The sequence below is a fragment of the Daphnia pulicaria genome, chromosome 2 (assembly GCF_021234035.1).
Source record: "Daphnia pulicaria isolate SC F1-1A chromosome 2, SC_F0-13Bv2, whole genome shotgun sequence".
NCBI lineage: Eukaryota > Metazoa > Arthropoda > Branchiopoda > Diplostraca > Daphniidae > Daphnia > Daphnia pulicaria.
In genome coordinates, this window is record NC_060914.1 from 9,525,794 (window position 1) to 10,018,240 (window position 492,447).

The 492,447-nt window shown below is 39.7% G+C and overlaps 70 protein-coding genes, 23 long non-coding RNA genes and 1 pseudogene across 176 annotated transcripts; 53 read left to right on the top strand and 41 right to left on the bottom strand.

Annotated features, from left to right (window-relative positions):
• Positions 1 to 11,451: 11,451 nt before the first annotated feature.
• Positions 11,452 to 14,210, top strand: LOC124326681. Of its 6 annotated transcripts, none has more exons than XR_006915627.1 (6): positions 11,452 to 11,552; positions 11,840 to 11,970; positions 12,055 to 12,912; positions 12,981 to 13,088; positions 13,425 to 13,629; positions 14,054 to 14,210. It is a non-coding gene; the product is annotated as an uncharacterized LOC124326681 (long non-coding RNA). The 6 variants fall into 6 exon arrangements; XR_006915623.1 differs by having other exon boundaries at positions 13,425 to 13,785; positions 14,054 to 14,160; XR_006915626.1 differs by lacking the exon at positions 14,054 to 14,210 and having other exon boundaries at positions 12,055 to 12,574; positions 12,646 to 12,912; positions 13,425 to 13,938.
• LOC124326575 lies at positions 14,050 to 15,446 on the bottom strand. Its single transcript, XM_046785479.1, has 4 exons — positions 14,815 to 15,446; positions 14,445 to 14,711; positions 14,237 to 14,364; positions 14,050 to 14,170 (listed from the first exon to the last, which is right to left on the bottom strand). Exons 1-3 carry the CDS (start codon positions 14,980 to 14,982, stop codon positions 14,269 to 14,271), a joined length of 531 nt encoding a protein of 176 aa, XP_046641435.1. The 5' UTR covers positions 14,983 to 15,446; the 3' UTR covers positions 14,050 to 14,170; positions 14,237 to 14,268.
• Positions 15,447 to 18,005: 2,559 nt separating this feature from the next.
• Positions 18,006 to 20,121, bottom strand: LOC124326255. The gene is made up of 4 exons (XM_046784979.1): positions 19,842 to 20,121; positions 19,607 to 19,776; positions 19,364 to 19,534; positions 18,006 to 19,289 (listed from the first exon to the last, which is right to left on the bottom strand). Exon 4 carries the CDS (start codon positions 19,248 to 19,250, stop codon positions 18,066 to 18,068), a length of 1,185 nt encoding a protein of 394 aa, XP_046640935.1. The 5' UTR covers positions 19,251 to 19,289; positions 19,364 to 19,534; positions 19,607 to 19,776; positions 19,842 to 20,121; the 3' UTR covers positions 18,006 to 18,065.
• On the bottom strand, positions 19,528 to 21,823 carry LOC124327705. The gene is made up of 7 exons (XM_046786704.1): positions 21,796 to 21,823; positions 21,675 to 21,724; positions 21,001 to 21,613; positions 20,468 to 20,935; positions 19,842 to 19,934; positions 19,607 to 19,776; positions 19,528 to 19,539 (listed from the first exon to the last, which is right to left on the bottom strand). Exons 1-7 carry the CDS (start codon positions 21,821 to 21,823, stop codon positions 19,528 to 19,530), a joined length of 1,434 nt encoding a protein of 477 aa, XP_046642660.1.
• Positions 21,824 to 22,128: 305 nt separating this feature from the next.
• LOC124327706 (intraflagellar transport protein 122 homolog) lies at positions 22,129 to 22,782 on the top strand. Its single transcript, XM_046786705.1, has 3 exons — positions 22,129 to 22,269; positions 22,341 to 22,478; positions 22,557 to 22,782. Exons 1-3 carry the CDS (start codon positions 22,129 to 22,131, stop codon positions 22,707 to 22,709), a joined length of 432 nt encoding a protein of 143 aa, XP_046642661.1. The 3' UTR covers positions 22,710 to 22,782.
• A 40-nt stretch (positions 22,783 to 22,822) lies between these two features.
• LOC124327707 (intraflagellar transport protein 122 homolog) lies at positions 22,823 to 23,905 on the top strand. Its single transcript, XM_046786706.1, has 3 exons — positions 22,823 to 22,863; positions 22,926 to 23,658; positions 23,725 to 23,905. Exons 2-3 carry the CDS (start codon positions 23,099 to 23,101, stop codon positions 23,903 to 23,905), a joined length of 741 nt encoding a protein of 246 aa, XP_046642662.1. The 5' UTR covers positions 22,823 to 22,863; positions 22,926 to 23,098.
• Positions 23,906 to 23,909: 4 nt separating this feature from the next.
• LOC124326835 lies at positions 23,910 to 24,758 on the top strand. Its single transcript, XR_006915884.1, has 4 exons — positions 23,910 to 24,009; positions 24,074 to 24,392; positions 24,469 to 24,543; positions 24,612 to 24,758. It is a non-coding gene; the product is annotated as an uncharacterized LOC124326835 (long non-coding RNA).
• Positions 24,759 to 25,423: 665 nt separating this feature from the next.
• On the top strand, positions 25,424 to 26,271 carry LOC124326846. Its single transcript, XR_006915895.1, has 4 exons — positions 25,424 to 25,604; positions 25,663 to 25,816; positions 25,924 to 26,003; positions 26,070 to 26,271. It is a non-coding gene; the product is annotated as an uncharacterized LOC124326846 (long non-coding RNA).
• Positions 26,272 to 32,629: 6,358 nt separating this feature from the next.
• LOC124327708 (extensin-2-like) lies at positions 32,630 to 38,496 on the top strand. Its single transcript, XM_046786707.1, has 5 exons — positions 32,630 to 32,633; positions 36,255 to 36,540; positions 36,613 to 36,873; positions 37,740 to 38,064; positions 38,335 to 38,496. The coding sequence occupies exons 1-5, from the start codon at positions 32,630 to 32,632 to the stop codon at positions 38,494 to 38,496; spliced, it is 1,038 nt and encodes a 345-aa protein (XP_046642663.1).
• Positions 38,497 to 47,545: 9,049 nt separating this feature from the next.
• Positions 47,546 to 48,824, top strand: LOC124326513. 2 transcript variants are annotated; one of them, XM_046785406.1, is made up of 4 exons: positions 47,546 to 47,648; positions 47,785 to 48,007; positions 48,066 to 48,230; positions 48,314 to 48,824. In XM_046785406.1, exons 2-4 carry the CDS (start codon positions 47,811 to 47,813, stop codon positions 48,624 to 48,626), a joined length of 675 nt encoding a protein of 224 aa, XP_046641362.1. In that variant the 5' UTR covers positions 47,546 to 47,648; positions 47,785 to 47,810; the 3' UTR covers positions 48,627 to 48,824. The 2 variants fall into 2 exon arrangements, with proteins under 2 accessions (XP_046641362.1, XP_046641363.1); XM_046785407.1 differs by having other exon boundaries at positions 47,600 to 47,643.
• Positions 48,825 to 49,722: 898 nt separating this feature from the next.
• LOC124326496 lies at positions 49,723 to 54,407 on the top strand. 4 transcript variants are annotated; one of them, XM_046785382.1, is made up of 4 exons: positions 49,723 to 49,830; positions 49,933 to 50,137; positions 50,213 to 50,377; positions 50,458 to 51,136. In XM_046785382.1, the coding sequence occupies exons 2-4, from the start codon at positions 49,950 to 49,952 to the stop codon at positions 50,708 to 50,710; spliced, it is 606 nt and encodes a 201-aa protein (XP_046641338.1). In that variant the 5' UTR covers positions 49,723 to 49,830; positions 49,933 to 49,949; the 3' UTR covers positions 50,711 to 51,136. The 4 variants fall into 4 exon arrangements, with proteins under 4 accessions (XP_046641338.1, XP_046641337.1, XP_046641335.1 ...); XM_046785381.1 differs by lacking the exons at positions 49,933 to 50,137; positions 50,213 to 50,377; positions 50,458 to 51,136 and adding exons at positions 53,220 to 53,424; positions 53,502 to 53,666; positions 53,747 to 54,407 and having other exon boundaries at positions 49,727 to 49,830; XM_046785379.1 differs by lacking the exons at positions 49,723 to 49,830; positions 49,933 to 50,137; positions 50,213 to 50,377; positions 50,458 to 51,136 and adding exons at positions 53,005 to 53,120; positions 53,220 to 53,424; positions 53,502 to 53,666; positions 53,747 to 54,407.
• Positions 51,361 to 51,753, top strand: LOC124326695. The gene is made up of 2 exons (XR_006915695.1): positions 51,361 to 51,407; positions 51,464 to 51,753. It is a non-coding gene; the product is annotated as an uncharacterized LOC124326695 (long non-coding RNA).
• A 1,002-nt stretch (positions 54,408 to 55,409) lies between the features above and the next one.
• On the top strand, positions 55,410 to 57,026 carry LOC124326512. Its single transcript, XM_046785405.1, has 4 exons — positions 55,410 to 55,517; positions 55,620 to 55,801; positions 56,235 to 56,399; positions 56,453 to 57,026. Exons 2-4 carry the CDS (start codon positions 55,620 to 55,622, stop codon positions 56,781 to 56,783), a joined length of 678 nt encoding a protein of 225 aa, XP_046641361.1. The 5' UTR covers positions 55,410 to 55,517; the 3' UTR covers positions 56,784 to 57,026.
• A 976-nt stretch (positions 57,027 to 58,002) lies between these two features.
• Positions 58,003 to 59,390, top strand: LOC124326499. 2 transcript variants are annotated; one of them, XM_046785386.1, is made up of 4 exons: positions 58,003 to 58,108; positions 58,208 to 58,412; positions 58,488 to 58,652; positions 58,733 to 59,390. In XM_046785386.1, exons 2-4 carry the CDS (start codon positions 58,225 to 58,227, stop codon positions 59,070 to 59,072), a joined length of 693 nt encoding a protein of 230 aa, XP_046641342.1. In that variant the 5' UTR covers positions 58,003 to 58,108; positions 58,208 to 58,224; the 3' UTR covers positions 59,073 to 59,390. The 2 variants fall into 2 exon arrangements, with proteins under 2 accessions (XP_046641342.1, XP_046641343.1); XM_046785387.1 differs by having other exon boundaries at positions 58,005 to 58,108; positions 58,212 to 58,412.
• A 682-nt stretch (positions 59,391 to 60,072) lies between these two features.
• LOC124326511 lies at positions 60,073 to 61,252 on the top strand. Its single transcript, XM_046785404.1, has 4 exons — positions 60,073 to 60,182; positions 60,273 to 60,454; positions 60,599 to 60,763; positions 60,820 to 61,252. Exons 2-4 carry the CDS (start codon positions 60,273 to 60,275, stop codon positions 61,148 to 61,150), a joined length of 678 nt encoding a protein of 225 aa, XP_046641360.1. The 5' UTR covers positions 60,073 to 60,182; the 3' UTR covers positions 61,151 to 61,252.
• Positions 61,253 to 61,804: 552 nt separating this feature from the next.
• On the bottom strand, positions 61,805 to 66,979 carry LOC124326075 (probable ATP-dependent RNA helicase DDX31). The gene is made up of 14 exons (XM_046784688.1): positions 66,792 to 66,979; positions 66,157 to 66,684; positions 65,939 to 66,088; positions 65,756 to 65,872; positions 65,459 to 65,679; positions 65,115 to 65,382; positions 64,938 to 65,015; positions 64,801 to 64,869; positions 64,661 to 64,720; positions 64,339 to 64,529; positions 64,145 to 64,202; positions 63,979 to 64,075; positions 63,683 to 63,917; positions 61,805 to 62,045 (listed from the first exon to the last, which is right to left on the bottom strand). Exons 1-14 carry the CDS (start codon positions 66,852 to 66,854, stop codon positions 61,898 to 61,900), a joined length of 2,283 nt encoding a protein of 760 aa, XP_046640644.1. The 5' UTR covers positions 66,855 to 66,979; the 3' UTR covers positions 61,805 to 61,897.
• A 5,208-nt stretch (positions 66,980 to 72,187) lies between these two features.
• On the top strand, positions 72,188 to 74,210 carry LOC124326180 (ice-structuring glycoprotein-like). The gene is made up of 3 exons (XM_046784868.1): positions 72,188 to 72,344; positions 72,469 to 72,615; positions 72,689 to 74,210. The coding sequence occupies exons 1-3, from the start codon at positions 72,262 to 72,264 to the stop codon at positions 73,896 to 73,898; spliced, it is 1,440 nt and encodes a 479-aa protein (XP_046640824.1). The 5' UTR covers positions 72,188 to 72,261; the 3' UTR covers positions 73,899 to 74,210.
• Positions 74,211 to 74,350: 140 nt separating this feature from the next.
• LOC124326567 (ganglioside GM2 activator-like) lies at positions 74,351 to 75,505 on the bottom strand. The gene is made up of 5 exons (XM_046785471.1): positions 75,351 to 75,505; positions 75,173 to 75,258; positions 74,952 to 75,064; positions 74,686 to 74,851; positions 74,351 to 74,598 (listed from the first exon to the last, which is right to left on the bottom strand). Exons 1-5 carry the CDS (start codon positions 75,430 to 75,432, stop codon positions 74,497 to 74,499), a joined length of 549 nt encoding a protein of 182 aa, XP_046641427.1. The 5' UTR covers positions 75,433 to 75,505; the 3' UTR covers positions 74,351 to 74,496.
• A 1,541-nt stretch (positions 75,506 to 77,046) lies between these two features.
• On the bottom strand, positions 77,047 to 78,142 carry LOC124326568 (ganglioside GM2 activator-like). Its single transcript, XM_046785472.1, has 5 exons — positions 77,981 to 78,142; positions 77,807 to 77,892; positions 77,593 to 77,705; positions 77,331 to 77,496; positions 77,047 to 77,235 (listed from the first exon to the last, which is right to left on the bottom strand). The coding sequence occupies exons 1-5, from the start codon at positions 78,060 to 78,062 to the stop codon at positions 77,134 to 77,136; spliced, it is 549 nt and encodes a 182-aa protein (XP_046641428.1). The 5' UTR covers positions 78,063 to 78,142; the 3' UTR covers positions 77,047 to 77,133.
• Positions 78,143 to 79,230: 1,088 nt separating this feature from the next.
• On the top strand, positions 79,231 to 80,312 carry LOC124326566. The gene is made up of 5 exons (XM_046785470.1): positions 79,231 to 79,388; positions 79,501 to 79,586; positions 79,705 to 79,817; positions 79,900 to 80,065; positions 80,148 to 80,312. Exons 1-5 carry the CDS (start codon positions 79,304 to 79,306, stop codon positions 80,247 to 80,249), a joined length of 552 nt encoding a protein of 183 aa, XP_046641426.1. The 5' UTR covers positions 79,231 to 79,303; the 3' UTR covers positions 80,250 to 80,312.
• A 1,006-nt stretch (positions 80,313 to 81,318) lies between these two features.
• On the top strand, positions 81,319 to 82,425 carry LOC124326574. The gene is made up of 4 exons (XM_046785478.1): positions 81,319 to 81,528; positions 81,626 to 81,821; positions 81,918 to 82,065; positions 82,147 to 82,425. The coding sequence occupies exons 1-4, from the start codon at positions 81,429 to 81,431 to the stop codon at positions 82,237 to 82,239; spliced, it is 537 nt and encodes a 178-aa protein (XP_046641434.1). The 5' UTR covers positions 81,319 to 81,428; the 3' UTR covers positions 82,240 to 82,425.
• A 5,282-nt stretch (positions 82,426 to 87,707) lies between these two features.
• On the bottom strand, positions 87,708 to 89,356 carry LOC124326863. Its single transcript, XR_006915911.1, has 3 exons — positions 88,623 to 89,356; positions 88,207 to 88,410; positions 87,708 to 88,048 (listed from the first exon to the last, which is right to left on the bottom strand). It is a non-coding gene; the product is annotated as an uncharacterized LOC124326863 (long non-coding RNA).
• An 88-nt stretch (positions 89,357 to 89,444) lies between these two features.
• On the bottom strand, positions 89,445 to 90,563 carry LOC124326849. The gene is made up of 4 exons (XR_006915898.1): positions 90,449 to 90,563; positions 90,117 to 90,348; positions 89,676 to 90,056; positions 89,445 to 89,576 (listed from the first exon to the last, which is right to left on the bottom strand). It is a non-coding gene; the product is annotated as an uncharacterized LOC124326849 (long non-coding RNA).
• A 1,180-nt stretch (positions 90,564 to 91,743) lies between these two features.
• LOC124326559 lies at positions 91,744 to 92,812 on the top strand (annotated as a pseudogene).
• Positions 92,612 to 93,558, bottom strand: LOC124326714. The gene is made up of 2 exons (XR_006915722.1): positions 93,479 to 93,558; positions 92,612 to 93,394 (listed from the first exon to the last, which is right to left on the bottom strand). It is a non-coding gene; the product is annotated as an uncharacterized LOC124326714 (long non-coding RNA).
• Positions 93,559 to 93,995: 437 nt separating this feature from the next.
• On the top strand, positions 93,996 to 98,313 carry LOC124327709. Its single transcript, XM_046786709.1, has 6 exons — positions 93,996 to 94,216; positions 94,353 to 94,602; positions 94,679 to 95,513; positions 97,680 to 97,878; positions 97,979 to 98,133; positions 98,287 to 98,313. Exons 1-6 carry the CDS (start codon positions 94,048 to 94,050, stop codon positions 98,311 to 98,313), a joined length of 1,635 nt encoding a protein of 544 aa, XP_046642665.1. The 5' UTR covers positions 93,996 to 94,047.
• Positions 98,314 to 99,543: 1,230 nt separating this feature from the next.
• LOC124326638 (pro-resilin-like) lies at positions 99,544 to 100,349 on the bottom strand. The gene is made up of 3 exons (XM_046785558.1): positions 100,240 to 100,349; positions 100,069 to 100,176; positions 99,544 to 99,966 (listed from the first exon to the last, which is right to left on the bottom strand). Exons 1-3 carry the CDS (start codon positions 100,243 to 100,245, stop codon positions 99,685 to 99,687), a joined length of 396 nt encoding a protein of 131 aa, XP_046641514.1. The 5' UTR covers positions 100,246 to 100,349; the 3' UTR covers positions 99,544 to 99,684.
• A 506-nt stretch (positions 100,350 to 100,855) lies between these two features.
• LOC124326541 (peptidyl-tRNA hydrolase ICT1, mitochondrial-like) lies at positions 100,856 to 102,041 on the top strand. Its single transcript, XM_046785442.1, has 4 exons — positions 100,856 to 101,065; positions 101,168 to 101,213; positions 101,374 to 101,692; positions 101,890 to 102,041. Exons 1-4 carry the CDS (start codon positions 100,919 to 100,921, stop codon positions 101,978 to 101,980), a joined length of 603 nt encoding a protein of 200 aa, XP_046641398.1. The 5' UTR covers positions 100,856 to 100,918; the 3' UTR covers positions 101,981 to 102,041.
• On the bottom strand, positions 101,812 to 102,790 carry LOC124326650. The gene is made up of 2 exons (XM_046785573.1): positions 102,679 to 102,790; positions 101,812 to 102,594 (listed from the first exon to the last, which is right to left on the bottom strand). Exons 1-2 carry the CDS (start codon positions 102,761 to 102,763, stop codon positions 102,320 to 102,322), a joined length of 360 nt encoding a protein of 119 aa, XP_046641529.1. The 5' UTR covers positions 102,764 to 102,790; the 3' UTR covers positions 101,812 to 102,319.
• A 5,332-nt stretch (positions 102,791 to 108,122) lies between these two features.
• On the bottom strand, positions 108,123 to 108,581 carry LOC124326757. Its single transcript, XR_006915788.1, has 3 exons — positions 108,472 to 108,581; positions 108,301 to 108,408; positions 108,123 to 108,198 (listed from the first exon to the last, which is right to left on the bottom strand). It is a non-coding gene; the product is annotated as an uncharacterized LOC124326757 (long non-coding RNA).
• Positions 108,582 to 124,990: 16,409 nt separating this feature from the next.
• LOC124326170 lies at positions 124,991 to 126,950 on the top strand. The gene is made up of 3 exons (XM_046784851.1): positions 124,991 to 125,338; positions 125,436 to 125,670; positions 125,757 to 126,950. Exons 1-3 carry the CDS (start codon positions 125,146 to 125,148, stop codon positions 126,829 to 126,831), a joined length of 1,503 nt encoding a protein of 500 aa, XP_046640807.1. The 5' UTR covers positions 124,991 to 125,145; the 3' UTR covers positions 126,832 to 126,950.
• Positions 126,951 to 127,588: 638 nt separating this feature from the next.
• LOC124326743 lies at positions 127,589 to 128,812 on the bottom strand. Its single transcript, XR_006915768.1, has 4 exons — positions 128,503 to 128,812; positions 128,369 to 128,447; positions 128,053 to 128,313; positions 127,589 to 127,988 (listed from the first exon to the last, which is right to left on the bottom strand). It is a non-coding gene; the product is annotated as an uncharacterized LOC124326743 (long non-coding RNA).
• A 2,917-nt stretch (positions 128,813 to 131,729) lies between these two features.
• Positions 131,730 to 132,885, top strand: LOC124326542 (peptidyl-tRNA hydrolase ICT1, mitochondrial-like). Its single transcript, XM_046785443.1, has 4 exons — positions 131,730 to 131,911; positions 132,014 to 132,059; positions 132,222 to 132,540; positions 132,734 to 132,885. The coding sequence occupies exons 1-4, from the start codon at positions 131,765 to 131,767 to the stop codon at positions 132,822 to 132,824; spliced, it is 603 nt and encodes a 200-aa protein (XP_046641399.1). The 5' UTR covers positions 131,730 to 131,764; the 3' UTR covers positions 132,825 to 132,885.
• LOC124326061 (rho GTPase-activating protein 44-like) lies at positions 132,656 to 137,374 on the bottom strand. The gene is made up of 14 exons (XM_046784667.1): positions 136,943 to 137,374; positions 136,485 to 136,597; positions 136,326 to 136,415; positions 136,061 to 136,265; positions 135,837 to 135,999; positions 135,508 to 135,777; positions 135,250 to 135,441; positions 135,042 to 135,188; positions 134,877 to 134,981; positions 134,715 to 134,802; positions 134,527 to 134,632; positions 133,816 to 134,465; positions 133,523 to 133,756; positions 132,656 to 133,438 (listed from the first exon to the last, which is right to left on the bottom strand). The coding sequence occupies exons 1-14, from the start codon at positions 136,993 to 136,995 to the stop codon at positions 133,164 to 133,166; spliced, it is 2,691 nt and encodes an 896-aa protein (XP_046640623.1). The 5' UTR covers positions 136,996 to 137,374; the 3' UTR covers positions 132,656 to 133,163.
• A 1,166-nt stretch (positions 137,375 to 138,540) lies between these two features.
• LOC124326308 (28S ribosomal protein S31, mitochondrial-like) lies at positions 138,541 to 140,056 on the bottom strand. Its single transcript, XM_046785053.1, has 6 exons — positions 139,927 to 140,056; positions 139,686 to 139,860; positions 139,524 to 139,629; positions 139,209 to 139,449; positions 138,922 to 139,142; positions 138,541 to 138,856 (listed from the first exon to the last, which is right to left on the bottom strand). Exons 1-6 carry the CDS (start codon positions 139,974 to 139,976, stop codon positions 138,588 to 138,590), a joined length of 1,062 nt encoding a protein of 353 aa, XP_046641009.1. The 5' UTR covers positions 139,977 to 140,056; the 3' UTR covers positions 138,541 to 138,587.
• A 7,657-nt stretch (positions 140,057 to 147,713) lies between these two features.
• LOC124326361 lies at positions 147,714 to 149,100 on the bottom strand. Its single transcript, XM_046785128.1, has 3 exons — positions 149,070 to 149,100; positions 148,266 to 148,984; positions 147,714 to 148,178 (listed from the first exon to the last, which is right to left on the bottom strand). Exons 2-3 carry the CDS (start codon positions 148,982 to 148,984, stop codon positions 147,920 to 147,922), a joined length of 978 nt encoding a protein of 325 aa, XP_046641084.1. The 5' UTR covers positions 149,070 to 149,100; the 3' UTR covers positions 147,714 to 147,919.
• A 401-nt stretch (positions 149,101 to 149,501) lies between these two features.
• Positions 149,502 to 150,619, bottom strand: LOC124326446. The gene is made up of 3 exons (XM_046785279.1): positions 150,349 to 150,619; positions 149,931 to 150,247; positions 149,502 to 149,862 (listed from the first exon to the last, which is right to left on the bottom strand). The coding sequence occupies exons 1-3, from the start codon at positions 150,535 to 150,537 to the stop codon at positions 149,577 to 149,579; spliced, it is 792 nt and encodes a 263-aa protein (XP_046641235.1). The 5' UTR covers positions 150,538 to 150,619; the 3' UTR covers positions 149,502 to 149,576.
• A 1,286-nt stretch (positions 150,620 to 151,905) lies between these two features.
• Positions 151,906 to 153,457, top strand: LOC124326411. Its single transcript, XM_046785222.1, has 4 exons — positions 151,906 to 151,971; positions 152,046 to 152,310; positions 152,411 to 152,763; positions 152,832 to 153,457. Exons 2-4 carry the CDS (start codon positions 152,047 to 152,049, stop codon positions 153,094 to 153,096), a joined length of 882 nt encoding a protein of 293 aa, XP_046641178.1. The 5' UTR covers positions 151,906 to 151,971; position 152,046; the 3' UTR covers positions 153,097 to 153,457.
• A 450-nt stretch (positions 153,458 to 153,907) lies between these two features.
• On the top strand, positions 153,908 to 155,036 carry LOC124326498. Its single transcript, XM_046785385.1, has 4 exons — positions 153,908 to 154,014; positions 154,103 to 154,273; positions 154,336 to 154,598; positions 154,658 to 155,036. The coding sequence occupies exons 2-4, from the start codon at positions 154,103 to 154,105 to the stop codon at positions 154,914 to 154,916; spliced, it is 693 nt and encodes a 230-aa protein (XP_046641341.1). The 5' UTR covers positions 153,908 to 154,014; the 3' UTR covers positions 154,917 to 155,036.
• A 273-nt stretch (positions 155,037 to 155,309) lies between these two features.
• On the top strand, positions 155,310 to 159,108 carry LOC124326443. Of its 2 annotated transcripts, none has more exons than XM_046785275.1 (5): positions 155,310 to 155,314; positions 157,866 to 158,024; positions 158,121 to 158,234; positions 158,311 to 158,540; positions 158,612 to 159,108. In XM_046785275.1, the coding sequence occupies exons 2-5, from the start codon at positions 157,866 to 157,868 to the stop codon at positions 158,907 to 158,909; spliced, it is 801 nt and encodes a 266-aa protein (XP_046641231.1). In that variant the 5' UTR covers positions 155,310 to 155,314; the 3' UTR covers positions 158,910 to 159,108. The 2 variants fall into 2 exon arrangements, with proteins under 2 accessions (XP_046641231.1, XP_046641230.1); XM_046785274.1 differs by lacking the exon at positions 155,310 to 155,314 and adding an exon at positions 157,705 to 157,775.
• Positions 155,647 to 156,636, top strand: LOC124326494. The gene is made up of 4 exons (XM_046785375.1): positions 155,647 to 155,686; positions 155,775 to 155,934; positions 155,998 to 156,283; positions 156,353 to 156,636. The coding sequence occupies exons 2-4, from the start codon at positions 155,775 to 155,777 to the stop codon at positions 156,609 to 156,611; spliced, it is 705 nt and encodes a 234-aa protein (XP_046641331.1). The 5' UTR covers positions 155,647 to 155,686; the 3' UTR covers positions 156,612 to 156,636.
• Positions 159,109 to 160,890: 1,782 nt separating the features above from the next.
• LOC124326057 (sodium/potassium-transporting ATPase subunit alpha-B-like) lies at positions 160,891 to 189,303 on the bottom strand. The gene is made up of 13 exons (XM_046784661.1): positions 189,261 to 189,303; positions 188,997 to 189,146; positions 188,628 to 188,831; positions 188,197 to 188,563; positions 187,661 to 188,128; positions 186,981 to 187,595; positions 186,553 to 186,906; positions 186,232 to 186,488; positions 186,070 to 186,164; positions 185,833 to 186,007; positions 185,543 to 185,775; positions 185,320 to 185,442; positions 160,891 to 160,918 (listed from the first exon to the last, which is right to left on the bottom strand). The coding sequence occupies exons 2-12, from the start codon at positions 189,126 to 189,128 to the stop codon at positions 185,322 to 185,324; spliced, it is 3,021 nt and encodes a 1,006-aa protein (XP_046640617.1). The 5' UTR covers positions 189,129 to 189,146; positions 189,261 to 189,303; the 3' UTR covers positions 160,891 to 160,918; positions 185,320 to 185,321.
• LOC124326836 lies at positions 164,594 to 166,064 on the top strand. Its single transcript, XR_006915885.1, has 3 exons — positions 164,594 to 164,613; positions 165,438 to 165,636; positions 165,761 to 166,064. It is a non-coding gene; the product is annotated as an uncharacterized LOC124326836 (long non-coding RNA).
• On the bottom strand, positions 174,767 to 176,402 carry LOC124326305 (N-acetylneuraminate 9-O-acetyltransferase-like). The gene is made up of 5 exons (XM_046785049.1): positions 176,190 to 176,402; positions 175,848 to 176,088; positions 175,557 to 175,758; positions 175,226 to 175,472; positions 174,767 to 175,141 (listed from the first exon to the last, which is right to left on the bottom strand). The coding sequence occupies exons 1-5, from the start codon at positions 176,360 to 176,362 to the stop codon at positions 174,925 to 174,927; spliced, it is 1,080 nt and encodes a 359-aa protein (XP_046641005.1). The 5' UTR covers positions 176,363 to 176,402; the 3' UTR covers positions 174,767 to 174,924.
• On the bottom strand, positions 176,713 to 178,953 carry LOC124326222. The gene is made up of 6 exons (XM_046784935.1): positions 178,527 to 178,953; positions 177,902 to 178,107; positions 177,596 to 177,833; positions 177,326 to 177,527; positions 177,022 to 177,253; positions 176,713 to 176,946 (listed from the first exon to the last, which is right to left on the bottom strand). The coding sequence occupies exons 1-6, from the start codon at positions 178,740 to 178,742 to the stop codon at positions 176,757 to 176,759; spliced, it is 1,284 nt and encodes a 427-aa protein (XP_046640891.1). The 5' UTR covers positions 178,743 to 178,953; the 3' UTR covers positions 176,713 to 176,756.
• On the top strand, positions 179,436 to 180,211 carry LOC124326633. Its single transcript, XM_046785553.1, has 2 exons — positions 179,436 to 179,681; positions 179,781 to 180,211. Exon 2 carries the CDS (start codon positions 179,795 to 179,797, stop codon positions 180,206 to 180,208), a length of 414 nt encoding a protein of 137 aa, XP_046641509.1. The 5' UTR covers positions 179,436 to 179,681; positions 179,781 to 179,794; the 3' UTR covers positions 180,209 to 180,211.
• Positions 189,304 to 191,058: 1,755 nt separating the features above from the next.
• On the top strand, positions 191,059 to 195,519 carry LOC124326790. Its single transcript, XR_006915837.1, has 4 exons — positions 191,059 to 191,323; positions 193,642 to 193,804; positions 194,989 to 195,100; positions 195,395 to 195,519. It is a non-coding gene; the product is annotated as an uncharacterized LOC124326790 (long non-coding RNA).
• On the bottom strand, positions 195,182 to 199,806 carry LOC124326058 (sodium/potassium-transporting ATPase subunit alpha-B-like). The gene is made up of 12 exons (XM_046784662.1): positions 199,699 to 199,806; positions 199,452 to 199,590; positions 198,795 to 198,998; positions 198,352 to 198,718; positions 197,824 to 198,291; positions 197,144 to 197,758; positions 196,705 to 197,058; positions 196,384 to 196,640; positions 196,220 to 196,314; positions 195,950 to 196,124; positions 195,654 to 195,886; positions 195,182 to 195,573 (listed from the first exon to the last, which is right to left on the bottom strand). The coding sequence occupies exons 2-12, from the start codon at positions 199,569 to 199,571 to the stop codon at positions 195,453 to 195,455; spliced, it is 3,009 nt and encodes a 1,002-aa protein (XP_046640618.1). The 5' UTR covers positions 199,572 to 199,590; positions 199,699 to 199,806; the 3' UTR covers positions 195,182 to 195,452.
• A 645-nt stretch (positions 199,807 to 200,451) lies between these two features.
• LOC124326884 lies at positions 200,452 to 201,782 on the top strand. The gene is made up of 2 exons (XR_006915931.1): positions 200,452 to 200,832; positions 201,743 to 201,782. It is a non-coding gene; the product is annotated as an uncharacterized LOC124326884 (long non-coding RNA).
• LOC124326056 (sodium/potassium-transporting ATPase subunit alpha-B-like) lies at positions 200,825 to 205,603 on the bottom strand. Its single transcript, XM_046784659.1, has 11 exons — positions 205,234 to 205,603; positions 204,597 to 204,800; positions 204,149 to 204,515; positions 203,605 to 204,075; positions 202,925 to 203,539; positions 202,473 to 202,826; positions 202,138 to 202,394; positions 201,975 to 202,069; positions 201,727 to 201,901; positions 201,266 to 201,498; positions 200,825 to 201,193 (listed from the first exon to the last, which is right to left on the bottom strand). Exons 1-11 carry the CDS (start codon positions 205,381 to 205,383, stop codon positions 201,073 to 201,075), a joined length of 3,042 nt encoding a protein of 1,013 aa, XP_046640615.1. The 5' UTR covers positions 205,384 to 205,603; the 3' UTR covers positions 200,825 to 201,072.
• On the top strand, positions 201,901 to 202,326 carry LOC124326843. Its single transcript, XR_006915892.1, has 2 exons — positions 201,901 to 202,053; positions 202,134 to 202,326. It is a non-coding gene; the product is annotated as an uncharacterized LOC124326843 (long non-coding RNA).
• A 1,251-nt stretch (positions 205,604 to 206,854) lies between the features above and the next one.
• On the top strand, positions 206,855 to 208,288 carry LOC124326517 (methyltransferase N6AMT1-like). 2 transcript variants are annotated; one of them, XM_046785411.1, is made up of 4 exons: positions 206,855 to 206,954; positions 207,020 to 207,196; positions 207,277 to 207,442; positions 207,514 to 207,601. In XM_046785411.1, the coding sequence occupies exons 2-4, from the start codon at positions 207,051 to 207,053 to the stop codon at positions 207,595 to 207,597; spliced, it is 396 nt and encodes a 131-aa protein (XP_046641367.1). In that variant the 5' UTR covers positions 206,855 to 206,954; positions 207,020 to 207,050; the 3' UTR covers positions 207,598 to 207,601. The 2 variants fall into 2 exon arrangements, with proteins under 2 accessions (XP_046641367.1, XP_046641366.1); XM_046785410.1 differs by lacking the exons at positions 206,855 to 206,954; positions 207,020 to 207,196 and having other exon boundaries at positions 207,300 to 207,442; positions 207,514 to 208,288.
• Positions 208,277 to 209,881, bottom strand: LOC124326288 (probable deoxyhypusine synthase). Its single transcript, XM_046785019.1, has 5 exons — positions 209,681 to 209,881; positions 209,383 to 209,492; positions 208,643 to 209,326; positions 208,456 to 208,581; positions 208,277 to 208,391 (listed from the first exon to the last, which is right to left on the bottom strand). Exons 1-5 carry the CDS (start codon positions 209,778 to 209,780, stop codon positions 208,308 to 208,310), a joined length of 1,104 nt encoding a protein of 367 aa, XP_046640975.1. The 5' UTR covers positions 209,781 to 209,881; the 3' UTR covers positions 208,277 to 208,307.
• Positions 209,882 to 210,091: 210 nt separating this feature from the next.
• Positions 210,092 to 212,088, top strand: LOC124326256 (snRNA-activating protein complex subunit 3-like). The gene is made up of 9 exons (XM_046784981.1): positions 210,092 to 210,424; positions 210,488 to 210,546; positions 210,601 to 210,722; positions 210,785 to 210,885; positions 210,951 to 211,020; positions 211,099 to 211,170; positions 211,237 to 211,487; positions 211,560 to 211,667; positions 211,734 to 212,088. The coding sequence occupies exons 1-9, from the start codon at positions 210,216 to 210,218 to the stop codon at positions 211,915 to 211,917; spliced, it is 1,176 nt and encodes a 391-aa protein (XP_046640937.1). The 5' UTR covers positions 210,092 to 210,215; the 3' UTR covers positions 211,918 to 212,088.
• Positions 212,015 to 214,784, bottom strand: LOC124326096 (neither inactivation nor afterpotential protein G-like). Its single transcript, XM_046784719.1, has 9 exons — positions 214,569 to 214,784; positions 214,191 to 214,507; positions 214,092 to 214,118; positions 213,791 to 214,013; positions 213,217 to 213,695; positions 212,843 to 213,148; positions 212,600 to 212,783; positions 212,291 to 212,516; positions 212,015 to 212,222 (listed from the first exon to the last, which is right to left on the bottom strand). Exons 1-9 carry the CDS (start codon positions 214,588 to 214,590, stop codon positions 212,078 to 212,080), a joined length of 1,929 nt encoding a protein of 642 aa, XP_046640675.1. The 5' UTR covers positions 214,591 to 214,784; the 3' UTR covers positions 212,015 to 212,077.
• Positions 214,785 to 216,060: 1,276 nt separating this feature from the next.
• LOC124326441 (phospholipid phosphatase 5-like) lies at positions 216,061 to 217,592 on the top strand. The gene is made up of 6 exons (XM_046785272.1): positions 216,061 to 216,220; positions 216,294 to 216,399; positions 216,460 to 216,607; positions 216,672 to 216,800; positions 216,892 to 217,062; positions 217,153 to 217,592. The coding sequence occupies exons 1-6, from the start codon at positions 216,129 to 216,131 to the stop codon at positions 217,314 to 217,316; spliced, it is 810 nt and encodes a 269-aa protein (XP_046641228.1). The 5' UTR covers positions 216,061 to 216,128; the 3' UTR covers positions 217,317 to 217,592.
• Positions 217,453 to 221,186, bottom strand: LOC124326118 (probable G-protein coupled receptor 83). 2 transcript variants are annotated; one of them, XM_046784762.1, is made up of 6 exons: positions 219,544 to 221,186; positions 218,696 to 219,312; positions 218,467 to 218,605; positions 218,312 to 218,395; positions 217,928 to 218,246; positions 217,453 to 217,785 (listed from the first exon to the last, which is right to left on the bottom strand). In XM_046784762.1, the coding sequence occupies exons 1-6, from the start codon at positions 219,925 to 219,927 to the stop codon at positions 217,625 to 217,627; spliced, it is 1,704 nt and encodes a 567-aa protein (XP_046640718.1). In that variant the 5' UTR covers positions 219,928 to 221,186; the 3' UTR covers positions 217,453 to 217,624. The 2 variants fall into 2 exon arrangements, with proteins under 2 accessions (XP_046640718.1, XP_046640719.1); XM_046784763.1 differs by having other exon boundaries at positions 217,618 to 217,785; positions 217,884 to 218,246.
• A 2,230-nt stretch (positions 221,187 to 223,416) lies between these two features.
• On the top strand, positions 223,417 to 225,464 carry LOC124326365 (sideroflexin-2-like). The gene is made up of 7 exons (XM_046785132.1): positions 223,417 to 223,946; positions 224,019 to 224,189; positions 224,272 to 224,596; positions 224,667 to 224,733; positions 224,799 to 224,898; positions 224,971 to 225,018; positions 225,087 to 225,464. Exons 1-7 carry the CDS (start codon positions 223,798 to 223,800, stop codon positions 225,196 to 225,198), a joined length of 972 nt encoding a protein of 323 aa, XP_046641088.1. The 5' UTR covers positions 223,417 to 223,797; the 3' UTR covers positions 225,199 to 225,464.
• A 152-nt stretch (positions 225,465 to 225,616) lies between these two features.
• LOC124326171 lies at positions 225,617 to 228,032 on the bottom strand. The gene is made up of 4 exons (XM_046784852.1): positions 226,685 to 228,032; positions 226,574 to 226,615; positions 226,361 to 226,515; positions 225,617 to 226,292 (listed from the first exon to the last, which is right to left on the bottom strand). The coding sequence occupies exons 1-3, from the start codon at positions 228,030 to 228,032 to the stop codon at positions 226,406 to 226,408; spliced, it is 1,500 nt and encodes a 499-aa protein (XP_046640808.1). The 3' UTR covers positions 225,617 to 226,292; positions 226,361 to 226,405.
• A 316-nt stretch (positions 228,033 to 228,348) lies between these two features.
• On the top strand, positions 228,349 to 229,880 carry LOC124326725. The gene is made up of 3 exons (XR_006915743.1): positions 228,349 to 228,453; positions 228,548 to 228,751; positions 229,194 to 229,880. It is a non-coding gene; the product is annotated as an uncharacterized LOC124326725 (long non-coding RNA).
• A 509-nt stretch (positions 229,881 to 230,389) lies between these two features.
• LOC124326706 lies at positions 230,390 to 233,170 on the bottom strand. Of its 2 annotated transcripts, XR_006915714.1 has the most exons (10): positions 232,984 to 233,022; positions 232,267 to 232,925; positions 232,046 to 232,173; positions 231,776 to 231,977; positions 231,456 to 231,667; positions 231,228 to 231,352; positions 231,069 to 231,159; positions 230,780 to 230,884; positions 230,526 to 230,617; positions 230,390 to 230,439 (listed from the first exon to the last, which is right to left on the bottom strand). It is a non-coding gene; the product is annotated as an uncharacterized LOC124326706 (long non-coding RNA). The 2 variants fall into 2 exon arrangements; XR_006915713.1 differs by having other exon boundaries at positions 232,267 to 233,170.
• A 6,068-nt stretch (positions 233,171 to 239,238) lies between these two features.
• Positions 239,239 to 381,330, top strand: LOC124326455 (extensin-2-like). The gene is made up of 4 exons (XM_046785299.1): positions 239,239 to 239,340; positions 379,928 to 380,430; positions 380,830 to 380,929; positions 381,068 to 381,330. Exons 1-4 carry the CDS (start codon positions 239,337 to 239,339, stop codon positions 381,229 to 381,231), a joined length of 771 nt encoding a protein of 256 aa, XP_046641255.1. The 5' UTR covers positions 239,239 to 239,336; the 3' UTR covers positions 381,232 to 381,330.
• LOC124326711 lies at positions 241,838 to 243,834 on the bottom strand. The gene is made up of 9 exons (XR_006915719.1): positions 243,711 to 243,834; positions 243,494 to 243,620; positions 243,225 to 243,425; positions 242,905 to 243,116; positions 242,677 to 242,801; positions 242,518 to 242,608; positions 242,229 to 242,333; positions 241,975 to 242,066; positions 241,838 to 241,887 (listed from the first exon to the last, which is right to left on the bottom strand). It is a non-coding gene; the product is annotated as an uncharacterized LOC124326711 (long non-coding RNA).
• Positions 245,243 to 247,273, top strand: LOC124326156. The gene is made up of 6 exons (XM_046784825.1): positions 245,243 to 245,451; positions 245,515 to 245,848; positions 245,911 to 246,065; positions 246,129 to 246,330; positions 246,415 to 246,666; positions 246,725 to 247,273. Exons 1-6 carry the CDS (start codon positions 245,341 to 245,343, stop codon positions 247,198 to 247,200), a joined length of 1,530 nt encoding a protein of 509 aa, XP_046640781.1. The 5' UTR covers positions 245,243 to 245,340; the 3' UTR covers positions 247,201 to 247,273.
• LOC124326291 (allatostatin-A receptor-like) lies at positions 246,538 to 262,800 on the bottom strand. Of its 6 annotated transcripts, none has more exons than XM_046785025.1 (11): positions 262,716 to 262,800; positions 262,167 to 262,590; positions 261,819 to 262,043; positions 261,519 to 261,737; positions 261,287 to 261,433; positions 258,839 to 259,099; positions 258,406 to 258,774; positions 258,246 to 258,347; positions 257,326 to 258,161; positions 256,436 to 256,501; positions 246,538 to 246,612 (listed from the first exon to the last, which is right to left on the bottom strand). In XM_046785025.1, exons 6-9 carry the CDS (start codon positions 259,055 to 259,057, stop codon positions 257,754 to 257,756), a joined length of 1,098 nt encoding a protein of 365 aa, XP_046640981.1. In that variant the 5' UTR covers positions 259,058 to 259,099; positions 261,287 to 261,433; positions 261,519 to 261,737; positions 261,819 to 262,043; positions 262,167 to 262,590; positions 262,716 to 262,800; the 3' UTR covers positions 246,538 to 246,612; positions 256,436 to 256,501; positions 257,326 to 257,753. The 6 variants fall into 6 exon arrangements, with proteins under 6 accessions (XP_046640981.1, XP_046640980.1, XP_046640982.1 ...); XM_046785024.1 differs by having other exon boundaries at positions 262,167 to 262,326; positions 262,405 to 262,800; XM_046785026.1 differs by having other exon boundaries at positions 261,846 to 262,043; positions 262,167 to 262,800.
• On the top strand, positions 248,691 to 251,284 carry LOC124326100 (probable cysteine desulfurase). The gene is made up of 2 exons (XM_046784726.1): positions 248,691 to 250,339; positions 250,412 to 251,284. The coding sequence occupies exons 1-2, from the start codon at positions 248,897 to 248,899 to the stop codon at positions 250,871 to 250,873; spliced, it is 1,905 nt and encodes a 634-aa protein (XP_046640682.1). The 5' UTR covers positions 248,691 to 248,896; the 3' UTR covers positions 250,874 to 251,284.
• LOC124326553 (macrophage mannose receptor 1-like) lies at positions 252,884 to 253,795 on the top strand. Its single transcript, XM_046785454.1, has 5 exons — positions 252,884 to 252,991; positions 253,060 to 253,131; positions 253,197 to 253,273; positions 253,360 to 253,477; positions 253,554 to 253,795. Exons 1-5 carry the CDS (start codon positions 252,931 to 252,933, stop codon positions 253,793 to 253,795), a joined length of 570 nt encoding a protein of 189 aa, XP_046641410.1. The 5' UTR covers positions 252,884 to 252,930.
• LOC124326562 (macrophage mannose receptor 1-like) lies at positions 254,710 to 256,420 on the top strand. Its single transcript, XM_046785465.1, has 5 exons — positions 254,710 to 254,793; positions 254,861 to 254,932; positions 255,018 to 255,094; positions 255,178 to 255,295; positions 255,371 to 256,420. Exons 1-5 carry the CDS (start codon positions 254,733 to 254,735, stop codon positions 255,595 to 255,597), a joined length of 555 nt encoding a protein of 184 aa, XP_046641421.1. The 5' UTR covers positions 254,710 to 254,732; the 3' UTR covers positions 255,598 to 256,420.
• On the top strand, positions 262,953 to 264,713 carry LOC124326200 (target of rapamycin complex 2 subunit MAPKAP1-like). Its single transcript, XM_046784903.1, has 5 exons — positions 262,953 to 263,097; positions 263,156 to 263,242; positions 263,314 to 263,899; positions 263,966 to 264,264; positions 264,325 to 264,713. Exons 1-5 carry the CDS (start codon positions 263,058 to 263,060, stop codon positions 264,660 to 264,662), a joined length of 1,350 nt encoding a protein of 449 aa, XP_046640859.1. The 5' UTR covers positions 262,953 to 263,057; the 3' UTR covers positions 264,663 to 264,713.
• Positions 264,471 to 265,715, bottom strand: LOC124326490. 2 transcript variants are annotated; one of them, XR_006915566.1, is made up of 3 exons: positions 265,433 to 265,715; positions 264,727 to 265,376; positions 264,471 to 264,650 (listed from the first exon to the last, which is right to left on the bottom strand). XR_006915566.1 is itself a non-coding variant. In XM_046785370.1 (2 exons), the coding sequence occupies exons 1-2, from the start codon at positions 265,566 to 265,568 to the stop codon at positions 264,802 to 264,804; spliced, it is 711 nt and encodes a 236-aa protein (XP_046641326.1). In that variant the 5' UTR covers positions 265,569 to 265,715; the 3' UTR covers positions 264,471 to 264,801. The 2 variants fall into 2 exon arrangements, 1 of the variants encoding a protein (XP_046641326.1); XM_046785370.1 differs by having other exon boundaries at positions 264,471 to 265,376.
• On the bottom strand, positions 265,790 to 267,440 carry LOC124326384 (translation initiation factor eIF-2B subunit alpha-like). Its single transcript, XM_046785173.1, has 6 exons — positions 267,078 to 267,440; positions 266,911 to 267,018; positions 266,703 to 266,842; positions 266,261 to 266,638; positions 266,076 to 266,201; positions 265,790 to 266,015 (listed from the first exon to the last, which is right to left on the bottom strand). The coding sequence occupies exons 1-6, from the start codon at positions 267,088 to 267,090 to the stop codon at positions 265,857 to 265,859; spliced, it is 924 nt and encodes a 307-aa protein (XP_046641129.1). The 5' UTR covers positions 267,091 to 267,440; the 3' UTR covers positions 265,790 to 265,856.
• On the bottom strand, positions 267,559 to 269,686 carry LOC124326263 (palmitoyltransferase ZDHHC6-like). 2 transcript variants are annotated; one of them, XM_046784990.1, is made up of 10 exons: positions 269,579 to 269,686; positions 269,371 to 269,513; positions 269,127 to 269,308; positions 268,975 to 269,059; positions 268,836 to 268,919; positions 268,701 to 268,780; positions 268,490 to 268,630; positions 268,212 to 268,427; positions 267,956 to 268,146; positions 267,559 to 267,886 (listed from the first exon to the last, which is right to left on the bottom strand). In XM_046784990.1, the coding sequence occupies exons 2-10, from the start codon at positions 269,414 to 269,416 to the stop codon at positions 267,754 to 267,756; spliced, it is 1,158 nt and encodes a 385-aa protein (XP_046640946.1). In that variant the 5' UTR covers positions 269,417 to 269,513; positions 269,579 to 269,686; the 3' UTR covers positions 267,559 to 267,753. The 2 variants fall into 2 exon arrangements, with proteins under 2 accessions (XP_046640946.1, XP_046640947.1); XM_046784991.1 differs by having other exon boundaries at positions 269,583 to 269,679.
• Positions 270,141 to 275,755, top strand: LOC124326036 (golgin subfamily B member 1-like). Its single transcript, XM_046784610.1, has 17 exons — positions 270,141 to 270,374; positions 270,487 to 270,617; positions 270,676 to 270,744; positions 270,804 to 270,916; positions 270,985 to 271,160; positions 271,227 to 271,341; positions 271,421 to 271,515; positions 271,583 to 271,951; positions 272,014 to 272,131; positions 272,196 to 272,444; positions 272,503 to 272,567; positions 272,643 to 272,861; positions 272,929 to 273,710; positions 273,768 to 274,136; positions 274,202 to 274,558; positions 274,617 to 274,910; positions 274,977 to 275,755. Exons 1-17 carry the CDS (start codon positions 270,335 to 270,337, stop codon positions 275,490 to 275,492), a joined length of 4,077 nt encoding a protein of 1,358 aa, XP_046640566.1. The 5' UTR covers positions 270,141 to 270,334; the 3' UTR covers positions 275,493 to 275,755.
• LOC124326179 (phosphatidylinositol N-acetylglucosaminyltransferase subunit Q-like) lies at positions 276,505 to 278,610 on the bottom strand. Its single transcript, XM_046784867.1, has 6 exons — positions 277,873 to 278,610; positions 277,675 to 277,810; positions 277,467 to 277,611; positions 277,194 to 277,386; positions 277,008 to 277,122; positions 276,505 to 276,946 (listed from the first exon to the last, which is right to left on the bottom strand). Exons 1-6 carry the CDS (start codon positions 278,560 to 278,562, stop codon positions 276,765 to 276,767), a joined length of 1,461 nt encoding a protein of 486 aa, XP_046640823.1. The 5' UTR covers positions 278,563 to 278,610; the 3' UTR covers positions 276,505 to 276,764.
• Positions 284,223 to 289,288, bottom strand: LOC124326814. Its single transcript, XR_006915860.1, has 5 exons — positions 289,169 to 289,288; positions 288,800 to 288,895; positions 288,426 to 288,612; positions 284,672 to 284,720; positions 284,223 to 284,564 (listed from the first exon to the last, which is right to left on the bottom strand). It is a non-coding gene; the product is annotated as an uncharacterized LOC124326814 (long non-coding RNA).
• Positions 298,785 to 332,893, top strand: LOC124326034. 2 transcript variants are annotated; one of them, XM_046784608.1, is made up of 4 exons: positions 298,785 to 299,578; positions 309,758 to 309,860; positions 325,589 to 325,836; positions 328,745 to 332,893. In XM_046784608.1, exons 2-4 carry the CDS (start codon positions 309,773 to 309,775, stop codon positions 332,366 to 332,368), a joined length of 3,960 nt encoding a protein of 1,319 aa, XP_046640564.1. In that variant the 5' UTR covers positions 298,785 to 299,578; positions 309,758 to 309,772; the 3' UTR covers positions 332,369 to 332,893. The 2 variants fall into 2 exon arrangements, with proteins under 2 accessions (XP_046640564.1, XP_046640563.1); XM_046784607.1 differs by lacking the exon at positions 298,785 to 299,578 and adding an exon at positions 301,365 to 302,206.
• LOC124326771 lies at positions 336,224 to 348,315 on the top strand. Of its 5 annotated transcripts, XR_006915817.1 has the most exons (10): positions 336,224 to 336,406; positions 336,469 to 336,630; positions 336,692 to 336,787; positions 336,988 to 337,199; positions 343,473 to 344,641; positions 344,709 to 344,772; positions 344,955 to 345,106; positions 347,662 to 347,792; positions 347,849 to 347,935; positions 347,998 to 348,315. It is a non-coding gene; the product is annotated as an uncharacterized LOC124326771 (long non-coding RNA). The 5 variants fall into 5 exon arrangements; XR_006915813.1 differs by having other exon boundaries at positions 343,473 to 344,772; XR_006915816.1 differs by having other exon boundaries at positions 336,699 to 336,787; positions 343,473 to 344,772.
• LOC124326041 (intraflagellar transport protein 122 homolog) lies at positions 348,399 to 354,179 on the top strand. 3 transcript variants are annotated; one of them, XM_046784622.1, is made up of 22 exons: positions 348,399 to 348,529; positions 348,587 to 348,734; positions 348,949 to 349,147; positions 349,208 to 349,271; positions 349,366 to 349,475; positions 349,535 to 349,655; positions 349,722 to 349,932; positions 349,991 to 350,070; positions 350,138 to 350,216; positions 350,292 to 350,489; positions 350,557 to 350,645; positions 350,719 to 350,827; positions 350,895 to 351,032; positions 351,113 to 351,415; positions 351,475 to 352,208; positions 352,277 to 352,554; positions 352,618 to 352,762; positions 352,845 to 352,944; positions 353,022 to 353,096; positions 353,158 to 353,461; positions 353,526 to 353,707; positions 353,780 to 354,179. In XM_046784622.1, the coding sequence occupies exons 4-22, from the start codon at positions 349,213 to 349,215 to the stop codon at positions 354,029 to 354,031; spliced, it is 3,567 nt and encodes a 1,188-aa protein (XP_046640578.1). In that variant the 5' UTR covers positions 348,399 to 348,529; positions 348,587 to 348,734; positions 348,949 to 349,147; positions 349,208 to 349,212; the 3' UTR covers positions 354,032 to 354,179. The 3 variants fall into 3 exon arrangements, with proteins under 3 accessions (XP_046640578.1, XP_046640579.1, XP_046640577.1); XM_046784623.1 differs by having other exon boundaries at positions 348,949 to 349,136; XM_046784621.1 differs by having other exon boundaries at positions 348,949 to 349,271.
• On the top strand, positions 354,500 to 357,262 carry LOC124326736. Of its 3 annotated transcripts, XR_006915756.1 has the most exons (4): positions 354,500 to 354,534; positions 354,616 to 354,660; positions 355,486 to 356,414; positions 357,146 to 357,262. It is a non-coding gene; the product is annotated as an uncharacterized LOC124326736 (long non-coding RNA). The 3 variants fall into 3 exon arrangements; XR_006915757.1 differs by having other exon boundaries at positions 354,529 to 354,660; XR_006915758.1 differs by lacking the exons at positions 354,500 to 354,534; positions 354,616 to 354,660 and adding an exon at positions 354,991 to 355,070.
• On the top strand, positions 357,338 to 364,787 carry LOC124326685. 19 transcript variants are annotated; one of them, XR_006915663.1, is made up of 12 exons: positions 357,338 to 357,527; positions 357,580 to 357,623; positions 357,824 to 357,904; positions 358,020 to 358,156; positions 358,229 to 358,340; positions 358,427 to 358,536; positions 358,609 to 358,887; positions 361,385 to 361,588; positions 361,678 to 362,244; positions 362,305 to 362,403; positions 362,479 to 362,599; positions 363,011 to 363,430. It is a non-coding gene; the product is annotated as an uncharacterized LOC124326685 (long non-coding RNA). The 19 variants fall into 19 exon arrangements; XR_006915650.1 differs by lacking the exon at positions 357,580 to 357,623 and having other exon boundaries at positions 361,678 to 362,118; positions 362,200 to 362,244; XR_006915654.1 differs by lacking the exon at positions 357,580 to 357,623 and having other exon boundaries at positions 361,678 to 362,118; positions 362,200 to 362,244; positions 362,353 to 362,403.
• Positions 364,863 to 372,313, top strand: LOC124326687. Of its 19 annotated transcripts, none has more exons than XR_006915682.1 (12): positions 364,863 to 365,052; positions 365,105 to 365,148; positions 365,349 to 365,429; positions 365,545 to 365,681; positions 365,754 to 365,865; positions 365,952 to 366,061; positions 366,134 to 366,412; positions 368,911 to 369,114; positions 369,204 to 369,770; positions 369,831 to 369,929; positions 370,005 to 370,125; positions 370,537 to 370,956. It is a non-coding gene; the product is annotated as an uncharacterized LOC124326687 (long non-coding RNA). The 19 variants fall into 19 exon arrangements; XR_006915670.1 differs by lacking the exon at positions 365,105 to 365,148 and having other exon boundaries at positions 369,204 to 369,644; positions 369,726 to 369,770; XR_006915674.1 differs by lacking the exon at positions 365,105 to 365,148 and having other exon boundaries at positions 369,204 to 369,644; positions 369,726 to 369,770; positions 369,879 to 369,929.
• On the top strand, positions 372,389 to 379,394 carry LOC124326689. 5 transcript variants are annotated; one of them, XR_006915685.1, is made up of 10 exons: positions 372,389 to 372,578; positions 372,875 to 372,955; positions 373,071 to 373,207; positions 373,280 to 373,391; positions 373,478 to 373,587; positions 373,660 to 373,938; positions 376,445 to 376,641; positions 376,731 to 376,829; positions 376,907 to 376,972; positions 379,262 to 379,394. It is a non-coding gene; the product is annotated as an uncharacterized LOC124326689 (long non-coding RNA). The 5 variants fall into 5 exon arrangements; XR_006915686.1 differs by having other exon boundaries at positions 376,445 to 376,630; XR_006915687.1 differs by lacking the exons at positions 376,445 to 376,641; positions 376,731 to 376,829; positions 376,907 to 376,972; positions 379,262 to 379,394 and adding exons at positions 372,631 to 372,674; positions 374,025 to 374,161.
• An 892-nt stretch (positions 381,331 to 382,222) lies between the features above and the next one.
• Positions 382,223 to 389,938, bottom strand: LOC124326360. The gene is made up of 12 exons (XM_046785127.1): positions 389,680 to 389,938; positions 389,349 to 389,594; positions 388,889 to 389,279; positions 388,675 to 388,814; positions 387,735 to 388,617; positions 386,350 to 387,623; positions 385,155 to 385,370; positions 384,689 to 385,082; positions 384,320 to 384,626; positions 383,935 to 384,260; positions 383,351 to 383,566; positions 382,223 to 382,266 (listed from the first exon to the last, which is right to left on the bottom strand). Exons 5-6 carry the CDS (start codon positions 388,030 to 388,032, stop codon positions 386,944 to 386,946), a joined length of 978 nt encoding a protein of 325 aa, XP_046641083.1. The 5' UTR covers positions 388,033 to 388,617; positions 388,675 to 388,814; positions 388,889 to 389,279; positions 389,349 to 389,594; positions 389,680 to 389,938; the 3' UTR covers positions 382,223 to 382,266; positions 383,351 to 383,566; positions 383,935 to 384,260; positions 384,320 to 384,626; positions 384,689 to 385,082; positions 385,155 to 385,370; positions 386,350 to 386,943.
• Positions 389,939 to 390,721: 783 nt separating this feature from the next.
• On the bottom strand, positions 390,722 to 407,201 carry LOC124326028 (myosin heavy chain, non-muscle-like). Its single transcript, XM_046784594.1, has 13 exons — positions 406,994 to 407,201; positions 406,337 to 406,835; positions 404,458 to 404,614; positions 399,696 to 399,835; positions 398,495 to 398,509; positions 397,903 to 397,995; positions 397,661 to 397,823; positions 394,230 to 397,594; positions 393,981 to 394,154; positions 392,853 to 393,904; positions 392,657 to 392,792; positions 392,357 to 392,581; positions 390,722 to 392,282 (listed from the first exon to the last, which is right to left on the bottom strand). The coding sequence occupies exons 2-13, from the start codon at positions 406,691 to 406,693 to the stop codon at positions 392,196 to 392,198; spliced, it is 5,964 nt and encodes a 1,987-aa protein (XP_046640550.1). The 5' UTR covers positions 406,694 to 406,835; positions 406,994 to 407,201; the 3' UTR covers positions 390,722 to 392,195.
• A 2,384-nt stretch (positions 407,202 to 409,585) lies between these two features.
• Positions 409,586 to 414,566, bottom strand: LOC124326103 (epsin-2-like). Of its 7 annotated transcripts, none has more exons than XM_046784734.1 (12): positions 414,445 to 414,566; positions 413,822 to 413,912; positions 413,490 to 413,747; positions 413,226 to 413,405; positions 412,945 to 412,980; positions 412,425 to 412,675; positions 412,108 to 412,267; positions 411,620 to 411,658; positions 410,982 to 411,089; positions 410,552 to 410,684; positions 410,129 to 410,427; positions 409,586 to 409,956 (listed from the first exon to the last, which is right to left on the bottom strand). In XM_046784734.1, the coding sequence occupies exons 2-12, from the start codon at positions 413,882 to 413,884 to the stop codon at positions 409,624 to 409,626; spliced, it is 1,860 nt and encodes a 619-aa protein (XP_046640690.1). In that variant the 5' UTR covers positions 413,885 to 413,912; positions 414,445 to 414,566; the 3' UTR covers positions 409,586 to 409,623. The 7 variants fall into 7 exon arrangements, with proteins under 7 accessions (XP_046640690.1, XP_046640688.1, XP_046640689.1 ...); XM_046784732.1 differs by having other exon boundaries at positions 410,114 to 410,427; XM_046784733.1 differs by lacking the exon at positions 414,445 to 414,566 and adding an exon at positions 414,065 to 414,210 and having other exon boundaries at positions 410,114 to 410,427.
• An 87-nt stretch (positions 414,567 to 414,653) lies between these two features.
• Positions 414,654 to 418,326, top strand: LOC124326079 (diacylglycerol lipase-beta-like). Of its 4 annotated transcripts, none has more exons than XM_046784693.1 (11): positions 414,654 to 414,880; positions 414,962 to 415,131; positions 415,201 to 415,407; positions 415,477 to 415,796; positions 415,869 to 416,235; positions 416,308 to 416,490; positions 416,560 to 416,683; positions 416,745 to 417,248; positions 417,309 to 417,425; positions 417,507 to 417,649; positions 417,713 to 418,326. In XM_046784693.1, exons 2-11 carry the CDS (start codon positions 415,037 to 415,039, stop codon positions 417,891 to 417,893), a joined length of 2,241 nt encoding a protein of 746 aa, XP_046640649.1. In that variant the 5' UTR covers positions 414,654 to 414,880; positions 414,962 to 415,036; the 3' UTR covers positions 417,894 to 418,326. The 4 variants fall into 4 exon arrangements, with proteins under 4 accessions (XP_046640649.1, XP_046640648.1, XP_046640651.1 ...); XM_046784692.1 differs by having other exon boundaries at positions 414,654 to 414,876; XM_046784695.1 differs by having other exon boundaries at positions 414,654 to 414,876; positions 417,510 to 417,649.
• Positions 418,327 to 418,494: 168 nt separating this feature from the next.
• Positions 418,495 to 419,884, top strand: LOC124326506 (magnesium-dependent phosphatase 1-like). 2 transcript variants are annotated; one of them, XM_046785397.1, is made up of 4 exons: positions 418,495 to 418,670; positions 418,746 to 418,972; positions 419,042 to 419,099; positions 419,179 to 419,884. In XM_046785397.1, the coding sequence occupies exons 2-4, from the start codon at positions 418,774 to 418,776 to the stop codon at positions 419,603 to 419,605; spliced, it is 684 nt and encodes a 227-aa protein (XP_046641353.1). In that variant the 5' UTR covers positions 418,495 to 418,670; positions 418,746 to 418,773; the 3' UTR covers positions 419,606 to 419,884. The 2 variants fall into 2 exon arrangements, with proteins under 2 accessions (XP_046641353.1, XP_046641352.1); XM_046785396.1 differs by having other exon boundaries at positions 418,497 to 418,670; positions 418,741 to 418,972.
• Positions 419,885 to 427,330: 7,446 nt separating this feature from the next.
• LOC124326099 (vegetative cell wall protein gp1-like) lies at positions 427,331 to 435,651 on the top strand. 4 transcript variants are annotated; one of them, XM_046784722.1, is made up of 8 exons: positions 427,331 to 427,539; positions 431,436 to 431,490; positions 433,135 to 433,437; positions 433,512 to 434,417; positions 434,492 to 434,594; positions 434,634 to 434,748; positions 434,823 to 434,931; positions 434,999 to 435,651. In XM_046784722.1, the coding sequence occupies exons 2-8, from the start codon at positions 431,436 to 431,438 to the stop codon at positions 435,283 to 435,285; spliced, it is 1,878 nt and encodes a 625-aa protein (XP_046640678.1). In that variant the 5' UTR covers positions 427,331 to 427,539; the 3' UTR covers positions 435,286 to 435,651. The 4 variants fall into 4 exon arrangements, with proteins under 4 accessions (XP_046640678.1, XP_046640679.1, XP_046640680.1 ...); XM_046784723.1 differs by having other exon boundaries at positions 433,512 to 433,792; positions 433,838 to 434,417; positions 434,492 to 434,748; XM_046784724.1 differs by having other exon boundaries at positions 433,512 to 433,526; positions 433,575 to 434,417; positions 434,492 to 434,748.
• Positions 435,652 to 436,634: 983 nt separating this feature from the next.
• Positions 436,635 to 437,633, bottom strand: LOC124326531. The gene is made up of 2 exons (XM_046785431.1): positions 437,173 to 437,633; positions 436,635 to 437,098 (listed from the first exon to the last, which is right to left on the bottom strand). Exons 1-2 carry the CDS (start codon positions 437,467 to 437,469, stop codon positions 436,769 to 436,771), a joined length of 627 nt encoding a protein of 208 aa, XP_046641387.1. The 5' UTR covers positions 437,470 to 437,633; the 3' UTR covers positions 436,635 to 436,768.
• A 479-nt stretch (positions 437,634 to 438,112) lies between these two features.
• Positions 438,113 to 439,088, bottom strand: LOC124326514. The gene is made up of 2 exons (XM_046785408.1): positions 438,694 to 439,088; positions 438,113 to 438,597 (listed from the first exon to the last, which is right to left on the bottom strand). Exons 1-2 carry the CDS (start codon positions 439,027 to 439,029, stop codon positions 438,265 to 438,267), a joined length of 669 nt encoding a protein of 222 aa, XP_046641364.1. The 5' UTR covers positions 439,030 to 439,088; the 3' UTR covers positions 438,113 to 438,264.
• A 1,073-nt stretch (positions 439,089 to 440,161) lies between these two features.
• LOC124326401 lies at positions 440,162 to 441,548 on the top strand. The gene is made up of 4 exons (XM_046785190.1): positions 440,162 to 440,247; positions 440,362 to 440,556; positions 440,628 to 441,073; positions 441,137 to 441,548. Exons 2-4 carry the CDS (start codon positions 440,362 to 440,364, stop codon positions 441,402 to 441,404), a joined length of 909 nt encoding a protein of 302 aa, XP_046641146.1. The 5' UTR covers positions 440,162 to 440,247; the 3' UTR covers positions 441,405 to 441,548.
• Positions 441,549 to 441,892: 344 nt separating this feature from the next.
• Positions 441,893 to 443,224, top strand: LOC124326338. Its single transcript, XM_046785099.1, has 3 exons — positions 441,893 to 442,232; positions 442,294 to 442,733; positions 442,796 to 443,224. The coding sequence occupies exons 1-3, from the start codon at positions 441,960 to 441,962 to the stop codon at positions 443,094 to 443,096; spliced, it is 1,014 nt and encodes a 337-aa protein (XP_046641055.1). The 5' UTR covers positions 441,893 to 441,959; the 3' UTR covers positions 443,097 to 443,224.
• A 40-nt stretch (positions 443,225 to 443,264) lies between these two features.
• On the bottom strand, positions 443,265 to 445,291 carry LOC124326203 (glutamate receptor U1-like). The gene is made up of 9 exons (XM_046784907.1): positions 445,178 to 445,291; positions 444,996 to 445,090; positions 444,808 to 444,910; positions 444,564 to 444,725; positions 444,327 to 444,459; positions 444,031 to 444,257; positions 443,829 to 443,957; positions 443,605 to 443,753; positions 443,265 to 443,538 (listed from the first exon to the last, which is right to left on the bottom strand). The coding sequence occupies exons 1-9, from the start codon at positions 445,277 to 445,279 to the stop codon at positions 443,298 to 443,300; spliced, it is 1,341 nt and encodes a 446-aa protein (XP_046640863.1). The 5' UTR covers positions 445,280 to 445,291; the 3' UTR covers positions 443,265 to 443,297.
• A 7,476-nt stretch (positions 445,292 to 452,767) lies between these two features.
• On the bottom strand, positions 452,768 to 453,583 carry LOC124326803. Its single transcript, XR_006915850.1, has 3 exons — positions 453,551 to 453,583; positions 453,208 to 453,486; positions 452,768 to 453,147 (listed from the first exon to the last, which is right to left on the bottom strand). It is a non-coding gene; the product is annotated as an uncharacterized LOC124326803 (long non-coding RNA).
• Between the last annotated feature and the right edge of the window lie 38,864 nt (positions 453,584 to 492,447).

Sequence of the window (492,447 nt, forward strand, 5' to 3'; positions counted from 1 at the left end):
CACACAGTAGCAGCACCGACTGCTGCTGCTGCTGGAATCGTTCTCTGGACGTTTAAATGCGATAGACAACCGACTGTCTGAGCTTGTCAGGTGGATATCAATAAAAGGTAAAGCTAAAGGACGTTGCGCCATTATATGTCGACGTGAATGAGAAATCTCTCTACCTGCCGGTCGGAGAATAAGGTCAAGATTCCTGTGAGATGCCGATAGACAAATAAATAAAAAATCAAATCCAAATCGGAGAAATATTATCGTCATCATCATCAACATTGTCGACGAAGCTGATGCCTCTGTTTTTGGCCAGCCGATGATGGCCAGCCCGATGGAGAAAAAATCCGTCGTCTACAGCGGCGCCAGCAAGGAGATGATCGACTGGCCCTATCGCAGGACTCCGGCCGTTACCGCGATCGCAAATGGACAACCATCCAATCGATCGACGTCAATTCCAGGCCACGGGGAAATCACCTGGAATTGATGACGTCAATCTATATAGTCTATCAACTCGCGAAGAATTAAAATCATTCGCGGAACCAAAAAATAAAAATAATTTGAATGTATATCCTGCACAATCATTTACACTCACCCCAAAAAAGAAAGAAAAATAGGCGGGGCTGGATTGAAAACTGTGCGGGTCTATAGCAGGTAAAAAAATAGATATACAGGTGGAGAGGGTGAATATATAAGAACAAAACTTCAATCAAGGGCAGAAAACACAAGCGAAGGAGGGTAGAAGAAACAAATTTCAAAAGCAGATGGTGTCAGTTACTTATATTGTCGGTGTTGTATTTCCTTCGTCCTTTTCTTCTATTCCCTCCCGTGTTATTTATTTTAAAAGAAGAAGAAGAGGATTCATTTTGTATGGTGTACAGGCGACAGCTTGGACTCCACCCCCGCGCCCCCTTTCAAACGGGCGGCAGCCCGGGAGATGCTAGCGCTCTAGAAAAATCGAGAGAAATCTAATAAGAAAATTGGTGTAAAAGTAAAAACTGGAGAAATAATATCTAGAAAAAAAGGGGACCCCCCTTGGTTATCTGTGTAAAGGTGTCAGGTGCGTGTAAGGTCGACCGCTTCACACCCAGCAGACAGCAGCAGCAGCAGCTAGCAGCATATAGAAAAGCGAGTGCCAGCCCTTTTTTCGAATTTCTTTTCTTTAGGTTATAATCTAATCATCATTAGTTGAAACACAACTCCCTCTCTGTCCGAGCGCATTAACCGACAGTCGCCATTGACACCGCGTAATAACCGGATACGCTCGTTTCGTTTCTCACAAAACCCGTATGTATATTCTGTTTGGAATCAAAAGTTTGAAATATGCGCGCGCCAAATGGCAGCAATCATCCGAATGTTGGACAATGGAAGACATTTCAATTTTCAAATTCAATTTAAAAACCTCCAAAAGAATGTCTCCACATGACTCTCAACTGATAAGAATAAAAACAGAAGAATCCGGCTGTTGAAATATATAAGCGCATCCAATTATACACGTCAGAGAGAGAACGATCGGGGTCATTTGCATGTAAATGGCGTCCGGGAATTTCGCAAGGTAAAGAAAGAAAAAAAAGAAAATTTTAAAATGATAAACTAAACCGAATTTCCGAGAATTCAAAAAAAATTACACACAAACAAAAAGAAATAAAATATATAAAAGACTTTCTTCTGTATATGTCTGACAACCCTTTTGGACTCTTTCAATATCTTATACACATGAAAGTAGCTAGGCGGATGACACAAAGGGAAAAAGAAGAAAGACACACACAGCACACACACACACACACACACACACAACATGAGCATATTAAAGCCTCGAATAGAAAAAAAACGCGCGGTGGCTATATTATATAAGCGAGTCGGACTTTTGAATGAAAAAGAAGAAGAAGAAGAAGAAGAAGAAGAAAAGAAAAGAAGAAGAACAAGCCTCGGACACCGCCATTTGCCGGTTGTTATCGGGAATAATGGATTTGTGTCCGAGGCCATTAACAATGTCAGTCCGTCATTAATAGACGATGAATAAGGGGCTCGTCGGGCAAAGGACACACAGAGGGGGAACAAAAAAATCGGACGAAAGAAGAAGAAAAAGTGGTTACAAGAGAAGAAGAAGAAAAGGAAAAAAAAAGACTCAGCTGTCGAGAGAGAAAGAAAAATCTAAAGATTTGAATACTTGTTTTCATCGCGACATGTCGCGAGCCCAGCGCTGCCAAAACCAGTTCCTTCTCGGTTATTTCCTTTTCTTCTTGATTCTTTTTTTTTCTACGTGTGTGTGTATAGAGGAGCTTGATTTATAGACAACAATCTCTCCTCTCATTTCTCCAACGAAGAAATAATCAGAGATAAAAATTTTAAAAAAATATTTGAACACAAAAACCAACAAAATCAAAAAATTTCAAAAAAACCGCCTTGTGTCTTTTTGAATTTTTCTTTTATCGACTGTGTGTGACATGTCTCATCGCCCATTTGAAATTTTTTATTTTTTGTCTTTCCCCCGCTTCTTTTATTGTGTAACAACAGGTATTTGTAATACACTTCTCTCCCCCCGGCGGCCCACCTCTTTCCAAAACAAGTGGCGATTTGAACTTCTCAAAGGGGGGGAGCTATAGAATAAAACCCTCAAAAAAGAAAGAATGGATGGATGTATAGTAATAGATGGCGTGAGATAGAATGGGCTAGTTCATTGAGAGAACAATTGCCGCAAAAAATAAAAGAATGGAGGTCTCGATCCTCTTTGACGTGTCGAGAAAAAGAAAAAGGGAATATCAGATTAAATATAATCTAGTATATAAAAAGACAACCCAAGGTTTTTAAAGAATAAAGAAGTCATGCTGATGGGAAGTTTGCGGCTGAGAATCAAGTGCGCACCATACGCGTCAAGTCCTTCTGCTGTGGGGGGAAAAGAGTCAATACACGTAACCTTATGGCTTGCGGACAGGGCGGAACGAAAGGGCCGGCCCTGAAAATGAATCGGACCACTTATTGACTTTTTGGAAAGACCTTTGGGGGCCACCACCAGCACCAACCTCAGATTCGCTCTATTCTTTCCACCTGTGCGCGCTCCCTTTTTCTTATCAAAAGGAAAACATCAACTACTCTCACCTGTCCCTCACCACCTCCCCTGTCATCGGCTGAGTTTCTTTTTCTATACCGTGCTGGGCCGCCATCTGTGCGGAGAAACAAAGTGGGCAGCATACACACTTGCTGGACTCTTGTTCTTGAGTGTCGGCATCGTCATTCAAACGCCTCCGAAAAAAATAACTTGAACAAAAAACGGAAGGGACTTGTGTGGCGTATTATTATTATTTCTCCTGATGCCCAAGAAATATAAGAAACGGTAGTCAAGCCGGAACGAGAGAGAGAGATAAGACGGGCCAAGTCTCTTTATTTTATTTTATTTTGTTCACACATCCATCATGACGATGAGGATGAGAGAAGCGCGCTATCCGGTTATAACATAATATTATTTTCTTTTGATTATTTCATGTTTTCAACTGTTCAAGGTGTGTCAGTCTGTGCTGTGTGTAGAGACTGGTGACGTTTCCCAGCTCTAATCAGCATCGCGTGTTTCGTTAGAGCTCCTGAATGCGGGCCCGGCTGGGCCCGGCCATCACCACCACGGTCGTGTGTAATAACACAACGATAATAACAGTGGCACATAATACGGTATTTGATGTGAAATAATAAGTTCCATAAGTTGCAGAGAGAAAAAATCAACTGCCATCAACTTTTCGTTCGTTTTGTTTTTCTTCCAACGGAGAAAATATTTAAACTCCCACCGCAACCTGATTTTTTTTTTCTCCAGCAGCACCTTTATTTGTGTATTTAGTTTTCGGCTGCTCTTATCAGAGATTGGATATCTCACGACGTATTCAAAGAGAACAAGGGGCGTCCTCTTATTTATTTTGATTTCCAAACAAATAAATTCACCACCTCGACGAATTTAGACGAATCAAAACGAGACGAGAGTTCCAAGCAAGGGTCTAGGTAATAGCTGGGCCATTTCTGACTCTCCGGATCTATATAGACACAGGCGCGTTCAAAGAGCCCAGTCACGGATCGATATTGAACTGTGCATTCCTAGCAATCGAATAAGATTTAAAAGGGAAAAAACCAGAGGCGCGTATCGAATTCCAGAGGTTTATCCAAAAAACATTCATATGTCCGGCTGTGTGTGTGTAGAGATGCGTGTGCTATCCCCTGTTATAGTGAATAATCATCAAAGAAATAAGGAAGCGGAGAGCAAAAACCAACAGACACGCTCTTCACCCACCATCAGCACCACCATCATCCACCACACGCCGACAATATCAGAAAAGAAAAAAACCGCCCGCAGGGCCAGCCGTTGATAAATCAAAAAAGAAAAGAAGAAAAGATGATGGGAGATCAGATTCCAAAACGGCAGCACGGCGGAATAGACCGGCAGCCAGCAGCAGCCCACAGCCGCGATAACCAACTGTGTGTGTGTCTGTCTGCTGTGCTCTTGTCTGTTGCTCTCATCTTTTTTTCTTTTCCAGATAGACGCACGAGCTTAGAGCTGTAGAAAGGTAGAGATATGTTATATAACGTGCCTAAGCCAACTGCTACTTTTCCTCACGCAGTCCGGCGCCCAGCAGCAGCTACTGGGATATTGAACCCTCACGCCGGGCGATTCGGAATGCGGCTGGCCTGATACTATAGGCTACATTTCGCCCCCGATGTTTGCTTAAACAATCCTTAGAGCGGAGGCATTCAACTGTCGATCGCCCCGTGTCAAATATACCCAAACAGTCCAAGGAAAAAAATGTACACAAAAAGAAGGGGGTATAGAAGATATATGTACCCCCCGTGCGGGAAAGCATCTTCCAACATTTTGTGTGTTTTATATCTTTGAGGAAACCAAAAACAGCAGTTAAAAAAAGAGAGAGAGCACACGCCGTCTAGATAGATACGCCACCCGTTGCGCTGCTGGCCAGTTATATATATTCTCCAACACATCGCATCAGGGCGACCTGGCCATCATATCATCTTCTTATCATCCCGAAAAAATAAATATCAAATGAATATAATATCGAGAGCTCTCTCGTCGTCGCTTAACCGGCTAATCGCGGACCGTATATCTTTTACGGACCAGGTTTTTTGGTTTTTCTGTCGTTTTTATTATTTTCAAGTCGAAAAACTGGTCGAAGAAAAAAAGGGCAAAAACTTGCGCGGCTATTACAGTCGGTGTAAATCGTGTTATAGAGAAAGAAGAAGAAGAAGGGGGGAAATGTTATTTACACATCGCTCGCATTTCACATTCAGGCACGCCAACCATTCGCCCACTATTATATAGAAGGGAAAGAAAAAGAAAATGGTTGATTCATCGCTGCCGCCGCTGCCTTATCGCTACCTTATCGAGAAAAAGAAAGAGACCAAATAATAATAAGAAGAGAGCCAAAAAAGCACACAGCAGCGCGGTATATATATAGGAACCAATGGATTGGAAAAAATGTTGGACGACATTAGACTTTCTGTTTTTAATAAAATTTTTTGCTATTTGATTTTTGTTATAACCGAAAAAAGAGTTAATCCGTCCAATTTCTCATCGTCGATCAATATAAGGACAACCCGATCGAAAAACGTGTTTTTGTTGGGCTTCTCTGATTCACAGACGAGAGAAAATGTCAAGCGTCTATAAGAAAAACAACTCGTGGCCAGCATTATTGGCTTCCATATCAAACAATTTTTAATTACTGTGTAACAACAAAAAAATGTTTATATATCTCGTTTTGAAAATCTGGCAATTTAGTCATGTGTCGTAACTAACTCGTGACCATTCCCCAAATTTGGATCTGGTAATGGTCGTCATGTCAGAGAGCCGGCAATTATTTTCCCGTCCTCATCAAGAAAAACGGAGATGTAAGAAACTGCAGTTCAAACTGAAATGCGCAGCGCGCAAAAGGCGCGACATGTGATCAGTTTGTTTTTTTAAAAAAGCTTTAACCTCTCAAATCGGCTGCTGACAAAGTGCCTATGATGGAATGCTCAATTAACACCAGCGTCGTCCTCAATGGCCCTCCTCGTTTATACCAGGAAAAAACTGCATCTGAAAAGCACACACACATATGTATTATAGCTGCTGCTGGCCGGCCAAAAAGCTGTTTTGTAAAATGCGTACACCAGCACCATAAAACGTTCTCTCCGCTATGGCGCCCCTTATCTTCTACCGTTTTTTTCTTTCCCCATTAGTTTGATGACAAAAGAGTTTAGAAAACGAGCCAAGGGGCCTTCATTCGGTATGCAGGGCATGACGCGAAAAGACAAAAAAGAAGAACTCGCGGAATGACTAATGAAGAAAGACCTTGTCTACATGTACTATCGCCAGTCTCATATCTTTTGAGATGTATACGAATGAACATTGCAGTCACGGCCGGATGGCGAAAATGATAGTCAAGTGCGCATCTGGGACTTGGTCGTTCGGTACGTGCTCGAGCACGTACCTCGAATGTAGAAAAAATAATGATTTCCAAAATGACGCAAACTAATAATAATTATAATAAAAAAGAACCCAATGATTTGGTTGCGGATTGCTCCGGTTCTCATCGGTTGGCCCAGTCCGATCCATCACCGTCGATTGAAATTATAAATTTTTGACAAAAAAATAAACTCCACCCATGGAAACTAAACTAAAACCAAAAAAATGAATGCATAATTGTATAATAGGATAGCAGGTCCTTTGGTATAGAAACAACTTTGGGTGAAATTGTTGAAACATTCCAAACAACTCGGGTCGTTTGAATTTTATTTCGGCACATGTTTCTGTCCCGGAGAAATGACGGGAGAAACGGGGCTGCAAGTTGAGCAACGCAGCGCAGCGCCGACCGACCGAGTGACAATCTCTCGCACCGGGCCAACACACACATAACGCATAATTGATTCGTCAGCGTAGCTCTTTTTTTTTTCAAGGGGAAACCAAAGGAATAAAAGAAATACACAGACAAGACAAAAAGGGAGAGAGGTGAGAGAGACGGACTCGACCACCAACACGTCCAGTATAGTAGTATGGTTATATAGATGCGGCCGGGCGATAAAAAGCCACCACACAAAAGAATAATCATCAAAATGCAGCGGACGAGAATGGCAATTCAATTAAAACAATCTCGAGACGTATACGACGAAGGAAACTCGATTATTTGTTTTTTTCCTATAGCTCCTATTATATAACTTACGTCAATTTGGTCGACCGAGAAAGGAATGTTGCTTCTCTCTCTCTCTCTCAGCTGACTATAACAAAATGGGTAATACGAGATGGCGGCTTAGTCGCTCGATTGAATCGCTTGTGATGTGAACATTGTTGTGGAAATGAAACACCGCGCGCTGCTCCGGACGACAGCGGCGGCGGCACCGTCTGTTGGTATATATATACATCCCAGCGCCTGGTTTTTTCTTCGATGAATTAGGAAATGGAGACTGTGATGTGTGTTTCTTTTATTATTTCTTGTTTTTCGCTTCTTTATTTTTTTATTTGTGAGTTTGAGGGGGAATAATCAACGATATCTGTTTTGCTGGTTCACTGCGATTTAACAGATCCATCCAGCCGAATATGTATATATACGACGACGATCAGAGTTTTTCGTGCGGATCCGGTTCTTCGTCTATTTGGTATAATCAGCATCAATCGACTGTTATTTCTTTTTCTTTTTTAAATTTATTTAATACTCCCAGACTTGGCTAAACAAAGAAAAGTTGAAGTTTTTTTTCTTCTTTTTGGGTTGGTCGCGGAGGTTATCATGTAAAACATGATTTGACCAGAACGAATGGGAAAATTCAGGTAGGAAAAAATTTTTTTTTTTTTTAAAGAGACCCGAAATATTGGTTGAAAATCTCCGCAGCAGCGAGAATGGAAATAATAATTTCAAGACATGCGCTGTGTAATTTAGTGACCGATCGTGTCGAGAAAACGTTCCAGATTCTCCCCCTTACAGCTCTTTTATTTTTTATTTCAAAGATTTCGTGTAATAAGTTCACCTTTTTGCTTTAGATATATTCTAGCGCATTCATTTTTGGCTTTTTTTTTTGGTGCGCGTGTCAAATTCTTTTCGTGACGGCCATCAGCATCGCAGAGGAAGCAAATAACAGCAGCCGCCAGCCCTAGTGGCAATAATCGTAACAATAACTTAGCCGAAGAAAAATACACACAAGCAAGTGAAAAGACGTGAAGAAGTAAAATGCCATTCCCGTCTCTATATACACAACGAAACAAAAAAATGTCTGTGAACGAACGATTTATAGAACTATCAGGCGGATATCGGGAGCGAAAAATGTTGGATAGATTCGACGCGCGCCACTGTGTACAGCACACACACATATGCGTGCAGAGCGACCAGCTGTGCCGAGAACAACAAACAATCCAGACGACAAATCGAATCCGAGAAACTAAATAATAATAATAATGCCCGACAAGTTTCGATTTACTTTTTTGTTTGGTTTTTTGTCTGTTTGTTTTTTCTCATTTGGAAATAACACGGAAAGCACGATATATAGCTTGGCTCTGCCCCTGCTGAGATCTGACCAGACATCGTTCACGCTTCATCTCTCTCAGCCGAAGAGAAAAAAAACAAAATAATAAATGTATCCAGCAGGGAATTCATATCATAGAGATCCAGCGCATTCAAATCATCTAGAGGGCGAAATATAAAAGCAATTCGACAGAGTTCCAATTCCAATGCGCATCCTCCCATTCGTCACTAAGCGGGAGATTTCGTCGGCTGTTGCCAGTTTTATTATATAACATAGGCCTATAACAGCGCATAAAACTGTGTTAGCCGATTGATGTACGTACAAGTCTTTTGTCGCCCGGAGGAACCCGCAGTTCAGTGGCTATTGTTATATACGATTGTTATATCCCCCAAAAAAGGACCGGCGGGTATATGTATGTATGCCTGGGCTTCAATGGGCGACACCTGTGCGCCCACCTCTACTAGTCTAATACTCTACGACTGTGGTCCATAATCTTAGCCGGCCATCGGGCTTCGGCAACAACCCGAAAAGTTATTTTGACCACAAGGTGCCCGAAAGTCTTTTGTCGTCGAATTCGACACAAGAGAAGAACTCGGTCTATTCTTATTATATTTCTCTTCAACATTTTTTTTTCTCACATTATACCCCCATCGGGCAACCCCTTATACACAAAACAGTCGTCAGGTGTTTTTACCTTCAAACGATTTTCTTTTCTTTTGTATATAACGGGTTGAAAAATAAACGAAAGAAAAGTGGTGTGTGAGAGATGGAAAAATGTAAAAAAGAAAAGAAAAAATGAAATTTCCCGGCTAGAGAGAAAATGCGCAAAATTCTATCAGAGCGCGCAGAGAGACGAAAAACGAGCAATTTAACGTACACAATAGGGCGTCCGCTTATTTTTTCGAGTGTCGTGAAATTCCTTGTAAAAAGATGGTCTCTCTACCATCCCGATCCTGCGCACAATAGAAAAACAAAAACAAAAAATAAAGAAGCTTATTATTAAAAATAAAATTAAAAATAAAAAATAGGGAAAAAGATATACTTCTTCACACACATTAGCAACGTCGGAACGCCCTGGCTCTTTTGGGATTCGGGATCGTTAAAGCAACAAAAAAGAAAGAAGGGGAGAAACTACATCAAAATACTGGCCGTCATTAGCAGCGAAAAGAGGCAACCGAAAATGGTAATCGGTGGCGAATTGCCACATAATTCCAGGTATGACGTGAATCATAAAGACTCTCTCGACCGGCTGTTATTACATACAGAAAAGGCGAGAAATGCTTGTGTGTGTTTTCTTACCTCCCTTTCAAGAAAAATAAAATGAAATAATAAATTCTAGCTTCCAAAACTGTCTGAAATGGGCGTGAACGCCACCTATCGAGGGAATAAGGTTGCCTTATGAATAGAAATATTAAACGTGTATATTGTGCGTATATTTCTGGGGCATATTGTTGCACCGTCGGCAGTTTGTTTTAAAAAAAAAAGTTGATTGAAGTCCGACCTTCCCCGATTTTTCAGCCAACACCTGGTGGGAAATTTGAAAGAAATAAACGAGAGCAAAAAAGAGGAAAAAACCATCAATGACTCAATCGATCCCACGGTAATTCGGCGCAACAAACACATTTTCCTAATGGTCAATTAAATACGCCGAGCCGCCAACGCCTCGAGCCCAGCTCTCAAAACCGCTGAATTCCACGTAAATTGTGTGTCAGACAGGGACGACGACAGAAAAAGCTCGAGGAAAAATAATAGCTCACCTGGTTGGGAGAAAATAAAATAAAATAGCTCGATGCGGTAATCTGCGCAATAATCCTGGGCCGTCGTAAAAAAATTCAGCACTTTCCTCTCCGCAGATACACTACCTGTCAAGAAACAGCGAAAAGATGGCGTGCAAAAAGAAAAGTGTCGTATAGAGAGAGAAGTTATAAAACAGGATATTTTTTTTTAAAAATGCGTTATAGTATAAGTCTTTGAAAATAATCAAAACTAACCGTGCATTCACACAAAGGCCGACAGTGTCGTTGGTAGGTTTATTTTTCGATGGTATGATGAGGATTCGAGCGTCACTTTAACTGGGGTCTTGATTTACACTTCCGTCTCTTCCAACAATTTGATGTGCTCCGAACCAAAAGATAAGACAATTATGCAGTCACGGGTACAACATAGGAAAAGTTTAATTCTTTTTTCTTTCCATTCCTATAATGTGCTGACGCTTTTTTTTTGTTCAAACGAGTGAAACGACTTCCCGAAAAAAGACTTTTTTTTTCCACATTATTATATTAGCCGAAAGTATAATATTTTTTTTTCTTACGGTGCGGAAGAGTTTAAGTGTCGTGTTAGTTGGTTCGAGATGTTCTCAATAGAGGACCTTTCCAGCGAACATAAAAGAGGGGTAAACAAGAAATGCTTCGGTTTTGCATTGAGGCTTAGTATAGAGCGGGGCCATTGGAGAATTTTATTATTTTGAAATTGGTAGTATCAATATAATTGATGTGGATTTAATTAAAAGAGCTCGTTTGTGTAAGTAAAATGAGCAGCGAAATCATAAAGGTGATATTAACTGAAACTGAGGATTATAAGATCTGAAGTAATTGTGAAATGAAATGTTGTTTGCCATCTAGTCACTTACGAATAGATCATCGAACGAAGCCATTAAATCTTGGCATCCTCACTCTTGTGATTTATGAAAAACTATCCGATTTGATCCGATTGCCTTTTAACATTAAGGTCTTTATCAACATTTTCATTCTTGGAACTCTCAACTTCTCAAGTTCTCATACGAGATTGTAAACTCATTATTTCTACTCAACTCAACTATCATCTCATCTCTACGTAAACTCTACTCAATTGTTGATATATTTTATTGGCTTATTAATATTAGTTTATTACAAACTTCGCAACATTTTTGAAAAAGCCGCGATCATTATTCTTTATAAGACACCTAGTAGAGGAATTTCGTACTACTTTATCGAATCATACTAATGTCCACTGTCGTCTGCTTAGTCTGTCATTCCCATTCCCGCCTGCCTTTTTCGGTTGACGGCGTTGGATTGTATCGTAAATGACTTAACTGCTTTGATCTTCTTGTGAGTTGTGACTCACTGTTTTATGGAATATTTGTTAATTATACTAGTATAAAATAGAGAGAACACACACAAATCAGTTTGAGGCTTGAAATGCATAACAATTATTCTGAGAAAAGTTGGACGTTAATGGTTCTTAACTGCAACCATTAGCCTACTTTGAATCCCCAAATCTGTGACAATATGTTTATCTTCAATGCACATCCACTGCTTGAAAATGTGTTTATCGTAATTATTGCAAATTTTTTTGTTTTTAATTTTTATGAAATTTTTCACTTATTAATTAACAGGTTAGCAAGGGCCAATAGAAAATGCATCACATGCCCACTTCTCTGTATGCAAATATTTCAAAACCGGACATTGAACCTGCTTAACTCGACAATGAATGCTGCATACCTTCACTTTTAGTCAATCTCAAAAGGTCAGACTATCTTACTGCTTTTAACAACATTACCATTTTCATTCCCATTACCTTACAGCTGAGCTAAAGCTTTATTTTTTGAAGATTTGAAAGTCACCTTCAAAATTTATACTCATCCTCCTTGAACTAAATGATGATCGACAAGCAATGTGAGGCAGCAGACAGACCAGAACCAGGCCACAACTTCTGCACACATAAGTGCGACGACATTTAAGTATTACATTGACGTGGAATGACTTTACCTCCCGTTCCATTCCGTTCCGACAATCGGTTTGAATCAACGATCAAATCGCTACCGCTAATTCCGGTTTTATTTTCTCTACATTTTTTTCCCTCTTAATTCTATTCTAACCGTATCTGTGAGTGAGGCTATTGTTAAGTATTCAGTGCATGAGAAGATGCACACAATCATGGATAGTTGAGTTTGTTAAATGGAACCCTTGACACAAGAAATTAAATTTTTCAACTAGTACCAAAAAGCTCTAAATATTTATTAGATCAAATTGAAAATTTTATTTTGTTCAAGAGCCACCTTATTCACCACAAAATTTTTTTATTTTTAATCTGAGTGGCTCACAGTTTTCTGCGTTTTTGTAAGTTAAAAGTAATTCAATTGTGATTTTTTGGGTTTTGAACAAAAACTATAATATTCCACAATTTGTTTATGTGCTTAAGTAACTTTTCAGTAAACCTGGCGCAACAGCTCACATATCTCTTCCAAGACCAACCTGCTTACTCACTCCAGCCATATGGAGATCCAGCAAAGAAAACTTCCACTCCTCAGCCGATTTTTCCGGTGTCGTACCAAATAAGATCGCTGTTCACCATTCGGCATTTGAAGCCACTGTTCCATTCATTCTGCTGGGCAGCGTCATGGTTCCATGATCGCTGAAAAAGGCTGCGTTTACGGCGATGGTTTGTCCACGTCCAGTTTTAGCGATGGTAATAGTACTACGCGGTCGTATAATTGCACTCTCATTATTGTTGTGTATTTATTGCCTTCACAACAGAACACAAACAATAAGGGTTTTCCATTCAGGGTTCAACAGCTCTCATACCGGTAGCAGTAGTCAACTCGAGTACAACGGCTTAAAAGATTGTCCCACGTCTTATGCTAGGTAAAAATCGGTCTGGCTTATTCTGATTTGTTAATCTCGTTAGTTTTTAATAGTAAGTAAGAGTTAGATTTAGTAGTTGGGTTGATTTTTTTTATCGCACATCCGGTATGAACTATTACCGGAAGTCGATCTTATCTTAAAAAGGGTTTCTGGCTAAGAGTGTTTTGGAATGCTTAGTTTTATAGTGTGTCGTAGTAGTAACTTAGTGGTAAAGGCTGCATCTGTCACGCTGTAGTACCGTGTTGAAATCGGCGAAGACATTGGGAAACCTTTTGCATATTGGTATGATATCAAAAGTGATAAAAATAATCTTTTTTTTTTCTTCTTTGCCCACAGACCATTAGCTACAGCTTGATTATCGCAACACTAGATGACACTGATGGGTGCCAACACAGCTTAGTTTCATCCTGCTTGTAACGAGTTTGAGCTGCTTTCTACTTTCAACACAATGTACGATGATGATTTCTCATGTCATCGTCGGAAAAAACGTAAAAGAAGATCGGGAGCCACTCCAGCAATTAACGAGAACGACGTAAGCCGAGTAAGGATTCTCCGTAAGCAGCGCACCGCAAAGGAGTTTACAACTGAATAAAAACAACAATCGTTCTGAATAAGGATAAAAAAAGATCTGCGAACGGCATTTGAGAACATAACTACAACTGACCAAACAGAAGAGGAAGAAATGGAGTTTCTGAACGTAATGGGGGATCTAAATGATTGGATTTTTAATTGCGTACGGAATCTTTGCATGCAATACACTCGTAGGGAGCTTCACTAGTGTCCCGCCAACGATGTTCCTTGTGTAGTGTGATAGATGGCAGAGTAATGATTAAGTTATAAAATTATCACAGTTGTGAAATAATGATAAAAGTAAAATTATTTAAAAATGAAGAAAGGAAATTTATTTAAAAACTTGAGTAATGATAAACATTAATGAAATTGATTAATTTTTCTTTTCTTTTTAGGAAAGCTTCTAAGAGTGCGGGATGAACTTGATCTTCGCGCAACAAGGCTGTTCTGTAGCGGACTCCATCTCGCGCCTCTTCCTCAAAAATTGCCCAATTTTGTTCTTCTGCGCATTTCTAAATTGCCAATGATAAATGAGTGTAATAAAGATGTATATAAATATTATTTGAAAAAAAGATTACCTCAGTGCTCTTATCTTCTCTAATGAATTTTTTTATTGAGTGAGTCTTTTTTCCTGTCTTTCTTCCTTCAGCCGCAAGTTTTTGGCAATAACAGCTGAATGCTCCATGAAATTATTGTAGGTGGAATTCTGCAATTTGAAAAGGTGGGACAATAAATGGAATTATAATTGGTGATATGGCTAAAATAAAAAAAAAATGTATTTCTTACCAATTTTTCAATCCTCACCAATACTTCATCCCTGGAAAAATGTCCATCGTTGTCGCTTTCTTTTTTTGTTGTTTCCTGGACCTTGCTGGATTCCGGAATTGGGATTTCCTCTGGAATGACTTCCACATCATCGTCGTTTTCTGTTGTTGTTTCCTGGACGTTGCTGGATTTCGGAATTGGGATTTCCTTTGGAACGACTTCCATTCCATTAATCGGCTCAGTAGAGGTAGGCCGACCGATACCAAAAATCAATGGCTGTACATTTCGCTGAATAGTAAACAAGAGAACATTTAAAATTATTTAAAAAAACTTAAACAAATGAATTAATGAAATCTAACTACAGAAAACTTGTAATGTTAAAATAGTTTACCTTGTGCATTAGTGCATGGTTACGGAAGCCAGACTCTGACTTGAACCTCGGTCGAGTGCGGCATATCGGACAAACACGTTCAATCATGCAATTCTTATAATGATTGTGCATCTTTAACCGTTTTTCAAAAGTTCTGCCACAGAACTTGAAGTTTTCACAGGGATGCATTTTGTCAGTTGGGTACCACTTGATTCAATAATTACCAGTTTGCATGAACTGACGACGAATCTACGATGTGTACTCAGTGTGTAGCTAGCTAGCTAGTGTGTACGATGAACTTACGTTGAGACTTGCGTTGCTAGGTGGTCAATGGTCGTTTGACTCATTTGTATACAAAGCGCTTTCAGCGGTAGCTTCTTAAACTAGAAAGCGTGTGACTGGACTGAATGGATCTCCAAGCCGTCCAAGGTTCTGTTCCATGTTCCATGTAACCGTAAAGAAAATGGATAACCACCAACCAGTTGTTGTGTTATCGACGAATTATGGATAACGAATTTGGGTTAATAAGTCATTTTGATTTCGAATAATTTCATTAAGGTTTTCCTTATGTTATTGTTAAAATTCTTGTGGATTTTTCTGTAATAGCCCAGGGCAATGAAATTGTGCTTTGAAATGGTGATATATCATCTTTACCTAGTTTTTTTATACAGAAAAAATTGTGTTTTATTTGTCCATGCTTATAGTGTTTATTTTTCTTGTAAGTGACAGCTACTCCAAGGGATTGTCTTTTTCATTCATGACTCAAACTCTCAAAGGCTATAGCTGATTAACCAGTAAAGACTAAAGAGTAATAAGTCATCCAGAAAAAAGAAAATTAAAAGAAATTGAAACTCTAGAACACCATGCCATTTCAACAAAATTGTGCTGTTCAAAATCCAAAAACCAAAAAAGGTATAGAAAATAGCGTTGATGAGTCCAGTTCAAGTTTAACAGTTTAATGTCTAAGCAGGAAACGTGAATGTCTGCTAAATTAAGTCTAGGTTATCTGTCTCACTTGTGTGGTTCCTTTACTTTGCCTTTCTCTAACTGTAACTAACTAATTCTTTTTCTCTACATGTAACTAGATAGTAGCCAATGGAACGGTGTACAAGGAACAGAGTACAGCAAACCCAGGTTAGATACTGTCATGTTACTGGTGCTCAAGAAGAATCATTTGGTGTAACTTAAATAGCACAACACCACACCGGTTCAGTAAGTTATTTGGTTTTTAGAATATCATATTTGCTGCTGTGTTCTAACAATTGTTGCTCTTCCTTTTATTCTTCGACTTTGTCTGCCAAATATCTGCACAGGGAGGCGGCTCGATGCAGTAGCGAAGGCAGCTCTGTAAAATCTTACTTGAGAGCTCCTGCCGATGTCTTTTTTTCCGATACGACTTTTCGACTCGTTGGTATCGATGGCAATTGGCCAGGACGTCGAAGAAGACAAATATGATCCGAGCTAGCAGAAATCATCAGGAGTCGGGGTGGTCGAGTTATTCTCCAGCACTGCCGTGAGTTGGTCGCTTCCGAAGAGATGCGGAATGCAAAAAGAAAGCTATTCGTTTTGCCTCAATGGGGTCCTCTACTGTGAATATGCTGCGTGTCGTTTAAATGAAATTCATTATCAAGCTTCCCTAAACGTTGAAACGGAGATACCCGATGCCTGTCTCTTCTGATCTCCCTGATGTCAACTCTCAGTTTCTGTGTGGGCGGACGAGCCCTCAACAAGAGGAGGTGCCTGCTCGACGGTATTTCCAAGGCTTCAAGGTAGGACGCAGTATTAATTATAACTATTTCCCACTATTTGCTAGTCCAAAGTTGAATAACCCGATTGATATCGATATCAGGCATCGTCCATCCACTGAATGCTCTTATCGAGTCGCAAGTCATTTTCGCATCATTCCCTTTGACCGTCCTATTTAAGAAATGAATTACCATTGTAATAACGCGACGTATTTTGTTTCCAGTGATTGGGTTTCATTTTCTGGGTCAGTCTGGAAAATAATCAGCTTTTTCAGTCAGGTAGCCATCCAACGTAGGCTATTTGAGTTGGCTGCAGTACGTTTTCAAGGTCGATTTGAATTAAGCAATTTTTTCCCACTTTTCTAGCGAAATTTGCTATTATAAGGGAAATTCGTTTAAACTTCCATTCAGCGACGCTCTTGTTGATAAATATCAGAACTCAAGTGTTATTTGTTTGATGTTTTTATTTTTCACAGCCAACTTTTTAACAAGCGATCCACGAATCAAGTAGACCAAAATCCCGGAGCGGCTTTCCTGATCTAAATCCGGAAAAAGGCATTAAAAATCTAAAAAAAATATAGCCATGTTCGTCTTCGCACGCCGGATTTACCTGTGTTTGCAGAATGACGATTTTCCCCCCCGTTTAGGAGTTATTTAGCTCTAAAGTTTGGTTTTTTTGAATTTTGTCAGAAAGTGGGGGTGGCTTTGACATCCATTTTGGAAAAAGTGGGGGAGCTAGGGAAAAAACTAATTTTTTGAAAAGGTTTATTGCATACTCAACCACCGAAATCCAAAAGGAATTTCCTTTCCGGATTTTATTGGTTGAGATATTACCAATTTAGTGAAAAGATAATTTAGCTGGTTTCCCTCCCTGGCTTGCAGCCATTTTTTCGTACGGTCCGCCGCGCTCCTGGTGGAAGCCAGCAAAAGGTCTTACATATCGGCCTTCACATTAGACCCATTGCATTTATACAGGCCTTCATATATAGTGAACCCAGGTTTCTTATAGGCCGATGTATAAGACCTTCTGCTGGCTTCCACCAGGAGCGCAGCGGACCGTACGAAAAAATGGCTGCAAGCCAGGGAGGGAAACCAGCTAAATTATCTTTTCACTAAATTGGTAATATCTCAACCAATAAAATCCGGAAAGGAAATTCCTTTTGGATTTCGGTGGTTGAGTATGCAATAAACCTTTTCAAAAAATTAGTTTTTTCCCTAGCTCCCCCACTTTTTCCAAAATGGATGTCAAAGCCCCCCCCACTTTCTGACAAAATTCAAAAAAACCAAACTTTAGAGCTAAATAACTCCTAAACGGGGGGGAAAATCGTCATTCTGCAAACGCAGGTAAATCCGGCGTGCGAAGACGAACATGGCTATATTTTTTTTAGATTTTTAATGCCTTTTCCGGATTTAGATCAGGAAAGCCGCTCCGGGATTTTGGTCTACTTGATTCGTGGATCGCTTGTTAATTACCATCCAAAATAAATGAAAAGTTTTAAACCAAAAGAAATACTGCCATCGTTTTAATTATCCATCAATGATAAGTAATTCTTCGTTACTGTCGGTGGATGAAGATTCCTCACTATCTTCAGCTGGGGAATCTTCGCTATCGCTATCATATATTTCTTCGCTATCGACATCAGATATTTCTTCATCGCTATCGGTTATTTCTTCATCTTCACTTTCGACATCAGATACGTCATCATAATAGTCAGCCGACAAACTGACATTCCAGTGATTCTTTGCCATTTGCTTTTTCCAACGACAAAGAATTTTTTTAAAACCCTTCGGCTCCCTCTGTTTCCATGTTAACCAAATCCATTCAAGAGGATTAGTCGCTTTCATCAACAGATCCAAAATTTTGATAGTCACTAAATTACATTCACTCAATTCAAAGGATTCGAGCTTATTGAACGAATGGAGATTGGCGGCCTCTTGTAACACATCATCAGTAAGGGTGCCACAAGAACTTATACTTATAGACTTTAGAGAAGGGGATGATAACAACAGGCAAAGGCTTTCGGGATGAATTAGGCCTATTGATCTTGGTTCCACTAGATTAAGTATTTCGAGATAATTTAATATCGGTCGCTCCAACTTCGTCCGATTGCGACTGAAAGAATTGCGCTGCCCTACGGAACAGAGCCGAGTGTGATTAAAGTAGAGACCAAGGGAGCGCAGATTTGAACAATGCCGAGTGATCGTAGGAATGTAGTCGACTTCGAGGACCATGTTAATCGTGAGTTCCTTCAATGAGTTTCCTGTAGCCTTCAGGAATGGAGTTAGACTGCCATCAAATGTGAAATTGGCATTGAGACGTATAGAGATATAGAAGTGTTCGAGCTTCTCAAGTGGTAGTAAGCCCAGTAGGTCATTGTCCGTAATGTTGCTCAGAGTACTATGTATATATAATTCGGTAATCAAAGGACAAATATGGACAGCTAACCCAAGATCTGCTAACCCAACATCACGATTCCACTTCGGCCTAAAGTTAGTGATTTGAATCGAAGATAAGGTAAACTTGGGAATATCGCTCAACTTTTCATCTACTGCCCTTTTATAGATTTGAGCCAGAACTCTAATAGTTTGCCTATGCTTTAGTTTTCTCAAGGAAGGCAAATGTTCGAGAGCCTTAGTAATTCCTTCGTATGTCACTGCCGTCCTTGTCAGATCCAAAATTTGAATAGACTTGCATTTCCCAATGACACACATCCATTCAATCCCAGTGTCAGTCAATAGACTTTGTGAGGCCCTATATAAGTTGTGCAAATAAAAATTATATGAGATATTAATCAGAATAACAAAATCCCTTCAAATGAAATTTGATAAAACTAATACCTTAGATCCTTACAATGTGTTCCAAGAATGTTCCAGAACTTTTCTGGGGTGTATGTCTTGGATATATTTAATATTTCTAACCTAGTAAAATTCTGAATCAAACTAAAGTAGTCTTCTTCGATGAAGGGACGACCCGTTATTACCAAACTTGTCAGATTCTTTCCTTTGTAAAATGTAGAAATCGGTTATAAAATTTATATAAAAATGATAAAACTTGATTTTATACTGACCGGGCAATTTTTTGCTGCAAGAGGAACAAGGTGGGAAAGCTCATTCTTATCACAGATAGAAAGATTTAAAGTACTCAAATTTGGGACCATCAGAAGAGCAATGAATTGTCGATAATTATCTCTGCGTTTTGTGCTGAGAGTCTTGACAAGTTCTTCCAAAACAGTGGAAGCTAAACGTGAAATAATGTAAAACAATACGAAGACGGTGATTGAATAAAAGTATTTGGTTTATTACGTAATTCTTGGAAATGGCAGAAACGGACAGCCTCTGCATCGATGGCTTCCAGTTCGCTTGTCGACGATTTCTTAGAGAACTTTTCCATATTGTCTGCGATAAAATTAACACAGATACGCCACAAAAACGGAACCGTAAAAACTTGCGGCATGCTAGAGCTGTTGGACAGATAGCAGCGGATGTGTTATTACAACCCGAAATTGAATAAAATGTTCGGAAACAGAAACTAAACTTTACAGTAGATACTGGTAGATACTGAGCAAACACAGACGAAGCATCCAACGTTCAACATCCTAAACCATAACTACGGCTTGCGCTGCAACCTGCAAGTAGGGCTGTGGCCAGAGTAATGGAGGGGATGGTGTGTTCGGCCTGTCGAAATTCTCCATAAGGCTATGTCAGAGCCGTCTCCCTTAAAAAGGGTGACACCTTGCGGATTTTTCCAAGAACTAAACTCAAAATTCGCCGCGAGTCCGTAAAATAAGATTACAACATGCTGTCTGTAAAGCAACAAATCTCAAATGTAAAGTTACCCTTAAATTATACTACAAATTATACCATAATGCAAATAGTTGATGATTTATAAATATTTTTCCTTTTTTCATGAAATGAAATAAATATCAAACTTTTAAGTTTTATCCGTTGTAATGTTGTATTTGCTGTTTCTTTTTCTTTGACTTTTTCACATTGAATTTCAGCACTTTTTGGTATTCTTGACAATTTTTTGTTAGTTTTCATTTGCGTTCGATCACTAGACAGATGTATGTTTCGAAATCGCTTAGACTCTGTGTGAAAACGAATATGTACATATTGCATTATTAAATAGGGCAAGGAATCTTCGTGTTTATCACAGCAAACATTCAAAACATTTAGTTTACATAACTCTGACATGACTTCCTCATAGCAATTAGTTGGTGCCTTTATTCGATAAACTCTTTTAGGCTTTTTCCCCCGGACAGTTGGGGCACCAACTATTTCTGCATCCGTAGTTTCATTTGCTGTAGTTACATCTGAGCTGTGAATAGTTTCTGTGGCTTCTGGTGGTAAAGACAACAATTCATTGGAATGAGGAACAGGAAGGCTAACGAATAATGCTATTGAAAATTAAAACAGGCATTAAACAACAATTTTATAAAAATACAAAAAAAAATATGTATACCATGGACAGCTTGAAGGTTTGTTGTTTTGTAGGTAATTATTTCTGTTTCTGGATCTTGTTGTGGCGGTGAAGCAACCAATTGAAATGGAGTAGTAGTAGGCATATTACAACTAGCAGTGTCTCGTGTGGTTTCAGCCTCAATGAGAAACTTAAAAGGCTCACCAGTCTCCATCAGATCAATGCCACCAATGATTTCTGTTTCTGGATGTTGTAGGGTTGGTGAAGCAACCGATTGAAATGCAGTAGTAGTTTCACAAGTAGCAGTGTCTTCTTCTACTGTGGTTTCTCTGTCATTGAACAACTCAAAAGAATCACCCGTTTCTGTATGATCACTGTCACCATTGAGTTGTGAATCACGATATTGATGTGGAGGAGAAGTAGTAGTAGTATCACTACTGACAGAATCTTCTTCTTCTAATGTGGTTACAATGTCAATGGGCAAATTTAAATGCTCACCAGTCTCCATTAGATCCCTGCCAGCAATTATTTCTGTTTCTGGATCTTGTTGTGGCGGTAGAGCAACCAATTTAGATGTAGTAGTAGTATCACAACTGACAGTTTCTTCTTCTACTGTGGTTTCAGCCTCAATTGGCAAATTAAAAGGCTCATCAGTCTATCAGATCAATGCAACCAATGATTTCTGTTTCTGGATGTTGTAGGGTTGGTAAAGCTACCGATTGAAATGGAGTATTGCTTTTAGAAACACGACTAGGTGCTTGGTGGCCTGCAATGACATTTAATTTGAAAAATACAAATATAGTTACTAAAAACTGATTGAAATATATAACAACTTACTTTGAGTTTCAATTTTTTGTCCAGCCATGGGGTGGAAATCGTGGAAAGGAATGAAGAATGATTTTCTTGCTTATGTTAACTGAAGGCTACGCGTGGCGGCGCTGCGTTTAAGGGAGAGCTATTCTATAGCGTCCGCCAAACAATTGAAAAAATCTTGAAAAACCTCGGACATAGCCTTATGGAGAATTTCGACAGGCCGAACACACCATCCCCTCCATTACTCTGCTGTGGCCCGGACGTTTTTCATATTTAGCACCGTTCACGGTCTCTATAAAGAACGCTACGCATTCAGGTATTGTTAAGTAGGGATCGTGTGAATGAGCTTAATTTACAATGCCGTTTTACTTTGTTATTTCGAAAAATAGAGAACATCTGACAGACGTGGTAGTCCACTACTTACTGACGGAGGAAAAAGTGCGCATCTGTTGCCGTGACCTTATCAAGAAAATCGCCATCTACAAAAATCGCTTAGCGGTAAGTCGTCGTGCAATGCACAGGAATATGTGACCGGATGATGATGTCTTGTTGTTGTTGGATTCTTCTAGGTCCAGCTGCAAGAAAAACTCATGATTTACGAGCAACAGGAAGGCGAACAGCTGCACTATGTCATCAAGGAAAAAATCAGCCAGAATTTCAAATGCAGCCTTATGGCCATTTGTACCAACCACATCATTCTGTGTCACGTAAATCTTTTAGGATTTTCTTTGCAAAATTTTTATCTAACGCATCACATCTGTCTGGGTTTTTTTTGTTTCGTTCAGGAAAAGAAACTGCAGTCGGTGAACTTTCAGGGCGTCAAGGAACGCGAGTGGACGTTAGATTCACCCGTGCGCTACATAAAAATAGTCGGCGGACCGGCCAACAAAGAGGGTCTCTTGCTAGGCTTGAAGAACAGGTGTCCAAAATATTTTTAGATAACCCTTTCCCGGTGGAGTTGCTCAAGATCAGTGTCCCTATCCGCTGCCTGGACTTGAGCTCTTCACGCCAAAAGGTAGATGACAGGCCATTGTAGATGACAACAATACCTGCTCCGTCTATCAATTGAGCAACAGTGAATTGATTTCTTAGGTAGTTCCAAAACTCTTCCCCAAATTCAAACAGAACAATTTTCAACTAAATTGTGAATGTAGGAGCCACATGCTAATAGCGTCGCTTGGAACATTCACTGCGAAGATATGCTTTGCTTCTCGGGTCAGAACTGGTTGAACATCAAAGCATCGAATTTTCCCTGTCATCAGCAAAATTTTCAAGGCTATGTCGTGGGATCTACGGCGCCAAAATCTTTTGCTTGCAGGGATACAGCATGACCACCCTTCCGGTGTCTCTGTCAGCACCCTTGTACCAGTATCTTGACCGTAAGCTCTACCGCGAAGCTTACGAAGTGGCTTGTATGGGCGTGACGGAGGCCGACTGGTCACAGCTGGCACACGAGTCGGTCAATGCGCTGGAACTGGACATTGCCACACAAGCGTTCCAACGTATCCAGGACTACAAATACCTGGAGCTGATGGAATCTATCGCCAATCAGAAGCGGCTGGGAGGACCACAGGCGAATATCAACCACAATGTCTTTATCGGCGACATCCTTGCGTGGCAGAGAAAGTTCAACGAAGCGGCTCGCTTGTACCGCAAGTGCGGCCGTAGCGACAAGGCGGTGGCTCTCTTCACCGATTTGCGCCTTTTTTATCAAGCCCAGGAGTATCTCGGCGGAGACAGTACGACCGAACGGATAAACGTCCTGAAAAAACGGACGGATTGGGCGCAAGATATTCACGACCCACGAGCCGCAGCAGAAATGTACCTGAATGCCGGTGAAATTCTCAAAGCTGTTGAGATTATCGCTGCCAACGGATGGACATCCATGTGAGTCGATTAGTAAATCACTTTTGAAATTATCCAGGACTAAAAAATGTTTTAAATGTTGTACAGGCTTGTTGACGCGTCTCGAAGACTAGACGCAACGGACCAAGCGTCAACGTTACGCAACATTGCAGACCATCTTCGTCGATTGGGATCAGTTCAGCTGGCCTGTGACATCCTGCGGCGTCTTGGTGATACGACTGCTCTGGCTGCCGCTTTGGTTGAGTGTGGCGCTTGCCGCTTGGACTGAAGCTCTGGCACTCGCCAAGCAGCATCCCGATATCAGTCGAAATGTTTACCTACCTTATGCTCGTTGACTGGCCGAACAGGAGCAATTTATCGAAGCTCAGCAAGGTGAAACATTTTTAATTTCGAAGAACAATGAAGAGGTTTGTCTTAAAAATTTTTGCTTTTTCAGCTTATTACGGAGTGGGTTGTTTGGAGGAAGCGGAGCGAGTTCTCAACACACTAGCGATGAACTCCGTGGCGTTAAACAAATACGAAGACGCCTCACATTTCTTCTGGATCTTCGCCAAACATCGGCTCCAGTTGGCCGCCAAAGCGTTAGCTATTCCATTTCTACAAAAACTTTCTGAATGAAATAAACAATAATAATAATAATAAACCTTAATGAACAGGGAATTGTCAAACGGAGCACTGAAGCACGTTACTCAGTTTCACGCTTTAGAACGCAAGAGTCGGCATATTATGCTTATCAAGCAATCCATCGCTTCGCGGTAATTATCTGTGCTTCTAAATTAGTTTGGAACAAAAAGTGAAGTTTTCAAGTCTTTCGTTAATTATTTTTTTTAGAATGAGCCTTTCACTTCCAGTTTGCCGGAAGCATTATTTAACATAGCGCGTTATCTTCTTCACGAAACACTCCACGTAATTAATTCATAGAAAATCTGAACTGTAGAATGAATGATGAATGATTACGTTTTTTGTGATTATAGGGTCCATTAACTGGCATCAGTCTATTCGCAGTGGTTTATTCCTTGATGAAATACGCCAAGACGTTAGGCGCATACAAGACGGTGAAGCATGCTGTGACGTTGCTGCAGAATATGAAGATAACTGTCCAGTTTCAGGAGATTGTCAACTTGGCGGGTTTTGAGTATCGCGCCCAACCGTACCAAGACGCAGAGGACCTCCTTCCTCTTTTTTGCCGATGCTCCATGAGCAATCCGCTGTATAATCCGCGTGTAAACTGCTGCATTCACTGTGGCGAAAATTTCATCTTTTCTTTCATTTCTTTCGGTAAAATTCTACTTTAGCGTTTTCTTGGAAACCCAAACTTGAGTTTATTTTATTTTTTCACAGAGATCCTTCCTTTGGTGGAATTTTATGTGGAGGAAGACATCTCAGCTGCAGAAGCCCTACAGTTGATAAAAACTGAACCTCCGAAAGCAAACAACGATTTAAAGAATGGAGAAGACTATCAACTATACGAAAACGATAGACAGTCAACGGATCCCTTTTCGTCCTACTTTTACTCCCACCAGGGGCCGTATCACGTAAGCTAGGAAAAAATGTAAGTTCGTATTTTCAATAAGCACGTATTCTAGCTTAAATTTTCTTACTTTTATTTCTGAACTTAGTATAAGTTCGAATCATAAGATCAGATTTTTCAAGCATAGAATTTCTTATTTTCTTAGAGGGCGGGCCTTATCGCAGCCAATAGGAATATTCGTTTCATATTAATTGAATAGCAGTAGATGCTGTTTAGTTTATTGTTATTACAAGATTACCAATGCGTCTGCTAGAGCTAGAATTTATAGTTTGATTTTTGAAAGTTATAAGACTTTTTGATTGAAAGTTTGTATCTTGAACTGTATTTATTGTGCTACTGAAAGACTAGAGAGATTCAAATGGCCCCAGATATAAAAGAAAAAGCGTGGTCGACATTATAAGTAGAAAATTTAGTGGATGAGTATATAGCTTGAAAGGTAATTGTGTTGCTTATTAGTTCAATGTAAACTTGATTTTTGATTGTAATCGGTCTAGGGTGTTATTCTTGGTGCCTCCTTGAAGCCAGGTATTACCAAATAACACAAAAAACATGCTTGGACACAAATTGTAGAAGCCTTAGCACAAGCATGCCCCGATGAACCAAATCATGATGTGAAGGAGACAAAGAAGAAATTTTGTCCCCTAAAAGGTGATACAATGAATGTGTTAGTAATTGTATGGTGTTGATATAAACTTTTATTTTGTATTTATCTCACTTGCACATTGATTGAGTGGTAACCTTTTCGGTTGACATAGATATTTTCATGGAGATGGGGCCTAGCAATGCTTATGTGAGTGCCATCGACACTCCCTACTACACCTCTAAGATTTGCTAAGTCAGTAAAGCCTAGTTGAATCTGTACATAATTATTATTAATAGAATGTTAACTTTTCACTCATAGTTGTCAACAATACTAATTACCTCTGATTGTCCGGAAAGAATATGTGATCGGAAGCTATGTCACACAAAGCTTTAGAAACATCTCTCACACATCTTGACACCGATGACTGACTTATCTTCAACACATTTCCCACAGTTGATTGGAATGTTCCATTGGCATAAAATTGAAGCGATAATAGTATTTGTTCAATAGGTAACAAACATCTTTGACCAAACAACTTGCGGCCCAATTTGTTCGAAATAAGTCCTATGGTTAATCAGCCAATGCAAGAGTTAATACACATGGAAATATTGCAGTAGCTTAAGACTATACTTATAATATGAGTACCTTCAATATACCAAATAGAAGCTTTATCGAATCTAAATACTTTGTAAATTTGATTATCGTCAAATAGATCAAATATATCAGCACGTTGACGATAGAACGGAACCATTCTCCTTCTCACTTCTATTCGTTTTTCATACAATTCATCCTCATTCGCATCACTGTCATTGTCACTATTTAAGACTTCGTACAAAACATCAAGGTGACGTTCTAACTCATCGATGTTATTCATCTTCCAGTCTCACTAGACCACTTAATAATGAAAACAATGACATGGGAAATACTAAAATTAGGACAACAATAGCTGTAAGCATTAGGTTAAGCACGGAATTTTAAGAAAATCATCGATGTAATCCAACAAATAGTTGGCTTACAAAAATTTGCTAACTTAAGACTAAAAAGACAAGTTCAAAAAAAATCTTAAGAAAAAAAGGTGAGTTGAGAAAAGCTAGAATACGGTTTTAGGAAAATCCAAGCATAAATTGGATTTTTAAGCCAAAAACAGTAAGATAAGAAAAAATTCCGCGCTTAAGTCAAGGCTAGAATACGGCCCCAGGTAAAACTAAATGATTTACATTTTAAATATGTGAGCTATTTTCGTTTAATTTGTTTCTAAATTCAAACTTGGTTTCTTCAAAGTTACGAGACCAGACGTTTAAAATCATTCTCAATCGTGACGCTTTGCTTCAATTGAAACCAACCGAAGTGATTGTTTGCCGATGGCCGTCCCCCTTGCCCAGCCAGTACTACCGCAACTTTTTGCCTGATGTGGCGCTCAAGCATTGTAAACATTGCAATAAGATATTCCACGCTGATGACTATGAGCTGCATTATTTACAGAAAAATCAATGTCTGTTTTGCCGTTCATGTCGTTCTAGCCCTATATTTTGATCTCACTGGGATCATCCCCTCTTTTATTGCACTTTCTTAGCCAAGATACCGTCCTTTTATTATCGTTCCTGTTTCTGTCCTAGTCCGTCCACCTCTCGAGTCTTTTTTTAATTGTTACGCAATTAATAAAATTATTATGGCGACTTTAAAACTGCTTTTCTCAGAATGTGTAATTCATAAATCTAGTGAATTTGTTGTCAGCTCACTAGTTAAGCTATACATGTATATAACTTCCGGCGTAATTCCAGTACAAAATTATAAATGATGGTCGATTTTGACGCTGGCAAATGGCAAATGATGGCAAATGGTACTATTGACTTTCTCTCTTGGCTCTCATGACATGGCATAATAGGATAATACATGCCATGCCATGAAACCTACCGGCTACCGCTACTAACTCCGAGAGGTGATCATCATTTACTTGCGGCACGACATAACTTGCGTGGCAAGTTTGAACCTTTACTTTTATTGTTTTGTGAATTCTCAAATGCACCACATTGATGAAAGATAAGTTCATCTTAAGATAAGTTCATTAAGGCGACCAAGGGGCTTTATTCGCTTCAGGCAACTTCAGACGTTAGCCTAGTCCGTCATCTACCTGGCCTAGTCTATCAATTCATTCTGTGAAAAATTAAAAATCAAGGTGAAAGAGTTTTGGATTCTTGATCCACCAGGTGGCACTGGACTTCATTCGAACTGGAAGTCCCTACTAGCTACCGTATCTATCCACAGTAGCCTATCCGTACTCCGTAGTGCCCTCATGAACTCATTGCTGACTGCTTGTGCTTCGTCGTTATTAGTCGTTACTGTGTAGTGTGTAACTGTCACATACTCACCATTGTGATAACAAATCTTTACTCCTGCACTATCAAAGAAAATTCTGTTTTTAATTTCAACAGGTTAATTTATTTTCCATTACGTGTTTGGCTTTGGCTTTCTGTGTGAATTTGTATCAGCTTTATATCTTATGCTGGATCTGCCTCTTGGTAATATATTTCATTTATTGTGTATTTTCAGCGATTTTCAATGGCCGAACAAGCTGTTGCTTCTGATAGGCCGACTTCTGATATTGCTGTCAAAACTGAAACCGAATTTGACTTGGAGTTCGACATTTTTTTACCAAGTGTTTCTGATTTGAATCATCTTTTGAGTAGTATCAAAAATGATTTACGTGTAAAGAATATCCCTGAAGGAATTTATAAAAAAGCCAATTTTGTTTTGGGAGAATTAGCCAATGTAGAAAAAAATGAAGCACTAGAGGGCGCCATAATAACATTTTTGAAAATTCATCAGTTAAAGAAGACAAAAAAGCCATTCATCGAGTAATTGCTGTAGAGGAATCTAACATCATAAAAAATACTGAAAAAATTATTCTCATTGAAACCAGACGAATCAAATTAGACAAAGAAATCTTGCGGCTTCAAGGTCAACGGAAGAAAAATGATGGTTTGAGAAAACTGATTCAGAAACGAGACGATGAAATTAAAGTTTTGAATGTCATAAAAGAAGAATCCATTCAGATAAAAAGGAAAATTAAAGTTTTTGATGACAAAGATGCAAAGTTGAACGAATATCAAAATCATATGGTAAAGGAAATGGCTAAAGAAAAACAATAAGAGATTCTTGGATTGGATAATTTTTTGGTATGCAATTTAATTTAATTTTGAATAGAAATGTATTATTAAAAATGTTTATTAATAGGTTGCTTCTCGCTTGAGTGGATTCTGTTGAGACTCGTGATGCACGTTTATTCAACTTACACGAGGCAAGAGAGAGAATACAAATTAGCACGGGAGTGAGATGGATCTACGCTGCGACCGTCTGCTGAGCTAGTCGCGTGGAGACTGCTCGACCGTCTGCTCTGTCAGCCGAGATGGTGGGTCGGGTGTGTGTGCCCTCTGGCGGGCGAGGTTACAACATGTCTTTTTCTTTTCCTTTTTTTTTTAAGGCGCGTCCCTTTGGGTACTTCTGGGGAGGGATTGGCGCTTAATACAATGAGAAAAAAAACAATATACTGAATGGTGAAACATAAACATGGTATGGTGATTCTGGTTTGGTTGGATTGGATTCTTGTCTTGTTATTTGGTCCACTCTTCTGCCGGGTATCGGTTACTTGGCACGCTGATGCGGGTTGACTGGCGTATAGGCGGAATCCGGCCGCGTCCTCGGCCGCGCCCGACTCCAACTTGCTGGCCAGGTTGCCCGTCCGTTCTCTTCTCCGGCTGTGTTGTGGTCGGCGCTGCTCTTTCGATGGGGGGGATTGGTCGAATTGGTTCCACTGCTGCTACTGGTTCGTTTTTGGCTGGTGGAATCGTCCCCGGCATTACCACCGTTCTTTTGCGGAGCATACTGTGATTTCGCCGAAAAATTCGGCCGGATGGTGTTTTGACCATGTAATCCCGGTTTGGGCCAGTTTCCACCACCACTCCTGGTGTAGTCCATCGCTTGGAATCTGGATGTTGGATGAGTACGTGGTCGCCAATGGTCAATTCCGGCAAATCCTTTGCGTCGCGGTTGTAGTAGTTGGTCGTCTTCTCCAGCATTTTTCGTTGACTCTGCTCGATTTCTCTGGCCTCCTTTTGCCATTCTGACGCGAAGGATCTCCTGTGCGCCGGTAAACCGTCGCGGATGGGCCGGTTGAAGATTAGTTGGGCGGGCGACTGGATGCCCATGCGGGGTGCGTTTGCCCGTTCGTGATCCGGCCACGAGGGCTTTGATGGCCTTGATTCCGGCTTCGGCTCTGCCGTTGGATTGCGGGTAATGCGGTGATGATGATTCCCATCCGACCTTCCAATCACGCAGGAAGTCTTGGAACTCGGCCGCGGGGAAGAGTCCGTTGTCGGACCAGATTTTGATTGGGCCGCCACCAATTGAGACGAAGAAGCTTCGGAATTCGTCGATGAGACGTCGTGCCGTGGTGTTCTTGTTTGGGACATGGTGAAGTGGGGCCACCCACTGAATTGATCCACGATGACTAAAAAATGCCGCCCGTTGTCATCTCCCAGATCTGCGTGTAAGAGTTCGAAGGGGCGCGTGGCTAGTTTGTGGTGGCGGATGGTTTCTTTGGGTTGGGACGCTAGCCGGCTGTTGCATGAGTCGCAGGCGGCTGCCGCGTTGGCTATGTCGACATCCATCCCTGGCCAGAATACGGATAAACGGGCCCTCTGGCGCATCTTGCTGGCTCCTTGGTGCATACCTAGCAGGACTTGGATTGTTTGGCGGACCATGGAGCGAGGTATTACTACGCGGGGTCCCATTACAATTTTTCCGTCGTCCTCGTCGATGGCCAGCTGGTGGCGGGCGTTCCAGAATGGGCGCAGCTGCTCCGGCAAGTTGCACTTGTCGTTCAGGAATCCGGCAATGATTGTCTCGCGGAGGGACGTCATGGCGGGATCGGCATCTGCTGCCAACTGGATAGCTTTCAGGTTCAGGTCGGGTGACTGGTTGGGTGATCCGGCTATGAGTCCGGTTAACGCGCCTTTTGCTCGGAAGGTGCTGGGTCCTTCTGCTAGCTCGCCTGCTTCTGATGCGCGTTCGACTGACGCTCTTGAGAGTGCGTCTGCTTCGACGTTGATCTTGCCTGGGACCCACTTTGCTGTGAATATGAAGCGGGTCATTTGGAGGCGGAGGCGAAGCAGTCGCGGGTTGTCTAGTTTGTCCAGTGAATATTCGTTGAGAATTGGGTTCAGCGGCCGGTGGTCTGTGATGAGGTCGAACGCCGGTAGTCCTTCGAGGAATGGTCTGTATTTCTTCATGGCCCACGCGGCCGCCAGGCATTCCAGTTCTATCATCGCATACCTGGACTCGGCCGACGAAAGGAACCGGGATCCGGCTTGGACTACTTGCCACTTGCTGGTCGCTGGGTCTTGTTGCTTTAGGATGAAACCTAGGCCGTGAAGGCGTGATGCATCGACGTGGTGCGGTCTGGGTTGTAGAACGCGAGCTCTTGTACCTGCGCCAGTTCTTTTCTTGCGGTCTGGAAAGCTGTCCCTTCTTGCGCGTTCCAGCTCCATTCCACGTTTTTCTTTAGCAGTGGAGAGAGGGGGGCTAGTGCTGCTGCTATTTTGCTGCTGAAGTTAATGACCTGCTGGCACAGCCCATAGAATGACCGGAGGTCGGTGACGTTCCGTGGCTGTGGGAATTCTCTGATGGCACGCGTCAAATCTGGGCTTGGGCGAAAGCCATCTTCCGACACTACGTAGCCGGCGAACTTGCCGGTCGGCTCTGCAAAGGTCGTCTAGGCGCGGTTGAAGCCGACGTTGTGGTCGCTGGCCGTCTTGAAAACTGCGCGGACTAACTCTAAGTGCTCTTCGTACGTGGCGGAGTAGATGGTGAGGTCCTCCATGCATCTGGCTGTGTTGCGGAGGTGACTGAAGATGTCGTGGAATCGTCGTCCATAATCGTCTCCGGCGTGGCAGATTCCCATTGGCAGTCGGGTGTACTGGTGTAGGCCTTCCGGGGTGGCAAAGGTTCTCCTCACACACACACGTCCACCTCACCTTGCAGAGTCTACCGGATATTACAGGCTACGGAAAATAAAGATTTGTATATATGTACAGGGCTGGTGGACAGATATTTTCCATATACAAATAAAAAACAACACAACACATAACAGAAATTAGTAGGCCTACTAGTTAAGCTACAGTAAGTGATGCGTGAATTGGAGAATAAGTCTAGTAAGGGTAATAAGTCTAGTAATTTTATCTCTATTTTGAATATGGCTGAATAAAAAATTTATTTGCAAGCGGACGAGTGAGATGGGACGACAACGATTATGCTCAACTCTATAATTCTGGCAGATACTTGAGACGAGGCTGTTGGGTTTCAAATTTATTGACTTGACGACCGACATTCGTGCTTATTCTCAAATTCACGCAGCACGTAGTGTGTGTGTGAGGAGAGCGCAAAGAAATCCATAAAAAGAAAAAAAATTAGAACTTGCCGCCAGGGGGGATTTTGGGAGGATAGTTTCCCATCTGCGAGTGTCAATGCCCGGAAGAAATCGTCGATCAAGTTTGCGACCGTTGATCAAGTTCCCGGAATCATCAAGTGTACAACGTATCATCGAGTAACTGCGATCGCGGGGCCTGTGAATCAAGTGTTTCTGCCGGGACATTTGACTTGCCATATTGGTGTAGACTGTAGAGGTTGGGTGAGAACGACACGTGTTACATCATTATCAAGCAGGTACAATAGCCGCAAGGCTGGGTCTGGGTGACAAAAAGTCGTATAAAAGGAGAGAGAAAAGGCGATTGAAGTCAGTCGAGTGAGCATCTCCGACACGGTAAAAACTGCAGCACACTATTTGTCACCAACTGCCTTCATCGTAAAACCAATTCACAATCATGGGTAAATACAGTACCTACCAGAAGTTTGGAAACGCCCGAGAGAAGCTTATCTAGAAAGCTGATTTTCGTGGCGTTCCCAAAAATCCATTTTTTCACGGGGGACAATCAAATTTTTTTTGGAAGTAGCCATAATAGTTGGCTACTTCCTGAATTTTTTTCAGATTTTTATGTCTAGGGGGAGGGCATCTACAAATGGTTTCAAAAGTTTGGAAACATGCTGTAGGGGCTTATTAGAAATCGGCTACTTTGACGGTCTCTAAATAGGGGACAAATACACTTACAACGACGCGAAAAGTTGTGAAAAAAGAGCTTCGTAAGCTCTACAACGCGCGTCATGGTTTGAATTTTTCAAAACACATGTAGTATAACTAATTTTTAATTCAAAACGGGATTTATTATTTTATCCCTTTATTACCCTATTTCCCAACCAAACAGTGTTGCCGCTTTTTCCCTATTGTCGTGTTATCCGAGGGAGGGAAATATAGCCTGAATTTATTCAAGTGCCGCAAGGGGCGTAATAGTATTGACAGCGAAAAGCATTTCCGTTCGTTTTCGAAAAAACAAAAATTTTGTTTTTGAACATTTTTCTAACCATCCCTCCAACGGCCGACCCGCCGTTTGCAGCGCCCCTTGCGGCACTTGAATAAATTAAGGCTATATTTACCTCCCTCGGATAACACGACAATAGGGAAAAAGCGGCAACACCCCAGCTAGCCACGTATTTCAAATTCATGACCGGGTCGTGACCTGGCAATGAAATTGCTCCCGGCTATTTTGGGCACTTTATGGTATTGATTTGGTAGCAAAGATATTTGGCTATTGTGGCCAATTAGCTCCCAATGGTTGCTAAATGGTACTTGATTAAAAATATTATCCCAATTGTGACCAATGGGGTCCCAAAGACTGCTAAATGGTACTTGATTAAAAATATTATCCCACTTGTGACTAATGGGCTCCCGAAGGTTGCTAAATGGTACTTGATTAAAAATATTATCCCACTTGTGAGCAATGGGCTCCCAAAGGTTGCTAAATGGTACTTGATTAAAAATATTAGCCCATTGCGACCAATTTGCTCCCAAATGTTGCTAATTTTTACATAAAAAATATACTGCAATGTAACGATGAAAGTCACGAAACGTTTTTTTTACCATCATATTTAATCATGTTTGTTTTTACCAGCTGCATTATTTCCCCGTTAAGAACTTAACTTTCTTAAATAAACATGATAAATGAAAACTTAAACTTATTTTTATTATCCCTGAGGTATATTTATATACGAAGGTCCTTAACAATATATAGGGTGTGGGGTATAGGGGGTAGGGCAGTAGTAGCTAGTTGTGGAATTCAGAGGGTTTAATGTCCATTTAGTTATCCTTTATACGTTTCTTCCCTGAATGACCAATCGTCACCAAATTTTGTACATAATTCTGTCAAAATTTGATACATGTCCTAACGGAGTTTTCATTTGTTTTTATTACTGTTTTAGAAATTTAATTTGCGTATTTGTTACCTAACTGGTTGCCGAATCCTAGTTAGTGAATTCGCTTTTTTTGCGTAACCTTCCAACTGTCAATGCATGCTCAGCAGTGTAAACAAAAAGAAAAAAAAAGTTTGAATCTTCCCTAGCAAGACAAGTTTTCTGCTATGGGAGTGGAGAGTATTAATTATTTGATTTGGTTTTTATGTTCGATTTCGATTTCGTCTTTATTCTTCTTTTTACTTTGTATTTTCCCACTCTTATTTTTTTAACCCTTTTTGTTTTATTATTTGTTTACTATTTTTTATCTTGATTTTAATAAATTTGGTTGTCCAAGTAAAATTTTTATGCCTCCTTTTTTAACAGTTAGTCATCAACCAAGAAGTTGAGGAACATTTTAAAAATGTTAGATTATATTCATTTTGAAGCTCTCGGTCATCTTCTCTCCCTTCTTCCTCTATCCTCTCCTCGGTCATCAAGATCTTCTTGCGGTCGTGAAGAGTTACCACCGATCTTCCACTTCCATTTACCTCCGAAAGCTTATTAAGGGGAAATTTTCAAAAATTACATACTCAGTGTTCCTTTCCGACTTGATCGAGATTCGAACTCCGAACCATGCGAATGGCAGACTGGGTTGATGACCATTAGACCATCATTGTTATATTGTTGGAAGGGAAAAAATGGGTATCATGTTAGCTTGCTATCTATTAGCCAAGACTCATGTAATGCAACATGTGACCACATGATATAATTGTATTGTTACTATAGTAATAAGTGTTACTTTAACTTAATCTAAACATGAAGTGCGACGTGGGGTGGCGGGGCGAAGCCTCCGCCACAGCTAAGTCGCACCACTCATAATATTGACAGATTATTAGTCAATTAGTTAATAAGAATCAAATCATTTAAGAGAATAAAGGGAAACAGAATTTTCCAAACATAATAGTATGTATGCTATTTACTTTCTACTATTTAACCTTGATTTTCTGTCTCTTTAACGTTTAAAATAATTCCCGAAGGACATTACCGAAGGAATCTTGTTATAATTTACTTATTCCTAAGTTTATTTATTAGTAAACACGCTACGCACTTCTGTACGTAAATAAAAAAAAATGTGCTACAACTGTTAATGTGTATGACAGTTTTTAGTTTAAACTAATATATATTTTAAATGGTCCCCTAATATCTTATATAAAAATCCAACTGTAAAGGCGTAAATAACCCCATAAAAGTAGAAGAAGAACTTGTATATGTACGTTAAGATAAAACCTTACTAATGTGTGTTATGCACTTATGCTATGCCCTTTCTAAACAGTCGATTAAGTAACAAAGTATTTTAATAAAACTATGCTTAAATTCATATAACTTCAATGGCGTAGCTGTACAACACCAGACTTCCACTATAATAGGTGGTCTAACCCTGAATTATTTAACGTCCGTTTTATGGAAATATTATTCTGGTCGTGACCAGGGAAGCTTATGGGCGGTAATATGGAATAAAAAGGGCACGCCCAAGTCATTCCCACTGGTTGTGACCCGGGAAAAAAAAACGTGACCAGGTAGCAACCTGGTCACAACTTGTGCTAGCTGGGACTGTTTGGTTGGGAAATAGGGTAATAAAGGGATAAAATAATAAATCCCGTTTTGAATTAAAAATTAGTTATACTACATGTGTTTTGAAAAATTCAAACCATGACGCGCGTTGTAGAGCTTACGAAGCTCTTTTTTTCACAACTTTTCGCGTCGTTGTAAGTGTATTTGTCCCCTATTTAGAGACCGTCAAAGTAGCCGATTTCTAATAAGCCCCTACAGCATGTTTCCAAATTTTTGGATCCATTTGTAGATGCCCTCCCCCTAGATATAAAAATCTGAAAAAAATTCAGGAAGTAGCCGACTATAATGGCTACTTCCAAAAAAAATTTGATTGTCCCCCGTGAAAAAATTGATTTTTGGGAACGCCACGAAAATCAGCTTTCTAGATAAGCTTCTCTCGGGCGTTTCCAAACTTCTGGTAGGTACTGTATGTACTTATTATATCGAGACGTGAACAAGTTTCTAATTTTTATTTTGCCATTTATATTTGTTATCTATGTTTTATGTTTGTCATTGAAGTATTAATGTTTTTAAAAATTATTGATTGTCAAGTTAACTACTGCGTCGTGCTGCTGTTGGGCGTTTTATCGTTGATGGCTGGGTCGACCATGGGTGTACCGATGTCTCCTGGGTACGGCGGATACCAATCAACAACGACGAAGGAATACTACACCACGCCACCGCCTTACTACACAACACCTACTTACTACACCGACCCCCCCAAGTACTACACGACTACGTATGCAGTACCAGCCTACTACACCACTAAGGCACATGAGTACTACACGACTACGTATGCTGCCCCAGCTTACTACACGGAGGCTCCCGTTTACTACACCACCAAGGCTCCCGACTATCACACTACAGCTTCTTACTACACCACGACGTATGCTGCCCCAAGTTACTACACTGAAGCTCCAGTTTACTACACGACAACATACGCCAGTCCTACCTACTGCAACGAGGCTCCAAAGTATTACTCTGCCCCGAGCTACTACCAGACTGAGGCTCCGGTTTACTACACCACAAAGGCCCCCGAGTACTACATTACAACTTACGCCGCTCCTACTTACTACACTACCAAGGCTGCCGAGTACTACACCACTACCTATGCTGCTCCAATCTACTACACTGTGACTCCAGTTTACTGCACCACCAAGGCTCCTGAGTAGGGGAGACTGGAGTAAAACGGGACACCGGGTCAAAAGGGACAGTGGGGGAAAAAATAGTAGATGTTAATAAAACTTTAAAATTTTTTAGTATGTTATGTAAATCTGTATAATCTACTTTGGCATGAAATTTTGTTGATTTTTGTCAATAACTGCATGAGTTATTGACAAAACTAAAAAATCGGGTTTTTTTTAGAAATTTTTGTCTCCGCCATTTTATGTTTATAGAAAGAAATAAACGCTAATGGCATGTAAATATAATATGGAAATGAAGCTAATTCATTTCTTGATCGTTTAAAATAAAAATGAGAATTTTAGATCAATTCATTTAGACAGTATGAACTGTTTAAAAAAAGAGTCATAATCGGGAAATCGGGACAGCTGTTTTTGCCTAAAATGGGACAGTTACGGGCCAATCAGCGTACAGCATTTTAAAGAGAATTGATTTCCTGACCTGGCAACGCAGAATATCCTACTGCTCCATAAGGAATTTTGTTATATAAGAAAAAAGGTTCATTAACAAAATAATCAAATTGAAACATTTATAAACTCAAAGAGTGTATGCAGTGGAACACTTTTGAAATTTTTTGAAATTTTATTAATGAATTTTAAGGCGAAAACGGAGGACGTCCCTTACCACCCACCCCAGTGTCCTCACTTACCCCCAAAAATAGGCTCCTCCCATAAATCTGAGTAAACTTTAAAGGTCTTTTATGGGGAAATGGTTTATTATAAAATTATAAAAAAAATATGGGGGGTACATTACAATAGGGAATACATCAAAAAAATTTTTAAAGAAATTAAATGATTAGTTGGGGAGATATAGGGGGCAAACGAAAACCGTCCCGTTTTACTCCAGTCTCCCCTACTACACAACAACATACGCTGCATCTACTTACTACACCGAGGCCCCGAAGTATTATGCTGCTCCAAGCTACACAACTACTGAAGCAGCCAAGTATTACGAAGCCCAACCTTACTACACCGCGGCTGCTCCTTCTTATCATGCTGAACCAACCTACTACACCGAGGCTCCGGTGTACACAACTTACGCCACTCCAAGCTACTACGCCGAAGCGCCAGTTTACTACACCACCAAGGCCGCCGAGTATTACTCAACTACCTATGCTGCTCCAACTTATTACACCGAGTCACCTAAATGTTATTCAACACCAGCCTACTACACTACCAAGGCTCCAGAGTACTACACCACAACCTACGCTGCTCCGACGTACTACACCACCAAGGCTCTAGAGTACTACACCACAACCTACGCTGCTCCTACGTACTACACCACCAAGGCCCCTGAGTACTTCACCACAACCTACGCTGCTCCGACGTACTACACCACCAAGGCTCCAGAGTACTACACCACAACCTACGCTGCTCCGACGTACTACACCACCAAGGCCCCTGAGTACTACACCACAACCTACGCTGCTCCAACGTACTACACCACCAAGGCCCCTGAGTATTACACAACTACCTACGCTGCCCCGACTTACTACACTGAAGCTCCAAAGTATTACTCGGCTCCGAGCTACCAAACTGAGGCGCCGAAATACTACACTACAACATATGCTGCTCCAACCTACTACACTGAAGCCACAAAGAAGTATTATTAACCGTAGCAGCCTTGTTTTAATTCACGCGGCGATGCAGTTTTCAATTTTATTCGCATGTCATATTCGTTACAAAATTTCTCTGATTTATCTGCCTTGTCTATCCATTCACTAGTCATTCGGTTTGGATTGGTTCGTCCTTCAGATTTTTCCAAAATAAATTATTTATGAGATTACTTAACTTGTTTTGATCTGTTTCGGTAAATGTCCAAGATTAGTTGGTCGTGTGAAATGGTAAGTGATTGAATGGGCTGATTGATCATTAGCACCGACGATTCTACAATCCTTATTGAGCAATTTGGTTGTCTTTTTCCCGCTATTCTCAGAAACAGTTGGTTGTGACGTTTTATGGACTGTTTGATAGACTTATGGTCTTTAATATTTGTAACATGTCTGTTTAGAGGGAAAGACTTTCTGGGATGGAGAGAGAAATGCGCTGTGTTATCATTGGAGAACACTTGGGTAGTATCATTGTATGTAAGGTAGTGTCTGTAGTTCATGGAATAGTCAAGTGTTGGTATTATACTTTCTAACTCATAGAGAAACAAATAAGTTATAATGTAGAATTGTGTTTTATTTCCCCACCTCCACCCACAATTCCACCACGGTTTAACATAAGACATACACTACAACATACACATACACTTAAGTTAACCCGTTGGCTGCCACACCATACAACCCGTAGGTTGTTCTTCTACTACTCTACGCGCCATGTCCTAAGGATCCATGACCAAGGTGGGACTTGCCATTGCTGACAAGTCCGGGCTGACACGGTGACAGGAGAAGATGGAATGCACGCCTCTAGAATCCATCACCGTATCGACAAGGGGGAAGTCCCTATGGTGCACTGTCTAACGGGGCCTTTCGGCAAATCTGGGGCTGGTGCGACTGTCCGACCCCGCGGCATGAAAATCACGAGACCGAACAGCGCGGCCCGTGCTAAGGAGCTAGGGGAGAACAAAGGCGTGGCAGCCAACGGGTTAACTAACACTAACACAAACGGAATAATACCAACAACAATTGATGATCCGCGCTGACATTTTGGAAATACCGGCGACGTTTCGGTGTCCATGTTCTCGACGTTTCCTCTGCATTACCTGAATAAAGAAAAAAACAATTCTTATTTAGTGACATGGTAATACAGTACCCACCAAACTATTAGGTACACCCCCCTATTTTCAATGCATTCTTATGGCACTACGTGTCCTAGAAAAATGCAATAACTCTTGAACCGCTTGGGCTAGATTTTTTTCCTTTTGGCCCTGAGTAGATCTAATGATGATCTACATTTTTTCTACACATGAAGTTGTCGTAGGATTAACCCCCACGGCGCTACGGTATCGTTCAGTTTATTAGGTACACCCGTTTTCCCCCCATATGCGCCGTGTTAAATACGGCGTTTTCAAAAATTTACAAAAAATACTAAAAATCAAGCTAAAATCTTTTTCTTTGTGCCAAAAGATGCAGAATTCTTCACTCTATACGAATATAAAGAATAATTTACAATCAAACCAACTCAGAGAACCCTTCCCTATACCCTAAAGTTTTCCACTTCAAAATTTGTACTTTTTACTACACACTTGCACTGTCGCCCCCATAGGCATTAGAAATTTCGACAAATTTTGAAGTGGAAAACTTTGAGGTATAGGGAAGGGTTCTCTGAGTTGGTTTGATTGTAAATCATTCTTTATATTCGTATAGAGTGAAGAATTGTGCATCTTTTGGCACAAAGAAAAAGATTTTAGCTTGATTTTTAGTATTTTTTGTAAATTTTTGAAAACGCCGTATTTAACACGGCGCATATGGGGGGGAAAACGGGTGTACCTAATAAACTGAACGATACCGTAGCGCCGTGGGGGTTAATCCTACGACAACTTCATGTGTAGAAAAAATGTAGATCATCATTAGATCTACTCAGGGCCAAAAGGAAAAAAATCTAGCCCAAGCGGTTCAAGAGTTATTGCATTTTTCTAGGACACGTAGTGCCATAAGAATGCATTGAAAATAGGGGGGTGTACCTAATAGTTTGGTGGGTACTGTAAATTAAAAGTTACATAATACAGATAGAAACAATAATCAGGTTTTTTATCTCAAACATTTAAAGATGCAATTTTTAAAACTTAAAATCAAGCTTGCAATATTGAGAACTGTAAACAGAACAAAGCTCACTTGCTAGTCTTTAAAAACAATCTCGGAAGTATACCGAAAGTAAACCACAGCGCCTTAACCATTGAGATGTCATCAAATTAAACTATATATTCGTGATCTCCGTGAAATTTGGGGTCGATAACGTGTGATTTAAACGAAATCCAAAATTTGGCCAAATTCGAGAATTTTCCTGAACAGTTCAGGATAATTCTCAAAACCGGAAGTACGCGTACGTAAAAAAAAAACAACATGAACTTTACCACAAATTTGACGAGGATCACGAATATGTTGTTCTTTTGTACCTCAAATGAATATTTACTAAACTACTGACAGAAATGAGAAAACCGGAAGTAAAAAAAAAAACATTATCAAAAATCTAACAAGTGAGCTTTGTTGGTGCAATAGTTATCGTCAGTTTTCACTAAAAAATTTCCACACAATAGCTGACGATAAATGTTTAAAGAGATTTGCAAAGTAACTGAAACTGACTGTTTTGACAGCTGAAAATTATCGAAAAGCCATCTAGCGTTAGAAAAAAAGAACTTAGCGCGCAAGAAGGACCTGATTTTGGAATTATTATCACACAGACAGAGAGTTAAACGCAAGTAGATTATCAGGAGATAATTTACAAAAATCAGTTAATTGTCGGGTACCTGGACATAATCCCGGTGAGACGGACAGGTGTGTCACAGTAAACGGAAGCGACCACTGAAGTGGCGTAACTCGTCAGTGGTAAGACAATCTGTGTAGCAGTATAGAAGCAGTGGAGCTGGATGAGCGTGGATCGCGAAGATGAGGATGGAGCAGAAAGTTAGTGGAAGTCACCACTGTCATGGACGAAAGCCAGCTTGGCCGGAGGTCAAGCAATACTTCCAGGATTCCACATTCTTTGAGACATACATACATTCTAAACACATATGAAATTCAATGGTATATCACACAACCTGTTAAGTAATTCCTAAACAAAGAACAGAAAAATGGTTTTACCGTTGGAGTGAGGCATCTATTGCGAATCCTTTGCGCATTTAAAATGGTTGATGTCGTCCGGATATGCGTTTTGTCTCTGACTGTCTCATCTTTAAAAACACTGCGGACTGAATTTGAATTCTCCATCAAATAAACCTTAAATGAAAATATGATGTCGATACTTAAACACTTTTCGGCTGTGGCCTAGAGTGGCACGGAATCTCCAATCTAATCAAACTTAACGCCATTCGATAGAGCTCGTTAAGCCGATTCGAATGGTATATGGGAAAGTTTGTGCAAATGAACGCATCCCTGAGTAAATCGACTTTAAAGTTTTTGATTTACCGGGCTTCCGTAGCGTCCTTGGCCGCCCCTTTGCGCACCCCTGAGCCCACCCCTCGTCCCTTGAGGGATCACCCCTATTTTATTTCGCCGTACCTGAGTGCCTTTTTTTCGAAAAAATTTTGCCAGCCACCGGACTCGAACTCGGCACATGCTTGCTCAACATGTACCACCAGCCGGATACTACAGAATAAGCTTATGTACACATTTAAAATTTCTGTATGTTTAAGTACCCCGAATCTTAATTTTACAGCTTACACTCTTACAAGTCAATAAACAAAAATATTTTGACATACCGCTAAGTTTTTCTCGTAGTTCTTCCACCATACACCATGATTCTTCCTTATTGATTTCTACGTTGTTCGTAACTTCGTCTAGTGGTTTTCATGACACATTTCGAATTCTTCGATGCTTCAATCTTGAATGACATTTGGCTGATGAAAATTGCCAGGTTTAGATGAAAGATGCTGCTCTCACACACACACACCATTTTTGCAGCAAGTTGAAAAGTTGGAAATTTGGTTTTTATATTTCACATCGCCTGTTTGTCACTTCTACAGCTCACAGCTCGGTTCACTGATCAACGATGACATTGGCGGTTTTTGAATGGAACTGTCAGGTTGGAGAAGCGAATATCTTAATCATTCGGTTGAGCCTTGTGATTTTCTACTGCACCAGAAGGCAAGGAGAGAGGAAGATTTTGAGTGATTGGCATTGCTGGTGGATAAACAGATGGCGAGTGAATCGCCGAATCTTCCATGGTCGAAATATCGACGGCAACTGGATTTACATTAGGGTCTACACTTAAATAACTGGAATTGTGATGAGGGTTATGTGCTGGGTAACTCGGTAACCTGGAGGTGGAAGCAGGTAAAATGAATTCACTTGCGGTTGTTGAGTTGTTCTATTAGGTGATCTCGAGTGACGGAATTTTTGTCTGGCGTTTCTTGCATGGATTCACAGAGGCATCCTCAGCATTACCACGAAGATTCTTTTTCAATCGATGTGCGGCTTTAGCTCGACGCTCTTGTTCATCGTCTGAATAGTCCAAACACCCTTCCGGTGGCTCTTGATCATTATCCCATGACGCACTCGCTTCCTTTCTGCTTTAATAGGGCATTCGACGAAAACCAAGGCAGTATGACGAGTCCGCGAGGCAAAATATAATTCCATTCCAACCTGAATGCCTTGTTTTGTTCAGTAATGTGCTGCAAGGAATTAAATCCAACCTGCAAAAATATTTGAAACATTAATTTGCATATAAATTTTGATGAAAAATAAATGTGGCTCACCATATGTACAGTACCTTTCATAAAAACGACTCGCGCTTTTCGACAAAGAAAGCAGAAAAGTCAATTTCTAGCGTTAGGTGTCTTTACCTAACGAACAAAAAAAATGAGGTCGGCAGATTCCCGGCCTTTTACATCGTTTTTCTTCGGGTTGGGGGTTATAGTTTTGTAAGAAAGGCTGGGTTTTGAAAACGGGTATATTGCTCTAGGGCTTGACAATTTTTACCCTCGATATATCTGGAAAAAGTCTTCTATGTAAGGCTTAACAAAGAATTTTGATCCCGCTAGCCTTTAGCGTGTTTGTAATCTCGCCGGACACAGGTAGGGTAGAAAAAGCTTCGTTTGGTCGGTCGAGGTCAGCTTTCAACCTAGACGTTTTTCATTCCTACACCCGCTTATGCAGGATTGAAAATTTGAAAAATATTTTGTCTGTCACCCCGTCTGGGTCCCACTCCCCTTTCCGTTTACATAAACACAGAAGAAAAGAAAAAACTGAAAAGGCCAGGAATCTACCGACCTCGCTTTTTTTGAACGAATTAGGTAGCCATCTCGCGCTCGAGTTCGACTTTTTCATTTATTTTGTCGTGGGCCCGAGTCGTTTTTATGAAAGGTACTGTACAAATCAGTTTGCCTGATTTGAACCTGACAAAATACATCAAACACCTGCCCCAAAAATGTTTTTCCATGATCTTAGAATCTACCCTGGTAGCACGCCTCTATCTATAGGATGTACGTCGCCCATCTTTTCAGCCGAGTGAGATATCTTAACCCGACGTCCATAGGATTGCCTATGTCTATACTAATGTCGCGCTGTAAGACATCCAAATGGGTACGGCTTACAGCCGTCTTCAAAATACTTAAATTTAAGCAAAAAGATACAAAAGAAACGTTCCTCGGTGGGCGCGAAACCACGTTCTTTGGAGTGGTATTCCAGTGCTCTACCCACTACACCACTTTCTAATACTTTCAATTGTATTTGGTTCAAGGGATCTAAATTAATCTTAGCAGTTAAAATTATGAAAATTTAAAGTCCTTGTCTTCCTCATCTATCCTGTGGACAGATAATTTGGACATCTCACAGAAGTCATGTTACGTCTGTCTGTTAAACGTATAATTTCTAGACACAAATGGATGTCCGTGATCGTATGAGAAACGTAGATCTATAGGACATCTATACGAAGATAGCATAAGGCCATAGAAAATTGAGTATCCATGTGATATCCAATTTAGGTTGTAGCTAGATCAGATTTGATTTAGACATTAAGACATCTATATGATAGACGATGGATGTCAGTGTGCTACCAGGGTAAATCTATAGCTGGACATCCTTTCTTGGCTGAAACAATTACCAAAGGGTCAATTATTTTATGCACAACCCCCATTGGTATGCATTCTTCTTCTGGAACAGAGATGTTTAAGTCCTCAAGAGGTTCCAAGTCAAGGATACCCAAATCCAGAAGCATTTTTGATTTGATATTAGGTGGCACAACTCCCTGTCCGATGTTTCAACATTATTTTCATTCTCTTCCACGCTGAAATTCAAATCAAATCCAACTGGAATAGTTAGAACACTCTCATCACTATTAAATTCACTTTCTTAATCCCAAACAGGTTCTTGCCTGAAAGTAGGGGAGAGTGGGGCGACTGGCTCACTTTTTTTCTCTTAGCTCCCATTCCCTTATTTTTTAACGTATTTAGATCCACCAAATATTAAAAGAAAGAGAATCCTTCCTGCTTTAAATGGTGATTTTTTCAATCCGATCTAAATAAATTAAGACTAGGTTATTACCAATCTAAAAAAAAAAGAGCAAACCCGCCCCTGATACGGGGTCACTTGTTCACACCGCCGGGATGTCTCGGCCCCTGTATTTCTTACGGAAAAACCGTTGACTGACATTAGAAACTCAAAATTTAAAAAAATAACCCAATAATGCAACCCACCAACGGAATATCAATAAAAAAGCTTAAATAAGTATGGTAGTTGACTAAAAACACGAAAAAAGTTGACCAAAAATAATTTTAATGCTATCATATGCAATTTTATGTAAGCCAAAAAGCCCCGACGCTGTGTGGCCGATGCGCCCCCAAAAAAGGGGTCTTGGTATATTATTGAATATATCTTATTTAAACTATTGTAAATATAAAACAAACTAAACAGGATTAAAGAGGAGATAACGTAGAATATTTTCCATATTTTTTTTATAATTTTAAAGTAATCGGGAAAGCCGATATTTGATTCAAAAGTCAAGGTAGGACGACCCAATATTAAGACGAAAAATGTATTTCATTTTTCATTCCTCAACCGTTCGTCGTACTGCCATGAAATTTGGTTTTAAGATGCGCATTACTAACATCTACATCTCCTGATTTTTTCAATATCTTATTGCAATTCTAACCTATCAAGAAATCAATTGAGCCATCCGACCCGAACGCCAGATCGCCCCACTCTCCCCTACATAAAAAAAAGTTGATCAATAACTTGTTTGCGTCCATACATTTCAACATCCAGCAATACCCACTTCTGGATCTACATCTATATGTTACACTGTTAATACTATACTTAGAATATATATATATGAATTCTTATTACATGCTGGTATGAAGGGAATGAGATTGATTTTCCAAGCTAGATGGTAGGCCTGTAGCAACCTAGAATCATAGGATTTACAACTTTCTTTTCATTCATGTTGACAATCTCCATAGCGGAAACATTGAGAAACATGTGTTGAACCAATCTTAAAAAAAATAAAAAAATAAACAGTTATAATTTGTAGGAGGATAAAATCCATAGCCTACTATAATCACGGCCAGACATCTGGCTATCTCGCCGTTACCGAGAAGCCCCGCCTACTCAAGATCACGTGCTTGTCTGTGATTGGCTGTACCCCAAAATCGTTTCCATTTTCCACGTCTTCTTTCCAAACTTTTAAGTTCCTTGACGTCGAATTAGATGGAATGCCTAGATTCTGTAAAAAATGCGAGTTTTTTCACATTTTTTTAAACAAAATCTGAATTTGTTCGCTTTGGCAAGGACTTAGAAAAAAAAACAAATTCAGATTTCAGATTTTGTTTAAAAACATGTGAAAAAACTCGCATTTTTTACAGAATCTAGGCATTCCATCTAATTCGCTTTACAAATCTAGAAAAAAACAAGAAAAAATTATGAAAATTTGATTATGACTTGATAAGATTTGAACCTAGTATTACTCTAATGGAACTCAACCGCTATACCCACTAGACTGCCAATCGCTTACTTTCAATCGACTCTGACCATATCAGGATGCAAGACGACGTCAAGGAACTTAAAAGTTTGGAAAGAAGACGTGGAAAATGGAAACGATTTTGGGGTACAGCCAATCACAGACAAGCACGTGACCTTGAGTAGGCGGGGCTTCTCGGTAACGGCGAGATAGCCAGATGTCTGGCCGTGATTATAGTAGGCTATGATAAAATCTAAATATCTTCAATACGGTGGAGCAAATCAGTGCTTAAGAAGAATTGCGCGCAGACCTCGTTCAGTGTTTTGAAAATGCTGCCATCTATGCATTGTTACGAAAATTACTCATCTCCAATCTTACGAATAATTCTTTTAAGCGCGCAGTTTAAATTTAATTGCTTTACATCAATCTGTCGGGAAAAACGAGCTTTCATCCGTCTTTCTCACGTATACAAAAAAAAACCTGTATAGAATCCCTACGGGAAACGGGAATGCTATTTTGATTTTTTTTTAATGAATCAAAAATCACACAGCCCTTCGCTCTTGCTAACGCAGCCACGTAGGTAGGTAGCTAACATTATCTACAGCTTTTGTGTGAAATCACTAGATGCCAGCGGCTACAAACTAAACTGATGGTTTTACATTATTCCGTTAAAGCGAGGTGAGCAATGAGCTCTATCGCCGGAATCCGGATGAGTTATTAGCTTATTACGTTAGTTCATCTAGTTCGATCGGTTTTTTCCCATATTTTGACTCGACGTAGTCTCTTTCTTTTCCGGATACGTCTACATACGAGAAGTGAATTTAGAAGGTTACATTTCTTATCCAGTGAGATGATGTCCTCAAACAAATTGACGAAAACTCAACCAAAGACAATTCGTATGCATTAAATACTTGTTACATGGCGTATTTGTCGAAAATCAGAATTGCGCTTAAGCAGTAAAACTGCAGAAGAAATTAACGCAAAAAATCTACCGTATATGCTGTATGCAGTTCTTTTCAGATTCAGACGAGAGTTTTCAAAATAAAAATTACTAATTGGGATGCTGGCCGTGGCTTCCCCTCCACAGAGGCGGAAGTGCCAAGGTTCATCCCCCTTTAGCTCTGCAGTGTGTGAAAGATCCGATATAAAGACGTCGACCATCACTTTACTATGAAATAGTGCAGCTTCTTCCTTCTTTCAGGAAGGTCCGGTACGCTTTCCCTTTTTTCTTTGTCCTATTATTAAATTTAACTTTTCCACTTTTTCCTTTTAGCGATAATAATTAAAAAAATAAACCTATAGTTTCATATATGCTTATTTATATTTTTTACTTGGTATTATTTCAGGTCTGGATAAAAGTAATCGTTAGAAAATGACGTTCGGAGTTGGGCATTCGCCTCTTTTTATTCAAGGCTCAAACTGGGCCATTGAGAACATTATCGAAGTTCCAATGGATTCCGTGCTCGGTGATCCTGCATTCGTATACGTCAACGTCTTCTCCCTGATCTTTCGCATAGTTATCCAACTTGAGAGACTTTTTGTTAAGAAAAAGAAAACCCGCTCTTCTAGGTAAGCGTGTGGCAAACTTTGAAAGCAATTAATTACAAATTATGATATTTTTTTAAAGAAAAATTGGCGAAGATCAGCACGCCATCTTCAAATCGCTGGAGAGATCCTTGCAGACCAGTGGAATCGACGGTAGAGCTTGCCTTTTGCGAGCCATTTGCGAAATGCAGCAAGTCCCTTTCAACCATTATTCAATTATGGGTGAAATCCTCACAGCTCTTTTCACGTAAATTTTGCGTTTAGAAATTGTACACATAGGACCTAAATTATTTGACGTGATAACACTCGTTCTCTTCATGTTCAATGCAGCCCTAAACGTGGCGCTGGCAACATGATGCAGGAGTATCTGGAAGCAGAAAAACTGGGTCAAGCGGACGCAGAATCCTGTGCTTCCGCCTATTACACATGCCCAGTATCTCTATTCAAAATGATGCGCACGTACAGCACTCCGGCCGACAAGCCACATGACCATCATCATAACGGTCATCATGCAAGGGATGAGCAAGAAAAAGGGCGACGTGTTGATTCAGAAGTTCCGTACGAAGAATCTCATGGAATATTTGCAGATGATCCTGACGGGTTGAATCACTTAGCTGATAAATTCAGGGTCGATATGTTTTAATTTTTTATGCACCATCAGCGTTCGCAATATTAAAAAAAAAAATCGGCTAAAAAACCAAACATAGATCGACTCGACAAACTGCGATTTATTCATTCGTGTATTTACCTATTTATTTTGAACTATAGTTCTCATTTCACACTGTGCGTTTATGTACCCATGACGGTATGTTTGAAATACATCTTAAATTACACAACTGTATACTTACTTGAACATAAAATGATTTTTTCCTTTAAGAACGACATCACGTTTCTAATTTTTGAATGAATAACAATATAAAGAAGATTATAGATATTACATATAAGATAATGTAATATTGAACAGATAGCCAAAAAATGTTCTTTTAGCTTGGGAGTTGAGTGATAACCAGCCAAGTGATAACTTGGCACACAACACTTTGTGCAAGTTGTAGCAAATTTGACCGCTTCCCTTCGCCAAACGTACATAATTTTGTTTTTTCTTTTTCGAAATCCTTATTTTATAACCTGTATAAAAATAAAATGGGTTGAACTGCTAAGTTGACACCGTCTGTACATTTTTCAAGAATGTATAGAACCCAAACAAGAAAAAATTCCGATTCGGGTTGGCGATAGTGTTGAAGACCCTACCGAACATAGGTATCCTGTTAAGTAATTAATTATCATCATAGCGGGATTTATGAAATTAGTATTTCACGGCGTTTGACAAAATACCGTTACTGTCGGCCAGTCTTCTCTCGAATGTTTTACTCAGATCTTAGAGAGAAAGGAATCTGCGCCGAGCCATTGAGTGGTTTTCACCGGTATACAAGGTCAAAAAGTCATGTAGCAGTCTGTTTTTATTTTTGTGATATTTCTCCGTTCATTGAACCTTGTCGTGTAAAATCAATTAACCGTAATTAACTTGAATTTTATCTTATCCTAAAGAAATCGACTAATATGATTATCACATTTTCAGTCAAGCTTGGTATCTTCGCAATCTAAGCGTTGAATTAAAATTATTTTTTAGAAGACAAAGAGCTGATTGCAGATACTGATACCAACTGATACCTGATAACTGATACCTGATACCTGATACCTGATACCTGATACCTTACTGATGGTTATAAAGCTTTTGCCCACTTCCGACTCTGTCAACAGTCCCTTGTCAACAGTAGCAACGTCAGTGTCAGAGGTGGGAGTGATCTAAGAAAAAGCTAAGCAAAGTGTCGCTAAGCAGACATATACAGGTAATTATTTTTCACAACAAAGTCTTCATTTTATTCTGCTCACTCATTCAAATATGTTTAGTACTTGGGAGTATAACAAATTTTTTTCCGCATTATAAATAGATAGTTGTGCAAACGAAATGGCCGCACGTAATGCCCGTTTAACGAGATCCCAATGGACCATCACCAATCAGTTGACTATGCCGCTAATAACAGTTGCAGACACCGGGAAAAAATCAGTTCATGGGCTCGTGGCGGTGGCGATTCCTTTAACGATTTTGCTCGACACTCTCTTCGTTGACAAAGTTGTGACAGATAACGCAGGAAGGTACGTTGTTACTACTCAGTTGTTCAATTTGTTTTTGAATTAAATTTGCATGAATGCATTGATAATTAAATATAGGAGCATGCAACGCGACCAGTATCAAATCTTCAAAAGTATTGAGGATGCTTTACAAATAGCGGGGGTGGATGGAAAAGCCTGTCTCCTCCATACTATCTGTGAAATCCAGCGAAACCAACTAGCAAAAAACACTTTGGCCGGCGAAATAGTTACTTTGCTACTGACGTAAGCAGACAAATGATTGAAATTTAAGTTGAACTTGAACACAAATAATTACCACTTTGAATTTCTGGATGTCACAATAGGCCCAAGAGTGGAGATGAAGGGTTCATTGGATTTTTCCATGATTATTTGATAGCGAAGAAGGTTGGGCGTTCACTCAACCAGTCCTGTGTAGATTCGTTTCCACGTTGTCCTATATCACTCATCGATTTTTTCAGTTCGTATAGTACAAGTGAGGTTGACCATATAGCTACCGAAGATAGTTTCGTCAATTTGAAGAATCCACATCTTGAAATGTCTAAGAAAATGGAGCACAGCAGCCATTCTTCAATATAACAAAAAATCTAACTGATCATGAATTGTTAATTGAAAAGGACGCAATGTCTGTCGGAAAAAAGGATCCATTTTGGAATGGAGAATCGACTTTAATACAGCATTTTCTTTTTAAAAAAGACAATTTTCTAGTACACCACATTGTCCGTCTTGAAGAAGTATTTATCTTTGGAAAGAAGAACAAAATCAACGGGAAGGCATATTTTTATGTCAGTTTATTTATTTAGTATATTATTTTTTTTATGTCATCTTGTCTTTGCGGTCTGATTTGGAAAGAAGAGAAAAAGCTTCTAACTGCAATGAAATCGCTACCTTTGAAAAATTGAAACGATACTATATTCATTAATGAATGTGTAATAACTGCTGAATTAATTTATTTCAAAAACCCAAACAAAGTTAATTGTTAAATACAAATCTGAATGGAATCAACCTCTGAATCGGATAAGAAAGCTATATCGTGGTCCCAACATTACACGGGATGTTTACAAAAAAAGGAAAACTTAAGTCTATTGTGTGCAACAGGGGATTTGGTGATGACCAGTAGCCTACCAGATCTACAAGTCCATGGAAGGGATTTTACAAGCTACAGGAATAGATGGAAAAGCCCGTTTGCCCCGTTTGCTTCGCACTATTTGCGAAATGCAAAAATATCAATCGGGATTTTAACCGTCGTCGGAGAGATACTAACCATTTTACTTTCGTAATAAAAGTTGTCTAAATCGAAAGAAATTAAACCTAATGATAATTTTTTTTTAGTCCAAAAAGAGGCATAAACGATTTCTTACACGATTACATCGAGGCTGAGTATGTCGGACAATCACATAACATGACTTGCGAAGGTGAATTCCGAGAATGTCCTGTCTCTTTGTTCAATCTCTTCCCTTCCGACGGTGATTCCAACGAAATAGTTGATGATGAGGACGACCAAGATGAAAGTAGTGAACTATCCGATGTCCACGAAGAATCTGCCGGGCCACATTCGACGAGTAAGAGCCACGAAGTGTATGTTCTTCCTAATCTAGAACATTTGGATGACCATATCCTAGTTGAAAACGAAAGACCATACATAAACACCAATGAACATTAGTTTTCATTCACGTTTTTTAAGTATTTACATTTATAATATATGCTTCTCAATCGAAATAACAATGTAAATGTTGTGTTAGGGAAACTGAATGACGCAAGATTTTGGGAGAAAAAAATAAATTATGGATAAAATGTCTTTAACACGTATTAGTTATTTTAAAATGTTTAGTTGACATACAGTATGTGTGTGTATGGTACCAATTCCTTTTTCATGTACCCTAACATAAATTAATCGGGCTTCTGATATACGTTCGATGTTTTCAGATGTGTCGACAACGAGGAATGAAAATTGAAACGGTAACCCTGAATTCTGCTCGTAGTGTAGATGTGGATCTTCTTCCGTGAGCTAAAAGAAAAGTCGAAACTGTCGATATGTGTGAAATACGACTGCCTTGATTACAGATTCACTTATTCCATTCACTTTCTTCGACGACTAGTACTATAGCGGTGTGATTGCCTATAATATGTTGTATTTTCTATGCGGTTATAAGCTTATTGGCATCGGATTGACTTATAAAGTGAACCGACTAATAAGCATAATAATTTTCGTTTTTTTTTTGTTCCACACCAGCAATCGGACAATTGCTCTCTAATGCTTTCAGATGCCTGAAAGTTGATTCAGGAATTCTTATGTTATAATATATCATCATATAATAAAACATAAAATGGGTCAGACTGCCCAGTTGACACCGGCTGTTCATTTTTGAAGAATGACTAAACCCACACAAGAAAAAATTTCGATTCGGGTTGGCGATAGTGTTGAAATCCTTACCGAATATACAGGTATCCTGTTAAGTTATTGTCATCATAGCGGGAATTATGAAATTAGTATTTCACTGCGTTTGACAAAATACCGTTACTGTCGTCCAGTCTTCTCTCGAATGTTTTACTCAGATCTTAGAGAAAAAGAAATCTGCGCCGAGCCATTGAGTGGTTTTCACCGGTATACAAGGTCAAAAAGTCATGCAGCAGCCGGTTTTTATTTTTGTGATATTTCTTCGTTCATTGAACCTTGTCGTGTAAAATCAATTAAGCGTAATTAAATTGAATTTTATCTTATCCTAAAGAAATCGACTAATATGATTATCACATTTTCAGTCAAGCTTGGTATCTTCGCAATCTAAGCGTTGAATTAAAATTATTTTTAAGAAGACAAAAAGCTGATTGCAGATAGGAAATGGAATTTCCCCCTTACTGATGGTTATAAAGCTTTTGCCCACTTCCGACTCTGTCAACAGTCCCTTGTCAACAGTAGCAACGTCAGTGTCAGAGGTGGGAGTGATCTAAGAAAAAGCTAAGCAAAGTGTCGCTAAGCAGACATATACAGGTAATTATTTTTCACAACAAAGTCTTCATTTTATTCTGCTCACTCATTCAAAAATTTTCACTTGGGAGTATAACAAAATTTTATCCGCATTATAAATAGATAGTTGTGCAAACGAAATGGCCGCACGTAATGCCCTTTTAGCCAGACCCCAATGGGCCATCGTCAATCAGTTGACTATGCCGCTAATAACAGTTGCAGACACCGGGAAAAAATCCGTTCGTGGGCTCGTGGCGGTGGCGATTCCTTTTACAATTTTTCTCGACACTCTCTTCGTTGACAAAGTTGTGACAGATAACGCAGGAAGGTACGTTGTTACTATACTCAGCAGTTCAATTTGATTTTGAATTAAATTTGCATGAATGCATTGATAATTAAATACAGGGGCATGCAACGCGACCAGTATCAAATCTTCAAAAGTATTGAGGGTGCTTTACAAATAGCGGGGATGGATGGAAAAGCCTGTCTCCTCCGCACTATCTGTGAAATCCAGCGAAACCAATTAGCAAAATACACTTTGGCCGGCGAAATAGTTACTTTGCTACTGACGTAAGCAGACAAATGATTGAAATTTAAGTTGAACTTGAACGCAAATAATTACCACTTTGATTTTATGGATGTCATGATAGGCCCAAAAGTGGAGATGAAGGGTTCTTTGGATTTTTCCATGATTATTTGATAGCGGAGAAGGTTGGGCGTTCACTCAACCAGTCCTGTGTAGATTCGTTTCCACGTTGTCCTACATCACTCATCGATTTTTTCAGTTCGTATAGTAGTACAAGTGAGGTTGACCATATAGCTACCGAAGGTAGTTTCGTCAATTTGAAGAATCCACATCTTGAAATGTCTAAGAACATGGAGCACAGCCATTCTTCAATAACAAATAAACTAATTGATCGTAAATTTTTAATTGAAAAGGGCGCCACGTCTGTCCGAAAGAAGGATCCATTTGGAATGGAGAATCGACTTTAATACAGCGTTTTCATTTTTAAAAAGACAATTTTCTATGACACCACATTGTCCGTCTAGAAGAAGTATTTATTTTTTGAAAGGAGAACAAAATCAACGGGAAGGCATATTTTTATGTCAGTTTATTTATTTAGTATATTATTTTTTTATGTCATCTTGTCTATGCGGTCTGATTTCGAAAGAAGAGAAAAAGCTTCTAACAGCAGTGAAAGAGCTACCTTTGAAACAACCCACATTCATTAATGAATGTGTAATAACTGCTGATTAATTTATTTCAAAAACCCAACCAAAGTTACTTGTTAAATACAAATCTGAATGGTATCTCTGTGTTGGAATTATTTATTAGGGAAAACAGAAAAGTTATTTCGCCAATAAATTCTAGCATATTCTAGTATGGCTTTCCACTTCAAAAATTGTAAACAAATAAAGTTAAAACAAAACAAGGGTGCTATAGCCTATAGTCTCCTTTTCACATAATTTATTTTAGTATAAAACTTCTAAATTTGTGTTGATATCGGGTTGATATTCGTTTTTTTAAGTTGCCATTCGTCACTAGGAAATATTTGATGTCAAGCGATGTTGTCGGATGAAATTTTTCGATGTAACATTGTATCTCTTAAGAACTCTTAATGTCGCATCCACATAATAATTGATGTAATTAGTATTCCAAACACAGTGGTGATGATTGGCCCTGAGAACAACTGATCTTCTTCAGTCCAGCTCGTCCATATCAAGCAGGTTAGAAGTAGTTAACACCCGGAAGGAAGATCAGGAGTTCACATTACATTGTCCCTTGCGTTGTCCTTTGTTAGCAAAGATTTGAATGAAATTTCGAGTTAATTTTGATAGAAGTACCGGAATAAACTTAAAGCCTATACAATTTATTTGAAAATTATTGAAGGAAACCAAGTTAACAATATAGATGTTATTCCAACCAAAAAGTAGTAGACATGCCAAAAAATCGTGCGCAGTTTACGCCGGTGCGCACCACTGCGGCATATAGCAGAACGAAAATTGTTATTACGCTTGACACTTAACGTAGGTACAATCCTTTGTTCGAGAACCATCTGCTTGTCGAGCAAAGGATTGAACCTACGTCATCTGTTAAGCGTAATAAATATTTTCGTTCTGCTATCGGCAGCAGTGGTGCGCATCGGCGTAAACTGCGCACGACTTTTTGGCATGTCGACTACTTTTTGGTTGGAATAACATCTATAGAGCAGAGACGCGCAGAGACGTTAGTTAACTGAACGAAAAGTAACATGATGGTGATGACATATGATGTAGTAAAACGTCGCCGTCTTAGTACACACACAAAACGGATGTTGACGTAAGACCAAGTGTTATAAGGCCGTTCATACTTCCGTGAGGGCTCACAGTTGCCACCTGCCGTCCGAGTTGTAGCATCACGTTTTTTAACGCTTAATAAAGGTAAGGGAAATTTTCTATTCCTTCGAAAAATCATTAATGATGTAGCCCTACATCAAATTAAACCTGAAGTGTTTATAATACAAACACTTTTGAAATATGTAGATGGGTACTCGAACTCCCGTGTTACTTCGTCCTCACTGGCTTATCTTTAACCAGCTGACTCTGCCGGTGAATGCGGTAGACAACAAAGGAACCGCGAAAGCCCGTGGAGTAATACAAATATTTCTTCCGATAACAATATTCCTCGATACAATTTTCGAAGACAAATCCGGTTACACTACAAGGTTAAAAACAAATACGAGCATTTTCCGTGAATTACCAAATCAATTTTTCTACCTCTGACAGAGCTATAGAATCCTGGTCGCTTCTCGCCTGTGTTGACTTCCTATCCCGGTTTAGAGTAAAAGTAGTCCGATGTCGATATTTTAAAACCTAGTGCCTCTAGTGAGTGTGGAAGCTACTACGTTAAGCTACTACGTACAGCCTAGATGGCTCTTTTTAACGTTTCCACTTCACAACTTCTGACAGGCTTCGCCCTAAAATCTCTGTAAATCGGAGTACTTTTACCCTAAAACCGGGATAGGGAAGCCAACACAGCCGAGAAGCGACCAGGAGTCTATACTCTGCCTCTGAATTGGATAAGAAGCTATTGCGGTCCCAACATTACACGGGGTGTGTTACAAGAAATGAAAAACTTAAGTCTATTGTGTGCTACAGGGGATTTGGTGATGACCAGTACCAGATCTACAAGTCCATGGAAGGGATTTTACAAGCTACAGGAATAGATGGAAAAGCCTGTTTGCTTCGCACTATTTGCGAAATGCAAAAATATCCAATCGGGGATTTTACCGTCGTCGGAGAGATACTAACCATTTTACTTTCGTAATAAAAGTTGTCTAAATCGAAAGAAATTGAATCTAATGATTTTTTTTTAGTCCAAAAAGAGGCATAAACGATTTCTTACACGATTACATCGAGGCTGAGTATGTCGGACAATCACATAACATGACTTGCGAAGGTGAATTCCGAGAATGTCCTGTCTCTTTGTTCAATCTCTTCCGTTCCGACGGTGATTCCAACGAAATAGTTGATGATGAGGACGACCAAGATGAAAGTAGTGAACTATCCGATGTCCACGAAGATTCTGCCGGGCCACATTCGACGAGTAAGAGCCACGAAGAGTATGTTCTTCCTAATCTAGAACATTTGGATGGCCATATCCTAGTGGAAAACGAAAGACCATACATAAACACCAATGAACATTAGTTTTCATTCACGTTTTTTAAATATTTACATTTATAATATATGCTTCTCAATCGAAATAATAATCTAAATGTTGTGTTAGGGAATCTGAGTGACGCAAGATTTTTGGGGAAAAAAATAAATTATGGATAAAATGTTTTTAAGACGTATTAGTTATTTTAAAATGTTTAGTTGACATACAGTATGTGTGTGTATGGTACCAATTCCTTTTTCATGTACCCTAACATAAATTAATCGGGCTTCTGATATACGTTCGATGTTTTCAGATGTGTCGACAACGAGGAATGAAAATTGAAAAGGTAACCCTGAATTCTGCTCGTAGTGTAGATGTGGATCTTCTTCCGTGAGCTAAAAGAAAAGTCGAAACTGTCGATATGTGTGAAATACGACTGCCTTGATTACAGATTCACTTATTCCATTCACTTTCTTCGACGACTAGTACTATAGCGGTGTGATTGCCTATAATATGTTGTATTTTCTATGCGGTTATAAGCTTATTGGCATCGGATTGACTTATAAAGTGAACCGACTAATAAGCATAATAATTTTCGTTTTTTTTTTGTTCCACACCAGCAATCGGACAATTGCTCTCTAATGCTTTCAGATGCCTGAAAGTTGATTCAGGAATTCTTATGTTATAATATATCATCATATAATAAAACATAAAATGGGTCAGACTGCCCAGTTGACACCGGCTGTTCATTTTTGAAGAATGACTGAACCCACACAAGAAAAAATTTCGATTCGGGTTGGCGATAGTGTTGAAATCCTTACCGAATATACAGGTATCCTGTTAAGTTATTGTCATCATAGCGGGAATTATGAAATTAGTATTTCACTGCGTTTGACAAAATACCGTTACTGTCAGCCAGTCTTCTCTCGAATGTTTTACTCAGATCTTAGAGAAAAAGAAATCTGCGCCGAGCCATTGAGTGGTTTTCACCGGTATACAAGGTCAAAAAGTCATGCAGCAGCCTGTTTTTATTTTTGTGATATTTCTCCGTTCATTGAACCTTGTCGTGTAAAATCAATTAAGCGTAATTCAATTAAATTTTATCTTATCCTAAAGAAATCAACTTATATGATTATTCCAATTTTCAGCCAAGCTTGGTATCTTCGCAATTCAAGCGTTGAATTAAAATTATTTTTAAGAAGACAAAAAGCTGATTGCATATAGGAAATGGAATTTCCCCCTTACTGATGGTTATAAAGCTCTTGCCCACTTCTGACTCTGTCAACAGTCCCTTGTCAACAGTAGCAACGTCAGTGTCAGGTGGGAGTGATCGAAGAAAAAGCTAAGCAAAGTGTCGCTAAGCAGACAGATACAGGTAGTTATTTTTCACAACAAAGTCTTCATTTTATTCTGCTCACTCGTTCAAAAATTTTCACTTGGGAGTATAACAAAGTTTTATCCGCATTATATATAGATAGTTGTGCAAACGAAATGGCCGCACGTAATGCCCTTTTAGCGAGACCCAATTGGGGCATCGTCAATCAGTTGACTATGCCGCTAATAACAGTTACAGACACCGGGAAAAAATCAGTTCGTGGGCTCGTGGGGGTGGCGATTCCTTTAACTATTTTTCTCGACACTCTCTTCGTTGACAAAGTTGTGACAGATAACGCAGGAAGGTACGTTGTTACTACTCAGTAGTTCAATTTGATTTTGAATTAAATTTGCATGAATGCATTGATAATTAAATACAGGAGCATGCAACGCGACCAGTATCAAATCTTCAAAAGTATTGAGGATGCTTTACAAATAGCAGGGATGGATGGAAAAGCCTGTCTCCTCCGCACTATCTGTGAAATCCAGCGAAACCAATTAGCAAAAAACACTTTGGCCGGCGAAATAGTTACTTTGCTACTGACGTAAGCAGACAAATGATTGAAATTTAAGTTGAACTTGAACACAAATAATTACCACTTTGATTTTATGGATGTCACGATAGGCCCAAAAGTGGAGATGAAGGGTTCTTTGGATTTTTCCATGATTATTTGATAGCGGAGAAGGTTGGGCGTTCACTCAACCAGTCCTGTGTAGATTCGTTTCCACGTTGTCCTATATCACTCATCGATTTTTTCAGTTCGTATAGTAAAAGTGAGGTTGACCATAAAGCTACCGAAGGTAGTTTCGTCAATTTGAAGAATCCACATCTTGAAATGTCTAAGAACATGGAGCACAGCCATTCTTCAATAACAAATAAACTAATTGATCGTAAATTTTTAATTGAAAAGGGCGCCACGTCTGTCCGAAAGAAGGATCCATTTGGAATGGAGAATCGACTTTAATACAGCATTTTCTTTTTTAAAAAGACAATTTTCTATGACACCACATTGTCCGTCTAGAAGAAGTATTTATCTTTGGAAAGGACAACAAAATCAACGGGAAGCAATATTTTTATGTCAGTTTATTTATTTAGTATATTATTTTTTTATGTCATCTTTTCTATGCGGTCTGATTTCGAAAGAAGAGAAAAAGCTTCTAACAGCAGTGAAAGCGCTACCTTTGAAACGATACTATATTTATTAATGAATGTGTAATAACTGCTGAATTAGTTTATTTCAAAAACCCACCCAATGTTACTTGTTAAATACAAATCTGAATGGTATCTCTGTGTTGGAATTATTTATTAGGGAAAACAGAAAAGTTATTTCGCCAATAAATTCTAGCGTATTCTAGTATGGCTATTTTCACTTCAAAAATTGTAAACAATTAAAGTTAAAACAAAACAAGGGTGCTATAGCCTATAGTCTCCTTTTCACATAATTTTTTTTAGTATAAAACTTGTGTTGATATTCAAGTTGCCAGCATTCGTCACTAGGAAATATTTGATGTCAAGCGATGTTGTCGGATGAAATTTTTAGATGTAACATTGTATCTCTTAAGAACTCTTAATGTCGGTATGTCGCATCACATAACAATTGATGTAATTAGTATTCCAAACACAGTGGTGGTGATTGGCCCTGAGAACAACTGATCTTCTTCAGTCCAGCTCGTCCATATCAAGCAGGTTAGAAGTAGTTAACACCCGGAAGGAAGGTCAGGAGTTCACATTACATTGTCCCTTGCGTTGTCCTTTGTTAGCAAAGATTTGAATGAAATTTCGAGTTAATTTTGATAGAAGTACCGGAATAAACTTAAAGCCTATACAATTTATTTGAAAATTATTGAAGGAAACCAAGTTAACAACATAGAGCAGAGACGTTAGTTAACTGAACAAAAAGTAACATGATGGTGATGACATATGATGTAGTAAAACGTCACCGTCTTAGTACACACACAAAACGGATGTTGACGTAAGACCAAGTTGTTATAAGGCCGTTCATACTTCCGTGAGGGCTCACAGTTGCCACCTGCCGTCCGAGTTGTAGCATCACGTTTTTTAACGCTTAATAAAGGTAAGGGAAATTTTCTATTCCTTCGAAAAATCATTAATGATGTATTAAACCTGAAGTGTTTCAAATACAAACCATTTTTTAAATGTTTAGATGGGTATTCGAACTAACATATTAATTCGTCCTCACTATATAATCGCAAACCAGCTGACTCTGCCATTGGTTGCGGTAGACAACACAGGAAAAGCGACAATCCATGGACTCATGCAGATGATAGTTACAATAACAATATTCCTCGATACACTTTTTGAAGACAAAGCTGGTTACACTACAAGGTAGAAAACAAATACGAGCATTTTTCGTGAATTAACAAATCAATTTCTCTACCTCTGAATTGGATAAGAAGCTATCGTGGTCCCAACATTACATGGGGTGTGTCTTACAAGAAATGAAAAACTTAAGTCTATTGTGTGCTACAGGGGATTTGGTGATGACCAGTACCAGATCTACAAGTCCATGGAAGGGATTTTACAAGCTACAGGAATAGATGGAAAAGCCTGTTTGCTTCGCACTATTTGCGAAATGCAACAAAATCCAATCGGGGATTTTACCGTCGTCGGAGAGATACTAACCATTTTACTTTCGTAATAAAATTTGTCTAAATCGAAAGAAATTAAACCTGATGATATTTTTTGTTTAGTCCAAAAAGAGGCATAAACGATTTCTTACACGATTACATCGAGGCTGAGAATGTCGGACAATCACATAACATGACTTGCGAAGGTGAATTCCGAGAATGTCCTGTCTCTTTGTTCAATCTCTTCCGTTCCGACGGTGATTCCAACGAAATAGTTGATGATGAGGACGACCACGATGAAAGTAGTGAACTATCCGATGTCCACGAAGAATCTGCCGGGCCACATTCGATGAATAAGAGCCACGAAGTGTATGTTCTTCCTAATCTAGAACATTTGGATGGCCACATCCTAGTTGAAAACGAAAAACCATACATAAACACCAATGAACATTAGTTTTCATTCACGTTTTTTAAATATTTATATTTATAACATGCTTCTCAATCGAAATAACAATGTAAATTTTGTGTCAGGTAATCCCAGTGACGCAAGATTTTTGAAGAAAAAAAAATAAATTACGGATTAAAAGTTTTTAAACCTATTATTATTAGTTATTTCAAAGTGTAAAAGTTGACACATGTCCCATTTGTACGAATTAGTTTTTCACGTAACATAAATTAATCGGCCTTCTGATATACGTACGATGTTTTCAGATGTGTCCACATCGAGGAATGAAAAGGTGACCCTGAATTCTGCTAGTAGTGTAGATGTGGACCTTCTTCCGTAAGCTAAAACAAAAGATGAAAAATGTATTTACTTGTTAACCTATAATCAGGAATAAGTTTGGATAACCATGCGTTTCTAAAATGAAAATTTGTATTTAAAAGAATAAAAGTTTAAACCTTCATGACGATTGTTTTCCTGAATTCGATTGAAATACCATGAGTAGGGAGATGGCGTACCGCGTACGTAAGTATCCAGTAATCAAAATTACTTCTCATCATGTCAGGCTTGTTGAAAACTCTATCGTGGGCTCCTACAAATACATCTACTACCAGAACGAGAAGTTTGCCTTGCCATTACAATAACCCTTAACGATTAAAAAACAAATTAGGTAGAACAATTTTTAATTGTAGTTAATTTCTTCGAAAAGACAAACAAACAATTGAAGATATAGTAAGTCAAGAGTAAATCATCATTTCATTAGCATGGATTCCGCATTTCAAGGGCAGCTGCAGAAGTCGGACGAACTTTCATTTTCTTAGCCGGGGCCGGATCCAATCCGCTGGAATATTCCGAGAGCATGGCTTGACGTTCGTAAAAGTTTGGCTGGTGTTGAGTTCCTTCCGATCTGTCGATGAAAAACAAACCAATAGGGAAAAGTAACATTTAGCATTGTCGTTGCGTTAAGAAGTGATGCTGTATCTCACGCCAAATAATAGTTTTGCACAAATCCACGCAGGCCATCACCTAAACGGACCTACTTCGTGTAAACGTGTAAGCAATCGCCCGAAAAAATTTTTAAAAAAGAGAAAATCGCGGGAAAATATAAATCCCACGGCTACGTTCAGTAACAACAAGACTATAAATTCGTGCAAACGTGAACAGTCAAAATAGTGAGTAGATAAATTACACTAAACTTCCGCTTCAAGTAGATTGAAAGTAGAGGCTATTTGTCTCAATGAAAAGAATCAAAAGAGCAAGAAAAGATCGGCTTTTATAAGTTTGTGCACTTTGCCCGCCACTTGCAATGGCGATATCGGGAACTTAGACGGAAGTCACGGAGCGGACGTCGTCGTTTCCATTTCGCCCTTTCTACTTTTCTATTTGATTACATTTCCAGTTGCTTTATAGACCTTTTTTCGCCTTTCTCCCCTCGTTCGATTTATGATAATGAAACAGACACCATTAGAAAAGCTGCCGAAACGTGACTGGGCCACAAGCAACGGTAGCAGCTGTTAAAATGCGTCGAAAGCGAGCAAGTACAACGGATGTGGAAGAAAAAAAATCCAATAAAGGAAACACATAAGCAATAGGACATTTATCGAATCATTCTTGTTTTTAATTTTTTGAATCATCAGTCTTTGTGTCTACGAATGTTTTCCCCGGAAACGAAACAACTTTTTGGCTATGTGATGAATCTCTTCAATGTTTCATCCCATTGCCTTTCAAAGTATCACCGATTTATTTACGTGAATTGAGAGTTCTCATTTGGCTTTCATCGACAACTACAACAACGGTGATAGGCATTCGAAGACGGATGGGATGGAGGACCAGCCGAATAGATTCGCACCATTCGCACCTTATACGGTTATCACGGATCTTTCAAGGCCTCTTCTAGTTATGTGCACAGTGACGTAATGATTGACCACCTATTCCCCATTTCAAGTGAAACTATGAGGTAGCTAAGGTTAACCAAAAGTCGTTCGTCCCTTTCCTTTTTCTCTTAATTGTTTACAGTGAAAAGCCAAAACAAACCAGAGTGAATAAGGGAAAAAGTTACGGCCGGTATAGGCACTAGGCAGCATCAACTTATCCGTAGAGTTGCTAAGAATTCGACATTAGCCAACAAAGAGTTCCTACTAGTACAGCCAGAAAAAAAGGATATTGTAAAAAAGGCGGGAATTGTAAAAACAAATGAAATGGAAATCAACCCGAAACTTCAAGGTAATTTGTGGACCGCTGAGTGCCCTACCTCCCATACTAAAAGGACCAATTACTCCGAGAGCAAAAACATGTCCACTTTCAATAAAACAACGACAATGTCGTCTGATTCTTCTTTCCTTTCATCCTGAAAGCTCTCGTGAATTCTAGAAACCATCGCCAGGAAAGAAGGAGTCGCCTAAGTGAGTGCGATTGGCGTATAAGAAATCAGAGCAACGACCATTACACGCGATATGTCACACTGACGGCCACATTAGTACAATGGGATCCCGGCCACGGGCCACGGACGATTACGACGTCAGACACACTTTGCTTTTCACTTACCCGAGTGCTTGAGCGGCTGCCCGTTTCAGAAGAGCCGGATTGCGTTGACGTGCCGTGTTAAATGGCTGGATGCGGTCGTTTCGTTGACCCATTCGACCATTGGTGTTGATCTGCGCAGGCGGATCACGGAGGGCGAACGATTTGGCGTAGTGACCCAAGTGAAGCGACTGAAAATTGAAGACATCGCGGACGTCTTTCGGGAGAGCTGCGTACGATCGAACGAACGACACATACCCTACAAAAGATAATTTCCCGTAAAAATTGCAAACAAATAAAACGAAAAACTGAACTGTTACCTTTGGTGGCCATTTCATAAACATTGTAACTCTCGATAACACATTCTTCAAAGCAAAGTTGAATAGAAGTGGCTGCTTGCTCCATTGTTTGTGTCGTCTATCCATTCGTTGAAAAAGTGCGAAAATATAACAGATTTCCTATTATATTGAAAGAAATCAAAATTACCTTTGACCATGAAGTGGTCAACGTCTTTAATATGGCATCTGGATTCTTCTCGACAACACTGGATTTATAGAGTTGGTAGGATGACGATGAAAAATGCACAAAAAAGGAAACGCAATCAATTAAATTACGTGCATAATTGTAAAAAATAGCGATAGATGAAACAGGAATTGAGTTTTTCGGGAAAACGGCCTAACCTGATGCCTCTATTGGCCAATCGATGAACGAAATCTGTTTCGGGTGGTGCCAAAAAAATTATTGCTTGGCCACATTTGCCGACTCGAGCTGTTCGGCCCACTCTGTGAACATATTCTTCTGCCGTTACAGGTGGATTATACTGAACGATCCAGTCGATGGCCGATAAATCCAGACCACGGGCAGCCACATCCTATTTTTTTAATATTCCATTAGTTAACTAAAATGACAACCGCGAAATATGTAAACATGATGTTGGTATTTTATCAAAATTCAGAAAATAAAAACAGAAGAATTAGAAAAGGATGAAATAGGATTACTTACTGTGCACAACAGGACACCGCTCTCAGTGTCACGAAATTCTTTAAAGATAGATGTCCGATCCTAATTTAACACAATTAATAATAAAATAAAATACGGAGGTTGTTTTTTCAGATTTTTCAAAATTAAAAAGTATTTTGTACCTTCTGAGGCATGCTGCCGTGTAGTTTGTAAAAACTTATTGAGGTTCGATCTTCTCGTTTTGCTAACACCTGTTCGAAATGAAATCAAAACGAAATGAAATAAACAAAAAAACACAAAGAACAGAAAAATAACTCACTCTATTGAAAAGCTCAGCGTGATAATCTACGGAATCCTGCGTCGTCATGAAAATCAATACTTTCTTTTCGGTGGATATCTGTAAGAGAAAGTCAAAATATATTCAGTCATGATAAGAATAATACGAAGGAAACATAACAATTGAATAAGATATGAAGACTATTTCTTCCTAACTAACCGTGCACTTCCACAGGATGAAAGCTGCTAGCGTCGCCAGCCGGAGTTTTGGTGGAACGATGATGTACGACTGCTTCAAATTTGTTGGTGTTACTAACTGATCTTGATTTTCGCTGTCGTCTTCCGACAATTTTATGTACTCAGGGTCCGTTAAAGTCAGTCCAGCTAGTTTTTCTACACCTTTACTCAATGTAGCCGAAACCATCACATTTTGTCGTCTCCCAATGCAGCCTTCTTTCACGAAATGCTCTTGTACAATGCTAAGAATTCTACAACATAAATTTTGGAAATTAAAGCAAAACCTTAATTTTAGTTAAATTCAATATTTTATGGAGTGATTAGTACCTAGCCACGTCTTTTTCATAACCCATGTCAAGAAGTCGATCGGCCTCATCCATGACAAGCCAATGAAGGCGACCAAGATTGAGATTCCGTGTTGAACTCAAATGGTCAAGTAAGCGACCGGGAGTAGAAATTAAAATGTTCATTCCTTTTCGTATACGCGCCTTTTCTGATTTCTTCTTCTCGCCACCTATCAAGTAGCCGGGCACAACCCAAGTAAAGGCCTGTAATGTAAAAATGACAGTAAGTAAAAAATCGGATAATAAATATGATTTTTTAAATATGGAAAGTTAAAAGTACCTTTAGTATTTTAGTGAACCATGTATAAGTTTGCAAAACCAATTCTCTTGTGGGAACAATAACAAGTGCAAATACACCAGAGGTTCTGTCAATTTTTGGAGTAATGCTCTGTAATTTCTTTTAAATCATACTTCATTAAAAATATGTTCATGCTTATCTAATGTGGAAAGCATTTGAACAAACCTCTACTATTGGGATAGCATATGCTAGAGTTTTCCCACTTCCTGTCTGAGACTTTACGAGCGCGTCTTTCTTGTCCAGAAGGATTGGGATTGTCCTAGATTGTGCTTCAGTCATTTGTTTTAAATTTAAATCTTTCTCCAAAGTTGTTATCTAAAATGATACAAATAATATGAATTAAACTTCCATTTTACTATATTTTTTATTATTTTTTTTCTTACCAAATATTTATGGATTTTCAAAGCTGAAAAGCTCTGAGATGAAAATACATTTTCTTCTGTAGCTTCTACATGGTCTTTAGTGACTTCAGGAATTTCAGGGTTTTTGAAGAAAAGTGATGATATGATGCCTGTGTTGTTGTAACCAGCTGTTGATGACTTGGATTGATCTGAAACAGCCCAATTTGATTTTCTATTTGATGAAGATTTTTTTGTTGCTTTTTTGGGTTTCACAGCCTTGAAATTTGATTCTGCTCCAAATTTTCCAGCATCATCTGGCGTTGTTTTCTGTGGTTCGGTTTTGTGACTTGACTGCTGGTCAGCAGCTTTAGATATAGATTGGGGATTGGTAGTTGCAAAATTTTTCACTTCACTCAAGGTTTTCTTCTGAAGAAGTGAGGCTTTTTTCCGCACTACTAAAAATGCAGGTTTCTTCACACCATCTGACTTCACAGTCTGTCGAGGCTTTGAGGCAAAGCTAACAAGAGGCAGTTTATCTTTAACATATTCTTGGTGTGATATAGGTTTTGCCTAGATAAAAAATATTGAAATGAATAAAACAGTATGATAATTAAACTAACAGACATTTAATGCATTTTATTTTTAACAACACTTATTTTGACAGATGCACTGCTAACCTTTGGAACATTTTGAGTGGGTTTACTACTATCAGTGAGGTTTAACGTGAAACCGTTGTCCATTTTCTATAGCCTAACGTAATTTTTCAGATAGTTGTGATGAAGCAAATAAGAAAAACACCGAGGAATGAAGATGAATTAAACTTTTCGAAAATCTCAGTCGCACGCTTTTAATTTTATCCGTCTTCTGCTACACTGGCACGTGCTTTTGAGCAAGGATTTGACTTCATGTACGCTAGATGGCCAATGCAGCGCGCAAAATTCAAAACGACACGGCTAGATTCATTTGATTTCAGGAAAATAAAGGAACATGAGCAAAATTTCGTGAGTCAAGAACATTATGAACGTTTTCTACCTGCACTACTTAATTTTAAAGTATGATTTTAAGAAAGGCGGAGAATGATCAAAATATTTTCCTAGGAAAGATTTCATGTTGTATTTTGAAATGACAAACATACCGATATCTAAACCCATTTTTGATTTTTCTTTATCTTAAATAATTTAATACGAATCAAATTGTAATTTTGTGGCAGCTGCCGCAACCACAAGGGCATCGTTTGAGGTAAATGCTGCACTCATGGCAGAAGAGGATAGTTTTACATCTAAAGCGGCTTGTAATGACACTGTGGAAGCAGATTTGACAGAAAATATTTTCTACACCGAATTTGTGATAAGCGATCATCGCTTGTACAATACAGGGAGTGAATTTGTGATGAAACCAACGTCGAGGTGAGCGATAGAAATTGAGCACCGATTGATTATCTTTTAATCGGGATCTTGATAGCGCTTCCTCAGTCAGTACCTGAATAACCAACCGTTTCCTTCGACATTCTTCTCTCGAAAATTTATGTTTCATTTCTTTCCTTTCCCTTCCGACACGGAGTATTAAACGATCGCAGAGTCGACACATGATGTAATTCGATTTGTTCCGGTACAATCCGGTCAGAAAATACAATCCTGTTAGTGAGAAAAGAGACACCCATGTCGACCAGCCTACCGGAAAGAAGGGAGTCGTGCAGACGGAACTATCGGCTCTGGTACAATATTTGCTTTGCAAATTGAATCCGCCCAGCATGGAATGCATGATACGGGCAATTGTCCCGTTGCCTTGGACATTAAACGCCAAACGAGCGTCTCCTTGTTCGGGCTCGGCGAATTTAATTTTCTGAAGTTCCTCGTGCGTCCATCTCACCATAGATTCACTCAGGAAGAACAATAACACTTTCACCAGCAATTGGATGTTGAATGCCGACGTCCAAGCTATGCCACTCACTTTGCTAAAACAAAATTGGAAATTGGTTCTGTAGCGGCGCACGAAAATAGCCGATTGAATAAAGCCGCGTAAGAGTAGGAACAGAGCGGAAATGACCAGAAAGAAACTCGCAATACTTCGCACAATCATAACCCAATCAGTGTCAAACGAAATGTGAACCGTAGGTCCGGAATCGAAGAGAGTGAAGTTGAATTGAAGCCATGGCTGGACAACCACCGTTGCTTTCAGCTTTTCCACAGCTGTCAAGAACGTGTGATAAGCTTGGCCGTAAAGAGTCCCGTCCGGCGAGCAATAAGCGGCTACATCGATGGTCCGGCAAGCGGAGTTGGATATCTGCTGGCAAATTTGCTTGGACAGCGTTCTCTGTACAGATCCAGTGCCAACTGAGGACGGCATTATCAAACCCGTCAACCACTGGCCAGCTGCTTCGAATCCCTGGTCGATTTTGGTTAGTTCCGTTTGATTGATGTAAGCCGTGCACGATCGAGCGAATAATACCGGACAAGAAGTGTACCAAGATGTGGTCATATTCGTGCACAATTGGCGCATCCGACCGGTCAACATCTCGTTGAGTTGTTCAACACTTTTGTCTTTGAAATCCGTCGATGAGAAAAGTCCAGTCGTCATGTCGTCCACTGACCGTCGGATGGAATCGACGAGCTCCGAGTGTCGATCGTTGTGATCGAAAAGACTCATGAACGTCTGATACAAAGGAAGAAGTAAAACTTTGAAGACAAGTAATTTCTCGTCGATGAAGAGTCCAATCAAGCAAATAACGTGGATGAGAATGGAAAAGCCGTTGATGACGAGACTGAGCATGGGACCAAAGAAGAGTTGAGCTTCTATGATGAGCCGGAGAACACCACCCAGAAGTGGAATGGCCAAATGGATGAAAGTCATGACACCCATCGCCGGCAGCCAAGTCTGGACGTACAGAGGACTGCCCATGAAAATAGCCACCCCAATAAAACACCAAGTTATCAACCAATTCCGGTAATAGAGATGGACAAAGTAGAAAAGGCCGGACGTCAGGAAGCCGAGGAGGACGTTGAATAGAAGCGGATTGAATTTTCGGCACTGCAGATGAAATGGGACGAAGCAAAAACCCGCCAAAATTGAATACACTCGGTGATTCCATCTTTCGCCGACCGAACTCAAACCGCTAACGTCTTCCGCAGCGTGAATCAATGCCACTCCCAGTTGCTCCAGACAGTCTTTGACGTCATCCACTAATCGCTTCAGGATCAACACACTGCGTTCAAGTAAGCCGGCCTGTGCTGGCAAGGAGGTGGCAGTGACGTTGGCGGCTTCACATTGTTTCTCGTAAACTTTTCCGCTCAAATTGTTGAAAAAACCGGTTGCCAACGGGAGTTGTGGACATTCCGGAATGGACTCGCCTTTTCTTGTGTACCAAATGGTAAAAGCGTCGCAGACAGTCAGGACGTGCTCCGACTCGTAATTAATTTCTGACTCACTAAGACCTATTAACCCGAGACACAGAACAATTACGGTCAACATTCTACTCTAAAACTAACTATAATAATAGCTATCAATAAATATAGGCCTGTGAGAGAAAGTTTAAAAATTTGGTCGATTTTCTAAAATTCCGTAGACGGAACCGGAAATTTAAGAAATCCTATTTCTTAATAAGAATTCGAAAGTGCGTTAAGTACGTATCTTAGAATAAAAATAATAAATGGGGAAAACAAAAGATTTAAACTGGTTTTAATGAAAATTTATTTGCTCAAAATTATTGAATTCATCTTTAAATGAAAGAAACGTGAATTATAGTTTAGCAATTCAACTTTTTTTTCACTTCAAGTTTCCGTTCCTGGCGTGGTAGAGGTCGGCGACGAACATCATGAGCAGTAGGCAGATAAGAAACCAAAAGAAATGCCATGCATAAGTGTCGATCAATTCGACGGACTGCTGGGCTGAGAGGGTTGTCGTGATAATTCTCGTCATTTTGGTGGTACACGAGAAGTAGCGTCCGAAAAATTTGAAAGTGAACAATGAGCGGAGTTGTGGCCTTATATAGACATCGGGATGAACATGCTAACTTGCAAAAACGACGGATTAATAGATCTATAAAAGAATAAAGCTCCGACGTAAAATCAGCAATAAGTTAATTGAACATTATTGGATTAAATGGGAACTCTTTCGCTCGATGTCAAACGAGAAGACAATGATAATACTTTAATTTAAAAGAAATTCGGAACTTTGTCATCCGACGACTAAACTCAAGCGCTAATTCCAATCGATTGCTCCAATTTCAATCAGAACCAACTATCGCCATCTATGTCCAAGATTCTTGTGCTATCGCTCAGTCTGAAAATAAAATAAAAATAAACCCAAATGAAATGAAATAACAAATAAATTATTTAATTAAATAAAAATGGAATACATGATTTGTTTTAATTGGATCAATTCAATAGAATTTTATATTGATGTTAAAATTTTGTTTACAAACCACCTTTGGAGACGTGAAAAAAAAATGCTGGAAATAGAATTTTTCAAATCCCGTCATTGATGTCGGAACGAAAACTCGAATAGACGGAACGTATGACCACTTTCCACGTTAGTTTCACTTTTCCTTAAATTCGGCTCGGCACAACAGAATAAAAAGCGTCCAGCAGTTACCCTGACGATTTGAAAACGAATAAACTTGTTTTCTCTTTTATTATATGATGCAATACAAATAGCGGAAGCGAAACGTTGCGTTATTCTATCTATTCAGCAGCGTCAGTGCCGAAACTAATTGCCTGGTTTGAGTATCACGTTGAAATGTTATCATTGCTCTTTCGAATTCCTGGCCCTCAATTAAATATTTTTTTCTGAATTCAAATTTTGAATAAGGACTTATAATAGCGATTATTAATGTCACTCTCATGTCATATACGTCCAGCCATCATGTGGTCTATACAGCGACATAATTATCACGCAGACACTATTACACCTTTGTTTGCGCAACAATTGTATCACCGACAACAGATCTTAAAAAAAAAAATGGGAGAAAGCGACGTGCCTGGCACGAACCTGACGCCATCACACACACGAAAAAAGTGTTTAGTCAATTATTTGCAATCATTTTCTGGGTATTTCTATCGTGTTAGACTACTAATTAAATTTTCTAGAACAGGATTGGCGTTGCCATAAAAGCAAAAAAATTTCAGCAGAAAGAATACCAAACCAGATCCCGATAAGCTAGATCAACATCTCTGCTGCATGAAGTTATTCTTATTAACGAAAAAAGATCAAGATTCGATAGAAAGATATACAATTATACACATCTAGCTAATAATATGTATCAAGAGGAACGGCATGTGGAAAAACATGTATTGGTGGAAGTTGGAACGGGCGAGAAAGGGAACATAATATTAATGGAGAAAGGTGGTAGAGGAGAAATGTCGACATGAGCTGCAACTCCTGGAAATATAAGGTTTAACGTTTCTCGTTAAATTTTTTTTGCTATCTGCGTATAGTCCAAGTGTGCTTTCACGCTTAAGACTTAAAAAAAAATTGTAAATAATAACCGGTTTTAAACTTGAATATCAGACGAAGTCCTTGAAGTGTTAGACTGTTAGCTAATTAGCTACAATGCTTTCTCTAACAAAGCAAACGCAAACAATCCATTTAAGGTGGTAGCAAGCTTCATACATTTGATTGAAACTGAATGATACACACAATAATTTTAGGACACAAATAACAACTTTATTTTTTTCAGATAGGTTTTTAAAAGTGAAAAACAGGAAAAAGCGGAAAATCGTTCAGCTCGCAGGTCGAAAAACTCCACTTTCCCTAGACGACTGTGCCTCGATGGCTCGATTACAGGTTCACATTTTTCCTTTCACTTTCTTCGACGACTATACTATAGCGCGGAGTGTGAGATCGCCTATGTTGTATTTTCCATCCGGTTATAAGCTTGGCATCGGTTTGACTTGTCAGAGTGAACCGGTATAATAGTTTTCTGATTGTTTTTTTGTTCCATAGTTCAGCAATCGGACAATTGCTCTCTAACGCTTTCAGATGCCTGAAAGTTGACTTACGCGCCAGAGTCGCCAGGTTCGTATATACAGCACGTATGCGCCGCATATCTAAAATCAGAGTTGTGTCGGATAAAACCAGTGACTTTTACTCTTAAAAAGGTTAGACTGTGAGAGTTGATCGTCACATTCGGTCCAAGTAGCAGCTGGAGAAATGAAGTCGTTTGTATTCCTCTCGCTAATTGCCACAATCGCGTGCATCTCCGTTATCCATTCGGCGCCAGTCTCCCTCACAAGGTTAATACAGTATTTAAAAAAATACAAATTTAACGACTTTATCAGGTCATTAGTCTAGAATAAAATTATTTTTTAATCGCCTTTCATTTGCTGACGGAATAATGTTTATCGCTTCTTATAATAGAAACAATCATCGAGTTGATCAACCTCTTGGATTTCTTACCAATTTTATTCTGAATAAACGAGCCCGGGTAGTTCAAACTCCTGTTGTTGTCTCCGAAGGGAAGAAACGGGCTGTCGACAGTGGGGCTTCTACTTCTCCACGTTACACGTCAGTTCTTACATTAAATTTCATTAAAAAAAAATAACTAATTCTTATACAAGCAAACGTTTGATTCGCACAGGAATACTTACTGGAAATCAATTAAACCAAAGGCACTCGCACATTCCGTCAAAACGGACAGCAACGATGCGGGGAAATCGAAGCCAGTGATCGATCTGCTGTTATTCGGGGATCTCACTAATCGCAACCAGAGGACTGCGGAGGTCACTGCGGCCGAAGCAATCCTGGAAGAACTTTCATCTGCCTCCGACCTTGCGGAGGCTCCGGTTGTTGAAATCGTCGAAATAAAAGCGGAAGAAATTTCACCTGCCGAAGTTGAGACTCCCGTTGTTGAACTAGTTGAAATCGTCCAAATTGCGGAAGCAGTTGCCGCACAGGAAACCGTCGCTGTGACGACGGTGGAAGCAAGTTCCGCTGCAACCGATGCATCCGCAACAGCATCTGCCGCTACCAGCAGCGCTGTTTCTGAAACTGTTGAAAAAGAAAGTCCAGCCAAAGCCATCGAAGTCCCAGTCACCAATTCGAAAAAAGTGGTGTACGTTGACAATACTCGGGATTTCCGAGTCACTTTAGAAGTAATTAAAGTTGAATTCGATCCTGTTTACCATCACGAATCGACTGTCGAGACCGTGTCTGAGAGCTCCACCGCGGTCGAAAAAGCGCCGGTTGCATCAGTGGAAGCCTCGGCCGGAGCAAGTACTTCCAGCACCGGTGACTCTGCATCCGCCACGGTCGTTGCTGAAGCTGCCGCCGTCAGCATCCCTGTCGATCTGGTTATTCTTATCGAGACTGATGGTGTTAGCTCCGCTGCTGAAGTAGCACCAGCCGCCGTTGACTCCATTTCTTCTGTTGGTGCCATTCCTGGTGTGGATTCAGCTCCTGTCACTGTTGTTGCTACTCCTGTTGCTTCGGCTTCTGCTACTGCAGTTGAAGCTTCTACAACTGCCGTTGAAAGTTATTCTGCAACGGCAGTTGAGGCTTCTGCAATTGCCGTTTCGGCTCCTGCCAGTGCCGCTGTCGCTCTTGCCACTGTCGTTGCTATTCCTGTTGTTGAAGTACCAGTTCCTTCTGTAGTTGACTCGGCAGCTCCATATGTTAGACCTGGAATCACTCCCGAAGCTCCTGCCGTCGGGGCTTCTGATGCGGCAACGAAAACTGGTGGAGTTGAAGGAACAAAAGGTTCCGCAAGTTCCGGAAGTGGAGTCGAAGGAAAAGGCAAAGGAGGCAGATACTGGGAAACCGGAGGTGATTCTGATAGTGAAGAAGATTAAAGGTCCATCGCAATAATGAAATGTTTCATCTGTTTCATCCCACCAATTAAGTTCATCCCTTTTTCTAATCGACAGTTCATTTATTGCGCGTCCGCTACATTTACAAATATCTAAAAGAGCTTTTGATATCTATTAGATCCGTATCTACGAAACGAAATGTATTTTCGTTGAGTAGCGTAATTCGTATCTCAATGACAAAGTCCTTGATTTTTTTTCCCTCCCCATTATTCGCACGTAACTAAAGTTTTGAATATAAATTTTGCTTGACCAAACTCCGGTAACCATATGTCAAATACAATGTGTAGTTTTCTATTAGCCGATGCAAAACTTCGTTTCGCTTATTAGTACAAATCAATTAAAAAAAAAAAAATGCCCAGAACTAAAAGTGAAAAGAATAAATATTGTTTCGTGTCTACAATGGTTAAAAATGTCGAATTGATTTTCACAGAGACGACATTTATCATTGTTTATTAGTTACTTGTAGTAAATGAAGGCTACATAAACAATTAGGGTGTATTATATCGAAGCGATCCTGAAAAATATTAGTCTTGGATATGGCCGGGTAATGCTGCATGTTGTTGGCGTTGTACGGCTGCATTTAAGCAGCAAACAAAGTGAAGGATACATCAATGCAACCCAATATGAGTTCGTTGGGTGCTCCAAGGGACGAAATAATTTGAGTGCGGCTTGTGTAATCACCCTGTATCAAGACAAAAGGATTATAGTAAAACGTGATAATCACCAGCAATCAGCAGGAAATATATAATTAAATGCTCCAACGGCTTACAGCGACTCCTCCGTTGATGGCCAGCCAGTCGGCTTCGAAAGTCACGAAGGCATCGGGGGCGTGATAAGTGCCAGCCTCGACTGGGCAAGAGCATGCAACACCGGGCGGGAAGATGGAGCAGACAGCGTCAGGATAGGTGACGAGGGCATCGCAAAAATTAACCGTGCTTTTATTTCGTTACAATTAAGAACGCAAAACAAAAAACACAGGCAAAAATTAATGCTGTGTGGCAAGTTATGATCTATAGGAACGTTTCGTTCACTTACCATGTGCCAGAAATGCCATTGAAGCAAGGAACTTGGTAGTTGTCGGCGGTACGTGTGGTCACTTTGCGCACCATCAGTCCATCGCCAGCGGTCGCTGCAACACCCGCCGTAGTCTAAACATGAGAATAATGTTTGTAAACAACCGTCAATTTATATTACAAACATTTCTTTAATGGTTATAATATGATTTGAAGCAACGTTTGTTTTCAATTATTCTATACCGTCAAATCCATCAACATTTGACCGGGGACCGCTACGGGATCGGTGAGGATCGATCCGGAGAAAGTAATGGGAGCTCCAGGACCTCCTATACAATGACAAACAAATTGATAATAATTTCGCAGTTAATTTTTTAAGTATAACAATACAAACGTCTAACTAAACAAAGAAAGAAATTACCGCAGTTAGTAAGACTATTGATTTTCACCGACTTGGCCGAAACGGTCGCCACCAGAAGAGCTGCAACAATCAAGAATTTCATTTTGTTGTTTAGTTGACTGTGTGTAGACTTGACAAAATTTGCGGAATAAGTGCTAGTACGTAATGTGGGTAGATCGCAAACCCTCCTTTTATACATATACGCCGGGCAAAATTGTCGTATAGCAAAACCTGATTTTTTTCGGTTACACTTTATCTTTCACAAATTTTCCCATTTCACAGGGCTTGAGAGAGATATAGTGGCTGATCTGCTGATATAGACATAGATACATATACCACATTGTATTATAATACATGATAGACAAGTCAACTCCAATTTTGAATGGTCAAAATAGGAGTTTGTTCGCTGCTAAACGTATAGTCTATGGTTCCTGCGGCCGTTATAGCTGAAATGCTTCAATAAGCTAGTTTGTAGTGCGCTGAATAATTTAAAATATAAGTGCTCGATTCACTCAATTTTTTATGGCTGTGCTCACAGAGTGTCATGTTAAATCCAGTTAAATCCTTATTTAGTGGTGGATTATTGTCCTTGTTAATAGTGTGGTATATCTCTTGTTCATCTGCACCTTATCAGAGATGACAGTCTTTGTAGTTAACACAACAACGGTAGGGAATCCCAATCGACATTCAAATAAAGATATTGCAGTCTTTTTTTTATGATTATTTACCCCAAATGTAGGGCATAAGATCGTATCTGTCGTATATCGCGTCACCTACCCTGTTCAAATAAAATGTGGCGCATGAGATTGATTTGTAAATATCTATAGTCCTGTTTTTCCCCACTGATGTCTGATGCCGGCAACCACTGAAGTAACAACAGTCAAGATAAATTATTATACAAAACCCAGTAATGATGAACGTTGTCCCTGCTGGACCAACTCGGGAATCAACAATAAACATGATAGGCTGTTGCAGCATATACTCGTTAAAGTGTACGGTTCCAGCAGTTATAGCTGTATGCGTGTAAACTTGAAGAATTGGCCAAAACGAATCTGGGGTCTGGCCCAGCAGGGCTGGACAGCTAATAAACTTGGACACGAGAAAAGATGTAAATAGCGTATCTGAAGTCGTATATATACATTGCGTCATGCAAATCCACATATTTAATTCACACAAAAGATGGTGTCGCCATTGATTTCTAAATATATATTCCTGTTTTTTTTCCCAATGATGTCTCATATCGGCACCCTGAAGTTAATTCAAAGATATTTATTTTTCAAAACGGGTTTTAGAACATCGTACTGCTTGAAGCAACTAAGCAATAAACGGCAATAAACAGGAAACATGATGAGCTTTTGCGGTAGAAAATATAAGCCTTGGCCGAAGCAAGTATACTTCTGGCACAGATGAATGAATGAGGCGAAAGAAAGCCGGATAAATGACCCCAGCAATCAATCTGATTTATTTTTCCACTAGTCGCATATATGTAACAAATTTTGTTGATATATTTGTTGTATCTGCCAAAACCACTGGAAAATTATTTAGTCAAATGATACCGTGTTTCTAAAATTTTGCGGTCAGAACATGTCTTCTTGGCTGTTGCTAGAAGAAAAATTTCAACTCATTTTTGGACACCCATTAATTTTGTCAATAATAATATTTCACCCAAAATGAAACAATGAAGCTTTAGACGTCAACAAATAAGTTAACACAGAGATGAAATTAAATGTTTGTTTATTGGTAACTCAAAATGTCTCGGGTGAGTCACTCTCACTGTCACGTCAGGTTGAAGTTAAAGTTAGATTTAAGCAGCCACCAAAGTGTAGGCCAAATCAACGCAGCCCAAGACGAGCTCGTTGGCTGTACCAAGGGACGCAACGATTTCAGTGCGGGTGACATAATCACCCTATCGAGAAAAACAGGATCATTTATATAACCAAGCAGCAAATAAAGGTAATAATATCAAGAGAATAAGGCGAATGAAATATTCGAATCGCTTACGTTAACTCCTCCGTTGATGGCGAGCCATTCGGCGTCGAATTTCACGAAAGCATCGGGAGCGGCGTAGGTACCAGCGGCGATGGGGCAGGAGCATGGGACACCGGGCGGGAAGATGGAGCAGATGTATTCGGGATAGGTGGTAAGAGCTTCGCACAAATCAAGCGTGCTTTTTGATTTGGTTAATAGAACGCAAAAACGGATACAAACATTAGATGACAATAAGTTATGAGCTTATTTGGAATGTTATTTGCTGTTTTCTTACCAAGTGCCAGAAATGCCGTTGAAGCAAGGAACTTGGTAGTTGTCGGTGGTGCGGGTGGTCACTTTGCGGAATTGGAGTCCATCGCTAGCAGTTGCTGCAATAGCCGCGACAGTCTATACATGAATATGTTAAAAATAGAAGATTTAGTAAAAGCACCTTCTAATAATGATGATGCGATTTGTAAAGAAATGTCGGATTCGCTTATTTTATTTACCGTCAAATCCATATTCATTTGACCGGGAACTGGTACTGGATCGGTGAGGATCGATCCGGAGACGGAAATGGGAGCTGCAGGACCTCCTACACGCAATGAAAAAATATATATATATATAATGACAATAGTATTAAATTTTTAACCAATTTTGACTTCAAAAATGAATGAAATTACCGCAGTCGGTAAGACTTGTGATTTTCACCGACTTGGCCGAAACGGTCGCCACCAGAAGAGCTGCAACAATCAAGAATTTCATTTCGTTTTTTTAGTCGACTTGGCAAATTACAACGAGAGTTGATCTGTCGTGAGCTAGTACGAATAATGAAGTATCACGACCGTCCTTTTATACCGCTATTCTGACGTCAAAATAGCCCTCAGCAACCGCAACCTATCTCTAGTTTTTTGTTTTATCTAATTATTATACAAATAATCCAATTTTTACCGCTAGTTTAGGAGAGTAAGGTACGCTTGGTATAAGTATTGATATCTCCTTCTGATTACACATTTCGAGCTCTTATACCATTGGTTAAGACATCATAAAGAAGCCCAATCAAATTTCGGGTGGCTAAAATATAAATTGTTTGACATGTTTCGTTAAACGTATAAGCCCCAAACTATACTGCCATGAATGCTTCAAGCGCTGAATCCATAACTTTATTGACACAATTCACAGCAACCAAAAATTGTTAACATCCAAAAATTTTTCTGTACATGAATTTATCTGTAAATTATAAATATTCTAACATGGGTAAATAATGTCAAATTGTAAAAAGTAAATGTACTAATTTGTTTTACGGTGCTGCGCACATCGTGATTATAGTGTTACCGTTACTTTAATAAATATTTATTGGGTCGGATTTTTCATTGTAAACAGTTAGGTATATATTACTTATTCTTTCTCATACATACGTACCTTATCTAACTTATTAAATGACGTACATAGGTATAAGTAACATGGTAAACACGGTATAAACACCCCAAATTGACATAATTGGCCTTATAGACACCGGACTCAGAGAACAACGCCCAGCATTTCACGTCGTAATAAAGGCTATCCAGTAAAAAAAATAAATACCCCAAACGGACCCATGATCGACTCAGCGGGGCTCGACAGTTAAATGTATAGATAACAGAAGAGATATCGTATTTATGTATCGCACCATATAACCCACACAACAGTTCAAACAAAAGTGGCATGGAGTTGATTTGTATACATAGCCCTCCCTAATAAACCGCGTGATGGAACGAGCACTGAAATAACAAACAACAAAGATAAATCTATTTAAACAAAACGCATAATTTAATATGACTACGTGAACCCACACATAGTGAATAGGAAACTTGAAAGGTTTTTGAGGTGAATTCTGACGTCTCATAAGAATGATAGCCATATAAAACCCATATAAATAACACCAGTCCCGCTTTGAATCATATTAGTCGCTCCTGTTCCTCGTTTTTGTCGACTTTCGGTACTTATATAAGAATTATTTTATAAAAATGAAATTCTTGGTTGTTGCAGCTCTTTTGGTGGCAGTCGTTTCCTCCAGCGTTATCGTTAGGAAGAAGGGGCTTCAGGACTGTGGTATGTTGAATTCTTGCTGCTTTCCAAAACTTTCGAATACATTTAACATTACGAATATACAATCATCCGGGCTAAACGACTTTTAAAATATTTAACTCTAAATGTCATTTAGGTCCTGCTGGATCCCCCATTTCTTTTGCTGGAGACGTTCTTCAAGATCAGACCCCAGTTCCTGGCAGGCTCTTCTTGGATTTGACGGTAAATCGCACAGCTAATGAGCTAACTAAATTAAATACAATAGAAATGCTTGTTTTATATTCGATCATCATCTGTCATCATCACAATTATAATAGCTATCTAATATACGTTCACATAGACTACAACTCTGATTGAAGCAACAGCTGAAGATGACTTGCAAATTCGAAAAGTCACTACCCGCACCACCGACAACTACGAAGTTCCCTGCCTGAACGGAATCGCTGGCACCTGGTAAGTTTCATAAAAATTTACAGTTAAAATATTATACACATTACGACTCACGCCCATTAAAAATTTGATCCCAAAAATGTAGCACAATTGAACTGTGCACTGCGATTGCAACCTACCCAGAATACGTTTGCACTTTATTCCCGAACGACGTGCCCTGCTCATGCCCACTCGCTGCCAGCGTTTACTACAATCCCTCGGCTTACGTCACCTTCACTTCTGAATGGCTTGCCATTGACGGAGGAGTTAACGTAAGTGATCAAAAGCATATATAATGAAAAGAGCGCAACTATTTTATCACCGCCATTTCTCTATCCGCAATTATGCAAATAGGGTGACTACAACACGCGCACCGAAGTTGTTGCTAACCTAGGCTTTGCCAACGAAACCATTTTGGGCTGTCTCGATCTGCAATACACGCTGGTGGCCATCTAGACTTTCCGTTTTGAAAAAAAAAGTTACATTGCTGGGCTTTTTTTTCTTATTAATTCACCATGTTTTTTTTTTTTTTAATGCGAAAAATAATAAATTTTATATTGGGCCCAATCGTACATGTGTCCTTTATTATAGGCTTTCTATACAAAACTTCTCAAGTTTATTATATCTTTATGAAATATTATTATGCAACCAGATGGCGCGATATCTTTTATGAATATTATAATAAAATGCCAACAAATTGTGCTTGATTTTTTAAAATTACTAAATAAAAAACAAAATCGAGTGGGTTGTAAATATCATCATCCCATCATATTGTGCATATAAGGTGTAAGGTGTAATAAGGTGTCATGCATCAACTTGATTATTAGCAGACTTCCTCGTTCTTGCCTTTCATCGATACAGTGCTTGATGACTAAACCTGACATAGAAACAAAACTATTACCCTATGCAAAGATAAAATAATGAAGATAATACCAGGCGCGGTTCGAAAATTGTAGTGCGCGTGCACAGAATACTCAACATACTCAGTAAACAACTAAACATCAGCTTGATATCATACAATGACTTTGTATGCTCAAATTTGGGTTTTTCTTCTTATCAGAACAATAATGCTGTTGCGATTTATAACGATCTGTTTGGTCGCGTTTTAGGAATTACATTGAATTACATCAATGATTCCTGTTGATGTTATGTTAAATTAAATAATTGCGCGTCTATTGCATATATATTTCTCTTAGTGTCACAGTCGTTTCTTCCGCCGGTTTCTTCCAGTTTCGTCGGAAAGAATTAAGTTTCAGAAAAGTATGGCATCATAAATTCGTTATTTCATGCATCTCTTTAAAATTTTTTATCGCGAAGCCATCACGACAAAACCTATGCCAGTCGATAACGTGGCGCTGTACACCAAAAACATTTCAGAACTTTCTCACTTTTTCAGTGCGTCAAATCGATATCAATTTTGGCTTGCTGCATGTTTGTTTTGACTCTTCCGTCATGTGTCTTATCCTTTTTGAGGGCAGAGAAAATGTTATCTTTGACGAGGGGCAGAGCAAATGTTTGTCAGATTTTCGTCTGTCTGATTGTTAGGTTGAATGATGGTCTGAAGGTAAACGTGTCAAAGATTCAACTGTGTGTGTTCGACTCGTGCGTCCACTAAAAGATTTCAATCTATCCGGAATGAAACGCCCAGCATTTTCCTTATTTGCTAAATTTGTTCTCCTATTTGTGTATTTGGTTGTCACCCCAACATGGTGCTCTCACACCATTTTGGATTGCGGTAAGAGACATTTTACGCAGCACACCGACTCGCTCTTTTATTTTTTATTGTGCGCTTTATGCTGTATGTAAATTAATTCATTTTCTTGGGAAAACAGGGGGAACTTCGATTGCGTTCAGTGGAGAATCGACTAATAGCGATGAAATAACACTTGTGCCCGGTGGATCGATCGAGTTGTCTGTGACGGCCAGAAGCTCGCAACCCACACCCGAGGGTGTGATGCTGATGAAACTTATCAGGCGAGAATCGGACAATGCCATAGTTCCTTGTCTAGACGGAATTTCAGGCAGCTGGTAATATAGGAATTTTATTTTAAAATGTCATTTATACAATAACGGGTGGATGAAAGTTTTAAGTATTTGTACAATCTCACTTTTACTTCTATACAGCCAAATTGACCTGTGCTATTATATGGTCAACTATCGGGATTTGATTTCTCTTCCGGTCTCTACTTGCCCTGTTCCTGCAGCCAGTTACACTTTCAATGTCAAATTGTTGTTCAATGAAATATGGCTGGGTGTTAACGGAGACATGCAGGTATATAGTATAAGGCTAGAGTGAATTTGTTCTGTTCAAGTTCTTTTTTCAAAATATTGTTCTAATTTTTTTATTTCTAAGAACGCCACTTACAACATGCGGTATGAATTAAAAGTCGCCCAAGAAGTTGTTGGCTGCTTTACGTTTCCATTCACCCTATCAACCGTTTTATGAGGGAATTCGACGAGCTCTAATGTCGCATATCGCGCGAAGCTCTTGTGATAAAAAATAAATCCGTTTGTAATGACAAAAAATTATTAGTTTATAGATTTCGGGATTATAACTGCGCTATTGAGCCCCACGCCCCTACATAGAGGCTATTTCTGTACATCCTTTGATAATAAATCATATATAAAAAGATATGGAAAGAATCTCACTCTCATCAATCTTAATTCGCAGCAATGGTGTCGAATTTGACATTATTTCTGCAAATTGATATGTAACGTATAAGCAGAGTTCAGATAATATGTTAATTAACATCTAATGGTCTAGTAATGAACTAGGAATAAAAAGGTAAATTGCAATTTGAAGAGATTGAGGCACCAGCGCGAGCAACAGTCAATTTTGTGATCCGGGCGAAACTCGCAGAGGCGAAAGTTTCTCCACCTTTCAAGAAGCCGTCCATTTGCTAAGTTGGCGCAGATTTGACCTAACAAATAATTGGTGGAAACTCGCAAACAACGTCTAACCTTTTCGGAGAAAGCGTCGAGAAACGTTGAAGGGGAAAACGACGAAAAAACGGATATGCTGAATAATATACTAGTTGCTCTTCAGTTGTCATTCATCGCTTAGACGCACTGAGTGTCGCGTTGTGTTAGTCAAACGAATCTTTGAACAACATTTTTATTTTTTATTTCTCGCAATTTTTAATACCAGCAGTAGAAGATGCCTGAAGTATCGGCTGTCTTTTCACTTTATTCACATTGTCTTTATACCATACAAGACAATTTAGAACATATTTATAGGCCTACTCCCAAAGTTAAAAGTGTTAATAAGCGAAGGAAATTGGAGACGGGTAGTTCATGTTCCATCTCAGAAACAACTGAAGAAGGCGAATCCGACAACAATCCGTTTCACAAAATACGTAAGTCGAGATTACGGCGACTTTTTAATGAGCAATTGCCTAATCTTTACATCATGTTTTTATTTTGCAAAAATTTTAAATCCTACTTTAGCTACCGTTTTGTTGGAGGAGATCATCTGTTTATTCCCTCAAGAAAAGAAATTGAAAAATTTCAACATTGGGTTTCTCATTACCCCCGAGCTTCGAAAATTAATTATTCCCAATTTGTGTCGCTATAGCAACTACAATGAGCAATACCTGAATTTCAGAAAACTTGAAAAACTGCAAGTGTTAGTCATGAAAAAAACAAATGTGGGAGACTCTTGTTTAAAAATCATAGGGAAGTGGTGTAAAAATTTAAGGTATTTAAAATTTATTCTGGTTTCACTTTTCATGGGAATATGGTTCATTTTTGACTTTTATGTTTTTGTTATTAAAACAAAATGTCGGGTATTGGATGTAAATTATTGCTCCAGAGTGACGGACACTGGCATCGAATGGTTAATACTCCAATCAAGTGAGCTGCGCAACACACTTCAACAGTTGTTGATTTCCTGTCGTTCCGTGACGAAAAAAGGAACCAAAATGGCTCTACAGCATTTTTCAGCCTTACAGGTCATCGAAAATCGAAATATCTTTGATGTTTTAGTAGAAGTGGTTAAGTCAGCGGCGAGAGTTCAACCCCAACCCCAAATTGTAAAATTCCCTTTCTGTTGTCTAAAAATCCGTCCTCTTGGTTTATATAGAAAAGGTGATCTTGGGTTAGTACTAGGATGTTGCCCTGGGATTCTCGATCTCACTATTGTTGTTAAGAAGGGATTAACAGACGCTGATTTGTTTTGCTTAACGAATTTGAAGAATCTTCGATTACTCATCATGACAGGGCTCAAACGCTCTAGAGGAGATGAAATTACCTTCGACATGGGCATTGCTCCATCGCTTAAGGTGATCGGAAATTCATTAAAAGTTCTCAACCTTCCGTACTTTGAAGTTGACATTTGGACCATTGTCAAATATTGTCCCAATTTAATCTCACTAATTTTCCAAAAGCATTGCGAAAGTTTAAGTGCCTTGTCTGAAAACGAGGTAATTCAATTGCGGAAAGAAAAAGGGCGAGTAATTTTTGAGGATCTTCAGTTTCTAGATTGCGGCTTCAACCTTTCAAATGACATTCTATTTGCTTTGTTATCTTGTCCTTTACTAGAGGAAGTTGATATATCAGATTGTAACGCACTCACCGACGATTTTTTACAAGAAGCCATGAAAATTGGCATCTTTAAAAATCTTCAGGTACTATATTTAACAGCCTGTAATTTAGTGACAAAGCAGGGATTAGACGCACTACTGATAAATGACGGCAATCCTCTTGCAGAAATAATTTTCTCTTATTGTGAAAAAGTAACCAAAGATAATGTTTATGATTGGTATAAAATCGCCCATCTTTACAATTGGGAATTGATTTTAGAGTTTGAGAATTTGGATACTGAACGTATAACTTATGCAAGTTATAGCAACGCTAACTATTAACGCTAAAGATTTGTGTTCTTAGTTACTGAAAAATGCAGAGCAGCGAACTTGCTTTTACGTCATTTATTGAATTTCTTGTGTTCTGGAGAAATATAAAGATGACATGAAAACATTTCTGTGATGTTTATCTCAAATTCCCTTTTACGTCATATTGCCCCAATTTTCAAACATAATAGGTAAATAAATTCATTGTGGTAAGGCATAGCAATTTACAAGCATTTGCCTAGAAGCTGATTGTCGTGAAGATATATCTTATTAGTGGCCAACTTAATTATTTCAGTTCAAATTTTTAAATAACTACACAATTTATTTATTCGTTCACTTCAAATTATGGCATAGTGCTTTATTCACATTTTCGTCGATGCCATAAATCTAGATTAAACATTATAATGGGGAAAATAATCTTAATTTTTGCGTATGTTTGCAAGTGAGCTGAACGCTGAATGCTGGTTTGTATTCCGTCTGCGCATATAGCCTGGTTTATCTGCCGGCTTGAATAGTTTCCCTCATATATTTAACATCTGCGACGTAGCGCGGAATAGCCACCAACAGCAGAGATGACTCAACAACATAATATTGTCCCCGATTGTCCTTTTGTTTTGTCACCGTTGCGGTTTTCGTTGTTGCAAAAGTTGACGTAAAAATAATCGCACTTTATACCGCATAGCCAAAATCGTATTTAGCCGGAGACTGTTTGAGCAAGAAACGGAATCTCTCAAGCGACGTCTTTAGTCTGAGAAAATCGTCAAGAAACGTTGAAGAGGAAAACGACGAAAAAACGGCCAGAGATGGCTGAAAAATACTTGTTCTTCAGTTGTCATTCATTGCTTCGACGCACTGACTATCGCGCTGTGTTAGTCAAACGAATCTTTGATTACTATTTTGATATCTTGCATTTATTTTATACTAGTAGAGGATGCCTGAAGTATCGCCTGTGTGTTCACTTTATTCACAGTGTCTTTATGTCATACAAGATAATTTAGAACATATATATAGGCCTACTCCCAAACCGGAGAGTTCATGTTCCATCTCAGAAACAACTGAAGGCGAATCCGACAACAATTCGTTTCACAAAATACGTAAGTTGAGATTACGGCGACTATTCTAAAGAGTGATTTGCATTGCATAATTGAATGCCTAATATTGCTTGTACATATTTTTATTTCTAAAAAATTCTGAACCATACTTTAGCAACCATTTTGTTGGAGGAGATCATCTGTTCATTCCCTAGAGAAAAGAAATTAAAAAATTTCAACATTGGGTTTCTCATTACCCCCGAGCTTAAAAAATTAATTATTCCCAATTTATGCCGCTATAGTAACTACAATGAGCAATACCTGAATTTCAGAAGACTTGAGAAACTACAAGTGTTAGTCATGCAAAAAACAAATGTGGGAGACTCTTGTTTAAAAATCATAGGGACATGGTGTAAAAATTTGAGGTATTTTTAAAAAATTTATTCTAGTTTCAGTTTGCATGGGAATATGGTTCATTGACTGTTATTTTTCTTTTTATTTAATAAATCTAGGGTATTGGATGTAAATTATTGTTCCAGAGTGACGGACACTGGCATCGAATGGTTAATTCTCCAATCAAGTGAGCTGCGCAGCACACTTCGACAGTTGTTGATTTTGTGTCGTTTCGTGACGAAAAAAGGAACAAAAATGGCTCTACAGCATTTTTCAGCCTTGGAATTCATCGAAAATCGAAATATCTTTGATGTTTTAGTAGAAGTGGTTAAGTCAGCGGCGAGAGTTCAAAGTCGACCCCAAATTATAAAATTCCCTTTCCTTCGTCTGAAAATCCGTCCTGCTGGTTTATATCGAAAAGGTAATTTTGGGTTGGTAGTAGGATGTTGCCCAGGGCTTCTCGATCTCACTATTGTTGTTAAGAAGGGATTAACAGACTCTGATTTGTTTTGTTTAACAAATTTGAAGAACTTCCGATTACTCAGAATCTTAGGACTTAAACCGATCTTAGGAGACTTAAACAGATCTAGAGGAGATGAAATTACCTTCGACATGGGCATTGCTCCAGTGCTAAAAGTTGTCGGAAATTCATTGAAAGTTCTCGACCTTCTGCACTTCGAAGTCGACATTTGGACCATTGTAAAATATTGTCCCAATTTAACCTCACTAATTTTCGAAAAGCATTGCGAAAGTTTAAGTGCCTTGTCTGAAAACGAAGTGATTCAATTACGCAATGAAAAAGGACGAGTTATTTTTGGGGACCTTAAGATTTTAGAATGCGGCTTCAACCTTTCAAATGACATTCTATTTGCTTTGTTATCTTGTCCTTTACTAGAAGAAGTTGAAATATCAGATTGTGACGCACTCACTGACGATTTTTTACAAGAAGCCATGAAAAATGGCATCTTAAAAAATCTTCAGGTAGTATATTTAATACGCTGTAATTTAGTGACAAAGCAGGGATTAGATGCACTATTAATAAATGGCAATCGTCTTGCAGAAATAATCTGCTCTTTTTGTGAAAAAGTAACCAAAGATAATGTTTATGATTGGTACAAAATCGCTCGTCGTAACAATTGGGAATTATTTTTAGAGTTTGAGAATGATGAAACTGAACGTACAACTTATGCAAGTTATAGCAGCGCTAGCTATTAGCGCACACGTTTTGTGTTCTTAGTAACCGGTATTGAAAAATTTAGAGCAGTGAACTAATTTTTTCGTCCTTGTGTGAATGAGGCGAGCTCCGATAAGTGTTTATTTGTGTTCTGGAGAATAAAGGAGTAAGTTAATAAAATAATTTCTGTGTTGTTCTCATAATTCATTTTGGTAACTGGTAAGGCAACTGACTTACCCAACCGTTCCCTATTGTCTTTAACAATTTATTTTAACTGCAAGGAAATTTATGTAACATCTAATTAGCACTAGAAAAAAAAAATACGGGCACGCATATCATTGGTTAAGACGACATAAAGAAGTTCGATCAAATTTGGGTGTAAAGCTGACAGCGAGAGGCGGTTTTGCACCAAACCCGCTCTGCCTCGCAATAAATTCAATGTTTTTTATCGAAAAAAACCAGCGGAAAACACCGCGCAATCTTTACAGCTGATGGCGGTTTGATATGGCCCGCAGCCCGCTTGATATGGACCGACGCCAACGGTTAAACCGGCTCACTGAAAGCCTTATTTCAAATGTTATTTGGTTGCATGAAAAATAGTTTTATACGAGGTGCAGGTGCCGGAGTGGCGGAAAGTCACTCTTCGTCAAAATATTCAAAATTGTCTTGTTTGCACTTTGCTTGAAGTGTTTAAAGTTCAAACATTTTCGAATGTGATGGTTTACTCACAGATGAAGTCGTGAGGTACAAGAACAAGCCTGATCTGCAGTCGTTCGACAAATGAGATTTTTAGTGAATCCTGAGTCCTGACTGAGAAAAAACAAAACGGAGAGAGAATAAAACAGTTGCAGCCAACCGCATCAACCGCCTAGCTTAGGAATAAACATACTACGTGACTATGTAAGGAATTATAATCAACCCCACCAAAAACTGTCAATAAGGAAGAATAGAGATCAATGTTTTCCTACCTTTAGGCCTGCTGGGAAATACATCCACAGTTGCTCCATGCCTCCATCCATCCGCTGATGAAGAGTTAAATAACACCAGACGGGATAGGAGAAAAGGGGGTCCTCGTGAATACACCCACACTCGCATGGGCAAACACGAGAACATTTAAAGAAAGGGGAAGAAGAAATACGGTAATTGCTCCAATGAAAAGGGATGTTGTTTATCTGAATTAAAATTTATAAAATGGGTTTTTTAAAGAATATTGACAGAAACAACAAGTACGAGAAAGTATGGGTTATAACCCTTATTAGTATTAAGTAACAGAATAATTGAAGATCCCCATGTGATACACTGCATTTAGGCAAGATGTGCATGAGGAAAAATCTAGCGGGTTACACCGGTTACAGGTTGATAAAAGTAACATAAACATAATTACCCAAGCAATGACACTAAGATTGTTGATGGGTGCCAGGTGAGACAGACAGACAGACGACAGACTCAGCACAAGCAGAACTTGCACATCTTGTTGTTATGATGCCTGACTCTGGCCTCAAATCTGCACTAAACAAAAAGGTTACACAGTGCTGCAATAAACTGCCATGCATCAATAGGGCAATTACAAGATAAATGCTAGTCAAGACTGACATTTCACACATTTAGAACAGATTTAACTTTACTATTTAAGCTCCCATATTATCATTGAATTTTTATTCTTAGTTTTATTTACCTGCCAAAAAGCATCGAGTCGAGAGCTTGGAGAACCGCGACACCAGACACATCACACGAAGCGATCACATTTTCGTAATTTGATTTCTTATTCATCATTCAGAGATGATAACCCAGCAAACAAAAAAAACAATGGATTTGATTTGATTGTCCATTTTTTGACCAAATCTTTGGTGCCCCCATGAGTCGTTAATTTTTTTTGGCCAACGAAAGTGTCGTCTCAGTCGATGATAAATTTCGATTCATGACTTACCGACTTGGCCCACGTGCCACTTCCAGAAAACAGTCACCAAGAAGCCGGGAAACTGCGAGGAAGACCATCAACATGACGAAAGAGACGCAATACATGGAACCGATGGTCCACGGCTCAGGCAGAGACGGCCACGACTTGGGTATCGGGCAACTGCCTGTACAATCGACGCAAGAGCAGCAGGTTCCACTCTAGATTCTCACTCTGAGTTCTAAAGAGATGCAAAAGCATATGATTATCTCAATCAAAAAGAAACAAATTAACGTTGATATTTACACTTATAGCTTCGTAGCAAGGGGATATAGCTGGAGGAGCAGAAAGTTCGACAACATCGGTGACAGTCTCTCCGTCAGGAATGTACTGGAAGTAGAGAATCCTTGATTGGCCATGCCAAGTCCCATGAAATCTAACAATCTATAGTCAAAACTGTATGAAAGGTGATTCTTGAATAAATTTAAATTTAATGTATTTAAAAATTTAATTAAAAATCGATTCAAAGTAGACTTTTCATACCTCTGAGGAGAGCAATCCTCGCCCCACTGGCCACAAATAGTCTGCATATCAAGGTTGTTTGAAGCAGTTTGAAGATGGATTTGTAACTTCCTTACACGAATCGTACATTTCAGTCATACATAAGTATCGGAGATTCAATATTCCAGCACTTTGACGACTTCAATAGAATTTGTAACCGATTCAGGAGTTATGAGTGCTCTGATGTCAAGTTGTAGGAGAGGATTCGACTGCGAACATATGGCAGGTTATGCTACAAAAGATCATCCACAAGTTGTGGCAAATCGAGCATCGTCCCACCAAATTAAGGGCCTGCCCAAAGTTGATAATCAAATTGTTGATTTTCTTCGAATCACCGCAAAAAATGGGGTTCTTCTCCAGGACCTGATAAATAGAAATCCAGTTATTGGGCATCAAGGTGTGATAACTTCCTTGTTAACTTACCAGAACTTACCAAATAGTTCGGACACACTGAAAAGGAGTGTGACATGACATGATAAGTGTCTGCTAGTGGCATAGCTTTGCCTGAGTAAGCATAATTGAAAGCGTATTATTCACAGACTCTGCAGGTACCATACCAGACACAATGTCCCTGTTCATCTTTATTGCTGCTTTTGGACAACACCTTTGCTGGTGACCTAATCCTGTTGTGCTGAGCTTCAGTTTCATGGAATAACTGGGCAATTCATCAGAAAAGAGAAAAACAAAAGGTAAATTAACACTTACTGTCTGCACAATACAAACAAAGTTTAGGATTAGACATATTTCTACGACACCTGGACGGCTGGACTGTATCGGCAAGCATGAAGTGGCAACATTTTAAAAAGTGATGGCCATACTTGAAAACAGTCAAAACAGTTAAACAGTGATTGGGTATCTGTCAGACCTTTTAGGCTTTAATTGCAGACCATGGAGACAGCTGGCAGTAGTAACCAAGAATAACTTTTCTCCAGTCCAATCATCATCTAGCGGTAAAAATGTTAAACAGCATTCAAAGCAGATAGCACGCAGTCACGCACACGTAAATAATAAAAAAAGTATTTAAATCATTTAATGCAATTTTTTTATTTCCTTTTTTTAAGTAAATGTACAGTAGATAGCCAGTGATATCGAATTTCATTCATTTTCATTGGGCGGTGGGGATGGTGATGGCGGCGGTGGCGGAGCATTCAGTTCTAAATCTAATTCAAGTGGCTGCACACCATCCTCCCATCCTCTTAATTCAATGGGCCTCTGCTGCTGCTGTTCCCCGATCTGGGCGTTTTGATCTTGCCCTGCATATTGTCGAATGATGCGGCGAAAGCGGAGAGGCACATGCGGTGGCGCCGGTGGCGGTACCCCAGGTGGTGGAGGTAGTGGAGGAGGCGGCGGAGGTGGAGGCGGAGGAGGGCCATCTGCGGGTTCATCCTCGCCAAGGTTTGCATTTTCCTGTGGGCCCTCCTCTGCTTGACCGTTTTGGAGCCAATGCGGGACTTCGGCTTGTTGTCCTCCGCGACGCCCGTGACGGCGACGGTTGTTTATACGGCGACCGTGTCGGGGCATTTTATGTCAGGGTTAGGAGCTAGATAAAAATTAAAAATAAAGTTGAACATTAGAAATATTCTCGGAAATATTAAAAAACAGGACACTAAAACACAACAGGACACACAAAAAATGTATTCAAAACACACTTACCAGGGAAGATATAAGGGGGAGATTCACGGAAGAATTTGTTGTCTCGTGTGGTTGTTCTCTTGGCATGTTCAGATAACGTCTGATTATTGTATTCGGATTTGCTGTACACGTAAACAATTAAAGGAGGAGGAGAACTGAAGGAATGGGGTAAGTCTGTATCATTCCCGCGAATTTTTTTCTTCGAAGCAGTCTTGCCACCTTATTCATTTGTTAGGATTTTTCTAATTATGTATCTAGTGATAAAATTCGCAAATGGTGATACAGAAGTAAAATTAAGTTTTTTTTGTGAAAGATTTATTTATTAATTTTGTAGTTCGTTTTTTATTTTTTTTTAAGTTGTTTATGTTCGTTTTTCAGCTATGTTGATTGTTGTCTGCTCTTTGTTCTTTACGAAAACATGGCAGTCCTCAATAATTTTTCCAGTTTTCGAAGGATTTTGATAAATTCATCGAGTATTATAGTCGAGCATTTTAAAAGAAGTATATATCCCATGACAAATTATATCTTGCTAGTTGGTTAGATATCACCATGATTCCCAAGGTAAATCACAATAAATAAGAAATTAGATGACAACATCTACTAACAAACAGCTTTCCACTTTTTATAACTATCAAAGGAAAGTAAAGATTGGAAATTTAGTGGCTACATACCTACCCACCATACCTGGGTAAGTTTTGTTGCAGATAAAGCTATTTCGATGGCTATTCACAAATTATTATCAAGTTTAATACTATTTGTAAATTATAAACACTGTAAATAGTATATCCCTTTTACTATTTAATGTGTGTTAGTTTCAATGAATTTCTGTTTTCTTGCTTCTTCCAGACAAAATTCAAATTAGCTATATGCTTGCAGTAGCGGACCTGGAGGGCAAAATGTCAATTGTGTCTCAACCAAAGCTGAGATAAGATTTCACCTAGCCAGTGCTGAATGGATTCCAGAGCCTGTCCGTGTCAAATTAGCAGAAAAATTGAAAAATCAGCTATCCAAAGAAGGTTACTTTATTGTTAAATCAGACAGAACCAGATCTCAGCACCTTAATTTGGCTGACACGCTCGACAAATTGAGAGATTTGATCCAATCTACGGCGCAAAGTCTCGTAATCCCCGAAATCTCCCCAGAAACAGTGGAAAGACAACGAAGGCTGTAAGTATCGTTTATTAATTACTATACATTTCACTAGAATCGGTTTTTTCAACTATTTCCTGTAATTGTTTACTATGTATCACTAGTAGTAAGTGGTCAGTAATCATTAGAAGTTATGCTCAATTTGTATGTTAATTGTATTGATATCATATTATCAAACGCAATTTAAACGGTTAAAAATGCATCGAATGTTTTAGGCGTGAAAGGGCAGCTCGGGAGCGTCTAAGGGAGAAGCGGGCACACTCGATGACGAAGCAAGGACGCCAATCACCTACTCTCGATTCGTAAATAGTTTTGGTCAAACCAATTTTTGACAACAGTAAATAAACAAACATGAAAAAAGAGTAAACAAAAATCCTAATTCATCAGCTTTCCAAATGCACTTTCGAAAACAATCACTGATTTACGTAGGATGTCGTATAGAAAATCGAAACACAACCAACACACCCATCACAAAATACCAACACATCTCTTCTGTCTCTCCGACTTTGATTTCATTATAAATACCGTCCGTAATCACAATAACAAACCACGTACATTTGAAAAAATCGGAAAGGCTCGGCCTCTTAATAGAAAAAGGCAATTATACTTTATAGGGAAATAATAAAAGTTTTTTTGAGTTGATCCTCAAAGATCAGTACTGTCTCCAACTGCTCCTATTGACGATGTCGAAATGGTACTACGAGGCTTTATGGGCGGCACAGGAGGCTGGGGACGTGGAGCTGGACGGGGCAGAGTTCCTCCAACATTGATCGGTTGAGTGAAGACTTCTTCTTCTCCAGTTATTGCTTCGGGTTTGGACGATGATGTGTTGTTGTTATTGTTACTTTCAACACTTCCGTTTCCGGAAGGATGCGATAGTCTTTCCGGTTTGGGCGGACGTTCAGGTTTCACCACTTCACCTAAAACCATTAAACAATTACTCAAAGTACACTAAATTTAACAACAGCAAAAACGAACAAAAAACCCGCCAGTTTTAAACCTACCTTGGACAGCAGGAGGTGAAGCATCCTCTGAGTCCGCATACTGTATATCGGGATGGTCGGAAGAGTTGAAAGTCGTACCCATGAAAGTCGGTAGGGTTCGTCCCGACGACGAGATCCCGAGATCAAGTTGAAATGGTCCCTCGCGAGCTGCGTTGCCATGGCTGGGGTACGCGTTCATTGTTGCGTTGTTGGCACAGAGTGTTGTTGGTTTGCTCTATTTGAGATATAGGGCAGCAGTGAGCAGCACGCAGCATAGGTAATTTTGAGATCCAGTGAAAATCGCAAAATCGCAAGTTTCAAGAAGCTGTCGATTTGCTAAATTGGGGTAGATTGACCTTGACAAATAATTGATGGATACAAACGTCTATTTCGGAGAAATGCGTCGAGAAACGTTGAAAGGAATAACGACGACAAAAGCAGCTCTGACAAAAGGATGAAAAAGAAGGCTGAATAATAATTGTTCTTCAGTTGCCCTTCATTGCTTTGACGCACTGATTTTCGCGTTGTGTTGGTCAAACGATTCTTTGATTCATATTTTTATTTCTCAAATTTTTTTATACCAGTAGAGGATGCCTGAAGTATCGCCTGTCTTCTCACTTTATTCACAGTGTCTTTATGTCATACAAGATAATTTAGAACATATTTATAGGCCTACTCCTAAATTGGAGACGGGTAGTTCATGTTCCATTTCAGAAATATCTTATGGCGAATCCGACAACAATCCGTTTCACAAAATACGTAAGTTGAGATTACGGTAACTTTTTAAAGAGTAATTAATTCAGTAATTTGAATTCTATATTAATTGAATGCCTAATGCAGTGCAGTATTGCTTACATATTTTTATTTTGCAAAAATTTTAAATCATATACTTTAGCTACCGTTTTGTTGGAGGAGATCATCTGTTCATTCCCTCAAGAAAAGAAATTAAAAAATTTCAACATTGGGTTTCTCATTACCCCCGAGCTTCAGCAATTAATTATTCCCAGTTTGTGCCGCTATAGCAACTACAATGAGCAATACTTGAATTTCAGAAAACTTGAAAAACTGCAAGTGTTAGTCATGCAAAAAACAAATGTGGGAGACTCTTGTCTGAAAATGATAGGGACATGGTGTAAAAATTTAAGGTGTTTAAATTTATCCTAATTCAAATTTTTTTAGGAATATGGTTCATTATTGACTGTTGTTTTTGTAATTTTGTAGGGTATTGGATGTAAATTATTGTTCCAGAGTGACGGACACTGGCATCGAATGGTTAATTCTCCAATCAAGTGAGTTACGAAACACACTTCGGCAGTTGTTGATTTCCTGTCGTTCCGTGACGAAAAAAGGGACCAAAATGGCTATACAGCATTTTTCAGCCTTGGAATTCATCGAAAATCGAAATATCTTTGATGTTTTAGTAGAAGTGGTTAAGTCAGCGGCGAGAATTCAACCCAAAATTGTAAAATTCCCTTTCCTTCGTCTAAAAATGCATCCTGCTGCTTTATATAGAAAAGGTAATTTTGGGTTGGTAGTAGGATGTTGCCCTGGGCTTCTCGATCTCACTATTGTTGTTAAGAAGGGATTAACAGACTCTGAATTGTTTTGCCTAACGAATTTGAAGATTCTACGAATGCTAAACATCACAGGGCTCAAACGCTCTAGAGGAGATGCAATTACTTTCGACATGGGCATTGCTCCAGTGCTAAAGGTGGTCGGAAATTCCTTAAAAGTTCTCCACCTTCCGCACTTTGAAGTCGACATTTGGACCATTGTCAAATATTGTCCCAATTTAAACTCACTGATTTTCCAAAAGCATTGCGAAAGTTTAAGTGCCTTGTCTGAAAGCGAGGTAATTCAATTGCGTAATGAAAAAGGGCGAGTAATTTTTGAGGATCTTCAATTTATACTTTGCGGCTACAACCTTTCGAATGACATTCTATTTGCTTTGTTATCTTGTCCTTCACTAGAAAAAGTTGTCATATCAGATTGTAACGCACTCACCGACGAATTTTTACAAGAAGCCATGAAAAATGGCATCTTAAAAAATCTTCAGGTACTATATTTAATACGCTGTAATTTAGTGACAAAGCAGGGATTAGACTTACTAATAAATGACGACAATCCTCTTGCAAAAGTAAACTTCTGGTGTTGTGAAAAAGTTACTCTTCACAATGTTTACGATTGGTACACAATCGCTCGTCGCAACAATTGGGAATTGATTCTAGAATTTAAAAATGATGATACGGAACGTATAACTTATCCAAATTATAGCAGCGCTGTATATTAAGGCATACATTTTGTGTTCTTGGTTACTGAAAAATGCAGAATAGCGATTTGATTTTACCCTTTAAGTGAATTTTTTGTAATTCCCGGTAATTCCTGAGAAATAAAGATGACATGTTAGAAGCATTTTCTGTGGAACGTAACTTCCCTTTTACGTCATATTTCCCTAGTTTGAGATAACGGGTTATTACTATATAATTTATATGGGTTATATATATTATATCATTCTGCTAAAATTCATCCTAATTGTAACCCATGTGCCCACTACCCCCAGAAGTGCCCAGAAGCTAATCGTCGATTGTCGAAATCTTATTGGCCATCACTTTCACTATTTCAGTTCAACTGTTCATATAACTAATATTTATTTGTTCATTCACTTCAAACTATAATTTCCGATTCACATTGTCCATGCTCTGCATCTATAGTTAACCACTAATTAAAATTAAGTCTTAATGTTTTAGTATGTAAGAAGGAGTGAGAGTGGGCTGATGATATGTCGGTTTGTATATTCCGTCTGCCGCGCGTACGTAGATTGGTTTATACGCCGGCTTGTAGTTTCCCTCATATTTAACATTTGGGACGTAGCCGGAATAACCATCAATAGCATAGTTGACCACCTGACGACGACCATCAGGGAGAACAACATAATATTGTCCGTTTGTTTTGTCACTGTTGCGGTTTTCGTTGTTGCCAAAGTCGACGTAAGAATAATCGTCCTTCGATTGTTCCGCACAGCCAAAATCGTATTTGGCCGGAGACTGTTTGACTAGAGATGGAATCTCTCAAGCGACGTCCTGAGAAATCGTCAGAAACGTTGAAGGGGAAAACGACGAAACAGTAACGACTACACTGTTAAAAAAGAATATCGTTTTTCGATTTTTTAAATCTCTAAAACCGATTTCCGCCAGAAAGACATTTTTAAATAACTGTTTTCAAAAAACGATAGTTATGCCTAAAAATGTATTACATAATTATTGAAAAATGATATTTTATTTATATCTCTTTTAAACATTTTAAATTCCCTGTTACCGTTAATATAGATGCGTGTAACCCATGGAAAAAAAAATTTTATATTATGCATATGTATTACAGAATTGTCCGACTATTGAGTATATAGTTTGCGGCCCTCAGACATATGAAAGAATAGTCTGTGAGAATTATTTTGGTTCATAATTTGGAGTTGAAGATGTTGGGAGTCGAACCATTGATCTTAGGATTACCAGGCAACTGCTCTACCACTGAGCCACTTTGACTTTAGTAATTGTAAATTTGGTTCTGGCGTAAATGTTCTGGTGATTTGGGGGCAGCTCTATAGGGCAGGTTATTAAACTACTCACGATTCTCGATAAGATAATACGGATATGAATTTATTTCCCAGTTAAAGTACTATTTGATTGTTGTGAAATGGTACTTAATAAATGTTTTATTTCATTAAATAAAAGTAACAATATCTTTTTTTTGAAAATCAATAGTAAAGATTTCATATTAACGAATATGATTTCATTTTTAAATATCGGAAAATAGTACATTTTAATAACAAATTTGACTATAATAAATTGTTTTTAATACGCAGATTAATTTCGACATAAAAAAGTATCACATTTTGTAATATATTATATCATTTTTCGGCCTTAAAATATATCTTTCTCCTAAATGTCTTATTACGTAATTTATTATTACAGTTATAGCAATACTTATATCAGAAAATTTTAAAAACGATATATGCTATCGTTTTTCGTTACCATATCTCTATTTTAGACATATACATAATGACGAAAAAAAAATACATTTTTAACAGTGTATGGATGGGAAAGGCTGAATAAAATCTTCCTTTTTTTTCATTCATTGCTTTGAGGTACTCATAGTTGGGCTTCGTTAGTCAGACAAATCTTCGTTTCATACTATTATTTTTAAAAATTATTTGTTTCAAATACAGTTAAGGATGCCTAAAGTGTCGCCTGTTTTCTCACTTTTTTCACAGTGTCTTTACATAATTAAGAACAATCTAGAACATATTTATCCGACTCCCGTTAAAAGTGTTAAAAAGCGATTGAAGTTGGAGACGAGCACTAGTTCATGTTCTATCCCACAAACAACTGTAGGCGAATCCGACAATAATCCGTTTCATAAAATACGTAAGTTGGATTACAGAAAGTGTTTTAAGAGTTATATTTGCATGGATAATGTAATGCTTAATCCTCATATTTAACAATGATTAAACTTATACTTTATTAGCTACCGTTCTGTTGGAGCAGATCATCAGTTCACTTCACAAGAAAATGAAAAATTTCGACATTGGGTTTCTCATTACAACGGAGCTAAAAAAATTAATTATTCCCAATTTGTGCAATGAGCAATACCTGAATTTCAGAAAACTCGAAACACTGCAAGTACTAGTCTTGCAAAAAACAAATGTGGGAGACTCTTGTTTAAAAATCATAGGGACATGGTGTAAAAATTTAAGGTATTTAAAATTTATCCAACTGGTTTTATTTTTCTAGCTCGAATATGATTCATTATTTTTATTTATTTTTAACATGTAGGGTATTGGATGTAAATTATTGCTCTAGAGTGACAGACACTGGCATTGAATGGTTAATTCTCCAATCAAGTGATCTACGCAACACTCTTCATAAATTGTTTTTTTGCTGTCGTTCCGTGACGAAAAAAGGAACACAAATGGCTGTACAACATTTTTCAGCCTTGCAGGTCATCGATAATCAAAATATCTTTGATGTATTAGTTGCAGTGGTTAAGTCAGCGGCCATAGTTTCACTTCCACCACAGGTGTTAAAATTTGCTTTCATTCGTCTAAATATTCGTCCTGCCGGTTTATATAGAAAAGGCAATCTTGGGTTAGTAGTAGGATGTTGCCCTGGGCTTCTCGATCTCACTATTGTTGTTAAGAAGGGATTAAAAGACTGATTTGTTTTGCTTGACAAATTTGAAAAACCTTCGAGTACTCAGAATCATGGGGGTCAAAAGCTCAACAGGAGATGAAATTACCTTCGACATGGGCATTGCTCCAGTGCTTAAGGTGATCGGAAATTCATTAAAAGTTCTCGACCTTGCATACCTTGAAGTCGTTGATATTTGGAACATTGTCAAATTTTGTCCCAATTTAAACTCACTGATCTTCCAGAGGCAAAGCCAAAGTTTGAGTTCCTTGTCTAAAACCAGGTAATTCAATTGCGGAAAGAAAAAGGGCGAGTTATTTTCGAGGATCTCAAGATTCTAGAGTGCGGCTTCAATCTATCAAATGACATTTTATTTGGATTATTATCTTGTCCTTTACTAGAGGAAGTTGAAATATCAGATCGTGACGCACTCACTGACAATTTTTTACAAGAAGCCATGACAAACGGCATATTTAAGAATCTTGAGGTACTAAGTTTTACAGCCTGTAATTTAGTGACAAAGCAGGGACTAGATGCACTATTAATAAATGAAAATCGTCTTGAAGAAATAATCTTCTCTTTTTGCAATAAAGTAACTCTTCGCAATGTTTACGATTGGTGCGAAATTGCTCGTCGAAACAATTGGAAATTGATTTTAGAGTTTGAGAATTTTGATACTGAACGTATAATTTATCCGACTTATAGTCAACGCTATTGACGCATAAGTTTTGTGTTCTTATTTACTGAAAAATGAAGAGCAGCGAACTTATTTGTTCGTCCTTGTGTGTGAATGATGCGAGCTCCAATAATAGTGTTTTTGTCGAATTATTTGTGTTCTGGAGTGAATAAAAAAACTTCAGAAGTACCCAGAAGCTAATCGTCGATTGTCAAAATTTTATTTATTGGCAATGACTTTCTCACTATTTCAACTGTTCATATAACTAATATTTATTTGTTATTCATTCACTTGAAATCATGGCATAATTTCCTATTCACATTGTTCATGCTCTGCATCTATAGTTAACCACTAATTAAAATTAAGTCTTAATGTTTGGGTATGTAACTCTGATGATATGTTGGTTTGTATTCCGTCTGATGCGCGTAGATTGGTTTATACGCCGGCTTGTAGTTTCCCTCATATTTAACATCTGCGACATAGCCGGAATAACCATCAATAGCATAGTTGACCACCTGACGACGACCATCAGGGAGAACAACATAATATTGTCCCTTTGTTTTTTCACCGTTGCGGTTTTCGTTGTGGCCAAAGTCGACGTAAGAATAATCGTCCTTTACCGTATATCCAAAATTGTATTTAGCCGGAGCCTGTATTAAGCAATTTATAAGAAATAATTAGTTTTATCTTCACGAAGATCACGTGAAGATAGAGCAGCACTATAATGTTTCAATTAAAGTAAAAGTTCGTACCGAATAGTAATCGTCCTTGTAACCAGCTGCAGGATAACTGGGTTTATATTCGTAAGATTGAGCTGAAACGGCGGTGACGACAACGGATGCGAGAAGAATAAAAACAAACTAGAGAAGAATTGTACTTTGTATTTGATTGACTGCGGTTTTTAATTTAAATTTCGTTCTTACCTGCATGTTGGATTGGTGAGTGAAGCTTTCTTGTAAAAGACTGATGACTTTTGATCAACATACCATGTTCTTTATATAGCAACGAGTTGGTTTATTACTATTTATGACCTAATAAGAAATCTGAAAAGTTCCCAATGAATGGACGAGCGGAAGAGCCTTTCGAAAATTCCTTATTATTGACAGTCTCCTCTTGTAATAGTTTCATTGTATACAATTTAGTCATCCACACCCACCTAACTTGCATTTGTTATTACCTAGCTATTACGGTAGAGCGATTCACTTTTCACGGTCTTAAATACTCGAATTGGAGCGTGACGAGCCTCGGACGTTCTTACTCGCGGAACGTCATTCGAAAAGAGACTGTTCGTAAAATTTGTACTCTTTTCTTCTTTCGTTTTCTGAGCTTGACTTAATTTTCGAAGGTTTTTTTTCCGAAATGTAGCCTACTCGCTAGTTTAGATCAATCATCCTTAATTTACTAATATGGTGCTTTGCTATTTTGGTTGGTATAATTAACTTTAGTTGATTAGGCTACCAACCATCAAGACATCTAGCGTCTGCGATTACCAACCAACAAGATTTTCTAGCGTCGTCCGCATACTCGGCGAGTCAAGACGATGGCCCCTCCGGCTTCAGCTATGTTGTCTGCTAGCTTGTGTTACACCACTTATACGAAAACATGGCAGTCCTCAATAATTTCTCCAGTTTTCGAAGGATTTTGATAAATTCATCGAGTAGTCGAGCATATCTATCTGGTTTTAAAAGTAGTATAACCCTTGAAAAATTATATCCATCTAGTCGGTTGGATATCACCACGATTCCCAAGGTAAATCATAATAAATACGAAATCAGCTGACAGCATTATCACGTTTAAAGTATAACCTACTAACAAACAGCTTTTTCCTTTTCACTTTTTAAACAATCATAGGCACCAGAAAGTAAAGATGGGAAATTTAGTGGCTACATACCGATGGGTAAGTTTATTGTTGCAGAGAAAGCTATTTTGATGGCTATTCATAAATTTATTATTACCAGTTTACTATGGTTTGTAAAATATAAACACCGTATATAGTATCCCTTTTACTATTTAATATGTCTAAGCTTCAACGAATTTCTGTTTTTTTTCTCTTCCAGACAAAATTCAAATTAGCTATGCTCGCAGTAGCGGACCTGGAGGGCAAAATGTCAATTGTGTCTCAACCAAAGCTGAGATAAGATTTCACCTAGCCAGTGCTGAATGGATTCCAGAGCCTGTCCGTGTCAAATTAGCAGAAAAATTGAAAAATCAGCTATCCAAAGAAGGTTACTTTATTGTTAAATCAGACAGAACCAGATCTCAGCACCTTAATTTGGCTGACACGCTCGACAAATTGAGAGATTTGATCCAATCTACGGCCCAAAGTCTCGTAATCCCTGAAATCTCCCCAGAAACAGTGGAAAGACAACGAAGGCTGTAAGTATCGTTTATTAGTTACTATACATTTCACTAGAATCGGTTTTTTCAACTATTTCCTGTAATTGTTTACTATGTATCGCTAGTAGTAAGTGGTCAGTAATCATTAGAAGTTATGCTCAATTTGTATGTTAATTGTATTGATATCATATTATCAAACGCAATTTAAACGGTTAAAAATGCATCGAATGTTTTAGGCGTGAAAGGGCAGCTCGGGAGCGTCTAAGGGAGAAGCGGGCACACTCGATGACGAAGCAAGGACGCCAATCACCTACTCTCGATTCGTAAATAGTTTTGGTCAAACCATTTTTTGACAACAGTAAATAAACAAACATGAAAAAAGAGTAAACAAAAATCCTAATTCATCAGCTTTCCAAATGCACTTTCGAAAACAATCACTGATTTACGTAGGATGTCGTATAGAAAATCGAAACACAACCAACACACCCATCACAAAATACCAACACATCTCTTCTGTCTCTCCGACTTTGATTTCATTATAAATACCGTCCGTAATCACAAAAACAAACCACGTACATTTGAAAAAATCGGAAAGGCTCGGCCTCTTAATAGAAAAAGGCAATTATACTTTATAGGGAAATAATAAAAGTTTTTTTGAGTTGATCCTCAAAGATCAGTACTGTCTCCAACTGCTCCTATTGACGATGTCGAAATGGTACTACGAGGCTTTATGGGCGGCACAGGAGGCTGGGGACGTGGAGCTGGACGGGGCAGAGTTCCTCCAACATTGATCGGTTGAGTGAAGACTTCTTCTTCTCCAGTTATTGCTTCGGGTTTGGACGATGATGTGTTGTTGTTATTGTTACTTTCAACACTTCCGTTTCCGGAAGGATGCGATAGTCTTTCCGGTTTGGGCGGACGTTCAGGTTTCACCACTTCACCTAAAACCATTAAACAATTACTCACGGTACACTAAATTTAACAACAGCAAAAACAAACAAAAAACCCCCAAGTTTTAAACCTACCTTGGACAGCAGGAGGTGAAGCATCCTCAGCTGAGTCCGCATACTGTATATCGGGATGGTCGGAAGAGTTGAAAGTCGTACCCATGAAAGTCGGTAGGGTTCGTCCCGACGACCGAGATCAAGTTGAAATGGTCCCTCGCGAGCTGGGTTGCCATGGCTGGGGTACGCGTTCATTGTTGCGTTGTTGGCAGAGTGTTGTTGGTTTGCTCTATTTGAGATATATGGCAGCAGTGAGCAGCACGCAGCATAGGTAATTTGAGATCCAGTGAAAATCGCTAAATCGCAAGTTTCAAGAAGCTGTCGATTTGCTAAATTGGGGCAGATTGACCTTGACAAATAATTGATGGATACTCGCAAACGTCTAACCTTTTCGGAGAAATGCGTCGAGAAACGTTGAAAGGAATAACGACGACAAAAGCAGCTCTGACAAAAGGATGATAAAGAAGGCTGAATAATATTGTTCTTCAGTTGCTCTTCATTGCTTTGACGCACTGATTTTCGCGTTGTGTTGGTCAAACGAATCTTTGATTCATATTTTTAATTCTCAAAATTTTTTTATACTAGTAGAGGATGCCTGAAGTATCGCCTGTGTGTTCACTTTATTCACAGTGTCTTTATGTCATACAGAACAATTTAGAACATATTTATAGCCCTACTCCCAAACTGGAGACGGGTAGTTTCTGTTCCATCTCAGAAACAACTGAAGGCGAATCCGACAGCAATCCGTTTCACAAAATACGTACGTTGAAATGAATTACGGTGAATTTTTCAAGTGAAATTTGCATTGCACAGTTGAAAAAGTAATCTTTACATGCTTTTATTTCGTAAAAATTCCTTCACATACTTTAGCTACCGTTCTGTTGGAGGACATCATCTGTTCATTTACTAGAGAAAAGAAATTGAAAAATTTCAACATTGGGTTTCTCATTACCCCCGAGCTTCAACAATTAATTATTCCCAGTTTGTGCCGCTATAGCAACTACAATGAGCAATACCTGAATTTCAGAAAACTTGAAAAACTGCAAGTGTTAGTCATGAAAAAAACCAATGTGGGAGACTCTTGTTTAAAAATCATAGGGACATGGTGTAAAAATTTAAGGTATTTTTAAAAAATTTTATTCTAGTTTCAGTTTGCATGGGAATATGGTTCATTGACTGTTATTTTTCTTTTTATTTAATAAATCTAGGGTATTGGATGTAAATTATTGTTCCAGAGTGACGGACACTGGCATTGAATGGTTAATTCTCCAATCAAGCGAGCTACACACCACGCTTCAACAATTGTTGATTTTCTGTCGTTCCGTGACGAAAAAGGGAACCAAAATGGCTCTACAGCATTTTCCAGCCTTGGAGTTAATTGAAAATCAAAATATTTTTGATGTTTTAGTAGAAGTGGTTAAGTCAGCAGCGAGAGTTCAACCTCAACCCCAAATTGTAAAATTCCCTTTCCTTCGACTAAAAATGCATCCTGCTGCTTTATACAGAAAAGGTAATTTTGGGTTAGTAATAGGATGTTGCCCATGGGTTCTTGAACTCTTTATTGTTGTTAAGAAGGGGTTAACAGACTCTGATTTGTTTTGCTTGACGAATTTGAAGAATCTGCGATATCTCGGCATCACTTGGCACAAACGCTCAAGAGGAGATGAAATTACCTTCGACATGGGCATTGCTCCAGTGCTTAAGGTGATCGGAATTTCACTAACAGTTTTCCACCTTCCGCACTTTGAAGTCGACATTTGGATCATTGTCAAATATTGTCCAAATTTGATCTCATTGATCTTCGACAGGCAATGCTTAAGTGCCCTGTCGGAAAACGAAGTAATTCAATTGCGTAATGAAAAAGGGCGAGTTATTTTTGAGGATCTTCATCTTCTATTTTGCGGCTTCAACCTTTCAAATGACATTCTATTTGATTTATTATCTTGTCCTTCACTACAAGACGTTGCCATTTCAGATTGTAACGCACTCACCGACGACTTTTTACAAGAAGCCATGAAAATTGGTATCTTTAAAAATCTTCAGGTACTAAGTTTAATACGCTGTAATTTAGTGACAAAACAGGGATTAGACGCCCTACTGATAAATGACGGCAATCCTATTGCAAAAGTAAGCTTCTGGTGTTGTGAAAAAGTTACTCTTCACAATGTTTACGATTGGTACACAATCGCTCGTCGTAATAATTGGGAATTGATTTTAGAATTTAAGAATGATGATACTGAACGTATAATTTATCCAAGTTATAGCACCGCTTTCTATTAAGGCATAGATTTTGTGTTCTTGGTTATTGAAAAATGCAAAATAGCGATTTGATTTTAACCTTTAAGTGAATTTTTTGTTATTCCTGAGAAATAAAGATGACATGAAAGCATTTTCTGTGGAACGTAACTTCCCTTTTACTTTAAATTGCCCTAGTTTGAGATAACAGGTTATTACTATATAATTTATTTGGGTTATATATTTTATATAATTCATTCTGCTAAAATTCATCCTAATTGTAACCCATGTGCCCACTACCCAGAAGTGCCCAGAAGCTAATCGTCGATTTTCGAAATCTTATTGGCCATCACTTTCACTATTTCAGTTCTACTGTTCATATAGGCCTACTAATATTTATTTGTTCATTCACTTCAAATCATGGCATAATTTCCGATTCACATCTATAGTTAACCACTAATTAAAATTAAGTCTTAATGTTTTAGTATGTAAGAAGGAGTGAGAGTGGGCTGATATGTCGGTTTGTATTCCGTCTGCTGCGCGTAGATTGGTTTGTAAGCCGGCTTGTAGTTTCCCTCATATTTAACATTTGGGACGTAGCCGGAAGCCCGGAATAACCCAGAATAAATAGCATAGTTGACCACCTGACGACGACCATCAGGGAGAACAACATAATATTGTCCCTTTGTTTTGTCACCGTTGCCGCTTTCGTTGTTGCCAAAGTCGACGTAAGAAAAATCGTCCTACGATTATTCCGCATAGCCAAAATCGTATTTAGCCGGAGACTGTTTGACCTAGAGATGGAATCTCTCAAGCGACGTCCTGAGAAATCGTCAGAAACGTTGAAGGGGAAAACGACGAAACAACGACTATGGATAGGAAAGGCTGAATATTTTGTTATCTTCCTTTTTTTTCATTCATTGCTTTGAGGTACTCATAGTTGGGCTTCGTTAGTCAGGCAAATCTTCGTTTTATACTATTATTTTGAAAAATTATTTGTTTCAAATACAGTTAAGGATGCCTAAAGTGTCGCCTGTTTTCTCACTTTTTTCACAGTGTCTTTACATTATTAAGAACAATCTAGAACATATTTATCCGACTCCCGTTAAAAGTGTTAAAAAGCGATTGAAGTTGGAGACGAGCACTAGTTCATGTTCTATCCCACAAACAACTGAAGGTGAATCCGACAATAATCCGTTTCATAAAATACGTAAGTTGGATTACAGAAAGTGTTTTAAGAGTTATATTTGCATGGATAATGTAATGCTTAATCCTCATATTTAACAATGATTAAACTTATACTTTATTAGCTACCGTTCTGTTGGAGCAGATCATCAGTTCACTTCACAAGAAAATGAAAAATTTCGACATTGGGTTTCTCATTACAACGGAGCTAAAAAAATTAATTATTCCCAATTTGTGCAATGAGCAATACCTGAATTTCAGAAAACTCGAAACACTGCAAGTGTTAGTCATGAAAAAAACAAATGTGGGAGACTCTTGTTTAAAAATCATAGGGACATGGTGTAAAAATTTAAGGTTTTTAAAATTTATCCAACTGGTTTTATTTTTCTAGCGAATATGATTCATTATTTTTATTTATTTTTTAAACGTAGGGTATTGGATGTAAATTATTGCTCTAGAGTGACGGACACTGGCATTGAATGGTTAATTCTCCAATCAAGTGATCTACGCAACACTCTTCATGAATTGTTTATTTCCTGTCGTTCCGTGACGAAAAGAGAAACACAAATGGCTGTACAACATTTTTCAGCCTTGCAGGTCATCGAAAATCAAAAAATCTTTGATGTATTAGTAGCAGTGGTTAAGTCAGCGGCCATAGTTTCACTTCCACCACAGGTGTTAAAATTTGCTTTCATTCGTCTAAATATTCGTCCTGCCGGTTTATATAGAAAAGGCAATCTTGGGTTAGTAGTAGGATGTTGCCCTGGGCTTCTCGATCTCACTATTGTTGTTAAGAAGGGGTTAAAAGACTCTGATTTGTTTTGCTTGACAAATTTGAAAAACCTTCGAGTACTCAGAATCATGGGGGTCAAAAGCTCTACAGGAGATGAAATTACCTTCGACATGGGCATTGCTCCAGTGCTTAAGGTGATCGGAAATTCATTAATAGTTCTCGACCTTGCATACCTTGAAGTCGTTGATATTTGGACGATTGTCAAATTTTGTCCCAATTTAAACTCACTGGTCTTCCAAAGGCAAAGCCAAAGTTTGAGTTCCTTGTCTGAAACCGAGGTAATTCAATTGCGGAAAGAAAAAGGGCGAGTTATTTTCGAGGATCTCAAGATTCTAGAGTGCGGCTTCAATCTATCAAATGACATTCTATTTGCTTTGTTATCTTGTCCTTTACTAGAGGAAGTTGAAATATCAGATTGTGACGCACTCACTGACAATTTTTTACAAGAAGCCATGACAAACGGCATATTTAAGAATCTTGAGGTACTAAGTTTAACAGCCTGTAATTTAGTGACAAAGCAGGGATTAGATGCACTATTATTAAATGAAAATCGTCTTGAAGAAATAATCTTCTCTTTTTGCAATAAAGTAACTCTTCGCAATGTTTACGATTGGTGCGAAATTGCTCATCGTAACAATTGGAAATTGATTTTAGAGTTTGAGAATTTTGATACTGAACGTATAATTTATCCGACTTATAGTCAACGCTATTGACGCATAAGTTTTGTGTTCTTATTTACTGAAAAATGAAGAGCAGCGAACTTATTTGTTCGTCCTTGTGTGTGAATGATGCGAGCTCCAATAATAGTGTTTTTGTCGAATTATTTGTGTTCTGGAGTGAATAAAAAAACTTCAGAAGTGCCCAAAAGGCAGAAGCCAATCGTCGATTGTCGAAATTTTATTTATTGGCAATCAGTTTCTCACTATTTCAACTGTTCATATAACTAATATTTATTTGTTATTCATTCACTTGAAATCATGGCATAATTTCCTATTCACATTGTTCATGCTCTGCATCTATAGTTAACCACTAATTAAAATTAAGTCTTAATGTTTGGGTATGTAACTCTGATAATATGTTGGTTTGTATTCCGTCTGATGCGCGTAGATTGGTTTATACGCCGGCTTGTAGTTTCCCTCATATTTAACATCTGCGACATAGCCGGAATAACCATCAATAGCATAGTTGACCACCTGACGACGACCATCAGGGAGAACAACATAATATTGTCCCTTTGTTTTTTCACCGTTGTGGTTTTCGTTGTGGCCAAAGTCGACGTAAGAATAATCGTCCTTTACCGTATATCCAAAATTGTATTTAGCCGGAGCCTGTATTAAGCAATTTATAAGAAATAATTAGTTTTATCTTCACGAAGATCACGTGAAGAATGAGCAGCACTATAATGTTTCAATTAAAGTAAAAGTTCGTACCGAATAGTAATCGTCCTTGTAACCAGCTGCAGGATAACTGGGTTTATATTCGTAAGATTGAGCTGAAACGGCGGTGACGACAACGGATGCGAGAAGAATAAAAACAAACTAGAGAAGAATTGTACTTTGTATTTGATTGACTGCGGTTTTTAATTTAAATTTCGTTCTTACCTGCATGTTGGATTGGTGAGTGAAGCTTTCTTGTAAAAGACTGATGACTTTTGATCAACATACCATGTTCTTTATATAGCAACGAGTTGGTTTATTACTATTTATGACCTAATAAGAAATCTGAAAAGTTCCCAATGAATGGACGATCGGACGAGCCTTTCGAAAATTCCTTATTATTGACAGTCTCCTCTTGTAATAGTTTCATTGTATACAATTTAGTCATCCACACCCAGCTAACTTGCATTTGTTATTACCTAGCTATTACGGTAGAGCGATTCACTTTTCACGGTCTTAAATACTCGAATTGGAGCGTGACGAGCCTCGGACGTTCTTACTCGCGGAACGTCATTCGAAAAGAGACTGTTCGTAAAATGTTGCACTCTTTTCTTCTTTCATTTTCTGAGCTTGACTTAATTTTCAAAAGTTTTTTTCCGAAATGTAGCCTACTCGCTAGTTTAGATCAATCATCCTTAATTTACTAATATGGTGCTTTGCTATTTTGGTTGGTAATTAACTTTAGTTGATTACCATTTACTAACCATCAAGACATCTAGCGTCTGCGATTACCAACCAGCAACCAACAAGATTTTCTAGCGTCGTCCGCATACTCGGCGAGTCAAGACCATGGCCCCGTGAAATCTATTGCCATGCCGGTCCAACAGGGCAATAGCCATAGAGAGCTATTGCCCTGTCAGTGCTAAAACCCCCATCTAGCGACGGCTATTGGTAGCCTTTCTGAATCAAGAACAAACTTTAATGGTAAAACTTTTAGATTTGGGTTTAAATCAGATGCATAGGGTAAAATTACAAACCAATTTTATGACAAAAGCTTTTATTTACGAAAAACACATGTCATGACATGATGTCAGCTACCTGCGTTATTAATAAGGTATTCGAAGGGATGTTTCCATCCATATATAATTGCGAGCCCGAAGGGCGAAGCTAATAATCGCATACGCAGGAAAAAAAAACCCATGTCACTTTGTCTGTCTGTCTGTCTGTCTGTATGTATGTATGTATGTAACGCTCCATAGCTCGGGTGTTTCATGACAGATTTCGGACTTTTTGGTCTTAAAAATTAGACAAAAAATATGCGGTGTGACCAGAACAAAAGTTATTTCATTTACTTGATTAGTTCTCCTGTAATTAATGAAAAACTGTTTAAATAATTGATGAGTGACATCTTGCGGTGGCAACTACAACTTTTTCACTTAATGACTGGTGACATCTTGCGGTGGCGACTACAACTTTTTCTTTCTAATTTTCTTTTAAATTCCACTTTCCATTCTTAACGTGCTTGTCATTTACTTAACGTGTTAAGTTTAAAATAACGTGTTAAGTTTAAAATTAATTCTTTCTTGTCGAAAAATCACCACCAGATGTCGATAGCATCGCCGTGACGCAACCATGCCCCAACCATGACGCAACAACCAGAATTGCATTTAAGTTTGCAGTTATTAAACTAAAGGGTGGTTATTTTTAAATTTTCAATCATTGAACTTTATGTGTAAAAATAGGAACATTTGAGTTGAGCAAACTAAACGTAATTAACTTGCAAGGATATTGAACTGTGAATGAAAAATCACCACCAGATGTCGATAGCATCGCCGTGACGCAACCATGCCCCAACCATGACGCAACAACCAGAATTGCATTTAAGTTTGCAGTTATTAAACTAAAGGGTGGTTATTTTTAAATTTTCAATCATTGAACTTTATGTGTAAAAATAGGTTAAATATGAGTTGAGCAAACTAAACGTAATTAACTTGCAAGGATATTGAACTGTGAATGAAAAATCACCACCAGATGTCGATAGCATCGCCGTGACGCAACCATGCCCCAACCATGACGCAACAACCAGAATTGCATTTAAGTTTGCAGTTATTAAACTAAAGGGTGGTTATTCTTAAATTTTCATTGAACTTTATGTGTAAAAATAGTAAAATATGAGTTGAGCAAACTAAACGTAATTAACTTGCAAGGATATTGAACTGTGAATGAAAAATCACCACCAGATGTCGATAGCATCGCCGTGACGCAACCATGCCCCAACCATGACGCAACAACCAGAATTGCATTTAAGTTTGCAGTTATTAAACTAAAGAGTGGTTATTTAAATTTTCAATCATTGAACTTTATGTGTAAAAATAGGAAAATATGAGTTGAGCAAACTAAACGTAATTAACTTGCAAGGATATTGAACTGTGAATAAAAATCACCACCAGATGTCTATAGCTTCGCCGTGACGCAACCATGCCCCAACCATGACGCAACAACCAGAATTGCATTTAAGTTTGCAGTTATTAAACTAAAGGGTGGTTATTTTTAAATTTTCAATCATTGAACTTTATGTGTAAAAATAGGAACATTTGAGTTGAGCAAACTAAACGTAATTAACTTGCAAGGATATTGAACTGTGAATGAAAAATCACCACCAGATGTCGATAGCATCGCCGTGACGCAACCATGCCCCAACCATGACGCAACAACCAGAATTGCATTTAAGTTTGCAGTTATTAAACTAAAGGGTGGTTATTTTTAAATTTTCAATCATTGAACTTTATGTGTAAAAATAGGTTAAATATGAGTTGAGCAAACTAAACGTAATTAACTTGCAAGGATATTGAACTGTGAATGAAAAATCACCACCAGATGTCGATAGCATCGCCGTGACGCAACCATGCCCCAACCATGACGCAACAACCAGAATTGCATTTAAGTTTGCAGTTATTAAACTAAAGGGTGGTTATTCTTAAATTTTCATTGAACTTTATGTGTAAAAATAGTAAAATATGAGTTGAGCAAACTAAACGTAATTAACTTGCAAGGATATTGAACTGTGAATGAAAAATCACCACCAGATGTCGATAGCATCGCCGTGACGCAACCATGCCCCAACCATGACGCAACAACCAGAATTGCATTTAAGTTTGCAGTTATTAAACTAAAGGGTGGTTATTCTTAAATTTTCATTGAACTTTATGTGTAAAAATAGTAAAATATGAGTTGAGCAAACTAAACGTAATTAACTTGCAAGGATATTGAACTGTGAATGAAAAATCACCACCAGATGTCGATAGCATCGCCGTGACGCAACCATGCCCCAACCATGACGCAACAACCAGAATTGCATTTAAGTTTGCAGTTATTAAACTAAAGAGTGGTTATTTAAATTTTCAATCATTGAACTTTATGTGTAAAAATAGGAAAATATGAGTTGAGCAAACTAAACGTAATTAACTTGCAAGGATATTGAACTGTGAATAAAAATCACCACCAGATGTCTATAGCTTCGCCGTGACGCAACCATGCCCCAACCATGACGCAACAACCAGATTTGCATTTATGTTTTGCAGTTATTTGACTAAACAATGGTTATTTTTTTAATTCAATGATTGAACTTTATGTGTAAAAATAGGAACATTTGAGTTGAGCAAACTAAACGAAAATAACTTGCAAGGATATTGAACTGTGACAGAAAAATCCCACAGGATTGCAATTGCGAAAGAAAGTGTTGATACGAGGTTATATAAGGGTGATTCGACTCGAGATGATTTTAAAGGGTGCCAAACATACACCGTTTCTGTCAGACTGTTTTTACCACACAAAAACACCGTTTCTGCCTGATTGTTTTTTTTACCACACAAAGAAAACAAGAAATCACATTGCTCCATCACTTTGATGATTTCTATTCCCAGAATATCGATTGTTTTTACCATACAAAAAAACAAATTGATTTTAAAGGGTGCCAAACACACACCGTTTCTGTCAGACTGTTTTTACCCCACAAAAATACCGTTTCTGACTGATTGTTTTTTTACCACACCAAAAGCAATAGTCAAACCTATTCCCAGATTATCGAACGTCAAAATGTCTTCTAAGAGAAAACGAAAGGATGAACTTGCAGCTAGGCAAGCCAAACGTAGAGCAACGGAATCTGAAGAACAGCGGTTTGCTCGACTTGAAGCAAATGCTGTCAGGAATGCTGCAGCGAGATCAGCCGAGTCTGAAGTACAGCGGTGTGCTCGACTTGAAGCAAATGCTGTCAGGAATGCTTCAGCACGATCAGCCGAGTCTGAAGTACAGCTTTGTGCTCGACTTGAAGCAAATGCTGTTAGGAATGCTGCAGCACGATCAGCCGAGTCTGAAGTACAGCTTTGTGCTCGACTTGAAGCAAATGCTGCCAGGAATGCTGCAGCACGATCAGCCGAGTCTGAACAACAGACTAGTTATCGCCGTGCTCAAGATGCTCTGAGACATGCATCCGCCAGAGAAGTCGAAGTAGAAATTCAAACTACCGCTAGACGTGCTGCTGATGCGACAAGGCATACAATCGCCAGAGAAGCCGAATCAAAACTTCAAGCTTCCGCTAGACGTGCTGCTGATGCGACAAGGCACACATTCGCCAGAGAAGCCGAATCGGAAATTGAAGCTTTCGCTAGACGTGCTGCTGATGCGACAAGGCATACAGTCGCCAGAGAAGCCGAATCGGAAATTCAAGCTTTCGCTAGACGTGCTGCTGATGCGACAATGCATACAGTCGCCAGAGAAGCCGAATGTCCTCAACAAACTGCTGCTAGACTTGCTGCTTCCGCTGCTCGCTTTGCCGCCACTATATCCAACGAAACCCAAGATGAAGCTACTGATAGGCGACAAAGTAATGCAAGTGTTCAGCGACGATCTAGGGAAACCCGTCAAATCTCCAAAGAAGAATATCTAGATGCTTTTGATGCTTCCGTCAATGGACCGCTTCATAAGCAACCTTTCGTAGACAAGCATATGAAAAAATTCCATTCTGAATTGCATCAATTAAATCAGCAGCATTGCCTCCACTGTCGAGAATTGTGGCCTACAAGAGATGCAATTGTCGATCCCTACATTTGCTGCCGTTGCAAGAAACTTACGGAATTCAACCCTTTTGGCATTCAAAATGATATGGTGCGTGATTTTTCATCTATTCCACTAGCAATTCAGAAGCACTTTCGGGAACTTACTCCTCTTGAAGAAATGCTTCTCTCGCCAGTAATTTCCATCATGTCTGTCTTCCGGCTACCTTCTGGTGGACATGTTTCTCGTGGCTACGTGGCAAATTTCAAACAAGACGTAGCCGGATTCATCAGAGAGATTCCTCTCACAGCAGAGCAACTTCCGTGCCTCGTCATAAGAAGGAGAGGTGTGGACAACACCTGTGCCGAATTCAAAGTTTGCCGTAAACGAGTTGAAGCAGTTGGCCGATTTCTCATTCAGAACCATCCAGGCTTTGCTTCACATCGCATCACTTTTAGCCAGACCAACTGTGATTTGCTGCCCGAAGATGGACCTTTGTTAAATATTCCGACGATGGACAGCGACAACGATGAATTGAATGTCACTGACGAAGGAGCCATGACAAGGGATGTTCCATCAGAAGACAGTCTTGATCAGCCACAACCTCCTGATGTCGCTTTCGTCATTTCAAACAACATCAGGCCTCCTCAACAAAATGAAATATTAAATGCGCTCGATCCGGTTAATTGGCCAACAATTTCAACTGAGCCTATCAACGAATTTGAGGTCATGTCTGGTCTTGCATCTCTGGCTTTCATCAAGTTGTTTCCTCTTGGGCAAGCTGACCCAACAAAGAAAGGTCGCAGACAAGACCTATCCGAACTCGTTGCTTCTAACCACTTAATGAAATATGCCGAGATTGATTGTACAAAGGAACCCGACGAATCTCATCCAAACGGGTATTTGTATTTTCCGTTTGCTGAACATGAGCGCTTCTGTTTTTGGTCGGTTGATCGCATACGACGCCATCGAGCCCTTGGGCAGTGTTCCGTTTTTCTGAGACAAAATCCCGAAGAAGCTGCATTGTCTATGGAGGAACTTAAGGCTATGGCTGCCAACGGTCAACTTGACTCGGTCATCAGCAAAATGTACTCCTATACAGCCAATGTCACTGGCAGTGACGCCTACTGGAGCAAGCGTCGGAGAGAATTAGAGGCTATAATGCAACAGAAAGGTATTTAAGTTTAACAGTCGTTTTCATCTACAGATCCAAAATTTTGATAGTCACTGATTTACATTCATTCAATAATCAAAGGTTTCGAGCTTATTGAACGAATGGAGATTGGCGGCCTCGTGTAACACATCATCAGTAAGGGTGTCACAAGAACTTATACTTATAGACTTTAGAGAAGGGGATGATAACAACAGGCAAAGGCTTTCGGGAAGAATTGCTTTTAGTTCCACTCGATCAAGTATTTCAAGATAATTTAATATCGGTTGCTTCAACTTCGTCCGATTGCGTCTGAAAGAATTGCGCTATCGAACCTGGGGCCATTGTTAATAATTTATAATCTATAGAGGTATTTCACGATGAAAATTTAAATTTTCCAAGGGTTATTGGTCAAAGTTGCAGTTGTATTATGGTTAACATGGGCACCTTTAAATCTCGAACACCGCAGCACAAATGGCTGTACTAGTTTTCGAAATTTGTTGTATGCTGCCTCACATATTTGAGATAATAGTTACAAAAAAATCTTCCCATTATAAAAATCAAAAAATTTAACTACGTATTGTCGGAAATTTTTTTATGCAAAATAAAACATAATTGCGAGCCCGAAGGGCGAAGCTAATAATCGCATACGCAGGAAAAAAAAACCCATGTCACTTTGTCTGTCTGTCTGTCTGTCTGTATGTATGTATGTATGTAACGCTCCATAGCTCGGGTGTTTCATGACAGATTTCGGACTTTTTGGTCTTAAAAATTAGACAAAAAATATGCGGTGTGACCAGAACAAAAGTTATTTCATTTACTTGATTAGTTCTCCTGTAATTAATGAAAAACTGTTTAAATAATTGATGAGTGACATCTTGCGGTGGCAACTACAACTTTTTCACTTAATGACTGGTGACATCTTGCGGTGGCGACTACAACTTTTTCTTTCTAATTTTCTTTTAAATTCCACTTTCCATTCTTAACGTGCTTGTCATTTACTTAACGTGTTAAGTTTAAAATAACGTGTTAAGTTTAAAATTAATTCTTTCTTGTCGAAAAATCACCACCAGATGTCGATAGCATCGCCGTGACGCAACCATGCCCCAACCATGACGCAACAACCAGAATTGCATTTAAGTTTGCAGTTATTAAACTAAAGGGTGGTTATTTTTAAATTTTCAATCATTGAACTTTATGTGTAAAAATAGGAACATTTGAGTTGAGCAAACTAAACGTAATTAACTTGCAAGGATATTGAACTGTGAATGAAAAATCACCACCAGATGTCGATAGCATCGCCGTGACGCAACCATGCCCCAACCATGACGCAACAACCAGAATTGCATTTAAGTTTGCAGTTATTAAACTAAAGGGTGGTTATTTTTAAATTTTCAATCATTGAACTTTATGTGTAAAAATAGGTTAAATATGAGTTGAGCAAACTAAACGTAATTAACTTGCAAGGATATTGAACTGTGAATGAAAAATCACCACCAGATGTCGATAGCATCGCCGTGACGCAACCATGCCCCAACCATGACGCAACAACCAGAATTGCATTTAAGTTTGCAGTTATTAAACTAAAGGGTGGTTATTCTTAAATTTTCATTGAACTTTATGTGTAAAAATAGTAAAATATGAGTTGAGCAAACTAAACGTAATTAACTTGCAAGGATATTGAACTGTGAATGAAAAATCACCACCAGATGTCGATAGCATCGCCGTGACGCAACCATGCCCCAACCATGACGCAACAACCAGAATTGCATTTAAGTTTGCAGTTATTAAACTAAAGAGTGGTTATTTAAATTTTCAATCATTGAACTTTATGTGTAAAAATAGGAAAATATGAGTTGAGCAAACTAAACGTAATTAACTTGCAAGGATATTGAACTGTGAATAAAAATCACCACCAGATGTCTATAGCTTCGCCGTGACGCAACCATGCCCCAACCATGACGCAACAACCAGATTTGCATTTATGTTTTGCAGTTATTTGACTAAACAATGGTTATTTTTTTAATTCAATGATTGAACTTTATGTGTAAAAATAGGAACATTTGAGTTGAGCAAACTAAACGAAAATAACTTGCAAGGATATTGAACTGTGACAGAAAAATCCCACAGGATTGCAATTGCGAAAGAAAGTGTTGATACGAGGTTATATAAGGGTGATTCGACTCGAGATGATTTTAAAGGGTGCCAAACATACACCGTTTCTGTCAGACTGTTTTTACCACACAAAAACACCGTTTCTGCCTGATTGTTTTTTTTACCACACAAAGAAAACAAGAAATCACATTGCTCCATCACTTTGATGATTTCTATTCCCAGAATATCGATTGTTTTTACCATACAAAAAAACAAATTGATTTTAAAGGGTGCCAAACACACACCGTTTCTGTCAGACTGTTTTTACCCCACAAAAATACCGTTTCTGACTGATTGTTTTTTTACCACACCAAAAGCAATAGTCAAACCTATTCCCAGATTATCGAACGTCAAAATGTCTTCTAAGAGAAAACGAAAGGATGAACTTGCAGCTAGGCAAGCCAAACGTAGAGCAACGGAATCTGAAGAACAGCGGTTTGCTCGACTTGAAGCAAATGCTGTCAGGAATGCTGCAGCGAGATCAGCCGAGTCTGAAGTACAGCGGTGTGCTCGACTTGAAGCAAATGCTGTCAGGAATGCTTCAGCACGATCAGCCGAGTCTGAAGTACAGCTTTGTGCTCGACTTGAAGCAAATGCTGTTAGGAATGCTGCAGCACGATCAGCCGAGTCTGAAGTACAGCTTTGTGCTCGACTTGAAGCAAATGCTGCCAGGAATGCTGCAGCACGATCAGCCGAGTCTGAACAACAGACTAGTTATCGCCGTGCTCAAGATGCTCTGAGACATGCATCCGCCAGAGAAGTCGAAGTAGAAATTCAAACTACCGCTAGACGTGCTGCTGATGCGACAAGGCATACAATCGCCAGAGAAGCCGAATCAAAACTTCAAGCTTCCGCTAGACGTGCTGCTGATGCGACAAGGCACACATTCGCCAGAGAAGCCGAATCGGAAATTGAAGCTTTCGCTAGACGTGCTGCTGATGCGACAAGGCATACAGTCGCCAGAGAAGCCGAATCGGAAATTCAAGCTTTCGCTAGACGTGCTGCTGATGCGACAATGCATACAGTCGCCAGAGAAGCCGAATGTCCTCAACAAACTGCTGCTAGACTTGCTGCTTCCGCTGCTCGCTTTGCCGCCACTATATCCAACGAAACCCAAGATGAAGCTACTGATAGGCGACAAAGTAATGCAAGTGTTCAGCGACGATCTAGGGAAACCCGTCAAATCTCCAAAGAAGAATATCTAGATGCTTTTGATGCTTCCGTCAATGGACCGCTTCATAAGCAACCTTTCGTAGACAAGCATATGAAAAAATTCCATTCTGAATTGCATCAATTAAATCAGCAGCATTGCCTCCACTGTCGAGAATTGTGGCCTACAAGAGATGCAATTGTCGATCCCTACATTTGCTGCCGTTGCAAGAAACTTACGGAATTCAACCCTTTTGGCATTCAAAATGATATGGTGCGTGATTTTTCATCTATTCCACTAGCAATTCAGAAGCACTTTCGGGAACTTACTCCTCTTGAAGAAATGCTTCTCTCGCCAGTAATTTCCATCATGTCTGTCTTCCGGCTACCTTCTGGTGGACATGTTTCTCGTGGCTACGTGGCAAATTTCAAACAAGACGTAGCCGGATTCATCAGAGAGATTCCTCTCACAGCAGAGCAACTTCCGTGCCTCGTCATAAGAAGGAGAGGTGTGGACAACACCTGTGCCGAATTCAAAGTTTGCCGTAAACGAGTTGAAGCAGTTGGCCGATTTCTCATTCAGAACCATCCAGGCTTTGCTTCACATCGCATCACTTTTAGCCAGACCAACTGTGATTTGCTGCCCGAAGATGGACCTTTGTTAAATATTCCGACGATGGACAGCGACAACGATGAATTGAATGTCACTGACGAAGGAGCCATGACAAGGGATGTTCCATCAGAAGACAGTCTTGATCAGCCACAACCTCCTGATGTCGCTTTCGTCATTTCAAACAACATCAGGCCTCCTCAACAAAATGAAATATTAAATGCGCTCGATCCGGTTAATTGGCCAACAATTTCAACTGAGCCTATCAACGAATTTGAGGTCATGTCTGGTCTTGCATCTCTGGCTTTCATCAAGTTGTTTCCTCTTGGGCAAGCTGACCCAACAAAGAAAGGTCGCAGACAAGACCTATCCGAACTCGTTGCTTCTAACCACTTAATGAAATATGCCGAGATTGATTGTACAAAGGAACCCGACGAATCTCATCCAAACGGGTATTTGTATTTTCCGTTTGCTGAACATGAGCGCTTCTGTTTTTGGTCGGTTGATCGCATACGACGCCATCGAGCCCTTGGGCAGTGTTCCGTTTTTCTGAGACAAAATCCCGAAGAAGCTGCATTGTCTATGGAGGAACTTAAGGCTATGGCTGCCAACGGTCAACTTGACTCGGTCATCAGCAAAATGTACTCCTATACAGCCAATGTCACTGGCAGTGACGCCTACTGGAGCAAGCGTCGGAGAGAATTAGAGGCTATAATGCAACAGAAAGGTCTTGGCACGGCTTTTTTTACTGTTAGCTTTGCTGACAATCACTGGTACGACCTCCATCGTCTCATGCCCAACGGTGCAGCTGAACCAAAACTTCGCTACCAGAGTACAAATGCAAATTTACATCTAGCAGACTGGTACTTTTCCGAAAAATTACGTCTTTTTATGAAGCATTTTTTCGGTGGTGTCTTGGATCACGAATGGTTTTGGTATCGTTTCGAGTGGCAATCAAGAACAGCCATTCATGCCCACGGTGTTGTAAAGCTCAAAAACGACCCGGGGATTGCCGACCTAGTGATTAAAGTCTATGCTGGCCGACTTATGGCGCAAAAACTAGCTGATCCACAGTACACAGCAAACCTTAGCGAACAAGACGTCCTAGAAAAGCAAGATCTTGTTGAAACCGGCATTCTTGCAGAACTCAAGGTTCTAAAGTATGCCGATACTCTGTTGTGTGCCTGTAATACTCGGTCTGATCCAGTCAACCCGTTCAATGCTGAAGTACCAGTTCCCCATCCGTGTTCAAGCAATGTCTCGTCAATTCTGAACGATGTAGCAGCCATGGACGACTTTTACGAAAGATTGGCAAACTGTGTTCAACGTCACGTCTGTCGACCAGATGGTTACTGTAAATCTAAGGATGGCAAATGTCGTTTTCACTTTCCTTTTGATCTAGTTAGTGAATCGAGAATAGTTTTTGAAAAAATCGGAAACACAGACTCTGTTCGTGCTAAAATTGTTCTCAAAAGAAACGACAAGTTCATGAATGTCCACAACAGATCAATGTTGGAACATTGGTGTGCCAATGTAGATCTTCAGCTCATTCTTGATCATCACGCTGCAATGAACTACATGGTCAAATATGCCAGCAAACAAGAGCGATCTGGAAACACTTTACAGCAAGTGATCAAAACGATTATCAACAAGGCTGATGTCACCGACAATGCTGGCTCCGCATTTCGCTCCTCAATTATTCGTTCCATTGGCCATCGTGACATCGGGAAAGGTGAAGCGTCGCGCATTTTGTCTTCCGGCCACCACTGTGAATCATCCTTCAATTACGTCAACGTTTCTTTGGACCTGACTGTAAACGAAGTCTTAAGAAATCCAACGACTGGTGAGTTGGAAACTCGACCAACTCTGCTTACATACTTTGCTAAACGTCATGTCTACATTGAACAAAACACCTACCCCAATTGGAATCTTGATCAACCCAATTTTATCGAGTTTTGTCGTCACTTCACTGTCGTCAAAGGGAATCTTAGAAATAATCCCAATCCGGACAAGACCATAGTTTTGACATTTCCGGTGCATCGAAATTCTCCTACGTCAGCTACCTACCATCTGTTCTGCCGATATTCGCTTATCAAGTTTTTCCCATGGACGGAATCATCTATTCCAATGCTTTTGGATGACAACCTTGTCGTACGCCAATGGCAAGACTTTCGATTGACTGCAGCTCAGGAACTGCGTCAATATTTCAACTTAGATGAAGAATTACAAAGTCGATTAGATCAGGCAGCTGATGACCTCCAGGAAGAAGACAACATTGAAAACGACAACTTTAATCAACTTGAATGGCAGCAAGCGGTCGGTATGCGACCTGCTGGCGAACAAGAAGTTCGTTCTGATCTACCTGTGATTGACCGTTCTTTCCCTTGGCTGACTAGTCTTCAGCTTCATTACACTCCACATGAATTGGCCTGTGGAAGCACTTGGGTGGTTAATCATCTAACCAATGGAAGAGATCTCGGCACTGATTCTACAGATTTACCCTTTGTCAGTCCCAGTCAACTGAATCCTTCACAACGAATGTGGTTCGATATGGTTGTTGAGGCTCTGCAATCTCAGAAACAGTTGTTATTGATCGTCAATGGCACAGCTGGTACCGGCAAAACCTTCACTATTTCAGCAATTTCCAGTGCTGTCCCTAAAGAACATATCGTCCGTTCGGCCTACACAGCGAAAGCGGCCCATCTCATCCGCGGTGAAACTTTGCATAAGATATTTCAAATTCCAGTAGAAAAAGGCCAAGGTACAAAGTTCGTCCCACTTAATGGAGCGAAACTGGCAGCTCTTCAAGAGAAATTTCGTCATGTTAAAATTATCATAATTGACGAATATTCAATGTTGAGTTTGACCATGCTTGGAAAAATTGACGCTCGTCTTCGTGAAGCCAAAGGCAACAACCTTTTTTGTGGTGGGCTGACTGTTATTTTGGTTGGAGATCCAGCTCAACTTCCTCCTGTGGCTGCTCCTTCCCTCTATTCCCAATCAACAGCACCGTTTGCCAACGAGGGTCGGGCCGCTTACTTGGCTTTCCAATCCGTCATCAAGTTGACAGAAGTTCGACGACAACAAGTAGAAGATGGCGACATTGACCAGCAAACATTCCTGGACACACTCAACTCTTTGAGAGATGGAAACTGTTCCATAGACCAGTGGAAATTCCTTCAAGCAAGGAATCCGGAAGCCATTGCCAACTTTGGCACTGATTTTGAAGATGCGACCTACTTGTTTGCCACCAACGAAGCTGTAAATCGCAGAAATTACTTTAAATTACCACAACTTCAAATGCCAATCACCCTACTACGGTCGGTAAATCTGCCTTCAAGTGGCAAGTCAAAGCCATCTGATCAGTTTCGAGGGCTTGAAGTTGAACTGTACCTTGCGATCGGAGCACAAGTAACGTTAACATCCAACATCAACACGGCTGTGGGTCTCACTAATGGTGCCAGAGGTACCGTGGTTGATATCGTCTATTCCAAACAGCCCAATGTTGATCTGCCTGATTTCATCGTTGTTAGATGGCCTGATTATACCGGCCCTCAATTCTTCTCTACAACCATGAATAACGGCATTTCAACTCACAACTGTATACCAATCCCGGCCATATCCATACGGTCTGATGACACCAGAGCCGTCAGGATTCAGTTTCCCCTTCGCCTGGCTTATGCGATGACCGTATGGAAATCTCAAGGAGAAACTCTAGGCAAAACTGTTGTAGACATCGGTCCCAAAGAAACCGCCGGCCTGACTTTCGTGGCTCTTTCAAGGGTAAGACATATTAGTGATTTGGCCGTCTTGCCATTTGACTATCAAAGAGCATTGAAAATATCGACTGGTGATGGGTTATTTGCTAGAAAGATGGAAGAGAGACGGCTAAATATGTTGTGTCAGGCTACACAAGATCAATGGTTTGAAAATAACCCAGAATAAATTTGTTTTATTTTCTTACTGTTTTGCTGTCTCACAAATTTGCTTTTCGTGTGCCTTTGTCACTCAACAACGTAACGTCACTTTTGAATACAAAATAGGTCCTGAATTTGTCATTTAAGACAGTTTTTAACTGGCTTACGACTATCCATTCGGCGAGCTGATAAGCTTGCTTTTCTATCTTAAAACAGCAAGCTTTTGGGGGAGGAGCCTGTGTCTGTCACGGACATTTTTGGGGGAGGAGCCTGTGTCTGTGTCAACACAGGCTCCTCCCCCAAAATGGAACATGCCCCAACATGCCCAAACAAATCACCACCAGATGTCGTCGCCGTGATGACGCAATCTTTGATGACGTAACAACCAGCATCACCACCAGATGTCTCGCCGTGATGACGAAATCTTCAAGTAAGGTACTGGGCAGATTTCTCACGATAAATTCTTTTACGGGCAGATCGTGCTACAGAAAAGCGAAAAGCAAAACAGTCCAACTTTACGCTAGACCAAAATTCCCCGGATTCAAACGGGGCTCAGGTTACTCGTATATAATAAAAGAACAAGCTTTTGTGGGAGGAGCCTGTGTCTGTCACGGATAATGTGTCAACACAGGCTCCTCCCCCAAAATGAAACATGCCCAAACATGCCCAAACAAATCACCACCAGATGTCGTGATGACGGTACCGACCGTGATGACCGTGATGACGCAATATGACGCAACAACCAGCATCACCACCAGATGTCTATAGCATCTCCGTGATGACGAAATCTTCAAGTACTGGGCAGATTTCCCACGATAAATTCTATTACGGGCAGATGATTAAGCTACAGGGAAGCGAATAGCAAAACAATCCGACTTTACGCTAGACAAAAGTTCCCCGGATTTGACCGGGGCTCAGGTTACTCGTTTTTTCATAAAAAACAATCAAATAGCATATGAGAAAGATGAACTATCAAAGTAAAAAAAATGGTAGCGTTTCTGAATCCATATGAATACAATGTAGAATTAACGACTATGTAAGTTTTAATTTAATATGGAGGTTCAACCTATTATACCATGATGGAACGTTATTGTAAAGTTATCCCAGAAAATTTTTGCATTTCATTTCTTATGAAATCAAACCTCATTTTGGAATACGTTAACACGAAAATAATTTATCTTTTTTTTTGGAACGTTATTGTAAAATTTTTCATTTCATTTCTCATGAAATTAAACCTCAATTTGGAATAACACGAAAATAATTTATCGTTTTTTTTTTAAATTTTACCATGTTTGGATGTTGGATCCAACAAAACTAGTGTTAATTGAAGTAAGCTATGGTATATTAATTATTGATATTTTATAAAATTTCGTATCATTATGGATGAATATTTTTTTAAACTCGTTTATAGTAAAACATATTTTTGAAAAACGCAACGCATTTGTTGGGTTTTTACCTGGTTTATTTACAACAACAAAGTGAGTCACCCTCAGTCTCCCCCTTGACCTTGTTTGGCTGAAGGTTGAGCCGGAGTTCTCAGAAGTCAGAATGGGGTGCGAGGGGTTGTTTACGACCTTGAATAAACATCAACCAGCAACGTGACTCATCATATCCACCTTTTCTGCTGATTGAATCTCACGTAACGTGTGAATCAAACAAGAAATATATGGGCTACGAAAGAATTCAACTACTAAACCGACGGGACTCCCGTTCTTCCGTCTCCCTTTTTATGCATAATTCTCTGCGTATGGTTCACCGTTCACCCTAGCTCTTACGTCTGAGAGAATTAACGGAAATTCATTAGTCTAAGAAAACAAAAAATCGTGAACACAGGAAATATTGCCATCCTGCTATTTAAAAAAAATAAAACTGGTTCACGCCCGTTGCACTGAAGCGTTCCGCTTATTGAATGCTTTTCTTCCACCGGGTCGATTATTTTTAAGACACTTCAATCACCGCCTAATGATAAAGAAATGACGTTAAGTTATATTTTTTTAACCAAGACGGAAACCCCACTGAATTTTAAGGATCGATCTTATACCGTGACAGCGCGTGACATATGTAGAAATCTACCTTTCTATTCTGCGCCAATTAAATTTTTTAGTTTATAGAGTTTTAATTATAGAATTTTAATTATAGAGTCCTGCCGTCCTACATGGCGTCTAATTTTACCCACGATTCGTGGCTGTGTATCTTTCTCTCTATTCGATTTTTATACTATTAAAAAGAGTCACCGAAAATATTTTATCTCATGAACAACAAGAGCAAAAACAAGATTACTTGTTTGCACTGAACGAGATGAAAAAAACGCTTACTATTATTGTGGTTATCTAACCTGAGAATTCAATAACAAATCATAGATAATTTTCTTTTATTTTTTACCTTTAATCAAATTACAAAAACACAGATATTTTCAAAATAAAAATAAGTACACTAAATATTAATTTTCTTCGAGAGCTTTTTAACAGGGCATACAAAAAAGGCATATAAACAAAGCTCATGAAAAAAAACAAGAAATGACAATTTGTTTGGGGTTAAAACCTAGCCCGACGGCCCGACCGGACTATAAATGGCCCTGATTTATCATCAAATTTTTAAAAAAGAAGTCATTCAAAGCATACATGGCAATGTTGTAAGCAGACGAGTATAGCAGACAAAGGGGTGTATGAAGAAAAAAAGTATCTATATTTCGCTGCTAGGGAAAACGACGAAACAACGACTATGGATAGGAAAGGCTGCGAATAAAAGTTTTCTTCCTTTTTTTCATTAATTGCTTTGAGGCACTCATAGTTGGTCTCCGTTAGTCAGACAAATCTTCGTTTCATACTTTTATTTAAAAAAATTAATTGTTTCAAATACAGTTAAGGATGCCTAAAGTGTCGCCTGTTTTCTCACTTTTTTCACAGTGTCTTAACATTATTAAGAACAATCTAGAACATATTTATCCGACTCCCGTTAAAAGTGTTAAAAAACGATTGAAGTTGGAGACGAGCACTAGTTCATGTTCTATCCCACAAACAACTGAAGGCGAATCCGACAATAATCCGTTTCATAAAATACGTAAGTTGGATTACAAAAAGTGTTTTAAGAGTTATATTTGCATGGATAATGTAATGCTTAATCCTCATATTTAACAATGATTAAACTTATACTTTAGCTACCGTTCTGTTGGAGCAGATCATCAGTTCCCTTCCTAGAGACAAGAAAATGAAAAATTTCAATATTGGGTTTCTCATTACAACGGAGCTAAAAAAATTAATTATTCCCAATTTGTGCAATGAGCAATACCTAAATTTCAGAAAACTCGAAACACTGCAAGTGCTAGTCTTGCAAAAAACAAATGTGGGAGACTCTTGTTTAAAAATTATAGGGACATGGTGTAAACATTTAAGGTGGGACTATTTTTAAAAATTTATCCAACTGGTTTTATTTTTCTAACGAATATGATTCATTATTTTTATTTATTTTTTAAATATAGGGTATTGGATGTAAATCATTGCTCTAGAGTGACAGACACTGGCATTGAATGGTTAATTCTCCCATCAAGTGATCTACGCAACACTCTTCATGAATTGTTTATTTCCTGTCGTTCCGTGACGAAAAGAGGAACACAAATGGCTGTACAACATTTTTCAGCCTTGCAGGTCATCGAAAATCAAAAAATCTTTGATGTATTAGTAGCAGTGGTTAAGTCAGCGGCCATAGTTTCACTTCCACCACAGGTGTTAAAATTTGCTTTCATTCGTCTAAATATTCGTCCTGCCGGTTTATATAGAAAAGGCAATCTTGGGTTAGTAGTAGGATGTTGCCCTGGGCTTCTCGATCTCACTATTGTTGTTAAGAAGGGATTAAAAGACTCTGATTTGTTTTGCTTGACAAATTTGAAAAACCTTCGAGTACTCAGAATCATGGGGGTCAAAAGCTCTACAGGAGATGAAATTACCTTCGACATGGGCATTGCTCCGGTGCTAAAGGTGGTCGGAAATTCATTAAAAGTTCTCGACCTTGCATACCTTGAAGTCGTTGATATTTGGACGATTGTCAAATTTTGTCCCAATTTAAACTCACTGGTCTTCCAAAGGCAAAGCCAAAGTTTGAGTTCCTTGTCTGAAAACGAGGTAATTCAATTGCGGAAAGAAAAAGGTCGAGTTATTTTCGAGGATCTCAAGATTCTAGAGTGCGGCTTCAATCTATCAAATGACATTTTATTTGGATTATTATCTTGTCCTTTACTAGAGGATGTTGAAATATCAGAATGTGACGCACTCACTGACAATTTTTTACAAGAAGCCATGACAAACGGCATATTTAAGAATCTTGAGGTACTAAGTTTAACAGCCTGTAATTTAGTGACAAAGCAGGGACTAGATGCACTATTAATAAATGAAAATCGTCTTGAAGAAATAATCTTCTCTTTTTGCAATAAAGTCACTCTTCGCAATGTTTACGATTGGTGCGAAATTGCTCATTGTAACAATTGGAAATTGATTTTAGAATTTGAGAATTTTGATACTGAACGTATAATTTATCCGACTTATAGTCAACGCTATTGACGCATAAGTTTTGTGTTCTTATTTACTGAAAAATGAAGAGCAGCGAACTTCTTTGTTCGTCCTTGTGTGAATGATGCGAGCTCCAATAAGTGTGTTGTTGTTCTGTCAAATTATTTGTGTTCTGGAGAAATAAAGGCGTCATGAAAAATTTCTGTGTTGTTCTCTTGAAATCCCTTTTTACGTCATAGTGCTCTGTGCTCATGGTCAATCAAAAGTACGGAACGCCGTCTGGGGAGGCGAAATTTGTTGTGCCTGTACTGCCTCTAGTGGATAAGGTAGTGTACTTAGATGCTACGAAGGGCTGTTGCAGACGAATATTGTTTTATTTTATTTTTTTTTTGCTTAATTATTTGTTGTCATTTAGATTAGACTTAGAGGTAAAAATCCTAAGCAAAGCCTTAGCAAAGTTGTCGTCAACATATTTATTTAAGTTGTCATTAATTTTATATACACTTTTTTAGAGTTAATAACTATCTTATTTATAGTTCTTTTAGCTAGTTGAATTAATTCTGAATGCTGGTGCCCCCAGTCTACCTGGCTGAACTGAAGTTTTGGAGTTAGCAAGGAAGATTACCTTGTTTCTATATATTGTTTGAAAAATGTCTTTTGGTTAAATGTGTTTTAAACCTCCAGGTGATTTTACATTTGATTGCTTTCAGTTGTAATACTTTTTTACCAAATTTTTCTGTAAGTTCCTTGTCAACCAGAATAAATTTAATTCACTCTTTGTGCTACATATAAAGCTATGAAATGCAACAAAATTTATATTTTTAAAAACAATAGTACACTCAAAAGATTCGAAGAATGCTATGTAGAAGTGGCAAATTGGAAATGGACTGGTGCAGAACATAATGTATCTGCCAATTTAGGTTTAAAAGTTTTAGAAATGTTTTTTGAAGGCATTTTCATATCCTCTCGACAACCGAAAAATTGAGTGATTCCATATAAAGTGAGCATATCACTCACCTTGGCAAGGGTACATTCACCCGACAAAACTCAACTCCGACAAGACCTCGAAACAACTCCGACAGGGGTCGATTTTACTCCGACACGTCGTGAATTAACTTCGACACGCTTAGAGTTTTGTCGGGTGAAACTCCGCTTCCCCTCACCTTTGCTTCGAGTTGCATTTTTCGACAACCTTGCAAGAAGGTTTCCTGTGAACGTGAAAAGAACGTTTAGCAAACTAAAATGTTTCCTGAGAATTTTATATTTTCATACCACGCCGTTTATGGGCATTTCTCAAGTGTAGAAGTGGATAGCTGTTGGCTCATTTGTTGAATTGCTTCTTCAGAGCTTACTTTGGAAAAGATTAGTTGTTCTCTTAACAAGTCTTTTTGGGATGAGCTCATGCTTGAAGTTTTGTGTTCAGTTGAGAGTTAAGTAGGATAAATGAGCAGGTTGAGAGAAGCTAATCCTTGTGCCGAGATGAGAATCATCCATCACAGTGTTCAGAAGGACTAGTTGAATTTATGGGTATGTCTACAGAAAATTAGTATCAATTAATGCTTTGATTAAAAACATACAATACAAGTACCTTTCTTTGAAGCTTTGGAAATGAGAGCGATGATTTCCATTGTAGCAATCAGCAAACAGGTTACTTTTACTGGGCCTAACTGTAATACTTTAAGTTATATTATGTGTGGCATTTTGAATTGTTATAAGAAATACCTCTCTTAGCTTGGGAGCACTAAGAGATTCGAAAGAAGATCATCCTGAGGTTTGATGCCAAAATTACGACCACAGAGCCAATTTGTAAGTAGAAACCCAGACATGGGAATCAATTTTTCCCAATCCTCATGACCGACATAGTTTTCGTCATATTCAACACATCCACAAATAAAACAGTATGTATCGTGCCTCTTCTTCTTTTCTTTTAACAACGACATTTTTAACGGAAAATTTCCCAAACATTACGAACAATTACGACGTCGACAAGCCATAAACATTCCACGACGCAGTACTTGACAGTTGATAGGGAACATGATAGGAATGCTTCTCCTGCCCTCTGTTGTACGTTTTGTTCACTACATACCTAAAATCGGAGGAAGGGTAGCAAGAATTCTGGCGACAGTTGGCCATGTTATTTTATTTCTCTTATGGAGAGAATCAACCAGTGGTCTTTATCTGTGATTGAAGTGTAAAAACAAATTTCGCCTCCCCAGGGCCCAGACGGCGTCGGTGTTCCGTAGTTCCGTACAAAAGCCCCCAAATAATGGTGTAATTTTTTTCCACTCATCCATTTATCTAGTGGTAAAAGAAACATGCGGTAAAAATGTTAAACTAGATGTACATAGCAGTTTAGCAATTTATTTATTTTATTTGCAAATTGAATAAGCAGTGATTTTTAATTAGTATTACAAGCCATCATTTTCATTCTGAGTGCTCATTTTCATTCTGCGGTGGCGGGCTTGGCGGAGCATTTATTTCCAATGGCAACCCATTCAATGCTCGGATTTCAAAGGGCCTCCGCGGAGATTGCTGTTGCTGCTGCCGCTCTGCTGCCCTCTGTTGCCTGACGGCGATGTTGGCGGCATATATCCGATCCCTTCGCTGGAGGCTCATGCGGCGAACACGGCGAGGTGGTGCCCCATCATGCCGTCTTGGTGGAGGGGGGGAGGGGCTATCGTCTTCGTCTGCCCTTCTTTGTTGTCCAAGATGTGCCGGTGCGCCATTATGTAGACCGTTTTGAAGCTCAGGTGGCACACCGGCATCATTATTAGCAAATTCTGGTACACTCGCTTCCATAAATATGTAGGCCACCGCCCGCGGGTTGTACCGCTTCAAATATACCTTTACGGTATGTTTACTTAAGCTTGTGAAAGGAAGAAAATAAACTTGAGGGATGGGTCAGCAAAACAAAGTTTTTTATTTTAGCGGAAAATTTTTTGTTACAGTGTTTTAGGTAAAGATCAATATTTCGTCCACCCCCCTTCTTCATTTATTACTTCTTGAAGTCGCCGTGGCATACTTTCTATCAGGCTTTCGATATACGTTTCATTACGCATTAACTTTTGCCATTCAGAATTTACTAGGGCGTATAACTCGTCAGCTCCATTTGCGTCGCGTGCGTGAAAAGGCAATCCCTGTTCATTTCTCGATTTGTTGAGGGCGACAACAAGATGACCCCACAAATTTTCGATGGGATTCATATCAGCTCCTTTCACGGGCCAATCGAGAGCAACAATTTCCGGGTGTTCAACTAACCATTGTCGGGTAGTGCGCGAATTATGGACAGAAGAACTAATAAAATAAAACAAATAAAGTTATCTGCTTTATGATTATTATTTTTGTTATAAATACTTGTCCTGAACAAAAACGACAGGTTCCCCATGTGGATATGCTTGGCGAATGTAAGGAAGTAGAGTTCCTTCTAAAACATTCGTTATGTATTGCGCCGAAGTTAAGTTATTTTGAACGCGATACAGTGGCGTTAAGCCACCCAACCACACACCACCCCACACGCTTACAGTTGTTCGTCCGCTTCTTTTAATAGAATAGATATTCTTTTTCTTGAATCTCTCATTCTGATGTCGCCGAACGCGGATCTGACCGTGTGCTGCCGATGACCACGATTTTTCATCAGTAAAAAGAACTCACCTCCAAAATTCCACGGGATAGTCAACGTAGCGCCTAGCAAAATGTAGTCTTCCGGCTCTATGTTCCGGTGTTAGAATGTCTTTTATTGCGGCGATTCTAGATTGTAAACCCGATTCATTCAATCGTCTTGAAATAGATTGAATCGATAAGAAATTTATGCCGGCTTTAGCCGCTACGTCAGAAGAATTATCAAAATTATTTATAGTGGCTAAAAATAAAATGGTAATTATTAATAAAATTTAGTAAAAAATTAAAATTATTCATTAAGACGATCACACACCTGAACATGCCAACAAAAAATCTTCATTTTCGGAAGTCAATCTTGGAGCCCCTTCATCATTAGCATAAACCTTCAGATTTCTGTCTTCGTTATATCTTTTGATCCACAATTCCACTGATTTTCGATGAATTTGTAATCTACGCGCGATTGTGCGCTGCCCTATGCCGTTTTTATGAAGTCTAATTATTTCGATACGAATTGCATCAGTCAATCTGTAAGATTCACGGTGAAATTCTTCATGCGGACCAAAAACTCGCCCACCTACTCTTGCCATTTTTAACACAGTGTAGCTTTTCATATTTTAAAGAAAAATTTTAAGGAAAAAAGCCTTGAAATAATAGCTTTTTTGGTTTTCATACTCATCCCATCATTATTTTGGTTTCATATGTAACCCCTTCCTACTCTATTGTCGAATATACCATAAAGGCGCGCATAAAGGTATTATTGAAGCGGTACAACCCGCGGGCGGTGGCCTACATATTTATGGAAGCGAGTGTACTTGATGGGGTTGACGCGGGGGTCGAGGGTCACGGGGCATTTTAAGGATTCAAGAGGACAAGAGGTCTGAAAATATAAAAATACAGTAGTCAATTTACATACATACGAAAGATTATAGAAAAGGACACTGTAAACACTTACGAGGGAAGATAGCAGGGTAGAATTTATTGGCTCTTTGTCGAACGTTGTGTTTCCGTATCATGTTCAGAACCGTCTGATCTTTACTTTCGGATTTGCCGTAAAAGTAAACAGTTAATTAAGGAGGAGATGGGGTAAATGTCATGATGTGTAATTCCCGCGAATTCTTTTCTTCGAAGCAGTCTTGCCATTCATTCATTTTTTAGATTTTTCTAATATGTATCTACTATCTAGTGATAAAATTCGCAATGTTGATACATAAGCAAATTTAAGTTTTTTTTAAATATTTATTTATTAATTTTGTATTTGGTTTTTAATTTTTTGGCGTTTAATTTAGGATAGACGGTGTGAAGTTGAGGCTTCACCGCTTCAGCTATGTTGCTATGTTGTCTGCTAGCTTGTGTTACATACGAAAACATGGCAGTCCTAAACAATTTATCCTGTTTTCGAAGGATTTTGATAAATTCATCGAGTAGTCGAGCATATCTATCTGGTTTTAAAAGTAGTATAACCCTTGAAAAATTATATCCATCTAGTCGGTTGGATATCACCACGATTCCCAAGGTAAATCATAATAAATACGAAATCAGCTGACAACATTATCACGTTTAAATTATAACCTACTAACAAACAGCTTTTTCCTTTTCACTTTTTAAACAATCATAGGCACCAGAAAGTAAAGATGGGAAATTTAGTGGCTACATACCGATGGGTAAGTTTATTGTTGCAGAGAAAGCTATTTTGATGGCTATTCACAAATTTATTATTACCAGTTTACTATGGTTTGTAAAATATAAACACCGTAAATAGTATCCCTTTTACTATTTAATATGTCTAAGCTTCAACGAATTTCTGTTTTTTTTTTCTCTTCCAGACAAAATTCAAATTAGCTATGCTCGCAGTAGCGGAACTGGAGGGCAAAATGTCAATTGTGTCTCAACCAAAGCTGAAATAAGATTTCATCTAGCCAGTGCTGAATGGATTCCAGAGCCTGTTCGTGTCAAATTAGCAGAAAAATTGAAAAATCAGCTATCCAAAGAAGGTTACTTTATTGTTAAATCAGATAGAACCAGATCTCAGCACCTTAATTTGGCTGATACGCTCGACAAATTGAGAGATTTGATCCAATCTACGGCCCAAAGTCTCGTAATCCCTGAAATCTCCCCAGAAACAGTGGAAAGACAACGAAGGCTGTAAGTATCGTTTATTAATTACTATACATTTCACTAGAATCGTTTTTTCAACTATTTCCTGTAATTGTTTACTATGTATCGCTAGTAAGTGGTCAGTAATCATTAGAAGTTATGCTCAATTTGTATGTTAATTGTATTGATATCATATTATCAAACGCAATTTAAACGGTTAAAAATGCATCGAATGTTTTAGGCGTGAAAGGGCAGCTCGGGAGCGTCTAAGGGAGAAGCGGGCACACTCGATGACGAAGCAAGGACGCCAATCACCTACTCTCGATTCGTAAATAGTTTTGGTCAAACCATTTTTTGACAACAGTAAATAAACAAACATGAAAAAAGAGTAAACAAAAATCCTAATTCATCAGCTTTCCAAATGCACTTTCGAAAACAATCACTGATTTACGTAGGATGTCGTATAGAAAATCGAAACACAACCAACACACCCATCACAAAATACCAACACATCTCTTCTGTCTCTCCGACTTTGATTTCATTATAAATACCGTCCGTAATCACAAAAACAAACCACGTACATTTGAAAAAATCGGAAAGGCTCGGCCTCTTAATAGAAAAAGGCAATTATACTTTATAGGGAAATAATAAAAGTTTTTTTGAGTTGATCCTCAAAGATCAGTACTGTCTCCAACTGCTCCTATTGACGATGTCGAAATGGTACTACGAGGCTTTATGGGCGGCACAGGAGGCTGGGGACGTGGAGCTGGACGGGGCAGAGTTCCTCCAACATTGATCGGTTGAGTGAAGACTTCTTCTTCTCCAGTTATTGCTTCGGGTTTGGACGATGATGTGTTGTTGTTATTGTTACTTTCAACACTTCCGTTTCCGGAAGGATGCGATAGTCTTTCCGGTTTGGGCGGACGTTCAGGTTTCACCACTTCACCTAAAACCATTAAACAATTACTCACGGTACACTAAATTTAACAACAGCAAAAACAAACAAAAAACCCCCAAGTTTTAAACCTACCTTGGACAGCAGGAGGTGAAGCATCCTCTGAGTCCGCATACTGTATATCGGGATGGTCGGAAGAGTTGAGCGTCAAACCCGGATTGTTACTGTTAACCTGTACAATTGAAACTTGTTGCTTGTTAACAGAGAAAGAATGAACTCGCTCCAATACTGCTGGCCCATTATTTCTAGTTTCATTAGGGCTATGAGCTTCCGGTGCTAAAGTGTTGGTTGAAGTACTGCCTGTTGAACCTGTTTCATTGAATCAATAAGTCTTATGGAACTATTTTAAATGAAGATTTTAGTTTTACCCTGTTGCTTTATGATGGACGGTCGTTCCGGTACGCTAGGCTTCGGTTTATCAATATCAAATTTTGTCCGATCTAGCGGCATCGGTGGTTGGAATCCTCCGAACATAGAAACTGCGTTTGGATGAGGGGTTGGATTATTGCTTACGACGTTCTCGTAGGAAGAAATTCTCTTATGAGAGACTGCATGAGGCTTCCTCAGTTCAATGGTCTCTTCGTCGCCTTTCGCCGGTCCAGCGTAAGGAGGTATCTGTCTCACAGAACCTTGACGTTTTAAATCATTTTCGATTGCTTCGAATCCAATCGGTGCAAGAGCATGAGACTGGGATTGACTAGACGAAGCCGATGAGCGTTCAATCAAAGGATTCAACGATGGCCGTGGTGCAAGAACGGGTTTCTTTTCTGATATCGGCAATGCGGAAAGTCGTTTTGTATCAGGTCCCGTGGGTGGAAGCACGGGCGGCTTATCAGAAGCCACAAAACGTTCGGGTAGAACAGGGGTGCTCTCAGCAATACTCTTCTTCTCTTCCTTTTCTGGTGTTTTAACATGCGGTAATGTTTTCAACTGAGGGGAACTGCCCTGATTTGGCGGCTCCGGGGCAGGTATTTTCTTCCTTCGAGAAATTGGACGCGGACTTTCAGCCTTCGCCAAACTAGAAGTAGACTGTTAGAGAGCAAACTGATTTGTCGGGTTTATAATTAGGTAAATCTTACTTGTCATATGCATAGCTACTGGGCGCAGGATGCCGAAGTTCAACTAATCCTTCCGTGCTTCCCATTCGTTGATGAGTTTTTCTCACTTCCTTTGAATCGTGCTCATCTTAAGCGAAAATAAAACAAAGAAGAGAAACCTTAGTACATACAACATGGCTTCGGTATACGTAAGTCAACAAAAGAATTACCTCTCTCGACAAATCCTCCGTTCAAGGGCGAAGGCGGTTGAAGTAATCCGGAGTACAGAGCTTTCGAATAGGTAACGTAACAATCGATCTATAAATTTCAAAAACAAAAGCAAAAAACATCGTCGTAACAAATGTTATTTTCTACATTTATAGTGCAATTACCTCTCCGGGAAAGAAGCGATCGGCGAACATGATAAGATGTTCAATCACTGCGGCATGCGTATTAGCCAAGGACATGTTCAAACTCAAGGCATCACCGTTATTTACCTGTAAATAAAAGGGAAATAAGAAAGGGTTGGGCAAGGCTGATGCTAGATTTTCAAATACCGGTGACCAAAGAAGACTGGGAGCTAAAACAATAGCTAGATTTTGTGACGTCATTTTATTATGCTCGTGGCGTCGGCTGAGTTCGTGAAAGAACTTAATCAAATAACGAATGTTGTTCCAACGACTCTCGGGTAGTTTATCAATTACCTGGTAGATTCAAGAAAAAATGTGAGTTTTTATCCTTAAAAGATAAAAGTTTATTATCTACCTCGCCTAGAGCGTTTAGGCGGGTCTCTTGATCGGGGCTCTTAATGGCGTTGATCCAGTCGTCGTACAGTGCAAGGCTAAACAAGGGATCGGGTAACTCGCGTAGATAGGATTTCAAAATTCCGGCAACAATGTGGACATCATGCAATTCCAACGCAAACCCAAGATCAGCTAAATTAGCATCAAGGGCAGCCTAAAATGGAATGATTAATCTTTATCATCTATCCTGAATGAAACGGCTTTAAAAAATTGAGCTCACCCTAAATTTTCTGACTTTAGACGCGCCTCCAGCTATACGAAAGATACCCTCCTCATCAACACCTGTTTCGTACAATGTAATGACACAAATTTCGATGGGATGTGCGATTGTACGGCCTGAAATGCGCAGATGTTCGTCCAAGTCACAGCCAAACACGGGTTTCTGAATATGTGACTTCCACTTGGTCTCTAACAATGGAATGTGTTCATCCAATACTTTCAAAGCAGCAAGATGGTACTTGCGCTGGGATTCGGCAAAATGCAGAATCACCTAGAATAAAAGATATTTTTGTTTTTACTGATTCTAGTTTGAAAAGAACTGGGACAAACCTTGGCAAAATCGGCCTCTTTGGCCAAAAGAGCATAGATATCTGCGGCCAATCCATCACGATTCATTTCTACTTTTAATTGTGCTTCTTCCAATTCCTCTTTGATACCGTCCACCTTGGCAACATTTCCTCCACTGGTCGCTTGTTTTTGTGCATTGCGATACCTTAAAGAACACAGTTAATAATCGCATACAGTCTACGATTTAAAAATTTGATTAATCCAACCTGGTTCTTGCAGAATCCATATCCAAGATCAATTTATTTAGATTTCGTCTCGCCTTGACGATGTTGGCAGCCTCATTTTCAACTTGACTCAGTGGTTCCACAACATTCTTTTCTACATCAACTTCATGACCCAACATTTCTGCTCCTATTTTATTTCCTATTTGGCCACAGTCTATTAGCAGGTCTCTAAGAATGGATTTTTCACCTAAAACAGATTAATGATAAAATAACTGTGTTGGGTCTTCCATAAATTGCAGATGAATACCTAAAACTCCTCCAGACTCTATCATTGTATGTCCAATCGCAGACTCTGGAATCTTCTTGAGCCTCTTATCCACTTGTGTGCCTTCATTTTCTAGAAACATAATGTATGATTTATAGATTGATATCTAATTTCAAGTAAATTTTAAAACTTTATTCTTACTAGAAAGCACACTGTTTATCTTCCTTGACATGGTCCCACAAGTTTGTCTCAGTAGTTCCACGTGTTTCTCAGCAGATTGGACATCTTCAGTCAAAACTTCTGATTGCTCAGCTCTATTATATACAAGATCATTCACCATTATTAAAACTAGACTCTATTTTTTATTACACTAGTGTTTTAAGAGAGCTAATTGTCCCCTACTTCCTTGAATTTGATTGCCTTTAACAAGATATTTCCTGTCATTTAGAGCATTGCTTGGCTTGGCTTTAAACAAGAGCAATAACAATTTGTGTGGAACAACTGAATGGCACATAGTTATGATTGTAATTTAACTGGGCTTTAACAAAGAAGGGGATTATCTTAATGATGTTAGATCAAACCCAAGGCCAAGAGAGAAGTCACATGAAAAGTGACAACAGACACATACATAAACAGTAAACAAATGTTTTGTGCTTTACCTTGAAACAGTCTGGTCCACCAGCTGCTTCACTCGAAAAAAATTTTTCTTCATTCTTGAAGCACGGACGAAAAATAGCTAAAAGCCAAGCTGCTGTGAATCCAAAAAGCCAAGGCAAAGAAAGTGTCAAATCGACACTTGCTCTCGGCGGCTGGCCGGACGCAAAGACGAGAACATCAAAATTTCTACCTGATTTAGGTCCTTTCGTTATACAGACTTTTAATAACACCTCGAGAAAAAGAATATATAGTTGAACTGCTTGATAACCAATGCACTAAACTCGCTTCATGTTGCGAGTTCTGTAATCAGCTCACGAACAAACACACAATCACTTCTGATATGTGTGTGCTTCACTAAGAGAAGGCAAAGGCTGAGCTGAGCAATAAACTCGGCAGCTTTCCCCTCCCTCGAAAAAAGCAGCCGATCCCCAAATGACACTCCCCAATATTAGACGAAGACACTTCTCACTCGTTTCCGGTTCCAACTTTAGTCAGCTTTTGTGTCGTTCACACTAATTGAATACAGCCCAGAGATGAAACGGCCCTTAATAACGGCAGCTAAAATGTCTTTTCATTCGTATATACGTTCTTACATCGAAATAGCAAAATCCTAGAAAGTATACTTCTAAAGGAAAACGATTTGCAGCAGCGTTTGCGCGTTGCCTCTGTTCGCCAATCGTTTGACTCTCTGACTGAAGATGATTATATAAAAATCCAACAATAGAAATGAAGTTTCTGCTCGAAGAGAAAATCAGGAAGCTCTGGCTTTTGAAGACCTTATCTCACGCACCAACTTTCCCTCCTCAACTAACTTTCCAAGTATAAGAAGGGAGTGATAATTCAATGAATGCGATTAGGACTGCATAGGCTCGACAAAAGCGCTGCGCCCTCGGGGTTATTCTATTGATTTCTGACACTAGCATTAGCCACAATTACCGACGTAAAAATTTTCAAGGTTTCATTCCCTTCTTTCCATAGTAGCGGATGTGCATGATCACATGTACACTTCTTTGCATCAGCTTCTGATTGGCCAGCAGCCGCCATTCGACCGAGTGCATTGTTCTTATGTTTCATGAGGGTAAGCGAAAGTGCTGAACACATTTGATCTCGGTATGATTTTCGTCGTGTGTGAGAAGATATCTGCGCATTATCGCCGTTGCGGTCGCTGTTTCCATCTGTGGTAGTGAGTTTTTCAAAGTGTGGCTATTCGGGCGTGAGGGACCTCCCAGACTTTTTACCAACTTCTAACGAACCATTAGTGTTCTTTTGCAGTTCTTTGGAGTCGGACATCAACCGGCAATTCAGACCCTACAAATAGAACTCGTACCGCTATGACAATACAATACACGCCCTCCACATGTTGAGAATGAACAATGAAAAGAAAATCGATGAAAGACTGGGTTTCCGATTCCATGAAAAAAGTGCAACGTGCAACGACACGATCTAGTAGTTTTTCACTTCTCTACTTACGTTTATCAGATTAAAGGAAAAATTCCACGGCTTGACTATTTCCTCCACAATGTTTTGTTGGTTTGCTAGTGAAATTCTATGCGCCCTAAAGATATTATCTTAACTAATGTTGAAGGTCAGAGTGAAAATATTTAAGTAACACAAATTGTTGACTATATTCAAAGAAGCCATATCGACTCAAGCTGATAAAGACGGAGGGGACTTTGATGGTACATCAGGGATTGCTCCAGTTTCGATAAGAATGCTGCGCTGGGCATCGAAAAAGTTGCGGAACCAGTTGATGTGCTCTTTTTTCTGGGCTACGGTTAAGTAGGGATTCTTACTAAGACCAACTGTAACAAGTTCCATGAAATGGCGGACGGGTCCTCGCCTGGGACACCAGGGCTTCAGATACGGTTCCAAAAACACATGCTCGTGGAAGCCGACTTGGGCTTCCTCTTCCAAACCTGATCATCAAAGCAATCGTTTCGGTTAATTAAAGTGTAAGATTTAATTTAAGGAGATGGAGTACCTTGTTCGTTATCGATAGGGAACTGCCAAACTTTTCCTTGCTTGGTCCACAAAATCATTTGTTGAAAACCATTGCTGGGAGGTTGAGTAGCAAGAAGTTCGAGTTCTTTCTGGTATAACATTTCCCAGGTAGTCAGTTTGGAAACTGTTCCTGATTCTTCTTTGAAATTTGCATTTCTAAAAATTCCACTGGGATCAGCACCATACACATTATCAATTTTCCTGGAAAATGAATCACAATTAAGTTATATGTAGCCAGTAGTAGTAGTAAGTGGTAACAAGACTTACACTGCAGCCAAATGTGACTCTGGAGCCTTCTTTTTAGGCTTCTTAACATCAACTTTTAAAGTATTCAATAAACTGTTCAGGTCTGCTGTTTTCTGTTTGTCAGGTTTGAAGGGCTCTAATCGGGCCACTTCACTTTCATCTGTTATAGATTCAAGCTTGGCTATCAGATTTTTTTTCAATTCTTCATTTTCTTTACTAAATGTCTTTGAGACATTTTCTACTGCCTGCAGCATTTCTGAATCTGTAAGAAGAATTTTTATAACAAGTATAATAAAGTTGTCCGGTAAGGTAAGGTTTAGATACAATTCTAGGTACCTATTTTAGTGCTGATCAATTTTGTTTTTAAAGGTTTGTTTTTCTTAACAAATTTTGGGGTTGCTAGTGCTAGTTCCGACTCTGCTGGAAATGCTTTTTGTGATTCCTGGAAGGAAAACCAAATCAGTTAAAGCATTTAGTTAAATAAGTAAAAGAGTGAACCTTGCTCATTGCTTCCAGCAACATGTTTAGTTTTGCTTTAGCCTCCTTCTGTTTTACATTTTTGGCTGCTACTTCTTTCGCTTCATCATCTTTTTTCAAAGTTCCTTCATCTTTCTTTGATTTTAGAGTTGATGTAAAGCATATATTTCTGGCCAATATTTCATTTTTCTTGACACTGTAAATAGAACAAGAAACGCATTTAACACAGTTTTTAAAACATTGATTTGTATTTTTACTTTACCTTAATGTTCGCCGCAATAACATTCTCGTATTTTGTAAGGCAGTCGCCATTGATTCAAGTTACTCAACGATGCCAATACCGTTTTAAACTGCTATGAATTCTTAAAACATAAACATAAAATAATTATCAATTTCGTATATCACGCTAAAACACTCACTAATAATAAAAATAAATAATTAAAATAATTAATATTCGTTATTTAGAATATGTTGTAAAAAACAGTGCAACATCATCAACATCCGAATGCTTGCTGCATGCACGCACGCACACCTGTGGTCTTTATTGTGTGTCTTTATTTTTATTTTGCCCCAATCAATCAACAGAACTGACCGCTCTAGATTGTTTATTTATGGGCAAACATGCCTTTAATGACGGAGCTTACGCTCAGGCAGTTGAGTGGTTTGAAGATTCTTAATAACGTCATAAGACGGACTGGAAAACAATGAAATCATTAAACAGGATCATATTGCGGAAATTATCCGATACGTTATTGACAAGGTTACTCTTTTATGATTTATTGAACAATGTCATCCAGGGAGAATTTATTCCACTCCACTTATTTGACTTTTCTCTTTCTGAGTTGCCTCCATTGAAAGCCTTTCAATGGAGCAACTCAGAAAGCTTTCAATGAAAGCTTATACCGAACGTCTAAACTCTAAACTTCAACATTATTTATAAATCTCTAATATGTGGTAGGACAAAATTAACGTTTCAAAACATTACCAAATCTGTTAAAACAAATTTAATTTTAAATTAGGGGAATACAGTGCACAACCGCGTTTTTCTGAAAAATGGGCGAGCCTACATCCTCAGATTACCGAATTCGCCGACGTAACACACTCAAGGTAGTCAAGCGATGTTCAGTCAACAGTTATCTTAATTTTTTGTTTGATTTGATAATAATTAATGAAAAAGATGATTGTAATATGTTTGAAAAAATAAAACAAACAAAGTAATCTTAGTTTTTTTCCGCGTAAACTTGAAAATGTATAATGCTATCTAGCGATAATTTATTCCACTTCCCCGGCACTATTTATAAATTTCTAATATGTGGTAGGAAAAAATAAATGTTTCAAAACATTACTAACTGAATTAAAACAAATTTAATTTTAAATTAGGGGAACGCAGTGCACGATCGCCTTTTTCTGAAAAATTGGGCGGAGCTACACTCCCAGATTACCAAATTCGCCGACGAATTACACAATCAAGGTGGTCAAGCGGTGTTCCGTCAACCGTAAACTTTATTTTTTTATTTTATTTAATAGTAATTAATGAAAAAGATGATTGTAATATGTTTGAAAAAATAAAATAAACGTAGAAATCATCTTTTCTTTCGTTTAAACTTGAAAAGGTGTTGTTAAACCAAAGTTAACTATGCCTTTTCGCAGATTATCGAATTCGCCGCAACACATTCAAGGTCGTTCAAGGTGATCAAGCGGTGTTTCGTCAACAGTTTTCTTAATTTCTGAAATTGATTTTACGTTAATTAATAAAAAAATTGATTGTATAATGTGTGGAAAAATAAAATGAACCAAACCATCATAGTTTCTTCCGCGTAAACTTGAAAATGTATTTTAAAACTTAAGTTAACTAGTCCAATGAACGAGTGCCAATAGTGTTGACGTCCTCCGAGTTGATATAAGGGCACGAAAATCTGACCAAGATATTCAAGCTTTCATTTTTGTTCCCACAAAAACAAAATGATTTCTACTGTCACCAATTTTCTTGCCTTCTTCTTGCGTAAATGGATCCTCTTCTTCCACCTGGAGGATTCCATTACCCCGAATAGGCCTACTGTCGTCCCCGCAGCTCCACGTCTGCAGCCGGACTTACAACCCGGTTCCCCAGTGTCCCTTGGGGCACATTCCAAACCGGACGACAGAACTTTACCAGACTCTCTTTTTCCACAATGGGCCGTCCGTTGTTTCAAATGGAACGGACCCATTTCCCCGAATTTTACCATCGCAGCAGATCCACACCTGCTATTACCGGTCACTAAACTTGGATCCTCGAAAGATACTCACGACCACCTTGTATCTATCGAACAAGATCCGACCGGGATAAAAACCCATCCGACTGTTACCTCTGTCACGAGAATTTTGCACAATGAACAACACCTAAAAGTGCAACTAGACAGAGAACAGGCGGATAAACCTGATCATCACGTAGTTAACGGTCTCCAACAACGACTCGTCGCTACGTCATTGGCTCGCGATAGCTTGCGTGTCAAAAACAACCAACTGAAAAAGTTTCATGTCCGTATGCAAAAAAAACACCAGCAAGAAATGGATGATTCGAAACGTTCGCACCGTGAATTAGTTTCTGTTTTAACTCAAGCAAAACTTGAAAACGAACTTTTGAGTTACCAACAAGCCCAAATGAAACGTGAAAATGAGATCAAGATTTCCGAACTGGAGAAAAACTTTTCACGATTGACGAACGAGAAAGAAGATCTCGTAATCAAATTGATACAAGCCGAGTCCGATGTTAAATCACTTTCCTCCTCGTTAGAAAACCACAAGGCAACAGTTTGCGAATTGGAAAACGTGATTTCAGATTTGCAGTCGAAGAAAACAAGAGTGCCGAACGTAGGCTCTCAGGGTACTCAAACAGACACATCAACAATTTTGTCTTGTCTACCGAGAACTTATGATCGTGCATTTCTGATGCAGAGAAAATCTTTTGGAATAATGAAACCCGAATGTCTTCCTTCTGAGATTGCCCGTAAAGTCACAATGGGCATGAACTCATCTAAAGTAACACCACCAAGAAGACAGATAAAGCTGTTTGATATCAAACCATCAGAGCGTGTCGTTGATACATCAAATGCGTGGAAACCGAAACGAGCGACGCCCGCTGCAGCCACTGTAAAATCAGCAACAGACGTGCTTCTCAACACGGTACGTGGTATTTTAAACAAAATGACACCATCCAAACACGAACAGTTTTTGGCTAAAATCTTGGCATTGGAAATTAATGATGAAGAAAAACTATCTGGAGTTATTCAACTTTTTTTCGAAAAAGCTCTGGATGAACCCATGTATGCTGCCACGTACGCTCAGATGTGCCAGTCATTGTCAACGAAACAAGTCGTCTCATCAACCGATCCAACGGAAAGTTTATCATTCCGAACGTTATTACTTTCTCGCTGCCAGAAAGTCTTCCAGAAGGATAGCGATATCCTGATTGATGTTGACAACAAGAGGAAAGAAGTACAAAAAGCTGAAACAAAAGAGAAGAAGACAATACTTGAGACGGAACTCATTTCTCTCATAGACCGGAACCGAAGAACTACTCTAGGCAACATCAAGTTCATTGGAGAACTCTACAAGGTGGGCAACATAACCGAAAATGTTATGCATAATTGTATCCGTCGGCTTCTCCAAGCACCGGACGAGGAAGCGATTGAGTCTTTGTGTCGCTTATTGACAACCGCTGGAAAAAACTTGGATAGTCAGAAAAATAGCGGAATAATGAACTCTTACTTCGAAGCATTGGATTCGATCACAAAACAAAACAACATCTCAAACCGCATCCGTTTCTTGGTCCAAGACGTTTGCGACTTACGAAAACGCAATTGGCTACCTCGAAATGAGCCCAGCAATACCAACAAAGTCGAAAATCGAAAAACAACACGTGCTGACGAGCCGGTTCCATCATTAAGTGCTAACGTAACCATTGTTAGTGTCTCTGACGACGTAAAAGTGGAAACGCTACGGAAAGTACCAAAGAAAGACGTTGGAAGCGAATCGCCTTTGGCCAGCAAAAACTCTGAATGTCAATTAGAAAAACTCGAATCCCAAATCCCTGCAACCCTTGCGATCAAACAACGAGCAATAACCCGTAACGAAACATGTGGATTTGAGCCCGATAAGAAAATAATTAAACAGTTGTCGAAGCAACACGGACCCTTTAACATTCCGGATCGTGACCAAGCCGAACGCCCTGTTTCAGCCGCCAAATCCAAGAGTCTTCCGTCTTCAAGCACTCACTTGATTGTATCAGACCAAAAAAATGAAAAATTCGGTCGATCGGCTGCAAGTAAACCTAAAAATAAACAAACCACCCCAGCGATTGCTCCACAAACGGAAGTCACTCAAATCGTCACAACATTTTTAGCTTCTGGCTCAACATCAGCCCAAAGAGATTCGACAAATACTTCTCCAACAGGAATCCTGGCTGAAAAACAAGTTATTAAACAACAAACGGAAAAGCCTTCATCAGCTGCCTCATCCGATTTTGTGATCTTGTCATCCGTTACACAAGAAATCAACTACGACGAGATTGTGGTGAGTGGAATCCCAAACTCTGACTGCGGACGAGTCATCGGACGTGGTGGAGCAAACATCAAAAGATTACAAGAAGAATATGGAGTGAAGTTAAGTTTTTTCGAAGATAATCTATGTATCACCGATGGAGATGCCGAGGGACGCAGGGCCGCCTGTAGCGACGTTATTGACAATCTACTTGTATCGATCGAATGTCGCAACTTAGATCTCACAAACAAGGTTTACTCAAGCTACTACTTTAAACAATTAAATTTCCAAAACAACGTGCGCATTTCTCGTCCATCTCAAGCAAAAAAAATTCCTTACCATTTGGGGAACTTTAGAAAGATGCCGTAAGGTTTACCAAATATTACTTCAAGCTGGATCTCGATAGTGTATTTTTTTTTTTTATTAAAGTTAAATGATGAATAATGCTGGACGGTCAGCCTTATTATCATCGGTAGTTGTTGGCTTGCGATGTCGCTCCTCCTCGCGACAATCCGAAAGAATCGGTGGATGAACCCGTCAACGGAGTTGCTGCGGTGCACTGCGAGTGTGGACTACCCGGGACTACCAAAATCCTTGGCACTGTACGAGTTGAGTTGTTAATGGGATAACACGAAAGTGTCGACCCATCACAACACCTCCACAGTAAAAGGACTAGGTCGTCTTCACTCCATATCAGTGTCCATCAGCAGTTGACTACCTTGACGGGGGGTTTCATTACCCTCAAATGAGTCCACCAATTCTTGACGTACGTAGCGCTGGAGGTAGCGGCCGAGCAAGTTAGTCATTATCGGTTGTAAGGCTGGTCCAGTTTTTTTTTATTCATGCTTTGATTTTTCTCTTTTTAAAATGCAATAAAATTCCATTCAAAATTTCATGCCTTTAACTTGTTTTGTCATTCCTTTTACCTCGCCTGGTTTCACTTAAACTTCTTTGGTTCTTTACGAGGTCTAACTCTGAAAAAGAAAACGTCTATGCTCTTAACATAGGAAAATGTTGGGTTTCTCGTACGTTCAAAGTCAAAAGCAAGTTATCAATAGTTACAAATACTTTCATAGTGCGGACAATAAAGCGATTTAACGGACGGCCACAAAAACGGGGGATGACTCAATGGAGCGAAATATTTAGACACCAGAGATTAAGAAGTGAATATGGTGTACGCTGCTTCCTTATCAGTCAACAATTTTGTTACTTAGACTTTCATTATCAAGATTTTGTTTTCTTTACACCAATAGAAAGTAATTGCGTTCCATATGTTCACTGTCTTGGGACTCTTGGTTCACTTATGGGAGCTAATTGCGTTTTAATTAAAACAAATTGCTGATAATATCGTCCCATCGTAAAAGTGGTTCTCCGGAAAAAATAAATAAACGAAAAACATTCATGTCTTTAACAGAATAAAGTGTGCCTTGATAGAGAATGCCGCATTTAACGTGTACCAAAAAGTCCTTCAAGCCGAATCTCGATAGTGTTCTTTTTTTTTTTTTTAAATTAAAGTTCAATGATGAATAATGCTGGACGGTCAGCCTTGCCATCGGTAATTGTTGGCTTGCGATGACGCTCCTCCTCCCGACAATCCGAAAGAATCGGTGGATGAACCCGTCAACGGAGTTGCTGCGGTGCACTGGCGTTTGCGAGTGTGGACTACCGAAATCCTTGGCACTGTACGAGTTGAGTTGTTAATGGGAAAACACGAAAGTGTCGACCCATCACAAAACCTCTACAGTAAAAGGACTAGGTCGTCTTCACTCCTCCGTCGGTGTCCAGCAGTTGACTACCTTGACGGGGGGTTTCATTACCCTCAAATGAGTCCACCAATTCTTGACGTGCGTTGCGCTGGAGGTAGCGGCCGAGCAAGTTGGCCATTATCGATCGTAAGGCTGGTCCAGTTTCTTTAGTTTTTTTTGCGCTTTTTTTTCTCTTTTTCAATCGGAATAAAATTTCTTTTCAAATTTAATATCTTTTAGCCTACTCGTTTTTTCATTCATTGGCTTTGCCTCGTTCGATACTTGTGCGCGCGTATCGCAATAAATACTTTGGTTCTTTACGAAGTAAAACTTTGAAAAAAAAACGCCTAATTGTTACAAATAGAAAATTTTGGGGTTGAGGGAGAAGAGATCCGAAATTCGACCGGAGTCATTGAGGAGTTGAGGTCTGTCAAAGTTCTCCATAAGAAAGTTTCCCTTGGGCTGTGGCAACGGTTGCCCCGTATGCAGCAAATCAAGTACGTGAGTGGTGGACCCAGCAGATCAGATTAACGACATTAGCGTTATTTTTATTCGTTTTTGTTTGTCGCTTATCAGATGTATCATTGCTTGGTTGACAGCATCCGTATCGATATATGCAAAATAGTTCTATAAAAAAATCCAATTGATTTTCAAATTGATTGACGTTCGATTTCTTCATTTCAATATTCCGTTATCTAATAGAATTATTATTCCTACACCCACGTCAATAACTTTTCAGAAGTGAATTTTGTCAATTCAGCGCCAAATTCCATCGTTTGACTGGATTGAAATTGCCATTGAACTGACGAAAGTCCAATGGAACGCGCAGTTCTTTATATACCCGCTCTGCAGAAAAAAACAGGATCTGTCTAATGATAAAAAGAGGAATGTCTTCCGTATACGCGTACTCACGGCAGGAAAGCCGAAAGCTGTAATTCCTGTATGACAGCGCCAAATCGACTCTCCCATCCGGTTTGACTTCAACCGGATTTCTCGGAATTCTTCGACAGAAATGTAACTATGTAATGCATATCAGTACCGGTACAAGAAATCTGTTTTAACGTCAAGGCATTGTCCCTAAGCTGATGACCCTTTCGGCCACTGCCATGGACCTATATGGCTATCACTGTTGGGAAAGACGTGTTAACAATGTGTGCGCTGTATAAATATCTAACAGTGGCCTTCACCTTTTGGTCTGTATAACTCACCCCCGCTCACCTCTCATAGTTATGGCCACTGGAAACACTGGGAAACTACACCCTTACAGAAGTCGGAATGGGGTGAACGATATTTACCAAGTCACTCCGGGAGTGTTGGGGAAACTGAAAAGCGATACATATAGTAAGTACACAGCAATTTACACGTCTTTTACACGTGTCAGAAAAAGAGTGCAAAGTCACTCTCTTTCACCATAAATTAAAAATTAAGTTGATGACCCCACAGACTCAAACTGAATAATTTATCACGATTGTGCAATACTGCATAACTGCATATAACTGTACAGAAAAGAAATGAATTTAAAAATACACAGATATTTGAGAGTCTTTTTTGTGTTTGGATTTTTATTATTTCATCGAAAGTACCGTAAGCTAAGACATTCCAACTTGTTCTCTGAATCTGTGCTATAGCCTACTTAAATTTCCCTAGACGCAATCCAGAGACATGAGTGACGTGAATTTATGTGGGACGATGCGGGACCAGAAAAACATAGTACAGTGACCATCACGATGTTATTTCCCGGCGTTGCGGGGTTTTTATTCGAAAAAAAAAAATAATGCGCAAAATGTGACATTTCATTCAAGTTTATTTATTTCAGAAGGAGATATGAATTATAATTTATTACTGTATTTGCTGGCTAGATTTGAAACCCATCCAGCATAACGTGTTGAACAAAAAATAAGAACAAGAGCATGAAAATTGATGGAATTCAAAACTCTGTGATAATAATCAAATAGTTTATTTAAAAAAAAAAAAAAGACAAAATGTGAATTATTAGCATGTCCTGAAACCACCGGGCATGCAGAAAAGAGATGAACCCAGAAAGGCGGTTTTGGTCGAATTGACGGTGTAGAAAGAATAACTGGTAAATGTTGACGTGATGGTGTAGCGTGCCGAGCGCGCTCGGCGTAATAAATATTCTGGCAGATGATGGTTGCCGGATAAAAATTCAGTTTCCTTGGACGACATAATCTCCGGGTCCAGCACATGTCGACCCACATTGTTCACCATCGGCGACGTTCCCAGCAGCCATCTGAATCGCGGCAAATCAGATCCCAAAAGAACAAATGTATTTGATTTGGCTTGACATTGGTAGACAAGAAAATTATGGTCATCTTACTGTTGTTGTTCCTCTTCTTCTGACGGAATATAGTCTTGCATGTTGACAGGGTCTTGTTGGTCATCACCCGTCACGAAAGCCTCGTCCATCAGATGTCTCCTTCTGCGGCAACCCACAGTTGCCAATGAGGCGGCGCTGAATGACGACAGCGGAATACACGACGTAATCAAAGTCGTCGTCAAAGTCGAATTCAAAATGAGATATGAGGTCGTGGTCGAATAAGCCGACGTGCTGATGCTGCTCAAATACGAGTAAAACATGGAGGGGAAAAACAAATTGGGGAAAGAGGCGAAGAAACGGGCGTTGTTGCTATTCAGCGTGTCGGAATTGTCTGCTGGCCCTGGTGACGGACGGATGAAAGGATGTCGGAGCCGAGTCTTCTGACGAGAGCTGATCCTTTCGTGATCTCTCACCGGAGTCGGCAGGAAATTGGGCGACATGGGGTAATAGAATTGATTGACGTTCTCATTGTGGTGATACTGACGCAAAGGCGGAGCGCTAGCCGGCCGCTGCTGGGCCCATAAATTCTCGTCGTCGCTGTTTAGATCCCAGTTGTCATTACCTGTGATGATGTCGTCAGGATCGTCGTTCCTGTAATCGACTAGGGCCATGTAAGGGGGATTTTTAGATGGTGGGAACTGCTGCCATTGGAACGGCGGCTGGCCGTAAGAAAGCGATGCGCTAATGCAGCCCGCGATAAAAATCAGAGCCAATTTCATCTGAATAAAAATAAGGGAAAATTAATTAATGGCGTTATAAAATTATGTGTAACTGCTTCAATAGACGCAAGAGATATTAGTATACCTTTGGGTTTCCTTCAAATGTGTCGCGACAGTTTCTTTGCTACCTGGTTTATATAGACGACCCAGCAGGCAGGGCGCAGGGGTCACTTCTATTACACCGTGTTGGTTTACCTTTAGCTGCCCTTTTTTTGTCACGTGTGGTCAATAATGAATAGTTAGGGCAAGTTTGTTCTTTTCCGAACAAGGGTGTCCTGTGTACATATAACACGAAATCAGCTTCTTCTATAACTTGTGGCAGTTGCCCTCTTAGTGATCCAAAGTTGAAATAGTCAAAATACCTGGGAACTACACACACACACAGTCGTGCCCTTATTTGTTTTACATGTTAAATCATTGAAATGTCAATAATACTTGACCATGTAAGCGGTATGATGAATGTGTATTATAAGATAAAGCGGAATTTAAAATACATTAATATTAAATAGTACTACATACATTTCTAAATCTCATCAACCCAAGAATTTTAAAAACGTTACAAATTGCATGTTTTGCTGTTGTAAAAGTTTATTTAACAGAGGGTGAATCCGGATGGTAAACAGGATAGAGCGGTGGTAGCAGCTAGATTTGTTACGGTTCGAATACTAGCAGACAGAGACAAGGAATATGTAGTTACAGTTGAGGTCAATGTCACCGTATCAATATCAACATCTCTGGCATAACGGTTGATGGATGACTCGCTTAGTTTGGGAGCAAATTCAACATCGGTTTCTCGTTCAATTTGAGAAGATGCGATTAGATCGCCAGGATTGACGTCTATGCCTTCTCTGGGCAATTTAAATGCGCTATCCACCGCACTGATGTAATGGAGAATAATTGCGATAAAATTAATTTAAACAAAATTTATAAATGTTGCGGTGCTTACGTTTCAATTGGAGCGCTGAGATATTGACGGTCATCATCGCCAATCAAAAGATTGGAAAGTGCATCTCGTTTGCGTCGGCACGCAACGGTCGTTGAGAACATGGTACTAGTAAAACAGGTGAGTACAGTTGCACCAGTAATGACGGACGTGGTTGTTGTGTAGCTGGTGCTGGTGACTGTGAGTGACAGCGAATAAAGGATCAGGCTGGCCAAATAATTGACTTTGCCCAAACCGAATGATCTTTGATCTCCTTTCGTTCTGCCTTCCTGGAAACTTTCTATCGACGATCTTTCTAATTGATGGTCTTCAAGTTGTTTCTAATTTTAAAAAATAACAAGTGATATCGTTACATGAATTTTACTCTTTACCTTATTTAGAAATCCAACAAAAAAGAATAAGAAAGAAATGGATTTTTTACTGCTGGTAAATTTGAATAACGCAAATGTCTGAGCTCCGATGCAAGAATGGATGCATAAATGGGCATGGATAATTGATTCAGATACGGATAAAATGGCATTCGAATGTTAGGTGATGCCCAATGGGCGTGCTGCTGCTGCCAAGCCACTGAAAAGAAACACATCAGCAAAAAAACTAGCGTAAACTTCATTTTATTTTTTGAAATATTTTTCTATATCGACACAAAGAAAAGTTGTGAGTCACACTATTCGCTGGTGAATCAGTTGCGTCGATTCAACCGTGGTAAACTCTGTTGAATAAATTAAAATCGTCAGCAGTAGTCGCTTTTATAGTAAAAGAAGGGATGTAGAAAATAGTCAAGCATCATTATCACGAAAATGAATTTAAAAAAAGAAATAGATTATTACGTATTTTGTTCCAATTGTTATTTCAAGTCGCACGAATTTTAGCGATTATTTCAAGAACGACATTTTCCCATGTAATCTTCATTTAAATGCATTGCACGTAATAATGTGGAAAAAATGTCGTGTACTCTATCAAGAATTTCGGAAATTCTCGTTAAACAAATTATAGTTAACGTTTGGCTATTCCGAGAGATAGAGAAGAATCCACTTGAATTTTGCTATCGGTGAAATTCCCGATATTACAACGTTCGTTCGCTCTCATCATAACTCTGATAGCTATTCAAGTGGATTGGTTTGATTTCCCTCAACTAAATACACCAAACAAAGAATTTTCCATTTTACTCTGTCATCCCGAAAACGCGGCAGACATTTCGTGATTCAAAAAGTCCTGAGCGTTCCGCATAACTGGAAGAAATGTTCACGAATAATCTGATATAGGCTGTCGATGTATCGTGAATAGTTATCTTCTACATGAGTGTGACAATTTTGACACTTGTCCGACCGATTTCCTGAACAAAATAAAAGCCAATAAAAAACAAAACGATTATTTTTAAAATCGATTTTTCTCGAGCGATAGAAAAAAAGTGTCACAATGTGTGGGTGCTATTACAGGTAAGTCGCCAGCATATAAAAGCGTCATCGACTATATAACGGTTCTCCCGATCCCGAAAATCTGATTCCCCATTGAGATTATATCATTAGCGAGCGAGACAAACTTTGACACTTTGATTGACGAGAAAATGCGCTTGACCTCTCTTTTGTCGTTTGGAAAATTCCACCGCGTTCACGACCTTTTTTGGGGCGAGTCGACTTGCATCATAGAGTTCGTGATAACAGTAAACCCAGAACGTTTTTTTTTCCACTAAAAAAACCACAACAGTCCTCTATACTCACACAAAAAAGGATGAATATTCCACATTGATTTGAACGTGTATCGGGAATGCCATGCTGGGCCGTGTCTTCGGAGCAGCTCAGCAATGTTGCGCTACTCTCTATCTTCAAATGGATGGAAGAAAAAATCTGAAGCGTTTCCGTGTCAGCCTGTCTCACGACAATCGTCTGAATACCATTTTTTTGTTGTGCGCACTCTTCCGTATAGTAGTAGTATGGTGGTGTATAGTGTACCTGTGTGCGTGTGTGGCCATCGAGAAAAAGTTGCCAAATATAAAAGGCGCGGTAGGGCACCGGGAGGTTATCACAACGCCAGACGCAACATTCAGGTACAGTCAGAAAAATCGCATCGCCTGTCCTGATAGAAATTTAATTTTGATAATACTTGAACATAATTTAATAGGATGAAGATCGCTCTATTGGTCTTGAGTTGTCTGATCGCCGTTTCTAGGCAACAAAATGCCTTGTGGTCCATGCCACAGTATCACCCAAAAGTGCCGCTCCAGTATCATTATCCTGTCACCAACAATTTGAGACAATGGAGCAACATTTTCTCGGGATCTTACCACCCTTATTATTCTTATTCCCAGCCGCAGTATGTGAAATATTTCCCGGCACAGAATAATCCGGGTGTCGTCTTATTCAAATCCTTCCAACAACAACAACCCGTAACATTCGTTCATTTTTTTTAAATTAAACAATAAATCATTAAAATATAATAATCAATTCAAATTAAAAAATAAATCATTTAAAAATATGTGTTTTTAGGAAGAAGAACAGGAAATTAATCAAGATGAGTATGTCAACGATGAAACTAATCAGCAAGAGTCGACGGTCGAGGCCCGGATGGGCAAACCCGGTAAACCCGGTAAACCCAAGAATCCGGAAGGACGACTTTTCGATAATGCGCTACTGTCCAATCTGCTTTTCGGCACTGTGGCGACCAGCACTAAATACAGCATCGCCACCACCACCATCGTTTCGACTTCAGTAATATCCTGCATTCCTTCCGCCTCTTTCTCCGCCGGATCGACAACCGCCTGCCGCCGTCGACGCGATTTATCCGTCATGAAAGAATTGCTGGACGATCACGAAGCTCTTTCGCCATCTCAAGTTCAAATGTACACGTAAAAAAATTATTATTTGTCAATTGTAATTTCTAGAGAATGAATTAATTTTTGTAAATTAGTGTGGAACCGTCGGCCGCCCTTACGCTGGATTCTCTGAGCGATTCGCCCAGATCCGCCCGAGATGCCGTCACCGTCGTTTCTTCGCTGGAAGACCGAAGTCATCGTCGATCGGCTGGCGCTCGTTTCATCGGTTTGAATGCGCTTCTGACATTAACCACCACTTCCACACTGACGACCGCCACAATCAGCGTTACCAGTTCGCGGAAGACGGTTACTCTAGGCTCCAGTTTGTTGTGCTTACCGTCGGGTATTAATCTTTGTTAGACATTTTGTAACATCCCATTTAGTCGTCGTCGTTTTTCTCCCATATAATGTATTATTTATTCTGCACTTGTTATCTTAGAAATTAGAAATGCGCATCTTAGCTTTAATTATGGTGGCTAAATTTTAGTATGCAAATAGTTAGTTGTAAATCTAGAACGATTTAAACTATAGCCTGTACACCACCGTACACATTATCCTTTCAGCCTAGTAATTTAATTCCTTTGTTCTCTTACATCACAGCTGTAAAATTGAATTATAGAATTTCTAACTTTTGCTATCACACAAAGTGTGTGGATTTCGGTTTTAAACCAACGGAATTTTCCACATGGCAATCAGTACAATAAACATTAATTGCAATCAAGTTTGATGATTTTAAAATTTTCTGTTCTTGACGACCTTTAGAATATACGAGTTTTGTGTTGCTAACGGAACCCTCTATAGTTGTCGGTGCGGGGTGAGGTAAAAAAAGTCCACGTGTATGACCAGCTTTTTGAAAATGTGAGGGCTTTGTTTGTATACAGACCTTGAGGGAGTTGTGACCTTTAAAAAAAACATCCCCTGCCCACGTGATGCGGAGGGGTAGCAACCAAAGATGTTACGATATGTAGAGGGGGTGAAAAACTTTCTCTTCTTTGTGTTGGCTGTTCTCTTTACACAGGCTACAACACCGCTTTTGCTTATAGAAATCACTCTTTTTAAAAAACGGATAGCAACAACAACAAATCGGGGTTGAAAAAGAGAAAGCAGCTGTATTTAACCCCCCCGAAAATTTCGTGTAAGGGGGTTTGATGTAAATGATGAGTACGAGAGGGCCGCCAATAGGAATTGACTATTTCCAGTCGTCGGAATCTTGGAAATCCTATAAAATCTAGACTTGGAGTCGAGAGAAGACAGGTCTTGACCATAGACAACATCAGGGTAAGAAGCTTTCTATTTGAACTCCGTTGAAACCATTTTTTCAATTTTATTTTCAGCTTTATTATATTCGATAACATTCAAATTATAGATGAAATTGGCACTCCTCGTCTTGGGTTGTTTCGTCTGCGCTTCCCAACAGGAGCGCTACATTTGGCCGTTTCCCATCAATCCGAATCAGGCCGCTTACAAGCCCCTCTATTACAGCGATGGACTTCCGGCTGGCTACGACGTCGTCAAGAAGAGCGACGTAAACCCCAAGGTAAAAATTCGATTATACATTTCATCATTTGAATTTGAATTTTATAAATTTGGCGCCGGCAGGATGAAAAGCAGAGCGCAGAAGTGATTCCGCGCAACAACGCCCCGCAGCGCTTATTCCTCAACGCCAACAGCATCTACCTGTTCACGACGACGACGACACTGACGTCGGTGGTGACGTCGACGGCCACGACGGCCGCCGTCGTCAAGTGCATCCCGTCCGCCCAATTTTCGGCCACCACCGCTTGCGCCAGACGACGGAGGGACGTCAAAAATCAATTGCTGGTCGGCGACGAAATCGAAATCAAACCCGATCTACCAAAACCGTAAGTCCATCGTGCATAAAATGTCAATCCACTGATTGTAATCATTAATTAATTATTAGGTTGGAAACGAGCGTGATTTCCGACGATGTTCCAGCTGTGATGGCGGACATTATTTCGTCGCAAAAAGAAGAAGCGCTGGAAGCGTCGATCGCCGATTATTCGACGTATCAGCAACGAGCGGCTTTCACCACCACGGTTTCGGCAACTAGTTACACGACTACTTACGCCTTTGTGGCCACTTCCATCACGTCCACCACATCGCTGGGCATAGCCGCCGGATTGTTGTGCCTCCCATCCGGATTTGTCATTTGCACTTAATTTATTAAACGATCTGATTTTTTATTTACCCATTTCTGATTTTTTTTTTCTATGATTATTTACTGCTATTACCTCAATACTATTTAGATGCTCAGGAAATACACACCGTGTCTCTTTTGATTTCATTCGTTAATTTATTCTTTGGGGGAAATGAAAGACACAAAGCCGTGCGTCGTTTGATCTCTAGAATTTACATAATGAATTCCCAATATGGATTGATTTCGCTGGATGCCTACACTGTTGTGCTTTAGTACGTGAGACAAGGGCGAGTTCATCGCTCGGGTTGAAAAATCTCACGATTCTTTGTTGTGATGGCAAAGCCTTTGTTTGTGTCTACTATTCCACGTGCTGTTGCGCACCCCATCCAAAACATTGCCAGAGGCCAACAACATCACAAGGTCTGGGCTTCTGGAATCAAGGGGCAATGACTTGGACTTATTGTACTTGCAGGGGTTAAAAAATTAAAGTTCCAGTCGAGTGCCCAAAACTAAAAGATCAAAATAATTTTTTAATTACTTTCTAAAAGAGCGGATGTTAAATTTAAAAGTTTCGGACAATTACTACTGCTTCGTGTATTCTCTTGCGTTATAATAAGTTTGAAATTTTTTAACGGGTGGAAGAGGGAGGAGGGTAAAAGGGGGGGGGGGCTAAAGGGGTGGAGAATAGAATTTACTGAACGATAGGGGGATGAAAGCTGCTTGCGTATAAATACGGTAAGACGGCCAAGAAATCAAGAGTTCACCTTCAACCCTCAGACGCGCTCAACAAAAGTAAGTTCTTCTCTTCTCAATCAATTTCAATTCAATTTTGTGTAAAAAATTAAATGAAACTAAATTTTAATTGTGATTGTTTATACAGATGAAATTGCTCCTGTCGTTCTTGCTACTTTGCTTGGCCTGCCTGGCCACCGGCGTCAGGCCGCCGATGCCGTACGCCCGTCAAGCTCGGGCCCGCTACGTCCCGTTGTTTTACGCCAACGGAATTCCGGCCGGCTACGATTTCTTCAACGACGACAGCAATAAGGTATAATAAAATGAAACCAAATCATCGCGCTTATAGAAATGATTGACAATAATGCCATAGGCTGAAGAGATCCTGCCGAGGAACAACATCAACGACACGCCATTGGGTCGCCTGTTCGGCAACATTCTCTCGCCCATTTCCAATTTGATAACCAGGACGTCGACGACGACCGTCGTGGCCGTGTCGACCGTGACGTCGGCCGTGTATGCCACATGCATCCCCTCCATCAATTTCTCCGCAGTTGGGCAGGGCTTCGCCACTACGGCCTGCGCCCGCCGCCGTCGTGACGTGGCGGAACTTTCAGCCGAAGGAGCCGCCGACATCAAACCGGCTCTACCCTTGGCGTAAGCAACTCGTTAACAGAGATTTCTGAAACAATTTTTAAATCTTTGTGGGTCGATTGGCATTTGCAGGATGGAGACCAGTGTGATCCTTGACGCTCCGGCGGTGCAAGATCAGCCGGAGCTTTTGTCTTCCAAATCGGACGAAGAAATGGCGGAGAAATTGGCGGAGACTCGTCTAGGAAATACGGCAGCCACGACTGTCAAGTGGGTGACAGTCTCTTCCACGGCCTACAAGTTTGTTCCTCAGACCATCACGTCCACAAAAGACCTGACCGATGCTAACGGTCTGAAATGCCTTCCAGCCGGATTCCTTGTTTGCGCTGCCTAAATGATGTCATTTGACAATTTCAACTCAGGAACTTTTTTCTATTTTCTCATTTGTATTGATGTTTTTTATTTGTTTTTTTTTCGACGAAAGAGAATTTCAACCTTTTATGGCCTTCTCTCTCGCACTGATTTCCCTTCAAATTGTGTGACCATGAATACAAGAATAAGTTATAATCTTCCATTACAAATATTAGAATAGCTCAAGTGGGCGGCAGACTGTATGGATTATTTTGGCTGATGAGGACAATTCTTGCTGTCGATATGCCGGATAATATTGGCCGATAAATTACAATGATCAGTATAAGCTATATAAAACATACATATAAAACCTTCAGATAGAGTGTTTTTTAAAAATATAAAAATATGCACAACTTATACTTGACATAAATATATGAAACATAAACAAAATTAGTCTTTTTTTCAAATAAGACATATTTTATATAAAGAATTTAGTTTTTTTCCAATTAAAAATTCTGGCGATGAGACACGAATGATCTATTATAGATATAGTCTTTGGACGAGGTAGAATGAGCCAAAATAAGACTTATTTAATTTTGTTTTATTTTATTTTTTGTTATACATATAAGATCTGATATAGAGAAACGAGAAAGCAGCTGATATGTATACGCCACGTGTGGATGTTGTTATTTAAAAAAAAAAAAAGAACTGGTCGGTTATCTCCAGTGACAGCCAGCCGGGCAGCCGGCCAGCCCACATGAGTTGGTTTAAAAGTCCTATATACGTGCGTTGGGCTACAGACGGTATAAAAGTGAATGAACTAAAAGGAACTTGAACTTCCAGGTTGGGTGAAGGACGTCCAAGAGTCCATGACCAACAGGTCTATAAACCATTCGGAAAGAAGGGGGTGGATGGGGGTTGAATAATAAGAGAGGGTGGAAGAACTATATAAGGGAATCTCCGCGTTCTTTTTTTTTAAACTGATGCTATCAAACTAAAAAAGCTATATAGCGAGAGAACCTATAACACAAGAAGTTTCTCGAGAAAATAACACGAGAAGGTTATAAGCATACATTAACACATTTGTACGAAGAAGAAGAAGAAAGGGATATTATTCTTATGGGGCTCCGTAGTCTCCCCCCTATATAAAGACCGAGGGGGTGCATGGAGGGTAGTTTAGTTTCACTCCAGCATCGAACTCCGCAAGGTAACTAAAAAAAAAAAAATTAATCTAAATTCTAAATTTTAAATGTTGCTTTGTTAACTGATATTTTACTTTATAACAAATCATGTTCAGATGAAATTGGCTTTGATTTTCCTCACTTGCTTCGTCGGCTTATCGTATCAGCAGAGGTACGTCTGGCCAATGCCCTACGCTCCGAGGGCTCACTTGATGCCTTTGTTTTACTCCGATGGACAGCCAGCAGCTGACATTGAAGCCCTGCCCGAAATTAAGGTAACAATTAAATCAATTTTGATTCTGTTTTGTATGTCTCACAAATGTTGGTTTCGGATACTATATCTAAATTTTTTTTAAATAAACTTTAATCAGGACATCGACAATCAACCTAAAATTGAACCGTCAATCGAACACGATCAAGAGGAAAAAATCCTGTTGTCATTGCCCAGCGTATTGACGAATTTCAGACCCTTCACCACCACCACTGTGAGTTGTTAGTTTATATATAAGATTTGATTGGCACTTTGATTCATTCATTTTATTTCTTTTTATTATTTTGTAGACAATTATAGCGACTTCCACCGTTGTTGTTTCGACGCCAACAACCGTCAAGTGCATTCCCAAAGCCCAGTTTTCAACTGTTGTGCCTGCTGCAGCTGCAGCTGGTGCAGCACCTGCAGTGGCTGAAACGCTGGCCACTACGGCCTGCGCCCGCCGCCGTCGTGATGTAGCGCAGTTGCTGGCCGGTTCAGACTTAACCAAGGAGGCCATTGAACCCGCTCAACCTATCGCGTAATTTTCACATATAACATTCAATTGACACACAATCAAATAGTTTTTACCTGCAATTATTTTTATTCCAGTCTCGAAGTGTCGGCCGTTGAAATTCTTCCGGCTGCCGAAGGGAAGGAAGCCAGCAGTGAGCCGGAAATTGAGTCCTCCCAGACTCTGAATCACTCAGCTGCTGATGACGTCGAAGTGAACCCCAGCCAAGAAGACAGAGGCTTTCTCAATTTGAATAGTTTGAGCCTCACTACCACCGTGTCGGTGACTTCCATGACCACCGTCTTCTCCTTTGCCGGCGCCACCATCAAGGCGACTGCCACCGTGGCGGGAGCCGCCCAGCTTAAATGCCGTCCGTCCGGCTTTGCTATTTGCTAAAAGAATTCAAACAGAAAAGACCATTTCAGCTACTCTTACGACACACACACCTCAAAATTCTCCAGCGAAACTGTTTTATTTTTTTTTTCTTAATTATTTGTTTGTTCCATTTAATTTATATCTGCACCGCAGCATATGAACCGCGGTCTTTGGTGTAGCCAGTAATCAACTAGTGATGATGGAAATACATGATTTAAAAACAAAATTATCACACTACACGGTGGCAATGATTATTTCACTGCTGAAAGCATTATTGCCTTAATTCTTGATTAGAATTAATATGAAAATACATGCGAGTTCGCTGTTAGACTGTAAAATATTTCACAAACTTCTTATCGGACATATCGAATCGCTATCTATTTTTAAGCGGCAAATTTTTAAAAAAATTATCTCATCAGTGGAACAGCGCCAAAAACGAGTCTTTTTAAAATATTTAGTTTTGTTCAAGAAAAGCATTCTTTGATGCAGATTTTTGCCACCGGCTTGTTATAGAAGACACCCACGTATATAGCGAACTTGCCGTGTGCTTGTTTATAAAAGGAGACATATTATTCATTCAAATCTGATTTTCAGGTGGAAACTTGACTTGACGCCCGACAGGTTCTCGCGGTGGTTCTCGGTGAGGTATAGAGCATGTTTTGATGTTAAAATAATCTGTCACAAAACTTTGAAAAAAAAAGTACATTTTGAATTTTTCCAGAAAATTTAATCGGTCGAAATGAAAATTGCTGTTTTGTTTCTACTGTGTTTTGTCTCGGCTACATGGCAACCAACATGTTTATTGGTCCGTCCAGCAACCAGGCCGTTGGTCTTTTTTTTTTTCCGTGTTCGACCAAACCTTTCAAAATTATAGGTCCGGCCATTATTACTGGGTCAGACGCTGCTGGACTGCAGCTATACAGTGCAGCAAATGTGCAGAGATACGCGGACTATCAACAACACCAACAAGAAATTGCGCAACGCACTTTTGAAACAAATAACCGAGGAAATTACAACGTCGGAAAAAGATTTGAACCACCGAGATTCTTTGGCTATAATAAATATTTAGCCAGCGTTCTGTTGAGTTCGCTGAATCTTCTCAATAGAGTCACTTCATTCACGACGACGACAGCGACCATCACTGTTGCAGCAATGTACAACTGTTTTAAATCGGACCTGTTCATTAATAGCAATCCTAATCCGTGCCGACGCAAGAGAGATGAGCGCTTTCCATCATGTTATTGATTGGAGTCGCTGATGAAAATGATTCGACCAATTCATTCAGCAGCGACGGAAAGTATGAATGACAATAATTAATTAATTATGCACAGACTGTTCACTGTTGTTAACGTTGAATAAATTATTTGCAGGGCGGCGGATAGTGTGTCTGAAGAGCTGTCTAAAGAAGGCCAGAACATTGATGCAACCCATTTGGTAAAATCTTCTTTGAACGAGGAGAGAATTCATGTCCGCGAACATGTCCCAAAACAAATTTCAATTGACCGTTACTTTCGTCAAAATCGAAATTTCGGTATTTTTGCCACTGTTATTTTGACTGTCACTTCCTATTCGGTTTATTATTCAACAACTTGATGGTGTCACATTGCTGTGCTTGTTACCTGGAATGAATCTTTGTTAAACTTGTTGTTCGTGAGTTCAGTCATGTGAATTCAATGTCGATTTCTTTAGTTGGTGGCCTTATGGTTTCCGTCTTCTTTAGGATGTCGAGTACGTATTACAGCCAAATATATTTACATTTTGAAATGATTCTAGCCGCCATGATCTAATTAATAAATATGTGCTGATAAAAAATTTTCCGTCACATTACTTATATCGTGGCGAATTCTTTTTAAGAGCTAACTGCTTTTAAAAAAATACCATATGCCTGGATGTGTTTTTCCTCCGACACTTCTAGGTTGATATGTTCATAAAAAGACGGAAATGAGTACCGGTATGCGCGGATGTATTTTGATCGTGCTATCTTCATTAGTATTATGAATTTATTTGCATACTCTTGGCAAATTATAAGATATATCCCATGGCGGGATATCGTAGAGTAAAATATTTCGTTTCGCAACTCTCCAGTGAGTCCACTATCTCCAAGTGTTTTAAGATCTGTGTACACTGAAATATTTTTGAAGTGTTGCTGAGACCGGCGAATAGTTTGAACTTTTAAGGATGAGGAATTTTCAGCAGTTCCCGTCAGTCCCGTCTTCAGCGTACGTCGTGAACGTGAATTATGCCTGGATATATACCAAGGATATACGTTTCGTTATTATTCTTGCGCATTTTTGAATGACTGAATGTGCAGATTCAAAAATATTTTAATTATTCCGGATGACCGGATCGCATTCTTCAATAATGCGACGGAATTTTGAAAAGTTAACTTAATAATACAAGCAAAAAGACTCTTAAAAATATACTTAATAAATAAATAAATAAATCTTAAACATATTAAATTTGGATAAGGTAGCATTCTTTGATGCAGATTTTTGCCACCGGCTTATTAGAATAACCACGAATAACAGCTTGCCGGCGTCCTTTGCTAAAATTAATTATTTTTATTTACTTATCCAAAAGCTAGGCTACTGCTATATATCGGTGCTTGCAATAGTGTTTATCGTATTGTATTGTAATAATAAATAGTTTTGCAATTATTGCGTAATCAATACACGGTTTTTACAAATTTTATTATTCGCGTTCGTTTTTACACGCAATCATGTTGGACGTAAAACTGTAGCTGAATCTCCTTTATTCCATGATGATGGTTACAAATTGTTGTGTAAAAAATATCATGCTTCGCTATAGTAGATTTGAAAAAAAACCCGTATGGAATTTATATTCACGTGTTCAACTTTCTAGTGATATTAAAATACAATAGCTACATGTGTTATAGTACTTCCAATATATTTCAAATTAAATGATGACTTGCGCATTAAGCAAATTTCTTATTATACGCTTTGCCTTGAAGTACGTTAATTATTGTTACAAATCAAAGGGGGATACCGAAAAATAAATGGCCAAGTAATTAGCTTGAGTACATAGGTGGATGTGGTTTTCACTATATTCGCATCTTTTCTATAATTGGTGCAGCAACCATTATTTAACAAAAATAATATTCGAAATAATTTTTCCATGCAGAATTTTGAAGCATCAAAGCATCATGTCACTGTTGCACTGTTGTATACATAGCGTATATTTGAACAATGAATTTTTGTAATGCGAGAATTTTTATGCTAAGTATGAGTGTAAGACCAACGCATATTCGAAATTCTTTGGAATTCCGGAATGTATTGCTCCCGTCCGCCCTTACGGAAAAATCTCATTAAAACTCATAAAGAAATACATGAGAATAACCTTAATTCTCATTCATTTTGTCGTGATATTTTGGTGAGATTAACAGCAAAATATCATTTATTTGATGACTTTTGATGAGAATTTGGGACATTTTCAAGTTTAAAATCAGCCGTTAATCATTAATTTCATGTGAACAAAGTGAGAATTATGTTATTTCTCATCTAAATATAAATGATTAGTCGCGTAAATATAATGATATCTGACTGAGGGTTCACTGTAATCTCGCTTAATTTCTCTTTTCACCACTGAAATGTTAATGATTTTCTCACTAAAATTTGAATGAGAATTTGAGCGCTTTTAAATGAGATTTTAATTATATAAATTGAAAAAAGAATTACCCTGATCAGGAATCGAACCTCGACTTCCAGGGTGGCTTGCCAATCTGCTAACCACTACACCACCAATTGATGTATAGTTTGAAGCTTTTTAACGTACAACTTAATAAATTCGTCAGTTTAGTTAGATAACAACAGGGTTGTGGGACTTAGAATAATTTACACAAAAAACACATACCAGAGTCAAATAGAAATTTCACTCAAATTTACTTAGCGCGTGAAAAAAACTTGTAAAAATTTCTATGATGCGTTTTGACATACCATATAATCAATTGGTTTGTTTAGTTAGATAAAAGCCAGATTTCGGGACTTAGAATAATTCACACACAAAAAAACACACCAGAGTAAAATAGAACTTTCACTCAAATTTACTTAGCGCGTTAAAAAAAAAGTTATCCCAGCCTTTCTTGTGATTATAAAAACATCGTGTAATTTTTGTGAGAATTAGATAGCTTCCATATATTTACGAAAGGTATAAAATAAAAATGTTAAAGTTCAAAAAGAATTTAAAGTCAGAATATTTCATTCCAGGTAGGCCTATATACTTATTTGCTGATTTTAACTGATATTTTTAGGATTGTATTAAAAGAATACAAGAAAATATTTTGATGTCATATATGTAGAAATAACTTTCCCTTGATTTTTCACACAAACATCATTACAAAACATAAGAAAATATTGACGATTAAATAGTTATAATTTCACATCTGATCTGTTGAATTGTAGCTGATTATTACTGACTTTTTGTTATGAATTTGAAGATTTTAAAGCCCAAAATTGGGTAAAAATAATACCAAAAAATCTTTTGATTCCTTAGTGGGAACTGATTTTCACATGATTTTAATGAAAAATCTCACTATAAAGCATTAGAGAAATGATTGATAAAAAGCTCTTAATAAATGATAATATACAAAATAATTATAATTAAATATCATGATCTCACACCTAAATCTACCTGATTTCTGATAGACATTTAATAATAAATTTCATGATTTTTAAGCCAAAAAACTGTATAAAAGAAAACCAAAAAAATCTTATAATGTCATAGGTAAAATTGATTTTCACATGATTTTATACAAGTATCTCAATACAAAACATCAATAGAAATTAATGATTAATAACTCAGAATTTATGACAAATTACTTATTGATTATAAGAATATATCATGATATTCCCGCTTAATAATCACTGATTTTTTGCAGATTTTTCATGCGAAAAAACTGCGGGAAAATCATGACATTTTATTGATTTCCACATGATTTTATACAAGTATCTCATTACAAAATACCAATAGAAATTAATGATTAAAAACTGAGAATACATGATATATTACTGATTTATTTTAAGAAAATATCATGATATTTATGGTTAATTATCACCAGTTTCTTGCATATTTCTCATGCGAAAAGTCTGTGGTAAAATCATGAAATTTATATGATTTCTTTCTGATTTCTTACTACGGATTGGGTTATATCTCATATAAAATGAGACAAAAATATTTTAAACACTTTTAATGATAAATATGAGGGTGAAAATTCTCATCAATTTAATGAGAAATATATGAGATCATCAAAAATTATTAAAAAATCATTGATGTCATTAATAAACATATGATTTCTCATATAGTTTGATGAGATTTTTCCGTAAGGGCGCTCCCGTCTTCACAGCATCTGTCGTGTAGTACAGCCAAATATATATTAACATTTTAAATTGTACTAGCTGTCACGAACTCACGATCTAATTTATGAACGTGCCAATTTCAGAAAATGAGAAATATTCCGTCACATTACTCATTGCGGCGAATTCTCAAAGCAGACAGTTTCAACAGCAAAAAAAAAGGACCAGCAATAAGATGCCTTTTTGTTTATTCAACTTCGCAAAAGTAGCATTCTTTGATGTAAATTTAACCTTAAAAAGTTTTAACAATGAACGTTCAATGTTTATCTATCCAACTCGCTCTCCAACCATTTCTATAAAAAGACGCAAAAAAGTATTTGCGGACATCAGGTGACTACTTGACTTTGCTCGACAAGGTTCTTGTTATCTTCAATACATTTCGTAATTAATTTCCAACGCACGATTTTTTTTTAAAACGCCATTTAACTTAATGTATTGTACTGTAGTTTCAGAAAAATCAAGGGGTTGTCAACTCTAATACCCCTCGGATTTTTGGATAGTTTTGAGGGATGTTTCCAACGTTGGAAACCAAGGAAAACTTGAAAAAAGGTTAAAAGGGTAGGGCCATTATTTGACTTGGGAGAGAAATGGCAGGAAAGTTAGGAAAGGTAAAAACAAATAAGGAAAGGGGAGATATTTGGAAAACCCACGGAACATTTGCAATTTTTCTATTAGAAAAACTGGAAAAAGGGGCGGATCAGGGGTAAAAACCAAGAAAGAGTCAGTAGCAAAACTAGCGCAAGTAGTATCCTGCATGGAAACTTGGACAGCCGCTAGGGGTTCTACACAGGATACTCGTAAGAACCACCTAGCGGATGTCCCAGTTTCCATGCAAGATCTTCAGGCAACGCAAAACTAGCCATATTCAAATTTCGCGAGGACATCGATAATGAAATCTGACAACGTTTTCGACGTAAAAAATGAGGGAGTAAGGAAAGAAAAGGTGGTAAAAAGTGGGGTATTATCTTGTAATATTTCCAGTTTTTCCAAATTTTCCAATTTTTCTAATGGAAAAGGGGAAAAAGGTAAGAAATGGACATAGAGAAATTGGAAATTTGTGAACAAAGGTTAGAGAGGGAACAGTACGGAAATTTAACAAGAATACCGCGCTTTTTTGGTTACTACACTGTGCGTGGTAATAAAAATTTTCTAGAAAAATTAGAGTTGACAACCCCTCGAGAAAAATCAAGCAAGAAAAAATGAAGATGACTTTGTTCTTTCTTTTGTGCTTTTTTGTCTCGGCCACTTGGCAACACAACATCTATTGGTCCTACCCTCCAAGACGTGTTCCATTTTATTCCATGTTCGACAAAAATCTTCAAGATAATTTGCCAATCCGGCTCATTCCTTTGGACCCAACTGAGCTGCAATATTCAAAAGTATTTATTAAAAAGGGTCCAATTACCGCTAAATAACACTTTAAATTAAAAATAATGTCCTTCGATTTTATAAACAAGTTTTGCATAACCTGTCGTTGAACAATTTTACTTGAAAAAAACTCAGAGATACGGCTACCGACATTTCGAACCGGATGTCGTTGAACAACCCATCCTTGCTGAGAATTCTTTGGGAATAAGTAACATTTACCATAGGATGAAAACCAATTTAGAACCGAAAACCTTTGGCTTCAACAATTACTTGGCCAGTTTGTTCTTGAATTCGCTGAGCGTCTCCACTACAGTCACTTCGGTCACTACTTCTGTAATTACTGCTGCCACTGTGGTTACCTGCTATGCCAAGACCATGTTCAGCAATGCAGCTCCTACTGCCTGTCGACGCAAGAGAGATGCAGATTCTAGTCTGTTGATTGACGATAATTACGACGAAAACATTCCTTTAAGCAGGGAAAAGTAAGTTGTACAAATTTAACCAACTAATTCTGCTTTGCTGTTTGTTGTTATGAGTCAATTATTTTCTGGGTTATTACCTGCAGCAGTACAGCGACAGGCGCATTTGAATTACCGGAAGCAGGAAGAGACATTGATCCTGCACAATGGATAGTCTCGTCTCAAAACGAACAGGAAGCCCATCATGTTCACGAATCTGTTGCGAAACAAACCGAATCATCAGTCGACCGTTACATCCGCCAAAATCGAAATTTTGCTAGTTCCGTTACGGTCACTTCGACTTTAACCACATATTCGGTATCTTATTCAACTATTTCGAAGACTGTAACGAATCTTGCAGCTGCAGCGGCATTGAGCTGCCTGCCATCCGGATTCACGATGTGTTAAAGAAATTAATTTTGATTCCTTTTGTGCCCTGACCCACATAGGAATTATTTTTACTGGCACAATAATTAATTGTTTTATGAAAGTAGACACTATTATACGGTAAATACGGTAAATTGCTTTGTTATATAATCAAATACACTGTTTCTGCATCAATGGCGATCAATGGTATATTAATTATTATTCTTCATGTTTATCGATTTCTTCTATCTGATACCATTTAAAAGCATTATTTATCCCTTTAATTTAAAATGTTCAATATTACGCATTGCCTCTAATTTTAACAAAACAAAGTACGTGCTAAACGTATACATATTCTTTCTCTCTGCTGTTCCTCAAGTTGTTTCGTGCGCTCATCCAAAGCTTCAACATCGGTCCACCATATAATGTCTCATGGTGGTAACTCTGCAAATATGTAGAGAATAGATTTGGAAAAGTTCTTGTATCCTTTGACTGCATAACTTATGATCAAATTCTAGAAACATATTGAAGATATTTCTATGCAAAGACTATATCTAGCCTGTATAGTGAACATATTCGATTTCTTTCCATTGGCAGCACTCGGCAGCAGCAGTGATTGCAATGTTTTTCGATTATGGATTTTGCCGACTTTTTCGGCATTCCTTCTGCCATATACTATAAAGGCCAACAAAATATCACTGAAAATAAAATATCGCAGCTCGTGAGTAGGCTATTGACATTGTTCGACTAGATCATTCTTGCTTAAGTTCGTTCTTTTTAAAAAATTATTTTGCGTTAAGTTGTGCTGCGCTCCTTTATGCGCTCAAAAGCTTCATCGCATCATAGTGATATAACTCAATAACTCTGAAAATATGTTGAGAATACTTTGCGAAGTTGGTTTCGCATGCCAAGAAAATGTCACTGAAAGTATCAGTATCGCAGTGAGTAGCAACATTATTCGACTTCTAGATCATCCTTGCTGGTAAGTTACGAAGTTCTGTAAAATTATTTGACAACGTTATTTTATTTGTATTTCCAATATTACAAGCTGAGAATAAGATTATATTTAACTCGATCTATTCATCTTTCCAGAAAATTAATCAAGCTACAAAGAAATGAAGATCGCCTTGTTATTTCTTTTGTGCCTCATCTCGGCTACTTGGCAACAAAATATATTTTGGTCCTGCCCACCCAGACGCATCCCGTTCTACTCTATGCACACTATGTTTAACCACAATCTACAAGAAAATTCGCCCGTCCTTGCCGCATCGGATCCCGGACTACCATTTCATTATTCAAATGTTTACTAATTATTATTATTTTCCCTATCATTCATATTTGTTATTGGACTAGGCCAATACATTTTATTTAATTTTCTCCACTCACGAAACAGGACGGGATTGAACAACGCAATCAGGAGCGATCCCCCGTCAACAATTTTTACCACAGACTCCAAAAGCCAGAATCGAGAGCTTTCGGACTCAACTACTTGGCCAGCATTATCTTGAGCTCGCTGACTCTCTCCAGCACGAGCACTTCGTACACAACGACGACGTCTACCATCACTGCTGCCACTGTGGTCACCTGCTTTACCAAGACCATGCTCACATCAACAACTGCCTGTTGACGCAAGAGAATATCGATAGTACGGATGCTCTCAGCCAATCAATGATGCATCTGCTGATAAGCGAAAAAAAAAACGAATAAAAATATAATGCTAATGTCGTTAATCTGATCTGCTGGGTCCACTAACGTACTTGATTTGCTGCATACTGGGCAATCGTTGCCGCAGCCCAAGGGAAACTCTCTTATTATAGAGTTGAAACATCCTCCTTATTGGCTCTGGTCGAGTTTCGGATCTCTTCTCCCTCAACCCCAAAATTTTCTATTTTTTGCATCGACGTTTTTTTTTTAAGTTTTACCTCGTAAAAAACCAAAAAATTTATTGCGATATACGCGCGTCTAAGCATCATCGCCTTTTATGAAGTGATTTTTCTTCGGCTTGGTCGAGAAAAAAAAATGAATGACAAAACGAATTCTAAAGATATTAAATTTTGAATGGAATTTTATTGCAATTGAAAAAGAGAAAAATCAAAGCATAAAAATAAGAAACTGGACCAGCCTTACAATCCATACTGGCCAACTTGCTCGGCCGCTACCTCCAGCGCAACGCACGTCAAGAATTGGTGGACTCATTTGAGGGTAATGAAACCCCCCGTCAAGGTAGTCAACTGCTGGACACCGGCGTGGAGTGAAGACGACCTAGTCCTTTTACTGCAGAGGTATTGTGATGGGTCGACACTTTCGTGTTTTCCCATTAACAACTCAACTCGTACAGTGTCAAGGATTTCGGTAGTCCACACTCGCAAACACCAGTGCACCGCAGCAACTCCGTTGACGGGTTCATCCACCGATTCTTTCGGATTGTCGGGAGGAGGAGCGACATCGCAAGCCAACAACTACCGATGGTAATAAGGCTGACCGTCCAGCATTATTCATCAATTATCTTTAATCAAAAAAAATAAAAAAAAAACACTATTGAGATCCAGCTTGAAGTAATATTTGGTAAACCTTACGGCATCTTTCTAAAGTTCCCCAAATGGTAAGGAATTTTTTTTCTTGAGATGGACGAGAAATGCGCACGTTGTTTTGGAAATTTAATTGTTTAAAGTAGTACCTTGAGTAAACCTTGTTTGTGAGATCTAAGTTGCGACATTCGATCGATACAAGTAGATTGTCAATAACGTCGCTACAGGCGGCCCTGCGTCCCTCGGCATCTCCATCGGTGATATATAGATTATCTTCGAAAAAACTTAACTTCACTCCATATTCTTCTTGTAATCTTTTGATGTTTGCTCCACCACGTCCGATGACTCGTCCGCAGTCAGAGTTTGGGATTCCACTCACCACAATCTCGTCGTAGTTGATTTCTTGTGTAACGGATGACAAGATCACAAAATCGGATGAGGCAGCTGATGAAGGCTTTTCCGTTTGTTGTTTAATAACTTGTTTTTCAGCCAGGATTCCTGTTGGAGAAGTATTTGTCGAATCTCTTTGGGCTGATGTTGAGCCAGAAGCTAAAAATGTTGTGACGATTTGAGTGACTTCCGTTTGTGGAGCAATCGCTGGGGTGGTTTGTTTATTTTTAGGTTTACTTGCAGCCGATCGACCGAATTTTTCATTTTTTTGGTCTGATACAATCAAGTGAGTGCTTGAAGACGGAAGACTCTTGGACTTGGCGGCTGAAACAGGGCGTTCGGCTTGGTCACGATCCGGAATGTTTTTGGGTCCGTGTTGCTTCGACAACTGTTTAATTATTTTCTTATCGGGCTCAAATCCGCATGTTTCGTTACGGGTTATTGCTCGTTGTTTGATCGCAAGGGTTGCAGGGATTTGGGATTCGAGTTTTTCTAATTGACATTCAGAGTTTTTGCTAGCCAAAGGCGATTCGCTTCCAACGTCTTTCTTTGGTACTTTCCGTAGCGTTTCCACTTTTACGTCGTCAGAGACACTAACAATGGTTACGTTAGCACTTAATGATGGAACAAGCTCGTCAGCACTTGTTGTTTTTCGATTTTCGACTTTGTTGGTATTGCTGGGCTCATTTCGAGGTAGCCAATTGCGTTTTCGTAAGTCGCAAACGTCTTGGACCAAGAAACGGATGCGGTTTGAGATGTTGTTTTGTTTTATGATCGAATCCAATGCTTGGAAGTAAGAGTTCATTATTCCGCTATTTTTCTGACTATCCAAGTTTTTTCCAGCGGTTGTCAATAAGCGACACAAAGACTCAATCGCTTCCTCGTCCGGTGCTTGGAGAAGCCGACGGATGCAATTATGCATAACATTTTCGGTTATGTTGCCCACCTTGTAGAGTTCTCCAATGAACTTGATGTTGCCTAGAGTAGTTCTTCGGTTCCGGTCTATGAGAGAAATGAGTTCCGTCTCAAGCATTGTCTTCTTCTCTTTTGTTTCAGCCTTTTGTACTTCTTTCCTCTTGTTGTCAACATCAATCAGGATATCGCTATCCTTCTGGAACACTTTCTGGCAGCGAGAAAGTAATAACGTTCGGAATGATAAACTTTCCGTTGGATCGGTTGATGAGACGACTTGTTTCGTTGACAATGACTGGCACATCTGAGCGTACGTGGCAGCATACATCGGTTCATCCAGAGCTTTTTCGAAAAAAAGTTGAATAACTCCAGATAGTTTTTCTTCATCATTAATTTCCAAGGCCAAGATTTTAGCCAAAAACTGTCCGTGTTTGGATGGTGTCATTTTGTTTAAAATACCACGTACCGTGCTGAGAAGCACGTCTGTTGCTGATGTGACAGTGGCTGCAGCGGGCGTCGCTCTTCTTGGCTTCCACGCATTTGATGTATCAACGACACGCTCTGATGGTTTCGTATCGAACAGCTTTATCTGTCTTCTTGGTGGTGTTACTTTGGATGAGTTCATGCCCATTGTGACTTTACGGGCAATCTCAGAAGGAAGACATTCGGGTTTCATTATTCCAAAAGATTTTCTCTGCATCAGAAATGCACGATCATAAGTTCTCGGTAGACAAGACAAAATTGTTGATGTGTCTGTTTGAGTACCCTGAGAGCCTACGTTCGGCACTCTTGTTTTCTTCGACTGCAAATCTGAAATCACGTTTTCCAATTCGCAAACTGTTGCCTTGTGGTTTTCTAACGAGGAGGAAAGTGATTTAACATCGGATTTGGCTTGTATCAATTTGATTACGAGATCTTCTTTCTCGTTCATCAACCGTGAACAGTTTTCCTCCAGTTCGGAAATCTTGATCTCATTTTCACGTTTCATTTGGGCTTGTTGGTAACTCAAAAGTTCGTTTTCAAGTTTTGCTTGAGTTAAAACAGAAACTAATTCACGGTGCGAACGTTTCAAATCATCCATTTCTTGCTGGTGTTTTTGTTGCATACGGACATGAAACTTTTTCAGTTGGTTGTTTTTGACACGCAAGCTATCGCGAGCCAATGACGTAGCTACAAGTCGTTGTTGGAGACCGTTAACTACGTGATGATCAGGTTTATCCGACTGTTCTCTGTCTAGTTGCACTTTTAGGTGTTGTTCATTGTGCAAAATTCTCGCGACAGAGGTATTAGTCGGATGGGTTTGGGTTATTCCGGTCGGATCTTGTTCGATAGATACAAGGTGGTCGTGAGTATCTTTCGAGGATCCAAGTTGAGTGACCGGTAATAGCAGGTGTGGATCTGCTGCGATGGTAAAATTCGGGGAAATGGGTCCGTTCCATTTGAAACAACGGACGGCCCATTGTGGAAAAAAAGAGTCTGGTAACATTCTGTCGTCCGGTTTGGGATGTGCCTCAAGGGACCCTGGGGAACCGGGTTGTAAGTCCGGCTGCAGACGTGGAGCTGCGGGGACGACAGTAGGCCTATTCGGGGTAATGGAATCCTCCAGGTGGAAGAAGAGGATCCATTTACGCAAGAAGAAGGCAAGAAAATTGGTGACAGTAGAAATCATTTTGTTTTGGTGAGAACAAAAATGAAAGCTTGAATATCTTGGTCAGATTTTCGTGCCCTTATATCAACTCGGAGGACGTCAACACTATTGTCACTCGTTCATTGGACTAGTTAACTTAAGTTTAAAAATACATTTTCAAGTTTACGCGGAAGAAACTATGATGGTTTGGTTCATTTTATTTTTCCACACATTATACAATCAATTTTTTTATTAATTAGCGTCAAATTAATTTCAGAAATTAAGAAAACTGTTGGCGAAATATCGCTTGATCACCTTGAACGACCTTGAATGTGTTGCGGCGAATTCGATAATCTGCGATAAGGCATAGTTAACTTTGGTTTAAAAAAACCTTTTCAAGTTTGAACGAAAGAAAAGATGATTTCTACGTTTGTTTTATTTTTTCAAACATATTACAATCATCTTTTTCATTAATTACTATTAAATAGAATAAAAAAATAAAGTTTACTGTTGACAGATCACCGCTTGACCACCTTGATTGTGTAATTCGTCGGCGAATTTGGTAATCTGGGAGTGTAGCTCCGCCCATTTTTCAGAAAAAGGCGATCGTGCACTGCGTTCCCCTAATTTAAAATTAAATTTGTTTTAATTCAGTTAGTAATGTTTTGAAACATTTATTTTTTCCTACCACATATTAGAAATTTATAAATAGTGCCGGGGAAGTGGAATAAATTATCGCTAGATAGCATTATACATTTCCAAGTTTACGCGAAAAAAACTAAGATTACTTTGTTTGTTTTATTTTTTCAAACATATTACAATCATCTTTTTCACTAATTATTATCAAATCAAACAAAAAAATTAAGATAACTGTTGACTGAACATCGCTTGACTACCTTGAGTGTGTTACGTCGGCGAATTCGGTAATCTAAGGATGTAGGCTCCGCCCATTTTTCAGAAAAACGCGGTTGTGCACTGCATTCCCCTAATTTAAAATTAAATTTGTTTTAACAGAGTTGGTAATGTTTTCAAACGTTAATTTTGTCCTACCACGTATTAGAGATTTATTGCGAGCCCGAAGGGCGAAGCTAATAATCGCATACGCAGAAAAAAAAAAGCCATGTCACTTTGTCTGTATGTATGTATGTATGTATGTATGTATGTAACGCTCCATAGCTCGGGCTTTTTACGACACATTTCAGACTTTTTGGTCTTAAAAATTACACAAAAAATATGCGGTGCGACCAGAACAAAAATAATTTCATTTACTTAATTAGTTCTCCTGTAATTAATGAAAAACTGTTAAAATAATTGCTTAACGACTAAAGACATCTGGCGGTGGCGACTACAACTTTTTCACCTTAGGTTTAAATTTCACTTTCCACTACATATGTAAGTGTCATTTATTTAACGTGTTAAGTTTAAAATTCATCCTTCTCGTCGGATAATTTTTATTGAAATATATTCGTAATGGATGGTTAAACATGAGTAAAATAATTTTACGAATATATTCCGCCCAATCAAATCACCACCAGATGTCCGTAGTATCGCCGTGATGACGCAATCTTTGATGTCCCATCCATGACGCAACAACCAGATTTGCATTTATGTTTTGCAGTTATTTGACTAAAAGATGGTTATTTTTAAATTCAATTATTGAACTTTATGTGTAAAAATTGGAAAATAAGAGTTAAGCAAACTAAACGTTAATAACTTGCAAGGATATTGAACTTTGACAGAAAAATACCGTTTTAAGACCAAAAAGTCTGTGAAGAAAAGTGTGAACTGTGAATAAGTCCGAGTTAACAATAGGCCCTGAATTTTTCATTTAAGACAGTTTTCAACTGGCTTACGATTATCCCTTCGCGGCGAGCTGATAAGCTTGCTTTTCTATCTTAAATAATGCCGACGTTTAGACGTTCGGTATGTGTTTTTAATGGAGGCAACTAAAAAAAGTGGAGTGGAAGAAATTCTCCCTGGATGGCATTGTTCAATAATTAATAAAATAGTTACCTTGTCGATAACGTATTGGATAATTTCCGCAATATGATCCTGTTTAATGGTTTCATTGTTTTCCAGTCCGGCTTACTAAGACGACGTTAAGAATCTTCAAACCACTCAATTGCCCGATCGTAAGCTCCGTCACTCCGTCATTAGAAGTATGTTTGCCCATAAATAAACAATCCATGGTGGTCAGTTCTGTTGATTGATCGGACTTTTTTTTTTTTTTTTTTTTTTTTAATTTTTCCAGAAAAATAAATCGGCCAAAATGAAAATTGCTTTTGTGTTTCTACTGTGTTTTGTCTCGGCTACATGGCAGCAACACGTCTACCAATCTTTCTATCCCGCCCGTTATCCTTTTTACTCCATGTTCGAACAATACTTTCAAAATTTTAGACCCATTATTCCTGGATCAGATGCTGCTGGCCTGCAGCTTTACTCCGAAAACGTAATTCAATAATTAGTAGCTTTCAAATATTTCCTTTTTTAAAAATATTTTTGGCAAATTAAAAATTTTGAGGAACGGGTGGTTAGGTGCTTATGGTAAATGATGTTTGTATATTCCATGCAATACGTTCAGATATACGCGGACTACCAACAACACGAACAGGAAATTGCAAAACGTAATCTTGGAAGACCGCCGAAAAATAATCACCAAAAACTGAGAGCGAACTCGGAACCAAGATTTTTCGGAATTAGCAATTACTTGGGCAGTTATAACGAACCCGCTAAAATTTACTTCGCGACATTACATTTTGCGAGTGTTCGATATCAGTGCCTAACTGCCTGTACCTACAGTTCTTTTTGAAAACGATTATTAATCCCAATTAATATTGAACTTCAGAACCTTGCCATCCATATGTTATAGCGTAAAAACGTGCGTTGAACTATCCACGCCTTCAGCAGTCGTCAAGAAACTCCCCACACGGAACCCAAGAGCAAGGTTATTTATTTTATTGTTTTAAATAATAATATTCGAAGCTGTACAAGTTCAGTAATAGTAGAAAGGTAAAATCGTCAATCTCTGCTCACCATCAAGCCATTACATATTTCATTAAGAATAAGTTGAATGGCCTGAGACATTACCACAAAGCCCGGATGAAGTAAATCGGAGCAACTGAAATATGCTTTGGCAGATTGGTACTCAAGATCATCTCGAATTTGAATGTAGCAGCCGCGAATGTATTCGTCCGTCAAGAGGCTCCCAGTATTCCACACGATTACGCCGCTGTGTCTATAAAAATAAATATAAGAATCCCGGAGAATTAATAGCATTGTAGTTGTCACGGTAGCCCCAAACTAATTGGTATGCTCTTACCTCAAGATATTCTCAGCCAAAAGATTGTATTGGTGAATGGACACTCTGATGGAAACGATGTTACTGATGTGCTCGTGTATTACGAAGGCTGTAAAAGGATCGTCAATGACCGAGTACTGATTCAACCAAATAACAGTGCTCCGTTTAGTGATGCGACGAAGGATTGGCTCCAGCTCCGTCAATTTTTGTCTGTAGGGTTCGTAACCGTTGTCTTCGTCTTCCAGCCTGATGTGGTGTATAGACACACCTTAAAATCTCCCCCAAAATTATTATCAACATTAATGTTATTTGTAAAACAGAGCAATTTGATGTGCTTTCGTGTGCTTTATACCTAAGAGAATCACTCTGTTGGTCAAACTGTCGGCTTGATCTGAATCCCACTGAGATAGAATATGATTCGTAGTGTTTTCGAGCAACGGTTCCCAGTAAAAGGAAACGCACATATTTAAAATTCGGCTGGTAACATTGAGGTTCTGATGAAGTCGATAATCCTCCAGCAGTGTCCCAAACTCTAGATCGTAATCTGGAATCAACTATCAATGAAATTGATTGGCTAAAAATTTCTTTTGTCGAATAAAGACACGGTGTGCAGCTAAAAAACCGCGCTATTTATGTAGTATACCTTGAGAAAATTGTAAAAATGTTGCCTTATCCTTGAATCGCCTAGGAAAACGAAATGCAGAAACTTCCTAGGCGATGCGGTATTTCCGTCCATCATTCTACCACCAGAAATGGCATCGAGACATTCCGCCGTGTCCCTCTTCCCGTACCACTTCACTTGGCAACTTTGTTGGGGGTAATTGATTATCTCCAGGAGTCCTTTATCGCATATTGGTAGGGATCCGTCCAAGCTCAAAGACCGACTGACACCATAACCGCCATATCCGTGAAAAATACAAAATAGTAATAGGGATTACATAACATCAAAGTAAACACACACACACTATAACGTTGTTATTCTTACAAAAATTGCTGACTTATCTTTTTAGGGTTCACTACAGCAGTCTTCTTAGTTTCATCAAAAAGACTAGTCTGAGAGAAAACAGCAAAAATCACTAGACCGATGACGAGAACAAGTGAGCTCAATAGTCTTACATATCGTGATGGTCTGAACATTTGGTTGGGATAATTAGACATCACTATAGCTTAAGGAGAAATTAGAAATCTTGCCTTTAGAACTGTATTGTACTTGGTTAAAAGCAGGACTAAAATATTTTAAGCATATACAATGGTTGGTCTGGGAAAAATGTAAGAAGCATAGGAAGCTGCAGGCCGTTATCACTTTACATTCCCCAAAGGCATAAATCCCCTTATACACTCCTCCTTTGAGCAATATAAGAGATAGTGCGGCCTTTGAATCCTCCCATTATTGCCGCAGGATAATTATTCATTTAAAACAATTTTTATTTCAACAAATTCAACGTTTTGATATAATCCTTTTCAAGGAATTTAATTAACGAACTTGCATTTTTATCCACGGATATATTAACAGTCATTTTATTCAAACTCAAAAGTTGCCCAAACATTTAAACTAACAAAGCTCACTGGCAAGCAATTGAAGAGCTAGTGATAAGGCCACGTAGCCTGTGTGAAGGTAATCCAGGCAACTGAAATACGCGTCTCCAAAATACATGATCTCTCCACGGTCCAGGAGACTGCAACTGCGGATGTATTCTTCAACCGGGAAATTTCCGGAATTCCAAATCGTTATCCCGCGGTTCCTGTACCGAAAACACAAAAAAATGAATTAACTTCCGTTTTTTCCCATAAAAGTCACCGGATATTAAATGATATACCTGAGAATGCGTTCCGATTCGACGTTGAATTGGTTGATCTTGGATGAAAAAATGTCCGTGTTGTGACTTTCGCTGGACCCGAAAAAATCGATGACGGGATACTGCCTCAACCAAATCACACGGGTTGATGTGGTTGCTATGCGCTGGAGCACCGGTGCCAGCTCTCTTAATCCCTTGGCGTACAGTTGCTGACTCGAATTTGCCTCGTGAATCATGTGGTGTGTAGATAGTCCTAAAATTTTAAAATAAAACGGATTATACAGATGGCTATTACGACAGAATAGCTGTGTATCTTCATAAGTACCTATAAGGACGATTTTAACCATATTGGCATGAAGATTTTGAATGATCTGAGGAACGACATCCGTTATGTTTTCCCCTAGAAAAGGTCGCCAATAGAAAGATAAGCGGAAATTTAAAACGTGGCTGGTGAAATTTACGTCCCGATGTAATTTGTAATAGGATTTGAGTTTCGGTTCAATATGTAAATCGTAGTCTGGAATTATCTACAAGCGACGCAAAAAAAAATAATCATTTAGCAGAGCCGGGGCTGAAATCTATAAAAGGAATTTACCTTGACAAAGTTAAAAAATATTTGCCGCACTCTCGAGTCACCGATGAAAACAAAATTTACATAATTTGACTCGTCCAGCGATCCTGTCACATTCCGTTCGCCGGAAAGCGCGTCATCAACGCAGTTCACTATATCTTTCTTGTCGAGCCATTTAATTTGGCAACGTCCTTTGAGGTGGTTTGTTATATCGAGGATGCCTTTATCACATAACGGTAGCGTTTTATCTAGGAAAGATCGACTGACAAAAGTTTTATTTTAATAAAATTGTTCCGTATTTAATAAGAATTAAAGAATTAATTGTCGTACTAAGCTAGCTGAAGCTTCCTTTGATTCGCCACTCTTTCTGGTAGTTTTTTGGCTTGGTTATTAAAATAACATGTCATTGAGTAAGACAAAATTAAAATTTGGGCCATGATGAAAATGGACACTCCCAGTTTAGCGTATCGCGGTGAATTTAAGTTTCTCTCGTTAGAGTCGAGCAACGTTTTCTCATCGGCAGTTTCTAATTGACTCTGCAAGAATCGACAAAAAAGTAATTAAGCGATAAAATATAACTTCCATCAAATTTTAAAATTGTTTTGACTAGTTCTGGGAATCTGAGATTTTTCTAAGCCTCTAATAGATTATAATTTTTTTTTTTATGGCAACATGTGTGACTAAAATACAGAATATTAAAATTTTCTAATGGAAAAGGAAATCGTTTTTCGTCCTGGCAGCAACATCCTATGACGAGAAGATGTTGGCTGCTGACGAAGACTACATATATAACCTTCAGAAAAGCATTCCATCGGAAGGACCCTTCAGAGTATAAATCCCTCTAGGTCAGATCGATTTTTGATTACGATTATTATCTACAACAACGCATGCCGAAGAAACCACTGCTTGAAGCAAGGGCAAAGTAAATACCGGTAGTTGACTACCAGGTTCTTACATGCTGTGCAGTTCTCCAGTTTTCCAGTTGTGCTCTTCTTTCAACTCTCGCATTTCCCACTTTTAAAACGATTCTTCTCGAAACCGTATAAAATAGTGTCGATAATCGGCGCAGAATTTTGAATAACGATGACGTATTAGTATTAGACTGAAATCCCCAAAAATAAAATAGATTGATTAAAAAAACAGCACTGAAACTCTCAAGTCTCATCAACATTATTTCCTTACCATTGGATTTCGAGGAATAATCACAGGTAGGTCTGGCAATTATAATCCGCCCTGACAAATTCCACTAGAGATTTTACAAAACCTGATGTGATTGTCACTGGTAAGTTCTTCGAGCCATTCCTAAACACGGCTTAATAAAAACATTGATCGCAGTTGTACACTGGGATTGAACTTGATGAGCACTAGCCGTATACCTTCTGAATCTTAGTGTCGAGGATGCAGACTCTGTGATTACTCACGTACGTTCACGCAAGAAAAACCCTTGAGCAGGGCGGAGCTTACTGCATCACTATACAAGTCTTTAGGCTGGCCTTGGACTTTCGTATGATTCTTACGTCAGCATTTCTTGCGGGAAACTTTGAATTTGGGGGGGGGGGGGGGGTTCTAACAAGTTGGAATGAAAGCGAAAAGGCCATTTTGGTTATTCGAGAAATACACGGTCCACTAACACCACTCTGCTTATTACTAAAACGACACGACGGAGAAATCGGTCAGCTGTTTTGTCGTCAATCGTTAATAATGGAAACTTTGACTTGTGTGAACAACTTCCTTTGTTTACCTATGCGCCGTTTTGATATTTAAAAGATCGAATGTAACGGAAAGAAACAGAAGACGAAAACAAAAACACGCAGGGAAACTCCCATCTAAAGGGGTTGGGGGGTTGGGAGAAGGAGTGGTAGCGGCATGGCGACTTCTTGGTAAAATACTGTTAGCCCAATACCCCTGGGACTGACCATCTTGTTGAGGATGGCTCCCCTCGTTGCCCATCCTGAGGGCTCATCAGCTTCTTACCACTTTGACTCCCTCAGTCGAATTTAGACTTTGCAACAGTCAACATCTCCACCACATTTTCGCAAACTGGTCTTCAAGTGTCCAATTGTTGTGTATCTTCATTTCTAGTCAATTAGTCATCGCCAATATTGTGCAGGTATAATTTAGCTCTGATTTATCTTCCAACGGTGTTATGTTATGCATATGTAGACCCACTCACCTTATTAGCAGCCCATTGTTATTTGGAATTTTTCAGCTGAAATTAAAAAGATGGGTCAGATTTGCGGTGCCCATAGCAACAGCCCGGATTACAGCATCACCAACGTGGCTAACGGTTACCACAAAACCATTTGGGTGAAGGTCGTCGCGGAACGAAAGTACGTGACGCTGAGAGACTCGTCCATCGAGAACACAGCCGGGCTCGGCTTCACGCCCATCTTTCCCGGAGATTTCGACACTTTCCGACTGCCGGCCAATCAAGATCCTGACGATCCTGTTTACATCACCATTCTCACCAGCGACAACGCCATTTTGTACAACAGTGTGCCGCAAAATGAAAATCAATCGCTCATCGTCGACAAGAACGGTTGGCTCAAATACGCACTGAGCGGATTCATTTGGAGGGATACGAACAATCAGGATCACGACATCAACTCCACTTCGTCGACTTGTCCCATTCAGTGAAAATCGTCCAGTCCAGTGTGATGTGATAAGGTTCATTGGAATTTTATTTAAAAAAATTTGATCTCTTGATTGTAACAGTGTAAATACGATATCCAAGAATAATAAGAAATGAAGTGCTTTTTTCGGTTGTCTTCCCAATACAGAACAATTTTGTACTCTGCAATCAACATTTCTTTTTTAACGTGGTTATGTGATATTATTATTTTTCCTCATAATGTATTTGTGACCCCCCTAATTTCATGATAATTTGGTTGGGAGAATTTATGTATCAGCTATAAGTCTATAACAGGAAACACTTCACACAATAATGTAAACTATACAGGGTCTCTATCCCTACACATTACCTAGACACATTTCAGATAATTAAGAGTACAGCATTTAAACAAATAGCTGTATAATAACCGCTTTCCCATTCTTAGTTTTACAACACATATGGCTGAGTCTACTGACGGATATTCTGTCAATCGCCTCTATGGTGCTCATAAGTATTCCGATAGCAATGATTACGGTTGGAGTAGTCATTTTTTTTCTACGTCGTGGTTCTTGACCGAAGTCCAGGTAACAAAATTAAAAGTTTAAACCCATTTTTTAAAAGATATAGTAGCTGAGAAAATTATATTTGAATTTTTACATTTAGGTGAACTGGGGATCTTCGACTCAAGCGCAAAATTGCCGCGTTGCGCTAAACAGCATTCAACAACTCGTGTCCACATCGATGAACATGCTAAGAATTACAGGCTCCAGATTTTGGTATTAACTGGACTACCCAACACTCGCCCTGCTCTAGTCGACTTTGCCTATCTCATCTGTAAGAATAACTCACTCATGATTTGTGGAAATATTGCTACTAGGTAACTACCTATTTACAGGTAGTTAGTTAGTATTAGTTTACATTATCACAGTCGCAGATCTCACAGTTTCTGGCATGTTGACATTTCTGGAAAGTTGACCAATCATTTTGTACCCCACCATCAGAATTCAGAATGTTGGGCTTCACACCTTGCCCACTCCCGAGAGATGAGCATAGGGGTCACGCCTGTGTGGAAATCCGTGTTATCAGCAATAGAGAAATACCCAATGATTGTGGTGACCGGCAGATAAGCCTTTTGCTGGAGATGAGGAAGCATAGCATGCGTCAGTCGCTCCTGTTTAAATTGAAATAGAATTTAGCAGATAGGAAATGTAATAAACACGTACTCATAAAATTGAATACCTGAATAACTTAGCAATGTTTCCACAAATCATGAGTGAGTTATTCTTACAGATGAGATAGGCAATGTCGTCTAGAGCAGGGCGAGTGTTGGGTAGTCCAGTTAATACCAAAATCTGGAGCCTGTAATTCTTAGCATGTTCGATGTGGACGCGAGTTGTTGAATGCTGTTTAGCGCAACGCGGTAATTTTGCGCTCGAGTCGAAGATCCCTCTTATAAATGTAAAGATTAATATATAGGCTAATTTTCTCAGCTACAATATTTTTTTTAAAATGGATTTCAACTTTAAATGTTACCTGGACTTCGGTCAAGAACCACGACGTAGAAAAAAATGACTACTCCAATCGTTATCATCGCTATCGGGATACTTATGAGCATCATAGAGGCGATTGACAGAATACCCTATGTCAGTAGACTCAGCCATATGTGTTGTAATGCTAAAAATTTGAAAGCGGTTATTATACAGTTATTTGTTTAAATGCGCTCTTAACTTTCTGCAATGTGTCTGGTGTTTACCTCAAACGTTGGCCGCCATCCGATGGGTTTGATTAAAGCTGACATGAATCGTCGAGAAATTCAAGCAAACGTGGCGAGAAAGAAATTCGAAATCAGGACAGCGATCTTCTTCGGCTGACGAGAAATTCAGTTTGATATTGACAAAAAAAATGAAATAATTAAAACTACAATTTTTTTTTTACCGTTAAGTACGAAAGTTCATACTATAATAGGAATGTGCAAACGTATGGGGTGCGGAATGAACACTTTTTCCAAAAAAAATGTTCAAAAATCGATTACCATATTTGATTTGAAAACAAATTGATAATCGATTTGAATATTGAAACCAAGTTGAAAATAAATTCAAAAATTGAAAATGTTTTGAAATTGATTTCATAAATTGAAAATGATTTTGAAAAATGAAAATGATTTCGAAAAACTAAAATGAATTTGAAAAACTAAAATGATTTCGAAAAATGAAAACGAATTTGAAAAATGAAAATGAACTTGAAAAATGAAAATGAACTTGAATATCCATACAATTTCGGGAGTGCGATATGACACCACCCTACTCTATCCCCAGCTCTCTCCATAGCCATCTCCTATAGCCACCCCGAGACAACCGACTAGCCATTGATGGCTATGTCGCTGATTCCAGCCAGCTAGGCCGTCAGCGATAATGTCAGCCCTTGCCGGGCGGTGCTGGCCACCGCTGCCGCCACAACGGCCGCCGCTGAAGTCTCTCTCGACCGCAGGCCGAGTATTACCCTACACAAAAAAAGATTACACGATCCAACGTGAAAAGTTTCATGTTCCTATACGACTACTTTTATTTGAGGCCGGCCATGAAAAAAAAAGCTTTTCTGTTGAAACGGACATGGGCAACATGACCCATTTGGATCCTCTTCTTTGGCCTCCACCGCCATGTCCGCTGCCTCCATGATGGTAGAAAAGATAGACGTTGCGCCAATTTTTGGTGTTCAATCCGTCGCTGCAGCTGAGACAGAGCCATCCTTCCAATGAACTCTTCCTTGGAATGGCCCAATTTTATATAAATGCCGTAGAGTATCGGGTAGGTAACACTTCCGGCGCAAGTGGACCACATGGCAAAGACGTAGAGACAATAGAGAAGTCCAGCTCCCCAATCCGCTTAGATAGCAGATAATTTCCAGCAGGGCCAGCACCAACATGAGGATCCACGTCAGCAAGAAGACGTGTCCGCCTTGTTCTTCTCGTCGGATTGAACGGCAGAGTATCGCAGCAGTACAGGACGCATAGGCCTATCCAGCGAAACGTACCAGAACACTTCTTTCCGGGCAGTTGGCAGTTAGTGGAATGACGAGAACTTCGCGAGAACGTCATACCGAGGCGTGACTGGAACTTTTCTCAGGTGAAAGCCACCCATTCGGCCGTTCCGTCTTCATCGTTGCTGGGTAGGCTGTGTGTCATTTACTGCAGGAACATGAAACTTTTCACGTTGGATCGTGTAATCTATTTTTGTGTAGAATACTCGGCCTGCGGTCGAGAGAGACTTTAGTGGCGGCCGTTGTGGCGGCAGCGGTGGCCAGCACCGCCCGGCAAGGGCTGACAGTATCGCTGACGGCCTAGCTGGCTGGAATCAGCGACATAGCCATCAATGGCTAGTCGGTTGTCTCGGGCCTCGGGGTGGCTATAGCATCCGGAGAGAGCTGGGGATAGAGTAGGGTGGTGTCATATCGCACTCCCGAAATTGTATGGATATTCAAGTTCATTTTCATTTTTCAAGTTCATTTTCATTTTTCAAATTCGTTTTCATTTTTCGAAATCATTTTAGTTTTTCAAATTCATTTTAGTTTTTCGAAATCATTTACATTTTTCAAAATCATTTTCATTTATCAAAATCATTTTCAATTTATGAATTCATTTTCAAAACGTTTTCAATTTTTGAATTTATTTTCAACTTGATTTCAATATTCAAAACGATTATCAATTTGTTTTTAAATCAAATATGGTAATCGATTTTTGAAAAGTTTTTTTGGAAAAAGTGTTCAATCCGCACCCCATACAAACGTATGCGCGATGAGGTGGCTTAAAAACTCGAAAAATCGGCTGCGATGACGCGATTCGAGTTAGGCCGGACAAGAAAAGATATTTGATAGGGATGAGCTTAAGGTGGCCGCGAAACTGATTTTTTAAGTGACTAGAAAACCTTATTGTCCAATGCGGTCAGTAGACAACACGATTCTGATTTGAGTAACCCAACTACACGGCGCCTTATTTATTTGACTTTACATAGGAACAACGATAACTGCTTGATAAGAAATTGGGTTGGTGTTAGGATAAAAGTGCAATTTCATCGCTGAGTTAAGAAAATACGTACGTATTCCTATCTGATACCAGCCGAATTTCTAGCGGCAAAACACTTGGGCGCGGGGTGGTTCAGTCGTTCAGTCGTCTTTTTTGATTGTTGTAAACATGGAAACCTTATTGTGTCCATTTGTATTTGTTTCGAAACTAGTTTTTAATTCAGTTAGGTAAGTAGACTATACAGTAAATTAATTAAACTTTCTGGCAGTAGGAGAAAACCGACCGAAACTGCTTTTTCAAACTCATGCTATCTCAAAGGACTATTGACCTCTGCAGTCTATCTCGTGATTAACAAAACAAAAATGCTCGTGGTAAAATAAGTACCGGTAAGGATTGTTTCAATGTTTATAATTCAAAATGAATTAAGATGCGGTTAAAATGTGCTGTGATTTAAGATTTTTCAAAAATCGGTAATAGCAATAAAAAAACTAAAATAATTTGACTTTAGCGGTGATATGTGTCAAAGATGTTGAAACCTAAGATGCGTCTTATCATTTATTCTCTTTGTAACTACAAAATGTTATGCGATAAGAGAAGTAATACGGCACTTCAAAGCTGACTCATGCTCTTTCTTCTCTAGATTTAGGTCATTAGTTCAAATTAGTTCAAATAAACAATAAAGCATACCTCCATAAAACACGGACGCTGAAATGAAATGTGTGAGTCGTCGCCGATACTAAAAAGAAGATTTATAAATAACGCACTGAGCCAAGTTCCATCCTGTGGCAACACTTGAGATGCATCGCGGCAAAGGTGTGAAAGTTATAGACTCGATGAGAATTAGAGTCAACGTGTAGCTATAAATGATTAACATATTGGAAGGTGTAAACGATGCAAATAATAGAATAATACGTGATATCTAATCCGACCAATGTTTATTGTTCAAACGAAACCTTTTCCTGGCAGTGTTTACGATCGTTACATTTTGTCATTAGGAATTCATTCCCAAACTTTACAATCTTACTTCATTAATGTATAATACGAATCTTTTGAATTGATGGTGAAAGCACACACATTAATTTGATTCTCTTGTCTTGTTATTTTCCCAATGCTTATTTTCTCTAGTAATATGTTTCCTTCTCTACCCAACCGTTGGGATGGCGACGGATAATATATTTGCGGATCTCGTCGTAAACGAAAATCAAAACAGCGAATGGCATTGCTGGCAACCACCAGTGAAACCTTTAGAAAGTTGAAAATTAATGTTATAATAAGAGGATCTTAGGATAAGGAGGAAGTACCTCACTCGAATTAGCTAAAATGGATCAACAACTAAACTTACTTGAGTGGGTACATGCGAAGACCTTTGTCCATGCCGGGAGTGTAGGAGAGGAGGCAAGCGACGGCCGTCTCAAAGAAAAGACCGAAAGTGAGAACGTGATTGCGCATGCCCTGCTGGAACAGCGAATTGCGTCTGGTTTTGCAAATGATCAAATCAGTCCACTGGACGATCACGATTGAGACGAAGAAGGCCGTGTGGCAGGTGAACTCCAATTGTTTGCGGTGTTCGTAAGTCTATTTAATAAATGTTGAGTTATCGAAATGAAATTGAAAAATAAATTTATGATGTACCCATTCTTGACCGTAGGAATCTTGGAGATCGTTGATGGCCTTCGAGTCCCATCGCTTTCGCAGATCAAATAAATACATTGGCCAGAAACCGTTTTCGGCCATGATCACAAAGTAGGTGAAGAAACCAGCGGCCGCTTGCATCATACCGATTTGACCATAGGACATGGAAATCAACCTAGAATATAGATTCCATCAGGTTTCAATTACGAATGTGGGATGGAATCAACCCATTGTTACCTGTCGTTCACGAGTTTGTCCGTTTGAGCGTTACGTGGGCGCCTTTTCATAATGTCAGATTCAGCCTCTTCGTAAGCCAGTGAAATGGCCGGTACCTAATTTGTAATCACACGCCGTCAGTTTTCAAATAAAGATATAATCGATTTTTAACAATATGCACACCATGTCCGTTCCGAGATCGATGCAGAGAATTGTAACGGTGCCAAGCGGCAACGGAATGCCGACTGAAATAAAAGCCAAGAACGGCGAAAGTTCCGGAATTTTAGACGTCAGTGTGTAAGCGATGGATTTTTTCAAGTTGTCGAAAATCAGACGTCCTTCTTCTACTCCAGTTACGATCGAAGCGAAATTATCGTCGAGCAAAATCATGTCGGCGGCTTGTTTAGAGACATCGGATCCGGCAATACCCATGGCCACACCTTCAAACAAACACCCAATAATAAATTTTTACCTGCGGGATTTTTAAAATCAAGTTAGACGTACCGATATCAGCTTTCTTCAAGGCTGGCGAATCGTTAACACCATCGCCTGTGACGGCCACAATGGCACCGGCACGTTGGCAACCCTCGACGATGATGAGCTTTTGTTGGGGAGATGTGCGGGCGAAAACGATTTCGGAATGATTACGCAAAACTGCGTCAAGTTGGTTAGCATCCATGTCACGCAGCTCCAACCCAGAAATCACGGCTGCAGAGGCGTCGCGCGGATTCACTCTGTCTACCGGCACGTTCAAACGAGCGGCAATATCTTCAACTGTCTCGCTGTCGTGCGTAATAATGCCCACTGCACGAGCAATAGCTTTGGCCGTGATCGGATGATCGCCCGTCACCATAATAACTGGAATAAAATGTTTAAAAAATTCAGCCCATCAGTGTCAGAGTGAAATAATAATAAGGAGAATTGTAGAATACCTTTGATTCCGGCTGATCGGCATTTGGCTACAGCGTCGGGAACAGCAGCTCGGGGTGGATCAATCATGGAAATCAATCCAACAAAACGAAGTCCACTGATGGGGAAGTTAACTTCATCAGCGTCGAATTTGTAGCCTTTCGGATATTGGTCGAGAGGTAGGTGAAAATCGCAGAAACCTAAAACACGCTCGCCCATTCCACCCAATTCCATGTAAGCCGAGTTAAAAGCTTCCTTCATTTTCTCATCCATAGGTCGGTCCTCTCCGTTAATGAATACGGTCGTGCAGAGATCAAGGATTCTCTCCGGAGCTCCTTTCATGGCCAAGAAATATCGACCATCTCTCTTGTCTTCGTTCTCGTGAATAGACACTTGATACTTGTTGCTCGAGTTGAATGGAACTTCGCAAACTTTAGCATTACGTGCCCGAATCGCCATAGCTTCACCAGTGGCTAATTGGACACATTTGAGCAAAGCGGCTTCGGAAGCGTCTCCGTTAACGTCACGTTGCATAATAGGAACGGCTTGTTGTCCACTTTCAAATTCGGCTCGACTGCACAGACAAGCGACACGGGACAAGGCTTTCCAACCGGAACTCGTCTTGTCGTATTGGGCACCTTCAAATTTTTAGTAATTAATAGTTTGAATGATTTTTACCGGCTTGGAAAATTCGAATAAATACCGGATTGATTTTCGGTGGTGTCGGCTTCGATGACTTTGTTGTCGAACCACATGTGAGCGACTGTCATGCGATTTTGTGTCAGAGTTCCGGTTTTGTCGGAGCAAATGGTCGAAGTGGATCCAAGGGTCTCGACGGCTTCCAAGTTCTTAACTAAACAGTTCTTCTTAGCCATGCGCTTGGCCGTCAGTGTTAGACAGACTGTGACGGTGGCCAACAATCCCTCAGGAACTTTAGCTACGATGATACCGATCAAAAAGATGGCAGCCTCTAAAAAGCTGTAACCTAGAACCATGGCGAGGATGAAAAATGTGACACCCAAACAGACGGCCACCACGGTAATGATGTGAATGAAACGCGAGATCTCTCGGGCAATCGGAGTTTCGCCCGTTTCCAAACCGGAAGCCAATCCAGCGATACGACCCATCACGGTGTTGTCACCGATATTAATCACGATACCGCGAGCCGTACCTATTTGGACGCAGTATAAATTATTCTTTACACTTGCGCATCAAATATTTGGGGAAAAACTGAATTACCTTCAACTGCGTTGGTTGAAAAGAAAGCCAAATTTTTGGTTTCTAGAGGATTGTTATTGGTGAATTCCGGAGTGCGGCTTTGTGGTTCCGATTCTCCCGTTAGTGAAGAGTTGTTGACTTTAAACTGTCGGGCCTCCAAGATGCGGATGTCGGCCGGAACACGGTCACCAAATTTGACTTCGACCAGATCACCGATCGTGAGCTGTTCAGCCTTGATGGTGGATTTTTGGCCGTCGCGGATGACTAGAGCAAATTGCGGCACCAAATTCTTGAAAGACTCCATAATCTTGTTGCTCTTCCTTTCTTGGAAGTAGGAAAACATGGCCGTCACTACCACGACTACCGTCAGTGCGATGCCGAGATACAACTGAAAATGAATTCATTAAGCGTTATTGTGTAATTAGATTTCATTCGATTTTTAAATAACTCACGTTATCGCCTAGGACTTCAGGATTTCTGTAGATTTCAATTGAGTAAGCCACGTAGCAGAGGACGGCGCCGATCCACAAGAGCATTGAGAAACCGCCGAAGAGCTGGTTGCAGAATTTCACCCATTCCGGCGTTGTCTTGGGAGGCGTCAGGGCATTAGGTCCATCACGTTCGTAGTTGGATTTAGCTTGCGCTGTCGTCAAACCCTATTTAAAAATTCAATAACAAAATATTCGTTAGTGTAATATTGGATTGACATGTAAATTGAAAGATAGTGCGTATATATGATGCTAGCAATTTTAACTGAATGCAATCAAACGATTGGTTAAGAACACACAGAGTGATGAAACAAATGAAGTGTGATAGCTCACCTTAACTGGGTCGCACTTCATACGACGGTAAAGATCCTCCACCGGGATGCGATGCTCGTCCAATTCCAATTCACGTTTCAAATCGTCCAAATTACCTTTAATTTTTTTCTTTGAATCTTTTGGACCCCCCATTCTGGAATCCGGTTCAGTCTACAAACAAAAACGAAACAGAAAAAAAAGGAAGACCTTCATGCATCAATCACATTATTAAACATGTGAGAATAAAACATAAATAGAATGTGTTAATCAATTATTTTTTTTTACTTGCAGCAGGAAGAAAAAATTATAGCCGCACTCAGTGGCTCTGCTCTTTCAGCCTGAAGAGAATTCAAACAAAGACTCCAGAATATATAACCCCCGAAGATACCATCTTGATCATTGGTCATTATTTGTCCCACTTAATTTACGATTCTATTCGCATCACGAAATCGACGCGTTAGCCGAGAATGATAGAAATCGAACTGGTGTTGACCAAAATTGTTTTCCTTTCTCGTCAAATCATCAAATCATCGTCATCCGATGACGTGATTGAAGGGGAAGATAACGAGCGGCTTCAGTTTACGTCACAAAATTTACAATTTTGGCTGTCTCTATTCGCCCAAAACTGACTTGAACTCAATGCAGTTATTTTTTATTCTTTGTGTTTAGTGGTGTATAACTAGTTATGGAACACAAGAGATATAAGAGATATAAGAGCTCACCGTTAAACTGTTTGAAATTCGTCCTGAACTGGTTGTAACCCAACAAAAGTTTATCTCCTGTTACTCTGTCCGGAATTCCGGCATCTAATCCACGACAAGTTTTGGCTTTGTCACTTCACACGGTTGATGTGAAACAGGTCTTATGTCGCCAAAACCAGTGGCAATTAATTCAGTCTGGTGTAAAGTACTGGTATCCTATGAGAAGCATTCGAACGATATTAGATAAATCGGCAGTGAAAGTCCTGAATTGTTAGTTCCGTGTTCCGTCCATCCAATTCTTAGTGAAACGGCGACAGCCCATAAACATGAACCAATTTAAACAATCCTTCACGTCGCCGAAAACGACCAATCAATTTACAAAATAATATAGTCATAGGCCTATCAAGATCTTGACCAACACCACCAGTTCATGAAACATACATTTTCAATCGGGGACAATGTTTGAAATATAATAAAATTCATAAAATTGTTCTGATTAGTTTGGACAATCACGTAATAGGCCTATACCGGCCTATACGTGGTCTTGTCCAACTCAATTTCAATTAACGAATGCATACAATATTTTAAAATACTTCAGCATAATTTTATCACTAATCGAATCGTTCCCAACATAATTTTTTTATAATAGTTACAGTATACATTTTTACCGCTATAGGCCTATAGGCCGGTAAAACAGTCAACGTCGACGTCAACGTCATATTTTCGACAGGCTGAAGGCTATGTAATGTATGCACTCTCTCTTCGGCAGAGTGATGCCATTTGACGGCTAGCATAATTATAATAATTAAAGAATTCAAACTCCGTGAAAATCATTCTTAATCACTGAGAGAACGTTTGTGTTGCTATGCAGCAATTTATACAAGTCATTGAACAACCGTCGAGTATATTGATCTCATGTGTTTATGATGTTGTGAAACGATGTCAGCGCAGTTTAAAAAATGCGATGACGCAAACATATACTAGTAACAACTAGGACTGCGTTAGTTCCGTTCTCGAGGCCACACCTACTTTAGATTTCCCGGCCAAGGAGAATTGGTAGCAAATATAGATTAGAAAAGGGAATGACGTCCTACGTTAATTGAAACACTCTGCTGGGAACCAAAGATTAGTTTCGGTGACAACAGTAAATGCAGCAGGTTGTACAGCAGCAAACGATTGAAACCGCATTCTTCCGGCTCGGAGCAGTAAATGTATCCATCTAGTCTTGGTGGTTTGAAATGTTGACATGTTGAAGTAACATAACTGGTTACATTAACCGCTTTGATACAGAAGCGTGGAAATTAGTTGCTGCATTGAGTTCCAGTCACATCTGGACGATCGAGATGATGACGTAAATGGGAAACAATTTTCGCTCTTGTCTCCTCCTACCATCATCACGTCACCTAACGGCAAGGGCATTTTAACAACAAGGAAAAAGCTATTCCGGCCAACACTGTAAAGTGTAAATTTGTATCCGTACTCTTCGGTTAGTGTTTGTGATGATGCGCACAGAATATGAGATTGATTGCCGGTCGGTGTCAGCCATCAAGTTGGTCTCCGAGGTGATAAATTCAGTTGACTTTAGTCAAACGCGCCTCAGACTGAAAAAAGTATCCTTACCGAGTAAACACTCATCTCCAACTTCAGGTAACAATAGACTCTTGCCGCTATTACTGGTTTTGGGGTTATATAGCTTTAATCACGTACAAGAAAACATTACGAACGAACGAATATAGGCCTACTCTATTAATCCAAAGAAAGTATAGAACGAAACACAGGCCATTATTTTGTATTTATTTCGACTTAAACTTTATTTTGGAGAAATTAAGAAAATCATTAGCATGTCGTAAGTGCTCCCATAGAGTAGGCCTACTTTATGACGAAACAGATGAAATGTTTTAGTAAATAAATACGTTTTCATAGGCAAAAAAAAAAAATCTTTGGATAGTGTTTTATTTGCTCAAAATAGATAGACGTTGTACTATTGGGCATTGGCTGTATATAGACAATTATTAGTGATATTAATAGACGAAGTTTATAAAAAACAAATTAAAGCGGGGTAATTGCAGTTTGCCCCAATGGTTGGCAATACCCTGAATTCGTTTATTGATTTTAAACTTGATAGGCTTTACTTTTAATAAAAATTAAAAAAAAAAATTCAGGGTTTAATCGTAGCCTAATTGTAATTTGCTCATATTTGACACGCGTGCATCTAGTCTAGTGTGATGAAGGAGACAAAAACATTTAAAAAAAAGAGACGTTGAGCATCGCTTCAACAGTTTGTTGCCTTTTGACATGTTACATTTTACTGGAACACACTTATTAATTAGGGCCTAAGTATAATACACGCACTATTATTCTAGAGCATTATTCTATTTTGCAGTATAGGGCTTTAAAAGGTCGTTATATTCACGTTCTGACTAAATGTGTAAGATTGGTGATATAAGCAATTCTATGCACGTAAACACATCAAAAGTTGGCGATCGCTTTGGAAATAATTATTTACTTCTCATTCCCGCTGCATATCCGGCATCATCCCGCTGAAGCCGCGTCATGAATTGAGCTAATTTTAAAGAAAGAGAGAGAGAGATAAGAAAATTGAGCTCAGATAGGGATGAGGGTTTTAGTGGAGGCCAAACTCTTTATCTCTGCAGTATAAGGATAGCGAAGGATATTGCTTGATTATTTGAATTTAAAATTAATCTTCACATAATAAGTCCCGTCGCTTGCCAATCCACCAAGTTCATATATGTAAGCCGGGTTTGAATTTTCTTTCGTTTCGTGTAGGCCCATATAAGTTAATTGTGCGAATTAATAAAAATTTAAGGCGTGATCGTGTTGCTGGGGAAAGCCAAAAGGTGTTGAATTCCGATTGATGTGAAAAAGAGCTTGGATCTTGATAAATGTATACAATCCGTTCAGCAGTTTCCGGTCGCAGGAAATTGGTTTAAATGTAATCGATATGGGGTAAAAAAGTCTATCGATTTAGTTGGGCCTTCCAAACATCGTCTGCTTTTTCTATTTTGTTCACGTTCACAAAACTTGTCCACGACTTGATACTTTGAAAATGAGAAGATAGTTAGGTTTGGAGGCGATAAGGACAGGATTAAATGTGTAAATGTTAATACTATTTCAATTGCAATCAAAGGTATGGGTTTCGATTCATATTATAATTCGTCATAATCAAAATCTGTTTAAAAATGTTTAGTTTTTAGTTTATGCATAACTTGTTATAGTTGAGAATCTTTTTTTTGTTTGTGTTAGGTTGATTTATGACCTAAATTTGGCAATTTAAATGTAGATCTATCAGAAAAAAAAATCATAAATCTAGATGAAAGAGAGCATGGTTAACGATTTATACCATAGAATTCTTTACCTAGCAACACAAACTATCACCAATAATAAGCAATGAAGTTATAACCAACATGTTTTTCACCGGCAAAATTACGTTATTCCTGTAAATATCCGCATGACGTGATACTGGCATTTCTTTTTTTACGGTGACAAAACCGGTGTTGTACAACTATATCTGGTTCCAACGTTTTATACAATTACCGAGTGTGTAGTAGTCGCAATGAGTTCCCGCCAGTTTTTAACTAAATGCTGACTAGCCTACATGACGTAATCCGAAACGAAAGAACTTTGTTTCTTCATCACGTCGGCAAACTGCGATTACAGCATCAATTCCCATGTCATATCGCTGTGGCCATTAAATTTTACCAAGGTTATTATTTGATTGCTCAACAAGATAAACAATCAATTATATAATTGCGTTGATGTTCAGCTCAGTTCTGGATAAAATCTTGTGACGTCAATCGGAGACAGCGTACTAATAACTAATATGCTTCGCCTTTCCAATCATATACCTTACATTACGTCACTAAATATTACGATGTGATTAAAAATCAATTTTTACCATCCAATACCAGTTTGATCATTATTTCTACTTTTCTGCTATTGACTAGAAGAGATCCAAGAGTTTTTACCGGTCATTGCTGGTCAACCTCCAAGTTGGTCGAAGTGACGTCCAGAGATGATATATTCAGCATTCAAACTGGAGTTGTCTTCAGTCTCAAAGCAGCATTACCTTGCGTGCTGCTGGGCCGGCATGCTTCCTTTGAACGTCAGGTAAGAACTTTTCTTCATTTTTACAGTCTCATCTCTCATGTTCTCATTTGATTATGCATTGTAGTAAGAGCTCTTTGACACTCTTTTTGCGTTAATCTTATGCTGCGCCAATTAAAAAAGGGGTAGTCAACAACGAGGCCTTCTAAGTGCTAAGTTTTTGAGTAAGTTATCGTTGGGCACTGGTAAAGGCATAGCTATTACCTACAGGGGGTCATACTTTCATGTGTCGCCTTTAAAGAAGACAGACTTATTAGATTTCATATTTTTCTAAACAAGCTTTCCTGCATGAGAAACCCTCGTGAATAAATTACTTTTGTGCTTTTTGTTGTAACCATAAATTGAACGTAATTTCAATTTATTTTTGTCAACTGACGCTTCATGCTGTAACCTGGCACTTGTCTTCCTTTTCCTGAAGTATGACCACTGCTCCGGCTCACCACCGGCTGAGCGGTTAAAAGTTACAGTCCTGGTCATCATGTTACTCATATCATTCTACTCATGCTCTCATAGTTTCGTTCCGGAACTGACTCTCAATGCAACCATACCCTTTTCGAAATATTTCTTCTTCTATCCAGTACTATTTATTGGTGGGGTAACTGATTCCTGTAGTTAAACTCGACAATTAAATCCAGTTGATGGGATGTTTATTTTGTCTTTTATACGAGCTACATAACATGAAAAATAATTATAGCTGGCCTACTATTTGGTGTTATACTACCCAGCACATTTTCTATTTTAAGAAGTGATCGAGTTGTGGTTATGAGTTATGACGTATGAGTTATGCATCAGACGCATTTTAATTAAATGGAAATGCCCACGTCGGCTAGATAGCCAGCACGTTTCTCAATATTTCTAGTCTTTAAGCTTCTAATCGTATTAGCTTTTCTTCTCCTGGAGTTCCGGTTGCTATCCTCAAGGAATTTGCTTTTATATTTTGGCAATAATTTGATTTTGTATTTATCACTGTTTTGTTTCAACTCTTGTTAATTTTGATCGTTTTTCAAATACTTTATTTGATTTAGTATTTTACTGTCATTCCAAGAAAAAGACCGAGTTTTGTTCTTTGTATAAGTTTTGTATTTCCATTTTCTAATTAGACTGTATTGGCTTTACAGCACATGAATAATTCCTAATATGATTCAGGACCATAATAATACCCTTTACTTGCTTATACTCTTTACCAGGTGGAAGAGACAACCATAAGTGTGCTGTGTTCAGGGGCACCGATATTTATATCACTACTAGACAACAGTCAACGCGGTTACAGAAAAAAACATTTGAGCCCAACAAGTAAAAGTAATTTACACTTAATTATTCTAGTTTCTAAAGTTACAGAAAACTAAAAGAATGACAATTTGGTCAGTAAAACACGACATGTATAACTATTTTAACCAAAATGTATTGTTAAACAGGACTTGGTTATGGCAATTGTGATCGTGATTATTACTATGTGCGATTTTGGCTTTAGATGATTAACAGCTTCAATCCAAGTCTTTACATGTACTTACCGATAATTAATGATTAAAATCGATAACAATTGCTTAAAATGGCTGTGTTATGTAAAAGACACATTTTTATTTTAACTTTCAGCTCATCCAACGTCAACGCATTTCGACCAGTTTTTTTTTAGTCGTCTTGCGAATAGACTTTAGTAGTAGGTCTCCTTCTCTAACCAACCACCAGGGTGATGTCTAAGGATGAGCTTACGGATCTCGTCATAAACGAAAATCAAGACGGAGAATGGCATGGCTGGTACCCACCAGTTCAGTCTGTACAAAGCGAGAAAAAAAGGTATTTCGATTATATAACATTTCAGCCTGGAAAATGAAATAATTATGTTTACGCTTACTTGAGTGGGTACATGCGAAGACCTTTGTCCATGCCGGGAGTGTAGGAGAGGAGGCAAGCGACGGCTGTCTCAAAGAAGAGACCGAAAGTGAGAACGTGATTGCGCATGCCCTGCTGGAACAGCGAATTGCGTCTGGTTTTGCAAATGATCAAATCGGCCCATTGGACGACTACGATCGCAACGAAGAAGGCCGTGTGGCAAGTGTACTCTAATTGCTTTCGGTTATCGTAAGTCTAATAAAATATTTCAAAATAGGGATTATTCAAATAACCCGTTTAATTATATACACGAATTACCCATTCTTGTCCGTAAGAATCTGGGAGATCGTTGATGGCCTTCGAGTCCCATTGTCTACGGATGCCAAAGAGATACTTCGGCCAGAAACCGTTTTCGGCCATGATCACAAAGTAGGTGAAGAAACCAGCCGACGCTTGCATCATACCAACTTGACCGTAAGCCATGGAAATCAACCTATTATGCATAGTAATTTAAAATATTGTAAAATAAAAAAAAAATATTAATGAATAGTAGATAAAATAATAAATTATTATAAATATGATTATTACCTATCGTTAACGAGTTTATCTGTCTTAGGGTTACGTGGGCGTCGCTTCATGATGTCTGCTTCGGCCTTTTCGTAAGCCAGTGAGATGGCTGGAACCTATTTCGGTAATTAATTCATCAGTTTTTGCCCCGTTTTCATTTCCATAATCAAGAAGCTATAAAATACCATGTCGGTTCCGAGATCGATGCAGAGAATTGTAACGGTACCCAGAGGAAGAGGAATATCGGCTAAAATGAAGATTAAGAACGGCGAGATTTCAGGGATGTTAGAAGTTAAAGTGTACGCGATGGATTTTTTCAAATTGTCGAAAATCAGCCGGCCTTCTTCGACTCCAGTTACGATCGAAGCAAAATTATCGTCGAGCAAAATCATGTCGGCGGCTTGTTTAGAGACATCAGAGCCAGCAATACCCATGGCCACACCTTAAAACAAACACCCAATAATTAATTTTTATCCGCGGGATTTTTAAAATCAAGTTAGACTTACCGATATCAGCTTTCTTCAAGGCTGGCGAATCGTTAACACCATCGCCTGTGACGGCCACAATGGCACCGGCACGTTGGCAACCTTCGACGATGATGAGCTTTTGTTGGGGAGAGGTACGAGCGAAAACGATTTCGGAATGATGACATAGGACCTTGTCGAGTTCATCGGCACTCATATCACGCAAATCTGAACCGGTGATAACAGCGGCAGTGGCGTCGCGATAGTTAACCTTATTTAGCGGCACATTCAAACGGACGGCGAGCTCCTCAGCTGTCTCACTGTCGTGGGAAATAATTCCGACGGATCGTGCAATAGCCTTGGCAGTGATCGGGTGATCACCAGTAACCATGATAACTGAAACATTATTGATCGGTTTGTAAGTTTTTAGTTCAATTTGCGTGTAAAAATTAGGACTTCAAAAGCGGAAGCGTTGCAATACCTTTGATTCCGGCTGAACGGCATTTGGCTACGGCGTCGGGAACAGCAGCTCTGGGCGGATCAATCATGGAAATTAATCCGACAAAACGGAGTCCACTAATGGGAAAGTTGACCTCATCAACGTCGAAATGGTATCCTTTAGAAAATTGGTCGAGTGGCAAATGTAGATCGCAGAAACCAAGAACACGTTCGCCCAATCCGCCAAGATCCATGTAGGCCGAGTTAAAAGCTTCTTTCATTTCATTATCCATCGGTCTGTCCTGTCCGTTAATGTAAATGGTCGTGCAAAGATCAAGGATTCTCTCCGGAGCGCCTTTCATGGCCAAGAAATACCGGCCATCTTTCTTGTCTTCGTTCTCGTGAATGGACACTTGATACTTGTTCATTGAATTGAATGGAATTTCGCAAACTTTTGCATTTCGTGCCCGGATGGCCATAGCTTCGCCAGTGGCTAATTGGACACATTTGAGCAAAGCGGCTTCGGAAGCGTCTCCGTTAACATCACGTTGCATAACGGAAACTCCTTGTTGTCCGCTTGCGAATTCAGCTCGACTGCACAGACAAGCGACACGGGACAAAGCTTTCCAACCGGAACTCGTCTTGTCGTATTGGGCACCTTCAAATTTTTAGTAATTAATAGTTTGCGTAATTTTTACCGGCTTGGAAAATTTGAATAAATACCGGATTGATTTTCGGTGGTGTCGGCTTCGATGATTTTGTTGTCGAACCACATGTGAGAGACTGTCATGCGGTTTTGTGTCAGAGTTCCGGTTTTGTCTGAGCAAATAGTCGAAGTGGATCCCAGGGTCTCGACGGCTTCCAAGTTCTTGACCAAACAATTCTTCTTAGCCATGCGCTTGGCCGTCAGTGTTAGACAGACAGTGACAGTTGCCAACAGTCCCTCAGGTACGTTAGCTACGATGATACCGATCAAAAAGATAACAGCTTCGAGCCAATTGTAACCCAAAACCAAAGCGATGATGAAAAAAGACACGCCCAAAAACACGGCTACTCCGGTGATAATGTGGATGAAATGCTCGATCTCGCGAGCAATTGGAGTTTTGCCCGTCTCCAAACCGGAAGCCAATCCAGCGATACGACCCATCACGGTGTTGTCTCCGATGTTGACTACGATTCCCCGAGCAGTTCCTGCATTTGCACAATAGCATCTAGAGAGAACTTTTATTTTGTATTATAAGTTTTAATTACCTTCAACTGCGTTGGTCGAAAAGAAAGCTAAATTTTTGGTTTCTAGAGGGTTGTCATTGGTGAATTCAGGACTGCGGCTTTGGGGTTCGGATTCTCCCGTTAGTGAAGAGTTATCGACTTTGAATTGATGTCCTTCCAAGACACGGATGTCGGCCGGAATGCGGTCACCAAATTTGACTTCCACCAAATCACCAACAGTGAGCTGTTCAGCCTTCATGGTAACTTTTTGTCCATCGCGGATGACCAAAGCGAATTGAGGGACCAAATTCTTAAACGACTCCATGATTTTGCTACTCTTTCTCTCTTGTAGGTACGAGAAGACACCCGTCACAACTACGACAGTCGTCAGTACGATACCCAGGTACAACTAGAAATTGAATATGAGAGATTGCTTAGCTATTAGATTTTATTAATATGGTGTCGTGATTGTATAAGTAACTCACATTATCACCGAGAATATCGGGATTCTTGCTGAATTCAATAGTGTAGGCAATATAGCAGAGGACGGCACCGATCCACAAGAGCATTGAGAAACCACCGAAGAGCTGGTTGCAGAATTTGACCCATTCCGGAGTTGTCTTGGGAGGCGTCAGGGCATTAGGACCATCACGTTCGTAGTTGGATTTGGCTTGAGCCGAAGTCAGACCCTGTTTACAAATTCAATAACAAAATATTTGATTCTCTGTGGTGTTTTCAATAACCATTCACCGTCGTTCTCACGATTATACAACTCGGTAGTCTATTAGTTCCGATAATGCGACTTGACTTTTAAATACGGAAAGATGCCCCCTGGCTGCATCTATCCGGTTTCTTTCAGGTTCGATTCGTAAATTCTGTATGCTAACCGCGCTCACCATAATTTACCGATTAACCAACGGATTTTTTTGACTGATTGGAAACTTAAAATGAATATCGAATAGGTTTTCAATGTTTCGAGTGCTGATTTTTCAATGCAACAATAAATCGACAAAATCTCCCACAACCCCTCTTCTGAGAAAATCTCCCACTTGCAAATTACAGTTTATCTTTTTGTCAGTTTTCGCATGAAAAGCTCAATATGTTTCTAATAAAATAAAAATGATGTAACATCCAAACTTTACCTTAACGGGATCGCATTTCATACGACGGTAGAGATCTTCGAGGGGAATACGGTGCTCATCCAACTCCAATTCACGTTTCAGCAGCTCTAAATCTTTGGTGCCCTTTTTAGCTGGTGCCATTCTTGACTCTTAATTCAGGCTATGCCCATAAGATTAAAAAGAAAACTGTGATTCTTTAACCTGACTGAACCCGAAATCAATTTGTAAGAAAACGACAAGAATAAATGGTGAAGGTAAAATATGTTACCTGGAGCCGGAAGAACGAGTGTCGCTCAGAAGCGATGCCTTTTCTGCCTGAAGGATGTTTGAACAAGGACAGCTGAATATATCGGCTTGGAGAGACCCACGTTGACGGTTCAACATGCATTAATCTGGTAAATTTCTCATTCCAGACATCAACTCACTATCCGAATAGGTGATACTGTACTTTTGCTGCAGTAGATTGTTTATTAAATCGCCTTGTCGTTCGGCGACGTGATCGGAAAACCAGGAACTACACGATCTTAGAGGGGATAGAAAAAGGTTGCTGATTTGCGTCACTCATATACGGTCGCCATTCCGTCCAGAACTGACTGGAACTCAATGCAGCTGCTTCCCACGCTTTCTCTGTACGCGTTTGAACCAGTTACGAAATTGAATAGCCCGACATTCTAATGGGAAGTGAATCTAGGTATCCACTATCCAGTTATATTCTATATACTGAAGTGTTATACTGCATCAAGCCGGAGGAATGCGGATCTAAGCGTTATTGGTAATCTAGGTCTAATTGAGGTTCTAGGTTGTCATTTTGTCAATAACTTACCGTGAACGAGTCGACTGAATGCTTCAGTTATCCTAGGAAGTTCTTTTTGGAATTTTCATTAGTATGAACAATTTGGAAAATTTATAAAAAGTTACGATACATTTTATTTTAATGGTGTATGTTAGTGTTAGCCGCCAGATGGGTGTTGTGAGTCAATTGATGCAGACGACTCTGTCTGTCAGCTGACAAACAAAAGAATACAATTTACCTATTTTACTAATTACTAGAACGTTATGTCACAGATAAAGACGACGTCGTCTTTATCTATTGTTATGTTGTAAGAAATTTGTAAAAAGAAGTCTTCATTTTAATGTGGCTTCGAACTCCAATTCCAGCTGTTTCATGCTAAATACTCCTCGAGGATGCTAAAAAATGGCTCTTAATATTTTTTTAACATAATATCATGATAATATCTTACATGGATATTACTTGTTCAAATTCAAATGCTATTTTTCTAATAGCACTAGCTCTATATCCTATTTGGAAAAAATCAAGTTTATTGTGTGCTGCTGTCATTCATTCAAGGTGGCCTTCTACAACCAGTACCAACCACAACAAATCAAGTCGTACATTAAATTGGTAAATATTCTTATATTCTTGAAATTTTGGACTGAGTGTTGAAACGAGTTATTTCTGGGTAAAATTCAAACATTTTTTGTCGAGGAAAGTCTTTACAGTCACATTTTTATAATGATGTAACAAATTATTTAAATTACTGATCACAAAAACACGTAAATTTTATTTTCGGCTCGCTTGTTTGGGGAAAGTGAACCTATTTGTTTTTGTCTCCTTGTAGCAAATTAGCAATATACATATTAGCTAGTAGTAGGTCTCTTGATCTAGCCAGCCGCCTGGATGGTGTCGAATGATTAATTTACGGAGCTCGTCGTATACGAAAATCAAAATTGAGAATGGCATGGCCGGTACCCACCAGTTCAATCTGAAATGCAAAGGGAAATTGTTTCGATGATCAATGATGATGCGAGAAAGTTTAAAGCATATCCAAACTTACTTGAGTGGGTACATTCGGAGACCCTGATCCATGCCGGGAGTATAGGAAAGGAGGCAAGCGACGCCCGTTTCAAACAAAAGGCCGAAAGTTAGAGCTTGATTGCGCATTCCTTGCTTGAATAGCGAATTGAGTCTGGTTTTGCAAATGATCAAATCGGCCCACTGGACGACGACAATCGAAATGAAGAATGCCGTGTGGCAGGTGTATTCCAATTGCTTTCGGCTATCGTAAGTCTATAAGTAATTCATCGTAAAGATAGAAAAATAATTTTATTAGAAAAATTTATTTTGGGCTAATTACTATTAGTTAGATTATCAGGTAATATTACGCTGACGTTACTTATGAAGTCCCTGAATTATAATTAACTTACTCAAAGCTGATGTTTTACTGCGGTATATACGCTATTTAGTAATAACCTCTAGCCAAAAAATAATATAGGTTGCTACTAATACTATAGTTACCCATTCCTGTCCGTAGGAATCTGGGAGATCGTTGATGGCTTTCGAGTCCCATTGCTTGCGGAGACCGAAAAGATACTTCGGCCAGAAGCCGTTCTCAGCCATAATGACAAAATAAGTAAAAAAACCAGCCGAAGCTTGCATCATACCAATCTGGCCGTAAGCCATGGAAATTAATCTAAGTATTTGAAATTCCAAATTTCCATTATTGTAAATATGAAGAAATTAATTTTCTGTTTGTTTTTATTTACCTATCGTTGACGAGTTTGTCTGTCTGGGGGTTACGTGGACGTCTTTTCATTATGTCAGATTCTGCTTTTTCGTAAGCCAGTGAGATAGCTGGAACCTGTTTTATTTTTAAAGTGAATCATTAGTAAACGCTACAATTGTTGATAATGATCAACCTATAGATACCATGTCTGTTCCAAGATCGATACAGAGAATCGCAACGGTGCCAAGCGGCAACGGAATTTCGGCTAAAATAAATACTAGAAATGGAGAAATTTCCGGAATGTTGGATGTCAGTGTGTAAGCGATGGATTTCTTCAAGTTATCAAAAATAAGCCGGCCTTCTTCGACACCAGTGACAATAGAAGCGAAATTGTCATCTAATAAAATCATGTCAGCGGCTTGTTTGGAAACATCCGAACCAGCAATACCCATGGCCACGCCTATAGTATAATTTAAAAAAATAATAATAATAATGATTAAGAATTCATTACACCTAAGGTAATAAAGTGAGTCCTTGCCAATATCGGCTTTCTTTAAGGCTGGCGAATCGTTTACTCCGTCTCCTGTGACGGCCACAATGGCACCGGCACGTTGGCAACCCTCGACGATGATGAGCTTTTGTTGGGGGGACGTTCGGGCAAACACGATTTCGGGATAATGTCGCAAGACAAAGTCAAGCTCATCTGAACTCATGTTACGCAACTCTGAACCTCCGATGACGGCAGCAGTAGCGTCACGTGCGTCAACCATATTTACTGGCAAATTTAAACGAGCGGCAATATCTTCGACAGTCTCATTGTCTTGTGAAATAATTCCGACGGAGCGAGCGATGGCTTTTGCTGTGATCGGGTGATCACCAGTGACCATAATGACTGAAATTTATTGACAGATTAGTTATTATTTTAGTAAATTCTATTGTATCAAATTTTGGAGTTAAGAAATTTTGTGAAAGGATCATTGTAATTAATACCTTTAATTCCAGCAGAACGGCATTTGGCCACGGCATCGGGGACTGCAGCTCGAGGTGGATCAATCATGGAAATGAGGCCGACAAAACGAAGTCCACTGATGGGGAAATTAACTTCATCAGCGTCAAATTTGTAGCCTTTTGGATACTTATCAAGTGGTAAGTGGAAATCGCAGAAACCCAAAACCCGTTCACCCAATCCACCGAGCTCCATATAGGCCAAGTTAAAAGCTTCTTTCATTTTGTTATTCATGGGCCTTTCCTGCCCGTTAATGTAAATGGTCGAGCAGAGATCAAGGATCCTCTCCGGAGCTCCTTTCATGCCCAAAAAATATCGGCCATCTTTCTTGTTTTCGTTCTGGTGAATAGAAACTTGATACTTGTTCATTGAATTGAATGGAATTTCGCAAACTTTTGCATTTCGTGCCCGGATGGACATAGCTTCACCAGTAGCGAATTGAACACATTTGAGCAAAGCGGCCTCAGAGGCGTCTCCGTTAACGTTACGTTGCATAACAGGAACACCTTGTTGTCCACTTGCAAATTCGGCTCGACTGCATAGGCATGCGATGCGACACAAGGCCTTCCAACCGGGACTCGACTTATCGTATTGGATTCCTAGAAATTGTCATAATCAAATTTGGATGAATTTCACTCAAAGTTAGTATCGATTCTCCAAATACCTAATGATTGATTTTCGGTGGTGTCGCTTTCGATGATTTTGTTGTCGAACCACATGTGAGAGACCATCATGCGGTTTTGTGTCAGAGTTCCGGTTTTGTCAGAGCAAATAGTCGAAGTGGAGCCAAGGGTTTCAATGGCTTCCAAATTCTTGACCAAGCAGTTCTTCATGGCCATACGTTTAGCTGTCAGTGTCAAGCAGACAGTGACGGTGGCCAACAACCCTTCAGGTACGTTAGCTACGATGATACCAATCAGAAACATAACAGCCTCAAGCCAGTTGTACCCTAAAAACAAGGCGATGATGAAGAAAGACACGCCCAAGAACACAGCTACTCCAGTAATGATGTGGATGAAATGTTCAATCTCGCGAGCAATCGGAGTTCGGCCCGTTTCTACAGTGGAAGCCAATCCAGCGATACGACCCATCACCGTGTTGTCCCCAATACTAATCACAATTCCTCTAGCGGTACCTGATGTGTTTGGAATATATCATTTGTGAGATCCCATTATTCTTGATGTTACGAAAAGTGTTTTAAATATTACCATAGACTGCGTTAGTTGAAAAGAAAGCCAAATTTTTTGTTTCTAGTGGATTGTCGCTGGTGTATTCAGGACCGCGACTTTGGGGTTCCGATTCCCCTGTTAGTGAAGAATTGTCGACTTTGAATTGATGAGCCCCCAAGATGCGGATGTCAGCTGGAATGCGGTTACCAGCTCTGACTTCCACTAGATCACCGACTGTGAGTTGTTCGGCTTTGATGGTTATTCTTTGGCCATTACGAACGACAAGTGCAAACTGAGGGACGAAATTTTTGAAAGATTCCATGATTTTGTTACTTTTCCTTTCTTGAAGGTAAGAGAAGACGCCCGTCACTACTACGACGACCGTCAGTACAATACCCAGGTACAACTAGAAATTGAAAATGAACGAATTACTAAGCGAATATAGGATTCATTTATGCAGTGTTTTCATGAATGATAAACCACTCACGTTATCACTGAGAGTTTCGGGATTTTTGGCGACTTCAATAGTGTAGGCAACATAGCAAAGGATGGCACCGATCCACAAGAGCATTGAGAAACCGCCGAAGAGTTGGTTGCAGAATTTCACCCATTCCGGCGTTGTCTTGGGAGGTGTCAGGGCATTGGGACCATCACGTTTATAGTTATATTTCGCTTGAGCTGTTGTCAGACCCTATTTATTAAATCAGTAATAAAATCATGATTGATTAGGCATATTCTACATGGGATCAACAATAACTATTCGCCGTTATTCTCACGATTATACAAACCGGTGGTCAATTGGAAATGATGCACGACATGATTTCGAAATAATCGCACATGAAAGTTGATGCGACCCTAATGGAACCTATCCGGTTATCTTTCAGATCGAATCCCCACATTTCGTATGCTTTCCTTGCTCCACTATAATTAACCGATTTATCTCGCGGCAGACGGTTGGAAAACTTCAAACACTGAATATTGGAAGGTGTTCAAACTCCAAAGAATCCTTATTGACAACTATATGCTTAAACTTAACGTTTCGCTTATCACATCAAAGTTATAAAAATAAATTCCTATTATAAGAGTTTAGATGATGATTTTTAAGAAAAAAGTTAAAGCTTCACCTTGAGGGGATCACATTTCATGCGACGGTAGAGATCTTGGACGGGTATCCGATGCTCGTCTACTTCTATTTCACGTTTCAATTCGTTCAAATTAGTTTTGCCCTTTCTAAATGGCGTCATTTTGAACTCGACTTCGAGCTGTATACACATATGGTTAAAGGAACTTCTTTAGTTTGACTGTTAAACTAAAATCAACTTTGAGAACACGAGCAAGATAAATCGTGGAGTTGAAAAAATAAATAACCTGGAGCCGAAGAAAGAGTGTCGTTCAGAAGTGATGCGTTTTTAGCTTGAAGGGTATCTGAACAAGGACAGCTGAATATATCAACTCGGAGAGACTCTCGCTCGTTTGGTGGTTGAACACATTATTGGCCAGATAAATCTCTCATTCTAGACGTCTACTCGTAGAGTGGACGATATCGAACTTTTGGTGTGGTGTACCGGATTGTTTGTTAAATCGGAACGTTATTCGGCGACGTGATCGGAAAACAAGGAACTACTTGATGGGAAATAAAAATATTTCCATCTGCGTCACTCATACGGTCGCCTTTGCGTCCAGAACTGACTGGAACTCAATGAAGAGGCAACTCACGTTTCTCTGTACGCAGTAAAAACCAGTTACGAAACTCCAATAGCCCCCAACCGTAGCTAGGTAACCTCCTGATACAACGTGGTTCAACATTATATTATTATTATAGAAGGATAGATGGGAATAGTTAAACAGTATAATAAGTACAGCCAGAGAAATAGTTGCAAAGTTATTATGGCAAATGGTAACTGGTTTTACCTTTATTTATTTTTCTTTCCTTGTATGCTATAATTTAATTCACCATCCTTGGCCGTTTTGGGCTCCCATAATCTAATACCTAAATTCCATACTGTTTATTTGCTTCAATTTCAGAAAATTTATTTGAAATAAAAATTGTCAATAGAGTAGTTGGACATCCTGCGTTGTGCATTCTCCGCAAATGCGAAAATCTCGTTTGTGTCCAACTCGGTCTGTGTCGCCTACAGCGTCTTATGGGAAAACCAACTTCTCCTCGGTAAAAAAATTGTTTTCTTATCTATGACTCTGATTTTCCCCCCTTTTCTTCCTAACAGTGAATACTTTATTCATTTCTCTATTACCTAATTTTTATTTCTATCCCCAATTCAATCTGGTTAATTTTTAATTAATTTTTGTTTGTGACTGGTTTTTTTGTTCGTCTCCTGTAGCAGACGTTTCTAGACAGAATCGACCACGCTACGAACGAAATTCTTCTGCTACAGGAGACAACAAAAAAACCAGTCACAAACAAAAATTAATTAAAAATTAACCAGATGGAATTGGGGATAGAAATAAAAATTAGGTAATAGAGAAATGAATAAAGTATTCACTGTTAGGAAGAAAAGGGGGGAAAATCAGAGTCATAGATAAGAAAACAACTGTTTTAACGGGAAGAAGTTGGTTTTTCCATAAGACGCTGTAGGCGACACAGATCAAGTTGGACACAAATGAGATTTTCGAATTTGCGGAGAATGCGCAACGCAGGATGTCCAACTACTCCATTGTATAGAAAATGAAAAATTTATTTAAAAAAAGTGGCGATTTACATCGGCCACCAGATGGGAGTTGTGTCAATTAATCGATGCAGACGACGTTGTTTGTCTTTTGTCACTTGTCACACAACACAGCTCAGAATTCAGAAATCAGGGGAGACGGAGTAAAAAAAAAAACTAACGTGCGATGAGATATCCCATTTTGAATTAAACCTCCCAAATTACAGCTCTTGTTATTTTGGTACAGCTTTTATTGAAATTTCAAAGTCCAGATTTCAATGGAAGACGGAACGTCGACTTGTACTTCTGTTGATGGAACAGAAGATTTTGGCGATAACCCCACCCGAGATTCGTTGACAGAAGGAATTTTGAACTTACTGAAACCTACCGTCGATTGCCTTGAAAACTCCATTAAAAACACCAGGTAATTAATTAATTACACAAAATTGTACAACAAGATGACAAAGTGCATGTTCTTATGGTTTACATTTTTTCCAAATTAAGGCAAAGTCAGGCTGAGCTTCGTTCTCAGATAGAAAATTTGTCTGCAGAGCTTACTGTGATATCACAAAATCAGCAATCTCCTATTGACTTGGAATCATACATTAAAAAACTGTTGGATGCAAGGAAGAGAATAACAATTGTCAACAGCATCCTTCAAAATGCTCAGGTAAGATTCCAAGTCATTAGGCCAATCATATAATAAAGAAAGTTTCAAACACAAATTTTTTTTTATTTTAGGATCGCCTGAACAAAATTCATCAACTTTCAGCTAAAGAGATTGTAAAGAGTCAATCAGTGGAAAATCCCCCCCATGATGGATAAAATAGAGACACCAGACCTTTCACACTTAAACAGCACTGATTATGAGAATGTCTATGAACCGGCTGAAGATTCCTTTCTGATGCTTGATGCACTTGAATCTGAAATTCCCTTCATCAAATCCCTCAAACCCACCATCTGTCTAGAAATAGGTTCAGGATCAGGAATTGTGTTAACTGGCTTAGCCAAGTGTCTTGGTTCTTGCTGTGCTTATTTCAGTATTGATATAAATCCACATGCTGCCCAAGTGACTCGTAAAACAGCTTGTAAAAATTCTGTTTGCCTAGAGGTGGTAAACTGTGATCTGGTTGGACCTTTATTACCCCAGATTCAAAATAAAGTGGATGTGCTAGTGTTTAATCCCCCTTACGTTCCAACGGACGAAAATGAAATTGATCCATTGTCACCTATAGCTCTGTCTTGGGCGGGTGGATTTCGTGGAAGAACAGTCATGGATCGTCTTTTCCCCCTCATTCCGCAAATTATGTCTCCTAGTGGCGTGTTCTATTTGTTAATTGTAAAAGAAAATGACGAAGAAGATATTTTAAATGTCATGAAGTCATTAAGCTGGCGTGGCTCAGTTATAATAGAACGTAAAGCCGGGCGTGAATTTTTGAAAGTACTTAAATTTGAACGTGTAAAAGTGTAAACATCTGTCAACGATTAATAAAAACTAGCAAAAGAATATAATCAGGTTATGTATTTCTGATGAATTATTTTGAAATTGATGCGAAATGATGTTTTGCGAATGTTTCAGCCACCAGGATAGGGAACACTAGACTGGCGTCAGCACAAACCTATAGAATTAATTAAATCAAGTTTATATTTTAAAATTCTGAAGATATTTAGTTTTCTTTTTACCTTGACTGGGGTGGCATCTTTCTTAATTTTACCCCATGATACAGCTTCGTCCGGCTTAGCTCCACTGTCACTTCCGTCAAAATCGCAAGCTGTGTTGATAAAAACAGCGAAATCTGCTCCGTTCCTCTAAAATTTTAACAATTTTAGAAAAATTCCGTCGTAAACGCTAGAAAATGTTTACTCTTACCATAAGGTTAGCGTTGCAAATGTGATGTTTAATAAGGCCTCCTCCTAAAATAACCATGCCGGAATTGGAGGCTTTGACTGCCATCGTGTTGAGCCTTTTGAGGTCTTCAAGAATGTCCACCACAAGTCCCGGATTCTTGTAAGAGTGAAAGTACATCATGTCCCCTAAACTTCCATCTGTCAATGCGGGACTGAATACGGGGATATTATTGACAGCAGCCCAGTAATACACCGATTCTGGGTTGTTGATCGCTCGACCAAGCTTTTCAATGATTCTTGAAGGTGTCCATTTTGTTCCTTTCTCCTTTTGTTCCGTTACCATTTCGTCGAGCAAAGGCATGACCCAATCTTCAAACTTGCAGTAGTTGTCGTTAGGGATAACTAAATTGCCGATTCTGTTAATGCCACTTTCTCTCAGAGTGGAACCCTTGAGTTCAAAATTTCCAACGAAAGTTGGAGCAAGACATTTGATAAAATCCTCTTCTACTCCTCCCGCTGTTGTAACTATGCAGTCGACCAACTTATTCTGTACCAAGAATTTAATGGTATCGCGAATTCCAGATGAACACATATTAGAAGTGTAACCTAAAAATATGGTACAGTTAGATTTCCTTTTGATGAATAAATCTTCCTCAAATTCATCTAGACCAAGGTTCTCTGGTATAGGCTCTGTTCTTTTGGCAAGCTAAAAGTTAATAGGCATAATTATTTAGTCTCAGGAAACATTGATCACTAACTTACCATCTTATTGACTTCATTAACTGCAAGTCCAAAAGTTGTTGCTTGGAACCCAGTTGTTATGTAAGATCCAATTAATTTTCCATAGTCTAAACCTTGACTCCAGTCATATCCTAGAGAAACAAAAATTTGCAAGATTAATCTTTTTTATGTATTAGTGTCACAATGTCACATGTACATTTATATCTAGACTAGTAATGGTATTAGCAATATAAAAAAAAGCTTTGACTACTAGGTATTAGAATACAGTGAACAGCACACAACGAAAGGTGTGTAATGACATTTCAAGAAATCATATTACCTTGCACTTTATTATTAAATCCATGTTCCTGAGTAGGGACAAAAACGGCATCTGCAGCTTTCTGTGGGACAGAGCTTGTGTCATTACTATTGGTTGCCATTCCAGAGGAAAAGAATGTGAAATAGGAAAGCAAGTAAAGTATGAATTGACAGCTGAAACTTGTTGACAATTTAATTTCCCACGTGGTGGTTGCAGACGGAACTGCTTTCTCATTGACGTTTGTCACGTTTCACATAATATAATAATAAGAATAGTATAATAACAATTTTTACTTGAAAAGTAGACCGAAAATTTAAAAAATTTAAATTCTTGTTTTAAACAAATGAAAAAGGAATGTACTCAATTTGTCGTTATGGGAAAAATCTGCTTTTGCTGAGTTTGGCAACACCTAATGCAGTAAAATTCTCGAACCGAAGAACACATGTGATGATTCGAAAGAAAGAAATCCAATTTTATCCAAACCCCAATCTAGCGTTGTAGCGTAGCACATCGAGCACATCTGTTTGAACTTCTAGGGAAATAGAAAGTTTTTGAAATGGATGAGACTTACCCAATTGAGGCCTATCCGCATGCTTCTCAGAAGTTCAATTTCAAGAGTTACTTTAGAAATTACTCTGAGTTGTTGAAAGAAACTTGGTACATTAACCAAGGTGTATTGGAAAGACTTAACAATGATGAAGAAAAAATTGCTTCCCAATTGGGAATTGAGATGAGGGAATACCATCGACTGGAAGAACGTTGCAGGTTAGAGATTATAAATTATACCCCATCACAGTTGATTTTTACCATAATTTTTTAAATTGTCAGTATTGCTCTGTTGCAATGTGATCCACTTGAGATGGAAATAAAAGCTGGTCAGCTAGCAGGTCAGTTTGTGTTAATTAATCTCTTATATAAACTGTGACTAACAATTAGTGTAGATCCTGAGAGACGAGCTACTAGGAAACTAGCAACTGCTGTGGAGTTAAAAGCGCTTAAAGCATGTAACCATAAATATGAAAGTAAACTTAGAGAGTTGAGAAGAACAGCTATTCCACAATTTGTGAGTTTAAATTTGAATATTTTCAATTGGAACACTTCCTACTTTACTTTGCTGGTTTATAGGAACAAGAAATGAATCCATCTCCTGTATTCAAGTTACTAGACAACCATGTTGTGATTGCCAGAGTGTTCAGGCCATTTGAAAGCAACTTAGGTTCAAACACGTGAGTCTTAAAAGCTAATATGCAAAATTTTTGCCTTTAACCGACCTGTTTTCTTTTTAATGTAGAGTTCCCCATATGCAGGACTTCATGTTGCTGGGTTCACAGAATTTGGTTGATTTTAGGGACCAAATAATTGTAATTTAAAATAAGTTCATTTTTTAAATTAAGTAAATCACAATTAATCGATACATCACAATTGACTATTAATTGCAGTGCCTAAATGATGAAATAATGGTTACGGAAGACTCTAACCCTCGCACTCTCTCGACCGGTCGGCCAATGAAGGTAATAAAATTGTACAAGTAAATTTGTTATTGTTAAAATTTGATTTTACAATAATTGTGTTCTCAGGATCTCTTAAATGCTAGCATGTTTTTTATTGGCAACACATTCTACTCTGATTTTCGAGATTATACGAACATCGACTATGGAGATTTGATAGAAAAGTGGGCTAAAGATAATCCAGAAAAAAACCTAGGTCCATTTGAAAAAAAGAAAATGGAATGCACCACGATTGCAGATCTCGAAATTCGACTTGGTTATCCCTACGTCTTTGTCCATCTCGGGAGTTGTGAGCATTTAATAACCTTTGTGGATGCCAGGTAATTCTCGCCTTTTATTTATGACCTTAATTTCCATAGTTCCATCCTTTTTATCTGTTTTTTACTTTTTAGGCTTATGGTTCCAGATGATCTGCAAAACGTTGATGAATATCCATTAGCCGTTGAAACGGATACTAACTTGTTGATGTACTGCGGCGTTTGTGATGTTCACGACACAAGGTAACACCGTTGGTAGTATGATAATCATATAAAGTAAAAAATAATTTTAACAATTTTCGCTCTTAGCTACTATGTTGACGACGAACAATTGCCCACAAAACCGATGAACTTGTGTGAGCAATGTTTGAAAACTTTTTACAAAAAAAACGACCTTCTACCACCTAGTACTGATGACGTCTTCTACAAAAGGTTGCCTCCAAAAAAACCGTTTGAAGTAAACGTTCTGGAAGACATGGAGTACCAAGACTAATATTCCTTCCTTCCCTCTCTATTTCAAGTTTTTCATTCACGTCTCCCTCTTGCTCCCTGCAAGTCAAGTATTTTTGCATAAACACAATGCAGATATCTTTCATGTTGAAACGAAATTTAAATGTTGTATTATAGAGAATAATCCAGTCATACATTGCACCTTATTTCCTTATATTAATCTTTTCCTCTAAAATAAAATCGGCCGCTCTGTCTGCTATGGCTATCAAGACCGAGTTTGGTGGGCCGGAAGGTAAACGAGGAAGTACGCTGGCATCAACAACTCTCAAACCCGTCACTCCTCGTACTCTGTAATTACAAATTATAACACTTAATTTATTTAACACTTCAAACCCAAATTAGATTGTCATTCCAACCTGAGCTCAGGATCCACCACGGCATCGGGATTATCCTCTCTCCCCATTGCAGCTGTTCCGGCCGGATGGTACATAGTCAACGCGGCCGTACGTACAAGACATTCCATGTAACGCTGATTATCACTCCCTTGTTTGCCTCCACATTCAGGAAACGTGGGCCAGTGTAGTTTAGCCCCCAATGCTCTAAACGCATCCGTATTTAGCAGCTCGACTCCTTGTTTAATAGCTGGAAATATGGTAGCGCAGGCGCATATGTCATTAACATTTTCACATGTTTGAAGTGGAAAAAACCTAATCCTCTTTACTCACTGTCGATGCTGCATTGTACGTCGTATTCATGGTTAAGGTATGCTGGATCGATTTCGGGTGGTTGGGTAGGATCAGTGGAAATTATCCTGACATGTCCGCGTGAGCGTGGATGAAGACAAACCGAAATGAGAACAAATCCTTCTTGAGACAGACTACTGCTCTTGGGAAACCAACGATGGAAAGCCTATCAAGAAAGTTCTGTTAGCGTCGATTTTCGTTTAAACTTAAACATTTTCTTCTCACCTCTTTCTTGATGTTGGCCACAGATGTGTAGACGTCAGCGTTGATCGAGCCCATGTTAAAAAGAATCAACATGCCATAAGGTTTTGAAGATTTTCCATTTTCCCTTGTCTTAGTTAGTGTAGCGATCCCTTCAATTCCAGATGTCGCTAGAGCTCCTTTGCCATGAACCATGTAATTCCAAAATTGTCGAGGATTCAGCATCTTGATCACGTTCATGCTCACAGATGAATTGAGCTCGACAAAAAGAGGGACTTGAAGATGATCTTGTAGATTTTCACCCACTGGAAGATCAGCTTTAATAGGTATCTAAACGAAAAGAGATTATTGTATTATTAATTAGTTTCATGTTAAATATTTTGAAATTGGTTTCGTACGTCTAACGGTTCTAGGACGTGGGGTGGACCGACGCCAGACTGTTGAAGTATCTGAGTGGTTTTAATAGTTCCAGCTGAGAGTATAACTTCCCTGGTTGCTTTGACGTGCTTAATCCGGCCGTCATTATCGAGATATTGGATCCCAATAACCTTGTTTCGCTTCCACACCAGTTTGGTGACGGAGGACTTTGTTAAGACGTGCAAGTTATTATGAGTCTTCATTGCCGGCATTAAATGGCTTAGGTAAGTACTCCAGCGCTGGCCAGCCAATCCGTCAATAGTATTATGTGAGGCCATGAAAGATCCCGCGTCACTCCATCGATCCATATCGGAAACAGAATGTCCGCAGGCCCGTCCAGCGTCAAGGAAAGCCTTGAGCAGTGGTTTTTCGGTGGCATTAACACGCTGTAACTTAATGGCAGCTGACGAACACTGGTGATGTTGCATTTTATCGCTGCAAGAAGTTGAATTTTCTATGTCTTGGATTTTTTTTTTTTTATATCAGAGGCACAAAATCAATAAATCTGTGAAGGGAAAAGGAGTAGTGCGTTAGTATTGTTTCCCTTTAACTAACCTGTCAACACGGGGACACTGCACATCTCAGGTTCATCGTCTAGTAGAAAAGAGGGTCGAGTCCCAAATGGTTTTGGTTTTACATTGCCTTTTGTCCAGCAGGTTAGACCTTCTAAAGTGTTTTTCATTGTTTGTGAATCCCAACCAGGAACTTTCCAGGAATCGAAATCTCCAGGTGATCCAGTTGTGTGAATAAGGAAATTCATCTGGCCACTCCCACCAACCTGACGACCGATCGATTGGTTACAAGTTTAAATCTTATAACACAACGGTAAGCTTCTAGAAAGAAAATTCATTTTTACCATTTTCCCCTGAGGCCAGAAGGCTTGCTAATTTGTTAACATATTTTATAAATTTAGACGATTATTTTTTTTAAATAAATGTTAACGAATTTTCATTACGTTGCCGTGAAGGGCTCCAGCTGCGAATTTTTGCGGAACAGTGCGGAATCGCCAGTCGTGTTGGGATCCTTGAAGGATTGGCGCGATGAGAGGAATCCAACTGTACCAAGGTGGTTCGCCTCCTGCTTCAATCACCAGGACTTTACTGTTGGACCCTGCCAATTTGGCGGCCAGGACGCATCCGGATGTTCCAGCTCCCACAACGATATAATCGTAAGTCTGATTTGGTTCTTTAATGAAGCCATTGTCGCTCAGATAGTAATTGAGCCATGCAGCTAAAAGTAGTGAACAACTCATAGCTGCCCAAGCGCTCAGACCTTGAAGAACACAAACTGTTACGTAACTTGACAAAATGTTAGGCAGTTTGTTATATTTTACCTTGCTTCCAAGACAGTTTCATGATTGTTAGTCGCGAGTTTTCTTGGAGACGAACGTTCAGAGCGACAGGATTGGCGACTTGTGATCAAAGTCGAGTCTGGATGTCGACTGATTCACTGGCGTTGAAGCAGGCCAGAACCTAGTCACGTTTCGACGTAGACAGCGAAAACGTGCAAAGGAGCCTTTTGAAGTGCACTAGCAACTGGGATGAGCGGTTGTCTGTCGTTCACGTTTGTTCTTTTCTGCTAACTGCGACTCCATCCATCACTACTACTATTTGGCTTCCGCCTTTCTTGTTTTCTTTCGTTTCAATTTTTAACTTTTTGTCCCGCTGAGGAAAGGGTGGGTGGGATTTTGTCAACAGCGCTGGTACACAGCGCAGATCATTGGTATGCTTTAATTGGATTTGATGGAAACCCAGCGCTCTTTGGCCCATAGCACGCATCCTAGCTACCACACGTCCAACTTCATTTCCGAGAGACTAGCGATGCTTGACGTCGTGTTATCGACCAGTTTTTGTCTTTTCACGTAATGCCAATATCCATCCGTAAAGAAAGCACATGTTTTAATTAAAAGATCAGATAGATGTAAAAGTGGCATTTGAAACCATCAATACCATTTAATGGCTTCAAGTGGACCTTTTCTTCTCTTACCGATACCGACATGACATTTAGAGTGTTTGTTGATACCAAATAAATCAATGTTTGATACTGTGGGCATGACACAATCGGTATATCGATTCCTTTTAACAATGAAAGAGAGAGAATAGATCTTCTTATTGGTTTCCGATACAAGTCAGCCGAAAACAGTGCCGCTATTACTTCCTAATATCCACAATATCTTTGACTGGATGCATTTTTCTTTTTGTTTGAGGACGATGAATTAATCAATACATCTCCGTTATCATGGAGGCACCATGACAATTCCTCTTAGAAACATTTCTACTATGTGTTACGTAACGATTTGAATATTTCGCTATTTAATTTTTAACTACTTTTTCTCAGAAAAGTAGCCCCCATGTCATGTTTCTTCTTGGAAGGCTTTTTTAGGGGTGATAAATAATTACTGATGAAGTCGTCGTTCTTATTTCGTGTTCGTGACAATTTATGCAAATTGAAAAATAATAAATTTAACAGGCCGGTTAAAAAGAAGTATTAATGTACTGTTTTACGGATTGCTGGACCTTTTATTTGGTCTAAGAATTTACGAAATACGAGTTACGGTTACCTTATGTCACAGCTTAAGAAATTTAGTTTATCAATTTGAATATAACAGCCCGTGACGCCATCTTTTTTTCATTTAAATTTTTTAATTTCAATGTGTTCCTATTTTCCTCAAAATTATTTGCCCATCTTTTACTAGAATGTATTCCTACTAAACAAAGTATACCATAGTCCATATCTAAAAAAAAAGTAACAGAATAAGTCCGAAAACAGAAAGATAATTCGAATGACGCGCGGAAATATGAGATGATGTGGCATCGTCGTGGCAGTTTTCGCATGTAAACAAATTTTTGGACTTTCTGACAGTTCTGTTTCAGTCAACTGACAAGTGAATGTCATGAAGAGCACTGCATTTCGGAAGAGATTCATGAAACATCAGCAATTATGGATTGAAGTCGTTGTCAGAATTTCCTTGGTTATTAGTTTTGTGTAGGTTTGGCACTTGATTACTTATTTAGAATTTAATTTTCACATGCTTGATTGGTGCCATTCATTTTTCTAGGTTGATGGAAAAACTCCAGCCATTTGAAAGGAAAATACATCCTGATGAACTATGGCTGTACAAAAACCCAGTGACTGAAAGTTATGTTCCTTCTAAAATGCTTTGGGTAATATAAACATATGAATGTGATTATCAAACAGAATTTTAATCTTTTTTCACTCTACAGCCAATTGTGGTGTTTGCCCCTTTAATTGTGATATTTGTGATGTATTTCTTCAGACGGGAAGTGACCGATGTGACACAGGCTCTTCTCTCTCTCACTCTTGCTTTAGGGATCAACGGAATAATTACAGACATTATTAAATTAACTGTTGGTAAGTATCAAAGTTAAACACAATTGCATTTATTTATTTTGACCTTTCGTACTGTTTAATCTAGGCAGACCACGTCCAGATTTTTTCTGGCGATGTTTTCCGGATGGGCATGCCAATCCCGCCATGCACTGTACGGGAGATCCATCTGTAATAACTGAAGGAAGGAAAAGCTTTCCCAGTGGCCACTCCTCATGTAAGATTACTTTTCTTTTGTTTCTTAACAAAGACAACATATTCAATCATGTCAAAATGTTGTTTTTTTCTTTTTTGATTGGACCATGCAGTTTCCTTTGCCAGTTTAGGTTTCATCAGCCTATACATGGCAGGGAAATTGGGCGTGTTCAACGTGAAAGGACGTGGGCAAAGCCTTCGTCTTTTAGTCTCCCTTTTACCTCTGCTCATAGCCTTGACCGTCGCTCTCAGTAGGACATGTGACTATCATCACCACTGGCAAGGTAAGAAAAAAAAACACGCCCTCATTTTGTATTTCTAGTTTTTTGTCAACAAAAAGCTCCTTTTTTTTTCTTTTCCGGGAAAAAAAAAAGATGTTCTCTGCGGCTCCTTATTGGGATTGTTCACCGCTTACTTTTGCTATCGACAACATTATCCTTCTCTCGATTCACCTGACGCTGACGTTCCTCTAGTTGTGTTCAATCCCGTATTGGACACTTCCAACACTGCCAGCGTACTGCCATTTAAAACAGTGTGATGTTAGGCAAGACCAGCCAAAGTTTTTCTTTGCGTCTATATTTACACTCGTCTATACATCGCCCATTTTTTGTTTTGTTTTGTCAATGTCAAAAATCGTGCAAACAAACACAAAACACAATATTCCTAGTAAAATATAATTTAAAATTGGAAAACGAAATGTTCTATTGAGTTATTGTACACACGAAAAAGGGAAAAACTGTGGTTGATGAATTTTATACATAAAACAATTTTTTGAAGAAAAACAAATTCTCATTAAAAATTTAGTTCATGTAAATATTTTTATAATATAGTTAAAGAAAACTTTTATTACACCAGGGAAGTTTCCTCGTTGATGGTTAACTGTGTCGGGTTATCCGGCACGAGCAATTCGAGCTGCTCAATTAGCTGGACCGAGTCGATCGAGTTCTGTGGCCGGCTGGCCGGATTCGTGGTGATGATGAGGCCGGTGATGGTGTTAGATGTCGACTCTATATTTTTTAGCGTGTACATGCGGGATAGAGAGAGAAGAAGAGAAAGAAAAAACTATACATGTGACACTTTTTCACCCACATATCGTATTACACACTGTAGAGCAAGTTGTAGGCGGTTGTAAAACAATCGTCACCCGACCTTGATGTTGTTGGTGAAGTACGGCCGTCGTCGTGTTGTGCATGATGATGCTGGGCTGTTGTTTGCGCTGATTGCGTCGAAACCAAACGCTGCGCATGCACAGCCGTCCGCAGGTTTGAACGGCGTCGCGAAAATTGGCGTTGAGCCAACAGTAGACGAATGGGTTGTAACAGACGGATGACATTGCCAGCCAGTGACAAACCAAAAAGGCCGTCGAGTTGTGCCGTGTGGCCGACTCTGAAGCTCCGACGTCACTCACCAAATGGTAAACATTCAGTGGCAACCAACAAAGGGCAAACAGCGATATGACCACTAATAACTGTTTAACCCCCTCGTAATGTTATTAACCATTTTCAAATTGGGTTTTTATTCAAATTTTCGTACCATTTGAATTGTTTTGCGTTTGGCGCGATCCTGCCGCACTCGTTGGTTATCCGTAACCGCTCCGACAAAAGATCTCATCCACAACTTTATGGGAAAATGAGAAAATGAAGTGGAATTTGGTTTGATTTTCTAAAAAAATGATTGAATTCAAATACTCGTCGGACGATAGCTCCATAGGCCAGTCCGGAAATGCCCAGTGGGATGACGTACTGGGTGGCGAAGGTGATCAATGTCAAATATCGCCGAAATTCCAGCGCCGGAGTTGGAAATCTGGCTTGGCACCGTCTCAGAGGCCTGTTGGATTGGTAAAGATCCAAATCGATTATCATTCCTTTTGTCTTATCCCCACCCTAATGTCATTTTGGTTTTTTTTTCCTTTCTAACCTATAGGTGAAAATGGGGACGACCTCGCTGTAGAGAGCGTAGGGCAGGGCTGCCATCGAGGCCAAGATCCAGAGAATCGCCATAATGATGAGGCCGTGCGGGGGCCTCAATCGACGCTTCAAGGGCGTCAAAATGACCCGATAGCGGTCGACGGCGATAGCGGCCATAGTCAGCGACGAAACGTAGACGCTCATGACTTGAACGAACGGCACCAGGGAGCAGAGGAATTGGCCAAATGGCCAGTGATCCAGCAGGACTCTGGAGACGCTGAACGGGATATTGAGGCAAGTCATGAGAAGGTCAGACAGGGCCACATTCACCAGGAATGTGTAGGTGATGCTGCGCTGGAGTCTCCTGTGCCGGAACACGACGTAGCAGACGAGCAAATTGCCGAAAAGTGAAATTGCCATCACCAGGGCGTAGGCGGTGGCGATGATGGCAGTTCTCAATCCGGCGCTGCTACGCTGTTGATACGACGACGAACCGTCTGATCCGCTGGAGCCCAGTCCATCCATGTCCGCCTCCATGAAAGATGTCAGATCCAAGTCTGGAAACGTCCAGTTGGCCGAGTTCCACACCGATGGATTGTGCTGCTGATCATCGCTCACCCAATCCAACTGGGCGGTGGGGTGGAGGAAAAGGGGCCCCAATTCATTCATTCACCAAACAAATTAGTATACATAAATTTGTGTTAATTATTATCATTTTAGGTATCGATTATCAATCAAAGGATTGCCTAATGATTCAACTCTCAATCTGATATGGTGAAACGCCATAAATGATACCCTTTTACCTTTTGCCAGAGACACGAGGGCCATTAATCACCGTTCACGTCACATTATGTATACCTGAGAGGTGCGTGAGTTATTCTGATGACGGGGGCGGATGCCCTGGAGGACAGTGAGGATAGCCTGACTGATGCTGTTGCTGCTGTTGCTGTTGTGGCTGCTGCTGCTGCCGTTGGTGTGGTGGTGGTGGTGGAGGTGATGTCCGGCTACTGTGGGCGTCGAACGGGCGGCCGCCGTCTGGAAATGGTTGCTACCGTTCATGACGGAAGTGACGGCCGTGACGGCCGTGGCGGCGGCCGTTTGCCACAGATCCGAGTTGGATTGAGATCCGGATGCGACTGTTTCGCCTTGCGGGTGACTGGCCGCCTCCTGGAGCTGAAGAGCCTCCTGGAGCAAGAGTTCACGCAGACGCAGCACCAAATCTTCCGTCGTGATCCCGGTCATTGGGAATTGATATCAAAGCATCACACACAGCCCGCGGGTACAATTTTGTTTAAAAATCTTTTTGTCTATAGCAGTCGGTATTTTTAGAAATTTTAAGTGCAGTCGCCGATAAAAGTCAAAGGGCGTCAGTCGTGAATTTTTCAAATAGCGAGCGCCAGGTGTGGTCGGCGGGAAAGGAATTAACTTTAAATGAACTAAGTTTTTTCCTATTGGTGGTGGGGATTTATTGTTGTCCACTGTTTGTATAAATGGATCACGTAGTAATTGAAGCCGGCCAGTCTTCGACGGAATACCGGATCAGTTTCAGATATCCGCACAAATAGACACACAGACACACTGGCGGAAGCAGCAGAAGGAATCCGGCAGCCCAGCAGCTGTGTATTAGCACCTCATTGTTGTTGTTGTTTGGTGTATGGTGCGGATAGCGACGGCGCGACAGGAATAGATGAGCTAATCTTTTTTGGATTGTTTGTATGTTTGTCCGCTGGATGCAGGAAATTCCTTCTTCCGGTTTCGTTGTCACATTGAATGAGACAGCCAAACGATGGATTCAACCGCTCGCTCGGAATGTCTTGAAGAGAAAGAAAGCGAAACTTGAACCGAATTGTATGTAACCGACAAACAAACAAACAACACACTAACGAAAATATGTTGGGAGGGATCGTTCAAACACGCGACTGCACGGTGGCACGTTCGCTGTTGGACTGCCAACGGAATAGAAGAGGCTGAGAGTCTGCTTCCCCTCCCACCACCACCAAAAAACCTCGCACAGCAGCACGTCGCCCAAAAAACTCTGGCGACGCCAAAAAGTCTCTACAACAAGAATAACATTTCCCAACTTTTTCTTTCGCGCATCTTTTTTTTTTCCTAAGCAGAAAAACAACTTTTTTTAAAAATCCTTGAAAAATATATTTTTCTAAAGATTTCAACTTTTACTTTCGGGATTTTCAGAGTTGTCAAGAGCCATCACATGATGAATCAAGCCAGAAGTAACTGACTGTCGTCCACCGCCCTTTCAAAGTTTTTCGAAATTGTTACCGCCAAATTTGAATTGAGTATAATATCGCATTCATCATTTTCATTCGAAGCTAACACCCAATGCTACCAGCAGCCATCGAAAGTAGTTTGGAAGAAGAAAAACAGAAAACAACTTAATGAGAGAGTTTCCCCTTTTGGTTCATTTGAATTCAGCGCCGGAAGGTAAACGGAATGATATCAGGGGGCGTTGGGTAGATTCAAATTCCAGGAAAAAAAATTTAATTTACACAACATACAGGAATAAATGACAGCCATTATTATTGGACGCAAGATTATCATTTCACTCGTATACTATACTACACACACAGCCGCAGAGTTTTATAATCTAAACAAAACAGATCCATCATAATCCCCAAAGGGGGCGAAGGATGAAACTGCTGGATTCAATTCGCCAATGGATCTCTTGACTCTTGATGATGTGTTTCCCGCTAATTTATTTTTTTATAATATAGCGTAGCCTTTTATCTTTGATATAGGATAGACATTTTCACGAGCCAAGAATTTTATTTTATTTCATTTTTTAAAAAAACATCTTCAATGCACCTTATGTATCTTTTTTTCCTTTTTATTCATTTCGGGTGGTGGTTGTTTTGCTTATATTCCCGAGCTCTTTGATGACAGATGAGCAAGATGCGGATCCATCATCTCAACAACCTCTAAATATCGCGCGGCGAGGGCACATATCAACGAAAGAGATCGAGCCAATCGACTCGTCTAGTAGTGCATCTATACCGGGGTTTTTTTCACGCCGGCCGCTATATACGACACACTCACGCATAAATAGAAACGCGCGTCATTTCAAAAAGATATGTAGCTGCTGGCAAAAGATGGATGGCGAAATTGCGCCCACCAACGCCGTTGCCGTTTGGAAAATCCAAAAGAAATAATACTCGAGACTTTTGGAAGGTTACAAGTGAAAAAACCCGTAAAAGAAGAGTATATGTAGAAATGTATAAAAACGGAAGGAACATTTGTGGGGAAGAAACTGGGGCGTGTTTTTTTCGGGGAGGATATCATCCAAGTGAGACTGACGGAACTGTTTTTCCCTTTTGGGAAATGGAGACGGATTGACTCCATTTGCTTTGGTTTGTATAACCACTCCGGAATAAAAATAAAAAAAAGGGCCGATCGGACGAATAATAATAGCAGCACACACCACCACCCGCATGTAATCGCGTATCGACCGTGAACCAAACTTTTACGGCGACATTCTTTCCAGACGCCTAGCCAAGTTCCTTCCTGCCTTGTTTCTTTTTGGTGGAGCGCTATGATTTTGTGTAGACGCGCGCGGGTCAATTGTTGAAAAAGTTTGCCGCGTGCCAAAAAATCTTCTCAGTTTAATGCGTAAACCTGAAAGGCGTATCGCTTTTTATATCTCTGGTATATGTACGTATGTATTAAATCAACTACTAATTCGGTCCATTATATTTATTATTATTATTATATTTATACGGCGGCTGTGTTTTTAGTTGGAGATGTGTTTCATCATTCATAAATATGTAATCATATATATACCTACACTCGCGGTAATGTAATGCATTTTTTTTTTCTTCTTCTCTTCCACTTTTCTTGTTAGAGGAGGAGGGGGTCGTGACTCGATGATGAATTGCCTCTTTTTCGGCAACAGCGCACACACAAGAGATTGGCACACGAATCTGAAAAGAAAAAAAAAAGCTGACCATCTTTTCTATAATATTACATGAAAATAGTCTTTTCGCTCTGGGTGGTCACACGCTATTTTGGCTCGTGTACGTTCCTCTCTATTCGCCTCCGGAGAGAGAAGAAAATCCAGCGCTCACTGGATGAGCTCGATGTAGTGTGAATACATTCAAATGACGGGTTGACTGAGTGAGTGAATAAATTAAGTTTTTCGGTGTACAAAAGAAAAGGGGGGAAATCGATCAGCCAAGGACTTTATATATTTCTCTCTCTCCGTCCGGATATATGTTTAACCTTTCTATTCCGCATTCCGCTTGATAACCAAAAAAAAGAAATCACACCTGGTGGCGGACCTATTACGGAAGTATTTTTCAAACAACATTTTACAGTGTCAACCATCAGTCCGATAAATCTATTTGAGCATATTTGTTTACGGTGGCGCGACTGACACCAAAGAACTTTCACTTTTTTATTTGAAATTCATTCACTATCAGCTATCTCTCCGCGCGCTTTTAACCGCCAGCCCAGTACAGACATGATGATCTTGAGCGCATCCAAGATCGATCCCCGTCACCTAAATATGCGCTTCTGCGGATCGAGTTTATTTATACACTCGGTTTTGCGAGCGGTGTGTGTGTTTGTTGGTTGTTTTTTGTGTGTGTGTCGTAGAGATACATGCAAACCGTGACCCGCATTTATTTTTGTTTTTTTCAATCGTTTGATACACAAGGAAAGAATTTGCGGATGATGGAATCGCGTACTTGATCGTTTGTCAGAATGGCAAGACCTTGCTATCCATCATGTCATTCAATATTTTTATTAAAAATGTGTTTTTCGTGTGTGTTTATCGCTCGTTTGTTTTTCGTTTTATTGCCTCATCAAGGACTTTTGATTATTAGCGCTAGATGGCTTCGAGATTTTTGTATTGTTTATAATTTCGGTGTCATCTCTCGACTAGTTGATGGAACACCTGTAGTGCATTTTAATGAGGTTGTTGTTGAATAGGAGACGTGATTTTTGAAGGATTCAACGTCCGTCTGGAAAACAATAGATTTTGGGGGTTGATTAGTTTATGCAGAGACGTTCAGTCGAAATTATTTGCCAGTTCGATTTTGTCGACGTTTTTTTAAAACTTGTGAGCTGCCGATTGGAGATTCATTACAGGACAAAAAGATGCAGCGAATTGATTTTAGCCAACCCAAGTGGGATCAGAGCACATTTTCAGGAAGGCTGAAGCATTTCTTTTGGGTTACTGATCCAAGATCTTGTGTAGTTTCAAGCGAGCAACTCTATGAAGCCAAAACCTTGGTCGAGAAATACAAGTACTTAATTTTACATCTCTCAATTAAACACTTTGTCTCTTTTATTAATGAATAACTTTTTTGATTTTGCAGGAATCATCGAGAACCACCAGGAACTACAACTGAACAAGTTTGGTATGCAAGGAAGCTCTACGAATCTGCTTTTCACCCTGACTCTGGTGAACTTCAGAATTTCTGCGGTAGAATGTCTTTCCAAGTTCCAGGGGGTATGCTCATCACTGGCTTCATGTTGCAGTTTTACAGGTTTTTTTAACAAAAAAAAATTGTCCTTGCCTTATAGACTATGCAGAATTTATGATTCACTTTGGCATACATAATAATCCAGGACTGTCCCTGCTGTGGTGTTTTGGCAGTGGGTCAACCAATCCTTCAACGCTCTAGTGAATTACACCAACCGTAACGCCAAGTCAGAAGTCTCGTCGACCCAGTTGGGCGTGGCATACGTTTCGGCGACAACATCCGCGTTGGTTACCGCCCTTGGTCTCAAGACCTTCTTGGAAAAGAGAGCCGGAAGTCTTCTACAGCGCTATGTTCCATTTGCTGCCGTAGCCGCTGCCAATTGCGTAAATATCCCACTGATGCGTCAGTCGGAATTAATTAACGGCATCGTCGTTTACGACGAAAATGGAAACGCTGTCACCGAATCTCGCGTAATTTTTTCATGCCTTATCTTTTATGAAACCTACGTGAATTACATTTTTTTACTAAACAACATTTTAGCTGGCCGCTGCTAAAGGAATCACGCAAGTTGTAATCTCACGAATCGCTATGGCAGCTCCTGGAATGAGTTGAGTCGATGAATGATTGCAAATAAATTTCGAATCTAATCCGTTGAATGAAATATTTGCACAGCTTTACTGCCCCTCGTGATGGAAAAATTGGAAAGCTATTCTTGGATGCAACGAATTAAATTCTTACATGCGCCTTTTCAGATCGTCGCCTGCGGAGCAATGTACATAAATTACGAATTGAATCCATTCTCATAACGGTTTATTAATCTTATTGATTTTATTTTCCCATCTAGTCTCACCTTCATGACTCCCGCCGCTTGCGCCCTCTTCCCTCAAAGATGGTACACATTTTTGTGATTTATGCACGCCCGTGAGTACTAAATCATTGTGGCTCATTTTTCTTTTTTAGCTCTTTGGACGTCTCAACGCTGGCCCGATTCGAGCCGGAACAATACGACAAACTCAAAAAGACTGTTGGCGAAGGCTCAATCTCTAAAGTCTATTTCAATAAGGGCTTGTGATCAGCTGAAAAGTAGTTTAACGGCTTGTAAGTTGGGTGCTAATCACATATCAATGATCTGATCGACAATCGGGATTAACTGTCTTAAAAACGCACAAAAAATCCTATTCAATAGTTTAAGTTGTCCGTTCTAAATGTTAGACGTTATTTAAATTCAAAGGTTAAATTCAGCTAAAAGCCAACAGGTATGTCGTTACGATTTTATAGCTGTACTGTGTCTTAGTCAATATATATGTTACCGCCGTTGAGGCGATTCGTTAACCTAAATTGGACTTTTTCCCTGGCTTTACAATTGAATGTGTCGTAGAGGAGGCCAGCATTCCAATCCTTACAAATCGGTTGTAGGTGACTTGCAGAAACGTGACAGCGTATGAAATGGATATTTCCAGCCCATGAAACTGCTCAAACTGACGCAATGATCAAGTCAAAGTAAGTGACCTTCTCTTTATTGCATATGTAATGCATCGGTAGTGTACATATAAAGGAGTTAAAGTGATTCATAGGATAGCTTCTAATTTCAAATCAACTTGATGTTAAGAATTTCATCTTACAAGCAGTTTTATCTTAAGAAAACAGATTTTCAAACAGAAATGCATGCAAAAGTTTTCAGCATCGCTGTATAAGAAATCTTTAAGTAAAATCAACTCAAATGATTCTACTCAAAGACATTTTCCTCGACAAGCCCTCCAACGAAGTTAGTGTAATGGGCTGCATTATCGTGAACAGATCCGCGCAATAGGAACATCCTTATTTGATCACCTTTAAGAAGCTGCAAAGTAGACTGAAGCGAAAAGGTTTCAAAAGTAGTTGCACTGTACCCCTGTCCTATTGTAAACCAATCTTCGGTATCAGTCTTCATTTGTAACAATACTCGTCCCTCATTGCTTTCACTAATTCCCGAATATCCAAAGTAATATTTCCCAGGTCTTGGAGCTACGAATATTCCTGTCGGAAGGTTCATGGCATTCCCCACATTGATCCTTGCTTCTTCAAACGGGATTGCGGTGTTGATTCTTGCGTAACTTGAAGTCTTCTGCGCATGAAAGTAAACGGGAGTAGATTTGACGTCAACGTAACCAATCCATTTCTGAAAACCTATTATTGTGTACACACATGCCGATTCAAGCAGCTTTAATTTATATTTATATTTTTTCTAGCAATACCTTCCTCGTTAGATTGCTTCGAAAAATTGCAGTGGACAGTTTCCATCATTTTTTTCCCCATAATCGAAAAGAGTCCATTTTTTTATGTCCAATTTGACGGAGATCAGCGCAGGACATTGGGATCCTACCAATATCCTCGATGGCATTTGTTCTCTCTGTCCAGTAATATTTATCAGTAAAATTTAGAAATCAGGAAAAGTCCATTGTTCCTACCATTGAAGTCCTTTTTCAAATTCGAAAGAGTGGTCCTTGTTTCTTTCAAAAAAAGAAGTCGTCGGAAATTGGAAATTTTACGTTACGCGTAATATAATAGCAGCAAAATACCTTTTAACTCGTCCTTCAAATTTCGCCATTCGTCAGTGACAGTCAATCCACGGTATTGTATAAAATTAATGGGGATGGACAAGACAGCGATCGAGTAACGAACGATCACTTTACGATCTTTTAACAAATGCCTTTCACGCAATTGTGTAAGATTAATTTTGCTGAGAGCTAACGGTTTGGGAACGAATTTATCTCCATCCCATTCAACATGGCCTTTACTCATTTGGTAAAATTTATCAATATCGTCCTTGGAAGTAGATCCGTGTTTGGCAAAATCTGTTGTCACCGGTACCTTCGCTGAAACAATATCGAACAAAACATTTTCTTGGCCGTCCATCTTTTTGATATTTTTATAAAATTCCGACAGTTTCTTCTTTGATTCCACGTCCAACTTCTTGTAGACTTCGTTTAATGTTTTTGCTGCCTTGTCCGGTCGGTAATTTTCCTCATTCCAGAAAACCGTATCCCACATCTTTTCGCTCTGCTCTTTGACGACCGTCTTATTAGAGAAAAGCAAGTTCCTTAACATGTTGTAGATCTGCGATTCCGAATTTGGAGAAACAACGTCTGAATCGTCGAACGTTTCTACGAGGATGTTGGTTGTTGTTTCTGTCAATAGTCGCTTCTCATCGTTAGTCGTTAGTAGAATCTCGTCTGTTTGGCCAAATCGTTGCAAGAGATTGCTGACCATTTGTCCCGAAACGACATTGTCGATGCGAATAGTGGTTTCCTTTGTTTGTGACGTCTGTGAAGATAAGCTAAACAAAAGTTTTAAATGGTCGAACTGTTCCGGGTTAGAGCGCATGTCGAGCGCCAGTTGATCGCAATCGTTTTGCGTAGAACACGACAGAGAAAATTGAAGGAATTTGTGCAGCTGATAGGGAAGCCAATTATTGCCGAGGGAGAAAGCAGTTGAAGGTATCGTGTTGACCAGAACTACTTTCTCCAGTGGAATAACTTGTACCTGGTGATCGTGAACTGGTTGACCGATGACTTTGCCCAGATATTTAACCACTTCACTTTCGACCTTATCGTTCCACATTTCAATACGGAATCGGATTTCCGGTTGTTTTGTGACGTTGTTGAAGGAACTGGTGGCGCTTGTGTGATCCAGCAGGGCGATCGGAGTGTAGAAATACTTGTAACGGACGGGAAGTGTACTCAACTTGCTATTGTCGGCGTGCTCGTAAATGTTGACGCGAAAACTACCGAACGGCATAGAACAAAGTTCGTTGGGCGAAATTTGCAGTTTGGCCCAGGTAGAAGGAGAATCTTGACCACAAACAGTCGCCAATAATTGCGATGCGAATAGGACGAGACTTTTCATTGAGATATTGCAAGTCGCCATGACGCTAAATTACGACACTTTTGTCTTTGTTAAATTAAAGAAATGGTACGATCAAACGGAACAAGGGTGCAGCGAGCAGTTGCTGCAATCGTCACGCTTACACGATACTAAGTTGATCTCAAAATGTTTCATCGTTTTCAATGTCTGGCGCAGCCCAGACTCGACAACACTTGATTTTTATAGACTTGCTGACTTCTTTGAAGTGTGTTTGCATTTCGAAAGTTTTCAATTTAATCGAGTGGACGTAAAGAAGCGTTTGATTTATTTATCAGTGCGTTTTTTTTTTCTGGGAATCCCTGTTATCTTCTCAAATTACAGTTTAGTCTTCGCAGTTCATCACGAAACTAGGGCATTGAGTCTTCTTGTTCGCAAACGAAGGATGTAATAAACTATTAATGCAGTCTCCTTCCTTTCGGATCTGGTACGGCTTTTTCTTTATTCAAGATTCCACATACAATTTTGTTTTAACCACTTTAAAAAAATTAGTCGTTAAGATAAACATTTTGTATTCACAGTTCGCACTTCGCAGTCGGACTTTTGCCGCTTTGGCTCTTTGCAGGCTTGGCAGAGATGCCAGATGCGAACGTTTTTAAATGCAAAACTGAAAATGGCAATGTTGTACGTTACTTTCAAGATGGCTGCTGGCATTCGATGAGAGTCGACAGCAACTGACAGTTCGCACATTTCGCAGGTGAAATGGATCGTCCGGTTTGTAGAATGTATTTCAACTTCGTGTTTTTTCTTTGTAAATCAATTAAAATGTAAAAACCGAAGTTTATTATTTAGGTGCCAGTTAATGTGAAATCTTAAGGTGAACGCCAAATATTTAGAGGGGTAGAGGATAGCTAAGAGAATTTTGACTAGATGCTTAGATCTTTCCAAGATAAGGCAGTGTGATTTTTCGAAAATTCTGCTTGTCGTGAGCTGTGGTTTGCCTTCAGTTAATAATTGAAGATGTTGGATCTGTTAAGGTTTAACATTTAATTTCACCAAATTAAGATTTGTGATAGAATTTCCTTTGGCTTTTTCTTGTAAGTTATTCTATCTCAACATGCCACTAAATGGCAATGCAATCTCATTTAGTTCTCATCTGCTAATAATGCTTTGTACTATCTGGTATAAATGCCTCATTAAAATGTAACTTTTATCCACTTATTACAGGGTTTCGAGATTAGAACAGGCTTTGATTTTGTTGCAGCCAGCTGATGAATGGTGGTGTTAGCTGTTGCATGCAGTCTGTGGTGCTGGTGTGATGTCCAATGGAACTGTTGCATGCAGCGTGTAGTGCCGGTGTGATGTCAAGGGGAGCTATTTCATGCATCCTGTGGTGTTTACTTGAAATGTATTGGCTGTTGTGGACTTGTTCGTCCATATAGTATGATGATTGATGCAACCTGATCTTACAAGATAAGGAGTGATTCAATCGACAACTGCTGGTTTAAATTGTTTTCTGGCCAAAAAAAACCTAAATGTTAATATCATGGTTGAGAACAACAGGCCCCTCTCTGGAAATGCTGTTTTAAATTTCTTGAAGTATTGAAAAGCTGACTATGTTGAATAAAATTAAATTGTGAAAGAAAATGGGTTTTAAAAAGGGGTTTAATGTTTGCAGCATCATTAGTATAAGGAGAATATTTGTTGTTTGAAATTTGTTTTTGCAGTTGAACAGATTTTCTGGTCTTGGGTACACTGTCTAATATATCTAGCATGTTATATATTTTTTCTGCATAAATAGTAAAATTATTTCAAACTAATATTAATAGTATTGAAATTCACATTTGTCTGATTGAATTCGATTTTGCGGCGATTATTGTAAGTAATGATAAATAAATTGAATGTATATAAGTATATTAAATTAGTTTGGAATTGCTTTTATTGTCCCACCTCCACCCACAATTCCTCCTCTTTTTACAACACAAATACATACATACCAACATACACTTAAATTAACCCGTTGGCTGCCACGCCATACAACCCGTAGATTGTTCTTCTACTACTCTACGCGCCATGTCTGAAGGATCCATGACCAAGGTGGGACTTGCCATTGCTGACAAGTCCGGGCTGACACGGTGACAGGAGAAGATGGAATGCACAACCTCTAGAATCCATCACCGTATCGACAAGGGGGAAGTCCCTATGGTGCATTGCCTAACAGGCGCCTTGCGGCGAATTTTGGGCTGGTGCGACTTTCCGACCCCGCGGCATGAAAACCACGAGACCGAACAGCGCGGGCCCGTGCTAAGGAGCTAACACAAGGGAGAACAAAGACGTGGCAGCCAACGGGTTAACTAACATAAAAAACAATACCAAAAGTAGATGATCCACGTGAGATGGGTTGATGGTTTTCGATCATCGCGCCGCCAAGTCCTTTCCTGTTCGGTTGTTCCACTCCTTTTGTTCCCGAACTCTACATCGGAGACAAAAATTAAAGGATCGATAAAAATACAGTACATGTATTTAACTCAACTGTAAGGAACTTGTAAAGGAACTTACGTTTAGTTACGCCAACGAACGTTCACAGCAAGAGAATAGCAGATAAAAAGACGATTTTTGCAGCTGAGAAAATGAGCTCGAAAATGACGTATCTAGAAAATCATTGGATTTGATTAAAATGTGTTACATTCAAGAATATAAAGAATTAAAATATTAAAGACAGTCTCTGGCAGGTGCGACAAATTCAGCCTTATGGGTTAATCGATCGAACACAGCTAACTAAAGGGAAGCAAAGGGTTCAATCATAACAATACCAATAATAATAGACGATGATCCGCGTTGGACGTGTCGTCAATGCCTGATAATTTTCCTTAGATGGACGACCAGATACCTCGCATTTTTTCTGAGAGGCAAATTATCTATTACAACAAATCAAAAGATTGTTAAAAATTATTACATTAAGATGACAAGTTCTATCAAATCCACGTAAAACTTAAATATAAGGCAGCATGATTATTATAACTTCTTTGCTGAAAATTAACTATAAAAGCAAATGCTTTCAATTATGTTTCAGCAATAACTAACATAGTAGTACACATTTACCTTTATCTGCCATGGGAACTATGTTGTGTGCTTCCTACGGGGAGGTTGAAACAGAGAATGGCAGCCAGGATAGAATTTCACTACTCGATCACTGCTTACAAAGAAGCGAAAGAACAAATAACTTGGTGTGAAGAGAAATAAAATAAAATTTTTTCTTACCAGTAGCAAGCAAGTTTCAGGATATAAAGATGAAGTTTAATAAGAAATATTCAGCAACTTGAGGTTGAATGCCCAGGATAAAGTTAATCCATATGTAAAACCATAGACTATGGTTTAACCTGGACCTGTATGAGACAACAGTTAAGTTATTGCACACATAGTGTAGGATATTGAGATGGGTGTAGGTAAAACATGGTGGTTAGACTATATAGTTACAGATTAACTTACAATACATATCATTTTGATGCTTGATTTCTCCCGAAAAACAAAATAACGTCCGGCACAAAAGCAAACTTAATTTTCGACATCTTTCGCATGACGCCATGACAAGAAAAGACATCTCACCGGTCACCATCTAGTGTGAGTGTCACACATTCGATAGTCAATTCCTTGTACCGGAACTACACCGGAAGTAAGCGGTATCTCTTCCAACTAGTAAGCTGAAATCAAATTTGATAAGGGTAAAATTTAGGGTCGAAACGAAATGGCCTGTTTTTTTTAGCAAAAACCAGAATTTGGCCAAAATCGCGAATTTGAAGAATCCTTACTCTCGAGTTTTGAGGGACGTTTAAATTCTTGCAGCGCAGCTTTGTTATGTGGCTCGATACTTAATACTTTCTCAAATTCATCAAGTACTTGTTGCATCTTTTATGGGATCGGGCTATGCCGCGACGACGATGATATGCTTTCACAAATAAGGTTGGATCAAGCTTTAAAGATGGGTTACATTCTTCTTCGGCCTCTACAAATCTGAAAAAGAAAATACATTTGGCAGATAACAATAAAAAATCTTAGACAGATAAAATAAATTAACTCACCTTTTTACTTTAATCAAAGCAATCACCCAATTAGCAGGGAATATGGCATCAGAAAGATCAAGTTACATGGCTCTAAAATAGAAGTATGTTCCTTTCTTATATTTCTCTTCTTTGAAACATTCATTATCCTACAAAAAGTTTTTTGATTAGCAAACCCAATTAAGCAGAAAACGTGTTTTTAAAAAAGGAGGCTACATAATTTTTTTTAGCACTGCCTTTACCTGTTTGAATGGTCTGTTAGGCCTCCTGAATTCTGAACTGGACAGTTAGAGGTGAGATGTTTATGTTTAACTACATCATAAAAAACATAAAAAACAAAATAGGAAACAGCCGAGTACAGTTAACGTTGCAGACTTGGTTTCAGATAATAGACAAGGCTGCTCTCCAGCAATGTTAGGGGAATTTTGGTGCATTTTTAAGCATTTCAGCTTTTACTTTGATTTCACTTTCAAGTTAAAAAACTTTTGTCTTGTTTTGATGCACTTCAAACTTATGTGATTGTAATTTACAGATGACACCAAGTTGAGAACTGAGAACAAAGTCTGCCACATATAGAAGGATCAGACGTGAGTAAGGCATCAGTGCTTGATGAGATGACTTTAGTGGTAGCCACTTGCCTTGAACTGATGAACAACGTGCCAACGTCACTACAGAAATCAGTCGTAAAATGCTTGATTGTAACGCTACTGCTACTGGGCATCGGTGAAATACGGCGCGATCGGTAGCTGGAATCATACTAGTCGTGTTAAAAGGCCGGTGAATAGCTTGTACTTTGACACCCAGCTCCATTGTAGTTGTGCATGCACCGTTTTGCAACAGAAAAATCATAAGAAATGTAACGCTTTCCCATGCTCGGCAACCTTCTACATGCCAATGGAATCTAATTTTTAAGGCGAAATAACAATGTGTACATTGTATCACCGTGGTATCACATTTACCTATGAAAACACAAAAAAACGAGAACGAGCAATTTTCACAACAACAACAGTCGCCATTACAGGCTAAGCTAATTTGACGGCATCTAGCGGAAAACCGAAAAAAATCGAACATTCCAAAAAACATCAACAATCCGATCTGGTTCAGATGGCAGACAAAAATTGTAAATCCGTATGAAAAATCACACCCACTAAACTAGATGGAAATTTTTAGAAATTCAATTGACTGGACGGGTTAGCTTTAAAAAAAATGTTTTATCTAGTTCAGCCTCGGGAGAGTCTCGATCCGCTGTCCGGACAACTTCACATCGTCTCCACAAATTTAATGGTTTGTAAATGTGCTACGGGGCTATACTTATAAGGAACATTTTGAACTATTAATATTTTTAGTTCATCGTTTTGTCCAGCTGTACACTTGTAAAAATATGAATTTTGATCATCATTTGGATATACAATAGTGGTAAATGAAATCTGGTAGATGGTCGACTTTTAAAGGGTAAAAATTTACCGTAATTCAGACGGCAAACAAAAATTGTAAATCCGTGTGAAAAATCACACCCACTAAACTAGATGGAAATTTTTAGAAATTCAATTGACTGGACGGGTTAGCTTTAAAAAAAATGTTTTAACTAGTTCAGCCTCGGGAGAGTCTCGATCCGCAGTCCGGACAACTTCACATCGTCTCCACAAATTTAATGGTTTGTAAATGTGCTACGGGGCTATACTTATAAGGAACATTTTGAACTATTAATATTTTTAGTTCATCGTTTTGTCCAGCTGTACACTTGTAAAAATATGAATTTTGATCATCATTTGGATATACAATAGTGGTAAATGATATCTGGTAGATGGTCGACTTTTAAAGGGTAACAATTTAGCGTAATTCAGACGGCAAACAAAAATTGTAAATCCGTATGAAAAATCACACCCATTAAACTAGATGGAAATTTTTAGAAATTCAATTGACTGGACGGGTTAGCTTAAAAAAAAAATGTTTTAACTAGTTCAGCCTCGGGAGAGTCTCGATCCGCTGTCCGGACAACTTCACATCGTCTCCACAAATTTAATGGTTTGTAAATGTGCTACGGGGCTATACTTATAAGGAACATTTTGAACTATTAATATTTTTAGTTCATCGTTTTGTCCAGCTGTACACTTGTAAAAATATGAATTTTGATCATCATTTGGATATACAATAGTGGTAAATGAAATCTGGTAGATGGTCGACTTTTAAAGGGTAAAAATTTACCGTAATTCAGACGGCAAACAAAAATTGTAAATCCGTGTGAAAAATCACACCCATTTAACTAGATGGAAATTTTTAGAAATTCAATTGACTGGACGGGTTAGCTTTAAAAAAAATGTTTTAACTAGTTCAGCCTCGGGAGAGTCTCGATCCGCTGTCCGGACAACTTCACATCGTCTCCACAAATTTAATGGTTTGTAAATGTGCTACGGGGCTATACTTATAAGGAACATTTTGAACTATTAATATTTTTAGTTCATCGTTTTGTCCAGCTGTACACTTGTAAAAATATGAATTTTGATCATAATTTTGATATACAATAGTGGTAAATGAAATCTGGTGGAGGGTCGACTTTTAAAGGGCATTGGCATAATATTTTTTTGATTATTATAAAACATGCCATATTTCCTTTCACTTATTAATAATTCTCTATAGAAGAAAGAAAATCTTGAACGAGAATGGCCTTCATGAAGGCAGGCAGATTTGTACGAAAAGTTAACATTAAAAAATTACCAACTTAAAAAGATTTCCTCATTGAAGACTATTAACATGTAAATTAACAAAAAATTTACTTGATTGATAGTCTCTATCCGAGCTTTCCCACCTGGGTGTCAAAGTGTAAGATTGTTACATCCAATGGACATATTTTACCACAATCAGTACAGCTTCAGCCTTACAGCATTACCTCCTATTTAATAGAATCAGATTGAAGATAACGACACGCGACTAGGTATTAATCTCCAATTGAGAGAGCTCTGGTGTGATTATCAGAAATTTCGTTTTTTGGGAGTAGTTGCTTTGATATTTTTTTGTTTTTTTCAGAAACAGTGTGGCACATAAGGAGAGTCGAACGCGGGTCCCATGGCACGCCGCTTGATGATATCAACGCCTTATTCAACTCTCCTACGCGACTCTGTTCAACATAAAACCGAGATGATATGTATTTCAATGTTTCAATATAAACTCGTTAATACTCGAATAAAATGTACATTTTTCTTTAAAAAACATTTAAAAAAATGTGAATTGCTTTTTTTGGTATTTATTACTTGATTTTCATCAATATTGGATTATTCAAAAGGCAAGTTGTTTTGTAAGCAGACGCTAATAGCCGTCGTTCGAGTTCGACGAAGAATTTAAGTCCATAAGACCATAACTAAGTAAATATAGTAAACATGAAACATCCTCTTAACATAAATCCGGTAATGAATAGGTAATTAACTGTAAAATATAATAAACGATCTCTTAACTATAATCCTTTCTCTCATTAGTCTAAAAGCTTTGGGTGATTCATCATTCAACACCATTTCAAAACAGGGTGTGGAAGTCAACAGCTCTAAAGTCGAAAGGAATAAAAGTATGTCTAAAAGTATTAATGTTCCTTTATTCCTTATCAATGTTCACTTTACCTACTGAAATCTTTCTTGCTTCTTTTTTTTCCATATTTGGTAAACAAAATTTTAAATCCCATGAATATTGTAGCTAATAGCTGTATTAACGGTACAGGTCTTGCAATTGCATGCAAATAATATTAACTTTATTTGGCTGCAACAATCAATCCAGAGATTTATTATGACACCTGTATACTAAATGTTGATTCTATCATGTTTAACTGTTTATTTGAATAGATATTCCTCTGGTTCCAAGTTTAGAAAGAACAGCAAATGACAAAAAATGTGTTGTTTTTATCTCAGCAAAAAAGAAATGCACTTTACTCTTCGAGCCAAGTAGGCCTACCTAATCCTTGAGGCAAGTGTTTCTTGTTAAGTTGAAGACAATTAATTTAATAATTTGACATCCTACAGGGCACTTTGTTGCGAAGAGCGTTATCTGAATGGCGTACAGATATCATATAGAATCAGAAGATGGTTTGTGATAAAGTCTTAGTAGTTCATCACGAAACTAGGGCATTGAGTAAACGCCTTCTTGTTCGCAAACGAAGGATGTAATAAACTATTAATGCAGTCTCCTAAGCACTTATGCTACTAAGCACTTATGCTAAACATTTTGTATTCACAGTTCGTTTCTTTGTTGGCAGCTGGCAGAGACGCCAGATGCGGACGTTTTTAAATGCAAGACTGAAAATGGCAATGTTGCTGTTTGCGCGTTACTTTCAAGATGGCTTCTGGCATTCGACGAGAGTCGACAGCAACAGACAGTTCCCAGGTGAAATGGATCGTCCCGGTTTGTAGAATGTATTTCAACTTCATGTTTTTGCATTGTAAATCAGTTAAAATTTAAGAGGTGAAGTGGCATTCACAATAATTACCATTTTGTCCTTCAGTTGGCGTAACGCGTCTTCTACACTGCGGAGTGCGACGACCAGGGATCGAAAGTGGCAACTTCATCTTTCCCCCTCTCTTCGTGTACACTTTTGTGAGTGTGCTGAGCGTAATCACCGAGTACGACCTTGCTCCATTTAATTCACCTGATGTCAACTTTTCTGTGTGTGCGGAGCTCTCAACAGGAGAAGGTGCCTGCTCGACGGTATTTCAAAGGCTTTATGGTAGGACGCAGTATTAATTATATCTATTTTTCCCACTATTTGCTAGTCCTTCAAAGTTGAAAAGCACCCGAATGATAGCGATATCAGGCATCGTCCATCCACTGAATGCTCTTATCGAGTCGTAAGTCATTTTCGCATCATTCCGCATCATTCCCTTTGACCGTACTATCTCAGATTAAATTACCATTTTAATAACGCGACGTATTTTCCAGTGATTGGGATTTCATTTTCCTGGTCAGTCTGGAAAATAATCAGCTTTTTCAGTCAGGTAGGCATCCAACGTAGGCTATTTGAGTTTGCTGCCGTACATTTTCAAGGTGGATTTGAATTAAGCAATTTTTTCCCCACTTTTCTAGCAAATTTGCTATTATATACGCTCTTGTTGATAAAAATTAGAACTTTAGTGTTATAGTTTGATGTTTTTATTTTTCACGGTCAACTTTTTTATTACCATCATCCGATAGAAGTCAGAAACCAAAAGAGATACTGCCATTATTGTAATTACCCATCAATGATAAGTAATTCTTCGTTACCATCGGTGAATGAAGATTCTTCACTATCTTCAGCTGGGGAATCTTCGCTATCGCTATCAGATATTTCTTCATCGCTATCGGTTATTTCTTCATCTTCACTTTCGACATCAGATACTTCTTCGAAATAGTCAACCGACAACCTGACATTCCAGTGGTTCTTTGCTATTTGCTTTTCCCAACGACAAAGAATTTTTTAAAAACCCTTCGGCTCCCTCTGTTTCCATGTTAAACAAATCCATTCAAGAGGTTTAGTCGCTTTCATCAACAGATTCAAAATTTTGATAGTCACAAAATTACATTCACTCAAATCAAAGGATTCGAGCTTATTGAACGAATGGAGATTGGCGGCCTCTTGTAACACATCATCAGTAAGGGTGTCACAAGAACTTATACTTTTAGACTTTAGAGAAGGGGATGATAACAACAGGCAAAGGCTTTCGGGAAGAATTGCTTTTAGTTCCACTCGATCAAGTATTTCAAGACAATTTAATATCGGTTGTTTCAACTTCGTCCGATTGCGTCTGAAAGAATTGCGCTATCGAACCTGGGGCTATTGTTAATAATTTATAATCTATAGAGGTATTTCACGATGAAAATTTAAATTTTCCAAGGGTTATTGGTCAAAGTTGCAGTTGTATTATGGTTAACATGGGCACCTTTAAATCTCGAACACCGAAGCACAGATGGCTGTACTAGTTTTCGAAATCTGTTGTATGCCTCACATATTTGAGATAATAGTTACAAAAAAATCTTCCCATTTTAAAAATCAAAAAATTTAACTACGTATTGTCGGAAATTTTTGTATGCAAATTAAAACATAATATGTAGGGGAAGGGTAGGTGTGTCGGATAAGACGTCGCTTGATGTTCATGAGTACATGTCATTTCGTGACCCGAGTTCGATTCCCCGGTAGATCAAAATTACTTTGCCCGAAATCCGCCAGAGGGCGAAGCAAGGATAACCTGATGTGGATGGTCTAAGTGGTTGAAGTCTGATAACTCTTTAAGTCGGGACTTTGAATCCAATGTGTTACCAAGTTCGTTGTGATTCCGATGTTCGATGTGAATGTCCAATCCGCGTTCCGTTTCCGAATTCGAAGCTATCCGCCTGACAAGTCAGCATAGGTCGTATTGGCGACTCGTCTTCGGACGACGTTTGTATCGTCAATCAGTCAAGCCGCTTGATTGAACAATGTTACTGAATATAGGAAACCTCAGGTTTACTAAGATCAGGTGTTGTCACAACAAGAAAGAGCTAGGCCAGAGCGTAGTACAGAATAGTATTTGGCTCCTCTACATCAGGTTATGTTTTTGGTGTGCGTTCCTTTTTTTCTATTTTAGACCTGAAGCAGCCTGGGATAACGTGAATTGCATGTTTGTAATTTGCTGCTTTTTTTTAAAGTCAGCTGTCCCACTGAATTTGATTGAATCGTAATTTAGTTTTTCACAATAACGTGTGGTTGCTTGATAGATTGGTAAAGTTGTAATGTGGTATTCTGTGTCATTCATCAAGTTTGTCTGGGCCTATTTCTACTGTGCCTACTGGTTTGCAAAATATTCTTGTGCAAAATGTGCAAAATGTTCTAGTTATAGCACATTAAGCTGCTACACTTGCTCAATAGTCCCTATAGAATTGTGCAAACATCCCTCAATCTTAAGCCAATTAACCATTATGTGAGTTTTAAGCCATAAATAACCATTTGGTATTCATTTTTATGTATTCATTTTGATATTGGTTGTTGACTTGTTGTAGACCCACCCCCAGCAACGTCAACCTGCAGAAGGAATGGCTAGTTTACATGTCTTTCATAATCGAAGGTCACGGAGATCATTAAGTAAAACGTGTCATGTAGTGGTGTAGACTGTAGAGGTTGGGTGAGAACGACACGTGTTGCACCATTATCAAGCAGGTACAATAGCCGCAAGGCTTAGAGGTGGGAGAGGGTGAGAAAAAGTCGTATAAAAGGAGAGAGAAAAGGCGATTGAAGTCAGTCGAGTGAGCATCTCCGACACGACAACAACTGCAGCGCACTATTTGTCACCAACTGCCTTCATCGTATAACCAATTCGCAAGCATGGGTAAATCTTTACTTATTATATCGAGGCGTGAACAAGTTCTACCTTGTTTCTAGTTGTTAATTTGCCATTTATATTTGTTATCTATGTTTTATGCTTTTCATTGAAGTATTAATGTTTAAATTATTGATTGTCAAGTTAACTACTGCGTCGTGCTGCTGTTGGGCGTCTTATCGTTGATGGCTGGGTCGACCATGGGTGTACCGATGTCTCCTGGGTACGGCGGATACCAAACAACAACGACGAAGGAATACTACACCACGCCACCGCCTTACTACACAACACCTACTTACTACACCGACCCCCCCAAGTACTACACGACTACGTATGCTGCCCCAGCTTACTACACGGAGGCTCCCGTTTACTACACCACCAAGGCTCCCGAGTATTACACTACAGCTTCTTACTACACCACGACGTATGCTGCCCCAAGTTACTACACTGAAGCTCCAGTTTACTACACACCAACATACGCCACTCCCGCCTACTACACCGAGGTTCCAAAGTATTACTCTGCCCCGAGCTACTACCAGACTGATGCTCCGGTTTACTACACCACAAAGGCCCCCGATTACTACACTACAACGTACGCCGCTCCTACTTACTACACTACCAAGGCTGCCGAGTACTACACCACTACCTATGCTGCTCCAAGCTACTACACTGAGGCTCCAGTTTACTACACCACTAAGGCTCCTGAGTACTACACAACAACATACGCTGCACCTACTTACTACACCGAGGCCCCGAAGTATTATGCTGCTCCAAGCTACACAACTACTGAAGCAGCCAAGTATTACGAAGCCCAACCTTACTATACCGCGGCTGCTCCTTCTTATTATGCTGAACCAACCTACTACACCCAGACTCCAAAGTACTACTCTGCACGAAGCTACTACACCGAGGCCCCGGTGTACACAACAACTTACGCCGCTCCGAGCCACTACACCGAAGGGCCAGTTTACTACACCACCAAGGCCGCCGAGTATTACACAACTACGTATGCTGCTACAACTTATTACACCGAGGCACCTAAATATTATTCAGCACCAGCCTACTACACCGAGGCACCAGTCTACTACTCTACCAAGGCCCCTGAGTACTACACCACAACCTACGCTGCTCCGACGTACTACACCACCAAGGCCCCTGAGTACTACACCACAACCTACGCTGCTCCGACGTACTACACCACCAAGGCCCCTGAGTACTACACCACAACCTACGCTGCTCCGACGTACTACACCACCAAGGCCCCTGAGTACTACACCACATCCTACGCTGCCCCGACTTACTACACTGATGCTCCAAAGTATTACTCGGCTCCGAGCTACCAAACTGAGTCGCCGAAATACTACACTACAACATATGCTGCTCCAACCTACTACACTGAAGCCCCAAAGAAGTATTATTAACCGTAGCAGCCTTGTAAACAGCATTCACGCGGTGATGCAGTTTTCAATTTTATTTGCATGTTCATATTCGTTACAAAATATCTCTGATTTATCTGCCTTGTTTATCCATTCACTAGTTTCGGTATGGATCGGTTCCTCTTTCAGATTTTTCAAAAATAAATTATTTATGAGGTTACTTAACTTGTATTGATCAGTTTCGGTAAATGTCCAACAGTCCAAGGGATCGTATTAGCTAGTCGTGTGAAATAGTAAGTGATTGGATTGGCTGATTAAACATTTGAACCGACGATTTTACAATCCTTATTGAGCAATTTGTTTGTCTCTATTTCCCGCTCTTCTCAGAAACAGTTGGTTGTGACGTTTTATGGACTGTTAAACTAATGGTCTTTAATATTTGTAACATGTCTGTTTAGAGGGAAAAGGAAAGACTTTCTGGGATGAAGAGAGAAATGCGCTGTGTTATCATTGGAGAACACTTGGGTAGTGTAGTATCATTGTAAGGTAGTGTTTATAGTTCATGGAATAGTCAAGTGTTGGTATTATACTTTCTAACTCATAGAGAAACAAATAAGTTATAATGTAGAATTGTGTTTTATTTGCCCACCTCCACCCACAATTCCACCACGGTTTAACATAAGACATACAATACATAATACAACATACACATACATTTAAGTTAACCCATTGGCTGCCACGCCATACAACCTGTAGGTTGTTCTTCTACTACTCTACGCGCCATGTCTGAAGGATCCATGACCAAGGTGGGACTTGCCATTGCTGACAAGTCCGGGCTGACACGGTGACAGGAGAAGATGGAATGCACAACCTCTAGAATCCATCACCGTATCGACAAGGGGGAAGTCCCTATGGTGCATTGCCTAACAGGCGCCTTGCGGCGAATTTTGGGCTGGTGCGACTTTCCGACCCCGCGGCATGAAAACCACGAGACCGAACAGCGCACGCAGCCCGTGCTAAGGAGCTAGGGGAGGACAAAGACGTGGCAGCCAACGGGTTAACTAACATAAAAAACAATACCAAAAGTAGATGATCCACGTGAGATGGGTTGATGGTTTTCGATCATCGCGCCGCCAAGTCCTTTCCTGTTCGGTTGTTCCACTCCTTTTGTTCCCGAACTCTACATCGGAGACAAAAAATTAAAGGATCGATAAAAATACAGTACATGTATTTAACTCAACTGTAAGGAACTTGTAAAGGAACTTACGTTTAGTTACGCCAACGAACGTTCACAGCAAGAGAATAGCAGATAAAAAGACGATTTTTTCAGCTGAGAAAATGAGCTCGAAAATGACGTATCTAGAAAATCATTGAATTTGATTAAAATGTGTTACATTCAAGAATATAAAGAATTAAAATATTAAAGACAGTCTCTGGCAGGTGCGACAAATTCAGCCTTATGGGTTAATCGATCGAACACAGCTAACTAAAGGGAAGCAAAGGGTTCAATCATAACAATACCAATAATAATAGACGATGATCCGCGTTGGACGTGTCGTCAATGCCTGATAATTTTCCTTAGATGGACGACCAGATACCTCGCATTTTTTCTGAGAGGCAAATTATCTATTACAACAAATCAAAAGATTGTTAAAAATTATTACATTAAGATGACAAGTTCTATCAAATCCACGTAAAACTTAAATATAAGGCAGCATGATTATTATAACTTCTTTGCTGAAAATTAACTATAAAAGCAAATGCTTTCAATTATGTTTCAGCAATAACTAACATAGTAGTACACATTTACCTTTATCTGCCATGGGAACTATGTTGTGTGCTTCCTACGGGGAGGTTGAAACAGAGAATGGCAGCCAGGATAGAATTTCACTACTCGATCACTGCTTACAAAGAAGCGAAAGAACAAATAACTTGGTGTGAAGAGAAATAAAATAAAATTTTTTCTTACCAGTAGCAAGCAAGTTTCAGGATATAAAGATGAAGTTTAATAAGAAATATTCAGCAACTTGAGGTTGAATGCCCAGGATAAAGTTAATCCATATGTAAAACCATAGACTATGGTTTAACCTGGACCTGTATGAGACAACAGTTAAGTTATTGCACACATAGTGTAGGATATTGAGATGGGTGTAGGTAAAACATGGTGGTTAGACTATATAGTTACAGATTAACTTACAATACATATCATTTTGATGCTTGATTTCTCCCGAAAAACAAAATAACGTCCGGCACAAAAGCAAACTTAATTTTCGACATCTTTCGCATGACGCCATGACAAGAAAAGACATCTCACCGGTCACCATCTAGTGTGAGTGTCACACATTCGATAGTCAATTCCTTGTACCGGAACTACACCGGAAGTAAGCGGTATCTCTTCCAACTAGTAAGCTGAAATCAAATTTGATAAGGGTAAAATTTAGGGTCGAAACGAAATGGCCTGTTTTTTTTAGCAAAAACCAGAATTTGGCCAAAATCGCGAATTTGAAGAATCCTTACTCTCGAGTTTTGAGGGACGTTTAAATTCTTGCAGCGCAGCTTTGTTATGTGGCTCGATACTTAATACTTTCTCAAATTCATCAAGTACTTGTTGCATCTTTTATGGGATCGGGCTATGCCGCGACGACGATACGCTTTCACAAATATAAGGTTGGATCAAGCTTTAAAGATGGGTTACAATATTCTTCGGCCTCTACAAATCTGAAAAAGAAAATACATTTGGCAGATAACAATTAAAAATCTTAGACAGATAAAATAAATTAACTCACCTTTTTACTTTAATCAAAGCAATCACCCAATTAGCAGGGAATATGGCATCAGAAAGATCAAGTACATGGCTCTAAAATAGAAGTCTGTTCCTTTCTTATATTTCTCCTCTTTGAAACATTCATTATCCTACAAAAAATGTCTTGATTAGCAAACCCAATTAAGCAGAAAACGTGTTTAAAAAAGGAGGCTACATATTTTTTTAGCACTTCCTTTTACCTGTTTGAATGGTCTGTTAGGCCTCCTGAATTCTGAACTGGACAGTTAGAGGTGAGATGTTTATGTTTAACTAAATCATAAAAAACATAAAAAACAAAATAGGAAACAGCCGAGTACAGTTAACATTGCAGACTTGGTTTCAGATAGACAAGGCTGCTCTCCAGCAATGTTAGGGGAATTTTGGTGCATTTTTAAGCATTTCAGCTTTTACTTTGATTTCACTTTCAAGTTAAAAAACTTTTGTCTTGTTTTGATGCACTTCAAACTTATGTGAATGTAATTTACAGATGACACCAAGTTGAGAACTGAGAACAAAGTCTGCCACATAGAAGGATCAGACGTGAGTAAGGCATCAGTGCTTGATGAGATGACTTGGGTAGTGGCAGCCACTTGCCTTGAACTGATGAACAACGTGCCAACGTCACTACAGAAATCAGTCGTAAAATGCTTGATTGTAACGCTACTGCTACTGGGCATCGGTGAAATACGGCGCGATCGGTAGCTGGAATCATACTAGTCGTGTTAAAAGGCCGGTGAATAGCTTGTACTTTGACACCCAGCTCCATTGTAGTTGTGCATGCACCGTTTTGCAACAGAAAAATCATAAGAAATGTAACGCTTTCCCATGCTCGGCAACCTTCTACATGCCAATGGAATCTAATTTTTAAGGCGAAATAACAATGTGTACATTGTATCACCGTGGTATCACATTTACCTATGAAAACACAAAAAAACGAGAACGAGCAATTTTCACAACAACAACAGTCGCCATTACAGGATAAGCTAATTTGACGGCATCTAGCGGAAAACCGAAAAAAATCGGAAAAAACCAAAAAACATCAACAATCCGATCTGGTTCAGATGGCAGACAAAAATTGTAAATCCGTATGAAAAATCACACCCACTAAATTAGATGGAAATTTTTAGAAATGCAATTAACTGGACGGGTTAGCTTTAAAAAAATGTTTTAACCAGTTTAGCCTCGGGAGAGTCTCGATCCGCTGTCCGGACAACTTCACATCGTCTCCACAAATTTAATGGTTTGTAAATGTGCTACGGGGCTATAGTTATTACGTAACTATTCGTATTTTTACTTAATCGTTTTGTCCAGCTGTACAATTGTAAAAATATGAATTTTGATCATCATTTTTATATACAATAGTGGTTATTTGAAAAAATGAAATCTGGGTGAATCCTTATAAATACCATATACGGTACTAATGGACGGTACTCACTTTGAATTTTACGGTATTGCACACTAATGTATTTTTTTTATGCATAAGCCATTAAGATATACGAACATCCCACTTTATCTCATGGTTGACACGTGATCTTGAATAAATACTTAGCCTTCTATAACAAAACCAAGCATATCTTATGGTAGAATTAAGCCTAACTGCGCATGACTATTGTAATGACATTGCTGATGCATTGCATTTTGTCAATCAGCTTTTAAATGACATGCTACTTTCAGATATCGGATACTGAGATAACGAGTATTTTGGATTCCGTAGGGAAGGGAAACAACAATGAGTGTCTTATTGTATAAGGCTTGTGAGAGGCTTCATAAATTGCGATGCATTTGATGTAAAATAGTACTAGTCCGGCTAGAACCTTATTATTGGCTAACATGACTCGCTTTCTCATGTTAATTCATTTCGGTGTTTGGGTTTTATCTTTTTCAACCAACTGTGCCAGCCTTTCAGTGGAAGACCAACTACAGCAAATAAGAGAAAACTACGTAATACCTTTTAATTACACTCGCAAGTCTAGCATAAATAAAATAATGTTAAATTTTTTAAAGATGCAAATCAAAGAAATTTTGGCAGAAAGAGAAACTAAATGGGAGGCAAAAGTTACCCAACTGGAGACCAAAGTAACTCGACTAGAGGCCATAGTGAAGAATCAAGAATCGTTCATCAATTCATTCGGGAATGAAAAACAAACAAATTTTAAATCTTCTTTATCGAATCGTCCTCATCCTGAGAGTCAATTGGCCGGAAAGAGTGCCATTTTCAGAACGTGTGATGAGTCTAGATCAGCCAATTCGTCCTTGAGTTCCGGCATGCAATGGATTGATCCAGATGGCCAAGGCATTGGTGACGATCCTATTTACGTTTATTGCGATATGACAACAGGTACAATTCATGATAAAATTATAATTTTAAAGAAAACAGACTACATCACCTTTTCTAAAAAGGTTCGACATCGATTTTACACGATAGCGAACTGAAAACGGACGTGGGACACTGCGCCGATCCTGGATGTTATTCAAAGGCTATCAACTACAATGCAACTATCAGACAAATGACAGCGTTGGCAGAGTTGTCCACTGAATGTCACCAGTCAATCAGAGTATGTGATCATAAATGCTTTGATTAGAATAACTAAAACTTTTGTTTACACGGATCAATGTAGTACGATTGCGTTGCAGCGCCTCTTACTATCAACGGGATGGACTATTCCTGGTGGAACGACAGAAATGGGAATCCGCAATATTTCTGGTCGGGAAGCAACGCTAGTGCACACACCTGTCAGTGCGGAATCGAGCATACTTGTGTCGAATCTTTTATTCCTTGTAACTGCGATTCCGGTCTGCAAATATCGCTAGTCGACAGTGGTAAGTAAGCAGGACGCTGATTTCTAAATGGATTAAATAATAAAAAACGATTATTTAACTCTACAAAAAATTATAAACGAATAGGAATCATTACCGAAAAGAATGTACTTCCTGTCACACGCCTGAACTTTGGAAGAACAATACTGGAAACTTCTTCCGGTCAGCATACGCTAGGAAGATTTGAATGTACTGGTAAAGGAGAGGTGGCCGGAATGCCAAGCTCATGTCAAGATCTCTGGCGAATGGGTCACACTTTGAGCGGATTATATTCGGTTATGGGAACTGAAATGATCGAAAGTGTTTACTGCGATTTCACGAGACTGCCTAACGATGCTGGTAAATATTTGAAATTGTCAAATGCCTTTCATCTAACTCGTTTATTTGTTATGATTAGGTTTCCAGAAATGGATTGGCTACGATGACGTGAAATCATTGCCTACCTATTTCTACGTTCAGAAAAGCAAGTCCTTCAATTTGTTGAGCACTCCGATTCCATTCGAGATAGAAAAATTGAACATGGGAGACGCCATGAATTCAACGTCAGGAACTTTCACAGTTCCGCGTACCGGAATCTATTTCTTTTCTTTCACCGGAATCGGAGTTATTCCTTCATCGGGGGGCCATCTCGATGTGGCCTTGTTGTTGAATGGAAATGAAGTCGGAAGAGCGCAATGTAATGATTTTACCGGTAAAGTTGAATGGGAAATGTATTCCCTTCAATCCACCCTGCACGTGCATTCAGGAGATAAAATATGGTTGGAAATTCCAAGCATGGGAATGGGTGTTGTCCTACAAGACACCAGTCTCCATTACACCCATTTTAACGGTTGGCTGTTACAGGAGGACATCTCTCATTCGCTGAATGTATGAAACGATTTTATCTTGTTGAATTATGTTTAAAAAAAAGAATAAAGTTGGTAAATCGTCTTAAGGTTAAACTACACCACTTGCCTTTTCTCTTTTTCTCATAAAAATAAAAATACTCTCCTAAACTTTCGTTGTGTTTATAGTCAACAGCAGACATTTTACGACGGAGAAACACCCACATTGGCCGGTCACGAACAATAACAAAATTATGCAGGTGACCAAAATAAATCCAAGATCGAGATGATCACTTCAAAACGAGAATGGTCACACACACCGTCTGCACACCATCTGCATACAAAATAACACACTCGGATAAAACAAAATAAATTTACTTCGAGAATCATGAAGGACACTTGCTGAACTAGTGGACCCTGTAAAGGAAAACCAAACAGATTCATTCGAATTAATGAGACTGTTGATATGCTTCCTTAATATTATCAAATTCAATTTCATTTTGGTAATATAGCGCGAACCCCGGCCTACCTCAGCGATTTTAGAATTACGCAGGTTTTAAAATTTTATCAGACCTTTGAATTTAAAATGTTTATCAGTTTTATCAAAGCGGAGAAATTAAAATTGTTTAATGACGCATTGTTGATTCACGACGCGCTAGTATAAAGGTAGGGAAACGAGTGTTCATTCTGAGGTTATCAGATTTCACTGTGTACACATTCGTCTTCATTTTTCCAAAAAGACTTATGACAAAATTTGCTTTTAATCTTTCCTATTACAAACGGGAAACGATTAAGTTTTTCTTTTGATTATATATTTTTGTCAGTTATGTCAAGTAACTGTTAGGAAAGTCCAGCGCTAGACCAAAGTCTTTTTCGTCTGTCTATTCGGACCGGTTTTTAAAATCCGGAAACAGTAAATAAGGTCGGCCGCATAGAAATTGTGTTTACACAGAAAACTCTAACTAAAGTTCAAGGATAATCTCCTGGCACGTCGGTTGAAAGCTGCAAATTTAAACCGCTTTAAGCGTTTTGTTCGTTTTGTTCTAAATTGATTTGATGGACGATTCACTCTCAGAGAAAAACTACAAAGTCGTGAAAATCCCCTAAAACCTTGGAATCCAGACGCCACGGTCGTTTCTACTCAACTCAAGGACGCTGTCAAGCCATAAAGGCATAAAGCTATACAGGTGAACGGTGCTGAGCCAGTACCACTTGATAAAGAACCAAGGACCGAGGACCACCAAGGACGAAGAAAGTCAGGTGATTCTGAACCACCTGATTAGAAAATACAATTAGAGTTGGTGCATGAGAAACCTGTACCTAACGAGTTAACTGAATTTTGTTTCGTCATCGTCCGAACTTTTATTCAAATCCCAAAGAGTTCACCCAAATTAACATTTTCCTTATTTTTCCATCCCAATAACATATTCCAGTTATTACCTGTTTCTGCCGGTAGCGCCAAAAAAACAACGTCAGCAACACTACCTTGTATAGTTAACTCCAAGAAGGGCCAGCAGAGAGTATAAAAGAGGCCGCCGTCGAGCTCGGCCGTTGTATTTTCAACTCAGCATTCCATTGGACAAGAACCCAACATTTTTTTCTTAGCAAGTGAAGCTACTTTCATCTTTCTAAAAAACTTATCGTCAAATAAAGCTTGCCTGTTTTCAACTGTTAACTAGAACAAACTTATTTAGGAACAAACATTTCGTGAATAAAAACAGTGATCTTCGGAATAGCATCTTCAAATGGAAAATCTACACATCAAATTGGCGACGACTTTTATCGACGAGAACCTGATTGGAAAACACCACGAATTCGACAGCCCATTCGGCAAGAGGCCGGTGGTTTACTGTGATTACACCGCCTCGGGTAAACCGTTACAATGCATCGAATCGTTCATCATGGACAAAGTTTTACCAACTTACGGCAATACTCACACCACCACTTCCATTACTTCTGTGCAAACGACTACGTTTCGCGATGAAGCGAGGGAGATCTTACGTCACGCTGTGGGTGCCTCTCACGAAGATGCCGTGATATTCGCCGGAAGTGGTTGCACCGGTGCAGTGAACAAACTAGTCGCCGGACTCCACTTGGCCGAACGCCCAATTATTTTCGTCGGTGCCAGTGAACACCACTCCAATCTTTTGCCCTGGAGAGAAATAGCTTCACGCGTGATTCGAATTAGAGAAGATTCAAACGGCCTCTTGGATACGGAAGAATTGGAGGCGTCATTGAAAGATGCCCGGAAGGAAAACCGGAAAATGATTGGCTGTTTCTCAGCCGCATCAAACATCACCGGCACCCTCTACCAAGACATGAAAATCACGGCCATCCTCCACCGACACGGAGCGCTTTCATTTTGGGATTACGCCACAGCGGCTCCATACGTCAAAATAGCTATGAATCCGGAATCCGCCGAGTATCCATCAGGCACTGCCCACAAAGACGCCATCTACTTTTCGGTGCATAAATTTGTGGGCGGCGTTCAAACCCCGGGAGTCTTGGTCGTCAAAAAATCTTTAATGAAAAGTCCCGTTCCAACTGGGCCTGGTGGGGGGACTGTTCTCTTTGTCGATCGCCAAAACCAAGTCTACGCTCAAGATATCGAAATCAGAGAAGAAGGAGGAACGCCGGCCATCGTGGAAAACATTCGAGCCGGTCTGGTGATGAAATTAAAGGAAAGTGTCACGTCCGCGTGGATCATGGCCCGCGAAGAATTTCTAGCCAAACTCGCCTTCAAAAAATGGGGAAATATCCCGGAGTTGATTCTTCTCGGGAGTAGTACCGCACCTCGATTGTCCATTTTTTCGTTCGTCGTCCGCCACTTGGACACAGGTTACTATTTACACCACAACTTTATCTGCGCCTTGCTCAACGACATCTATGGGATACAAGCGCGCGGAGGATGCGCTTGCGCCGGACCCCACGCTCAGGATTTACTGGGAATCGACGAATCTCTCACCGCCAAATATCAAGACATGATAGTCGATGCTCAAGATGGCCATTATTACGATATTCTACGACCGGGTTTCACTCGATTGAATCTGCCGTATTTTGCTCACGATTTTGAAATCGATTATATCATCAAGGCTGTGATTGCCGTCGCTAAGAAAGGATGGATCATGTTGCCTTATTACGAGATGAATACAGAAACTGGCGAATGGCATCACCAAAACAAGCAATTAGTGAGTATCCGTAACATTCGATTCAACAAATAATCAATTTTTGCTAATTAAACAATTTTGGCTATTTTCCAGTTTCCATTCGTCAATGACAAATTGCTAGCCAATGTCGATTTTCATTTAGTTAACAAATCGACGTTTGTCATTGATCCGGAAAAAAATGGCTCACTGCCCAAGGCAATCCGGTACAACGAGTTCCTTCGAAAGGGCGAAGAGATATTCGAACTCGCATTCGAAAACAGCTCGGCATCGCCTCCGCCAACCGAACAGCAAATCAACTTCAACAATAACGCCAAAGCGAACGAACTCCGTTGGTTTCTATTCCCCAACGAAGTCGGTAGGGAACTTTTTCCCGATAAAGTCCCTTTCACGCCACGCCAATACGACACCTGCCTCAGCCCAGCCGACTATCACTTAGAGCATTACTCGACTATTACGGCCGAAAGTGGGTCGCCCATCTTTTCCGTCGAAAAATTCTATTCCGACTGCGTGCTCTCGATTCAACAGCGGCGCAAGTGTTTCCCGGGGACTTCGTGAAACTACGGTATTCAATACACCCGACATCGGTAGTCTACCTACTCATCCAGAGTGTTCAAAATCAAAATGCTGGTATTTTTAATTGCGACACAGGCGCGAACTTAAATACTTATTATTATACAAACGCCTGTAATTCTAAGAGTTTCCTTTGCATGCAAACGACCCTCTATACACAATGTCACATGATTATTTAATTATACCGAGAAAGAGATTTGTATATTAACGGCATACTATATTCATAATGGTGGAATATGTGACTTCTCCTGGCTGGCTCAGTTTTAATTGGTAGATACTATACTATAACTTGTTTTAGAACTTCTACTGTTTGAAGTTTTCTGTTTCATTAGAACTGGCGATGCGAGGGTTTTAATAATACAACAGAAAACACAATAAATTTCGTGTCAAACCTACCATACAATCCTCCTGTACGTTAATTTGAAATATGCTCAAAATCCAACAATTCAAACAGGAAGACGGATCGAGAAATAACGAGATTTACAAATGGAATAGAAATATTTCTACGTTAAGACAATCAGCTCTCGAGTAACTTGTTCTTCCTAATCGAATAAAAACAAGAGCAAAGGTCACGAAGATCAGTTTTGTAAAGCAAAATTGACTCGAAAATGTATAAAATAATCGGCATGTACTGTATAACGATAACTATGGTTAGAAAGGTTTCAGATAGACATGAAGAAAGGACTTTGGCTGCGGGGGTGTAAGTGTAATGCGCATGACAAATGAAAAAGGGCAAACCATAGAATTTATTAATGACTAATGGTGACGCAATTCTGCGAAACACAGAGGCCTATATAAATAAATGTGCAGAAAGTCGTTTAGGACACTTTGACGTCCAAAAATTTCGCACGGCGAAATGATGACTTGCACTATGTAAATTATTTGGTCCGAAACCCCAAAAGAAGTTGCTCAACAGCTATGGTATATTATTTCGGTGCTCAAGAGCTATACAGAGTCCAGCGACTCGTTCTTTCAAAGTAGGTCATTGCTACATCTCCAAGACAAATACGCATGGACGTAAATCTGTCTCAAGAATATTCGCCACAATAGGGCCGTGAAGCGCATGATTATGCATAGACATGCGAAAGACAATTATCGATTACGTCAAAAAGTACCGAAACAGTCATTAAATGTCACATACGACTAATATAAGCGGAGCAATATCTCCGAAAGATGGAAACATGAACTACGCATTCATCTGCATGAATGCGTAGTTCATATCGTAGTAAGAAAGCATACGAGTGGAAGAACAAACTGCTGTACGTTTGTTGAAAAGAGGTCGAAACAAGCGCCAAGAATAATCAAGAAATGAGCACACGCACGCGCAATGATGTTCTAGCATACCCGGCGAACCCTTACAAAAGCACCGCTATTCTGAATTCGAAATTAATTCACAAATGATTCAATATTTGAAATGTTGTAACGCAAGATAAAACCTACGCAGTCAAAAATCGTAGAGTTGTAAGATTGTCAATAATTAAACTTTGAAACAAGATTTAATGGGCTTAGTCCGATTTCGTGTGGCGTATTGTTGACCCTCACAATAAATTTGTCATTGTCAAATAGAAGCGACTTGTATGTTGTTTACTACGACAAGTGTCGATGGCCTCTATAAAAAAAAAAAAAAGATTTCAAAAGTGGAAATTTCAATTCTGTTTCTGATTATTCAAAGGTCAGTTCATAGCCCATACGAGACAATGACCCGGACTTTATTGTAAACATATTGAAAGTTAACTGCACTAATAATTGCCAGAGCCTACCTCAACTTTGTCTTTGAACCCGGAAGGCAAAAAGCGTCGCTTTCTTGAACCTTTGCTTGGTAACTAAACTCGTTTAAGCCACTATTGTACCCCTAGGAACAAATGTTGTCGATGACCTCTCGCCTCCTCTTAGCAATCAGATTGGTGAGGTCAAGTGGCGTCTATAGGCTGATGGCCACACCCTTTTGTCAACTAAAGTACCAATAAATAGCTCGAACATTTGGGAAACTATTTACACTCGAAGAGTACTTCACAAGAGAAGCGCACCAAAAATCCTAAGAAATGAAAGCGTTTAGTTTACCAAGCCTTCTGGTCTGCATCTTCGGTGTCATATTGTTCAATGGTAAATTTCTTGAAAATGTTTCTACTAATTGAAGTAATTAATTGCACTATTCAATTTCTAATTTCTAGCGCAAGGCAGTGAACAGTTCGCAGTGGGTGCTAGTCAAGAACCTGATATTGCGCAAGAGGCCGAAAGAGCAGGTAAGAGATAATATCTAACTCAAAAGGAATTTTTAAAAATGTTATTCAATCATTTTCCCATGTAGCCTGTGAGGGCAGTATGGGTCAAACCAATAAGTGCGTAAAGGTCAAAAAAGTGTGTTACTGTTTCGTGAAAGCGCAGGTAAAAACAATTTCAATCAAGTTGATTTTATAGTCTCTTTTATTTTAAAATGTTCGTTCCTGATTTTTCTAACTTCAAAATCATAGCAATCTTGGGCTCAAGCAAACGATTTCTGTAAAGCCAATTCCATGAAGCTACTGAGCATCGAAACACAAAAGCAGCAAAAGGACGTTTCAGACATTTTGATGCCTCTCGTATTAGGCTGTAAGTAAAAATGAGCTAATGAAATTTGACTTGTATCGCAACACAACTTGAAATTCAATTGCGCTTCCATTTTCAGACCCTGTTTCAAAGCAGATCGGAATCTGGACCTCAGGATCGTACAACAGCGGACAAAAGAGTTTCACCTGGTTATCAACACAGAAGCCCTTCACTTACGTCAACTGGTTTTATGGTGAGCCCAATACCGGCCTTACTAACCAATGCGTTCGCATCCGAATCGTCCCGGAATCGTTGACCGACGGTAAATGGGCTACTTTGGATTGCAACCAGTGGCTGCCATCTATTTGTGAGGATAATTAGACTGTCCTGAATAGAAGTCCGAATAAGAAAACACATGAATCCCAATTTTGAAAAAAAGTGACGACTTGTTTTTTTTTGTGCAATGGTGACGTTTTCTTAAATTATTGTCATGTGAAAAGGTAATACAACAGAATGGAAAAGACTCACTGATTTTATCTTCAGAGTTAAACTTTAAAAAAAAAGGATCCTATTAGAATGACTTGATTTCACATTGATGTCAATTTACGTTTCAAAATCAATATTAACCGATACTTCTCAGAATTGCACTGATGAAGACGACGGCAAAGGGGATAACCAGATAAAAATTAAGGATTGCATATTTCTTGATTTGTATCGTATGATTGTTAGATTGCCAATATTAAAACTTTCAAGCAAGATTCAATGGGCGTAGTCCGATTACGCGATGGGGTGGCGTATTGTTGTACCCTCACAGTAAAATTTGACATTGTCAAAGAGAAGCGACTTGTTGTTTACTACGACATGTGTCGACGGCCTCTATAAAACAAAATTGCAAAAGTGGAAATTTCAATTCTGTTTCTGGTTATTCATCAAAGGTCAGTTCATAGCCCATAAATACGAGACAATGACCCGGACTTAATTGTTAACATATTGAAAGTAAACTGCACAGAACCTACCCCAACTTTGTCTTTGAACCCGGAAGGCAAAAGCATCGCTTTCATCATGAACATTTGTTCTCCATCGGTCAGTAAACTCGTTTAAGCCACTACTGTACCCATAGGAATATACACCGCCGATTTCTGACCTCTCGCCTCCTCTTAGCAATCAGATTGGAGAGGTCAAGTGGCGTCTATAGGCTGATGGCCACACCCTTTCTTTAAGTCGATTGCCTATAAAAAGCTAAAAGATTTGGAAAAATATTTACACTCGAAGAGTACATTACAAGAGAAGCGCACCAGCCACACTACAAATCCCGAAAATGAAAGTGTTTAGTTTACCAAGCCTTCTGGTCTGCATCTTCGGTGTCATCTTGTTCAACGGTAAATTGGAAAATGTTTCTACTAACTAAAGTAATTAATTGCACTGTTCAATTTTGACAATGTCCAGCGAAAGGCAGTGAACAGTTCGCAGTGGGTGCTAGTCAAGAATCTGATGTTGCGCAAGGAGGCGAAAGAGCAGGTAGGATTACAATGCTTACTTATATCTATCTCGGAATTTTAAAAATAAATAAATAAATTTAAAAATATTTCATTGGTCGATGTAGCCTGTGAGGGCAGTATGGGTCCAGCCAATATGTGCCTGAAGGTAAAAAAAGTGTGTTACTGTTACGTGAAAACGCAGGTAAAAACAATTCAAATCGAGTTGATGTCAATAACTTTCAATTGAAAATATTCGTTTCTGATTTTTCTATCTTGAAATCATAGCTATCTTGGCAAAAAGCAAACGATTACTGTAATACCTATGACATGAAGCTACTGAGCATCGAAACGCAATCTGTGCAAAATGACGTTTCAGATATTTTGATGCCTCTCGTATTAGGCTGTAAGTAAAAATGAGCTAACGGAATTTAACTTGATCGTAACATGACTTGACATTAAATTGCGCTTCCATTTTCAGATCCTATTTCAAAGCAGATTGGAGTCTGGACGTCAGGAGCTTACAATACTGGACAAAAGGGTTTCGCCTGGTTAGAGCCGTTCACTTTCGTCAACTGGTTTTATGGTGAGCCCAATACCGGCATTTCTAACCCATGTGTTCGTATTGTCCCGGAATCGATGTCCGACGCTAAATGGGCTACATTGGATTGCGACCAGTGGTTGCCATTTATTTGTGAGAAAAATTAGACTTGTCAGCATAGAAGCCCGAATAAGAAAAGAAAACACGCAAAGCTTGTGTGAAACCACTTTTGAAAAAAAAGTGATTGTTTCTATACGCAATGGTGGCTTTTTCTTAAATTATTGTCATGTCAAAAGGTAATACAACAGAATGGAAAAGACTCATTGATTTTATCTCCATTTTTAAAGTGAGAAAAAAAAATGGATCTTAACAGACTGACTTGACTTCACATCGACGTCAATTTAGTTTAAAAATCAATGGTAACCAATACATCTCAGAATTGGGTTGAATGAAGACGACGGCAAAGGGGATAACCAAATATGTAACATAATAATTATTTCTTGACTTGAATCAAAAACATTCCTACGCAGATTTCAACTACAAGACTAAGACGTCTCAGACTAATAAGGACAGAAAAAGAACGGTGAGAAAAAACAAGTTAAAGGTTGTTAAAGGTTTTAAAATAAAAAATAGGACTCGACCGTTTCCTGGGTGCGGCTAACTTGTTAATTGGAAAAGAACTATAATCGTGGAGCTCAAGTCACGTGGAACTCAAGTCTTCTAGAATGACCTTTCTAATTAAATATAAATAAAATTTTGATTTTGTTGCAATAGCCTTCATGGGGGCGGAGAGTTATACGGCAATTTCACAATACCGGGTATGAAAATATGGGCAAATTAATGATAGTGGGCTCTAACACGACTTGCCCTTCGTCCTTGGAAGATGCAATGACATAAGAAAGCTTCTTCTCCAAAAAAGAAAGTGGGCTTATCATAAACAACTTAAAATAAGAATCATGACAATGTAGCCTTGAGTAATGGATAGTATGTATCTGGGTTATTTACCGTGAAGTATTAAGCTGGCAAGCTTGAAGCACTTGAAGGAAATCAACAGGTGGGAGTTACTTCCGTCTATAGATAAAAGTAAGGAAAAATTAGCATATTCTAACGATGAGCATAGACTAATAACGAATTCTAATATGAACACAAATATAAAAGATAAGAACTGATTCTTTTCTCCTACCATTGCCTTACATACCGAAATTGAAAGCTCGCCTTGACGGCTTGTTTGTATTATTACTTTGTAGCAGCCTTCAGAAAGTTTGAAATCAAACGACTGACACATCGAGTTTGAACGTGGACTATATACCAACAAGTTCCGGGATAGTTCATGTCAATGTGTCTGCAGTTAGACAACGTCGAAATTGAACAGTAAAAGAAATTACTGTTAAGTTCAACAGAATGAGTAATAACACAAGTTGACTCATTAAGAATACAGCAGATCCATAGAGGTATGACGGCTGCAACATACTTGTGAACTCGGCGGCCCCCACCTACAAGCGTGAATTCTTCAAGCAATAGCTGTCTTATCCAAAAGTAAATTCGAGTTCTGGGATTTTGAACATACAGCACTGGATGGAACGAGCGGGAACGAGACACAGTGAACCGTTCAAATAAGGGGCGTGAGCCTTAACACATTTATTCGGTGGAATAGAACCAGTGACATATGCGACATTTTGTATACTTTATTACAGTTTGCCTCGGGTGTTATTAATATGCCATTTCTCAGAAAATATAAGCACATGTCTCGAGGGCAAATCTTATATTAATGACAAGTAAATGGCCAGTTTTGCACGTAATTGACTAGCAATTTTAATGATGCAAAAGGATCGCGTTTCTTGAATAAATACGTTGTAAGATTAATGATAAGTCGAGTTAAACAGATGAACACTCACCAAAGATGTGATGTGCAAGCACTTTCTCTTGGCTGTCTCACCCTGTCTGAGACTTTGAGCAATGGCAGCCAAGATAATTTCGGAACAAGACGTATACAGCATCACCATGAATAAAAAAGGCTATTTCCTGGTGCACATTAATTACATTTTCACGAAGAGATCAGCCACGGTCAAAATCCTCTTAAACAATGAGTCAACGATAACTGATATGTCATAATTTTTACTGTCATGTTTCATAATTCAAGCAGAGTTGCCGTTTATTTTCTGCAACAAACTTTCTGCCAACTGCAATCTGCGAAATTGCTTACAATAAAACACCAGTAAAATTTTATTAAGATAATTATTTCAAAGCGGAAATAAAATTATTTATCAAGCAATAACATTTTCGGTGAATATACGAGTGATGAATACAAATTTCGGTGGAATTCTTACCTGCTGGGACAATACACAAATTTACGAAACGCTTTCAGAAAGTTATCCGAAATAAACGCATAAAGAAAAGGATTTACACACGAGTTCATGTACGCTAGTATGTGCGAAGTAATTTGTATCATGACTGTGAGCGCGGTCATTTCAAACAAGGCTAGACTTTTCAAAACGAGAAAGAGTTGAATGGGGAACCAACAGACGGCAAAACTGCCAACTACCGTGCAAACCATGCGAGTAACACGTAGCTTTTTCCCACGCTGGATTTCAGCCGAGACCCGCCCTACTGGTGCATCCTTACGCCACAAGCGCGTCAGCATGCCCATGTACAAACCGCAAATAAGCAATAGTGGTATGACGTAAGAAGTTGCAAAAAAGGTGATTTGGAACATATGCAGACTCCATCCTTCCTATTAATCGTATAATCCCGTAACAAGGAAGAAGTAATATTAGATCATTTTAGAATCAGATTAGATGATTTCATTAGCATTTACCTCTTGGAGAAATTGGCACACTGAATACTCTTCGCCTGAAAATACGTACATCACTTGGCCGTGAGCCATCAGTAGCGGAACACAGGCCAAACAAATAACAACCTGATTTGGAAACACAAATTGTACCAATGAAAATGATTTTAATCAAACGGTAAAATACCCAAATGACGGCGATGGCCCAATAAGTGTTGGTCTTCGTTCGAATTGATTTGGAAGTGAACGGGTGCACGACTGCCAAGTAGCGATCAAGCGACATGAGGACTAGAGTGTAGACACTAGCGTAGGCTGTTACGATGACTAGATATTGGACAATTTTGCACCAAACGTCGCCATACGGCCAAAATGGTAAGGCGTAATCCGAAGCAGTGAATGGAACGCAAAACACGATAAATAAAAGATCGGCCAATGCTAAATTGATGATGAGCAGGTTGGTCGTGCTGCGCATCTGCGAATTGGCAATGACCACCACCACAACTAGGGCATTGCCAAAGAATCCTACTATGGCAATTATTCCGAATATGATTGGCACCTTGAATGAAAGTGAAAATTTAACAAAAAATGTAGCAGATGAATCTATTATGGTTGCTACGTACCACAATAGAAATGATGCGTTGCATATTAAATTCACGAAAGTCCAAATCTAAACTGGCTTCTTTTAAATCGGAGGTGCCGTTTGCAACAAAGGAGGAAGCAGTACAGCGTGACTGGTTATTGCACAGCGTGAAGATATCTTCCATCAAATGCTGTAAATGTTGAAAATCTAAAATCGGGCTCCCGTCGGTGTCAATTTCGGCCATTTCCATCACATCCATTTTTCACGGAGAAGATCAATTTTTGATACGGCGTGGCATAAACTATGAACGTTAAACAAAATTAGAAAAAAACTAATCGGTTTCGTGGTTTGATTGAAGGAATACTACAGGGCATCAGTAATCAAACGGCACTCGACTGGGGAATAGAAACTATTTGTGTACGAGCTTATCTTTTTCCCGGAAACGAGGATTTTGTTCTCATTCACGCACAATTTAATCTTTTGACAAATGTTAAGATATTTAACATTTCGCTGAGAACAGTGCACTATACTGCTGCGCCGAGTTTGAATGTTTAATATTAGAGTTAACATTTTTGACATTTAACAGTAAACATTTCGTTCGGAATAAATTTGTCGTTCACAAAGGAAGAAGTTGAGGATGGAGGCGCGGGCGATGGTACCCATGGGAGCAATTCTTTGAGTTAGAGAAGTCCAACTTTGGGTTGGGCCTCTCTCGTTCTTGCACAATCTGATACCAAAGTTGAATCGAGTTTTTAATTGATGATATAATCAAGTTCCCCCATGGAAAGAACACGGTTCAAGATGAATTTTATATGTTGAAGAAAATAAAGGGGCGGAAAAAAATTGGTGGGTTGTATCAAAATCCTGGATGGATATGGAGACACATTATTTTCTAAAAGTCGCTAGAATGAATCAAAATGTTTCCTTATCATTATTCTCTTGACAATTTTAGTGGTGCTTGCCAGCCTTTATGTAAAAGAAAACAAACAAAAGGCACTTGTGTTAAAACCAACATCATATTTATGATGGCAAGTCGCTCGGAAATAGGATGTTTTATTTACGATAGTAAATGGTTTCCATTACCCGCAGCCCGAATACCCTACATACATATACTACCTTAAAGTCGTCGGCTCAAAATCAGTGAATCGATAAAATTGCCTAAATAATCACAGACTCCCCGGGGAGTAACAACAGATAGTTCACCCACGAAAAACGTCACTCAAAGTAAATCAGCTTAATTTACTTTCACTAATGAAGAAGGAGCGGGTTTGAACGGAATAACAGAAGAGTAGACGAAAAACGTATAACTTACACAGAAATCCTTGTCGGTTATTTGTAGTTTGCAATAGAGCAATAGCACAAAGGAAAGCTAAAAAACAATGCGAACTTTTTTTTAATACAATCACTGGCTCCCAATCTCAAATGAACTGTACTTTGGCTGATTCCACGGTCGCGTCTGCGAGCTTTTACTACAGACAACATCGGTACTATCTTGTTACATGTATGCCGAGGGAAGCTGCGCAGAAGCGGCGCAGGAAGCACACGTTGAACTGTAATAAACCGTCGCCTTTCATATGATAGCTCGGCAGCCTAAGCCTCTTTTGTTATAAATTGTATTTAACGTAGCCCGGCTAGAGCTGCATAAGGTACAAGCCAGAAGGTCTTATTCATTGTAGCCCTTTTGCGCCATTGATCTTAGCTTCTCATTAAACACGGGAATCTAATGAACATCACGTCACATTCTCATTTCAACAAGATTTTTTTTTTTTAAATACTGCTGTCATTTGCATTTAAAAAAAGAAGAGTTAAGAAAATATAAATAACTATAAGCCAACGGAGCTAACCTTCTTTTAGAAAATATCTCAAAATTTCTATTTTCTAATTCTCAAACAAAACATCTAACTTTCTTTTCTCTCTTTTTTTCCTTGTTTTTTGTTGTTGTTGTCTGAGGTCAAGAACGACAGGTGACATTCCGTTTGCTTGTGTGCCGACACACGTGGAAACTCCGATTGAACTATACAGAAGAAGACCTTGAACCACAATAATATCTAGATGACCATCTTTTGAAGGAAACTCTTCAAAGGGCACACTTCTCACAAGCCTATACACTTTAAGATTGGTTTCCTTCTTAGTAAAAGAGCGCGTGGAAAAATTCAGATGGATATACCTGCTACCCCAAGATAAGAGCAGAGCAGGTTTTGTCGTGGAAATATACAATTTAATATAAGCCTGGATATATGATTAACTTTTAATCTGTTATTAAATCAGGGAACCTGTTCTCGCCTCGTCGAACTTTACTCCATAACCTTCCCCTCTCTTTTTTTCTTTGAGAAAGGTCAGTTTTAAAAAGATATTGGAAAATAAAAGAGCCAAGGTCCACTATAAAAGAAGGCCATCCCTAGGACGTTAGCGCTATTGTTCCTGGAACACTCGCTCAGCCGTCATCACCCAGCATATAAGAAATAAGCGAAAATAATGGCTGACTTACCAATTTTTCTGTTCGTACTGATCATCGCTTCCGTACAGGCTGCCGTCGTCCGCGAAGAATCACCGTTATGGAACAATCACGTCATACACCAAGTGCCCGAATATCGGGCAGCCGCTACCGTTACCACCGTTGTCACCACCACAGCAACTGGTCCCACAACAATAACAATCAAGTAATTGTTTTTCTTTCTTACTGAATGGCTAAATTACTAGCAAAATTCAAATCAAATTACCTGTTTAAAATTTGATTGATAATTTTTTTTTAGTAAGAGGTTTGACTGCGCGAAATTAGAAGCACCTTCCGCCACAACAGTGTGTCGCCGGAAGAGACAATACTGGAATCTTCCATTATATGCCGACCATGTCTTCGTCAGCCAGGACGACATCCACCAACAGTACCAGCCGCTGAAACCCACTCAAGTCATCCAGTAAGCATAAATATCTTATCTTTCCTGATAAAAGGCCATCAAATTATTAATTTTGTATTTGTCAATAATTGAAATAGGGTTCTGCCTTCCGCATTGCCCGATTACCGTAATGGAATGGCCATCCGCCCCTACCAGTCCGATCCGCAGTTCATTTCCCCATTCAGTATTCAGTCGTCGCTCGATAAACCGTCAGATCAGCCAGTTTACAGGGTCGCAGATCCGCTTTTCGGCGCTTTTTACGCCTTTTCTTCTCTTCTCTCCAACATTTTCAGCGGCATTTTCCGACCGCAACCGACTCCGGCCGTCCTCGTCACCAGGTACACGATAATCCTTAAGAAATTCATAATTCAAAATTTCACCGTCAATCATAAAATGACATTGAACGATTACAGTACGTCGACAGTGTACACAACGACGACAACCACAACTTCCACAACTTCGACAGCTACTTACACTTTGAAAGGCGCAAATTGTCTTCCAGCCGGAGTTGTTGTTTGTCCAGGATCTAATACCGCTGCTGCGTCCAGTACTACTGCCGCTTCAACCACCGCCTCCTCCACCACTCCGGCCTCCACCACTACATCGGCGACTACAACCACAGGATCGACGCCAACTTCCACATCAGGTTAGTACTTAGTATGAATCCACATTCGTAATTCTAAGATCACTATACATTTTTTAAAATATTTACCAAAATAAGATTCAACTACTACGGCCAGCAGCACCACCGATTCAAGCACTGTAACCAGCACGACAGATTCAACTACTGTCACAAGCACTTCCGACTCAACTACTGTTACAAGCACCACAGATTCAACTACGACGTCATCGACCACGCCAAGCTCTGGTTAAATTCAGTGTTGATGATTATGAAGATCTCGATGATTTAATTTAACAATAAATAATTAGAAATAATTTTGATGCGGGGCATAACATTATTAAAATGGTAAAAGAAAAAGATAAGTATGTTAAAGTAGTATTTAAAGCAAAACACATTTTTACCTCTTTCTCGACCAATTTCAATACGACCGTGCCCATCAAATTGAACCATACATAGTAAAGTTAATAAGAAATAAACTCACAGCATTACCCAATTCGTTTTTGAAAATCTAAGAAATGGAATGGAAGACAAATTTAGCCGAAAAAATTATTAATTTTTGTCGACGTTTTCGCGCAACAGACAGTTGATTTGATGCGGCAACACTGCGCTCATAGCAGAAGCTCAATCAAAATGTCAAACAACCTAAAACTAAATCCCTAAAAAGGCAAAACAATAACATTAGAGCAAGAGTTGGGTGTTTGGTCTCCTTTCTCTATGAAAAAAGAAAAATACAGAATGCTTCAATGTTTTATACACATTATCTAAGTGCTACGCTATCCGAAAGTACGATATACTTACTTCATTGGTGCGCGTACAAATCGAAATCGAATTTGGGTTCTAGGTCAACAGAGTATTATGGCGTTTTATGACAACAAATATTGGATTCTTTCCCATGTAAGAAACTCATTCTTGTACTCAGATGATACTGGTGAGTTACTTTATTCTCTTTGGAACATTTGATTTTCTATAGTGCTGATTGCATTGTTTCTCTCCATTCAGGCATGTGCGAAATGATATTGCAGAACGCTGATATACCAAAGAAGATCAGAGAAGAGGGTAAAAAACAGTGGTTTGGAAATTTAGATGATTCAGAAGAAGAGTTTGATGATGATGGACGAATTCACACAAGATCTCTAGGAAATGGTAATGATGACTTTGGAACTCGGAGGAGAAGGCTTAACACAGTGGTGAGGCTTGAGAAGATGAGGAAAGAACAGCAAGCAGCCGCCATGATCAGTACCATTAGATGGAAAGAGCCAGATTTGACCAATCTAGATCAAGGTGAAAAGACCAAGATGTTTCAAAAGAAGGAAGTGGTTGCTCAGAATTCCAAATCTGCCCTTTCTAAACTTATGGCTGAGCACGCCTCGGATCCCGATTCGCCATTCATTGAGTATGCAAAATTTGATGGGAATTCTCAATTGAGAGCACCCACAAGAACAATAAGGATATTTTTAAGCATGCAAAGTGCTGAAGACCGCAACTTTCCTATGACCGTTTGTGTTGTGGCTTCGGCAAAGGTTTCTGAACTTATCGGCCTTGTTTGTTACAAATACAGCCACGAAAAAAGAGAACCTCCTTTAACGTAAACATTAAAATTTTGCCCCTGAAAAATTAGATTAATTAAGTTCAGTATATATTTTACAATTAGTGGATCTGTGGATAATTACGCACTATTCATTGCCGAAGACGACGGAAGTCCAGATGCCGATTTCCCTTGCCTAGAACCTAAAGAAGTTGTTGGGAAGTTTGGATTCACCTCCCTGGCTTTGGTTCGCTCTGCCAATCCCCCAAAGGAGGCGAAGAAAGACGTCGAGACTAATAAAACAGTTGATCAACTCAACACTGAGAAACCAGAAGAGCGTGGGGCTGTTCTGGAATCTACCGACTACCATTCGTTCAAAGGATTTTTGCTACACAAAGTTCGGCCAAACACGGAAATAACTTTGGGTAAATAAATAAAATGTTATAAATTATCCATGTCAAATCCAATAATAACGTTTCGCACAGGAATTTCGTGGGACCAAGTGGAGATCAAGCCTTGCCCAACTAGTCGGTCTGTAACAACTTTACTGTGGTCAAGGCCCAATCTCAAACCAACCCGTTTACCTATTGAAGTGATCGTAGATTGTGTTCCTATGCAAACATTGCCAGCATCAGTTGCTATTATGTATTACGACACAGATAAAAGAAAATGGAGGCGTTTGCGAATTGAGTGTGACTCGAAGACCATCGAACAAGTTGTGGCGAAGTTAAAATTCATATTAGAAATCCGGGGAGGACTTTACCGCCAGGAGTACCTCCATCACATGTCATACGTCAACAAGAAAGCCAGCCTGATTCGTTAAAAGAAATTTTAATAATTCAATTGTTTGTTTAATAAACCTTAAAATGCGAAATGTCAATTTTTACAAAGTATAGCGGATTATGTAGCGGAAGAAAGGATTATTGTAGACGTCGTTATCCAGAAAGGAATGGGAGAAGGTCCTATGTCCATTGAAAAGTTGGAACTATCATGCTCTGAACTTCGTCTAGTTGACGCTCAACCGTTGATAAGGACCGATGTAGTTGTTGGGAATTTTTTTCCAGGTGTACGAGTCCTATGTAGTGGCGTGTTTGATATGAAACAATTTTCTTGTTGACTGCTGCAAAATCTGGTAAGCTCTTTAGAAACTTTACATCTTCAGATTTCAATCGGCCTGTTTCAATTTGCACTCTTCCCTTCAAGACATCTTTAAGCTTACTCTTTGCATCTAAATAGGCTTCTCTTCTCTTTTTGTATTCTTCATTCCACAGCAACTTCTCATTCTTCAGTTGTTTTGTGGCTGATCTTGTTCGTTTCTCAAATTTCTGATGAGCTTTATCTCCAGTAGAAACTAGAACTTTGTTTAGAATGTCTTCAATGTTATCCCGTAGCCTTTCTGAATAGGCAGCAACAGCATCTTGCTCTTTTTCTAAGGCATTAAACTTCATTTCCTTCAGGGTATGATTCAGACATAGTTCTGTTATTTTATGTTTCTTCCCAGAAGGAGGTAGGGATGAGTCTACCGCAGCACAAGCAGCTGTAAAAACTTCATAGTGAACAAATTGACAAACAATATCCACAACATTTCATTACCTCGAAAAGTTGAACCAGAACCACCACCAGTAATACTTCTGTTAAGACTTGGTCTCCTCTTTATGAAGTCATCAATGTTGTTTCTTTCTCTTGGAAATTTCTCCGGAATGTGGTCTTTATTTGGCTCATTTAACATCTTTTTCCTCACAGTTTTCTGTAGTTGTCTCAATTAAACTTTGTTATTATTCTCTAATTTTGATTGTTAAAAAGTTAGAACTAAATTAGCACCAACGCTAACAACTTCAACGGTTTCCAATTTGAAGTGCATCGTTCGAAACGCCACCTTGCGACTGATGACCTTACTGCATGTTATATTTTTTATTCTCACACGCGCAGGAAAATGTCTATTATCACAAAAAAAGTGACATGAACGTGTATTTTATTTACACATTTATCGATGTTTTTATATTTAGACGACTCTCTTTCATAGATAAAGTTTAATTAATTCATCACTGACGGCTGATGGAGTGAGAATTCCCAAATCTGTGAAAAGCAAAGTCAAATATCCTGGTGGCGTGTAATCAACTTGAGGATGCTGATCGAGAAGATTAGAATGATTGGATTCAATAATAGTTGACGAGAACTAAAAAAATTCAACACAAGTTTCAGCATTATGGAAAATTGGTTAAAAAATTTAACATACTTTCAGTTCTTGGGGTAAATCGCGTTGGTTCAGCGGGTAGAGACGGACAAATTTGAAGCTCTCAGCGAGAACGTAAAAGGGTTTGTGCATTTCCTTGGCACACAGCGCCATAGTATATGTTCCAATCTATTTCAATAAATTTTTCAATTTTTTTAAATAGTCAAATAAATATATTTTATCCGTACCTTATTGATAATGCCTCCGCTTTCAACAACACCTTCAGCTCCAACAAGCACTAAATCCACTGATTCCATGACATAACCCATGGCCGAATCCAAAATGAGAGTCGAACCAATATTGTGTTTCAATAGCTCGTCTCTCATAGCGACACCACTTAGATCCGGGTGAGATTCAGTGATGAAAACATGGAAACGTTTTTTGGATATAACAGCTGCTTCAACTAGTGTTTGTAGAACCACTCTTGATTTGGAGTGAGTGAGGATTTTGTGTCCATCAAGAATAAAAGGAGCCCCTAGTCTTGCAATTTTAGGTCTAGCCTCTTGTAATTTCCTTAGAAAAATTTCTCCTCGTTTCTTCATAATCTCCTTGCAATCTTTGAAATTCTAAAAAGAATGTTTTATTTTAAATCTATTAAAAATTTATGATTCATATTTATAGACAACATACTGATTGTTCAAGAGAAGTAAGTGTGATAAACCGTTGAAACAGTTCACAGCCTGATTGAACTGATGTAATTGAGCATTCAGCTTTCTTCATTTCTTCTGTTGCTTTTCTCAGTTCTTCCGACAATCCACGAAGAGTTTCACCTGTGAATATGATAGTCTTTAATGTTGATAATGATTATGTTAATAGATATTATTTTGTTTTTACTAACCATCACCAAAGTTTTCCAATATATTCATTAATGTGCGGATAGCTGCAACAGCTGCTGAAACATCCGGCTCTTCTTTCACAATTTTTTGGAAAAAATCCAATACATTTCCTAAAAGCACATTGATTACATTAGTTTTTTTATTAACATTATTTAATAACTAAACCTACTTGTATTTTCCATTTTATACTTATATCTTTTTTGCGCACTAGTAAACTTTTTTCCTCTCTACTTAACTTGGAGTTTCAGCTAGAAGAGCAGCACAGCAGCTTGCCAGCTTGCCACCGTTCCAGCAGCAGACGACACAATGAAAAGTCAACACTCCAGTCAGTCAAAACACTTGAGTACTATACTTGTTTCTGATTGGCCCTCACCGATTAGTCCCAGGGAAGGATCTGCCGAGATTGATATGTCCATTATGTCACCCGCAACCGCAAACATTCATAAACTGCTGTTATCGTTTGATGAAAGAAGAATACTTAAGTCGTTCTATTCTTTTCACATTCCGCGTTAAAAACAAAAATGTCGTCGTCAACGTTGCCATTCTTCATCGTGCATGCACACAGGTAGGGGTAGGGTAGCACCGGTAGCACGACCGACGACCGCACGGCGCACGAGATATCTGTCGAAAGTGAAATAAACGTTCATTTTGCATTTTTTTTTAAATTTTTTTAACCATAGTTTATTTCAAGATTTTGTGAATTTGTCAGATGAAAACCACCCGAAACATTTTAGACAAGGTGCAATTTTAGGTGCTTTGCTTCAAAACAAAGTGGTGTGTAAATACAAGTAAGATTATTGGAACTTTTTGTTGTCTTATCCATTCAATTAAACTAATTTAAACAATCATTCCTCTTTTTCATATTCCACATAGGAAGGAGAGCAGGATGTACGAGGAAACCAACCGCGCAGTGCTCGGCGCTCAGTTGGATTCATTTGAACTTGACCCCTTTCTTGAATTTCGCCGTAAAGCCAATATCTGATTAAAGGACAATTATAAAAGTTTTGAAAGGCAAAAATTTCTTGTTGGAAGTTGTTTTTATCATACTTTTTCCATCGAGTAACCGCCACCTTATCTCCAATCTGCAGAGAGATGCGTGTCTCGTCGGTGTATGGTGGCTGAAGACAAACCATAATGCCGAAACTAATAATAGGGAACCACCTTCCACTGTATGCTTTCTCTACTACGTATTCTACGCAGCGTTCCCTTTTAATCTTTTTCTGTTCAATTTGTTCAATCTGTCAAAAATGAATAAATAGCCATAAAAGGTAGAAAATCTATAGAACTATGCATAGGATTATACCGTGAAAGCGTATGGATGGCAATTGTCCCGGACTTTCCACTCGATGCCATCACCTTTAGGCTGGAAAGAGAAATTTATTACTTCAACCAGATTCTTTCGCCATCCTAAATTGTAGGGGTGAATGAAAGAGGGTTCATCGGTTCCTTCTCGACGATAAACAGCTTTTTCATGAACCCAGTCTTCAATGCCTGTTTGATTTCTTAAAACCACTTTCATCTATGAAAGAATCAATCACTTTAAGGTTAAATAAAGAACATATAATCCAAAGAAATTCAAACCTGGATAAAAAATAGAAAACCAACAGCAAACACTACTCCGGCTGCTAATCCTAAGGAAATCAGACTCATCACAAAAGGCCATAGTCCCAATATTATAAAAGGCACTTCTCGTAGATTTGAATGGTCGTAGTAATCAAATGTCTATTTTTAAGCAATATGATTCGTTTTTAAATTGTTTGTAACAAGCATACAAATTTTAGATTTAGCCAACCGGGTGAAGAGCTCTGTACATGGTGCATGAAATTATTACGATGGCTTGGGCGCATCCAATAACCGCGGAAATGAGGAATGCTAACGAAACAATGGTGATTTATGAAACATAATATGAATGATTAGGTATTATTACCAAGAAAGTTGGTGTGATTGAAATGTCCAAGGCAGTTATTTATAAATATGCAGTGATGATCACGTTTCATAATACATCTATTGCCTGTGAAAGAGGAATTTGTCATCAAACAGAAGAGTAATTATTTTTATTGGGATACATTTTCTACAGTGATGAGATCTTGGTGCTTTGTATCCTTGGCACACAGTGCAGTACTGTAAAAACTGAGTATCCTCTTCCCTGGTCTAAATAAGTACAATGTGTTAGTTGATCTTAAAACTGTTAAACCTATTCAAACTAAACAAATTTTACCGGTTTCCAGTTTAGAGGTAAGTATCCTGGACCAACATGTAGTGAATATAGAAAATTGTAGAATGTTGATGCACTTAATGAGAGAAAAATAGCAGCATTTATAAATCCAGGCCAAGAGTGGTAAGGAGGCCACCACATGGAGTTGCAATGAATTGTTGACCAAACAATAGATTTAATTACACCTGTGAGAGAAATGGTTATAAAAACAACAGTAAAGCTTATTGATCCTCAACAGAAGTTCTACCGATAGTAAAAAGCGGTCCTATGTGAATTACGTTACTCCAGCCCATGACACACTCAACTCAGTTGTTACTTCACTCAAGTAACCTATGTAAAACTTCACAGGAGTTGTTGCTAAGGGCTACCAAAAATTCACAGGAAGGATCACTAAACAAGAAAATTGTAATTAGAGATTTTATGACCAAAAATTTAGAATTGTAAAGTTTTGTCACTTGCAAAATGAGGAGGCCTTAAATGACAAAGACAAACTCAAAAATAAACATTCAAGCAGACGTCAATAATACTGCTTACTGCCAATGCCAAATGCTAAACAGCGGTTTTGCAATTTTGCGTTGTTGCTATGTTCGGTTTGCCGTACTAACTCATTAGTTGATTTTATAATATTCAAGGAGAAATGAAAACTCATAAAATAAATTGCACGTAATATTTTAATCAGGCTAGATTAAATGAAATTCGAATTTTATTGGAAGTAGTAGTCTAGTAGAGATTGGAACAATGACCCAAGCCAAATTCAAAGTTTTTGGAATAATTGTAACTTGCTAGCCCGTGACGTTTTAAGGCTTATTTTTTTTTTCATCAGGATAGAGCAGCAAACGGAATAAAAATTTGTGTCTTAAAATATATTAAAACGAAATTTAACAAACAAAACAAATATCAAAGATTTAAATGCTTTTCTAATTTTAGCCGCTAGAGGGTTTAGTGATACTTTTTGCCACTCTCCGATTGGTTCCCCTGCCCTTTTTTGAGATGTTAACAAATCCCCCGCGCTTTAAAATCTCCCCAACGGTTACAACAACGACGGTTACAATTCAAAGTATTCTCCCCTTCAGATTTTTCACTTCAGTCCCTTTCGAGTCGATTTAGGCGGATGACATTAGTTTTACAGTAGCCTTGTCAATCACTCTTCATTTTCTTTATTATATAATCGACTTCTGTTCTGAGATCCGTCAGTAGAGTATAATTTTAAAATGTCTTTTTCTAAGGCGAAACGTTTTGAACCTGATAAGGGTAAGTCAACAGTACCTACTTGTTTTTTTTCCCTACAAATTTGTATTCTTAACTGAAATTTGATTGTATCTTCAATTGGTTACCTTCTAACTATGTTTTCATGTCTTATTAGTTTGTGGTCCTCCTCCAACTGCTTATGATCCAAAACATCCATTTGGAACTGGAGTAATCAGTTTCCCGAAAGGAGACAGATTTCCCCAGAATTCAACACCTAATCACTTACTACCACCTCAAGATCCAATGGTAAAAAATCTTTGTCTGTTATATACTTCGTGAACTTATGATTTTCATTCTCTTCTAGATGACACGATCCCACTCTTCTTCATCAATTGGTTCCACAGACTCGACAGCCACCTCCAAGTCTGTACAGGTATGTTTTTTTATCCCTTTGAATAGTATACAAGCTTTTTCATTTGAAAAAATTTCTAGGTGAAGAAAGATCATACACACTGTAATAAACAGATTGCAGACCTGGAAAAAGAACTTAGAAATATAACCATGGAAAGAAACCAACTCTTACGAAGAAGAAATCATCCAATCCAGTTAGTAAATTTTGGTGATAAGTAGTATTTTTGATTGTATCTGATTTTAAAAATGTTTCCTTCCGCAGTGCTGCCACCCACAATGAAAATAAGGAAAACAAGGAACCTGAACCTGAACCTGCCCAGCAAGCCCAGGGTGATCATTTGGGTGAAATTTTAATACTGAACACGACTATTCAAGAACTAAGATCAAAGCTTGAAAGTGTCAGACACCTGGAAGAGGAAAAGTCAACCCTCGAAGATGGTAACTATAAAGTAATTATTAAAAACATCAAAGCTTTACAATTTTTGTTGTTTTATTATTTGGCAGAGCGCGACAATGCCTTAGCAGACTTGGAGCTGAAGGAAATTGAAGTTGCACGGGTCATTAGCCAAATCGAAGAACTGAAATCAGTTTTCGAAAAAGAAGAAACCCTGCGATACGAGTAATATGAGATCCTGTTTATCACATATTTTGTTTTCTTTTTCTTTCTCGATTCTGTTAAAACAGTCATATATTTGTAGGTTGGAAGCAACTTTAAAATTGGCTACCGATGACAAGAAGGAGATGGAACTACAAATTTCTGAATTTGGCCTCAAATTGGAAAATCTTGAAAACAGTAAGAATTGCTCAATATCCTTTTTAGAATATTCTTATTTATTTATTTATTTTTTGCTTGGTAACAGTTAGGGTGGAGCTTGTGAAAGAAATAGATTCAGTGAAAGAGTCGCATGAAAAAGAGCTGGAAGCTAAGAACGTTCAACATAAAACTGAATTAGAGGAGATTCTATCAGCCAGTCGAGATCAAATTCAACAGCTGGAGAACAACTTACAGCAACTTGGAGCTGAACACGACGCAGAAAGCGAACAAGTCAAATTCGAATACGGAAGGCAAATCGATGAGCTGAATCAGAACAATTCAGCTACTCTAGCCCGACTTGTGAGTGAGCATGCTGCTCGAATTAGTGAAATCCAATCAGCTCATCAGGAGCAATTATCTCAACTTGAACTTTCAAGTGATCAGTTGGAAATGGAACGCTCACGTCTTCACCAAAGTAAGCATGGTAAATAATAACTTATAAACTGACTGATATTAATTTAAAAAATCTTAAAATAGAATGCGAAGAAATCGGTGTCACTCTTGAAACTAAACTTGATGAAATTGAAACGCTGAAAACGCAGCTAGATGTTGCTGAAGAGAAACGGGAAACTAGTCGTGCACAAGCGGAAGAAAAGTAATAGGCATAATTCTTAATTGCGTGTAATTTAATTCAGAGACTAACTTTCTCCTGTTATTAGATTTCTTTCTATGAAACGATCCCTGGAGTTGGATATCGCTGAATGTCAAGTGCGTTTTGAGGAACAACGCCGGATCGCAGACGAAAAACTCCGTTTAGACTACGAAGCGAAATTGACCACACTAGAAAGCAAACACCTTGAACTTACACAGCAACTGCTAGCCCAACAAGCCGAGTTTGAAGAAGCCCATAAAGCCCATTCTATTTCTTGCGTTCAGTATGAAGAACAACTCAAGAGATTAAATGATAAGTATGTCCATTGTAACAAGTATAGTTGAATGTTAATCCTAATCAAGTTCTGTTTACAGTAACCAAACAGAAAAGGAAATTCTGATGTGGCAAATGAGTCAGCAAAGAGAAAACCTGGAACTAGGTAATGAAAATGCTCATCAAAAATGTCTCTAAAGTCTAAGTCTGTCTAATTTGATTTGTGTATCTTATTTTACAGAACTTAAAGCTGATTTTGATCGACGCCTTGAAGAGAAAGAGTCCGATTTTGAGCAGCAGCGTAAAACTTTGGAATCTAAACTTAACCAATCAAATGCAGACCACGTTAACCAGGTGGCTACTCTGGAATCCAATCACAAGATCCAGCTGAGCAATTATCATGAACTACACGAAGCTGCGCTCGAGAATTTGGATCGTGAAAAGAATGACATTCTTGAAGGTAGGAATGTCAGTTTCTTTCTTATTTGAACGCAGTAATTTAAATTTTGCTTAAATTTACCAAACAGGCCGGGCATTGGTTGAGAAGATTTTGCATGAAAAAGAAGCTGAAATTGAGAAAGTCACCAACGAAATGAAAGCTGCTGTCGAAAGGCTCGAGCTGGATATCAATTTGCTTCGCGAGAGTAATAATAAGTTGGTCGAAGATATCGTTCGTGTCGAGAAAGAGCGACAGTTGTCTGAAGAAAAGACGGAGATTGAATTGGTGCAGGTGAAAGCTCAAGTCGAACAAGAAAAGACATCACTGATCAAATCCTACGAAGATGCCATCGAAGCCATTCGTACAGATTCTACCAACAAGGAGGAGCACATCGCGCAGTTGGTCAGCAAATTGTCCTTGACTGAAGAGAGTTTGCAGAAACAGTTGGCGGAGAAAGAAAAACAACTTGAAGAGGCTAGTGTGATGCACCAAGACCAATTAGACAAAATTTCCAGCCAACATTGTCAAGAAGTCCAAAGCCTCCACAGGGATTATGAAAAGGTTATCGCCGTCAAAGTAGATCAATTCCACGTTGAAAGCGAACAGTTGTCTATCAGTCACCTAAAAGCAATTGAGGATTTGCAAAGCCGCAGTTCAGTAGAGCTCCAGGAATTGCAGGACGAGTTCCGCATGACTTTTAATGCACTTGAACGAAAATTGGCAACAGAAAAGGAGGATCTTGCACAGGCGCATGCCAAGGAGCTTGCAGATTCAAGAAACAGTTACGAAGAAAAGATTGCTGTAATCACGAAACATCACGAAGGTGTTATTGAAGTACTCAACAAAAACTACGAAGAAGCCATGGACAATGTAAAAAAAATTCTAACTTATTTTGATGACATCTCTCATGTTCTTTTAATTTTTCAGGGTCAAGAGCTGCAGCAAAGTTTAGACTACCTTCGTTTGGAATTTCAAGCTGTTCTGGCTGCCGCAGAAGCTAAAGAGACGCAGCATAAAGCAGAAGTCGAGAAAATGTCTCACACGATTCAGTTTAAAGAAAACGAGATCACACACCTTGGTGAAACTCTTCGCCGTCGTGAGAAGGAGACGGCTGACGAATGGATTCAACGTGAAACGAGCATCATGTCCCAACTTACTGAACAGAATCTAAAATCTGTGGAAGAGTTTGAGACTCGCTTACAAGAAATTCGTGCCGAGCTTCATCAGGCGAAAGAAGAAATCGGAAGGGTGGCCGAAGAAAGAGATGCAGCTCGTGACGACATCGCTGTGCTTCAGGTTGGTGCAACATACTTACTTTTGGAGTAACTTTTTGTCATAGAAATTTTTACTCTGGATTTCAGGTGCAGACTGAAGCTCAACTCGCTGCTCTGAGTGAACAGCACGACCAGGAGCGAGCAATGCTAGTTGAGAAACTGTCAGTTCAAACTCGTGAAATTGAGGAAATCAACAGCGCCAAGATTCAAGACCTTCAGGCTCAATTGGTCGAAATTCAGAACGCATTTATGGAGTTTCGCTGGTCAACCTCGCGACAGATAGAGCAGATGGAACACGATCACGAAGAAGCGGTCTTAACAGCCGTTCGCGATGCTCTAGAGCCGGTCGATAGCGAATTAGAGTCCCTTCGTAAAGATCGTGAAGCCTATCTTCTCCTTCAAAAGGAGTATGCGGATCTTCAAGCCCGTATCGAACCTTTCAGAGTAAGTTAGTCAATAAATTATTCGTTTGAGTCATGTGGTTATTTGAATTTTGTCTCAGGATCAACTTGAAATGTACGAAGCTGAGAAAAAGGCACTACTGAACCAGGCTCTGTTCGCTGAAAACTCTATGGCTTCCCTCGCCTCCAAGTACACCCAGCTTCTGGGTCACCAGAATAGCAAACAGAAAATCCATCACTTGGAAAAGCTCAAGCAAGACATTTTTTACCTCCGCAAAGAACTAGCGGACAAGAACCTGGCCTTAGAGAAGGAAAAGAAGGCCCGTCAAAAGGCCGACGCCCGAGTCAAGGAGTTGACTGGCCAGAAAAAATATGATCCTGCCGAAGCCTTCAAGGTAACAATTCCTCCGAACTCCTGAAGTATAGAGCATTTTAAATAACAATTTACCTTTAAATTTAAGGTCCCGGAAAATCCTGTGGTGATTCCAGTTGTCAACAAAGCACCACCCAAACTGTCAAGTGGGGCTAAACCTACGGCCACTCCTGCTCCAACAGCCGAAACAAAAGAAACTGCTCGACAGCAGCGCAAGCCATTGCGTCCCCAGGTTCATGCAGGCACGGGATTCTTCTTGTCGATGGATGACGTCGAAAAGGAACGAGTGGATATGGAGCGAGAGAAGCAGCAGCAGTTGGAAAACCGCCGGAAGGCTGCTGCCAACTTCGACGCATTTGATGTCGACTTTGGATCAAGTTCCAGTCGCCGGGAAACTTTCAACGTCCCGGCAGCGAAGCAGTTGAACGTGACCCGAAGTGTCAATGATGCCAAGCAGAACAACAAAGAGAACATCAATCGCGGGCTGTTCCCCAACGACATATCTGATATTTCCGTCTCCGATGAAATGGTACTGAAGAACAAGTTGCTAACCAAGTCCCGTGTTGAAAACCTTACTTCAACTCCATTGCAGAGACACACTTAAAATAACAAAATCCCTTATTTTTTTAAATTAGTGGAATCCGTTGTCTTTTCTATTCGCCATTCTTTTTTTAAAATTTCTGTTCAGTTTTTCATTTATCTTCCATGTCTGTCACACACTCATACCTCTTATTTCAACAAACAAATAATCCATCTGCCAATTTTAATTCTTATCTTTTTAAGTAAACCTGAATAACAATAAACTCGATGTTCTACGAAAAAGAAAATTAACTGAGCGTAAATCATACACAATCTGATACTGAAAAATCTGCGTTTTTATTCGTTTTCAAAATCAGTTTTGTACTTGTGTAGGTTCAAGCTGAGTGGTACGAACTTGGCTTATATGCCTAGCCGATTGATTCTAGTTTAAAATATTTATTAGGTATGATTAACATACGTCTGGTATTTACTGATCATCAATTACGGTGGCAATGTTTGGAAAGTCGTGCGCAAACAGAAACTGAAAGGTAAGTAAATCCAAGGCTGCTTGTGAACACATTTACGTAAAACTTAAAAAAAAACACCTGTTTACTTTTCACTGCCAGGTGTGGCTGCTGAAGATTAAAGGTCGCTAGAGAGTAGAGATTCTAGAACAGAAGGGACGGACGGCGTACGTGGACACAGCGCAGTCTGTAAACTTAGCACACCCGCGCAGTTGTTTAAGCACATCAGAAAAACGCGATAAGAAAATGACATTTCCTAGCTACCGAAGAAGCTCCCCTATAGTAAACAATACTTGAAACATTAATTCCTTGACAAACGGACGACTTGGCTACCGTGTGATTGACGTAAAAGCGATTGCACAACTCTAGCCTCTGATTGAACTTCATGACTCAATCACTGTCTGGCTCTTCCACAGATAATTTAATGATGCATGAGACAATTGCGATTGTGAACACTATAAGACAGGATAAAGCTACGCAGCTTAACACGGACTTGGCGACGCCGAGAAGAAACACAGAAATCAACAGCACCAGTGCTAATATTTGACGAATTTTTTAACGATAAACTGAAACTCATGGGGATCATATGGATTTATTAATTGTTAAAACAAACAAGGCCAGCCATTATGTTTGCTTAATGCTAAACATAGCTATTTTTAAAGAATGCTATATCATTCCCTATTGTTGTTACCGCGATAGATAGAAAAGAAAAGTTACAACAACAACAAGTCAAGAATGAAATACCGTTCTTCATAAATAAATTCTAGGTCAAGTCTCACGACGTCTTTTGAGGAAATCCTTTTCTGGTATTTTTTCGTTTCGAGCACATTTTCTTATATAGGATAAATCAAGTCACCTGAAACCATTTCATTCAGTCGCTTGGCCCAATTGACACCAGGGTATTCCGGGGCAGATGGATTGAGCGAGCGCCGCATGCTTTCCATTAGCGGCAACTTAGTCCAGACTAGTTTCAGTGTGGAATCTCTGCCAGGAATTACTTCGAATAGGACGTCGCCTGTAAATGAAAGATGTTAAGTTTAATAACCAAATAAAAATATTTAAAAAATTCGATTTACCGGCCAACGATGGTGATCCGAGAATCCAGAGCAACAACGAATAACTAGGTAGACTATTGATGATCCAAATAAGTCGTCTGAGTGTTCCTTGAAGAAACAGTACACAGAGTCGCAACTGTAATTACATTAAAAAGGATTTAATTGAATAATGAGACTGCAGTACGATGCTAAGGTAATATGTCGTACCGCAAGAAAAACGACGTAATAGACTAGAAGGGTTGGCAGAAGTAGAAGCAAACTTGAGAAGATGAACATGCCGACACAGAGCTGATCCCACGAAAAATCACCCGAGTCGTATCGTGAGCGCAATGGGTTCCATTTACGTCCGCCAAACATTCGCAGGGTCGACCCAAGTCCGTGGAGAGTAATACCGTATAATCTAGAATTGATCGACACAAAATGAAAAATAGGTTATTAAAAAAAAAAACACAAACTATTTTAAAACTGGAATGGTAGTACCTGGTTGCATAGACATAGAAACAGTAACAGTGAAGTGAGGCCATTGTGATCAAGTCACTTAAAAGGGCCATCTGGAATGAAAGCCCAATTAGGCCAACAGTTGATGAAATAAATATGATGGTAGACACAATAGGCTTGATGATATCTGTTCGATAATAAAGAAATATAAATAGTGTTAATATTGTGTCTTACTGCTTTCGATAGTTACCTATATATGTTTTCCACAAGTAGAGATGGTAGAGAAAGAACTTGCCCAGTACAGTGGACAGAGGTCTGTTGAGTTTCAGTCCAACAGGAACACCCATTAGCCATTCAATGAGCAGCTGAAGATTGTCAGCAATAACCTGCATATCAATTTGACATCATAAATAAATAACTAAAACAAGAAAGAACAAAATCAAAATACTTTGACTGATTCAAGAAACATTTCCAAAACTTCATTGGCTCCACCAAGGGAATGAAACATTCTGACAAAGCAAAACCCAAGAAACAGGTCGATGAGCATCATCAACAATAGGTTGGTGGAGATCAACTCTGACCGACATGATCTCCAGGCTCTCCATTGAAGTGCTCTCTGTCGTAGCTGGAGGACAACCTTGGAGTGGTTGAAGACAGATTCTGTGATCTGTTGGTGGCTAACTTCTTCCCCTTTGACACCAATGTTGTGACTCAATCTAAGGAGACTACCTAGTTCACAAAGGCACTTTGAATTCTTCCAGTCTTCATTCCGTTCCAAAATTTCAGACTGCAGGAAACTTTCATCGTAGAGAACCAACAAAGCTTGTGACGTGGGAACATGAACACCAGCAACAACAGCACTTTCTATTTTAGGGTGGTGATTTTCTGTTATCAAATTAATCCAGCATGGAGATTTGTTTCGACTTGAATTATCTTCAGTGTTCCATGTGCCGATCGGCTCAAACTGGTGAACGGCATCTTCCTCGAAAGAAACGACGTACACATTCAAGCAATTATAATAACTCTCGTTGGGTTTCACGACACCATAAATGAGCCCAGATTTCCTCGTTGGAATAATCGGAAAATAGACAAAAATCTGGCCATGATCATCCAGCCGGTGTTGTTGTTGTTGTTCCATGCTGGCCTGTCATATGTTAATTTCCAAAGTATTTCATCCACTCGCCGTCAGATGGTGCGAGCGATTACGTCAGAAATTCGAAATCGATTGAAAAATGGTTCAACTCGAAAAATAAAAAAACCTACTAACTAGTAACTATACTCCACTCCTATAGGATTTGAATACGAGTGTCGGTTTCAGAGACATCACAAAGACTTGCCTCTCCACATTGTCAGTGAACTAATAATATTCCAAGTGGCAGCCGTCAATGAGTTGCAAATGACGATCTTCTATGGCAGTGCACACAACAAGAGCCGCCCGCCAGAAGGCCGAAAAGGGAAAATCTTTGACCCGGGATGCCGCCCGCCCGCCCGCGTAATCTCAATTATAAAAGGCCTCTTTTCTTGCTGCATTCGGAGAGGCTGTCAAAGCCGAGCTTGGTAAACCTTTTGATACTCTCTTTATACTCTCGTTTCCCCCCCCCCCCTCTCTCTCTCTCTCTGCGGAGCCCCCATTTGCATACGGACATGCAAATGGGCAGCCCGCTATCTCCGATACGGCCTCGCCCTTTTTGAAGTGCCACACACACACAGACGATGATGATGAGACGATGGGTCCCAGTTAGACACACACAAAAAGGAGAAAAAAAAAGAACATCAGACAGAATTTGAAACACGCGCGGGAATTCCAAAATAATAATTCGATGATGAAAACTAAAAAGAGGAGGACCCGGGCTCTCTCCTCGCCCCGTCGTAGAGTATATGCATAATTAGCCATTAGCCTAACAGAGAGATAATACGACGAGCCAAACTCTTTTGCCAGTGTCCCGTTTCCACCTCTAGAGGCTAAATAGCAAGCTAAATAGTCGCTTTAAAACTTGAGTCGAATTCGAATAACGCGCCCGCGCGCCCATTTTATCGTCCATAAAATATTATCCCCCCCTTTGATTCGAGTTTGTGGTTATAATTTCAACATTTTACGGAAGGTCTTTGTGATGGGACGGGACGTGCGAAAGGGAATAATTTAACATTATTCATCGATATATAATGTACACGGCAGCTCATTTCAATATTAGATAGTATACACCAGCGCCGGTGATGTTTTATTCCCTTGATTTTCAATGGCGCGCTGATGACTTTGCCGCGCGACTGGTGGCGCTGACACGTTCAAATCTACGCGCCACTTTTTGATGGATGGCGGACATGGCGCCATTACCCAAAAAAATAATACCAAGTCTCTTTTTTTCTTTTTTCTTTTCGTTACACAAAAAAATAAAATAAAAAATAAAATTGAGTTGATGATGTCCAGTAAATAAAAATACAATTCAAAACTATCCCTATGATCACGCCATCTCTCGTAAACACATGTCGCAAGTGACCAACCCAGGTAGTCTAGTACAGTATATTTTGCGCCGACTTTAATTCCCTAAATCGCTTTTGTTATAATGTTCTCCAAGATAAAAAAAAAAGAAGTTCAAACTGATTGTTATTCAAATGAAGCGCGGGCACGCTCTCTGTGCAGCTCGCGCGCTATAGGCGGATTCGTTCGTGTTATGTGTCACGACGCTTTTTTTTTAATATAATAATATTTCCAGAATTATGCGCGCGGCGGAAAATGTGTACGTGTGTACACGAGAGGAGACTCGTAGCAGCGGCGGCGGCGGCACCGGCGTCAACCTGGCATTATCTATGCTAATCAGATCGAGCGCAAGCCACAGCATACAGCCGCCCGCTCTCTCTCAAACCAACCCACCCACCCGACAAAAATAGGAAGGCGAAATGGGTGTATGCCCTTCAGCTACCAGCATTCTTCATCATCATCATCATCTTTTTTCTTCTTCCTTCTTCTTCTTCTAGGAGGTTCGCCAGCCGCCACTGACCCATTACATGTCTCTCTCCGCGAGCTCTAGCGGCGCAGCACACACACATAAGGTGTTCAGTCCAACAAGTAGTATCGGGAATATATATATACATTTATATCTGTGAGCAACCTTTTCGGGTCTCTGAATTACCTATGCGCACTCCTCCCTGGATGTATTTCAACTTGCCCTTTATTGGAATCTCATTATGTGTATCATTTTTTTGAAAATAAAGGGCGGCAACATTTTTGGGATTTTTAAATTTGACAAAATTTAAAAAAATGGCGATTTGAATTTTCGCGCTGAAATTTTTGTGGAGATGAAAATCGAATCAAAGATGATGTCAATAAAATGTTAGGTTCAAAAAGATAAACAGAGAAGGAAGAAGAAGAAAAAATGGGCGGAGTTGATGGTTTTGTCGTGCGGGCGTGATGGCCCCTGTCTCTTTTTTTCCTCGATCGAACCGAGCGCAACAACATGGCCGGTGTGTGTTCCCCCTGGGTCGTGATCATGGCCGCCGATACAGGGGCTCGTCCTTTCTTATATATTTTATGATATGAAATGCGCGCGCGCTCCTTTAATAATCCACACACACACACAGGGACATCACGAAAATGGATAAAATATAGAAGAGAAGAAAGAAAAAAGACCAAAGTTTCATCATCATCATCATCCGGGCTGTTGTTGTTGGGTTGTTGTTGTTCCTGGCTGCTGTTGTTATATTACGATTGATTCGACTCTCTCTCTAGTCTCTACTCTTGTGAGACCCCCTTCTTCTTTTTCCATCTAATGACAGGGTCATCCGTCATCGAATCAGCTTCTACATGTTCTTCTTAGATAGAAAATTTTCGACTTTTATTTTATTTTATTTTTTTGTGCTTTGAATATTCATCCGCGTCTGTACTTTGGATTTCTTAAAATCTAATCGAAATTTTTGTTTGTAAAATTATTTTTGATTTTTAAAAAGATGACGCGATTCATTTGAAAAAAACGAAAAGAATGTTTGGCGTGTCTGGGCTAAATATCAGAGACCCAGTTTTTTTCATTATCTGGTATTTTTATTTTATTTTATTTTTTTGACCAGGAAGAAAATTAAAGGACCGTAGGCAATTAACTGGCGAAAAGGAGGGGGGAAATCATCTTAACGATTTGGTCGGCCTATAAAAACGCATAGGCCCTTCAACATTTTCTTTTTTTCACAGTTTTTTATAATGATTGAAAGGCCCAAAAGAGAAAAAGTTGGGGTCAAGTCTGACCACCGCTCGCCATCACCAACAAGAAGAAGAAGAAAAAACATTTTTAACGAGTGAAAGACAAAAAGCTAAGAAGAAGAAAGGGTCTAATATTATAATACACATTATTGTGCTTTTGCTCGAGCCAATAGCACAGCCAGCCCCATTTAGGACCGGTCGGTCTGGAATAAGATCTATCGGGGGTTTGTGTGGATATGATGATCCATCCGGACGGAATCGAAATGTCGACGGGTGGTGGTGGTATGGAAGGGGGTGAAAAAAAGGGTCCAAAATATTATTATTTTTCTGGGGGTTGTGTGTCCGCGCGTTTTCAGAGGTTTATACATGTTTGGGGTCGATCTGTCGCTATAACTCTTACGATATGGCGCCGCACAGTCGTATATTATTATTACCTTTCGTCCCCTCTCGAAAAATCTATTTTTCTTTAACTTACAAAAAAATTAAAAGGAAAATAAAATCAGATTTGACTCGATTCTTTGGGACTGTTCTCGGTGATTTAGTTGTTCATTAACCATCGCAGCAGCAGCACACACGATAGGATTCATTGAGATGAAGGTTTATCGCGGTAAATTGAACCGATCGGCGATTTGATTCGTGTAATCGTATCGTCTTTGATGACGTCTTTATGGGATGTGGTCTCAAATGGCTGATGATGTTTTTGAAATGAAGACAAGCCATGCGAAATAACATTTTTCCAGAGAGAGAGAGAGATAAGAGGCGCAGCAGGACTCCCCTTCCCATCATCTGCCTATAAGAAAATAACAGCCAACACGGACCCAATTTGAAACCGAGTTATTATCTCTCCTAGCTCCGTTTACCAGAAATAACTCAAACTAATAATATAATAACCTTGCATTTAAAAGAAGAAGAAGAGCGGGCCGCTTTTAAGACTCGAGAGTGTGGCGTGGGCGTGGGAAATCAGCCCTTATCCCTGAGGTATATTTATATACGAAGGTCCTTAACAATATAGGGTGTGGGGTATAGGGGGTAAGGTAGTAGTAGCTAGTAGTGAAATTCAGAGGGTTTAATGTCCATTTAGTTATCCTTTATACGTTTCTTCCCTGAATGACCAATCGTCACCAAATTTTGTACATAATTCTGTCAAAATTTGATACATGTCCTAACGGGGTTTCATTTGTTTTCATTACTGTTTTAAAAATTTAATTTGCGTACTTGTTACCTAGCTGGTTGCCGAATCCTAGGCAGTGAATTCGCTTTTTTTTGCGTAACCTTCCAACTGTCAGTGCATGCTCAGCAGTGTAAACAAAAAGAAAAAAAAAGTTTGGATCTTCCGTAGCAAGACAAGTTTTCTGCTATGGGAGTGGAGAGTATTAATTATTTGTTTTGGTTTTTATGTCCGATTTCGATTTCGTCTTTATTCATCTTTTTACTTTGTATTTTCCCACTTTTATTTTTTTAACCCTTTTTGTTTTATTATTAACTCTTTTTGTTTACTATTTTTTTCTTGATTTTAATAAATTTGGTTGTCAGTAAAATTTCTATGCCTCCTTTTTTAACAGTTAGTCATCAACCAAGAAGTTGAGGAACATTTTAAAAATGTTAGATTATATTCATTTTGAAGCTCTGGGTCATCTCTCCCCTCTTCCTCTCTCCTCTCCTCGCCGTCCTCGGTCATCAAGATCTTCTTGCGGTCGTGAAGAGTTACCACCGATCTTCCACTTCCATTTACCTCCGAAAGCATATTAAGAGGAATTTTTCAAAAATTACAAACTTAGTTTTCTTTTCCGACTCCATTGAGATTCGAACCCCGAACCATGCGAATGGCAGCCTGGGTTGATGACCATTAGACCATCATTGTTACATTAATAGAAGGGATAAAATAGGTATGATGGTAGTTCGCTATCTATTAGCCAAGACTCATGTAATGCAACATGTGACCGCATGATATAATTGTATTGTTATTATAGTAATAAGTGTTACTTTAACTTAATCTAAACATGAAGTGCGACGTGGGGTGGTGGGGCGAAGCCTCCGCCACACCTAAGTCGCACCACTCATAATATTATGAGTGGTGCGACTTCGAATATTACGAATATTATGATAATATTGACAGATTATTAGTCAATTAGTTATTAAGAATCAATTAATTTAAGAGAATAAAGGGAAACAAAATTTTCCAAACATAATAGTATGTATTTATCTACTATTTAACCTTGATTTTCTGTCTCTTTAACGTTTAAAAACATTCCCGAAGGACATTACCGAAGGAATCTTGTTACAAACAACACTTTTTCAGAAAAATTAAAATTGTGAAAAAAATAAAATTCCTGGTCAAAAGCCGCTCTCGCCGCTTATAGTACATCTTCATCGGTTTAAAAATCGACTAATATCTCTTTGTGATTTTGTGTAAAATAATTTAATCTGATTCTACCGGGGAAATAATGAAATTTGATCGCAATTTATCACGTAATCTAAATCCACTTTGTATCGATTGATTTATTGAAGGTGGTAAGAAATTGTGTTTGATGCGATTTCAAACTTAGAGAGAAAAAAAAAGAAGCGCGTAATTTGAATTTCCCCAAAAAATAGAAAATATTTATTTATTTTTATTTTCATTTTTTTATTGTAATAAGAAAACAAAAGAGGAGCGGACCCCCTGGCGGATCCGTGTTGCGCCCTTTTTTCTTTCCTTACATTCACGGTTTTCTTGTTGTGTGGACTGTCGGCACTATATATCGCTCGCGCGTGTGCAACCCCGTCCATTCCGTTGGCCCTTTTTTTTATTATTATTATTCCTTTTTTTTCTTCTTTCTTTCCTTTCGTTCTCTCTCCACCGGGGTCACACAGCGAGAAGGGACGACGAGAGAGATATACAACTTCTTTTCTCATTTACATAGACACACCATCATCACGGCTGCAGTGAGCTCCCGAGTCCGACTGAGATATGCCGACTAAGGCCAACACACACAACCACAGACACACACACACACAAAAAATAGAAGAAGAAAAATGAATTATTCATCGGGCGGGAAATATAAATAATAATAATAATAATAACCCCAGTGATGCTGGCAGCAGCAGCGGTGATCAGGTCGACAGTAACACATCTCCAAGAAGGAAAGAAAAAAGAGGAAAGAATAAATATATATCGGATGATTTAAAATGCGACATACACTACAAAACTATTTCAGCGCAGGTGGACGGGTAAAGGAAGAAAAAAGAAGAAATTCCCGAACTTCTAATTATCACGGAGATGCACATCGATCAAATGTATAATAAGTGTATCATGTATATCAATGTATGGGGAATTCTCCGATTAACATGAAAAACGTAAAATGAGTCCTGTATATATTTTTGATTGAAATGGCGGATGGTTTCTAGCGGTTAACGAAAAGAGACACCATTTATCCCCTTTTGAAAGATCTTCCGCCAAAAATCAAATGCGCTTTTGTTTTTCGAATTTTATTTTTATTAGAGAGTTTCTCCTTTTTATTTTAAATTTTAAACTGTGGTGGTGTGTCGGGGAAAACTAAAGAACCTTTGGGATAGTTGAGGAAGAACTAAAGGTGACTGAGTTATATAGGGATAGAAGAGAGAGTATATTAAAAAAGAAAAGAAAAGAAAGAAGTTGCTTTTTATTCTTCTTCTGGGGGAAGCCATTCATCTCGCCGTAGACGACAGGTCCACTCCCGCCCACTTCTCTCGGCTCTTTTTTTTTCCTTTTTTTAATTTTATATTTTGTTTTTTTCTTAGACACACGACCGTGTTATTCCGAAAAGGTCGTGAAACATTTTTTGGGTTTTTTTTTTTTTGGAGGAAAATGAAATAAAATTCTTGGACTATTTTAATGAAAATGACGCCCTCTACACATTTTCTTTCTGAATAAAAACTTTCGTTTGTTGATGATGATCACGGAAATGTTTTTTCCTCTGGGAAAAATCTAAAAAATAAAAAAGATCCTCCCCAAGCAAAAGACCCTTTTCACCCCTCGCAGCATCTCCCGTGTGTTATCACCAAAGCACCTGTTATATATAGGGGTGAATTTTTATATGTGCTAGCATATACATTCGCGGTCTTTTTTTGGTGTTTTCAAGATTTGTTAAGTCTCCCCCCACACCATTTCTTTTTCCTCAACTTTGACCACTATTTTCACACACAGGTGACCACCCGCGTAACCATTTCAAGTGGAGGGGGGTTTTATGGCTCATCTCTCTTAAGACAGTTGCCGCTCTCCGTGTTTTATTTTATTTTCGAAAATGTTACACTTTGATTTCTTCCTACTATTTTTCAGGCTTTTAATTGTTGCGGAAATTTCACGTGTCTAGTTTTTAAAAAGTTATTTTTCGAATTTTCCCGCCGATTTGTTTGAAATAAATAATACAAAAATAAGACTGGTGATAAATGACGTAATAATATACGTTTTGATGTTTCTTCCTCGTTTGATTCCGTGAATTATTTCAAGGTTTTTTTTTTTATTATTCTTTTTTTCACTTTGGCTATTTATAAATCCATTGGGTAATAATCCGCGTGTGTGTGGCACAGATTTGCATAGTCAAAGATATTTTTTCCATTTTATGGCAGCCTACAGCACCCCGCTACTATTTCCATTGACTTTGGTCTTCACCCAAAAAAAGAATTCAATTTCCCTGTTTTTTTACGATTTATCTTTTTTAATTCAATCAATAAATCTTCCCTTTTTTTTCTCTAGGCTCCAGGCTCTAGCGCGGGCCCGAATCGTGTTGATGTTATAAGACACACACACACACACACGCAAGAGAGAGAGAAAAACGGGCGCTTCTTTTATCGTTGATGAAATTCCCTTCTTGTTTGTCAAGAAACGTAAAAAAGATGAGAGACAGCAGCCGAGCGTCTTAGTCTAAGAAAAAGAAGAAATTTGGACGACAAGACGACGAGAAACGAAATGAACGAGAAGACCCTTCCACCATTTTTCCGCGTCTTGTTTATTGACAGAGCGCAAAAAAAGGAGAGTGAGCGACGAGAGCTAGCCTCTCGTGCTGCTCCTGCTTTTCCTTATATTCCGTCCTTTGGCTGATGATGATGCACAGCTCTATAGAGCTTCCCCCCACTTTTTTTTTACCGGGTACGGATGGATGGATGGGTCGACCGGTTTCATCATCAGCAAGGGGCCCACCCCGGAGCAGTCAACATGAACCATCGGCACACACACACACATTTTCACGATAATTTTAGACATTTCTCTCTTTTTTAATTTTAACGTGTGTGTGTATGCCAAGGCAGTCGTCGTTTGTCTTTTGTTTGTCTCTTTCGTCCCTCGCCGAGACACCCGAAGGGAAGAAGAAGAAGAAGGAAAAAATGGGTCTATATATTTTGTTTTGTTTTGTTTATATATTTATCGGAATGGACGTCGTCGTCGTCGTACGTCGTCGTTTCTTACGGCCGCCGGGATCGCTCTATTCCCCCCCACCTTTTCATTTTTGGGTCCTTTTTTTAAAAACTCTCATGGCGACCCCAAACGCAAACAACAAAAAAAAGGAGGAGGACCGGCGGGAGTCGAGAAAAAGACCAGATGTGCTGTGCTTCTTCCTTTATTTTTCTTACGTGTACATACTATACCTCTGTATAGCATACACACAAGTCTGACGTCTTCCCAGTCCAATCGTTCACGATGACACAACTTGAAATCGACAATTTCTCTGTCGAAAATCAAATTTTTGAAAATTCAAATTTCGCGCTTTAAATTTTTATTTTCAAAACGGACCCTGGGCGAAATCACGACGTCAATAGCAAAAAGAAAAAAACTGTCACGCGTTCCAAAAATATTTTTTCCCCCCGTTTGGAATAACAAAAATGTGATTTTCAACAGCCGCGTGAAAAACAAAACAACGTCTCTTTTACTTCGCGTCTCTCTCTCCCTCGGGCGACGACGTCCCCCTTATTTCTTTTTTCCCCCCCAGGATAGAAAATGCTTGTGTATATATAAACATTCACGCGAAAAATTTAAAAAAAAAGGAGAATATTAGAAGAAAAAATAAGGAAAAAACAGTTTTTTAAAGAGACTCTGCAGCAGCACGCGCTGGGGCCACACACAAAGCTGCCAGCAGCCCAGCAGCTGGAAAGAATAAGTGGCCAGGCTGTGGGGCTGGGCTCTGGTTATATAGCGAACTGCACGATTTTATTTTTTAGTTCCCTTCTCTGTATAGTCAACTTCTTCTTTTTATTACTATTATTTGGTTGTTATTTTTTTTATTATTATTTTTTTAAAAAGAAGGAAAAAATAGGAATTTGAATTTAGCGCCAAAAAATTGATTTCGTTGATTGTGGTGGCAACAGCAAGTGTGTTACACGATAGGCCTATAAGGAGGAAATTTATTATTTTTCTACTGGTTTAGCTCTTTGCTAACTTGATCTGACACGTTTATAATTACTTCTGGTTTGGCTATGGTTACCGCTACGCGGCGCAGGTATTTGACTAAATGAGCCTGGCGAGGATAATAAGAATCGTGTAAAACTTCAAATTTGATCGTGTTGAAAAAATGATTCGAGGCCCTCGTGAATGCCGGTGTGGTGGCAGGTCCCTTTTGGTCTTCTAGTTTCACTTTTTTAAAAGAAAAACCCAATAGACAAAGTTTGTGAGGTACAAAAACAAGCCTAATCTCTAGTCGTTCTACAAATGAGTTATTATTTAATGGACCCTAACTGAGTCAATAAAAATGCCAAGTGAAAACAGATGCAGTCAACCGTCTAGCTCAGGAATAAACGTACTCTGTAACGATTGATAATCAACGCCACCAAACATTCGAACAGGAAGAATAGAGATAAGTTTTTCCTACCTTTTAGCCTGAGAAATACGGCCAGGCATCCACAGTTGCTCCGGTTGCTCCACCCGGATGTCGAAACGTTGAATCCACAAGGCGGTATAGGAAAAGGGTGTCCTTGTGAATACGTACTCGATGACATTTCAAGAAGAATAGATCCGTAACATTGGCAGTTTCTCCAACCAATTGGGATGTTGTTTATCTAAATGAGAAATGAAAACTGGGTTTACGAAAAAATACTGACAGAAACAACAAGTAATGAAAAGTGGAAAATAAGACAGTGGGTATACCCTAATTGTTCATAAACAGGAGAATTATGCATTTGTGCCAGTCATGCATCATTAAATACATAGCAGGTCAAGGGAATAAAAAATAACGAAAATCATTACCAGAGCAATGATGCTGAGATTGTTGTAGATGACAGGCCAATGCCAGCAAAAGCAAAACTGGCATATCTTTTGTTGTGATGGGCTCAGGCCTGAAATCTGCACAAAAGAAAAGGTTATGTAGTGCAAATAAACTGCCATGCATCGACAGGGGGCTTACATGATAAATGCTAGTCCAGGAACTAACATTTCACAAGTTTTAAACAGGTTTACCTCTCCTATTCAAACTCCCATATCCACTGTGTTTGTACTCTTTTAGTTTTATTCACCTGCCAAACAGCATGGTGTGGCGAGCATGGAGAGCAGCAACACCACGAACACATTTTCATTGTTCACACACGACGAGCACATTTTTGTAATTTTATTTGTTACCTTATTATTCGTGCAGCCACGTGCACGTTTCCAAAATAGTGATCGTTTTCTTTTTTAATTTGTAATCTTAAACTTTGTGTCTTTTACTTTATTACGAAAATGGTGAACCAAATTAAAGCAGACGACACTAATCTTGTAATTAGCCATGCAATTAACATATCGATTATCGATATCATTCAAAATTGACAAGATAAAAGTAAAAATTTGGATAATACATTAATACAAAATCTTAAAAATTGGATATGGTTTCGAAATGTAAATGATTCAGTCTGTAGAATTGTGATGAAAACGGTACCTAATAAACTCTTACAACTTCCAAAATAATTGCACTATACCTGGTTACTAATTCCTATTTTCAAAAAATAGTTAAATCTTATCATTTTAAGTTCATTAGTAAAATTTCCAATGTTACGCTTCATCTTCCTACATTGATTCAAGATTCAAATTTAGCGCCAAAAAATGTCCTTCCGCATCCGCATCCAATCGACATCGATTGAATATTTTAAAATCATTATTCCTTTCTCGACTATAATAAAGTCATACAGCAGATAATTACAGAGTGCATACGCATTCATACATATAAAGACGCCAACCGGGCGAAAGTCTGTGCTGGACAGGTCGACATATCTTTCGTTGCTGCTAGGAAATTATGAATTACGCGATGCCTCAGCTCAGCAGACGCACCGTGTGTCTATAATTACAAGTGCATCTGCCGGGATATTATATAGTATATAGACGTTTACACATATAATGTCATACAGACATTTTCCCTTTTGTACATGTAATTAAATCATCTCTTTTCCTATCAGCCGGCCGCCCAAAAAATAAAATAAAATAAAAAAGTTCCTGTGAGAAAAACAAAAAAGTTAATTGTTGATCTTTTTGACTGATGCTGGCCCAGCAGTTGATTAGATATTTATATATAGACGTCGCTCGTTTATGTGTGATCTGATTCGTTATTCACGGCCTGTTACGCACACACACACAGCAGATCACATCTCAAAAGAGGGAGACAATTGCTTTTGAGTGACAGACGGCCAGTCCAGTCCAGCAGGACCCCCCCTCTCTCTATATGTATTGCGAGGGTGGTGGTGTGATGGAATAAATAAATGTTACACGTACTATACTCTACGTACATATATATATATAGTTAAGCTCGTAGATATATACACTGGGAAATTGTTGTTACGTCTCTAAGCAAAAAGAAAGAAAAAGCTTCGTGTTCCTTCCGGCTAATTTAGCGGGCGGATTGGAAGGAGGAGGAGGGGGCCAGTCACACGACGGACGTGACTGGCAACTGAAGGCTCGTTAACTTTTCCTCCTCCCTTCGTCTACTATATAGACGCGGACACGGTTTAGTGTTTTTCCTTTATTTCTTTTATTTCTTTTTCTTTCTCTGGGTGATGATCAACTTCTTATTTTCTCGACACACACAGAACAGCCGAAATGAAATCAAAAAAAGAAGAAGAAAATATCAGCTGATGGCCAAAGAAGAGTCCGTCACACTCACCGGTCACGTGACGGCGACGCCATTTAAGGTCAACATCATCGGCTGGAACGCTCGGCTGGTGTATTTTCGATTTTGATGTTCTTTTGATTTGGATTTGACTTGTGTGTATTGCAACGGGGTATGTAGAGAGTTAATGAGCTTCAATAGCCGAGTGTGTTACCGCACGTTTCATAATATATACGGTGGGCGGGGGGGGTTTCTATTATTATTACGCGGACATAATAATACGCGGGGTGGTGGTGACCCCGTTACACAACAATAACCTGATTAGCCAACTCCTCTGAATAGCTCCCCATTAAGAATCGATCGATATTATTACTTCCGAAGGAATTTTATTTTCCAGAAAATCTAAAATGGCGCGAAAATTATTTTTTTCAAAATTTTTTTTCAAATTTATTTTTCACTTGGTCATCGTCATTAAAAATTACAGTCGTGAAATCGTGAAATTTTGGTGATTTCCCCCCCAAACCAAATACCCAGGAGGACTTGTATATACACAGTGAAGATATTTTTAACTTTGGCCAGCCAGCAGTAAGTTCCAGACGACAGCAGATTCTTTGACTGTTGCTGTAGTGTATACGCTGCTGCTGAGCTGCTGCTGGCCACCCTGGGCTTTTGTGTACATTATACTTGGCCATATACCATGGCCGTGTGGTGTCGCTGGCCTGGCCCGGCTCTCTCGCTTGACACGCAGGGCGATTATTCAAATATTAACGTCGCGTGCTGTGCTGTGTGCGCGTCTCTTGTGTATATTTATACAAATATTATAAGACCGTCTATACCATCAGTACATAACACCCCGCTGCTGCTGCTGGCAGACGCGGTCGGCCAAGCGTGTCGCCATGGCAACGCACAAAAGACTTCTCTTCCTGGCCAGCTTCATCATCATCCAGAAATTTTTTAAAAAAAGGTCCAGTATAACAAACAATTGCTGCGACCATAATCTGATGCTCTTTTATTATTTGTGTTGGATCGTGTCGTCATCATCATCATACACGTCAAGGTATAAGTTGTTGCCCGGGAATTTTTCGTTCCATCTCCAGTCGAGCAAATAAAATATCACCAAAAAATGGCCGGGAGTTTGAACGACAAACAAACAAACGGTGACGGAAAATAACAAAAAATAAAAGCCCGGGAATTTTGAATTGAAATCAAATTTTTAAAAAAAGATAGGTATAGAAGGAATTCATAGAGTCACGGGCTCATTATATCGAATCGTCGCCCCGTGAAAGTCCCTATACAATGATATATATAATAAACCTAGCATCTGTGCGACTCTTTTCATTCAAAAAAATGAAAATAAAAAATAAAAATTGTTTTGTGATTTTCTTTTTCTTTTATTTCTGACTGGCTGACTGCGCCCGCCGTCCTGCTGGGATGACGGGGAGCCGGTCAACGCGCCTTTCCTATTACATCGACCGACATCATCATCATCATCCCCTTTCTCTCCTTATTCTGTTGATTGTTGTAATGTGCGTATATACTACAAGAGACGCAGCGCAGCGCTCAGTTATCTAGAAGCAATTCTGCGGCCGGCCGGCCAGCCACCACCACACCATCCAGAAATGGATAGAATGACATGAAAGGATATCCGCACTCTTGTTGCGGAAAAAGAAAAAAAAGGAGAAAATAGATATATAGTTTTGTGTGATCTGCCGGGCCAGCCCAGCTCTATACCACCACCTCTGGGCCCTTTGTGAATTGCGTTAGACCTGAGGGATATCACCACACACCCAGTTCTATACACGATGGACTTTTGGGGGTTGCTGGATATAGTTGAGACAGACGATAGAGTATATGAGAGTGTCGAATGTCCGCTGCTGTGCTGGACAACACTCTGGCACATATATATATAGTTTCTAGACTCTCGTTTGCTGGGCATCAGGATATATAGATAAGAATGGATGCTGGGCTGGACTGGCCAGCCCGAAATCCAATTAGAAGCGCCCGGCTTGATGAAGAGAGAGCAAAAAAGAAAAAAGGGAAATTGTTAGAGGGGGGCCCATGCAGTCTTGGAAGCTAATTATCTATAACGTATAGATGGACGAGAGAGAGATATATATATAAAGTAAAAGTCGCGTGTAGTGTGTGATGCTGGCTGGCCTGGGTGGTAAGGGTGGGGGGGTGTTTTCTTCACCCCACTGTGAAAATTCTCCGGGGAAACTTTGATAGAGTTGAGACTATTATATAAGGGACACACACTGGCCGAGCTACATGCCCCTATTCTTTTCTTTTCTTTTTTCACACAGCAGCAGACGGACACATGGGCGATTAATGCTGATGGATCGATAGGAGCCAAAGAGAAAATCCAGATCCATTTCAATTCCTCCGTTTCGATTAACCGCCCTTGCCCTTTTTCATTTAGATTATAAGATACAGCAGCAGCAGCTCGTATAATAGTTAATTGCAATTAAATATTAGGTTATAATAGAGACTCGTTTGTTCTATATGAGTCTAAGAATAGAATATTATTATTCATCATCGGAAAAATGGTGAGAGAGAAGAAAAGAAAAGGATGTTGACAGAGCTGGACGTTAAATAGGATTGACACCTATTATCTATATCCGATAGTTTTGAGACCCAAAAAGCCGCAACTGACAAGTCCACCCTCTCCCTATATACCAGAAAGGGGGGGGGGAATGTCCTCCTCTTCTTCATTCTCCTTTTGGCTATAGGCGCGTCAACTCGGATTAGCCGCTCCATTTCGTCTTTTATGTAACGAGTCGATCGTGTCGGCTGTGTGCTGGCGGTGGTGTCTCTTGTGTGTTTGTGTCAGCTCGGCCACCGCCATCATCAACACCACCACCGACGCCTTAATTGAATTAAACATAATTTACAGACGCTCACACAAAGGTACTAGACTTATACTCTTGTAATTATAAACGACGACACACACAAAAAGGAATATAGTCTCTCTATAGTGTGTGCTGAGGTCCTCGTAGATTAATAGATGAGTCTACAGGGATATATATTTAGACGCCGGATATCAATTATATAAGACCAAGAAAAAGCGCTAATATAATAATACGAGTTTCATTGCCCGTCTCTATATAATATTTTTGATACAATAATTAAGAAAAAATAAATAAAAATAAAAAAGTTATATTTTTATTTCATTTTTTGGTCGAATTTCTCTGCTTGGTGCTGGGCAGCTGTCAACACACACACACGGCGGCGGCGGCGGAAATATAATAAGGGCCGATGGGGCGGCAAGGTGAAAATGAGAACTTGTCTAATATTTCTTTTTCTGGGACGACGAGACGACTTCCTCCTTTTTTTGGATTTTTCTACTTTTTCTTATTTTTTAACGATGGAAAATTGTGGCTGTCACACAAAAGGGGGAAAAAAAAATAAGAATATAAGGCTGATGAGCACCTATTGTTTGTGTGTCGCTCTTCCGTCCCAAAAAATATTATAAAAATGGCTGGCCAAAATAAAATAAAATTTAAAAGTCTTTGATTCTCTCTCTTATTCTGTATTTATTTATACTATATAGACAGAGCGCGGAGAAATGTTCTATAACTGCTCTCGCGTTATTGTGTAACCATGGCGCGCGGATGACGGAGAATTACATCCGTCACGCTCGGCTCGGCTCTGCTGGGTTTATTTGTTTGCTGCTGCTGTGCAATCATCTCGACCATTTTGTTGTTGGTTGGAAGAGGTGGAATATCCCGCCGGTTGTTTCACAGGTATCTAGTATAGTAATTGGCCCGGCATTTTCTTCTTGTGTGTGTGTGTAGAGTCAAAATGTCATCCGACATCCGCATCACGTTAGAGACACACTAGTACGCCACTGCTATGGTTGTCTTGTGGTTTGGCCGTTAAACACCCAAATTGTTGCGTATAGTCTACATGGCGCATTTATTTTTTGGGACTTTTTTTTTCACGAAGAAATTGATGGGGCGGCCATTTATAGATACAGACGTGAATTTGTTGTTCGACTAATCATCAACATTTATGTCTTTTTCTTCTTTAGCTTTTTTAGCTCTCACCCGCCAATTTTGAATTTTTTTTGTTTCAAATGTCGCGCCGAAAAAAAAAATTTAATTCTTTTTTTTTTCAAATATAGTTAGACACAATCTGTATTTTTCTTCAGAGCCGGTGAACTTTGTGTTGATAATAGCTATTTAAAAATATAAAAAAATAAATTTATAAAAAGGGAAAACATTTTAGATTTTTATTTCGCCGCGCGCGCGGTTCTGTGCCGATGAGTTTTACGGCATTTCTTTTTTATCTCTTTGAAATGTCTTTATAGGCCTGTATACTATAATATCATCATTTTCTTTCGGTTAACACTGAAAACACTCCATACATCAGAGATATAATGAACTTGCATTTTCTACACATCAAATCAAATTATTCCCCCCCACATTTATTTCAAATTTCCCGGCGAAATTAAAATCAAATCGAAACGGACACAAACAAACAAAAATCAACCATACATATATATAGAATATATATACACATACTAGTGTCCAAAAGTTATTACACCAAAAAAACAGCCAAAAGGAAAAACAACCAAATTGGTCGCGTCCAGCGCAGCGCAGTATAGTACAAGACTTATTGTCGCTCTTGATTGCACCTCGCCCAAGCCAGCCAGCAAGCATAGATATAGCTACTGTAACATTTCCCCGGACGTGTTATAATATTATTTTTTTTTCGACCGGAAATGGTCGGCGGTGGGCGTCCTCAGATTATTCGTTTTCTCGGCCACAGTTCCGTGACACTCTCGCGTCTAAACAAGCCGAGCTCCTTACTGCTGGTGTATTTATTTTTTTTTTCTCTTTCGCGGCGATATACACACCGACGTGTACACATTGTCACCTGCTGCTGGCCTGTGTGTCGCCCGGCCCTCTTGTGTGTGTGTGTAGACGGCGGTGCGTCGTGCACTGTAATTTGGGAAAGAAAAAAAATATTTCAGAGCGGCGGAAAAGGACGCGCGTTACACACACATACACACACACCTCTGTCATCTATAACCAATTTCCTTTTATTTTTTTTTATTTTTCTGTTGTTTGAGAAAAAAGACCGCTCTTCTTATGGTTCTCTCCCGCGACGCGGTGAATGGTATGAACATGTACATGTACACAGAAAGAACAGCGCGTAATTGTCACTCTTGTTTTTCGGGTTTGTCTGTCGTCAGGCCGAACACGACACACGAACGAACCGGAGTCAAAATATATGAAAATTACACACACAAAGGTGTGTGCCCTGCAGGAATGTTCAGCCGAGCTTATAGTACGAGTACCTACCTATACCTGTGTGTTGTTTATTTGTGTTGTGAGAGAGAGGAGCTCATCGGCCCATGCCAAAGTGTCGCCCAAATGATTTTCTTTTTCGCTCTCGTCATCTGTAACAGCTCGTGAGAGTTTCTCTTCTTCTTCTATTCACCGTCCCGACTGCCGCCGACAACTAGAACGGCAATTAGCCGTCACCATTCGACGAGCCGTTCCAAAGACAAAATGGAATCATCCGCCCAGTTTTCCATTTCTCTTTCCCGCGCTTTTTTTAGAAATTTTTTTGAAAAAATTTGATGGGGGAAGACGATGGAGGTGATAAGATAACAAGATTTTGGGATATATAATGACAGGTTTAAATGATGGGTATGCCCACCCAATTTTCTTTTGCCAATCAATAATTACATCTCTCCGGAGATAATTAGACGACAATCGATCGGTCGCTTGTGTGTGTGTTTAAACAAATAAGAGGCTTAATGGGGTCTGTGTATAGTTATAGACAATCAAAGTATTTTTTTTGTCTTTTTATTTTTCTTTTCAATCTATTTGAATTGTTTAATTTTTTCTAGACAATGAAGGAATGACGGAGACGGGGGGGTTGATTTATTTTTTCAAATGGCCTTTTGTTTGCCGCCAGTTTTTTTTTTTCATTTCGTCTAAATTTCGTAATTGGCTCTGGTCAAAATGGAACGGGGGGGGTTACACACAGTCTACCCCCATCTCTCCTTTTTTATTATTTTTTTTTTATACAAAATGTATTGTTAAGACAGGTAAAGAAAGTTTGGGGGGTTGGTGGGGGGCTGGATAACAAAAGAAGAAAAAAATAACCAAGAAGAAGAAGAAGTTAATTAACTTCTGACGAGTCCATTTCTATATCCCCCCCTATCGTCCTGAAAAAAAAAATGGCGGATGGAAATGATCTAAACTTTGATGGTGGTCGAAAAAATCAATCAATTTCACTAAATTGTCTTTTTAAAAAACAAAATTAATTTGCGTATAGATTTTTAGACTAAAAATTTAGTTTCAAATTAAAAAATTGGCCTTAAAAGTATGACGACAGGTGTCCATCCATCTGTCTGCTAGACCAGAGGCTAATATAACGACCGTGTTAACTGTTTGACGTCACTGATTTTGTGTTGTCTTATCTTGAAAGAAAAAAAGAAAATTTAAAACAGAAAATGACTGAAAAGTCGTTATAAGAATGGACCTAATTGCTATAAATGCAAATTCGACACGGTACCGAAATATTTTTAAAAAAATAAAAATAAAAAAAAAGAATGAACACGCTCCACCTGGTTTTTCAGAGTCGCCAGCTAAGCTCGCCGTTCGTGAGTCCCGCCCTTTATTCTCCTTGCACGCAATTCGCCCAATGGCATCGCATGGATGGATGGATTCTTATTATATAGTAGAAGGTGACTGCCAAACATTCCAACGGACGTGTACATATATACAAGCCAAAGGGGGGGCCAGCCGTCTATAATATGACATCAACCTTGAATGATGTCATTGCTAGAAATTGATCAGCAGACACCCCCATTTGTCGTGTGTGTTATTTACCTCGTATAGATATTGTCTCTGTATTACTATTGACACACACGTATTGGCTGTGTGTGGCTCCCCCCTCACGGCTACCGTGGATAATATCACGACATTCTTCTATATTCTCTCTCTTGTCACTTGGTTTTTCAAAAAAAGATAAGAAAAATTCAACGACAAATATTGGGACCCTAGTAGCTATATTTCTCTTATTTCTCCCGATATCCTTGGACGTGGTTGTATGCGTAGGTGTGGGGTCGCCCGTCCGTCTGTTACGTCCAAAACAGGTGAAAAAAGTTTTTTTGAAAAAATAAATAAAATAAATAAAATGAATATATTTATTTACACCCCTCCGGGGAGCTACCTTAAAACTAAATACACCTATTGGTGATACCCGCGCATATTCGTTTTGTGTGTGTGACTGTGTGTGTGTGTGACGGGAGAGAAAAGAAAAAAGATTACGTCAATATGTACAAGATAATAAATAGGAAGGTGATCAAGTGGGATCAACTTTTTAAAAAACGGGCCGTATATAATATTAGGAGCGATGTCAATTGTATTTGTAATTTACAATCTATTATTTAAGTCGCGAGAGATATTGTCGCCGTCGGACTCTCGCATTGGGTGGACACACGACTGGATGACGTGGATGATGGATTTAATCCCAAAAGGATAAAACAAAAAACCTGTTTGGGTTAAAAATAAAATTTTTTGGTTTGATGGGTCGGTCGTGACGGACGCCATTTGTCGTCCGCATCTATCGCACGTATAGGTATGTGTGTATGCACCTTTTGCGGGCGGTGGTGATGATGTGGCGTGCTGGCAAAGAAGAAGAAGAAGAATCTTCCTGGTGCATCTGTCAAAGCTCCGCCCCGTTTGGAGGTAGGAACGATTCGAGGAGGGACACACAAGACACACACAACTTTTTTTCTTCTTTTATTTTTTCGAATTTTCTTCTTCCGAAAAGATCTATGCCCCCCACCCACCTTATGTAGACTAACTAACACACAGGGTCTCCCCCCCAATCCATCTTCCAGGTAAAAAAAAGCAGCCCCCCACCACCACCTCCCATCCGAACATCTGAAAGGAAGAAGCGACAGCGAAAGAAGGCGGCACACAAAAATATCTATCTCTTTTTTTATTCCTTCGGGGTCGCCATCATACAGCTATAGCTGTAGCTGTAGCTAGCGTGTGTGTCGGCCCTCAACATATATATATCCCTCTGGTGGTGGAGTCTGGTGGGTGGGTATACGAGTCCAGTTGGCACTTTTTTTTTCCACCCTCCACACCATTTTCCTTCTTCTTCTTCTTCTTCTTGTTCTTCTTATACGTTCACTCAACAACTCGGCCGCGTTACTCCAGTCGGTCTCCAGACTTTGGCCCGTTTGTACGCGCGCGCGCCGGACCGGTCGTCATTTCCCATTTTTTTTTCTCACTTATTTACTTCCGATATACAGTGTGGTGTGTCCGAGTTGTTGTTGTTGTGTGTGTTGTTTTGCGTGTGCGCGTATAAATAATATTTAAAAAAAAACAATTTTTTTGTTTTGTTTTTCCCGCGGGATAAAACAGTCGGCGTCTGCGCAAAATAGCCCCCAAAAAACAATTTTGATTTCTTATAAGTGTCCGTGTTTCTGATTGTGAATGGTTTTACGTGTGTCAGTGCGTGACAGGTGTGATCCGAAACCCAAATTGTGTCTGTGACAAAAGAAACAACTGACGACATTTTATTAAAATTCGTTAATATCAAAATCAAATAGAAACGACACAAATATAGAAAAAGATATTTGATGCTGAAGATGAGCCAGAGAGAGAGACAACTTTTGATTTTTGTCTCAGTCAGTGATTAAATAAATATCTATCTATTCTATCTATCAGTCGTGTGTTTCTATATAGATTCGGCCAGCGTGTCACAGTGTGCGTGACAACATTTTCTATTGCGGGAAGCTGGGCGAATCAAGTGCGTTTATCTTTTGAGTGTATTTATTATTACACGAAGTGTGTGTGTCAGTGGTGTATAATATACACAGATGAGGACCCGATTTAGCCCAGCATAGACGGCAGAGAGAATTCTACCGAATTGTTATACAATCATCGAATACAAATACCAATCGAAGGAAAAAACAAAAGGTAAAAGAAAATCATTTTCAAATCAAACTGATGTGATGGGATAATATTGTGAGCGGCACAGTAGCTGATTTGGGTGATGTTTGTTTGAACTGATCCGTCTCTCTGTGTGTGCTGTGTATGTGGATATACTCTCTTTATTTCAAAAGTTGTTTGACGTCTCGAAAAAGATAATGAGTCGAGCTGATACAGCACGTACGAAAAAAACCGAAATCTTTTGGTGTTATTAGCCGACCAATGGTCAGCACAGCACAGCACAGCACAACGACGACTCAATAGTTAGTCAGTCAGCGGCTGGGAGACCTGTCAAGATATTGAATTTCCTTGTGACATCGCGTCTAAATCATTTCTTTTCTGCTTCGACAGCAATCACAGAAAAAATTGTAACTCGGGTTTTTGGGTGGCCACTGATGATTTGAAACCTAAAAAACTGTACAACTCGACAAATAAAATTAAAAATATACCATTTGGAAAATGTTTTGGAGAGTTGTGTATATGGTATAGCTAGAGAGAGAGTATAGGCGACACTCTTTGACTGGTGTCACCGGATCTTGCACAATCAATTAGGACAGCCATCACACACATCGTCGTGTGTATATAAAAATACAAGACGATTTGAAACTCAATTCGAAAAATAAAACCAAATATTTTTTTAAAAAAACATCGTCATCTGTGAGATGCCACACGCACAGCAGAAAAAAAGGAACAAATCTGAACTGGCGGATTCATTAATTTCGCTGACGTCAAACTATCGCCCGTCGCTTAGAAATAAAAAATTAAAGAAATATTTAAAATTATTTCTTTTTTGAACTTATTTTGTCAAAAAAAAGGTGTCAAATAAAAATAAGATTTTTCCTCTTTTTATTTTCTTAAACTGATTACACTGATGACAGGCCCGGGAATTTTCGAAATGTCGTCTGGTCCCGTTTATTTGTTTGCCGTTTATGCAACGGGAGTTGAGAAAGTCGCTAGATAAAACCAGTATTTTCCCTGATATTATATCAAATTGCCAACCCGTCGGTGACGTACGTGTATGTCACCGCTACCTATACAACTACATATAACAATTGTAATAATCAATTAGGCCTATTGGCATTTTTAAAAAAGATACCAGGCCTAAAAGTGACGTCCATCCGAAAGTGTCAAATCGTTCAAAGCGACGCTTAATACCAAGTCATTGTATTATGTGACCAATATTTAGTCCAATCAAATAGCCCTTTAAGCTTTTTTAATAAATATTTAAAAATTCCAATTGTCTAAATGTAATTCAAGCAGAAGAATTAAATATTTAAAAAATCAAGATTTATCTATAAATATAAAAACACCGGTCGGATAATTTTGATCCAAGTCCAGTGCATATAGAATGATATGCGGTTGCGCAGATCTTTTTTTCTTCTGTTACACATTTTTTTGTTGACTGAAATACATATAACACAATATTATAAGCGAGAGGGGGGGGGGAGATAGATATATATTTATAAATCTATTTCTTTTATTTTTTGGGGTTTGTGTGTGTGCATGTGTGCATGTGCATTGGGGCACCCCTTTCTCGTTGGCTCGTTCGTTCTCTCCCGATTCACGCCGACATGTCGACCAATCAGAAAACAGTAAGGGGGAAGGAACCGATGGCGTCGTCGCCAGTATCCCCCCTCCTCCTCCTCCTCTCATCCCGCAGGGTCGCCGCCGCCGTCGCTCTGCTCTGCTCTTCGCGCCATCGCGTCGTCGTCCTCCTCGTCGCTGGCCGTCGTCAGTGGCGACGGCTGTTAGAGACGTGCCCGCGTTCGTGAGTGTGTCTAGTGTGTATAGACCCGGTCGTTGTTGTGGCCGTGACTGCCGTCCAAACAGTTTGGCCAGCGGCCCCGCATCGCGCGCATCTCTCCCTCTCACTCCCCCCATCTATACATGTGTAGACGACGACGACCAATCTTCTTCTTCTTCTTCTTCACCTCATCCATTTGCCCCTTTTTCTTATTCCCGTGCCGTCGTCAGTCCCGCACGGGCCGAAATCTCGTCGTCGTCGTCGTCGGTCGCAGCCCTAAAATTTTGAAATTTGAAAAAAGTGAAATTTGGCGCCGAATTCATTTTTAAAACTTTGATCGTGTGGGTTAACTCATTTCCAATCGTCAGGTCCAACTACAAAATCAATTTCGGTTCGAGTGTCGTCATCATTTGAATAGCGTAGGCCTCCATCAAAATCCGTGTAATTCGACTGAAATCAAATTTTAGTGGCGAATTTATCAAGTTAAGTGGACATCTCTAATACAACGGAACCTTATTTAAAATTGATATAAGATGTGCTGTTTGCGAGTGTCCGTCTAAAAGCCCCCCGGAAAGTTATATTGTCCAATAGACGTGAACATGTTGTCCATGTTTCACTGGAGAATCTGATGACCAAAATCCATTCCGAATCAAACCGAAAGATATATCCAATAATAATCATCTATACAATCAATCTAATAATAAATCATGATTTCGCAAGTGAATTTCGCCCGACCGTGGGATATGTCGGGCAGTGCTGCTGGCGGCAATACTAATCCAAGTGTCGTCGGCAACAACAACAACAACAACAGTGTCGGCATCATCAGCGACCACCATCGACTCGCCTCGGCGCTAGGCCTGGCTCCTTTACAAGTAAGAGCGTCGGCGTCGGTAGCGTCGCTGGCGTCGGCGTCGGCACACGTCAAATAAATATAATAAGGAAAAATATGAGAAAATTGACATATTCCATCATTTTCTCTCTGTGTCTTGTCGTTGTATTTTTTCGGTCACGGCGTGTGACAATCGACGGAATTCTAAACAATTCCGTCGCTTCTTTTTTTCAGATATTATTTTCGACTTTGATGCGGTTTATTTGTCGGATGACGATTTTTTCGTCGGCGGTCGCTTATTCTTTTTTCGGTATGTGCGGTTGATTGTCGGCTAGAGAAGCGGCTCCTCCTTTTGGCTCGATTACGTCCCTCTTTTTTATTTTATTTTGATTCCCGTGCGCCACTTCCTTTTGGGTCGTCGTACGACGTCGTCGTCATATCGACCCGTTTCGGACGACTGGAGATGATCGGCGAATTGATTCGTTCAAAGTTGGGCGGCGACGGGGCCTAACGACTTTCTCTCATCTCCGATGTGTTTAACAGATGATGTACATTCATCAGCTCTATAAGAGAAGAAAAAAAGGGTTGAGTATGTGGGGGGACGGACGACGTTTTATACATGTATGAACGATGGGGATATTATTGTTATATCGAAAGCTTAACGCAATTAGGGCGCGACGACAGCCCTTTTCTTCTACCCCAATCTCGACACGATAAAGTGACATGCAATATCATAACCGCTTGATTAGGCAGCAGCACTCTACTTGTATAGTCTCATAACATTTCACAACGACTAGGCTGCTGCGACTGTTGTATCGAATAGCTTTTTTCCCGTTGGTTTGATTAGAGATCGACGCCCAGCAGCTAGCAGCATGGGATATCTAGATCTAACGACATATTTAGAGTGGTGACGGGTTACCAAGAGTTGAATCATGTACACGACCAGCTGAGAGAGAATTACAAGAGCTATATAGCTCTAGAAGACAACACACATAAGAAAAACGGTGGGCGCATAGAGTAAGGCGATCTATAGGTTCGGTTTCAAACTTCTTCTTCTTCTTGGTTTCAATCAGCAGAGAGATGACACCGCTGGTGTGGGACCGAAAGCTTTCACACGCTATTCAATTCTTTTACCGACCTTCAATAATTGCAGGCGACTATAAACAATATACTGTACAAGTGTGTGGATATATATAAGTCGTCTGAGTTGTAACCAAAAGCTTATAGAGCTTCCCGTCGTCCAATTGATTTGGCTGCTGATGTCATCGGAGAACTGTTTTTTTCTGGCCGTCACACGCAATGCGGGAGGCGCGACAATCTGCATAAATCACCTCCATCTTATGTGTATCGAAGAGGGGGGAGATAGAAAATGGTGGCGTATTATTTTTCGGTAGGAATATAAAATAGAAGAGCAAAAGTCGAGCGCGGTACTGTCGAACACAAACAGAAATCAAAAAAGGTCGACATTTTTTGGGGTTTTGAGTTTTATCTTTTGACACTTTTGACTTCTCACTTGTCACCACCATCATCGTCTGTGGCATATAATATTACGAATTACCTCATCACCTGGCCAAATATAATATGCACGACGTAATATATTTGTGTGTGTTTGTGCCGTCGCTCTCGTCCTGTCATGGGAAATGTCAATCGAAAAAAATATCTGTGTCAGGTGCTGTGTGATGATTGACTTGGACTGCGCTCCCAACAGAAACATATCATCTGTCAATCAGAATATAATAGGATTCAAACGACGACAGATTTCTGGCTTGTTCACTTTTGTGTGACACTCCACACTGGAAAATATTTATTTTCCTTATCGCAGGTTTGAAATATTTTTGGGGGGTTACATATGACATGGGGGACGGCATTTATATTTTATATATTCTTCCGGGTTTGAAATCAATTCGACAGCAGTGGTATATATATATAAGTGCAGTTATCCGGGTGAATATAATAACTATTGGATGGGTTTTTTTTTTTTAAAATGGCAATTAAATATAAAAATAAGAAAAAAGGATCAGATTTTTCTCTACACATTTATTGTTGTTTGTTGGCGCTTTTTTTGAACGCCCAGAGACACACAAACAATGGATCGATAATCTACGCCTTTCGTATTGTTATTTATTCCCATGGATGTTCTATTCTTGTGCTGTGTGTTCTGTTGTGTTGCACTATCGTTTCACAGCAGCCCAGCACAGCCCAACAGCATACAGAGTGAATCTCGCAGCTCAGAGAAAGAGATCGATTACTTTGATTAGCTCTTCTTTTGGCTGGGCTTATATTTTCTCAGAGATATGTACATTTGAAAGAGAAGAACACATTTTTATCCGCGCCATCCATCTCTCTCTCTCCCGCCGCCGTGTAATTGGCTCCTCTTCTTATTTTTCTATCTAACAGCACAGCACACACATTGTGCGAAATAGTGGGGTAGCATCACAAAGTGATTGTGTCGGGATAATATAAATAGAATAAGAAAAGAAAAAAACACCCTGCCCGCAGGTATATATAAACCTCTATCGCAACCCGTTTTGATTGAAAAATATTCTATTATAGATTATTTATTTCAAAAGATGCGCGCCAAATTTGAATAGGAAAAAGGGATTTTTATTTTTATCCTTTTCAATTGGAGAGAAGAGATCGATCGCGGTGAATTATCCAACCACAAACTCTTTGATTAACATCTTTTTTTCATCTTCTTGTATACCCGTATTAGAAGTAATTAGCGTATATTATATGTAATATCATATCCTCCCCTAGGCAACTAGCAGCTCAATTTATATCGCCGTTTGTGCAGTTTAATAACCACACCCCTCGATATATTGTTTTCTCCCCATATGACCCCTTGAGAGAAATCCCCGAGTGCGCAATTTGCATGTACTACAAAAGACGGACAGGATATATTTCTGCTCCTCCTCCCACCTTGTTGCGTCATTTGATTCACGCTCCGACGAGCAGCCATTTGGCCGCATATACAATATAATATCGAGAGAAATTGAGCTGTTGCTCTTGTTATTTTTATATATAATATACATAGAGAGCGTATTATATTATAATTATACATGTACATAGACGAATATTCCCTTATGCAAACACACGCGGCACAGGGTAACCCCCCTTGTTTTCCTATGTAATAGACGACCCACCCAGCCCCACCCAGCAGCAGCTCCACTTTGATGTTTTCCCAAACGCATCCGACCTCTTTTGATCTCTCGACTGGAAACTCACGCGGGTAACTCGTCCCTGTTCCTCCTCCTAAAAGGGGTTGGATATTTAGGGTGGGGATATGTCAGGGAGAGGGTGTAATCAATAAAAACACATATCACAGAGATGGAACAGGAATCGCAAGTCTTTTATACATGTACGTTTGATTGGAGAAATTCCTTGTGCCATCGTTTTCAAACAACACACAGAGTCACGTGACTCGTGATTTTATTTCAAGACCGTTCATGCGTGCCATCAGTTATACAATTTTTTTTTTTTCAAATTCCTCCAGCGGGAGGGGAAAAAAGTTGCGCAATAAAAAAACATATTTTTTTTTTTAAGAAATTCTTTTTTATTATTTTTATTTCCCTTAATTGGATTGTTATTTATTAGCGCGGCGGCGGCGCACAGTGTTTTGGTGTGTGGCGCGTGCCCGATTATATCCAAACACACTGTATAAAAGCCTATTTATATAAAAAGTCAGAAGAAGAAGAAGGAGAAAAAAGAGCAGCGTAATGCTAATGGCGGTTGAATACATATCCCGGGAATAAAAATAAAAAAATAACAGTTCAAAAGAAAAACGAAAAAAAAAAAGGAACAATAAGATGATGTGCTGCTTATATATGTTTTGGCCCGGAGCGGGATGATATGGCGGAGAGACGGCGTTCACGATATAAATTACAATCATAAAAAAATAAAATAACAAAATTTGAAAAAAAAGAATCTCAGCTCGCGCGCGCGCTCTTATTTTTATATTTGAAATTATAAAAGAAAGAAAAAGAAATATCTCTATATAACATTATTATTTTATTCCTATCCTGAACGAGAGCAGCAGCACAGCAGCAGTGGCTGCGGTGAGAGAGTATAGATATATAGATGCCGACGCTCGATGTGTGCGGTTTTGAATTTAGCGCTTCTGCTATTGCGCCCGATTGAAACATCAACAGCCAATGGACCGACCGACAATAAATTTTTTGTTTTTTTCCCGCGTGCGGTTTATTAAACTTTTGATCAAAATAATATGTAAGGTCTGATTTCCAATATCTGCCGAGGACCAGCAGTTGGGGTTCCCGTTACGTGATGATGGCAGGAGGATGGGGTGGGATGAGTTTTTGGTGTACGAAAAAATAGACACAAAAATGCAAATGAGTTATCGCGTGATGAAACCAGAAATTCAGTTCAGTTTTTGGGTTGTTTGATATTTCTAGGGTATTATGAATAGATATGTATAAGTTACATAAGGGAAATGGGGTGAGTTTGGTTAAGTTGATGATTGCGTGGAACTTTTTCTCTCCCCCCCACCTGTCATCAACTGGATTATACGAGCCAGCGGATGTCACGATTTTTCGATGTCGTGTTTGTTTGTTTGGGTGCTGTTTTCACGGGTCCCCACTCTTCACCAAACACTCAAATAAGCCGCGACACCTGCGCCGCCAGGTTCTCTCCCCCTCCCTCGTCTCTTATTGGCTAGCTCTCCTACGTTAAATCCCTCCCCTCCACACTCTATTATATGCAAACGGTTGGAATTACATCCGTCAAACAAACTGGAGGGAGAGGCCAATCAAAATTGGATAACAACCGGCAATTGTCAACTAAGTGTCGTCGCACACACACCTTCCCATCACTTATTAGAAATGTCATTTCCTATCTCAATAATAACGGCGCCAAATTCAAACTGATTCAAATTTGAATTTATAAATCTAGACGTTAAATATGATTATATTACCTGGGGGGTTGGAGAGAGATAGTTGAGATCTATCTGGCATCGTTTGCACTCATTGTTCGAAATTGCGCTTCGCATTGATGCATATAGAGAGCACACAGACGTGCCAGCGAATATAATAGAATAAACCCACCGGTGCTGTGTGTGGTGTGGTGTGTGTGTCTAGTATGGGAAGCTATATAGACATTTTGTAGCTCTATATACTTGGACAAGCCACACACACACACAAGTCTCTCTAACACAATAGAAAATGGTTAATATTCACCAAACCGAAAACGACGACGGGGGGGTTATATATGCATACATGTAACATGTACGTAGATCTTCAAGTTCTATTCAAACTCTAATAGGGTCTCTCCTCTATCTAATAGTTATATGCACGTTTTCCGAGTTTTGGTTAAGTGAATTGATGTATAGCTCAAAGCTCTCAGCTGTTTTGGCTGCTGAACTGCTGAGGGTTTTTATATTTTGCCCTGTATAGCAGATAGGCCCTCGAGGGCGAGTTTCATTCTCTGCTTTTAGACGTGGAGTAGAGACAGAAGGACGACACAAAACGACGTGAGCGCATCGCTAATTAGCGGCGGCTGCCGCACCCACAAGTTTGAGCTTTTGTGTTGCTGCTGTGATGGTTGGGAATTTTTGGAACGAAACAAAAATGAGGGACACTCGCGAGCTCGTCAAGTTGATGCCAACTTTCCCTCCAATCACCGCTGGCTGAGGAGGGATAGAAACTGTTGTTAACTTTCTGATTGAATCATATTTAATATTCACCCCCTTTCCAAATAATTTATACATAATCGTCAAAATACGGAAAACTATGGGAGGATATATCAAAGTTATGGGTCATTTTCTGTACTATAGTGTACATGACGTCAGCTAAAAATAAAAATGTTTCATCCCCTCTCGAAATATTACAAGATCCCCATTCAATTTGTCACCCCGGCCCCTCTCCATTTTGTGATGATGTACAAAAAAGAGCGCGGATGGATAGATTTCGGTAGTAGCCAGCACTTTTTGAGCGCTGGAGGTTTATTTCGATCATATAGTTTCTTTTATATATATAGCCAAGATCCGTTCTTCATTCTGTTTTTTTGTGTGGATGAGATGGACAGACAGACAGGAGAGATATAAATATATTGTGTTATATAGGTATATATGGTTTGCTGGGGCGCTAGCTGCTGTGCGGTTGGTGGTGGTGGGGTTATTTATTGATTGCGTGGCGGTGGCGATGATGATGATCATTCCCCACTCCACTTTTTCTATCTCTGGTTCTTTTCACATGGGCAGACAGGGCAGTGAATAGAAGGCGATACTCCCACAGTTGCTTGTAAAAAAGAAAAAGAAAAAATGGAGTTTTATAGACAAGGAACATCCTGGATAGGATGAAATTCCATCCCAGCACATCTCTCTCTCTCTCCGTAACAGACAGCAGAGAAGAGAGAAATATAAATATATGAAAGGAGAATACATGTACAAGAAAAGAGAACCCAAAGTGTTATAGACACTTAATATATATATATGGAGTTGTGCTGTGATGATAATAAATCATCAAACGACCAAAGCGAAAAAAAGGTTCTACCCCCTCTGAAAACAACTTTCAGGATTGAAGGGGAGAGGACTTGATTATTTTGGACACTGAGAGTTCATCACAAAGGTCACAATCTGCTGATGTGGTCCAGCGAAAAAAAAGACAATTAAAAATCTAGTCCACAGTCTCGTATAAATGAAAATGACGACTGGGGAGATGTATGATGGTCGAATGTGCTTTTTCCCCAATCCCGCGGGAGCTAGCGCACTAAAGTCTTTTTGTTCCCGCTCGCAATAGATTTGATTACAACTTATAGCAATTATATCTTTCTTTTCCAGCATCTGGACTGTATATATAGCTTCGTTTGGTGTAGAGAGAAATTGATCGTTTCAAATACATCACGTCGACTAGCGCGGGGCTTTCAAAATTGCAGATGGCCCGTGTCTCTTTTTCTCTCTCCCAAATCCCGAAGGATTCGGCGCGCCACATTTAAAAAAATGAAAAAAAAATGAAAAAAAAAATGAAAAATTTAAATTTTTCATCAATATGTATTTCTTATTTTCTAAAAAAAAAAGTGTGAACATGTAGAAGAAAGAAGATACGACGAACCGACTCTCGGGGGCTGTTTATTCAAATATTATTTTTTGTTGGAAAAAAGGGAAAAAATATAACTGACAGACAGCAGGCAAAAGAACTTGACAACACACGAGTCCCATATATCCCCCCCCCCTCCTCCCTCTATAGATACTATACATACCCCCCGAACGTTTCAAATGAGGCATTTCAAATTCTTCCCTCCTTCTATTATACACAGTACACATCTCTACGGTAAAAAAAAAAAAGAACACGGGCACAACCAAACACACAGGACCAATTAAATTTTCAAAAAATCTTTCCCCCTCGGCCTATTTTCCATATGCTAATATGCTCTATGTGTTGTGCAGCCTGTCTTCTATATATTTTTTCTAGAGAGAGAGAGAGAGTATAGGGCGAGTTGAATATATATACATTGTTATCATTATACACACACGTGTTGAAATCTTAAATAAAATGTATTTGAAAAAGTAGTCAAAATTGATTTTTTAGAAATTTTGATAATAATTTTTGTATCTTTTTATTTGCTTGAAAAAACAAAAAATTAGGCAATCCGGTGCACGATGCCTGCCTGCCCGTGCGAGTGTTTCCAGCCAGGCAAATTGCAGTTGAGACAGTGCCAGACCTGCAAACACGGCTGGGTCCCACACGGTAAGTCATCCATCCATCCATCAAATGCAATTTTTTGTTTTCATCCGGAATTTTTATTTTTCAATTCAAATTGAAACCAGAGGGGGGAGTATATATAATATATATAATAATATCAAAGTTGATGATATCACACGAAATAGCGTCGCCGGCCGGCTTATGTACACGAAGAGCCGTGCTGCGGTGCTGTGACAGAGTGGGCGGGATTCGGGACGAGGGGGTTTCGGGTGACGAATGGGCGCGTGTCGTCGCGACGGCGCGTAGCCACGGAATTTTGTTCTCTCTCTCCTTTTTTTTCTGATGTTTTTGTGTGTCACAGACGCACACACGCAGCGACACACACACGAAAAAGGAGGACCAATAGGAAACGAGTGTCGGTAAAATATAGGAAAAGGGAACAGCCTTTTTCGTTCGTGAATAGAATCGAAAAGGGAAAACTTGGCGACGATGGCGCACTAGCTTATATAAGGTCACGTCTCCTCTCTCCAACCTTTTTTCTATTTTTTTTCCCGTGTGGATCGTTAACATGGTCACACACATCATGCCTAAACAACAGCCCCGAAAAGACGTAAAACTCTACTCGACTCACGCAGCAACCAACACGCACGACCAACACAAAAATGTGGGCGGAGTTTTCTTTTGACTTTTTTGTGTGAGATATTTCATCGTCTGTGTCTCAAGGCTTTTCTTTTTTGGGTCTTATAGAAAAATAGTTCCAGATTTTTTCGTTGATATATCCCTGGGATTATATGTGTGATGATTCCAGGATTGATGGTTTCTATACATATAAGCCGTCTATAGATGACTGGGCAGAAAATGTAGCCCCCCAGGCAACTGATCCTGCGACAGTTGGTCCAGGGAAACTAAAAGAAAATGCGCGGAATATTCTATAACCGACATGTGATGTGTACAATGTTCGATGGCCCATCAATAAGATATGGAAAGGAGGGGCTCAATATAGACAACACGACTATATAGGAAGAAAGGGAAGAATAAAGAAAAGAAGAAGCGTCGTCCTTGTTTTTGTGTGTGTCTATTGTTTCGATGGGGGGCTGTTGTTGTTGTTGTTGTTGTTGTGTGTGTGAGCTCGCCGAACCGCATACGTCAATGTCAGCAGACACAACACGGAAAAAGAAGAAAAAAAATATTTAATCATTTTTTGGGGGGGGGATAGAAAGAAAAAAGAGACACACACACACGTATATAAGGTATAGGTATATATGTGAGAGAGATATAGAAAGAGGGCGGAGTCTCGTTTCTGATTGGTTGTGCACGATTTTCACGACGACGACGACGACCCTTGCTGCTGCCTGGGCGACGTGAATGATGACACATCACCCGGGCACACCAGCCCACAGGGGCCACGGCCACTCACAAAAGTCGCAGGTATATACACAACAACAACAGCAGCCCGAGAGAGAGAGAGAGAGTCGCTCTTATGGAAAATGTTATATAGGAGGGCGGGCTGTGCTGTGTGTCTCCACTCTCCCAGTTTGTGTAAATGCGATGATGAAAAACAACATGGCCGACCTCCGACTAGAAATAAAAAAAGAAACGAACGCGGGACACACCTTTTAGTTGTTCTGTTGTTGCCCTTCTCTTTTTGATTTTGTTTTTTAAAAATAGAATAAAATAATAATAGGAATGTCGTCCATATCAATAAACTATTGGACCTATACTCTCTCTCCTGTATATAATCAAATTCAGATTTGCTGGCCAGTTGTACAAAATGTGCTGCCTCCGTTGCCAGGCGCGTTGAATTCTTAGTATTTTTCGGTGCTGGGCAAGAGATGCGACTCTTGTCGGCTTTTTTTGCTGGCCGCCGCATGTTGTCACTCTTCCGAAAGGAATGTGTTTTCTACATATAACAGCAGCAGCAGCCAGCCCCTCCACACAGTTTGAACTTGTTTATTTACCTTGTTGCTGCGCAGAGAAAATAAAAAGAGAAAAGTCGGAAGTTAAAAAAGAACTTGTCAACCAGACGCTTCCAGGCCGTCCGTCCGTCCGTCCGTTTCTGTATACTATACCACAGCATCTTATAGAAATCATTTCAATTGGGAAAATATCTGTCGCCACTTTGGGGGTTTGCCAACTAATCGAAAAACACAACAATTTCGTCCAGGCCCATTTTCCTTTTTATGCGTCGAAACATATTGGAGAGAGAGATGCTGTTTGCTCACTAAATGTTGTGTGTATAGAAATAAAGGGGGATGACACGTGCCGGCCATTTGGAGACTTTGGTGTGTCGCCATGGGCCGTCCATCGGCGCTCACCCCAGCACATCATCATCCCCCCCTGTGTAAAAAGAGGGGTTGAAAAACGGAACTATTCACCCCACTTCTTTGAATGACTGGAAAGAAAAAGCCCCAGTGAGATTTTTTCCTGTTTTTTTAAAGAGGCAATCATCAAGAAATTTTGATGTTCTGTGTTGGCTCAGTTGCTCAACAGTGGCGAAAGATTTCGGGAAATACCCTGGACACCAAAAAATATTCCCAAGTAATTTCATATCCTGGAATTCTATTTTTTCATTTCTTTATTTACGCTCCGATCATTTTTTCCCATAGACCGGAAAAAAACATTGGACACAGTACATGTCCTTATATATAACGTACACAACATATAGGGGATTGAGAGAGAGAAATGAAGTGGTCACACACATCTTCACATGTGTGTGTGTATAACCGCAATAGATATAGTCTATTTTTTATTATAGATGCGATCAACCGCGATCTATCAATCTATCATCAGTTTTTTTTTTGAAGAAGAAGAGGGGGGGCTTCTATTGTCCGGAATCGATCCGCCGGACGGTAATCGAACGTGACGCCCACCTCATCCTCTTTTATATTATTATTCGCGACCGACATTCCATTTTTTCTCCTCCCTTTGGAAATAAAATAAAAAAAAAAAAAAAATTTGATACAATAATTTCGGGGTGAATGGAAACATCTGCTGATGTGCTGGGCAACCCCTCCAAAAAAATGAGAAGCTGGAAAAAATATAATACACAATTGATTGATACATTTATATATAATACGGAGGGGTATTTTTTTGTAACGTGTTGTTTTGAGTGTATCAATGCGGATACCGCAAAACACATAAGAGGGGGGCAGCCCCCCTATATCCTATATCCATACAAATATAATATTAAAAAATATATTTAGAAGGACCTTCCGGATGGATGGGCACTTGATGCATTGGATACAATTACAACATTTTTTGGTGGAGGAGAATTTTTTGTGTCTGGATATGTACCGACACGGAAGTAATCGAATAACTGTTTGAAATAGATTTCTATTTTTTTCAGAGGGAGTATATAGTAGCTATAGAAATATAAATACGCGGAATCGTTCATGATTTGTCACGAACACACAGCACAACAATTGAAAAAATTGTGGGGGGAGTGATCATCATTTCACGGTATAAATTCTAGACGTTATATGTATACCTCTATATAGCACAAAAGGAAATGTGTACAAGGGACAGCGGGTGGTGTTATATGAATAACAAGGGGCCTCGCGGGAAACCCACCAGAAAAATATTCAACACATTTTTGTCTTCAATCAACAGAGGAGAAAACAAAACACAAAAAAATGAAGAATTTCTTTATTTTTTTTTTACTTTTTTTGATGGATGACAATTCACCAGCCAAAGTTTTCATCCATGTTGTGCAGCAATAGCTGCTGCTGGAATCGTTTGTCATCATCGGACAAAACGGACCAGCAGCCACACAGCCACATCAGCCAACTCCCGATTTGATTTCGAAATTCCCGGAGAGCTATGTGTGTATAAACTCCACAGGGTATTCGGACAAGAGCAAGTTGCTCGTCTGCGTACCTCTCTCGTGATTTCCCATCGCTATATAGCTGCTCTATCCACTTGACTTTATATATACATTTCCAGGGAAAGGAAACTAAAAAATAGTTTGATGACTTTTCAAGTTTCTTCTTATCGAGAAAATGGTAGATGGAAAATATAAAAATATTTAGCTCTCTCGCTATAGAGTATATATATATAGTAATAGATTGATGGACTTCGTGGAACTCATCGCCGATCTCATTCAAGAAACGAATTTTTCTTTCGTCTCTTGAAGTTTATTGCTGCTGTGTATCACCAAATCATTGCCAATTGACTGGCACCAGCAGTTGACAACGGTTTTCCATCTATTTCTAAAGGGGGAGAGGACATAATATACTGGCCAGCATAGATAGATGAGCTGGCATCTTTCTTTTTTCTTCCCCAGCAGTTGCTGCTGCGCTTGACCGTCTCTCGTTTTGTACAACTGTCGAGGAATGTGGGACACAAAGAGACACTTGCCTGGTGCGAGAATATAATAAGAGGAAAAATATCCATGTGACGATGACACCATCGAAAGATGTATCACCTTTTGTCCAGCAGCAGCAAGGGTTTCTCGGGTGGACGGTGGTGGTGATGGAAGAAGAAATATAAGAAAGATGGAGGAAACAATGGCCCAGCCAAAAAATAAAATGACTCTATATAACAAAATAAAATGGGGGTAGTCTACACACAAGTTTTGTGTCACGTCTAATATAAACCCCATCATACCTTCTCTCTATGCCTTATTTGGCACGATGATATGCAAGTTATCATCATATATAATATTCAGTTTTTTTGATTATATCACATCTCCGATATATATATATATATTTCCTGGAGAGGGAACACAAAATACGGCCGTGTCATCGACTGAAATCTTTTTTATTTTTCAAAATTATTTATTTTTTTTTATTTTAAAAAGAGGAAAAAGTGGAGCTGTGAAAGGGCGGCGATGATCAACGTGTGACTATTTGTTTTCCTCCTCCTCCTCTGTGCTGCTGCTGTGTGTCGCCCAGCCGCAGCAGCCGAGCGGATAGAAAACATCCCATCCGTAAAATAATAAATAGGGGTCAAAACCTCCAGCACACAGCACAAGTCGGAAGAGTTATTTCCCTCGTTTCCCCCCAGTCAGTCACAGCCTATTGATATATATATATTCCACACACACATATATATATAGGTCTGTTAAAAACCCGAAAATTCTATGTATAGTTTCGCCAAGCGGTGAGGACCGAACGCGAGTAAGACGATATGTCTCTGAGGTTTTGCCCCGTGTGACTCTCTCACTCTACCACAGACTACAGCACAGGCATGTTACGTCTCAATATTGTTGACAGCTCAAACGACCCCTTACCCCCCTTTTTTTCTTTACCATCCATCCATTCAAACGCCAACAAACTTTTTTCTTTTCACCCCAGAAAAGATTTTTTTTTCGAGTCCGGAGAAACCAATTAGTCACGTTGGGTGTCCAAAAAAAGAAAAGAAAATGAACTATTTCGACTTAAATTTTGTTATGTGTAGAACCAAATGTTAAGGACACGATATGGACAGAATATATTTATATGTAAATGCCTAGATATAATATAATAGGATGGCATCACAATATTCGATCATCCATTATGTATGGTCCTCTCCCTTTGATATTTCTTACATCTTTTCATTTTTCGATGGATGAAATCGAGAGGCTCATCCGTGACTGGGCATATTATCAAAAGTGTGAAACTCTTCATAAAGTCCTTCCTTGTTTTATTTCATCCGTAGGTACGTGAAATATCCAAAAAATGAATTTAATTCCACGACACATATTTGTGAAATAGAAACAAAAGCAAATGTGTTGTTGGCGCTATATATAATAGACTCGATAATATTATTCATTTGATGTAATAAACAAGAAAAACAACAAGGAGGCGAGAGTTATGCGCTCCCCTTTTTTCTTATAATAAACCGACACGTCTGCTGGTTTAGATTTTTTGGGTTTCTTTCGAGTGCTGTGCTGTGTGGTTGATCGTGTGTCATGGAGAATTGACTCGAATCTGTTTCCCTTTTTTTCTTGGTATGTGCTGCTGCTGCCAAGAGAAATGAAAGAAAGCCTGGGGGTCTAGTGTATATCTTTAATTACAATTCCAGGTCAGCCCGGTGTATATATAATATAGCACAGCAGCAGCCATTCGGGATATGTGATCAAAAAACACACATTTCATTCGTATATATAATACCACGTCTCGGGTTTCTCCTATATGCTGTATAGGCTCCTGAAATATATCTTTTCAATTCAATTTATTCATATAAACAGTCAAGGAGAACAGACCAGTCAACTCTCCTTTTTTAAAAAGAGTACAGTCCGGGGTGTATTACAATTCAACGGCTTTTCACTGTCACGACCCATCAGCTGCAGGGCAGGAGCACATCACACACACAAAAATAACCAGCACCCATTATATTTCTTTTTCCTGAAAGAAGTTGATCAAATATTCATGTAAACTCCTATAGAAAAGTCACTTTCTCGAAAAAGTCTCAAAATTTCAGTTCCATTTTAGTTGACCTGTGAGTGTTGATGAGGTTCCAGGGACCCCCTCAACTTCCGAAAGGTCTCCTCACCCCCTGCGCAGTTGGACGTTTCGTCGCTATGTACAGAAGAAATGACGAATAATCTTTTTGAAATATCATCACCCCCCTACTGAAAAATAACCGTCCGATCGATCCCTAAAGGGCACGCGCTATAGAGCCTGGTAGACCAAAATCCTGGGGTTCCTTCGACCACACAGCTGAAAATTTTAGAGCTAATAAAGATCATCAAGTTGAGGACATTTTAAAAAAAAAGAAGATAAAGTTTAATGATGATGATCGCATCATCTCTCCCATCGGCTGTGTTATTTTTCTTGAAGAAGAAGAAGATTGGCTTATATCGCAGCACCTTATAATCACGGAGCACAGCAACAACCATTTTACAACGCAACGACCGCGGACACACAAAAACCAGAAAGTTTTCTAAACAACTCTAAGAAAAAAGACCCCCGAAAAACACTGGGAATGCGCGTGGGTTGATGGTGAAGAAGAAGAAGGTCCGCACATCTTTTTATTTTCTTGTCGGGTCGGGTTGAACCCTATAATTATTTCGCTGTGTGGCTGGGCTGTATAGCAGCAGCACAGATAGGAATGCTGCTGCCATCATCATCCGAAGAGAGAGACCCGCCTCTAGGGCCCATCGTGCTGTTACGTGATGTTGTTGTTGTTGTTGTTGAAGAAAAGAATTTCCCTTGTTTCTTCTTCGTTCTTCTTCTTTGGCCGCCCTACGGGTGTCGCACGCGTGTGTGTCCGTCCCGTCTGCTGTTTTCTTCCTCCACTCGTCGTCGTCGCCTGTGGAAATTTGTGTAGAAGAGCCGCCCGGCCTTCAGGTGCTGCCCAGCATCAAAAGACATTTGACAACAAGACACACGCAGAGAAGAAAAAAGAAGAAGAAGAAGATTGGATGTTGCGCTGTTGTGTATAACCCGGGGTGAGACACGTGGAATAAATGACGCCCCATCAAATATACCGGGGCACAAGTCCACCTCACCACCACCCAACGGGTGGTGAGGGGGGGACATGCTCATGATGAATATCAAACGGAGAGAGACACAGGAAAATATATAAATCCACATCGGTGGGGGGTCTTCCACCCTTAATACATTTCCACCTTTCTTATTCGGTTTTTGGAAATGATTTCAACCAGATTTCGATTGTCATTTGTTTTTTCACCAAGAAATATTAAAAGAATTGGGCACGCGCTGAAAAATACAACAAAAATGTAAGCATCAGGTTGACAACCTTTTTCGGAAAAGAAACATTTTAAAAAAGTTATTTTTTGAGAGGGGGAATATATAATAACACTACGGGCGGGGATAGTTATATATTTTTTTCTTCACAGAAAAGATATAGGATTGTCTATCCCTGAGGCTATATATGTCTTTTTTTGGCTTAGCATTTTCCAAACTCTCGGCCAGCAGCAGCAACTTTTAGTTTTTCTCTCTCTCCCGAAGAGACGCGGTCGTCTTGTGTCGTTTATATCTCTCTGCGTGTGTTCTCTCTTCTCTTTAAACTCGTAAAACAGATGATTTCGAAAGAAAAAAGGCAGAGAAAGGATATATCCAGCTAGCTATCCCTTCTTTTTTGAATAATAAATGATTATTTATGGAAATGAAGGAGGTAGACGAGGCAGTCATGGTATTATTATCAAAGCGCGGACCGGTAACGCACACGCCACCGCAAGAAGCCGATTCGATCCACATCACAACTGCTGTCGCGCAAGTTCTTTCTTTCTTTCTTCTATCAAATAATAAATTGAGAAAATATAAGAATCAAAGTCCTACAGAATTCTTTTCTTTTTACCTGGCATAAAACAAAATGGCTGCCGTGCTCACAGCACGTGCTGGCCCTGTCAACCGTTTTTATATGATAAGATGTATATAAATACTTTTATTTTATAAAAGAAAAGGAGGCAACACCCAACAGCAGCAAAAGCTCTCTGAAAAAGTTATGAAATAAGAAGTTTTTAGATTTCTAAAAATAATATTATTTAGTAATATTATAGACACGGAATCTAAGTAACTTTTTGTTTTTGTTTTTTTTTTCGTCGTGAAAAAAGTCGTGATGGATCAAGAATTGACTGGTCACGCAATGCCCCCGATCGCGGTGCTGCGCAACACAACAACTCTTCTGTGTTCTGCTGCGTCTATATATTATATTCTTATACATTTTATCATCGAGCTTCTTATATTCTTTTATAAAACTTGTGACCCAGCCAACATCGGCAGCTCCTATATATCTCCTGTGGCTCCTGATCGCTATAATAGTGCAGCAGGCTCGCGCAACCGAAAAAAAAAGATATTATTTATACGTTCAGCGATAGATTCGGAGACTCACGCGGACTTTGGTCGTTCCGGGTACCTTTTTTTCTTTCTTTCTTTTTTGAGTTTCTTGATCGATTAAATAGAAATAAAAACAATAGAATGCGGATGACTTTCCACGACCTTATTTTATCAGTCGTAGCTATATAGCTCCGGGCTGCTCCTGTTGTGGACGAAACTACCTATACGCAAGAGCACACACATCATCATCATCGACAAACAACCCAAACATTCGACCTGCTGTAGATTATATTTTTCAGAGATTTTTGTTGATGAATCATCGTGGCTCGTGTTATTCGTTTTTCTTCGACATACCGAAAGGTCAAATGATTTTTACATGAGTAGCCAAAGGTACAAATGTCTATGCCCACTAAGAAAATAAGTATATAGGTCTCCATTTATGTAGATATATCATCCAAAAAAGCGAAAAAAGAAAAGAAAAAGAATCGATGATGATTGGGGAGGAGGCCAAAGGGCCATCCATCTCAAACCTCTCTAGCTCTTTGACTTGTTGCATACGTGATCGATATCCTTCAGGTAGATATTATAGATGTATTATATACCTTTTTCGACTTGTGTACTACTCCCCCTCGTACCTCGTAGAGGTCAACACATCTTTTGGACACTGAGAACCGTCCTTTCCCCCTGATGATTATATACGAAAATTCGTACCTTTTAAAAGTGTCTAAAACCTCAAAAAGAAAACGAGGGTACAACATTTTGGGGGCTTGATCACCTGTATGTTGAAGGTTGGAAAAAAACAACCCCTCCAAAAGTTGATGTGTGATGCATACAGCGACTCAAATCAGGGAATAATAAACAGGGGGGAAAAGGAAAAGAAAAACTCGACTGGAAATGAATAAATATACATTTATTATTTAGTGCTGTGGAAGCTTCTATATGACGATGGCCTCGAATAATAATATATTTCTTTCTGAAAAACAACGACGAATAGGCAGTGGTGTATAGACATAAAAAGAAGAAAGAAAAAGACACAAGTCGCAAGCGCGCAGCAGCTAGCTCGGCGTGGTGCGCGCGCGCGCGCGCTCGCTCGGGTCCCGCAGCGTTTTTGTGATTATGCGCGCGCGGGAGATGTGCTGCGCCGTATAGACAACAGCACACACAACAGCAAGAATGAGAGAGGTCAGCGCACGAGCTCCCCTCACGTCACCGCCTTCTTTTTTTTCTTTTCTATAGAGAGAAGAATAACTGAGAGCGAGCGGCTCTCTTATAACACAACAGCCACCGAGTTTTGTGTCATTGGCATATACGGGGGGGCTCACCATTTTTTTCTTTCCAGCCCCAGCACACCAGCGCAGTCACCCGCTGATATAACCCGAGGGCCTTTTGCGATGACTTTGCTCGTTGTTATCCCTCGTCAAACATCTAACAACCCTCAGTTTTCACCTGCTGCGATTCATTTTCTCTTTTTTTGAAATTTGAAATTTGAATTTGGCGCGCGCGCAAAATTTGGTTTTATAACAAATTTAAATCTCCAGAGTGGGCTGGCGGAAGTGCTTTACAACCGAGTGGACGTGTATATTTTCAGGGTTGGTTTCTTATCTTGTTGACGCCAGAGTGCTACTGCCACATTAGCTCCCTGTTTTACACGCGGTTGACATCTCCATATCTTGGACAAGAATCTTCTACGGTTTTATTATGTGTCCCATCTTTTTTCATTTTTTATTTTACCTTTTTGCGGTTGATTTTTATCTTTTCCGAAGTCCATAAAACATCCGAGGGGGAAACTTGTTCACACCGCGACAAATTGAACCTTTTTTTTCTTTTCGTTGGGTCCTCAAAGAGCCCGAAATGGGACCCTAGCGATAATCATCTTTTTGGGGGAGAAAGACGAGTGTGTCGGGTCCCCCCTCTATACTCGGACACTGTAAACCCGCGCCAGATATCATCTTAAGTGGATGTCATTTCAGGGATAGTTTGAGGTGTGTATAGAGAGATGGTGGTGGGGGGGGGAGTCCATCTCGAAAGAGGAGAAGGCCAATAAAAAAAGGAAAAAGAAGAAAATGTGTACGTGTGTAAAAGTAGCCAACTGGTTCCCATACCGCAATCAGGTGCAATGATCGACGAAAAAATGTTATTTAACGTCAATCGGCCATCCAGCGCAAGCACCCGTGTCTCTCTCTTTTTCTAAAAATGCACTTTGTGAAGAATGTTAAACGTACCATCGACTTCAACAACCAAAATCGGGGGGAGAAATATAAAAGTTTTTAAAATAAAAATAAAAATGATAATTATATGCAGATGGCGGCGCACGCGCGCTCTCTCTCTCCGGTCAACAGAGTCAACCCCCTTCCGTAAAAATGTATTTTTCTCGCTTGCTATATCCTTATATATTATTTTTCCACCTGAAAATAACTAACGGGGGTCGGGCGGGGGGGGGGGTATAGAAGACAAAAAGATGAACGATGATCGGTGAACCTTTTTTCCTTCTTCTACCCTTTCTGGAACCTTTTTCTTTCGTCTGGAAATTAAAATATAGAAAAAAGGACCCCAAAAAATAATAATAATAATATATACATAATAAAAATATGTTTCCCTTTTTTCTTTTAAAAGGAAAGAAAAAGGAAAAATCAAAAAAAGGGGGGAGACTGAAGGAATTCAAACAATAGACCAATGAAAAAAGACAAAAGCCATATAGACAATAAATTAACTTTTCTTCTTCTTCTTCTTCTTCTTCCAACCCGCTTTACTATATATATATATTGAGGGGCTGGCGTAGGAGAGAGGAGGGAAGGACCTTCGCCCATTTATTTATTGTTATTTTTTCTTCTTTACTTCCAAAAGGAAAATGATGGTCCAAACGAAAAAGGGTCGTCCTCGACGTATTTTTTCCTTTTTTTTTCTACGAGATAGTTTGTCGTAAATTGTGTGTCCGGGACCTTCATTATCATTTTGTTTTTCCTTGTCTCTAAAACAAAAAAAACTTGTCTATATTCTTTTTTAAAAAAAATAAAACGAACGATTAGTATATAACTATATATATATAGTTAACATTTTTTGGTGAGGGGACTTTTTAAAAAAAGAAAAAGATATATAAGCGACCGAACGCGACAGATATGTATGCAAGTGACACACACACAGTCTCTCAAGTTAAATATAAATTAGCCTACAACGCAAGTGTGCTGTCTATATGGCTACCCTATTCTTTTGTCTTTTTTTTTTGTTAAATATATAACGACAGGTACTATGTGCTGTAGAAAGGGCAGCAGGTAGAATCACGATTTCTTGTGAAGGCACAGACATATATTTTCGTGTTTATTGGACAGGCACGAAGAAAAGTCGCGATATAACTTTGGGGCTTTTGGTTTTTTGGTTTGGCATCGACTTTTTTGGGTTGTTGTTGGCAAGATGGCGGCGCCTCAAAACTTTTTGTTTTTTTTTAAAGTCGCGCACCCGATCACGTGAATAACAGATTTCACGGCTGCTGCTGCTGCTGGTGCGGTACTATAATACACAGGACGAAAAAAAAAGAAATAATCGATTTTCTTGTGTGTCTGGAAAGTTTAAGAAACTTTTTTTTTTTTAGTTTTTGGGTTTTTTAAATTACACCGCGCGCAAAAGAGTTACAATAATTCACTTCTTGGCCCTTTAAAAAAAAAACATTAAAGAAAAAAAAGCTCATCTGAATGTCCGTTTCGTTTTAAATTATATTCCCCTACAGCAAAGGAGAGGGGGGTGAAAGTATCAACTGCAAAGTCGTTTGTCAACAGTTTTTTCTAAGGAAAAAAGGGCCCTGCACCGTCGGAGGTGCTGCTGTGTCGCCCTGGTTTTTATAAATTTTTTAGTTTTTGTGTCTTGAGAGTCGCCCGGCGATGGATGGGGAGGGATCGACCGCGGTCATTAAAAGGATAGAAGAGAGTTGCGGCCTTTTGTGTCGTGTCGGTCTCCTTCTTTTAAAGAAGAAGAAGAAGAAGAACAAGGTGAAAATGCAATGAAAAAGGGCGCGACCTCTGGCGGTCTTTTCAAAAAAAAATAAGTTCCCCCTTTTTCTCTCTCGAAATATTAGACAACACACAAGAAGAAGAAGAAGAAGAAGAGTCTTCCCGACCGCCGCCGCAAGTTTGTCTGACACCACCGCACCCCCACACCGAAAGATCAACTCCTTAACTTGATATAGAAATCCCTCCCATTTATTTTTTCGTTAAGGAAAACAAGAAAGAAAAGTGTTTTTCAGTTTACCTTTTTTTTCTCTTTGCTAGGCTCTGGCTGATGTCTAATTGTGGGAATCTATCGGCGAAAGAGCTGTTGTTGTTGCCGCGTGATATTTAATTTCCCCGGGTAGTACAACAACACGCAATGAACATTCACATCGTCTCTTTGGAAAGAGAAAAAAACAACATTCGAACTGTAGGAGGATGTGATCGAGGTGGAACATTTTGAAGATTTGGGTTGAGCATCTATTTCATTATTATGAGAGCGGACACACACACACATGTGTGTGTGTCTATTATTTAATGCACAACAGAACAGAGCTAGCCCAAGCAAATGGAGGAATAATTGGGGCCAGGTGGCCCATCAGGTGTCCATCAAAACGACTCCGGGTGATCCGTCATATTCTTGAATATTTATTTCTTCTTGTTTTTCATATTTTTCGGGGTCATCATGCGCGAAACATTCCACATGTTGTTGCTATCCTAATATTATCAATGATGATCATTACAGAGTGCATCAACGGACACCACCGCAACAACAACAAGTTTCCCCCCCCCCTCTCATTCGAAATTTTTAAATGGACGGCCCATTTTTTCTCACCTGTGAAAGATAAGATGGTGGAAATCGATCTCGCACTTGTTCAACTATTGTTATAGTAGGCTATATATCCTATATATGTAAATGAGTGGTTGACCAGGGTCGGCAATTATGATAGGCTCTCAAAAAATCAGCGGATATCATCATATTTCCTTATATTCTTTGTTAAAAAACTACCTGTGTGGTATTAGTCACTTTTTAAATATCGATCAAGACGAAATGTAATAACCGCAACAATGAGAGCTCGGATTCATTAGCATATATTTCCTGATGATATCACTTTCTATATGGCCTATACAGTATAGGCCTTCAGGGTAATAGAGAAAAACTATTTCATCCTGAATGTATTGACTGATATTATCGACACGTTTTAAAACGCAATCATCTATTATATAGACCCATGGGAAATGCATATTGTTCATACCTCATTTCACCTGGAACACACACACATTTTCCAGAGTCGTTTAAAGCAGCGCAGGAAAAAACTAATTAAAAATAAAAGTTCCTGGAGAAGACTCTTTTCTTGTGTTGGGAGAGCTATATAGAGGGGGGTGATGAATAGCTTTTGATATATAACGTGTGTGTGTGTATAGAGAAGCCCAAAAGCCAAGCCCATGGAATACAAGAGGGTCGGCGCGGCTATGTGTCCAGGACTCCAGCAGCGCTGCATCAGCACAGACTCTCTTTTGGCTTTTCTTAGATTAGAAAATAAAAAAGAGACACAGCGGCTCACCGAGAGTCAGACACAAGAAAACACAAAAGGTTTTTGGAATGATGACGACACCCAGGTAGATGGAGAAACACGGTGACTGACGACAACAACAACAACAACAACAAGAATTACAGACAAAAGGGTCGGCAGCCTGAAATGTAATACATCCACACACACAACACATGTCTGGAAGCGATGACACTGGTTTAAGAAGAAGAAGACTTTTGATTCTTTTTTGGGTATTTTTATGTTTTTGATAAGGGCCGTTTTTCCGTCCCGTCTGCTGTGAGTTATCCATCACCGGGCGGACGACGGTTGCGCTGCGCAATCGGACAGGTGGAAAATTGGAACCTGTCACAAGAGTTTCAACCACCAAACATGGGAGTACTACGATGAGAAAATATATAAAAAAAAAGACCCTGAATCAAATCAAATCAAATGAATAAAAAATGTTGGAGCTTTTCCAATTGTCAACTCTGCGGCGCGATGATTGGACTTTGTGGCGCTCCTTTAAACACCTCTGGCCATTCTCTTGTGCATAGGAGATAGAACGACAATTTACAGTCGCTGTGTGTGTGTTTCATTCCAAGGCAATCATCTTTTTGACCGAGAGACTATTCCTCGGGCGCATTGCATCACACCGAAAGGTGATTGTCTCTTCTTAGTTTTAATGGGCCTCCTCCTCCTGTAGTCATTTTGGACATTACAACGAGATTATATTAAAGTTACAGTGCAGGGGGGGGGTCCCTCTCTGATGTAAAACCTTTTCTTTTCTTTTCTTTCTTTTTCTGATTCGTTAAATTTTGTTCGAAAACGGACGACCCCGCGCGCCACAAGTCGACACACTTTGGGTGGTCAACTCTATTGTGTTTTTCAGGAGGGGGGGGGGGGAGGCATATTTATTATTATGTGAAGGTAAAAAGGTGACCGCTTCTATTATTTTGTATTTTTCAATTTTTGACCTTTTTTCCATGTGATTCGGTCAAAATTCGAAGTCGACGACGTGTTTGATCGGGCGCGAAAATTTGAAAATCATTTTTCCGAATGACCGCAGAGGAGGATGTATCCACAGCCAAGTGAAATCACATGGTTGATGTACTAACACGAGTAAAGTAGGTCTACATACAAGGGACACCCACTCGTACACCTTCTTTTCGTTATTTAAAAAAGAAAAGACCATCTTTGGCCGCCATCGCACAGAGAACCCCTCACTGTGGAAATCTCATTCCCAAAACGAACCTCCACCTATATGTACGTGTACATTTTTGACTTTTTGGGGAATTTTTTTATTTTTATTTTGAAACGAGTCCTTGACACGCAATCTTGTTGCATTTGAAGTTCCCCCCTCTTATTCGTCAGAGGTTTTTAGAAAAATATTTGAAGGATAGTCATCTGACAAAAATAACTCGGTAACACTTCCTTAAATGGCCTTATATATTATTTCTGCTGGCCAGCATCACAACTTGTGTGTTTGAAAAAGTCAAAAAAATTGATTTGTAATTTTAATTGTATTTGAATTTGTTTTGCAGCTCTGGACAAATTGGGAATGAGATCGGGCCATGTGAGTTCGAACGGTACGGGCCCGGTGGAGCCGGCCCTGCCCAACACGGTGTTCGACGTGGCCAGTCTGGCCCTGTACGGCTGCCAGGCTCTGCCCATCCGCCTCAAGATCCTGCTCGACCGGCTCTTTTCCGTCTTGCCGCCCGAGGACGTCGTTCAAGTCCTCACCGGTTTCGGATGGTCGCTCGAAGATTACGCCAGAGGTTACATCCTACAAGTAAGTTTTATTTTATCTTTTCTTCTTCTTTCTCTCTCCAGACCCCTGGACAATTATGGTAACACACATTCAAAAAAAAATAGTAGAGAAGAAGAAGAAGAGACTTGCGTGTTGTGTCTGATGGAAATAACAACCGCTTATTATCAAATTGGAGAGAAGAAGAAGAAGGGGGGGACTTGAAGGACACACACAACACACACAAGACCCCAAAGACTCATTTCCACCTAATCAAGCTATCCTGGAAAAATAGAAAAAAAAAAGAGAATTCTCCTGGATATTTTTTTTTTGTTTTCCAACCCTTCCAGGTTGACTCTTGAATAATAATAAGGGGATAGAAAAGAATCGGAATAATAATATAACGTGAGGGGGGAGAGAAGAGCTAGAAGACCATTTGTGCATAAGAAGTTGAGTTAAATGATGTTTTTTTCCTTTCGAACCGCATGGAAAAATAAAGGCCAGCGCACACAGCAGTTGCATCCATTTCCATATCTCTGCTGTGTGTGTGCTGAGCTGCTGTCGTTTCAATAACTTTTCGGGCCAGCTCTTCTTATGTGTGTGTATAGCAGAGCTGGACCGTTTATCTTTTCTCTCTCTCTCGGCGAGAGTTCACAGTCCGGTGGGGTTTTTTGTGTGTGTTAGTTATTCGTTTTAATGACTCCCTCATTTGAAGAGTTAAAACCGTCGTCGTCTCGTATGAAATAACGTTCACAAACAAAAAACCAGAAAAAAAAAAATATTTATTTTATTTTTTAAAATATGGCCCGGCTGATCTGATTTTCATTTAAATCATTTTCCAAGCTCTACTTAACTTGTTAGAAATTTCCGTTTTTCTTTTTCCCACATTTAGAAATTTTTAGATTTTTTTTATTTATTTCGGCTGGACCCAATCAGTCGTGACAAACGACAAGAGTTTTTATACATGTAATAGCCGGGCGGTCCACTCCCCTATAGGTTTTTGTGAGAGTGGGGGGGATTATATTGCCGACATTGTCCATCCATAACCATTGCTGCTTGAAGCTCGAGCTGAAGCCCCAAAAAAGAAACATTGTTACATCTCTCCATTAATGATGGTCAAAAGTCATTTGCCCATGTAGAAAAACTCTACCCAACCAAAAGGAGCTATAGGGGTGGAAGGAGCAACGATCAGGATCGCGAGTTGATTTGCATTCGATCATTAAGACCCACCACCCCCACCACCACCACCACGGCACTCTTACGTGATTTATGATGGCATTGGCTCTCTAGTCCTCTAGTCTAGTCTAGTAAGTCCGTCGCTATTACATCCAACGAGATATCTAACCCCATAAATACTTGCCACTTTTGTGTCTGTGTGTGTGTCTGTGTGTGTTTCGGCTGTGTGTGTATGGGGGAGGAGATTTTTCACAAACAAACGACGACGACGACGACGCTCTATACTCCCCCGACTATTAGTAACATTCTAAATGTAGACTGTCTCTTCTTTTTCTAAGAAAAAAGGTGGAAAATCTATTCGGCACAAACAGACAAACTTTGTATTTTTGTCTACAACTTTTCTCTTTTTCTTTTGATTTTTCCGGTTGTTGTTGTTGTAAAATTCTTTCGCGGCGGCACCCGGCACGGACAAGTGACACTGACCAGATCACCCCCCCGTTTTGTATCCAGCAGCTTTTGGTATAGTCTGGCGATCCTGCGTTCTGTCTCTTTTTTCCAACTTGTCCATTGGCGTGAAACAAACCGCGCGCGACGTTATCTCTCCCACCAAAAGCCCAAAAAAGATATTCTTTTTATTTTGGAAAAAGGATTGAACACAACATATCGATATGTGTATAGGCCTACTAGACGTCTAGTGCTGGACTGCTCTCACACAAAAGTCTTTGAGAAAAAGGATCTGCGGAGGATCCCGACGGAGATAAGTGAGGCCAAGACAAAATGAAAAAAGAATAAAAAGGCCAAACGGGTTGATGTATGAGCGTGTGGGCGCCGGGGCTGTCCGTCTGTGTCTTTTTTTCCTAGACTCTCTTGTGTGCCGCCCATCAGTTTTGTTGTGGACGGGCAAAACCATAGCAGGGCCGCCGAGCGCGGCGGCCAATGTAACACACAAAAAGAAAAAAGAGAGAAGAGAAGAGGGGGGAAAGTCAATCCCGTTTGGAGCTTTCAAGCTGTCGTCCAAAACTAATTGGAGTTGCGCATACATAACTGCAGCCCACAAGACGGACATGACTCTCCCCTCCTTCAGCTTTTTTGTGTAAATTTTCCGATTCTTTTGTCTTGTCTGTGCGTCTAACGTCTATCTCCTTGCAGTGTCAAATATTCAAACGAGTCCGTGTTGGTGATGGGCGTGATCGGGAATAAAATTTGATTTGATTCAATATCTTTTATTTTTTGAAGGGGGGGAAAACAAGTTGGGAGTGTGTGGAATATAATATTTCGATTGTTGCGTCGACAAAAATCGGGAGGGAGTGTCCGCCATTTCCGGACTATCGGCCCCGCACAAAGGGACGACATGCACAGGAAAACCCCAACAGAAGAAATTTTTTTCATTTTTTGGGTGATGTGAAAAGAAAGAAAAGCCGACGCCGCTCATTTTCTGTCACGGGAGAGAAAATGGTTGATGAGTCGTCGTCGTCGTCGGGTGGGAAAAGAAGACGTCGCGGTGCTGCCGGTGGTGGCGTGACGTCATTAGTCGGTTCAACCAACCGGCCTCGCGTCATAATGACAGACGTTCAGTGCTGTGCGGTCGCTCCAGCTCTCCGTCTCATTGGTTTTGACACATACACACACCCTGGACAGCTCTCTCTCTCTCTTAGCGCCCAGGTGTCCTGGACTGTGTGTGTGTGTCTCTTACTGGTCGTTTTTCAATTTTATTTGTGAGCCGACGGAATTTTTATTTCTGATAATTTTATGAACTTTCATTTTTATTTTTGTCCAGGATGTCCAGGGAAGGCCGGTTGAAGTGTGGAGCATTTGCGGGCGGGACGAGGAGCCGTTGGTTCTGCAACAATTCCTGCGGTTCGGCGAGACCCGCGTCATAGCGGCCAGGATCCTCCAACAACACGAAAATGAAACGAAAAATTCCGCCGCAGCCGCTGCCGCCACGGCCGCCGCCAGTTCGGCCTCTTCCGGCTCGGACCAGCAACAACAACAGCAGCAGCCCAGGGGCAAGAACAACCACCACCACAAGGAAAGCGAGAGAGAACAACAACAACACCAGCAACAGCAACAACAACAGTCGAAACTCAATTCGGATATCAAAGAGTTTTTGAAGAAAGCGCAACAGAACCCTCAGGCGGCTCTGGCCGGCATGCTGGGCCATTCCGGCCTTCCGGGCTTCGTCAACCCGCTCAACTCGTTGCCGTTCCCATTCATTCCGGGACTGACCGGCCCTCCCGGTCCGTTGAATCACCTGCCACGCTTGCCGCCCATGATGTCACTCCCACCGCCGCCGGCGCCGCCACCTCTTCCGGCCCAGCACCCGTCGACGCTGCCCCGCCTGCCGACGGCCGCCGTCCAGCCGCAACAGCACAGTCCGCCCGTTTCGTCGTCGATCTCCACCAACAACAGCAGCAACAACAATGCCAGCAACAACAACAACAACAACAGCATCCAGGCCGTTTCCTCCTCGGTGGCCCAGAGCCCGTTGGGCCGGCTCCAGGGGATGCAGCCCTTTGATTTCCGGTCGGTTGTCCAGCAGACCAGCAGCAGCGGTAAAGAGCGCTGCAGCCGCAGTCCGGAATCCAACCGGATCCGCTCCACTCCGCCTCCGCTTTCCTCTTCCGGCACTTTGAATTTGAAGAGCCTCCAGTCCGGCAGCGGGTCGACGGCCCAGCAGCATTCGGCCATTTCGCCGTTGTGTTTGACCAACAAGCCGGGCGATCCATTCCTCCACCATCCGTCCAGCGACCGGAATTCCATCCATCAACAGCAGCGCCACCGCTCCCGCTCGGCTTCCAGTTCCAGCAGCGAGCTGGACTGGGACGAGGACGACATGATGGACGACAGTGACATGTACGATTCCGGAACTAATCCGGCCAATGCGCTCAATCTGACCCGCAAAAGCGGAGCCGCCGGCGGAGTCGGTAGCCACCACCACAGGAGCCGGCCGGAAATTTCCGATTCACTCAGTGAAGCCGAACGGTCCATGATGCGCCGGCCGGGCAAATCCGGCGGCTCCCAGGGCGGTGGAGGATCCCAGGGCGGCAGTGGCGGCCAGGGCCAGGGCGGATCATCGATGAAGCGCAGCTGGAATCCGCTGGGCCCACTGGGCACTCAGCTGATCAATCCGGCGACGGGCAAGAAGCGTGTCCAGTGCAACGTCTGCCTCAAGACCTTCTGCGACAAGGGGGCCCTCAAGATCCACTTCTCGGCCGTCCATTTGCGCGAGATGCACAAGTGCACGGTCGACGGATGCAACATGATGTTCAGCTCCAGGCGATCGCGCAACCGCCATTCCGCCAATCCCAATCCGAAATTGCACAGCCCACACCTGCGCCGGAAGATCTCGCCGCACGACGGACGGACGTCGCAGCCGCATCCGGCCCTGGGCTCGCTCATCTCTCACGTCCAGCACGGAGGTGGTGGACATCCGGCTGGTGGAGGATTCCCAGGGTTGGGACATTTGCCACCGCTGCCGCTTCCGCACCATCCGTCCGGATTGGTGGGAGCCGACGGGTTCGGCAAGGGCGGACACCTGGGCGGTGAGCACCGGGAACGTTCCGTTTCGTCCATGTCGTCGTCGGGAGGAGGCGGACACGGAGGCGGAATGGGTCAGGATGGCGACATCAAGGGACGAAATTATTACGCGGCTTCTTCCGACGACCTGGACGACGACCTGGACGATCTGAGCAGCCTGGATGAAGGTGAAGATGGTGGAAACCGGATGCATCCGCATCACGGCGGAGCCCACGATTTGCTGGCCAGGCCGGTCGGCGTCCCAGCTCAAGATCAGGGCCGCCATCACAACAACGTGTCGCCCAAACAACAGCAACAACAGTCTCAACAACAGTCGGGTCAATCCGGCGGAGCCGTGCGGAAGCGCAAGAGCCAAAATCCGACGCGCTTGTTCCAGCAGCAGCAGCAAGTGGCCGACAGTTATTTGTCGGACAACGACGGGCGGTCGGATATGTCGGACCAGTCGGCTGGCGGCGGATCCTCTTCCGGCCGGAAGAACAACAACAACAGTAAGAGCAAACGGATCAAGACGGAGGGCAATCACTCGCCCGGATTGTACCGGAGCGATGCCGAAGACGAGGAGGCCGGCGGATGCGACGATCTGACGGCGGATGAGGATCCGCTGGATTCAAAAAACGGGTTGCCCAGTGCTGAGACGAATACAACAACAACAGCCGCAACAACAACAGCAACAACAACGCCCCAGCAGCACTCACGGGCTCATCATCATCGGGGGGACCGCCGGAATTCATTTTCCGGGGCAACAACAACAACAACAACAACCGGAGCAGCAGCCGTCAAAACTGAACCGGATGGAACTCGGCACTCGACTCCGTCGACTCCGCTGAGCGGGACGGAATTGCGGGAAATGGCCGGCCTAATTGACGCCGATTCGATCCGGCCCTACCCGCTGGACCTGGACGACGACGAGGACGACGAGGACCTGGTGGACAGTCTGACCGGATCGCCACGCTCCGATTGCGACTCATCCAGCGCCGGAGGAGTTCCGCTGGACAAGGACAATCCGCGCCGCTGTTCGGCCTGCGGCAAAGTCTTCCAGAACCATTTCGGCGTCAAGACCCACTACCAGAATGTCCACCTGAAGCTGATGCACCGCTGTACGGTCGACGGATGCACGGCGGCCTTTCCGTCCAAGCGCAGCCGCGATCGCCACGCCCAGAATTCCAACCTCCACCGGAAATTGTTGTCGACCGAATCGTCAACGGGCAACGGAGGAGGAGGATTCCAGGTCGGCGGATGCTCTCCGCTGGCCTCGCCGGCGGCTTCGCCAACCTTGGTGATGACGCCCACCACACCCACGACGCCTACGGCCAAAATGGCCCCGCCGGCCAGCCAGCCGGGCGGCCTGGACGGCTCTGGCGGAGCGGCCGATTTCTCGCTGCATCAGTTCTCGTCGCTGCGCGACGAGTTCCTCAGCCGGATCTACGCCAATGCGGAAGCCCACGGAATGATGCACGGACTGGCCCCGTTCCTGGGCCCGGCCCATCACCACCTGGCCGGCCTGGGTGGTCACCACAACAGCTCGTCCGGCCACCACAACCACCACCACCACCTCGGCAACAATCAAAATAATTTCCTGTCCGGCCTGCAGCAGTCGGCGGCGGCGGCGGCTTTCCTCTCGGCGGCGGCGGCGGCCAGCGCGGCGGCCAACGCCAACGGGGCCAGCAACGGCCACCTGAACGGCGTTGGACTGGGCGCACTGGGCGGCCACCACAACAACAATCAAGTCACAATCAACGGCAAAGGCTCGTCGGCCAGGGATCGGGCCAGTTCGGCTTCGTCGCCGGCCGGCCATCCGCCGACTTCCACCTCGCCGTCGCCTCCATCCGCCGCCTCATCCATGGCCCTGCGAACGTCCGTCTGACCCAATTTTTATTCATAAAATTTAAAATTAAATTAACCGAATAATTGAATCATCACACAAGAAAATTCAAATTGGGCGCGGAATGGAAATGAAGTTTCGATTCGATTTCCCACACCCTCGGGCCCAGTTTGATTTGAACTATTTTCGATTTAATTCGCAGTTATTGTACATAAAAGCAAATTCCCAATTTGTAATACCAATTTCAGATTCCAGTTGATTCATTTTTTCGGGAAGTAAAATAACTTTTAGTGGGCGGGCGTTTTTATTCGAGAAAATTTAATTCTTTTCATCCAAAATTATCAATTCAAATCGAATTGCTTTTAATTTTGAATCAGAGAGAAAATCATTTTCAAAGGGATCTCTTGGTGGAAATTTTGACAAAAGACAAAATTGGGAAATATATAAAATTCAAAAAATGATCAACAGGATCCTCCCCCCCCCCCAAAACAAACTATATAGGCGTGTGTGTATTTGATATCTTTTTATTCATTCGAAATCCCCCCCCTCCCACTCCTCCAATTTTTTTAAAAATTCGCCGATGTGTAATTTATTAGCTATAATCGTTTTGTTGTTGCGGATTATTTGTACAGCCAAAAGAAGAAACAAAACAAACAAACAACAACAACAACAAATTCAAAAAAAAAAACAACAAAAATCCAATTTTAAAAAAATTAATTAATTAATTAAGTGTCCCCCCTCCATCTCACGAAAAATGTTCATCGTCATTTTCATTTTCAATCCCCATTTTTTCAAAAATTTTGTCTTTTGTAAAATTCGAAAAAAAAAACATAAGGGGGAAGGTTAAACCCACTAAAAAATCCAAAACGGGATCTGATTGCTGAGAGATAAGAAAACCGCGGAGTTATGTAATCCGTCTTCTTTTTTTCGCACGATATACTTTGCATAAAACTATTAAATCCCCCCCCTCCTGACCTATTACGATTAAATCCTGCGACGTGTTTGAATTTCGCGGGGAATTTTTTGTTTCAATGTTTTCTATATCCCTCCCCTGGCTGCTGTGTGTGTTGCATCTCGTATATAATAATTAATAATAAGCCTACCACACCTCAATTTTTTTTATAACGATGTCGATATAACATAAAAGTTTAGACCTTCTTTTTTTCAAAAAAATGATTAGTTCGTATTCATTTTTCCTTGACTTTCATCATTTTTGGCTGCTGTCCACACACGATTGGCCAAATTTAGAATTTTTTCAAAAAGTAGCGACAACACAGGAAGGACTAATTGATTTATACTCCCAGCATAATGTTGTTGTATGAGCGTGAATGATTATATAATACGCGTATTAAGATATAAAATTTCATTGACAAATCGAGGCCTATTACATAAGAGAAAAAACAACCCCCCACATTTTCTATCATTTCGGTGTGTATCGATTGTGTCATGTAATGTCCAGTGCTGATGGTGGCGAAATTCCATTCATTGATTTCCGGATTCTGTTTTTAATCCATCCTTTTTCTCACGTGTGTGTGTATCTCTTTTGATTCTAAATATTCTCGTCCTCATCTTAAATATTTGAAAATTTCACGCGCCAAAATGTTTTTTTTCTCTCCTCACGCACATTTGATACGTTTTTACATGTACGAAAATTTTTTCAAAATTTCCCGCCTAAAAAAAATTTCAAAATGACAAAAAATTACCGACCCCCCCTGCCTACAAAAATAAAATTTAAATAATTAAATTTTTTCTTATTTTTCATTATCGGCATTGTGATTGAATTTCGATTGATTGGCAAAGTTATAGGCCTAATCAGATCCCCACCCCTCACCCCTAAATTCTATACACTGTGTACTACTCTCATATATGAAAAAGATGTGATGTGATTCTATGATTATGTCCTGTGTGTGTTTTTGATCGGCTGCTGCTGCTGTGTGTGTACGTGTGTGTGTGTATACATGGGTCCCGCGTGTGTGTGTGTGTCTGTCAATGTCCGTTGTTTAGCAATACAACAGAAAAAGATGTTCACCCCAAAACAAATTCGCATTTTATACATTTTCTACTTTTTAAAATAGTTTAAGTATTAAAATGGGGAAATGATGGGAAAATGTCTATTATATAACCCTATATAGCGGGCTTTTATATACTTGAATGAAAAGACTATCGTATAGTAGGAACAAGTCCTTATAATGTTCCTTATATATCCAACTGCTTTTATACGATAGAAAAGTATAGAAGTTGCGACTTGTACAACATTCTGGAGAGAAAACGCGACCGGGTGGATGTATAGGAGAGCATGCCGGAAGTCGGAAAAGGAGGAAGGGTAGTACAGCGCCGTCAGCACGGACACACGCAGTTCCGTTTGTGTTGCTGCTGTGCTTTTACTTGACGAAAGAATAGAACAAGAAGAAGAAGATAAATAGACAAAAGACGCCACAGCGCATCACTATAGGACGAGTGGGGGGTGGGGTGGGGTGGAGGATAGGAAATAGGAGGGTCGGTGGGGTGACCGGTTATACGCCTTGTCACGCTGTCATTAAACCCATTCACGGCTAATGAGCATCGAGCAGCACTCTCGACTTTTTGTAGATTTTCTCTCGGCTATTTTATATCTAAAGTGTTATTATATGTACACACACATGTCCAACAGTGGAAAAGCCATTAAGGTTTATATAGGCTTTTGTGTGCGTCCGTCCGTCCGTCTCTATAGCTCTGCTGTGTATGCCCTTTTATCCAAATGATAATGGAGCCTAGTCCGACGAGAGAATTTCTAATAATAATCATCATCATCAACAGCTGATTTTTCAAAACTGTTTGTTTTTTGAATATTATTATCTAATAATTGTGTGTGTGTAAAAATGTGTGTATAAACAGTCTATATACATTTCTCTCATTAAATGTTAAGAGACACAACACTCGGTTTGAATGCTCTTTCTGCGTGATTGGGGAGCAAGTGCCTAAAGGGATGTTGGGCCGACTAAAGATATGGGAACGAATAATCTTTTATGATATCTCTACGTCTATATAAAATGTATCCAGACCGAGCTGAGAGGAGCAGCAGCACAGGAAACGATCTCATCTCTCGTTAACTGTCAAAGTGTCGAGAACCTTTTGCTGCTCTAGAGCAAGAAAAGGATAGGGGGGAGGAGGAACGGGTCTATCCGGAAGCCACGGCCGCTTGACTTTCTCTACTCCATCCAGCAACAAACAGGCGAGAGCTAAAACTCTCGGGAAAAAAGTTTTTCGTCGTCGTCGTTCACCATTTTGGACTCTCTTTGCTGGTCTCTCTATGCAGCCGCACCAAACTCTCTTGCGTCAAAAGTTAATGATCCGAGTGCCGCTGTGTGTGTGTACTATATAGCAGTAGAGTCTTTAGACACTTGAAAGGCAGCCAGGCACAAAAAGGGGGATAGAGAATCTATATAACAGCCCCAGCAAAAGGCCCTTCTTCTTCTACTTGTTTGGGCGGTGCTGTGGAGGTCGCGGTCGCCTGAGTTGCTGAGACTGCTGCTCTTATCGCGATAAAAAGTATAACAGAAACAGCGCTCCATCTTTTTTGCCTGTATAGCTATGAGAGATGCCAAGCCCATGGCACCGCGACTATCTATAGTATACATCTATAGACATGTATATAGACACACACCCACTCCATATAGTAGCTATATATGCACGTATAATATCACTTTTAACGGAGTGAGCTGTATTTTATTCTCTCTTGGCTGGCGAGAAAGTCCTGCTGGATTGGGTGTTATTAAAGGACCGGGTGCAAATTTAACTTCTTGGATCTTGTCTTTGCTCTGTGGTGGGTATTAGCTGCAGTCAAACTTGTTGAGACAATTTGACAATTGAACAATTTGACACGAAAATATAATTAACAATCGCTGCGAGGATTTAGTGTTTAGGGGAGGGGTCACTATCGATTTCGATCGATAGATGGCTAATTAGAATATTAGTGTCGTCTGCTTTCATTTGGTTACACTCAGATTTGGATTAAAAGAGAGAATAATAAGAGACAAAAGTTCGTGCAAAATTACGAAGAAAAACGGAACGATGAAAGCTGTTGGCTGCACGAAAAAAAGGGTAACAAATTTAATAACACAAGTTGATGGTCGTGTCAACTCTGTTCAATGCGTCTCTTTAAGGAATAGCTCAATATGCAACACACTCTGCTGTTTCTCAAAATAAAACTATTAATAAAGACTACACATGGAATGATGATGGCCTGATGGGAGCTTAAATGGAAGAGTTGAAACCTGTTTTAAATTTGTGAAATGCTAGTTCCTGGCAACAGCATTTAATATCATGTATGCCCCCTGTTGATGCATGGCAGTTTGTTTGCACTACATAACCTTTTCCTTTGTGCAGATTTCAGGCCTGAGCCATCACAGCATTAAGATATGCCAGTTTTGCTTTTGCTGGCATTGACCTGTCATCACCATCAATCTCAGCATCATCGGTTGGGTAATGATTTTTCGTTACAATTATTAACCTGTGGCCTGCTAGACATTTTAATTCAATGCAGGACTTGCACAAATGCATAATTCTCATGTTTATTATCAATTAGGGTGTACCCACTGTCTTATTTTCAACTTTTCCTTGCTTGCCAGTATTGTTTCTGTAAATTTTTGTCGTAACTCATTATAAAATTTTTTTATTTCTAGATCAACAGTATCCTGTTTGATTGGAAATACTACACGTTAAGCTACGGATCTCTTCTTCCCCTTTCTTTTTAAAATGTCCCCGTGTACGCCCATGCGAGTGTGGGTGTATTCACGAGGACGCCCTTTATCCTATCCCGCCTGGTGTAATTCTCAACTTTTCTCCGGATGGATCACTTGCTGTGGATGTCTGGCTGTATTTCCCAGGCTTCAAGGTAGGACCAAATGCAATCTACATTCTTCCTTTTTGAAGTCGGTACCGGTACGTAGTATACAGAGTAAGATTATTCCTGAGCTATAGCGTTGGATGGCTGATGGAACTGTTTATTCTCTTGCCATTTTGGTCTACTCAGTTAGGGTTCATGAAATCACTTAATGAACAACTTCAGATCAAATTCTTTTTTTTTGACTCACAACTTTTTCTGTGGATAAACTTCAAATTCAATCGTGACATAGTAGTACGGAGAACGATTATATTCCTGGGCTACGTACTTGGTTGACTGAGCTAGGCGGGTTTTTGGTTTACCCAATAACTCATTTGTTGAACGACTTCAGATCAGGCTTGTTTTGTTTTGCACCTATCAATTTTGTCTGTGGCTATTTTAACTTTTGAACACGATAGCATATAGTTTAACTTGACGGGACCTGTCGCCCCACCGGCACTTCCTCGTACCTTGATATGATTTTCTAAAGGCCATGTTACGTATTTTTCTCACGGATTGCCTATACGAAGAATACAAGTGACAGGAGGTTAGATTTAAAGTTGATAGTGTAGGTGGTAACATGGCGATGCGGTTGATTATCGTTTAACACCTATACAGTCAGGTGTGTCGGCACGGAGGATTTGATATGCAATTTCAATGTTGTGTAACAACAATGGGGTTGCGCTGTGTGCTGTGTGTGTGTGTGAATTTCTCTCACAATATATGTAATCATAATAACCGGCCACCCTCTCTTTTTTTCTTTTTGGGTTTTTGTTTGACATTGTCACAGAGGACTGGGCTCTCTGCTGTGAGGCATTTATTTTAATTACACCGCGGCAAACGCAATAAATACGACACACACACACACTCAATATGGGGTCGAAACGAGAGAACTATAGAGAGAAAAAAAACGACAGACACACATATAGACAATTCAACCAAAACATGTACTCGAATCGCTCCGTCAATTGAGCGTGTCTAAAAAGGGTAGAAGAGGGGATGCGCTGTTTGCACACCACACCGCGCCGGTTTTGATTACACAACAAACAAAATCTAATTCACCATTTTTTGTTTGTATGAAAAACCCGGAAGTAAAAAATTTTTCCCCATCCGGCCTATAATAATAATCCAACACATAAATAATCGAAACAATTTTTTTGAATCTTTTTTTTTATTATTTTATTATTTTAAAATTTCGCGCTGGAATAAAATGGAATAATCAAATGGAATAGAATCGTGTGTGTGTGTGATACGTGCGCGACAGTTGCTCGCCGCGGTACCTCGGCCAATTTCCACAACTCCGCAGGGGGAATCTCTCAACGCTCGTCAATTTTCCTCTTCTTCTTTCTTACTATATTCCCCCCAACAAAAATGTTGGGTTCTTTTTCTTTTGTGTCAGACATCTCAGGAGCAACAGCAGCACAAGACAACACACACACAGGTACGGTATAGACCACCTTCCCTCCCTGCCCCCTGTATATATATACATATATCGAAGGCGGTACTTTTTACACATAGAAAGGAACATCAGCGAGCAACAGCACCGACCCCGCAAGAGTCTATAAAAACTATGGAGGGGGGGAATGAGTTTTTTTTTCTTTCTTATGGGGGGGAAGTTTATTTTTTGTGTGTAGGGAAATTGTGTGTGGATGGGGGAGAGAGAGAAAGGGACAAAAGGTATAAGCCACAAATTAGCATATGATTTATCACCTGCCATCAGACACAAAAAAAAGAAAAGAGGATGGAAGCAGCAGAGAGAGAGAGACTCTGTGTGTTGGTGCAATCACAGACACAAAGTGTCCATGTCCAAGCGCTGGAACAAAAAAGAAAAGAGGGCCAGCATGTGTATAATACACAAAAGGATAACTCTGCTGCTGGCCTTTCACCCAGTTGTTCTCGTTTTTTTTTTGGGACCGACGAAAAATATAAATATAAATTTCACGTGTCCACACACACCCAAAAAAGGTGGGAAATCATTTTTTGGTTTTTTTTTCATGGCCCTTCGTCAATCAAAAGATTATGCTCGCAACGGTAACTCTATAAGGAAAAAAAACGAAAAATGATAATTGAATTTTTTTTTAAGGGACATCGTATAAATATAGTCACGAATTTCTGATCGATCTCACAGTCTCGGCACACATTTTCTCAAAATTAATTTATTCACGCAGCACAGACGGGGCTGTTGCTGCTGCTGCTGTGATGTAATGTATTGCCATCCTGTTTTGGTATTGATCCACTTTTAGGTATGCAAATTGTTTTTCGCGTTCCAATTCCATTTCCGATCGGACAACAGCATTCTTAGGCGATGATGATGATTATATATTTATATCGTTAGTACGTGCGCAGGCAAACTCAAAGGCGATCATTCATAGGAAGAAACTCTCATCCAATCAATAAAAATAAAAAAAGAATTTTTACAACTTTCTATTATCCGCACCATCGTTTTTCTTTTGTTGTTATCCATCGGTCTCCCGTGTGCAGTGACGTTTCAAATTCCTCGGCGTTCACCAATCGATCGACTGCCGATCACACGGATAGAATGTCGGGACTATGCAGAGGAGAGGCTCCTAGTCTTTTTAACTGGAGAAATTGGATGACGATACACATCAAGTAGTAGCCTATATAGCTTCCATTTAATTTTTGGAGTTTTTGAGTCGTTATTTCAAGTTATTATTAGCAAAAGTGTAGGCACAATTAATTGGGTTTACATGCGGTGCATTGTGTATAATATTCACGGCCGTGATGTAATAAAACTCTCGGCGGCCGTTTTTTTCCCTTCAGTTTCCATTAAAAGCAACAGAAAAGTATCATGGCGTAATAGTACCTACATAACAAACAACTAAACAAGAGACGCATCAAAACCGCGACGATGATTGTTATATCGCCATATATGCTATATAGGCGCTCTATCAAAAAAATATAGGCGGTCGTGAAATCCTATACAGTCCCGTTTTGTTAGTGTCGAACGACGACACGCCATGAAATGCGATCCTTTTCCTAAAACAGTCGCCTTGTTTTTCTTTCTTTTTTCTCTTCTCTCCTATCTTTTTATTATCGAATTGGGGACAAAAATGTCAAGTGTTTTCATTTTTCTTTGGCTCTTGCTTTTCCCCCCTTCACCATTTTCAAGTATTTACTAGCTCTCCCATTGCATGTGTGTATACACTACACAGGACTTCATAGAGCTATATTTGATGGCCAGGCCAGTTTGAGTTATGGAGGAGTCTATAACTCTTTGCCCTCTGGCGGATTCCGGTTACACGGACAAGTGTATAAATATCACACAGGGTACTCGAGAAATATTATTATTACAACACTATATTATATATAGATCGCGTCCAGACTTTGTCTATACAGGCCAGCAGTGAATTGCGTAACATTTTTCGTAAACATCAAAATTCGAATTATTCGGGAATTTGGTATATAAAATGCAGATCGTTTATCAAGGAATAATTTCAAAAGTAAATTGGTGCGGGAAATTTGAAAACCCAAAAAAAAAGTGAATGAATTATATTCCTGACATCCTAATTGGCGCAAATCCTTTTTCTTTTTTAGTGAAACAATTTAACAGAAAAATCAGAAAAAACCCACAAGAAGAGGAAAAAGGTCTCCGGGGTCAAGGCAGCAGCACCAAAAAATAAAATAAAAAATGTTGTGTGTGTGTCACTGAGCACACAGCAAATGAGCTCTTCATTTTTCTCCCTCGCCATCTAGAAAAAACTTCGGTCAAATTTTTGTTACTTTTTCCCCGCGAGCAGCTAAAGGGCCTATTATATATACATGTGTGATATTATTTATAGTCCAGCCTGGCATATGTGTGGTGTGTACTTTTGTGACCACACGACACGCAGGCGACGTATGACCTTTCAAAAAAAAACAAATTTCGAATTTGGTTTTTTTTAAACCCCAAAAGGGTCCGATTTCCCACTTTTTAAAAAAACATTCCGCTGGGTGGAAATGCGTTATCTTTTGTACTCTGCAGAGTGCTTATAAGAAGAAAAAGAGAATATCGAAGGAAAAGCGCAATCATCCTCATCGCACTCTCCGATGTTGAAGAGGGGGGAAAAAGTTGAACTTTTTTTTTATTTTTTCTGATAAATAAAAGGGAAGCCAAATCAGATGCTGCGACAAGATATATATATACACAACTGGGCTGTAGCGCTAGCTGGCTTTTTTTTCGTTCTATATTTTTGTGTGTTGGAAAAAAAAAGAAGAGGTCCACGACGGGCGGTGCGACGGCCAATAGCCGAGTCGCACCGTTCCTATTGGGGGCTATATAAGAAAAAGAGGAAGGAATAGATTCATCGGTATTTTTCCATCTTCCTTTTTTTTCTTATATATTTTCGTCTTTTTACGATTTCTCTGTTGGGAGAAAGAAGAAGGAGGCGGCCATTTTGGGACAGCACACAGATCCCATCTCGCGATTGTATATATCAGTCACGTTCCTTCTTCTTCTTCTTCTTCTTCTTCTTCTTTTTTAGAAAGGAAAAAGAAGAGAGAACGACCGACGGGAATAGGAGGGGTTTGGTCTTCTTCTTCTTTATATTCCTTTTTTTATTTTATTTTTTTCTTCTTCTTCTTTCCCCTCTTATGTAGCTTGTTCATCTCCGTTTCTCATTCGCCAGCGACGCCACAACCGATAAACATCAACGACCATCTTAGAAATGGAGAAAACCTTTTGGCAGCCTATCCTATCCTATCTGTCGCTCTCTGTTCTATTCTTTTTTATTTTCTTGATAGAAAAGGAATATATAGAAGATGTGCGTAGGCCTACGCGCACATCCGCAATGGCCTACTATAAGCGACAAAGAGAATTCCTGTGAAACAATCATGCAACGATAGATATTCTAGCTCTCTCTCGGTCTAATAACACGGGACACACACATCTTTTTTTTGTGAATTGTTATTAAAGCTAGCTGGAAGGCATCGGTCAAAAAGTCCATCAACCTGCGATGAATATGTTTTACACAGCAGCAGCTGGGCAACATCAATGATGGGAGGCCATAGAGAGAAAAGAGAATCATCTGCAGCGCTAGAGAGATGATGATCTATGCCTTCAGGATGGAATTATCGGTACCGCATGTATAGATATACCGTATAGGTACCCGGCGTGTTGATGGCTATTAAAGCGCTAGCTTTTGGAATGATTATTTCTATGATATCTTTCCACAACATTATAATAAGGCACATCAGAGAAATGAGCTGCCTCCGGCATATCAGCGCAACACAATATCCATGCTGAGACGAGAGTTGATGACTTTTGGCTGCTTAGCGGAGAAATATCGAATCTATCGGCCCGGATGAAATTAGCCTTGTAAAAATATACGAACATAGAGATATTCATTATATAACAGGTAAATGCAAACGGCAGCAGCACCGAAAATGCAAATTTTCTTTTTCGGCGAGATTATTTTTGATTAGATATCAGATATCCGATATGATATTATAAAGTTATATGTGATGAGACGTCTTACAGTATAATTCGTATACGGCGCTAATCAAACCCAGCAGCTTATCAGCACATTTGCACTCAGCAGCAGCAAAGGTGTGTTTGGTATAATCAGCCTAAAAGCTATTTGAGATAACCTTATTAACACGTACTTTTACAATCTTCCACACATTATCCATTCTAGTATTTCTTTGTTTTCAAAAGATGGAATGAGAAATAACACCAGCGGTGAATTTAACGAGCATCGGTCAACTCTCAAACAGAATTCTATTACATTTCGGTGAGGAAAGAAAGAAAGAAAAACAATCAGAAAGGCATTACTATAGTCTACACACATTGGGTCGAAGAAAAACGAGAAAATCTAATTAGTCTGCTGCTGGAGAGAAAGAAAAAAAAATTAGATATAATTGAAAGAACATTATATAAAGAATCGAGAAAAAGAAAGAAAAAATCTCATCACTGACTCTCTCAGTTGAACTCTAATGGGACCATTCCTTAATTATTGTATAACCGGCAGCAGCTAGCAACACACACACACACACGGCGAAAGAGAGAGAGAGAATATAATTAAGAATAAATGAAATCAATTCAACAGCGCGGGCATTTTCAAAAACAAACAAGAAATTAAAAAAAAAAATAATCCAGAAAATCTGCTCTAGGCAAATGTCGAGCTGCTGATATTTAGCTCCTCTTTGGACCTCGGTCGGTGCTGAATTTATTTGAATACATTTTTCTGCCGTGTTTGCGGCGGGGTCGGTGTCTCTTTTGAGGAGTCCACCTCATCCACAAAAATAAAACAAAAAAACCTTAAAAAATCTTTTTCTTATATTTTGCAGCGCAGGGGCTGTGCTGACGAGCGGATGGCAAAACCCGGCGAGTGATGATGGATGATGAATCTCTTCTCTCAGTCTCACACACACAGCGTCCTTCTTCTTCTTCTTGGGCTATGCTCCTCCTCCTCCCAACGATGATAACGATATTTTATACATGCAGCAGCAGCAGCTATACAGGCCAACATAAACCAGCTTTTTTTTTAATAATATTTTTCCTATATAGATGTGATCCGTGTGTGTTCAAAAACAAGGCAACTGCAGCAGCAGCAGCAGCTGATGATGAGGCGACTGTATAGAGTCGGGTCCAATCATCTACCAGGCCAAAGCAACAGCTTCTATCGCTCCGGGGACAGAAAATGCCTAGCAAAGTGGTAGGGGGATAGCTCAGCAGCTCATCGATGATCATCATCTCTCTCTCTCTTGCTTGCTCTCGCTCGTGAACAATTTTTTGACTCATTGGAATGACAATACAGTTGTGTGGAGGGTTTTTGATTCGTGCTGGAGCCCTATGGGGGGAAAAACGTAGAACAACAGCCAGTTGCGAGCAGAGCAGAGAGAGAGAGAGAGGCGAAGTTTGAAACCTTTCGGGAGCCGACTTGATGGATGAGGGAAATTTATTCGTCAGAAAACGATGGCGATGATGATGATGATGATGATGACAGTTTGCCCAAGCGCAGCACATACACACACACACACAGCGAGACCTTCCTTCTTTTTTTTTTCATAACTCTAGCGCGGTCCCATCTGTTTTTTTCTTTTGTTTTTCCATTTGGCTCAGAGACAAACATTATATACGCTCACACAAGCTCTGGGTGGCGCGCAGAAATGATTTAACATTTTTTTTATTTTTATTTTTCAAAAACTGGTTTTTTGGCGCGGTTTGAAATTAAATTTTGGCCAGCGGGGAAAAGAACACGGAGACGGGGGCGTGACGTCATCTGGGCGATATCAAGTTGGACTGCGCTTATAGAAACTTTGTGTGAGCTTTGTGTGAAAAATATATGATCACGTCAAAATGGCCGCAGCTCTTGTTATAGTTGATTTCCATAAAAGAATCGTTTGATATATTTATACAGAGCGACCGTAGCGACGACCAATCTTACTAACCCCGCCATGCCTATGTAATATAAATAATCTCCGTCGTGTCTTGTGTAAACCCCGATAGATCGATAGTAATAACTTCCAATCATCAGCTGACCCCAGTGAACAAATAACCGAAGAAAAATAAATTTTGTCCAGGGGATGAATATAAGAAAAGACGCGATCATCAATCGGCTTTCAAGATAACCAACTCCCCCAGCAGGTGGTTATATCTATTTAACTCTCTCTACAGACGTGATGCGCTTGAGCATGCTATAGGTTATTATATGTAGCACACACACATAATAATATCTGGGTTGTCAATACATTAAATGTTTTTTCTCCCCCCTCCTTTGGTTTCAAACTGGACGCAATATAATCAAAATAAAAATTTTTTTTTCTCAGATATTTCTTTTATATGCTGCCCTTTTCTGTTTGATCATTCAATGATGAATAGCCACCGGTGTAGATGGTAGTAGCCTCTACAAGAACGAACAACTCCCCCCATCGAGTTGTTGGGGGATAGACCGGGGGTCGAAACACTCCCTTTACAGAAGGTAAAAAATAAATTCAAATATTTTATCAAAAAATAATAAGAATGGTAGGGAAAACTAGACGTAGTACAGTCCCCGTGGAGAGCTGGTAATGAATCCTATAAATCCTTCGATATATATATAGTATAACTCGTCCCTCACAACATTTACGACGACGTCCTATATATGCGTATCCCCTTTTACGTTGTTGAATGCTGCTGTGGGGGGCTCCACCCTGATAGTTTTTTAGAAATATTCAAATCTAACGGAGACCCAGCTATTACAAAAAATGTATCAAATTTGAGCCTGTCAAGTTATTGTAATTTCGAAATTCTTGGACGACGCTAAATCAGCTGATGTGGAGGTGACTAACTGTTATAATCACATTAATAACACCAGGAATGAAAGGATTTCAAACTTTTTTTCCCCTGAAAGAATTTCTACCTTGGCATAGCCACACAGCCACACGGGTCGTTACCAAATTAACTGCTTGCCCAGGTTCCAAAAAAGAAACTATAATTGCTGTGTGCTCTTTTAGCTCTTTCTTATACATCTATCTACAATTTTTTGACGGGAGAGGGGGGAACTTCTCTTATAAGTAGACACATTGTTGTGTGTTGTGTTTGTCCATTGCTCTGGCCAGCCAGCCAGCACAGGTTATATTTATACACATCAACTAAAAGGGCGATATATAGATGTATAGATTTTCTCCTTTTCGTGTTTTTTTGCGGATAGTTTTGTGGAGCGCGAGCGCCGAGAGTCGCTTGTTGCCGTGTTAATTAATCGCCAGGTTCTTCTTCTTCTTCTTCTGGTTGAGGAGGATCGTCTCCAGGAGTTTTTTCTTTGTCGGCGAAAAGGAAAAAAAAAAAAAGGCGAAAAGAATCAGAAATAAAACACAAGCGGCGAAAGGGACCCCCCTTCTATACCACCTTCTATATTATCCTCCCACCCAATTCCACCTTTAGAACTTTTTTGTCCATATTGACCGCGGTTGAGCACATCAAGTTTGGAAAAAACTTTTTTGTTTCGGATAGATTCAAAAGTTTTTTTCCTTTTCTTTGTGTCTTGTCCCAACACGAAAGCACCGCCCCCCTTGTGAAGAAATAAGACCTTTTTTTTTCTTTGGTGTTGTACGAAAATTTTTCGTTTTAAAATGGTGGGGGGATGGTGAGAAAAGCAATGAGGAAATTTGAGATAAGAGTCGCCTTTTTTTTAAATTATCGATTCCAATAGCCGTCATTAAAAAAATAAGAAAAGAAACAAAAGGGAAGAAAGAAGAAGACCCATTTGCCCTTAATCAGTAAAAGGTCGATGATTATGTCTGACTATTTATGCTGTCCGGCTGTTGGATTCTGGATTGTGAAGGAAAGAAAAAAGGAAATTGGGAAAGTCTCCTTCTTTCGGACTATTAAACAGATGGCTCGAATGTGCCATTTTAACAAGAGAGAGAGAGTGGAGTGTGCTATCGGTCGTCGTTTTTTTTTCGCCGACCTTGATTGGATATTTTCGGGCTTTTTTTTTTTAAATAATAAGGAGCCGATTCGTTACGCGAGATTATATAGACACGGGGAAATGAGTCGGGTTTTGAATTTGACATCATTTAGCGCTCTGCCACGCCATCTACTAGTAGAAAAAGGAACAAATTTGTTTGCACGAATTGGGTTTTTATTTGAATTCAGGGATCGAGCTATGCTTTTCGTTTTTTTGTTACATTTGGAATAAATTATTTAGTTAAAGTGCCAAGTGGGAAGATTAGAGTCTAGTTTTCTTAAATCCACGAAAACAGAAAATGAAATGAATTATGTGTCCATTTTTCTTCGTTATTTTGGTTGCTGAGTGTTCGAATAATTAACTTCACGTTTGCGGATGAATTGGAATCATTTTGGAATCATTTTGGCGGTTTTTCACGTCATGTAACAAAAGTAATTGTGACAAGATTGAAAACCTTCCAGACTTGTCCGCCGAATCATTGGCGTCGAGTTACCAACAAAACAAAACAACTTAACAATATGTCGTTTCATTCAACCAGCCAAACAGCCAACTGTTAAATTCGATCGAATAAAAATGGTGCCAAAAGTAAACCACGTTTTGACTTTATCATATCATCTAACGACACTCAGCTGATTGCTGCAGCAGCTAGTATTACATGAGTAACATGACCTTATCAACAGAAACACTGTTTCATTCTTTAAAAGGCAAGATTTCTTAGAAATATAAACCTTTTTGTGAAATCCAATTGCTGTTTGTTTTTGTGCACAAGGACAATGACTATTGTGTAGCTTTTGCTAAAAATGTAAAACGCTTTGCTTCTGGGGGGTGTTGACAAGAATGTCATCATTTGGACTGGTGGCCTGGAAATGATTCTAAAATACTTGTAAGTAGCAATTAATTGGAAATGTGGAAATCAGAATGATTGTTGTTACCATTTCTTGTTTCAAGTCAGAATCTTTTTCAGTCACAACGTTACAATTCAATGTGTTTCTTGGTAATCCAATCCCACCCCTCTAGCTATTCTAATATGCAATGTCAGTTGCTCCTCTAATGACCTTTGATTATTCTGATTTTTTATTGATAACCAGAGCAGAAGAATATCCAAAAATCTGCACTCTCTTTCTTGGAATTATGACAAATAATAACATGGGAACCCTGTTGGCTTTAGCCCTTAGGTTTGGCCAAGGGTCCATCTGAAACAGCATTTAATTACTCTGGGGTATAAATAAACATTGGCATTTTCAGCTTCCTGATAATTTACAATTTGTTTTCTAGTCTGGAGACTGGAGGTGAAAAATCTAAAATTGAAAGACCTGGAGGCAATCAGTCACCGGCATGGGTCTTGTGCTGGAACATCAACAGGTACATATTATTTAAATAATGCTACTTATGCTACTTGTTATTCTTTTTAATACATCTTGTAGAACTAACCAAGCTGACGTGCATCTAGTTATGACAAGAAACAATTGTCGGAACAATTGCGTGTTGGGTTTGCAACATCAATAAGCGGATAGCTGTGTTCTCGGATGCATGACCAGTTGGCCACATGATATTCTTTAGAACCAAATTGCCAAAAGGTCATCAATAGATTGCAGAAGGCAGAGCTACCAGAAGGTTGGAAATGATTCCACCTGAAGGTCAAGATCTTTACGTAAAAGTACGCAGAGAACCGGAGACCCAAGTGCCAATCAACCTCTGCTTCATCATCATGTCTTCATCGTTATTGCGCGTATCTAAAAAAAATCTGGTAAACAACTCTTTTTGTCATTTTCTCGTATTAATTGGTTCTCTAATTTTATTTATTGTTAATTGAAATAAAGACACGAGTGAAGTGTTTCAAGTCTCTTCACGTCCGACGCATTGAATTTGTTGTGAAAAAACACGTGTGTAAAGAATCAATAAGTGATCCATTTTCCGTTGGTCCAGAAATGGGCAACATTCCATTTGATCAAATTCGTAAGTTATATTGATACCATTGCTTACAGGAGTTAATTAATTTTCTTAATTATTTAGCTTGTGAGATACTTGAAGCAAATCATCACAATTTTGTTATTCTACGACTCTCCGAATGAAAACCAAATCCTTAAGCATCTGATAGCTCGCTAGTGCGGTCCTTCCAAGTGATCTGAAACTTGTTGATCTGTAATTAGTCAGATCCCCAGTAATTTTTAATGTAGTCGTTACCTGTAATTAACGTGCTTAATTGTTTTTTGTTGATAATTAATTTCATGTCGGCTGAAAATTTTGACGTTATCCAGTGGTAGTAGGCCTATTTTGAAATCCTTTAAATTGAAAAAAAACTAGAATTACTGAATAATTTTATACAAGGTGTAGCAGAAGAAAGCGACGAAAATTATATACTTTTTATTTTACAGAAACTCGTATGTTAATTTAAGGCAAGGATTTGAATTTGGATCATTTAGCGCGTTTTTCACGCCATCTAGCAGAAGCATTTTGTACGACGACAAGATTCATAATTGCTTTGAGACTTCGAGTCGTTGCCCTGGTGATCGTTGTTATACAAACAAAAAGTTTCAACCACCTATCTGTCAGATTCGATCGAGTAAACCAATAGTAAACACGTTTTGAATGATCTAATGTCAGCTTAACCTGATATGTAAATCGGAATTCCAGTTATAATGAGAACAGTGCCTATCTGGGTGGACAAGGTCCATACCCGCGATAATTCAGAGCAACAGTAAGTGTTATGATTGATTCCTATTGATATCTCTTTATCATTCATTCATTTGTATGCCTTAACGGTCTAACGTGAATACATTAACATTTTACAGGATATACGATCTGTGCTTCAGCGCTGATGGTACTCAACTGATTGCTGCAGCAGGGAACAAAGTGCTTGTGTATGAGGCCTTAACAGGCACACTGCTTCATTCTTTAAAAGGTAAGGTGTCTTAAATCGAAAACTTTCCTGTTAAATCCTTATACTACCATCTATTTTAGGGCACAAGGATATTGTGTATTGTGTAGCCTTTGCTAAAGATGGAAAGCGCTTTGCTTCTGGTGGTGCTGACAAGAATGTCATCATTTGGACGGGTGGCATGGAAGCCATTCTCAAATATTCGTAAGGAGTAATTAGCTAAAAATGTAGGAATCCAAATGATTTTTTAAATTTCATATTCCACAATAGGCACAATGATACTATTCAATGTGTGTCCTACAATCCAGTTAGCCCTATTCTTGCCAGTTGCTCCTCTAATGACTTTGGTTTGTGGAGTCCTGAGCAGAAGAATGTCCAAAAATACAGAGTCAGTTCACGAGTTTGTTCTTGTTCTTGGAATGATGATGGAACCCTGCTAGCCTTAGGTTTGGCCAATGGCACAATATCCATCCGAAACAGAGTATGCATAAACATTAGCATTTTAAATTTCATGATAACTCATAACTTTTGTATTTTAGTCTGGAGATGAAAAATCTAAAATTGAAAGACCAGGAGGCAATCAGTCACCAGTATGGGCCTTGTGCTGGAACATCAACAGGTACATATTATTTATATGATGCTAATTTAATTCCCTCTCGTTATTTAAAAACAATCTCTTTTGGTAGGACTGACCAAGCAGAAATGCTTTGTGTCACGGATTGGGGTAACAGAACGTTATCCTTCCACCTCCCCAACGGAAAACAAGTGAGTATACCAGATATCATTGTTTCAACAAGTGCTTTCCTCTAAAAATTGAATTTTATTGTATGAATTTACTAGATCCGTTCGGAGAAACCTTTGGGTTTCAACGCTTGCCGAATAGTTCCTTATCGTCACGCTGGTGGTGACTATCTGCTTGTCTGTGGATCCAACCGACAGTGTCAGCTCTTTAGTAGCGAAGGATATGCTCTTGGTCCCATAGCTGAGTGTAGCAAGTGGGTCTGGGCGACGGCAACCAAACAAAACAGCACAGTTGTGGTAAGCCATTCAAAATTTTGACATATTAAAATTTTTAAACGTTAAAATTATTATCCGTTGCTTGTAGGCCGTTGGCAGTGAAGACGGAACAGTCGGTTGTCACCAGCTGATATTTAGCACCGTTCACGGTCTCTATAAAGAACGCTACGCATTCAGGTATTGTTAAATAAGGATCGTGTGAATGGGCTTAATTTACAATGCCGTTTTACTTTGTTATTTCGAAAAATAGAGAACATCTGACAGACGTGGTAGTCCACCACTTACTGACGGAGGAAAAAGTGCGCATCTGTTGCCGTGACCTTATCAAGAAAATCGCCATCTACAAAAATCGCTTAGCGGTATGTCGTGCAATGGCAGGAATATGTGACCGGATGATGATGTCTTGTTATTGTTGGATTCTTCTAGGTCCAGCTGCAAGAAAAACTCATGATTTACGAGCAACAGGAAGGCGAACAGCTGCACTATGTCATCAAGGAAAAAATCAGCCAGAATTTCGAATGCAGCCTTATGGTCATTTGTACCAACCACATCATTCTGTGTCACGTAAATCTTTTATGATTTTCTTTGCAAAATTTTTATCTAACGTATCACATCTGTCTGGATTTTTTTTTTTTTTCGTTCAGGAAAAGAAACTGCAGTCGGTGAACTTTCAGGGCGTCAAGGAACGCGAGTGGACGTTAGATTCACCCGTGCGCTACATAAAAATCGTCGGCGGACCGGCCAACAAAGAGGGTCTCCTGCTAGGCTTGAAGAATGGCCAGGTGTCCAAAATATTTTTAGATAACCCTTTCCCGGTGGAGTTGCTCAAGATCAGTGTCCCTATCCGCTGCCTGGACTTGAGCTCTTCACGCCAAAAGGTGGCCATTGTAGATGACAACAATACCTGCTCCGTCTATCAATTGAGCAACAGTGAATTGATTTCTCAGGTAGTTCCAAAACTTTTTCCCAGATTACAACAGAATAATAACCTAAATTGTGAATGTAGGAGCCACATGCTAATAGCGTCGCTTGGAACATTCACTGCGAAGATATGCTTTGCTTTTCGGGTCAGAACTGGTTGAACATCAAAGCATCAAATTTTCCCTGTCACCAGCAAAAGTTTCAAGGCTACGTCGTGGGATTCTACGGCGCCAAAATATTTTGCTTGCAGGGATACAGCATGACCACCCTTCAGGTGCCTCTATCAGCACCAATGTACCAGTATCTTGACCGTAAGCTCTACCGCGAAGCTTACGAAGTGGCTTGTATGGGCGTGACGGAGGCCGACTGGTCACAGCTGGCACACGAGTCGGTCAATGCGCTGGAACTGGACATTGCCACACAAGCGTTCCAACGTATCCAGGACTACAAATACCTGGAGCTGATGGAATCTATCGCATATCAGAAGCGGCTGGGAGGACCACAGGCCAATATCAACCACAATGTCTTTATCGGCGACATCCTTGCGTGGCAGGGAAAGTTCAACGAGGCGGCTCGCTTGTACCGCAAGTGCGGCCGTAGCGACAAGGCGGTGGCTCTCTTCACCGATTTGCGCCTTTTCGATCAAGCCCAGGAGTATCTCAGCGGAGACAGTACGACCGAACGGATGAACATCCTGAAAAAACGGGCGGATTGGGCGCAAGATATTCACGACCCGCGAGCAGCAGCAGAAATGTACCTGAATGCAGGTGAAATTCTCAAAGCTGTTGAGATTATCGCTGCCAACGGATGGACATCCATGTGAGTCGATTAGTAAAAATCAGTTTTGAAATTATCCAGGACTAAAAAATGTTCTAAATGTTGTACAGGCTTGTTGACGCGTCTCGAAGACTGGACGCAACGGACCAAGCGTCAACGTTACGCATCATTGCAGACCATCTTCGTCGATTGGGATCAGTCCAGCTGGCTTGTGACATCCTACGGCGTCTTGGTGATACGACTGCTCTGGCTGCCGCTTTGGTTGAGTGTGGCGCTTGGACTGAAGCTCTGGCACTCGCCAAGCAGCATCCTGATATCAGTCGAAATGTTTATCTACCTTATGCTCGTTGGCTGGCCGAACAGGAGCAATTTATCGAAGCTCAACAAGGTGAAACATTTTGAGTTTCAAAGAAAAATGAAGAGGTTTGTCTTACAATTTTTGCTTTTTCAGCTTATTACGAAGCGGGGTGTTTGGAGGAAGCGGAGCGAGTTCTCAACACACTAGCGATGAACGCCGTGGCGTTAAACAAATACGAAGACGCCTCACATTTCTTCTGGCTCTTCGCCAAACATCGGCTCCAGTTGGCCGCTAAAGCGTTAGTTATTTGTCTTATTTCCATTCCTACAAAAACTTTCTGAATGAAAAAAACAATAATGATAATCAACCTTAATGAACAGGGAATTGTCAAACGAAGCACTGAAGCACGTTACTCAGTTTCACGCTTTAGAACGCAAGAGTTCGGCATATTATGCTTATCAAGCAATCCATCGCTTCACGGTAATTATCTTTGCTTCTAAATTAGTACGGAACAAAAAGTGAAGTTGTCAAGTCTTTCTTTAATTATTTTTTTTTAGAATGAGCCTTTCACTTCCAGCTTGCCGGAAGCGTTATTTAACATGGCGCGTTATCTTCTTCACGAAACACTCCACGTAATTGATTCATAGAAAATCTGAACCGTAGAATGAATGATTACGTTTTTTGTGATTATAGGGTCCATTAACTGGCATCAGTCAATTTGCAGTGGTTTATTCGTTGATGAAACACGCCAAGACGTTAGGCGCATACAAGACGGCGAAGCATGCTGTGACGTTGCTGCAGAATCTGAAGATACCTGTTCAGTTTCAGGAGAGTATCGACTTGGCGGTGTTAAGTATCCGCGCCCAACCGTACCAAGACGCAGAGGACCTTCTTCCTCTTTGTTACCGATGCTCCATGAGCAATCCGCTGTATAATCCGCGTGGAAACTGCTGCATTCACTGTGGCGAAAATTTCATCTTTTCTTTCATTTCTTTCGGTAAAATTCTACTTTAACGTTTTTCTTGGAAACCCAAACTTGACTTTATTTTATTTTTTTACAGAGATCCTTCCTTTGGTGGAATTTTATGTGGAGGAAGACATCTCAGCTGCAGAAGCCCTACAGTTGATAAAAACTGAACCTCTAAAAGCAAACAACGATTTAAAGAATGGAGAAGACTATCAACTATACGAAAACGATAGACAGTCAACGGATCCCTTTTCGTCCTACTTTTACTCCCACCAGGTAAAACTAATATTTTAAATAGAGCAATTTTCGTTAAATTTTTGTCTAAACTCAAACTTGGTTTCTTCAAAGTTACGAGACCAGACGTCTAAAATCATTCTAAATCGTGACGCTTTGCTTCAATTGAAACCAACCGAAGTGATTGTTTGCCGATGGCCGTCCCCCTTGCCCAGCCAGTACTACCGCAACTTTTTGCCTGATGTGGCGCTCAAGCATTGTAAACATTGCAATAAGATATTCCACGCTGATGACTATGAGCTGCATTATTTACAGAAAAATCAATGTCCGTTTTGCCGTTCAAGTCGTTCTAGCCCTACATTTTGATCTCACTGGGATCATTCCCACTTTTATTGCACTTTCTTAGCCAAGATACCGTCCTTATTATCGTTCCTGTTTCCGTCCTAATCCGTCCACCTCTCGAGTCTTTTTTTAATTGTTACGCAATTAATAAAATTATTATGTCGACTTTAAACTGCTAATCAGAATAATTTTTGGTCAGCTCACTAGTTAAGGAGTATAAGGACTTAAGGACAGACGGTAAGTTCCGTTACAAAATTTAAAATTATGGTCAATTGTGACGCTAGATGGCAAATGGTACTGCTGATTTCTCTCGTGGCGCTCATGGCGAGCAAAGCAACAACTATTTAGTAAACAATAGCCCGACATTCGACACTATGTTATTGTCGCTTCGACACTATGTTTGTTTCTGTTATGGCTTCTGTAATGAATTTTCCTTGGTTTTACGGACCACATAAAAAGATGTGTACTTATGTAGGCAAATCTGATCTATGTATTCTACTATTCTGTAAGACCTGTCATCTTACAAGGTATCACATAAACTGGATCATGTATCATGGGCATTCTAAATGTTAACCTCAAGTTGCTGAATGTTTCTTATTAACTCACAGCTTTATGTCCAAAAAGTTGCAGATGTGTGCTTACAGGTGCTACAGGTAAGAAAAACATTTACAATTTCATCTGTTCACTCAAAGTCATGTGTGCTTTTGAGCCAGTGATCAAATAGTTAAATTCTATGATTGCCATTCCCTGCAGCTTCCACCTCCCAATAGCATGTCATGTAGTCATGATGTACACAAGTTTGAGCTAATGGTGTCTGTGGTGTACCACAGCTACTAACTCCGAGAGGTTATTATCCATTTAATTGTGTAACGATACAACTTGCACGAAAAGTTTCTAACTACCTTTAAGTTAATTATTTTGGGATTCTTGAATGCGCCTTTAATGAGATTCGGTGATTCTCGGTCTCGCCGAGATCCGAGATAATCTCGGATCGTAACAGTGGATCCGACAGAATTAATCACAGAATCCGACAGCGGATCGTGACTCTCCCGAGACTGAACTAGTTTAGTTTTTCTTTTTATTTAAAGATATAAATATTCCAGTTAGTTTAATTTCTAAAAATCTTTAGCTAATTCAGTGTTTATGATTTTTCACACGGATGTAAACTTTGTGTAATTGTGTTTACCTTCTGAATTACGCTATTGTAATTATTACCCTTTGAAAGTCGACCTTCAAAATTTGAAATCTTGTGTTTATTTTATTATAGGTGATAGTTGGAATTGATTTACGACAATTCGCCAGTAAATTGTTCTAACAAGTAAATTTGACCAAACCTTTGGTTTTTTTTTCGAATGTTCGATTTTTTCCGTTTTCTGCTGGATGCCGTTTTATTCGTCTGTAATGGCGATTGTTTCCATTTAACAACCACAAACGAAGTAATATGTAATTGACTTTGATTTGTATTTCATGTGTTTTAGATTGACTTTGGAGAATAACCTGTGTGTCCTAAGTAGTCGTGAAGTCAGCAAGGTTCAAGTTTATTTAAACGCCAGTAAAGTTATCTATTGCGTCCCAACCATTTACCTCAGGGACTTGATCCTCGCCATAGATAACAAGTGTCAGCGGATGAAATGTATTTTGCCAGAACTTCTCTCCTATTGAGACGTCATTCCTTCAAACTACAATTTAGTTATTCTGTTGTCATTGTTTGTTGCCTTAGATGATTTATTTTGATATAGTGTCTAACTTCTTCTTTAACGTTAGCAGCGCTTTTTTTTGGTTGCGCAGCAGTGTGAAGTACGATAGCTTTTAATTTCCTTTTATGCTCAAAGATTGGTCTATGCTATAGTAATGTTGATTCTACGCCAAATATTAATATGATGTTTATTGTTTACAGATTACTCTTGTCGTTATTTTTACTCAAAATGATAATCAAAATTCATTTGTTTATGAGTGATCAAAACGATTAAGTAAAAGTATTAATTGTCAAAAATTAGGTTTAATTGTACAGCCCCGTAGCACAATGCCAGAGTGTATGTGGAGATAATGTGAAGTTGTGCCGGACATGATCCGGACATGGGCCGGGCAAGCGGATCGTGAGTCTCCCGAGGCTGAACTATTTCAACATTTTTTTTGAAACCTTATTAGTCCACTTAATTGAATTTATAAAAATTTTCAGCTAATTTAGTGAGTGTGATTTTTCACACGGATTTTAAAATTTATGATTATTAAATGATTTGTTCGTGTTTAAAATTAACTTCCAATCATTATAGTATGTGCAACCACGGTTTAATGGTTATGGCACGCAGTGTAGTTAGTTATTAAGTCTCTTGTCTCCTCCGGTGGTTTCCGGGTTCTATTCCCCCTCCCTCCATGGTTCCCTTTCGTGCTTGCATAAAATAATCATGTATGTAAAACGGTACCGAACGAAATTTTTTTAAAATTAAACTTCTTTATACTATCCTCTAACTTGATAAATTAAACAAATCTAGCTAAAAAAAAACTATCACGCCGTACGCCGTAGGGACTTTGAGCCTTTCATTCACCAGGCTGAAGCGTCGAACGGAAACACCATCTGCGTTCAGTATGATATGAGATTGAACTTTAAATATTATCGCCATACTTTTCATTTTTAAATTTTTATTGTTATTGAATTGGAAACCAGTATTTCCCTACTCATACTCATCCTCGCTGAGTTGCCATGGTCGCTGTCCAAGAAAGAAAACATTATACATCTAGCGTAGAATTGCTAACTTTTTGCATTCATAAATAAATAATAGATTTGAATATTATTAAAAAGGTAATATGAAGCAAAATAACATATTTCTATAAAATATTGTTAAATGATTTATTCGTGTTTAAAATTAACTTCCAATCAATATAGTATGTGCAACCACGGTTTAATGGTTATGGCACGCAATGTAGTTAGTTATTAAGTCTCTTGTCTCCTCCGGTGGTTTCCGGGTTCTAATCCCCCTCCCTCCATGGTTCCCTTTCGTGCTTGCATATAATAATCATGTATGTAAAATGGTACCGAACGAAACTTTTTTTTATTACAATTCTACTATTAAGTATTCTCGAACTTGATAAATTAACCAAATCTAGTTAAAAAATTAATAAAAAATTATCATGCCCTAGTACGCCCCTACTCGTAGGGACAGTAAAGATATTGTTTAACATCTCATAATGGAAACCCCAGGAAATGAAGTTGAGAAGGCAGAGAAGAAGTTAAAGGATGCAAAATTGGCTGTGAAGTGTAAGTTGAATGGCATTTTAAGCAATTACATGTTCTATTCAGTTTACGGAATTTCTTAAATATTTTAAGCTTGACTTGTCTCAGTGTCTGACACTGTAACCACCAATAGTTTATACTTATACCCATCTCTGTATGCTGCAATTCTACATAACAATCTGCAATTCTATGTTTCATCAAGGCATTGCATAGCATTAACAGATCAATTGGATCATGGGCATTTAAGTTTTTACATCAAGTTGCTGAATAAGCAAGACCTTTTTTAAGGTAAGGATTCTTATTGCATTCTTGACTAAATATTTTCATCAAATGTATCCAGGTGAAGTTTTTGGGGACATGGACCGAGCACATCTTAATTGCAAGGTGGTTCTGTTTGCAAGGTTTCATTGCTTTAGCTTATTTTTACATTCATAATATGTAATAAGTCTGGAACTGTAGACTGGTATAGCTGTAGGTGCTATTATTGCACACATCTCTGTATTTTACTATTCATAAATGATCTTTAAGTGTTTTGTTGTCCCATCATGTTACATCAATGGAGCATGAAAATTCCCATTTTTCAGGCAAGTGGGTGAATACTTTGCGTAACCAGCTTCAGCTACAAACATCAGCTTCACAGCCCAATTTGTGGACAAATGCAAAAGGTACACACCACAACACCACGATAATATGATTATATTTTGCAACCAAATCAAGCACGATACATTGATGACAATAAATTATTAACTCGCTGTGATTAACAATTTTCTGATTTTACAGGTTCTCTCTTGACCAGTTAATTGCTACTTCTGAAGCAGTTGATGATGATGGTTATCAAACAAACTATAATAGGGATATGTTCTATCATTTCCATTCCCAATAAAAAGCATGCAGCAAACTTCTAAATGCAAACAGAGGTAAAACTGTGCTAAGCCATTTTAATTCTTGTCTAAACATGTAAACAGAAAAATGTGTGGCTTACCTTTTAGTGAAAAAAATGACAAGAAGCAAGATTCTGTTTTATTGGTTATCATCACAGATTATCTGTAAGTTATGTTTTGACACAGAATTTTGGGAATGCATCACAGACAGCAGTTTCAGGTATTGTTTGTTAATTTTTTAATTTAGATTTTGCTTAATTGACTGAATGACAACCATCTTGATTTCTCTCAATGAAAAAATGAAAGGGCTAGGGGCTATAAGGTCGACTAAGCTCTTTGTATGTCAATTCGTTGGCTGCTACCTGCTGGATTTTCCCTCTTTGACTTTCTAAGAACGTACCTGCTCTTGATTTGAAGTATTACTTGGTGTCGCTGCAAATCTTCTATGAAATTTTTGGTATCTAAAATAACACTTATTTTCGTTTCAGATTTATGCTGCGCCGCTATTTAATGAATTAATCCAGTAGGCGGAACCTGCCGAAAGATCGGCAACGACTGTCGACTGACGGACGTGCTATTATTCTGCAATACTGCTCACTTGCGTGCCAACTTTTCATTGCCCCGAGGCATGTGAGAGTTGAGCCTGCTCCAGCTACCCGGCCAGCATCATTTGTCTACACAGCCGACTGTACTACTACCCCAGCCCTCACCTAGCACGGAGTTTCTTGAGGGCGACGAGATCATGATATTGATGAGGAGAATATGTTGTGAGTATCAAACTATTTTTCTTTAGTCTTTTATTGTCATTTCAATTCAGTGTCGATGAGCTAGATACAGGGTATGTTTGTTTTAGACACATTGATCTTTGCTTCCTCAAACGGGATTGCGGTGTTTATTCTTGCGTAACTTGAAGTCTTCTGCGCATGAAAGTAAACGGGAGAAGATTTGACGTCAACGTAACCAATCTATTTCTGAAAACCTATTATTGTGTACACACAAGCAGCTTTAATTTATCTTTAAATGTTTTCTAGCAATACCTTCCTCGTTAGATTGCTTCGAAAAATTGCAGTGGACAGTTTCCATCTTTTTTTGTCCCATAATCGAAAAGAGTCCACTTTTTTATGTCCAATTTGACAGAGATCAGTGCAGGACATTGGGATCCTACCAATATCCTCGATGGCATTTGTTCTCTGTGTCCAGTAATATTTATCAGGAAAATTTAGAAATCAGGAAAAAGTTTGTAAAGTCCAATGTTCCTACCATTCAAGTCCTTTTTCAAATTCAAAAGAGCGGTCCTTGTTTCTTTCAAAAAAAGAAATCGTCGGAAGTTTGAAATTTTACGTTACGCGTAATAATAGCAGCAAAATACCTTTTAACTCGTCCTTCAAATTTCGCCATTCGTCAGTGACAGTCAATCCACGGTATTGTACAAAATTAATGTGGATGGACAAGACAGCGATCGAGTAACGAACGATCACTTTACGATCTTTTAACAAATGCCTATCACGCAATTGTGTAAGATTAATTTTGCTGAGAGCTAACGGTTTGGGAACGAATTTATCTCCATCCCATTCAACATGGCCTTTACTCATTTGATAAAATTTATCAATATCGTCCTTGAAAGTAGATCCGTGTTTGGCAAAATCTGTTGTCACCGGTACCACCGGTACCTTCGCTGAAACAATAGCGAACAAAACATTTTCTTGGCCGTCCATCTTTTTGATATTTTTATACAATTCCGACAGTTTCTTCTTTGATTCCACGTCCAACTTCTTGTAGACTTCGTTTTTGTTTGCCTTGTCCGGTCGGTAATTTTCCTCATTCCAGAAAACCGTGTCCCACATCTTGTCGCTCTGCTCTTTGACGACCGCCTTATTATTAGAGAAAAGCAAGTTCCTTAACATGTTGTCGAGCATGTTGTAGATCTGCGATTCCGAATTTGGAGAAACAACGTCCGAATCGTCGAACGATTCTACGAGGATGTTGGTTGTTGTTTCTGTCAATAGTCGCTTCTCATCGTTAGTCGTTAGTAGAATCTCGTCTTTTTGGCCAAATCGTTGCAAGAGATTGCTGACCAATTGTCCCGAAACGATATTGTCGATGCGAATAGTGGTTTCCTTTGTTTGTGTCGTCTGTGAAGATAAGCTAAACAAAAGTTTTAAATGGTCGAATTGTTCCGGGTTAGAGCGCATGTCGAGCGCCAGTTGATCGCAATCGTTTTGCGTAAAACACGACAGAGAAAATTGAAGGAATTTGTGCAGCTGATAGGGAAGCCAATTATTGCCGAGGGAGAAAGCAGTTGAAGGTATCGTGTTGACCAGAACTGCTTTCTCCAGTGGAATAACTTGTACCTGGTGATCGTGAACTGGTTGACCGATGACTTTGCCCAGATATTTAACCACTTCACTTTCGACCTTATCGGTCCACATTTCAATACGGAAACGAATTTCCGGCTGTTTTATGACGTTGTTGAAGGAACTGGTGGCGCTTGTGTGATCCAGCAGGGCGATCGGAGTGTAGAAATATTTGTAACGGGCGGGAAGTGTACTCAACTTGCTATTTTCGGCGTGCTCGTAAATGTTGACGCGAAAACTACCGAACGGCATAGAACAAAGTTCGTTGGACGAAATTTGCAGTTTGGCCCAGGAAGAAGGAGAATCTTGACCACAAACAGTCGCCAATAATTGCGATGCGAATAGGACGAGACTTTTCATTGAGATATTGCAAGTCGCCATGACGCTAAATTACGACACTTTTGTCTTTGTTAAATTAAGAAATGGTACGATCAAACGGAACAAGGGTGCAGCGAGCAGTTGCTGCCTTCGTCACGCTTACACGATACTAAGTTGATATTTATATGTTTCATCGTTGTTAATGTATGGCACAGCCCAGACTCGACAACACTTCTTTATAGACTTGCTGACTTCTCTGAAGTGTGTTTGCATTTCGAAAGTTTTGATGTTCATCGAGTGGACGTAAAGAAGCGTTTGATTTATCTATCAGCGCGTTTTTTTTTCCGGGAATCCCTTTTATGTTCTCAAATTACAGTTAAGTCTTCGCAGTTCATCACGAAACTAGGGCATTGAGTAAACGCCTTCTTGTTCGCAAACGAAGGATGTAATAAATTATTAATGCACTCTCCTTCCTTCGGATCTGGTATGGCTTTTTGACTTTTTCTTTATTCAAGATTCCACACACAATTTTGTTTTAATTACTTTAAAAAATGAGTCGTTCAGCACTTAAGCAAACATTTTGTATCCACAGTTCGCAGTCGGAGTTTGCCGCTTTGGCTCTTTGCTGGCAGCTGGCAGCTGGCAGAGACGACAGATGCGGACGTTTTTAAATGCAAGACTGAAAATGGCCATCTTGCGGTTTGCGCGTTACTTTCAAGATGGCTTCTGGCATTCGACGAGAGTCGACAGCAATTGACAGATCCCAGCTGAAATGGACCGTCCCGGTTTGTAGAATGTATTTCAACTTCATGTTTTTGCATTGTAAATCAGTTAAAATGTAAGAGGTGAAGTGGCATTCACAATAATTACCATTTTGTCCTTCAGTTGGCGTAACGCGTCTTCTACACTGCGGAGTGCGACGACCAGGGATCGAAAGTGGCAACTTCATCTCCTTTTCCCCCTCTCTTCGTGTACACGTTTGTGAGTGGGCTGAGCGTAATCACCGAGTACGACTTTCCTCCATTTAATTCACCTAATGTCAACTCCCAGTTTCTGTGTGGGCGGATGGCGAGTGGCTCATGGCGAGCAAAGCAACAACTATGTAGTAAACAATAGCCCGACATTCGCGACACTATGTTTGCTTCTGTTATGGCTTCTGTAATGAATTTTCCTTGGTTTTACGGACCACATAAAAAGATGTGTACTTTTGTAGGCAAATCTTTAGCTAACATAATGTAATCACCGTAGTCCGTACCAGTATTGTAGTTCTTATACCGACACCCATCTATGTATTCTACTATTCTGTAAGACCTGTCATCTTACAAGGTATCACATAAACTGGATCATGTATCATGGGCATTCTAAATGCTAACCTCAAGTTGCTGAATGTTTCCTATTTACTCACAGCTTTATGTCTAAAAAGTTGCAGATGTGTGCTTACAGGTGCTACAGGTAAGCAAAACATTTACAATTTCATCTGTTCACTCAAAGTTATGTGTGCTTTTGAGCCAGTGATCAAATAGTTAAATTCTATGATTGCCATTCCCTGATGATGTACAGAAGTTTGAGCTAATGGTGTCTGTTGTGTACCACAGCTACTAACTCCGAGAGGTTATTATCCATTTACTTGTGTCATGATACAACTTGCACGAAAAGTTTCTAACTACCTTTAATTTAATTATTTAGGGATTCTTGAATGCGCCTTTAATGAGATTCAGTGATTCTCGATCTCGGATCGTAACATCGGATCCGACAGAATTAATCACAGAATCCGACAGCGGATCGTGACTCTCCCGAGACTGAACTAGTATAGTTTTTCTTTGTAAAGCTATAAATATTCCAGTTAGTTTAATTTCTAAAAATCTTTAGCTCATTCAGTGTTTATGATTTTTCACACGGATTTAAACTTTGTGTAATTGTGTTTACCTTCTGAATTACGCTATTGTAATTATTACCCTTTGAAAGTCGACCTTCAAAATTTGAAATCTTGTGTTTATTTTATTATAGGTGATAGTTGGAATTGATTTACGACAATTCGCCAGTAAATTGTTCTAACAAGTAAATTTGACCAAACCTTTGGTTTTTTTTTCGAATGTTCGATTTTTTCCGTTTTCTGCTGGATGCCGTTTTATTCGTCTGTAATGGCGATTGTTTCCATTTAACAACCACAAACGAAGTAATATGTAATTGACTTTGATTTGTATTTCATGTGTTTTAGATTGACTTTGGAGAATAACCTGTGTGTCCTAAGTAGTCGTGAAGTCAGCAAGGTTCAAGTTTATTTAAACGCCAGTAAAGTTATCTATTGCGTCCCAACCATTTACCTCAGGGACTTGATCCTCGCCATAGATAACAAGTGTCAGCGGATGAAATGTATTTTGCCAGAACTTCTCTCCTATTGAGACGTCATTCCTTCAAACTACAATTTAGTTATTCTGTTGTCATTGTTTGTTGCCTTAGATGATTTATTTTGATATAGTGTCTAACTTCTTCTTTAACGTTAGCAGCGCTTTTTTTTGGTTGCGCAGCAGTGTGAAGTACGATAGCTTTTAATTTCCTTTTATGCTCAAAGATTGGTCTATGCTATAGTAATGTTGATTCTACGCCAAATATTAATATGATGTTTATTGTTTACAGATTACTCTTGTCGTTATTTTTACTCAAAATGATAATCAAAATTCATTTGTTTATGAGTGATCAAAACGATTAAGTAAAAGTATTAATTGTCAAAAATTAGGTTTAATTGTACAGCCCCGTAGCACAATGCCAGAGTGTATGTGGAGATAATGTGAAGTTGTGCCGGACATGATCCGGACATGGGCCGGGCAAGCGGATCGTGAGTCTCCCGAGGCTGAACTATTTCAACATTTTTTTTGAAACCTTATTAGTCCACTTAATTGAATTTATAAAAATTTTCAGCTAATTTAGTGAGTGTGATTTTTCACACGGATTTTAAAATTTATGATTATTAAATGATTTGTTCGTGTTTAAAATTAACTTCCAATCATTATAGTATGTGCAACCACGGTTTAATGGTTATGGCACGCAGTGTAGTTAGTTATTAAGTCTCTTGTCTCCTCCGGTGGTTTCCGGGTTCTATTCCCCCTCCCTCCATGGTTCCCTTTCGTGCTTGCATAAAATAATCATGTATGTAAAACGGTACCGAACGAAATTTTTTTAAAATTAAACTTCTTTATACTATCCTCTAACTTGATAAATTAAACAAATCTAGCTAAAAAAAAACTATCACGCCGTACGCCGTAGGGACTTTGAGCCTTTCATTCACCAGGCTGAAGCGTCGAACGGAAACACCATCTGCGTTCAGTATGATATGAGATTGAACTTTAAATATTATCGCCATACTTTTCATTTTTAAATTTTTATTGTTATTGAATTGGAACCAGTATTTCCCTACTCATACTCATCCTCGCTGAGTTGCCATGGTCGCTGTCCAAGAAAGAAAACATTATACATCTAGCGGTAGAATTGCTAACTTTTTGCATTCATAAATAAATAATAGATTTGAATATTATTAAAAAGGTAATATGAAGCAAAATAACATATTTCTATAAAATATTGTTAAATGATTTATTCGTGTTTAAAATTAACTTCCAATCAATATAGTATGTGCAACCACGGTTTAATGGTTATGGCACGCAATGTAGTTAGTTATTAAGTCTCTTGTCTCCTCCGGTGGTTTCCGGGTTCTAATCCCCCTCCCTCCATGGTTCCCTTTCGTGCTTGCATATAATAATCATGTATGTAAAATGGTACCGAACGAAACTTTTTTTTATTACAATTCTACTATTAAGTATTCTCGAACTTGATAAATTAACCAAATCTAGTTAAAAAATTAATAAAAAATTATCATGCCCTAGTACGCCCCTACTCGTAGGGACAGTAAAGATATTGTTTAACATCTCATAATGGAAACCCCAGGAAATGAAGTTGAGAAGGCAGAGAAGAAGTTAAAGGATGCAAAATTGGCTGTGAAGTGTAAGTTGAATGGCATTTTAAGCAATTACATGTTCTATTCAGTTTACGGAATTTCTTAAATATTTTAAGCTTGACTTGTCTCAGTGTCTGACACTGTAACCACCAATAGTTTATACTTATACCCATCTCTGTATGCTGCAATTCTACATAACAATCTGCAATTCTATGTTTCATCAAGGCATTGCATAGCATTAACAGATCAATTGGATCATGGGCATTTAAGTTTTTACATCAAGTTGCTGAATAAGCAAGACCTTTTTTAAGGTAAGGATTCTTATTGCATTCTTGACTAAATATTTTCATCAAATGTATCCAGGTGAAGTTTTTGGGGACATGGACCGAGCACATCTTAATTGCAAGGTGGTTCTGTTTGCAAGGTTTCATTGCTTTAGCTTATTTTTACATTCATAATATGTAATAAGTCTGGAACTGTAGACTGGTATAGCTGTAGGTGCTATTATTGCACACATCTCTGTATTTTACTATTCATAAATGATCTTTAAGTGTTTTGTTGTCCCATCATGTTACATCAATGGAGCATGAAAATTCCCATTTTTCAGGCAAGTGGGTGAATACTTTGCGTAACCAGCTTCAGCTACAAACATCAGCTTCACAGCCCAATTTGTGGACAAATGCAAAAGGTACACACCACAACACCACGATAATATGATTATATTTTGCAACCAAATCAAGCACGATACATTGATGACAATAAATTATTAACTCGCTGTGATTAACAATTTTCTGATTTTACAGGTTCTCTCTTGACCAGTTAATTGCTACTTCTGAAGCAGTTGATGATGATGGTTATCAAACAAACTATAATAGGGATATGTTCTATCATTTCCATTCCCAATAAAAAGCATGCAGCAAACTTCTAAATGCAAACAGAGGTAAAACTGTGCTAAGCCATTTTAATTCTTGTCTAAACATGTAAACAGAAAAATGTGTGGCTTACCTTTTAGTGAAAAAAATGACAAGAAGCAAGATTCTGTTTTATTGGTTATCATCACAGATTATCTGTAAGTTATGTTTTGACACAGAATTTTGGGAATGCATCACAGACAGCAGTTTCAGGTATTGTTTGTTAATTTTTTAATTTAGATTTTGCTTAATTGACTGAATGACAACCATCTTGATTTCTCTCAATGAAAAAATGAAAGGGCTAGGGGCTATAAGGTCGACTAAGCTCTTTGTATGTCAATTCGTTGGCTGCTACCTGCTGGATTTTCCCTCTTTGACTTTCTAAGAACGTACCTGCTCTTGATTTGAAGTATTACTTGGTGTCGCTGCAAATCTTCTATGAAATTTTTGGTATCTAAAATAACACTTATTTTCGTTTCAGATTTATGCTGCGCCGCTATTTAATGAATTAATCCAGTAGGCGGAACCTGCCGAAAGATCGGCAACGACTGTCGACTGACGGACGTGCTATTATTCTGCAATACTGCTCACTTGCGTGCCAACTTTTCATTGCCCCGAGGCATGTGAGAGTTGAGCCTGCTCCAGCTACCCGGCCAGCATCATTTGTCTACACAGCCGACTGTACTACTACCCCAGCCCTCACCTAGCACGGAGTTTCTTGAGGGCGACGAGATCATGATATTGATGAGGAGAATATGTTGTGAGTATCAAACTATTTTTCTTTAGTCTTTTATTGTCATTTCAATTCAGTGTCGATGAGCTAGATACAGGGTATGTTTGTTTTAGACACATTGATCTTTGCTTCCTCAAACGGGATTGCGGTGTTTATTCTTGCGTAACTTGAAGTCTTCTGCGCATGAAAGTAAACGGGAGAAGATTTGACGTCAACGTAACCAATCTATTTCTGAAAACCTATTATTGTGTACACACAAGCAGCTTTAATTTATCTTTAAATGTTTTCTAGCAATACCTTCCTCGTTAGATTGCTTCGAAAAATTGCAGTGGACAGTTTCCATCTTTTTTTGTCCCATAATCGAAAAGAGTCCACTTTTTTATGTCCAATTTGACAGAGATCAGTGCAGGACATTGGGATCCTACCAATATCCTCGATGGCATTTGTTCTCTGTGTCCAGTAATATTTATCAGGAAAATTTAGAAATCAGGAAAAAGTTTGTAAAGTCCAATGTTCCTACCATTCAAGTCCTTTTTCAAATTCAAAAGAGCGGTCCTTGTTTCTTTCAAAAAAAGAAATCGTCGGAAGTTTGAAATTTTACGTTACGCGTAATAATAGCAGCAAAATACCTTTTAACTCGTCCTTCAAATTTCGCCATTCGTCAGTGACAGTCAATCCACGGTATTGTACAAAATTAATGTGGATGGACAAGACAGCGATCGAGTAACGAACGATCACTTTACGATCTTTTAACAAATGCCTATCACGCAATTGTGTAAGATTAATTTTGCTGAGAACTAACGGTTTGGGAACGAATTTATCTCCATCCCATTCAACATGGCCTTTACTCATTTGATAAAATTTATCAATATCGTCCTTGAAAGTAGATCCGTGTTTGGCAAAATCTGTTGTCACCGGTACCACCGGTACCTTCGCTGAAACAATAGCGAACAAAACATTTTCTTGGCCGTCCATCTTTTTGATATTTTTATACAATTCCGACAGTTTCTTCTTTGATTCCACGTCCAACTTCTTGTAGACTTCGTTTTTGTTTGCCTTGTCCGGTCGGTAATTTTCCTCATTCCAGAAAACCGTGTCCCACATCTTGTCGCTCTGCTCTTTGACGACCGCCTTATTATTAGAGAAAAGCAAGTTCCTTAACATGTTGTCGAGCATGTTGTAGATCTGCGATTCCGAATTTGGAGAAACAACGTCCGAATCGTCGAACGATTCTACGAGGATGTTGGTTGTTGTTTCTGTCAATAGTCGCTTCTCATCGTTAGTCGTTAGTAGAATCTCGTCTTTTTGGCCAAATCGTTGCAAGAGATTGCTGACCAATTGTCCCGAAACGATATTGTCGATGCGAATAGTGGTTTCCTTTGTTTGTGTCGTCTGTGAAGATAAGCTAAACAAAAGTTTTAAATGGTCGAATTGTTCCGGGTTAGAGCGCATGTCGAGCGCCAGTTGATCGCAATCGTTTTGCGTAAAACACGACAGAGAAAATTGAAGGAATTTGTGCAGCTGATAGGGAAGCCAATTATTGCCGAGGGAGAAAGCAGTTGAAGGTATCGTGTTGACCAGAACTGCTTTCTCCAGTGGAATAACTTGTACCTGGTGATCGTGAACTGGTTGACCGATGACTTTGCCCAGATATTTAACCACTTCACTTTCGACCTTATCGGTCCACATTTCAATACGGAAACGAATTTCCGGCTGTTTTATGACGTTGTTGAAGGAACTGGTGGCGCTTGTGTGATCCAGCAGGGCGATCGGAGTGTAGAAATATTTGTAACGGGCGGGAAGTGTACTCAACTTGCTATTTTCGGCGTGCTCGTAAATGTTGACGCGAAAACTACCGAACGGCATAGAACAAAGTTCGTTGGACGAAATTTGCAGTTTGGCCCAGGAAGAAGGAGAATCTTGACCACAAACAGTCGCCAATAATTGCGATGCGAATAGGACGAGACTTTTCATTGAGATATTGCAAGTCGCCATGACGCTAAATTACGACACTTTTGTCTTTGTTAAATTAAGAAATGGTACGATCAAACGGAACAAGGGTGCAGCGAGCAGTTGCTGCCTTCGTCACGCTTACACGATACTAAGTTGATATTTATATGTTTCATCGTTGTTAATGTATGGCACAGCCCAGACTCGACAACACTTCTTTATAGACTTGCTGACTTCTCTGAAGTGTGTTTGCATTTCGAAAGTTTTGATGTTCATCGAGTGGACGTAAAGAAGCGTTTGATTTATCTATCAGCGCGTTTTTTTTTTCCGGGAATCCCTTTTATGTTCTCAAATTACAGTTAAGTCTTCGCAGTTCATCACGAAACTAGGGCATTGAGTAAACGCCTTCTTGTTCGCAAACGAAGGATGTAATAAATTATTAATGCACTCTCCTTCCTTCGGATCTGGTATGGCTTTTTGACTTTTTCTTTATTCAAGATTCCACACACAATTTTGTTTTAATTACTTTAAAAAATGAGTCGTTCAGCACTTAAGCAAACATTTTGTATCCACAGTTCGCAGTCGGAGTTTGCCGCTTTGGCTCTTTGCTGGCAGCTGGCAGCTGGCAGAGACGACAGATGCGGACGTTTTTAAATGCAAGACTGAAAATGGCCATCTTGCGGTTTGCGCGTTACTTTCAAGATGGCTTCTGGCATTCGACGAGAGTCGACAGCAATTGACAGATCCCAGCTGAAATGGACCGTCCCGGTTTGTAGAATGTATTTCAACTTCATGTTTTTGCATTGTAAATCAGTTAAAATGTAAGAGGTGAAGTGGCATTCACAATAATTACCATTTTGTCCTTCAGTTGGCGTAACGCGTCTTCTACACTGCGGAGTGCGACGACCAGGGATCGAAAGTGGCAACTTCATCTCCTTTTCCCCCTCTCTTCGTGTACACGTTTGTGAGTGGGCTGAGCGTAATCACCGAGTACGACTTTCCTCCATTTAATTCACCTAATGTCAACTCCCAGTTTCTGTGTGGGCGGATGGCGAGTGGCTCATGGCGAGCAAAGCAACAACTATGTAGTAAACAATAGCCCGACATTCGCGACACTATGTTTGCTTCTGTTATGGCTTCTGTAATGAATTTTCCTTGGTTTTACGGACCACATAAAAAGATGTGTACTTTTGTAGGCAAATCTTTAGCTAACATAATGTAATCACCGTAGTCCGTACCAGTATTGTAGTTCTTATACCGACACCCATCTATGTATTCTACTATTCTGTAAGACCTGTCATCTTACAAGGTATCACATAAACTGGATCATGTATCATGGGCATTCTAAATGCTAACCTCAAGTTGCTGAATGTTTCCTATTTACTCACAGCTTTATGTCTAAAAAGTTGCAGATGTGTGCTTACAGGTGCTACAGGTAAGCAAAACATTTACAATTTCATCTGTTCACTCAAAGTTATGTGTGCTTTTGAGCCAGTGATCAAATAGTTAAATTCTATGATTGCCATTCCCTGATGATGTACAGAAGTTTGAGCTAATGGTGTCTGTTGTGTACCACAGCTACTAACTCCGAGAGGTTATTATCCATTTACTTGTGTCATGATACAACTTGCACGAAAAGTTTCTAACTACCTTTAATTTAATTATTTAGGGATTCTTGAATGCGCCTTTAATGAGATTCAGTGATTCTCGATCTCGGATCGTAACATCGGATCCGACAGAATTAATCACAGAATCCGACAGCGGATCGTGACTCTCCCGAGACTGAACTAGTATAGTTTTTCTTTGTAAAGCTATAAATATTCCAGTTAGTTTAATTTCTAAAAATCTTTAGCTCATTCAGTGTTTATGATTTTTCACACGGATTTAAACTTTGTGTAATTGTGTTTACCTTCTGAATTACGCTATTGTAATTATTACCCTTTGAAAGTCGACCTTCAAAATTTGAAATCTTGTGTTTATTTTATTATAGGTGATAGTTGGAATTGATTTACGACAATTCGCCAGTAAATTGTTCTAACAAGTAAATTTGACCAAACCTTTGGTTTTTTTTTCGAATGTTCGATTTTTTCCGTTTTCTGCTGGATGCCGTTTTATTCGTCTGTAATGGCGATTGTTTCCATTTAACAACCACAAACGAAGTAATATGTAATTGACTTTGATTTGTATTTCATGTGTTTTAGATTGACTTTGGAGAATAACCTGTGTGTCCTAAGTAGTCGTGAAGTCAGCAAGGTTCAAGTTTATTTAAACGCCAGTAAAGTTATCTATTGCGTCCCAACCATTTACCTCAGGGACTTGATCCTCGCCATAGATAACAAGTGTCAGCGGATGAAATGTATTTTGCCAGAACTTCTCTCCTATTGAGACGTCATTCCTTCAAACTACAATTTAGTTATTCTGTTGTCATTGTTTGTTGCCTTAGATGATTTATTTTGATATAGTGTCTAACTTCTTCTTTAACGTTAGCAGCGCTTTTTTTTGGTTGCGCAGCAGTGTGAAGTACGATAGCTTTTAATTTCCTTTTATGCTCAAAGATTGGTCTATGCTATAGTAATGTTGATTCTACGCCAAATATTAATATGATGTTTATTGTTTACAGATTACTCTTGTCGTTATTTTTACTCAAAATGATAATCAAAATTCATTTGTTTATGAGTGATCAAAACGATTAAGTAAAAGTATTAATTGTCAAAAATTAGGTTTAATTGTACAGCCCCGTAGCACAATGCCAGAGTGTATGTGGAGATAATGTGAAGTTGTGCCGGACATGATCCGGACATGGGCCGGGCAAGCGGATCGTGAGTCTCCCGAGGCTGAACTATTTCAACATTTTTTTTGAAACCTTATTAGTCCACTTAATTGAATTTATAAAAATTTTCAGCTAATTTAGTGAGTGTGATTTTTCACACGGATTTTAAAATTTATGATTATTAAATGATTTGTTCGTGTTTAAAATTAACTTCCAATCATTATAGTATGTGCAACCACGGTTTAATGGTTATGGCACGCAGTGTAGTTAGTTATTAAGTCTCTTGTCTCCTCCGGTGGTTTCCGGGTTCTATTCCCCCTCCCTCCATGGTTCCCTTTCGTGCTTGCATAAAATAATCATGTATGTAAAACGGTACCGAACGAAATTTTTTTAAAATTAAACTTCTTTATACTATCCTCTAACTTGATAAATTAAACAAATCTAGCTAAAAAAAAACTATCACGCCGTACGCCGTAGGGACTTTGAGCCTTTCATTCACCAGGCTGAAGCGTCGAACGGAAACACCATCTGCGTTCAGTATGATATGAGATTGAACTTTAAATATTATCGCCATACTTTTCATTTTTAAATTTTTATTGTTATTGAATTGGAACCAGTATTTCCCTACTCATACTCATCCTCGCTGAGTTGCCATGGTCGCTGTCCAAGAAAGAAAACATTATACATCTAGCGGTAGAATTGCTAACTTTTTGCATTCATAAATAAATAATAGATTTGAATATTATTAAAAAGGTAATATGAAGCAAAATAACATATTTCTATAAAATATTGTTAAATGATTTATTCGTGTTTAAAATTAACTTCCAATCAATATAGTATGTGCAACCACGGTTTAATGGTTATGGCACGCAATGTAGTTAGTTATTAAGTCTCTTGTCTCCTCCGGTGGTTTCCGGGTTCTAATCCCCCTCCCTCCATGGTTCCCTTTCGTGCTTGCATATAATAATCATGTATGTAAAATGGTACCGAACGAAACTTTTTTTTATTACAATTCTACTATTAAGTATTCTCGAACTTGATAAATTAACCAAATCTAGTTAAAAAATTAATAAAAAATTATCATGCCCTAGTACGCCCCTACTCGTAGGGACAGTAAAGATATTGTTTAACATCTCATAATGGAAACCCCAGGAAATGAAGTTGAGAAGGCAGAGAAGAAGTTAAAGGATGCAAAATTGGCTGTGAAGTGTAAGTTGAATGGCATTTTAAGCAATTACATGTTCTATTCAGTTTACGGAATTTCTTAAATATTTTAAGCTTGACTTGTCTCAGTGTCTGACACTGTAACCACCAATAGTTTATACTTATACCCATCTCTGTATGCTGCAATTCTACATAACAATCTGCAATTCTATGTTTCATCAAGGCATTGCATAGCATTAACAGATCAATTGGATCATGGGCATTTAAGTTTTTACATCAAGTTGCTGAATAAGCAAGACCTTTTTTAAGGTAAGGATTCTTATTGCATTCTTGACTAAATATTTTCATCAAATGTATCCAGGTGAAGTTTTTGGGGACATGGACCGAGCACATCTTAATTGCAAGGTGGTTCTGTTTGCAAGGTTTCATTGCTTTAGCTTATTTTTACATTCATAATATGTAATAAGTCTGGAACTGTAGACTGGTATAGCTGTAGGTGCTATTATTGCACACATCTCTGTATTTTACTATTCATAAATGATCTTTAAGTGTTTTGTTGTCCCATCATGTTACATCAATGGAGCATGAAAATTCCCATTTTTCAGGCAAGTGGGTGAATACTTTGCGTAACCAGCTTCAGCTACAAACATCAGCTTCACAGCCCAATTTGTGGACAAATGCAAAAGGTACACACCACAACACCACGATAATATGATTATATTTTGCAACCAAATCAAGCACGATACATTGATGACAATAAATTATTAACTCGCTGTGATTAACAATTTTCTGATTTTACAGGTTCTCTCTTGACCAGTTAATTGCTACTTCTGAAGCAGTTGATGATGATGGTTATCAAACAAACTATAATAGGGATATGTTCTATCATTTCCATTCCCAATAAAAAGCATGCAGCAAACTTCTAAATGCAAACAGAGGTAAAACTGTGCTAAGCCATTTTAATTCTTGTCTAAACATGTAAACAGAAAAATGTGTGGCTTACCTTTTAGTGAAAAAAATGACAAGAAGCAAGATTCTGTTTTATTGGTTATCATCACAGATTATCTGTAAGTTATGTTTTGACACAGAATTTTGGGAATGCATCACAGACAGCAGTTTCAGGTATTGTTTGTTAATTTTTTAATTTAGATTTTGCTTAATTGACTGAATGACAACCATCTTGATTTCTCTCAATGAAAAAATGAAAGGGCTAGGGGCTATAAGGTCGACTAAGCTCTTTGTATGTCAATTCGTTGGCTGCTACCTGCTGGATTTTCCCTCTTTGACTTTCTAAGAACGTACCTGCTCTTGATTTGAAGTATTACTTGGTGTCGCTGCAAATCTTCTATGAAATTTTTGGTATCTAAAATAACACTTATTTTCGTTTCAGATTTATGCTGCGCCGCTATTTAATGAATTAATCCAGTAGGCGGAACCTGCCGAAAGATCGGCAACGACTGTCGACTGACGGACGTGCTATTATTCTGCAATACTGCTCACTTGCGTGCCAACTTTTCATTGCCCCGAGGCATGTGAGAGTTGAGCCTGCTCCAGCTACCCGGCCAGCATCATTTGTCTACACAGCCGACTGTACTACTACCCCAGCCCTCACCTAGCACGGAGTTTCTTGAGGGCGACGAGATCATGATATTGATGAGGAGAATATGTTGTGAGTATCAAACTATTTTTCTTTAGTCTTTTATTGTCATTTCAATTCAGTGTCGATGAGCTAGATACAGGGTATGTTTGTTTTAGACACATTGATCTTTGCTTCCTCAAACGGGATTGCGGTGTTTATTCTTGCGTAACTTGAAGTCTTCTGCGCATGAAAGTAAACGGGAGAAGATTTGACGTCAACGTAACCAATCTATTTCTGAAAACCTATTATTGTGTACACACAAGCAGCTTTAATTTATCTTTAAATGTTTTCTAGCAATACCTTCCTCGTTAGATTGCTTCGAAAAATTGCAGTGGACAGTTTCCATCTTTTTTTGTCCCATAATCGAAAAGAGTCCACTTTTTTATGTCCAATTTGACAGAGATCAGTGCAGGACATTGGGATCCTACCAATATCCTCGATGGCATTTGTTCTCTGTGTCCAGTAATATTTATCAGGAAAATTTAGAAATCAGGAAAAAGTTTGTAAAGTCCAATGTTCCTACCATTCAAGTCCTTTTTCAAATTCAAAAGAGCGGTCCTTGTTTCTTTCAAAAAAAGAAATCGTCGGAAGTTTGAAATTTTACGTTACGCGTAATAATAGCAGCAAAATACCTTTTAACTCGTCCTTCAAATTTCGCCATTCGTCAGTGACAGTCAATCCACGGTATTGTACAAAATTAATGTGGATGGACAAGACAGCGATCGAGTAACGAACGATCACTTTACGATCTTTTAACAAATGCCTATCACGCAATTGTGTAAGATTAATTTTGCTGAGAGCTAACGGTTTGGGAACGAATTTATCTCCATCCCATTCAACATGGCCTTTACTCATTTGATAAAATTTATCAATATCGTCCTTGAAAGTAGATCCGTGTTTGGCAAAATCTGTTGTCACCGGTACCACCGGTACCTTCGCTGAAACAATAGCGAACAAAACATTTTCTTGGCCGTCCATCTTTTTGATATTTTTATACAATTCCGACAGTTTCTTCTTTGATTCCACGTCCAACTTCTTGTAGACTTCGTTTTTGTTTGCCTTGTCCGGTCGGTAATTTTCCTCATTCCAGAAAACCGTGTCCCACATCTTGTCGCTCTGCTCTTTGACGACCGCCTTATTATTAGAGAAAAGCAAGTTCCTTAACATGTTGTCGAGCATGTTGTAGATCTGCGATTCCGAATTTGGAGAAACAACGTCCGAATCGTCGAACGATTCTACGAGGATGTTGGTTGTTGTTTCTGTCAATAGTCGCTTCTCATCGTTAGTCGTTAGTAGAATCTCGTCTTTTTGGCCAAATCGTTGCAAGAGATTGCTGACCAATTGTCCCGAAACGATATTGTCGATGCGAATAGTGGTTTCCTTTGTTTGTGACGTCTGTGAAGATAAGCTAAACAAAAGTTTTAAATGGTCGAACTGTTCCGGGTTAGAGCGCATGTCGAGCGCCAGTTGATCGCAATCGTTTTGCGTAAAACACGACAGAGAAAATTGAAGGAATTTGTGCAGCTGATAGGGAAGCCAATTATTGCCGAGGGAGAAAGCAGTTGAAGGTATCGTGTTGACCAGAACTGCTTTCTCCAGTGGAATAACTTGTACCTGGTGATCGTGAACTGGTTGACCGATGACTTTGCCCAGATATTTAACCACTTCACTTTCGACCTTATCGTTCCACATTTCAATACGGAAACGGATTTCCGGTTTTTTTGTGACGTTGTTGAAGGAACTGGTGGCGCTTGTGTGATCCAGCATGGCGATCGGAGTGTAGAAATATTTGTAACGGGCGGGAAGTGTACTCAACTTGCTATTTTCGGCGTGCTCGTAAATGTTGACGCGAAAACTACCGAACGGCATAGAACAAAGTTCGTTGGACGAAATTTGCAGTTTGGCCCAGGAAGAAGGAGAATCTTGACCACAAACAGTCGCCAATAATTGCGCTGCGAATAGGACGAGACTTTTCATTAAGATATTGCAAGTCGCCATGACGCTAAATTACGACACTTTTGTCTTTGTTAAATTAAGAAATGGTACGATCAAACGGAACAAGGGTGCAGCGAGCAGTTGCTGCCTTCGTCACGCTTACACGATACTAAGTTAATCCGAGTTAATCTCAAAATGTTTCATCGTTGTTAATGTATGGCGTAGCCATACTCGACAACACTTGTTTATAGACTTGCTGACTTCTCTGAAGTGTGTTTGCATTTCGAAAGTTTTGATGTTCATCGAGTGGACGTAAAGAAGCGTTTGATTTATCTATCAGCGCGTTTTTTTCCGGGAATCCCTTTTATCTTCTCAAATTACAGTTAAGTCTTCGCAGTTCATCACGAAACTAGGGCATTCAGTAAACGCCTTCTTGTTCGCAAACGAAGGATGTAATAAATTATTAATGCAGTCTCCTTCCTTCGGATCTGGTATGGCTTTTTTACTTTATCTTTATTCAAGATTCCACATACAATTTTGTTTTAATCACTTTTAAAAAATGAGTCATTAAGCACTTATGCTAAACATTTTGTATTCACAGTTCGCAGTCGGACTTTGCCGCTTTGGCTCTTTGCTGGCAGCTGGCAGAGACGCCAGATGCGGACGTTTTTAAATGCAAGACTGAAAATGGCAATGTTGCGGTTTGCGCGTTACTTTCAAGATGGCTTCTGTCATTCGACGAGAGTCAAAAGCAACTGACAGATCCCAGCTGAAATGGATCGTCCCGGTTTGTAGAATGTATTTCAACTTCATGTTTTTGTATTGTAAATCAGTTAAAATGTAAGAGGTGAAGTGGCATTCACAATAATTACCATTTTGTCCTTCAGTTGGCGTAACGCGTCTTCTACACTGCGGAGTGCGACGACCAGGGATCGAAAGTGGCTACTTCATCTCCTTTTCCCCCTTCTCTCGTCGTGTGCACTGTTGTGAGTATGCTGAGTGTAATCATTGAGTACGTCCTTCCTCCATTTAACCCACCTGATGTCAACGACTCAACTCTAAGTTTCTGTGTGGGCGGAGCTCTCAGCAGGAGGAGGTGCCTGCTCGACGGTATTTCCAAGGCTTCAAGGTAGGACGCAGTATGAATTATAACTTGACATTATTAATTATAACAGGCATCGCCCATTGATTGAATGCTCTTTTCTAGTCGCAAGTCATTCTCGTGTCATTCTCTTCGACCGTCCTCTTAAGATTGAATTATTTTTCGGATTTCATTTTCCGGGTTAATCTGGAAATTAAATACCTTTTTTCCGTCGGGTAGGCATCCAACGGCAAAGGCTAATACTTGAGCTTGCTGCTGCACATTTTTAGGCGATTTTGTTTTTTTACAGCGATATTTGTTATTCTAATGGAAATTCGTTTGAATTTCCATACAGCGACGCTCTTGTTGATATAAAATCAGTATCTAAGCGTTATATTTTGATGTTTTTATTACTCCCAGTCAACTTTTTTATTACCATCATCCTAAATATAGGAGAAGTCATAAACCAAAAGAATTACTGCGATACATTGAAATTATCCTTCAATGATAAGTAATTCTTCAATACCGTCGTTGGATAAAGATTTCACTATCTTCAGCTGGAGAATCTTCGCTATCGCTATCAGATAATTCTTCGCTATCGACATTAGATATTTCTTAATCGTTATCGCTAACGGTTATTTCTTCATCTTGACTTTCGACATCACAATCCTTCACATTCGACATCTTTGAATTCACAGTAGCGATAGTCAATAGACAACCTGACATGACAGTGGTTCTTCGCTGTTTGCTTTTCCCAACGACAAAGAACTTTTTAAAATCCTTCGGCTCCCTCTGTTCCCATCTTAACCAAATTCATTTAAGAGGATTAGTCGTTTTCATCTACAGATCCAAAATTTTGATAGTCACTAATTTACATTCATGCAATTCAAAGGTTTCGAGCTTATTGAACGAATGGAGATTGGCGGCCTCGTGTAACACATCATCAGTAAGGGTGCCACAAGAACTTATACTTATAGACTTTAGAGAAGGGGATGATAACAACAGGCAAAGGCTTTCGGGAAGAATTGCTTTTAGTTCCACTCGATCAAGTATTTCAAGATAATTTAATATCGGTTGCTTCAACTTCGTCCGATTGCGTCTGAAAGAATTGCGCTATCGAACCTGGGACCATTGTTAATAACTTTTAATCTATAGAGGTATTTCACGATGAAAATTTAAATTTTCCAAGGGTTATTGGTTAAAGTTGCAGTTGTATTATGGTTAACATGGGCACCTTTAAATCTCGAACACCGCAGCACAGATGGCTGTACTAGTTTTCGAAATTTGTTATATGCCTCACATATTTGAGATAATAGTTACAAAAAAATCTTCCCATTTTAAAAATCAAAAAATTTAACTACGTATTGTCGGAAATTTTTGTATGCAAAATAAAACATAATATATAGGGGAAGGATAGGTGTGTCGGATAAGACGTCGCTTGATGTTCATGAGTACATGTCATTTCGTGACCCGAGTTCGATTCCCCGGTAGATCAAAATTACTTTGCCCGAAATCCGCCAGGGGGCGAAGCAAGGATAACCTGATGGTCAGGATAACCTGATGGTCTAAGTGGTTGAAGTCTGATAACTCTTTAAGTCGGGACTTCGAATCCAATGTGTTACCAAGTTCGTTGTGATTCCGATGTTCGATGTGAATGTCCAATCCGCGTTCCGTTTCCGAATTCGAAGCTATCCGCCTGACAAGTCAGCATAGGTCGTATTGGCGACTCGTCTTCGGACGACGTTTGTATCGTCAATCAGTCAAGCCGCTTGATTGAACAATGTAACTGAATATAGGAAACCTCAGGAACCTCAGGTTTACTAAGATCAGGTGTTGTCCCAACAAGAAAGAGCTAGGCCAGAGCGTAGTACAAAATAGTATTTGGCTCCTCCACATCAGGTTATGTTTTTGGTGTGTGTTCCTTTTTTGCTATTTTAGACCTGAAGCAGCCTGGGATAACGTGAATTGCACGTTTGTAATTTACTGCTTTTTTTAAAATTCAGCTATCCCACTGAATTTGATTGAATCGTAATTTAGTTTTTCACAATAACGTGTGGTTGCTTGATAGATTGGTAATGTTGTAATGTGGTATTCTGTGTCATTCATCAAGTTTGTCTGGGCCTATTTCTACTGTGCCTACTGGTTTGCAAAATATGCTTGTGCAAAATGTTCTAGTTATAGCACATTAAGCTGCTACACTTGCTCAATAGTCCCTATAGAATTGTGCAAACATCCCTCAATCTTAAGCCAATTCATCATTATGTGAGTTTTAAGCCATAACCATTTGGTATTCATTTTTATGTATTCATTTTGATATTGGTTGTTGACTTGTTGTAGACCCACCCCCAGCAACGTCAACCTGCAGAAGGAATGGCTAGTTTACATGTCTTTCATAATCGAAGGTCACGGAGATCATTAAGTAAAACGTGTCATGCAGTGGTGTAGAGGTTGGGTGAGAACGGGACGTGTTTCATCATTATGAAGCAGGTACAATAGCCACAAGCCATAACCAGTATTCATTTTGATATTGTTTGTTGTATACCCATCCCCAGCAACGTCAACCTGCAGAAGAAAAGGCCAGTTTGCCTGTCCTTCCCTTCGAAGGTCACGGAGATCATTACGTGTAAAACGTGTCATGGAGTGGTGTAGACTGTAGACTGTAGAGGCTGGGTGAGAACGACACGTGTTGCACCATTATCAAGCAGGTACAATAGCCGCAAGGCTTAGGGGGTGAGGGTGAGAAAAAATCGTATAAAAGGAGAGAGAAAAGGCGATTGAAGTCAGTCGAGTGAGCATCTCCGACACGGCAACAACTGCAGCGCACTATTTGTCACCAACTGCCTTCATCGTAAAACTAATTCGCAATCATGGGTAAATATTTACTTGTTATATCGAGACGTGAACAAATTCTACCTTGTTTCTAGTTTTTAATTTGCCATTTATATATGTTATCTATGTTTTATTGTCATTGAAGTATTAATGTTTAAATTATTGATTGTCAAGTTAACTACTGCGTCGTACTGCTGTTGGGCGTCTTATCGTTGATGGCTGGGTCGACCATGGGTGTACCGATGTCTCCTGGGTACGGCGGATACCAAACAACAACGACGAAGGAATACTACACCACGCCACCGCCTTACTACACAACACCTACTTACTACACCGACCCCCCCAAGTACTACACGACTACGTATGCTGCCCCAGCTTACTACACGGAGGCTCCCGTTTACTACACCACCAAGGCTCCCGAGTATTACACTACAGCTTCTTACTACACCACGACGTATGCTGCCCCAAGTTACTACACTGAAGCTCCAGTTTACTACACAACAACATACGCCACTCCCGCCTACTACACCGAGGCTCCAAAGTATTACTTTGCCCCGAGCTACTACCAGACTGAGGCTCCGGTTTACTACACCACAAAGGCCCCCGATTACTACACTACAACTTATGCCGCTCCTACTTACTACACTACCAAGGCTGCCGAGTACTACACCACCAAGGCTTCTGAATACTACACAACAACATACGCTGCACCTACCTACTACACCGAGGCCCCGAAGTATTATGCTGCTCCAAGCTACACAAATACTGAAGCAGCCAAGTATTACGAAGCCCAACCTTACTACACCGTGGCTGCTCCTTCTTATTATGCTGAACCAACCTACTACACCGAGGCTCCGAAGTACTACTCCGCACAAAGCTACTACACCGAGGCCCCGGTGTACACAACAACTTACGCCGCTCCGAACTACTACACCGAAGCGCCAGTTTACTACACCACCAAGGCCGCAGAGTATTACACAACTACCTATGCTGTTCCAACTTATTACACCGAGGCTCCTAAATATTATTCAGCACCAGCGTACTACACCGAGGCACCAGTCTACTACACTTCCAAGGCCCCTGAGTACTATACTACAACTTACGCTGCTCCGACCTACTACACCACTAAGGCTCCCGAGTACTACACCACTAAGGCTCTCGAGTACTACACCACAACCTACGCTGCTCCGACGTACTACCCTACCAAGGCCCCTGAGTACTACACCACAACCTCCGCTGCTCCGACGTACTACACCACTAGGGCTCTCGAGTATTACACCACAACCTATGCTGCTCCGACGTACTACACCACCAAGGCCCCTGAGTACTACACCACAACCTACGCTGCCCCGACTTACTACACTGAAGCTCCAAAGTATTACTCGGCTCCGAGCTACCAAACTGAGGCGCCGAAATACTACACTACAACATATGCGGCTCCAACCTACTACACTGAAGCCCCAAAGAAGTATTATTAACCGTAGCAGCCTTGTTTTAATTCACGCTGTGATGCAGTTTTCAATTTTATTCGCATGTTCATATTCGTTACAAAATTTCTCCGATTTATCTGCCTTGTCTATCCATTCACTAGTCATTCGGTTTGGATTGCTTCCTCCTTCAGATGTTTCAAAAAATAAATTATTATGTGGTTACTTAACTTGTATTGGTTAGTTTCGGTAAATGGCGAAGGTGTTGTATTGGCTAGTCGTGTAAAATTGTAAGTGATCGAATGGTCTGATTTAGCACCGGCGAATCTACAATCTTTTTTGAGCAATTTGGCTGTTCCTAGTTCCCGGTCTTCTCAGAAGCAGTTGGCTGTGATATGGACTGTTCGATGAACTAATGTTCTTCTGGTCTGGGATGAAGAGAAAAATGCGCTGTATTGGAGAACACTTGGTATAAAAGTAAAGTAATGTGTTTGGAGTTAATGAAAATACTTTTTAATTCATAGAAAAAAAAATAAGTTAGAATGTTGAATTGTGTTTTATTTGCCCACCTCCACCCACAATTCCACCACGGTTTAACATAAGACATACAATACATAATACAACATACACATACAATAATAGTTAACCCGTTGGCTGCCACGCCAGCCCATACAACCCGTAGGTTGTACTCTCTACTACTCTACGCGCCACGTCAGAAGGATCTATGACCAAGGTGGGACTTGCCATTGCTGACAAGTCCGGGCTGACACGGTGACAGGAGAAGATGGAATGCACGCCTCTAGAATCCATCACCGTATCGACAAGGGGGAAGTCCCTATGGTGCACTGCCTAACGGGGCCTTTCGGCGAATCTGGGGCTGGTGCGACTGTCCGACCCCGCGGCATGTAAAGCACGAGACCGAACAGCGCGGCCCGTGCTAAGGAGCTAAGGGAGAACAAAGGCGTGGCAGCAAACGGGTTAACTAACTCAAACATATTACCAACAACAAATGATGATCCTCGCTGACATTTTGGAGATACCGGCGACGTTTTGGTGTCCATCATCTCGACGTTTCCTCTGCATAACCTGAATAAAGAGAAAATAATTCTTATTTAGTGACATGCCAATAAAAGTTACATAATACAGATTTTTCAGTCAGGTTTTTAAGCTCAAAGATTCAAAGATGCTATTTTTAAAACTTAGAATCAAGCTTGCAATATTGAGAACTGTAAACAGAACAAAGCTCACTTGCTCGTTTTTTGAAAATTTTCCGGAAGTATACCGGAAGTAACCACAGCGCCTCAACCATTGAGCTGTCGTCAAATTAAACCACATATTCGTGATCTCCATGAAATTTGGGTTCGATTAGGTGTGATTTAAACGAAATCCAAAATTTGGCCAAAATCGAGAATTTTCCTGAACTACAGTCATGCGTGAAAGTTTCTTGAACAGGCAAATGGCTCTCTATGTTTTCAGTTTAATTTGACGGAAGGGATACTACGGTGCCTACCGTACCCCCGATATTTTACGTCCTTTTCTCTTTTTCTTTCGTAGGTAAAGGAAGAGAAGAATATAAAGAAAAAGAGAAAAGGGCGTAAAATATCGGGGGTACGGTAGGCACCGTAGTATCCCTTCCGTCAAATTAAACTGAAAACATAGAGAGCCATTTGCCTGTTCAAGAAACTTTCACGCATGACTGTATAGTTCAGGAAAATTTTCGAAACCGGAAGTACGCGTACGTAAACAACAGAACATGAACTTTACCACAAATTTTACGAGGATCACGAATATGTGGTTCTTTTGTGCGTCAGATCAATATTTACTAAACTACTGACTGAAATGAGTAAACCGGAAGTAGAAAAAAAAATCAAATATCGAAAATCTAACAAGTGAGCTTTGTTGGGGGAATAGTTATCGTTAGTTATCACTAAATATTTCAACAAAATAACTGCCAATAAATGTTGAAAGAGATGTGCAAAGTAACTGAAACTGACTGTTTTGACAGCTGCAAATTTTCAAAACTATCTAGCGTTAGAAAAAAGAAACATCCAAGTAAAACTTTGTTTGCGCGCAAGAAGGGCCTGATTTTGAATTTATTACACAGACACAGAGTTTAACGCAACTAGACTATTGGTAGATAACCTACGAAAGTAAGTCAATTGTTGGGTACCTGGGCATAATCCCGTGGTGAGTAACTGCAGGTGTGTAACAGCAAAGGAGGTAGCGACCACTGAAGTGTTCCAACTCGTCGGTGAAGTAAGACAAGTTGTAGCAGCAAAAGCTAGATGAGCGTACGTCGGGAAGATAAGGTAGGGGCAGAACGTTGCTGGATGTACCTCTTCCTTCGTGGACAAAGGTCAGCATTGACTTGAGGATCTATTACATGCTCTGTAAAAAAAAATGTATTGCATTAATAATGAATTGAAAATATAACAGTTAATAAAGCATTTCAATCTTTACCTATAGATGTTATTCCAATGAAAAAGTAGTAGACATGCCAAAAAGTCGTGCGCAGTTTACGCCGATGCGCACCACTGCGGCCGATAGCAGAACTAAAGTTTTTATTACGCTTGGCACAAAACGTACGTAAAATCCTTTGTTCGACAAGCAGACGGTTCTCGAACAAAGGATAGCAAATACGGTTGGTGTCAAGCGTAATAAAAACTTTAGTTCTGCTATCGGCCGCAGTGGTGCGCATCGGCGTAAACTGCGCACGACTTTTTGGTATGTCTACTACTTTTTCATTGGAATAACATCTATACTAAGAAGCACACTGAAGTTTTCATGATAAAAAACCGCAAAAATGGAAATCACAGCAACCAACAGCCTTACTCCTTAGGTTGAGGTAATGGAGAAGCGAATCTTAATCATTCGGTTGAGCCTTGTGATTTTCTGCTGCACCAGAAGGCAAGGAGAGAGGAAGATTTTGAGTGATCGGCATTGCTTGTGGTTAAACAGATGGCGAGTGAATTGCCAAATTTTCCATGGTCGAAATATCGACGGCAATTGGATTTACATTAGGGGCTACACTTAAATAACTGGAATTATGATGAGGGTTATGTGCTGGGTAACCCGGTAACCTGGAGGTTGAAGCAGGTAAAATGTATTCACTTGCGGTTGTTCTATTAGGTAGGGTTACCCTTGACCCCTCGAGCGACGGAATTTTGTCTGCCTTTCTTGCATGGATTCACAGAGGCATCCTCACTCCTCAGCATCACCGCGAAGATTCTTTTTCAATCGATGTGCGGCTTTGGCTCGAGGCTCTTGTTCATCGTCTGAATAGTCCAAACACCCCTCCTGTGGCTCTTGATCATTATCCCATGAAGCGTCGCTTCCTTCCACGAAGGCAGTATGACGAGTCTGCGAGGCAAAATATACTTTCATATTCCATTCCAACCTGAATGCCTTGTTCAGTAATGTGCATGCTGCAAAGAATTAAATCTAACCTGCAAAAGTATTTGAAACATTATTTGCATATAAATTTGGATGAAAAATAAATGTGGCTCACCATGTACAAATCAGTTTCCTGACCTGACTGTCAAATACATCGAAGACCTGCCCCAAAAATGTTTTGCCATGATCTTAGAATCTAAATCTATTGCTGGACACCCTTTCTTGGCTGAAACAATCACCAAAGGGTCAATTATTTTATGCACAACCCCCATTGGTATGCATTCTTCTTCTGGAACAGAGATGATTAAGTCCTCAAGAGTGCCAAGTCAAGGACACCCAAATCCAGAAGCATTTTTGATTTGATATTAGGTGGCACAACTCCCTACCGGATGTTTCAACATTATTTTCATTCTCTTCCACGCTGAGATTCAAATCAAATCCAACTGGAATAGTTAGAACACTTTCACCACTATTAGATTCACTTTCTTAATCCCAAAACAGAATCTTGCCTGAAAGTAACAAAAAAAAGTTGATCAATAACTTGTTTGCGTCCATCCATTTCAGCATCCAGCAATACCCACTTTGATCTACATCTATATGTTACACTGTTAAAACTATACTTAGAAAATATATTTATGAATTCTTATTACATGCTGGTATGAAGGGAATGAGATTGATTTTCCAATCTAGATGGTATAGGCCTGTAGCAGCCTAGAATCATAGGATTTACAACTTTCTTTTCATTCGTATTGACAATCTCCATAGTGGAAACATTGAGCAACATGTGATGAACCAATCTAAAAAAAATTAAAAGTGGAAAAATAATTTGTAGGAGGAAAAAATCAAAATATCTTCAATAATCAATACGGTTTTGTTTTTTTTAATAATAGGTGTTGCTATGGACCATGGCCTACTTTAGTTCACGGCCCATCATCGTACGCTTCTGTGTGGGACCAATTTTGGGTTCCCTGCCCCTTTCCTGTTGCCATAGTACATAGCCAGAGGGTCGTAAGGTTTCGTTTTTTGTTCCACATTTCCGCAGATTCTTTCCACCCTTTGGATGCCTGTGTGTCTGACTTGCATTGGGCAATGGTCAGAATTGACTGAACGTAAGCGACTGACAGTCGAGTGGGTATAACGGTGGATTTCTGTAAGGATGGTATAGTTGTAATAGGTTCAATTCTGTGCAAGTCACGTTTAATTTTTCATTATATTTCCTTGTTTTTTTCTATACTTTTAAAGGAAATTAGATGGAATGCCTAGATTCTGTAAAAAATGCGAGTTTTTTCACATTTTTTAAAACAAAATCTGAATTTTTTTTTTCTAAGTCCTTAACCGAGAAAACAAATTCAGATTTTGTTTTAAAAAATGTGAAAAAACTCGCATTTTTTACAGAATCTAGGTATTCCATCTAATTTCCTTTAAAAGTATAGAAAAAAACAAGGAAATATAATGAAAAATTAAACGTGACTTGCACAGAATTGAACCTATTACAACTATACCATCCTTACAGAAATCCACCGTTATACCCACTCGACTGTCAGTCGCTTACGTTCAGCCAATTCTGACCATTGCCCAATGCAAGTCAGACACACAGGCATCCAAAGGGTGGAAAGAATCTGCGGAAATGTGGAACAAAAAACGAAACCTTACGACCCTCTGGCTATGTACTATGGCAACAGGAAAGGGGCAGGGAACCCAAAATTGGTCCCACACAGAAGCGAACGATGATGGGCCGTGAACTAAAGTAGGCCATGCTATGGACGCAATCAATACGGTTGAGCTTGAGAAGAATTGCGCGCAGACCACGTTCAGTGTTTTGAAAATGCTGCCATCTATGCAATGTTATGAAAATTACTCATCTCCAATCTTACGAATAATTTTTTTAAAGCGCGCAGTTTAAATTTACTGCTTTACATCAATCTGTCGGGAATAAACGAGCTTTCATCCGTCTTTCTCACGTATACAACAAAACCTGTATAGAACCCCTAAGGGAAACGGGAAACTAGGTTTTGCAGAACCTCAGGGGTGGCGTTAATGCCCTGTGGTCAAGGTAATGGCTTAGTATCGGCTAGTCGCAACGTTTTCATATTAATAATCATTTGTAATAGTCTACAGTTATCACTTATTGACAATGTGGGTCGTTGGTACACTTAAATAAATGAAATATTTCGCGTTTTTAGTAATTTTACATCAATAAAAGAAAACACAGCATTTAAGAACATTTAGCGTTAGATAATTTGCGGTTTTACTATAAAAAGAAGAAATCATTACAAAACCACAAGGCAGTAAGTAGTAAAAAAAAAAGTTTGTTTGATCGGGAATATCACTTTCACCAAATTTCTGACTGATTGACTAAAATACTAGGATTCATGTCTTGTCGAGATTAACAGTATGTCCCTGTGAGGGATTCGCGTATTCCGTTTCATCTTCATCCACCAGTTCCTCGTCTTCATCTTCTTCCTCTTCATCACTGTCATCGTCCATCCCATCAGGTCCCGAGTGTAAGTAAATGGTTTTCTTTTCAAAACCTTGTTTCAGTGCGGCAAGTCCCATTCTTCGAATGTCTTTACGACGTACTAAACGATTCAGACTGTCTTTAACCAGGGTCAGCTTAGCATTGACTTCACTCAGAGCTTCCAACGTCTCTTCAATTGGACTATCGGATTCTTGTTGAGCTCGTAGGGCCTCGACGTTAACTTGCCTGTTTTTCAATCGATCTTCCCAGATTCGAAATATCATTGCCCATATATCGAACATAACCACTCTCGAAACAATGTAGTAATATTGATATACATTATATCCTCCTTTTGAGTGGAAGAGTGAGTTAAAAACTGACATGAAATGGTCAACGGGATCTATATTAGATCTGGAGTTTAAAACATTGGAGACCCCTGTCATTACATCGACAAGCCTATCCATGCCAATGCCGATAACCGATTCAGTAAGTCGCGACGCTTTTCCTTTGAATTTGGCGCCTTCAGTTGATTTACTGGAAGCGGACGTTTTTTCGACACGTTCATCTGTATTCTCGCTACCTTCAAGAAGTCCTGAAATAAGTAATAGTTTTAATTTTAAATGACATCCAACGAGAAAAAGGTAATTAATTCAGCAAATCAAAAGAATACAATTAATGTTGGATTGCAACATATTACGAGTACCTTTAGGTACAGCGGGAAACTTCAATTGCTGAGGGCTCCGTAAATAATTAGGGGCAGCTTGAGTCGGCATGACAAGAAAGATCCATGACGTCAAAAGCAGTGCCGTTACAAAATAAACTGGAACGGTCATCCCGATAAAATTGGAAATGAAGAAAAAGAGCGCAAAATTATTGGCTGATTCAATAAAACAAAACCATTGCCAGAGGCGTTTCTCCGTGATGTTGTTTCCCGACACAAATGAACTATGAGACTGAACATCTCGTAAACCTTTTCTATCGTTCTTATACGATCGCTGCATTTGTTTGATTTTTGTTTCACCCTGCAGCTATATAAGCCGGCTATCCGGTTAGGGAGCTCCTTGTATATTCTTCAATCACACGCATCTAAGCAACCGCAGCAAATAACCCGTCAATCGACTTGTGATGACGGAATCGGGAACTCGTCTGATGATGTCGGGAGATGTGTTGAATTTCTTTTGCTAAAACTAGGTTTTTTAACTTGCAAAGATCTGGCCATTGGGTAGATACAAGCCGACGAATTATTTTTAGGGTTGCGAACTTGCGATGGATATCTTGAACGACGTCGGGCTGGGGTGCTCAAATTTAAGATTTGGTCGGACGCAGGTGGTCTTTATTTGCGTTATATACTTTGACATCAACTAATGGGCCCGTTAATTTTCTAGCTTGAAACCATATTTTGTCATTTGCCCGTTTTGGCAGCAAAATCTTTGTGCCGAAATCCGTTATTCAACAGGTTTACTGAATGCAGCTTCCAGCTTCATTTCTTCTTCTTTCTTTTGCAAGATTTCACCTTCTGGGGGTTTAATGGTCTGTTTTCACGCCTGTTGCATCACTATTTAGAGCACACCGAGATGGAAGGCCTTCTATTAAGAATAAATTTAATGATTGTAAAACTCGACAACTGTCAACTGCACAATTACCTAAAGTGTGACGATTCGATCAGGACCCAGCTTTTAATCCGCATTGTCTGTCATCTCGACGTTGCAACAAGCGAGTTCTGAGTAACTGAGCCAATTCCATTTCCCGTAAAGACGAAATTTATAACCTACATAGAGAACTACTGAAAACAATAAAAAATTCTGATCAGCTATAATTATAAACTATAGCTTTGAAAATTAATAGTTTTTCTATTACCTGCTGCTAATAGGCCTCTGGTATCATAGACGGTGCATTTCCTCTTTCAGCTATTTATCCTTTTTATCTTTCATGCTTTTCTTCTTTTGCTCTTCACGTACCAAATAGAAGAGAAAACAACTGGTTGGGTGCTAGCAATATGGAGAGGATACGGCTGGGGGAAGTAGGTGAGTCACTTTGACTGACTGCTCGACTGCTCGTATCCACGGCGTTTGGGAAGTCCCAACCCAAATAAGATGCATGGAAATCGCAGCCTGGCAATTGTGAGTGCAACTGCACCAAATGTACTAAACGACTAATTTGTTCTTTCTCAACTTTGACCACCGTCTGATAGGCCTTTCTAACAACTTCTTCCTAAAGGTCCGGATACTCAGAAAGGATTTGTTGTTGCCTAAAATGTAACCAATAATTAGGATTTTTTAAAATGACAAATACTACGTAAGTTAAGTTAAATATGCACCTTACGATCGTTTATTTATCAGCAGCAGCCACCTGCCTCAAATTGCGTTGCTCTTTTCAAAGGGGCTTTTTCAATTCCGTCTTGGTTGGAACCCCCAAGCACTAGTTCAATTTGATGGGAGCTCGAGTACGTAATACCTATAATACGTGCTATGGTCCTCCACGGCCATAGTCTCTTTATCACCACCCAGTTTCTTTGATATAAAAGATGGGCGTCACTGCGGTCGTAAACCAAAGATTCCATAGTCTGATAATACAAATCAGAGAATTCCGACAAATAAATATACGGGAAATAATAAACACCCAATCAGCAGAAGTTATAGAAGGCTTACTCAATTATTGTTTGCTTGTTTTTGAATTTCACTGGATATGCGAATCAGCAGTTCTACTTATAACGTCTCGAAGTTACCAGCGAAAATTTTCTCTCCGTCGAACAAATTGGCGAAACTTCGGGGGTTGCATGTCGACGATGATCCAGCACTTTTATATCACTATGTCGACGTTGTTCTTGCTGGTCAGCATTTTCCTTCAGCAGTGATATTTTGTTGCCTGATATGGAGGAACTGAGATTCATGTTGATTTCCACCTAGACTTGACATTGGAATTCTTGTTATTCAAGGGAAAACACAGTAATTCGCAGTTCACTAAGGTAACTGTGGCTGACCCTGAATGTTTCAGTTCACTTCATCAGCTACTTGTTCTTTGCTGGATTCTTCATAGAAGTACCAGATACTTGAACAGCTTACAGTTTTATTGATAGTTGTATTTGAACTAATTGATGACATTGTGATGGGGTTGGCACCATAACAACACACAGAACAAAGTTTTCTTGTAAAACAGCCAATTCTTTTTCAGCATGGGGAATGATTCAGCAGAATAATGTGCATGTCTCAACTCTTGTATACTGATATAATCTGGAAATCCTGGGTTGTTTCAATCATTTCCTGACTTGACTGCTTTGTTTGCAACCACATATGATGGGACACTCTGGATTTAACACAGATCCTGTCCAATGTAGAGATCATGGAACACTTTGCGTGAGCGGAATCATTTTGTCAAATGCTCGATGACTGATCTATACGATGAATTAATTCTACAGATATATTACACGGCGGTGTTTAAATCCTGAATCCTGACTACTGAGGGGGATTGTTGCAGACGACAGAACTATTTTCTCACCCCCACCCCTCCCAAAAAACAAACAAACAAACATCCTCAACGAAAATTCGCCATCTAGCGAGGAAAACTAGCTGAAATTCAAATTTGATTCCGGGAATTATATGTACCGTTGTGTACCTCGAATATGTCGAAATAAATAATGCAAAAGAATCACAAGAAAAAGAAATCAAAGAAAAAAGACAAATCGAGTGTTGGTTTTGTTTTAAATCCATGATATTATTATTGTTCCATCCATCATTGTTTTGGTTTTTCGATTTTACTAAATTTTTGCTTTTTTTTATTTTCAGGAGACAGAGACGAGGAGGAGCAAAAGGAGAGAAATAGAAAGGAATGAAATCGATCACGATATTATTTTTTTTTTTTCTTTTTACCTTTTCTTTTGTGCTAAATATCTCTCTTGCTTATCTAAATAAACCAAACTAATTAGAAGCAAACCAAAATCAGAGTTGAGTGGAACTTGAAGAAATAAAAATTTCATAAAAACTTTTGTTTTTTCAAAATTTGTGAAAAAAAAAGAGCCAAGCCAAACGGGGGCAAAAATAAACGAAAAATAAAAGACGGACGCGCGCGCGGAAGATGAGGATAATGGTTAAAAAAAAGGGCATTAAAAATTATATGATTCCACACACGAATAAAACACAATTAATATATGGTGAGATAAACGGACGAATCGAGGAATAGAAAATCAAACAAAAATTATTTCATTTTCTTGTCCAATCAATCCACCCACTTTCCCTTCTAAATTTGTTTTTTTTTTCATTAATGCCGCATCAGCTTGTTCGTTATCGTGGCCAAGAATTGAAAATAATAAAAAAATTTAAATGGAGGCTTTTCATTAATTAGCACAAGTGTAAACAAACGAAAAAAATTTCTTAAAAAAAGAGGGGAATAAACAATTGAATCGCATGTCGTATGCAAATATGGGGGGGGGGAGAAAGAGACAAGTGGAAGAATAATGATGAGGGAGAAAAAAAAGATAAAGAATACATTTTGGCAGCTGGAAACACTCGGAGCTTATTATGTAATAAGTCAACTGGATTTTTTTCGTTTTCGATTTCACGACATTTCGCGCATTAATCTTTATTATCATTATGAATCGTCTCGTCGTTCTACTTCGTTGGTCTTGAATTTCACACCGTCAGCGAGAAACAACAGAATTAATTTCCTTTAATCTTTTCCTTTCAAAAATGTTCCTCCGCTAATTTCAAAAGAAAAAAAAATCAATAAAAATAAACGTAAGGCCACACCGTGCGTTGTTTTGTTAACTCTTCGATGAATTCGACCCAATGGTATACATTAGAATTTTTTTTTAACTTTTTTTTCGTGTGTTAATTCCAAGGAAGATTATTACAAAAAATTAACCCCAAAAAATAATTGATTCGTCAAAGTGGAGGATGCACGAAAAATAAACCACCCGTTAACATTTTTTTTAATTAGTTGATTTTTTTTTTGTAAATTTTTTCTTTTTCATTCACTCTCTTTTTTTGGAATATAATTCAAGATGGAGGGGGGGGGAATCGTATATAAGCGGGGGGGATTATATCATAATGGGAGATGGCCGGATTCCAGTTCTTTTAAGTTTTTTCACGGTCGAATATGAAGGGGGGAGAGGCAGAAGATGAAGAAGAAGAAGCAGAACATGGAAAAAAAATATACGATTTTTCTTTTCTTATTGCTTGGTGGAATCTTCTCCGTCGGTTTCCAAAGTGGATTCAGCATCGCCAATCATGTACGACTCGTTAGTAGTGATCCCTTCCTGTTGGCGTCGGAAATAAGAACAAATCATGAACAATGTCGAAACAGTTTTAATAAGAGAAAAATAGATTTTACCTGAGAGACAGAACCACGTTTGGTGGTGCGGATGGTTGTGACCAGGACGCTGGAAGAGGAGGCGACCGACGGTCCTCGGCGCATCTTGCTCTTGAGCGTCGTCAGTTCGCGAGAGATACTCTCCTGCGACTCGAGGGCGTCCTCAAAGTCGCGCTGGGCTTTGCGTCGCTGAGCCTTTTCGCGGCTCACCTCCTCCTCGGCCTCGTCCAGTTGGCGCTTAAGAGCCTGGTGGATCAAACAATCGACAAATTGTCCAGTTAGAATAAATAAAATGGGATCATTCACCGGCAATTGATTTACCTTGACTCGGCTGGTGGATTTCTCCACTTGTTCCTTGTACTGATCGGCGTGCCGGCGTTCATCCTCCAACTGGAGCAGCAACTCTTTCAAGCGTTTCTCCAATTTGCGGTTGTTCTTCGACTGCAACATTCTCTCCCTGGAGATGGGGAAAAAATTACAATCAAATCAAAATCGAGAAAAAATGATCGAAACAAACTTGGCTTCGTTCTCCAACTGCTCCTCCAGGTTGGCCACTTTGGCCTCGAGGGCCGTGATGGTGGCCTTGGTCCGGGTCCTGGTCGAGGTCTCCAATTCAGTCAATTTGGACTTGAGCTCCTTGTTCTGCTTCTCGAGTAGGGCCCGCTGGTTTTCGATCTTGTGCGAGACGGAGCGCTCAGACGTCAACTCGGTCGTCAACTGCTCGAAGCTCAGCTGGGCCTTGCGGTTGCGATCCAGCAGGACTTCGCCGTTGGACTGCTCCTCTTCCAGCTCCTCCTCGAGCGACTGGATGCGAGCCTCCAAGCGGCGCTTCTCGTCGGCCATGAGCGTTCCGCGGCTGTTGATGGTGGCCAACTCCTCCTGGAGCTCGTCGCGGTCGCCTTCGGCCGTGCGACGGGCCCTTTCGGCCGCCGCCAGCTCCTCGTGCATCTGCAACAGCTCAGCCTCGAGCGATTTGATCTTCTTCTCGCCGTCCTTGAGCTGGGTGACCAACTCGTCGCGTCCGGCACGGGCCTCCTCGGCGTCGCGCTGGAACTCCTTCACCTGGACTTGGAGTTTCTTGAGCTGCTTGAGCGCATCCTCCTTGAGCTTGTTGGCCATCTCCAGATGGGCCTCCAGGTCGCGCATGTCACCCTCCATCTTCTTGCGGGCAGCCACGGCCACGGCTCGCTGCTTCCGCTCGTCTTCCAGCTCGGCTTCCAGGTCGCGCAGCTGCTTGACCAGGGTGCGTCGCTTCTCCTCGCTCTGCTCCTCGCGGGCTTGAAGGTCCCGCTCAAACTGGGCCTTGAGGGCCTGCATGTTCACCTCCAGACGCAGTTTGGCATCTTCAGTCAACTGCAGCTCGTCCTCCAGCTCCTCAATCTGGGTCTTTTGCTCGGCCAGCTGAGACTCGAGGGCTCGCTTGGCTCGTTCCAGCTCGTGCACGTTCTTGTCGGCCGTTCCTTGCGTGTTGGCAAGGTCGTCCAGCTCACCCTGCAACTGGCGGCGGATCCTCTCCAGCTCGTCGATCTTGGCCAGGGCTTCCTCCAGTTCGCGGTTGAGTGAAAGGACCTGACGGAAATTTTGATTCATGAGTAACGGCAATTCAAATATTTTATAGCGCGAAATTTAAAATGACGGAATTCACCTTGGTCTCTTTCTCACGGGCGTCACGCTCGGCGTTGTCGCGTTCGATGGCGTAACGCTCCGAGATGGTCTTCTCCTCCATGAGCACCTTGTCGAAGTTGCGCTGTTTCTTCTCCAAATCCAGCACCTTGGTCCGCTGCGATTCCAATTCCACCGTCGTGTCTTCCAATTCCGACTGTTGTTTTCATTTGAAAAAAATAAAATTACAATTCACCTGTGCTCGTAATGGCAGCGATGGATGAAAACTTACCCCGAGCTTCTTGCGGGACTTGTCCAGCTTGTCCAGGTTAGCCTGCAACTCTTCAATGTGCCTCTGCAGGGCGTCAATGTCCTTGATGGATTTCTTCTTGAGCTCGTCCAGTTGGAAGGCAGCTTCGCCTTCCTCTTCCGCCTTCTTCTTCACCTCAATCAGCTGAATGTTGAGGCTGGAAATCTGCTTCTCCAATTGGCGCTTGGACTCCTCCTCGTCCTCGAGTTGGTTCTGCAGCGACTCGCGCTCAGAGTCGGCCTGGCGCAATCTGGAACTCAGCGCCAATTTCTGGCGGGTCTCCTCCTCCAAAAGTGCCTGGACTTCGATCAGCTGCTGCTCGATCGTCGTCTGCGACTTGATGGCGATCGTCAACTTGGACTCGGCGTCCACCAGCTGGACGGTGATGGTCTCGATCTCCGTCTGCAGACGGACGAGGCGCTCCGATCCTTCGCCGCGCCCGCGCTCCGCCTCGGCCAGACGGGCCTGCAGCTCAGAGAACTGCGACTCGAGTTGCTTGCGGCGGCGCTCGCCGTCCGTTTTGCTGGCCGTCAGGGTCTTGATCTCGTTGGCCATGTCGGCGTTTTCGGCTTCCAGGGTGGCCTTGGCCTTCTCCAGCGCCATTTTGCTCTTCTTGACCGTGTCCAGCTGCTCGTGGATCTTGGACGTTTCCTCGCTGTGCTTGTGGCGCATCTCCTGGGCCTGGAGCTCGTGCGAGGCCGTGTCGTCTTCCAGGGCCTTTTTCAGGGCCGCCAGTTCCTGCTCGCGCTTGGTGCGCAATTCCTGCTGGGCGGCCGTCGTGTCCAGGGAATCCAGGAGCTCGTTCTTCAAAGCTTCCAGCTCCTCGTTCAAGTCGCGCTTTTGCTTCTCGGCCTTGGCGCGGGCAACCTTTTCCGCCTCCAAATCTTCGCCCAACTCGCCCAGCTGAGCCTCCAGTTCGCGCAGGGCTTTCTGGGCAACGGCCCGGTTGGCCGCCTCCTCGTCCACCTTCATCATGGCGTGGGTGAGCTCCTCCTCGCGGCGAGACAGCTGGATCTGGATCTCTTCGATGTACGTCTTCTTCTCGGTGAGCTGGTCGCGAATGTCCGTCAGTTCAGTGTCCAGCTTGCGCTTGGATCGCTCAAACTCCTGGCGGGCCTGCTGCTCCTTGATGAGTCGCTCTTCCAGGTCGCCGATGGTCGTCTCGTGTTTGGCCTTAAGTTTGCCCAAATGTTTGGCCTTTTCTTCCTCCTCGGCCAGGGCCTGCGACAGGTCGGCCGTCCGCTCCTCAAACAGCTTCTTCTCCTTCATGAACTTTTGCTGGAAGTCCTCGGCGACGGCCAAGTCTTCCTCCAGTTTCTTCTGGCGGGCTTCAACGTGGATCTTGTCGACCTGTAGCTTCTGACGGGCAGCTTCCTCCTCTTCCAGCTGCTCCTCCAGATCCTGGACCGTCAGTTGGACCTTCTTCTTTTCTTCCATCAGCTTGTGGCAGCGCTCCTCCTCCTCCTCGATGCGGGCCTCCATGTCGTGGAGGATGTCCTCCAGCTCCTGTTTGCGGGCGGCCAGACGGGCGCGCATCTCCTCGGCTTCGGCGCACAATTCCGTTTCGGCCTGCAGCTGCTCGGCCAAAATGTTCTTCTCCTCAATGATCTGCTGGTAGCGGCGCTCCATCTCCTGGGCCGTCTTGATCTGGCCGTCCAGCTTGTCGCGCACCTGCCTCAGCTCGTCCTCCTTCTGCGTCAGCTTCTCCTCCTGTTTTGTCACCTGCAGGAGCGGCTTCACCTTGGTGTAGAGACGCCACCACTGCCAGTTGCGCAGCTTGAGGTAGGCGGCGCAGTTGCGCTGGATGATGCGGATCGCGTTCAATTGCTGGACGCGTTTCTGGAAGTTGCGACGGGCCAGGCTGCCTCGGCAGTAGGCCTGGAAGTTGACAATCAAATCCGTGATCTTAAAGTCACGCTCCTCTTCCAGATGGGCCAGCACTCCGGCGCGGAAGAAGATCTTGGACTGACCAATGCGGTAGAGGTTGGGGTCCAGCTCGAGCGAGAGGATCATCTTCTCGCAGGCCTTTTTGCCGTCCATGAATCCCTTGGGGATGACGTTGGGAGTCAGGAGCTCGTAGCGCTGGCGGAACTCCTGGAACGGGATGCGGTTGGGGAATCCCTGTCGACAGATGCGGATGCCCTCGAGGACACCGTTGCAGCGGAGCTGATCCAGCACCAGAGTGGCCTCGATCTTGCCGGCCCTCTTCTCGTGATTGGGAATGATGCAGCGGACAAAGTTGGGGTTCGTGTTCCTCAGAGTGGCCATCAGCTTCGTCAGCTGCTCCTTGTAGAGCTGAGAGACGGTGCGGAACATACCCTTGCGGGTCCTGGAGCCGAAAGTCGTGTCCGTCATGGCCTGCTGGGCCATGCCGACAATCTCGGCGTCCTTCCAGATCTGGACGATGAACGGGTACTGCGACTGCTGGAGCAGCTCGACGATGTTCTCGTTGAGCGGGTCCATGTTCTTCATGAGCCACTTCTCGGCCGAGTAGTCCACCTTTCCGGCGTAGTGGATGACGGCAAAGTCGGCCACGCCACGGAAGTCCGTCTTCATAAACTTGGGGTGGCTGACGTGCGAGTTGAGCAGTTTCTCGACGAAGCTCTTGTCCGTCGCCTTGGGGAACCAGCACTCCTCGTCCAGCAGGGCCATGATGCCCATGGGCTTCTCGATCAAGTCGATGGTCGGCTGCAAGTCCAGCCCGAAATCGATAAACTTCCACTCGATGCCTTCGCGCTGGTACTCCTCCTGCTCCAGGATGAACATGGTGTGGTTGAAGAGCTGCTGGAGCTTCTCGTTGGTGTAGTTGATGCACAGCTGCTCGAACGAGTTGAGCTCGAAGATCTCGAAACCGGCCATGTCGAGGATGCCGATGAACGAGGCGCCCTGGCGCTTGGTCCTGTCCAGCGAGCGGTTGATGCGGGTCACCAGCCAGCGGAACATGCGTTCGTAGCAGGCCTTGGAGATGGCCTCAACGGCGAATTCCACTTGCTCCTTGGTTTGAGCTTTGGTGACGTAGTCGCGGCCGACTTTGATGCGCGGCTTGAGGAAAGCCTTCGTCATCTCAGTCACGTTCATGCCCAGCAGGTGGGCGATCTTCTGGGCGACCGTGTTGTCGGGCAAAGTGGCCTGGTCGGAATTGCGCTCCTGTTTGAACTTCATGTTGCCGAAGAGGAGGGTGGCCGAGACGATGCGGAAGAGCGGAGACAGATCCTCGGGGCTGAGGCCCATGATGGCCATGGATTTGCAAGTCTGCTGGAATTCGGCCGAGTCGTCGATTCCAGGCACTGGGAGGTTGCCACTGGACAGGAAACAATAAGTTTTCGGGTCCTCCAAAATGAATTCCTCTGTTGAAAAATTGAAAAAGAAATTGAAATCATTCGGGCGGTTAATTGGCAATGATTTGTTCATACTTCGCTGCTCGGCATTGGCGCCGGCCAGGAGCTGATAGAAAATGTGGAAGGCGCGTTCATCTTTGGCTTGACGAATGGAACGGGATTTCTCCAAAAGGTAAGTCTCGATATTGGCACCAGCAATGTAGCCGGAGGCATCAAAATTAATCCGGATAAATTTGCCCTGCAACGCGAATAGAAATGAAATTGAATTCGTCCAAAGATCACTCAATGTCTGTCAAAAAATAAAATAAAGGACTTACGAAACGAGATGAATTGTCGTTCTTGACAGTTTTGGCGTTACCAAAAGCTTCCAGAATTGGATTGGCTTGAAGTAATTGTTGTTCCAGTTCGCCCTGTAAACAACAAGTGGAAAAACACAAACATTGAAATCCATTAATCTTTGGTGTTGACTGACAAAAAAGAATTTGAATAAATAAATACATAAAATTTAAAGATAATAATAATAAAAATCTTTTTAAAAAACAAACACACAAATAAACAGGAACAATATGTCCATTCCACTGCCACCTCGCCAGAAAAATAATAAAAAAAAGCTTTTTTTTTAAACACAATTTTCCTTTTTTTAAATTGGAAAATGGTAATTGTTTTTTTAAAAAGCACAGAGTTTCGAGCAGTCGGTGAATGAGCACAGAGTAAAAATAATAAGTTGAAAAAAAGGAGTATACAGAGAGCATTTGGTGTGAAGAAGGCAGAAAAGGAAGGAAGGAAGCTAGAATTAAGTGTGTCAAAGATATGTCACAGAAGCTTAGTTTTAAATAATGAAAAAAAATAATAATTAAAAATAAATTGTTTTCAAAAAGGTATATAAGTCAATCAAGAAAGGCCACTTACGATATTAAACGCTTCCTGGATATAGTTTTTTTTTTACGGGTAAAAAAAATAATCAGGCGTGAAGGTGTGTGATTTGGCGTGAAAGAGACAGGGAAAAATAAACAAAAATAAAATAAATAAATAAGATTAGATGATACAAAAACAAAAACAAAAAAAATAGGAGGATCGCCCACTATTCCGCCACACAAAATAAACACAATGCCATTCATATACGATGGTCCCCATGCAAGAGAAACGAGAAAAAACTATTATCCGAGTAATATAGTTCAAACTCTTTTTCTTCGTAAGTTCCAAAAAGTTTTGCGGCCCTTTTTCCTCCAGGAAAGATCAATCGTTATTGTGACGTGAAAATCATAATTTCGACATGAAAGGAATCATCAAAAAGCCATTGGAATACAACAAAAAATAAATAAATAAATACATCAAAGATATCTGTGTTTTTCAACACGTTCGTTTTTTGTGTGTCCAAGACCGATATAGAACAGGGCCGAGAAACTGTGTATGTTTTCTCTCCTCACTCAATTCAAGATTGCCTTTCAAGAGTCGAACTTGTTTTTGCATAATTCATTGGTGTGCCTATATCTATGTAAATTTTTCTCTCCCGACTGTCGTGTTTCGATATTATCCCCACCAAAAAAAGAGCTCAAACAAACAAAACCAAAGGAGGAAAAAAATGTGCAAAAAAAGGGAACGCACCAAAAAGGATCGGTGAATATTTTTTTTTTCTGGAAAAAAAATAGAAATCGTTATAATCATCTCTGAATTATTCATGGAGCTAGTGACTTGGCCCATCTGGCACTAGAGATGAATTTAATTATTATAATTTATCATATTTCTTGACATTGCGCAATTCGGGGTACGTCTCTCGTGAGTCCAATCGAAGTCGAAAAAATCTTTTCTCTCCGTTGTTCTAAATCTGTCCGTCAAATCCAGCGGACCATCAATCACTCTGAAAAAAGTCGACTTGATTTCTTTATCTTGGAAGTGATTCAATATTCGGCTGGTGAAACGCAACTGGTCGCTAAAAAAACACCTAAGTGAATCATCGCTTGACTTTGACTTTAACCCGTTAGGCAATCCATTCCCCCCGATTCATTATGCAACGGATGGAAATGATTAATAATAATACGTTGGCATTATTTCGAGTACCAACAACAAAAGAAATTCAAATCAAATGAGAAAAATATGTCTTCAATATTACCGTGACGTCCTTGTGGGCGGTGGCAGTGGTTTTGGGTTTCGAGGCGGCCACGTATGCCAAATACTGGATCACCTTCTTGGTATTCTCCGTTTTTCCTGCACCGGATTCGCCCGTGCACAAAATCGACTGGTCCTCACGATCTGCGTGTCAAACAAAATGAAAAAACAAGAAAGAAAGAAAGAAAAAATTAATTCATGAATACATAAAATCGATGGCGAGTGTTGTGTGTGTGTGTGTGTCACGGCATGTCTAACGCGATTAGCGCGCCAAATTTAAAAAACACCAACCCGTTTTCCCATCCCGAAAAAAGCCATCATTACTCCCGACAGTATTGATTCTAAAATGCTGGACCAGATAACAACAACATCGTGATTTTTTGTTCTTTCTTTACGATGTTGATATTTCTATCCAATCAACTGGAAAATAAAAATTACAAGAGAGAGAGTTTTTCGGGAATTTCGCTCCAGGCTACGATTTTTTGTTCTCTCTCTCTCTAGAAATAAAATAAACGCGAAAAAAACACAAGAAGAAGAACGGAGCTATTGGCCTCGACCAAGGACGTCCCGACCCGTTTGCCTTTTAAGGAAACGCACGACGACCGAAAACGACGAGGCCATGCCACAGATTCTTGTTGTTCAACACAAAACAAACTGACTAGGAGGAGGCCAAAAAAAAGTAAAAAAAAAAGTAAAATATTTTGAATGTGTTTTTCATACGAGCGGCGTCGACATCCTTCAATTGGCAAAAGGGAACGAGTAGCGGCGCCCGTCGGGGTACCGTTCGAGATTTCCAAAAGGGCGCTTATGGAATCCGCACGCACAGGAGATAAAAGATAACCATCGGGTAAAGAAAAAAAAAAAAATATTTCTCCGAAACACATTTTCTCTACTTTTGGACTTATCACTGCGGGTCCGGCAGCCAAACAACGAAGAAAAAAGAGCGACTGTAATAGTTTTGACAGTCGAAATGACCCCCGACGACCTTTTATTTATCGCCAGATGATCCAGCCGGAACGAGGGATTCGAGCGAGTCAGCACAATGGTGTCAGAGCCCTTTATAAGGGCGATTGCATGAGAAGAAGAAGAAAAAAGAAAAAAACTTATATTTTTTGATGGTCGATTAAGTGTGTAAATAATTCGGGGGGATAAAGAGAGAGAGGCAACAAAATATATACTAAGCATTCAAAGAAGAAATACTTAAAATGTACACACACGAAAAAAAAGGGGGTCGCGGCCGGTCGTGACTGCGTGAAACCTTCATCTCTCTCTTGGCTTTCTCCTAAAGCCGTTACGAGTTGTGAGCGCGATTAATCCGTCTGGTTTTTTTTCGGCTCTTTTTTTAAGAAAAATAAAATTCTTTTCTTTTAGATTTTTTCTGGGCCCAAGCTGGTGAGAAACTCGTCTAAAGTTGGGGTTAAACGGAGGGTAAACGGGCGTTGACACGGTCCTCCGTTCTCGTCGCATCGAACCCGATCGAAAGGAGATGGTCGACGGTCGATCCGGAAGGAAATGAGGTACCGTACGGCCGGAAAACGAACCAGATGGTTCGGGATAAAAAAAAAAAAAAAAAACATATAAAAATCTTTCCCTTTTCTTTCTCTCTCTTCGACACAAGCCAGAAAAGAGATAGAAGTGAATAATGAAAGCTCAGCGCGTGCGCCATCAACATGCAAACAGACTCGACCGGCCCCAATCGGTGGATTAAACAATTTCATGGAAAAACAAGAAATGGAAAAAAACCTGACAAGAATTCGTCCTTGTTAACCCTTTTTTTTCTAAAAACAAAGCGAATAAAATCGAATATAATAATCATAATCATTTTCTCGTGTCTGCATATCTAAAATAAATTTAAAAAAAAAAAACTTGTTTGCCTTTCTGCTTTTCAAAAGTGTAGGCAAAAGGAATCATCATCAGTGTCAATTCGGCATATGAAAAGAAAGTTTGTTTTTTTCGGCTTTTTATCAGCCAGACACGCAATGAATCAATGCGCCATTTTTCCTTCATTTATTTCAAATATATAACAAACAGAAAAAAAAACGGGGAAATGTCCTTGTACGGGAAAAACATTTTTCTCCTTCCCGCCCGAACCGGATGTAAAACAACTTTTCCCATTCCCATTCTTCTCTTGTTTAATTTAACGACAATTTTTTTTGGTTGGGTGTGACACACCTGTAAATGCGCCATAGGCCACCCACGTCAAACAAATTGCCAACAGTTTAGTGTAAACTTGACATCATCTAAACACACAACCAAAAAAATTAAAAAATATAAAGTTGACGTCACCCATTTTTCTCTCCCCCCTTTTTTTGTTAATAATTTAACGAAAAAACAAATGGGCGTCCGGTAGTTAAGTGCAACGCCTCCGACCACCAGGCGTGATTATCCGTTTCCATGGAAACCGTGATACAGCCAAACTATTTCGGGACGGTGATGAAACCCACCTGAAAGAAGAAAATAAAAAATTTTCTTTCCATTCTCCCGAAAACCTTTGTGTGTGCGCTGTTGAATTCCACCCGCAATCTAATAGAAACGGAAATCCTCCCCCCCCCCCCCCAAGATAACGGCGTTACGAAATATCGTCTCCCCTGTGCATAAAAGCATTTCTTTCTTCAGTGCACTCTCTTCTGTTAAATGGAATCGACCTCGATTTGATCCTTTTCAGCTTCTTCTTCTTTTGCCACTTGTAGCTGCTGACAAATGCATCCATGACGATGAAGAAAAGAAGTGGCTTTTCGACGCCGGCGCAGAACACCACCACCACCGACGAGTTCTTTTTTTACAAAAATAAAGTTCCTCTCTTATAGATTCTAATTGACGTCATACTCGACCGTGTCCAGATGTCTAGCGCCAGATTCCCGCTATACTTAACATACTTGTATACGCATAGAGACTGGCTAGAAAAGAGAGAAATAAAATAAAAAGAGAAATTGGGAAAAAGAAATAACAAATAAATCTCTAATCATCTTTTTCTTCTTCTTCTTTTCTTGCCTGTGTTAAATATGTCCCGCATCCCAAAAAGTCATATTTCACGCTCGAGAGCTTTTTCTTGAAAAAAATAAAATAAAAAAAAAGCTGCGGGAATGACTGAACATGTGCCGAACTAAAAGTCTGTCGCTGCTTTTGATCTTTCGTGAAAAAAAGAAGAAGAAGAAACCCCTCCCATGTTGGAAAAATATTTTTTTTTCCAAATAATAATAACAATAATAATAACAAGAGACCCCAGAGGATGACCTATGGGCGGGGTACGGGATGTGGAAATGTATACACACGATGATTCACCCAGTGAGAGAGAAACCCCAAAAACTCTCAAACAATTCCAAATGTCTTTATAAAGAAAAAATAACAAATCTCTCCTCTCTCGCCCCCCTACATTTCGTAACACATTTTTGGCTATCTCCAAAACAGTTAACTGTTTATTTTTCTTTTCTTTCCTATCAAATCTCCCTTTATTCCCAAGGATGACTAAGAGAACCCCCTCCCCGTTAGCCGGTATAACTAGACAAACCCCAAAAAAAGAATCAATAAGGAAACGCGATTTTGAATTCTCCTAAATAAACCGTTTGGCTCCTTTTTCTCGTCTGTATAGAAAGCCAAAACGGCCGGCGATATTTCAAGCGAAAGTTACACACAACAAAAAGAAGAAAAAAGCTTCGTGACCAAATTTGGATTTGTGCAGACAAAACAATGTCGTTTCGCCCCCTTTTCTTTCTCTTGTGTTGGCTCGCTTGTTGATATTTTCTTCCTTAATGGACGAGCTGCTGACCGCAACAAGATATTCTTATTTGGGCTTAATGTTGTTGTCTGTTTTTTCTTTCCTTCTTTCTTTCTCTCTCCTGTTCGTAACAAGTGCCAACAACATTAACTCAAAATCATTCAAAACTCCCACACCCACTTTTCTGCGGTGAATCTGACAAGTGGCTCCTGCCTCCGACTGAGAATCACCAAGGAGAGAGAGAATGATCAGCCGACTTTTTGGGTGTGATTCATCCGTTATAACGCCAACCTCCATCATTATTACCATCCGTGTAGCAACAAATGCACGTTTTTTCTTTCTTTTCTTTTCCCAGAAAAAAGAAGATGCCATAAAAGGTGAGACCCCCAATCATCAACGAGATTGAGACGGACGTCAGAAACTCGCCTACAACTACACCCTTTTGATCGCCAAATGACTTTTCCCCTATTAGATTGTAACACTGGAATGATGAAACAAAACAAAAACATACTAGCAAAGAGACTCTGTTAACTACACAATGTCCTGCCGTCTGAATCGAACCGTAAAAGAAGAAGAAGTTGGCATGACCAACAAAGGCCATGATACCGTCTTGTGTGTCTTCTCGTACACCTTAAAGCACACACACAAACATATTTAGATATTATTCCAAGAGAGAGTCAGCCAAGCTGCACAAGCTTATACCAACCACCGAACGTACAAATCTATCAAATACCCTTCTTCTTCTTCTTCGTTCGTATTTTTTCAAAGACCAAACGGATAAGAAGAAGAAAAAAAAAGTCTATAAAATGGCAATTGACTCGTATATATAATAGTCTATATAAGGACAAGACTGGCTCCCCCCCCCCTCTTTCGGAATGGAAATTTCTACGGACTAGCGGGCTCCGTCGTCACCATATATGGCCGGGTTTTACGTTACCCCAAAAAGAGCAGGCAGCCTTGGTTTTCTCTTTGGGCAAAAGAGAGAGAGAGAAGTTTGGTTGGCGACCCAGAGAGACAAGACGGAAAAGAGAATAACAGATAGCTGCCATACCTTGCAACATGGACCTGTAGGCCGAATCGGTGATGGCGAAGACGTGCGGAGGCACTTCGTGTCGCTTCTTGCCCTTGTACAAATCAATGATCTTCTCCGTGTAGATGGGCAGCCTCTTGTAGGGGTTGACTACCACGCAAAACAGGCCAGAGTATGTCTGTATTTTAAAAAAAACCGAGAAATAAAAAGATGAATGTGATTAATAATTCGGGTAACAAGGAAAATCTCTCAACTAGCTTTTTAAAAAAAATTTGTTTTTCGGCTGCTCCGAGGTGGAAAGAAAAAATTCGGTTGGCCGTGATGATGAACGACGGCTACGATCTCTCATCATCCGACCCTATAAAACGCGGTCGTGAGATTCTCTGCTGAAAGCACAGCCACCCGAGGCCATTACCGCAACACGAAACGCTCTCATTTGTACACACACACACGCATTCCTGCTTCTACTCTTTTCTCCTTCTCCATCTTTATTAACCTTCTTCTTTCGTCTTCCACTTGTGTGTCTCGAGTTCATTCGATTGTTTCTCTACGCAGAAAAACTAATCCACCCCCAAAGAGAAGAGAATGAACAAAATCCCACAGTGCGTGTGGAATGAAGTAGATTCTCAAATGTTGTGTATGTACACCGGGGGAGTCTTGTGTAAATGTAATTGCCAGGTTCAAGTAGTCCATTTTCTTTTGTACACGACGATTGAGGTGGTGGTTCTGCTTGTTGTTTCTTTCTCTCTTGTAGGGCAAAAAAGAGAGAGTGAGTAGTGCGCCAGAGAAGCACAAAACTCTTGGCGAGAATAGAAGAAGGTTTTTCTTGAATATTTTAAAAAAATGGGAACCAAGACGAACGGTTCTCTAAAGAAGAATAAGCGAATAAAAAGGAAGAGAAAGTCCCAGACAGAAAAGAAAGAGAGAGAGAGAAGGGGGTCTCTCTCTCTCTCTCCTTTGCGGCTTTTTGGTCAGGTTGCGTTAGCGTCGGCCCTTATTTGGTGAGATATTTCTCCGTTTCCCTTATATACATATATCGGGTCCCGCGCCAAAGGGGCCTCCCACCTCACCTCACCTCCCCCCTTCTTTACACGACCATAAATGCGAGTGTGTTCAAAAAAGGGACCAAACGGGGACCCCATCAAGACCTCTCTCTCTCTACGTGAAAATGGAAATGAAAAATAATAAAACTTGTAATCCCGGTTCTTTTTTCTTTCTACCCTATCATTTCGGTGTGTGTCTGTGTCGTGAAGTAAAATTAATTTCACAAAGAATTCACCGAGGACACGTAACAAAGTCGAAATCGAATGAGGAATAAGTCTGACTTGACTGACTGAATCAAGAGCAAAGATCGGGACCACCCAACTCACGTGAAGGGAAAACAAAAAAGAATAATCATCAAAAGGCGGGATGGAATGAGGTGGGGGGGATCACGATCCAAGTCGGCTACAACAAACCATCCGTGATCGGTTGTCAACCATTTCTTTTTGTTTGTGTCCCTTTTGTTTGTGTATCTTCCCGCGCGCTGAAAATATGTTTTGGCTCGGTCCTTGCATATCTCTCTCGTCTGTCCCAAGCCGCTCGTTATTTCCCTATGCAGCAACGTCGTTCGTGAGTCACATGTGTGTTTTTTCCTAGCTGGTTGCACACACACACCAGGGTGTGTCGACTTTGGGAATTCGACAGGAGATGTGCCTGTGCATTACTTTTTCAGAAGCTGAAAAACAGGTTGCCATGGCCGGAATCTGGAGGCTATTAAGTCGGCGGCTGTATGGGAGTTAAAAAAGGTGATGACAAGCCATGGGGTGTGGCACTTGAGTTGGTGACGGCTGAGTCAAAGCTTGAGAAACAACAAACGAGTGGACAGAATGGATGCGAGTAAAATGATTGGTGTGCTTACGTAAATGAGTCCAGAGTAATATCTCTCCTTGATGTTGTGGAGGACTGAGGCCTCATTGAGGCAGGTCAGCTCGGCCATGTCTTCCACCTTGTCGAACTTGGGTGGATTCATCTTCTGCAAGTCGTCCTTTGGTACATGGCAGCGTTTGCCAGTTTCCATGATCTCCACTTCAACCTCGTCTCCTCTCTCTCCTTTGATGGAAGCTGAGACAAATCCAAAGTTGTCGTGGGGGATCCATACGAGTCTCTTCTGGGTCCACTCAGCCTGGGTGGTAGGGTCATTGAAGGCATTTCGGTCCACAACCAGGTATTTGAAATCGGGATCGTTGCGATCCAGGCGGGAGTCGGCGTCCGCCATTTTGTGTGTACAAAAAGGGATGGAGGTGAAAAGAAATCAGGAAATATCGAGGGGTGGAAAGAGGGATTTTCGAAAAAAAAAACCCAGAGGCCGTCAGCAGTCCCACACGCGCAGCCTCCTCACCACAATGGAATGCCGGGTACTGTTCGAACAGACAGAGACAAGAGAATAAGTGAAAACCGTGAGACCTAAAAAGTCAGTACAACAACTCTCGAATGCAACAGTTTTCGTGAGTCAAATTTTCGTTTGAAACCAACAAAAAAAATGATAGAAATTTGTGTGTGTCCGTTAGCAACTCACTTCTAGGCTACACTTGGGACAGAGCTGTCAAAAGAACTGCCAAGTTCACAGCTCCCAAACTTCTTTTTTGTACAACAAGGCACTCGAATTTTTCCTACTTTGACAAGTACTACAGTCGAATATATAGTCAGTCACCACACACACCCCAAGCTCTCGATTTTCTGCTGTGTGTTGGGCGCAACGTTGCCGAGTCATATGAAAGACGGTTGCCCAACACTCTATCCTTTTTTTCCATTCGTCGGCTCCGCCCCACTTTTTCTCTCCGGCAGCGCCCCCACTCGAGAGACGGTTGGGAAGATTTCAAATGCGACGCTAGCGCCAATGCGGCCGTTATTTTTCCCCTCGCGGCCAGTTGGCAGCAGCAGCCCGAATAGAAAATCTCGTTTTTTTCCTTTAAAAAAGAAAAGAAAAGAATCTAAAACTAGACACCAAAATGATAGACAGGAGACAAGAGAAGAAGAAGAAAATGGGGATGGAATGTGAACAATCGGATCGATGAGACTTGGTTGGTTGTTTGTGTCAAAAAGGAACTTCTCACCTAAATCTCACCAACCTGATAGCTTGTACCGGTTACGACAGGCAGCATTACACATCCTTTTCTTCTTATTATACCATCTCCAGCGCGCAGATATTGCGTTACAAGCCGGCGTCGTCGTCTACTTTTTTATTTTATTTTATTTTCATTTTTTAATTCATTCGTCTCTGATGTCTCGGTTACGATTGGTTGACCGCAATCACGAGCGCACTAAAGTTTCCGGTGTCGCAGATATGATTAAGACAGAAGAGAGAGAGAGAGAACCTCTGAAATCTTAAGCAACTCGGTCATAATCTTAAACTACTTCAATTTCTGTGACGGTGTGGCCCGTTGAACTTTTGCGGTTCATTCGGGAGCTAAAAGAAATTGTAACGAAAGAAAATAAGAGACACGGAGAACGAACGGTTTATTATATTTATGATGCAAGGGTGGTGGTGGTGGGGTGGTGGGAGGAGGTTATATACCGGTGGGGGGGGGAGATGAAAGAGGAGAGAGAGAACAAGACACAGATTTCCCCATTTCTTTTTTTTTTCCTTCAAACTATTCAACGTGTGTGTGTGGGTTGCACGGCAGCAACATCAGAAAGAGGATGGAGATTGGGTAATACAATAAAGTATCAAATTAAACGGGAAAAAGATAGAAGATAAAGATTAAGGAGTATGTATGTACACAAAACAAAATTTCTGTTTGCTTTTCAGACGACCGTCAGATTTGAATTTGATAAAAAAAAGAAAAAATAATCACGACCTGTGTCGTCGCCCTCGTCGTGTGTGTGTGTGTGTGTCTGGATTTTCTTCTCCCAACTATTTTTTTGAGAAAAAGAAAGTTGAAAATAGTTCCGCATCCGGGACGAAGAATAAGAAGAAAATAGTTTTTTAAAAAGACAGTCAACAATTACAAAATCAAATGAAAAATATGACGTCTGCTTTATATATTCCCCCCTCCCATTCAAAATTGTTTCGTTTAATTGTCGAAAAAAAAATAATAAATTCATTAACTGAAAAAATGGGCGAATAAAAAAACAAAAGAACAAAAGAAAAGTTAAGAAATTTTAACGACTTAAATTAAGACAAAAAAAAATTTATTTGTTATTTTTTTTTTAAATAACAAATGATTTTCTTTTTCCCCGTGTCATAAGGCATGGACTGTGTTTGAACCGAACGAGCAGACCGTGTACAGATTATCTTTTTTTTTTGTCTCATTTTCTTTTTTTCCTCCCATTTTTATCATTTTCAAAAAATTTTGTATCCGAGGCACTCGACAAAACTGCAGTCACAAAGATACGGATTAATACTTGTGATAACTGCCCACAAAGGTTATTATATAAGTATAGTATGCTGTTTCCCTTTTCTTCTCCAAATATATAAGACGGACGTAAAATTAGAGGAAAAAAGAGAGAGATGGAAAAGGTACACACACACTTTCTTCTATATAGGGAGGGAGGACATAGACTAACTAGGTGGGGTGGGGATTCGCCTTATTTCCAGTGATGCTTACACATGTTGTTTAAATTTAAAAAAAAGAGACTGTGAAGATTAGGTCGTCAATCGAACCTAAATTGGAAGGAGGAAATGATAATTTAAAAAATAAAGATGAAAATGAAAGAAATAAAACAACAAACAAAACAGCGGTTAACATATAATATTCGCTGTTGAATCCATTGTAGAAGAGACAGGGGAGGACAAAAAAAAAATTCTGTGTGTGTAAAGCGAAAAAATTGAAAATTCACTAAAGGGGAGAGAGGAAATCATAAGTAAATGAACATTAAGGGATGCTGAGAGGGGACGACGAATCTTTTGTTTGGACAGAATTATTATTTAGCTTAATATTGATTTTCCAAAAAAAAAGAAGAAATAATAATAATAATAATAATAATAAATCGAAATGAAATCGAAATAAGGATTGATATTATTTTTTTTTTGTGATTTTTTTAAATGTTATTTTTTGTTTTTGTTTCCTATTTGGCGATGGACACCAAATGTTTTTTTTTTTAAATTCCTGCCGTATCATTATTTCTTTTTCATCTAAATTTGTTTTAATCCTTTTTTGTTTTTAAATCTTTCGACGATGTTTTTGTTAAATTTCTTTCTCTCTTTCAGGCAAGGAATGGGTTGAAGGTGGGCGACGTCACGCCCGAACCGGACTGCATCATGGGCTGTGTCGGGCCCCAAACTCCGGTGGCTGGTGCCGGCTGAAGAACGCCGGTCATAGGTTGTAATTGCTGGAGCTGTTGTTGTTGTTGTTGTGGTGGGCTTGATGTCACTAGCTGTTGATGTTGCGGACCGCCCAAAACACCAAAGTTCTGCTGGTGACGTAATTCGTTGATGCTCGGTCGAGGGGCGGGTTGCTGTTGGAACGGATTCGGTTGGCCGGCGACTCCTAAAGCGAATGGGTTAGCGGCAGGAGCCACGGTGGGCTTGGTCGGCACCTGAATAAATTACAAACCAAAATAACATCGATAAGCTCAAAACGAATAAATTTTTAAAAAAGAAATTAAAATTTACACACGGAGTAAAAACGGAAAAAAAAAATAAGAAAAACGAAGTGGACGGACGAAAGACGAAAAAATAGCGGCGCATAATTACGTGATAAGACTTTACCAAGTTTTCCAGGTTTACTAAATTGGAATTAGGACCGAGGAAGCTTTCGGGGGATTTTTTGGGTTTAGCTCCGCCGTGGTCGTTGTGAGCGGCCAGGGCGCTGTCCATTCCGGTCAAGTCGAAAGGCGAACTGGCTCCGTTGGAGCGGTTGCCCAACGGCGAGGCCGCCTGGGTTCGATTGGTCAACAGGTCGAAATCGTCCACTTCTCGGGATCCAGCGGCACCTGCTCCGGCCGGTGACCACGGGTCGTTGGCCGAAGCGGCCGTGCGGACGGGTGGTTGAGGGCTCCAGGGATCTTCTGTTGTTTCATTCATTCAACCAATTGGCGAGACAGCAATAAAAATAAATAAATAAAAAGAGGAGAAAGAGAAAAACGTTATGAGACTATCAACGTCAAATTTCGCTACAATTTACGAGATTACCTCCTGCTGGTTTCGATGGCGTTGGTGCCCATGGATCGTTCACCATCTGGCCCAAATTAGCGCTACTGGCTACCGCCGCTGCTGCCGGTGCTGGCCTGACGGCTTGACCAACTGGACTGCCCCATGCATCAACCTGCTTTTCATTTTGAGTCATTTCATTAATGGGAGAGAGAGAGAGAGAAATAGAAAAAGAATTACAAACATTTTTCCACCAGATAAATTTAGTTCAAATTTCTCCAAAGAAACTCAAAAGATAAATCGGGTGAGTTGTTTCAACCGGAAAAGGACGGCCAAATCGAAACAGAAAAAGAAAAATATAAAACTCATTTTTCTTCTTCTTCTGTTGGCTCTTACTCGACATGAGACATGCAAATAACACAAACAAGAAAGATAGGTGGAGGAATGAAAGAAAGAAATGCTGGAATGGGACCTGGGACGGAGAAGCAGCTGCCACGGGCATGCCCCAGGCATCCGTCGTTCCTGTCGTCCCGACAGTTGCCGCCCCTCCTGTTGGCGCTGTCAGGAAATCCGATTTCACCTACACATATACATATATAGCGTCCGGACAGAGTGTGTGAGTAGTGCACAAGACAGATATTTCCCCTCTCTTACTATTTTCTCTCTAAACATACACCAAAAAAAATTCTAAACGAAAACGAAAAAAAGCCAAAACAAACAAAGAAAGAGACGGATAGGCCGGCCGCTCCTGGAAATGATGGAAACAAATTTAAAAGGTTTCCTCTCAAAAGAAAGAAAGAAACGTTTTAAAATAAACACACACAACTATCCGCTCTATTTTTTGTGTTTCTCTTTATAGCTATGTGTGCAGCAGCCATATGGACAGGCACGCACATTTCTCGTTAAGTTTCCGTTTTAGACTGGGCGGCCAGCGATCACATTTCCAATTGGCCGGACCTAAACTACCCCTTTTTTGTATATTCATCAACGCCCACCTTACAACTATTTCGACACTACCACACACACACACACATAACAGCCGAGCAACAAACACCAATTGATTCTAATGATTGTAATCATCACTGTCGCTTTTCTGTGTTATACCCGTACCATTGAATTAGCATGCCAGTAGTCTTGAAGATCCAAACTCTTTCAGTGTGTGCAAAGGTTGTTGTTTTATAAGACATTGGACAAACATGCAAATGTCGTGCCAGGAAAGAAAGAGAGAAAATAAAACAAGAATTAAATTAAAGACCACACCGAGAAGAAGACGAAACGGACACCCAAAAGGATTATAGAAGCGAAAAAGGCCCTTTCATGGCAATGTTTAAGCTACCGACCATCCCCTGTCGATCGGTCACCAAATGGGAAAAAAACACCTGATAAGGATTGGAATTTTCAAAGGTGGTTTTATAGCCAAAAGGATCGTGATGGCGGCTATAGGGGGAAGGAGAAAACAAGGATTTCTCCAATCGAGGAATTGAGCAGCGAAAAAGGGCAGAAAGCGAAGGAGACGGCCTTGCCGAAAATAATGGCGTCGTGTGAGTTGAATAGCTGCCGATGGATAGATGGATATTTCAACGAGTGTTTTGACAAACCTTGGGTCTTGGAGGCATGACGGGAACTGGTGGTTCGGATGGATGGGCCGGAGTACCCCAGGGATCGACCCATCCGGCCGCAGCGTCGTTGACGCTCACGTCCAACAAATCAAGCAGGTGACTTTGCTGTGGCTGCTGTGGTTGCTGCGATGGCCGGCCCCTGGTCGAGCGTAACGAAATGAGAGAAAGAAAAAAGCCAATTAGTGAAAAACGGTTTCTGGCCGGTTAAGGGCAACGGCTTATCGCGTCGATAAATCGCTGGAATCGTGAGAAAACTCCAGCCAATATGAAAAAGGGAAATAAAAGAAATGCTATACCCAACGATAGCGCCACCCTCTTGGCTCTGCGAGATGGCCAAGGCCAGACGGACATCGTCAGAGCGTCTCTTCTCATCTTCCTTTTCAGCTTCTTCACGTGACATGGCCAGAGCCAGTTGCAACTGCAGTTCTTCTTCACCGGCCGTCTGTGGGCGGGCCAGGTCCAAATCCGTTGGCGGCACGGCCGCTCGGGCTCGAGTGGCTAAACCGGTTGGATCCGATCCGAAGCTCTCGGAAGGTGATCCCATAAACTAAAATACAACAAAAAATCCGACCAGGAAAAGGAGAGAAAAAGAAATTAATTAGGTTATAGAGCCATTGAGAAATGGAAGCCAAACAACAAACGGGAGAGGACACGTCGACAACACAAAAGGTGTACACTGGCATTACACACACACATACAGACATGGGGAAAAGGGACACACAGAATCCGGCCGTGCTTGTGAAGGGGTTAGGAGATCTCATGCTGCCGAGAAATATCACAACACCGACCGAATAAGGCGAGCCATGACCCACTTACATCCCATCGCGTAGGACTTGAGGGCGACATCAGCTCCTGATGAAAGAGACGATGCCAACACACACACAGAATACATCCCCCCAAAGTTATTTTTCAAAATCGCGCCAGCGAGCACGCACGCAAACGAATAAAATTATTATTCACGCCGCGCAAAAACGGATAAAATAAAAGAAACGGGAGAGGTAACGAGAAGCATTTAAAAATGAGGAACTATTCTTGTTTGTTGTTTTGTAATGATTAGTTTTTTTAAGAGCTAGAAAGTATCAGACGATATCTCTTACATTTGAATCGGACCCAGTGCCGAATCCGGTCGTCTGCTGAGCGAAACGCTCGCGAGCTTTCAGGGCCTTGATTCGCTCGTTCTTTAACCGTTCGTCGTCTTTTAGTAAGGCTTCAAGTGCCTTGGATTTTTCTCGGACATGAACGCCTTGGTCTTTACCTTCCTCATAGTATTGAAAATCCTGGTGGGAAATTAGAACAAAAAATGAATTCAATAGAGCTACTACTTGATGAATGAATTAAAACACGAAATCAAACGGTTTTACTCTAAGTGTGTGGATGGCGAAGATGTTCTCCTTGCACTGTTGCGCCACTTTTTCGTTGCCCGTTTTGACTAAGTAATCTAAAAGCACCAGGGCTTTGTAGACGTGACGGTAATTCTTGCCGTGATCGTTCAATCTTTTCCAGATCATCTGCATGATCTCAGAGAAGGCCACGACATTGTAGGTCAGGTCCGAGATTTCGGACATTAGTGAACTTGGCGGTCCCCATGGATCGTTGCTGGTTGCTTCTCGCACCTTGACCTAAAACAAAGTCGACCGTCTCGGCGTCACATTACGCGATATCAAACAATCAAAACAAGGTGTTGTCGCCTTACCTGTGCATCAGTGTAATTGTGAGCAATATTCTTTATGTTTCTTCGAATCCCTGACACGTTCATTGGTGTAGTTGTTCTGGCTGTTCACTTCCTAGAATGGACAAATAAATAAGTTAGGTAAAGTCTCAGAGCACTTGATGGTTTTCCGACGACAAACAGGATTACAATCCCTCCTGTTGGGTCAAGGTTAGGTAATTCTCTCAGAACTAGAAATGAAAATTTACATAAGATGTAAAAGTTTACCACTTTTTATGCGAAAAAGACTTGGAAATACTACTTTTTGGCAAACTAACAACGGAAGATGCTCCAAAGCAATAAACATATACACCCAAAAAGTCAATGAACCTGTCAAGCTTCAACACTTTCTCAACCAACGTAATATCCCAGAGCCAATCAAATGGAAATACCTTCCTTACACTCTTTATCTGAGAAACAGGTGACTCAAAAAAGTATTCTTATCAGAACTGTCGGATATGCGGCGTATGGGCCAATAACTACTAGAAAAATTGTCTGAAACGTCTTCATATAGTCGAGACGTCATCGCTAAACCGATTCCATCACATCCGTTGGATTCTTTGAATAGGTCACTGTTCATCATGAAAACCGACACACAGTAAACTTACCAAATTAAAAAAAAATTATCGGCTGGGCGACGCAAACTAAAAAATATGATTTTTCAATAAGTAAATAGAAAACTGACACAAGACTCTACACCCCTTCAGGCAAACTAACTCAGAATGACAAAAAAACTTTTCGCGTGCTGTTGCCAGATCGTCAAAATGCCACTACGCTGTTATAAAACAAACTCAATAAAACCAGATAAAACTTCATTTCTTGACTTTTAGATTTTCTCATTATTTTACCTTTTGAAATTAAAAAAATTTCTATTTTATTATCGACTACTTACTTTGGAACGGTTCGGTGAAAAGTCCTCGCAGATCGCAGCAGACGCTTGTTATTTTTAGTAGGAAGTGTCAAAGTCGAATTGGTGCAAAGACGTTGATGACTGTATACGAAAAACGGAAATCTCTGTCTTGTTATCGATATTCTCTCTTGTATGTATGCATCATCATTAGTCAACTCTGTTGGATGACTTTGGTTTCTTAGTTGCCTAATAATGATCGTCACGGTTTTTCACAGAAGCCGTAGATCGAAAGGAGAATGCGTCGCTGACACACTTGTTAATCCTTATACTCAACACAACCTTAAAACATTATGCCTGGACTGGTTGCCTTTGGTCGAAGATGGGAAGTTGCATCGGATGATTTAGTTTTTCCATGTCTTGTGGAGAGCTTCATGCGAATGATTTGGTAAATACAGAATTTTTTTGGAAGTCGCAGTCAGCTTCTCTAATTTGTCTATTGACTCTTGATTATTAGGTTTATTGTCACTGTTGTTATATGGATGTACCATGCCCCTTACCTAAACTGTGAGGATGGGCAAATGTTACAGATGTACCTTGGTGGTGTGCTTTTTATTTTGGTCATCATCTTGATGGCCAACGCCTTCCTCATCAAGCACAGCATGAGAGGAGCCATCATGGATGTAAGGGCCAGGAAAAATGTCCCTACTATTCTATACATCAGGTAAATTATTTGGTTTCCTCCTATACATTTCCAATTCATTCACAACAATTACACATTTGTTATGTTTAGAATAATTTTAGGTGTTCCAGAAATGGCTTGGACAGTTGTTGGATCAGTAGGAGTGTTTAGCACCAAAGACAGTTGCATCACATCAGAAATGACTCTTCGCGTAGTGCAAGGATTAGTCATCTTTAACTGGATCTTGGTTGTCCTCTTCTTTATTGGGGTGATGATGGTCTTTGATCCTTTGGGGCATCATCACACCGCCATCATCAGCAGCGAAACCGTCGACATTGTCGATGCCCGTTCGCCATTCGAAGTTGGTTTCGAGCAGAGAACGAGAATATGGGAATGGCGCTGCAAATTTCTCTGTTGCTCATGCTGTTCAAGTAAATCATATTCAAACCCCGAACGGGATAGAACCAAGTCCAAAATTTTTCAAAAATTATTTTTTCAAACAGGTGCGTGCTGTTCACGTTCAGGTGACAACGCAAGTGTCAACGACGCTTTCGGTGACGTGGCCGAAGTGCTGACTACTCTTTTCCACGACCTGGATCTGGTCCCATCTGACATCGCAGCTGGCCTTCTGCTGCTCCACTTGCGAACGAAGCGCGGGCGGGAGGAGCTGCGCCTTCGTCGGATGAGTCAAGTCCGGCGCCCCATCACCGAAGCGCCACGTTCGTCTGCCAATAACGTTCTGACTTCCAGTCCGACGGCCGACGCGGCGTCCCGAGCCGAATTCAGCCCTTCGGCCTTGTCCGTCCCGCCTTCGGCGGCCTGCAGTCCCAATGTCGTCACTGGAACTCTCCATCATCTGGGAAGCATCATGTAATTGGTCTTGCCTCCAATCCTTTTGTTGGATTAGTTCCAATTTGATATTCACACCTATTTTTTTTCAAGGGAGGAGTCTCCGTTAGCCGTCCACCGCTCCCACGAAGCTTACGACTGGATGAATCCATTCACGGCTCACATTTACATGAAATACGCACTGGGATCCTACGGCTGGATGTGGTATCTGGCAGGAGGTTGCTGGGAGGGTCTCTGCACTCTCAAAAAGGAGCTCGTTTGTTTCTCTTGCGTTCGGTATGATTTCATTTGAAGAAATGCCTTTTTGAAAGAAATCCCACGATCCTGAATTTTAATTTCCCCCAGACGACGTTCTTCAAGGCAAATGGATGATAATTGTTGCCACTGTAATTTGGCGGCTCTCAAAACGGTGACCCAACTTCAAGAAAAGGACATTATTTGTGTTTCGTTTCACAATAGTATTTACGAAGTAAGTTGCTAATCGTAATCCATCCCCTTTTCGCCAATGTCATTTAATTCTTTCCTTCTAGGTTCCTTACTTTGTCGCATTAGACCACCAAACATCGTCGATTGTGGTGGCTATCCGAGGAACGCTGTCGGGCCACGACGCTCTAACGGATCTGGCCGCCATGACTGATCCGATTTCAGTCGAAGGACTACCTGTTGGTTGGACCGCCCATCGGGGCATGTTGCAGTCGGCCAACTTTGTCCTGCGTCAACTCGAGAGCAAAGAAATCCTGAAACAGACTTTTGCCCAGTATCCAAACTACCACCTCGTTATCACGGGTCACTCTTTGGGTGCTGGAGCAGCGGTGTTGCTCTCGATTTTGCTCAAACCTTCTTACCCGAAAGTGCGCTGTTTCTCCTTTTCCCCGCCTGGCGGACTCCTTTCCATGGCTGCTGCCCGTTTCACAGAGACTTTCTGTATGTCCGTCATAATTGGTGATGACCTGGTACCTCGACTCAGTCTGGCCACGTTAGATTCACTCAAACGACAGATGATTGCCGAACTAGAAGGTTGTCGCCATCCAAAGGTATTTTAATTCTTTTATTGGGTTTGAAAATTCGTTTAAACATTTTCTGATTCCATCCAGTACCGCATTTTCCTTCGTGGCTGTTGGGAGGTCGTCTTTGGAAGGGCCAACAATTACCACCAACCTGAAACTACTCATCCGCTCCTTAGCGAGACGCCGAACAATAATTTGTCCTATGTAGGTTCTGAAAAAAATTTGCATGTTTGTCCTCGTCCGCTTTTTTGCTTTCAACTTGTTATGATCTTTACCTCTCCCAAGCAGGACTCGTTTAGCGAACAACAACAACCACCACCTCGTTTTCAATCACCCACTAATCGCTCATGTTCAGTCGATGTCACCCAACAATTGTACCTGCCAGGCCGGATTTTGCAAGTGGAAGAACGGGAACCTGTTGATTCGGGGTAAGTTTTCTGCAAGAAAGTGGATGACATGTTTTAATATAATTTCCTACATATTAAATCCAGAACCTACATGCATCCGACCATGTATGAGGCGCGCTGGATGCAGCGTGAGGACTACAACCAGATTTTGGTTACTCCGCGGATGTTGAAGGACCACACGCCGGATTCAGTTTGCCGAATTCTTCGAGGCTTGTCCAACCAGTACGAATCTTCCTTGAGTGCCGTCGAAACACACGAGGCTTGAACGGCCCACGTGTACAACTGCACCTACGTCATCCGGGTTAACCTTCTGTCCACCTTGAATTAAGCTACCGTAATTTAGTCACCTTTTCCTTTGAAAATTGTGTTGAACCATTCCAATTATTGTTGTTATCTCATTACTAATTTGTCAATGTCCAAAATAGTCTTAATTGCCTTCACTAGTTTATTTTTTTTTGTAAAGATATGATATGCTACCAGATGTACGTTATCTGGTACATGGGTTATCATAGATCTGAATCTACTATATATAACATGAAATATGCCTTTTTTTCCTTCCAGCTTTTAAAAATCGGGCTTACGTAGCAAAAACTTTAACCTGTCTATTTTTGTTTGAAAAACAGGGTTCAAGACTGTGCTAGACTTTGTTATAATTGCCAAATGATCCTGTCAATATAAAATGAATCTATTCGCTGGGACGAGTCGAGAGCCTTTGTTGGCCAAGAATAACTTGATATTTGGCGTCGCAAAATGATGAAGTGAGTGGGCGGACTCGTGACTGCCAAGTGCCAATAGTTTTTCTTTAAATATAGAACTTGGAGAAGCAAAATAACCGAGATGGGTACACAGACGCAAGACGGATATCATAAGTGAAACGGGATTTCTAGCAGAATGCAACTCTGGCTGGGAGGCGTTCTTGTTATTGTTGAATTTTCCTTCGTGATGAATAACGTCTGCTCACCGTGCCAAAAAGGACGTGAAAAAAAGTGACGTGACGCGCAGTATAATGGATTAATGCATCAGTGGCGAAGGGCTGTGTCAGGTCAGATATTCTGCGGCTCATTTATTCTTCTTCGATTTATAAGTGATAATTTAATATTCTCGCCATTTAGTTCAGTGCAAAAGTTTGTGGATTCAAATATATCATGAGCCTCAGCCGCCAAACATCAACTGGATCAAGTGGTTCCTCCCGAAAAGCTTCAATCGGGAGTATCAACCGTAAAGCTTCAACTGAATCTACAGGATCTGGCAGAAGATATTCAACTTCTGGATCTTATAATAATGGAATTGCCGTACTCACAGAAAACATTTCAGTTCTACCAAAGTTGATTGTCTTTGACTTAGGTATTGTAATTATAAAATTTAAAGCTTGATTTTATCTTGTCTTGACACAATTACCATTGTTTATTTAAGACTACACGTTATGGCCACTTTGGATTGAGATGTACAGTCCACCTTTTCACATGGAGAGGTTGGCACCAATACAAAAGATTAGCCTTTCTGGCGATAAAAGTATAACTTAATTATTGTATTTAATTTTCTTTTAACAGCCACAGAAATGAACCTCAAGTAAGAGACAAGGGTGGACGAATTGTCAACCCGTACCCAGATGTGAAGGACATCATAGTGGAGCTGAAAGAGTCAGGCATAGAGCTGGGCATTGCTTCTCGAACACCAGAAATCAAGGGAGCACGAAGACTGGTAGAGACTCTGGGCTGGGACAAGTACATCCCTTTCAAAGAGATTTACCCGGGATGCAAGACAACCCATTTTGAAAACCTCTGCAAGCACACTCATATTCCACTGAGTGAAATGTTGTTTTTCGACGACGAAGAGCGTAACATCAAGGACCTCACCGCTGCTGGAGTGGTCTCTTGTCTGGTCGACGACCGTGGAGTCACCAGGAAAGCAGTCAGAGACGGTCTATTGAAGTTTGAAAAAGAGCGAAGCCACGATAAAGAAGTCCAAAGCAAGTAAATGCAGCGATAGCATTGATAATACTATTATACATATAATATGAGCAGTGCAACAAATTTTTCAGTTCATTTTGTATAATTCTGCTATTTACCTCGTTTGCTTTAAAAGCATCTCTCTAAAATTATCCTAGCGCTGATCTGATCGCTACTTATTATTATATAACCCAGTTACAATTGTCATCACAGCATTTAAATAGTTGTAATAATGTTTCGATCTTCCCAAAAGTGCAATACAGATTATTTGGAAAATGGCCCAAAACCGTGTGCCGTTTCAACCTTATACATACATGACCATTTTTATTCCTCAGAAGTTTCGCCGCCAGCGAAATATTCGTGAAATTGGCTCGGGAATCAAAAGGAGCTTACCTCCGTGTTTCTATTCTATGCCTGACATTTTTTTTTTTCAGATTTTATTATTCCGAATGCGAAGAGGAACGCCCGACAAAGAATTGCGCAATGCAGGCATCAGCGAGTGGTTTTTCCAGATTCCTGCAGATGCTTCGAAAGTTGAAGGCCGTTCAATAAAATGGCAGTCGCCAGGAGGAATTCTATCCATCCTACACGCATGTCCCATATGCTGCCCCTATTTCTCTGTTTTGTATTTTATCGTGAAACAGGATAAATCATCTTCGATCGCCCATGCTATACAATGATGAAACGATTCCGGTTTCACGAACATTGTTTTCCAATGCGTCAATCTTCATCTCAGTCTGATGGCGGTGCAATTACTGATACCTTTGCATAGAAAATAACTGACGAATACCTCATTCGTTCTTGTTAGTCAATCTAATTTCTCCGCCACACATCATCCAGGCGGATAGATTGTGTTCCTAATAGGACAGAGTGTATACGTCAGCAGCGTTCAAAGTCGTAGGAAACATTCGGGACCGGCTGGAACGCATCAGATGCTCGGGGGGCCGAAACCGTTTTCCGCTTTGTCGACAGCACGCTCGCGCAAAAATAAACGGATGATGCATTTGCACGGCGGCGCTTTTGTTTAAAAATGGAACCAGACAGACGACAAAACAAGAAAAAAGATATAAACCCGTCAGGTTTGTTCCCTGTTGAACTGGTTCTACTCCGTTTCTGCCAAAACGGAAATCCTATTTGAAAGGACCGCCTTACAAAACAACAAATGCCGTCAGACGATTTCAATCTATATTCTTGTGTAATGGCAATGACGATGATGTTTCACCACCCATCTGAATAAAAAGCAATCAGCGTTTGTAATAACATGTCGTCTGGACAACTTGTAATTACTTCAAAATTTTAAAACACTTCGCGCAACAATAACTATTGTCTAGTAATGATTCCGCACGTGAATTTCATTTTCAAGGCGAGGAAAGATTAAAATAAATTTATTTTACAGACGAATGAATGTGACCTATCATCGAGCCGCTATTTAATTCTCATTGTTGTGTTACCCATTTGATGTTTGGTCATCGCGGGAGGTCAAACCGACAAGACTGTTGGAAGGTTGCGACTCGGGAAGAACTTTGTGCTTTTATTTTGTGGTTTCTTTTGGAAATGTAGGAATTATAGCATAAGTAATACTCACATCGTCATTCAATTTTTTTTTTACTCTTGCCGAACCTCAAATTATGGTGGGTTTTTGTTTCACTTATAATGGATTTTAAGTTTCATTTATTCGCAATTTTTTACTTGCGTTAAATAATCTCGATTTTATTAAATTAAGACTTAAGAAAATAGTTTAAACGGATATAAAATTTTAATAATTTTAGGCGCCAATGGCGTCGCGGTTAAGGCGTAGGTGTTGTCAAAACTTCGAAGCCAGAGTTCGACTCTCCTCTGGAGCATAGCTGTTTCCATTGTCAATTAATCGTTTAAGAGCATCTTATGGAGAGAGAGATTGTATGACTAATAGATCATTAAACGCTCTGTAGTCGTGCACATCTAGGTATTTCTGACTCGGCGCACGCGATTAAAATTGTCTAATGACAATTACTGATTAAATCAGGTTTGCACAGTGGGTGGGCCTATTACGATTTATGTGTCAGAAACAAAAAAATACCTAGTGGAAATAAAATACCTCTGTTATTCCTCACAGAAATCTCTCTCTTCAAAGATTATTTTTTTAAATCCTGTAACAATTCATTCACCCAACTGTATGGTAATCAATATGTCATTACTCATGTTGATGTCTTGATGGAAACACTTGGTTACACATTTTGTTTGTAAAAAGTCTTTCGATTGACCGTTTGCAGCAAAATAATAAATTAAAAAAAAAAACAGAGATATGTATGATTTTCCCAAGAGTAATGCTCAAATTTCAATTTTTTAAAAATTGAAAAATGAGAGACACTCGGCGCAACAATAACTATTGTCTAATGATGATTCCGCACGTGAAGTTCATCTTCAAGGTGAGAAAAGAAATTTATTTTGCAGAATCTCGCTCGAATCTCTCTCATCCAGCCGCTATTCAATTCTTCATTGTTGTGTTATCCATTTGATGTTTGGTCATCGCGGGAGGTCAAACCGACAAAAAGTGTTGAAAGACAATTTTGGATCTTTCGTTTATTTCGTGATGATTCACGAAATTTCAATTGAAGGAGGGATGCTGGGGTAGTTAGATAACGCAGATAGTTGAGCAAGGGCATTTTTGTTGACCTTTGAAAGAATTAAAATAATTCAAATAAAAGAGCGCGTGAAAAGCGTTAACGATTTTCCCGTCCGGACGCCGACAGCACGGACATTCCGCAAATGTTTCATAAAACTTCCTCAAAGGAATGGGCATCAATCTTTTTCTATGTGCACAGTACAGTACATTAACGGCTTCCGGTTGAAGTTGATCCGCTTTTGGTGTATAGACTTGCGGGACCCGCATAACTCGACTACCGGTGAACTTGAAAAGGATATACGGCGTAGTTGATACTTATCATTCTCGTGGGTCAGCGGAGGTCGTTATCGTCTTAGTCCGCTCATTATCAGCCGATCGGAATACTCGGTCGTGTCAGGATTTTTTAGGGAGCGGCGCTGGCACCTCCCTAAGAATTCACGGTGCGTGTTTTTCTTTGAGAACAGTTGCCTTTCATCCCGTCTGCAACGGTGCGGTGCTGGGCCCACAAGAAACCGAATTATTCCGACTCTCTTTGAAAATTTCAAAAACTCTCGCACTGATAATTTTTTATTTTTATCTTTTTCTTTTGTTTTTTTCTTTGCGGATATTCCCGGAGCGACTGTGGCGTGTGTGGATTGGCAGACTCCCAAAACGATCCGTCAATCGACTGCAAGGCCTGGCAGACGGAGACAAAGTGAGATTTAGTTAAACAGAAAGAATTTCTATTCTATATCTTCAAAATAGTTTGGGATATTGAATGAAATTGAATTTCGTCAATTTAATCAATTCAATACAATTATTGCGATAGATTTCCTTGACCGGCAGACGTGGGAGTTGAGTCACCAGATACGATGGGCGCTCGTATCCCGAAATGGATCAGTTTCCGGCCCACCCGTCGGCCATTACGCCAGAGGTCAGTATCGAACGAAATGTCGAGAAAACGTATACATGTTACGCAATTGTCACGATACAAAATCCCGAATCCGGGAAGACAGTATCCCCCCTTTGGATCCCGACTTGAATGTTAAAAGGGGGGGAGGGAATCTTCTTTTCACAGTAGCGGATGACGCAATTCAACCGCCCAATTTCGGAATAGATGTGTTGAACGTCTATCTCTTTTGTATCCACATCTGATTATCATGTGCACTATAGTACGGATGCACCAGGTCAATGTCAAGGTCATTTGTCTTTCACGATTGTCCGCCATTCAAGAGATCACGTTTCGTTTTTTTTTGTGTGTTTGTTTTGTAATTTACGCACACGCCGGTCTCGTAAAAATAAAAACGGCCAATGAACCCGAGAATTTCGAAATTTTTTAAAAATAAATTTTTTACCGTTACAGAAATCTGCGCTAGAAAAAATTAGGAATAATAGAAGCTGACACTTGGCCTTGAATACTCAAATCAAAATGCTTTGCATATGACGGATCGCCGTATATAGTGTATCATAGACATAAGTCGTAAAAATGATAAATCCTAACGGGATTCTCACGCCTGTTTTTTTATTTATAAGCCTTATATCACGCCTATATGATGTTGTTGTCCGGCTGGCGATCCATCTCTCGTTCGACAGCTCCCAGAAAAAATGTGGGCATGCCAAAAGTATACTCTCTTTACCTTTTTCTTATCTCGATTCATCTGAATTTTTATATACGGAACGACTGTGATCCGTCCAGAGAGCACAATTTTGGACATTTGTCAATTTCGTCCGTCCTGTTTGATTTTGTTTTCACTTTCATTTAAAGGAAAAACAAAAAGACATTTTTTTTTATTGTGACACCTAAACGCTCGATTGCCATGGCGTGATTAGCCCTCAACACGAAACAGCTAACAGCGATGTTGATCGTCCTTCATTTTCAAGATGGGCTATCTCTCGTCGGTCGGGACAATTTTTGTTTCTCTTCCAAACAAATTTAAAATAAAAAAAAAGACATTTGGATTGACTTCGTGACGGTAGATATAGTGCTGGATATAAGTTATATCAAGCGAACGAACGTGTTTTTCCCCCCAAACCAAAAAGGGCGCCATCGATGATTTTCAAACAAATATAAGAAGCGGATAGACGTGTGAGAAAAGTGAATTCATCGCATTTTTCAATTTCCCTTTTTTCAACTTGGCGATTTCGTTATCTGCGGTTTATTTTCAAACAACAACAACAACCGCTCTGGATTGGTTGGTGTGTGTGTGTATATCTACTTTTGCGAGTGGGATGTTGTTTTGGCTCCGTGTTTCGTTACCCGAGGGAGATTAATCTCTAATGTTTTCAGGGAGTGTATAGACGTTCAAAAAACCCGAGAACAACTTGCAACAATTCGAAGGACGTTCGGTTCAAATTTATTTTAATGACAGCCGGAATTTTATTTCTAAACCTGATCTTATTATTGTAGAATAAAAATGGGATTGCATCACCTCAGCAGCCATTGGAAATGCTATTACGAAACCTATACCAATAAATAAATTAATTCACAGCTATAGTATAGTTTGTCAAACTTCTTATCAAGATCAATTTGTGAATCGTCTAGAAAACGAAATGGCCGTCGTAAAAGGTTGGGGAGATTTGATTGGGGGGGTCGCATTATCATATTTTGGTTCTTCCCATATACGCCGAGCTCCTTTTTAGGATTTATTGCGAACGGCAACAGCCACAAAAGTTGAACTGCAATCATCAAAAGAAAATATGTATATGAATCCGACTGCTATTATATCGAGAGCTATTTCTTGACTACGCCAGCACGCGCGTTCGAGGGACTTTGATGAGCATTCTTATTTTTTTTTCTCACGGGGTGTATAGGTACAATATATAATTGCGACCTTCGACGTTCATTTCGCGAGGTGATGGATGAGCGAGGCGCTTCTCCATTTATCCCATCGGCCGATGAGATGTTGTATGCTGCGCTGTTGGCCGTTGTGATGAAACGGGTTTTTGCGCGGGGGGGATTGATTCAACCTCAAACATGAATGACTAATGAGCAACACCTTGCCCAGCGGGTATGAAATCTCCTTCGCGTATATATATCCAGCATCAAAAGAATAGACAATAAGTCGACCTTGTGGTGTACAAACTATACGTGATGTTTATTTATATTATTTGATTTTTCCTCGGGTTTTATATGGAATGAATCACTTTCGTCGCTGGAACGTTTTTTGAACCTTATCGTTCGCACCGAAATGGAGATGATGACCTGCTGATGGTCGGACCTATAATACATCACCCATTATATTATACATCAAATATTTTAAAAGAAATAAACGTTGGAAATTGAAACCTGCTGGGAATGGATTTATAATATTTTAATAATGTGATTACGTCAATTTTTCCGGGTCCGATTTCCACCGGATTTATTCAATTTATATTGGCAGTCAAAAAGTTTGATTCATACCGCGCAACGTCGCCAAATGATAAATGGCTGTTGTGAGTACTCTCTTTTTGTCGATATCATTTTCTAATGGAGTTGTGTTTAATGGCAAAAGCAGATAATGTGCGTGAGCTTTAGAATATAACTGGACAAGGTCGCGCAGCTCATTTGTGAAAACCTGAAAAAATCTTTTGGCTGTTCTTTTATTCCGTGAAAGCGAAATAACTAAAAACCCTAGGAGGGTAAAAAAACAAATAATAGCGAATTGCCATCCTCCAAATAAGAGAAAAACAGATTAATAATATATTAAACAAAAATATGGAAAAAAAATACACAACGAGAAAATTTAAATTACAAGTTTACAACATTTGATAAATTACGGAGAATAATATCAGAAGGGGGAAACAAGAAAAAAAAAACAGGTTATGGTTCTCTCCTGGGTTGACAGATCGCGGATGTTAGTCGAATCTTATACTGTCACGCATCTTTGCATTCCCCTCCCCACCTTGACGTCTGCCGGACTTGCCGAGTCCTTGATCGGGAGGAAAAATAAAACAAACGAAAACAATTTGATTGAACAAAAATGTTGGGTGTGACGTTTCCTCTTTTTTAACAATAAAAAAGATTGTCGTCCGATTTTTGGCACAGTTGGAATTCCAAGTATCACGTACTGGGAAATTGGCAGAAAGATGCTGCAGCAGGCGAACTAGGAAGCAGCAGTCGACAGTTGACAAATGAATCAAAAAATCTATGCGATACCCTCCGATGAGCACAATGAATCTTTACAATTTCACGTTGTACACAGATAAATGTGATGTGGTCTCTGGAGATTCTTGCCATCGTTGTGCTGCCGATTTTCGTGAGATATTCCCGACGAGTTTGAAAATGTGTCCAAAACATTCCTATCGCCCGCGTTTGATAAAAAAAAAAAAAATACCCGGCAACTCACGAATGTACCTCGGATGGTGAAATCGACCTTCAACTCTCCCAAATGAATCTAATAAAACATAGCGAAAAAACACGAAAGAAAATAAAACATTAAAGACCCAGCAAAGTGCAGCAGGCGACCGATTTGTTGGCCTCTCCCAAAACAAGAATAAGAAAGATGCAAATCGTCTATATGCAAATTTAATGTTGAGTATTCGCGTCTAACGGAATCGGCAGAGCGAGGCCCACCCACACGATTCTAAACAAACCGGCTGAGCATCATCTCACTTGTGGTAGTTATTATACATTTCGGAACCGCTTCTTCTTTCTCAGTCTGTCAACGCCGATGTAAATGTTTTAAGAGAATCCCTTTCGACACATTTAATGGATTTTTCCGTTCACTTTTTTTGTGTGTGTTGTGTTGGGTGGCTGCTGCTCTTCTTCTTATCCCCGCGGTTTTTCCTGTTTTGTCGTGTGTGGTTGTTGTTGGGTTATCTCAGTGTGACGTCGGAGCCCCACCTTCCTATAGGAGAGGGAGGATAAATAAGGAAAAAACAAGTCCTTAAACCTTATGTAGATTTCTCGATCTCTTATAGTCTTTCTTCTTACCGGGGTTGGATGTAAGCGCAGTTTATTCTTTTTTGTTTAATTGTTATCCATTTCTCAAATCTTCTTTTTTTCTTTTTGTTCACTGGTTTAAAATAAAAATGGTCGGTTGGATGGTGCACAGTACGACATACCTTCAACACACACCGGTAAAGAAAAAGAGGAGGAGTAAGAGGGGGTCTTCACCACAACCCACTCTCACGCAGCACAATAAGGCGGATGGCCAGCACGACGACGAGTGTTATTATATAAAGAGCAGATAAGAAGCTCTGGAGAACAGTTGAATCGTCTCAGTTCTTCGGTCGACACACCGCCGCAACCACCTGTATCACGTTGCTCATCGTCCAGCAGCACCACAAGCATCGGCTATTTTATCAAAGTATATTTCATACTCTCTCTACGCGGTTGATTTATTTATTGGCTTGTTTTAATAACAAACCTTCCGGACTCCGGTAAATTTCAGTTAAAGGTAAAAGAACTTTTTTTAAAATTTGTTCGAAAATGAATTTTCCGTTGTTGTACTGTGTATAAAGATGCAGCAAAAGTTTAGACAAAAGTCATTAAAAGGTTCCAGCCCGACCAGCCGTTATAGACTTTGGGATAGGCTTGAATGAATTTGTCCTTGTGCTAACAATCGCTCGGGGTACATGTTAGTAGTATAATTAGTGTTCATATTTAGCCTATCTGTAATTGCATCGAAACTTCCATAACTGGACACCATGGTTGCCATATTCATAAAAGAAAATTGATGAATGAAATCGATTGTAAGACTGTCCATTTCTGGTTATTCGCCAAATCGTGCTTCATTAGCAAATGAGTGCGTTAATTCTCTTCCTAGAACGTACACATAACGCCAGCGACAAACTTTTAATAGTTACGAATATTTTCCCGATGGCCTTGCCGTGATTTTCCATTTGATGCAGGGGGAATTAATGCACTTAAAACCCATCAATAAAAATCTAGCTCGTAATTTTATTTCCTTTTTTTCTCTCCCTCGATCGTTATACGAGTTCAAAGTATAGAATACATATTAAACCACTCAATTAAATGTACAGTCAAAAGGGAAAAAATGCCCAGAGGCCCAGCGTGAATGGAAAACGTCCTTTCCCCGCAGCTGAGATTGTAGAGTTAACGCACAACTAGTTGATGATACATACGCGGGAATATAGAGTCGGAAAATCGTAAAATCTAATTCGAATTGTATTATGATGTGAACCGTGTAAGGTGGCCGTCTCTAGAAGTTGTACACATTCACCACTGGGGGTAGTAATGGATGGGGAGAGTGTATGGGAGTAGCCCCGTTGAAAGGCCTGACGAATAATAAATGGAAGGAATTATATAATGACTCTTTCTTTCTATTTCTCTCAGCCGTAAATTCAATGTGGGTTCCCTTTCATCTCTCTCCTTTCGATTTCTTGCTGCGGTCTCCTCGGGTTCTTGTACTACCCCAGAAAATTTTTTGAAATCAAAATTCTTAACGTCATATTCCTCCCCCACTTGTGTATGGGACCCCCTCCAGCGATGCCCAGCAAGTCCGTAAGGTAAAATTTCCATCACGGTCAATGTCAAGGTTTTTATTTTTTATTTAAAAAAAAAAAACTTTCGATTTCTTTTTACCTGAACTGGTCGAACTTGAAATCTAATTTCGTGAATTTCTTTTTTTCGACCAGTATTATTATTACATATATTTTTGGTGCATAATAAGGGGCTAATCATCACCTGCTGGCAATGCGCAATTTCCTTTTTCGCCAGGTGCATCTCTCTATTAGATGTCAGTCTCCCACCAAAGATGGAAAAAGCAAAAGTTGGAAGCCTCTCAAATTACGATAAGACTCAATTTCTCGTTGTGTTTTCTTTTACCTCAAAATTTGCCGATTGCATGTAAAAAACGAAATTGCGTAACAAAACAGGTCGAGGTCCGTCGTCGTCAAATCTAATATCATCTTTCGTAATTTAAAATTCGCGGGAAAATGTGTCATCAGCCGTTGCGGATTCATGGGGGGTTAATGATTTGTTTAGACTGTTATAATTCGTAATTATTATAACAGAATAAGACGTACTGTAACGTAGTTTGAAATGTGATTAACCGGATGCCCTTGTACTTGATGAGTGCAAAGTGTGGGGCCATTATCCCGTCTTATAACTTCCGACCGCGCGGTGACTTGATTAAGTCGGATGCGTCTACACTAATAACACGTTAGGTACGCGATTCCCATCGTTCTAATATTGTTGGAAAAAAACAAAAATAGTGCGTGCGTGATGGGAGTCTGGGGGGTTTTTACCAGAGCGAAATTGATACGGCTGAGTCACGCAACCAGTCGGGAAAGAAAAAAAAAAAGGAACGGGACTCATTCCAAGTTTTTTCGGCCACTCCCCAACAGGCCCCATCAGTCAGCTTATACACCAGTGGCCAATGTTTCCATTTTGAACGTCTTGACAGACACACACAAAAAAAAAAGGTTTTTAAAATAATGTTTAATAGATTTAAATAAAATAATACTTTTTTCTTTCTGATTGTGCGTGTGATGTGTCAATCGTCCATCTCCGGCCAACCGTCGCGCCGATGAAAAATTCATTTCACGTTTTTTTTATTTTGAGGGGGGAAAATAAGAAAACAAACAGAAATCGTCAAGCGATTGCACGACACGCTAAAGTAAAGAACACAAGCCACAAAATCGAAAAGTTTTATTTCTTTTTTTTTATTGTTATGGGTTCAATTCCCCGGGGTTGAGGAATATGCAAATCTACAAATCGGAGGAATAAGAAAATAAACAAGATATACATACGCTATTTATTTTTACATTTAGCTTGGCTTTGGTGTATTTACAGCTCGAGCGCGCGGTTTTTGATTTCCTTATTTTTTTTACTTTTCTTCCCACTTGCATTTACACGGCAGCCAAATATCCCGCGGCTTTTTTGAATAAATCAAAACGCGCAATCATTTTGAAACGCCAAAAAAATAAAAAAGGATATGTGTATACGTGTACACGTGTGTTTTTTGGCTTGTGTGTGTAACGAGAAGAAATGATTATAACCGCGAACTACAACATTTTGAATCTCGTCCAACCTTTACCGGTTCATTGGCATCCTCCCAGCCTCGCCCTGGCGCCCGATGACCGTACCGGGATCGTGTCGAACTTCAGTTCTAATCTCCATCCACCAGGCACCAGCAGCGCTTTTAGAATACCAAAAAAAGTTCCTTATTTTTTTACTTTCTTCCTTTTCACTCGGCATTCCAAGATAAGCGATTCGTTTTATTGCGCGCGCCCAGCAGCTTTCAGCAGCGTCTTTAAATAAGCTTTTTGGGCTTCTTCTTCTATTTTTCTGATTATTAGTTAAAGAAAAATGGTAGACAGGTCGTTGGCCTTCTGGTGGTTCCTGGATAGGCCCGCTACAAAGTTGCACGAAACATATTCGCGTTCTGTTTCTAGCGCGCGGGATGGAAATTCCGTATTCAAATTTCTTTCTCTCGCTTAGTCTTGTCTTATTTTCAGCATATGTCGTGATTTGTTTTTAAAACAGAACTCGTCTCTCGACGACCGCTGTTGCTGGTAGACGTCGCCAAGGACGCGGTCGTCCATCATCACTCACCCGTCATTCTATTCCATTTCTTCTATTTCTGCTTTTGTTTTTTTTTCAATTTTTGTTATTCCTATGGCCATTGCCTATGATACACCGTGAGTACTTTGCTCCCTTTCGTCAGATGGGCGCCCATAACAAGTATGTTAATATTACGGGTCTTTCCGATTGGTAGTTTCATCACGTCCCAGGCTACTGAACTCTTAGATACATTCGTCGCCCGCCAGTAGTTCTGGTTTATTCCGAGATGTCGTCATGGTAATATGAGGATATATGTGTACGTCTTAGTTAAATATAAAAAAGACAAATGTTACGCAGAGTGAATTCCAATGCGGTTTTGTGTGTTATTTGTTGGGCAGAAAACCAGCAAACAACTCGGGTTGGTTTCATCACTTTTTCTCGAGAGTCTTTCCCATATTTTGTGTGTTGATTGACTTTTGCTGGCGCAAACTATATACGGTAGCTATATACTTTTCCTTGTCGACAGTCTATCTTTGTTTCCCCCTTTTTCTTTCGTGGCCTTTGTGGTTATTGGCCGGCGGCCGTCTCGAGGAAGGTTACGGTCCCTTGACCACTTCCGGCCGTAACGAGTTTGACACAAGGCAGTCTCTATATGTACGATATGGAAGAGATAGCAATACGTTATTTGGACCAGAGCTATGTGACAAGAGAAAAGCCGAGTTGGCGGCTTTGTCCAGCTCGGAGAGTCCTTGATGTAGCCAAACAAAAATAATATCCAGTGATTGCTCTTAATTGTACCTCAATTTATTTTTTTATTTTTTTCAGATGGCACCGACTTTTCTGTTCATCGTCTTGGCGGCTCTCGTCCACTTCAGTTCAGGTAAGCCAAATGAGATTTTCTACCTTTTTTCTTTCGTCTTCTGAAACGGAAATAACTATGGGGAATTTTTTGTTTCTATCCCGTCGCGTTTTGCACGCGGAACTGTTATGGCGTTTTCTTTTCTAAATAAAGAAATTCCCCCCTCATTCGTGACAGCTGTTTTTGTATTAAAAATGAAAATGTAATTTTGATGCGAGGGAATTTCAACGATCCAAGATATATAGTCGAGCTGATTACATGCGCGATCAATGTAATATAATATAATCCAGTAGCTGCTGCCAATTGACTATGCGGTCACGAACCAATATCACAAAACCGCGCGCACAATTTCGGCCATTATATTTGAATGGCTGGTATTCGATGGCTGGCCAAAGCGAATCGCGCTATCAACATTTCCCACATTTATTACGTTACACCGTGTAAACTGCATATACCTTTTTGTTTCATGTCTTTTTCAATTCAAATTTTATATCGTCCGTTATCCTGTTGCCAAACTTCATCGCAGTCCAACACCTTACGTGATCCGGCCGTAAATCATATTTATTAAATAGCTTCTACATGAGTTTCGGTGTTTATAGGATCCGGGTGGTAGCCCTCGGGGAATGAGCGGCAGGTGCGCCAAAAACCCGTTGAAAATGTTCAAAGGAATATAAAGTCAAAAGCTTTTAATTAAACTATGCAGTTCAGTATAACTCGATCACAAAACTAAAAACGAGATGGACACGCACAGCTAGACCGCGCTGGACTCTTTTCACAGACGAAACTTACTGCGCTGCTGATGTACGAAAATAAAAACCGGTCGAGCAGCTTCGCCTTTTCCTCTCACACAATAGCTACAAAAAAGTACGAAAGAAATGGAAAGCTGGTTTGTTGGATCCAGATTAATGAACCACGACAATGAATGGCCAGAAAAGGAAATGAGATTGATTTGATCGTATTTCCTTTTTTACTTATTTCTTTTGCTGTTTATTCTGTCGAATCAATTCAGGAGAAAATTGAAAAATGGAACTTTTGGCCAGCACAGCAGTGATGGACGAATGTGAGTCATACGAGACACTGAAAACTAACAGAAATTCGCCCAACAGAATTTTCATCTTCTTTTATATTTACTTACGGTTCGGGCTTGTTTGTTATTTCTTGTCCAGACAAAAAGAACACACAGATGCGCATCTTTTATTCATGAGACAAACTTATTTGCGCTCGTTTCATTTCTTTTCATTCAAATTCCAACAACGCAAAAATGTTGCCGCACAACTCAGTTTGTACTGCAGTTTCTTTTCTTTTATTTCAAATTCTTATTCCCTTGTTTTACCTGGAATAAGTTTAGCGCTAATGAGTTTTGGCGTGGACCATGCCATACGCGGCAGGTCGTTTGCATTCCGTCCTTGGAGAGCCCGCAATAAGACGCTATAATAAAATTGATACCAAAGTCTGCTGGCGCACGTCACGATTTTTAGTCCGATCGTTCACCTGCGCCATAGAATCGATCCCGCTAAATAATAGTTGCTCTGTCTATATAGCCTTGTCTTTTTTTAATAAGCGATCACGACAAAAGGGCGTGACAAAATCAATAGCCGTGTGTGCGGTCTTTTTGTTACATACGTCCGTTAAATGAAATCATTTTGTTTCCTTCCCCTTTCACAGCTGCCAGCAATAAGTACCCGTCGTTCCGCCAAGTCCGCCGGATCAACATCAGGAAGCAGAACGGGCGGCAGACTCCGGCGCCGTTCAATTGCGTCAAGGCCGGTTTCTTTGGCGACCCCAAGGACTGCTTCCGCTTCTACCGCTGCGTCGATTTTTACGGCAACGAGGCCCAGTTCACGCTGTTTGAATTCGTTTGCGCCGAGGGGACCATCTTCGACGAGTCCCTGTCCGTCTGCAATCATCCGCATGCAGTCAATCCGCCACCCGCTTGCTTGGCCACCACCTCATGGGTCACTCCTACAGGTATAAGAACAATAAATCTAAATGAATTATTTTAGCGCAGAATTGGATTATCTTTTGGATTCGGTCACTTGTAGTTGCTCCGCCGGCGCCGGTTCCGCCCGCACCACCAGCGCCCGTTCCGGCCCCACCACCAGCGACCGTTCCGCCCGCACCGCCCGTCGTGACGGCGGCCGTTGAGACCACGACAGTTGCTGCTGCTCCCGTCACCGAAACGACGACAGCTTCTAATCCGCCAACTCAACCCAATAATGGGAATGTCGAAACCACGATCGCTCCTGCTGCCCCCGTCACTGGACAGCCGGCTGTAACAGACCTGCCAACACCCACAACTGCTCCTACCGTTCCGCCAACCGATGCTCCGATGGCTGCGCAAACAGCTCCTACCGCTGCGCCAACTGAGGCTCCTACCGCTGCGCCAACTGAGGCTCCTACCGCTGCGCCAACAGCTCCTACTGTTCCGCCCACCGATGCTCCTACCGCTCCGCCAACTGCTCCTATCGTTCCAACAGCTGCTCCTACCGCTCCACCAACTGATGCTCCTACCGCTGCACCAACAGCTCCTACCACTGCGCCCACTGAAGCTCCTACCGCCCCACCAACTGCTCCTACCGTTCCGACAACTGAATTTGCCCCGGACGTCTTGCCCGTTGATCCAGTGACAACAACCACCGCGGCACCGGTGCCGGAACCCACCACCGCTGCACCGGCTCCAGTGACGACGACCGTTGCGGCACCGGCTACTACCACCGTCAGCAGCGGAGAAATGGATTTGACTCCGGCTATTACGCCCATCGTTCCACCGCCAACCGACGTGGCTCCTTTCATGCTCACCTGCAACGACGACAAATACCATCGCCATCCCGTCCGCTGCGACCTCTACTACAAATGCGTCTGGACCGAATTGGCCTTCAGCGTCGACCTGAGAGCTTGCCCGGCCGGTCTGCATTACGACGAGGCTTCCGGCACCTGCAAATCTCCAGGTAAATCTACCGCCATATGTCATTGATCAATAAATAATGGACAATTCATTTGAAATTCATTTTTTTGTAATCAGGCAGAACCACGGCTTGCGTATTCGCCACTTTGCCTCCAACCGGAGTTATTACCACCGTACCTACGGCGACGACGACAGTAGCCACCGAAGCTCCAGCCGCCGTACCAACAACGGCCGTGGCCACCGAAGCTCCAGCCCCCGCACCAACGACAACAGTAGCCACTGAAGCTCCAGTCACAGCCGCTGCAACTACAACAGCTCTACCGGCCGTTGAAACAACAGCGACGACCGTTCCTTCCGTTCCTGCTCAGTACACGGTACATAAAGAAAAAAATATTCATTCAATTCATTTAAAAATAATTATTTTATTTTAATTCAAATTTTCAAACAGTTGGCGCCCGGAAGCCTTTACGATTGCAAAATGCCGGGACATTATCCTTACCAGCTGGATTGCATCCGCTTCTACCGCTGTTTCGAAATTGAGCCAAGCGTCTTGAAAGGTATGATTTTATTATTGGAATTGAATTCAACTTTATTGATTTATTTGGAATAACTTATTATAAACAGGATTGCTCTACCGCTGCCCGGTCGACTACGCCTACTCGACCGTGACGGAGCGCTGCGTCCGACAGAACACCCTTCCGGCCTGCGATCGCAACGGCATCCGCCTGCCCATGGATTTCCCCGTGCCATTGATTCCGCTCGAAGACACGACCATGGTCCTTCTGGAGGACTTTGACTCATTCTTCGGCAACCCCAACTACTTTTACATTCCCCGTCGCAAAATCAAGAACCCGCAATCCAGCAGAATCAGGAATAAACCACAACCACAACCCAAAAACAAAAGATATTAAATTAATCACACGGATTGATCATATCTTTTAAGATGAAAAAACCTCCAGTGCCTTAATGTCAATTTTTGACATCATCACGAAATTCATTTTTTTTCCAAGTTCGTTTCTTAAGAAAAACAAAACCCAAATAAAAAAAACACACCAACTTTTTCGTGCTATATATAATCCATGACATGTAATGTGGGGATGTATCGGTCGCTGTTTCTTCTGTAATTGTTTTTTTTTATCTTCCAATTAGTTTGAGATCTCGGGATTCGGGAACGGTAATGTGTGCGGAGGATTTATTGGTATTCTTTGTGTAACTCTTGTGTGTGTTTTTTTTAAAGGTGACTGAAATAATAAAAGACAATCGCGTTTGATTCTCGATGACTTTGTTGATTGTCATTCCTTTTGATCTTGCACCTGTCAACCGAAACAAAATAATAAAATAAAATAAAATCACGACATTTATGGTCGTGATTTTTTTACGACCTGTTATTTGGATGGAGACGGGCAAATCTCTCGACAAGATCAAGTTTGTCAGGTTTCTGTTTTGGCGCCATTCTGATTTATTGACTAAAATAAAATAAAAAAAGGTATATTCTAAAAGTATCACTAAATCAATTTTAAACTTTGATTCGGCTATAATACGACTGTTTGGGTTTTTTTAAATGACCATCTTAAAAAATCTATGGCTATAAGAGAATTAAAATACAAATGACGTACCACTCATTAGCATTTCTGTATAGGCTGTCGTGATGTTTGTTGATGGCCCAAGTCATTGGACTCGGTGCCCCGCCCAGTCTCGAAACAAACAATCTTTTCCTTGTTGGGCCGCTGCTGCTGATGACTCCTATGACCTTTTTTACTTTCTTAGATGCCCTTCCCATGTCTACTCCGCCGATGGTATTTTTATGGTTTTTTGTTTCGGTGCCACATCGTTTTGGAAACACGTTTCTGACATTTCTTTGCGTGTCGAGGCTTTTTCAGTTGGCGATAAATGTGACACGGTGACCGTTTCGACTCGTCTCTTTCTTATCTGTCGTTTAAAGCGCCGCAACTTCTGCTGGTAGTAAAGTATAGACGCATTTGTGGGTAAAATTTAACATCACCTTTTTTGCGCGTTAACGAGTAAAGTAAATTCACAGTCACGTTTATGCCCGTATATGCAAAGTATACAACGTCACGTCTACCAGCACCATTGCATAAAATGGCAATTATTATGAATGGATTGAAAAGGACACTAAAGTATCGCCCGTGTCAAGACGTTGATGCCTTTAAACATTTCAATCGAGAATTATTCTTTATGGAATTGATGGTTAAGGCCTTTCGGTCCTCTTAAATTTAAGGAAATGTTTTTTTTAGTTATATGAATTAAAGGCCATGGGCAATTATTGTTTATTTACACCATCTGTTGATTTGTGTTACATAGTTATTTTAAAAAAGAATTGAATTTAAAAATGATTTTGGTTGCTGACGCAACACTTTTTTTGTTGTTGTAGATCTAACCGAAGCGGAATACACCAGAACAATGTCCGGAACGTGCACGTAGAGTACCCGGTCGGCATTTGCCCAGCATTCCAGCGGATACAGCATTCTTGGAATCATCGTGGCGATAATCGCAAACTATCTCTAAGTCTAGGCCTTCTTTGACTTTTAAAACTTGACCTTTGCGACAAGGTCCTTGTGTCAATAATTCCCAACACTGATTGGCCATCGTTTCGTTTGGAGTTCCGTAGAAATATCTTCCGTTAGCTGGGCATCCTTCTGGAACGGGTTGGCATTCGGGAGTACCATTTTTCAGTACAAACCATTCACCATGGGAGCAGGGACCCTATGGATATTTCGTTTCAATTTCCAATCAATCACAAATAAATAATTATGGAAACCGTTGATGATACAACTCACCTGAGTGTTGTGCAACGAACATTCGCCAGTTTCGTTTGAATAAAATGCTGGCTTATCATCTAGGACCCAGCAGTCACAAAATCCTCGGTTGTTGGGTCCGTTAAAAAGGGCCATGTTTCTTGGACAACTATCGGAACTGCCAATGCGAAGACACTGTTCTTCGAAAAATGTTTCGTGGGAGTCACACGGCGTTGAGTATTTACCCCCGACTATTTCGTTGAAAATTAAAATAAAGGCAACCATGGTTAATGTCAAGAAAATCAGCAACAAAATGCACTTGGAAAAATCAGACTGCATGACAATAACTGACTTGTGTTTCTAACATTGAAATGCTATCTTAATCTCGTATCATTTTATCCCATTTTGAAGCTGAGTCTAAAGGCGTGACAGGATGACTTGATAACCGCATATGAAAATAGTTATCAGAATGCCGAACGGGTTCCGTATCAGTAAATTTCGAAACCCAGATAACGGTGGTAAACCACTTAAATTCAGTTAGATTTATTTAACCAATACAAAAGTGCGGAAATTGCTTAATCAAATTGCACTTGCATGATTATTATACTCCCAATATTTACATTCCTCGAAACGATTGCACTCAGCACTCGACATGGGCGACGTCCGCGTATAGTAAGGGAAACGGCAGCTACCGCAAAGATCAACAGAGTACGGAAATAAATCATTTGTATTTTATTCTTTCAGATATATAATTGGCCGTTTAAAAAAACAAGGTCGTGCGGTTTCCCTACACTGTTTGGGCGCTGAATCATCTTGGGCCCAAATTAAAAATTCGATAATCATCTCTTCCAGTCACGAAAGAAGTGATGGGATGAAAAAATCGACAAAACTATAATACTTATCTTGCCTGCCCGATGGTAATGAAATGTATTTAAATCCGGCGTAGGCTGTTATGTGATTTAGAATTAAATGACCAGAGAAATCCACGGCATCAATTGTTTATTCAACACACCGCCAGTTATATATATGTACTATATTTCAAAGGAAGAAATAGTATATGCTGGCTGCCGATCCAACAATAGCTTTAACACTCGATTATCCAACAGCTAGTCTTTCTGTGTTTCAGTTAAAGATCTAACCATAGAATGGACTACCAGAACAATGACCAGAGCGATTACGTAGAGTGCCCGGCCGACACGCACTCATCATTCCAGCAGATAATCCAGTAATGAAAGCCTCTTGGATACGTTCACAAACTATTTTTAACTCTGGTCCTTCTCTAAGTTGCAAATAGTGATTAGGTAGACAAGGCGGTCCTTCTTCCCATAATTTCAAACACCGTTTGGCCATCGTTTCGTCCGGAGTTCCGTAGAAGTGGTTTCCGTCAGCTGGACATCCTTCCGGAACGGGTTCGCATACTGGATCACCATTTTTCAGTACAAACCATTCACCATCGGAGCAGGGACCCTATTATTATTGAGCACAGCAATAAAAGCATTTCGTTTCAAATTTCCAATCATCAATCAAAATAAATAAAGTTCTATAATCGCTGATCGAACTCACCCGAGTGTTGTGAAAGAAACATTCGCCAGTTTTATCTGAATAAAATGCTGGTTTCCTAGCAATGTTCAGGCAGTCACAAAATCCTTGCTTGTTCGGTCCGTCGAAAAGGACCATGTTTCTTGGACAACTACCGGAACTGCCAATAGGAAGATATTGTCCATTGAAAAATGTTTTATCATTTTCTTCCGGCGTAATAATCTCCGGGGATTTGACGGGGATTTGTATTTCGCGGGGATTTGGCCGAGGATTTGGCGCGCAGCAGAAAACTCCATCGGAAAGAAAATTAAATGCAACTAATACTATCAAGAAAATACGATTAGAAGCAGAATACTGCATGACGATGCTGGACTTCTGTTCCTTTCTAAGAATATTTTAAGATTGAAATATTATCGTAAAATCGTATCATTTTATCCCTTTTTAAACTGAGTCTAATATGCGTGACGGAGCGAACCGATGACCGTATAAGGAGTTATTCAAATGACAAATGGGATTACCCCCAATTTCGAAACTCGACTGTGGTTGAATTCGGAAAGATAAAACAAAAGCGCGGAAACTGCTTAACCAAATTGCACGTGATTGTTATCAAATTTTACTCACTTGACGACATGACGCGCGCAAGGGAAACTCGCAAACATTTAAAACCCGAGTCCCGAAATAAATCCTTTGTGTTTTCTTCCATCAGATGTAAAATATCGTCCAAAGAATACAAGGCCCTGGCTTCTATACACGTTGCTGTTTGGGAGCTGAAGTATCTGGACCCAAGTATAAACGTCCATTAGCGCGACCGAACGATGTGATTCGGATATTCTGGCCATATTATATATAGTGGTAGATAAGATGTTATAAACTTAATATTCGATTATTATCTCTTCCAGTCACAAAAGCAGTGGGGGGGGGGGGGGGCAAACGATAATAGCCTACTTTTCTTGCCTGACCGATGGTAATAAATGAATATGTAAATCCGCGCGGCGTATGGTGTTTAAGATTTGCATCTAATTTATTGGAAGGTGACGCAATACCAGCCTTCTATAATTTCGGATGATGAATCACACAATCAATTTTTTTTTAAATAATCAAAAGTCTTCATTGCTGTTTATTCGAGTTATGTCATAATCATTCTATCAACCGTTTGAATACATTAACTAATATTTATGTAAATTGAACGAAAATGGTAAAGTGTTGTTAGAATGTGTTTGTTATAACGATAATAGGAAGCCCATTTTGGTGCTGTGCGGCGTGAACCGAGAGGCGTATCGATTGACCAGTCACGACCATCACTTTTCTTTCGCTTCAAGTTCAAACGCTTCCGAAAAAACAAAAACATTCCAGCGCCATAATGTTCTGTGACTGATTCGACGGTTAGTGATGAGATCACGCAATTTCCGGACGAGGGGGAATCTGTTCCGCGTGACCTCTGTATACCTGTAACTACACACCGCACTCGTCCAGGTAGACGAGAGAGTACAGACGTATACCTACGGTATAAAAGTCCAGTCGTTAACCACTGGAATGACCACTCACAAGTAGTATCTTCACTCCCGCAGTATTTACAAGGTACGAAAATAATTATTACATCTGATCAAAAAAAGATAAGGCAGACTGGTTTATACAACACACAAGTGTCGACCACCCAAAATGTTAATTGCAATATGTAAATTTGATTCACAGATGAAATTGGCGCTGGTTTTCCTGTCGGTGTTTCTCTTCGCTTCCTGCGCTCAGCAGCGACAAACCAAGCGGCTGCCATGGCCATTGGTGATGCCCATGTCTTACTATTATTCGCCTAGGGCTTTCTACCAGTGGCAGAATCCTTATTTCTTAGATGACGCTGGACTAGACTCTTCCGATCCATCGCCATCCATGGTCTTACTTATTATCTGTTAAATTTTTCATTGAGAAACGCATCGTTAACTTTTATGGCATTAAATATCCAGGACTGGGAAGAACCTGGGCAGACGTTCCAGCCGGAAGAAGAGGCTGCCAAAAATAGCCAAGAGTCGACTAAACCGTTGGAATCGACTCAGAGTCGTGCGGCCAATCGCTTATTCCGTCCGAATAGTTTCAATTTGGCTCAGTTGTATCCATCGCAGCAGCAGCGGCTGTTCTTCGGCGCCTTGAACCCTTTGAATAGCAACACCAACAACTGGTTCGGCAACTTTTTCCAAACCTCGACACTGGTAACCGTCACTGTCCCGTCCACCTTGCTGACGGCCGTGATTAGCACGTGCATTCCGGCCGCACAGTTTGTGGCCGGAGCGGTGAATACCCCGTGTGCCAGACGTCGACGTCACATTGTCGACGAAAGCAACGGCGACCAATTAGAAAATGAATCGAATTCTTTCTTCCTTCAGTCTCAACTTTCTCCGACTCCTATTCAACAGTTTGTTTCTATAATTATTAAAATGTAAAAAGTCAATAAAATTAATTTTTAAATTTGGTTTAGCGTTGAGCCGACGGCGATTCCGACAGCCAGTGTCGATAGAGACCGGCGCCAAGCTGATTCCCAGCAGCGGATAATCTCGTCCAAGGAAGACGTCGATGGAAACGCCCAGCAGCAGTTCTTTCAGCGCCAGAATCGAGCCTTGACCGTGACATTCACGACGACAACGACCAGTTACTTTTTCTCGTCGACAATCGTCAAGAAAACGCTCAGCTTGGCCATCGCTGCTGCCCAGATTGCTTGCCTTCCGATCGGTTTTGTTGTGTGTTAAAAGGTTTTCCAACATTTCCCGACATTTCCAATGATTTTAAATTTCAAAATTGCATTCCCGCGCTTTCGATGCAATTTCTCTACATTTTGTACTCGCTGATGGCTATTTATAGTGCAATATTACACGCAGGCATTCAGAAAATCATTATCCAGTTCCTTATACTAGTCGTTTTTTTAAATAAATAAATGTAAGGAGCAGTTAAATCGTTAAAAAAGAAAAATTCTCGAGTCGAGTCACACTCGTCGTGAATTTTCGGGAAAACGGAAATCGTTCAACTGAAAAATTCGTTCTTAAAAAACGCACGGTGGGTGGTTTTGTCGACATCGTTGGATTCGGTCTTTAGATTTCGAACGTTAATTTCTGTGAGAGGGAGGAAGCGAATTAAATGCGAAAGATTATTATTTTCCCGCAGAGTGAAGGAACTCCAGAAGAGTCTGAGAAGCCAAAATCCACAAGAGAATATTATATATAAGGGCCTTGTTCCGCGTCAACAAACATTCGTCAGTTGTCTCGTGGCTGCTTGTAATTGTTGCTGCTGCTCTGAAACATTTCGAGATGAAATTATTCGCTTTGATTTTCTTAGCGACTTTGGTCGTCGGTGATCGTTTTTACCAGCAGCAACCGTACTCACCGGTTGTTTTGAAGTCGCCCTGGCAGCTGGCATCATCACCTATTAATAGAGACCTTTTTCTATATCCTAGCCAAATAAACAATTGGGTGCAATATGTTTTCTCGGAATATTTTAGTACACCGGTTCCTGTCCCCGATCCTGTTATTCCGACTATGCCAGACGATGATTACATCAGGAAAAATCCAGGATACTTTTCGGTTTGTACACAAATTTGAATTTCTATCATTTCTGTATATTATAACGTATTTAAATTTACAGGGACAGCAACGCTCCGCATCGGTGAATAAAAATTACGGAGATCAATCAGCTGATCGAATCGAGCCGAAAGTTTCGTTTTCTAAGCAACGCATTCCGGCTTGGAATCACAAATTTTTCTTGTTGGACAACGAAGCTCACACTGTCCACGCTCTCCGCCCATTCAATCCGCTGGAATTGTTCAGCATGAACCTCAACAATCAGATGAAACCGTCGTCGTCGGCTCTGACGCGCCCCATCTTCGCCCGACAAACCGTCAGGATGACAGTGACAGACGTCAGCAGCGTCACCACCACTAAAATCTGCATACCGTCCAATTTGTTTTTAAATACGACCAACCCAACCGTTTGCCCGATTTACAACCGGACCAGACGCTTTGTCGATCTGGAAGACGATCTCCTGGAAAATTCTTACGTTTTCCCAACTACCGTCAACCAGGAAAAGTATAAAATCACACCTATAAACTTATTGATTCAAATTAACTGAATTCTAATTCAATTTTTAGCCTGGTGGAACCAACAGTTCTGATTAGCGATCCTCTGCGATCTGCCGTTCGGGAAATTGAGTCGTCCAAGTACGAGGATCTAATAGATGGGAGATCGGAATTGAATGATTACGAGGGGCGGGAATTATTGACGAGAAAAGACAGGGCCATGTTTAATCGAGTACCGTCGACCTCGACGGTGACGGTTATCGCAATGGAGACGTATGTCGTCACGAAAGCTATCAACCCGGTCACTTCGGTATCGAGTCAACTTGCTGGCGTTTTAATCTGCGTGCCACCAGGCCTTGTCGTGTGCGCGTGAATTGAAGAAATTACAAAATGAAAATATGGTCGATTCAGTATTATAAAATTGACTAGTATTACTACCAGTTATCTTGTCTCCTCCGTGAATAATTGATGGAATCAATACACAACTGGAATGGGATATAATATTATGCGGCTACAACAATAAAATATGCGATTGATATTTTCGTGAAGATTAAATAAGTTGGTGGTGCTGGGGTTACATTTGGCGGCAGCAATGCCACATCAACTCGCAAACGAATACGACAAAACAGATGAGAAGCAAATAGCCGATGGTATAGAAAACACCTCGGAGATTGTAGAGGCTCAACGGAGATGACGGACCGTTCTGCTTACTGCCACCAGTCATGCTTTTTTGGTTAATGTAACATCTCGACGAATGTTGGCCGAAAGTGCCATCCAAATATTCCGATAGACCAGCTTGTCTGAGTAACAGTAACCTGGAGTTGCAATCCAATTTTGAGTTGATTAGATTACGTAGTATAAGAGTATAATAGATAACGTACTTCTTGTTCAATGCCAAAGTGTACTGGCTATTCTTTCTCAGATACAAACTATTCGCTGTGCTTTTCACCACTTTCGGCAGCAACGTGGCACGGCAGACTTTGTTAGTCCTGTAATCTTCTTGAATTTCAGAATCCGCTAGCAAGCGAGACTAAATCAGAGTAGGTAACAAAAAAATAGCGCTATATAGATAAGAATAATTGATTTGACATTCGTAATTTTGTACCATGATTAAAACTTGATTGGGTTCAGTAAGTAACAGGTCCACAAATTCACTTGACGATGAAACGAGGAGCTTATTTGGGTTTTCCTTGACGCGATTGAAGATTGCTTGGAAAATTGGATTGGACGAATCCTGCATCAGAATTGAACAAAGAATTAAAAGTCGAAAAATCGTAAATGAAAAAGTGAAAATATAATTTTCAAACTTCGAATTCGGATTGAGTGCTGGACTCGTTGACGATAAGTGGTTGTATGTCTTGGTTGGCTGCCACGTCTTCGATGGAACGGACAATAAAGTCAAATTTCGGTGTTGTTATAATCGATATTAATTGTCCACTAAAAGCGTAAGTAATCACAAGTAATGCGATAAGCCATGATCCATGGATCAATCGAATCGCGAAAGAATAATGTCCATATTGCCTCAGATATCCTCCTGAAAAAAAATGTTATACAGAATGATCAGCAACTTGAAGTGAATAATTTAACACTACAGTAGTATTACCTTGTCCTAGCGCAACTGCTGCGATAAACATAAATATAACCCCTAGATCTCGTTCTCCTTTTTTTGTAATGTGCGCTACAATCCAAAGGGCTATTGGTACAAGACCGAATGATCCGTATAGGAATACTTGCGTCTATGAAATAATTGAATTATTTTATCATTGCCAGGAGATGCATGGCAACTATACAGTTTTATTTAATTGAGTCTAATATGAGGGAATTTTGTAAAAAAATTTACCATTGGAGAGAAAGCGCCAGTCAGATAAGATCCAGCGCTATATATAGCTTTCGGGTACGGAACCATTATCGATATGTCATCAAGGATTATCGAGACAGTCACGTCCACAACGCTATATCTCGAGTAGAACAATGGGCCAAAGGAAATCGACAGGTCCACTTCCTATGGTATCCTCGCGGATGAAATTTAATTTCTCTTTATTACAATTGACAAAAAATGTAAAGACAATATAAATCAATCCTACATCGCGGACGAGTTGACCGAATACTCCCGTCCAAGAGCCGTTCTTTTTCTTCTCGTCGGGAGAACCCAATTCCAAAACGTCTGTAGGCACGTAAATCTCGTAACTGTTGTAATATTAAGAGACCCGGTAAGCGAAAGAGATTTAAAACGACGTAAGAGTTACAATAACGATAAAGATTGATTTCTCACGTGAAATTCATTTTTTTAGAAATCATAGCAATCAGTTTAGATTCAATCATTCCCATTTTGTTGATGGTCTCGTTAGGCAAATTACCAAGCGGATTCTGGTAGGGAAAATAATAAGTGAACCATATTAACCATTCCGGCAGATTACTATATATAAGTAGCTACTGGAATAGTGGAATACTTACGTAAAAAGAAGCGACGCGAAGGTGGCTGTTTATTTTTTGGCATCGGTACGAGTCGATCAAAGAAATTGCAGAAACTATCAGCCAAATTCGAGTCGACCGCATCTTGTGAGATCCACGATAAAAATGAGCCATCGTAACCGCAATCGTCCAGTGTGTGTATAAATACCTAGTGAATTTCACGAAATTCTTTTTCAAAAAGGGCGTTTTCCCATTAGCGATTGGGCTAGCACGCTTATGTGGTTCGCAGATTCTCATCAGGAAAAAGGGCGTTCCTGAATCGATGTAAGATTGTCGCTTTTTGGCTTTTGTTTGGACCAAGATAGTTCCCGCACATCAACGTTTCCTATAAAAGTAGATACGTTTTCTACTATACAATTTCTGTGGAATCCAAAATCAGACCCGATTCGCTCGACGGACAGTCACGAAAAAGCGCATTAAATTATTAAGAGACGGAAATTATGTTTCGCAACCATCGCCTTGAGAATATACGCCGTATACTGGAATTGCCAACACATCGCCCATCAATAACTTCGCATCAATAAATGATGTAGCGAGCTGTGGGGAAAAAGAACGCCACGAAGATTCATTTTATTTCTGTTCCGAAGAGTTATTTATTTCCTCTGATCTTCCAGCCCGTTTTAAATATAGCAAGCAGATGGATAAAATTAGTTGCGGATAAACGAAGTCAAATCGATAGAGACGACGGCAGACTAATACGCTTTTTTTTAGCGCAACTAATAAGAGATCATCATCATTTTTGTTAACTAATGCATGTTAAACTCCGAATAATATAAAACTAACTCCCAACTCTCTGTCAAATAAGATTTAAAAAAAATAAAGATTGTTCAAACGACCCATCATATGCGACTTCACAGCATAGTTTATTTTTGAAATTAGCAGGAAAGGAATATACGTGGTACATAATTAAGCACTACTAAGGTAATAAAAACAACGCTGTGTTGTCATGGCTAAGTTAACTGAACTGACAACACAAGTTAGAGCCTAGCTCGAACAAAAAGACGACAAAACAGACAAGTAAAGAAAATCCAAAAGCAAAGAAAATGCCTCTGAGATCGTACAGAGTCAAAGGAGACGAGAGATTGCCTCGCTTTTTGTTCTTCTTTTTACGTTCGTCGATGTTACATCTTGAAGCAAACGAGGTATCTGTGCTCTCCAAATAGTTGGACAAACCAGCCTGTCTTAACAGCAACAACCTATCAAAAGTAAGTAAACATCTGAAATTGTTTCCTAATCCTTTGTCACATAAAGCCGGAAGAGTTGTTCTTACTGTCCATTGATTATTGGGGTATACTGACTATTCTTTTGAAGAAACAAACCATTCGTTCTTTCCTTCACATAATGTGGTAGTATAGTGGCCTGACAAATTTTAGTTTTCCTAAAATCTTTTTCTATTGCAGAGTCTGGTAGAAAATTAGACTTGAATGAAAGCAAAATTTAGTGTTAGAATAAAGATAAACTTTATACACCCACATTAAGATAAAAACATGTCTAGGGTCGCTCAGTAAAATGTCCATAAATTCACTCGATGACGGAACGAGTAACTTCCGATTTCTTCTAACACGCTCGAAGATCTTTTTGAAATTGAAATCAGTCGACTCCTGATAAAATGATTAAGGCATTTATTTCAGACTTATTATTGTCATAGAAAATCTTAAAACATTTTAACCTCAAATGCAACGTGCGTACTCGATTCTTCGATAATGAGTGGCATGATTTCTTCGTTGTTCGCCACTTCCTCTATGGATCGAACAACGAATTGGTATTTGGGAGTGGTTATCATTGAAGTGACGATCCCTGTGAAGGCGTAAGTGATCCTCAACAATACAAGAAGCAATGTGCCTTGAATTATCCGAGAAGCCAACGAATATTATCTCAAAAATCGTCCTGCAAAGATTATGTGATGATATCGTCCTGTGAAAATTTGACGTAATTGCGTTTGTCTTATTACGTACCTTGTTCTAAACATACTTATAAAACGTACACCATTATTATAACCAGTTTCTGCACTCCTTTTTGTTGTACGTGCGCTACAATCCAAATGAACAGAGTGGAGAGCGAAAATGATCCGAATGTAAAGCCCCAAGTCTGTATTGAGTAAAATTCATTTTAATTAAAGTTGGCAGTTATAGTATGACTGTAAGGGTATAATAATACGATTCTGCCAAATTAATTGATCAGTTTTCACGATTGGGTCGTAATTTTGATTGCTTGTCAAAGAGATTTTTTTTGAAAGATTCAGGAAATTGAATTAGTACAAACCAAAAAAGAAAAAGCGTAAAGATAGCCTGCGGCGTCGGTATTTTGCTTTGGGTACGGGAGCATAATGAAAATGTCATCAAGAATCACTGTTCCGGTCATGTCTACAGCCATCGATCGCGAATAAAACCAAGGGCCAAAAGAAAGGGACATATATGTCCACTTCCTGTTAGATCGGTTGAAACAAAATAAAAAAACATTACGTCATCGTAGTAGGCTAAAATTTTAAAAGGAGCATTTTTTAACGATACTGCACGTACATTTCGCACAAGTTGACCCATCACTCCCGTCCAAGAACCGTTTCCTTTTTTCTCGTCAAGTGAACCAATTTGCAGAACGTCCTTTGGAGTGCACCTCGTACCTGTTAAATTGTTGTTAGAAAAATTTTTTAAACTTGCGTTTACGAATATGAACAGAAAGCATAGTTTCTTACGTGAAATTCAAGGTTTCCGCCAGCATAACAATCAATTGAGATTCAATCAGACCGATTTTGTTGATGGACACATTAGGTAAATTCCCAAGTGGATTCTGGAAATGAAGGCCGTTACAACTTATTAATCCTTTTGCCAAGCTAAAGTTGTTATTGACTTACGTAATAAGAAGCGACGCGAAGGAGACTGTTGATCTTCCGACATTGGTTAAAATGTAAAAACGAAATCAAAAAAAGGTAGAGCGTCAAAAGAAAGGACCTCATCCGATAAGATGGGAGATGAATGTGAGTTTAATGAAACGCTGATTTTTGCCGATTTTTTAAAGAAAACATGCGAGAGAAAAAGTATAGAACAAAGGGGTTCGACGGTTTTCCCTCTTCTATTCTTCCCTCGGGGCAGGATACGCACCACGCGACGTGAGAAGAAAAATCAAAATTTATTAAAAAATCGGCAAAAATCAGCGTTTCATTAAAAAAATTTGAAACTTTGTTCAAATGTAGACGACTATGTCGTCTACCGTTTGTACAAGTTTCAAGTAAAAATTGATATATTTGAATTTTTTAGAATTTTTTAAGTAACATACACTTTAGCATGGAAACATATGTCGAGCGCGCCGATGTTTCCAAACTTTATATCTAGCACGTAGGAGATAAACTTCAATTCACTAAAATCTGCAAAAAATCATGGTGAAAGGAAATTCTTTCCTCACCAAGATGATTTTTTAAAATTTGGTTTGCGATAACTCAAACGTGAGTTATCGCGTAAAAAAGGGAGACACCTTGGCCCGTAAGCCGCCGTGTTAGAAGCGCGGAAATACTCGCCGTGTTTCCAAACTTTGTGTAGGTACTGTATATAACCAGGCCCGAGTCGGATACCAATCAGACTAAATACTTTCCCTTTATTGCTTCTTCCTCTTTAAAAAGATCTTATCATTTTATCATTATATCTTTAAAAGGTAATCTTTAGGGGAGAGAGGGGCTAGTTGGCAGATGGGGTAAGTTGGCATTTTGCTAGTTAGACCCCTTACAGGCCAAAACAAATCAAGCCTTTTACCCCAAATATGAAAGACAACACCCAGATTGCTCATACAAAATTTCAAAAGTAGCCTATATGACTTCCCCAACAGGAGTTATAGCAAAATGAAAAAAACGGCAAAAAGTTATTTTGGGCCTCTCAGCACTTTTTATTTTTCTCATAGTATAAAACTCTAAGAGTGTCAGAAAACCCAAGCAAAAATGAATTAGTGTTTGTCTTATTTTTAAAAGAAACCCGACATTTCTACATTTAAAATTTATTTAGTTATGAATTTATTTGTTCAAAAAGCACCCTGTGGGGTTAGTTGTCAGAAATTTTGAGGGGCATGTTGGCATACAGATTTCTCACGAGATGCTGAGTTGCAAGTTTTCAAAATTCGACCTAGAAATTTTGGAGCAATGGAGATCGTCATTCATTCATTCAGGATCGTCTGCCAACTTATCCCATATCTGGGGCAGGTTGGCATACTTTTTTTGCAGTTTTTCTCAATTTCAAAATTTCGTGTAAATGAATTTTGCAAACAAATACGATCAATTCATAGAGAATTGAAATCTGAATCTGATTCATTCATTCATTTTGCAAACCGTGTGGTAAAAAAATTCAAAAAAATTCACAAAAAGTGACCCTGCCAACTAGCCCCCCTCTCCCCTACAGAATTTCTCCTTGTCTATGAGTGGCAAATTTATATTTTCACAGAGCCATTCCCCATTATATAAAATGAATTGATGATGAAGCTGACGCTGACACTTTTAAAATAAATCCCGCCCTTGTTTGTGAACAGTGTGTGCGCGCACCCTCGTGTTCGAATTTTGTACTACTTAGTGCGAACAGCCCATACTAATGACTGCCAAACACAGCAGCACATGCAGTCATGACATAGACTGGTCTTGAGCACATTTGTCGAATCGTGAAACGTATTAAGATTATTATTACTTGTCTTTACGCAGCATTTATTTTTATCTGAGGAAATAGTTTACTGTTCTTTTAACTTTAGTCACATACAGTTAAGTATTCTCCCCAAAAAAAGTCGTGTAAAAAACGACAATTGTTGTGTTTGGGATCAGAAGCATGCCGTCTTCTAAGGAGGAGTAAGAGTAGGGGAGACCGGGGCTATGTGGGACACGGGGCTAAAATGTACAGGGCAGTTTTGATATGTACAATTTGTTTTAAAATTCTGAAATAAATACAGCGTATTAAAATGATATTTTATTTATCCTCTAGACTTTTTTTCCTGAATTTCTGATGAATTTTGCGAGTTTTATGGGAAAAACAAAAAATGGGAATCGGAAAAACTTTTTGAACGTTTAGTTTTCAATTTTTTATACTTCTTTAAATATTTTTATAAAACCCAGATAGCTATTTGATAGGTTTTTTTTTACAGTTTAAGATAGTATTTTATTTTATAAAAAGTGTGTTTCTTAGTGTTTGATAATTTAGTTTATTTGATTTTGTTTGGGCCCGGGTTAAATGGTTAACTTTAACACAAGACCTATGAAACATTTTTGTACAACCATCATTAGCGCAGCGTATCATTAATTCACTGTTCGACTTTTTACAATCACAGATACAGGGATACAACATATGTAACGGATCATGTTGAATTCCAACATGTCCTCTCCGACTTAAGACAAGGCTGTGTCTGAAACTTTTTCATGTAACAGACAAAGCCATGTCTTAAGTTTTCCTTATTTTTATTACATTGCCTCCTTATATTTGTTATACATTTATTTTATCCCTTTTCAATTCACAGCATAAACGTCCAAAAGTTTATATTCCCTTTCATAATTTTCTAAAAATTTTTCTGTTTCAATGGTATGGGTTACATAAAAAATTTCAGACACAGCCTTATCTTAAGTCGCAGAGCAAATGTTGAGGGTTGCACATTTTGAGAATTTTTTTTCTTTTTATCTTGGCATTTCTTTAAAAAACTAAAACCTTAGCGTAAAGCAATTATCAAGTTAACTTCAAGATTTGAAAAAAAAAATTTTTGAAAATTCTTCCCATTTTCATTGTTGGAGCTTGGATACGTTGCTTAAAAATTCGGTAAATTTTTAATATGTAGATATTCACACACGGCCTCCGGCGGTAAATTTGCAGGGTAGAGGTTGTGTTGTATTGACTCCGGCGGTAAATTTGCAGGATAGAGGATATTAACGTTTTGCCTCCGGCGATAAATTAGTAGTAGAATTTTTCACGCATTGCTTCCGGCTGTTTTTTTTTCAATATGTATATTCTTTAATTTAACTGTTTAGTTTTGTGTAAAAAAATTTTTTTTGCGAAATTTTGACTTGTCTGAGTCATGGCTAACAAAAGCATCCGTAAAAAAAAATTTATCCCTACAAAAAGTAAGGCTATCACTGGAATTGAACCATGAATATCTTTATCACAGAGCCAGTGCTATAACCATTATGCTATTTCAGATTTAAAATTTAATCATTTTAAAAATATATATATTGTTTTGCGTCAACGCCGTGTTTTTTGCTTGAAAAATTTTCTATCACGATATATCGTCGGTACAGCATCTTGGCTATACGTACCCATCCCCTGACACGCCGTTATTCACGATAAACGATTTAGGCGGGAGTGGGCTTGAACCACCATACTTGACATCAAAGCCAGAGCCATAGCCACTACACCGTAGGCTGCTGTGATTGTGTAACCTTTGCTAGATTCAATTGGCCTCCGGCGGTAAATTTGTAGGGTAGAGATGTTCACGCATTGCCTGACATAGGATATTCACGCACGATTTAATTAAACGGACGCGACAACGAATACGATTGCGGTCACGGGGCAGACGAGTAGCGCACGATCGTTCATTATTTTAGTGCTTATTGCGGGTCCGTCCGTTATTTTAGCGCTAAGCGAAATCCGTCATCTGTTTTAAGCGGCTCGCACAGCAATAAACGGTTTCGTTGAATATTTTGTGCTAGATCTAGCGCTTTTTTTACACAAAAAAACAGCCGGAAGCAATGCGTGAAAAATTCCACTACTAATTTATCGCCGGAGGCAAAACGTTAATATCCTCTATCCTGAAAATTTACCGCCGGAGTCAATACAACACAACTTCTACCCTGCAAATTTACCGCCGGAGGCCATGTGTGAATATCTACACATTAAAAATTTACCGACTTTTTAAGCAACGTATCCAAGCTCCAACAATGAAAATGGGAAGAATTTTCAAAAAATGTTTTTTTTTTCAAATCTTGAAGTTAACTTGATAATTGCTTTACGCTAAGGTTTAAGTTTTTTAAAGAAATACTAAGAAAAAAAGAAAAAAAATTCTCAAAATGTGCAACCCTCAACATATGCTCTGCGACTTAAGATAAGGCTGTGTCTGAAATTTTTTATGTAACCCATACCATTAAAACAGAATTTTTTTTAGAAAATTATGAAAGGGAATATAAACGTTTGGACGTTTATGCTGTGAATTGAAAAGGGATAAAATAAATGTATAACAAATATAAGGAGGCAATGTAATAAAAATAAGGAAAACTTAAGACATGGCTTTGTCTGTTACATGAAGAAGTTTCAGACACAGCCTTGTCTTAAGTCGGAGAGGACATGTTGGTTGCACCCAATTGTTAATTGATTAATGATGTCATTCTGACTCATATTTGTGAGTTTTGTGGGTGTCCTAAACGTGCCTTTATGAACGTTTAACGTCACGTATAAAGGATATACGTGACCCAAGTATTATTATATTTCCGCACCTGTCATCAGTTGTAACTTAAGCGTTTTCTAGAACTGCGTAGTTAGGCGCCAACTACGTGGCAATAGAAAAACTTGGGTATAAAACATGATGTTAACTAGTTAGTTGTGCCATTGTTGTTTCCTACCTTCCCAGCGACTAGACTTGCTACTGTGCACATTTCTTTCTTCTGATTATTGGTATGTACCCAGTTTGATTATTTTCCAGTACCAATACACAGCATTGTGGGGAAATCGCCTCATGCGAGTTTTATTGTTCTTGTGAGGTTTGTTTCTTTATCCGAAGAGACAAACCTTTACACAAACATGTTTTTCATTTTGGTTTTCCTTGTCGATTTCAAAAATAAAAATGGGTTGACATTTCTAAATCTATCTCTATAAAGGATTTGACTCCTTTTCAATAGTATTCAACAAGGTTTGAAATTTCTCCTCACTTAATGTGTCAAAATTTTGTGTTTTGGCAAATACATCACTTTTCGGTTTCCCAACCGTTAAATCTCCAAGTGTGTTTGGTAGGTTCTTAATAAAACAAATGTTTGATGGTAATATAAATTTGTGCAGAACATTGTTTGTTCTTACCAAAGTTTTCCTGCTGTTGTCATGCTTCCCATACCTGTTTTCTACTCGCACAAGATTCTTCTTTGATTTGTGCAACACAGTAGAGCAAAGCTCCAATATGTGAACACGTTAAACATAATCTAAATGACAAAAGAAATTATTAATGTACATTTGCTGAAACAATAAATGATATAGCTACCTATTTGGACAATCACAGTGCGCAGTAATGACACCACTAGCATTATCCAGAGCAATCCAAAGATGACGGGGTCTCAATGAAATTGACGTTTATCTCAACACCTGTGTAATGAAATCTCAATGATTATTGCTTTTTACTTAACATAATGTAATGAAATAAATATACCTTTCCCAACACGATGACACTACCACTTGTTAATGTAACCAAGGCTCTGTTAATTACAAACCCTTCTTCATACTTCTTGTAGCTGTCAAAACTTTTAAGATTTTTTCGTCTATTTTCCTCAGTTCTACTTCTATTGTAGTATAAATCGTCGAGTATGTCAAGGTTTGTTATGTTCGGTAAACACTTTTGAAATTTATCAATGTTAACTATTAGTTTACGTTCTTCTATGCCAAAAGGGCAAACAATCAACCCTAAATCACTTAATTTTTGACAGTATTCACGTTTTACATCGTTGCTAAAATTAATTTAAAAGCTCGAATAACTAAAGCCAGTTTCCTTCCTTGCTGTTGTTGCTCTCATCATTGACTGAATCATAATGAACAAATTAAAGTTAACATACTATAATACATACTTACTGTAAAATAAATATACATACATGAAAATGTTTCCCATTAATCGGGGAACACGATCGATGAGAAAAGAACTGGATTACAGACACCAATAATTAAAAAATTAATTAAAACTAAAGGGACCCCGATTCCTTATGGGAATTTACACAGGGAAAACATAATTAGAAACGGAACGAGTCTCTCAAACTACCAATGACCCATATGATGTGACCAGGAAGATATTTGTTGAATTTTGGCTCATGTCATCGAGGGCTCCTGTTAAGTGTGAATTATATCAGCCAAACACTTGTTGTATTTAAAAAGGGCTTAGAAATCAACTAGAAAACTTCCTAACGTAGAAAATATCTAGAATTGTTGGGTGGTGGTGGCCTTGCAAAAAGGAAGACAACTAGGCTCTTTAACGCTCCCTACTAACACGGCCCATCCACTTTATGTAAGATGTAGGTTAATATGGGATGAATAGATCCAGGTCGCAATTGGGGGGCGGTAGTATAGCGTAGGTATAAATTTATTAGGATCTAGGATGGGATGAAATAAAGAATATTCATCGTAGATCCACCAGCGTATATTCATTAATATACTGATTGTACGTCAAAGTAATATACCCGGGGGTATGATTTTGTTGTGATACCATTTGGTACATACACAGAATGTGCATCACAGTATAACCATATAAGGTACACAGTGGACGAAAAAGCTAAAGAATATCTCTATTTCCACTACACACAAACATTTGTTCCTCAAATGTATGAACAGTTGGTCAAATGGTTAGGGAGGTGAGCTACGGAAATGAAGGTCAGTAGTTCAAGTCTCGGGGTAGACTTTTATCTTTTAATTTCTGACAGAAATCATATCCAAAGATGGATGTTATTTAATGATACTGTGTATACACAAACCGGTATATTCAAGGGACATACAAATGGTACGTGCGGGGAAGGGGAAATAAGGATAAACATGAAGCATTCCATGGATATGCTGTTTGTATCTCCCTTATCCTTGGGAGTAGGGGAGACTGGAGTAAAACGGGACACCGGGTCAAAAGGGACAGAGGGGGGAAAAATAGTAGATGTTAATAAAACTGTAAAAATTTTTAGTATGTTATGTAAATCTGTATAATCTAATTTGGCATGAAATTTGGTTGGTTTTTGTCAATAACTGCATGAGTTATTGACAAAACAAAAAAACGGTTTTTTTTTAGAAATTTTTGTCTCCGCCATTTTATGTTTGAAGAAACAAATAAACGCTAATGGCATGTAAATTTAATATGGAAATGAAGCTGATTCATTTCTTGATCGTTTAAAACAGAAATTATAATTTTAGATCGATTAGTTTAGACAGTATGAACTTTAAAAAAAAAGTGTCTAAACCGGGAAATCGGGACAGCTGTTTTTGGCTAATTTGGGACAGTTACGGACCAATCAGCGTACAGCATTTTTAAGAGGCTCGATTTCGTTACCTAGCAACGCAGGATGTCCTACTGCTCCATAAGGGTTTTTGTATTTATAAGAAAAAAGGTTCATTAACACAATAATCAATTTGAAACATTTATAAACTCAAAGAGTATATGCAGTGGAACACTTTTTCAATTTTTTTCAATTTTATTGATGAATTTTAAGGCGAAAACGGAGGACGTCCCTCATCACCCACCCCAGTGTCCTCAATTACCCCCCAAAATAGGCCCCTCCCACAAATCTGAGGAAACTTTAAAGGTATTTTATGGGGAAATGGTTCATTATTAAATTATATAAAAAATATGGGGGGTTCATTACAATATGGAATACATAAAAACAAAATTTTAAAGAAATTCAATAATTAGTTTGGGAGATATAGGGGGGAAACAAAAACCGTCCCGTTTTACTCCAGTCTCCCCTACGCTGCAGTCATATCCATGGTACATCGCTGTGTTAGTAGGGCTGGTATGAGAATCACCCTCAAAATTCCCCGAAGGATTGTAAATTGTATAAAGGGTTGCGCACCGTTCCGGGTAGCTAAGAAAATGTAACCATCTGTGGGTAGCCAGTGTCACTTTATATAGGTAGCCACTGTCGGTGTAGCAAGTGTCACCCCCATCGGTAGCCAGTGGAAAAGGTAGCCAGTGTCCGATTCCCCTTCTGGCAAGCTACAGTTTCACAACTTGAAACAGTCACCTTGTATTACGCGATGATTGTTCCGAGTTCGCGTCTATCCTACATGCGTAGCACTATCCACCACCGATGAAGATCAAAATTTTATTTACCAATTGGAACATTTACTTCGAAAGAAGCTTCCACATTGTGGGACCTAAGTTGCCGGTTTAAATAATCTCTTGTTACTTCACTGGATTGTCTGATCACGCACGCACATCACATCAATATTTAATTTTAAAATTCGTGTCAAACCGAACTGAGCAGCGAAGTCATGTATCATTCGCCTTTCAAGCTTAACCTGCGTATCGTTACTCCCATCTATTCATTGAGAAAAGACTCGTGTTTATTTTATTCCCTTAAATGTTTTGTCATTGTTAGATGGAAACGATATCATGAGTTTAGATATTGTAATTGTTCTTTTTAATTCTTATTTTTTTAAGGAAGTGGCAGGCAGTTAGTGGTTCCAAACAGAAATAGGTGTTAAGTTCTAGTGGTGACAAAAGCAAGATAAAAAAGAACAATCAGTGTGCTAAATAACTTATTGTTCATTCCATCTATTCTATCCGTGAGTTCATAGTTGACCTACCCACACTGTTTTTTTTTTCGGTCATTGATGCTTTCCATGAGAACTTGCATCGGATTTTTTTTAAATTTTACGCTCGAAATAGCTCAGCCTTCTTTCCTTTTCGTAAATTTGAAAAGCTACGAGCACAAGAGAGCTAAACCACCACCTTTTAGTCACTTGAACTTGAAAGGAAAACGAGAGATTCACTGAAAGTTACGGCCACTTCCCTTCTTAGTTTATTGTTCCGTATTTTCCCCCTGTACTGGACATTTGTTCGTAAGACAGCCGTTATACTCGGAGCTTAGTCGACTCCCTATTTCGACAAAAAGGGATAGGTTGCTAACATAGTATTCTATCTTTTTTTCGTTTGAATGCATTCAGGGAGGAAATTGAGTTAAATAGCAAGCAAAAAAGGGAAAAAAAGTTATTTATTGGCCTCCATCGGGTGGTAAATGTGGTGACGTCAGGCAATTCCATACCGGACCGAAAAGCCTCCGTATGTCAGATTTAAACGGCGCATTACTTATTTTAACCGTCGGATCGGGATTGGCTTTCTTTATCTGTTTAGTAGAGACATTTCTTGCCCGGCCATGCAAATTTTTATTCAACGTTTACAGATACTTGAGGGGAAAAGCTGTAGTTTTCTACTTCCCGTACGAAACTTTTAGCTTAAAATTTTACTGTTAGCTAATAACCGCTAATAACAGCTCACGCGGTGCTAGGCTAAAAAATCAAACCTTTTATCATGCTGCAAATACCTCAAAATTTGTCATCTCAAAATAATTCCCCTTTTTTTAGCAGATATCAGCTTTTATTTTCAAAGCTAGGTCGTTTTCTTATCTTGCTTGAAAAAATAAACCTTAAAACCAGCTAGAATTTTCCCCCCTAAATATTTTACCTAACTGTAAGCTAATTCCAGTATGGAAATTTTAATCTAGGGTTTCACTCCACTTTTTTTAGCAGATTTCAGCTTTTATTTTCCAAGCTAGGGCGTTTCCTGATCTTGCTTGAAATAATTAACCTTAAAATCAGCTAGAAATTTCCCCCCTAATATATTTCCTAACTTTTTCAGCTTATTCTAGTATTGAATTTTTAATCTAGGGTTATTTCGCTTAATGTGATCGGAATAAATCGTGATTAAAAAATAATAGGTTAAAAAAGCGACATGTGGGGTGGTCCTAGACACAAAATATATGCATACAGATTTTTTTTATGTATAACCTAAAAAAAAGCATAGCATAATTCTATATGTGTATGGGCAATAGCTGAAATTTTGAAAATATTTGTTTACATTAAAAATGGTTTATCTTTATACAAGCTTCTCATTAGTTTTTTAATTAGAAGTCTATGTGAAGAATTATAGACACACATATAGTACCATCAAATAATTTTATTGTATCACCAGCGACAATAGGTAAAATAGTGCAGCAAAGAATTCTACGGTAGTAAATGGATGGGTGACCCTGTTAACAATGGGAATGCGCGCAAAATTCTCTTTTCATCAATTGGTATGGTAGCGAGAAAATTTCAAGCTACCTTCAATCTAAGAAATCTAGCTAGCAAATTCAAAGCTAAAACTACTCTAAAATTCCCAATGTGGAATTTAAAATTTTTGACCTGAAAATTCCTAGCTATATACCCCTAACTTCGTAGCTATATTCTAGTAAAGAAATAGCTAAAAGTTTCGTACGGGTTGTATCTCGCCTGCTGAACTCAAAATAGCTTAATAAAATACCACAAGGAACACTTCTCCCTTTATGCAGAGCTATACTATGTATACGAGTAAACTATAGGACCCATTCCCGTTTTTGTTGGCTCCGTCGGCTCCGTTCTTTAAAAAGTAATTACAAATTAAAATAATTGCACATTGATAAAAGTTTTACCATGTTTGGATTGAGACCAAGATTGGTGTTTGTGGCGATCATGTGAATGTGGTTCGTTATTTAAATTGTTTTCAATTTATTTCGATACGACAATTCGGCAACGGCCAAGAACCAGAATTTACTGAACATTTTCTACTGGAATATAGGAGGAAATCGTTAGCCAAATGGGTTCGCTACAAGGACATTAAATCCGAAGAGGTATGTGATATGTGTGTCTTGCGCAGTCCGCTTTCCATTACTTTGCAGCCGTTCCTGTACTATATTTTATTTATTGCCAATCAGCTTCCATAGTCTGAACCAGGATAGAAGAATACAAGGGAAAATTCGTCCGAACAGTGTTGATTGCAGACCGGTGCTAGGAAGCTAACGAGGGGAATAAAAAGGGTGGCAGCCAACGGGTACACAAACAAGAAACATATTAAACATAAATAACAACAAAAAATGATGATCCAAGCTGATATTTTTTAGAGACGGATGATCTTTTGATGTCCATCTTTTCAGCGTCTGCTCTGCATTATCTGAATAAAGAGAAAACAATTCTCATTAAGTGATGTGGCAACAAATGACAATTGAACTTGCTTACAGGTGACACTCATCAGATTTTTTGTTCAAAAATTTGGGAGCGCACATTATTATTTGTTAAACAAAGCTTGCGATATTGAAAACTTTACACACAACAAAGTTCATTTGCTAGTTTCATGACAATTTTTTAGCAAGTATACCGGAATTAAGCGATAGCTCCTCAACTGTTGATGTGTCTTCAAATCAAACCAACATTCGTAATGTACGTAAAATTTGGGGTCGATTTGACGAAAACCAAAAATTTCCTGAATTTAGGAAAATTTGCGATTTCGGATTTTCAGCTGAGGCATGAACCTGACCCCATATTTGCCATTTGACGAGGATCACGAAAATTAAGTTCTTTTTCGCGTGGCACGAGTTTACAGAACCGTAAGTTTATTTAGAAACCGGAATTTAAAAAAGGCACACTGCCATACATCTAACGGAGTTTTGTGGCTGGATGCTTGGAACAGTTTCGTGAAATTTTTCCCCCTGTAGTAATGTTTGGAAACTGGATGGTAAATTTGGCGAGACTGCTTCCTCCACACATTTCACGTTCTCATAAGGTTTTTCAAGCTCGCCATCACTGAACGTTACAATCGATCAGTAGCCATCCATAGATTAAGCGACTCCCAGGTAACAATTTTCATGTCGTTTTGATGTGCTGTTGAAATACTTTTGACATCAACTTTTAGACAAAAAAAGAATGAAAAGAGTAATATCGTTTGGATATCAATGTTGTCGCGCCAACGAAGTTCGTTTGGACATGAAAAAATAACATCAATTTTGTCACATGAAAATGACGTTTGAATATTTTTTCTCCGTATGACATTGAAACCACGTCTAATTATGTTTATAACAAAGATATACAAAACACTGCCTTAAATGGATGTCAATTAAACCGCATGACATTGATATCAATAAAAATGCATGAATTAGATATCACTGTTAAAAAACTTAACAACTATAAACGCCCTAAATTCTCGCTAAACCAGATCTGGGGTTCCCAAACCCGAAAAATTTGTATCGTATCGCAATACGAAACGTTCGGGGTTGTATAGAAGACTAATAAAAGATACGACATGGGCCTGTATTGAACCTTCAACCTTTGACTTCCGAGCTCAGCTCGCTAACCACTTGACCAATTGACTTATTTAAGTGATATATATTTATGAATTACATTTGAACCTGTACGTAAGGACTTAGAAAGTTTTATAGTCTTTGTTAGTATAGAAAATAAGAGTTAGAGGGTAGCGGGCGTGTTGGTCGAAAAAACTAGTACTTAAACTTAATATTATACGATAGAATACTTACGTTTTCAGAAATCGATATAATTTTAATAAAAGGAAAGGGATGCATGCTTGAAAATATTTCAAGTTGGAAAATGTGATATGTATAAATGAAAATTGATCTACTTGACAAGTAGTTTGCAAATACTTTTGATAAATACACAATTTTGGTTCACTGCACGTCAGTTTCATGTGATCTATCCTTTCAATTTTATTTGGGCAGTTAAAAAAATATATGTTATTGGTAAAAGCAGTGGAAGATTAATGTGTGCGTTTCATATTTCAAAAAGGATGTTAAACAGCATTAATTTATTTATTAAGATGTCCATTTTCTATTTGAAAATGTATTATATAGAAAATAGTACATCATTTAAATGTCCGTTTCATAGCATAAATTGTAAAAGAAAAACGATGTGAACATAAATTTGTAAATTACGTGTCCATTTTTTATTCGAAAAATGATATAACGAAAAGCATGTCAATAGCAAGTATTTGGAATATTATGTCAATATTAATATATCAATTTCATGTCAATTTTGCATTTCAAGAATTTGTATCGGAAAACGTTACATCAATAACATGTCGTTATGATATTTTAAAAATGATATTGAATTTTACACTTAAAGTACGTGTCCATTTTTTATTCGAAAAATGATATTTAAAAAAGAATGTCAATAGCAAGTCATTTTCTTATTTGAAATATGATGTCAATATTAATATATCAATTTCATGTCAATTTTGCATTTCAAGAATTTGTATCGGAAAACGTTACATCAATAACATGTCGTTATGATATTTTAAAAATGATATTGAATTTTACACTTAAAGTACGTGTCCATTTTTTATTCGAAAAATGATATTTAAAAAAGAATGTCAATAGCAAGTCATTTTCTTATTTGAAATATGATGTCAATATTAATATATCAATTTCATGTCAATTTTTTATTTCAAAAAATTGTATCGGAAAACGTTACATCAATAACATGTCGTTATGATATTTTAAATATGATGTCAAATTTTACACATTATTTTCGCATGTTTTTAATTTACGTAAAATTACTGAATGTCAAATTCACGTGATTTGCATATACAAAAATTGATGTCAATTTTTGTACAGTAAATAATACATTAAAAAATATCAGAAAATAGATTAGAATTTTTCATTAACAAATGTAATGTCACATACATATCCATTTCGTATCATACATGGGATGTCAAATAATTTATAACAAATTCATGTCAAATTCATGTCAACTAATTGACAGGAACATCAAAATGACATGGGAATATCAAATAGACATCCCAATGACATCCAATGCTACCTGGGCTATGATCCATCCATTGCTAGACCTGAAAGAGAAACGTGGAAACTATAAATCTTATGCAAGAACTGTGTCGATATAGACAAAATACCAGGCCAAGTCGGTACGGCGGTTGTAATGTAGGGGAGACCGGGGCTAGTTGGCTCACTTTTTACACACCGGTCCTTGACAGACCTATTTTATAAATTTTTTTTTGTCTCAAATTATTAATTAATATCTCGCCTAAAAGATGGCATCGAAAAAATAAGCAATACAAAACTAGTTCTTACCAAAACAACCATTTTATTGTGACACTTTTACTGGCCAACTTACCCCGCCGCCGGGGCAAGTTGCCTGGAGACAAGCTGTCAGGAGACCAGCAAAGATTAAATACATCTTCCATATGTCCCTTACTTTTTGATGAGTCCTTTGTTCTTGATTTTTTACTTGACTTGATTTAGGTTTCATCGTCCAAAGCACAATAATTGCGTCCATGAATTTCAAACATTCAACATTAAATACAGGAAATATTCAGAACTTCTTTTGAAAGATGAACAATACCATCATCACAAGAAGCTAGAATTTCCCCATTTTGTGAGAATTGGACTGCATTGACAGTTTTTTTATGATGTTCTAATTCACAGCGGAATTCCACAGAACCTGCTCCATTTTCTCTAACAGTAGCATTCAACATATAATAAGAACAAAATAAAATAAGATTGGAATCCGATTGTGAAATAAATGCAAGACCCAACGAGAAACTTGCCATAATAACGTGAATTTCAGTGATATCAGTCCCTTGACTCCCTCACGTTGCTAATCTGAGAAGGCCATCACTATTCTCCTTTTAAAATTTTAATCTACTACGGTGACGTAATATTTTTTTATTTTGTCTCAGCCGATCTAACAGGAAGTGGACATGTCCATTTCTTTTAACCCTTGGTTTTATTCGAGATAGATGGCTGTAGACATAACCGAAACAGTGATTCTTAGTGACATATCCATTATGGTCCCTTACCCATAGCAAAATACCGACGCCGCAGGCTATCTTTACGCTTTTTCTTTTTGGTTTGTATTAATTCAACTTCTTGATTTTCTTTGACAAGTAATCGAAATTACGACCCGATCGTGAGAACTAATCAATCAATTTGGCAGAATCGTATTATTATACCCTTACAGCCATACTATAACTACCACCTTAATTAAAATGAATTTGACTCAATACAGACTTGGGGTTTTACATTCGGATGATTTTCGCTCTCCCCTTTGTTCATTTGGATTGTAGCGCACGTACAACAAAAAGAAGGGCAGAAACTGGGGATAATAATGGTGTATGTTTTATCAGTTTGTTGAGGACAAGGTACAGTACCCTACCAAAAAAATCAGAACAGCGATTTTTTTTGGTTTTAAGCCACCTATCCATATATCGGGAAACTGTGTTTTGCTTTTGACTTAAATTTAGGGGGCTAGGAACAAAGCGAAAGGTGGGAAGAAAGTAATGTCTGAAATAGCCTTAGGCTCGTTGTCAAAGTGACGAGAAAACCTAAAAGCTTCTGAAATCTTGCATATAAAGCGGGAATAATTCGTTAATCATTTTTTCGCGCCATGACAATTCCAGAAAGCCTGTCTAATTTTGTTCATATTTTTTGGGGGGATGGGGTGGAGAAATGGCCAAGGGCTAATTGAGCCTATAAATTATATTTTCATTCTTCCCAGTTCCCACCATTCGCTTTCTTGCCTCCCGAATTTAGGTCTAAAGACAAACAGTTTCCCGAAATATGGATAGGTGGCTCAAAACCAAAAAATCGCCGTTCGGATTTTTTTGTAGGATACTGTACGTTATAAGACAAACGCAATTACACGTCACATTTTCACTGGGCGAAATCACCAAATAATCTTTGCAGGAGGGTTTTTGATATCATATTCGTTGTCTTCTCGGATAATCCAAGGCGCATTTCTTCTCGTATTGTTGGTGATCACTTATGCCTTCACAGGGATCGTCACTTCAATGATAACCACTCCCAAATACCAATTCGTTGTTCGATCCATAGAGGAAGTGGCGAACAACGAAGAAATCATGCCCCTCATTATCGAAGAATCGAGTACGGTCGTCGCATTTGAGGTTAAAATGTTTAAGATTTTCTATGACAATAAGTCTGAAATAAATGCCTTAATCATTTTATCAGGAGTTGACTGATTTCAATTTCAAACAGATGTTTGAGCGTGTTAGAGGAAATCGGTAGTTATTCGTTCCGTCATCGAGTGAATTTATGGACATTTTACTGAGCGACCCACGACATGTTTTATCTTAGTATGGGCGTATTTAAAGTATATCTTTATTCTAACAATTAATTTTGCTTTCGTTCAAGTCTAATTTTCTAGCAGACTCTGCAATAGAAAAAGATTTTAGAAAAACAAAAATTTGTTGGGCCAGTATACTACCACATGTGAATGAATTATGTGAAGGAAAGAACGAATGGTTTGTTTCTTTGAAAGAATAGTCAGTATACCCCAATAATCAATGGGCAGTAAGAACTCTTCCTGCTTTATCTAACAAAGGAATATAGGAAACAATTTCAGATGTTTACTTACTTTTGACAGGTTTTCGCTGTTAAGACAGGCCGGTTTGTCCAGCTATTTGGAGAGCACGGATACCTCGTTTGCTTCAAGGTGTTACATCGACGAACGTAAAAAGGAGAACAAAAAGCGAGGCAATCTTTCGTCTCCTTTGACTCTGTACGATCTCAGAGGCATTTTCTTTGCTTTCGGATTTTCCTTACTTGTCTGTTTCGTTGTCTTTTATGTTCGAGCTGGGCTTTAACTTTTGTCTTTGTTTTCAGTTAGCTCGGCCATGACAACACAGCGTTGTTGTTGTTAACTCACCTAGTGATACCTATGGTGCTTAATTATGTAACACGTATTCCTTTCCTGCTAATTAAAAAAAATTAACTGTCGCAGCGTTTTGTCGTTTGAATAATCTTTGTTAAAAAATTTTATTCTACAGAATAAATTGGGAGCTACTTTTATACAAGCCGCAGTCTAACATGCATTAATTAATAAAAATAATGGTGATCTTATTGCTTGTGCTATAAAGAAATGCGGATTATTAGTCCGCCGTCTCAATCGATATATGACTTCGATCAACCGCACCTAAATTGATCCATCTGGTTGCTATTTTTTAGATTGGCATATCAGAAGAAACAAATACTTCTTTGGAACAGAAATTAAAGAATCTTGGTGGTGTCCTTTTTTCCCAGCATGCTATATCATTTATTGATGTGAAGTTATTGATGGGCGATGTGTGGGCAATTCCAATGCGACGTTATTTTCTCAAGGCGATGTTTATGAAACATAATTCGCGTTTCCGTCTCTTTTAATAATTCAATGCGGTCTTTCGTGACTGGCCGTCGAGCGGATCGGGTCTGATTTGGAATCCACAGAAATTGCACAGTAGAAAACCTATCTTCTTTGCGGAAACCAACTTGGTTCAAACGAAAGCTAAAAAACGACAATCTGCTGGCATCTTCGATCGAAATCTTCTTGATGTATGACGATTCAGTTCAACTGATGGGAGCTTGAATAACGTGCAGGTAGGATCCCGTTTCCTGTCTGATGCAGAGTCCCAGTACGCGATGATCAAGATGAGATGCTTGGCGGCGGCTTAGGCAATGCGCAAATGCCGCCAGTTTCTCGAAAGCCTGCCCTCCTTCCAGCTCTTCACCGATCATCGCCCTTTGATTCCGATCCTCAACGATTACCACCTGGATAAGCTAGATAATCCCAGAATTTTACGTCTTTACCTTTCCATGCAGCGGTACTCCTTCGTCGCTGTTTGGGTGTCTGGGAAGAGCAACGTGATGGCTAATGCCCTGTCGCGCTCCCCTGTGGATCATTCTTCCGCTTCCGACGAGATCGCGGATGGCCCGTAGTCGTTTTCGGCCCGCATCAGTTTATTGGATACGATGGAGGGATCCAGCGACGCCAATCCCGACATTTCGCTGGTCTCCGTAGCAGCGGCTTCCTCCACCGAACTGGATATGCTGTCCCTCCGCCAAACTATCCTTGAGGGATTCCCGAACGAGAAGTGTAATCTCCCCCTGGAGCTCCGTCCATTCTGACAGGTAGGGAGTCAGCTATCCGTCGACGATGCGGAGGGTCTCATCCTTGTAAGCCACCGAGTAGTCATTCCGACTTCCTTGCGTCAGGAGTCATCCAGCGGCTACTTCAAATGCACCAAGGAGCCACTAAATTCCGTCAACGCGCCTCTCAGTCTACTGACCCTCAGTGTGGGAAACGATATCGTCGTGGCCGCTAAGTCCTGCCCATCTTGCGCAGAGCGTCTCCCATCTCATCCGGCGGAGCCTCTCTTTCCCCATACTCCGGCTTCTCTCCCGTAAGAGTTTTTATTCTTCAATCACGGCGCAAACCGCATTCGTGATTTTTTAATTGTGTCAGATCAGTTCAGCGGTTGGCCTCAAGTATACCCGTTCCTGGACGCCAAGACGTCTACGCGACGGGTTATCGACGTCCTCTGTTAATTTTTCACGTGCGAACTGGAGCTTTGGTGAAATTGTGGTTGAATGGGGGCGCGCAGTTCAAGTCCGACGAATTTCTCTCGTTTCTGCATAACTGGGATATAAGTAACGCCTGTTCGTCGCCCACCATCCCCAGTTCAATGGCTACGTGGAATCAGCCGTCAAATCGATGAAGAAGCTCATTGCAGGCTCTTTGTTAGGTTGCTTTGCTTGGCTTTTCACTCATAGAATGGCCGACGGCATATTCTACGACACGAACCTAATAATAAAAATATATTAAGTTACAACATAATAATTAAGAAAAGAAAAAGTCGTAAGAAAAAAATAGAAATAATGCTCGGGGTCATGATTGTTATGGTGTACATTTTTAAAAAGAATATCCCGTTTATACCTTGCCATCGTATGAGTTGAGTGTCAATTTTTAGTCAGTGACATCCGTAGACAAAAACAACCACGACAAAGGTCCACCATCTTCTTTGCCGATGTAAACGGGTTCCCCATTCTGATTGTATTACAAACAAATATCCATCCTTGCTCTTTATCCGTTCCGTTTTCTCGTTTACCTCAGTTGCCCAGACAATCAAACTGTCAGAGTCATCCGCTATCCCAAGATCATTCGCTGATGCGAGAAACCGCCCGTCGGGTGAAAACGACAGCGCCTCTATCCAACCAGATTGTTGTCTGAGAATTCCTGTCTTTAATTTTTCAGCGGAGTCCAAATGACAATCTCCCCGTCGCGCAATTCACTGAATGAAAATGAAAATCCAAAATGCGAAATTGCTTCCCTTCCTCCTTGTCCATTCCTTCCGCGGGGAAAAAGGGAAACCACTCTCCCTTCCTTCAATACCGAGGGGTCCGAATCCAAAAATCAATTGCTTAAAGATAAAAAATTTTGAAAATTCGAAAAAATATTTGCGCGCGAAAGTGCATAGCATCTTGCCTCAACGCCCTTCATCCCGATTCATTTTTCTTGCGTGAGAAAAAAGATCATTGGGAAAAATATAAAAATCAAGTGCTCTAAGTATGTCATATCTATAAGAAAAGTGCAAGCCAAAACCTATCCAAGGTCCTCACAATGAATCTGCCCAACCAAGAATTATACAGGCACACCTAACTAGAAGAAAAAGTAAAAACCTGAGTGGTTACAAGTATCGTCAATTTGACAACTCAACCCACCATAGTAGCCTACCTCATACACAAGCCAACTGATTTCCTAGTACCAATAATTTCAGACTTCAACTAACCGGAATAAAAAAGAACAATCAGTAAATAGTTAACAATAACAGAAAAAAAACACAAATCGCCTAACCATGACACCAATGCATTAAATATGAAATGCCAGAATACGAATTAATTCAAGGCACTCTTTCAGCAAACGAGAACCGCCTAAAATCACTCACGCCATTGAACACCAATAAAGAAGAACAGGTTTGTTAACACATTTTAATTTTTAGTATATTTACAATTAGAAAACGTGAGAGAGATGATTTCGTTTAAACTAAATAAACGAGGACCGTACACGGCTTCACGGCGTAAACGTCAGCATTTGGAATTTTCATGTCTGTTCACTGCAGACCCAAGGGTAATCAGTTATCCCAGTCATCATAAAACGGGGGGTATGGTACGTCAAGAATGTCTCGTGTCACCTGGTGAAAAATGGTCATCAACAGGTGGAAAACAGATTATAATGAAACCATTAAGAATTACCCGATGAAATTGAGGCAACAGGGGTGGATTATCTTTCAGTTCTGGATCAATGTACTCATTGTTGACAAAATTGCCCACTCTGAAAAATTGATGTTCTTTGTAGAAGCACGACAGGAACACAGCAGTTGCTCCAATTGCATCGCCTTCAGGTATCTTCTCAGGGTCTGGAGGGTCAGCTTGTAACATAAGCTTTGTATCTTTGGAAGCCATCATGTGAATCCATCCATGTAAAACTACATTGAATTTTACAAATTAGGTTATAAAATGTAATTGTTTCTAAAAATACCAACTAAACAGGTTGGACTTAAAGGTTGGTTGAATAATTTGCAGAAAGAGGGAAGATCACGATCACATAATTTGTCTCTGACACCTGGAAAGCAGTGGAAAGAGAAAACTTACGTCACTCGCATTAAAAGTGGCGAAAATGTTTGGCCTGAAGGTATTCCACTTGATCTGATCCAATGGATCCCTCTCTTCGTTTAAATTTTACCTAAAACAAGTTCATACAATGGTTAACGAAATGGCCTATTCCCGACATTGATTTATTGAATTTCTTAAATTGTCCTGTTTCGTTTAGTGCAAATCTTAGCCAAGCCTCGTAGTTCCGGACTCATCTCTTTTTCCTTGTCCAGCAAGAAATCTCGTCCTTGGTCACGGTCGATCAAGGCAGAGTCTCCCCTGTCTTGATTGACTGAACTTTGCAAGGAAATCAGAATATTTCAGATTGATAAAATTAATTCAATGAAGCTGAAATATGAATATGCATGACTATAGATTTAAATATTGGACACATTTACCTTCATAATAGCGTCAACAATATTGTAAACAGTCATATTTCCTTTATAAAAACTTTAAAATACCATGTTATATACCTTATAGGCTTGTATTTCCCAACTTATTTTCACGATCTTTACATACTGCACCAATTAATTAAATTAAACAATACTAATAATTTTATTTTATGTCTTGTCTTGTCAGGGGCCTGTTACTCTCAACCGATATAATATATAATATAATCAACCGCTAAAAATAACAGCGTTATTTTTTGTTTAACGCAGAAAGTGTTTTGATCTGTCAGTTGTTAATTGAATCACTCCTAGACCATGTAAGGTCAGGTTGCCTCAATTGTACACTGCATGGATGAGATTTGGCATAACGAATAAATTAACGAACAACACATTGAACTGTGACACCAAGGACAGCATGCAACATTTGCAACAGCCTCAAGCACACCTTTCACCATCTCCATTAACAGCCTGAACATGAAGACAAGGTGCAAAACTCAACACGAGATTGTTAAATTGGTTAAGTTTTTAACTGCTTTATGCAGATTTTCTTGAAAACAAAACTGTCGTTTTTTTGTCTCATTGGTCGGCCTCGGTGGACTGTTTGTTAAAGTTTGCACAAAAGAAAAATCATTTTGAACGGGACGCTCTGTTTATTGAATTATTTATTTTATTTATGTTCCGCATTAAGTAAATAATGAACATAATTTTCATTATATGTTTGTATATTACATTTTATTTAAAATACATATTATATATAATTAGAAACATATTAGAGGTATGGGAATTGGAATTGTGATTATTAGAGGTTTGGGTATGAGGGGTGTGAGAAATATACGGGAGGGATGAATATTAGGAGTTTGAGTATTAGACGTATGAATTTTAGGGGTATTGATAATGTGAATATAAATATAAGTTGGGGTTAAAGGTTAAAAAACGTTTCATCATTAACTTTCACGTCACGATTGATTAATATTTTACTTTAAATCAAATCACCTCCCCCCCCCACCATCTTCCTCCTCGTTGCTTTCCCAATTCCGAAAATATGTTATAGACACACATAAAATTGAACAAAATACACGATGCAAATTTCGTAATAGGAACAGCCATAGTTAAACTTGAAGAAAATAAATCTTTCATCGGCATAGGCTATGACAACACGCTACATTGGGCAGCAACAATGGGAACATGAAACTACAACAAAAATGAAATCAAATTAATTTTAGCATCAATGAAAATAATGCTATGATGTTTCACATGGTTAACCCAAATATTCCATGGCAACATTATTATCTGATATCTTTTGTTGAAACAAAAATTTATATGTTTTCATTAAAGATTTAAATACAAATTCACATTTAAACTTTGTTTAATGTTGATAATTCAACAAAATTCCAAAATATTAAAACTAATCAATGGAAGCCATGATTTTTTCCTTAAAACGCCTTTAGTTTGACTCCCAAATCAACACATTTCATTTTTGATTAAACTTTATAAGATATTCACTTTGCTAACCTTAAATTAGTGCATGTTATTGATGTTAACAGCAAAGGCCTGCAAAATTGGACGTAAGTGCTAGACAGGATAGCGGAAGTGAAGTTCCTTATTTTGAAAGGTGCCTGCAATAAAACATGACAAATGTCATGATCAAAATCATTATCTGTTTAATTAAGGATTTTGCCATTAAAAACATTTTATTTACATATGAAATGTTTCTCAGCTTCTGGACGTGGTGGACAGTATGGTTTCCAAATCTTCCTAGCTTTCAAGATTCTTCTACAAATAAAAATTGGCACTGAACACCTTCATGGTTACTATACGTGAAAAAAATGTATTGCGCTCAGAAAACTTCCGAGGCTTTACTTCTGGCTCAACACATTTAATTTCAAACGTAAACTGGAAAAAATGCCCTGATTCGATTCCTGCTCCCTCACATTGCCCTCAAAATTTTTCTCACTGTTTCCCATGTCAATCTGTATAATTTCAAACTGCATATACTTAATTTCAACCTGCATACAACTTAACACAACTACTATTAACTGTAACTCACACTAAGCGGACGACGGTGAGCAGCGTCTTCTCGCAAAACACCACCAGTTCTTCTTGAAAGGTCCAATAATTGGATTACAGCATTTTCCACCAATTCCTCGTCACACATGACAATCTAAATAATTCGGAAAAATCAATTACCAAGTGTTTCACTGGGAGAAGGTTGAAAATTATAAGTAAATGTGGCTGCAAACAGCGTTTTCGGACTACAAGAATCCTACTATCCGCACGGTGCGAGAGGTCTATCAGTAGGGATAAAGGAAAAATTCACCAAAAAGTCTCTTCTAGACGGTTCGCAGAGCCGCACCGGGAGTCATGAGCATTATCCTTATGGCTGTATAGGAGATCGCCGTCTTTCTAATCTTAGTCTGTGCTTTAATCTACACATACATCAAACAATCTCAGTATATCTATGTAAAGAGACTTTACCAGGGTGATCCCTCTGGTAAAATCGAAAGGAGAAAACCACCTAAAGTTTCCAAATTAAAGGACAGAAATTTTTGTGTGATTACATATGCAACCATGCAACCCTAGATGGTAGCACCCTAGATGGCAGCACTCGTGATGCGGGATATACCTCGGCCTTCTCTAATCTACTGTGTAGACCTTTCCGTTTTCGGTTTCCCACTCTCACTTGTCTGCTGGCACCACGCTGACGAACAGCTCTCTGGTACAGAGCGTACATTCACTCCTCCACGTTTTCCGCAAATTCAGAAATTGTTCCATCTCGTGTTTGCAGTGTTCTGAAACTATTTATCAATGCCAGCTCCCGCAGCTTTTTCTCTTCTTTTTCTCTCCTTAATTGTTCTTTTTGTACTTTCTTCTCTGCATTTTTTCTTTCTCTAACCTACACAAATTAAAAAAAAAAATTAATGAACACATACTATTCAAATATATGAAATAGTTTTTTATTACCATCTTATCTTCTTTGGACCATTTCTTTCCTCTATCTTTTTTCATTGGAGTGGATGCTTTATCTTCCGTACATGACTCAATACAACCGAGTTCAGAATCATCTTCTTGTAGTAATAGACTCTCAGCAGCATTTTGTTCTCCCTTATTCACTTTAGGGGTTTTTTTTTGCGCCTCACGAGTCGTTCCCTGCCGAACTATTAATGGGATTGTAGGCTCTTTTTGGTTTTGCAGTCCGTGATGTGGCAACAATTTTTACGATTGATAATAAACTTAATAAGAATTATCACGTGCCGGCCAGCCCTGGCATATGCTGTCTGGCCAGGCATATGCCATGCCGATAAAGTATCATTACTATATGACAACTCACATCAAGCTCACTTTCTGTTTCGGAGTAAACTACTGATGTTGGTTGATCAGTTGTGGCAATTTGGGATGTGCCATCATCGTGTTCAGAATCACGATGTGATGACAAGAAACTACCTCGTGCGCACAGGGCAGCAGCATCTTCCTTGTTCACTTTTGATAATTCTTCAGAATTATCAACAACTTTTGCTAACTGTGTCTTTGCTCGCCGAGAATCCAATGGAATCTTAGGTTTGAAATTTCTTCTTTCGTTTTGCAGCCCCTTTATCAGTTCCACTTAGGAAAAGATCCATTTCACCATGCAAAGAAGGAAGGGGTGGGGGGGATTATTTCCTGATGTTTTGGCAAGAAAATGGGCTTTTAATGCCTTAACGTCAAATTTTTTCAAATTTGAGACAAAAAAAAATTTATAAAATAGGTCTGTCAAGGACCGGTGTGTAAAAAGTGAGCCAACTAGCCCCGGTCTCCCCTTCATTACAACCGCCGTACCGACTTGGCCTGGTATTTTGTCTATATCGACACAGTTCTTGCATAAGATTTATAGTTTCCACGTTTCTCTTTCAGGTCTAGCAATGGATGGATCATAGTCGCTTAATCTATGGATGGCTACTGATCGATTGTAACGTTCAGTGATGGCGAGCTTGAAAAACCTTATGAGAACGTGAAATGTGTGGAGGGAGCAGTCTCGCCAAATTTACCATCCAGTTTCCAAACATTACTACAGGGGGAAAAATTTCACGAAAATGTTCACCCGGTAATCGATTACGATTTCCACCTGGCCTACGAAGACACCGAAATGACCCTGGACACTCCTGCTCCACCTTGTCCTCCTACGAACAGCAAGTTGAATTCCGAATGCTCGACCGCCCTGAAAAGTCCGAAATGCGCCAACGTTCGGAACAGTCCGAGACATGCTAAATTAGTAACACTTTCCAGTCCCAAGAAATAACTCAGTATAGCTGTTTTATTTCGTATATACGACGAATCCTCCCCAAACAAAACCTCTCTTATCTAAAGTTGAGCCTTATGTTTGCGTTCAAGTTCGAATATAACTTAAATTAAAAAGATACGCTGTTGAACAACCGGAAATGTGTTTAATAACCAAGTTTATTATTTTCCATATTTACACACACGTATCACGAGGATTAATCATCAATCACTGAATTTTAATTAATCAACAGATATGATGTGTTTTTTCTAAACTTTTCATAGAATAACAAACAATGCCTTTTCTTATGGCGCATTATAATTTCACTATGTCCCCGTGTTCTGGATTACAGATTTTCTATTAAATTCCTGACCCTGGAAACCTGAGAAATTATTTTCTAGTACAGAGGATTTATTGTCTTAATAGAAAGGTATGAAAATTAAATGAAAAACGAATTTATTAAAAAATAAATAACATGTTTAAGTATCTCAAGCAAATGACGATAGGTTATAGAGCTGGAGAACAAGGTATAGTAATTACAACTTACTTTTGCTAGCTTTCTTTAATTTTGTATAGTAAAAGAATTTTTATTTGTAGTACAAATCGAATCTCAAGCTTGCTGTTTATGAAGATTTTCCGTCGATCAGACACTTGCCGTCTCGAAATTGCCAGCAAGCAAGGATTCTTCGAGGTTAACGTACTCTCTAAAAAAAATTCGTGTAAAACACGACAGATGAGTCCGTAAATATCACACGACGTGTTTTTTTTTCGTGAAAATTCGCGACTTTTTCATCGGTACAAAGCAAAATCGGGGATAATTTTCCGTGTACATTTTCCGTCGTTTGTTAGCAACTTATCCACTTCAAGGGCAAAGGAAAATGTTTATTTGCTTGGGTGTGAAAACCACCCATCGACCCCACCCTCAATCAACCCCTCCCAACCCTACCGATGTTTCAGTTTCAAAAAGAAATTTATATAGTCGTTTTCTTCTCATTTCATTTTTCCGTCTTAACTGGGAACGATCCCACGAACACACAGAAATGGTTTCGTCGCTCCAAAAGCTATCTTCTGAGCTACTTGGTTTTTGCTTTCCCAGCACAAAACAAACATGATATCTGAACCGAAAATACAAAAATTGGAACTTAAAAATATTTCTGAAAATGAATACTACGCGAGTGTATAACTAAGCCGCTTTCATAACAAGCAAAAAGCATAGACATCAAATGGTTTATAGCCCATATATTTCTATTAAAATTATGTATTGACTATGCAGCATTACATTTCATTATTCCCTAATTTTTGAATATACTAGAATTATTATTACATTTGTAGAGCGCCTTTTACAAAATATGACACGCTGTACATACATCATGATCAAAGGCGCTGGACTTGGGTCCGGGTACAAAATTCGGGATATTAAAGTCTGAAGAAGTGGGATTGTAATCTGGATCTGAAAGAGAGGAGGAAATCAGATGTCCTAATTGCTGGGGGGAGTTCATTCCATAGAAGGGGGGGGGGCAATCCTACTGAAGGTGCGGTCTCCACAGCCTTTCTTATTGGTGACAGGAACATGAAGCAAGACAGACCGGCTGGATCTAAAGTTGACGGAGTGTCGACAAATGGTTATTAGCTCCTTCAGGTAGGCGGGGGCTAAACAATTGATGCATTTGTAGACCAGAACAAGGATCTTAAATTTAATTCGGAGTCTGACAGGAAGCCAGTGGAGCTGACGAGCCAGGTGTGGTGTGATGTGGTAAACCCTCTTCACTCGCTTGATCATCCGCTCTGCCGCATTTTGCACTCCCCGAAGACGATTAATAAGTTCTTCAGGCAGGCCAGCAAACAGAGTATTGCAGTAATAGAGTCTTGACAGTACAAAGGCATGCAAAAGTGTTTTGGCCGCAGTGCGGTTGAGAAGCCGACGAATACGTCCGATAGATCTAAGATCAAAACTGGCCGTTTTGCAAACACCTCGCACATGCCTCTCCATTCGGAGCTGAGAGTTGAGGGTGACTCCGAGATTCCTTACCGAGTCAGATGGAGTTAGACAGCAGCTTCCATTGGGCATCTTGAGGCCTAGGCTGGGCTTCCTCTTCGCTCTGGTGGAGTAAACAAGCAGCAGATCAGCCATGTCATCGTTGAGTTTCAGCCCGTTCCTAGTCATCCAGTCCCATGTTTCATCCAAGCACCCACAGAGCCGGCAAAACGCAGCCGATTGACAGGATAAGACTGGAATTAAACTGAGAATTGAGTGTCATCCGTGTAGAATTGAGAACATACACCATGGCGACATGCAATGTGGTGTACAGGAGCCGTGTATGATGTGAAGAGAAGAGGTCCAAGAACAGAACCCTGGGGCACACCGGTCGTGACAGACGCACTCATTGATAAAACACCATTGACGAAGACAGACTGGTATCGATCAGAGAAATAGCCTTTAAACCAGTCCAGAGCCCCATCACTGACTCCAAACTGGTAGAAAAGCCAGTCAAGAAGCATTTGTTGATCAACGGTGTTGAAAGCAGGACTCAGATCCAACAACACAAGAGGAGAACAGTCACGATCGACAGACAGTAGAAGATCATTGAAGACCCGAACCCGTGCAATCTCAGTTGAATGACCAGAGCGATACGTAGATTGGACGGGAACAAAGAGATCATTGTTAGTGAAATGGGTTACAGTCTGCGTGGCAACAGTGCGCTCGATGAGCTTGGAAATAAGAGGTAATAAGGAGAGATTGGAAATTGGACGGTAATTCGAGAGACAGTCCGGATCAAGGCCAGTTTTCTTCAGTACAGGGGTTATCACAGCGCTTTTAAGGACAGTAGGCATACGACCAGAAGACAGTGACAAGTTAATAATATGACTAATTGGAGAGGCAAGAACATGGATTACTTGCTTAAGGAGAAAAGTCGTAATTAGATTCAAGCTAAAAGATTTAGAGGGGGAGTAATTTACTATTGATGTTATCTTAGTAGCAGAAACAGGGCAAAAGGAACTAAGCTTTTCACCAACAAAAGAAAGCGGAATTTCAACAGGGATAGAGTCCAGTCCCCTCTGAATATTTAGACTCTTTGCCTGGAAGTAGGAGCACACTAGCTCAGGACATTCAAAATCTCCTCAAACGATTTGTGCTGAGGGAGCTTGAAGTCCTGCTTCCGCGAAAGGAACTGGTTTAGTAGAAAGAACAACGCCTTGCGATCATTTCCACATTCTGAGATCTTGTTACGAAGTTATGAAGTCTTTGCCATTCGGATCTTTGTTGAGAGGGTATCCCTTTGCCATTCATTACAAAGGGCAATGAATGCAACTGAAAACGGCCATTTTTCTCCCAATGATAGTCAAGTGGGTGGCGGGTGAACATCCACAATTAAAAATAGAGAATGGGGTAGGAGAGGACGAAATGGGGGGGGGGGGGGTAGAACAGGGGATCAGAAGCATGCCGCCTTCTAAGGGGTAAAAACAGTACAGGGGATGATGTTGGACTTCGTTCTCTTTTTTTGCCAATGTAAGTTAAGGAAAGGGAACGAAAATCGCCCTTCTTCTAAGTAAGAGAAGGTGGAAATGAGGTCACACAAAATGTAGATAGAAAGATTGTCGTTTTTTGTTGAGAAAAATTGTGCGAGTACCTTTCGGCGTTTTTTTTTCGACCCTTTCCTTGTTATCTATATACTCGATAGAAAAATATTGGGTTTTCTACTACAAATTTGTCATCTTTTTCACGACTACAAGTGCAATCATCAAGCCATTGTTGCCTTTTTCACGACAATCGTTTTGAGAGAGTAGAGTTCGCCTTACCTAACAATTCTCCTTTTTAAAAAGCTACTTTTAGATAAAAAGTAATAACCTATTTTGTATAAAGTGAAAGTTCATCCATTTAATTGCGAAATTAACAGGGTTCTTCAGATGATGGAAGCGGGTCTTGGGATTTATTGGAAGGAAGTTATTTATTGGCCTCCATCGGGTGGTAAATGTGGTGACGTCAGGAAATTCCATACCGGACCGAAAAGCCTCCGATTGTCAGATTTAGAGGGCGCTTTTCTTATTTTAACCATCGGATCGGGATTGGCTTTCTTTATCTGTTAAGTAGAGAAATTTCTTGCCCGGCCATGTTGATTTTTATTCAACTTTTAGAGATACTTGGGGGGGGGGGGAAGCTGTAGTTTTAGTTAAAAAAAACTGATTCGATCGGTTGCAGTTAACATAATTCATTCTACCTGTATCTCGGTGCTTTAAATATGAAATAATTGATTTATTCTTTCTTACGTAAACCTAACGTGTATTTTTTTGTCGTACAAAATTGCAAAAGCACGGAAAATAAATGCGCCAATCCGGACCAGATATAGGTAAAGAAAATGTCAATATAGCTATAGCTAGTGTTTTTTTTTGTTTCCGCCGCATTTGTTAACTAAATGCGGCTGACTGACTGTCATGGCTGACTGTCTGTGGTTTGTATTAGTTTGCTAAAGAAATGAGCTTTCTGAGCTTCTGTCCTTCGAGTTTCAACTCTGGTGAGATTTCAGACTTGAAAATGTTTCAAGTATGTGCTTTGTAATAATTGTTATCATATTTCCATAATAACATAATAATTATAATAACATAATAATAACAGTTATTCGACTGCCAGATCCATTTTTTCGAGTGGCTTTCGATTTGTTTTTTTTGTCCGCTTTAGCATAAACTGGAAGTGAGCATACCACAGCTGAATGAACAAAATTTTTGAATAGATATCAAAATGTTATTCAATATCAACCCTACTGACAGCTAGAACATTTCCAAGTTTAGTACAGGAGGTTTCCCTTTTTGTCCTACCCATCTGAATTGCGTTCCAAATTTGTTTGAGATGAGGGTTTTCCATACACGCTGCAGTCGTTCGCTCAAAGTGTTCCCCCTTCATTGAAATTTTCTTCTTCTATTACAAAATTTTAAGGTTAATGGCCTTACATATTTTTTAAATTCAACAAGTCTTACTAAAGCTATTGTGGTATGACTGGTATCTCTATTTGCCAGCACTTTTTCAAAGTCCATCCACTCCTCGTAGCTATCGACGGATATATGAACATTTGCTTCCTCTAAAGAAACCGATAGGACGCCGTTAAGAAGTTGCTCCAATATCAAGTCGAGTTTGACATCGATAGAATCAAATCTTTGTTCATTATTTTTTGAAATTCAGCGAGAACTTGTATTATGAATTTGTCTACTTTGCTTAACTATGTAGCTGTAAAGAATATGTTAAAAATTATTAAATAAATAGGAAGTATCTATAACGTAAAAATAAATGATTAAAAAACATACCATTCGAACCTTCAGCCAGCTGAAAATTTTCACTAAAACGCTCTTTTATTTGCGATGTAGCAGCTGGTTTACTCTGTATTAAATCCATCACTGGCGAATTACTCATTGATGATTTCCATCATTCACCTGGTTTGCTGTTATTACTATCTCTCAAGACTAGTGCATTTGAACAGACGCTACTCGAAGTTTTTTCTTTGTTTCGTGTTTATTTTGTACCCGTCTCTTTGTAGGCGAGCGCTTCTTTGGAATACACTTGTTGCGTTTTACGGGGTACAGCGTTTTTACGCTTTGCTGAATTAGACCCACCTTGCGTCAAAGTAGAAGATTTCTTCGAATCATGCGCGATTTTAAAAACAGGTGGTGTGTTGCCACGATCACTTTCTTTTGGCAAAGATTGTAGCGTCTTGTTTGAGTCAGATGATTTCTTTAGCGTCGAAGTATCTGTCTTCGTTAAGCCGTGAGCATTTTTCGAACCAGCTAGTATATTTTTTGCTGCAACGATCTTTATATCTCTTTTCCGAAGGCTTTAGAGTTTTTTTTTAAGTTTCCCCCAGCGTATTGTTTTCTTAGCAGGCTGGTAGGAAATAAATTAATACGGCTTGCCGATTTATGGATCCCAAAACATTATTCAAGGTCGGAATTTTACTTCCTGATGACGCATAAACTTTCTTGGTAGCACCGGCTTGTTTCCGTTTATTTACTTTTTCAACTTGGTTGGATATATCTTCCATCAAAGGCTCGTCCTCTTCATTAGTGTACGATTGATCAGAAAGAGTTGTTGTCTAATGAAAGTGACGATTCATACGAGTCTAATAGCTGACAGTGACAGTGATTTTTTTCGACGATGAGGGATTTTTGCAGAGTGAATCTGACGACGAAGAATACGTGGAAATTGATTCCTACTACTGCGAAGCACTTTTGAACCCAGTAATAGATATTGATGGTCACAGAGAACTCGAACAGTTTCTCGGAAGTTGTGGGTCAATCGTTTCAATATTCCACATTCTGCGTCGAATGCCCTTCTTAAAGGATTGAAATCATTAAAGAAACAAAATAGAAAATTTAAAGATCTGCCGCTGGATGCTCGTACCCTACTCAAGACTCCAAGATCAGTTTTGTTAGACAACATTGCAGACGGGAAGTACTTGTATTTCGGCTTGAAACAAGAAATCCATCAGCAACTTGCTAATCTTCCACACAATTCTATTCTCGAATCCATCTCTTTATTGGCGAATGTTGATGGATACCATTGACAAAAAGCAGCCGGGGTACCTTCTGGCCAATTCTTGGATTAATATATGGAGAAGAAAAACCTTTCCCAATTGGTGTATACCATGGAACCGGAAAGCCCGATTGTGTGAATTCTTTCTTGAGCAAATTTATTGATGAAGCTGATCAATTAGAAAAGGAGGCCCATTCTTATGTTCTTGTTTTAAAATCAATGAATTTGGGGTAGTTTTCAATTCGTAGTGATTCTGAGTTTTGGATGATTGACTAAGACGTTTGACTAATTGAGCAAGTGGGTAGTTGATGCACCTATTGCGTCTTTTCAATTGCTGTAAGTCATTTTCAAACGGGAAGCTGTCAAATTTATCCAAAGGACCGAACCACATGACATCATCAGGTAGGTGGATGTGACAGTATATATTAAATGTTATGAAATGCCCCCCGTACAGATTTTCTGATTCCTGGAAAAATGTTTCAAAAGCCGTTTACAATAATGATTATGTGTAAAACAGAGAGGTTGTGAACAAAGAAATTTGATTGCCACATAGAAACATAGGAAATGGTTATAAATCGGGGAAGGAAGAATTTCCTTTGGTACGATTGGGCCAGTATAAAGCAGGAACTGTCTTAATTTAGTTGCTTTCCAACGAAAAAGTTCCGAAAGAGAGCGAGGAAGTCGGGAAAATTCACTTGGAACCCAATTTCTTAATGATTCTAGACGGTCTGATATTTCTTCAATCATTTCAGGAGTGATAAAATGCTGTGTCGTTTGACGATTCACCCAATGAATGAGAAATTTACCCATCACACCCATGCAGACCAAATGCATGTAGTCCAAAGTAATGTCTTTGATTATGTCAATTTGAAGGTCTTCAAGAACTGATCTCATTTTATGATGCCCTGGTGTTTCTCTGTCGGTAAAAGTCTGATGCGTGCGAAGTGCAGCTTCCATGTCTGGAAAAACAATCTTTTATTTTACCAGGCTTAACAAAGTTGACTCCAATAGCTTTGCATTTGGGACAAGCGAATTTCCCTGTGTGTCCACATGTGCCAGTAACGAAAGACCGAGCTGGTGCGTCACATATTAATCCCGACAATCATACTTTAACATTCACTCCTCGATGATCCAATCCATTCTTTTCTAATTGAACTTATTCATCAATAAATTTGCTCAAGAAAGAAGGCTGCCACTGACCACTGCCCACCCTAGCTGGCCTAGAAGATTGAAAATTAGTGTGTTAAGTGATTGTGAAAGGGGTACGTTAAGCCTACAAGGGTCACAACTTGTGCTGCACAATTATCAACCATTAAAATTCAGTGATTTAATAAAAGAGTTTCAACCTTAGATTTCGACCAATCACAGATGATCTTCTAGTGTTGACTGTTGACCGTGTTTTCTTTTGTGTGCAAACGCATTACCAATGTCTGTGTCGTGCAATGTAGGACATTTTCTGGAGTGCGTGAAATTAGAAAATTGCGACTGATCCTGTCACACAATTACATTGCTTGGTTTGCTTTGTTTCTTTTTAAAAAGCAGCTTATTACCATGATTCCACAAAATGTTCATGTAACAATTATTTACTGTGGTCTCCTTTGCATTATTAGATACTTGCCTCTATGTTTATTTCCTCAAGATATTGTCATCGGTGATGAGATGATGAAGTGATATATATTCGATGAGGAGAATATTGTGTGAGTTTCTAAATCGTGAGTGTTATAAACATTTTTTCTTTCTAAAATTAGAGGGATAACTTAATCAGTTGTTAGAAACATCAATTTAAGTTACTTTGCTTATCTCTAAAAAATGTATTGTTAGTTGCTGTAAGTTTTCTTTTGGTATAATCTGACAGAAATTGTTCCAGCATCCAGCCACAAAGCTCCGTTAGATGTATGGTAGTGTGCCTTTTTTTACTTCCGGTTTATTAATTAGCTTAGGTTCTGTAAACTCGTGTCGTGCGAAAAAGAACTTAATTTTCGTGATCCTCGTCAAATGGCAAATATGGGGTCAGGTTAGTTGCCTAAGTAGCCTTAGTTGAAAATCTGAAATCGCATCGTTTTCGTTGAAAAAATGAAAACACGAATAGACCGCAAATTTTACGTCCATCACGAATATTGGTTTGATTTGAAGACAACTCAACAGTTGAGGAGCTATCGCTTACTTCCGGTATACTTGCGGAAAAATTGCCATGAAACAAGCAAGTGAACTTTGTTGTGTGTGAAGTTCTCAATATCGCAAGCTATGTTTAACAAATAATAATGTGCGCTCCCAAATGTTTGACCCAAAAACCTGATGAGTGTCACCTATAAGCAAGTTCAATTGACATTTGTTGCCACATAACTTATTATTCAGATACAAAAGGTCATCCGTCTCTAAAAAATATCAGCTTGGACCATCATTTGTTGTTGTTATTTATGTTTTGTTTGTTTTTTGTTTGTGTATCCGTTGGATGCCACCCTTTTTATCCCTCTCATTAGCTCCCTAGCACCGGTCCTCACTCAACACTGTTCGGATGAATTTCCCTCTGTATACTTCTATCCTGGTTCAGACTATGGAAGCTGGTTGGCAATAAAGAAAATATAGTATAGGAACGGCTGCAAAGTAATGGAAAACGGACTGCGCCAGACTCACATATCACATACCTTTTCGCCTTTAATGTCCTTGTAGCGAACCCATTTGGCCAACGATTTCCTCCAATATTCCAGTAGAAAGTGTTCAGCAAATTCTGGTTCTTGGCCGTTGCCGAATCGTCGTATCGAAATAAAGAAAAACAAAATTAATTAACGAACCACATCCATATGATCGTCACAAACACGAATCTTGGTCTCAATACATACATGGTGAAAAATTTTACTGACAACAAACAATAAGAGCTAGCATGCGCCACGCGAAAACTCTGACCGCACGATGTCCTCGTTAGTGCTTTAGACTGTGTTGATGGCTCGGATGAAGGAAGGTAAAACTGAAAATTGAAAATGAGCGGTTCAGGTCTAAGTCAATCAGATCTCGTCCAAAACGTTAAAAAATTCGACGTTGAGGCATTAAAAGCCTATTTTCTTGCCAGTAAATCAGGCATTAACTCCCCCCTTCCTTCTTTGCATGGGATCTTTTCCTAAGTGGGACTGATAAAGGGGCTGCAAAACCAAAGAAGGAATTCAAATTCAAAATTCCATTGAATGCTTTGCGCACAAAAATTCAGTTGGCATGATAATTCTAAAGAATCATCAAAAGTGAACAAGGAAGGACAAGATGATGCTGCCCTGTGTGCATCCCCACGAGGTGGTTTCTTGTATAATTCCGAACTCGGCGATGGTCCATCCCAAATTGCCAAATTGTTGTTCTTTAAAAAGTAATTACAATTTGAAATAATTGCACGTTGATAAATTTTTATCAATTGCTATTCTATTGTCATGTGGCCCCTACAATCCAGTTGACAAACAAACATAGAAGTACATACAATTTAACTAACCAATTATTTTAAATAGCAATGTAATAATTTATTTTATTTTAGTCAACTACCAAAATATTTTATAGTTGATAAAGGTTTGTCAATGCAATCCTAACAAATAAGGATGGAAACTAAGTAAGTTGTGGAAAGGTGTGGCTGGTTGAAGTGGATGATCATTGCATGCGACAGTAGCTTGTGGAATCTTAACCTAAGGTAGATCCAGTAGAACCTAAATATAGAGAGAGAAAGAGAAGAAGGAATAAGAACTAGAAAAGGAGATGCATAAACTACGGAATCATAAAATTAACGGAACACATTTTGATTCCCTAGCTAAGGGCTAAAGGGCTTAAGGCATTCCTTTCAACAGATCTGGGAGCACATCAGCGAAGAATTCTTTACGATGTTGGTCAATGCAGATGGTTATGAGGCTGGGCCCTGGCGAATCGGCACTTGAAAAGTTATTTTGCAATTTTCATGACCCGTGTGACAAATATAACATACATTTAATTTATTCTTAATAGAAATCTCTTGTGATCAATGTGTATCTGCAACTATCGTCGAACACCGGCTCGTTTTTACACTTTGTTATTCTTTCAAGTGTGATGGTGAAAGATGATGAACTCCCACTAGCCCCTTCATCAAACCCCTTGAAGCTGTAAAAAAATAATAATAAAAAAAAATTCATAAGTAAATTCATAAGTAATTTGTTGGAGAAGAAAACGAAATCAAATCAACTGGGATTTGAAATCTAAACCCAAGGACTCCTTAATTGTGGAAGTTATGGGATTTGGAAACAGTCAGACCTCAGCAACTTGAACTTGCAGAGACATGTGTCAATTTTACAGGGGAAAACAAAAAACATGCCTCTAAACATAAAAACTACTTAAAAGGAACGACACAAATCACTCAACAGTATTGACCCCACTCTCCCCTACTGTGCTTTATAGTTTGATGCACCGTTTGTAGCAGCAAAATACATACATACACCTCTTTTCTTCACCCCATTTGTCTGCTATGCTCGTCTGCTTCCATGTAAAAAATATAAAGTTGGAAAAGGCTATCTCGACTGAAGCCAGTATTCGGACAGAAGGAGGAGCTTAGTGCCAAAGGCAAGCCAATTGCAGGGCTGGTCGCACTTTCTTGGTTCAATGCTTTGGCATGTCATTGGTCCAATTCTCCCAATTGTCCACCAGGCAGCGCTGATCAGGTGCAACCACTGGCTTAAGCCGAGATAGCATTTTCCAACCATAAGTTCCCCCACCATACTTTTACACTGGAGATTATTACGGAAATACGGAAAGCTCACTGAATTTATAAGGATTAATCTGATACCGTGAAACTGAAATTTTTCTACCATTGTATTTCTGCGCCAATTATATTTTTTAGTTTATAGAGTTTTGGTTATAAAATTTTAATTGTTGAGTCCTGCCGTCCTACATTGCTTCTAATTTTACACAAGAGTGTGTTACCGTCACTCGTGTACTATCTCTCTCGTCGCTTTCTATTGATTTATTAATTTTTATAATACAACAACCACCGATTTTTTTTTGTGTAAAATATCACCCTATCTTTAATCACTGATTTTTTCATCTCTAGGCCATGTAATCTCCACGTTGAATCTTCTTGCAATGATCGTTAATAATCTCAATCTCATGTCGATCGTCTTCACATTTCCGCGATGATTTCTTTTCACACTAAAGTGTCTTGTATAGCGTTTTAACTAGCAAGTCCCTTTAACCTTTATAATGCCCATTTAATTGAAAGATTACTTTTTTGCCCTTATTTGCACTGAACGAGATGAAAAAAAGGCTTACTGTTATTACGGTTATCTAACCTGAGAAGAAGAAGAAAATAACAAAAGTTAATATAAGAATCATAATTTCCATCACAGTTTGTGATGGGGACAGGGGACATACATTAAACATACATGAAAACACTCACATGATTCCTGAGTCGTGAACGAGAAAATTTAAGAAAAGGACTCCGGGGTGGAATAAGCATAGAACAAAGTAAAAATGTATTTACGTAATGTTAAAATGCAATAGCCGTCGCTAGATGGGGTTTTTTGCACTGACAGGACAATAGCCCTCTATGGCTATGAGCTATTGCCCTGTCGGACCGGCATGGCAATAAGTCTGACCAGGTAGGTCTAATCCATTGTTCGAGAAGCAGACGGTTCTTGAACGAAGGATTGGACCTACGTTAAGTATCAAGCGTAATAATAATTTTCGTTCTTCTATCGGCCGCAGTGGTGCGCATCGGCGTAAACTGCGCACGACTTTTTACTCGAATACTACTTCTTGATTGGAATAACATCTATAGACTCCTTGTCTCTTCTCGGCTGTCTTGGCTTTAGGGTAAAAGTAGTCCGAATTTCAGAGATGAAGTGAAAACGTTAAAAAGAGCCATTTAGGCTGTACGAAGTAGCTGCACGTAGTAGCTGACACATTCACTAGAGGCGCTTTTTAAAGTTTCCAAATCGGACTACTTTTACCCTAAAACCGGGACAGGGAAGCCAACACAGCTCTCAGAGAAAGTGAGTTAAGTGGATGTTGGAGAGTGTCGGAGGAAAATATCCAAATTTGGAGAAGCAAGCTCGTGAGAAAAATTGGGAATTATCAATCTTTTGATACATCATAGTGCAATATAGCTTTTTCTATTCATTTTCTTTTAAAATTAACCCAACTTTCGACGTCAATAAGATACAACAAAATGGATCTTTTAAATACACCTTACTCACACCGAGAAAGTTTATGCCATCATTTGAATGATTCGTGTTAAAGATTTTTCGAGAATTGAACAATCATTTTATACTTTCGTAATCCAATGGACAACAAATTTTTTCAGTTATTTCCCGGTATGCAGTAGTTATGCGGCTATGGCGCTGCTTGCAGGTCACAGGATTGAATTTCCACAATTTGTGAACACGACGCTCGCAGAGTGAGAAGACGGGTCCGTCGTTTTCCACGTAAGTTGGAACTCGTTTGAAGCTCTTGGACAGGAGCGCTTCAGCAACCCCTACGCCGTCCGACACTTGCCTGAGAGGCAAACAACAACAGAAAAACGTTTACCACAAGATTTGATAACTACCCAAAACAGGTTAACATTTTTCATTGACACCCCCTCACCCAAAAAACAAAACAATTTTTTGTTAACTACAAACGAAACCTACGAATCGAGTTTTTCAATCAATTTCTGGAGAGATGGTTTCTTCCTTTCCTTATCATAACCGTGTTCTTTAACGCCGCGTCTCAGTTCTCTGTAGTAGGTGGAGTTATGCGTACATTTCTTGAAATTCAACGAACCCATCTGGAATTCCATATTAAGGGGTGGTTTTGTCACGCGTTCCGGCTACAGCCAGCTTCGTCGTGACTTCCGCCCTCATCTCTTGCATTGAAACAAAACATAAATTAGTCAACGGATTTCGTTACAAAAAAAAGATCCCTATAACTTGTTAACCTACTTTCCAGAGCCGGCGAGGAGGAGTCTTGCGAATTAACCCATTCCTTGAATTTTCTTTTATTGGGCAAGACTGTCTGGAACGCAGACGTCGCATGTGTCGCACTTGACTAACAGCAACATCAGGAATTTAAAAAAAATTTGAACATCTCTACCAGTTGACCTTCATAACTGTAAAAAAATTATTTTACCTGACCCGCGCTTCCCTCTGCATCCTCCACATTTTGTGGAAACGGCCAGTTCAAGTAGGGATTGGAAGTCTGTCTGTTGTAGTTCCTCAAAATCGAGCCCCAACTGCACTCGTATGGGATTGGAGCTGGGTCGGGAGACGGCAACGATTCTTCATTAATTTCGAACTCTTCAGCCACCATAGTTTTCAGGCCGCCAACTCCAGTTCTTTGGTTCTTTTTCTGAATGCCGGAAGTTTGTTAAACTTCACCAAGATGATTCCGCAGTCGGTAAACTTGGCTATATGTCTTGCTATAGCAGGCAAACTTCGTTTCACTCTTTTTGTGCCACAATTCCTGCAATATAAGTTAAAATTGGACTTGAAAATGGAAGTGGTAAAATATGTTTTCCGAAAGTTATACACATAATGATCTTTGACTGACCCTTTAACTTGGTATTCTTTTTTAAATCTACAAATGCTAATTATTACGGTTACAAACGGAAAATTGCAGCAAGGCAATTGCAATCGCGACCAGCCATTGGCAGAAAAAGCAATCCATAGATTGGCCAACAACAAGCAATGGTATGAGGTGCGAGAATACGTTAGAAAAAACTTAAGTTTATTTGCCCGAACATAACTTCCAGTCGTTAACACTTAGCACGTGTCCCAGTCACCCACACTAACCTGCGAAAACACACACACACAAATATCAACATGTGCACAATCACACACACAGACACACACATAGTTCTTTGTGTATTACTTCCAGCACGTGCCACTAACCTAAGTGATGCTGGCATGAAAAGCAATAGCAATTGGCTGACGAACCTAGTGACAAAACCAGAAATGTCAAGTTTACGTTTGAACAGTTGGAAGGACAAGTAAGCGAGACTAGGCGATGGGAGGAGTGGCTAGCCGACTTGGGTAGCGCTGGCGACAACACCCCTCCCAAAACGGGGCTCAGTTCTCATTCAACGGTCCACAATGTTTGACGCAATTTTCAATGGTGGCCAATGACAACAGACTAGTTTACATTTGAAAAGCTGATGGGAAATAGGACAAAAGACGAAGGGATGGGAGCTCTGGCTGGCCAGAAGGGGCACAGCAGGTGACGACACCCCACCCAAAACGGGGCTCCGTCCTCATTCAACCGTCCGCAAAAAAAGGGACTGCAACAACGCTGAAAGTATCAATTTTACTCATATGCTGGAGGGTAAATAGCTATCCACATGTTTAAGGAATCTACTTTACGAATTTAAGGAGGTGTTTGCTTGTTTCAACTTTCAAGCTGTTTTTTATGGAGTTTGTCATGGGAAATTGTCTATGTTTGATCGCAACTACAAAGGATTTAATGAATGGATGGAAAATTTGATGCCTTTCGACCAAACTGGCAAGAGAGCCCAAACACCCGACGACCAAAGACGAGATCATCCAAGTCGATGAAGTGGAACGCGCAGATAACTAGTGCACGTGCCATAACTTATTTACAGTTCACCAAATCAAAGAAAGATTCTCTCATGTGTTCCCAAACTTTTAGTAGGTACTGTAATTAGTTTCTTTTAGTTAAAAAATATGAAAGAATACAAAAAGAATTTGCAACAAGTGGAAAGCAGCCGTATGGAAATTAAATGCAATATGGTTTTCTGGCTGGTAAATCTACTGAAACTGCTACTCATTCACTTACTTCTTTTGTTGAATAGGGTTTTTCGATCAAACATTTCTCTGCTGCCGCTTTCCTTGATATTAAGAGTGCCTTCGATTCTACTTTTGCCATTGTTGCTGCTCTGTCTAAAAGATCTTGCCCCTAATACCTCTTAAAAATCATAAGCAGCTTCCTAGCCGACCACTGTGCAATTCTATCTCATAATGGTTCGTCATTTGAAAAGAGAGTGGAAGTTGGATGCCCGCAAGGCGGTGTCCTTTCGCCGTTCCTATGGAACGTTATGATCAATGACATTCTGCGCATCGTTTTTCCTTTTCTTTATTTGCTTATAGCTTATGCTGATGATCTGGCAGGCAATCATAACATCACACCTGGATCCGGCAGTGGCAATTGCTCGCCTTCAAATAGCTTGTGACGCTATAAATGGGTGGCTGGAAGGAGTTAAGCTCTCTCATTTTATTCTCTCGTCGCTTTGCCCCTCTACCCTCATTTAAGGTGCTCATAAATGGAGTCTCGATCCTTTCTCGGAAACTGTAACCTATCTAGGGTTTTTTATTGATGCCCAGTTAAACTGGCAACAACATATAATTCAAAAATGTGCTGCGGCGAAGAGGGCTCTGTTCTCTGTTAAAAATTGCTTGCGACTGACATAGGGTGTCGATAGAAAGAGGATTCTCTTTCTTTACGAAACAGTGGTTGAACCAGTTCTTTGATATGGCTGTAGCATCTGGATTTCTGCTCTTCGTAAGAAAAGTGTGATTAAGAAACTGCGCTCCTTCCAACGCTTAGTGGCGCTTCTCGCCACACGAGCTTTTAAAACTGCACCTACGCTCCCCCTTCTAATTTTTTCCAATCTACGACCTGTAGAGGCAAAGGCTTTTGAGTTAGTCTCTGTTGATACAGAAATGTCAGTCTCATGCCAAAATGTTTTCACCTTCTTCTCGCCGTGTCATTAATAAAAGGCTACCCTTGCTTGTGTGCTCTCCAAGAACTAAGCTGATTACGCACCCCCACCTCTCTAGTCATCCTCTCTGGAATATTGAACTTAGTCGCATAGCCATTCCTCTGATGGTATAGTCTCTTTCTATCCTGTTCTTGACAGGGTGCTCCGTTTTTATGTGGTTGCTTTCCGCGACGTCAAGCACTGTAGTTTCGGTGTGGTCTGTTTCAATGTCTACGGTTTGGTTTTCTCAAGCTATGGTCATCTTCCACTAGAATGCTCTTTACGTAGAGTTAGCGCTTACGCTCTTAACTCAGCCTTACTTTTTGCTCATGAGGTCGTTGGCTCTTCGTCTGACAAAATCTTTGAATTCTTTGTTCCTACAGCTCCTTTCTTTTCCTACCCTAACAGGAGGCTTCATGATATGGAAATCAAGAACTTCTCATTGCTTGTTTCTATTCAATCTTTATCTACAGTGTTCACTAGCCGGCGCTCGGAGTCCGACGGATTCAAGGCAGCAGTCTTGCTTGCCAGACAAATGCCAGTGAGCCTAACTTTTCCGAATTTTCACTCGGTGGCTACAGCCAGGTCTCAAATCACTCAATCTCTAAGCTCTCAGTGGGATAAGGAATGGTTATCATCAGCGCCAACTTTCACTAAATTGTTGTTTCCTGATGTGGCATCCGCACATGTAATTGGGGCTTTAGACTTAAAACCTTGGATGGTGCAAATCATCACTGGTCACTGCGCCTTGAATGCGCATCAATATCGCTTCGGCTTTCTTGCTGATCCTGCTTGTCGTTGTGGTGATCAGTCAGAGTCCGTGGAACACTTTCTTTTCGTCTGTCCCCTTTACGATCGAGCTGGTTTCAAAACACAGTCCTTGGCTGAGCTTTCCCAGTGGCCGCCTCCACTGCATTCCATTCCTCAGAGTCCTATCTTGTGGGCTGAATTTACGCGTTTAATTTCTCGTAGCAAAAGGCTTCTTTTTAACCGTGCTCGCGTTAGGCCACTTGAGTCTTTGAGCTGATTTCAGCAACTGGAAATACAGCTTCTTTATATTTTACACGAAAGAAATTTTGCCCTCCATGTCAATAATTCCCAATGCTTTCTTTCTTTCTTCTTTCTCCTATTTTATTTACACTCCTCATTCAATGTCAGATTCCCCAGATCGGAGTGTGAGGGATTGGGGACTGGGCTGGGCTGGGCTAGGCTGGGCTAGGTCCTTTTATGCGACGGTTTATGGCCACAGCAGCCGACAGAGCATGAGATGCCCACCCGAGACCTGAATATTTGTAAAAAGAAAAAGATGGCTGAAAAGATCGAAATGTAGTTATTATTTAGTTGTACAGACCAAAGAGGTGAGTGCCACTAACTACATTTTCAAACAGTCCAATATAAGCTCGACGTCTACTTTTTCGCACAACTTTTTATTGAATGATCAGCGATTAGCCTGAAAAGAGAATAAATGAGGGGTTTAGTGGAGCTCAAGATGATTTAGTCATTTTATGTCAGATTTTAGTCATTTTACCATTACTATTTACTTTTTTTAGAAAGTATGAAGTTTAACACTACCTTATTTGTTTATTAATTGCTGATCAAGTCATCAGTTGAGCTGATCCACAAGGACTATTGATTCCAAGTGCTCCAAGCATGTCACACCTATAAGAAAAGTGCAAGCAAAAACCTATATCCAAGGTCCTGACAATGAATCTGCCCAACCAAGAATGATGCAGGCACACCTAACTAGAAAAAAAGTAAAATCCTGAGTGGTTACAAGTATCGCCAATTTGACAACTCAACCCACTATAGTAGCCTACCTCATACACAAGCCAACTGATTTCCTAGTACCAATAATGCCAGACTTCAACTAACCGAAATAAAAAAGAACAATCAGTAAATAGTTGACAATAACAGCAAAAAAAATCGCCTAACCGTGACACCAATGCATTAAATATGAAACATCAGAATATGAGTTAATTCAAGGCACTCTTTCAGCAAACGAGAACCGCCCAAAATCACTCACGCCATTGAACACCAAAAGAAAAACAGGTTTGTTGACATTTTTTAGTATTTTTACAATTAGAAAACGTGAGGGAGATGATTTGGTTTAAACTAAATAAACGAGGATCGTACACGGCTTCACGGAGTAAACGTCAGCATTTGGAATTTTCATGTCTGTTCACTGCAGACCCAAGAGTAATTAGTTATCCCAGTCATCATAAAACGGGAAGTATGGTACGTCAAGAATGTCTCGTGTCACCTGGTGAAAAATTGTCATCAACAGGTGGAAAACAGACTATAATGAAACCATTAAGAATTACCCGATGAAATTGAGGCATCAGGGGTGGATTATCTTTCAGAACTGGATTTGACTCATTGTTGACATTGACAACATTGATTTTCAAATTTTTTGAGTTTCATTTAATATAATGAATTTCAAATTGAAAATGAGATTTGTCATTTTTGCCCATTTCTCCCCTTCTATCCCACCCCGCGGTGTTGTCGCGATTTCTCCTTTGTTTCATTTTCGTAGGAAGGGTTAATATCGCCTACTAGAGCAAAGGCGAAAATTTCCCACCTCCTGGTTGTTATCCAGTTAACAAAAAAAAAACACTTTGAATACTTCCATAAGAGCCTGTGTAAAATAAGGGTGTGTTTTTCTCAATATGGCTGCCGACAGCGTTTTCGGACTACAAGAATCCTGCTATCCGCACGGTGCGAGAGGTCTATTAGTAGGGATAAAGGAAAAATTCACCAAAAAGTCCCTTCTTGCCCGTTCGCAGAGCCGCACCGGGAGTCACGAGCATTATCCTTATTGCTGTATAGGATATCGCCCTCTTTCTAATCTTAGTCTGTGCTTTAATCTACAGATACATCAAACAATCTCAGTATATCTATGTAAAGAGACTTTACCAGGGTGATCCCTATGGTAAAATCGAAAGGAGAAAACCACCTAAAGTTTCCAAAATTAAAGGACAGAAACTGATGTGTGACCATGCAACCCTAGATGGCAGCACTCGTGATGCGGGAGATACCTCGGCCTTCTCTGATCTACTGTTTAGACCTTTCCGTTTCCCTCACTCACTTGTCAGCTGGCACCACGGTGACGAACAGCTCTCTCGTACAGAGCGTGCATTCACTCCTCCACGTTTTCCGCAAATTAAGAAATTGTTCCATCTCTTGTTTTCAGTGTTCTGAAACTATTTATCAATGCCAGCTCCCGCAGCTTTTTCTCTCCTTAATTGTTCTTTTTGTACTTTCTTCTCTGAATTTTTTCT

What these genes read in the sequence shown, in the direction of transcription:
- LOC124326514 (XM_046785408.1), bottom strand. Translation starts at nt 439,029, where the DNA reads ATGCAGTATTCTGCTTCTAATCGTATTTTCTTGATAGTATTAGTTGCA. An exon ending in GTTTCTTTCACAACACTCGG is followed by an intron (nt 438,598 to 438,693) that starts GTGAGTTCGATC and finishes CAATAATAATAG; the next exon opens with GGTCCCTGCTCCGATGGTGA.
- LOC124326200 (XM_046784903.1), top strand. Translation starts at nt 263,058, where the DNA reads ATGTTTTATACACATTATCTAAGTGCTACGCTATCCGAAA. An exon ending in CTTGTACTCAGATGATACTG is followed by an intron (nt 263,243 to 263,313) that starts GTGAGTTACTTT and finishes CTCTCCATTCAG; the next exon opens with GCATGTGCGAAATGATATTG. An exon ending in AAAAGAGAACCTCCTTTAAC is followed by an intron (nt 263,900 to 263,965) that starts GTAAACATTAAA and finishes TTTTACAATTAG; the next exon opens with TGGATCTGTGGATAATTACG.
- LOC124326171 (XM_046784852.1), bottom strand. Translation starts at nt 228,032, where the DNA reads ATGGCGACTTGCAATATCTCAATGAAAAGTCTCGTCCTATTCGCATCG. An exon ending in TTTGAAGGACGAGTTAAAAG is followed by an intron (nt 226,616 to 226,684) that starts GTATTTTGCTGC and finishes TTTTTTTGAAAG; the next exon opens with AAACAAGGACCACTCTTTCG. An exon ending in TTTGAAAAAGGACTTCAATG is followed by an intron (nt 226,516 to 226,573) that starts GTAGGAACAATG and finishes ATTACTGGACAG; the next exon opens with AGAGAACAAATGCCATCGAG.
- LOC124326288 (XM_046785019.1), bottom strand. Translation starts at nt 209,780, where the DNA reads ATGGCAACCAATAGTAATGACACAAGCTCTGTCCCACAGAAAGCTGCA. An exon ending in TTAATGAAGTCAATAAGATG is followed by an intron (nt 209,327 to 209,382) that starts GTAAGTTAGTGA and finishes ATTAACTTTTAG; the next exon opens with CTTGCCAAAAGAACAGAGCC. An exon ending in AAGATGCCACCCCAGTCAAG is followed by an intron (nt 208,392 to 208,455) that starts GTAAAAAGAAAA and finishes TTAATTCTATAG; the next exon opens with GTTTGTGCTGACGCCAGTCT.
- LOC124326075 (XM_046784688.1), bottom strand. Translation starts at nt 66,854, where the DNA reads ATGGACAACGGTTTCACGTTAAACCTCACTGATAGTAGTAAACCCACT. An exon ending in ACGCTGAGCTTTTCAATAGA is followed by an intron (nt 64,870 to 64,937) that starts GTGAGTTATTTT and finishes CATTTCGAACAG; the next exon opens with GTGTTAGCAAAACGAGAAGA. An exon ending in TTATGAAATGGCCACCAAAG is followed by an intron (nt 63,918 to 63,978) that starts GTAACAGTTCAG and finishes TATCTTTTGTAG; the next exon opens with GGTATGTGTCGTTCGTTCGA.
- LOC124326511 (XM_046785404.1), top strand. Translation starts at nt 60,273, where the DNA reads ATGGGTATTCGAACTAACATATTAATTCGTCCTCACTATATAATCGCA. An exon ending in AAAGCTGGTTACACTACAAG is followed by an intron (nt 60,455 to 60,598) that starts GTAGAAAACAAA and finishes TGTGTGCTACAG; the next exon opens with GGGATTTGGTGATGACCAGT. An exon ending in ATACTAACCATTTTACTTTC is followed by an intron (nt 60,764 to 60,819) that starts GTAATAAAATTT and finishes TTTTTTGTTTAG; the next exon opens with TCCAAAAAGAGGCATAAACG.
- LOC124326308 (XM_046785053.1), bottom strand. Translation starts at nt 139,976, where the DNA reads ATGGCGACTGCCTTACAAAATACGAGAATGTTATTGCGGCGAACATTA. An exon ending in TTATTGCGGCGAACATTAAG is followed by an intron (nt 139,861 to 139,926) that starts GTAAAGTAAAAA and finishes TTCTATTTACAG; the next exon opens with TGTCAAGAAAAATGAAATAT. An exon ending in GAGTCACATTTGGCTGCAGT is followed by an intron (nt 139,143 to 139,208) that starts GTAAGTCTTGTT and finishes TTCATTTTCCAG; the next exon opens with GAAAATTGATAATGTGTATG.
- LOC124326263 (XM_046784990.1), bottom strand. Translation starts at nt 269,416, where the DNA reads ATGGGCTGGAGTAACGTAATTCACATAGGACCGCTTTTTACTATCG. An exon ending in CAATCACACCAACTTTCTTG is followed by an intron (nt 268,781 to 268,835) that starts GTAATAATACCT and finishes TTGTTTCGTTAG; the next exon opens with CATTCCTCATTTCCGCGGTT. An exon ending in GTTTTCTATTTTTTATCCAG is followed by an intron (nt 268,428 to 268,489) that starts GTTTGAATTTCT and finishes ATTCTTTCATAG; the next exon opens with ATGAAAGTGGTTTTAAGAAA.
- LOC124326034 (XM_046784607.1), top strand. Translation starts at nt 302,042, where the DNA reads ATGATTTCGCAAGTGAATTTCGCCCGACCGTGGGATATGTCGGGCAGT. An exon ending in ACACGGCTGGGTCCCACACG is followed by an intron (nt 309,861 to 325,588) that starts GTAAGTCATCCA and finishes TTTGTTTTGCAG; the next exon opens with CTCTGGACAAATTGGGAATG. An exon ending in CCAGAGGTTACATCCTACAA is followed by an intron (nt 325,837 to 328,744) that starts GTAAGTTTTATT and finishes ATTTTTGTCCAG; the next exon opens with GATGTCCAGGGAAGGCCGGT.
- LOC124326036 (XM_046784610.1), top strand. Translation starts at nt 270,335, where the DNA reads ATGTCTTTTTCTAAGGCGAAACGTTTTGAACCTGATAAGG. An exon ending in CTCAAGAGATTAAATGATAA is followed by an intron (nt 272,445 to 272,502) that starts GTATGTCCATTG and finishes TTCTGTTTACAG; the next exon opens with TAACCAAACAGAAAAGGAAA. An exon ending in CCCGTATCGAACCTTTCAGA is followed by an intron (nt 274,559 to 274,616) that starts GTAAGTTAGTCA and finishes ATTTTGTCTCAG; the next exon opens with GATCAACTTGAAATGTACGA.
- LOC124326498 (XM_046785385.1), top strand. Translation starts at nt 154,103, where the DNA reads ATGAAATTGGCACTCCTCGTCTTGGGTTGTTTCGTCTGCGCTTCCCAA. An exon ending in AGAGCGACGTAAACCCCAAG is followed by an intron (nt 154,274 to 154,335) that starts GTAAAAATTCGA and finishes TGGCGCCGGCAG; the next exon opens with GATGAAAAGCAGAGCGCAGA. An exon ending in AAACCCGATCTACCAAAACC is followed by an intron (nt 154,599 to 154,657) that starts GTAAGTCCATCG and finishes ATTAATTATTAG; the next exon opens with GTTGGAAACGAGCGTGATTT.
- LOC124326305 (XM_046785049.1), bottom strand. Translation starts at nt 176,362, where the DNA reads ATGTCTAATTATCCCAACCAAATGTTCAGACCATCACGATATGTAAGA. An exon ending in CAACAGAGTGATTCTCTTAG is followed by an intron (nt 175,473 to 175,556) that starts GTATAAAGCACA and finishes GGAGATTTTAAG; the next exon opens with GTGTGTCTATACACCACATC. An exon ending in TTGGCTGAGAATATCTTGAG is followed by an intron (nt 175,142 to 175,225) that starts GTAAGAGCATAC and finishes TTATTTTTATAG; the next exon opens with ACACAGCGGCGTAATCGTGT.
- LOC124326179 (XM_046784867.1), bottom strand. Translation starts at nt 278,562, where the DNA reads ATGGAACAACAACAACAACACCGGCTGGATGATCATGGCCAGATTTTT. An exon ending in TGTTTCTTGAATCAGTCAAA is followed by an intron (nt 277,811 to 277,872) that starts GTATTTTGATTT and finishes ATTGATATGCAG; the next exon opens with GTTATTGCTGACAATCTTCA. An exon ending in ATTACGTCGTTTTTCTTGCG is followed by an intron (nt 277,123 to 277,193) that starts GTACGACATATT and finishes ATGTAATTACAG; the next exon opens with TTGCGACTCTGTGTACTGTT.
- LOC124326541 (XM_046785442.1), top strand. Translation starts at nt 100,919, where the DNA reads ATGGCAGTCCTCAATAATTTCTCCAGTTTTCGAAGGATTTTGATAAAT. An exon ending in TAGTGGCTACATACCGATGG is followed by an intron (nt 101,214 to 101,373) that starts GTAAGTTTATTG and finishes TTTCTCTTCCAG; the next exon opens with ACAAAATTCAAATTAGCTAT. An exon ending in GTGGAAAGACAACGAAGGCT is followed by an intron (nt 101,693 to 101,889) that starts GTAAGTATCGTT and finishes CGAATGTTTTAG; the next exon opens with GCGTGAAAGGGCAGCTCGGG.
- LOC124326028 (XM_046784594.1), bottom strand. Translation starts at nt 406,693, where the DNA reads ATGGCGGACGCCGACTCCCGCCTGGATCGCAACGATCCCGATTTCAAA. An exon ending in ACGACAATTCATCTCGTTTC is followed by an intron (nt 397,824 to 397,902) that starts GTAAGTCCTTTA and finishes TTCGCGTTGCAG; the next exon opens with GGCAAATTTATCCGGATTAA. An exon ending in CAGTTGGAGAACGAAGCCAA is followed by an intron (nt 392,793 to 392,852) that starts GTTTGTTTCGAT and finishes CCCCATCTCCAG; the next exon opens with GGAGAGAATGTTGCAGTCGA.
- LOC124326103 (XM_046784732.1), bottom strand. Translation starts at nt 413,884, where the DNA reads ATGAACGTGTCAGGGATTCGAAGAAACATAAAGAATATTGCTCACAAT. An exon ending in GCACTGGGTCCGATTCAAAT is followed by an intron (nt 412,981 to 413,225) that starts GTAAGAGATATC and finishes CTCTTTCATCAG; the next exon opens with GAGCTGATGTCGCCCTCAAG. An exon ending in CAGCTGCTTCTCCGTCCCAG is followed by an intron (nt 410,685 to 410,981) that starts GTCCCATTCCAG and finishes AATGAAAAGCAG; the next exon opens with GTTGATGCATGGGGCAGTCC.
- LOC124326542 (XM_046785443.1), top strand. Translation starts at nt 131,765, where the DNA reads ATGGCAGTCCTAAACAATTTATCCTGTTTTCGAAGGATTTTGATAAAT. An exon ending in ATATCACCACGATTCCCAAG is followed by an intron (nt 131,912 to 132,013) that starts GTAAATCATAAT and finishes AAACAATCATAG; the next exon opens with GCACCAGAAAGTAAAGATGG. An exon ending in GTGGAAAGACAACGAAGGCT is followed by an intron (nt 132,541 to 132,733) that starts GTAAGTATCGTT and finishes CGAATGTTTTAG; the next exon opens with GCGTGAAAGGGCAGCTCGGG.
- LOC124326360 (XM_046785127.1), bottom strand. Translation starts at nt 388,032, where the DNA reads ATGCAGCGATCGTATAAGAACGATAGAAAAGGTTTACGAGATGTTCAG. An exon ending in GTTTCCCGCTGTACCTAAAG is followed by an intron (nt 387,624 to 387,734) that starts GTACTCGTAATA and finishes TACTTATTTCAG; the next exon opens with GACTTCTTGAAGGTAGCGAG.
- LOC124326401 (XM_046785190.1), top strand. Translation starts at nt 440,362, where the DNA reads ATGAAATTGGCGCTGGTTTTCCTGTCGGTGTTTCTCTTCGCTTCCTGC. An exon ending in CCGATCCATCGCCATCCATG is followed by an intron (nt 440,557 to 440,627) that starts GTCTTACTTATT and finishes TTAAATATCCAG; the next exon opens with GACTGGGAAGAACCTGGGCA. An exon ending in TCTCCGACTCCTATTCAACA is followed by an intron (nt 441,074 to 441,136) that starts GTTTGTTTCTAT and finishes AATTTGGTTTAG; the next exon opens with CGTTGAGCCGACGGCGATTC.
- LOC124326494 (XM_046785375.1), top strand. Translation starts at nt 155,775, where the DNA reads ATGAAATTGCTCCTGTCGTTCTTGCTACTTTGCTTGGCCTGCCTGGCC. An exon ending in TTTCTTCAACGACGACAGCA is followed by an intron (nt 155,935 to 155,997) that starts ATAAGGTATAAT and finishes CAATAATGCCAT; the next exon opens with AGGCTGAAGAGATCCTGCCG. An exon ending in AAACCGGCTCTACCCTTGGC is followed by an intron (nt 156,284 to 156,352) that starts GTAAGCAACTCG and finishes TGGCATTTGCAG; the next exon opens with GATGGAGACCAGTGTGATCC.
- LOC124326575 (XM_046785479.1), bottom strand. Translation starts at nt 14,982, where the DNA reads ATGCATCCCTGTGAAAACTTCAAGTTCTGTGGCAGAACTTTTGAAAAA. An exon ending in ACCATGCACTAATGCACAAG is followed by an intron (nt 14,712 to 14,814) that starts GTAAACTATTTT and finishes TTTACTATTCAG; the next exon opens with CGAAATGTACAGCCATTGAT. An exon ending in TGGTGAGGATTGAAAAATTG is followed by an intron (nt 14,365 to 14,444) that starts GTAAGAAATACA and finishes TTCAAATTGCAG; the next exon opens with AATTCCACCTACAATAATTT.
- LOC124326638 (XM_046785558.1), bottom strand. An exon ending in ACAAGGACGATTACTATTCG is followed by an intron (nt 99,967 to 100,068) that starts GTACGAACTTTT and finishes TGCTTAATACAG; the next exon opens with GCTCCGGCTAAATACAATTT.
- LOC124327709 (XM_046786709.1), top strand. Translation starts at nt 94,048, where the DNA reads ATGCCTGAAGTATCGCCTGTCTTCTCACTTTATTCACAGTGTCTTTAT. An exon ending in ACATGGTGTAAAAATTTAAG is followed by an intron (nt 94,603 to 94,678) that starts GTGTTTAAATTT and finishes GTAATTTTGTAG; the next exon opens with GGTATTGGATGTAAATTATT. An exon ending in GAAAACTCGAAACACTGCAA is followed by an intron (nt 98,134 to 98,286) that starts GTACTAGTCTTG and finishes TTTAACATGTAG; the next exon opens with GGTATTGGATGTAAATTATT.
- LOC124326256 (XM_046784981.1), top strand. Translation starts at nt 210,216, where the DNA reads ATGGATGAGACTTACCCAATTGAGGCCTATCCGCATGCTTCTCAGAAG. An exon ending in ATTTTAGGGACCAAATAATT is followed by an intron (nt 211,021 to 211,098) that starts GTAATTTAAAAT and finishes TATTAATTGCAG; the next exon opens with TGCCTAAATGATGAAATAAT. An exon ending in TGTGATGTTCACGACACAAG is followed by an intron (nt 211,668 to 211,733) that starts GTAACACCGTTG and finishes TTTCGCTCTTAG; the next exon opens with CTACTATGTTGACGACGAAC.
- LOC124326099 (XM_046784721.1), top strand. Translation starts at nt 431,436, where the DNA reads ATGGCACCGACTTTTCTGTTCATCGTCTTGGCGGCTCTCGTCCACTTC. An exon ending in CGGCACCTGCAAATCTCCAG is followed by an intron (nt 434,418 to 434,491) that starts GTAAATCTACCG and finishes TTTTGTAATCAG; the next exon opens with GCAGAACCACGGCTTGCGTA. An exon ending in CCGTTCCTGCTCAGTACACG is followed by an intron (nt 434,749 to 434,822) that starts GTACATAAAGAA and finishes ATTTTCAAACAG; the next exon opens with TTGGCGCCCGGAAGCCTTTA.
- LOC124326291 (XM_046785025.1), bottom strand. Translation starts at nt 259,057, where the DNA reads ATGGATGTGATGGAAATGGCCGAAATTGACACCGACGGGAGCCCGATT. An exon ending in AACGCATCATTTCTATTGTG is followed by an intron (nt 258,775 to 258,838) that starts GTACGTAGCAAC and finishes CTTTCATTCAAG; the next exon opens with GTGCCAATCATATTCGGAAT. An exon ending in GGGCCATCGCCGTCATTTGG is followed by an intron (nt 258,348 to 258,405) that starts GTATTTTACCGT and finishes TTTCCAAATCAG; the next exon opens with GTTGTTATTTGTTTGGCCTG.
- LOC124326079 (XM_046784693.1), top strand. Translation starts at nt 415,037, where the DNA reads ATGCCTGGACTGGTTGCCTTTGGTCGAAGATGGGAAGTTGCATCGGAT. An exon ending in CCTACTATTCTATACATCAG is followed by an intron (nt 415,408 to 415,476) that starts GTAAATTATTTG and finishes TGTTATGTTTAG; the next exon opens with AATAATTTTAGGTGTTCCAG. An exon ending in CTGTTGCTCATGCTGTTCAA is followed by an intron (nt 415,797 to 415,868) that starts GTAAATCATATT and finishes TTTTTCAAACAG; the next exon opens with GTGCGTGCTGTTCACGTTCA.
- LOC124326411 (XM_046785222.1), top strand. Translation starts at nt 152,047, where the DNA reads ATGAAGATCGCTCTATTGGTCTTGAGTTGTCTGATCGCCGTTTCTAGG. An exon ending in CCTTCCAACAACAACAACCC is followed by an intron (nt 152,311 to 152,410) that starts GTAACATTCGTT and finishes ATGTGTTTTTAG; the next exon opens with GAAGAAGAACAGGAAATTAA. An exon ending in TCGCCATCTCAAGTTCAAAT is followed by an intron (nt 152,764 to 152,831) that starts GTACACGTAAAA and finishes TTTGTAAATTAG; the next exon opens with TGTGGAACCGTCGGCCGCCC.
- LOC124326061 (XM_046784667.1), bottom strand. Translation starts at nt 136,995, where the DNA reads ATGAAGAAAAATTTTTTTCGAGTGAAGCAGCTGGTGGACCAGACTGTT. An exon ending in GTGGACCAGACTGTTTCAAG is followed by an intron (nt 136,598 to 136,942) that starts GTAAAGCACAAA and finishes TGTATATAATAG; the next exon opens with AGCTGAGCAATCAGAAGTTT. An exon ending in AGTAGCTATGCATATGACAA is followed by an intron (nt 134,466 to 134,526) that starts GTAAGATTTACC and finishes GTCTACTTCTAG; the next exon opens with TTTGGCGAAGGCTGAAAGTC.
- LOC124326180 (XM_046784868.1), top strand. Translation starts at nt 72,262, where the DNA reads ATGAAGTCGTTTGTATTCCTCTCGCTAATTGCCACAATCGCGTGCATC. An exon ending in GCGCCAGTCTCCCTCACAAG is followed by an intron (nt 72,345 to 72,468) that starts GTTAATACAGTA and finishes TTCTTATAATAG; the next exon opens with AAACAATCATCGAGTTGATC. An exon ending in TCTACTTCTCCACGTTACAC is followed by an intron (nt 72,616 to 72,688) that starts GTCAGTTCTTAC and finishes TGATTCGCACAG; the next exon opens with GAATACTTACTGGAAATCAA.
- LOC124326443 (XM_046785275.1), top strand. Translation starts at nt 157,866, where the DNA reads ATGAAATTGGCTTTGATTTTCCTCACTTGCTTCGTCGGCTTATCGTAT. An exon ending in AAGCCCTGCCCGAAATTAAG is followed by an intron (nt 158,025 to 158,120) that starts GTAACAATTAAA and finishes AACTTTAATCAG; the next exon opens with GACATCGACAATCAACCTAA. An exon ending in GACCCTTCACCACCACCACT is followed by an intron (nt 158,235 to 158,310) that starts GTGAGTTGTTAG and finishes ATTATTTTGTAG; the next exon opens with ACAATTATAGCGACTTCCAC.
- LOC124326455 (XM_046785299.1), top strand. An exon ending in CCGAGTACTACACCACCAAG is followed by an intron (nt 380,431 to 380,829) that starts GCTTCTGAATAC and finishes TACACTTCCAAG; the next exon opens with GCCCCTGAGTACTATACTAC. An exon ending in TCTCGAGTACTACACCACAA is followed by an intron (nt 380,930 to 381,067) that starts CCTACGCTGCTC and finishes ACTACACCACCA; the next exon opens with AGGCCCCTGAGTACTACACC.
- LOC124326057 (XM_046784661.1), bottom strand. Translation starts at nt 189,128, where the DNA reads ATGGGGGGTCCAAAAGATTCAAAGAAAAAAATTAAAGGTAATTTGGAC. An exon ending in GACAAACTCGTGAACGACAG is followed by an intron (nt 186,008 to 186,069) that starts GTAACAATGGGT and finishes TCTATATTCTAG; the next exon opens with GTTGATTTCCATGTCCTATG. An exon ending in CTTCGCATGTACCCACTCAA is followed by an intron (nt 185,443 to 185,542) that starts GTAAGTTTAGTT and finishes AACTTTCTAAAG; the next exon opens with GTTTCACTGGTGGTTGCCAG.
- LOC124326513 (XM_046785406.1), top strand. Translation starts at nt 47,811, where the DNA reads ATGACGTTCGGAGTTGGGCATTCGCCTCTTTTTATTCAAGGCTCAAAC. An exon ending in AAGAAAACCCGCTCTTCTAG is followed by an intron (nt 48,008 to 48,065) that starts GTAAGCGTGTGG and finishes ATTTTTTTAAAG; the next exon opens with AAAAATTGGCGAAGATCAGC. An exon ending in ATCCTCACAGCTCTTTTCAC is followed by an intron (nt 48,231 to 48,313) that starts GTAAATTTTGCG and finishes TGTTCAATGCAG; the next exon opens with CCCTAAACGTGGCGCTGGCA.
- LOC124326568 (XM_046785472.1), bottom strand. Translation starts at nt 78,062, where the DNA reads ATGAAATTCTTGATTGTTGCAGCTCTTCTGGTGGCGACCGTTTCGGCC. An exon ending in AACGGCATTTCTGGCACTTG is followed by an intron (nt 77,497 to 77,592) that starts GTAAGAAAACAG and finishes CAAATCAAAAAG; the next exon opens with CACGCTTGATTTGTGCGAAG. An exon ending in CCATCAACGGAGGAGTTAAC is followed by an intron (nt 77,236 to 77,330) that starts GTAAGCGATTCG and finishes TTTTCTCGATAG; the next exon opens with GGTGATTATGTCACCCGCAC.
- LOC124326490 (XM_046785370.1), bottom strand. Translation starts at nt 265,568, where the DNA reads ATGTTAAATGAGCCAAATAAAGACCACATTCCGGAGAAATTTCCAAGA. An exon ending in TTCTGGTTCAACTTTTCGAG is followed by an intron (nt 265,377 to 265,432) that starts GTAATGAAATGT and finishes AAGTTTTTACAG; the next exon opens with CTGCTTGTGCTGCGGTAGAC.
- LOC124326531 (XM_046785431.1), bottom strand. Translation starts at nt 437,469, where the DNA reads ATGCAGTCTGATTTTTCCAAGTGCATTTTGTTGCTGATTTTCTTGACA. An exon ending in GTTCGTTGCACAACACTCAG is followed by an intron (nt 437,099 to 437,172) that starts GTGAGTTGTATC and finishes AAATATCCATAG; the next exon opens with GGTCCCTGCTCCCATGGTGA.
- LOC124326517 (XM_046785410.1), top strand. Translation starts at nt 207,587, where the DNA reads ATGATGGATAAAATAGAGACACCAGACCTTTCACACTTAAACAGCACT.
- LOC124326562 (XM_046785465.1), top strand. Translation starts at nt 254,733, where the DNA reads ATGAAAGTGTTTAGTTTACCAAGCCTTCTGGTCTGCATCTTCGGTGTC. An exon ending in CGGTGTCATCTTGTTCAACG is followed by an intron (nt 254,794 to 254,860) that starts GTAAATTGGAAA and finishes GACAATGTCCAG; the next exon opens with CGAAAGGCAGTGAACAGTTC. An exon ending in GCAAGGAGGCGAAAGAGCAG is followed by an intron (nt 254,933 to 255,017) that starts GTAGGATTACAA and finishes TGGTCGATGTAG; the next exon opens with CCTGTGAGGGCAGTATGGGT.
- LOC124326255 (XM_046784979.1), bottom strand. Translation starts at nt 19,250, where the DNA reads ATGTGTGTCATTGGGAAATGCAAGTCTATTCAAATTTTGGATCTGACA.
- LOC124326222 (XM_046784935.1), bottom strand. Translation starts at nt 178,742, where the DNA reads ATGTTGATGAGACTTGAGAGTTTCAGTGCTGTTTTTTTAATCAATCTA. An exon ending in ACTGGAGAACTGCACAGCAT is followed by an intron (nt 178,108 to 178,526) that starts GTAAGAACCTGG and finishes CGATTCTTGCAG; the next exon opens with AGTCAATTAGAAACTGCCGA. An exon ending in GGTTAAAATCGTCCTTATAG is followed by an intron (nt 177,254 to 177,325) that starts GTACTTATGAAG and finishes TTAAAATTTTAG; the next exon opens with GACTATCTACACACCACATG.
- LOC124326441 (XM_046785272.1), top strand. Translation starts at nt 216,129, where the DNA reads ATGAAGAGCACTGCATTTCGGAAGAGATTCATGAAACATCAGCAATTA. An exon ending in TCCTTGGTTATTAGTTTTGT is followed by an intron (nt 216,221 to 216,293) that starts GTAGGTTTGGCA and finishes TCATTTTTCTAG; the next exon opens with GTTGATGGAAAAACTCCAGC. An exon ending in CTATCATCACCACTGGCAAG is followed by an intron (nt 217,063 to 217,152) that starts GTAAGAAAAAAA and finishes GAAAAAAAAAAG; the next exon opens with ATGTTCTCTGCGGCTCCTTA.
- LOC124326496 (XM_046785381.1), top strand. Translation starts at nt 53,237, where the DNA reads ATGGCCGCACGTAATGCCCTTTTAGCCAGACCCCAATGGGCCATCGTC. An exon ending in GTGACAGATAACGCAGGAAG is followed by an intron (nt 53,425 to 53,501) that starts GTACGTTGTTAC and finishes AATTAAATACAG; the next exon opens with GGGCATGCAACGCGACCAGT. An exon ending in ATAGTTACTTTGCTACTGAC is followed by an intron (nt 53,667 to 53,746) that starts GTAAGCAGACAA and finishes ATGTCATGATAG; the next exon opens with GCCCAAAAGTGGAGATGAAG.
- LOC124326567 (XM_046785471.1), bottom strand. Translation starts at nt 75,432, where the DNA reads ATGAAATTCTTGATTGTTGCAGCTCTTCTGGTGGCGACCGTTTCGGCC. An exon ending in AAATGTTGATGGATTTGACG is followed by an intron (nt 75,065 to 75,172) that starts GTATAGAATAAT and finishes TCTCATGTTTAG; the next exon opens with ACTACGGCGGGTGTTGCAGC. An exon ending in AATGGCATTTCTGGCACATG is followed by an intron (nt 74,852 to 74,951) that starts GTAAGTGAACGA and finishes ACGAAATAAAAG; the next exon opens with CACGGTTAATTTTTGCGATG.
- LOC124326365 (XM_046785132.1), top strand. Translation starts at nt 223,798, where the DNA reads ATGCAGCGAATTGATTTTAGCCAACCCAAGTGGGATCAGAGCACATTT. An exon ending in ACGCTGTCACCGAATCTCGC is followed by an intron (nt 224,597 to 224,666) that starts GTAATTTTTTCA and finishes ACAACATTTTAG; the next exon opens with CTGGCCGCTGCTAAAGGAAT. An exon ending in GCCCTCTTCCCTCAAAGATG is followed by an intron (nt 225,019 to 225,086) that starts GTACACATTTTT and finishes TTTCTTTTTTAG; the next exon opens with CTCTTTGGACGTCTCAACGC.
- LOC124326361 (XM_046785128.1), bottom strand. Translation starts at nt 148,984, where the DNA reads ATGAAATTGGCTCTGATTTTTATCGCGGGCTGCATTAGCGCATCGCTT. An exon ending in GAAGAAGAGGAACAACAACA is followed by an intron (nt 148,179 to 148,265) that starts GTAAGATGACCA and finishes GCCGCGATTCAG; the next exon opens with ATGGCTGCTGGGAACGTCGC.
- LOC124326118 (XM_046784762.1), bottom strand. Translation starts at nt 219,927, where the DNA reads ATGACCGGGATCACGACGGAAGATTTGGTGCTGCGTCTGCGTGAACTC. An exon ending in ATAACTCACGCACCTCTCAG is followed by an intron (nt 219,313 to 219,543) that starts GTATACATAATG and finishes CCCACCGCCCAG; the next exon opens with TTGGATTGGGTGAGCGATGA. An exon ending in ACTTCACCAACAACATCAAG is followed by an intron (nt 217,786 to 217,927) that starts GTCGGGTGACGA and finishes TAAAAAATATAG; the next exon opens with AGTCGACATCTAACACCATC.
- LOC124326203 (XM_046784907.1), bottom strand. Translation starts at nt 445,279, where the DNA reads ATGCGGTCGACTCGAATTTGGCTGATAGTTTCTGCAATTTCTTTGATC. An exon ending in TCTAAAAAAATGAATTTCAC is followed by an intron (nt 444,911 to 444,995) that starts GTGAGAAATCAA and finishes ATATTACAACAG; the next exon opens with TTACGAGATTTACGTGCCTA. An exon ending in GCACTCAATCCGAATTCGAA is followed by an intron (nt 443,958 to 444,030) that starts GTTTGAAAATTA and finishes ATTCTGATGCAG; the next exon opens with GATTCGTCCAATCCAATTTT.
- LOC124326156 (XM_046784825.1), top strand. Translation starts at nt 245,341, where the DNA reads ATGACTCGCTTTCTCATGTTAATTCATTTCGGTGTTTGGGTTTTATCT. An exon ending in AGCAAATAAGAGAAAACTAC is followed by an intron (nt 245,452 to 245,514) that starts GTAATACCTTTT and finishes AATTTTTTAAAG; the next exon opens with ATGCAAATCAAAGAAATTTT. An exon ending in GAGACTGCCTAACGATGCTG is followed by an intron (nt 246,667 to 246,724) that starts GTAAATATTTGA and finishes TGTTATGATTAG; the next exon opens with GTTTCCAGAAATGGATTGGC.
- LOC124326056 (XM_046784659.1), bottom strand. Translation starts at nt 205,383, where the DNA reads ATGTGTATACAGCTCGAAGTCGAGTTCAAAATGACGCCATTTAGAAAG. An exon ending in CACCGAAAATCAATCATTAG is followed by an intron (nt 203,540 to 203,604) that starts GTATTTGGAGAA and finishes GACAATTTCTAG; the next exon opens with GAATCCAATACGATAAGTCG. An exon ending in CTCCGAATGTACCCACTCAA is followed by an intron (nt 201,194 to 201,265) that starts GTAAGTTTGGAT and finishes TTTGCATTTCAG; the next exon opens with ATTGAACTGGTGGGTACCGG.
- LOC124326566 (XM_046785470.1), top strand. Translation starts at nt 79,304, where the DNA reads ATGAAATTCTTGGTTGTTGCAGCTCTTTTGGTGGCAGTCGTTTCCTCC. An exon ending in GAAGGGGCTTCAGGACTGTG is followed by an intron (nt 79,389 to 79,500) that starts GTATGTTGAATT and finishes AATGTCATTTAG; the next exon opens with GTCCTGCTGGATCCCCCATT. An exon ending in CCATTGACGGAGGAGTTAAC is followed by an intron (nt 80,066 to 80,147) that starts GTAAGTGATCAA and finishes TTATGCAAATAG; the next exon opens with GGTGACTACAACACGCGCAC.
- LOC124326384 (XM_046785173.1), bottom strand. An exon ending in GCGGAGGCATTATCAATAAG is followed by an intron (nt 266,202 to 266,260) that starts GTACGGATAAAA and finishes TTATTGAAATAG; the next exon opens with ATTGGAACATATACTATGGC. An exon ending in ATTTACCCCAAGAACTGAAA is followed by an intron (nt 266,016 to 266,075) that starts GTATGTTAAATT and finishes GAATTTTTTTAG; the next exon opens with TTCTCGTCAACTATTATTGA.
- LOC124327705 (XM_046786704.1), bottom strand. Translation starts at nt 21,823, where the DNA reads ATGGCTGGACAAAAAATTGAAACTCAAA. An exon ending in ACAAAAAATTGAAACTCAAA is followed by an intron (nt 21,725 to 21,795) that starts GTAAGTTGTTAT and finishes ATGTCATTGCAG; the next exon opens with GCCACCAAGCACCTAGTCGT. An exon ending in GCAATACTCCATTTCAATCG is followed by an intron (nt 21,614 to 21,674) that starts GTAGCTTTACCA and finishes TTGATCTGATAG; the next exon opens with ACTGATGAGCCTTTTAATTT.
- LOC124327706 (XM_046786705.1), top strand. Translation starts at nt 22,129, where the DNA reads ATGCCGTTTTACTTTGTTATTTCGAAAAATAGAGAACATCTGACAGAC. An exon ending in TCTACAAAAATCGCTTAGCG is followed by an intron (nt 22,270 to 22,340) that starts GTAAGTCGTCGT and finishes GGATTCTTCTAG; the next exon opens with GTCCAGCTGCAAGAAAAACT. An exon ending in ACCACATCATTCTGTGTCAC is followed by an intron (nt 22,479 to 22,556) that starts GTAAATCTTTTA and finishes TGTTTCGTTCAG; the next exon opens with GAAAAGAAACTGCAGTCGGT.
- LOC124326058 (XM_046784662.1), bottom strand. Translation starts at nt 199,571, where the DNA reads ATGGCACCAGCTAAAAAGGGCACCAAAGATTTAGAGCTGCTGAAACGT. An exon ending in CACCACCGAAAATCAATCCG is followed by an intron (nt 197,759 to 197,823) that starts GTATTTATTCAA and finishes AAAAATTTGAAG; the next exon opens with GTGCCCAATACGACAAGACG. An exon ending in GATAAACTCGTTAACGATAG is followed by an intron (nt 196,125 to 196,219) that starts GTAATAATCATA and finishes TATGCATAATAG; the next exon opens with GTTGATTTCCATGGCTTACG.
- LOC124326512 (XM_046785405.1), top strand. Translation starts at nt 55,620, where the DNA reads ATGGGTACTCGAACTCCCGTGTTACTTCGTCCTCACTGGCTTATCTTT. An exon ending in AAATCCGGTTACACTACAAG is followed by an intron (nt 55,802 to 56,234) that starts GTTAAAAACAAA and finishes TGTGTGCTACAG; the next exon opens with GGGATTTGGTGATGACCAGT. An exon ending in ATACTAACCATTTTACTTTC is followed by an intron (nt 56,400 to 56,452) that starts GTAATAAAAGTT and finishes ATTTTTTTTTAG; the next exon opens with TCCAAAAAGAGGCATAAACG.
- LOC124326499 (XM_046785386.1), top strand. Translation starts at nt 58,225, where the DNA reads ATGGCCGCACGTAATGCCCTTTTAGCGAGACCCAATTGGGGCATCGTC. An exon ending in GTGACAGATAACGCAGGAAG is followed by an intron (nt 58,413 to 58,487) that starts GTACGTTGTTAC and finishes AATTAAATACAG; the next exon opens with GAGCATGCAACGCGACCAGT. An exon ending in ATAGTTACTTTGCTACTGAC is followed by an intron (nt 58,653 to 58,732) that starts GTAAGCAGACAA and finishes ATGTCACGATAG; the next exon opens with GCCCAAAAGTGGAGATGAAG.
- LOC124326170 (XM_046784851.1), top strand. Translation starts at nt 125,146, where the DNA reads ATGCCTAAAGTGTCGCCTGTTTTCTCACTTTTTTCACAGTGTCTTAAC. An exon ending in TAATCCGTTTCATAAAATAC is followed by an intron (nt 125,339 to 125,435) that starts GTAAGTTGGATT and finishes CTTATACTTTAG; the next exon opens with CTACCGTTCTGTTGGAGCAG. An exon ending in ACATGGTGTAAACATTTAAG is followed by an intron (nt 125,671 to 125,756) that starts GTGGGACTATTT and finishes TTTTAAATATAG; the next exon opens with GGTATTGGATGTAAATCATT.
- LOC124326041 (XM_046784621.1), top strand. Translation starts at nt 349,213, where the DNA reads ATGAGAACAGTGCCTATCTGGGTGGACAAGGTCCATACCCGCGATAAT. An exon ending in ACTGCTTCATTCTTTAAAAG is followed by an intron (nt 349,476 to 349,534) that starts GTAAGGTGTCTT and finishes CATCTATTTTAG; the next exon opens with GGCACAAGGATATTGTGTAT. An exon ending in CTTTTCTTTCATTTCTTTCG is followed by an intron (nt 353,462 to 353,525) that starts GTAAAATTCTAC and finishes ATTTTTTTACAG; the next exon opens with AGATCCTTCCTTTGGTGGAA.
- LOC124326574 (XM_046785478.1), top strand. Translation starts at nt 81,429, where the DNA reads ATGAAACGCCCAGCATTTTCCTTATTTGCTAAATTTGTTCTCCTATTT. An exon ending in GACGGAATTTCAGGCAGCTG is followed by an intron (nt 81,822 to 81,917) that starts GTAATATAGGAA and finishes ACTTCTATACAG; the next exon opens with CCAAATTGACCTGTGCTATT. An exon ending in GTGTTAACGGAGACATGCAG is followed by an intron (nt 82,066 to 82,146) that starts GTATATAGTATA and finishes TTTATTTCTAAG; the next exon opens with AACGCCACTTACAACATGCG.
- LOC124326338 (XM_046785099.1), top strand. Translation starts at nt 441,960, where the DNA reads ATGAAATTATTCGCTTTGATTTTCTTAGCGACTTTGGTCGTCGGTGAT. An exon ending in AAAATCCAGGATACTTTTCG is followed by an intron (nt 442,233 to 442,293) that starts GTTTGTACACAA and finishes TTAAATTTACAG; the next exon opens with GGACAGCAACGCTCCGCATC. An exon ending in ACTACCGTCAACCAGGAAAA is followed by an intron (nt 442,734 to 442,795) that starts GTATAAAATCAC and finishes TTCAATTTTTAG; the next exon opens with CCTGGTGGAACCAACAGTTC.
- LOC124326096 (XM_046784719.1), bottom strand. Translation starts at nt 214,590, where the DNA reads ATGAAACTGTCTTGGAAGCAAG. An exon ending in CGTACAATGCAGCATCGACA is followed by an intron (nt 212,517 to 212,599) that starts GTGAGTAAAGAG and finishes CCATATTTCCAG; the next exon opens with CTATTAAACAAGGAGTCGAG. An exon ending in GTGGTGGATCCTGAGCTCAG is followed by an intron (nt 212,223 to 212,290) that starts GTTGGAATGACA and finishes TTGTAATTACAG; the next exon opens with AGTACGAGGAGTGACGGGTT.
- LOC124326446 (XM_046785279.1), bottom strand. Translation starts at nt 150,537, where the DNA reads ATGAAGTTTACGCTAGTTTTTTTGCTGATGTGTTTCTTTTCAGTGGCT. An exon ending in GTTATTCAAATTTACCAGCA is followed by an intron (nt 150,248 to 150,348) that starts GTAAAAAATCCA and finishes TTTTAAAATTAG; the next exon opens with AAACAACTTGAAGACCATCA. An exon ending in CTCAGCGCTCCAATTGAAAC is followed by an intron (nt 149,863 to 149,930) that starts GTAAGCACCGCA and finishes CCATTACATCAG; the next exon opens with TGCGGTGGATAGCGCATTTA.
- LOC124326633 (XM_046785553.1), top strand. Translation starts at nt 179,795, where the DNA reads ATGGGTCAGATTTGCGGTGCCCATAGCAACAGCCCGGATTACAGCATC.
- LOC124326553 (XM_046785454.1), top strand. Translation starts at nt 252,931, where the DNA reads ATGAAAGCGTTTAGTTTACCAAGCCTTCTGGTCTGCATCTTCGGTGTC. An exon ending in CGGTGTCATATTGTTCAATG is followed by an intron (nt 252,992 to 253,059) that starts GTAAATTTCTTG and finishes TCTAATTTCTAG; the next exon opens with CGCAAGGCAGTGAACAGTTC. An exon ending in GATGCCTCTCGTATTAGGCT is followed by an intron (nt 253,478 to 253,553) that starts GTAAGTAAAAAT and finishes TTCCATTTTCAG; the next exon opens with ACCCTGTTTCAAAGCAGATC.
- LOC124327708 (XM_046786707.1), top strand. An exon ending in ACCACCAAGGCTCCTGAGTA is followed by an intron (nt 36,874 to 37,739) that starts GGGGAGACTGGA and finishes CAGTCTCCCCTA; the next exon opens with CTACACAACAACATACGCTG. An exon ending in CAGCCTACTACACTACCAAG is followed by an intron (nt 38,065 to 38,334) that starts GCTCCAGAGTAC and finishes TACACCACCAAG; the next exon opens with GCCCCTGAGTATTACACAAC.
- LOC124326100 (XM_046784726.1), top strand. Translation starts at nt 248,897, where the DNA reads ATGGAAAATCTACACATCAAATTGGCGACGACTTTTATCGACGAGAAC. An exon ending in ATCACCAAAACAAGCAATTA is followed by an intron (nt 250,340 to 250,411) that starts GTGAGTATCCGT and finishes GCTATTTTCCAG; the next exon opens with TTTCCATTCGTCAATGACAA.
- LOC124326650 (XM_046785573.1), bottom strand. Translation starts at nt 102,763, where the DNA reads ATGGGTACGACTTTCAACTCTTCCGACCATCCCGATATACAGTATGCG. An exon ending in TTCACCTCCTGCTGTCCAAG is followed by an intron (nt 102,595 to 102,678) that starts GTAGGTTTAAAA and finishes TAATGGTTTTAG; the next exon opens with GTGAAGTGGTGAAACCTGAA.
- LOC124326506 (XM_046785397.1), top strand. Translation starts at nt 418,774, where the DNA reads ATGAGCCTCAGCCGCCAAACATCAACTGGATCAAGTGGTTCCTCCCGA. An exon ending in GTTGATTGTCTTTGACTTAG is followed by an intron (nt 418,973 to 419,041) that starts GTATTGTAATTA and finishes TGTTTATTTAAG; the next exon opens with ACTACACGTTATGGCCACTT. An exon ending in CCACCTTTTCACATGGAGAG is followed by an intron (nt 419,100 to 419,178) that starts GTTGGCACCAAT and finishes TTCTTTTAACAG; the next exon opens with CCACAGAAATGAACCTCAAG.
- LOC124327707 (XM_046786706.1), top strand. Translation starts at nt 23,099, where the DNA reads ATGACCACCCTTCCGGTGTCTCTGTCAGCACCCTTGTACCAGTATCTT. An exon ending in GCCAACGGATGGACATCCAT is followed by an intron (nt 23,659 to 23,724) that starts GTGAGTCGATTA and finishes AATGTTGTACAG; the next exon opens with GCTTGTTGACGCGTCTCGAA.